Source organism: Microtus pennsylvanicus, chromosome 9 (genome assembly GCF_037038515.1).
Source record: "Microtus pennsylvanicus isolate mMicPen1 chromosome 9, mMicPen1.hap1, whole genome shotgun sequence".
Lineage (NCBI taxonomy): Eukaryota > Metazoa > Chordata > Mammalia > Rodentia > Cricetidae > Microtus > Microtus pennsylvanicus.
This window is the reverse complement of record NC_134587.1, coordinates 67,168,262-67,744,977: the sequence shown is the minus strand read 5'-3', so window position 1 is coordinate 67,744,977 and position 576,716 is coordinate 67,168,262. Positions and strand designations below refer to the sequence as shown.

The following is a 576,716-nucleotide window of genomic DNA, read 5'->3' as shown; positions in this document are numbered from 1 at the left end:
TTTGTACACCTCTCATATCCCCACTGTCGATACTATTTGCGGAGGGGTGGGGGTGGGGAGCTTGGGGACTATTTTGAGGAAGAAGGCCTCGAGTGGCCAGCGGTCATGTTCAAGTTTGTTGTCAGTCATTATGCCAGATGCACTTGGTCTTCTTGTTTCTATTCAGCCACACCAAGAGTACTCACTGACTAAGGCTCGAATGAAGTTTTAAGCAGTAGGAGCCTCATCTTTTACCTACTGGCCTCTGCTCAGTTGTGGACTGCTTCTCAAATTAATGTCCGCTTCCCTGTCTCATAGGAATTAATACACCTGGGTGGAGAAGAAGAACTTTAATCTCACATTTTTGACCAAGTCCCAGCTTTCCTTTAAGGGATCAATCTTATCTCCAAGAAAAAGAGCAGTGTTCTGAGCACTGTTCACCGCTGCTTCTCTGCAATGCAAACCCATTTGACCCCTGCTGTGAGAAGTTGAAGGCTGAAACTCTACCATCTGAAGGGCTGACTGTGGGCACCTCTCCCTCCAGGTGAGAAACAGCATGGCTGGTTTTGCTGTAAGGATCTCTCTTCTTGGAAACTCTGCAGAGTGCAGCAGAAAGAGGCCAGCACATGCTATATGATCACATTGTCCTGATTCCTCAACTGTAGTCAGTAAGATGCCTGCTCTGGAAGTTACAGACTGACACAGGGTTTTCTACTGCCCTTTCAAGGATAGCAGAGTCTTTAGACCCTCAGCCATCTCTGGCCCCCCGTGTCCCACCGCCTTCCTTCTGCCTGCTCCGTATCTGGGCTCTGTTGTCTCTGGCACCCATTTCCAGGGGCTGGATTCCATGTTAAGTGTGCTCTGCTTCGTTCTAGCTGTACATAATAGAGAAGTGAACCACGATGGAGGTTCATTTCTTCTTCCCACGAGGGAAACGGGTGATCAAGGATTGACAAGGGGAGACTATGCTCCTTCCCTTCTGTCTCATCAGCAGTAAGGCAGACTCGGTGTCCAAAGTGTTGACTAGGTCTCCAGCTAGCCTGTTCACATCCCAAGAGGAGAAAGCAAGTGGGGTGGGGGTGGGGCCGGGAAACATGAAGTAAGCCTGCTGGCTGAGTACACTGGAGCTGCAGCCCCTTCTTTGGGCTTCTTTCCCACAGGACTTAACTCAGTTTGGGCACATCTAAATGCAAAGAAGTCTGAGACTGTCTTTTAGACCAGCACATGGCCTCACAGAATAAGACTGGGCTTCTGCTAGCAAAGAGGAAGAGGAAAAGTAGTAGAGAAGAGGCAACTATCCATCTTCTCTAATGGAGCAGAAATGCTGTTCTCTCTCCATTTGGGCCCCAAGCTGTGCACTCAAGAACAAGACCAGTGCCCCAGTTGCACTGGAACTGATCCCAGCGGACTTGATTAAATGTTCCAGGCAAGGTGGAGGGAAGAAGTGTCATGAGTCACTGACACCTCGGTGCCAACACAGCTTGTCACTTCCTGACAATGAATTTGGAGACAGAGGTAAAGGAGAGTTTACACAAGGATATCAGATAGGGCAGAGAGAATAGGGCCGCAGAGAGTTCCACCAGTTTGTCTGGGACTTCTGCCTGGGTTATGGTAGGTGATTAGCTTCTGCTTGACACAGATGCAAACACTGTAAGGTCACAGCAGGAAGGATGCTTTCTGGCAGGTCAGTCACGACAGAGAAGCTGTCCAGGTTGCTTTAGCTCCAGCTTACTTCTACGAACCCAGAATTGGGTTGTTCTGGGACTGGGCTGAGAAATGCCATTGTGGACTAAATTTTGCATTTGTGGGTAGAGGTGGCTTTGCCTAGGAAGTAGGAAGCCTACTGTCTTCATGGTGAAATGATTGTTCTGCTTCTATAATTAGTCTTCCTCATAAAGCTGGGACCTCTGAGCATCCAGGCCAGGAATACTTCTGGTGCAACAACAGCCTTGAGCCCAGCCTGCACGCTGAGATGCTGTAACATGGGCCTGGTGTGTGGGCACCCATGAGTGAGTCCTTCCAGATGTGTGTAAACTGTATACTCTGGGAAGCTCTGAATGCAGCTATATAATCTGAGCTCATTTAAAACTGACTTATTTGGGCCATGTTGTAAGTTAGATGTAAGGTTCTCAAGGCATTGCCAAATGGTTAGACATGTAGTCTCGTGCAGTGTCCAGGACAGGAACTTATATGTCCCCCAACTTCTGGGAGAGAATGGCTCAATGTGCTCTCCAGAGTTTCCCTCTAGAAGTTACCCTCATACAAAGAATGCCACATTCTGAGCAGACACAGGCCTGCTCGGAGGAATGTGTCTCTTGGAGAGTGTTTGATGTTTAATGAATCCCCAGCCCTTCAGAACCCCACAGCTCTGGAGTAGCTTGGAGGGCTCTCTTGGATCTCATTGGAAATTCCATCTCAACCCAGCATTTCCCCAGGGTGGACAGTCTCTCCTTTTCTCTGCCAGACACTGGGAGAGCACTTCTTCGTCAACTCTTCAGTACACAAATCACAGCCAGACCGAACTGCCTACGAAACAGAGTTGTCCTTCTCGGGTCACAGTCTGCATGGCTCGGTGATGCCTCTTTAAAGACAGCCCCTGGGCTGATGCGCATCAGGAGCCACTGGCCATCAGGTGTGCTGACTTAGGTGCAGGTGCACTGGAGGATGACCTCTAGGCATCTTTGCTCTTTGCAGCACCCCAGGAAGATATGGCAAGAATTTATTTAAGCTTTTGCATTTCTGCTATTGTCTTACTGTGTCCGACCCCTTAACAAGTTTATTTAACAAGTTTCTGTAAATGAAGCCCCTTTCAAACTTTTTTTCTTCTGTTAGGTCAAAATTAATGTCTTTTAACCTAGTTAAATTATAGGTCTCACACACACACACACACACATCCCTAAAATGCACCTCTTTGCACACATACACAGTTATCCATGTGGCAAAAGAGGGTGAGAGAATTCACTGAAATAGTTGGAGATGATACAGTAAAATTTGGTCCAGAGTATGCAGCTAGTAGGGTTTAGTGATGAGTTGAGCAAGTGAACAGAGGGTCTGAACCATCTTCTGATTCTACACAAAGTGACCTGTCTCAGACAGGGCGGGGAATGCATACTGTTTAAGTATCCTGCCCTGGAAAACTGTACCGAGAGGGGGAGGCATAAACAAAGAAGCTGAATCACAAAAGTGCCGCAGCTCCACAGGACAAAGCCTGGCTTTTTTTTTTTTCTTTACTCTCCCAGCCCAAGCCTGGAGACACTGATTCTGCAAGACACTCTTAATTTAATTACCAGGAAGGTGTCCTTAGCAAGGACAAGGAATGAATCAGCACACCACACACTAGGGCAGGAATGCAGGGTGGGGATGGATCCTCCCCGATACCCACTTCCCTTTGATCTGATTCTGGACTTACCACCTAGGTTAGTGTGATTACTTTGACCTCTCCAAGAAGACACTGTTCTCAGCCAGAGACATGGTAGGTCTTTTCATCGGCTAAAAAGACTTTCCCTAGTGTTCTAGCGACGCTACTCTCCTGATATGCTGAGCTTTCAATTTGGTCCCTGTGAGTCAGACTCCCTGACTCACTTTTGCCCCAGGACAATAGAGTTTGGGACTCTTGAGGGCAATGGGTTCAGGCTAAAGACCTGCTTGTGAGATGCTATGGTAAAGAGTCACCCAGCCTTACTTGAGAAAGTCCTCAGCTCTCAAAGGAAACAATTTCCAATGTGTCTGTCTGCCTAGTGTTCAACTACCCAAAACTTTATTGTTGAGCATCATTGGCAAGCCTGGAGAATTCTACAACCTCGTGAGCCATGAGCTAGGTGTGAGGCATGAGCTCCTGTCCATTGAGCAAGCCTTAAATTAAATCAGATAGCTGTTGGTTACTCTCAAGACATTCATGCCGCTATTATAATAAATGGGCATAGTTTGCCAGGTCTGTTATGTTGTATTTGGTAGAGTTTGCAGTTAGGAAGGACTGTTGGTAACTTTTCTCCAATGACAGCCCACATAGCACTTTCTGGCACTATGCAAACTAACCATTAGGGAGTGAGTCTCTTGGAATTTGAGGATCAGAATAGGTGTGAGGCTTGAATCAACATTACTAGAGAAAAGATGCTTTCTCTGGTCAGAATAATTTTTGGCAACACCTTTCTTGCATACTTTCTATTTTATTTTTTTATTCCATTAAGTTTTTGTTTATTTATTTATCTTTTGGCAGAGTAAAACTATGATGCTATTGGCATGGTAGAGAGAGGGAAACCATGAGGAAATGTCCATGAAGGTGGGGGCTAGGCATAAAGGGCTAAGATTAGGAAATAATTTTCAGAATCAATAAAGCAAGTCCCATAGAGTTGAGCTCTTTAAGAACCTCATTGATCTTCAGTCAAGGTACTTGGCCATCACCAAGGGAACTCAGAGGGAATGGATAGGCAATGAACACCTAGAGTCTCACCCCCTACCTCATCTGAACTGAAAGTGTGCTGTTGTCCTATACACTGAGACCAAAGTGCCTGAGAGCTTATTGGAGTCATCTTTACAGACAAGACTGCTGGTTAGGGCAGGTGGGGAAGAGTAGGGAGGGGATCTCAGACTAGGGAAAAGGGGGAGATCTAAGATCTCCATCCCAGGGGCTTTGATATGGATGGAACGTTGAGAAAGAACAGGCTCAAGGGGAAAGATGACATGGTTAGTTTATACAGCACAAAACACAAAAACTTAAAATTCTAGTCTGAACTCCTAGGAAGCAAAGCACCAGCAAATGAAAAGTCAGTAAATGGCGGTCCCTGTTCTAGGTTTCATGGAGTTACCTAGTTTAATTCTTCCTACAATAACCAGAAGGACTACTGTGTCATTGTTTGCAGATACGGGGAGGATGGAGAGGAGAGAGGACACATCACACGTGTTCATGACTCAATGGGACCCCAGCACAGCTGGCTCAGAGGGCATGCTGCTTCCTTTCAGAAAGTTAATTAAAGTTGTCCCCAGAACAAGAGAGGAGGACGGAGACCAGAGTGTCCCACATCAGCGCCTCCAATTATCCAGACAATTTATAAACAATTTCACACACTTCACCTTCAAGTCCAGATCAATGTCTATTTTCTATGGCTTTCCCTGCAGTGGTTCATTTCCCCATCAGTTCCCTACAGGCTGTAAAGGCATATGTGATAATGATATCTGGGGTATTCTGAAGCCAGAGGTTCCAGTTAGACAGAAGAGAAGCACAGGCCGCTATGAGCAAGAGGGAAGAATATTCTTTGGCCAGTTAACATTCTGCACAGCTGTCCCCTATGGCAGAGTTTACAATCAGTGGCAGTGACCTGTGTATTCTTGGAGATGGTCATACATAAAGCAAAGAGCTACTTTTGCTGGGTGAAGATTCTTGCCATGTACACTGCTTACTCTTGGCCCGGGGAGGGATATGAGATGGAAATCTACCCAGTGAGCTTCTCTGCTATCCATAGGCCTCCTATATGTCATTGCTTCTGGTTTTGAAGTTGTATTACTTGCTTCTCATATGTACCTAATAGGAAGGGTTTATTTTCTCCTACAGTTTGAAAGGATCCAGCTAGACAGTAGGGAAGACATGGCCATTGGGAGTGGGGATAGCTACCTGGTCATGAGGAAGCAAAGAATGTTAGAACTCAGCTCATTTCTCTATTCTAGTCAGCCTAGGACCCCAGGACCATCAATTGAGAAAGCCCATCCATGGGATTCAGAGTCAGTATTCTCTCTTTGGTTAAACCTTTCTGGAAATATCCTCTAAGACACACCCAGAGATGTGAGCTCATGTTAAGTTGACAATGAAGTCACCATGCTAGATGGCAAACTAACCCCCTTTCTCTTCTTCTCTTTCTTCTCTTCTTCCTCTACTCCTTTCCATATTTTTATGTTAAACTATCTGAATTGGTGTAATAAGCATCTTGTTATAGCACGATTAATAAAAACCCAGAGTCAGAAACTGGAGTTCAACCTGAAGGTCAGAAAAGCAAAACAGCCAGCCACTGGCTCTTACCTCAGTCCAAAATGGTGATCCTGCCTCCAGGAATCTCAGAATGAGACTGTGTCTGAGAGCTGTCTCCTCCAGTCTAGCATTCCTCTCTAGGGCTGAGATTAAAGGCATGTACCACTACCACTTGGTTTATATGGCAAACGAGGGTGGCTACTGGGGTTAAAGGTGTGTGTCACCACTGCCTGGACTATAAGGCTGACCAGTGTGGCTGTTTTACTCTCTGAACTTCAGGCAAGCTTTAGTTATTAAAATACAAATGAAATATCATTATACCTTGCCCAAACCTACTGAATCCCCCAGACTTTTGAGTGCCTGAAAATCCTCCTTTGAGAGTTCAAGCCTTCCTCACCAAACAGGAACCCCCAGACTGCACATTCAGACCATGAGAGCAGCTGAAGTTAGTAAAGTAAAAGCCAGGAGTAAAAAGGTCCACAGACCAGACAGAGACATTGGGCAGGTGGTTTGTGGTCCATAGATTTGCCTCCCAGAAGAATGACAGAGAGGACTGTCTGTCAAACTATAACATTTTGGATTACTAGGTACCCAAACGAGCCTGGTGACTGGTATCCTAGTCACAGGATAGAGGTGACAGTGTGGGCCGTCTTGTAGAGTTGAGAATTGGAAAAGTGGCTAACGGCAACAAGTGTATCCCAGACCTCAACCATCAACTGGGAATTTTCACCCACGGAGATGGATGCAGAAGGGCTTCCCGGCCGGGATGAGCTAGAGATTACCAGCTTCTGTTTGTGGTTCATGACCTTTAACTAATGTGTAGTTTTTTCCACTTATTAATCATCTTACTATTACATCATGGTATTCCCAAAGTGACAGAGATGGGGTGAAGGACATGCCTTGGAAATGTGCCATGAAACACCCCTGAGAAATCATGTCCCTATGCTAAGGGTTCACGTGCCTTGTGCTTCTGGCAAACTGAAGAAGGCAGATGAGAGAGAAGTTTCTCTTCCTTGGGTGGCGGGTCTCTTGTCATTATGTAAGATACACTGCGCTCTGTCACTCATATATAGTCTTACCTCAGAGATATTGCTGCAATAAACCAAACACCACAATCAGTGAGTCACACGGTGTTTTTGGTTTCTCAGTGCTTGTAGAAGTTATTCGTATGCTATATTGTTGTATCTTAAGTGGGAAATAGCATTCAGACTAAAACATCCAAGGTCCATATCTTAATTAAAAATGTCCTTCTTTGCTAGTGGGAAGTCTTGCTTCCACACTGGTTGCTGAATGACCAGTGTTGTGGTTGCTGAAGGCTTGCAAGGCAGCAGAACTTCCTCACTAAAAGAGAACAATGAAGTTTGCCTGATCGAGTTTTTCTTCCTAAAAAAGATTTCTCTTTAGCGCGTAAAGCTGCTTGACAACAAGGGAACGTTGCCACTTGCATCTCCGCTGCTCAGAGTAAAGGAACTCATGGAATATCCCCTGTGTGGTGCCACCAAGAGTCACAGTGTCTTCTCCAGAAGTAGAGGAGTGCTTTGCTTATCTGAGGCCAGCTAGCATGTGGGCATGGCCCATAGGGTTCAAAACAAATACAGGGTCACCAACCACAATAGCAAACGGAATTGGAATGAAAGAACTCAAACACTGTGAGAGAATCACTAAATTCGACAGGCAGAAAGTGAGCACACTGTTTGAAAAAATGCTACCTGGAGACTGGAGACAAGGAGTGCCAAAGACATTCAGTCTGTGGACACCACATCTCCACATCAGCAGAACACAAGGAAGCCAAACTTGCTGGAAAAGACAACCGGTAACTCCCACTCCTGCTGGGTGGGCGTGCGGGAGAACACTTTCTAGGCAGATCAGCCCTGGTAGTGTGCTTCATCATCGTCTACCATCGGTAATCAATAACTCACAGCGGAGAGTGTTTGAGAGCCAAGGAAAACTGAAGTAAAGCCCCCAAGAGAAACTACGTGGACGATGTCATTCCATCCCGGAAATTACAAGGTGGCATATTTAGGTGGCAAAGCTCCAGAAAGTTATCTGACTGGGTACCCCATGACCTTTTGCACAATTTTTGTGACATTTGACATGCCTTGCATCAGTTGTCATAAAATTTCTTGACCTCAGCAGCTGAGGTTCCTACTTGGTTGAGAAACATCCTGTCCCGGCCTCTGGCTGATGTGTCTGGTGAATCTGGACGGCACGGAGACTGAATGTGAACTAGAATCAAACGTTTGATAGAAAAGCCTTAGGCAGCGAGCACACCATCCTTGTCCTCAACCTCCCTCAACTCAGACCCTGTTGAACATGTTTCTCTTAGACCCGCCTGCTTTGGCACGCTTACAGATGTAAGAGCTAAGCATACAGAAGTACTTTCCATCCGAGCATAGCTAGAAGCCTCAAGCCCAGTGCTGGCCTTGTGTGTGAGGCCTCAACCCCATCTCCCAGTCATCCCCTGAGGTTTCCTCATGGCTGTCTCTTGCCTTTCCTGGGTTTGGCTAGCCTTGCTTACCACTCCTCAGCTTCACGGCTTGGCTGCAGATCATCTTCTGGTCTTTTGAACCTTGAATTTCATAATAGTGGTTCTGTGACAAATCAGGCCAAATCTCATGTCTTGACAAACGTGAGTTTAGCTCCAGGTGTGACGGGACATATTTGTAAACTAGTTAGTACTCAGAAGAACAGAGCAGAATGACGGAGGTTTCAAGAGCAGCAAGCATTATAGTTAAATCCTGTCTCTGAATAAGACAAACAGAGCAAAGATATGAATAAAACCTCCCAGGCTTATTACCGGACCGTTCTATAGAAGGTCAGTGTTAGCCACAATGCTTTAGGGCAAAGGTTCTCAACCTGTGGGCTGCCACCCCTATTGATAGGTCGAATGACTCTTTCACAGGGGTCGCCTAAAGCACAGATATTTACATTACAATTCATAACAGTTACAAAATTACAGCTACAAAGTATCAACAAAGATAATTTCATGGTTGAGCATCACAACATGAGGAACAGTATTCAAGGGTTGCAACGTTAGGAAGGTTGAGAACCATTGCTCTAGGGTCAGTGTGCCAGCAATGCTGGGTTCTTTTCGAAGAAACCTGCTTCCTTTGCCTCTTCTTGCTGCTAGAAAGCACACATTCTTGGCTCGTGTTCTGCTTCTCCATCCTCAGCCAGTGAGGGTGGGTGGACCCCTTCTCCCAGGGGATCACTTCCACCTGGCTTCATCCTCGCTCTCTGATTCTATACCTCATCCTCCATCTAATTTTTAAGTGATGTGAGCTTTCACCTTGGCCACCTGACCAATCCAGGATAATTTCCACATCTCAGAGTTCACAGAAACATTTTCAAAGTGCTTTTAGCCATATTGTTTCACACAGTCACAGGTGCTGGCTAGGCAGAAGACAACATCTGTTAAACGCTGTTATTTTGCCTACCACCGTCTTGCTGGTCCCTCTTTCCCTAGAATTCTCGAGGCCAAACTTCAATTTGATATACATATGCTCCTTGATATATGATTGGGTTATGTCCTGGGAAACATATGGTAAGTTGAACATTCTGTAAGTCAGAAGTGTGTTTACGGCATCAACCCTGCTGAGCAGGACAGTTTAGCAACAAGCACAATGTAGACAGTGGCTGTCTGTCCTCACAACGCTGGAGTGACTGAGAGAGGCAGCTTCCTGCCTTGCCCACGTGTAGTTCCCTGCCATGCCCAATGTTGCTGTATATCAAAGATGAAAATTCAAAATCTGAAATACAGTTTCTATTGAATCCATATCCCTTTTATATTAAAAGTCTCAAAGGTCATAAATTGAAGCTTTTGAAGTCAGAAATCTTATGTTATGTGAATGAATTCATCTTGTTCTTCCTTCCCAATACATATATTCGGTGTCTGCCTTTTCCTTTGCTTTTAATACTAAAGTATAGGGAAACCAGTAATGCTGGAGTCCTAGGCACTATAGCAGACCTGGGGTAGGGATAACTTCTGTCTGGTATAAAAGTTACTTTCCATAACTTTGAAACATAACACATACAGATGTATTTTTTTCAGCCTGAATCTGGCATATTGCCCTATAAGGATTTAGGGTCTAGAATATCATAGTCCGGGATGGGGTAGTGTTTATTTTTCTTTAACCAAGGTGGTACTATTCACCTCATCAATGATCTGTTATCTAAGATATTACAGGCAAGATTATTTCCATATAGTATGAATACATAAAAGAATAAAACTCTTTCCACATTATTCTGCCTCAAGTTAGTGCCCTTTCCTGGGGATTATTGTTTTGCTTACTTTTGGGATCTCTCTCTCTCTCTTTCTCTCTCTCTCTCTCTCTCTCTCTCTCTCTCTCTCTCTCTCTCTCTCTCTCACACACACACACACACACACACACACACAAACACCTTCCACACACTCACACACAGGATTTATCTAGGTACATCTGTGAACATGGCCTGTCACACACGTTACAGAACAAAGCCACGAAGACTCGGTGAATTTAACGCCGACTGTTCTTTTCTTCTGTTCCACATATCTTAGTGTGAGAGGATGCAGCCCAGGAAATGAAAAGTGTTGAACCTTTTTGAGGAAGGTTTACAGCACAGCAAGGCTATCGATTGCTGCATGATGAGAAAATGAAGAAGGATGTGGCACCTTTCATGATATTGATCCAACCTATTAGCAACCGTGGCAGGTCACTCCATCCTCCAAATCAGAACCATGCTCCAGCTACCTGGGGCAGGAAGAAGGCAGAGTTGAGTGCAAGAATCCCTACTGCAGGAAAGTGCGCTCTCTCTCTCTCTCTCTCTCTCTCTCTCTCTCTCTCTCTCTCTCTCTCTCCCTCCCTCCCTCCCTCCCTCCCTCCCTCTCTCTCTGTGTTTGTGTGTGTATGTGTCTGTGTGTGTCTGGTGAAGACAGAGACTGAGAGACCAGGAGAGACAGAGACAAGGACAGAGACAGAGATGGCGGAGGAGGTAAAAGGGGAAAAGGGCCAACAAGAAAGTGAAAAAAGAGCCCGAGAGCTGGGAACATTAAGAACGGAGCAGACAGCAGCATTTATCAGTTATAAGCCAGGCAACCAGGCAGTTCAGTTATGACCTGCCAAAACGTTAAGGTCATAAATTTTTGAGAGCTTGAATTGAAGAATAAGTAGTTGTCTAAACAAATAGCACGGAAAGACAGAATGATCTCTCACGAGCACGGGCACTGCTGTTCACAGCTAGACTCCATGACTTTCAGAAGCCCTGCTCTCCAGTCCCCATCAATTGTCATACATGACCATCCATCATCCCAGATGGATTATGGGAAGGGGATGGAGCTCAATTTTTGCAAGGCAGCCTCATTTTATAGGAGTGGCACTCCTTGCATGGGGGAATTAGCTGTGTTGCCAGAACTGAGTCTTAGTGGAAGAAAAACAACCATGATGAAGAGAGAGAGTTTTAAGAAAAGAAGAGCTAAGAATCCAGAATGAGGGACATGAAAGGTGGGCTGGAGAAGCTGGACAGGGAGACAGAGCACGGGGCTTTGTCACAGACACTCGGAGCTCGGGACAGCTACTGTCTCCTGATGCAGTAGCCTGTCACAATTCCTTCATTTTCCTGAAACACTGCTGTGCAGCTTCTCTCACTGAGAACTTGGAGATAAGGCTCTGGTTTTGGGGGACATTCAAGTCAAGGGGGTCCATGGGCTCCTGTGTCTGGTGCAGAGCAGATTCCATGTATGTCCAGTTCCTATCTTTAAGCAGATCCCAAAGGCATGAAACTCCAGGCAGACGACAGCTGCAAAGACTGCCTAACATTGTTGGAAGGTGTTATATAGCTTCATCATCTCTCATCCCCCCCACCCCACTTTCTTTTGGTTCTTTAAGACAGGGTTTCTCTGTGGCTTTGGAGCCTGCCCTGGAAACTAGCTCTTGTAGACCAGGCTGGCCTCAAACTCACAGAGATCCACCTGCCTTTGCCTCCTGAGTTCTGGGTGATTGTCTCCACTACTCCATTAAAACAGCTCTTGTGGGACACCAGTAACCAAGCTGCTTGTGGTGGTTTGGGGGAAAAAAAAAGGCCCCCAAAGGGAAAGGCACTATTGGGAGGTGTGGCTTTGTTGGAGGAAGTGTGTCACTATGGAGGCGGGTTTTGAGGTCTCATATATGCTCAGGCCACATCCAGTGTCACAGTTTACTTCCTGTTGCCTGTAGGACTCTCAGCTGTCTCTTCAGCATCGTGTCTGCCTGCATGCTGCCATGTCCTGCCATGATGATAATGGACTGAGCCTCTGAACTGTAAATGAGCCACCACTGTTAAAAGTTTTCTTTTATTATAAGAGTGGCCATGCTCATGGTGTCTCTTCATAGCAACAGAAACTTTAACTAAGACGCTGCTTCTTGTAGCCACTGGTATGCATCTGACCGGCTAGAATGACTATGTAACATAGGACCACCTTGTTGCATGCTCTTCGCTCAGCTTCTGGGGAGCTATCTATCTTGTAGATCTCATTTCGGGCCTTCACTTCCAGTCTGGCTTACAAACTCTAAATGAGGAAGAACGCCTAGGTTTGGCTCTGCCCTTTTCCCTACTATGCTGTTCTCTCGTTCCTCTAACGGCTGCATGAAACCTCAGGCTTTGTATGTAATCCATCTGGTGGACACCCTCAGACCCTTCCTCACTTTCCCCTGTACTGTTCTATGGTCCAGGAGGCAACCACTGCAGACCGTATTATAAGGGTCCCCCTTTCTGGCCCACTTCAGTCAGGCTGCCGCTTGGGAGGGAACTGCAGGAATGGAATTTTCCTTGGCTGTAGCTCTCTCTGGCTCCAGGCATTCTGTTCCCTCTCCATTTCTCCTTCAAGCCTGAAAGTGGTAATGACTTTCCATATTTGCAGGTCCCTGGATGCTCACCATCTCTTGTAAACTCTTTGCATCCTGCCAATATCTCTGTAAATAGCCCCTTTATTAAATTCTTTTCAGTTAAAGCCTTTTCAATGTGTCAGTATTTCCTGCAGGGCCTTGCAGGATACACTTATGACTCTGGGCCTCCGTCTCTTGCTCAGATATCTAAATTTTAGACTGAGATTCAAATGGGTTCCATTTGATGTTTGGTAGTGATTTCAGAGCTCGCATGCTCCAACATGAGCTTCTACTGCAGATGTCACTAATTTTATTCTCGTCCCCGTCTTAGTGATGATAGCACCCTCCTTTTTATGTACCTCTACGGTCCTAGACACCTGTCTCTCTTCCTGATCCAGCGTCCTATGTCTGTAAGAATTGGGCCTGGAAGCCGGGTGGTGGTGGCACAGGCCTTTAATCCCAGCACTTGGAAGGCAGAGGCAGGCGGATCTTTGTGAGTTCGAGACCAGCCTGGTCTACAAGAGCTAGTTCCAGGGCAGGCTCCAAAACCACAGAGAAACCCTGTCTCGAAAAACCAAAAAAAAAAAAAAAAAAAAAAAAAAAAAAGAATTGGGCCAGGGTCCCAAGAAAATAACCACACAATAGAAAGCATCTTAACAAGGTACAATTTTTACTTCTTTAGGAAGGTGAAGAGTTGTGCTGAATCAGGCAAGCACAGCCAGTAGTGGGGGTGAGGGGTCCCCACTGGGTATTTATTCTTAATGTGAATTCTTTTGTTTTTTTTTTTTTTTTTTTTTTTTTCTTTCGAGACAGGGTTTCTCTGTGGCTTTGGAGCCTGTCCTGGAACTAGCTCTTGTAGACCAGGCTGGTCTCGAACTCACAGAGATCCGCCTGCCTCTGCCTCCCGAGTGCTGGGATTAAAGGCGTGCGCCACCACCGCCTGGCCTTAATGTGAATTCTTAATGTCTGTGCCTAACTCTGTCCAGAACACAGCCTCCCAGTCCTATGTGACTGAATAACAGGGAGCAGCACAGGTCTCAGGGAGAAATGAAACATGAGGGAATGAAATGCTAAGATAACTTTACTTATTTTTTTTAAAAGATTTATGTATGTATGTATGTATGTATGTATACAGTGTTCTCCCTACATATATACTTGTGGGCCAGAAGAGGGCACCAGATCTCATTATTGATATTTGTGAGCCACCATGTGTGGTTGCTGGGAATTGAACTCAGAACCTTTGGAAGAGTAGGCAGTGCTCTTAACCACTGAGCCATCTCTCTAGCCCCAGACAATGTATGATCAACAAAAGCAGCTGGCGGGAAGGCCCTCCTCCCCCAGAGAGAGTCTCCATCACCAGCAAATATTTTCATTTCTTCTGCTGTAGGAATTTTTATGGAGTCCGCAAGGATCCTTTGCAAGAGTGTCAGCGCAGGACACCTCTCACCTGGAGTCTATTTTCAGCTCTTGAAAAAATTCTTTGGCAAGTTTACAACTGTACCTACCTAGTTAACAAGATCTGGACACTAATACAGTGATAATTTTCATATTGCACTATACATAGACTTAAGTCCCCAGTGAGTCCCTTCCCCTTTAGTAGAATATCTAGGGGTCGTTCTTTCATACCTGATCCTAGCTGACCGTGGAGGGCAAGGGCAAACATTGGCTAGCCTCTTTGACTACTGTGAGTCCTCATTGGTACAGGATTTCAAGCTATGTTGAAGACCCAAGAGGACAGCTTTACCAGACTTGTAATTTTCAATTCCTGTGTAACTTTTAAAGCTGAGGCAAGATTACCGTTTTAAGTAAATTTGATTTTGATATGACTCAGTTTCCCCTAGTGTTAAAACCTAACAAATTGATGAAAACTTAAGTCATTGCCTTGGTTAGATAGACATTCTTCATTATTGAAGGCAGCTTTTATAAATGTAACCATGAATCAGTAAACTTTTGGGAATTTTAATAAACTTTGACTATCTAGCAAACGTCATCGGTAAGTCTCATCCACTGCAAACAACCAGCTCATACCTTCTCCGACTTGGCTTTCAGCTTTCATGATTTATCCTTGCATTTTATCTTTCACTCTTAGGAGAAAATCATATTCAAAATTTATTCATATCTAAAATATTCTTTCTTTATAAGCCTTTTTTTTACCAAAAATATAAATTCATACTTATGCCCTTCTCAACAATTCTCTCTCAAAGCGGCTTATAGTTTCTTTCATATTTTATTTGCTAAAAATGAATTATATATATACACACACATATATATATAATATGGTATATTGTGGCAAATTAAGATTTCTTGTATACATATTTTTACTAAGCCTTTTTTCCTGTATTTTTCTTAGCAAATCTTAAGGAAACCTCCCTAACTTTTACACACACACACACACACACACACACACACACACACACACAGAGCTATGGTCTCAGAGAGCTCAAGAATTAGAAAAACTTCACAGTTTTAGCAAAAGCCATCATACATTATCAGTAATTTCAAATAGGGCAGCACACCTATAAACAAGGCTCTGTAGTGAGAAAACTCCAGACAGCACCTAAGCGTTACAAGTTAGCCCTGTCGCCGGAGTTTTAAATAACAGAAGACATTTATTCCACTTGTTCTAGCTAGAGCAGAGAAGAATGCACAGCCCCAGTCAGCCGGAAATGTAATTTCTTTCCCTTCCCAACCCACATTCAGTCTTCTAGAACTCTTCCCAATGCCTGGCCAGCTCTTAGTTAAAAGGTGTGGTTTTAGCATCCTTTGTCCAGAGGACTCCACTGCACCTAATCCAAAGCACTTCCTCATCCGGTCCTTCACTTTCTAGGAACTCCACAGGCCTTGTTTCTTTCCCTGCTGTACACTGAAGGTTTTATTTATGTTCTGAACTACTGTTTCCCTAATCCCCCCTATGATCAAGTTCCTAAGATCCCACATGTGGCCTCAAAGGACCTCATTGTCACTTTTCTATTCTGGTTGGACCCCTGGGGAGTTTTCATCTGCTATCGTTACACCCAGGGCAGATGAATGTTATCTTCTGCAAACAGCATGACAGCCTTTCTTACCACGCCCCCTTTCTTCACCAAAGAAGAGAATACTAATATCAATATCAATATTAATATTGGATTTGGATACAAGGAATTGATCCAATTGATTAGTCATCCCATATGGGTCTTCTCTCAGAGACCCCAGTTCCCTTTTGTTTTGGGTTTGTCTTCCCCAAACCTCAATATTCATCCTATACTATCAGGAGAATGTCAAAGATAGAACCCCCCTTTCTCCCTTTCTCAGTTCTCAGTCCCTCGCCCCCAGTTAAGATTTTCCCTATTCTCCACGGACCATGTGTTTTCCATTCTGGAGACTCTCATGATGACTCCTCAACCACATTCTCATACCCTGACACTCTCCAGTGACCAAAGCACCACTTTGTAGTCCCATTTTCTTACCTCGTTCTGTGCACAGGGTTACTTGATTGCTTCAGGACTTGATTGGGGCCCTCATCATCACATTGCCAATACGCTTTTGATTCTGGGTGTCTGTTAGTTCTGGAGTCAAGGAAAGTTTCCACACCCAAAGTCACCCATAAGAAAGCAGCAAGGTGCATGCCCCAGTTAGAATATAGGTCCTCAAAACTGTCACACAGGTAGAGTGCCCCATATTGGGTTCCAAGGTGTAAAATATGTCTGGGTTCTCAAGAATATGACCACATGATCTAAAGTATTTCAGCAAGCCAAAAAGTTTTATTCTGCAGAAAGGTAGGTATCCAAGACAAACCAAATAAACAAACACACACATTAGGGGACGGGCTGGGTTTTTACTTCTGATACAAAGAAGTCCTGTGCGCCACAGAGAGAGGTCAGAGCCCAGCTTCCCATTCTTTTTTTACTTCTTCATTTTATTTTACATACCCACCACTGTTTCCCCCACCTCCTCCTCTCCTCTCAACACCTCTCTTCTCCCTGCCCCGCGCAGCCCATGGGAGACCAAGATACACAATTGTCACCCAGATACAGAAGGCCTAGTTTGGTCCCATGCCAGCTACCTAGTTCATGAGCTCCCACAAATTCATGTCAGCTGTCTATGTGGGTTGTCCCATCATGATCTTGACCCTCCCCTCCTCTGCTCATCTAATCCTTCCTCCCTCTCTTCAACTGGAGCTCAGCCTAGTGCTTGGCTGTGGATCTCCGTAACTACTTTCATCAAGTACTGGATGAAGGCTCTATTATGACAATTATGGTAGGTACAAATCTGATTGCATGGGAAGGCCAGTTCGGGCACCCTTTCCACAATTGCTAGAAGTCTTAGCTGGGGTCATCCTTGTGGGTTCCTGGGAGTTTCCCTGGAACCAGGTTTCTTACTAACCCCATAATGGCCCACTCTACTAAGATATCTCTTTCATTACTCTCCCCCTCCACCCTACCCCAACTTGACCATCCTGATCTTCCGTGTTCCCACCACCCATGCTCTTCCATCCACGCCCTCCAGCCTCAGTTTACTTGGGACATCTTATCTATTTCCTCTTCCCAGGGAGATCCATGTGTCCCTCTTAGGGTTCTCCTTGTTACGTAATTTCTCTGGGGCTGAGGATTGTAGCCTAGTTATCCTCTCTTTTACATCTAATATCCATTTATGAGTGAGTACATACCATGCTTGTCTTTCTGAGTCTGGGTTACCTCATTCAGGATAATTTTTTCTAGTTCCATTCATTTTCTTGCAAATTTCATCATCTCATTGTTTCCTCTGTTGTATAGATACACCACATTTTCTTTATCCATTCTTCAGTTGGAGGGCATCTAGGTTGTTTCCAGGTTCTGGCTATTACAAATAATGCTGCTTTGAACATACTTGAGCAAGAATCCTTGTGGTAAGGTTGGGCATCCTTTGGGTATATGTCTAAGAATGGTATTGCTGGGTCTGTGCGTTTCCCTGTGCATTTCCCTAAGGATGTTGAACACCATTTTAAGTGTATCTCAGTCAATTGAGATTCTTCCCTTAAGAATTCTCTGTTTAAATCTGTACCCCATTTTTAATGGTGTTATTTAGTGTTTTGATGTCTAGTTTCTTGAGTTCTTTATATATTTTGGAGATCAGTCCTCTGTCAGAAGTGGAGTTGGTGAAGATCTTTTCCTATTCTATAGGCTGCCATTTTACTTTCTCTTCTATCAACTTCAGTATAACTGTATTTATATTGAAGTCCTTGATCCACTTGGACTTGAATCTTGTGCAGGGTGACAGATATGAATCTATTTGCATTTTTCTCCATGCCACCATCCAGTTATGCCAGCACCATTTGTATACTTTTTCCCATTGTATAGTGTAGTAATATGGGGAGGCGGCGGGGCTGCGTCCCCAAACACCCCAGCCGCCTGCCCTGCCCGGCTAGCTTATGCCCCGAAATAATTACACAGACACTGTATTCATTTAAACACTGCTCTGGCCCTTAGCTCTAGCCCTTACTGGCTAATTCTCACATATTAATTTAGCCCATTTCTAATCATCTGTGTAGCGCCCCTAGGTGCGCTTACCGGGAAGATTCTAGCCTAAGTCCATCCTGGGTCGGAGCTTCTTAGCGTGCGTCTTCCCTGGAGCAGGTAGCATGGCGTCTCTCTAAAGCGTCTGCTCTGGAGAGGAGAGCTGCGGAGTCTGACCTCACTTCCTCTTCCTCCCAGCGTTTTTTTCTGTTTACTCCTCCCACCTATCTCCTAACCAATGAGAGCCAAGCAGTTTCTTTTAATTTAACCAATGACCTTCCTCCATCAGTATAGTTTTGACTTCTTTGTAAAAAATAAGGTGTTTATAGGTGTGTGGATTTATGTCAGGGTCTTCGATTCGATTCCATTGATCCATGTGTCTTTTTTTATGCCAACACCAAACTGTTTTTATTACTATAGCTCTATAGTAGAGCTTGAAGTCAGGCACAGTAATACCTCCAGAAGTTCCTTTATTGTACAGGATTGTTATAGCTATCCTCGGCTTTTTGGTTTTCCATGTGAAATTGAGTATTATTCTTTCAAGGTCTGTTAAGAATTGTGTTGGGATTTCAGTGGGGATTGTATTAAATCTGTAGATTGCTCTTGGTACGATTGCCATTTTTACTGTGTTAATCCTACAGATCCATGAGTATGGAAGATCTTTTCATTTTCTTCCCTAATTTCTTTTTTCCAAGGCTTAAAATTCTTGTCATACAGGTCTTTCACTCTTACACGATTGGCCAATAGTTGACAGCACAGTTTCTAGGAAGAAAAGAAACTTAAGCATATATTTCAGTTTCAAGAAGTGCTGACCCTGAAGAAATTTGAGTTTCTGCCAAGGGGCCTTGTCACCATTTTCTTTGAATGGGATTTGTCATATTTGAACCTTTGATAGAAAACAAAGAACATTTTTCTTACATCTCCCACACACCCAGCCCACACAAAGGTCTTGTTGGTTCTACCCTTAAAAGTAATTTAGAGTCTAAGCAATTCTTCAACATCATCATGAACCTCAGCCAGACCTAGGTTAAGCTTCATGTTTGTTTCCTGGTTACCTCAGGTCACCTTATTTCTCCTGTCTTTCTGTAGTCTAGTCTCAGATGTCACTCAGTTACAGATCTTTAAGAAGAAAATATAGGCAGGATGTCAGGGGCACACCTGTAAACTCAGGACTTGGTAGGCACAGAATTGGAAGTTGGAGGCCAACTTCAGCTGCACAGTGAGATCCTGTTTTTAAAAAAATGAAAGCAAAAAAAGCTTCAGAGAGTGGCTGTCCTGCTCAAGATGACTTAGTTGGCAGTAGCCACCCATTTCCTACTAAGTGAGAGCCAAATTCTTTACGGTAGCCTACTAAGTCCTTAGGGATCCAGATGTTTGCTTCTCTGTTATCACGCCAACCATGCTGGCCACTTCAAAGGTGTCTGGCAAGCTTTGCCTTAAGATAGTTGTCTGGCCTCTCCCTGGAGTTCCTTTCTCTGATACAACTTTGACTAACTACCTCAGTTTCTTCAAGGCTCTTCCTTTCCCAGAAATCAAATGCCACCTTCTTTATTAGTCTGAGGCTATCGTGATAATCCCATTTAAAATTGATGCTTGGCTCTCTTCCCGTTTCCCAGGGTCCTTTCAGTGTACCCATTTCCACATAGGAGCTAGCATGTGTTGTCAATATAATGTCTGTCTCATTGGTTTTATTTAATTTTTTTGAATTTTTAAATTTGTAACAATATTATTTTACAGTATATGTGTGGGTGTGTTTATTAGGTTCATTCTTACCACCTATAAACAGTACAGATGATACAATGTTACACTGTTTTATAGTATGAGTTTATAAGAACAGGTACTTTTGATCTATTCACTGGAGCAGAGAATATATTCACTACTTGCAATATATTACATATTACAGTGCTTGCATTATAGAAGATGGTCTAGGGATTTTTTTTTGAATGAAAGTTAACTCAATTAAGAAAGTTTATAAGGCTTGCTCAAGGCAGGTCTGACCTTGGGTTTCTCCCCTGAACTAGCTTCTTTCAGCACTGGAACACAGTGTTTGGATGGCAGAGCCTTGCTCACCAGCTTCATGACCTCAGCAAATCACTTAACCTCTCTTAGACTCATTTGGCTCCTTGACAAAATGAAACAACAGCGTCAAGTCCCAGGGTCACTGTGAGAAATGAGTAAGGAATACACATTGGCACAAGCATACACACTACGCTTAGCATGGTGCCTCGACCCCAGGAGTGGTGTTAAATTAGAAGTGGGGAGCTGGTTTCATTGTGAACTTGGAGGTTCAATACCATATGTACTGCAAGGCAGTACCATGCATACTGGATCCTTTGAAGATACATGCTCTGGAGACAGCAGCGAGTTACCACACAGGCTGAAGACTTGGGAATGCCCTATTCCTGGGCTTATCCATGTGCATTGCCTTCCAAGCAATGGGAACTAGAAGCAGCTAGTTAAAAGAGAAAACCATCTCCGCATCCTGAGTCAGGCCCTACCAGGAGTAAATATCTGTAAGTCATTCCTAGCAGAGGAGTTAGAACAGGGTTTTGAAATGTTGCTCTAAAATGTAGGCATTTGGCCCTAGGTTGAATCTTGAATAGCTCAGTATTCACTGGGCCTGTAGCCTGGACTCACCTCCTTTTTTATGTGATGGTCTGCTGTCACTCCAGGACAGGGCTTGACCAGGTGACAAGGCACGGCCATCCTGGTCTTTGCAAGAATCTCCTATTGGGAACTCTACCCTAGAGACTTCCTTCCTTATGAGGACTCCCTGCTGAGCGGAGTCCTTTCTAAAGGAAATAGAACGGCAGCCATCCTATCCTCCCCTGAGACCCTGCACATGGTGTCCTTCGTAACAGAACCATCATGAGCTGCTGGCCGTGAATTTTCCCTCTGAGACTGACATATAGAGGCCCCAGAACCCCACAGTTCTCTTTCACCCACTTATAGATAACAGCCCCACCCAGAACAGATGCAACGATAGGATGGGCAGACATAGAACATGCTAAGAGACATAGGACATTAAATTATCACAGATGTAAACTGGAATTATAACGCCAATCAATTCCAGTTCCCATGGGGACTTTGCCCCTGCCTTACAGAGTGGCCTCAAAAGTCAACACAAATAAAACATCAAAAATGAAATTCTGGCGTGTTACAGGTACAAATCACCTTACCTCCACAACACTCCTCTGACATTAGCCTGTAATAGTCTGCCTCTGAGTTATACCTGCATGCTTCTCAGTTTTTAAAGCATTCTTTATCATATCCAGTCCGTTTGGGTCGTCAGAAGTGAGTTATTAGGCAAACCCTTCTGAATAATTATTAATGAAATTATGTATTGAAATGCACAGCCATTTAAAGATGCTGCCAAATGAAAGGCCTCGTCTCGAGGGGGCACCAGCGTTTGAAGACACATCCATTGTGATGCTGGCAGTTTACCTGCCGTGCCCTCAAGCCCACCAGTCTTGACTTTCATGCCCCATGATGTCTCAGTGTCAGTGTTTCCTAAATGGAGCAGCATTTTCATGAGCATTCGGGATCTTTGGCTGTAGGGAGGGGCTCAAAGCGAATTGCACCAGCTTCAATCTGAAGGAAAAACCTGGAGTCAAACTGTACCAAGGATAGTGTGACTCTCACACACGTTCCTAATTCAAAGGAGTCTGAAATGGGTGGGGGATAAGGCAGAGAGAGAGAGCCTAAAATCCTACTTTTCTCTGTGGGACAAAGGTTTAGGCAGCACAACCTCCCCTCCCTCATCCCCCTGCAGTTCTAGACCTCAGTCGGGGGTGTGGTTTCTGACCAGGAGCAGTGAGAGTTCCCATCGAGGGGTTCACAGGCTCTCATCCATCTCTCCTCATAATTAATTCCCATACAGCTCCACTTAATACAAGGAGAGCTGCTGTAGGGCATGGTTTTACAAGATTTTGCAAAGCCTAATTGAAATTCTTTACCTTATTTTAAAAACACGCTTTTCTCGGATAGTTTAGAAATATTTAGCAGCGATAAAAATGCAGCTTAGCGGCTGTGTTTCTTGTTGTGGGATGCTCGCAAGATGTCGCTCTGTCTACCGAGGCACCTGAGCCAAACAAGCCAAGCTTAGTACCGGTATTAAAGTCACAGCTCTCCGTAAAGTCAGAACTGCAGGAAATGTTGCAGAACTTGAAGACACCACAGAAGTAGGGCAGAGGACACAGAGATCAAGCTAGAGCCGAGCTATTTAGGTTTCACGGCATCAGAAGGGGTTTGCAAGCTGTTGGGGTAATTAGGTCGTTAGCCCCTTTACCAGCTCTAGACTCGGTCTGTTACAATACTAATCTGTCAAGCAAGATGTGCCCATTGGTGCAATAGTGGCATTACTGCTCTCGTGGTAACTAGCTGCTTTATTATATTATTATTATTATTATTATTATATTATTATTATTATTATTATTATTATTATTATTATTATTATTTTTGGATTTGAAGCCTGCTTCATGGGAGGGAGTTGGTGCCTAGTACTATAAATCTGTTCAAAAGCTATGGCTAGGAAGGACGGCCCTGCTACATGAAAATATAGCCCAGTTGACATCTAAATATGCGTTTGTAGCCATAGGTTTCAAATCTCGGTCAGGGTACCTCGTTGTCAGTGAGTGATGTTTCTGCTCAGCACAGATGCTCACAACTGGTCAAAGGACTGGGGCAAAGTGACTTTTTCTTGCACAGCTGTTTGCAGGAAATCTATATCACCCTCTGGGACGTGCAATAAAGAAAAGAGAGTCGAAGGAACCTAATAGTCAGAGGATGGCGAAGAGTGCTACGGAACGCTGTCTTTCGCAGGGGGCATGGTGGTTGTACTCAAGAATTTATAGCAGCTGTGACCACTTGCACACGATGTGCATGGCAATACGATGACGTCATGGGAGTCGGAGCAGAACTGCTTGGGAAGAATGAGGAGGAGTAGGGTGGGCAAGAGAGGATAAAGGAGAGCAGGTATGACCACAACACTTGTGCTCAAGCTTGAAACTGTCAAACATTTAAAAACTAATTCAGCTTTTAAAAAGTTGCCAGTACTTATACGGCACTCAGAGTGCAGCAGGCACCGCTCTGGGCACCTCTGTGGAAGACCCAGAGTCCTCTTTATAGGTTGCAACATGAAACAGAGAGAGGTTTAGCAACCCTTCCAAAGTCAAGGCGACAGTTAGATTAACCCTGCACAACCTATCTTAATCCTCCGCCGACTAGCCTGGAGAGCCAGGCTTCGTACACTCACTTCCCTAAGGGACAAAATGAAGACTAGGAAATGAGGTGTGGGAACTGGCATGCCAGGGACAGCTGAGCTGTGGAAGAATGCGGGCAGGAGGTCCACTCATACCTCACAGGTCAGAAATCGGTCCAGAATGTCTGGTGTTACACTCCGGGCCCTCCCCAAACATGTGCGCGTGCGCGCGCACGCACGCGCACACACACACACACACACACACACACACACACACACACACACACACACAACTGAGTTACACGTCTTCCAGCTCTGTCTCTGTACTGTCTTCCTTTCTTATTTGTTAAGTGTCTCTGTTATGGAGTTGGAACAAGGAGATTTTTTTTTTCCTGAATTCCCCCATGGGTATTGATCAGGCTTGATTATTGTCTAGCACTGAAACAGTTTTTCCTTTTGGACTTAGAAAAAAAATTTCCAAGAGAAGTCTTTTAATGAACATGAAAAGTGTGTTCCAAGTTAAGGCGGCAGGAAACCCTGGGGAGAAAAGACTTCTCCACACTCGGCTTTCCTTCTCCACATCCCAGGTTGCCTGGTCTAACCTCTCTAAGTGGGTGAGCTCAAACAGGGTAGTCCATGGGTCTGTGCAGACTCCATCGGGAGGACTTGTAGCACCATGAGGCCAGCTTGCCACAGATTCTGAGAGCTGCAAGGAGCCAGGTTTTCAGGCCCCATGCTCCCAGAAGCCAGCCGACCCAGGTCTTGTCCAGTACTTGTTTGTGCATCCACTTCCCACTTAGAGCATTATATACCTACACTTTTTGTTGGATTTGACTTTTAATATTCTTTGCTCTCTGCTAACCACCTCCTAGAAGTCATCTAATTTAATTTATTAAATCTAACTACAAAGTAACCAACTACAAGTTCAACATATCTTCATTCCTACAGAAGCCATCTGGCCTACTCTATGCCTGGTTATTAATGCCATAAAGAGATTCCGAACATTTTTAAAACTCACAAAGTATTTATTAGTTTAGTTAAAGCCCGTTGCTCTGAACGCCAAAGTCTTTTCCATGCTCTGCAGAATGAGTGAATTTTGTTGTTGGGGAATGCTGCTTTTAAAAGAATGAGCTGTCAGGCACGGCTTGGAAATCATTTAGTTATGGAGAAATTTTTACTGCAACAGCTATCCACATTAAAGGGATGCCAGTTTGATCTGCAAATGCATTTAGAGAGTCCCGAGTCTCAGATTTTGGCTCTCTGCAGAGATGAATCCTTTTGTCCCTGCTACTCTGCATGGCTCTTTGGGTGACCTCACCTAACGACAACCTCGCTGTGTGCCTAGATGCTATACAGCAACAGCTTTTAAAGTTATTATTTTCTATTGTGTTTTCATTCTTTGAGAAGCTCGTACGAATATACAATGAAACACTATCATATCCATCCTCCCATTTTCCCTCCCGATTCCCTTCGTAATCTCTGCAACACCTTCAGAAGACAGCATGCCACAGCTCTCTTCCCCAGCCTCCAGACCTTATGCCCTTCCCACTTACTCTGCAGTGTTTCCAGAGCCCTATTGTGAAGATGTCCTATTTAGGGGTAAGTATTCCTGGTCTATTATTCTCAGAACGTGGAACAGTTATGAGTTTCTGCTTTGATGTTGCCCTTTACAAAAAGAAGCTTCTCTGAACATGGTTGGGTCAAGAGAAGCTAGGTCTTTGGGTATAAACATAATTTAGAAGGCAATTTTACAACATGGCTGCTTAGTAAATAACAATAGCAGATTCTGTCCTAGGGCCACTTCAGTCACGGATTTTTTGACAAGCATTACAACATGAGGCACCAAATTCATTTCTGCAGTACAGGCTTCAGTTCCAATCAGAAAGTGGCTAGTTACTCTGTACCGGTTGTGCCTGTATTATTCCGGTGGGCACATGTTATCTGGAAAGTCGGTATTGTAGGATGCAGGGCTCAGGGCTAGGTGAGACTATTAATGTCTTTTCTAACAGCCAAAACTATATCTATAATCCAAACCCATTTTAGCTTCAAGCCCACAACTTTATAGAGATGTGTCTCATTCCCATCCAAGCTGTTCTCTGCTCCAAACTCGCCTCCTGCCTTTTGTTCCTGGTGAATCTACCTGATCATGTGACCCCGTGAACCTAGGCATAGTGACTACGGACATTGCTCCCTCCTCTCTCCTGCTGAACACCTGTCAAAATCACCTCCCCACATTCATGCAAGACCTGGATTGGGCTGCTGCTTTTATTCATTTCTAGTCTCCCCACACGCAAACACAACACCCCTGTTTCTGGAGACGCGAATCCCTTCCTCAAGCTTCAGGAAGGCTTCACCATAACTCAAAGTCAGTCCATTTCCTTGGCACAGCTCATTCAGGATGAACACGAGACCTGATTCAAGGAAGGGGTCTGTTGGAATCCTCCCGTGAAGGGGTTAGTGGGGAGTTTGTTCTTCTCTGAAAGATTCTAAAAATGTTCCCCTCTCTGCACGGTTTCAAGGATGATCCGAGGTGTGAAACTGTGATCACCTTGTTGCCACCATGAGACTAAAACCAGCACAAAAGCCAGCAAAAGGCATCAAGCAAATGCTCAGAGAAGATACTGCCTGTTACTCTGCAAACTACCCTCTTTCTGAACCTAACACCCCCTGGACAGAATTTGTTTGTTTTGTTGCTGGAAGTTCCCTCAGACAAGGCTCCCTGCCAGCTTGTTGGAATCTAATGTCCTGGTGTCCCTCACTCTCTCCCTGCTGCAGCCTTGGTACTGGATTATTTTAGACTTAGATTAACGGAGCAATCCTCCTCACTGGTGTCGCCGCCTCTGACCTCAATCTGCAGCTATCTATCTCCTGCAGCCTTAGCCTTGTCCTTAGGACATGGGAGCAAATAGAAATCTGATTTTCCTAGATTTTTGTTCAACAACTCTTAAGAGTTTCCCTTCTTAGGTAAACAGTGGAAAGAGGTAAGGAAAGAGAATGGAGAAGGGATGGGACTTGCCTCAAGTCTGTAGCAGCTGGAGCAGGAGCCCAGGGGAGCAGAAGATACATCAGGGTCTTGGTCATGTTTCAGTGTCTCCATTGGATTGTGTGCACGGAGACCACAGCATTGTCGAGTGTCCTTATGACCACTTGGTAATTTCTACACAGCAGGAAGAGCTTGTGGCTGCTTTGCCAACACCAGAGGAATACATAATACTTAGAGACTTAGCTCATTCTTCCTGCCTTAACCAAGTCAAAGACCTGAACCACACACACCAAATCACCTCAGGTTAGCAGAAGGCCTCCCTGGGATTGCTACAGTTCCCACAGGTGTGTCTCTGCTGCTATGGAACTCTGCTACCTTGTCTTCCAAACTTTAGTATATTGTTTTCAAAATTGGTCTCTGAGTCTAACTTGGAGAATTCAAAGATTTTGCTGGGAACTTTGGAAATGGAAATAAGAGAATTAGGCAATCTTATTTGGGTGTCCCATTGCAAGGTTGCTGCAGGTGGCTACATTTGCTGACACAAAAACTGGGAAGATGGGATATAACGGGATGGGGAGGAGGATGATGAGGAGGAAGAAAGCAAGAGGAAGAGTGTTGCAGAATATTAGTTTAAGATATGTTATATTCATTTATGATGCAAGATGTGTTGCTTTTTCATGTTGCATTTGTTTAACTCTGTGAAGCTGTGTTACTTTGCCTGCCTAAAACATCTCATTGGTGTAATAGAGAGTTGAGCACACAGTAGCTAGGCAGGAAAGAGAAAGTGGTGGGGCTGGCAGGCAGAGAGAATAAATAGGAGGAGAAATCTGGAAAGGGAAGTTGAGAGACCAAGAAAAGAAGGAGAAAAGGATATCAGGGGCCATCTACCCAGCTTCACAGCCAGCCACAGAGTAAGAAGTAAAGAAAGGTATATAGACTAGAGAAAGATAAAAGTCCAGAGGCAAAAGGTAGATGGGATAACTTAAATTAAGAAAGACTAGTTAGAAATAAGCTAAGGCTGGTTATTCATAGTAAGAATAAGATTCTGTGGACTTATTTGGGAGCTGGGTGGCAGGTCCCAAAGAGCCAAAATAAGTATAAAAGTAAAAATAGCAAAAACAGAAAAGAGAGTATAGATGTCTGGAAGTTTAATTTTTTATTATAGTTGCTTCTAAGAGCTGAATGCATTATTGTGCCCAGATACTCACTAAAATACCTCAGTTCTTTATAGCAAATTGTCTTTACCTCCTCCTATTTGTTTTTAGCTTGAATTGTTGATTGATGCTTGTTCCAAAATACCACAAACTAATATGCCCATCTCCTTTCCTGTAATTTAACTCTCTTGGCTCTGCAGATCTCAGAGCCTGGGTCCATACATCTTCAAGCTGATCTTCCCTCTCATATATCCATGCCTTTGCTCATGATTTCTTTCTGACTATCTCTGGAATACTAACATTCATCATGTGTCACTTCGTGCCTGAAATCATGTTTTATACCCCTATCTCAAGTTAATACTCCATCCATACTCCCGCAGTGCCCTGTCCATGGCTTCTCCAGGACATGTAAAATCTGCCTTGTATACACCAAGGGCATGGACCAGTTTGAATGCTAAAGTCATTTTGGATTACAAGACTTCATCTCTCATTTTTTTAGCTCCTAGAAAGCCATTTATTTGATAAATGTTTCTTGATGATCAGTATAATGAAGGAGTCGATAAATTGATCAGATAAATGGCATATAGAAAATTCAGTACATTTTGTAAATAAGCTAGAAAACTAGCAATAAATAGATTTATAAAAGACGAGATGGTAAGATTCCTAGAGAACACACACATGCATGCTCTGTGAGTGGCATGAGGATGAGTATGTCACTCTTGGTGATCAGTGTGTTCATGTATAGCAAATGAGATGAGAATGTTCACATTTTTAGCCCAAATATTAATTCCTCCCCCCATGAGCAAATCAGGGTTGGAAAGCCTAAATATACACTCCACAACAATTAAGATAGCCACAAAACTGGCAGAGAAACTACTGAATTATAGCACAACACAGAGATAAAACTGTGATGGTGGCGCGCCTTTAATCCCAGTACTCGGGAGGTAGAGGCAGGCGGATCTCTGTGAGTTCGAGACCAGCCTGGTCTACAGAGCGAGTTCCAGGACAGGCTCCAAAGCTACAGAGAAACCCTGTCTCGAAAAACCAAAAAAAAAAAAAAAAAAGAAAGAAAGAAAAAGAAACAACAAAAAGGAATAAGGAGCACGTATTAGTTTAAATATAAAACTCCAAAGGCTCTCCCTTCAGAACTAGCTTTAATAGTGTCAGAATATGCTATGCACATTTCTAAGTAAAGGAAGCAGTCAATGATTCCATGGGCTGTGATACCTTTGAGCCCTAAGAATGATGAACATAGCAAGGTATCTGTAAAGCTGCAATAGTAGCATTCATATCTTGGCGGTAACCAAGAGTTGTCTGATTGTACGTAGAACCCTGGCAACAGGAGAGAAAATATGCCTGATTCTGGAAACCTAGACAACTGCCTGGGGCTATTCTGAGGTCATGGATCCTGGAGGAGCAACTGTTGCTGCCCCTTTACTAGACCGTCCTAACTGCATTCTAAAACTCACCCTTATATGCACAGATAAGTGTATTTCTCATCCCTCATCAAAGAAGCTTCCCTTGGCAGCAGATGGAAACCATTTCAAAGAGTTACAATTGGCCAAAATGAAGAGATCAGTTACTTGTGAGGTGCCCAGCTCCTAAATCCCAGGCTCGGGGAACATCATAGAAAATGGGGAAGAAAGATTGTAAAAGCCAGGATATCAGGAAGTCTGAGAAGTAACAGAGAAGCTACATCCTTGACATCTCAATGGCTGGCTAAACAAGACCTGAACAATGACAATACCAACAGACATATCAGTGTGGGAAGGGGGAATCAGAATACACTTTAGCACTAGACTAAGAGCTGCGGGCCACTAATGACTGCCGAGAGAGGGAGATTGGTCTTTCCCAGGGATGATCCCCTGAATTGCTTATCCAGTGCCAAGTAGTGAACCCTGAAATCATGTCCATACAAGCAACACACAACCAACTTCTCAGGTTGGGTTTATATATTTATGTGTTTATATGTATACGTGTAACAGAAACAATAATAAAGTCGATCAATTTAAGAGGGATTGAGGGAGTGGCTGGAGAAAAGGGAAGGACATTAATGATAAAAATATATTTTAAAAAATTGAAAGTTCTTAAAAAGTAGATAGTGATATAATATACAAGCAACATATGCTATATATTGCAGCATATATGTAAATGCCATATTTTTCAATGTTCAAACAAAATTTTTTTCTGACCCCCTATGAACAAAAATTAAATAGTTGCATTGAATGGTTGATTTGTCAGTATTATTTTTTTTATCAAAACTGACCTTAATTAAAAAGATGTCATAACAGCACTTATTAAAAGGAAATAATATCAAGTATTATTTTCCATATTACAGGCTATATCTGCCTAAAATATTCCTGAAGCATAAAGTTCAGTGCCTGCAATTGAAAACCCTTCTACCCACATAGTCTCAGTTGACAAATTTGCATAATGATTTATGGACATTTGCCCTAACAATTGTGTGGGGAGACGAAGCAGCTGTTCTCTTGCCCGGCTTTGCCTGTGCTAACGAGAGACAGACAGCTGCGGTTAATGAGAAACAATTGCTAATAGCGCAGTGAGTCTTGAAGTGCTTTCTGCTATCGCCCATCCGGAGAGATGGAAGCATAGGTCCAGAATCCCGCCACCCACTCTTCCCCTCCGCTCCCTGCAAGGCAGCTGGGAGCAGAATGCAATGGACCGGGCTCGTCCGGTGTCGACTCATGGTAACAAATACAGGCAGGGGGTGGAAACTGGAGGCGACTAGAAAGAACGTGCGGTCACAGAGCTGTGAGTGACAGATCCATTCACGTCTCTGTCAAGCTCCACTGCCTAAGACACTCGCACCATTACTACGGGATTTCTAGGAAGTTTGAATTGTCCAACAACAGGCGCTGAGCAGTAGGCAGGACCCCGGTTTCTGTTATCTGTTATCCTTATTGAACGGATTCCTTCCCCTGAGCACCATTTTGCTCCCACGACGCGAAGGATTAGGAAGCCGATCTCGGGGCCCCTCCAGCTCTGTGATTTCCTAAGCCCTAGAGTGGCCTCGTCACAGACAGGCTGCCTTTAAGGCCGATTGCCTATGGACATGCGTGGCTGTGGGAGCCCTCAGTCACTTCTTCCGAGCGTGCCTTCAGAGTTAGTGTGGAAACGACAATGGGACTCAAATTACAAATTGGGTAATTAGTGAACTGTGCAGCGGAATATTTTTAATATATTGCAAGTTTCAGTTCATATACCACAACTTAATTGAATTTGCCCTAAAGCCCTTCAATTAAAAAATGTGCAGAAACTAGCGGTTTCGAGATAAATGCGGGCCTTGACCAAACTCCAAGCAAACAAAATGGTAAGTTTTGGAAAGGTTAATAACATTTTCTTAAGCGAAGCAATAATGGAGATGAAGAGGCAATTTTCCTTCTTATCATGTGGGAGAGTTGATGGGCCGCTCACAGGCCGAGCTGGGGTTCAGTCTCGCTGAGAAGGAATCAGGCTCGGTAAGTAGGGGCACCCCTTCGAAGAGTGTGCTCAATCTATTATCTCCATGGCTGAGTCAGTACATGGCCCAAGGCTTTGTACTCACTGTCTTTTCCAGCCTTGTCTGCTGCTTTTCCAGGTCCTTTACCCTTCTTCTGTGCTCCAGTAGTTCCTGTCTACATATGCTGTGCCCTGGGGTTATGTTCAGTCAATCCCTACCCTTGGGCTTCATGCGCAGTGCCCATAGACTGATTAGTCACTCTGCCCTATTTTTCGTCTGCATGTTGAGGAAGGTGCTAGGCTTGCTTATGAGACTTACATAAGCTAAAGCAGGGACAGTCGATTGGGACATCCTGGCAGGGCAGCAGGACCGAGTAGGTGTCAGTATTCATGGCGGAGTGGCAGCTGTCTGAGTCATCTGTGCACGAGGTCCCATACAGCACCAATCGTCTGAACATCCTGGGCTTTCCCCAGACTACATAAATCTGCCATGCACTCCTTAAATAGTTAGAACTCTAACAATTTATTTGCTTAAAAGCACTCTTGAAAGCCAACTCAAATTGCAAGAAGGAAACTGTGGTCGGAACATTTGGCACGGTGTTTTTTTCTTTGTAGCACTGAAGGGCAAACCCAAGGTCTTGTATACACTAAGCAAGTGCTCTATCACGGAGCTACATCCCAGCCATTGATAGCTGGGGGTTCTTGTTGCTTTATTGTGTCCATACTGGGACTGGCTATAGAGCTCAGTCTGTCCTTGAATTTTCTTGGTAATACTATTCTCCTGCCTCATACTGCCAAGTGCCAAGTGCCAGATTTACAAGGAAGTTCCACCGCAGCCAGCTCACTGTTGCTTCCTGATACATCTTCCCTGCAGATGTGGGTCTCTCCGTGCTTATATAACTTACTCCTTTGCACCTGGCTTCCTATTTACTTTGTAATAAGAATAGAGTGAGCATTTACCAGATACAATTTGGGAATTTTTTTGCCAAGCTAAACAAAACTGTGTTCAGGAGCACACCTCTGTGGCTGTCACCAAATGACCCTGCAGGTGCTCCATGAGGTGTCTCATATGCAGTCCTTTCCTTAGGACCTTGGGATCACCATCATACTCTTGTTGGGAGATAAAATAAACAAAATTACCATTTGATTCAGGAGACTTCAGTGCCCAGCTGGAAACAAAGAGAATATGGGGTTCATGAGGGGCAAATCTGGGGACTAGAGGAGGCTTAATTTAGAGGTGACCTTATTGGTTCTCAGCTTATCTCAATGGGTGAAAGTGCTTGCTGCTAGACCTGACAACCTGGAATCTGCTTGGTAAAGGAGAGCACACACACACACACACACGCACACACTATAATACTTTGTTTTATGATTTCTTCTTTTAAAGGAATTGTGGGAAGTAACTTAATGGCTTTTATCTCTTTCTGTAGCTCTTTCGATGCAGGATATTAAGTGATTAAACACCACAACTTTGGAAAACAGAATTTGGGCTCTAATCTTGGCCTTGGATCTTACCAGCTGTAACTTTGCCAAAGTTCTTCGTGCAAGTTGGGGTTCCTAGTGACAGAGTAAATGGTGAGTGATTGTATAGTCACACTGCTGGGAGCACAGAACACTAAAAACAGGATTAAAGAATTGAGGCAGGCCAAGGAGCAGACAGAAGCCCATGCCGTGCTTCTGGGATGGCACCTTCTCGTGGGATGGCACCTTCTCGTGGGATGGCACCTTCTCGTGGGATGGCACCTTCTTGTGGGATGGCATGTTGATTTCTAAATCTCACTGTGTGTCTTTTAAAAAAGAGATTATATAAAAAAATACTTCCTGAGGGTAGCCAAGAAAAGTGTACCTGCAGATTTTTATTTCTGATTCATCTTTGTCCCCCATTATAGGAAGTTAGCTCCCTAGACTTCTAGGTGGCCTATGCACAGGTAACTACTACTAGACTGGGTTGTCAAAATGGCTCAAAATGGTTAGGATGCTAAAGAGCAGAAGGGATTGAGGAACTCCTGCAGATGGTCCCTTGGTATCAGTGACTCCACTCCAGTTTTGAAAGCAACACAGGCCGTCATTCTGCTAACTCTGTGTAAACAGAGCTCAGACATGAAGATGTGCTCAGTACTGAAGATGGGCATCCATACTGCTTGACCCCTCTGTACCCAAGTCCCTCATCTTTCATGAGGGAATAATGGTTGCTTTTGGGGCTGTAGAGATATCTCAGCAGTCAGGAGCACTTACTACAAAATCATGAAGACTGGAGTTTGGATTCCACACCCACATAGCAAGCCAGATGTCCTGCAGATGCTCATAGCTTCAGCTCCTAGGGATTGAACACCTTCTTCTGGCCCCCATACATGAAACACACACACACACCACATTTTTTTAACCACTCACCTACCTCACAGCTGTTAAGGCTGGAGAAGTTAGTAAACACAGGATTCCTCTATGCCCCACCAGCTGACATGATGCCTATGGAAGGGGCAGAGACAAAGGCAATGCCCTAGACCTTGAATTTCAAAGGCAAATTTTAGGTATAACAAGGGCTGCTTGCATACTTTGTGGCTTGAAGTGTCTTATGTGGCCTCCACAGAATTGGTAGAAAAAAATTATAAAATTATAAAAACTGAGCTGCAGTAAAAACATTGTAGGGACAGATCACACAAGGATTGCTGGCCCTGACCTCATCTGCAAGGACCACAATTAGGGTTGAAAACAGCATTTAGAATCATGATTTCTTTCATAATGATTATTAAAAAGATGTTGGGTGGTTAAATGACTATGGGCTTGAGTTTTCATGGGGTAACAGCTAGCCCGGACCACATCCTCACTTTCTGCTTCTGACTTTGCTGGAGTCCCCCCATCCCTCAATATTGCCTTCCCCAGCCTGTCACTCCCTGCTACAGCTCTTGTATGATGTTTGTGTACACATGTGCTGTATATGTATGTTACATGTGCCTGAGTGTGGGTCTGTAAATTGTGTGTGCCTATGTGTGGGTCTGTTGTATGTGTGTGTGTCTGTGAGTTATGTGTGCCTGTATGTGTGTGCCTCTGTGTGTGTGCCTGTGTATGTGTTATGTGTACCTGTGTGTGCATGTGTCTGTGGGTTATATGTGCCTGTATGTTGGTCCTTTTGCATGTATGTATGTGCCTGTGTATGTGTGTGTATGCATGTGCTTGTGTATGTGTGTTATGTATACCTATTTGTGTGTCTGTGAATTATATGTGCCTGTGTGTTGGTCCTGTGTATACATGTGTGTGTATGTGTGTTTTGTGTACATGAGTGTGTGCCTGTGTCTGTGCCTGTTCTAGTGTATATCTCTCTGTGTGTGTGTCTGCATGCTATGTGTTCCTTTGTGTGTATTATGTGTACATGTGTGTGTATGTATGTACACACATGACAAGGCAAGAGTGGAAAGGCCAGCGGACATCTTTCTGGTTTTCTCCTTCTACCTTGAGCTCTGGGTATTGAACTTGGGTCATCAGACTTGTTCAGAAAGCACCTCTACCCACGGAGCCGTCTCACAGCCTTGCCACTGTTCGTAGAGACAACATTTTAATTCCCAGCTCCGAGCCTGCCAGTGTCTGGCTGGATGCTCATTTATCATGGCAGTGCAGGCTCTCAGACTGTGAAGGTTCTTTGGAGATAATCAGATCCCAATCGCTGCAGCCCCGCTGCCATGCTCCTTACCAACTCGCTGACGACTTGTTTGCCTGGCTTTTAAAATGGAATAGGTTTTTTGCTTTTATTGATGTTAGCATATCTTTTTTTAAGAGACACACACAGAAAAGTACACAGAGAACAAGAAGAAAATGATGGATTACCCCATGATATAGAGAGACTCACTCCCAGTAGAAATGCTGATATATGTGCAGAAGAAAGCCCCACTAAATGCCACTCAAATTCCCAAAGCCAGGTTTCCCTTTAGCTTTACCCTTTAGTAGCTGGAAACGTAGAAGGAACGTTTCTCCGATTCCCTTGCCCCTCAGGTTTCCCAGGAAAGCCATGTGCCCTGAATCTAAAGTGCAGAGTGAGAGAGAGGGCAGGAAGTGCTGTGCCTGGAGTTTCTCAGGCAACACAACTGTTGATTGAGGAGAGGCAAGCACAAGGCAGTGTGGTCCAGAAGGTGGGGAGGGGAGCTTGTGTTCCAATTCTGGCAGCCCGTCAGTGGCTTGCAGGGAGTCATCTCTAGACCCAGCTCACAGCCTGCTTCTTAGCACTCCTGATTTGTGAAACCCCTCCATCTCTGGGTTATACCCCTTTGTGCCTGAATTAGCTCTAATAGAATCTGTTGCTTATAGCCAACCTTGAGCAAGCACTGCCCTCCAACCTATCACACAGGCTTTGTCTGGCTGGGCTGTTTTTCACATAAATACTGGAAGCCTCATTTTATTTTGAGGTAATTATCTGTTTTACATTCTTGTGTGACAGCTAATATGTAGAAAGTCCACAAGTTTTATAGCTGGTTTCCCCATGAGAATGCTATTGGAAACCATAGTTCAAGGTTCCAAGCAGGATTGTGACATTGCTGTAATCTACTTGTGTTCTTCTATTTGTCCTGTTCTGCTTACACGTATGTTTATGGGTGTAAATCTGCAAGTCTATCATGTATATGGGTTCCTGTAGCTGTCACCAGAGTCAGAAGGCAGATGGATCCAGTTCTACAAAACCCGGCAGTTAAGGGAGTTTGTAGCTGTTGCAGAGTCAGGCTCCCAGCACCCACATCAGACAGCCCCCCAGCTGTCTGTACCTGCAGAGTCAGGGGATCTGACATCCTCCTGTGGGCTCTCTTGGCATTTGAATATACACACACATATACATGAACAAAGCTTTGAAAAAAAATCTCTTTCCTGTGCTTCCGATCCCCACTGCTCTCCCTACCCTCTAATCTCCATCCAGTTCTCCAGTTCCACCTTGACAGTCCAGGAATGTCATACTAATACAAACTGCTCTGTTCTGAGTATTTGTGCAACCTCAAATCCATAGGTCAACCCTAATCACCAGTGCAAGAACATACAGAAGGTAGTACCATTACACCACTAAGAGCCTGGCTAAAGGGGGCCTCAGGAGACTTGCCAACCTCGTCCCAGTGAGGCTGCAGCAAGAAACTGTCCACATTTACTAAACACAGAAAAGGCCTTACCCCATATACGCTGAGTCTGCTGGTCCTTGTTTAGACTTCTCTGAAGATGCTGGATTATTTTAGAGTGGATATTTATACCTAATAAACCAAGTAAAAAATTAAAAACTTATGTGGAAAAAGTCTCTGAATTAATTATAAAAGGTAAGCTGAGACTTCGTCACCTAGCAGGTATAGACCCAGCAGAAAGTATAGTGCCTTTTACTACAGAAGAAATAAAAAAGTTATGGGAAGACAATGAACCATGGCAAAGAGCTTGTGCTAATTTTTTGGGAGAAATTAATAGCAACTATCTCAAAAGTGGTAGACTTAACCTTAAAAAAGGACTTCTTGGATTCTTCCTAGAATTGTACGTGATGTTCCAATAACTGGAGGCCGTACGTTCTATACTGATGCAAATAAATCAGGGAAAGCAGGTTACAAGTCAGATGAATTGAGTAAGGTGGAACAAAGCCCTTATAATTCTGTCCAGAAGACAGAATTATATGCCATTCTTATGGTGCTAAGGGATTTTAAAGAACCTCTTAATATAGTTACAGATTCACAATATGCAGAAAGAGTTACTTGCATATTGAAACCGCTGAATTTATACCAGATGACACAGAGTTGACTTCATTGTTTATCCAGGTACAAGAAATAATCAGGAATAGGCTTTGTCCGATGTACATAACACACATCCGGTCCCATACAGGTCTGCCTGGTCCTCTAGCCCAAGGCAACGCTGAGATTGATCAATTATTGATTGGAAGTGTGTTGCAGGCCTCAGAATTTCATAAGAAGCATCATGTCAATAGTAAAGGCCTAAAGAAAGAATTTTCCATCACTTGGCAACAAGCTAAGGACATTATAAAGAGATGTCCTACTTGTTCTTTCTATAATCAAACACCGTTGCCTGCAGGGAGTAACCCAAAGGTTACTAAGAGAAATGAAATCTGGCAGATGGATGTGTTCCACTTTATGGAATTTGGTAAATTAAAATATGTACACCACACCATAGACACGTATTCAGGTTTTCAATGGGCTACTACCCTGAGCTCAGAAAAGGCTGATTCAGTAATCACACATTTATTGGAAGTTATGGCCATCATGGGTATACCTGCACAAATAAAGACAGATAATGGTCCAGCATATGTATCTAATAAAATGAAACGCTTTTTTGATTATTATAATATAAAACACATTACAGGTATACCAAATAATCCTACAGGTCAGGCAGTTATAGAAAGATTAAATCGTACTATAAAGGATATGCTGAACAAACAGAAAGGGACCGAAAATACCCCCAGAAATACATAATGCTTTATTAACCTTGAATTTTCTTAACGCTAATGAGAAAGGAACTACAGCAGCAGAAAGACATTGGATAATGGAAAAGTCTGCTGAACTAAATCAACCGATTTATTTCAAAGATGTGCTGACCTCTCAATGGAAGCCAGGAGATGTGCTACGTTGGGGAAGGGGTTTTGCTCTTGTTTCCACAGGAGAAGAAAAATTGTGGATACCATCAAAATTAATAAAGTTTCGATTTGAAGAGGAGAAACCTCTTGGAAAGGAGAAATGACAACTCATCCACAATGATGATATTCCTACAGGTGGTAAGAAAAACATATAGAATGGGGGCAGGGTTCTGTTCTTATCTCCACAGGAAAACACTCATCTTTGAAAAATTCAAGGGACCCTGGATGTTTGGATACTGACAGATGGAAAAATACCTGCCCAATAGGAAATATCAAAAAAACTGAAAGGGTTGTGTAAGTAATATTAAACCATATTTCTAAATTTATAAAGCTGGTTTTGAAGTTGGTCTCTGGCTCAGTCCCTCTCCAATTCCAAGCCTGTTAGTGAGAGAAAAACCAGAGTTTCTGGAGTTTCTGTCTCATGTCAAGAGCCATGATATGGGACAGAAAGAAATATGAGTTTAGAAAACATCTTTGCTTTTCTTCATATCTATCATACTTTTCATTGAATATATCTATCATGCCTTTCAGCGAATATATATATATATATGTATATATATATATGTCTATATGATTAATGTTTAAGTTTTTCACAATGAACAATGAGTTTTTCCTGAAGTGACATTTGAAGTTTCCAGGAAGAAGATGGGGCCCCATAACAACAACTCCACCTGGTTGATATGACGTCATGATACTGATAGCGCTACTACAAGACCTGCTTTGGGTACCAGCTGCTCAAGACAGTTCCAACTTGGTTAGCTGAAATGGTGCACATCTTATACAACATTTTGGCCAGACCTGCACAAAATACTCAGAGACTATCTGCAATTTTAAAAGACATTGATCTTGAAATTTAACCATCATTTTACTTTCACAGGATCCCCCAGAAAGAACGTCGCCCCTATGACAGCTGGAAGTAATTCTAGAGGACGACGTCCCCTCTCCCAGTAAAGTTTGCCCTTGGGCTTAGGGACATCATTTAGGGGTTGATTATAATTAGTATATGATTGAGGGTTGGGGGAGGAATTTTATAAGCTCAGGGATCATTTTGAAAAAAAAAAGAGGGACTATGGGATAGTAGATTTATAATTGTGAGTTACTGTTTTTAGACAAATATATTGGTATTGATTCTTGTATATTGATACAAAGTTAAATTATATTGACTATTGTATGCATGCATGTTTCTACCTCTGTTTAAAACATTTTTAATGTATTGACATATATTGTATTGATATATATATATTGTATATATTTACCATATTGCAGTGTACATTTCTACCTCTGATTAAGATACTTATATAATGTTTATGTATTGATATATATTTACCTACTGCAATGTATATTTGTACATTGTTTATATTCGGAGGTCATTGTCCTCATTTGTTTCACAGTCGTTTATTGTCTTAGTCTTTAAGTTAGATAGATATTGAGAATTATATAGATTAATAGTCATCTAAGTTTGTCATTTATAATTAGACTAATCAGGTTCTTTAGATATATAGAGATTATACTCAGTATAGATAGATAATCTTCAACTTCTTCAAAGAGCTGTAGAAAATGGCCTTTAATCTAACTCAGAGTTTTGTGGTAGTGAGACACAATTGCTCCTGGCAACACCGCAATGTTGAGCACCAAAGACACTCCACCTGGAGCCTTTCTATTTGGCAGAACTGGCCTTTGGGCAAAGAAATGCCCATACCTCAACCACTGACAGAGATACAGAGCATGCATCAATGGATAAAACAGGACTGTCATATCCTGCCAAGACAGGGTAAGATAGTTTTGAAAAGTTGTTTGCCTTTGAAAATGGTATGTCAGTTATGTTAGGCCTTAGCCAAAGTTGGTTGTTTCAACGCTGCTAACGCGACTTTGGGTGATTGCCCAGGTAGCTAGTTGTCTCTGTGATTTGTTGCATGTTTTGGAAGTTGTTTTACTGAACTTCCTAATTACCCAGGTAACATTATTTCCCTTCTCAGATCTTTGATGGGGTTGAAGACTATATAAATGTAGTTACTTTCTCTCATGACTTGGCCAAGTTATATATTATACAAGACCAAGCTAGTTAGAATAGGATATTTGTACTTATTGTATATAATTTCATAGTAGGTTTAGAACTCTCTTATTTAAACAAAAGGGGGAGGTGTTGCGAGAGGTCCTCCTGCTTCTCCAACCTATAGCTGCTGAGATACCAGCCCATTGGGGCGTGGTCTCTCTCCCTTTAAAAAAGCAGCCACTTCCCTCTCCTCTCTCTCTTCACTTCCTGCTCCGCTGGCGACTAGACTCCCTTCCTGGTTGCGCAGAGGGCTGGAACGGTGATCTGTAAGTTTTTTCCCCTTTAAATAAATACCACCCTATTAATCATAATTCCAAACTGGTGTGATATTGTTTGTGACTTACGCCTTCATTTTGACACCCAACGTGGAGAAGACTGCTTCTGAGACTTGCTTTTTCACTCAGCCTGATTCTATGCAAACTCACACAATGGCACACGTCAATGGCTTATTCCTTTTTCACTGCTGAGTACTATTTCATGATATGGCCATCCACAGTCTGTCACTACCCACTCTGAAAACACACATGTCATTCCGCTGCATAGTTATGCTGAGTAGTAGAGTTGTCACACACACTCTGTGTGTGCAGCCACGACTGTGTCCATTGCTTCGTGTTGTGTATTTAGTTTTAGAATGCCTTTTCATATCATGGCACTGAATGACTACACCATTTCAGGACTCCTTCCAGTATATGAGTGACCCAGTGTTTCTGTATCGTTGTGGCTTTGATCTTATTATTGTTTTTTTAATAGGAAATAGCAGTTTTAATTTAAAAATAAGGAATCAAAAATTTGACTTTCTTTTTAAATCAGGAGTTCAAACTAGAGATGATGGTATGGGGTTTTCAGTGAGGACTTATTAGGGCCATTAGAATTGATTATTGTGGAATAGAAATACAGCAGTAGAGGGGCCTGGAGAAAACCCAATTAGGCCATAAGGTCAAATCAGTGAGAAATGAGCCAGGGAGAATACTGGGCTAAATGAAAGCCTGCCATTCATACCAGTAAAGGAAAATATCATTCACCAAGGACTCATGCCGTTCAGAGCCCATAGTCACAGGCCTCGTGGCTGTCCTAAGGAGACCTAAGAAACCATGAAAGGTCTTGGCATCAATTAAGTCAGATGATACTGTGGGGTCTTTCTTCATGGCTGCCATTCAGAGCTTAAGGTCTGGAATGTGGACTATACACTCACTGAGTTCCAGTACCTCCGGCCGTTGAAACCAAGGCCACATAAGATAATCAACCATAGAGAGAGATTCCCTACTCAGAAACTGTGAGGGTTCTTCTTGATTCTCAGCCTCAGCAGACTGAGGGGCACCTAGGAGACTTCTGATGTGCCTGTGGGTGTTTGTAGAGAGAGCTAAATAGGGGAGGAAGGCCCAGCCTGAATGGGAGTGGCACTGTCCACAGACTGGGAACCCACACAAAATGAAGGAGAAACAGATTGCCTGGGAGTCCAGGTGTTCTCTCTCTGCTTCCTCCCACCATGGGGGATGGAAATGTTCATGAAGTCAACATAATCTTTCTTCTAACTCTATCTTGGGTTTTGGTCAGTTTCAAAGGTTTGCCTAACACGGTAATGGAGTGTTATTGGCTACCACATTCTCCTCTATCTCCCCACACTCTCTGTGTTCCACCAGCAGCCAGGGGCAGAGACTCTGCAGTTACAAGCAACCTCTGCCTCCTGCTGTGCATGCCCACGGCGGCCGTGAGTTGTTCTGTTGGCGTGGGGTGTTCCAGCGCAACTTCCCCTACAACTGTGGTCACGGTCTTTAAAGAGAATCTAAGCTTCTACCCAATGGGAATCTCTAATTGGAAGCTCACGATAGAAAAAATAAAACCAAGCCTTACCCTACTCGTCATTCTTACATCACTAAAGCCAAGAGAAACCTGGAGTTGCTCCCTCTAGTCCGTCCATCTCATAGACAAGCCAACCGAGGTTCCAGATGGCCAGTTTGTTAGCAGAGCAGCTCAACCTCGGATCCCTCACCCAAAAGTCCTTGGTGTTTAGGTGGGGGTGTGGTGACAATGTCAGCAGGCTCTGTGGGGATGTAGCTATCAGCAGCTTCCTTAGTTTTCTGCAACGTCAAACACCAGGTGCTGGCGAACAACCGCACAGCAAAGCTACCCAGATAATCTTTCACCAAATGACAAGCCAGGGTTGAGAAGACAATTGATTTTAGCATGTGGGACACCTGTTAAGTGATCCATAGCAGAGGAGACTTTGGAGGTATTAGCACACAGGATAAAGTGCTGGGGACTCCAGCAGAGAGGGACGTCTCTCTGCTTCTGACAGTTCATTTCTAGGGCCAAGCACAAGTGTTGCTATATGGTAAACCCTCACTAAATGCAATAGTACATGTAATCTAGAATAGCATTTTTCTAAGAAAGTTGATATATTTGTTACTGCAAAGAGATAAAAAAAAATAGGGCCAACAAATCGTGGAAGTTTGAAAGATATCAACATGTCATCTAGAACAAGAGAAATAGTGTATTAGTGAAAGGGACTGAGTGATGGGCCTTCCAGGGTCAGGATGCTATGGCCTCTGCTTACTTTATGAACAGCCCCACCCAGATCTCTCTATATTGGTTGTTCTTCTATGTTTGGAGTTTTTGATTATCCTTTATTATGCTTTGAGAATGTCATCAAACATGAATAAAATACAGTCATATGTACGCCATACCTAACATCCACCCCTTCAGGGCTCCCCATAACCATGCAAAGTGTTTATCTTTTAGCTTCATGTCTTTTTCTTCTTCTCTCTCCCCACAATGTCTGACTAATACTGACCACCTGGGCATGCACATGGGATCACCATTTTCAAATTTTGTTGTCTTGACAATAGAAAAGAAAATGATAACTTCTATGTCAAAATCTATTTCTGGGGCTGGGAAGATGAGATGACTCAGGGGTCTGAAGTACTTCTTGCTCTAGCAGAGGACCTGAGTTCAGTTCCCAGCACCCATATCTGGCAGTATGCAACCACCTGTAACTCCAGCTCCAGGGCATCCGACGCCCTTGTTCAGTCTCCCCAGGCAACCATATACAGGTGTACATATCGCATATTACGTATACCTGTGCATATTATATACATATATAAAATAAATATTTAAAAAATCTCTTTCTCTGAATAATTAAAATATATCCTTTGCGTTAAAAACTTTGTAAAGTCAAAGTTTTAATAGAAAATTCTTGGTTGATTAGATTTCCCAGAATAACTCATAATGCGATAATGGCCACACCTCACCATTAGGAAAGAGGCTAGCGTGAGCTATAGCCTTGTCAGCGTCAGAAGCTGTAGGTTGTATCTTGTGCTGTGAAGGATGGAAGCAGTTTAGATGGATAGAGCTCTGTGAACAGGCTGTTAGTGGTCAGTATGCCCCAGTGCGGGCTCAAGAGCAGACTGCTGGAGGCTATTATTAGCCTGAGCTCCAGGCTAAGGTTCAGATGGGAAAATTAGCTGCCTGAGGGGTGCACTGGCAAAGGACAGAAGCATACAGACCCCTGGCATTGTTCAGTGTTCATTTGGGAAGGGCTTGTCTTGGAATTGGTGAACTTCAAGTGCTTCTAAACCCTCAGGAGGAGACAAAAATCTGAAGCAGATTTTCTTTTGCCGCGGTCGTGTTAGGAACAGAGCAGGCTAAGCAAGCTCTCTACTTGCTTACAATCTCTACCGTGATTGGCACTCCCAGCTGAGGTTTTAAAGACGCTCTAGTGGCACATGCTCAACAAGAGATGTTTGCCTCAATGTTGGCGATCACAGCCAACTGACTCTTTGAACAAAATGTTCCCAGATTTACAATAATTTGCAAACTTTGCTGATTCCTGCTTTTATTTTGTTCATTTGTTTGTGTTTACTTCTGTTCGTCTTGTGGGGTAGTGCACAGGCTTGTCAGAGTGCACAGATAAAAGCTGACAGACAATTGTGGGAATCTGTGCTTGCTCTCCACCACGTGACTTCTGGGTAGTGGGCTCTCAAGCCGTCACGCTCAGCAGCAAGCCCCTTTACCCGACACACCTTCTCACTGGCCCCGCTTTTCAGTTTTTATGAGATAGGCTTCAAGTAGTTCAGGCTGTCTTTGGATTCACCACATAGCTGAGGATGACCTTGAACCCCGATTCTCCTACTTCCACCCCTGAGAGCTGAGATTACAAGCTCGTGCCACCGCATCCAGCTTTATCTGGGTTTGAACCCATTAATATCTCAAGAATCCATTTGCTCTTAAACTGGAGAACAAGAAACGGTTGAAAATTAGACAAGATTTTAATTTACTTTACATGATGGTTTGGATTCTGTAAATGGGAAAAAAACTTTAGGAAGTAGAAGTTCCCTTTGGAAAGTTTAATATCGAATTCTGTTTAAGACGCCTATTGGCAGCAATTGCTTTGTTCCCTTCTCTGTTAAACGCACGCTGAACACGAATTTGAGAAGTATGAGATTGGCAGCACAGTCTCTCTGGGGTCCCCCTGCCTTTGCCTGGCTCCGATGAGAACGGAGCTTCCATCCCTCTAATGTGACTTTTGGGGAAGCCCCTGCATATGCTGCATGAGAAGGCTGAATAAACAGCTGCAAGTGTGGATTTCTCTGGAGCCTCTTCCTTTTCTAGAAGCTTTCCCTCAGGCAGCATCCGGCCCTTGCCACCAACCAACCAAACAACCAAAATCAAAACAACAACAGTAACCGGTTGGACGTGCCACCTAAGAAATAATCATTGAGTGCTAACACAAGGGATATCGTCCCTCTGTCCACCTGCTACTTGGAATGAGGGATGTAACAGCAGCTAGCTCTGTCCTGGGCTCCCAACCAAAGAATCAGGGGCCTTTACAACCCGACAACTCACCCATTCCCAAGGGACAGTCTGAAGCAGATCTGGCCCTTCGATTAGCCGCTAGACGTCTATGAAGTTGTCGGTTCTTCCTTTCTCCACTGCTGGTTTTCCCCTTTGTTGTCTCCATTTCCTGGACTGGAAAACTAGTACGCACTGATGGCATCCCTGGCTCGTGTTTCTTCCTATCACGTACATGCTGCAATGCTGTAGGGGAAATACCCCCTTCCTTTGTAGGACAGATACACTCACTACCTTCACAGGGCGATTGTTGCTCCAAGTTGAATGGCTTAAACAATGGAAACTTATTCTCTCATCGTTTGGAGATGAGAGCTCTCAGATCAAGAGCCAGAGACCCTCTGGATACCCTAAGGGGAACCCTTTTTCCATTTCTACCTGTGTTGAGCCCAGATGTGTGTTGGGTTATATTGAGTAACTCTAGTTTCTGGGTTACTTTAAAAAAAAAAAACTTTTATTTATTCTTTGTGTCTTTCCATCATGCCTCCTGATCCCATCCATCCCCTCTCCAATAAAATAAAATAAAATTTAAGAGAAAAAAAGAAGAAAAAGAAGGCGAAAATCTCGTCATGGAAGCTGCAGTGTGTCATAGTGAGTTGCGCAGTAAACCCCTTTATCTGTATATTTTTACTGCAGGCATTTATCGCAAAGAATCGCTGGTCTGGTTTGAGGCCCCGTCACTGCTACGCCATCAATGTTGGACCCTCCCTGGAACTCTTCCCGGACATGGCATTGCTGCCCTGTGTTGTGGCGATCCTGTAGCCCTGGGTCTACAGGAGTGGACTCCCTCCCACCCTCCCATGCTCTAGTGGTCACAGACGGGTTGTTGGGTGGGCCAACACATAGTTCTGTTTCTTGGCCTGGGTACTTGTAGCTTTGGTCAGCCTGCCAGCTCTCTCCTCTCTTCACCACGGGGCCAGTTCTCTGGCTTCCTGTCCCCAGGGTCGGTTCCTCCACACCTACACCTTCGGCGCCAGCTCTACCGTGCTGCCCCTCTGGGCTCCTTTAAATAGACTCCCCACTTTCCTCCAAATACATCTACCTGCCTTGGGGTCAAAGCCTTCCAGATAACCCAGGACGAGCTTGCTACAATATTCTTAGCTCAATTATATACACAAAGCTCTTTCATCCAATTGAGTTCATGCAGATTTCAGAAATGTAAACCTGAACTTATCTCTTCTTTTATCGTGTGTGGGGTGTCACAATTCAAGTCTCCTCATTTTTTCTTTTTCTTAAAATTTAGTTCAATGTGTTGGGGTGTTTTGTCAGCACAAATGTCTGTGGACCTCATGAGTGCTTCATACTCACAGAGGTCAGAAGAGGGCATCAGATCCTCTGGAACTGGAGTTAGAGACCTATTGCCTAGTGGGTTCTGGGAATAAAACCCAAGTCCCCAGAAGGGCAGCCAGTGCTCAAAACCACTAAGCCCTCTCTCTAACCCTCTTCTGTTTCTTAATTGGTGGCAACATTCTTACTACAACTCATACTTAATCAGCTCTGCGGCTTCTCACAACTTCCATTCATAAAATCCAGTGAAAGTTCCTGTGGTGTTGAACTGCAGGCCCACACAAAAGGTTTGGATCAGTGTGCCTGATCAAAATTCATTTTCACTAAAAACTTAAGCCTTTCCCACAAAGTATCTCAGATGCTTTGTGAGATGTTGTTTTTCGGATGCGTAGCATGACTGACAGCTTGGGGTGCCCCTTGTCTTGAGCCTGCGAGAGACAGATGCCCTGGACATCCCAGCTTGCCTCACTCAGCTGAGAGGACCACGGACTGCCTGGACTTTTCATCTTGGTTACCCTGAAGCCAATTCAGAGATGATGCCCTTTGTCTCTGTCTCTGTCTCTCTCTTTCCCTTTTTCTTTCTCTCTCTCTCTCTCTCAGAAGTATAATCTGCTTGGATCATATTTTAAACTTTATCTACACTCATTTCAAAAATTGACAAAACCTCCAGAGTTTCTTAATCCTACAGCCTACTACATAACTCCCTCTGAAATGGGCCCCGTGCGCTCTTCTGCAATACATCTTCTGTGACAAGTAGATTAACCTATAGACTCAACTCCATTCTCAGCACCCCTAGGATATACGCTAATCATCAGAAATTCTACAGACTTTAAAAATTCATTCTGACCACTCCCATCCGCGGAAGCACCTCGAGCCTGAGGGATCTGAATACAAACAGTGGGTAATGAATTCACCTGTTGAGTAGGAGCTGTAATCAATGCTCAATTTTGGGTGGCTGCCACAACATGTCTGACCCGATTTCTGATCAGAAAAGTTTCATTTGACCTCATTGTTTACAAAGTTTTAGTTTGTGGTCATTTGGCCCAGTTGCTTTTATGCCTGTGGTAGGACAGTTTATCACTGGGCAAGGCAGAAAGGGGTACTGATTTCCAAGTAGCCAAGAAGTGGAGAGGAGGCTCTCTCTTTTGCATAAACCAAGGTGTGGGTCTTTAAGTAGATAGACTCACTGATGAGGTTAGAGTCCTTGGTTCCACTCATCTCCCAGGGACACTCTTGCACTGGGAGATTCGGGGACATCTTGGTTACATACAACACAGAGGTTGTAAATAATGATGAATGGACTGGAAATACAAAAGATCCACTCTCCACATGTGGACTTGGCGTGAGAATCACAATGATGAATCCGCCTTAAGCTTCAGCTCTTTCAGTGGAAAGAACTGTCAATCAAACCTGCTTACAAAATCTTTCTTTGACAAGAGAGCTCTAACCCCACATGCTTTCCACACACATACAAAGAGCAGTGCTTAAATCTTTCCAGAACAGTGTCATAGCAGGACATGCCACAGGGCTTTTTCTCAAGGATGCATTTACATGTGAGAGAACAAGGAGAGGCTCCAAGCAAGTGATTGGTCCCTGCAGGTCCTCATCCCATCATTTGCCTTGAACATCCCAGATTCACGCTGAGCTTCTCCTTCCAGCTGTTGCTAAGCAAGGTCTTCCACGTTCCCAGCATTTTTCCCAAGTGTCTGAGTCACCCACAGGTCTGTTCTCATTCCTGATCTGCACTTTGCAGATAATTAAGTTATTTTCAAAGTGTCTGGTTTTGCTTCCCAGTTTTGTAGATGATATATCTCTCTCACCTTTTGCTCTCAATACCATTCAAGGTGTAAGCAATGTTTTTCTCACATTGTCTGAGAAGCTGACATGAAAGTTGTGATTTACCATATATGTATGCCTGGGGTTATATAATGCCTCATATATATATATATATATATATATATATATATATATATATGTGTGTGTGTGTGTGTGTGTGTGTGTGTGTGTGTGTGCGTGTGTGTGTGTGTGTGTGTGTGTGTATCTGTGTGTCTGTCTGTGTGTGTCTGTGTGTATGTATGTCTGATATATATATATATGTATACATATATATACACTGAATAATTTTTTTTTGTTTTTCTAGGCAAGGTTTTTCTGTAGCCTTGGAGCCAGTCCTGGAACTAGGTCTTGTAGACAAGGCTGGCCTCAAACTCACAGAGATCCACCTGCTTCTGCCTCCGGAGTGCTGGGATTAAAGGCGTGTGCCACCACTGCTCAGCACATTGAATAATTTTATATCCTTGTGAAAATGTAAAAAATATTTATAAGCACAAAACATCCATTTATTAAATCTTCTACGATTCTGATAATAGAACTAATTTGGATAATATTTTAGCATTGACTGATAACTCTTCTGTCTTGAGTCCTTAAGAACATACTGCAAACGAAATCCTGTGTTTGCTATTCAAATGTCCCGTGGGAGCTCTTGTGACTCGGGGACCCACTCCTCCGCTGCTGCCCTCATTCATTGCCACAGTGAAGTCAGCCCGCTGACCTCTGAACTCTGCGCTGTGCCCCTTCTCTGTTCATTACTTTTCTTTTTCCTGGAAGGCGACGATTGTGCTTTGGAGGGAGATACATGGCGACAGAGCTCTGTACTGGGGATAAGGCCGATAGCTATGCAAGGTATTTACAGGGCATTTTACTTTATTATCCCCTGCCATCAGATGCAAGGAAAAGAAAACGGAACAATAATAGCAAAACCAACCAACCAAGCGAACAAACAAAAATCCCAAGCACAAAACCAAAACTAGTTCACTGATAATTTTGAACAAAGAACCAATACACCATTTTTCTTAGATACTTAGCCTTGTCTTTGAGCTGCTTCCTCCATTAATGACTTAGCCTTGTCTTCGAGCTGGCTCCTCCATCAATGACTTACACGGGTCTTTAACAGATGCTTATTTCATGTTTGTGTAACAGACATGGCTTTTATTTAGCTTTGGGGAAATTATGTTTGACACCTTCGGAGGCTCTGCTGGAGATTCCAGATGGCTTGCCTTCCATAGCCAGTTGCTCTCCCGGGCCCTGTAGGCCCTTGTTCCTTCCTACAGCACTGTGTTTTCAGAGACAATCAAGTCTTTTCTGTGGCCCCTCCCTCCCTTTCCTTTCTGACCGCCCCAGTTCTGCCCTTCGTTTTCTCTGTTTCCTTTTCCTAGCTGGGTCTCTAGACCTGATGATGTGGTCACATCCACACAGTGTTGCCATTTCTGCCTGCTGGTGGCCGTTGGCAAGCCCGTGACTGAAACGCAGCGATGCCAGGGAGACTTAGTGATTTCTTTACACAGAGTAAACGAAACCGTGTCCTTAGGAGACAGAACAGAACCATCACCTTAGAGGGTTTTTTTGTTTGTTTGTTTTGTGGGTTTCTTCTTCACAATAGGTTCGTTTCTGTTTTCTGTATTACTGTGTCCCAGAGCAGGGATGCAGATTCACCATGCTGATTGAGAGAAGATGCAGTTTCTGGATGCATGAGCTGACATAACCATAGGTGTCCATATGCACATACTAATCTATAGAACATGCCAGCACATTGTATAGTCTGCCAAAATGAGTAAGCTCTGTTCTAACTGGTTTATGGGCATTTATGGGAATCTATTCAAATCTAATATTCTCTCAACTTTCTAAAACAAAGAACCCGACTCTCATATTTTATATATGCTAGTCTTAAACCCAAGAATGGCTACAACAAAAACTTGTAGAAGCTGCTCAGTCAGAAGCTAAGCTGAAGAGACGAAGGACAACTTCTAACGGTTGAGCTGCCCCTGCATTTGCCTGCTGATGCCGGGCAAAACACAAATGAGCAACGCGGTACACTTCCCCTTTTAAAGGGGAATAAAGACCCAGGCTTAAATTTTTCTGGTTTACTTACTAAAGGGACTTAAATCACTCCCAGATGAAATATAGAACGCTGTGGCAGTGGTTTGTACCAAAGGTAATTGCGTTTTGCAGTGTGCCAGTTTAAGCCCAATCAAAAAATCAGTTAGTTAATATTAAGTACTTAGTACCCTTTTAGTTGACTGGCTTAATATGTAATGTTTCACTACCCAAATCCTTGATAATTTCTCTGTATGACAGATTGCCACCAAATGCTATGTTTTATGTCTCAGAGGGTGGTTACACTTCTCAAGGTAAGCAAATGTCCATTCTGCCACTTTAAAAAGGCAGAAGGTATAGAAAAGAAATCGACCTGCTGAGGCCAAGCTATAAAAGGAAACCAGCTCTTCCAGCCTATTAACAAGCTAACAACAGAGCTGTCCCTTACCCTCCTAGAGTAGTGCTTCTCAGCCTTCCTAAACGCTGCAACTCTAACACAATTCCCCATGTGGTGACCTCGACTGTAAAACTCCTTTCGTTGCGACTTCATAACTGCAGCTTTGCTACTGTTGTAAATTGTAAAGTAAATTGTAAACATCTGATTTGCAGGCTGCATTTTCATTGTTACAAATTAACCCAAGGGTTTTTCAACCCACAGACTGAGAGCTGTCTTTGCTCTTTCTGTAACAGACTTTCCATGCTTGGGTGAAAAGTTGGAGTTAGCACAAGATTCTACTCAGAGCAGTGAGAGCATCAAGATGTAATTTAGAATGAAAATTATTGTGATACTTTGGTTGGGCAAAAGAACACTTTCGTTTAAAAATTAAATAATTTCACTGTTTTCAAAATGTAAATTTGAAAAAGATTAACCAAGCACAATTCCCTTCAGGAGAGAACTCTGCCTGGATTCTAGGCTGGCTGAAAATACAATAAACTGTGATGATTCTGCCGAAGATGACACTCTCTGAATAACTTTGCTCAAGAGCTTTTTAAAGGACAATGGTCCATTTAGTATCAAACATCACTGTGCTGGGTAGTTTGATGTCAACTTGACACAAGCTAATGTCATTGGAGAGGTGGGAACCCAAACTTAAAAAAATTCCTCAAAAAATAATAAGATTATAGGCTCAATGTCCTTGGTTTATGGCTAGAAACCAAATATGAGTGAGTACATCCCATGTTCCTCTTTTTGGGTCTGGCTTACCTCACTCAGGATAGTGTTTTCTATTTCCATCCATTTGCATGCAAAATTCAAGAAGCCCTTGTTTTTTACTGCTGAGTAGTACTCTAATATGTATAAATTCCATACTTTCTTCATCCATTCTTCCATTGAAGGGCATCTAGGTTGTTTCCAGGTTCTGGCTATCACAAACAATGCTGCTATGAACATTGTAGAGCATATACTTTTGTTGTATTGTATGATAAGGCCTCTCTTGGGTATATTCCCAAGAGTGGTATTGCTGGGTCCAGGGGTAAGTGGATCCCGAATTTCCTGAGAAACCACCACACTGCTTTCCAAAGTGGTTGCACAAGTTTGCATTCCCACCAGCAATGGATGGGCGTACCCCTTTCTCCACAACCTCTGCCTATAATTAGTGATCCTAGAGAAGCTAAATAAGGAGAACCCAAAGAAAAACATATAGGCATCCTCCTGAATATTAACCTTCAGCAGGCGATGAAAGGAGACAGAGACAGAGACAGAGACAGAGACTCACATTGGAGCACAGGACAGAAATCTCAAGGTCCAAATCAGGAGCAGAAGGAGAGAGAGTACGAGCAAGGAACTCAGGACCGCAAGGGGTGCACCCACACACTGAGACAATGGGGATGTTCTACTGGGAACTCACCAAGGCCAGCTGGCCTGGGTCTGGAAAAGCCTGGGATAAAACCGGACTCTCTGAACATAGTGGACAATGAGGACTACTGAGAACTCAAGAACAATGGCAATGGGTTTCTGATCCTACTGCACGCACTGGCTTTGTGGGAGCCTAGGCAGTTTGGATGCTCAACTTACTAGACCTGGATGGAGGTGGGGGTTCCTTGGACTTCCCACAGGACAGGGAACCCTGATTGCTTTTCGGGCTGAGGGGGGGGGGCTTAATTGGGGGAGGGGGGGAAGGGAAATGGGAGGCAGTGGTGGGGAAGAGACAGAAATCTTTAATAAATAAATAAATTTAAAAAATAATAATAAGATTGAGTCCTAGGCAGGCCTGTAGGGCATTTTCTTAATTAGTGCTAGATGGGGGAGGGCCCAGGCCATTGTGTGTGGTGCCATCCCTGGACTGGTGGTCCTGGGTTCCATAAGAAAACAGGCCGAGCAAACCCCAAGCAAGCCAGTAAGCAGCGCCCCTCCAAGGCATCTGCATCAGCTCCTGCCTCCAGGTTCCTGCCCTGCTTGAATTCCTATCCTGATCCTTCATTGACAAACAGGGATATGGAAGTGTAAGCCAAATAAACCCTTTCCTCCCCAACTTGCTTTTGGTCACAGTGTTTCATCATAGCAATAGGAAGCAAATGTCACAGCACTTTGTGTAGCTATGGCTTCACTCAAAGACATGCATACATTACATGCTGTCTGTAGAGTGGCCACGGAGCCTCGTGATCCTCAAATTTTAAAATGTGTATTATGTCACCCTTTACAAAAAAGGTTTACTGACCCTGGCTGGAGGGAACATATCAAGTCCTGAGCCAATGCGTATTGTCTGACCTAGGCAGGCCATGTCAAGAACTGCAGTACCTTAGATCCATGGGAAATGGCAAGCCTTTCTCCTGGTTCTTGGGCAGATCTTTCCAGCATGTGCAGGAAATATCTGACATAACTTTCTCCCCTGGATGTTTAGGTTCCTTACAGAAACTGTTCCTGCCGACATTAGATAAACCAACCTCCTTTTTCAGCGGTGCACGATGAGCCCACTTCTTTGCGCATCCGTATGTCACAGTGCTGCTTCCCTGTTCAACTGTCTATGATAAATACGCTGAGCATCCAGTGTGTTGAGAATTTTCCATTAGAGAGCCCCGTCCCCGTAATCCCAGCTTTTCTGTGTGTTAGTTCTTCATTCTCTCACTGGCCCAGTTAGGTGGCTCTCCAGAGCGATGCAGAGTGGAGCGAGTGACACCCGAACAGGGACTTGAGCCATGGGCCCAAAACAGCTGACTACGGGAAACTTGAATTGATCAAAAGAGGGAATGCTCCTGAGATAAACATGAAAACAAAGGCAAAAATACAGATAAAAAAGTGTGGAATTCTAAGCATCTGGTCTACCACACAAGACATGCGGAGACAGGGAGTTATCTGTGTTGCTTCAGGAAAATTTTTGATAAACCATGGAAATGGGGTGAAGACATTGCAGCTTCATCAGTTCGAGGGCTGGGTTAGAGAGGTAAGTTCTTTGTTTCCCAGGAAGGGAAGGATGAATTTGACTATTTGATAAATGGATAGATAGATAGATAGATAGATAGATAGATAGATAGATAGATAGATGATAGATAGATAGATATATAGGTAGATAGATAGATAGATGATAGATAGATGAGAGACATAGATAGATGATAGATAGATAGATAGATAGATAGATAGATAGAGAGATAGATAGATAGATAATAGAGACATAGATGAAAGATAATAGATATACACATATAGATGATAGATAGATAGACAGATAGATGATAGGTAGATGATAGATAATAAATAGACATATAGATGATTGATAGCTAGGAGATAGAAAGATATATAGACAGATGATAGATGTTAGATGAATAGATAGACAGACAGACAGACAGACAGAAAAACGGATGATAGATAGATAAACAAATAAAGAAGTGAAGAAAATTGAGCATTAGATACACAGCCAATAGACCAGAGCATGTTCCCATGTTTGCTTTTGGTTTAACAATTTTTATGTTGCATCTGGCAAAAACCATCAGTGGGCAAATGACAGATGTGGGGCTCTGGGTGGGCAAAGAGACTGCCTGACTACTCCCTTGTGTGTGCCACCCCGAAGCTTGGCAAATTGGCCCTTTCCAGCAGCTGCACTGGTAGCCCATGTCAAACAAGGCACACTCGTTCAGGACTTCACTCACTCCCCACGTCTCCCTTCTCTTACATGTCCAGGGTGGACCTTCGGGCTTATTCTGGGGGCTGTTCACTGCAGTGCTCAGCACCATCCTGGAGAATGACAAGAAGGGAGATGATCTTGACAGTCTCTCTGACCAAAGAGAATCATAAGCTATGCTTTAGCAAGCTGAGGGGTGGGAGCTCGTCGAGGGTCATTTCTGCAGCATTAGCCAGAGAAACCAATCTGATCTGCAGTATTAGCCAGAGAAGCCAATCTGATCTGCAGTCTTTTGCATTTCTAGATTGTGCTGACTTAACGGATATCTGTGCTATCATTACTGTGGGCCCAAGCCAATTCCCAATTATATTTGTTCTCATTTTAAGGGACTACCATTAAGCACACATGTTGGTAATCCATGTGACATATTAAATCCTGTCTAAATTGGAGAACTGGAAGCCACCTCCCAAATATTTGTACAGAGCCCTTTGGGACTCCAGGTAGTTATCAAAATGCCCTTCCCCCCAGAATGGAGGAAGCCGTTGATATAAACAGGGATAGGAAGATGTGACCAAGACACTGGATAAAAAATACACAGGCTTCTCCTTTGACCAGTCTTACCTACTTATATACATTTACCAGACACATCTGAAATGTAACTGCTGGTTATTTGGGCCACATTGTTCAAAAATTTAAAGCGGCTAAGATTTGTTCCTTTGGCTATGTGCCTCCTCCCCGTGTCGCAGCATCTGCAGCACTACCTGCTCCTACCTCTTTCGCATCTATTCTTCCATCCTTCATTCCCTCACCAGCTCTAGTCAGGGTTCTTAGCCCCGAGCCATTAAAGGATGTGGCTTCTTGCCTTAAAGCTGCTGACCCTTAAAGATGGGGAGGAAGGCTGTCTGCAGGCTCCAGGGGTCTTAACAGTGAAGAGAGAGGTCACCCACATGTACAGGCCTTGTGGCACAAACGGTGGGCATTAAATGTTTTGAGTCTGTTTTTCAAGGCCTAGCTTAGAAGATGAAATAAAGCTTGTTTCTGAAACAAGGAGAAGTTAGTTTTCTGGGTTTGGGAGAAAGATAAGGCAGTAGGTCATGCGTTTGCTTTGTAAGCATAAGGAGCAGGGTTTTATACTTAGAAGGCATAGAAAAAGCTGGACGTAACGGTGCCCAATCAGTGACCCAGAGACAGCTGGATCTCCAAGGCTCATCAGACAGCCTTGTGAACTTGGCAAGACCCATGCTAGGGAGAAACTGTCCGAAAAGTCAAGGTGGATGGCTTCGGAGAAACAACACTTGAGGCTGACTTTGGCCCCCACATGTATGCACACATATGAGCATGCATACACGGTGTATGAACACACACACACACACACACACACACAATGCTCTCTCACTCTGCTCACAGCATCAACAGTGGCTTCTCCATACTATCAGTTCTTGCACAACTGTGGAAATGAAGCAGGCCCATTCTCTCATGACAGCAGCTTTCTGTGATCAAGACTAATTTTTGGAGCTTTTTATAATCAAAGCGGAAACTCTTTAAAATTTTGTAAGTTGATGGAGTTTTGTCAGAACCCAGCAAGTGACCTTCCTCAACAGGGACCTTCTCTCATTTAGCCTTGTACCAGCAGCTGCTGGCTTTCATCAAGGTCTCTGTGGGCCGTTCCAGAGGCAGGCATGAGTTGCTTCAATAGAAACCAAACCTGAAATGGTTATGGTGTGACCCCCTGGGACAAAACAAAACAAACCAAAACAAAACCCTTCACAACCATGACTCTTGAGGTGTTTTTCCTTGACTTACTAGAGATCAGGATAATTCTCAACTCCGTGTGGGTAAATACAACTTGTAGAAAGATTTTTGTCAGACAGGAATACAAAGCATTTTCTTTTCTTTCTGTTTTCTTTTTGTAGACATTTGAGGACTTCCATAGAATAGCGGAGAAAGCCTCGAGCGCCGTGTTTACTGAGCTGTGGGATGCCTGCCAGCTATGCCGGGGAAGCTAACCTTCTCAGTTAGGCATTTTCTGCTTTGTTCACTACATACATGACTTTATCCATTTTATTGTTGATTTCTCACTGATTAATTGCCTCAATAAATCTGCCGTGCATTCCCTTAAAAATTAAAAGATGATTAATATGCAGTTCAATTTTACCTCCAGAGGTAGCATTGATCAAATTCTGGCGATATAGATATAGTTATGATTTTGATGTCATAACTCAGAATCTAGGAAAAGCCTAGAGAGAAATGTAAAAAGAACAGTCTTGTTGGCAAATAGCCAGCTTGACTTACCACTGTTGCTTAAACCTTCTAAACACTGCTTGAAAATACTCTTCATTTAGTTAAAAACAATACAAAAACAAAAAACCAAGTCTTAGGAAAGAGCCTTGCTGTAACAAACTAAAAGATGGGTCATAAAAATGAAAATATGCAAGGAAAGAGGAATTCTATATGTTAGCTAAGATGCTACAGTTACAGATGAACTATGCATAAAATAATCTCAGTGCAAAAGAATGTCAAGACGGGGGTCTCTGCCTCAGCTCAGCCAGGAGAGGGTCCTGGACCCTGCTTCCCCTGCTTGCAGGATCTCTTTGCCCTGAGGATGGTTGATAAGACATGCATGTTTTTGTCACATTGTTGAGGTTTAGTGCAGTAAAGAAGTAAGCATACTGTTCACCATGAGGTCCTGGTGTGGGTTTTTATCATTCCCCAGTTGGCTCAGTTTAAAACATGTGAACGCTCTTGGCCAGTCATTCCTCAGGAGAACACAGTGTTCTGATTGGCTCTTGGCAAGTCATGCCTCAGGAGTACCCAGTGTTCTGATTGGCTGAAACGAATCCCATGTTCTCACAGGTTCCCTCTGGGCTCTAGTGGGAACTGTGTCCACTCAATCTGTATGACCAAGGGTGAAAAGAGAGACTGATACCTGGTTGTTCCTTTCCAAAAGATTCAGATGAAGTCCTGGTGGCAAAAATTTCAACAACCCATACCACCTCAGGGTCTGAGTTATTCTTAGTGAGCCTGACGAGATGGCCTAATCCAGCATAAACCAAAGAATCCAAAGGCCCAGCAAGTGAGTGTTTGTGTTTACTGGGTTCCCTAGGAGTCTCGAACCAAATCGTAGACTTTTGAGCATTTAACTCTCTAGGGAAACCCTAGGGGGGAAATGGGACAAGGAAATCAAAGAGGGAGGGGGTGGGTAGAGGATCCAAAGTACATGCATGAGACAGCGGCCATTCAATGTGGCATGTTCCTCTGCTCTTCAGGAACATCTTCCAGGTTCTAGATGCTCTTTGTCTTCTGATCAAGGCGGGCTGCACTGATCACACAAACAAAACCGCCTAAAACAGTCATGGGATGATGACAATATGGACTACCCTGCGGTGGGGTAAACTGTGGCTTAGTGTCTACATCCCAGGCAGAGCTTCTGGAATGGGACCCACTGGAAGGAACTCCCCGGCTGTGCTTTCTGAAGGAAGGCTACTTGGAGCAACGCCCTTGCTCAGTGGGGATTTTCTTCCTTTTGCTTCAGCATCTTCAGCAGCGATTTTTGCTCATAGAAAGTTGAGTGGAGGAAGTAACCACCAAGGGCCAGGAAGGAGTCTTCTTCAGGCTGCCTCTCTGAGGTGTCACATGACCCACCCACTGACTAGCTTGTCCTGGTTCTGGGGCAAGCCTCAGGAACAGTCACCAAGTCAGCATGGTTTTGTGACTCCTCTCACTTCCTGCTTGGACCAGCAACTGAACCAAAATAAGGGCTAGGAAAACTCCAGGCAGCTTGAGGAAGAGACGAGATGAAAGGGTTAAAGACAAGATTTGAGTGTGTGGGGGGGGTGCAGGTTAGAATGGAGCTCCCAGCCTAGGGACTGCTCCGTGACTCTGTGAAGTCATGACTCCCTGAAGGTTAAGTTTTTCAAGAGGCGTTCTGTGCCACTCTAATGTAGAATTGCTTTCTGGGAGGTCAGCAGTGCTGTGATAAAAGCCCATTTGAAAAAAAAAAATCAATCCGAAACATTAAAGTGGGAATAATTCCATGCTCAGCTACAGAAAGTACGAAATGCATTTCATTGATGAAAAGCTTTTAAATATAATAGAGACCTTCATTTCCTAATCCATAAAATGAGAGGTTTGGGTCAGGGGACCTTGAAGGTCATTTGTCTTCCTTTGTTTTGCTACAGGAGCCTTAAAACTCCCTTGCTGCAGATTTTCAAGAGGCTCAGGGTTTGGGGCTTGTTTACATCTCTCTGCTGTTTTGTATTTTTTTTTCTGTCTGTTCGCTCATCATTTCTGTCTGCATTTAGAACTTGGATATGTATGGCTCTCCATGTGTATGATGAGCTGTGGTAAACCCCCTTGCTAAGCACAAGAAGCCAAGATCCCTTCCATTTTTAATACTCTGTGATTTTCATAATGCCTCCACTTGTTTTTTATATCTGAAAAATAGAAGCAATAATTTTTGCATCTCTCCTTCTCCAGCTGCTGAGTCTTGGGCATTTGGAATATCAGATGTAAATAATAGCCGTGGAAGCTCCCTGCTGCCCTGTGTTCCCAGAGCCCTGCTCTAGACTGTGACAGTCCTGGAATACTTAAGTGTCCCAGTTTTCATCACCACCCTGCCTCCTTGTCTCTAAGTACACAGTCCAGCTCTGCTGCCCTTCCCCAAGGGAAATCACAGAATTAATTTTTCATGTGTCTTTCTTGAGCTCAGCTCCTCCATCAGGGCACAAGACTTCTGGAATACCCGAGGCTGTGGCTCAAGTCCATTGAGTTCCAGCAAGAGGCCCAGCAGGCACATCTCCAGCCCTTTAACAGGTGACCTGTCCCTTCCAGAGCAGATCACCATGGCATGAGGCTGGCAAGGGTATCTGCTTGCCTGTCCAGCCCTCTTTCTCTCTCCGGCACCCGCCCAAGGCTCTTCTTCAACTGAACACACTGTGTACTGATGTAAGCCCCCAAGTTCCTTCCTTCCTTGCTTGCCTTTCTTGTTTTCTTTTTCTGTTTCCTTTCCATTCTTGTTCTCCTTTTCTCAAATGCTTCTTCACTGCAAGAGAAGTCTGCAGGCTACTCTGTACTCTACAGAACAGACTCCAGTTTTAAACAAGGGGAAAGTGCATACATTCTTTATTAAGCTCATCATGGTGGTCAGGAGAAGTCAGGTAAATCTGTGGCCTAACCAGCTATAAATCCTGGCTGTGCCTTCCAGCAATGGTTTTTGTTAAACAGATAGGTGGCACCTCTGCAGTAACACTCCTTTTCTTGCCACACAGGGAGAAAATCCATTCTTGCCTGGAGTGTTCCCAGGATGTGTGAGGAACCCAGCAGGATCCTGGGAGGTCATGATCAATATAGGATGGCAGCAAGTGAACTCAATTCCTGCACAGGCGCAGGTTCAGGTGCGTGGATGCTAGCTATGGAAGATAGTGGACAGTGAGCAAGGCCTTCCTCTTTGACTACCTCTTCAATGGGTACTTTCCCCGTGTTTATAAAATGCCATTTAATTTTAGAAACAAATGATCAGACAATAATTGCTAAGCCATTACGTAGATGAGTCAAGCAAGGTCACTGACTATCCTTTCTGGTAGACCTAGGATGTCTACCAATGTTTTTGTAGGTGGAGTTTTTTTGTCAGACTACCAGTCAGCTCTGACCAGCCAGGCTAGCCCACTTCCAAATAACAACACAGAGACTTATTGTTAATTATAAATGCTCGGCCAATAGCTTAGGCTTATTACTAACTAGTTCTTACAACTTAAATTAACCTGTATTTCTTATCCAAGTTTTACCATGTAGCTCATGGCATGTTATCTTATTTTGTACAAGTTCTGTTTCCTCTGTGTTTATCTTGCAACTCCTTGGGCTCCCTCTTTCTTCTTCCCAGCATTCTCCTAGTCTGGCTCTCCTGCCCAATCTCTTCCTACCTAGCTATAGGCCAGACAGTTCTTTATTAACTAATGAGAGTAAAACATATTTACAGTGTACAAAGATTGTTCTACAGCAGGTTTCAGCGCTTACCAATCTGGGTTCTTATCAGGTGTTTGAGAATTTTTCTCATTTACTTAAAATGGCAACCGTCTAAGACAGACATTGGTAACTTCAACTTGCAGTTGTGCTCTTGAAGTACATCACTCTGTGGGAGCTCATGTTGCACAATGGCAAGGTTGCGGGAACCCCAACTTTCTTCACAGTCAGCCTTTGTGACTTCCTCACCAAACAGCCAAAGCACCCACTTCCCAGCAAGGAAGCAAGAAGCTGGTTGTCAAGCTGGCTTCTGCCCTCAATAAGCAAACTCTCTGGCATTCTATGTGGCTTTTATTAGCATGCCCTTGAGCCCTGAGGAGCATCAATGCAGACTGGTGTGCTGCACTCCAGGGTGGGTGCCATGTGTTTAGTGTATCTCCATCCTTCTGTCTGGGCCTGCTGCTCAGTTGGGAAAGTTGCATTATCTGTCTCCCATATGGTATGAGCTGCAGCTTGCTTGTCTATATGGGCTGCACTGAAAGCTTCTGACAAAGACAGCAGCATTGTCACCACATTTGAAAGCTGATACATTGGACTTTAGGAGTTCTGTAGCCCCAGATAATGCCCTGCCCAGGATCCTGTTGCCATGGATTCTCTGCTTACTTGGGCACATGGAATATGCTAGTCAGATCTTCCACCATCCCTGCCACCCTTCCAGGATAACTTAGTAAACTATATACCCTTGCTCTCTACAAAGTAGGAAAAATAGCTGTATGGTGGAACTTGTCAGCAATAACCACTACAGCAAGACCCAACTCAAACTTTTTTGTAACAAAGTAGCTTTCTTCCTTGTATTCTATAGCATTGGCAGCCTGGTACAGTGGGATTTAGTCTTAAAAAATGAACTTTTCCTTTTCTCTTTCTGCTCCCCACCCTCAGGCTTTGAAAACTTGAACTTTCCCTTCGGGTTTATTTAATTATTCTTAGCACAAGTAGACTGGAAAACCTTAAGTGCATCACTGGGGATAGAGGGATGCTGGGAAGGGGTGGACGAGAGGGTACAGACATATGAACTAACCCTGTCACACAATGTATTAAAGTATATGCAAGAAACAGGAAGAAGGTACAACAAAGTGACAAAGTCCATAGGTTCTTGAGAACAGTGTGTTGTGGAAATTACTTTGACTATGTGAAGGTGTGTTACATTGTTTATGTTGCATTTATTTAACTAGGTAAAGATGTGTTGCATTTGTTTTATCTTGCCTGCCAAAGGCACCTGATTGGTCTAATAAAGAGCTGAGTGTCCAATAGCTAGGCATTAAAGGGATAGGCAGATCTGATGAGCAAAAAGAATAAATAGAAAGAGGAATCTAGGCTTGAGAGGAGAGAAAAGAAAATAAGGGAGAAAGAAAGGGAGATGCCTGGGCCCAGCCAACCAGGCAGCTGCTGGCCAGCCAGACACAGAAGAAGCAGAACAAATAGGATATATAGAATTAAAGAAAGGTAAAAATCCCCAAAGCAAAATATAGACGAAGAGAAATTGGTTGAATTAAGTTATAAGAGCTAGTGGGCAAGCATGAGATAAGGTCAAGTATTCATAATTGATAATATGTCTCCATGTCATGATTTGTGGGCTGGTGCTCCAAGAAAGCCTGCTAAAACAGTGGGCAGTAACCAGCCAAAGGGAGACATGGGTAAGGGAAACTGCAGGCATGGATGTCACGTGCAGAGAACCAGGAGTGGGAGGGCTGTGGCCAGGGTGAGCAACAAGGGCACTGTCTAGCTGTCATGCTTTTGAGTTCATGTCTCCCAGTGCTTATCAATCCATGCAAGGCACATCCTAAATTAAGAAGTGATATGCTAAATTGTGTTCCTGTTAAGTTACTCTTGTGGCTGTTATCAGTGATGTGGCAGAAGACAGGGCCCATGGCTGAGGGCTGAGGAACTTGCTGGGCAGTTATTTCAACAGCACCAGGAAGGGAGCCATCAAGGAGTAAGGTCAGAAAGTTGCTGTAGGAACACCAAGCAGGGAATGAACTCTAGACTGCTTTGTGACTGAAGTCATCAGGATTTGACTGATAAAAGCACTCAGACGCATTCTGGAAGTTAAGAAAGAGTGAAGGTTTGTAAACTTTGAGTATCAGTGATAGTCACAAATAGTAATGTCTACAAGAGGGACTGGAGAGATGGCTCAGCTGCTACAAGAAGGTGCTGCTTCTGCAGAGGGACAGGGTTCAATCCCAATAGCTAATAACAGCCCGTGACTCCAGCCCCAAGGGATCCAATGGCTCCCTTGGATATATACGCATGGGTATATGTGCATATGTCTACATATATAGCTATATGTGTATACATGGTATATTTAGTGCTGCCTATGGTCTTAGACAGCCACAGGATCTTGGGACAGATCTCTTGCAGGAAAGAAGAGACAATCATCACATAGTGACCGGAAGCTTCAGTTCTATCTCTACTCTATGTCATTCTCTGTCATCTGCCCTTCCTGTCTAAAATGGCAGGTCTCTACTTCCTTTCTTTGCTGCTTAATCATATTGTGAAGACTTTTTTTTATCTCGGGTGCAAAATAACTATCTTATAATTTTGGTTACTTCTCATTCATAAGTAAAATTATTGCTAATGCCATTGCCTTGACTTCATTTGCTGATATTTCAGCCCCAAGCCCTATTCTTATATTTTTGGCTGGGAGCCTAGCCTTTTATAGCTGTGCCGTATCTCCAGCCCTCAAGCCTTATTCCTTAAAACCTAACCTATGGGGTCAGAGGATGGATTTGGGTGGCAGAGTGTCTACTTAGCATGACCAGGCCCCTGAGTTGGTCACCAGAATATGAACCCTGTCAAGGTTATCATTTTCTGATGAAGTGCAGCAGTTTCTGCAGTGTTGCATGCTCTCTTGCCTTGTTTTGGTAGCCTTGGGGTCAATTGTCTATGCTATCACCTTGAAGTGGTGGCTTCCCGGGGAGCTTACAGGAGGGAAAACCTGGGATTATCTTAAAAGCTTGTATCGTCCAAATAGGACTGATTATTTTTATTTTTGAAAACCCTGTAAGTCAGTTGAATGTGGCAGATAAACCTGAAAACAAAATGAAGAGGACAGGCCTTAAGAGATGTGCATCTTCACAGAATAAATACGAGTTAGAGTTTTGTGCTTGGCTAGGCAGACATCCTCCATTCGACTGCCCCTCCCTTCAACACCGAGACCAGCACATCACGCTGAACACAGATAGCAGCTACCCAAGGGCGCTGAGCCCTGAGCAAAAGCAGTTCTCTATCCATGATAAAGAACAAAGACGAGAACCCAAAACAGTCCTAGCCCCCAACTGCCAATAGGGCACCCCCAAAATAAAAATGCTAAAGGGGGAACCTCGAATCCTGATCCAACCCTGTTCTGCACTCTGCAAAGCCCCTGACAGACGCATGTGCCAGACTAATTGAAGCAGCCCCAGAAAATGCCAAAAACTGGATTCCTGTGCTATGTCTACCTGCCCACGGGAACGAGAGTGGAAGTCTGAATCTAATTACACTTGCATTTTGTTGAAACAAAGCCCAAATAATCTCCAACAAAGAAAATAGCCCAGAGTTACCACCTCTTAATAGTTACACTTAATATACTTCACAACTCATCTAAACAAACCAAGAAAGTGAACTCACTCTCAAGGAAACGCTAATTTTGAGATAAATCCACACATTGGAGTTAGCAGATACAAGACCAGCAAGTTGGCACAGTGGTTAAGACGGTGTGCTGCTCTTGCAGGGACCCGAGTTCGGTTCCCAACCACCTGGAAGAGCTCCAGGGCATACAATGCCCTCTTCTGTTCTCCACTGGCACATGCATGCATGGGAACATGCCTATACACAGGCACACACAAGTACATACAATTAAAAATACTGTTTAAGAAAGTCATTATTGAGCATGTGTCCAATGAGGTAAAGAAAAATTCATTTATAATATATTAACACAAAGAAACACAGTGAAGATGTAGAAAATATGAGAGAGAATCAAATGAGAATTCTAGAGTTGGAACTCATAAAATTATCCTATTTTATAGCCATTGAAATCTTATAAACACATAGCTCTAATTACTGGCAAAGAGTAGTGTAAGAAGTACTTTATTATACTATGAATGATGCTATCAAACACAGAATCTCTTTGTTCAATGGTTTCCTGAGACATGAAACATACAATCACATGACCTACCCATTCTATTCTTGGGATTTCCCCAAGATAAATGAAAATATATGTTCCTTCAAATTCTTCAGTGTTCCCCCTCACAACATTAAGAGGTAGAAACCACCTAACTGTTCACTGGCAGTGAATCCATGGAAGAAGGTAATTTATCCATACATGGGAAGTCACATATGAGTCAAGTATGATGAATGTCAAAAGCACTGTGGTAATAAAAGAAGGCGAGCATAGAGGGAAAACGGAAAATTGTAAACACTCTGTGTCTGTCTCTATAAAATTTTAGGAAATGCAAAACCAAGTCTTGCTGACCAGAGTTTGGTGCAGGGTCTGGGTGTTGCTGGGAATCAGAGTGGCTCGGGCTGCAAGAAGGCCTGAAAACATTTTATGAGTTATATAAATGTCCTTCAGCTTGATATGGTAGTGACCTTACTGTGCATGCATTTGTCAAAACGCATCAAACTGAACTTTAAGTGAAGCAGTTGGCTTTGCGTAAAATATCTAATAAAACTGAGTCTTAAAAATACATACTGGGAAGAAATTCATACTAGATTGGGAATCGGAGCAAAGCAGGAAAAAAAGAGGATAATCAAATAACTTAGAAGCCGAGTAGAGTTCAGGAAGAGAGAAAACACAGTCACCTTGAGAAATAAGTGTATTCAATATTTAATCTGAGTCTATTGGGTTCTGTGTTCTTCAGAAGTGCAGTAAAAATGCTCCCGTCTGTTGCCAATTTCCCATGTAATTGATGGATAAAAGTCGTCTTGTGCATGGGGCTCGATATTGAATGAAATAAGAAAAACAAGCTAAGGTCAACTTCTGTGATTCCAGCAAACAGAAGCTCAGATCAAAGTAATGCTAGCTGCATACACTATCTCCCTAACGTGGAAATCGCCAGGAGGCGAACGTCTCTCTGTAGATTGGACTGGAGGTTTGAGGCAATAGTACCAGCTCTGAGGTGGCCGTGTGTATGTGATAATTATATGGGTGTAGATGTAAGAGCTGTGAGCATAAAATTTGGGGGTCTTAAATGTGAACACGGATGAATATTGACTTGGGCAATGTGTCAATATCTCAAGAGGGCTCTTCCAAATGTTGACCCTGGCTGACTGGTCCTTCTCCATTGAGTGTGGTGAGTGCCAGGACAGGGTCTCTGAAGAACTCTGTACTGCGCTGTAGAGGCGTGACCAACCAGATGCTCTGTTTTCTGTCCAGTGCTAATTAGCACATTAGCCACACAGGTTCTAGTCTCTTCTGCAGCAGAAAGTGCCTCTGGTGGGCTGGTTCGGATCTTAAAATTCTCAGATAGGACATTCATCTGACACAGAATCCACTGGGCCAATCTAAGCTTCTTGACCATACACTTGATAGGATTCTCTGGGAGGATTGTCACTATTCTCCATAAAGCCAGTCCGAATCTCGCTCTACAACTGCCCGTTCTTTATTTCTGGGTGAAGGAGAAGACCCTGCTTCCAGACATGCCTCTGAATACACAGATTCTGGCCTATTAGAAATTCCCTAACCACTCAGCTCCTTTCTACCCACAAAAGAATCGTCTCGGCCCTTGGAATTGTTGGACTCTTGGAGTTGCAGAACTGGAAGAACTGCCATGCAATAGTATAAGATAAACATCTCTGTGTGTGTGTTTGCGTTATCAAGGACTTAATTGCTTTTTAAATGTGATAAAATTGAAAAAGAACATTTACTCATCTTGGTAAATAAGATATTTTGGAAAATGTGCCATTTTTACATTTCTATTTTCTGTTTTTTTTCCAGTTATGAAACTCATCTTACCTGATTAATAGAAACTAAACTGGAGTCAGAATAAGAGAAAGAGGTTTCATTATACATGGCAAAGGAGGGTGGCAAGAATGCAGGAATTGACAGAGCCTCATCCAGAATCCGGGAAGAAAGAGGCTATGATAATTGCAGCATAAGCAAGAGACACAGAGTATATGCATGTACATTTAACCTGGTTTAAATATTACATGACACTTGCATGTATCAACTGTATACAGGCAGAAGCATCAGATGGTACCCTGTTAATATCATAAATTATGAGTCTACTCCCATCAATTAAGTACTGAAAATATTAATAAAATTCCAAGAGAAATAAAATGGAATGTATTATTCCTTAGTGAACATGGCTTCGGTATTGTTTCTTTATGTCATGTATTACTCTGCTTTTCATACACTAGGTAGATTAACTCTCACAGCCTCATGAGCTAGTTATTGTTCATCTCTGTAGAGACAGAGAGAAGAAAAAGCCAGAGGAGAAAGCGAAGAGAAGAGGAAGGAGGGGGATTGAGGCAGGAAGAGGTGTTAACAACCTCCCCAAGGATAGCACAGATTTTCGCAGACAGAACTGAGATTTCAACCTGGTAATGTGACTCCAAACAACACCCTATGACTAAAGCCCTCTGTTTATTGACTTTGTGGCTGTTACAAAGGCCAGTTAAAAGTGTGAATCAGCTGTGGTCTTATAAAACAGGTTTTCTGCCAGCAGGGAACAACATGGACATGCCAAGGCCTTTCTCACCCCTTCTCACTGCCCTAGGACTCTGGAGGATTTAAGCCTTCATGCTACAAGTCATCAAAAAGTATTAAAGAGGACCCTTAGATCAGACCTTAAGGAGCAGCTGGCAAGTGCCACTCCGGTGAGAGGTGTTCCCCGCTATGTCCCCACATAATTTTCTCTGAGCAATTGATTTTAAGGGTACATCAACCCCCCCCCCATATATTTCTCTTGGATTGGTGGGATATGGAAATAGGCAATGGAAGACAAATCACAGTCAAGGAGACTCAAGTTATAGTTCTTTCTCTGGAAACAAATGACCTTGAAAATTCCATTTTTCCTCCTGGGCCGAGCGAGATTGACTCATCTAGAACATGAAATCTGTCCCATTCGTTTGAGCAGAAATTATTGCTGGAGTGTCTTTTATGCAATACACATAAGAAAATCTTCATCGGGTGAAGAACTCCCGGCCCTATGGAAGTCACTGCCCATGTCAGAAGAGGAGGAATGGGGAAGAGGAGGGGTGGGGAAGAGGAGGGGTGGGGGAGATGAAGGATGGAGGAAAGGAAGGGTGGAGAAGAGAGGGAGTGGGAAAAAGGAAGGGTGGGAAAGAGGAGGAGGGTGAGGAAGAGGAGGGGTGGGAAACAGGAGGAGTGTGGAAGAGGGGAGTGGGGAGGAGGAGCCCTTTGTGCTGCCAGAAGGTATCTCATTGAGTGTGGGTTCTCCTACTTCAGTTAACAAAGAAAATTCCTCATAGACATGCCTAGACACTTGTCTCATAGATGATTCCAGATCCTGCCAAGTTAATCAATATTAATCATCACAGAGACTAAGGCACAGTTTTGTTTAAGTGACAATATGTCAGGCGGGGTCGTAGTCAATTCTCAGGATACCACCCTTCTGAGAGTTACTGATCTAGGAACAGTGTATATGGATTTCATTCAGCCAAGTAAGATGGTTCTGGAAAATTATAGAAGAGTATTCCTCCCCAATGGAATGAGAAGGTCACAAGAATAACCCTCTCTTTGTTTTACTTACTCTTTCCTCTGTCTCACTGGCTGGCCACTCTTCTGACCCCTGCCCCAGGCACAGTCCCATGAAGAGCTCATATTTAGCGCTGCAATCACCACCTGGAATGATTAGGAGAGGACAGGAAAATCCTAGGTACATCTATAAGCTTGAGGCTATAGCTGCTGTAATAGTCCAGAAACTTCTGTAGTCATTGGTAGAAGACAAAGCCATATGGTTGAACTCTTAGCCAAGTTATTTTTACTTGAGCTAAATGCATTCGTAGCTCACCCAAAATATTTTTGCAAGACTTCACTTTCCCTTTATAAGCAAGGAAAGATCACATCTAGTGAACTCTGGAGCTATTGTTTAGAGAGGCCCATCTCTGAGGTCCTCAGGACTACAGATAAGACTTTTAACATGAAAGAAAACAATCAGCCCAAGAGGGACCCCCCTTATCCCAACTAGAAACTGAGGTACACGGCACCATTTTCCAGCATGCTCCTCCCCCCAGCAGCATAGTTATTTCGTGTCTTGTGAAGCATTTCCTCTTTATTTATGTGATTAGTAGACTCTGTCAGGGACAAAGATGGCAGAACAGGATGTAGTTCTTTGCCCCCTTCCCTCTGCGTGTGTGTGTGTGTGTGTGTGTGTGTGTGTGTGTGTGTGTGTGTGTGACTGTCTATCCTGGGTTAGCAATACTTTCTATGTAGATTGGTCTGACCTTGAACTAGTGACAATCCCCCTGCTTCAGTCTTCCACGAGCTGGAAATAGTGCTGCGAGACAATATATCCAACTAATGACCGTTTTCAGGAAACTGGGTCAAAGGAGATGCTAAACTCCACGGCTGTGCTCACACCGTGGAATGTAAGCACGTGGCTTTGGAGTGGACAGGGACAGGGCACAGACAGCCAGCAGGTCCCCATAGATAAGAGATTTGAACTATCCTTTAACTGTGCCAGGTGGCTGCTACTGGAAGAAAATGTCTCTGAAGTTAGGAACTACAGGGGACTGTGGAGACATTAGAAAGTGTTCATGATGTACAGCCATCCAAGTTGAGTAGCTACTTGCTCAGGAACAATTTTTTTTTGGTAGATTAGAAATTGCTGAGGAAGCATGTGCTAAATTATTGACCACCTGGCAGGTAAAGGACACGAGGAGCCCAGTTTCTGATGAGGCTAGAAGTGTTTTTACATATGACATTGCAGAGAGGAAGGGTCTGATGAGGTGAGATAAACTCAGGGAGGATTGAGCAAGTACTGGCGGGAATCTCCCAAACCCCAGCTCTGCCAACCGCCTTCTGAGAGGCCCGAGAGATTCAGCCAATTATTCCAATTGTTTCGGGAAGAGAGAATAGCGCGGCATTGCTCACACTTGGGGAAACACACAGCAAGGGAGACTGGGCTGGGGGAGTGGGGAAGCAGAAGAGAGTTAAAGGAACCATTAGGAAGAAATGGACGCCTCTGTTTTCACGGCAGCAAACGTCAGGCATAAAGACTAAAGAGGAAACCTCTAGCTCTATTCCTGGGATGATCTGGGTCAGGAAGAATCCTACCTCAACTGCTTGAGGAAAAATTCAGAAAGACAAATGCAACCAGACAAACTGCACGAGGGTGGTCAAGCCTGGGGAAGCTCTCAGTTCTAAGCTCCATGTCTGCCCCGGGTGAGCTCCACCAGGAGGGAGTTCATGTCTACATAGGAACGGAGGGAGAGGTTTGCTGAGTGGTTATATCCATCATCTGTGACTGGCATTTGTTCCCCACTTAGCAGCCATATCAATGAGGCCTCTCCTCTATATACTGAGTCTAAAAAGAGCCTTATGTACCACCTTCCTCCACACACAGCTTCTTTGTTGTTATTGTTGCTGCTGTTACAGATGGGGTAATGCTGAGCATAGAGCCCAGAGCCCCATGGATGCGAGGCAAGTACCCCACCCTGGGCTATTACTACACTCCCACCCACTCTGTACATTTTCATACAGATAGTCTACTTTTTAAAAAAAATCCCTGCATATTTAACTTACTTTGCTTCTTCAAGGACCTTCATGAATATTCTAGATTATATATTCCCAGAGAGATACCACCACTCCTGAGGAGGTGAAAATTGTTTCTTGAGTATATTGAGAAACCCTTGATATTGCAATGTTTTGTGCCCTTGCAATGAGCCAGCATACATAAATAAATGTACCGAGTCTGTGTTATGAAAATTTCCAGGATAGGGTGTGGGGGGGGGATTTTAGGAAAAAAATTTAAACTTCTTATAGATACACAATTTCCAAAGTCTGGAGAAACTGTTAAAGAGGAAGCCTCCTACCAGAACACCTGATCCCAGAGTCGTGTCCAGAGCAGCTTGTGAGCTGCAGGGTCTAGTCTCATAGGCCATATGCTGCCCTGTCCTGTGTGAGCCAAAGGACTGTGTACAGACAAACCAAGCGGGATGAACACGCGCTGCCCAAGTGCAGGAGGGGTTAGTTACTTATTAAGAGGCCCCTGGTTCTCTGTTGAAACACAGCTGGGAGACAGTTCTCTGTAGGCCTCTGGGAGGCCCCGACAAGATTATTTGCAGATAATCTCAACAGACTTTTTGTGGAGTGACAGCCATTTTAGATAAAAACAGTGTCTGTCTTGGACAAAGGGGGAATTCTTGTTTCTTGACGAGGATAGTGAAGATAATGTCTTCTCCAGGGCAAAAGTGGGTCACATTTACTAGAAGCTTCTTTGTAAGACTGGGGTTTCCCTAACCTTGACATTCCTTGGCTAGTATAAAGTGACTGGTTCACACTATGTGGCCACACCTATTGTCACATCCCTCTGTATTTCACATAGGTCACTGAGGGAGAATGACCCAGCATGAATCTAATGCCCTTGTGTCTACTGGGGTCTCGTCTTCCACTAACATCTGTGAGATGCAGGAAGGCAAACTTGTTGGCAAAATCTCCCATTCTTTGTGGTCTAGAACAAAAAAAGAAAACAATTTGTCCCTTTTTTGCTGGAAGGAGGCAGCAAGTTAGTCAAGATGGTGGAGGAAACTCTCTTTCTTTGGTACACAGTCTCCTGCCATCTCAGAGAAGAGTAAACCATGCCCCGCAGGCCTGCATCTAGGTCTACACCCAGGTCTACACCCAGGTCTGCATCTAGGTCTGCATTTAGATCTGCATCTAGGTCTACACCCAGGTCTACACCTAGGTCTGCATTTAGGTCTGTATTTAGATCTGCATCTAGGTCTGCATCCAGGTCTGCATCTAGGTCTACACCCAGGTCTACACCCAGGTCTGCATCTAGGTCTGTATTTAGATCTGCATCTAGGTCTGCATCCAGGTCTGCATCTAGGTCTACACCCAGGTCTGCATTTAGGTCTGCATTTAGGTCTGTGTTTAGGTCTGCACTTAGAATGAGGAGGTGGAGAAGCGACAGTTCTGTCTCGGTCAAGCTTGCCATGTGGCAGAACACAGGCTGACACAGATGTCCCTCCCACTCAGTTTTGCAGAACAATTGGGGAGCAGAAGGCGAGTCCCTGTAATTGTAGTGAGGGCAGAGTGGAAAGGTCGGCCCCAGCTCTGTGCGGTGTCTCCACTTCATTAGGGTGAAGGGGTACCTGTTAGTTCCTTAACAAGTTAAATTTAGACAGAGAGAAAAAGATAAATAAACAAAACCAAATCCCTTTTGTATTTTAGGTGTCCCATATGGATGAATGAGTTGCGGGCCTTAGATCTGGGAGTGTGGCTTCAGTGGTAGATGGGGGTGTCATGTACATTATGTTGGTAGGTTGTTATGTGCTGGCGGAGCTCGCTGAGAAGCTGACTCTCAAAACAGAGTTTGAGCAGCTCCCTGTCCCCCATTTCAAACCCCAACTATGTTTGTCTAACATGTCCTCCAAGATGCCTTGTCCAAGGACAAGCTGGACCACTAAATCTGTGACGTGGGAAAACAGAACAGCAAGACAACCCGAGAGCAAACTCACTGACCCTGAAAACAAGTAGAAGGGAAACCATTCCCAACAGAGACCACTATTATTTATTCTGCAAACTAAAAGTGGCAGCACTAAGAATGGGAACTGCAGGTTCAACCGTGGGAAGTTCAGCCATGGACAGGAGTCTTAATTGAGAGCTCTGGCTGGTGCTCCAGTTCCCCTGGTCGATTTCTGCTGCATGTTGGTAAGCCCCCAAGGATGCTGGTTTTGCATGCGCTCCCAGCCAGGCTACTCCATTCAACTCTGCTGGATGCTGTGAGCTCCTGATTCTCTCTCTCTCTCTCTCTCTCTCTCTCTCTCTCTCTCTCTCTCTCTCTCTCTCTCTCTCTGTCGCTTCTGTCTATGCTGCTTGCTTTTATTCTTATACTTTTGCTCACTATAGACTTAACTCACTTTTCAAAACCAAAATCATGGCTATTATAGATCATTCTCCAGATTATACAAAACAGGTGACATGAAAGAAGAGAAGGCAGAGAGGAGACCAATGTAGAAGGGACCCTTGGGCACATCCAAAGTTTATGCTGATGGACTTACTAAGTACTTATTACGCTAAAACTGATTTTGAAAGTCTCCAACAAAGGCTGAGGAATTGCACACTGCTCAGTCTGAAAACTATACTATCCCAGTGTGGTGTGCATGCCAGATATCAGGCCCCACTCTGTAATACACTGATACCATGTTAAAAAAAAATGAGCCAAAACAATCCTTTTCCATGGAGTAGAAACTTATTGGGTATTTGGTCCAATGATGTGAGAAGTAACTACTAAAGGAGGCTGGTACCAAGAAGTGGGGCATTGATTGAGTAGTTCCTGGTCGTCAGAGCTTGTTTGTGGAAGGAACGTGGAAGAGTTTGCAGCTTGAAAAGCCAAAGATGCCACAGATTGCCATAGGAGAGCACAATGGGCCCTTTTGGTAGGAACTCAGGGATCAGAATGATGAAAAAACGTGAGCTCTGAAGGCTGCGATGGTAGGGCTTCAGCAGACGCTCGCTCTATCAGAAACTGTTAGCTGGAAGCAGCTGGAGATGAAGCAAGTGGGTAAATGTGGCCAGAGCCACCTGCAGCTTCAGAGGAAACTGAGCCCAGAAACACGCAGAGGCATCCAGGAAAAGCAAAGAGTATTGCAGGCTGCTCTTCACAACATCCAAGTGCTATTTGCAGCTCAGCATGGGGCTTTTAAATGAGCAAAGTCTGGAGAGATGGTGGGTATGGTGTGCACTCAGAAGTACTGTGTCCTGTCTTCCCCACCTCTCCTTTCGTGCTCCACCATTGGCAATGAACATGGGCTACCACCACGGCAGCAAAACAGGCAAATCAAATTAGAAGGTGAGTAGGAGCAGGAGGCTCCCCACACGCCAGCAGTGGACTCTGCTCAGCAGCTGTTCCCAGTCCCTCAGCCACTGGGAATGATTGAATCATGGGGTGTCCTAGCCGCAGATCTGTGCCTAACAAGGGGAATAAGCAAACGTCATAAATGAGGATTTGGCTCTACGTGTCACCTGGAGCAACAGAGCAAATGGTCTCCACAATCTATCAGCCACTGTGCAAGGAGATGTATGTGACCACTGACAGCCAATCCGTCACATGCTGCCTGTTCTAGCTGCAAAACCGCGGAGAAATGATCTATCTCGGGTCACGCTGGCCTGTGATTTTGACATTACTGGCCAATGACCATGCAGAATAGTGGCCAGGCAGTTACCTTTAATAAGAACGGCCTGAAATCGAATCTAAAGATGACAACTCATGCCCTTCAGAGAGGCCCCTCCCAGACTGGGGGACACATCTAAAACTATCCAAATGCCAGCCAGCAGGACATCTATGCATTCTTGTTGCTTGTATTACCTGAAGTAAGATAGAGAAATGTGTGTGGTCACAGTAGCAGCCTCTCCTTCCTTCCAATGCATGACAGGCTTGCAGCAAAATGAAAAAAAAACCTAATTATCCCTCAATGTTATGCAAAATTGTCTATAAGACTCCATCCAATCACACTACCTCTTTATTAAAAGTGATTTCTGGAAGTTGAGTATGTGGTCATTTTGGGAGTGTTGTTTGTTTGGTTTTTATTTTATTTTATTTTTTTGAGACAGAGTCTCTTTGTATAGCTCTGGTTGTCCTGGAACTTGTTCTGTAAACCAGGTTGGCCTTGAACTCAGAGATCTGCCTGCCTCTGCATCCCGAGTGCTGAGATTAAAGGTGTGCGCCACCCCTATCCTCTGCACTCATTTCGTTTTTAAATTTTTCTATATATCCAAAAGTTCTTAATAATAACTGTGTACTATTTTATATTTTTATTTATTTTTATTTTTTTTATTTTTTTTATTGATAAAAGGAAAAAAAAAAACAAGTTTCCACCTCCTCCCAGCCTCCCATTTCTCTCCCCCTCCTCCCACCCTTCTCCCCCTCCTCCCACTCCTCTCCCCCTCCCTCTCCAGTCCAAAGAGCAGTCAGGGTTCCCTGCCCTGTGGTAAGTCCTAGGTCCTCCCCGCTCCGTCCATATATAGGAAGGTGAACATCCAAACTGGCTAGGCTCCCACAAAGCCAGCACATTGCGTAGGATCAAAACCCCATGCCATTGTCCTTGGCTTCTCATCAACCCTCATTGTTCACCATGTTCAGAGAGTCCAGTTTTATCCCATGCTTTTTCAGTCACAGTCCAGCTGGCCTTGGTGAGCTCCCAGTAGATCAGCTCCACTGTCTCAGTGGGTGGGTGCACCCCTCGTGGTCCCGACTTCTTTGCTCATGTTCTCCCTCCTTCTGCTCCTCATTGGGACCTTGGGAGCTCAGTCTAGTGCTCCAGTGTGGGTCTCTGTCTCTATCTCCATCCATCACCAGATGAAGGTTCTATGATGATATGCAAGATATTCGTCAGTATTGCTATAGGCTAGGGTCACTTCAGGTTCCCTATCCTCAGCTGCCCAAGGAACTAACTGTGGACCTCGGCTTGGGCTCCTGGGAGCCACTCTAGGTTCAAGTCTCTTGCCAACCCTAAGGTGGCTCCCTTAACTAAGAATTGTGCTTCCGTGCTCCCCTATCCAACCTTCCTTTATCCCAATCCTCCTTTTTCCCCAAGTTCCCCCCTTCCTCCCCTTCTCCCTTTTCTCTCCCCATCTCCCTTTACCCCCATCCCACCCCACCCCCAAGATACCAATTTTCTCCCCGGCAATTTTGTCTACTTCCCATAGCCAAGAGGATAACTATATGTTTTTCCTTTGGTTCACCTTCTTTCTTAGCTTCTTTAGGATCACCAATTGTAGGCTCCGTGTCCCTTATTTATGGCTAGAAACCAATTATGAGTGAGTACATCCCATATTCACCTGTTTGGGTCTGGGTTACCTCACTCAGAATAGTGTTTTCTATTTCCATCCATTTGCATGCAAAATTCGAGAAGTCATTGTTTTTTACCGCAGCGTAGTACTCTAATGTGTAGATATTCCACACTTTCTTCATCCATTCTTCCATTGAGGGGCATCTAGGTTGTTTCCAGGTTCTGGCTATTACAAATAATACTGCTATGAACATGGTTGAACAAATGCCCTTGTCATATGATCGGGCATCTCTTGGGTATATTCCCAGGAGTGGTATTGCTGGGTCCAGGGCAGCACATATACTAAAATTGGAATGATACAGAGAAGATTAGCATGGCCCCTGCGCACACTTATATTTTTATTTTTGAAAATATATATTATTTTAAAGTTTCTAGGTTTAGTTATTTCATTTTATTTTTTGAGGGTTTTGCATGCATGCATGTGTGTAGGCCACATGCATGCCAAGAGCTCATAAGGCCAGAAGAAGGTATCAGATTCCCTGCAACTAGAGCTATAAATGGCTGTGAGCCACCAGGAAGGGGCTGAGAACATAACCCAAGCCTTCTGTAAGAGCAACAAATGTTCCTAGCCACTGAACCATCTCTACTGTCCCTTGTATACCATTTCAAGAAAACTATCTGCTTTCAAGAGTAGGGTGGGAATTGAAGGGGAGAATGAGGAATTCGATCACAGCAAAGAGAAAACGATTTCTTCTGCCAGGATTTCAGATGCTAAGCTTAGAGACCTGTTATAATTATAGATTTCTGTCACCTGTTCTGAAAGTGTTGTCACCGTATCTCTTTCAGACCGCTGATCTCTGTGGATAGCATGCCACCTTGTGAGGACTTTTCTGCCACCATGCCTCCTCGCATGACACACTAAGACCCCCTAAGACTATGTGCCAACATGAACCTGCCCTCCCTTATTTCTGTCAGACACTGACTCATAGGCTTGTGAGAACAACGAACTCAACAGCTTAGTCATGGATGGGATCTGCCTTCTACTGGGGTTGACTCTTACTTTATACATTTCTCTACTTTCCTCAATTGGAACAAATCATTTTAAGTGTAAGTAAATAAACGCATGTAAGAACCTGCATTCTACCAGCATGCATATTGTAGTTGTTGTTTTCTATGGGATCAAAACCCTATGACCAAGGCAACTTACAAAAGGAAGGGTTTACTTTGGGCTTATGGCTCAAGAAGGATAAGAATCCCATCACCATAACAACAAGAAAACATGGCAACAGGAATGCTTTGGAGTGTGCATCTCAAACAGCAAGCAGGTGAGAGACAGAGAGAGAGAGAGAGAGAGAGAGAGAGAGAGAGAGAGAGAGAGAGAGAGAGAGAGAGAGAGAGAGAGAGAGATCAATCTAGGAATGGAGTATAGTTTTTGAAACCTCAATGCCTACTCCCTAGTGACACATTTTTCTCCAGCAAGGCCACACCCCCTAAGTCTTATCAAATAGCATCACCTACTGGGAACCAAGTATTAAAATGCATGAGAATGTGGGGATCATCTCATTCAAATCACCCCATTGCACTCCCTGCCTCTCAATAGTCTTGTGGTAATAGCATAATATAAAATGTATTTAGCTTAACTTCAGATGTTCGCATAGTATTGTAGTCTCAATGCCATTTAAATTCCAAAGTTCAGAGTTTACCCCGAGACTCAAGGGAATATCTTTATTGTAATACCCTGTAAAATCAAAGAGAAAACTGCATGTTTCCGACATCTAAAGGCACAGACTATACATCACCATTCTGAAATGAAGGGATTGGGACACAGACGGAAATAGTGGACAAAAGCCAGATTAAAATCTGGCAAGACAATTTATCAAATTGATTAGCTTTATGTCCAGTGCCAAATGGCTTCTGCCCTCATGCTAAGGGCATGCTACACCACACTCACCCACTTTTTAATTTTCTCATTGACGAAATAATTGCACATGTGCTACTGAATACACGCATAACGTATGCAAAGTACAACAATTGAATCAGAACAACCAGCCCTTCTAGCTCTCCATCGTTGACCATCCCTTTGCATTTAGAGCCATCAAACCCCTCTCCTCCAACTCTTTATGAAATATATTGTAAGCTGCAGTAAACGGTTGCCACCCTATTGTGCTATAAAATAATAGTGTCCTTGGGGTTTTGTTTAGATTCCAAAGCGGGGAGGGAGTCAGGGGGTGACAAGGAAGCTACTTTAAAGATTTGATGATGTTTTATCAATAGGTGGTGTTGGGGAACCAGGGAAATGCCACCATCCGCTGTCCTTGTACTTACTCTTCATCCAAGATGAACCAACAATACTCCAGTGATGTTAAAATGACACCCAAGGCCTTTGAATATGACTTTGAATTAAGCTTTGAAATTTTTCCTAGCAACACATTTAATTAACTGGGATACTTGGTTTATATTAAATCCGTATCAACTAATATTAAAAACATACATATTGAGGCTTAACAGCTTCAGGGGGCTCAGGATCTGATTGTAGTGTTATTCATTGTCATACACAGGTTCACTGAATCTCCACAAATTGAGCATCAGGGACTCTGCACTACTGCTACAGATTTGGAAATCAAAGTGGGAGAAATTAAGTCCTTGTGTAACCACGTTTATATTCAGAGCACTGTTTAGAATGGGTTGTAGGGAGGTCGGGGTGTTTCTTTATTGTTTATAGCACGTTCCTGTCTACCTTGAAGGTTGGTAAGCCAGTGCAGGATGACCACAGGGATATGTGCTATGCAGTGAGCCTTGTGGGTAAAGCTCAGGGTAGTGTCAAGGACCATCACAAAGATGCAGGAGCTGAAACTAGAGGGAACAATGGCAGGGCAAGATCTGAAAAGGATTTCATCAATACTGAGATGGGCCAGCCATCACACAGAGGACTTGGGGAGATTACAGGACAGGGAGAGTACAGGTAGAAGTAGGGAAAAGGACAGAGACATCCCTTCAATGTTTCATCTGATGGAAGTATCAAATAATAATGCATGTAATCTCTTCTATAGAATTAAAATTTCACGATGCAAATCCACTAACAGAACGCTTGACTATTTTGGTTAATTTTATACCTTGCCTTCTCTCTCCGCAATCATATATTGCTACCATCCATCACTCAATGTCTTCAGTAATAGTTTTATCATGCCCCAAATATGAAAAGATTGAATTGGAGAAGGAGCAGAGGCTGTGAAGAAGTAAATTGCAGATCGAGGATTCCTCCTTGAGCCCCACACTTCTGTCAGGAAGTCTTTACCTCTGGGACAATGCATCGGCTAGCCACATAAATAACCATGAACCCCACCCCTTCTCTCTCTCTCTCTCTCTTACACACACACACACACACACACACACACACAATGGATGCCACCATATTGATTTGGGACACATGCTGGTTATAAAGGCTTCATTTCTGGGCCCATGTCAACCTACAAGAACCTCAAAATATCATAAGCACATGGTGCCGCAAAGCACTGACACTCACCCACCAGCTTTCTTATTTGACTAAATGGACACCCTTCAGAAGGCTGTCCGAGATACAGATAACTCTAATGTTCTCAGCACCAATTCTAGATTCTGAATGCTAATGTCCCGAAAAGCCCAAAGTCCAAAGTCCTGAATATCACTGTCACCATGATGACAATCCAAGAGTTGAAACCCTCAAAGCTAAACTTTCCTACTCTACAAACCACTCAACAGGAAAAGGGGGAAGAATCCATATGAGAGAGACATCAGGTATCTGAAGAGTTGAAGCACCCATCCCCAAACGAGGGAAAGCATTCACATTCGGCCTTTGTCTTTCTGGGTCTATGCTACCTCACGCAAAATAATTTCCGGTTCCATTCATTTACCCGTGAATTTCATAATATCTTTCTTCTTAGCAGCTGAATACAGTTCCATTGTGTATATGTACCCCATTTTCATTACCCATTCATAAGTTAATGGATATCTTGGCTGCTTCTATTTCCTGGCTATTGTGACTAGGGCAGCAATGAAATGTGAATGGCCGGGTTTATCTACAGAGGGCTATAGAGTCCATTGGGTATATGCCCAAGAGTGTTATAGGCAGATCGTACGGCGGCTCTATTTATAGCTTTGTGATGGAAGCCCACACTGATTTCCATATTGCCTGTGCTGGTTGGACCCCTGCTTGCAGTGAATTAGACTACCCTGTTCCCTAAACCCACACCAGCATTTTTGCTTTTGCTTTTGTCTCCTGTTCTATCTTAGTCATTCTGACTAGGATCAGATGAAATCTCAATGTAGTTTTAGTTTGCATTCTCTGATAGTAAAAGATGTTGATCATTTTTTAATGTTTCTCAGCTCTTTGTGCTTCATCTTTAGAGAACTTTCTGATTTGTTCATGTGTTATACCCAATGTTTTCTATTATGCCGTATGTGTAACTTGGGTTGTCTGCTTCCTTGACGTTTAGTTTTTGAGATTTTATTTAGTCTAAACTAAACCTTTGTCTGTTGAAATAAGGGCGGCTGTCTGCGTCCCCGGCACCCGGCCTCCCCCATGGCTAGCTTTACCCGAAATAATTACACGGAAACTGTATTCTTTTAAACACCGCTTGGCCCATTACATCTAGCTTTTTCTCGGCTAACTCTCACACCTGGACTAGCCCATTTCTAATATCCGTGTAGCTCACGAGCTGGCTTACCAGGAAAGATCTTAACCTGCGTCTGCCTGGAGTGGGAGAATCATGGTGACTCACTGACTAAGCTTCTTTCTCCCAGCCTTCTGTTCTGTTTTCTCCTCCCACCTATGTTTTAACCTATGAGGGCCAAGCAGTTTCTTTATTGCTTAACCAATGAAATCAACAGATAGAAAGATGACCCTCTCCATCATTTGTCAAATATACGATAAAGAGTCCCACCTCCCATTCTATACCCTGCTGTTCTGCAAATTCTAATAGGTCTTAATAAAAAAAAAACAGAGTTAGATATTGGGGTAAATGCTGAAAGATCAGAGAAATAAAGGAGCCAGCCACTAGATATACTTTTACTTCTGTTGAATCCTCAGACCAAAAGGGGCAAGATCCTGTCTCCGTGAATCCTCAGATTGAATAGGATGAGCTCCTATCTCCCTGTACCTTGTATTTTTTTTCTTCCCACTGCCATTTCCCTTCCTGTCTCCGCCTCCCTAGTGCTGGGATTAAAGGCAAGCATGTGACTCCCAATTACTGGGATACAAGGTGTGAGCTACCACCACCTGAATCTATTTCTCTTTTGAATGGATCAATTTCATGTATCCCAGGGTGACATTGAACTCACAGAGGTCCACCTGTCTCTGTCTCCCAAGTGCTGAGATTAAAATTGTGTGCTAACTGCTTGGCCTCTATGGCTAACTAGTGAGGCTAGTTCCACACTCTGATCTTCAGGCAAGCCTTTATTTGTTACAGCATAATCAAAATAATGCCATGCCTCTTCAGTTGACTTATGGTATAGTTTACTATATAGAAGCTTTTTAGTTTCATGAGGTCACGTTTATTATATTGTTGCTCACAATGCAGTTATGACTACACTATCAGGATTCTGTACAGAAAATTCCTTCCTGTCCCAATAAGCTCAGTATATTCCTGACTTTCTCTATTATAGAATTCGGGTTATGAAGTCTTAGACTGAGATCCTAAATCCATTTGGAGTTTAGTTTTCTGCAGGGTGAGAGATAAAAATCTTAGTTTTATCTTCCATACATAGCTATTCAGTTTGACTGGCATCGTTGTTGAAGATCTTATTTTATTTCTTATACATATTGCTGGTCAGTTCGTAAAATACAAGATCACTGCAGGAGTGTAGAGGTATACGTGGGTCTTCAGTTCTATTCCATCAATTAGCAAGTCTGTTTTGATGCCAATGCCACAATGTTTTTTATTAACATACATGCAGTATAACTTGGAATCTGGGATGGTGATACTACCAGCTTGCTGTTTGTTTTGTTTTAATTGTTCAAGATTGCTTTGGCTATTCTGGATCTTTATATTACCACATGAAATTTAAGATTATTTTTGCAATTTCTGTGAACGAATTGCATTGGAATTTTGATGAGGATTGCATTGAATATGTTAATTGCTTTTGGCAATACAGCCAGTTTCACAATATTAATCCTGCCACTCCACGAGCATAAAATGTCTTTTTACCTTTTGGTTTCTTCTTTAATTTCTTTTTTCATTTTCTGAAACTTTTGAATTGTACAGGGATTTCACTTCCTTGGTTAAATTTATTCCAAGATATGTCTGAGGCTATTGTCAAGGGTAGTGTTTCCTGCTCCTTTCTTGTTTGTTTCTATGTTTGTCGTTTGTATACAGGAAGACTACTGGTGTTTGTGTATTAATTCCATGCCCAGATACTTCTCAGAAAATGTTTATCAGATGTCGGAGTTTTCTGGTGGAGTCTTTGGGGTCTCTTGTGTATAGAAACATACCATCTGCAAATGAGGATACTTTGATAGCCCTTTCTATCTCTTTTATTTGTCTTATTGCTTTAGCTAAGACTTTGCTGTATTGAACACAAGGAGGGAGAGTAGAAATTCCTGTCTTATTACCAATTCTAGAAGAGATGCTTTGACTTTTTTTCTCCATTTAGCATGATGTTGTCTATCGGCATCCTGTATGTTGCCTTTATTATGTTGTGAGAAAACCCTAAGAAGTTAGTAAAGGGCAATGTGGGGATTTCAGGAGACAGGAGATAGACCGCTGTGGTATAAAGGGTTAAAGGGAAATAATGGAACAGGGAAGGTTAAATAAGGTAGAGGAGGGAAAGGTAGGGGAGAGGAGGGCAGGGGGAGGATGGCAGGGGAGAGGATGCAAGAGAGGGAGGGATAACTGTCACGAAAGACATTTCAAAACAGTCCCATGGAAACCTAGGCTAACAAAAAGATTATTTAATTTCTTTTTTCATTTTCTGAAACTTTGAACTGTACAAGGCTTTCACTTGTACAATTCAGTTGTACAATTTTTACTTGAAAAAAAAAAGCCTAGTGCCAGGAACTTATTGGAGTTTTTGGCCCGTGAGGTTCCATAGACCTCCAAACATTGCAGGCTATTGACAAAGCCCTCGGCTACACTTCGTAACTTGACGGTAAGACCCTATTGCTGAAGACAACACATAGTTGAGAAATCAAGCTGGCCCTCACCTGGAAGCTTCACCCCTCCTGACTAAGCTTTCATCGTGCTGGAAGGTGGCAGAGAAGAACCGTCATTACCAATCCTCTCCACCCGTGAACCCTATGAGCTGCTGTCACACCCAACATGGCAGGCAGGCCCATTCATGCATTAATAGCATGAATATCACAGGAGTAGCCAACCGCTCTCTGGTTGGATTTAAGAGCCACAGGTTGAAAGCCACACCTGACACCAATTTTGGATGATGACCGGTGGCTAGACAGGTCATCATCTCCAGGGGAGAGCATACGGCAATCACTTTGCTAATATTACAAAGACTCCAGGAGACTTACAGTTATACCTAGAGATGAGCGTATCACTCAACCCTTATCAGAGAAGTTTCTATGGCCAATAGGTGGGAATTTACACAGAGTCCCACAAGAGATCAGCATGAGCAAACTAATAGATTACAGAGAGTCCAGTCCTAAATGGAGCATCTGTGCAACACGCCTCCTCCCCGGGCTGAAGGATCATTGTGAAAGAGGAAGGAAAGCTGTTTCAGAGCCAGAGGTGGTAGGTGAGACAAAGAGGTGGTGTTTTAGGATGCGAAGAGCTAGTCACTCATATGAATTCACAGTGATTGTGACAGCATGCACCAGGCCTGGGCGAGCTCAAACTAGAAAATGTCTCAACATGGAGATAGAAGTAGCCTTGAAGTCCTACCACTTGCTAAGAAACTATTGGCAGTAAATTATTGTTGAAAGAGAGAGGGTCTGTTTTCTTTAAAAGTATAACTACTGGTAGGTCTACCAGTCCCAGAGGAAGACCAAGAATATGTGGGCAGCACGAACCATCCTTGGTAGATTAAAAACAAAAGGAGGGCTTGATTTGGGCGGGGAAGGGAGGAAGTGGGTCTAGGAGGAACTGGAGGAGATGGTGGTTATAACCAAAACACGGGATACAAAAATGTCAAAGAATTAATAAAAACCCAGAAAATAAAAGAAAAATGAAGTACCTTTAGAGAGAGGGGGAGAACAGGCTGAATTCTGGGTAGGGAGTGGTGTGCTCTTAGTGCCATGCCAGAGAGTTGCTTCAGGTTAGACAGAACAAACACCTGGAAATTCACCAAAGCATTATTTGAGGTGTTGTGCAGGAGTGTGTGGAGAGATGAGTCGGGGTCAGTGGAGCACTTAGGGTGAAGTCCTCATTTAGGGTGGGTGTCACCATTCACCCTCCAGGCAAGGGAAAGAACAAACACGGGCAGTGACAGGGTCTCTCTGAGAGCTGGCATGGTCTTCTTCTGCTTCTGGGGATTAGGATGTCAGGCCCACTAGCTATGGACTCCAGGATTTATGCCAGCACACCCCCTCATCTATTTCAACTCATCTTTTTTGCAAATTGGATTTCATGAAAGTGTATTCTTGTAACGTTAACTGTTTGGAGCATAGAAGCATCAGACACACATCCGAGTGCTGAAACACCCTAAGCTGTGAAGAGGTGTCTCTCCTGTATGTCTGCATTCGTGAAGGATGGGATGCTCAAACTCCGGGCTCTTTGAGTTTGGCCTGTGTGTTAGGGTTTGGCCAGTCTTGTCTGAAGGCTTAGATCGCTATCATGGTCATGTGCATGGTTGCAATCATAAAGTTGCATGTATATAATGAACCACGGCGACACGGATTTGCACATTTTATCTTTTTACTCATTTCCTTACAAATATGGCTTACTTACTTGTAACTGCTCTGCTCGTGACTGGGTAGCTCAATATTCATGCTTGCAAAAAAAGTCTCTTCTTATTCCCCTCTTTGTCTGGTGAAGTAATCTATGAAGTATTGAAGTTTTATATGTTTCTTACATAAATATTCCTTCAATAATATAAATAAAAATCTTTAAAGAGTGCATACTTTTCCTGGAATCAAATTTTCAGTATTTTTAAATAGGGGATTTATACTTTTCAAGATTTTATCTTTAGATCTATGCTGTTTCAATCTGTATCTTCCAGGATTACGGCCTACACTCAGCTCTGACAAGCTACAATTATTTTCTTAAAAAAAAAAATAGGACAGCGCCTGTGGGGTTTTCTTCTGATTACAAGGGACAACATATTTTTTGTCAATAAACCTACTTTTCTTTCTGTGAGTGATTTTGCTACTTTGCTACTCATAAATCAGTGTTTCAACTTGGCAGAGTGTGGGTGGAATCAATACAGCATGTGTAGCTTTGGCTGTTCCTCCAAAGCAGGCAGAGGCTTGCAGGGGCTCATGGTCTGCATCCCCTCCCTCCCGCGCCGCCTCTTTTACAAAATAAAATAGAGTTAGTCAATACTTTGGGTTCGGTGGAGCTTTCCAGTGCTAGAGAGAGTGATGGCAAAAACAAACCAAGAAAGGGCAAAGCAATTAGAAAAAATAAAGAAAAAGGCACTCGGTGGTCTATTATTAAAAAAAAAAAAGGTTGTCATTTTTACATCTCAATGAACAACATAATGTTCTCTGTGTAGGTATATGTTTTCTCCAGAGGAACAGAACCCATACAAGAAAGACAGTGGGGGTGAGGGCAGATGGGATTTTTTCTTATTGTGGAAATTGACTCCTAAGATTGCGGATTTTGGAGGCCCTGCAGTATGTAGTTGGCAGAGTCAAAGGAGAAAAACATAATGTGAGCCCCAGAGTTCAAAGGCCTGAGAACCTGGACCGCTAGCTGAGGGCCAAAGAGCCGCATCCCAGTCCCGGGAGACGGTGGCTCTGCCATTCTGTTCTCGCCAAGTCCTCAAAGTGTTGACTCCTGCCTGCGCTGGAGAATGTGGACCTTAACACAGTCTCCTTACACAAATGCTGCCAGGTTTCAGAAACACCCTTGCACACACGTGCATATATAGCACATATTCTGAACTAGTATTTTATCAGCAAGCTAGACATCCCTTAATGCGATAAAAAGTATACGATCACTGTGGGATTCTAAGAGTTCTGATACAGTCCACAAAAAGGTCTAGCCTCAGTTCAGCCTTACCTCTCTTACCTATTTCTTTGGCCTGATACTTTAGTGTGTGTGTGTGGCTTTGGATAAAGCTAAAATCACCAGTCTATGAAGTGAACTGACGTGTGCCTGACAACTGTGCTTGCAGCAGGCAAGTCTGAAATACCTGACCTTTGTCTCGGAGAGCCTCGGTTTCCTGTCATGTTAGGGCTGAGCCATATGCTGCCAACCACACCTAGTAAAGGTGCCAAACATGACATTGCAGGCGGTGGGTCAGGTGTTCATGCCACAGGCACACACATTGGAATACATGCATGTGAGAACATGTACATAGGAATACAGGCTAAAAGCTATCCTCTAAAGAGTGCGTATAGCCTCTTTAATACTCGCTCATTCAAACTCGCCTAAGTCAGTGAAAACTTCCTTTTGCTGGATAAAAGAACTTGCATCCGAATTGGCTAAGACAGTACCCTGTACCTGGCACATTTCCCGCTTCCGGGTACTTTTCAGTGTTGAATTCCCTTTACCCCAGGTCATGGAGGCTGATGGAGCAAGTGAGTATACAGAGAGGAAGCAGACAGTTCTCTCTCTCCCTGGGAAGGTAGGTGGCGATTCGTGCAGACATGTTCCCCTAGCTCTGCAAAGCCACGTGACTTCTCCCAGGTACTGTAACCTTCTTGTCCCCCCATGCTTTGATGATCCCGTGTCCCCTCCCCTGCTCCAGTGAGTCCTTCATGGATGTCTGGGTTCAGCAGTAGCAGTGTCTCCTGCTCACAATTGGGAACTGCCCTGATAAAGTGGAGGCCGTGCGGGTGCCCCGAGGCTGGCAAGCCTGTGAAACAGAGCTGCTTGGAAACAGAGTACCGCAGGGATGCCATCTGCACCGCCACTGTCCCCTCTCTCTGCTCTGATGCCTCCTCTCACTCCTGCTTCCCTCAAGGTTATGTTCCTGCTATGGAGCTTTCCAGTAACGCCTAGCCAGTCACCGGCCAGCGGCCAGCTAGCTATGTCAAGCGCTTACCTCTCAGGTTTCCTAGGCACACAGTTTAGCTCCTGCCTTTTACCTTAAATCTGTTCTCTCTTAATGGTGGTGGGTTAACTCAGCAAATGAAAACTCTGTTTGGCATTTTTCTCAGATCAAAAATTCCGGGGCCATCTCTGCTCTCTCTTCTCATAGTCCACATCCAGTTCGACAACAAGCACTGTTTGCTCAACTTTCAAAGGGAAGGATTAGACCACTTCTCATCCTGCACAACCACCACCTAGCCCAAGCCACCACCATTTGCTGACTGTGTTAATTATTTTCATGCTTTTAACAAACACTTCTGTAGCACCTACTGTGCGTCAGGCACTCTGGTTGGTCCACGAGGTGAGGATGATACACCACTGTCTAGTAAATGAGTTCGCAGTCTGCAGTGCGAACTCACAATAAACAAGCACAATAAAAGAACCGCAGAGTGTGCTGGGCCACAGCAAGAGGTATGGACAGAGGGCATTGGGAGCCAGGAGGAGGAGTCAGTTATCAGTTGGATCATCCCTTGAATGCTAATTCCATTTGGACCACCATAAAAGCAGGTAGAAGGTAGACCACCATAAAAGCAGGTATGTTGTTGCTGCCTGACTGGTTAAAGTAAACTTGCTTTCTAACGTTCCTCTAGCCTCTCCCATAACGCTCCCAACTTGGGTTAGCTAATTGGATAGCTAGTTTAACACACTGAGTAGGAAAGAAACTGGACAAGGAGGTTTCTTTAAGATCAGAGAACGTTCAAAGCAGTAACAAATCTTGGGTGCTAACACGGGGGTGTTTTTCATAAGGAAATGGAGCCAAGGAGGACAGGTCTTGGGTAAGGGAACAAGTTAGGGTAGGTACCTCTGCAGAGGGCAGGTCAGGGATCACCTATGTCACAGCTGAGTTCCCATCTCCCATAGGTTAATATCGAGGCCTGAGTGATGGGGCTTGGAAAAGCATCCAGGTGTTCCAGCTTCCAAGACATATTCATGTAATTTGATTTAGAGAGGGAGCCTTTTCTGAGAAAATCAAAAAGAATCTTAAGACAAGGTCAGCTTGGATTATCAAGGTGAGGCTTCAAACTAATGACACATTATTTGTTTAAAGAGAAATTTTGTTGTTGTTGAGTTTCTATTAGTGGAACAAATGCCAGAGATAAATCAACTTGAAGATAAAAGGTTTGGTCCAGGTCAACATTTTAGAGGGTTCATTCCTTGATTGGTTGACTGGCCTTGGTGACCTGAACCTGTGCCTTCACATCATGAAGATAATGCATGATGGGAGAGTTAAGACCCTCAACCTCATGAGACAAGAAAAGATAACTGGGGTCCCACTATGCCCTTCAGGGCCCAAGGATCTGAAACCTTCACCGTGTTCCACCACGTAAAGGGTTCATTCCTCTACCTCCTGACAGCCAAGCCTTGATAGTCTTGATCCACAAAGAGAGACATAAAAGAACAATGTGAAGACAGAGGCAGGGACTAGATCTGTGCAGCCACAGGAAAGTCAGCTGCGAGCAGGAGAGAAAAGGAAAAAGTATTGCTTGGTATCTGTAGAGGAAATACAGTCCTGATAATTTCTTGATTCCAGATACTGGCCTCAACAGATTCCAAACAGTACAGATCTCCTTCAAATCACCAAACTTGCTTAAATTTGTTTTAATTTAAATTTATGAAAGCCCTAGAAAATTAAGCAAGACCCAGGAACTCTGAGTGTCATGCCTCCTACTGTCTCCTCCCATCCACCTCCCAAGTAGGCTTCCTGCAGTGTCACACCTTGTCCGTCCTCCTAATGTCTCCCACCCACTTCCTGAGAGTGCTTCCTGTAGTTCTTTATTAGGAAGTTGTCACAGTCTTACCGGAAGAGAGCCTGACAAGCATCTTAAACCAGAGGAAGATACTTTCTATCCCTTTATATAAATAGCCTCAGAGTATGGTTCACTGGCCAGTGTCAAGCCCTCAGAGAGAGCCACAGGCCAAAACGGGTTGCAGAGTGTGGCAAGACCATCATCAGGATGCAAAGGTTGTAGTGGAGGGCCAGAGACAAGTGGAAGGCAATGAGCACTGGACATTTGGGCTAGTGTGTGAGGCAGTAATGGCTACTGGGTGGACACTCATATCGTTGCATGGCTCTGGGAACATTTTCTCTTAAGCTCATGTGACCCAGGGGATTGTGGGAACTACATTTATTCAATGTTCAATACTTACAAAGTCCTTTATGTTATTTTACAGCTTCAGATCTATCCAGGAAAGATGGTAGAAATACTTCTGCTCTCATTTTGATTTTATAGCTGGAAAAATGTAAATATATGGAATCCATGGCTTGCCTAAGCTTTCATAGTCTTTAAGAAGATTGTAAAGTTGATTCTAGTGTTTAGATTATTCCCATGTTAATTTTTTTAAATGTCTTTATTTTATGTTTATGGGTATTTGGTTGTCATGCACATCTACATAGCATATGCTTGCCTGGTACATGTGGAGGTCAGCAAAGAGATCAGATCCTTTGGAACTGGAGTTACAGATGGTTGTAAGCTGTCATGTGGGCGCTGGGAATTGAACACCAGACCCTCTGGAAGAGCAGCAGTGTTCATAACCACTGAGTCATCGCTCCAGTCCTTATGACCTTTTAAAGGTTGTCTCAAATTTGTTCATTCAGACTTACCCAAAGCCTTATTGTTGAACAGGAATTAATGACCAATTACTTAGAGATACTGGGCCCACCTATGACTTTGGTGCTAGTATTATCCTGGGCCAATTAAAAACAAGGCAAAATAAAATTCCCTAACTATTTGATACTCCAAAAGAACTCCTTCTTGGAAAAGACAATATTGATTTTCCACGGTTTTTGACATAGGGTCAAATCCGAAAGCTTCCGGGAATCTGATTTTAAAACACCGCAGATCAAACTTCTGGACGTGAAATGCATTTAGAGAAGAGTAAAAAATGACCCAAAGCATTCCAGACCTGGAAGAGCATGAACTCGTTCTGAGCCCTTCCTTTGTTGTTTTCTTCTGAAGGGAGGGAAAGAGGGGCAGGAAACTAAACCATTGAAATTCTTCCACGGTGAGGTGTTAGGGCTGAGAGCCTTGGTCTCCCACGTTGCTGTCTCAGTACTGAGCCTTGGTCCTCCATCTCATGGTCTCAGTGTTGAATCTTAGTATTCCATGTTGTGATCTCAGTGCTGAGTTTTAGGCCCCTGAGTTGTGGTCTCGGTGCTGAGCCTTAGTCTCTCATGTTATGGTCTCAGTGTTGAACCTTGGTCCTTCCATGTTGATCTCAGTGCTGAGCCTTGGTCCTCTATCTCGTGGTCTCAGTGTTGAGCTTTGATCTTCATACAGTTGTTTCACTAAATCTCCAACATGATATACTCATTTGGGTATTTTGTTTTATTTTTAGGTAGAAAATCTTATACAATACCATCCAGTCTTTAAAGGAACAAAAATAATTTCAAGCAAATTACAATCACAAGTAGTTTCCCTTCACTTGGAAGCAGCCATGACACCCTAAGAAGAATGAAAATTTCTCCTGAAGAAGCTATGTGAGTCTTCAATGTAGGAAAGTCCTTTTTCAATGGCAACATTGGTCTTTTATGGAGCATCAACATCTGGACTCCAGTAATGAGCATGGCAGTGAGGGTGCCCCAGCATCTTCAGTGCCATCATGGCTGTGCTCTTAATTAACCTGCCAATAGAGTCCAAAGTGAAAATTCTGTTGTTCTAGAAATGACACCCATTTGATGGCTTTGTCCTCCAGCTATTTTGGGCATTTTCATTTCTATAATTTTGATAATGCCTTCTCAGACCTCTTTCTAGCAAAATGCACGTGCTTGGGCATGTGATTGAATTTTTCTTATATATTAGCTTGTTCAACACTTGCGACTACATAGACATAGGCTAGAATTTTCATTGTCAGATTAACTGAGATCCTGAGTTTTCCCAGTGATACACACAGAGAGTAAGCCCTAGAAAAGCTGTTCTCAACCTGTGGGTCGTGACTCCTTTGGGAGCAAAATGACCCTTTCACAGGGGGTCGCATATCAGATATGATGTATATCAGATATTTACATTATGGCTCACAACAGTAGCAAAATTACAGTTATGAAGTAGCAATGAAATAATTTAATGGGTTGGGGGTCACCACAGCATTAGGAACTATATGAAAAATTTTCATTGGGAAGGCTGAGAACCACTGGACTAGAAAAAAGAGGCCTTCAGGTTCCCAGCCTTAACTCTGGTCCCCTCATACAACCTCTGTCAAGTTCTTAGGCTGCTCTGCACTTTAGGGGTTATTGTTCTGTGGCCGCGCCATTCTACGAAGTACCCAAACCTGCTCTCCATGAAGATAACAAAATAGAGTCAACCTGTAACAGTGATAGGTCCATGCTATATGCTCTGGTCTCATGCTCACCTTCACCCTGCCTCAGCCTTCCATTACTCAGACCAAATTAGAGAACTCTATGTTTCCCTATAACAGTTGATCATGAACTTAGAGGTTTGTGTCCGAATTTGCATTTGAAGGGACACAGAAGATGGTCTCATACTCTGACCTGCAAATCTGTGCACATTTATAACTTTATATGTCATTGTATGTTAAGTCTATTTTATCAGGAAGGAACCAGACCTTGCTATAGACCTGGTGTCCCATTTCTGTATTAAAAAAATATAGCGTCCTTGTTAAATGGCAAATCCTTCATCTCAAAGGTTGAGCAGTACAGCGCTTAAAAAAGACTTCCAACTGGTTACATTTGAGGGGCTGGGAAAGGTTGGACCAGAATATCTACAGGCTGGGAGCCAGGGAGTCCTTTTGTTTGATACTGAGTTGGAAACATTTTCTCACCTGCTCTATTCTTGCCTTTGGAAATTAGGTCCTATGGACACATACGCACAGAGCCCTGCAAGGAGGACAGGGCCGGCTCCTGTCCCACATTATCACGGTCAGACTGAAAGTTCTGGTGCCCCATCTGAGGGTTAGCACACATGACCGAAGACTGCTTCTGATGCTATTTTTCCATTACCAAGCCTTGGCTGAGAAAGTGTCAAGAATGAGAGAGAGTGTACACAGAGTTGCTGCCTGCTCTCAGCCTCCCTTGTGTGGTTCTCCCCATCTCTGAACAATACCCTGGCTGTGGTTGGGGCTACTTTTCTTCTCTCTCTTCATGGTTTCACAATGTTCACTAATCTCAACATTCAGCTCTTTAGCCTCTGCTCTTTAAAATGTCTTCTTATAAACCAATGAGATAGTGAGACTGCTCCGCCCTATTCGAGATATAGCCACTTTGCCCAGTGTCCCCTTTCCCAAAAGGTAGTGAGAACTGGGGTATTCTTTGTGGTGCAAGGACTTGCTGTCAAAGCTTCTTGTTGACTCACTCATCTGTGTCTAACCAACTTTAGGAATAACTGCACTTAGATATTTATCTGTAGAGGTATCTCCCAAACCTAGAGCTGAGCCCTGATTGTGTGTGTCAGCTTCAGCATCTACTCTTATACTGTCTCCCTCACATTTGAATCATTTGCTATACTTTCACCATTAACCATTAAGGGAGCAGCTGTAGACATACATCGCACAGGAATTTCATTAAACCTGTGATTACCTGAAGAGACGTCCAACAAAAATGGATGACATCCAGTCAAGAAATAGCGGCTAAGTGTCCCCTGTAGGAGGATGAAGATCTCCTTACTGCTCTAAAAGCTGATATCCTCACATCCATCTCAAATGGTACCACAGTTACGGCATTTGAGTTAGTTGGATCGGATGGTCTAAGCAGCAGGTACTCTTAGATTAGGAAGATGTCGGTAGACTATAAATGAAGATAGAACAGCTCATTGAAGCAGAATAAACCCCAAACTAGCCAGAGTTCTGAGGTAAGAGGCTAAGAGTAGGTGGATCCAGGAAAGAGAAGGTGCCCTTGGCAGTGATTTCGAGACTCAGTGCAGATGCTTGCTGCCCTGAGATGACTCATGAGGTCCCAGGACGAGTATGGCCTCCATGTAGAAAGGAAACAGCTCCCAAGGTGCTTCAGGGTTGGTTTCTCAGCATACAAAAGCTAGACATGGTTGAGCCACAAGAAGGCTTTGTATGGGTTTGGTTGCCAAGGAAGGGGCAGAGAGCCAGGTGAATGATAATGGCACGAGGCCAACCTGTGTGAACTGGAAAGTTTTCTCACCGAAAATCTCTCTGTCATAGATTGCTAAGGTTATTTCTTAGATCCCTTCTCAGAAAGCTTCACCTGGGAATATCTGAGCCATCACTACGTCTCAACAGCATGCCTTCACTTCACCGTTAGCAGTTTTTCCATACCTTTTAGAAGCTGACCTCCTTTTGCTTTAACTAACCTACGGCCCACTTCTGTCTACTTAACAGTTTTCTCTCTCACTTTCCATCAGTTTATCCCACACCAGACTGTCATACAACCTAAAATATCTTTCTTCCCCGTTCACCAATTCTTTGTTAGCTTCACTAACTGCCTGTAGCACTATCTCAGGAGAAAATCTTAATGCGCTTACAGTATTTGTGGGGTACAAAGACAATTAAACTCATGCAATTGAATGTCAAATCACACCAGCTATAAGAACTGTGAAAGAGATATGTGGCTAATGGCCTACTATGTCTTGACTCTGGGAGACCAGGTAAGCTGCCCAACTGCTAATGACTTCCTTCTCTCCTAACACCCCTCAAGTCACAATCTGCATGATGAAATACAAGTCCTTAAACCTGGTACTGGTTGAATTAAAAGTCCCAGCCCATTTCTTCTTCCCTCAGTTTTCATATGGCTTTACCAGCCATGTTGCTAACCCATTGTTAGGATCCCAGTTCCTTGTCATGTAGCATCTACCCATGTTGCACTGGGGGAGATGTTGTTATAAGAGCCTCATAACATCTCACCAAGAGCCTCTCCCGGTGCTCTTCCCCCTAGCCAGATCTCACTTACTAAAATCCCTCTCACCTCTCAATTCCCCTGACTCTAAGCCCTCAAGGAATTTTCCTAGCATTTACTTCCCAATCCAGTATTTTGGTGCTTTTTACATCCACTTCTCTAGTTAGTTAATTTTTTATGTTTTTCCTACTATGTACTGGCAGCTAAGTATCGCTGGGGATCTTACTCTGTGTTCATTGATTTCTACCAGAGCATCTAGCTCCTTGGCAGGGGTATAATAAATATTTTTCTTTCTTTCTTTTTTTTAATAAATATTTTCTTAATAAGTAACTGTTCTCCTTTGTGGAGGGGATGTTCTCCTTTACATCAGCAAACTCCTGGATGCTGTTTCGTTTAATGTATTAACAACGGTGGCAAATTCTGCTTTTCAGATGAACAGGGCAACACCTCCAGCTTGTTTTTTCCCTGTGAGTAGAACAAGTCTGTGTAAATTCAGCTACACTGTGTCCTAACTCCCATGACTAATAAAGCGGATTCTCAAGGTTACAGTCCAAGGTCAGAATATAGCTTTGGAAAGGAGGTTTGTATTTGCCTTCTCCAGAACTAACTAAGCATAATAAACTTTGGACTTATAAACTTGGCTTCTTTAACAGAACACATTAACCATCTGCCTTAGTTAGGGTTTGTGTTGCTACAATGAAAACACTGTGACCAAAAAGTAACCTGGAGAGGAAGGGGTTTCTTTGGCTTACACTTCCATATTGCTGTTCATCACCAAAGGAAGTGAGGACAGGAACTCAAACAGGGAAGGAACCTGGAGGCAGGAACGGATGCAAAGGATGTAGAGGGGTGCTGCTTACTGGCTCCCTCCTCATGGTTTGCTCAGCCTGCTTTCTTACAGAACCCAGGACCACCCGGCCAGGGATGGCACCACCCACAATGACCTTGGCCCTCCCCCATCAATCACCAATTAAGCAAATGCCTTACAGCTGGATCTCATGGAGGCATTTCCTCAACTGAGGCTCCTTCCTCTGTTGACTCAAGCTTGTGTCACATTGACACAAAACAGCCACCAGAGACACGTCTTGATCCACTTCAGTTTGGTTCAGTTCTGATTTTTAGTAAGAGGATCCAATTTAAGATCTTCCCACTATTACTCAAAATGGGAGGCACGGTGTCTCTTCTACACACTGCTGTGTGTACATATTGTATGGCCTTCATCAGTTTAGGGTTTTCATGCATCATTTGAACGTTTAAGGAACAAGGCTAAGACTGAGCCACGGACACTTTAAGGTAATAAAGTCAATGAAAGAAGTCAATGATACTTTTTATTTTTTGCTTAGTTCTGAGCAAATTAAGCAGTGAGACAAAGCCAAATATGACCTTTTTATACATAAAGTCCATAAGGAAAGAAATGATTTCCCATGCAGACATGGAGTCTCTCTAAGCCTGAAGGCTGAATTACTTAGACTTAAACTTCTACTCAAGGCCATGCCATGCCAGAGAAGCTCACAAGCCAAGTCCTGCAGAAACCCTTCTGAAAGTGAGTCCCAGAAGAGACGGGAGGTAATAGGTCCCTTCATTCTAAATTAACCCAGTCAAGTTAACCCTTTCCTCCTCAAGGTAATTTTGGTCATGGTGTTTCACCACAGCCATAATTAGGGGATAGCTATGTAGTTTAATTCAGTTTACCCAAGGGATGCTTTGAAATTGTTTGCAGGACCATGATGGTAGCTAAAACAGCGACAAGAAGATGTCTCCTGAAGGTTAGTGTATTGAGCTGAGCTGGAGTTGAGACTGGAGTCAAGATCTTGTTAGATCTAAAGCCTATTTTCCTCATCATGCCAGTCTCTAACCTATAGAGTTTACCACCCTGGTTTAACCATTCAAACTCTACCCTGCTGCCAACCCAGTGAATGACCCAGAGCCTACTATTTACCACCAACCCCAGATCAGCTGCCCAGCTGTGGGTTCTTTCTGGTTCCCTGTGGCTTCATCTGAATCTACTTTAAACACTGGCTTGCAGACTCCTAAGTGCACACAGAAAATCTCAAGTGAACTTGGTTTAAAATGCTGTGCAGAGTTGTACGGCTCTGAGATTTAAGGAGTGAGGATGAGCATTCACTAGTCGCGAGGGGGAGCTGTGAAACGCAGAGGGCTGAACAGATCCAGCAATCTCCACGGCCTGCTCTGCATCACAGAAGGGTAGATTTATCCCTTCCTAACTCTGCATCCTGCAGGGCAACGCCATCCAGTTCATTCTGGATTTCCACGTCCTACTGCATGCTTTACTTCTCTCCCTTTTCCTCAGGATTCAAGGCAGGGGGAAAAGAAGTTTAGTGTACACATGATGCACAGAGAGAAATGAGCTGAGGCCAAGATTTGGTATAAACACATGATTTCAGTGTGTCCATAGAGAGGAGGTGATGCGGGCAGAAGGAAGTCAGCAGGAGAAATAATTCAGGCAGACATGTCACCCAGGTAATGAATCCATTCTCCTCAGAAGAATAAATCAAACAGAAGCTTGCTCTTGCCGTGGGTTGGTCACTTAATCTCATGCCCGCCCTTTCTCTTGGAGTGTTGATGCATTTCCTTGGATTAATTCTGTTTCCAGGTGGGTCTTAAATAATATGTTTTTGGTCTTAAAAGCTCAGGAAATAAATGATTTATTTCAAAAGGGAAGCGAATCACCAGCAGTAATAAATGCAAAATGCCAGAAAATTCCACATCAAAACATGGCTAAGTAGCACGGGGGGGGGGGGGGGGGGGTGCCATCCAGGAGGCTGGAGACTCCCCTTGAGGAAGGTGAAGCCCTGAGCATGAACAAGGGACAGGCTGATGGCCAGGGACTTCCCAGTAGGAGAACTTCATTTCAAAAATAAAGCCGTGATTGAAAAACTTGATACAGTAAAAGCCTTCAATACCTGAGCTAGGAAGGATGAAGGCTGTGAGCCTGAATTAAACAGAGTTTAAAATTACATTGGGAACATCGCACACTAGTTAGGATATAGTCCTTTCACACTAACATGTGAGGCCTGAGATCCACAGTGCACAAGGAGAAAACCCTAAGAATTTCTTAAGATGGAAAGCAGCTTAGACGAAGAGATATGGATTTCCCGGTATGTAAAAGGTGACTTTACTACAAATGAAGGATCAGATGGAAACAAACACCTTCCAGGCTGAAATTCCCCAGAATGAGCTGCGAGCAGAGCCGGCACAGAGGGCAGCCGCTGGCCTTTCTTCCCAGCACTTTTAGATTTCTTAATTTGTTTAGCATGATCAAATTTGGTGCGGTTGCTGGGCCCACCAGAGTTTGCAACCCCTGAGTCAGGCAGGTAAATGGGCTGGAAAGGCCTCTGGGAGGAAGAAAGGAGAGCTGGCTTCTAGCAGACGGTCTGGCTGCAGGGCTCTGGCCGGATACTGGGGCTCATTTCCCTCATCAAGAAAGGAGAGTATTAAATTAATTCACTTTCAAGGAAGCGCATATGGAGGGCCAAGGAAGGATTAGTTAGGGAGTGAGAGAGATTGGCCTCTCCAGCTCGAGGAAAATTTCATCCCTGGCATTTAGAATTACCGGTGCCCGGGTGATAGAAAGGAAACCGGACGCCCTTGTATCGATTTTTCCAATCTCTGCAGACGCCTGCTTATGCCACACCAAACTGGGAGGCTCTGGGGACTCCTTCCGCCCTCTCTCCCTGCTCAGAATTCCTCCCCAGTTTCTGAACTCCGCAAGTCAGCTCTCCTCACTGCCATCTGAAGGCATTTCCATCCACTCATCTTGCATCCCTCGCAGATTGGAGGACTCAGAACTCGGAACTTCAACGTATTCCCACTGAAGAGCTGATATTGTGGTAGGGGCCAGGTGCAGCCATTAGTCCTGCCAAGCTAGAGTGTTAGTGAGGTCTGTGAAATACACCATGACTTTTGCTCCATGAAGAATGGCTTGGCAGCTCGAACTGCCAATCACCCAGAGCCATTGACAGCTGCCCCATTAGGCCCCCTGTCCAGGCATGTAGGTTCTTATGGGTCCCCTGTGGCGTCCTCAGAATCTGTCCTCAGGTGTTAATTTGCAGCCCCCTAAGAGCCCTGAGAACTTGTATAAACACTGATAAAGACAAGTCACGTTGGCGGAAGATGCTCCTTGCCTGGCTGTGCTGAATTCCCTCTAACTGGTCCTGTGATTTTACAGTGCACTAATGTTCCTTCTTTCCTCCCCAAGCATGACCTTCACGATCCCACTTAGAAGAAGTCCTGAGAACTGGTGCAGGCCATCATCCTTCCGCTGTGCTCCTGAAAGTGACAGCCGAGGCAGTAAGCCCCAGAAGTGGGCTATCTCATCACAGCAGTCTCCCCCGCCCCAGACCCCCTCCCTCACACTCTCCCTTTTCTCCCTGCCCCCTATTATACACCCCCCCACACACACTGCCTTTCTCTGCCTGCTTCAGAAGCCGGAGATATTGCCCATGGCAGATACAGTGTGAAGAGGTTAGATATCACTGCCAAGCTTATGACACCAGAAAACCTGGAGGCTCAAGGATCAAGGAGAAGGAAATCATTCAGTGTTCAGCATTTATTCTCCTTTTCCTTGGCAAAGAAGCCTGACACAGAAGAAGAGAGTGGGGTACCAGGAACTCCATAGACTGAGTTAAGCAAGGACACAGAGCACATACATTATGTCCATGGTCTCTGAATCCATGGACAACCAAGTGATATCTCCAAGTGATGAGATGTAGGGAAAGAGCAACATGAAGCAAAGACTCCTTAGACAAGTTTCCTGATGCACCTGCCTGGTACTAAGAACCCTCTAAACATGTTGAACAAGGTTCCTCTTCTCAGGGAACTTCAGAACATGGGCGAGTTGGTGATCTGTAAGCAAATGGTCCATGTTTTAGAACATCTTGACCTTGTTAGGAAATCAGATAAAGTGTGGGGATGCCCCCATGAGTCAAAGCACAGGGACAAGAAACAGAAGACTCAGGTTGCACATCAATACTGCTGGTAACCTACAGCCAGCTCCATCCAAGGTCCCTCAGTCCATGAACAACCAAGGTAACTGTACCTGATACCAATGTGATCCCACTGGCGAGGCCCATCTGTATCATTTCAGCTCAGAGCAGTGCAAACTGTCAGAATGCCATCACTGCAAGGGCAGAAGCTGTGTAGAGAGCCACCTGCCTCTGAACCATTTCCTTTAAAGTCAAATAAATCATGTTGTCAATATTGCATAGTTTTGAGCTGTGTGATCAATGTATCCACCACAGATTATTAAGGAAAGTTGTCAACAGTCACTGATGATTTAGTTTAGTAGTTTCTGCATGGTGATGGATGTCTCTAGTAGCAGAATGTATGACCAAGGGTTCATAGTTCACACTCTACCTATGCCCCACTCCAGCAGTGAGGCTGGTGTATCAGATACTAGATAGATTTTTATATAGACCCAGCCCCTTAACTCCCTAACCCAGTTCTGTATTTTATAGATATCCTAGACTCAGAGAGCATAAGTATTAACATTGCACATTATTTTGAAGATGTTAGAACCAGAAAAGAATCCCATAGTATTTTTATGTGTTGTCCATGCTTTGGGTTCTGAAGGTAGGAGTAGCTGTGAAGTTAGTAGGGTTGGTGGGTGGTACTGGGAGTGTGGAGGCTTCAGCCCAGAAGCTCTTAGCTGTAGCTGGTCCTGATGAGGCTCGCTGCTCCAGAGAAGCTCTACCAGACATTGCAGCATCTTAGGGCTCATGTTGCTTTGTCTCTTGCCCCACCAGGATGAATTCCTAGTTACAGCAGCCAGATCAAATACAGAGGGGTCGTATCTCCAAATGGACTAGACACCATGCAGGTAGAGCCCCTCCAGAATCGCCCTATAGGGACAGAACGAGCCCCATGAGCACTTCAGTTCCGGTGACATGGGCAGATCAGTCAGGCACATTTCCAGATCTTTCCGAAAGGCCATCAGAGTGTGAGTGGGAGCACCCAGGGGTGGGGTGAGCTGATCTGAAGCATGGCAACACTAGAGACCTTTTATCAAGGACTGCTCGATAAGGAAATGGAAAGATATCACAGAGAGGCCAGGTGCAAGCACAAAGTCCTTGGCACTCCCGTTATTTCTCACTGGGCATCTCAACTCAGAAGCTATGCATCTGTATTTTAAAGGAAGATTTACTTTTGCAAGTGAAGTGTTCTGTCTGATAGTGCGAATTATTCAAAGTAGGTTGATTTCATGCTAATATTTTAGGTGCCATCACCCAATCAGCAAACCCCCTGCAGTAGGAAGGGGAGGACCCTTGGAGTAGGACAGAGGTATGTAACATGACATTGTGGGGTGCCTAGCAGACCAAGGGGCCATGGGAACTTTCTGAATACCCGGTGAGGTGGAAAGGAAGAGGGAAGAAAGGGATGAACTGAGCATGTGAAGAGGAAGGGGCAGGGCAACCCGTCATCTGGTGCTCTGATTTGAATATGGGTGGTACCCCAGGGCAATAGAGAGGGAGACTGGTTCTCCAGGCTGCGTCTATTGGTGGAGAATGTAGAATTTTAGTAGGTGGAGCCTAAAGGAAACTGTTAAAGGTCCGACCTCCAAGAGGCTTATGGGATCCTGGTAGAGTTCTGTTGCCGGGCCTAAATGCAGGCTGTTGGCACCACCACATGCACCAGCTGCCCTCATCAGAAGCCTGAAGCATGGCGGGGGGGGGGGGGGGGGGAGAGAACTGTGCAATCCCAATGGTGAGCCAAAATCAACCCTTTTACTGTATAACGCATGTGCCTGGAGTGTCTTCTTAAAGTAACAAGAAGCTGTACCTACTTCACGTTATTTGCCTGAGAGTCCTTCAGCCTAAGTGACAGTATCTTAATAGTCCTGTTCTGGTCTTAGCTGGAGACAGGATTGGACACTAAGCTATGAACTGTGGGCAAATCTGTCCCCGGTGGTATTTTTTCTACAGCCTCCAAGCTACCCAGGACTACCACATGTTTAAAAGTATATCAAATGTATCAGCAGAAGAATAATGTTCAAGGTATTTGAAAATTACATAAAGCTCACATTTCTGCCTTTATCAAGTACAGCCATATGTGCTTAGGAGCTGAATATAACTGGTCTATGACTCATAGAAGTTAATGGATGTAAAGAGGTTGCCTGACTCAAGGGGCCTCATAGGTTGACCATCTGGCCCTCCACAGAGAAGAGTCTGTTGGGCCTGAGAGAGAGGCGGGGGGAAGAAAAGGATCATGATGGAGAATCTCTTCCCATTCCTTTGAGGTTAGTGGGAAACCACAGGTTTTCCCGGATGGATCTGCATGCCCAAACTCACTGATTTTCTTTTTTCTCACCCAGTATGAACTTTCAGCCACATTAGGGTTTGAATGTGAAATGTGTCTTATGGGGCTCATGTGTTTGAACATGTGTTTTGGGTTAGGTGTGCTGTTTTTGAGGGTTTGGACAGGGCCTAGGAATCAGTCCCAGGTCACTAGGAACGGGCCTTGGATAGAAATCCTGTCCCCACTTCCTACCAGAACCCTTTGCTTCCTGGTCCACTGAGAATAAGCCCTTGATGACTCCTCTGACCCACTCCATCACGCTGCCATACCTGCTGAGATGGACTGTACCCACCCCCTGTGTCCCTGCTGTGATGGACTATACCCATCACCTTGTGTCCTTACTGAGATGACTGTATCCACCACCCTGTGTCCTTACTATGATGGACTGTACCCTCCACCCTGTGTCCCTGCTGTGATAGACTATACCCATCACCCTGTGTCCCTACGGAGATGACTTTACCCACCACCCTGTGTCCTTACTGTGATGGACTGCATCCCCTGAACCACAAGCCTGACAAATCCTTCCCTCAAAGTTGTTTCTATTGGTATCCCTTACCACATGAAGGGCTATACATATATACATACACAGATATATATGTTGTGGGATATTATTTTAACTGGACAAAGATATATTATGTTTGTTTATGTTGCATTTGTTTAATTACGTAAAGATGTGTTGCTGCTTCACCTTGCCTTCCTAAGGCACCTGGTTGGTGTAATAAAGATCTGAATGGCCATTCACTAGGCAGAGAGAGGGATAGGCAGGGCTGGCATGCAGAGAGAATAAGTAGGGGGGAGAAATCTAGGCTCAAGAAGAATGAGAGAAAGAGGAGAAAACAAGGGAGAGAGGGGAATGCCTGGGGCCAGAAGCACAGCCACCAGTCAGCCAAGGAGAGAGCATGAAAGTCAGATATCCAGAAGGAAAGAAAGGTAAAAAGCCCCAAGGCAAAAGGTAGATCAAGAGAAGGAGGTTAAGGATGTGGGAGGTGGTGTATGCTCTGAATAAGTTTTATTTCCACTGGTTAATAAAGAATCTGCTTTTAGCCAATGGCTTAACAGAGTAAAGCCAGGCTGAAAGAGATATATAGACAGGGTAGGTGTAGTCAGGGAGAAGCCATGTAGCTACAGCTAGGCACAGACACATCCACTGGGGCCTATTGAAACTTTGCTGGTAGGCAACAGCCTCATGGTGATGCACCGATTAATGGAGATGGGCTAGTTTAGGATATAAGAGCAAGCTAGAAATATGCTTAAGCTAATGACCAAACAGTATTGCAAACAATATGGTTTCTGTGTGATTATTTTGGGGCTGAGCAGCTGGGAACAAACTAACAGCCTTCAGCCAACAGGTTAATTTAAGTTAAAGAGAGATAGGCTCATCAATGAGCCTAAGCTAGGTTGAACTTTTATAACTAAGAATAAGTCTCCATGTCTTGATTTTGGGAGCTGGTTGGTGGCCCCAAAATTAAGCTTGGTACACATACACATGTGAACACTCACACACATACCATATATACCATGAACATATATATACCACACATGTAAATACCCGTACACACTGGGCAGTATCCTGAGCATAAAATTCCTCAAAGCCAACTCCCACAGTGACTTCTTCCAACAAGACCACGCCAGTCCTTATGAGCTTATTGACCCTTATGGGGGTCAATTACATTCAAACCACAACATTCCATTCCCTGACCCCTATAAGCTTGTAATGATATCATAATGCAAAATGCATTTAATCCAATTTCAGAAGTCCCCATAGTCAATAAAAGTCTCAAACTTCTTTTGAAATCCAAAGTCCAAAGTCTCTTCTGAGACTCATGAAATCTCTTAACTACAATCTCCTGTAAAATCAAAATAAAAAAGCAAAATAAAAAAAGTGGGATAGTTCCTCTTCCAACTTACAATGGCATAGGATAAATATTTCCATTCCAAATCATATGGAAGGGAGCACAGTGAGGAACATTGGACCAAAGCAAGACTGAAACCCAGCTGGGCAAACTCCAAACGTTGCAGCTTCATGCCTGATATCAAAACACTCTTCAGATCTCTAGCTCCATTCTGGTTTGACTGCCGCATGCTGCTTTCTCTGGGATAGTTCCACTTCCTGTTATCAGTTCTCCTTGGCAGTATTCCAAGGCAGCTCTAGCATCTCTGGTTCTCCAAAGAAATCTAGGCTTAAAGTTCACAGCTTCATGCAATGGCCTCTCCTCATTCAGGGACAACCCCTAACACATGCCTGGTTACAGTGACCTTATTTCATAACTCCTTTCCTCTATCCTTAATGCTAAAGCCAGAACCATGTGACTGAAGCCGCCAAGTTCTGCTGCTTGCAGGGGCTGGAGTTTGCCTCCCTCATTCAATTGTGTTTTCACCGGTGTTCTGTGTTTCACAGCCTAAGATCGGCTGTCCTGAAACTAGAGCTCTGGACCAGGCAGGCCTCAAACTCAGAGATGTGTCAGACTCTGCCTTCAGAGTGTTGGGATTAAAGGTGTAACCCACCCCACCCAGCTCTAAGTTTTCATTTATTTATTTATTTATTTATTTATTTATTAAAGATTTCTGTCTCTTCCCCACCACCGCCTCCCATTTCCCTCCCCCTCCTCCAATCAAGTCCCCCTCCCTCATCAGCTCAAAGAGCAATCAGGGTTCCCTGCCCTGTGGGAAGTCCAAGGAACCCCCACCTCCATCCAGGTCTAGTAAATTGAGCATCCAAACTGCCTAGGCTCCCACAAAGCCAGTGCGTGCAGTAGGATCAGAAACCCATTGCCATTGTTCTTGAGTTCTCAGTAGTCCTCATTGTCCTCTATGTTCAGCAAGTTTCTTTCCACACATTGGAAACTTAGCTGGGTGGGATCTTTCCCTGAGGTCACCACTCTCTTTATCCCATTTCTTAATCCATTTATCTCCTTGAACAGAGGATTTATTTGCATTCCATTTCCTGGTGTTCTTTTTCTTCTCAAAATTTACATTTTGTAAATTACCCTGCTCAGCTTGCTTCTTTTGATTATAAATCTTCATTAGAATTACCACTAATAGCCACACAACAGAATCTACACTAGGCTGTTTTGAGATTTCTTCTGTCAATGGAATTAATGCAAAACTCTTCACTTTAGCCTCAGACAGACTCTTCAGACAAGGGCAAAAAGCAGCCACTTTCTTCACCAAAGGATCACAAGACAAGTCTCTGGGCCACATATTAACATTCTTCTCCTCAGGAACTTTTGGATCAAGCCTCCCACAGTTCATCAAATCACATTCAGCAGCACTGTCTTCCATGTTCCTACCGGTATGGCCTATTAAGCAGTGCTTAAAGCATTCCACTGCTTTCATTACCCAAAGTATCAAAGTCCAAATTCATCCAAACAAACACATGGTCTGGCCTATCATAGCAATCAATATCCCACTCCCTGGTGCCAACTTCTGTCTTAGTTAGGGTTTTTATTGCTGTGAAGAGAAACCATGATTAAGACAACTCTTATAAGGATTCTTGATATAGGGTGGGTTCACTGCCTAAATAACAGAATACTAAAGACCTGATGTCTCAAAGTATTGAGGGAAGTAACTGTTGTAGTTGTCCTTTGTATCATGTGAAAGCAATCTTTTGTCTTCTTCCCCCTACTGTATTGAGTATAAAAGTGTATGGAAAATTAAACGCAGGTGACTTCAGTATCCACTGGAGCTCCCTCTCGGGACTATCCATCTTTTCTGTTTTATTCTTTTCACTCATGTCTTCGTACCTTTTACTAACTTTCCTAATCTACCCTGGTAAGTGGTATTTTTGTTGATGCTGATCTCCAACAGAATGACCTTGAAGTCAAGCCGGGGGAGGTACCTTCAGGTGAAGAGAATGTCCATCCCAGTACTGGTGTCTCCCTTGCCTGCTGTCCCATAGGAGTAAACATTAAAACATACTAGGTGTCTGTTAGCTCACAATTCCACTGAAAAATGGAGAAGTCAGTGAATGTCCTTATACTGAGAGACACAGACGAAACTGTATATATGTAATAGATATTGGGCAAGTATAGATAGGGCAGCTGGTGGATGGCCTTATTCTGAGAGACACAGATGAAACTTTGACATGCAGCAACGTAGACCTGCAGTCAGGACAGGGACTCCTATCAGTCCTGCTTACTATGTGCCTGCCTAAGAGGCAAGGGGCCTCTGTTAGCCAGCAGCTAACCTCTGTTCCTCCAATGGCTGCCCTGGTCCTCACATCTCAGCCCTTCGTCCAAGCAGACAATCTGCCATTGCTTCTGTTTCTGGGACCTTGTCTTTTTCTGAGCAGGGCATTTCTGGGGACAGAACTTGTTACAGTGACCAACATGGGAAGCAGATCAATGGGATCATTTTATACCTTACAATAGTAAAAATATAATAAAAAGTGGTAGGGGAGGAAGGAAGAAGTGTGATAGGGGCGCACAGTGGAAGATGCATTTCTTTTTTATTTTTCAAATCTAACAAGAAAAATATAATCATTGCATATTTTAATTTTACAGAAATAAAGTCAGTTTTTCGTAGGCCGCCTTAGAGGAGGAATGGATGAATCTCTCTCTACAGCAGCATCGACTGGTGAAGGAATGATTGCAATGGTCCATGTGCTCAGGGAGCACTCAGAATGTCGCTCATGCCAATGAAGGTGCAGAGACACTTATTTATTCAATTCTAATTGGCCTATGTGGCTAGTGACTGTGGTGGCCATTAGATAGTGCAGACCTAAAGGATAAACAGTAGACAGTCACAAGACACTGGATAATACGTTAGGCAAACTTAGGTTAAAAAAAAAATAAATTCTCTGAATCCTTCTTGATGGATTCTAACAGGCAATTTCTAAGCAGTCATAACAAGGAAGCCACAAGATTCTGCTCTTTTTGAGAACAAATGACAAACCTTGGTCGCTCTTGTCTCTTGTAAGGATCAGCAACAATAAAAAGAAACAGGCAGTAGAGCCAAGAATTTGTTTTGAAACATAAGACAGCAAACACACATTTTTCATCAGCTAGCACAAGGAACAAAAATATATTTGGAAGCCTATTTCTTACATTCTCAATAACACTCAAAAATGGGACTACTACATCAAAAGGAGAGTCAAAAAGATTAAGTACAGAGACAATTTGAGATGGAAAAATGGGCAGCTGAGAAGCAGAAAAGGGTATAAAATTTGGTAGCTGGAATAAGCAAAGATGAGATACCACTGTAACGCAATCATTGGACAGCAATCTGCCTCACAAACTCCTCAGACAGGATTGGTTCTTTTTTTTTTTTTTTTTTTTTTTTTTTTTGTAGCTAGTGTGGAATTACTTTATTCGCATCCCCTCCAAAAAAGGTGCATTCCCCTTCACATGGCTGCTTCACAACTTTTAATTATACATTTTCTGTAAAAAAGTAAAAGACTCTTAATGTTCCTTTTCAACTTTAAGCTGTGCTTTTTCTTAGATCATTTTCTTTTCTTTTTTTTTTTTTAATTTATTTATTTATTAAAGATTTCTGTCTCTTCCCCGCCACCGCCTCCCATTTCCCTCCCCCTCTCCCCCCCAGCCCGAAAAGCAATCAGGGTTCCCTGTCCTGTGGGAAGTCCAAGGAACCCCCATCTCCATCCAGGTCTAGTAAGTTGAGCATCCAAACTGCCTAGGCTCCCACAAAGCCAGTGCGTGCAGTAGGATCAGAAACCCATTGCCATTGTTCTTGAGTTCTCAGTAGTCCTCATTGTCCGCTATGTTCAGAGAGTCCGGTTTTATCCCAGGCTTTTCCAGACCCAGGCCAGCTGGCCTTGGTGAGTTCTTAATAGAACATCCCCATTGTCTCAATGTGTGGGTGCACCCCTCGCGGTCCTGAGTTCCATGCTCGTGCTCTCTCTCTTTCTGCTCCTGATTTGGACCTTGAGATTTCAGTCCTGTGCTCCAATTTAGGTCTCTGTCTCTGTCTCCTTTCATCGCTTGCTGGACAGGGAACCCTGATTGCTTTTCGGGCTGGGGGGGAGACTTAATTAGGATTGGTTCTAAATAATAAAAAGAACCAGCGAGAGGACATTCACAGAGCTCTCCTTGAGGGTGCATCAAAAGGCAAAGAGCTACTGACAACTAAAGCTGAGAAGAATCGTAAGAGACCATGGTGCCATATGCTGCTCAATCATCACAGAAAACATTTGTAGATATAAAGACAGACCCAAGGCACAAACTGAAAAAGGCCATTGCAAGATTATCAAATGAGTGACAGGAGGCCCAGCGAGATATATTTTAAGGGACATTTTTGTATTAGGAGTATTAGGCAAAATTTCTGGATGTTCTCATATAAACCCAAAGGAAAAATCGGTGATATGCGACCACCTAAGAAATGTGAGCACTTCCAACACCACGCTGGATAGTCAGTGTATTTGAGAATGTGGCAGCCATGGGCTTTACACTTTCCCAGTCTTTTCTTGGGCAGAGAGCACAGAATCATCTTTAAAATGATAATTCTGTTGAAGTGATAATTTAAGTATTGTAACTAAGACACTAATTTATGAGAGAACTGTTAGCTTTTTTCTTTTTTGCTATATCAATAAGATCAGTTTTATCCTAGTTAAAATATGGGCAGGATTGGCTCTTCAGCATCTCTTTCACACACCACTCCCAGCAATTACCTTTTGAGCCCTTCATAAAGCTACATTTTTAACAATATTCAGAAATTGGTCTAAAATAGCCTATCATTTTTCACATTTATATCTTTTATGACCGCCGGAAGTGTTTAACTTTTATGCATCATGATAAAGCTAGATTTGGCATCTCCTAAGGTCAAACATTTCATTTTAATCTTGCAGAGAGTCCATTCCTGGCTCTACACTTCATAAGAACCTAATCACAATTTCAATGTCCCCCAAGTCCCCCATTTTCCAAGTAACAATGCATAGCAATAGACTGCATTTCTGTTTTTAGACATCTTGTTCCTGGAGATTTTTCTGAATTTGTGAATTTAGCATTGCAGCTCTTAGAAGTGATGTTAACCTCTAAGCTGTGGTTCAGTTTCCCCATGATCTGCCCTACTTTGCTTCATTCCCTCCATAGGGGCAGTCTACTGTTCAACAAGATTGTTGTTTTAACGTCAGCACAGTGGCTGTGCCTTAATCAACTGCTATTTCAGCCAGCAATTGCATCTCCACAGTTACAGGCCTGCTTCTCTGGCAGCAGCCTGACAGCTCAGGCCTGGTGGGATTTCTGTTCCCACAGGCACTGCCCCTGTTGTTGCTACTAAAGGTAGCTTCAACTAAATCTCTATTGTTCTGTTCATAAGTAAGATTGGAGATTAAAAGGCTGGGGTGAAAACCAGCAAGCTCAGAGAGGCAGAGTAGCAACTAGCTGACCCTGTCTCCTTGCCAGCATCTCCAAAAGAGAGCACCCTCTGACCCACCAAAGCATAAAAAGCTCTGCCACTTCAAATCCCTTCCGACTACTTCCTGTGCATCTCTCTAACTCTTCTGGATGCCCTCTGATGCTCTATGATTACTTTCTGCCAACTAGCTGCTAATCCAGCCTCCTGACCCAAGGTTAATTTTATTTAATTAACACAAATGCAGGCCTGGGCTTCACAGTGTGATGGAATATCTCCCAACGCAAGATTACTTATCAAAACATAAAGTAGGAAAGATCTTTTTTGTTTGGGGCTGGGTCCATCCATTTGAAGCTGTCTACTGAGTAGAGGCAGCAGGAAGGAACACCAATGAAGATAGGTTGATGAGCCTATCCCTCTGTTTCTCAGTTCTTGGGGAGTTACTTCAGAATAATTGTTCCCCAGTCACCTGTGACACTCAGTGTCTAGACGGACTCTTTAGGCAGATCTGGACAATTGCATTCCCATGGCCGTATTTAGTGAAAGTATCTGCAAGGCTAGTCTCTAATCCAGCTAAATTGGCTTACAGTCTCTATAGTCTTTTCGTCAGAGTGGTCAGGCTTCTTCTTTGTAGCCTAGGACTCTGCAAACAAACAACCACAACAACGAAAGAATTGGCAACTGCTGCCAATTTGTAAGACCCAGAACGGCCATTAAAACATATTCTGGTGGTTAAAGCCCACCCCAGTTCAGAAGGGAAGGACACAGACCCTACGCACTGGAAGGAATATGAATGATTTATGGCTGTAGAAGACTGTTTCCATCAAACCAACTCCAGTGAAACATAGCACAGCCAGGCTAATAGAATTCTTTATTCCTCGGTTTTCACTGTTTTGTTCCCTTGTGTTGTAAGAGGTAGGCAAGCCCTGGACAATGGCTCTGCCCAGGGGCTTTTTTTAGGATTAGTGTCTGACTGCTCATCTCTGTCTTTATTTACTTGTATTTCTGCCTTGATGTTAGGCCTGGGTATGAACAGATCAGCCAGGCACACTTCTCAGTCTCCATGGTAAAGTCACCGTAGCAAAATGTCACAGAAGTAGTGTGAAAGCCAGCACACGTGCCAATGGACTAAAATAAGACCCAGATAAGAATCTCTAGAGCCAGAATCACCTGCTCTTAGGTCAATAATACAAAAAATATGCAGTGGAGGGAAGACGGCATCTTCAACAGTAGTGTTGAAAACTAGGCCATACATGGAAGAATTAACTAGATCTCTGTTGCTCACCCAGTCCCCAAATCAACACTGAATGAATCAAAGATCTCAGTGTAAGACTCGGAATGCTGAAACAGTTAGAAGGAAATGGTGTGGACTACGTTTCAAGGTGTGGGAACTGGACAGGAAAGGTCACATGTCACTCAGGAAATAAGACCAACAATTGACTAATGTGAGCTTGTGAATTCATTCTTCCAGCTGGCAGAGGGTTGGTTGAAAGCCAATTGAGTGAAGCAGAAGCCGACGCAATGAGAGAATGAATGTCTTTGCCAGCTTACAGAGGGCTAACACTAGAGTGGGCAGAGAGCTCAGAAAATTTAACATAGAGAAAAAGAGCCCAGTCAAAGAGTAGACTATGGAACTGAACAAATAGAACTCAAAAGAAGTAACACAGCTATCCAATAAACACCTTTACAAGTGTTTATTGTCACTAGCCACCAAGGAAATCCAAATTAAGATTACTTTGAAACTCCCCATCACATGCCTATCAAAGGAAAACAAATGACCACAAACACTGGTAAGAATGGAGGGGAAGGGGACACTTGGTCACTGTAGGTGTGAGTGTAAATTAGTGCAGCCCCTGTATAAATCACTGTGGAGGCGTTTTTGTAAAAGCTAAAAATATAATCTCACTCCTGGACATACACCAAGAAGACTGTATCATAGGACAGAGATAACTGTATATCCATGTCCTCTGCTGCTCTCTTTACAATAGATAGAAAGTAGAACCACCCAGAGGCCTTTCAGCTGATGGGTGGATAATGAAAATGTAGCCCCATTCACAATGGAATTTTATTTGGCTATAAAGAAAAATGAAATTACAAGGAAAATGGACAGAATTGGGAAAATATTATGTGGAGTGAGATAACCCAGGCCCAGAAAGACAAACTCTGTTTTTTTCTCATATGTGGATCTTAGCTTCAAATTGCTTAAGATGGAGAGTCTGTGGAGGCCAGAAAGTAAGAAAGGAGTCATGCAAAGTGGGGAAGAGGCCTCAAGGACATGGGGAGAGGAGAAAGCATCACATGCACTATGAAAGTAGATAAGGGAAAATGTTAGGACTGCAAAGATTTCAATGGGGAAGGGATAGGCAGTGGAGGGAGGGTGGGGTATAGGGCAGAGTTAACCAAAACCAGGAGTGTGTGAGGAAGGCACACAAACCTGCTCATTTACAAGTACCTTGCAAATAATATAAAAATTGGTTTGCGCACTGCATGGTGCCATAATGCTCCTCCCAGAAGCCACGGGTTTTGAAATGAATAACCCAGCGCCAGTGGTGGACTGATTCCCTGGGAATTATTGGCCAGGGAGTCCCCAGGTGCTTGCGCATCAGCAAGAGCACATTCGCTCCTGGGTGTTTGCTAGAAGTAGATGATAAAGCCCTGCTGTTGAAGACACTTCTGATTCAGGAAACAGAAACTAATCTAGAACTGAGTCCTGAGCCCTAGACAGGACATTTACATATCACACACACACACACACACACTCGCGCACTTACACACACATGCACACACACGTACACACACACACTCGCGCGCACACACATACTCGCGCGCACACACATACATGCACACACACACACACTTGGAGTCAGAAGGATGGGGAGGGATGCTATAAAATGCTGTTTTCTGGACAAGACGCGACTGTTGCAGTTGTGAATACAGCCGCTGTGGCTAGCTGTACAAGCCCTTCACACATGGTGGAGGCAGTGGGGAGGTGGCGGGGGGGGGGCGGGACAACACACATGAATGGAAAATGGAAGGCAGTTGGGATTAAAAAAAAAGGGTCAGCAGGAATAGCAGGGGATAAAGGAAGACAATGGAGTGAGTGTGCCCATTATACATTGCATAGATGTATAATATAGTCAAAAATAGAATGGAAAAAATGAAAAGGAAAAACGTAATTGCTTGTTTCAATGCTTAGCAGAAGGACAAATAAAATTTCACCACTGCGAGCCCCCCCGCCCCCACTACATAGAGTCTGCTCACGATGTGAAAAGAATCAGCTGTAATAAATACATCATAGCTGTGACATGAGTTTGAAATACTTTTGGAATGAATAAATGATAAACACTTTTCACAGAGAGATCTTACAGAATCCCCACAACTGCATTTTTAAATGGGCATTATTATTCCTAACTTTCAGGTGAAAAAGGCGAGCAACCTCTAACAATGCAAAGGTGAAACTTTGGATCTGTGCACGACAGCTGAGAAGAGGCAGTAAGACAGCCGCTGCCAGCTTGTGAATTCTGTCTTTAAAAAAAAGCCAGTGGCAGGGGTGAAGCCCGAAGTTGCAGGGGTGAAGCCCGGAGTTGCAGGGGTGAAGCCCAGAGCTGACTTCTTTCACAGGACTCCCTTGTTCCGGATTCCATGGTAAAGTCGCAAACAAATATTGTTGGCCATGCTCAAGAGGGCCCCAGGTCTGACTGCAGGGCAGACAATAGGAAGTGGAAGTTCAGAACTATACAGCTCTGTGCGCTTGGCTGTGGAGACTCTGGGAAACTGAAGCAACCTCCTGTGTTGCTGCTGCCTCCAAGATAGAGCTCTCAGCACTTGACTTTGGAAGAACAGCTGAGGGAGTTTAAGCAGGTGACTGGACACACCCTTAGCGTTTGATAGGACGCTAGCTACAGAGAGGGCAATGGGGTCAGCGTCACAAACTCCAAACAGCTGAGTAGTGTAGGACCGAAGCTTTTCTGGAGAGACATCAACTATGCTGTGATGACCGCCTCAAAAGATCGAGTAAGGCTGCATACCAGAACAGGGGCATCATGGCTGCTGCCACATGACGGGGTTATCTTCATCCAGCTGGCCTTCTCATTCCTGTTTCCTCAATTGACCAATGTAATCATGTTGGGTCTGAGAATGATGTTGAGATGGAGGGGGGCAGAAAGCAAAGTCAAGACAGAAGAGGTTCGAAGTAGGTATTTTTACAGAACAAATATTGGAGGTGCTTCTGGAAATGAGCTATTGGAGCATGGCAGGGAGTTGGTAACACTGAAGAAAATGGTGAGACCTGCAGAACTGTAGCAAAAGTTAGGAAAGGATAGAGGAAGTGATGGACCAGATGGAGCTGTTTGTCTTCACTCGGCATAAGAGGGCTGGACATCTTTGGCTGGCTCAAGCTGGCTAGTGCGCACCAGAAACAGTGCTGAGCGAAATCAGTGTGAAGCCCACGGTCCACTCATTGAAGGTCAGAATCAATAGTTATATGTGTACTACATCCCAGTCTATGAGTAGATGGCTGGTCCATGCACAGCTGAGCAAATAGAAGTATCTAATGAAAGGACTTGTGTGGCTGGTGACCCCACTGTTTTCATTAGAAACGCTTTGCATGTGTAGGGGAACAGTGCATGCGCCCTGTGGAGGCCCAAGGCTAATGTTGGGATTCATTCTCAATGGTACTTCCGCCTTATTCACTGACACAGGGGCTCTCAGCTGAACCCCAGAGCTCGCCAGCACGCCTTGTCTTTCTAGCTGACTTGATCTAGCGATCCTTGGTTGCCACCTTCAGTGGCTGAAGTCACGAGCGGGCTGCTGTATGCTTCCAGCATTCCCATCAGTTTCTGGAACCCTGAACTATAGTCCTTATTCTTGGGAACCAAGGGGCGTCACTGCGGATTCGTCTCCTGGTCCCTGTGGTTCTAAGGGCTTCTTTGGGGGGCTTGTTTCTAAGTCTGAAACTTCAAAAACACAAAAAGTATTCTCAGGGTCTAATGAGAGCAGGAGGTGGGTGGAGGGGGCTGTGATTTGAATCTTTGGAAAGCATCAAGTACTATCTGTAGAGCGTGGCCTCACAGCCCAGATTCTGGCCCTTCTTCTCTGGGTAGTTAGCTACAAGTTTAGGCCAGTCGCATTGTCCTTTGTTTGCATTGGTGTGACCCAGCTATAGAAGGATGATGCATATAAAAAACTTCAAAACAAAAGGAGTCCCGAGGGCTGTCCTCAGAGAAGGATGTCGAAGCATGGTAGGCGAGACCAGCTCTGCAAACTTTTTTTTTTTCTCTCTCTCAGGTCACTTGGATTTATCAAATTGACTGTTTGTGCTACTGATGAATTTCTTACGCTCACCTGCATTGCCTGTCTTGTGGCCTTATTTCCGCAACAATTACACCGATAACCAGGGCCTTCAGTCACTCATAGAAGTCATTTTGCTTACCTTTGCAGAACTGAGACAGTCTAACTGACTTTTCTTTGGTTGAAGTTTCTATATTTAGCTGACTTTCCTCATGGACAGACTGCATGCATGACACAGAGCTTTCAAAAAATGGGCAACCAACTCTTTGTCCCACATGTCAGAGTGACTTGATTTCATCTGTTTCCTTATGTTTTTTTTTGTCTGGGGGAGGGGGCTTGTGATCAGAAGGAAAAGAGAATATATTGTTGAACTGGTTAAAGCCTTGAGATACCGACTCCTGTTGATGGCCTGAACTGGCCTGGGCTATTTCACAAGCTACCGGAGGAAATTGACATGACAGCTTGTTTGCGGTGAAAAGCAGGCCCTTAATCAGACAGACAGGGCTTCATCACTGTGCTTAAGTGCTTCCCACTGCAGGACAATTCCATTTGTCCCTGGGCACAATGAGCAACTCCGTGTTTTTTTATTTACATAAATTCAATTACCAATTATGTGATTATCAAATGCATTTCTAACGAGGGCTGTAAGTTTGTGGCAAGCGCAGCTTTGTCCTCACCCTGAGATCCTCTCTATACTGGGTTTCTTAGCTTCCAGAAAGACCCATGGCAGTGGCTTGTGTCTGACGGACTGGTTCTGCCTTTTGGTGTTGGGGGATGACGGCGTAACCCAAGCCCAGACTGACTGGCACCTTTACCCGCCTACCCTCTCAACAGCTGCCTGGTTTCCTGATTCTCTACAGCAGTGCTTTGCTGGGCTTTGCCTCTCAACAGTTGACACCACTGAGGCCAGGTGGTTCCCTCTGCCCTTTCTGTCCTACAAGATCCTGTGCTGATAGGGTATGTGTGCACGAGGGCGGATGTGGAGGATTTGGTCCCTTGAGAGGGGAGGTCCATTGTGCTGGTCTTTTTGGTACAGTAGAATAGGCAGAAGGATAGGTTGAAAGGAATGGACCAGAATGGGACATTAGGGAGCACTCGTGACATCCTATATAGTATGACAGGAAAGTACCTCTCCAGATGCCTCAGGATGGACTGATCTGGAGCTAGAACTCTGCCATGCCTGAGTCTCTCCCGTGCTTTAAAGAAAACTTGGAAGCATACTGTAAAACTGCATGTCTGTCTCCAGACTGGGAGTCATGACAAGGTCATTCTCAGTTTCACTTCTATAGACCATCATCAAGGCACTAAGTAAACATCTGAAGACTCATGTTTTGTCCTTTCCCCCAAAGCCCAATTTGGCCACATTTTCCTTTGCCGTGTCTGCTCTGCAGTCCCCCAGCCAAAGCATTTCCAGAATCGAGTGCTCCTTGGCCTCCACTCCCCAGAAGCAGAATTAACAGGGGGCCTTCTATTCCTAGGAAGCAGTGTGCTATTTGATATGCAGTGTGATCATGATAGCTCTCTGGCCTTGCCATTTCAGAAGCAAATTGAAAGCATCCTCTTCCAAAGGACTTTACTCTTTGCTTCACCGCGTCTTCCATGTCCAACTATGAGGGACAGAGAAAACAGTATCCTGACTAACAATTACAAAGGATTAAAAACGTTTAAGAGCTTGTGTATAAATAAAAGTCTTTAAAACCTAAAACTCAGCACATGCTCACAGTGTTTACCATTTTAAAAAGCGGCATGCAAGAGAACTCGCGTGGAGTGGTTTCTTATTGGGGGAAAGTGAACGGGAAAAGGTGGGAGGGGAGAAGGGAGACTGGCCTCTGAGGACAGGAGCAGCAGAAGGGAAGAGAAGGTAGAGAGAAGGGAGAGAGACAGAGACAGAGAGACAGGCAGAGAAGCAGAAAAAGAGAAAGGAAGAGCTGGGAGGAGGGCAAGGCCCACCTTTAAAAGGGAATTAGAAACATGGACAGAAGATGCTCTTAGTGGCTGCAGCTGAGGACACATCCTGTCAGGATCTCAAGGGCAGGCGGGTTCAGATGCCCGGATACTAACCCACAATACTTCAGGGTCACCAAATATTCTGTTTATACTCTCATTATTTACACCCCCGCCTTATCAACCATCAACCATCATCACAAGGGAGTTTATTCCTACAGTGACCATGCATCAGGGTAGGCTGCTCTTACCCCGCTATTCCTCTCCGTGCTGTGCCTTATGGGCATTGCTCCGGGTGCGCCACCCATTCAACCCCAAGCGGGTGCTTTGGCCTGACTCCTCTCAGTGGTAAGTTTGATGTGGATGGATCTTTGGAGGAGCACTACCACGCAGATGCTGAGCCCAAGGACATAAAAGGCAGCCTTTTCCTGGCCCTGTTCTCAATTGTAGCTTCTAATGAGACCTGCCAGCCTCTACTCTATCTTATAAACACTTCCCAGCATTCCTAAGCCCAGGCTGAAGACAGTTCCTCATTTCTCACCCTAGGGTTGACACGTGTTGTTCCTTTGTGACTTTGGGGCCAGTGGGATTTACCAGAGTGTTTTGTTAGGACTGCACACTCAGAGGCAGGAGATATTGAGAAGACTCTTGTTAGTGACTGGTGACAGGCACGCGCCCTTGCTGTTGCCGACACCCAGGCTGCAGGATGTGAACTGTTCAAAAGCTGTGAGAAAATCTTCTCTCTGTTGCCCTTGGGCTACACACTGGATTCATCCTGGATCCCTGCCTCTCGCTTTGTTAAAACTGTTTAACATGTTTGGATATATTATTAAGCTGTCTCTGTCACTGCCAGCTGAAGCTAAGGGCACCTTCAACCATTCTAGAGGCACAAAATAAAAGAGCAGACGGGCCAGGGACAGAATAAAGTGCATAGGAATGACGATGGCATTTGAGCATCACTCTCTTGCTGCTGACAAAAAGCAAGGAATCTTGGAAGTCTTCGAGTTTGCGACCACTTGTCTTTCTAGGAAGGATTGGCAACACTTAATAGTACCGATGGCGCCAGCGCTCCCTTCATGGGTTCCAGCGAGGCTCCTGGATTGCTTTAATTCACATCGCTAAATAGAGAAGCAGGAGGCTCTGCTTCATTTGGGTGTTGTAATAAAAGGGCCATTGCTTTAACATTCAACAGGCTCAGGCTGTATAATGGCTAACCTCATTCTCTCCCTACCATTTTACCAGCAAAGTCAAACCTGGAGGAAATAGCGTCTTTTCTAGAAGTCCATTATATCTACTGCCAGGGCATTGCTGAAACTTCAGCCTCCTCACTTCCTGTTCTCTTTCTGTATTTACACATTGATTGCCCTCATGCACGAGCAAAATTTTAACATGTGTTCATGATTATGACTAGGGATGATTAATTTCTTCAGATCCTTGAGTCAGGGAAACTTTCCATGGTCCTGAGAATCAGTCCCAGGGTCTCCAACATGCTAAGGAGGTGCTCTGCTTTGGAACTGACTTTGAAAACCATGTGCGGGTCTCACATACACACATGTCCCTTTTGTTCCTGCCTCCTACTGCACTGTCAAAGTCCCATCCATACTTGCGGAAAACACTCTCAGCTGGAAGAATAGTATAAGTAGAGAGAGTTACCAGCACAGAAGAGCTACCCAGGGGAGCAGAGACTGCCCCTTCCAGAGGGGCATCAGTGGGATACAGCCTCAGGACTGAGCTCATGGACCCGGCTCCAGGAGGAAGAACGAAGGAGCAGGATTCCGGCCTAAGCAGGAACTGTACTGCAGGCTCCTGAGAGCTGATCATGAGCATCAAGTGTCACTGTAGGCAGAGTGGTACACCAGGCTCTGGGTAGGAGGGAAGACGCCTACCCCACTCCTGACCAAGGCCAAGTTAGTTTCTTATTGGCTCATAGGTCTCTGAAATGTATTGTGCCCTCAAGAAGACAAAAGAGAAATAACCAGGTTCCAACTCTACAGGAACCCACTTGCCTCCCAATTGTAATGAGGACCTAGCTATGTCCTCACCCCACGCCCTCCCCTCTGACATTCACGATGTGGAGAACGCTATGAATAACTGGTCCTCTTCCTGAGGCAGAGACGTCCAACCAGGATCAGAGGGGCAAAGCTAAGGTGCTAACGTGCTGACTTATTTGAAGAACTGGCCGTTCAGATCTTCACGCGCATTTGTGTCGTCGGCCAACTTTGTAGAGCAGGACTCCTGCGCAGTAAGCAGATTTATGGAGTGGGTGAGTCTCGACTCGCAAAGTCTGTGACTCAGCAATGTCTGCTTGACATTTATTACACTCAAGCAGACTGGCAGCCATAAATCCAGCTTTACTTTCGCTGTTAAATGCCTCCTATCCTGAAACAAAGGAATAAAGGCGAGCGGTCCACAGCTGTGCTACTTACCAAAAAAATGTAATAAAAAAATAACAAAAGGTCATGTTGGAGTAGGATCACTTTAATAAGAAAAAATATGTGCATACTCCATCCAGGGCACATAAGGGGCGCATGCTGTGGGGAGCTACAGAGAGGTGGCACGGACACTCTATTGCTGGGGCAACCAGGACTCCCCAGTGGCTGCTCTGAGATCCGAATGGCTAGCCTTCAGCTACCTGTGTGATGTTCCTGTACTGGTTTAAAGCCCATCTGGCTGGCAGAGCTGTAGGCACAGATGCTTGTGGCTTGTGGGATGAAGGGGAACAAACTCTCAGGGGTCCCTTAGCCTGGGTTGGGGGTTGTTGTGGTATACAGAGGACAGGTATTCACAGCGACAGCTTCTGGGATACAATGGTTTTTCCACTCTTTGGGGAAGCTCTTCCCTAGAGGAGTTGTTCTAGCGGCAACCCCTCCAACATGTGCTTTAATTCCATCATGCTCGGAATGGGGGTGATGGACAAGAGGGTTTTAAAGACCAGTTGCAGTTCTCTGTTATACTGAATAACTATTAGTTAGTTGGAAGGTCACAAAGAGAGAAGAAAGGCAGTTTGTAGGGCCTTTTCAAATCTATCGGAAGAAAATTCAAAGAGTATAGCTGGGTTGTGGAGGCATGTTCAGCTTCCCAAGGACCCAGGCTGCCTCTCTAGCACACCAACATCATCATCATCATCATTGCCATCATCATCACCACCACCACCATCACCTTAGAAATCTCTTCCCTTTAGGCTGAAGGGATCATTATTTGAACATCATGGTAATATAGTTCAAGCACTCAAGAAGCTGAGGCAAGAGGATCATGGGTGTATGGCCAACCTCAGCTACAAACCCCAGGCCAACATTAAATAATGACAATGAAGACTGTCTCTGAGCCTCACTCTTAATACTGAGTAACTGAAGTTCAGGGGGAAAAAGTCACATAATGTATCCAAGATCAAAAAAAAGCATTGGCATAATAATACATTACCCCCCACCTATCTCTATCATTTTCCCATAATCTATCTTTGCTTGTGTTTAATAACTCATTGTTAAATTAGCTTATCTGTATGACCTAGTTAGATTTCTGTTGCTGTGATTAAGAATTCTAACCAAAAGTAACTTAGGAGAAAGAGTTTATTTGGCTAACAGCTCAATGTCCACCATTGAGGAGAAGCCCAGGCAAGAGCGTAGAGCCAGGAACCAAAGCAAAGGCAGCAGAGAAATGCGGCTTTCTTTGCCTTGCTCTGCCTGCTTCCTCACACAATGCAGGCCCACCTGCCTAGGGACAGCACCATGCACGGTGGGCTAGGACTCCTTCCAATTAGCAATCAAGAAAATGTCACACAGACATGCCCACAGGCTAGTCTGCTAGAGGCTGCTCTTCAATAGAGATCCTTTCTTCCCAAGTGTGTCAAGCTGACAGCAAAGATTTGATGTCACCCAGACTCTGACAAACAGCACACATGCACACTCATGCACGCGTGCGCATGCACACACACACACACACACACACACACACCCCTCTTACACCTCTTGTTTTAATTTGGATCATCATCAACAAAAGAGTGCATGGTTTCTTAAATTTTTTTAAAATGTCTTTTCCTTCTGGTGGTTCCCATTTCCCTTCTCAGATGGTTGGATAAAGATAATTTCAAAGGGAAAATGATTAGTACTTTTTAAATACCAGCAATAACTGAGAAAGTAACAGACCTTCCCTAGAAGATGGTCTCTTGCTTGCACTACAGCAGTGGAGAGAAGCCACAAATAACACCTGACTATGAAGTTGGGGAGGGGAAGAATGGGGCGGGGCTGTCTTGGAGCCAGTGAGAAAAAAACAAAGATGAAATCTCACTATTTGCTTCTTTCTCTCCTAGCACTGCCAACAGCTAATGCCTGGTTGAACCCCGAGTCCCAGGAGACTTCTTACATCACAAGACCCCAAAGAATTCACAGGGGACACTTGTCTAGTTTTCAGGGTTAAACTCTGTAAACCCAAGAGCGATGAGGGAAGAAAAGCTATACAAAGAGGGTAGTCATAGGCTTATGAGCAGTCTTAAATTAAGTGGTTATAAGGAGGATAAATGAAGAATAATTACTTTAAAAACTACTTTTAGGGAGCAAGCGGGAACTTGGCTTTTCAGCTTGCCTTGCAAATGGCAGGGAGTCTCGAAATTCCTTGTTATCAGTCACATTTGCTAGATAAGAGTGATAAAAAGAAAACAAAGGTAGAAAGGACAAGACACCCCAAACTTCTGACAGTGTAATCCTCAAGGCCTGTGGCCACAAATGCCACAGTAGGAAATGAGGAGCTAGCTGGCAGCATTCGCATACAGAGCCGAGCCATAGGAGTCCATCCATGTACTGAGAGCACAAGACTGGCAATCTGCAGGGCAGGGCTTTCTTCCCACATCTGCTCTAGCCCAGAACCTGACAAGTTCTCTTGAGGTGTGAGTGGAAGCTCTCTTTCTTGCACACTGGCCGTCCTCCGTTATAACATTCTGAACCCAGCCAAAGAGATTATGTTATTGATAGAACAGGCAAATATTCCTACACCCGTGCCTACACAATATGGAGCTAGTAATATTAGAGGAGCTGATCACTCTCCCAGTTGGCAGCTTCTCAGAGACTTCTCCAAGAGGAGTGGACCAAGGGAGAGAGAACAACTCCTGACTTGCCAGTGATAGTCACCAGTACTAATGTGACAGCTTTGATTAACAATGGAGTCAGTTTTGATCAACAACCGAAGACAGTTGTGAGATGGATGAACATACACGCGTGCACATGCGTGAGCGCACACATACACACACACACACAGAGCCTGAATGGTCTCAGGGCAGATCCTTCCTTAGCCACTGAAAGCAAGGCTAAGATGAGGCTTGGATGCTCCTGGCCTTCCTGCCAGACATTCCACTACTTCCTTGAAAAGCAGCAGCTCTGTCTGGTGGGAAGTGTGCTGAGAATCCTCCGAAGAGAATCATAGGGGAAGCCATTATTGTGCACAGCTGTTTTCATTTCCTTCAAGTAAAAACGGTGCTGTGTGTGCATTACCTCATTCTCAGAAGCCGAGTCACCCTTAGCCCTCACTGACTCTGGTGACCACAGGAGAACTTGAGCTTGGACTTGGGATAACCTCAGCTGACTCCAAGTGACAATAGGTTGTGGATTACTTATTAATGGCAGTTGGAAGAAATTAGATTTTTTTCCCCTTACTCATGTAATTTAAAGATTACAGAGTATGGGTTTTAAAGGTCAGAGTGAATTACTAATTAAGTTGAAGCATTTGAAATTAGCATTTAAAACCTCTACTCATAATAGCGATTAAGGAATAATTAATCATGTAGAGGAAAATGGCTGCCAAGTAGGGACAGTGGTAAAATTACTTTTTAACTAGTTACTATGGAGTTTCCAGATGATGTCACTGGGAAACTGGATAGTCCTAGCTTCGTTTCCTTCTCTTTAGGCTGCTGGGTTTGTTGTTGCTGTTTTCAAAGTAAGGGCTATAAAGATAGCCCAGTCGGTAGATTCCTTGTCAAAGTGCTTCCTATACAAGCAACAGAGACCCCACATTCAGGCCCCACCTAGAACCCAGATAAAGTCTGGGTATGGTGGCACATCCTTGAAATCCCAGTGCTGTGGAGATAGAAACAGCAAGACCTGTGGGGCTCAGGGGCCGAACAAAGCAAGGTTGTGAGAGATACTGTCTCAAAAACAAGGTGGATGGTGCCCGAGAAGGAACAACACCCAAGGTTAGCTTCTGGTCTCCAGGCAGAGGAGCATGCATCCCCTCCCCCACACAGCGCTTTTATAAACCGCACATGCGCCCACACACACACACACACACACACACACACTTAAATGTAAATAGAATTTAACAGGTTTTCAGAATGGCACAATTAAGGCAGATGTTCACTGGTGCTGCCGACCTCATGGGTGCTAAGGTGCACACAGAGAAGCCGGAGTGTGTACCTGTTATTCCAGATGTGAAGGAATCTACAGCCATGGTATGAGAGATGTAGTCTCAAAACCACTGTAATTTTACTATAAATTACTATAAAGGCAGACATTTCAACCACTATAATATCATTTCGGATACTCTGAAGGCCAGTGTTGACTCCTCTTTTTAAGAATTTAGAAGCCTTTTGGGAGGCCAAGGCAGGACACTGACAGTTCCAGGCAAGCCTGAGCTACAAAGAGAGACCTTGTCTCAAAAAAAAAAAAACCCATAAAATAAAAACAAATAGATACATAAAAGAACAAACAAAAGTATAATTTAAAATAATTAATAAACTTTTGATCTTGTTTGCTGGTTATTTGGTGTTGTCTATCCTGGCACACTCAGGACGGCAGCTGTGGCCGCCACATCTGGCCTTTGCACATCCAATTTAAATATCACACAGTTGATTTTCCTCACGGATCTTCGATGAGGAAAAACACTAAGGCAGCACGCACAGGCCGACTCGTTATCTTAAGCAGTTTTTATTAATCAGCTAATCCACACAACAAACCTATGAGGTAGTTTAACATGCCTTGAATATGAACAGATTCGAAACCAGAAATGAGGAGGGGATCCATCCCTACAATAATATGTGGAACAGACAGATCCTTCTTAATTTTATTCTTACAAAAGAAAAGTAATCCATTGGACAAGCTGATCAAGTGAATGACACATGGGTTGGTGGGGGGTGTGGTTACGACCTGGCAGTCTCCTATTGGGTTTAGCGTTTTTGTATTCCCACTGGCTTGTCAAAAAAAAAAAAAAGAAGTCTCACTCAGCTTTGACCGAAAGGCGGGGAGTTCTGCTGGAGGTCAGTGCTGTACATGTGGCCCCTTGTTCTTGCCTTTTGATATGGTTGGCCTAATAAACTTACTCCAACAGACAGCCTGAAGATCCCTGCAGTTTCAATTTATGTTCCTATGTCATCTAAGAGGCCAAGAAAGTTCAAATCCTATTGGTCTTCCAGCCCAGCAGCAGTAGATGAGTTTTATGGCTACTTTATCAGCAGAAGGGATCGTTGCTGCATTTGCTGCTTAGTGGATTGCTTTATGAGCATATTTATTAGTTCGCCGGGCTGTGGCGACTGTATATAAGGAGAGCTCATCAATCTGGGACTCACTGCTGTGACATTTGTGGCCACTGGCACATGAGTTAGCCTCAAGCTTATTTCTGCACTAAAAGGGAAGAACGTTTTGTAAAGCAAATTTGAATTGTATTGCCAGGACAGGACTAGGGAGTGATTTAGTCCCCAGGGGTATCAGGGCTATATGCTTGGAGTTCAGTGGTAGAGAACAGGAACAATGCGTGTCGAATTCCCGAGATTATGTCATGGGATGGGAAGAGAAGAGAAAGAGACGTTTGACCATATCAACCATCAATGACTGTCCAATTGAACATAGACATCTCGGTTTAACACAGAGTTAATGGGGTGTGTGTTTTCCTCATGTTCCAGGGTGTCCAGAGCGATGGCAGCATGTGTCTCTCTTCTTTCCAGCAGAATTAACTGGCCGTTTGAAAACATTTGCCCTAAATCCAACTCCCATCTACCCACAATGAAATCAGAAAGTAATATAAGACGTAATTAAACATACAGCCACACCAAAGGAACAGTGCACAGCAGTTTTCTGTGTAGAGGTGTTCCTATTCTATGGTCCCTAGGACACAGGAGCATTTCTGAGCTCTCCTGCATCACATGGTCTGGGCAAGTGGTCTTCATGGTGTGCTGGAACGAAACTCCCCTTATCTGCGTGGGTTTGAATAAAAGTGAGGACAATCAAACCGACAAGATTTCTGGTGGGGTGCTTGAGTCAGCTTGCCAAAGAGCAATGGTATTTCGATGAGGCACTCTGAAATAATCAGATTATTGGAGCTGGAGGTTCAACTATAAAGGGCTTGGCAATGCTTCACTGTAACGCAAAGGGAATCTATATTCCTAGGCTTTTCTATCTTAGGTCGTTAAAAAGAAATAAACACAACACTTCAGGGAAAGAGCTCAGGCACTAAACATAAACAGAAAAAAAGATTTAAAAATACAAAACTCAGACTATGCTTATTTTACAGCAGAATTGACAAATAAAGCTTTATCCCACACATTCAGAAGAGCCATCACTGGACGGTTGTAGCTCTGTTGTGTGCTTCTTCCCAAAATAGCAAAATAAAACTGGTGTCACCACACCCATCTTCCTCCCCACTTGCAGCGTGGGGTGGTGTGTGACCTTCCTTTTCGCAGCCACAGTGACTGTGACTCCCTCACACAACAAAACAGGCACCTTAAGAACAACACTGTACATCCGTGTCGTCTCATGTATTGCTCACTGGCTGTAACCACTTCAGATCTCTGTGGAAAGCAATGACGTCTGGAAAAGTCCGACTTCATTAGATTGGTGGTCACAAGGTGTAAAGGGCTGCTCCAGCCAGCTGAGAGCCCAGGAACGAAAGTTCTGCATCTACCTTGTGGTGTCTACAAGACACTACCTCCCATCCCAATGCAGAGCAATTAACCCTGGAGGAGGAATTTTACAGTTGCACTCAGACTCCATCCTGTCTGGTCTATCCTCTACCCAGAGGCATTCTTTTTCAAGTCACCGATTCCCAGCTCAGCAACTTGGTGGAAGAGAAACAGAAGAATGGAGCTTCTTTAGGATTTAGTCACTTTCTCCCCGAATCATCACTGTCCCAAATGAAAGCCCACAATTCAGGCCAACTTTCTAAGAACTACTTCCATCTCACTCTGGGGTTTACATTCTCCCTTGGATACCTTCAGTAAAGCATCACACCAAGGTCAGCTGCTACGGCAACATTTGGAGTTAATAGGATCATCATGCAATCAAACTAATTCTTTTCCTAAGCTATGATCTTGCATCTTGCAAAGGAGAACTTGGCTTAATCTTGGGAAGCTCTCCATCAAGGTGATCCAGGGTGAAGGTCCTTCCTCTCTGTTCCCACCTACTCTCATGCTCCTGGCATGTAGAGACAAGGCTGGCTCATGGGTGTGAAGCAGGAAGGACCAGTAGTCTGTCTGTTACATAACTTCCACAAAACCACTATTTGTTCTGTTTCTGTGGGTGTTGTCACCAACTATGTTCCCCGTGATGACAAAAGTATGTTTGTTAATGGATCTAGGAGACTTACATGATAATCATGAAGGGTCTCACGGAATCACTGCAACTCTAAGGAAGTCTAGAATAAATAGGAAATTAAATTTTTTCACTCTTTGTAAGTTCAAATTATGCTCCAACTAGCTGCTGTGCGATTGCAGTTTGGAACTTGTGCTAAACAGGTTACCGAGAAAGGATTCTTTAAACTCATCCGAGTATAATTTGCCACTAAATTAAACGAAGAAAAGAAATCTTATCTACTTCCAAAAATCAAGATTGGTCATGTGTTAATCTGTGCATCCTTGAAAGAAGTGTTCATTGCTCGAGAAAGGGTCCTCTTGGGGTTGGTGAGCAGTTCTCCGCCACAGAGAAATGCCGGCATCTCTTCTCAGCTCTTGACTGATGCATTCACTACTTATTCTTCAGGCTGTAAGACAGAAAGGAAGACAATGGTACTTTCCTCCATAATTACACATGTTGGCACTCCCCTCTCCCACTCTCCCTCCCTTCAACCCCAACACCATCAAATTTAAATTAGGCTGAATTTAGATGGTGAATCATTTTAGCGTGTGTGAGTATGTAGTATGAGCATGTATGTACACATGTGTCACATCTGTATGGCAGTTAGGAACAACTTCAAGTTTCCATCCTTATTTCTCTCCACCTTTACCCTCTTAGCCATCTCCACAGGTCTTCTATAGTGATTCTTTTAGGAGATTAAATAATCTGTATTATGTAATGGGTGAATGATCAATGCCATCTCCATACTGTGAAGAATCTGCACTTCTACACTCAATCCAGATACTTGCTCCTTTCCAAATGATCTTAATATAAAAGCAACAGATGCCCAAAGGTGGTTGGTTCCTTCCATAGCATTTGTGCCACTATTGCACTAGTAAACCTTGCAGATAGGCTGCTGTTGTAGGTCAAAGGGTTTGTAGCTGGGTGATATCGATGCCCGTTCTCCTTTGATAGCTTGCATAGGACCTTCCAGCATCACGAATGCTGGTTAGTAGGAGTAAAGCTCCTAGCTGGGCACCAGCTTGACTCTACCATGTTTGGTTTCATAATGGAGTGTTGTCTTTAGCAATAGGTCTTTACCATCAGGTTGTGGAAAGCAACCAATAGCTTTTATAATAGTCTGTAATGCTTAGGGGATTTCATGGGACTTCTTTGGTCAAACACTCAACCTGGCACTAGAGCCATAACTTGGTAGTGAAATATGTCTGGTTGGGTACTGTCTCTCCTGTTGGGTTTGAGGCTCACTACATAAGATGTAACCTATATGCTGATATTGCTAAAAATGGCCAAGCACTAAATAGACTTACAGGAAAATACAATATTATTGTTATGTCAAAGGAACACAGCAATAAAATGAATCCTAACGACATACTGCTATCCATACAGTTCAACCTGCATCAGAGAAGCTTCTTGCAGTGGGTGAGAATTAACAAAGACACCCACGATTGAGCAATGTTCAGAGTTAGAGACTTTAGAGCAACTGGACCCAAATGGGATGTCTTTATCAAACGCTTCCACTCAAGGCTCAGGAATCAAAGTGGAAGAGAAAGCAGAAAAATTATAAGAGCCAGAGGTGTTGGATGACTCCAAGGAAACAGCATCTTTCAGATACTCAGATTGTGGCAGCATCTGCAAGGTCTGTAGAGGTTCGAGCCAGATGGAGTCCCAGTTCTGAAAAGTGGGAATAGGCCCAGGATCTCACCTCTATGTAAGAAATTACATGCAGCTTATACCGGTCATTTTGCTCTAGTCTTCCCTGGACTTCAGCTCCCACAGTCTCCCTGCCCTATCTTCCATGATGGTCCTTGAGCCTTGGGGATGAGGTATGATATAAATGTAATATGGTGGCTGAGCACTCCAGTCATTTATTCTTTGTACTTTACCCAACTGTGAGCTTCTGAATCAACCACCATCTAAGGATAGAGAAATGTCCTGATAAGATATGAGGGCTGTACTAAACTACAGAGAGAGACCCATGAATTTAGAAGCCGGTTTGATACCATGTCCATTTAGCAAAACAGCACTAAGAGGATTTACCCCTAGGGCCTGTGAGCTCCCCAGCCATGAATTCTTGACCACATTTGCAGTAGCAGGCATGAGTTTCCTCCTGTGGAGTGGGCCTTAAATCCTATTAGAGAGCAGTTGGTTACCCCTCTAACATTTGTGTGACTATTATACTTATGGGCATATCTTATCATGCTGGCTATTATTGCAGTAAACAGGGTTCACAGATAAGTCATACTGTTTAGGATACCTCCACAGCAGCTTGGATAGCATCTTTCTGTACAGAGAGCCAGAGGTCTTGATGGCAATTTAATGAAAATGTTCAACATCTACAAAGTGAAACATTTTCACTCATATACAAAACCGCATCCCCCCCCCCCAAAAAAGCTTCTGTTGAATATTCTGAGGATTAGAATGCTGTCAGTATAATGCAAAACCACAAAGAAAAGACGGCTCCACACTTTTTCTTCTTTCTAACGGCTTTGAAGTTTGGCCTTGAAATGACCTTGGAAACCACAGCCATGTTTAAAAATACTTCCCCTAAAAAGAAAAACCCTATTAAAAGAAAACAATCTTGCATTTGGTCTCTGTCACCAATAGTTCGTGACCTAAGGAAATCCTACTGTCCTTGTCAACTGCATGAATTAATGCAACATAAAGGCCAAAAGTTCATACTTAGCAGGCAAGTATAATTCCATTTCCATAAACTGTGGAGATGAATGTTTTTCAAATGAAAATGAGCCTGGACCGCACATCCGTGGGTACCAGTCAGGAGTCCAAGCACATCCGTGGGTACCAGTCAGGATCGCACATCCGTGGGTACCAGTCAGGAGTCCAAGCACATACGTGGGTACCAGTCAGGAGTCCAAGCACATCCGTGGGTACCAGTCAGGAGTCCAAGCACATCCACAGCAAGCAGTTGCCAATCCCGACTGCATCGTTCTTGGAATCCAGACGAGTGGGGAATTTTGTTTAAACTTATAGCGAAAGTGGTCTATTAAGGATTTAATCTCATAATGAGGAAAAATATCACTCAGTTCCCTTTATAGTCAGCATAATTATTCAGATCCTTTCTGAATGCAGAGAAGTGATGACAAATTAAAGGGCCTTTCAATTCCATATAGCTTTCCATATAATTATCCCCCTGTAGCTGCTATCTTTGCTGGAATGGCTCCTTCGTATTTTATGTAGCATTCCATTGGATACAAAGAACATGGAAATCTTTACTGCTATTAATAAATATGGAGCTATTCAATCCGAGCAGAAAATTCCTTTTCATCTGAGAGATAAGCTGCATAATTCATATATTTTCAGAAATTTCTTAAAATAGAAAATTGAAGGAAAGCAGAGGAAGGCGAATTCATGACATTGTTTCTAGTTCTGTGGAAGGTGAGTGTTCCAGTTTGCTGTCTGTCGCTGTGATAAACACCGTGATGAAAAACATATTTCATCATAGAGATTATAATCTATCATCAAAGGAAGCTATAGCAGGAGCATGGAGTGGATACTAAGGTGGCAACCAAGGAGAAATGGCTTTTGCCTGGCTTGCTCCCAGGCTCACACGGCGCTACCTTTTTGTACAAGTTAGACCTGCCTACTTATGGAGGGTACTGCCCACAGGATCCGGCCCTCCTCTATCAATTACTAATCAAGGAAACTCACTACAGACATGACCACAGGGCAGTCCATCAGAGACAGCTTTTCAGCTGAAGAGCCCTCTTTCCCAGGTTTGTAGGGCTAGCCACGAGATTGATCATCATTTGTAGTCTCATGGTCTGTGTCCAATTGGATTGAGTTGGAAGAGAGAATTTCAGTCGCCAACTACACATGCCAACATAACACAGCTCCCTCTACAGCCAGCACACACAGTAAGCAGGATATGCCTACCGGCCCCCTGTGAACACTTGCAACCTTTCTGAGAGAGATAGCTAGGTGTTAACTTCACTGGGGGTCTCGGAACACCATTGGAAAGAAATGGAACCACTTATAAAAGTTGCTCGTGTCTTCCAGAAGCTTCCATGTCAGAGAGTCATGGAATGACATGCAACTCCTGTGAACTGGAGCTCCTATGGCATGGGGTGGCCTTGGCACTAGACAGATGAGAATTGCGCCTCAGGATCAGGCAAACACAAGCACATCAGAGCTTTCTAGACCTTGCCATTTGCTGCATCTTAGATCCAAAACGTTCAAAAGAGTGAGTTTTGCTCCCACCCGGAGACCAGCCAGACATTGCAGTGTGACATCATAAGACTCACTAAAAAATGATCTCACCTTTGAAAATGACCAGAAATGTACAGAGGTTATCTTCCTGTGACTGAATCAGCATGCATGTTTGAAAGGGGGCATTAAAGGGGAATGGAAGGACCCATCTGTCCCCATACTAAATTTCAACCGTTCCATAATAAGCTAAACACCAAAGCAGAATAATATTGTCTGGTCTCATAGAGCTGCATATCTGACAGTCGGACCACAAGTAAACAGTGACAAAATGCCACCCCAGGTCGTGGTTCATAGGAAACTACACAGGCAGAGTGCCGGGCAAGGAGGAGTTGTGTTCTTAGATCTGCGTACTAAATAGTCACGATATAAACTATTTGACTGACCAAGCCATCTAGGAAGCTGAGGCAAGAGAATCACAAATTAAAGGTCTGGGAGAACATGAGTTCAAGGCCAGTCGGAGCAACTTAGTGAGGCCCTGTCTCAATACAAAAAGGAAGAAAACAAGCAGGGCTAGGTACACAGCTCAGTACTACAGCCCTTGCTTACCGTGTGTCATGCCTAGCTTCACCCCATCACCAAAAATATCCAACCTATATCCCCCAAAGTAGTTGGTAGCCAAAGGCTTAGCGCCTTAACTCAACTTTATCAGATGGCATAATGAAAAACCAAGTTAAAGTGTATTCCTCAAGGAACACCTGCTCTTTCATTCCTCCCTTCCCACACTCCCTCATTTAAAAACAGGATTCAGGGCATTCTCCTTGTTGTTCCTTTTTCCTATCATGTTGCAACCAATCAACTGCCAATCCGTTGGCCTCCTGCTTCACTTCACATCTACTACTGTCTCAGCATCGTAGAAGCACCTCCTGCTCCAGAATGGAAAAGTATATTCTCATGAAACAGAAAGGGCACTCTAACATGGTGGCTTTCAGACTCTGGGCCACCTTCTGGGGAGGGATGCCCTCGGGATAATGCTTCTGCGTCACGATTCTGCAGATCACTTGAGGTTCCTGCCCCTGCCATGGTCTCCTCTACAATGTCCATTTGCATAGGTTGCTCATTCTGCCTGGAAATTTGCCCAGTCGTTTTACTTGCCCAGATCCCTAAGGATCCTTAAAGAAGCCATGCGTTCCCCAGATAATCCTTGCCTGAATTCACCCTGACACAATCAACTGTAACTGGCTATTTCCAACAGCCACTTTGGAATAGGAAAGAAAGCCGTGAGAAAATGGCCAAGCTTCTGCAAGTGATAGGCAATTTCTATGCTTATGAAAGAGAGTCAGATGATAAAGGAGGCAGGTCAGACACAGTTTCTGAGAATGGTAGCTGTCTGGAGAATGAAGGGTTCAGAAAATAGTGGTGAGGGGAGAAAGAGATTGTGGGGGAAAGTTAGAACAGGAAGAAGACTGCCACCTCCGAATAATGCTCAAATCGTAAATGTCATGGTCTACATGAATGAAATATTTTCAGAGTTCAACTTTAGTGGAACTCAGTGCAGTCTGGTGGGTAGAGAGAGTGGAGGGAAGAAGTGCTCAGATGTATGAGGGAGAAGAGAGATGCAGAAGCCATAGGCAGCATGACTTACAAGTGCAGCCAGGCCTTTGGATGCTGCAGGGCAGGGCCGTGCTGACTCAAAATGCCCAAAGGCAAATGGGGTTCAGTTGGCATCAGATAAGCACAAGATGAATGTATTCAAATCTCTCCTGGGAATACAAATTCCAAACAGTGATTTAAGAAAATTCAGCTGTCATGAACAGTCCAAAGTATAGGCTATTTACAAGGAATTCAGATATATCACTTCCTAATACACATAGACTTGCACAATTGACAAAGTATTTGTAATCAACTTACCAAAGCACCTAAAAAAAACAAGCCTCCTTTACTTATATAAAATTTGCATTGTTTATATGCAAATGAATGCTCCTGGTGCATTTTAGAACAGTTTATTCCCTTAAGAAGGCAAACATTCTCTTTATAATCTTGTTTACACTATTCATTTGCTTTGCAAAACACTTTTTTTCCATAAAAAAATTCTCAAAATAATGAATTGTTAGAGCCAGAAGGACCCCTGGGATTATCTCAGGAAGCCCAACTCCAGCGCTTCACAAATGCAGAAGCCTGAAAAAGCCCCTAGCACACAGGTACATCCATGCTCACCATTCCTGAGATCTAAGTTCTCACGTCCACACTCCTCCTAGGGGGTTTGAGTCTCACAGGTAAATGTAAACAGGGCAAGAAGCTTACAAAACACTAAGATCTGATGCACCTTAAGGTCCCTCTGGTTGGGCAGGAGAGTGGACAGACTTGAGCCCCTTTCCTCCAATGTGTAGGGAAAGAACCTGTTAAGTACCTGCTCATTTTCAAGTCTTGGCACACATATGCTGTCCTACAACCTCCTGACACTCCTCTCGCCTCACCGTTTCTCCAGACTCAGAGCCTGGTTCTAGCTGCTCTCTTGGATTATCCCGCTGGCCACCTGTGCTGTGGGAGATTCTTCTGTCTATGTCTTGCTTTTATTGGCTAATGAATAAAGAACTGCTTTGAGCCTATGGCAAGGGCAGAACAGAACTAGGTGGGAAAAGCTAGGCTGTATACTGGGAGAAAGAGGGCAGAGTTAAGAAAGAAGCTATGGAGCCACCAGAGACAGGTGCTGGGAACTTTACCCAGTAAGCCACAGCCACATGGCCATATACAGATTAATAGAAATGGGTTAAGTTAATGTAAGAGTTAGCCAATAAGAAGCTAGAGCTAATGGGCCAAGCAGTGGTTTAATTAATATAGTTTCTGTGTGATTATTTTGGTTCTGGGCGGCAGGGACAAACAAGCATCCTCCCTCCTCCAACACACCTGGTTTTATACTGTAACCATATGTCGAAGCCCATGCTTAGTCTGGGCTGTATCTTCCTAACTCTATGTTGTCTATGTTATTACAGACCTGGCATAGGGAAGGGCATAACCTTTCCTCACTAAACCCATAAGAGGAATCAGAAAATGGATCAACTGCCACATCTGGAAGAAGCCTCAAGCTGTGCCCATGGCTCAATGGCTCTCTGTTCTAAACAGGTCCATTTCCGGCCCATGGCCATTCGCTCTCCATTTTGAACAAGTCCATTTCTGGAGCATATTTCCAGGAAGATTCAGAGCTCTGCATCCCTATTGCTCAGCCATTTATTATTCTTATATATTCAAAGAACTTGTGATTGACAGTTAGGGAACATCACAGTTATATATTGACAGTTATTTTAAACATCACACCAGGGGTTGGAGAAAGGGTTCTGTGACTGAACATGAATACTCGTGTTCCAGAGGACCTGAGTTCGGTTCCCAGAACCTATGTCAGGCAGTTCCTAGTCACTGGGGGTAACCCCAGCTATGGGGTATCTGATACCCTCTTCTGGCCTCCATGGTCTCTCTCTCTCTCTCCTCCTGCTCCCTCTCTCAACAAACAAAGCCACCCAACCTCACATCAGTAGTGAGAGTAGATGTTAAAGGGCAGCACTGTTAACTTTTTATCTTCATTTATCTCTAAAACAAAGGCATCGATAGTCTTTCTAATGGGAGTTTCATGAGGAGGAAATGAGAAAATGCACGTGCCCAGGAATGACTAAAAAATGCAAAGACGGCTGGCGGTGGTGGCGCACGCCTTTAATCCCAGCACTCAGGAGGCAGAGGCAGGCAGATCTCTGAGTTCGAGGCCAGCCTGGTCTATATCCCCATCCTCATCTCTAGTCACCAGAAAAGTGTCTGGCGCAGACATGGCTGGGGCAGGCATGGCTGTCTGCAGAGTCCAGGATGCTCATGTGTGAAAATGTCATGACAAAGCCATTATTTTATTTGTGTAACATATGCTAATTTTAAAAGATTCCTACAGAAGGGTTCTGCCTTTTCTCCAGGCCGTTGGAATGGAGATCTTCAACCCTTAGAGAAATCTTTCCTATTGGTGATGGGTCATAATAGTTTATGGTGGTAAAGTGATGTCCCTGCTAAATTCTGAGGCAGTTCCAGCATAGTCACACTTTAAAACCTCAGCTACATGGTTAGAGGGCAGAGGCCAAAGCACGCCTGCGCAGCCTCAGGGAGCAGAGTGTGCCTGAGCCAGAGTACAAACACAGCCACCGATCTAGCCAAGTTCACCTACGCAATGAAGCCATGGTCACCACTGCCGGCCCCAGGGCTCAACCCAGCTTCCTGAGCCAGTGCCTCAATGCACTGGGAGGACAGTGTGTCCTCATTATACAGGGATGGGGCCCAGGAGCTCCAGAAATGCCACCTCCCCCAGATCCTGAGTTCAACGCCTTCTCATTTGGCTGGTTCCCATTTGTAGCCAAGTGAAACTAACCGAAAGTCTAGCTCTTTCCTGGATTCTGAGATTCCTGCCAATGAATTCTTGAACTTGAGATGCATTGCTAATGAGAAGTCCAGGAGGGCAGAGGAGCCCCGGGGCTTACAGCTGATGCCCCAAGTGCAGGTCTGCTGAACACTGTGTCCTATGCTTGTAAAGTCTACACTAGCCCTTGGCAGTGCCAGAATGAACTGGCACCAGCTTAGGGCATTCTTGGAATCCTTTTTTTAAAAAAAAAAAATTCAGACTTCACTGTCATGCAGAGTAAGTACTGAGAAGGTTCAAGGTGCTAGGTCAGGAATTTGTCTGCAAGGTAGCATGCCAGAAACCCGTCAGAAGCTGTCAGAGAGAAGGCTTTACTTTCTAATGTCTGAACTTAAATCCTAGCACATGCTACCTCTGTGGCTATGCCTTGGTTTCCTGCACATAAAATGGCTATATTACACTGATGGACAGACCTCATTGGGATGCCATGAAGACTGAGTTACTAAATGTAAGTACTATGTAGCCAGTTCATGGAAATGGCAAATGGTCTCTTGCAATCACTATTCTTTTTATTTGTCTTCTACGTGGACCTTAGTTTTAGGCTAAGTCAATGCTAAGTCTGATGAGAAAGGCAGACGCGGTGGCAGGGCCTTGAGGCAGATCTAACTTCTAGAGAGCAGAGATAGCCGTGTTCCCTCTGCCCTACGAGGCATGATGAAAGTGCATCAAGATCTGGAGGGTCCATAATAGTACTCAAGCTAGAGAAGGCTGCATTGTCTACTGTGGTGTCTGCAGTGTGTGTGGCTATGATGGTGGCTATTGCAGCATAAAATAAAATACTATCAAAAGTCAGTTGACGGCTCACATTAGTTGCATTGCAAATGTCCACAGCCACATACATGTGGTTCCCTCACCACACTCTGTGAGTAGACACAGAACTTTGTACAGCGCTAGTCCGGAGCCACCAAACATCTCTTCAATTAGATATACTTTTCAACATAAACTACAGTGCCATCTTCCTTTTTATAGCTATGTGAAGCACATTCATGTTTTTGAACACATAGGAAACAAAGTGAGGAGACAGCGGGGTAATTTTTGACTAGATGAACCACTGTTCTGTTCAACTGACCTTCACCTCTCTCTCTCTCTCAAGCACTTTGGTCTTCAGTAGATGAAGAGAAGTTGACACACTTTCTGAAATATTGCATTCCCCTGTTTGGCTCACAGCCAAACTTCCCGCAGAGCAGGGCTTCTGTAAACCTAGGGGCCTAACACCACCAACTGATCCCTGATTTGTTCAGGAGAGCAATGGTAAGCAACGGTCGGAGGAAGGCTGACCTTCTGGAATGGGGCAGAATGGGTTGAAGGTGCAGAGGCCAAGCAACAGAAGCCCAGGACAGAGCTGGGAGGAGTGAGTTTGGGGAGGATAGGAGGGAAGTTCTGGTGGAAGGGGAATGATGAGGCTGTAGGAAAAATCATGGGTGAGTTGTACCTCAGAGAACAATAGGAATATGAGCCATCCTGCTGGCAGAGACACAGGGCCAAGCTCTGACGCCGAGGAAGGCACCGTGGAGACGAAGGGGATTGTGAGAATAGATACCCATGTAGAGGTCCCTGGAATGGACTCTGGCACCCCAGCTGCCTGGTGAGTGCTAGCAATTGATGAGGGATGGTCTTCTGTATATGCGTTGCTTTTATTGGTAGATGAATAAAGCTTTCTGGGCTAATGGCTTAACAGAGTAAAGCCAGGTGGGAAAGCAGAACAGAAACAGAGAGAGTGGGTGGAGTCAAGGCGATGTCATTTAACTGTAAAAGGAAAAGGACACTGGAACCTTACTGGTAGGCCACAGCCTCGTGGTGAGACACAGATTAATAGAAATGGGTTAACTTAAGATGTAAGAGCTATCTAGGAATATGCCTAAGCTATTGGACAAACAATGTTGTAATTAGTGTAGTTTCTTCTATGTGATAATTCAGGTCTGGGTATCTGAGAAACAGAAAAGCGGTCTCCATTTACAAGCAATAGCAGTAGCTTGATAATGTAGATTTTTATAACACATCTTGACAATAGTTAGACTGAACCCCCAGAGCCTGATACAAGTTCACTTACTGTGATGTAGCGAGAAGAACGCTGACTCTGCAATAATCTACCACAAAATGGTTGCCCCACAGTGTCATGGCAACCCCTTGAGCCTCAGACTCATCCTCTGCTCAGTGACTAAGATGAACCCCTTCTCTAGCTCCCCTTTCTCCCCAGATACTGATGTCCCATAGCTTGCCCAAGGGCAGTACTAGAGAGCCAAACCCAACCCTGTCATTTGGTTCCAAGTTTAGTGATTTTCTGTGAGTCTCATCAAAAATAACTACACTCCAAAATGGCAAATCCACAGAGAGAATGCCTACAACTTTCTCTCCAGTATTAGGGTTCACTTGACAACCTCCAGTCGACACACATATCCATACATCCACCACCCACAGCTGTTGGCGTGTTTGATACAAAGAGCTAAACTCTCTCTTATGAATGTATGGAGAGGCTAGAGGAAGACAATGAGATCACAAAGGGTATCGAGAGCCTGTGGTTTGCTGTGGCATTCTCCAGGTCATCCAGATCTGGACCAAAACAAAAGAAAGCACATCCTACAGAGGAGAGGAGAGGAGAGGAGAGGAGAGGAGAGGAGGGGAGGGGAGGGGAGGGGAGGGGAGGGGAGGGGAGGGGAGGGGAGGGGAGGGGAGGGGAGGGGAGGGGAGAGGGGAGGGGGGAGGAGAGGAGGAGGAGAGGAGGAGGAGAGGAGAGAGCTAGAGTTTCTGATCAGTGAACTCAACCTTTCAAAGCCATCCTTCCCACCGTGTCAGGAGGACATCCGGGACATAACTGGGGAATGTCATGTGACACCTTCTACATCAGGAACCAACAGCAAATTATTTCACTCTCTGAAAGGGGTGTAAGAAAGACGTGTGTAGGACATTAGTGAGGAACGAGGAAATGAATGCGAGCCCTTTGTAAGTGCTTAATTCACTGTGAAGACAGCAACTGAGGAGAAAACTATCACACTTATCACTTCATATTATCTGATGGTCTTACAACTCACTAAATTAGATGTTTCTCATTTTAATTAAGATTGGATAATGAGACCCACACACTTGCTAGCTAAGTACCACCAGTGATTTTTTTCCTTTCGTGATCATTCTGTCACAGCAGACTTTCAAACATCAAAGGGGTCCTGCCTCATATGTTTGAGGTATAGAAAGCAAGATTTTCATCCACAAGTGTGCTGACCGGGGGGCCTTGCATGGTAGATGAGGCTAAGAAACACTGCTCTTGGGCTCGGTAGTCCTCTGAGATGCTGCATACCCCTCGTTAAGCCTTGCAGAAGCAGTCAATGTGTCTTTTCAGGTCTCCAAACTCCATCTCTCCAGCCCGCTTTATACACAGAACAATGTGCTCATTGACCCCAGAGCACGCCACCTTGCATGGAAGCTTCCCCAGCACGCCTCCCAGAGGCCAGAGGGGCAAGGCCCCTGCAGGAAAACTTGCAGCAAACCAAAATTGCTGGGCATAGGGAAAAGAAAAGCCAAGTCCAGGAGGATCCACATGGATCTCACCCTCACCAAGGGGACGTCCCTGAGAAAGAAAGGAAAATTGGAACACACTTGGTAGAATGGAAACTCACTGACAATAGGAGCTCACTTTTTACAGGCGCCCGAGAGCCAGTCACTCTCACAAGGAAAAATGAGCCTCTTGGGGTACACCTTCTGCATAAATTTGGCTTCTGTAGAAACACTCACCAGAGTTTAGCTCTAAATGTAAGCAATTGGATTCTCTGCATCGGGATTGATTCTCAAAGCCTATGACTATTTGCTGTTAGTTAATAGACAAAAAAAGAGATCGATTAGGAAAAACTCAGGGCTAAAAAACAAGACATCCTGATTAAAATTCATGCTGACTGCTCTCATCCATCTCAGCCAGCACTGGTAAGTCCTGGTGGGGAAGAAAACCTTTTTTTTTTTTTTTTGGTTGACTTTGTTAATACTGAAGAAGAAAGACTGAAGAGATGAGCTGCGTTCCTGTGGTCCTCAGAGAAAACCCTCAGTTCCTGAGACAGCATAATTATCTGCTTCTAGCCCATGACCTTTCTTTGCTGGTGACTGGTGTCTGGAAAGGAGAAGGGCTCAGAGAGACTCTGTGAGGGCAACAGAGGCCAGGCCATGGTCAGTCCCTCACCAGTTGCCACAGGAATGGGGGTTATCTGCAGCATGCAGGAGTGGCTTGGAATAGAGCTGCCTGCCATTCCCACAGATCCATCCTGCCTGCCTTAGCGAGTCCAGCAGAGGAGATTTTTCAGTCATTGAAAGAGCACACCACAGGCTACCAGGGGGAGAATACGCAGTTGCAATGGTGAGGAGGAGGGAGTGGCATTTCTCAAGGTACATCCTTGGTGCTATTGCGATGACCTCTCCTTTCTAGATAGTGAGGCTGTTTCTGTTAACAAACAGCAAGTGCCAATTAGACAGCTGTGTGTGACATCTAAATGGAACACTTGGCTGGCTCCTACGTGTCCCTGCTTCCCCAGCTGCGTGTGCCATCCAGTCTGGCTAATCTCATAAACCACAGGGGATACACATCCCCTTCCCTTGATCCTTTGTTGATGTTCCTTTCCCCTACCCCAACCCCTTTTTTTGGCTTCTCCTACTCTCTCACAGTCTGACTGAGGTCCATGAAACAGCAGCTCCCTGCTGCTGCCATGAAAGCTCTTCACTGGCCATGAGAAATAAAGAAAATCATAGTCTGTCGGGAGAGCTGTGGGCCTGGGGGCCAGGCGGACCCATACGAGAACTGGAACATAGATAGGCCTGGCCATTTCCCAGTCATGTGACTGGAGAAAACCGCTTTGGCTTTCTCAGCCCTACCCTCCCATCTGACCGTACTCAAATATGGCAATTCTGATATTTGTTCTTTGTATAAATTTAGAGCCACACACTGTTTTAATGTGATAGAGATGTAGCAAGAAACCAAAATGGCAGAAGCCAGCATCTTGTAGTTTGTATGTGGGGTGCGGATGAGTGGAATGAGTAAATTATATCCCACTTCAGACACGAATAAAGACAATGAAGGGCAGAGTACCAAGAAGAGAGGCCTAGGCATGTGCAGCCACTTGCCATGTGCCTGTCATGGTTGCCAGGGACAGCAGTGGTTCAGACCAGCAAGAGATAAGGCAAGGGACAAGACCTTGCTAATGAGCTCTTCAAAGGGAACAAAGAACTCTGTGCAGCTGGAGCCAAAAGAAAGAGGCAAGAAGCTGGCAACGGGACAAAGACATGCCTGGAGGGAGGAATGTTAGGTGCATGTAGCCCTGTAGGCTGTCCTACATGCTCGGATTTTTACGTGAATGGAATAGAAACCTGGTCCGGTGTTTGGAAACAAATGGTAACCCAATCACTAAGGATGCAGTGAATTACAAAAAGAAGAGGATGCAAAGGATGGGAGGGGTGAGGAGAAGGAATGATAACAGCATCAAGGGTGTGACTTCCCGGAAAAGGGATGTTACAGCATGATGCTTTCAAACCTTCTCACAACCTACTCGTCCTTCACCTGTGACTGACGTGTGAAATTCTGATGGGAAATTTTTGTATTGTATGAATATTGAAAGCATCAGAAATGAAGTTTATAACCAAGGCATGTTGCTGTGCTGTATATCTTTGCAGGTGAGTTCTGCATGGAAAGTTTCAAGGGCTTCAGATAATGCTGTACTGCCTGGCATGGGTACCAACATAAGTGTGCTCTTGACTGCTGTGTATTCTACGTGTGATTCTACATCGACTTACATAGTGTAAAAGAGAATTCTCTAGAACAAACAGAAGAAGACTAAGGCAGGGATGAGCCTGGCTGGGCCCTTGGCCACTTGACAGCAAACTTGTTTGTTTACAGCTATTCTATGATTGTATGGATTTTGGTTTTTGGTTTGTTTAGTTTTGTTTTTGATTTATGGCTTTTCCCAAGTGGATAACTGTCAAGAGATACACAGATGCCACGTGAACAAGCTCATTGCTATATAAGGTTATTGACTGACTTCTGGAGTAATTAGGAGGATTCTGGAGAAAGAAAGACAAGCTCGTAACTCCAGCATTAAGTTGTCTGTGGACAGCTATTCAGAAATATACCAGAGAGACCAAAAATACTATATATTCATCCAAATTTTCCCCAAATATATGTTTCTTTATGTAATATTTCCCTTTGAGAATGACTCCTTTCTAGGACATGAGCCAGAAATCTGGGAATAAGAGACCGTGCCCAGGACACTGGGAATCATATCATGTGACACCATTCTTGCACTAGAAGCTCTCCCGGCTTCTGCACAGGCACTGTTAATACCACCTTCCTCAAGGGCGCTTACCCCAGGCTAACTCCCTTCCTTGTGTCTTGCTTCATTCTCTAATCAACCACTGCTCAGGAGGAGAACAGCTCTCACCAGGCCTCTTCACTCCGTGGAGCTTTTCCATTTTCCTTTCCTGACTTAAGGGTTTAGATTTACATGCTCCTTCAGCTGGTTACCAAAGAGACCCTGCCTCCAGCCAAAGGGTCCAGCCAGAGTGAGCTCTCAGCTCTCCTCCAGTGGAAAGGACTTGAGGGTTTCCTTTGTTAGTTCTCCCATTTAGCCTGGAGAAGTGTGACTCCCTGTGTCCGAGGCGGCCCTGAGGGTGCAGAGTGCAGGCCTGTACCTCACAGGAGAACAGTAGACGAAGCACCCCAGTGCGGATCCTACCTGCTTTTCCCAGCCTATTTCCAATGAGAGAAGCTTCAGGGGCTATCTCTGAGAGGTGAAGTAGGTTCCTTGAGGTGGAAAGGCCCACCTTCATTCTGGGTTGAGCCATTTCACATGGACTAGGAGCCCATACTAAATTAAAAAGAGACAACAAGAGAAGTTGACAACAGGCATTTATCACTTTCTGTCTCCTGGCAGCAGAAACAATGTGGTCCAATGCTGCAAGCCCCTGCTTCTCTGCCAGGATGAACTACACTCCTGAACTGTGAGTCAAAGTCAACCCTTCCTCTTTTAAGCTACTTTCATCAGGTGTCTTGCTATAGAAAACATGGTTAGCTAATACAGCAAAGGAACACAGGTTGTTGCTTCTGTGCATACTGGCGACCAAACATCAACTTCAAGATCACCGCCCACTTCCACTTCTGCTTTTGATAATAAGCAACCACTTAAACTCTACCAGGACTCCTCTTTTGAGAAACAAATATTGACTGAAGAAGGTATGTAGTAGTAGATTATTAAATCTTGCCTGAAGTCCAGAAGCAAAGCTAAAGCCACCAGCAGTTAGGCAATGGTGACACATACCTTTAGTCCCAAGATTTGGGAGATAGAGTCAGATGAATCTCTTTGAGTTCAAGACCATCTTGGGCTACTCAAGATCAATGCAGAAACAAATACAGGAAGTGGTGGCTCACACCTTTAATCCCAGTCCTAGGGAGTCACACACCCTTAATCCCAGCACTAGAGGGAATATAAAATGGGAAGAGAGAGAGGTTGAGTCTGCAGTCGCCCCACCTTGGTGTAGGTAAGACTTTTCTAGTGATTTGGCTGCTTTGCTTTTTCTGGTTCTAGTCCTCCTGAGTCTAAACTTTAATGACCTCGAATGAAAGACACCTTCAACCTACAACCATAATTGCTTAAGGTCAAGTCCCTAGTGTATAGAAAAGAGAGAGAAGAGAGAGAGAGAGAGAGAGAGAGAGAGAGAGAGAGAGAGAGAGAGAGAGAGAGAGAGAGACAGAGAGACAGAGAGAGACACAGAGACACACACACACACAGAGAGAGAGAGAGAGAGAGAGAGAGAGAGAGAGAGAGAGAGAGAGAGAGAGAGAGAGATTGACTGAGAGAGAGAGAGATTGACTGACAGGTGCCTCCAACTTGGTTTTTCTTCTGATAAAATATTTCATCTCTGTCTCTTTCTCTCCTGCCTCCCTTCCCCCACCTTTCCCCTGCCCCACATTTCTGTCTTCCTTTTCTCTCTTCTGTAGGATACACACTATTTCTTTCTACTAACAGAGAACTCTGTTATGTCTTCTTTAAGCTCTAGTCAGTACCTGCACACAAGACTTCTTTTCCAACTACTATAGAATATCCCGTTTGGATAAAACACCATAATCCTGAGGTAGAGTATCTGTGTGGTTATTTTGGTAGTCAGGGCAGCTGGGAAACAAACAACCTTATACCTGCTGTCCAAATTCAAAAACAATGGGGACATCTCACCTTTTATTTTTCTTAGTAAGACAATAAATAGATGCAGAGACCAATCACAATTAATACATCTACAATGCCATTCTTTTGCTAAGGGAGCACTGCATGATATGGGGTGAAAGGATTCTAAGAGCCAGAGGATCAGGAGTTTGCTGTGAGATTTTTTCTTAAAAAGCTACAACCATAAAGTCTCACATGACTGCATGTGTATATATGTATATATTATATGTAAAAAGAACAACAAAAAGGAAGCCATAAATTTGACAGAAAGCAAGGGGTATACAAGAAGGTCTGAAGGGAAGAAATAAAAGAAGGGATGATGTAATTATATTATAATCTCAAAAATAATAGAAAAATAAGATAAAACAAAATAAAAAAAGAAATAGTCTAAATTGGACTTTAGAATCTGATTTGGAACTATGACTCAAGATCCCATTCTTCATGCATGATTCTGCATGAGGTGATTTATTTCTGTCTACCTCCAATTCTCTTTTTAGAGCAGTCCCATCTGAGGACAGAGAATAAGGACATGATTTATTATACTATGTTGGCTCTTCCCTTACAGGAAGCTGTCCCATGACATGAGAACTAGTCTAGAATCCAGGGTGTTGGAGTGGGAAGGAGCCTGGGAAGTAGAAGAAGGACTTTTTACTCCTTCCAGCTACTGATCTGAGGGAAGTCAGAACAGAAACCCAAACAGGGCAGGAATTTGGAGGCAGCAGCCAATGCAGAGGCCATGTAGGAGTGCTGCTAACTCATTTGTTACACTGGCTCACCCAGTCCACTTTCTTACACAACCCGGGATGACTGCCAAGTTATGGCACTATAGTGGTTTGAAAGAAAATGTCCACCAAAGTGAATGGTACTATTAGGAGGTGTGGCCTTGTTGGAAAAAGTATGTTACTGTGGCTGTCGGCTTTAAGGTCTCAACTATGCTCAAGCTACATACAGTGTGACAGACTACTTCATATTGCCTGTGAGTCAAGATGTAGGACTCTGGGCTCCTTCTCTAGCACCATGTCTGCCTATGTACAACCATGTCTCTCCATGATGATAATGAACTAAGCCTCTGAAAATGTAAGCCAGCCCAATTGACATGGTCACGGCATTCTATCCCAGCAAGACAAAGCTTAACTAAGACAGGAGTTGCACCAGGAACTATGGTATTGCTGTGATAGGCCTGGTCATGCTTTTGTTTGAAGGCATATGGACCTTGGGACTGTGGATTAGAAAAGCAGTTGGACACTCTAAGTACTGCTTAATGGGTCATCCTAGTAGGAATATGGAGCACCCTGTTGCTGAGTGTGATCTGAGCTGTGGGTGCCTAGCTCAAGAGGTTTCAGAGGAGGAGAATATTAAAATGTTGCCTAGAGACTGTCTTTGTGTTATTTTGGTGAAGAAAGCAGCTGCTTTTTGCCCTTATTCAAAGAGTCTGCCTGAGACTAACGTGAAGAGTTTTGGATTAATTCTGTTAGCAGGGAAAATCTCAAAAGAGCCTAGTATAGACTCTAGTGTGTGGTTACTACTGCTAACTCTGATGAAGACTTATAATTAAAAGGAGCACACTAAACAAGGTGATAAACAGATTAAGAAGTGGAATAAAGGGAGTGGTGACCTCAGGGTAAGTTCCCACCCAACAACTGATGAAAAGGAATTTTTAAAAAGCTTAGAGTCCAGTATGGTGTTGCGAACCTTTAATCCCAACAACACTCCAGAGGTGGAGGCTGGAGGATCTCTGAGTTTGAGACCTGCTTGTTCTACAGAGGAAGTTCTAGAATAGTCAATTTAGGCAGTGAAGGAAACCATGTAATACAGAAAGCTGGTGAAGATAAAATCAAATGAGGGGGCCATGTTCCAGCCTGAAATCAGAACTTGGCAGATTTGGCCACATGGTTCTGGATTTAAGGACAGAAATCGGCATTATGATATTTGCCTCTGAAACTAAGGAAAGCCACCGAGGCCTGGCATGTGTCAGGGGTGTCCCTGAACAGAGGCTTAGAGAGGTCATTGCGTGAAGCTGTGAAGTTGAAGCCTGAATTTCCTAAGAGACCCCAAGATGATGGAGAGCCCAGAGCTGTGGGATACCCATCAAGGAAAGCTGCTAACAGGGAGTGGAACCAGCTCGGGAGAAAGAAATGTGTTTCAGTCAACAAAGCTGAAAGGAGTTGGAGAGCTGAAGAATGTTTCACATTAGCATAGAGATGCAGAGTTTGGAGTTTGCCCAGCTGGTTTTCAGTCTTGCTTTGGCCCACTATTTCCTCACTGTGCTCCCTTCCCTATGTTTTCGAATGGTAATATATGTCCTGGGCCACTATATGTTGGAAATATGTGATATACTTTTTCATTTTGATTTTACAGGGGATTACAGATAAGAAATTACATTAATCTCAGAAGAGACTTTGAACTTTAGACTTTCAAATAAGTTTGAGGTTGTTAAAGACTATGGGGACTTCTGAAGTTAGACTAAATGCATTTCTGCATTATGATATGGTTACAAGCCTATGGGGGCCAGGGAGTAGAATGTGGTAGTTTCAAAGAAAATGTCTTCCAAAGGGAGTGGCACTATCAGGAGGTGTGGCCTTGTTGAAGTAGGTGTGGCCTCATTGGAAGAAGTCACTGTGAGGGGTAGACTTTGAGGTCTCATATATGACAGACCACTTGCTTTTTTTTTTTTCTGTTGCTGTGTGTTTCTGGTTTTCTTTTTTTTTTTTATTGAGAAAAGGAGAAAAAAAAACCAAGTTTCCACCTCCTCCCAGCCTCCCATTTCCCTCCCCCTCCTCCCACCCTTCTCCCCCTCCCCCCACTCCTTTCCCCCTCCCTCTCCAGTCCAAAGAGCAGTCAGGGTTCCCTGCCCTGTGGTAAGTCCTAGGTCCTCCCCACTCCGTCTATATCTAGGAAGGTGAACATCCAAACTGGCTAGGCTCCCACCAAGCCATCACATTACGTAGGATCAAAACCCCGTGCCATTGTCCTTTGCGTCTCATCAGCCCTCACTGAGCTCCCAAGGTCCCAATGAGGAGCAGAAGGAGGGAGAACATGAGCAAAGAAGTCGGGACCACAAGGGGTGCGCCCACCCACTGAGACAGTGGGGCTGATCTATTGGGAGCTCACCAAGGCCAGCTGGACTGTGACTGAAAAAGCATGGGATAAAACTGGACTCTCTGAACATGTCGAACAATGAGACCACTTGCTTTTGCCTGTGAGTTGAGACTTAGGACTTTCTGTTCATTCTCCAGCACCATTTCTGCCCGTATACTGCCAACTTCTTGTGATAATGAACTAAACTTAGGAAAATGTAAGCCAGCCCAATTAAATGTTTTTCCTTTGTAAGTGTTGCTATGGTGGCCAGGCAGTGGTAGCTCATGCCTTTAATCCTAGCACTCGGGAGGCAGAGGCAGGTGGATCTCTATGAATTTGAGGCCAGCCTGGTCTAATAGAGCTATTTCCAGGACAGCTAGGACTATTACACAGAAAAACCCTGTCATGAAAACCACACACACACAAAATTCGACATCATGTCTCCTCACAACAATAGAAACCTTAACTAGGATAAGCACAACACAACCCACAACGAGCTAGACCCTTACACGTCAATCATTCAGCAAGAAAATGCTCCACCGCTTGCATTTTCTCCATTTACATTCCCTCTTCCGAGGTAAGTCTAGCGTGCATCGAACAATCACACACTTCTTGTTCTCCCTCTAAAATGGCCACATGGGTGGGCCATGAGTTCAGTTCATCTGCAAACTTGAAATGTTTGTGAACATATCAACCTTGAAAAAGTCTAGCACATACAACTACGATGGTGTGAAGGACTGGAAACACATAGAAGATCACGTCTGAGCTGTGCTTCTCACTGCTCTGTGGATTCAGAGCTCACTGAAGCAGGTGCTGTGTCTTTTAACTTGCCTGGCCTGAACCTGGGAAAGCCAAGCCAGTCCTAGCCATCCCTGCCTCCTCTTTCTAGCATCTCAAAAAGATGCAGTAATGGTTTGTAAATTTCTGTCTTGGGCCCCTCCCATCTTCACCACTTACAGCCTCCTGGTATTTGGCATTTGCACACTTCCCCGTGCAATTATCCCCGGCTGTAATTTCTATGGCAAAGTAGGCAAAAGCACATTTTCTCCCTCTGTGGATATAATTTTGACGATTACCCAGCAGGTATATATAGGGATAAGGCTATCACTTTGAAAGAAGAAAGCAATCCTCTGAAATTGCATCAAAGACAAACTCAGAGCTACGGTGCGTAAAAAAAATCCGCCAATAGTAAGGTCAGAATTACAATGCCAATCTGGAACGCTATCCCTGATAGTCATTGACTTTCATAATCAAATAGACTGCTGGCCTCCACCCTGATTAAACAGCTAAGGAAAGGAAGACTGTTGATTATAGAACATCCATGGTGGGCACAGGATGAGATATTTTAATGAAAAGATCAAGAATAGATGTACTCCAAGATTAAAAACCAAAACTACCCACTTTGGGAGCAGAGGCTCCACATTAGACCCGTCAAACAGCTCGTCAGGATGGCTCGTGCCCACCCCTGTGCTTTTACCTGTACTCCGCACCTCACACGGTCATTTGCTGGCTCCTTAAATGACACGCGAGAAAGCGTTATCAGCATAAAGAAAATGAATAATTAAAGTGATTCTCAACAGAAATTCACCAGATAAACGTCCCTAATCACCATTCTTTGATCACAAATGTCACCCATCCTTAATGGAATCACTCAGGCAGCTTTCTTACCAGGGAAGGATCCTATCAGGTGCCGCAATTTAAGTCCTCATGCATAATCAATGAGAGATTTTCAAAGACTATCCAGAAAATAGGAATTTATGAGCGAAGGAGGTAGTGTCTTTTGGGAAAGGCTTTGAAGTCAGATGTCAATGGTTTCCTAGGAACAACACGACAGCGCCGTCTTGGTGCCAACATCTGGTCCACAGCTAACACCCCTTTCTACTCAGAGCCAACGACCACCACTCAGCTTCTCACTCTGACCCCAGGCTCCAAGAGCTTCATTATCTAGAACCTGTCTTTGTAGGGATAATGTCATGTTTTCATACACAGTAGGTACGTAATAACTCTTGATCAGTTCAGTGATTCTCCCATGGCAATGGCTCAGACAGTTCAGCAACCAATTGCTATCCCAGCAAGGCCACTAGCATACTCGACTGTGGTTCGAATGTCCCCCAGGAACTGGAAGGTTTCCTTTTGACATTGTAACACTTGAGTTTTGGGAAATTTAAACAGTGGCTTGAACACAGAGCCCGAGAGCAGCAAGCTCACTACTGATCTGTGATTCTTTGAGGTGATTTAGAATGCAGTGTATAGTAATATATCATTTAATATGCAGAGCAGACCCAACCAATGGGTGTTCGGGGGCTGTCTCACTGACAATCTCAAGATCCCTCTCCTGCAGGTACAAGTTTCTTAATTCGCTGAGGAAATAGTACTTTGTGTCCATAAAGATGGCAAGCTAGCTCTTCTCTACTGGACTACATTTGCTATATCTGCTTTCTCCATGTGAGCATATGAGGAAAAGTCAGAGCCGAACTTGAGAAATTTGTGTTGATGTTTTCCCATGGCTGGTGGATGAGTTTACTTACTTCCTGTCACCTTTGAGGGGACTGCAGTGACTGAGGTGGCTTTCTTTCTCTCTTTCAACTCCCTTCCAGGGGACACTCAGCTCTACTCCCTGGATTCCTATCTGGCATGGGGTCCAAGCGTAGAGCGCCCAGTTCCAAGATTAAACAATAGAAAACGGTGTGATTGCTTTTGAAAACTGTTATGGAAGCTGCTGGAAGATTTCAAACTCCCTTACTCAGCTTCCCAGAACAGGAGCTATGCTGACCAAAACCAAAAGACCCATCTGTGCAGAGGCTTAAAGTATTCATTCTGACATAGACATACAGGACAATTAGATCTCGATTTAGTAAGCCAGCTGCTTATAAAACCCTGAACTCTCCACCGGGTTTATCTCCTTTAACTCTGGAAAGGAATGTCAAAACTTAGATCTATTATTTGAACTTTATCCAGGAAATAAAATCAGAGTTTTTAAAGTTATCTATTTAAGGCATTCCTAAGATCTTCCTGTTAGGACAGAAATGAGTTCAATGGTGACAGTTTTAGAATAAAAGAGTGAAGTCACACGCCATCCTGCTGGGCAGCTTTTGAAGAAAGGGCTCTTATATAAGGAGGGAAAAGACAAGAGCTCGCGGAGAACACAATAGCATCAGAGGCTATGGATACAACACTGAACTAACTGTGCCCTGGGGCTTGAAAAATCACCAACATTTCTGGAAGCTAACCTTATATATTTTGATTTTGATTTGACTACTCAGCATGAAGTGGGCTGTAACTCAAAAAAACTGTAGAAAAATAATCCATGTTTTCCCTTTCCTATTAAAGACCACTGAGGCTGGGACTGGTATGCAAGACTACACCGACACTTATGTAGTACATTAATATTGACTGAAGGCCGGAGTTTCCCACCTCTGGCTTTCCTGCTCCTCATAGACAATGGACTAGATTAGCCCCAATGAGAACAAACCCTTCCCAATGCCTGTTTCTAAGCTAAATAATAGCAGCAGCTAATGTTAGAAGTGTCTTCCTCATTCAGGATATTTGATTTTGTTTTGTATATTTAACAAAAAACAAAGCAAACAAAGAACAAACCTCTTCCAATTTTGGACAATACACATTTCCAAATGTAACCAACCAACAATAGGAATCTTACCATAAAAATACCCAAGTAGACCAAGGATATATTTTTAATGGTGAAATAAAGATTGAAGATAGGGGTGGGCTGGGAATGAGTTTCACAGAATTTGAACGGTAAGGAAACTTCACCAGGGATCTCCCAGACTAACAGAGGAATGCTATTCAGCAAAGAACATGGTCAACTCTGTTTCCTTCAGTTTCGAGGCTACAGTCCATAGTGTCTGTAGGGTAATGTGCCAACTGAGAATGACCAACTAAATGAAGATAAAAAATATTCAAGAAATGTGTCTTTAAATTTTATTTATTGTGTGTGTGTGTGTGTTCATGCCACAGCACCTGGGTAGAAGTCAGAGGTAACTCTGTGGAGTTGGTTCTTTTCTACAACCTTTAGACGGTGTCCAGGGATCACACCTAAGTTGTGTTGCCAGCATTTACCCACTGAGCCATCTCACTGCCCTGCAAAACTGCTCATCTGATTGTTGAGTGAGGTAGGATGTAGGATGTTCTTCTCTATGCTGTGAACACATGTTTCTCTCATTGGTTGATGAATAAAGCTGTTTTGGCTAATGGCCAGGCAGGAAATCCAAACAAAGATAGGAAGAGAAAGAAGGTGGAGTCAGGGAGACACCATGTAGCCACAAAAGGAGTAACATGCCAGGGCATCACCAGTAACCCACAGCCAAATGGCGACACACAAATTAGTAGAAAAGGGTTAATTTAGTTGTAAGAGCTGGTCAGTAATATGCCTAAGTCATTGGCCAAACAATTACAATTGATATTAAGTCTCTGAACGGTTACCTTATAAGTAGGCAGAGAAAAACTGGCCCAGTGGGAGTGGGAAGGACAGAGAAAAGTCTCCATTTACAGAGGTAGAAGGTCAAGAGAGAAGAAACCAGGTAATAAAGACCACAGTGAAAATGCTATGAAAACATTTTTTCCCCTCTGGCAGTTCTGAGGATCATCTTCAGGTCATCACAAATTATAGGCAAGCACTCTGCCACTGAGCCTCACCACTGATCACAGGAAACCTTTCTTATGAATGGTGCAGAATAAAATTCCAAATTGGAAACTAGTATATAACATAAGTCCAAGCCCACAAGAAGTTCAGTGTAGGCAGCTTTGGGGGTGGGCACAGGTCAGGCTCACTGTCCTACCACCTGATAAAGTCAGTTGAGGTTCTTCACTGGGAGTGGACTGTGTCTCCTGTGGAAACCACAAATCAGAAGATTACCTCAGCCCAACTCAATACTCATCTACCATTTCTCAAGGTTCATTTCGAATAATGTTTAGATAACAGTTTTAATAATTAATTCTTTCTTGAGCGAAAAATATTCCATGACAATGTTTATTATTGTTGGTTGTGATCTTAAAATTTAATCCTTACCATAGTCAGGATGAGTGAGTGAGTGAGTGTGTGTGTGTGTGCACATGTGCATGTGTGAGTGTGTGAGTGAGTGTGTGTGTGTGAGTGTGTGAGTGTGTGTGTGTGTGTGTGAGTGTGTGTGTGTGTGTGTGTGTGCACATGTGCATGTGTGAGTGTGTTTTAAGGCAGGGCCTTATGAATCTTAAGCCTCAGACAGTACTGAAATTCACTATATAGATGAGTCTAATGACTTTGAGCTCTTAATCTCCCTCCAGCCTCCTCCTTGGAGTCAATATTGATAAACATTTCTCTAATCTGTTGTTTTCCACAGATGTGCAAGCTAAACCCACGGGAAGTGCTCAGTTACACACTCAGAGACACACAGTTGGTGGATGGCAACGTCAGGGCCGCTCTCATCCCCCTCTTTGCCCTGTGTCATTCCACGGCAACCTCTGCTAATAGTTCCTCTCTTTATCCCCAATGGAATCTGACTGGTAAAACAGCACTTTTTACTGATTTAATAAAATTTCTAGATTGTGACATTTCATGATAAATTATAAAAGATATTCAAAAGGTGGCCAAACTCAATGCTCTAAAAATGCTTTGTAAATGCCAATTGCGGCTAATCGTTTCCAAGTTCACACATTCTGTTTCTTTTCAAAATTACTATTTATTTTAATCACACAAACTTTTAGAGTATAGAGAATATTTTGATACCCATGTAATGGTCACTGTGGGATAGTTAAAATATCGATCTCTTGAAACACTAAAAATTGATTAATATAGTAATTATCTATATTTGTAGAAAATAGATAGGAATGGGATATAATATTTTTCAGAACTCACAAAATGCATGAGAATCAAGTAACTTAATGTTAAGTAAACAGCCAGGGTCTCCTGAAGATCCCTCCTGAGTGGATCTTACACAACCCATCTTCCTGAGTGGGCATCAGAGTCTGGTCGCAATATCATGACATAGAATGGAGTAATACTGAGAGCTATCATTTACAATCTACCCAACAACAAACTCTACCCTCTGTACTCAATTAAAACCAACAGGAAGACCCCATCTTATATTTTCTAATTGTGAAATGAATTCACTTGGGGATTTGGCCAGCTCCTGGACTATCCAGCATTCCAGAAATAAACACTAAAAAGAAATATTTTATAGCTATTTTCCTGCTAGATAAAGCAACAATAAGAGTTATAATGAAATTTTCAAGCCATACAAACAGAGTATTGGAGCTGATAGGAAGTTTGGCATGTGTGCTATAACAGCATATTTCTAGTAGGAACAGAGATGCTCAGCTGTGGCATGCTTTGTTCAAACAAAACAGGAAAAGAAGGAGCTACTAATACATCCAAGAATGTGAATGACTGTCAAAAGCATTATGTTGGGCAAAATAAGCCAGGCAGACAAGAACACATCCTGTACTTTTCCATTAAATTCCAGAACAACAAACAAAGCAATGATGGCTAGGCTATGAATGAAGGTATTGGTGGGAAAAAGTCACTGGCGGTTCTGAATGTGTCTGGGTTCTTGACTGAACTGATGGCCCCATTGTATCCAGGCATATAAAACCCAACCAACTGTGTACATAAAAGCTATTCTTTTTACTTCTGTTAACTTCTTTCTTAATAGACTTGCTTAATAATAACTTGTTCAAGGCCACATAAAGAGTGAGAAGAAGAACTGTCTGTAAATGGAGACTGCTTTTCCATTTCCTGACACCCCAGACCCAAATACTCACACAAAAACTATACTAATTGCAACACAGTTTGGCCAATAGCTTAGGCATATTCCTAGCTAGCTCTTACATCTTAATTAACCTATTTCTATTAATCTGTGTATCACCACGAGGCTATGGCCTACCTGTAAGGTTCTGGTGTCCTTCTCCTTCAGCAGCTACATGGTGTCTCTCTTGACTTGGCCTACTCTCTATATATATCTCTTTCAGCTGGCTATATTCTTCCCTGCCATAGGCCAAAGCAGCTTCTTCATTAACCAATGATAATAAAACATATTCACAGCATACAGAGGGGAATCCTACATCAACTGGCACTGGGGCTCTGGCCATGGGCCTACCAAGAAAGGACTGTTTGGTTCTGAAAACAAACCTGGTTCTTTTTGCTGGTAATGGAAATCCACTTCCCTGAACCAAGTCTTGGAATGAATTATCCTTTACCCATGGTGACGGACAATGAATGCTTATATGAGACCGTATCACAAATAACATGAGATTTGGTGGGGTCCAGAAGTGAACCTGAAACATTAAACAATCAGCTCAAAGCCACCAGAAGGTAACCATGATTCACGTCAGTTTCAAGGAAGACAAAATAGTGATCCACAGTCCCACAAAGAAGGAAGCAGGAAAGAGATGAATGAGCTGAAGAACATCAGGTGTCATTGGTAATTCCAGAAGCCACACACAAAGATGAACATACACCCCATGTGGTTCTTTTCAAACCTACAGAAGACATAAGCATGGCATACAGTAGTTATAATGTGGCCTTAGCATATGTAGTAAATATATAGTAATATATGTATTAAAATCATGCAAATGAAACAGGAAAATAGCTGCCAAAATTTAACACGTATCAGTGAATTTCTTAAATAAAGCAGGGTACCAAAGTCTTGATCTCCAACAGTGGAATCCTTGGTTAATAATAGTGGTAAACTATACAGAAAAGTCTACTGGGAATATTTATAATTTTACTTTTCAAAGTAGGATATATATAGTTGTTGTGCTTGATTTTTTTTCAAAAAGAACCAATTCTTAAATTTCTGAGCTGTTTTAGTTTTTACTAAGTATAAAACATTCTTTATGGTTGGCATTACTTTCAAAAATATTTTTACTTACTGTTGTGTACTTCTTAAACCATTTACTGCCATTCTGAATTCTAAAGTGCTTCAAGAAAATATATATCATGTTTGGAAATTAGTCTAAACAAGCATTCAAGCACTTGAGAAATAGATATAGCAGAAAGGAGTAGCATAAACCTTTGTCTTGAGAATTCATACCATTTAGGGAAAACTACAGAATGAACAATGGATGTCACCAGTAAAGACTTCTTCAAAGTACAGATGAATTCAGGAACTACTGCTCATTTTGGGTTAGGCTGATACTTGCATCTCATTTTTAATCAACTGAAGTATCCAAGTAATGACAACTTTAATGTCCTTTACTTCTAGGTAATATAATGTTCTGAGGCCTGGAGTGTTCCCTGAGCTCAAATTTAAGTACATTAAAAGGGAATTATTCATTAGTGTATGGTATATACTCAAGGCTTCTAAATTTCATTTTACTCATTTGTACTAATTGACAGATTAGATCCCCTGGAAGCAATGAAGAATTGACTAATAGGCAATTGCTTTATATGTCAGTGTGGGCATTTGCATTTCTGAGTCTTTAGTCTCATTAGATGGCTAATATTTCTCTGGCTGTTTAACAATGGAGAAAGAATTGACTACTTTGGGCTATTGATGATATTTTCCAAAAATGGGAAAGACTACATTCATGTTCCTGACCCCCACAGATGCAGAGAGTGGTTTACTAAGAAATACGCTTAGTGAAATGATGGGCAGACAGCTTGACTCTTGCTCCTTGTCTCGGCCAAGCAATTATTTTTAAGACCTTGAATATGTTGTCTAACTTCTCTGAGATGTGGTTCCCTAACCTATTCAATAGAGATGTTGCCATCTGGTTGGATTCTGTGCAGTCCATGAGCAATGCCTATATTGGCATTTGTCATGCCACTCAACATCCAAGTTCCACTCAGTTATCAGTCATGGCATCACCAACATCACTGTCCTTGAGCAGAAACAAAGTGTGTGTTTGCCTAGAAAATGGCAACCGGAGGGTTATATGTAGATCAAGGCTAGTGGGTTCCGTGTATTCTATTAGTTTGAAGTCACTATTAAAAACCATCACAAGCTGAATGGCTTAAAGCAGCAAAAATGGACTCTCACTGTGGTGTTTTGAATAAAAACGACCCCCATATGTTCATATATTTGAACACTTGGTCCCAGTTGGTAGAACTGTTTGGGAAGAATTAGGATATATGACCTTGTTGGAGGAAGTGTGTAATGAGCAGTTGGATTTGAGGTTTTAAGGCCCACATGATTCCCAGTTAACTGTCTCCTGGTGGATCAGAAGTAAGCTCTCAGATACTGCTTTAGTGCCACGCCCCCTGTCTGCTGCTATGGTGCCCACCATGATGGTCATGGAATCACTCTTTGAGACTGTAAGTCCCAATAAACTCTTCCTTCTATTTGTTGTCTAGGTCACCACGAGAACAATACAGTGTCAGAAGGTAATCCTGCCTACCAAGGTTATCTCTAGAAAAATCAAACTAGGAAATAAGCAAGTTTCATTACTTTAATATCTGACAGAATATACCTCAAAACTGGGCCATATCATACTGCTTACAGGAATAACTCATCAAAAGAATATTACAATTTTGAATATATAGACATCAAATGGATTATACTCAATTTCATGAGGCTAAGGTTACTTGATGTAAAGTCAGAGATTAACTCTAATCTGGTAATAATGTGTGATTTCAATACCTTCCTCTCACCAATAAAATATATTAACAAAAAACAAACAGAAGCATTGGAGTTAAATTACTTCATAAATCAAAATGACTTAATAGGCATAAACACAATATTTGATCCAAATGCCACAGAATACACATTCTGATCAATGGAATTTCCTCTAAAAGAAATCATATATTAAGCACACAAAGCAAGTCTTGACAAATATAGAAAAATTCAAATAATTGCTTATATTCTATCTGACCATAATGGAATAAAGGTAGAAACCAACAGCAAGAAACCACATAAAATTCTCAAAGTCATAGAGATTAAGCAATGCATGCAACATAAATTCCATCTCTAAGGCTCGGAGAGCATTTCAGAAGGTGGGGGTGGAAATGTTGTAAGAGCCAGAAGACCAGGGAGTTTGCTGTGAGATTGTTTCTCCTACGAATGTCAGAAGCTACACCCGCAATGTCTCACCAACATGACTGCCTAACACGAGCTAAACCAGGATGACAGTAATTGACATGCCAGTGTAGACAGAAAAAGCCCACAAGACCTCAACCCTACACAAAGAAATTCCCATAACTACATAATGCTAAGAACAGGGTAAATATTCTTTCCCCAGGAAAGAGCACAGATATTGGGTACCCAATATCAAATAGCACTGAAAACACACATGCAAGTTACATAATATGGACTGAGATGGTTAAGCTTGTGGACCTAAGAATACATATGTTTATAGATACATCTGCATATATGTGATAACAGTTAATAAAAACAGAGGTCAAAAATTTGTAAGAAAATATGGAGGGTTATATGGGGAGATTGAAGGAAGGGAAAGGAAGGGGAAATTTATAGAATTATACTATAATCTTAAAAATAAGAAAGGAATAAATTTTAAAAATGAAGATACAAATTATCAAACTTATGGGATACAGTGAAAGAAACCCCAACTTCATAGCCACAAGTGCCTACATTAAACATCAAAACAAGTCTCAGATAAACAACTAAATAATGCAACCTAATGCCTTGGAAAAATGAGAACAAACTAAACCTCAAGGCAGTAACACATGAAAAAGCTTATGATTAGGCAGAAATTAATGAAGTAGAAACAAAAATTACAAAATTCAATGAAATGAAGAGCTGGTTCATTGAAAAGATAATCAAGATTGCTACTCTGAGCAAAATAAACCAAAAGAAAGAGAAAAGACACAGATTAATAATACTGGAAATGAAAAGTGAGAATTTAAAATGGACATAAAGGAAATTCATAAAAGTGTAAGGATATACTTTCAAAAACATATATTCCATTAAATTGGAAAATATAAAAATAATTGGTGATATACTATAGTGGTATATTATTTGTATTTTAATAAATAAAGCTTGCCTAAAGATCAGAGGGCAGCAGCCACACTAATCATCCATAAAGGCCAGGGAGTGGTGGTACACACCTTTAATCCCAGATTTGGGAGACAGAAACAGATCTATGAGTTCAAGGCTACCCTGATCTACATAAAATCAATCCAGAAAGAGATCCAAGTGGTGGTCATTCACACCTTTAAATCCAGTGTATGGAAGTCATACACTTAATCCCAGCACTAGGTAGGTGGAAGACAGGCGAGATATGGCTGGGTGGAGAGAGTAATATAAAGGGGAAGACATGGAAACTCGCTGGAGTGTAGAGTCTGAGAATTCCTGGAGACAGGATCTTGCCTTTTCCATCTGAAGATTTGGTAGAGGTAAAAGGTTTCTCTAGTGGTTGGCTGCCTTTCTTTTCTGATCTTCAGGTTGAACCCCAGTATCTGTCCCTGGATTTTTATTATTTTTGCTACAATATTCTAGTCCCTTATGACTTACCAAAGATAAACCAAGATGAAATAAACAATGTAAACAGATGTATAGTAAGCAATGAGGTTAATATAGTAATTAAAATCACATAACCATAAAAAATGTCTTGTTTCAGAAGGATTAACTGAGTCAGGTCTTAAAGAAGAACTAACTCAAATCCTTCTCAAATTATTCTGTAAAACAGCAAAGAATTCTTTCAAATTCATTTGAAAGCCACCATTACTCTGATACTCAAACCAGACATATACAACAAAATTAGAAAATGGTAGATAAATTCCCATGAAAAACTTCCATCTCAGTTAGAGTTTCCATTGCTGTGAAGAGACACCATGACCATGGCAACTCTTATAACAGAAAACATTTAATTGGGCAGGCTTACAGTTTAAGACGTTTAGTTCATTATCATTATAGTGTGACATACTGGCATATGAGAAGACACAGTGCTGGAGAAGTAGCTGGGAGTCCTATATCTTTACTCACAGACAACATGAAGTGGTGTCAGATACAGAGACGTGTCTTGAGTATCTATAAAACTTTAAAGCCTGCCTCTACAGTGACACACTTCCTCAACAATACCATACTTACTCCAACAAGGTCATACCTTCTAATAGTGCCACTCCCTTTGGGGGGGAGGAATTTTCTTTTAAACTATAATATCTATACAAGAGTTATCATTACAATAAATATAAATAGATTTAAAGAACACAGAAAGGTTCGTTCATCATGATCATGTTGACTTCATTGCAGAGATGCAGGAATGACTCAACATAAGAGAATTAATAACTAGTATATTTCATAAATAAACCCAAGAACAGAAATCACTTAATAGTTACAACACAACACAGAAAAAGCCTTTGACAAAAGTCAAACATCTCTTCATGATTAAAACTCTGAAGAGATTATGAATGAAGAAAACATCTCTCTATACAACTGAGTCTAAAAATGACAAATCAAAGTAACATTATGGCAAATGAAATAAAATCTCAAAGCATTTCCACAGGAAGATGACAAAGGAGTCTCTCTATGGACCCTTGACCAGTATATAATGCTTGAAATCTTAGCTAAAGCAATAAGACAAGAAAGAGCAATAAAACAGATTCAAACAAGAAGAAAATGATGTGGTTCTTTACATGAGACCCTAAATACTCCACCAGGAAACTCCTGGAGCCCATAAACAATTTTAGCAAAGTTGAAGGATACAAAGTTAACTCACGAAAGTGAGCTGCTTTCCCTATTGACAGACATCCCGAAAAAGAAGCCAGGGAAACCATCCCATTTACCACTGCCTCAACAACAAACACAAACAACTAAAAACATTGGAATAAAATTAACCAAAAAAAGTGAAAGAAAAGTTTAAGGTACTGGTAAGGGCCACAAAGAAGACACTGAGCTATGGAAAGACCTCTGATGCTCATGGGTTGGAAGTGTAATATTGGGAATATGGCATCCTGCCAAAAATCAATCTAGAGCTTCAATGCAGTCTCCAAACAAAAATCAAATACCATTCTTCACAGAAATATAGAAAAATGCTAAATTTATTGGGGAAATGAAAAAGGCCCTTAGACGGTCAAAGCAATCCTGCTATAGGCAGAAGGTTGGAGGCATTGCTACACCCGATTTCCAGTTATACTATCATAGTGATAAAACAGTGTGGTACTGACACATTCAGACAAGCAGAATGGAACAGAAGACCAAGCCATAAGCCCACACACCTGATTTTTTTTGACAAAGAACAAAATTATACATGGAGGACAAGATAATATTCCAATGATACTATTTTTCATTTATTTTTTAAATTTTTCTTACATGTATAAATGTATCTGGGCCCTATTCACTGTTCATTCCCGAGACTGCTAGATCCCTGTCCTCTGTGCTCCTCTCCTCCTCCTCTCCTAGTATCAACCAAGATGAATGGCTACTGCTCACTCTGCATGGGTGTGTGGCTTTCTCTGCAGCAAGGTCTGTCACTTACACTTCCAAAGAACTCACTCGTCCTCCCCCTACAGCCATCAACTGTCAAAAGGGATGGGGACTGTGTGCCCTTCCTCCATCCACACAAAGACACCATCTTCAATAATGATACTGGAAAAACTGGATACCTATATGTAGAAGAATATTGATTTATAGCGCTCACCATGCACAAAATATCAAATCCAGGAATTCAAAAACACTCATAAAAATGTCATAATGGAGCCCACTGCATTAGGTGCTCCCCTGTGGCTGTGATCAAGCACCATGACCAGGAAACATACAAAAGAAAGTTTGTTTTGGTTATGGTTACAGAGAGCTGTAATGGCTGTGACAGCATCCAGGACCTTGAGTGGCAGCAGAAGCAGAAAGCTGACAACTCATGCCTTCAACAGCAAGCACAAAGCAGAGAGAGAATCACAAGTAGGCAAGGCTTTTATTATCAATCAAAGCTCATCCCCAGTGATGGATGTCCTTCCTCCAGCAAGGCCTCATCACCTAACCTCCTCAAACAGTGCCATTAACTGGGCACCAAGTATTCAAGTTCCTGAGACCATGTGGCCATTTCTCATTCAGATTATATACTTATTATTATATATAATAAAGACATTTTTAAAAAGCAAGAAATGTGTTGCAGTACGATGGAAAAGTCAGAGAATCTCGTAAGCCACTTTATAGCAGTGCATTTTTTATAAAATAGGCGAGATAGATAAGTTCATGGAAAAATAACTTAAATCTCCCAAAAGTGTGAAGCTTCAGAGATAGATGGTTTCTTACCAATGAATTCTTTCTAAATAAGACCAGCCCACCACTCACATATTTAAGGATCAAAAATAGAGATAGAATTATCTTTGAACATATTTAATAATACTAGCATAACCCTTACAGTGAAACTAAAAGCATTGCAAGAGAAATTAAGGCCCCAAACTGTCTCATTAATAAAGACACCAGCACACACACACACACACACCCACACACACACACACACACACACACACAGCCCTTAAAATATTTTAGGATGTTCATTCCAGAAATATATAAAACTAAAACATTTCAAGAAAATGAAGTTTCTGTGAAATGTTGTATTTGCATTTGAAAATCATGGACTGAAGTTTAATAGTTTATAAATGAAAACTGAGGTATTAGGATCATAGCGGTAAAGTAAAAACATTTGATGAATGTCATCATCCAATCATAAGAAAAACTACTAGCAGATTATGAAAGACAAAAGAGTATCTCATTTTGATGTCTCGCGTTCTCTGAAGGTTTGTGAGTTGAGAATGGAGTGACTATGGTTCCACTTGAGTCTGCAGTGCAGGGACGGATCTCCACTGTAACGAGGCAGGCAGACAAGATGTGAGAAGAAGAAAGGAACTCTCACTGTTTGTGGATGATGGGGCTTTTGCACAGAAAACCCCCTATATTTGCTGGAATTAGATTGCTAAGTAAATTTAACAAAGCAACTGGATACAGGCTTGGAACATGACTGTTTACAGCTAAAATTTTAAATGATCTTATTTATATTCTGGTCTCTTATTGTCACATAAATCTTTCACCTTTCACAATGACCTAATGCCCTCCAAACCACAGGTCCTTAGGAATAAATTTAAACAAATATGTGTGCAACTCCTGAAAGAGATGGAGGAAACCTTCCAGAAAGTCAGGTACAGCCAAAGAATGGTGTGCACCGTGGATGGCGGCAGACGCAAAGATGTACTGTTCCAAACAGTCTCAGGGAAATTGACAATTTGATTCTAAAATTTATGTAGAAACACAAAGGGTCAAGAATAATGAAAACGGTCTTGAACAAAAATGCGAAAATTTTCACTACTAGCTATCAAGACCACCATAAAGCTATAGAAGACAGTGTGCAATGGAATAAAGAGAGAGCAGCATTAGGCTGAAAAGTGTAGATTCAAGACAGGAGCATAAAGACATGCCTGTAAACTACCTGATTTATGAACAGGATTACTGAAATTCTCTTTTAAATAAATGATACTGAATCAACTAGTATTCATATAGGCAAAATCTGAAAATTAACCTCTCTATCACACTTTGCAAAGAATTGACACCAAACGCCTACATCCATAAAGGAAAGCAACACAAGATCAACATAGTAATGTGGAGATTTATCTTGATAACCTTGGGAGAAGCAGACAATCCCAACTTATACTCAAATAACTTAAGCTAGAATAGATTTGATGAGTTGGACATCATTTAAAAATTAGAAAATTCTACAATTTGTTAAGAAAATGAGGATGTGGGAGTGTGGATTGGTTGAAGTGCTGTTCTGAATGTCCTAGATCATCATGACTCTGATACCCAGAACAAGGCAGGCAGGAGAGGAGAAAGGACTAGCAGGAGATAATGATATTACAAGGGAAATGAGGGGCTGGAGAGATGACTGGGCAGTTAAGAGCACTTGCTTCTGTACAGGACTGGAGTTCAGTCCCAGAACCTACATCTGGCAGCTCATAACTTACTGCAACTCCAGCTCCAGAACATCTGATATTCTCCCTCTGACTTCTGTGGGCACCTGTATGCTTGTGGCATGCATTTACACACACACACACACACACACACACACACACACACACACACACACACGAGCAATAAATATAACTCTTAAAAAGTAATCAAAGCTTTTTTTAAGCAGGCAAAGAAACTAAAACATACATACTCACAAAAAGCATGCACACACAAGCCAGTAAGTGACATTCCTGTATTGCATCTGTATCAGTTCCTCCCTCTTGGTTCCTGCCTTGAGTTCATAACCAGATGACTTACCTCAGTGATATATTGTAATCTGAGACTTATAATCTAAAATAAATCCATTCCTTCCCCCCCCCAAAAAAAAGCATGCACACAAAGGACGGACAAATGCATACATGCATACACATGCATACATACAAAGATACCAAAGTTAAGCATGAGAGGAACCAGAACAAACATCTAGGACAGCACCACCGAAATTATTTTGTTCATTTCCCCCATTTCAGTTTGCACAGAGGAACAGATTTCTGCTTATCACACAGAAGACAGATGTGTGAGCGAATGGGATGTGCTCTATCATACAGAAGACAGATGTGTGAGCGAATGGGATGTGCTCTATCATACAGAAGACAGATGTACAAGCGAGGGGAAGGCTCTCTCCTGATGTCATGCATATCTACTGAATCATATGTGCAAGGTGCTTCTCATGTCACACGTGCCTACTGAATCATGTGTGCAAAGTGGTGCCTCCTTTGTGAAAAACAAATGCATCACAGAGCCTCCTTACTGGCATGTCTCTGGAAGCCCCATGTCTGTGGAACCGTGACGTGGAGTCATTAGAGGTAAGGATGGACCTTGCTGGGATCAGTTCTTGCTTTGCTATTGGTTGGTAACCTGGTGCTGGGAAAGTAACTTAACTTCTGAGTTCCAGTTTCTCCTACAGGATAACGATTTAATGTTGCTTTATGTAAAGTAGGTTTGAATGAAAAAAATGAGATAATAAATGTTAAAATATCACAGAGTTCTGTATGTATTGATAGGCAGAGTGATAGATATTCTTGGAGCTGCATTCAATGTCTACACTGTTATATGTAAATCACACTCCACTTAACGTCACTATTGCCCCTTTTTATTTATTAAGAAGAATTAATGCATGCGCCTAAAAGATTATAAATTTGCACAGATACTTTTGTGTCACCCTACACATCAGACACGGATTAACTAAAATGTATACAGTGTCTCTTATATATTATTAATTGGAGAGAAGATGAAAAGCAATTACTTTGGGAACAGAATGAGATAGTCAATACTATCAATCAATGCAGAAGCTGTGTATATTCCACAAAGAACTGAGAATTTTCACTGTTGTTAAATTTTAAGACTTTTTTTTGATATAAATCCTCTCTTGGGTAGATCACAGCAGAGTAAGCCTGGACTCTCAAGACTGTAAGATGATGAAGAGAAAACAATTCCCCTAATTATTTCAAGCTCACTCTAGGTTTGAACTTTCCTCCCTAAGGCTAGCCTCCTATGTCTTTCATGTCTAGTGTCTGCCTAGAGTGCTCTTGTTCACAACAGAGCCTGGAAAACTGGTGCTTATGTTTTAACACCGCACACTCATTCCATCAGAGCTTCCTGGCTTAGTTAGGGTTTCTATTGCTATGATAAAATATCATGACCAAAAGCAACCTGCAAGGAAAGGGTTTATTTCACTTACATTTTCAGGCAAAGGTCCATCACTGAGCGAAATCAGAACAGTAATTCAAGCACAAGGCAGGGACCTGGCAACAGGAACTGAAGCAGAGGCCATGGAGGGAGGCTGCTTACTGGCTTGCTCCGCCTGTTTTCTTATACTATCTAGGACTATCTGCCCAGGGTTGAAACCACCTACATTCAACTGGGTCCTCCCTCACCAATCATTAAGAAAATGTCCCCATAGACTTACCTGCAGGCCAATCTTACAAAGGCATTTTCTCAATGGTTCCCTTGACTCGGATAACTCTACCTTGTGTTATAACAACAACATAAACCTACCAAGGACCCTCCGAACATGCAGGCAGATCCTTGCTGAGCACCAGAGATGAACTCTTCCTCATGCGTGTATCATCTAAACCAATATCCTGAGAAAAATGGCGCCTCCCTTGTGTCTTCCCTCCTTCTCATGGCTCTGGAATGCACACACTATTAGAAAATAGCATTCCTAGCTGGTTGTGATTCCCTAAGAGAAAGGCTTATGTCTACTTGCCTTTCCCCACACTACTGAGAGGCCTGTCACACCGTGGCACTCAATAAGTGTTTGCTAGATGACATTGATTATCAACGGGGCCGTAATACAGTCTGCTCTGTCCAGTGAGTCTCTTCATGAATTATTTAGAAATGAAAACAACTGCATCTAGTTCGGTTCCCTCCTTTGGAGACATTCTTTGTTCCTTATCTCCTATTGTATGAGTGTTTTTTCCACAGCCTCAGGGGTTGTGTGTGCACTGCTGGCCATGGTGCTGGTGAAGCTGAAGCATGCAGGAAGGCAGGGAAATGACACCTGCCGCCATTTCAGATTAAAAATCTGAGACTCTTCTGGGGGAGAACAAATCACAACAGGCACACACATATGCATATATGTACAAATATATGACTTAAATCTGAATTAAATATACCAGGGGATCTGATACATTTTTATAATAGCTGACAACATATACCCAGAATGGGAACTCACTAGGAAATATTCACGGTTTGACCACACAGCATAGTAATTTAGCCCAGCCTACAAATAGGAATCACACTGGCTACTAAGAAACACAGCATAGTTCTAACAGTTTCCTCAAGATCATAAAGCATGCCGAATTACTTTTGAAAAAAAATCCCATTATTTGTGCCGAAGTGGGAGAAGCAGCTGTTCTTCCAGCAACGCTAGGCACATTTTGATGACTGGCTCAAGGAACATAAATGTCAAGGAGACTTTGGAGATAAGAGCATAAAATCCATATCCGTCTGCTTTTTTTTGAGATAAATAACAGTCTAGCTTTAATGATCTTGCAAAAAGAAGTCCATAGGAAGGACCAAGGAGTGGAAACAGAAAGAGTGGGAACAGAGAAAGAGGAGGAACAGGAAAAGAGGGGAACAGGGATGGGGACAGAAAGAGTAAGGACAGGAAAAGCATGGGAACTGCGATCCAGCAGGGACGGGGATAGAGTGGGAACAGTACCTACTTGGTCTGATGTTTCGATCCCTGCAGGTGGGCGTGGTACTGTTCTATGGAGTTGAGCGACACACTGCAGATGGTACATCGGTAAGTGCGCCTCAGACCTGTGGGCGACAGACAGACGTGGTTAGCTGCATCCCTGCCATCAGCCCTGATGATGAATGAATCATATCATTCACGAAGGCACGTTCTGAGTTTCAGAGAAGACACTGGGTCCCCTGTACCAAGGCCACTCCTGTCCTTCCCTCTAGAGCTCAGCCACCAGACTCAGCGGAAGTGGGACTGTACAGGTGTTTAGAAGATGTCTGTCCTGTTTACAGATGGCTGATGGGTAAAAACAAATGACTTTGGACTCAAGATAAATGTTTTGGGAATTTTCTAACTCAAGTCAAGAAGCATGCTGCCTTTTTCCTAAGCCATATAGACATGATTTTATCTCTACAGAGAAATAAAAACAAACACACAAAAACCCATCCTATTCCTTTGCCATCTCCCTTCCCAATCAGAACTGAAGTGTAATATTAGATGCTAGTAACCTAGGCTTGATATTAAGTTTGTCTTATAAAATGCAAGTAACCAATAGAAATAAAATGAACCAATCAATTCTCAGGGTCTGACTTCCCATCAGAGTTAAGACCATCTATGTATTCTCCTGTTTATTCTCTTGCCTCATTAATACAGCATCAGCTTTGGGTTGGGTACTACTGGGAATCACAAACTAGAAAAGATGCTTTTGTTTTCAAGGAATTTAGGAAAATCTTGAGTATTTCAGAACAACGATTTATCTGAAGGAAAATTTATGTTACCAAACAGCATTTTCTACATCACATTAAACTCCCATGTGGTGGAGATCCATGACCGCACATATTCCTCTGACTGCTGTAGCCCTAAGAGAGGGAGGAAAAGCGAAGCTAATGCCGAGTCCTGTGAGACAGCAGTGCACACTACTCAGTCTGAGAGTAAAAGGAAAGATGGGTCTACGCCAGCTTCTATGGTCTCTGGGACAGAGGGTATCATTCCCCATTGCTTTCCTAAGCTTCCACTCTGCATCCCCAGCCTTGGAGAAACCAGGGAAACATAGCGAGAAAGAGAGTCCTAGAGGGCAACCCAAAACTCCAGGAAGGAGAAGAACTCTTCCACAGACGTCTCCGTGATAAGCAACGGGAACATGTGTTCTGCCCTAGATATGTTAGCGGAAATTTTCTGCGTCTGTGGATGAGCATAGGATTTCTCGACACTAAAAATTCAGGCTCTGAAAGAATGAGCTCCACAGAGGCAGTGTGAATGGGAAGTGTGGGAAAAGCAGAGTCACCGCTGGAGCCTGACTTCAGCTGCTAGGAGTTCTGCTGATGGTGTGGGAGAGCATCGTTGGACCTCTTCTGAACATCTGTGCTGGAAGCAGAACCAAAACTCAAAGAGCAAAGCCTCAGAGTGTGGGTCTGACCTCAGGCAGCCTCCCAGGAAAAACTTCTGGGGTAGGCGTCCTCGATCTTCCTAGTGTTGCCCCTTCAATACAGTTCTTCGCATGCGGTGACCCCATAAAATTGGGTCACTGCTATGTCACAATTGTAATTTTGCTACTATAATGAATCATAACGTAAATACCTGATAGGCAGGATATCTGACACATGACCCTGTGCAAAGGTTGTTTGATCTGCCAAAAGGGGTTGTGACCCACAGGCTGAAAACCACTGTTCTATAGGTTCTGATCAGTAAGCTATACACAGAGTCAGAAGGTGTTTCAAACCAGAACCCCATCCTAACCTATACTCCAAAAATATGGTGGTGCACACCTTTAATCCCAGCACTCGGGGAGGCAGAGACAAGTGGAACTCTGTGAGTTCAAGGCCAGCCTGGTCTACGGAGAGAGTTCCAGGTCAGCCAGGCCAACAAAGAGAATCACTGTCTTGAGCCATCCCCCTACCCACGAGAAAAAAAAAAAACCAAACATACGAACCACAACTTCCCCATTGAATCATACTTCCCACACTCTTTGAAGCTTGACGTCGGACCAGCTAAGGTGGGTCTTAGGAATGAAAACCAAGTCACTCCATTAAAAAGAGCTGAGCTTGCATGGCCTTTCCACTTCAGAAGGATTATCCTGCTCCCCAAACCCAGAGGCTATAAGTTATCACAGCCAGTATAGAAGTTGTCAGGATGCTTATCCAGGCCTGGTCCATGCTGCTCTTTTATGCATAGAATCAAAATATGAAATTTGGCTTCAGGCAGTAACTCCCTCCGGAGGTCTCCATCAATCTTTTCATAATAAACAGTAACTGCCGTGCGTGAGTTCTCCTTAGAGTTCACACTAATCAAAGGGTTCCTCGTAAAAAATGGAGGTTCAGTTTGGCAATAGGCATAAATATTTATGTTTAAAACTGGGAACTTTTAAGAACATCAACAAATCTAAAGAATATTCTGATCTGCTGCTTTCTGGAAGTTTTTTCGGGCTCTGCAGCCAAACCGAGCCATGTGAGCTGCAGGGGCGATGAACTGAGAAGCCGTGGGCATAAATAAGAACAAAGGTAGAGAGAACCTCCCCCACAAAAGACACGCATCCTCAGTGGAAACTTGGGATTTATTAATACTTAGCTGAAACCCTAACTACTTTGGAATTATATGGCTCTTTTTCCTCAGGGAACTAAAAAATCTAATTATTAAATCAAAAATGTCAACTTCCTCACCGAATCCATTTCAGCATAATAACACATTAATGGCCTCCAAAAGCCCCGGAGTCTAGCATGACAGTGTGGGAACAAGACAGAGTTTCTGACTTGGGGGATCCAGAGGATCTTCTTGAAGACGACACATCACTTTGTATTTCTATTTCCCAGCACAGTGTTTATAAAAACAGATGGGTCTGGGGAATTTAGCAGAATGTGACGCCGCAATGTGTCTTTTCAAGTCTAGCGAAACTGCAGTCCACATGGCTTCAGGCAAATTCACTGTACGTTAGAGAAACGGTACTGAGCCTGTATTTTGGTGCCAGGTGTTTTGCTGAGTGCCCAGGTGTTGGAAATGATGAGACATTGTATGTTTTCATATGGAGCTATCTGGGGAGAAAGGCAAACAATGAGGTAAGGCTCCTGAGGTCTGGGCACAGAGAAGAGCCTCCTAGTCCTCATGAGGGAAGCTACTTGTACACTGGTGATGGAGGAAGGTCATTGGTTAAATAAAGAAACTGTCTTGGCCCTCATAGGTTAGAATTTAGATAGGCGGAGTAAACAGAACAGAATGCTGGGAGGAAGAGGAAGTGAGCTAAGAAGTCATGCAGCTCCTCTCAGGGCCAGAGGCCATGCTCCCCTCTCCCGGGCAGACGCCATGAAGCAAGCTGCCAGGTCAGACATGCTGAATCTTTCCCGGTAAGACTGATGCTACACAGATTATTAGAGATGGGTTGATAGGGATATGATAATTAGCCTGTAAGGGCTAGAGTTAATGGGCCAAGCAGTATTTAAAAGAATACAGTTTGTATGTTGTTATTTCAGGGCATAAGCTAGCCAGGCGACCAGGAGCTGGGGCGGCAGGAACACAGCCCGCAGCTCCTACTACACACTGGACAGCAGCAAACAGAGTCACACGTGGTCCAAGTACTGGTGGCGTGCTCCATCCTAAATATGACTCACCTGCCTCCATCCAAGGCTTAGGGAACGTCATGGAGGGGGGAGCAGAGAAAGAGCGCATGTGTCAGGGGCTGGGTAGGACATCTGTGAAAGAGCGTCATCGGGACATGGTAGGGGTAGCGCACCTGAACTCAGAGCAGCTGTGTGTGCTGAATAAGACCTCAACAGCATTCAGCATGGATGGGCATGGAGCACTCAAGGCCCCACCCCTAGATGATGAGCTATTGGCAGTTAATGTCTGCTAGGGAAGGAAGAATCAGTTTTGTTTGGGGATATGGCCCCCAGCAGATTGGCCTTGGTCCAGTGTATGGCCCCACACTCATGCCCATGTGGTGGGCATCACTAATTAGATTCAGTGGGCTCTGTGGGAAGCTTGATTTAAAAACAAAAACAGAGGATGGCGACCTAGCTGCAAAGTGATGCTGGGTAAGGAATGGTCTAAGGAGAGGAGCCACGTGTGGAGGGCAGAGGACGAAACGAGCCTGCGTGAAAGGCAGTCAAAAAATGAAAATAAAGGATGAATAAGAAAAAGCAAAATATCCTTGTCAATCGAGAATCCAACATCCATTAGTATACCATTTGAAACACAAGGGCTTCAAAGCAAATGTCTATCCATAAACAAAACCTAGCCACACAGTATGCCTGCAAAGTTGAGCCACTACTGCTGAATGAAGCTCTTAAGGTGAAGGAAAGCAAAAGCAAAATAAAAACCCTACACCATGTTGAAATTAGGTTCTATGGGGAAAAAAAAACAACATGAACACCAGAAAAGATGAATGTGGCGCCAGTCAGATGACACCAGGCTTGACTGCCACCATTTGAGGCCTCACATGGGGAAAAAAGAGAAGAAAGTCCTGAATATTGTCCTCTGACTCCACAAGTACACTGTGACGTGTATGCATGCATGCACACACACACACACACACACACACACATACATACACACACACACACACACACACACACACACACACACACACACCATAAAATTCAAGATCCAAATAAAATAATGAAGTTTTGGGTATCCTTCTTTTAAAATTGCTCTTAACTTACCTGAAGGCCACCAACAACCTAGATACTGTATCTGAGTGTCCACAACATGCATCGAGTTCAAACAGAGAATGAACAGGAGTGGAAAACACTACTGATGGATCATTTTCTTTATATGGAGCAGTGCAGCTTTAACTCTAAGGTGACAATGGAAATTTAAAGAAGGGATAATCCCACATGTTCTCTGACAGCAACTACTAAACTACTAGGCAGAATGGTGTTTCTATTAGCCCAAAGTGAGGAGAGATAAGGGTTAGAAAACAGAAAATATGGAACCCTGGAAAAGGGACCCTCAGCAATACAGTGTTTTCTCACCCAGCATGAGGACCTGGATTTGGTTCCCCATCACCCATGTTCATATCTGGCTGCAGTACCAGGTGATAATGGCCCTAGAACTAGGGAGGTTGAGATAAGAGGATCCTTGGAGATTTCTGCCTACCTATTCTACCAAATCACTGAGCTCCAGTTCAGATAGAGACAAGACACACAGAAGCACATAACCCTCCTCACACACTACACTATACACACACACACACACACACACATACATATACATATATATGCCACACACGTACCCCATGCACATATAGCACACACACATATACCATATACATACTTCCCAAACACTCCCATCATATAGATGGAAAAATAAAAATAGAAAACAAATGGAACAAATAGAAAAACAAAAAGCAAAGTGATATAACTTAATTCAATCACATTAATAACTACATTAAATATAGATAGGCTAAGAAATCTCAGAATGTTGAAATTGACAGAGCAGATAAAAACCAAGACCCAAGTCAAATGCATGCTTCAGTTAAAGGCAGACTTTGTATACCTACAGGCTAGAATGAAAAAGGTTGGGATTGATTCATTGGAATATTAAATTAAGAAAGTTAAAATGCTTCTGTTTCTGTCTGAACAGACTTCATGGCAAGGCACTTCCCAGACATGAAGAGGGCAGTTTATAATGATGAAGGGGAGGATTTCATCAGGAGAACACAACTCAGGATGTCATGGAGCTAATAAAGTTTAAGAACAGGCTATATAAAACCCGGTAAAACCAAAGGAAGAACGAGTCAAGAGCACAATGATGGGGAATGTTGACATACATTTCTTGGTAGTTGTTAGAAAAACATAAAAGAAAATATCAACAGTGTCTAGAAACCCTGGGCAGAAGTGCCAGCTACCTTGTCCTAATTCATGTTCGGAGACAACTCTGTTAGTGCTCTCTGGGAGAGACCCATGTGGAGTGTGTGCTGAACCCCTGCAAGCCCCATAAATTTAAAGGGAGTTCCGATGACAATTCAATTAAATTAGAAATAAATCACAATAAGATTTGCAAAGCATCTAAATTATTGCTAAGTCACTCCTGATAAAGAATAACAGAAGACAGCTTGAACTAAATTTTAAACAAAAAAACTCCAGATGCAACTGTGAAGGTTTTAGAGATTTGCAGTCTCAGCCCCATGACACTAGATGACGGCAAGAGCTTCAACCAAACTGAAGAAAACAAGAGAAACTGTACGCATTAGGAACAGAGGACGGGGAAACATTCATTAGTAAAACCAAATTCGGTCTTTGAAATGATGAATTCAAATAGTGCCTCCAAGCACACTGAATGAAGATTAAAAACAACCAAGTGAACACATACCACCCAAATAAGAGTAGACATCAATTCAGACTATATGGACCAATTTAGAATAGCAGGAAAAGAATGTTATGAGCATTCAATGTTCAAATAAATCTTACATGATGCGTGAGTCAGACTAAGTACCAAAGCTAAGAGGACAGCCATCCATCAACAGGCACAAATTGGTTATCAAGAGTTTCCTACGTAGAAAGATGAAAGCCCAGGTGGTTGCTCTGGAAAATGCTATCGAACACTAAAGGACTGTGTAATACCGACTGTACAGCACACTCCTGGAAGATGGAGGAGGGAAAACACTGCCACGTGCAGAGGAGGATGTTCCAGAGTCTCTGCATCCAGGATCAAAATCCCCAGCAAATTAAAGTATGTTTTATTTGGTAGGGAATGCCTATGTAAGTTCTACAGCTAAAATGACATTCAGTGCTAGAATCGTGGACAGTTTCCTCTGATTGGGCAAATAAAAAGCAAGAGTATCACTTGGAGAAGGGCTGCTGGTGTCAAACCTGTGCGTGCTGAGCTCTACTGCAACAAGGTATGAATTCAGGCTAGCAGCAGTAGGCTCCCCTCCCCCCAGGAAACAAAAGGAAATAAAAGATAGATTGGAAAGGAGGATGTAAAATACTCTTTATTTATAGAAAATTTTGCTAAACAGAAAGTCCTAAAAAGGCAAACAAATGGCTTCAAAAGAATTCGGTGAAGCAACCACACATAAGATCAATAGAAGAAATTGTATTGTTTTCATAGCTACCTCCTTTTCTAATATCATTATAATATACCCCCAAACTGCTTTAAAAATAGGAGTAAGCTTAGCAGTAATGCAGAAGGTCAAAACCAACAAATATTTTTGAGAGAAATCAATAGAAACCGATGCAGATTCAGAGATCTGGAATCAGGTTCATAGATGGAATCCAGACTGTAGCTCAGTCATTAGATGCTTAGTCAGCACTAAGTGGACACAGGGAACCAGGGGCAGGATGGAGTCAGGGAGGAGACTGCTCTTTAGAGGTAAGGTGAACAGCAATAGAGATCTCAAGGCAATTCAACAGGGAGGAAAGCTTTTCTATGAGTGGATAAATATACGAGCACTAACGAAACAATTCAGGTCGGCTTGAGCTGCCAGGACACATGAAAATATGAGGGCTGGCCTGGTGATATGGTTCAGGGAGGACAGTACAAACCCAGTGGCCTGATCCAATCTCTAGAACCCATATCAAGGTACAAACAGAGAACCAGCTCCACAAAGTTGCCCTCTGATCATCCACATGTGCACACATACACAGAATACACTACAATAATAAAGAGAATAAAAATTAAGATTATGGCTGTTAATACATTAACATTTACATTTAATGTTAATACATTAACATTTACACTTAATGTTAAGTTAATACATTAACATTATACTTAATGATATGTTAATACATTAACATGTAAGAAGCACATTCTATGAAAGAAACTGTAAAAACATGAAAATGGATAGAACACATTTCATAAAGCATAAGAAGATTTTACTTATGAAAGATGTCATTTAAAAACAGAGCGGTGAGTAGTGCCCAAGGAGACTTGCATCCAATGCAGGGCTCTGCCCAGAATGCAGAATTAGCTCTGCCAATCTGTCATTAATACACAACCCAGTATTTCAAACAGCAAACTATTTGATCAGATGTGTCATAAAGGAAGATATAAATATGATCAATAAGCATATGAAAAACTATCTGGCTTCAACGGTCTCTGGGGAGATGCAAATTAAGTGGATGATTAATCACTATCTCACCTCTAATACAAAGGCTGCCATCAAATAAAACAATGCCAAGCATGACTAGCCATGTGAGCAACCAGAATTCGCACGTTCCGGGGCTACTGGAAGTGGTGCTCCTTAGAGAAGCCATCTGGTGTTTCTTCTGAAGTTTTAATCACACACCTAACTGGATAGGGGTTTACTCTAGAGAAATAAAAAGCTGTGTATGGGCCCATGTGTCTGTGTGTATGTGTGTCTGTCAGTCTGTTTGAGTGTGTGTGTGTCGGAAAACATGTGTGTATGCATGTGTATGAGTGTGTGTGTGTAAAACCTGTATATAGATGTTTTCAGCAGCTTTAATTGTAGTTGCCAAACAATGAAAATGTCCATCAACATGAGAACTGAAAAATTAAGGTATACTTGTATAATGGCATAAAAATGAGAAAAAATTTCAATGTACTAATTAAAACATCAACATGGGTGATTCTCAAAACCATTCCACTTTGGTAAAATACTGGACACAGAAAGGCAAATTCTATGTGATCCCCGATGAGATAATGGTCTCCTGGGAAGCAGGGTTCAGAATAGCACTCCCTTTGTCAGTGGGAACTGACAAGTGAAAATTGGAAAATTTGGAAGAGATACTGCTTTCTATTTTGATGAAGGATGGCAATTACAAGGTATGTTCACTTATCAAAATTCATTATCTCAAATACCTAAGACCTGCACTTCACACTTTATTTTAAAAAATGCAAGCCTTGCTGGGTGGTGGTGGTGCACGCCTCTAACCCCAGCACTTGGGAGGCAGAGGCAGGCTGATCTCTGTGAGTTCGAGGCCAGCCTGGTCTACAGAATGAATTCCAGGAAAGCTGGGGCTGTTACACAGAGAAACCCTGTCTCTAAGAAACAAAAGCAAAAGCAAGCAAACAAACAAATGCATGGCTACAGTTTACACAAAAAGTGCAGCTAACCAGGAACTTGAGTTTTGTCTCCCCCCCCCCATTGCTTTTCATTGTATTGTATTTTTATTGTACTGTATTTATTTTATTGTATTGGCCTTCCAGAATACAGACACCCTGTTGATGCCCTGAGAGCATTTTACCACAGAGGGAGATGTTCACACACATTCTCACCACAGAGGGAGATGTTCACACACGTTCTGAATTACAAGTGCTCCATAAAGCTGGACCACTGTTGAGGACGATTCAGAATATAGAGATGAGGGCAGTGTGGTGGCTAGTCTTCGTTGTCAACTTGACTATGCCTGGAATTAACAAGAACCCAAAAACGGAGTGGCACACCTGTGAGGGGTTTTGCTCAATTTGAAGCAATAAAAGTTCCCATCTGGCTCTTTGGTGTGGGAAGACACAGCTTTAATCTGCATCTTTTGAGGTGAAGATACGCCCACTTCTAATCTGCGCCACGTCATTTGCTGTAAGAGTGAATAAGGGCGTGGGAGAAGGAAGCCTTTGCACTTTGCCTGCTAGCTCTAGCCTCATTATCAAGTCCATTCCTTCACTGGCGTTAGAGGGTATTTCTCTGGAATGTTGATGTATACTGAAGACTGGCTGAGACATCCAGTCGCCTGGCCTGAAAAATAACTGGATTCTTGCAACCTCCATTCATAGACATCCATTGTTTAATTAGCTGGACCACAGCCTATAAGTCATTCTATTTAATCATGCGTATGGAGGGGGGGAGGAAGAGAGAGGAAGAGAGAGAGAGAGGAAGGGAGGGAGGGAGGGAAGGAGGGAGGGAGGGAGGGAGGGAGAGATATTCATTCTATAAATTCTGTTACTCTAGAGAACCATGGCTAACGCAAACAGCTTTTGATGTTTAATTATCTCTTCCAGTTCTTGATCTTAAATACCCATCAATCAAACTGTCTCATAAGTGGCTTTGCCCTCCTCTGACACACAATAATTTTGTAACTCAATGTCCTACTACATGCATCTTAGATAAGCACAGCCGGGCTTTCTCTGCCACTTGGCTCATCCATCCACCATGCCATGACTCTAGAAGCAGACTCCATTGTCACGATAAACAGCTGAGTCTGGGGGCAGACTTCTGCTGAAATGAGAGTGTGCACAGAGCTGGACTTGAAGTCACACCCTGGTTCAAAATCCGTGTTCGCTGCACCATGCAGACTGCCTCCACACACTGTGGTTCAGAGTCCGCGGTCCCTGCATTATGCAGACTGTCTCCACATGCTCTGGTTAAGAATCCATGGTCCCTGAATTATGTAGGTTCAGAGTCCGTGGCCCCTGCTCTGTGCAGAATGCCTCTAGGAGAGGTAGCCAGCAAGAATCTCTTTGGGGGTCATTAGGCCCACACCCTCACACAGTACTGAAGCAATTACATTCATAAAGGCACTGATAGCTTCACCTAATTCTTAGAGATAAGTAGCCAAAATTAGTGAAAGTGAGCAGATTCATTTACAGTCTGGAAAATCCAGAGAGGGGAAGCCTTAGTTTGTTATTCTGTAGCAAGGTCACAATATTATAGAAAAGATGAAACAAAAGACAGTAAATGGTGTATATTAGTTTAGCTGCAGAACAAGCTTGTGTGAATGCCCTTCCTTCTAGCCGGGTTTCTCCTTCAGCTGGTGCCAAGGCTCACCACCACACAGACCAGCATGAGCGTCCTGAAGCACTTCTAACTCTCTGCAGTCCATTGTCGGGCTCAGTTGTCTGGTAGTGGGAAGAAGGAAAGGAGGGAAGGAGGTGTCCCTCTTGAAGCATGAACTGAACAAGGATGATGTCAATGGCTATGCCAAAGTAGATGTTGAAAATATTTCTGCCTCCTCCCCGCCTCCCATTCCCTTCCCCCTCCTCCCACTCCTCTCCCCCTCCCCCTCAAAAGTCAGGGTAGGGACTATGAGGCTAGACTAGAGCCACGAGCAAATGTGTGGATTTAAGGTCAAAGTGTTGGGAATAAGCAATTATGAGTGCTCCCCTTTAAATGGGATATCGACATCAATCCAACCCTCTTCCCACAAATTTCCAAGAATAGCAACAAAGAAAAAATGTAAGAGCAGGAGGATGGGGAGGAGGGAAGCCTTGAAAGGCTATCCTCTAGACATGGCTATCCATGAGCCATGAACTCACAGAACCCATACAAGAGCTGCACAATATCGAACCTGACATATCACGCTGTCAAAATTCCAACACAAACGGGAAAAAGGATCATGAGGCCCTACCTTTAGTGAGGAGCTACTGGCAGATCTTGGGGAGAGAGAATCAGTTTTGGGGCAGATGTGGCCACTGGTAGGTTACCCATGCTCTAGTAGATGGTTATCCCTGACACCCCACCATAGCCATTTGCTTTTCAGTGGTACTATTGACACTCAGTGGGTTATTTAAAAAGAGGCAGAGGGGGCAAGAAGGACATGAAATTAGGGAAGCCTGGGGAGAGTTGGAGGGTGGGGAATGGGTATAACCAAAATACATTATAAAGACATAAAATCTTTAAAAGAATGAATTCAAGTATATAAAAAGACCTTACAATGGCTATGTGAGGCAGATGAAGTGTGGTGTCTGATTGTGGTGAAAGTTGGGGATTTAGAATAACTGTCGCTTCTCCATCTAATTCCAAGCACTCGGTAAGACCTCAGTTTCTATGGAGGAACTGGGAAGCCATGCAAGGAAAGCAGGAATGTGGCTCACACACCCGCTCTTAGGCTCCCATGATAGAAATGGCTCCCATCTATGGGCTGAATCTACAAAACCTTGCTTTGTCATAACCCAGATGAGAGTAAGCTGCTATTCCACATTTGAGATGCTCTAAGCACCGCAGAGAGTGTCTAAATGCCTTCTGAATTCAACCCATTGCCTACAGGCACAGACTACAAGGTACCAAACAGCTAATTAAACAGAGAACACACTTTCTAAAACAGTCCTTTCTCTGTTTGAACAGTGAATATGCAAGGCTTTGAAAACTGAATGGGCAAAGAAAAGGCTTAACATCCTCAAAAGCACTTTCCAAACAAACAAAGCCTAAGGAGAGGGAATACATTCTTGGCAATTAAAAGGCAATTTTATCCATGTTGGATGTCTGGCCCAAGCAGGGACTGGGAAGTCAGTTGTCATCAGTGAACACTCAAAGGGGACAGAGTAGTTCAACACTAGCACACTAGAGGATGGCGGAGATCTATTCCACTAGGCAAAGGCAGGCCCTAAGTATTGATGGCTTGAACAAATCTGCCTCAAAACAGCCTTAACCTAGTTTTAAAGATGATCGATCATTGCTCTTATGTTACCCTTTGCAACCTAAAAGAAAGCCAGAGAACTGGACAGCTTTGTTTTTGTTTTGGAGATCTGAATGGAATGCCAGGCAAACACAGGCTGTCTGAATCTACCCATTTGAACTGTACTCTAGTGATTTTAGCCACGTGTTAAATACCAACAAATGTGAGAAACACTTTCTCTTTTGGTTTGATGTCATTGTGGTATAAGTAAAAATGGACAGATCAGAGGTGGGCTGTGCTTTTTAGTGAATATCTTGGAGCAGTGCCAATGATGCCAGTGCAGACAGCAAGTGATCAGATTAACATCCGGGAAAACCTTTTCATGGAATTTATTTTCTCTAGGGCACAACTGTTGACTACATACTACTTCAGTCATAAACTGGACCATGTTCTTAAAAGGGAATTATGGATTATGGCATCAAGTTAACAATAAATTGAAGTAAACCTCAAATATATTCTTGCAAGTTACTGTCTGGAGTTAGGGGGAAATGAACTGTACAGGATGCTATGACCACGTTAGTCATCATGTCCCTTCTCTTTGCCTCCTGTTCCATGGGATCCAGGACAAAGCCTGCACACATGTTCCTTCTCTTCCTGTCCTGTGTTATCTGTGACTAAGCCATCATGCATTTCCTTCTCCTCCTGCTCTATGGCATCTACAAGAAAAGTCAACACACGTGGCATGTCCTTTCTCGTTCTGTTCTTTGCTATTGCTCTCCAAGGCAGCCGCTTGTGGCTCTTATGATTTCCTCAAAATGCATCATTAGTAGTGACACCCCCACAGTTGTCAGACTGGGATATATGCCTCTAGCTGCACCACCTGAGGTGCCAGGGAAGAGCACTAACATACCTTCCCCCATCTCATTGTATGAGGCCAAAGGCTCTGAGCTGTATTTGGAGGGACTTGCCAGAGATATGGGTTGAAAAGACAAAAGCAAAATGTCCTAATTGCCAGAAACTTCTTCTAACCACTCAGATTTAACACACATGCTTTCCTTTCCGCCTCTTGCCCTCTGTCACTCCTACAGACTGGCAAATGTCCCATCTATCTTTGCTCTTAAAGCTCATTTGCTGAGCCTTGTTTGATCCGCTGTTCTTTAGATCTCCCAAGTAGCCATCCAGTATTCTATGTCAAGTCCTGACTATCACTGCCTCCCTGCAGAGCTGACCTCCTAATAGAGCTAATCCAAATTTAAGTCTTCAACACCAGGAAAAAAAAATCACATTTCAAGGTGGTGGTACAGGCTTGACTATTTGATTGAGAGAAAAGCTGTTGAGATTGGGGAACTTCAAGTCATCACAACCGTATGCCCACCTGCTCTATTCTCCTGGCAGCTTCATGCTGACAGCTGACAGCTGACGGCCCCACTGTGACTTCCACAGGCGACTTTCCTCATGAACACTTGATAGGAGCCTCACAATGCAAAACAATCCAATTAGTGTCACCTGCTTATAGTTTATCATATCCAACTGCCTCATCTATCCAACAGAAAGCAGCAGAATCCACAGGTTGATGAGAGTACCCATGGCTTTTAGAAACCAAAGACCTTGTATAAAGACTAGAAAAGGACACTCCTCCATAATCATCAGATACACTGGGCCTCAGACTTGGGGGAGGGGAGGAAATGATAAAGGCCCTAGTGATTATTCTTACGGGAAGGAGTCTATTTTTGCCACTCTATCCTTACTGTTTAACCATGATGTGTCTTTGTTTCCTAATCTACAAAACAGAGGGGAAATTAAAGGCCATTCAGAGCTCATATTAGAATAAATTATGAGCATGTAACATAGGAGACAAACAGCTCAATGAATGTGACAATGAGTAAGGGCATTTTATTTAAATTATTTTTCTTAGCTTCCAAAGAATTAAGTTTCATGGTGGCGTTCTTCAGATTTGTTTTGGTTTTCCCCTCTGCACTTCTCCCCACTTTGCCCTCTTCCTTACACCTTCCCACTCCCACTTCCTTCCTAGAAAATATAGGCTACTTTCTATATTCATAGCCCACGTGACCTGTGCCTTTCCTGCATTTCTGAGCATACTCATTCCTCTCCCTTGACCTACAGAGTTCAGAGTCTATACCCATCCTCACAGCCCCTTATTTATAGGCACACAACTGGAAGATGGCTATTGTCAGTCATGATGATCTTACGCTTGAACAAGAATGGAGATTCCACCCATGAGCGGGAAACTTCATAATAATTTAATGGTCTAGAAAGAGCACTCACTTTGTAGCAGGCAGATACAAGGCATCCTGGCAGGCTGCCTTCTCTACAGATGCTCTTTACTCCCTCCTTTGACAGGTCACACGCTTCCTAATTTACTCATCAGCCTATACGTTTGCTTAGCATGGAGCTGAGTGGAAAATGATCTCTAGTCTTCATTTAAAACTATATTTTGGAAACACTGTGAGACGAAATGATGACATGAACTGCTTCTGGCAGCCTTCCTGACACCATGGATCTCAATGTATTTGGCTTTCTGTGTTTTAAATCGAGTGTTTGAGGCTACTGAATATATTGATAGCTAAGTTCATAAGCCAAATATACCCCAAAAGCAGGAGGGTACATTGAAATTAGTATATCTGCATCTTCTTTTAGTCTTAAGAGCACATGCAAATGCTTATCTAAAAAATTGGGATTTCTGTATACTTGGGGGTTTTATTCCTTTTATCAATAGCCGCTCCTGACAGTACCATTTTGCTCTCTTGGGTCCTTGTGTATGATGACTCCCTGACAGGCTCTAATGTGTTCAAATGGGCCCCACTGTCAACACTCAGAGGGCTTTTAAGCTTAAGCGTGTATGTTTGCAGATCAACCTGCATCCAAGGTCTGAAGCTAAGCAAGGCAACCTTGAGTCCTCCTTCAGCCTTTCCATAGAGAAATGGGGAATATGAATAGGAGGCCAAGCAAAGAAGTGAAATCAGCACTTGGACCAGTTAACTGAGATATAGATCTATCCATTCATCTGTGGGATCTAGGAGCGAGAGCATTTTGTACTTAACATAGCTGTGTGTGTGTGTGTGTGTGTGTGTGTGTGTGCGCGCGCGCGCGCGTGCGTGTGTGTGTGTGTGTATGTGTGTGTGTGTGTTCCTAAACATAACATGCTCAGTCTGTATAATGTTACTTTTATGTTTGATGTCAGGGTTGTTTGGCACTGGACAACCAATTGGTGTGCTCTTCCCTGGGGAAGACCACCTCTCGCACTCCTAGGTTTCCTAAGTTACCTGTTGTAATTCTTTGTATAGAGTTACATCTTCCTGGGTATTTCCCCATCCAGTTCGGCATATTCATTGATATTATCCTTGTTCTGCTCAAGTTTGGGCAGTCATATTGCTGAGACTTTATGGATGTAGTTTCTATATTACTAGGACACACAATCTCACAGCAAACTCCCTGATCCTCTGGCTCTTACAATATTTTTGCCCCTTCTTCTACAGTGTTCCTTGAGTTTTAAGTGGGGGTGTTTTGTAGATGTGTCCACTGAGAGTGGGCTACATAATTCTGTATATTTTGATTGGTTGAGGTTTCCTGTGGTGGTTTCTTTTTTCAAAGAAAAGTTTCCTTTATGAAGAATTGCCTTCAGATATGCTATAGTAGCCTCCTTGTGACTTTCCATCCCAAGGCTGTGCCTAGAAGCAGGTGGAGGTGGGGCTGAAGATATGTTAAAGGGGAATATATGTGGAGGTGGCCACACTGCCTGAGAAGAACAGGATGGTAAATACAAGTTCCTGTCCCCAGGTCAATCAGAATCTTTTACCCCAGCATCAGTGCCCTTCAGACATGTGCTTCCTCCACAGGACAGCTGAGGTGTCCTCTGAATAACTTGAATGCTGTCTTCACTAATCATGGAAAGTTTGGAACTCTTCATGGCCCTGATCTATTTGAATTAGTGTGACTTCACTCTTCCTAGCTCCCCACTTAAGCTAGATGCTGCCCTATGGTAACAGTACCATCCCCAGACAGTTACCCACAGCTGATACACTTGTATGCATATCCATACATGAAGGAATGCCGAGAGTGTAGGTGACAGAGAAAACTTCTTTTTTGTCATTATAAATAACGCTGTATAGCCTATTCTGCAACTTTCCCAATATGAGGTTCATTCCCCTTCAGATAAAAGTCAGCAGACAAGAAAGGTCATGTGTCTTGTGTTCAGGCATTCTGTTGTTCTGACTTCTGCTCTGGCTTGACCTGTGCTAGCTTCTGCAAGAAAATACAGACCAACCATAATATCATACCATTGTTCAGGATGTAAACAGGATCCAGTCTGGGTGCTGGCTAACACAGATTCCCTACATTTCCCTGGCGAATCAGCTGACCGCTATAGTGGGTCCAGCATGTCCTTGGCATCCTCCAGCCTTTGCTGACCTCTGGAGGGGACTGATGAGCTCCAATCTCACCACCTCAGTTCAGCACAACTGCAATCACCGCACTGTGCTGTTGTCTCGTGCTTGACTACTGAGCCTCTGTAGGGGTCAAGGGGTAAGAATGGCAGACCCCATTTCCTCTCTAAGTTCAGAGGATCCTCTTTGGCACAGTCCTCTGCTGAGTCCATGTTCTGGAGTGTGTTTATTCCTCATGTCCATCTCTATGTGGTTCCACTGTAGCCTCCTGAAGGGACCATGGAGCTATACCAAGTTCCAGGAAAGAGAAGCCCGGAGCTAGATCCCATTGCCAGTGTGAGTTATTGGTTAGGTACTTCGAGTTCCAGAGAAGCAGTGTGATGGATCAAATAGGTGAGGGCCTCCTGGGGCTGCTGGATGCTAAGGAATGCTGGAGACTCCAACTCACAGAGGTTATAGGGTTACTGTACAAGACAGGGAAGAGTTGAAGCTTTGCGGCTTTCACTTCAGCAGCTTAAAAACCGAACAAAAAGAAGAACAATGAACCCTTAACGAAGACCTCCGTCAAGGGCACCAACAAGACCCAGAAGTGATTTAAGAAGTTTTCTCAAGGTATGTTGTAGTGAAGAACTTAATAACTTAATTTTTATGATGTTGCAGACCATACTCTTACAGAACTCAACAAAAAGTTTAACTATCCCAACAATAAAATGAAAAAAACTGCATAAAATCCAAGCTGAAAGTTTTCTCATAAAATCAGAGACTTGGAGTAGCAAACACAGTATTTCTAAATGTTCACCCTCAGTTTGTGCAGGGGTATGTCTGTGTGCAGATGAGTGACATCATCTTCCCTGCTCCCCTGCCCACCAGTGCACTGGCCCTTCACCTAGTCCTCTCTGGACCTCAGTGCAGTGGATGCTACCCAACAGGTGCCCGCCATGTTCTCTTCTCAGTCAGACTTGACTGGCAAGGTCTATTCTAAGGGGCTAATCTTCATCAGTCTGTCCTCCCACTAGCCCTTCATGCCTGACCAAACCACATGCAAACACAGCTGAAGATGGCGAACTCACAGCTGAGATTTCTTTTCTGTGTGCGCCTAGTTTTCCTTTCTTGGTTCTGTTGAAAGATAATTGACTTGGAATTGACTTGAACTTATGACTCTAAACTTGCAGCTTTGGGCCTTGACTTCCTGCAAGTCTCTCATCTTGGCAGTCCATCAGATCATGTGTGGGAAGGTTAATCATATACCCATTGTGTCCACTGAGCCCACAGAGCCCAGACTCAGGGAGGAAAAGGATCATGGGATTTTATATACAACTATGCACACGTGGATGCAGATCCAAAGCTCAGTCCCTCCATCCCAACCTGGCTATTTAACCAGTTGCTAAACAATGTGGCATCTCAGGTCTTTATTAGGCATTTCTGATGAATGCAAGTCATTGTAATAGGTTCCTATTCCTGAATACCTTTTCTGTCTTTAAAAATGAAATTACAAAGAATCTGAACACTAAATTCCCACTACCATATGGAGTCTAAAATTTAGAAAACTCCCATTTTATATAATAATTTCAGAAAACTGAGAAATGACTCACCAACAAATTTATGAAGAAATATAGAGGCCACCAGAATAACATCATCCATGTTTGCACAAAGGGCACATGAGAGTTAGCTTATCTTTTACCTTAGACCACACTAATAAACTCTTGGGAGTGCACCATGCCTTAGGCAGACTCACTGTTCCAAAGCCAAAGTGGGTCCTGGGAGGGAGCTGTTCAGCATCACATTTCCTCCACAAGAGTATGACAGATATTAAACACATGTCCTCATCAAGTGGTGAGCCACCACACCACATACATGCTTTTGACACGTCTATCAGGGGCTCGATGACAAAACGCTCAACTGAAGTGGAGATACGTGTCCTGCTTCATTTGGAATCAATGGTGGGATGCCATTCATCAACAGCACAAACACAATGTGACTCAGGGTCTGTCCCTGGGAAATGGCTGAGTCTCATCCAGATATAAAACCTGGTGCTGTGACGTGTGGTTCTGAATCTTTGAACAGATCTTTGAGTCAAATTTACAGGCTCTATAAACAAAAAAAAAAAGGAGGTGACAAGAGATGGACACTGGGAAAGATCCAACTTTGTGACACCTGGGCCCTAGGGCTTTCGCCAAGTTCTGTCCACTTAGGTACATGGTGCCTAAGAACAGACCGCTTTGCATCACTAGGGGACAAATACACTTAGCACTTCAGAAAGACCCACACTGACACCTTCACTTTCCTTTGCATCCTGGGATCAGGAGTCGGTACTTAATTGAAAGGTTCCATTTGCAAATGCAGAAGACGTAGAAAACTCTTGTTTTCGAGTTGCCCGGAAGTGGTTTTAATGGAGCATGTAATAGCTTACGTGACCATGCTCTTTCATTTCAGCATAAGTGCATAAATATTCCACTCAAATGTTGGAAGTCTATTTGAGACGAAAATAGAAGCCCAGCATGCGAGCCACAGCATTATTTAGGCTGTGGTCCATTTAAACTACATCAGTGTGTCACCATTAATTGTGTCCGCCTGGGAAATGTACACATTATCTGCGGGATGCCTCTAATCTCCGAAACGTACACTTCGATGTCTGCTGCGTCTACTGACATTTAGAAAGACATCATTCTGCCCTACACTGTGTCAGTGAAGGATTCCCTTCAGAAGAGAACATTTGTACTGTCTTATTCTGTGGATTAGTAGGAAAGGCTGGTAAAGATGCAAAGCTAAAGTTTGGAGTATTCAAACATGGTTTCCCAAGAGATGTTAACAATAACGCTTTACCATCACCCATTTCAGTTTACAGACCATCAGCTGAACCAGAAGAAGCACGGCCTGGAAGCAGGGCCTGGAGTGACCCTGCCTGTGAGAAAGCTGATTTCTCAGCAAGAATTTCTATGAGCTGACTCCCTCAAGGGCAAGGCAACATGGTCCTGCACAGGAGGGATGACATATCTGACCTGGGCCTCCGGCGAGGCCCATTTTCCTGCCTTGCAAGGATGAAGCTGGTGCTGCTTGCATCACTGGGTTATTGTGGAGGAAACCGATGCAGCAGATTCAACCTGCTAAGCAGTCACGATAGGCCATGCACACTCCATATACTCACTATACATGTCTGAGCACAGACAGACACAAGTGATGTTCACACTGAGAGGCATCCCTGTTACGGGAGGTCCTCCCACTCCTCCAGCCTATCGCCGCTGAGATACCAGCCCCTTGGGGCGTGGTCTCTCTCCCTTTAAAAAAGCGGCCACTTCCCTCTCCTCTCTCTCTTCACTTCCTGCTCCGCCGGTGACTTGACTTCCTTCCTGGTTACGCAGAGGGCTGACAGTGATCTGTAAGTTTTTCCCCTTTAAATAAATACCACCCTATTAATCATAATTCCAAACTGGTGTGGCATTGTTTGTGACTTACGCCTTCATTTGGCGCCCAACGTTTGGTTTTAGAACCTCTCCCGGCTCGCAGCCGCGAGTTCAGCTTGGCGGCCGGAAGTTCGGCTTGGCGGCCGCAAGTTCAGCTTGGCGGGCGCTTGTTCAGCTTGGCGGGAGCCCTTGCTTCCTCAGCCGCTGCCTGTGGATTTAAACTCCACAGGCCCGCGTAGTCTCTGCCCGCCTGGTTTGCTCTTTTCTGAGTCGTTTTTAAATCTCCCTTGCAAGCACAGCTCTTAAGTGGCGCGAACCAGAGCACGCGGTTGCTGAAAGCTGCAACCCCTCAGGGTGACTCTGTCACGTGGAGGCATAAGCGGCTTCCAGGTTGCTCTTCTCTACCCCTGGATTCTGGTTTCTGGTTCCATCTCTGGAATTGATTTAATTACATTTACTTTGTTGAGCAACTTACATTTTCCAGTTTTTAACAAATACTAGGCGGACTCTGAAACAGGACCGTGTTTTCGTCGAGACTTGGCAACAGCGCCACCTGCTGGATAATAGGTAATATGGCAGTTCCCGTTTCTAACGCGAATTTTACTGTTCTGGTTACCAATACAATGGGTTATATCATGCAAGGTTTATATGACTATGGGGATAACTTAATTTACTGGTTACTAGGTTTCAGTATTCTTTTGAATATTCTATCATTTAGGAAGATCATGGCACTCCTAAGAACCATACAATCTTTACTAGAAACTCATGCAGGTCAGGAGATTCAGGATTCAAAAGAGACAATAATAAAGACAATAATAAGAAGACTTGAAATGATTGAAGAAATGATTGGAGCTGGTGAACAGAGTAATAAGGCACAAGGACAGGATACAATGCCAACACCAGCTATTAGAACTGGCTTACCAAAGGTTTTAGCAGCATACCCTATACTTAATTCTGACAAAGCGTCAACTTCTAAAGGCTCAAAGGGAGTCAGAGAAGCTAGATGGACGCCAATAGCAATGAATGATCTAAAAGAAATTAAGCAAGCTATTGTTAATTTTGGCTTGCACTCTGCATACGTAAAGGAAATGATAAGGACTTGGGCTTCTAATGCTAGAGCTACCCCCCATGATTTCCATCAGTTAGTGTCTGCAGTTTTAGATAATGGACCTTCCTTGATGTTTGGAATTTATTTTAGAGAAGAATCCAAACATATGGAACAGCAAGGAAGAGCAAAAGGTATTGAGGTTTCCCAAGATCAAATTCTTGGTGCAGGAGAATATGCTGATCCACAGGTCCAAGCTCTTTATGATGATGAAGTACTGTGTCTATGTCACCAAGCAGCTTTAAATGCTTGGAATAGGATACAAGATCCAGCAAAAAGGGTTGAATCATATACCAGAATTAGGCAGGGACAGAGAGAACCCTTTATTGACTTTTTGCAAAGATTAATTAAGGCTCTGGACATAGGGGTAACAGACCCAGAAGCTAGACGAATACTTCTTGAATCTCTAGCTTTTGAGAATGCAAACATAGAATGCAAAAAGATAATTGGGCCTTTAAAGTCTAGATCAGCACCTATGGATGAATGGATTCAGCATACGATGAATGTTGAGACGTTTAGCTATAACGATGAATCTTGGGTAGGAGAAGCGATTTCCACAGCAATGAGGAGACATCAAACTGCCAGGTGTTTTAATTGTGGTAAATTAGGACATCTGAAAAGGGATTGCAGGCACAGAATTTCTAGGAATATCATCTCCTCTGGGAATGACAAAGATAGGAGACCTAGGCCTTCAGGTATATGTAGGAGATGCGGTAAAGGCCGACATTGGTCCAATGAATGCAGGTCAACAACAGACAAACAAGGCAACCCGATACCGTCGGGAAACTCCTTGAGGGGCCTCTCGCAGGCCCCCAAGCCAACAGTGGCCCAGTCATTCCCAGTCACAGTGGAGAACGTGCCTCACCAAGAAAATTAAAAGCTCCAATTTCTGCTGTAAAAAGTAATACTGGTCTAAATGATGAAATCCATGTGGAGGATGAGTCAAAAAACCCAGTTGGACAGAGTAAACGTATATTTTGGCAGACTTCTATTAATGATCAAAGACCAAAGCTAAGAGTCTGTATAAATGGCACTTTTATTGAAGGCTTATTAGACACAGGTGCGGATGTAAGTATCATTACCCCAGAATCTTGGCATCCGAATTGGCCTCTTCAAGAGGTAGATGTTCAGTTCCTGGGAATTGGAACCCTATCTCGTGTAAAACAAAGCACAAGATGGGTTGAATGCATAGGGCCCGAAGGGCAAATAGGAAGACTAAGGCCATATATAGCCAATATTGCCATAAATTTATGGGGCCGTGACCTGCTACAGCAATGGAATACCCAGATTAACATTCCTGTAGTTCCAGGAACTCATAATTCTGGGAAGTATATGATGAGGTATTATGGAAAAAGGTCACTAGCCATTCAGGCTGTACAAGAACATACAGCAAATACCAAACCTTTAGAGGTACCAACAGCCCTACCTTTAAAATGGCTAACTGAGAAGCCAATATGGATCAAACAGTGGCCTCTAGCTGAAGATAAACTACAGGCATTGGAACAGCTGGTGCAGGAGCAACTAGATGCTCACCACATTGAAGAATCAACCAGCCCTTGGAATTCTCCTGTGTTTGTTGTAAAAAAGAAATCTGGTAAATGGAGAATGGTGACAGATCTAAGAGCTGTCAACAAAGTAATTCAACCTATGGGCTCACTACAATCTGGAATTCCTTTGCCTTCTCTGTTACCAAAAGGATGGCCTCTTATAGTTATTGATTTGAAAGATTGTTTTTTCACTATACCGTTACAAGAAAAGGATAGAGAAAAATTTGCCTTCACAGTGCCTACTTATAATAATTCTCAGCCCAATAGGAGATATCAATGGACTGTCCTCCCACAGGGTATGCTCAATAGTCCTACACTGTGCCAATATTTTGTAAGTAAGCCATTGGAAATAATTCGTAAACAATTCCCCAAGTCCATTATTTATCATTACATGGATGACATCTTGTTATCTGATTCAAATAAAGATACTTTAGAAAGGATGTTTGAAGAAGTAAAGAAAGTCTTGCCTAGGTGGGGATTACAAATTGCCCCTGAAAAGATTCAAAGAGGAAACTCTATTAATTACCTAGGTTACAGAATAGGGTTAGAGAAAATTAAAACGCAAAAGGCACAAATTAGGAGAGACCGCTTAAAGACTCTTAATGACTTCCAAAGATTGTTAGGAGACATTTCCAGTCTACGACCAGCTGTTGGGATAACACCTGATCTAATAGTTCATTTAAACAAAACCTTAGATGGTGATAAAGATTTGAATAGTCCAAGAGAACTGACAGCTGAAGCAGAAAAGGAACTGACAATGATTGAGGAAAAATTACAGGAGGCACATGTGGATAGGGTGAACCCAAATCTTAGCTGCATCCTAGTCATATTGCCTTCCAGAATTTCTCCTACAGGGATTCTAATGCAGAGGGAAGATATTATTTTGGAGTGGATATTTATACCTAATAAACCAAGTAAAAAATTAAAAACTTATGTGGAAAAAGTCTCTGAATTAATTATAAAAGGTAAGCTGAGACTTCGTCAACTAGCAGGTATAGACCCAGCAGAAATTATAGTGCCTTTTACTACTGAAGAAATAAAAAAGTTATGGGAAGACAATGAACCGTGGCAAAGAGCTTGTGCTAATTTTTTGGGAGAAATTAATAGCAACTATCCCAAAAGTGGTAGACTTAACCTCATAAAAAGAACTTCTTGGATTCTTCCTAGAATTGTACGTGATGCTCCAATAACTGGAGCCCGTACGTTCTATACTGATGCAAATAAATCAGGGAAAGCAGGTTACAAGTCAGATGAATTGAGTAAGGTGGAACAAAGCCCTTATAATTCTGTCCAGAAGGCAGAGTTATATGCCATTCTTATGGTGCTAAGGGATTTTAAAGAACCTCTTAATATAGTTACAGATTCACAATATGCAGAAAGAGTTATCTTGCATATTGAAACCGCTGAATTTATACCAGATGACACAGAGTTGACTTCATTGTTTATCCAGGTACAAGACATAATCAGGAACAGGCTTTGTCCGATGTACATAACACACATCCGGTCCCATACAGGTCTGCCTGGTCCTCTAGCCCAAGGCAACGCTGAGATTGATCAATTATTGATTGGAAGTGTGTTGCAGGCCTCAGAATTTCATAAGAAGCATCATGTCAATAGTAAAGGCCTAAAGAAAGAATTTTCCATTACTTGGCAACAAGCTAAGGACATTATAAAGAGATGTCCTACTTGTTCTTTCTATAATCAAACACCGTTGCCTGCAGGGAGTAACCCAAAGGGCACTAAGAGAAATGAAATCTGGCAGATGGATGTGTTCCACTTTATAGAATTTGGTAAATTAAAATATGTACACCACACCATAGACACGTATTCAGGTTTTCAATGGGCTACTGCCCTGAGCTCAGAAAAGGCTGATTCAGTAATCACACATTTATTGGAAGTTATGGCCATCATGGGTATACCTGCGCAAATAAAGACAGATAATGGTCCAGCATATGTATCTAAGAAAATGAAACGCTTTTTTGATTATTATAATATAAAACACATTACAGGTATACCAAATAATCCTACAGGTCAGGCAGTTATAGAAAGATCAAATCGTACTATAAAGGATATGCTGAACAAACAGAAAGGGACCGAAAATACCCCCAGAAATAGATTACATAATGCTTTATTAACCTTGAATTTTCTTAACGCTAATGAGAAAGGAACGACAGCAGCAGAGAGACATTGGATAATGGAAAAGTCTGCTGAACTAAATCAACCGATTTATTTCAAAGATGTGCTGACCTCTCAGTGGAAGCCAGGAGATGTGCTACGTTGGGGAAGGGGTTTTGCTCTTGTTTCCACAGGAGAAGAAAAATTGTGGATACCATCAAAATTAATAAAGTTTCGATTTGAAGAAGAGAAACCTCTTGGAAAGGAGAAATGACAACTCATCCACAATGATTATATTCATACAGGTGGTAAGAAAAACATATAGAATGGGGGCAGGGTTCTGTTCTTATCTCCACAGGAAAACACTCATCTTTGAGAAATTCAAGGGACCCTGGATGTTTGGATACTGACAGATGGAAAAATACCTGCCCGATAGGAAATATCAAGAAAACTGAATGGGCTGTGTAAGTAATATTAAACCATATTTCTAAATTTATAAAGCTGGTTTTGAAGTTGGACTCTGGCTCAGTCCCTCTCCAATTCCAAGCCTGTTAGTAAGAGAAAAACCCAGAGTTTCTGTCTCATGTCAAGAGCCATGATGTGGGACAGAAAGAAATATGAGTTTAGAAAACATCTTTGCTTTTCTTCATATCTATCATACTTTTCATTGAATATATCTATCATGTCTTTCATTGAATATATATATATATGTCTATATGATTAATGCTTAAGTTTTTCATAATGAACAATGAGTTTTTCCTGAAGTGACATTTGAAGTTTCCAGGAAGAAGATGGGGCCCCATAACAACAACTCCACCTGGTTGATATGACGTCATGATACTGATAGCGCTACAACAAGACCTGCTTTGGGTACCAGCTGCACAAGACAGTTCCAACTTGGTTAGCTGAAATGGTGCACATCTTATACAACATTTTGGCCAGACCTGCACAAAATACTCAGAGACTATTGGCAATTTTAAAAGACATTGATCTTGAAATTTAACCATCATTTTACTTTCACAGGATCCCCCAGAAAGAACGTCGCCCCTATGACAGCTGGAAGTAATTCTAGAGGACGACGTCCCCTCTCCCAGTAAAGTTTGCCCTTGGGTTTAGGGACATCATTTAGGGGTTGATTATAATTAGTATACGATTGAGGGTTGGGGGAGGAATTTTATAAGCTCAGGGATCATTTTGGAAAAAAAAAAAAAAAGAGGGATGATGGGATAATAGATTTGTAATTGTGAGTTACTGTTTTTAGACAAATATATTGGTATAGATTCTTGTATATTGATACAAAGTTAAATTATATTGACTATTGTATGCATGCATTTTTCTACCTTGTTTAAAACATTTTTATGTATTGACATATATTGTATTGTATATATTTACCATATTGCTGTGTACATTTCTACCTCTGATTAAGATACTTATATAATGTTTGTGTATTGATATATATTTACCTACTGCAATGTATATTTGTACATTGTTTATATTTGGAGGTCATTGTCCTCATTTGTTTCACAGTTGTTTATTGTCTTAATCTTTAAGTTAGATAGATATTGAGAATTATATAGACTAATAGTCATCTAAGTTTGTCATTTATAATTAGACTAATCAGGTTCTTTAGATATATAGAGATTATACTCAGTATAGATAGATAATCTTCAACTTCTTCAAAGAGCTGTAGAAAATGGCCTTTAATCTAACTCAGAGTTTTGTGGTAGTGAGACACAATTGCTCCTGGCAACACTACTCTATTCCCGAGAGAATGTTGAGCACCAAAGACACTCCACCTGGAGCATTTCTTTTTGGCAGAACTGGCCTTGGGGCAAAGAAATGCCCGTACCTCAACCACCGACAAAGATACAGAGCATGCATCAATGGATAAAACAGGACTGTCTTATCCTGCCAAGACAGGGTAAGATAGTTTTGAAAAGTTGCTTGCCTTTGAAAATGGTGTGTCAGTTATGTTAGGCCTTAGCCAAAGTTGGTTGCTTCAACGCTGCTAATGTGACTTTGGGTGATTGCCTAGGTAGCTAGTTGTCTCTGTGATTTGTTGCATGTTTTGGAAGTTGTTTTATTGAACTTCCTAATTAACCAAGTAACATTATTTCCCTTCTCAGATCTTTGATGGGGTTGAAGACTATATAGATGTAGTTACTTTTCTCTCATGACTTGGCCAATTTATTTATCATACAAGACCTAAGCTAGTTAGAATAGGATATTTGTACTTATTGTATATAATTTCATAGTAGGTTTAGAACTCTCTTATTTAAACAAAAGGGGGAGGTGTTACGGGAGGTCCTCCCACTCCTCCAGCCTATCGCCGCTGAGATACCAGCCCCTTGGGGCGTGGTCTCTCTCCCTTTAAAAAAGCGGCCACTTCCCTCTCCTCTCTCTCTTCACTTCCTGCTCCGCCGGTGACTTGACTTCCTTCCTGGTTACGCAGAGGGCTGACAGTGATCTGTAAGTTTTTCCCCTTTAAATAAATACCACCCTATTAATCATAATTCCAAACTGGTGTGGCATTGTTTGTGACTTACGCCTGGGCTGCTTGTGTCTTCTTTCTGCTCAGCAGCCTCAGCAGCAGGCTGCAGGCATCACTTCTTACAGCTCCACATCCTTCCTACATCTCCCACCTTCCCCTCCACTTTGGACTTTGGACTTGGCAAACCAAATAACAGCTCTTAATTCTTGCCTCCAGCTCTATTTTTTGAGGGAGTCCAGGAATAAGTATGCTTCTAAGAAGGGCTTGACACAGCTTTAAATCGACGCCTCTTTACAATAAGCTAAGAGCCCTTGGCTCACTACCCCTTTTTTGGATTAAGTGCAAAAGAAAAAAAATGTATTTGTTGTCTAAAAGCGTCTTTGAGGAAAGCTTCAGCTTTTTACAAACTTTGGCTGTTCTGGCAGCTAGTGTAAAGAAGAAAATACCAGACTTACAAGCAAGTAACGATTAGTAGTAAATTTATCAGGGAAAAATGTCTGAGCTGTTACTTGATCCTGAACTTTGGCTTGAATTTATTTTAACAGTTTTTGCATGTTGTTGTTGTTGTTGTTTCTGTAGTATGGGAATTGCCTCCTACATGATAGGCAAGGGCCCCACCACAAGCCACACCCTAGGTCCAGCATTGAGAAGAATTTATCCTGCTCCTAGAGCAAAACACGGCATCACAACCATCGCATCAGAACGTTTATGCACACACATACATACGCAAGCACGTCCACACTGTGCTCCTATGTGACTTCTTTTTCATACCAACCTAGGTAGAGACCACAGCCAGGCACTACGCACAGGCTCCACAATGTTGATTACACAAAGCTTCCTAGATACCCAAGTGCCCCTTAGACTCACACATCCGAGCCCTGAAGCTTGGGTACAGGCAGGGCTGTTGAAATGTTGTAAGCATCTGACCACCAAAGTTTGGATACGGGTCTTTTCTAACACTTCAACCTATAGATTATCTTTAACGTTGTTATAATTTTAATAGCAGAAATCAGTTCTGAAGGAAGATTCTTAATGTTACCATGCAATGCTGGGCCACTTCATAATAACACTGTAATTCTATTTCAGGGCTTAGAAGATGTATATAAAACTAAAACAAAGCAGAGAGTCATGGCAGAGTTGAGCATTCCCTCCCAGTTACCTGTGCACACAATGTAAGGTTGCAATGACCTCCTCAGGGGCAGAGCGTGGCATGTGGATGGAAGATGTGTAGAAGTGGACACCATGATCCCCTGCGACAAAGCTCAGGGCACACTCCAGAGGACAAGCCACTCAGCAAAGAGACACACCATCAGACTGCCCACGGATGCAAATTGATTATTGAATGTGTATCCACCGAAGAAGTCCACGAGCAATAAAATGCTGTCTTTTGGCTTCCAAAAAAATTAATAATTTTACGTATTTACTTTTTAGACAGGGTCTCATGCAACCCAGTCTATCGGAAACTTGCTATGTGGCAGAGGATTTTCTCGAACCTGTAACGCTCCTGCCTCTGCCACCCAAGTGTTGGGATTACAGGACTGTCAAGCCTAGTTTATGTGATGGTGGGAATCAGACTCACGGCCTTGTGTGTCCTTGGCAAGCTTACCACCAACTGGGTTACATCTCTGATCCCACGTTAAGTATTTCTAAACAGAACTTGTCTGCTTCCACTAACTGCTTTGTTACAGACAGTTGGCTTGAAAAGGGGAAAGCAGACAATAAGACTCACGGCATGGGTCAGGCCCCGGGATACTGCTTCAACTCTGACTTCTCTCGCTACATTGGTAGGAGTAGCTGCAGTAGGCTGGATGCTCAGAAAGGAACTCACCACAGCTTTCCATACAATACTGGTGCTCAGTTTCTGCCACGGGCACGAGCACTTTACCAAGCCTAATATGGACTATAAACAGACATTCTTACTAGGACTTTTCATGTTCAGCATTTAGATATTTGAAAATATCTACCTGATTACAATGAAAAGGAAAACACTGTGCCTGGGATGGGCCGAACAAAGGAAAAGGCCAGCGAGGTTTCCACCGCCAAAGAGAGCCCCAGAGGAGTTTCAAGAGACTGAAGGCTCACATACAGCTCTGCCAGAGGATGAAGAAAGCAAGAATAAATAATACCACTAGGCATCAGGCCTGTCCGACTGATGCTCTGGGTAACCAGTATGGAATGATGGCTTACGTGTCGTTTAAGAGGCTGTAGTTTGTGTTGACAGAAGCTCCGAACTACCCGGTGCAGAGCTCGGGAGCATTTCTTTGATGCTGCTAAATCCAACTCCTTTAGTTTCCTGATATTTGAAACTATATTGTCATTTTCAATTGTGCATCAATAATAGACGCAAGATGCTTAGTGTTAGAGGTCAGAGGGGTGGCACAAGAGAAGCCAGGGTCTGGCCAGCTCAGGCAGACTCTTGCCTCAGGCACCCATATGGTACCGTGATGGTGTCTCAGCTTCACCAGAATTAACTCACTCAAGGAAATGATACAGGCAGATTCTACAGGCGATTTCAGCAAACACCAGTGAGGGATCATAAGACAGTCAGGGATAAGTGACCATGAAAGGGTTTGTGACCCAAGCAGGGAGGGGAGGGCATGGGTTCCTCTACCATCTCTATCAGTCACTGGTGGAAGGATGGTGAGGAAAGGGAAAGGCCACTTATTCTCTGATGCTTCTGGATGCAGAAAGAATAGCAAGATGTGCTCCACTGACTGGCAAAAACCCACAGACAAACAAAGGTCAGAGGTGAGCATGTGATGTCAAGCTGATGTGTGCCTCCAGGCTGTGGGTGGGGGTCATGGGCATCAATGGAGCCATCTTCTGACGGTCTTGCTATCTTTATCGTATGTCCTCTCCACCCTCTGCTCGCTCATGACTGATGCCCTGGGGATGGGGAGGAGGGGGAACTAAAGAAAATAGTAGAGCCAACTTCTTGCATTTCTGTGCACAGGTTGAGTGTGCACATCACCCTCATCATGGTGTGCTGCTGGTGGGCTTCAGGCTGGGCTTAGGTGGGAGACCATGAATGCCCCTTTTAGGCTCTTTTGATGGCAACAATGCTACATCTGTGATAGTGACAGGAACAGGTTTTCACACACTTTGGCAACTCGAGAAAAGTAACGGAGGAAGCATTCCCTTAGACTCTGAGAAACAGAGAGGGACAAGGAACTGAACAGGAACACGGCCCTAGGCCAGGCCTAGCAGTGTTTGATGAGGCTCTGAGAGTCACTGGCTGTATTTTATCCTTCTCATTTCTGATACACTGGTGACAGTTAAATGGGAGGTGATGCTGGAGTTCAGATCAGAAATGACACCAAAGACCCCTGTGCCAAAACCTTGGGACCCAGCTTGGTACTATAGGTAGATGGCCACACCCTTTAGGGGTGGAGCCTACTGGGAGATCATCAGGTCACTGGAGTATTCTTTCTCTTCCTCTAGTTGCCTCTAGCCATGAAGTAAATATCTTTGCTCCTTCATACTGTACTTGTTCAAGCGCAGAGCCAGTGAGTCCACGTGACCATGGCTAAATCCTCCACAACTGTGAGCTAAAATAAATGTGCCTCTTTTAAAGCTGATTATGTAAGGCATGTTGCTATCAATAGGAAGCTAATGCAGGTACCGAAGATGAAGGGCATTTCTGCCCTCCCCTGAAGAAATAACTGAAATCTAGAAGCAAGGGAAGAGGTTTTATATAAATGTGACTTCCCCCCAAACAGCAAAGCACTTACTTTTAGACTTAGCACACAGCTTATTACATCACCAGTGACCTAAAACCTTTTAACCCGACTTCTCCTAGTGAGTCATCCACTTACAATGAGTTCACATAGTAGAAATGTTCTGTTCACTTGGTATTGGCCATCAGACAACCACAGTCTGTGTTTGGAGTATCTGACAAGAATACAAATACAGATGTGTTTTCTTCTTGCTATTCTAGAGCTTTGGAGGATCTTGAGATATGGGAATAGATTGGCTTAATTAAAAAGGTGCAGTCTAAGAATTGTTACAGGGCGTGACTTCTGACCTACATTCTAAAATGTTATCTCTGTCATTCCTGAACCTTGAGAATCATGACATAGACAATCTGTAAAGTGAAAAATAGAAGCTTGACTGTTTGATGTAATAAGAAGACCTGGAGCAGATGGGCAGAGGATTCTGTTAAGGGGCTAAGCCCTCTCCATCTTCTCCCAGAACATGGCTGCGACACATCTGGGCAGTAAGCCGGTACATACTGAAGTGTCTCCACTGATCTCTAGTGAAAAGTCATTTTTAATATTCTGTAAAAGATATATTTTGATATTGGATATAGAGGCGAGGCATGAACCTGTAATCCCAGAGGCTGAGAGGTTGAAGTGATCCTACGCAATGTGCTGGCTTTGTGGGAGCCTAGCCAGTTTGGATGTTCACCTTCCTAGATATGGACGGAGGGGGGAGGACCTAGGACTTACCACAGGGCAGGGAACCCTGACTGCTCTTTGGACTGGATAGGGGGAGAGGAGTGGGAGGAGGGGGAGAAGGGTGGGAGGAAGGGGAGAAGGGTGGGAGGAGGGGGAGGGAAATGGGAGGCTGGGAGGAGGTGGAAACTTGTTTTTTTTTCTTCCTTTTCTCAATAAAAAAAATTAAAAAAATAAAAAAAAGAAATTAAAAAAAAAAGAAAAGTCTCAAGTTTGAGGCTAGCCTGGGCTGTGTCCTAGGCCAATCTGAATGACCCAGCCAGAACCTGTCTTCAATCCATGAAATAAAATTATTGTAACTCAGTATATTGATTAGTTTTCTGTCCCTACAATACAACACCAGAGACAGTCACCTTGTAAAGTAGGAAGATTTGTTTGGCTCATAATTTCAGACTTCATTCTAGGATCGGATGGTCCCATATTCTGGAGGAGTATGGGGTAGCTGTGTGGTAGCAAAAGCGCTCATCTCAACCCGGGGGAGAGGTGGGGGGGGGGAGTGGGAGGGAAGATGGAGGAACAGGGTGGGTGAGGGAGCAAGAGAAGGAGGGAGAAAGAGAAAAGGAAGGAGAGTAAGGGAAGGAGGGAGAGAGGGAGATGGAAGAAGATGGACAGAGGGAAAATAGGAAGGAGGGAGAGGAGGGAAGGGGAGCGATAGAGAGATTCCACATTCCCTAAGGATACTCTTCCAACATCTTGCAGACCTCCCACTTCCTAAAAGCTAAATTGCCTCCTAAGATAACGAGTCTGAGTGCCAAGTCTCCCCAACATAGGTGTCTGAGGACACCTGAACCCCAAAACTAAACTCTTAGCAAATTTCCCATAAGACACAGAAAACCCACTTAACAGCAAGAAGCAGAGACTTTTGTCTGGATGGCGGAGATCACTGTTTGAAACGCTTCCAATGTAAATCCACCACATATGATTCCTCATTTGCGTCTCCTGCTTTACAGATTTTCTTCTCTTTTTCCTTTAAATCAGAGCACTTGGGTTTCCTGTCACTTCTGCTTGAGTGTCCTACAACACACAGCCCTGGTAGGTTGTAATTTTGCAATTACACTATCTGGGTACCCAATCTGCCTGAACTCGAACAGAAATTCTGCATTTGCAGGCAAGCTGGGTGCTTCTGCATCCCGGGAAGCCTGTGCTGTGTGCACGTTTCAGCATCAGCATCCCACCCAGTTGTGCCTTCAACTCCAATGTGTCGTGGGCCATTTGCAGCATCATTAGAGATGCTCTCTTCCACACAGCTGAAGCCTGATTTGTTAGAGAAGTGACAACATTCATTTGTCTTCTCTGTCCTTTTAGCCTAAGAAGTATGGGTTGGGGCCATGTCCTTATAGACTCAGCAACAGCAGTGAGGGACTGGGGACTTTGAGATGCTGTCATCACTGAACACAGATCTTGTGTATATGAGGCAGCCTAGTAGCTCCCAGGGCCTGCCCAGGAAAATCAGATATATGGGAAGAGGAGAATATCTGATGTACTTGGCAAAGGCAGAGCTCGCTCATTAAAGGGTGAATACAAGGACTAAAGGGGGTCCCGGTCCTGCATTTCCCTGTGGAGGGAAATAACTAGGAAAGGGATTTGATTTCAGCTGTGCCTACATAATCAGTTCTGAGCTGGCTGCATTCTGCAAAGAAATGGGGACTCAAACAGGGCAGAAAAAGAGCAAAAGAGGGAGAGAGAGAGCAGAACCAGGGCAGCCAGCGGAGCTGTGAATTTAATGTGCCAAGACAACTATCAACTGGCCTGGACCAAAACTCCTGCAACTTGACATCACTAAGCCACCTGCACGGGCTCCTCAACCCTGCCCTGTGCATGCCAAGTGCCACTGCGGAAGTCCTGAGACCTCGGCAGTGGTGTCGCTGAGCGTTGGACCTGGAGAAAGGAAAATGAAAACACTTGACTTTGCTCCTTTCGGGTTTTAGCTCTGTAAAAATGAGTCATGAGAACTGGTCTTTTAGAGTCAAGCAAGGTCCAAGAGGTAATTATTGTAATGGTTTCTTGATACAATCTGTGAACTGTTCAAGGCAAATTAAATCATACTTTGATAAAGTTTCCCCAGGGGATTCCTATTTTGGCGACGTCAAAGGCTAGCATCGCTAACCAGGTTTAGGAATTTATTTTAAAAGTACTAAAAATATTGACTCTTTTGCACGGTTTTAATAAAATTACTAGAAGAACCATTATGAAAAGCTCTACTGCAATTGTCTCAATTGTTTAGTAGGCTTAAACTGCTCATCACCAAGGTATGAAACCACAGAGAATTCAAGGGTGTTTGTAATTACTAAATGGCCTGATTAATTCTTTTTTACTCACTAATTGCTACGGTTTGCAGTTTAAACACATAAACCACAAAGGAAACAAAGTAGGTTCTTTCAGACGTTCAAGGTGAAATGGTATATATGGCTCATGTTCTAAGGGTGTCGGGACAAACCCTTGCCCAAACACTGACTTTACAGCACAGTACTACAAGTAACCAGCAGCTTCCCCTCCAGGCTGAGGCTATACATTTGCAGGAAGCTGGCATGAGTCAGCTGGGATTGTGGAGAACAGACCCGGTTCTGACCATGGCCATCAAACCTGGAGAAGTTGCATGGAACCTTTGTCTTCTCTGGATTGTGTGTCTTCTTCCCAAAGGAGAAGGAAAGCCAGTTTGAACACTGTGACCGCAGGTGACTGCAGAGATCAGCACTTCCTCCCACAAAACTGCCATTACCCACTTTCTACATGTAAGTCGCTATGGTCGGGGTGATGACATCATGGCGAACAAATAATGAAAACACAATACCCAAAGTCCTTCTTAATCCACATTCCAGGCTCAGTAAACCAGGGCACACCTGTGCTGCAGCTGGAAAGAGTCCTTTCCAGCCACTGTGCATCCTTTATCCCTAGGTGACTCGGGTGAAGAGAGCATGGACGGTGCAAGTGGGGGAGGGGAGAAGGCTGGTGGGGGTCCCAGAAGCCAGGAGAAAACAAACACGATGATGGCATTTAAAAGCCCCAGCTCCCATCCAGAAAGGGCAGCATCAGAGAATTTACTGCTTTCCTCCCATGCCACGAGGAAAGGGAGAAACAATTCCTCTAACCCACAGGTCAGAGGGAACTGGCAAAGACACCAGAGACCACATGGGACTCAGCTAAGCCAGCTGATGAAGGAGTTATCTGAAGTTCATCTTCGCACCCAGGACATCATTTAAGAGGATGTTATTTCTCCATCCACTGGCGGGAGGTCAGGCTCTGTGACTAAAGGAGCATGCCAGTGTTCAGAGCACACAGAGAACCAAGTGTCATTGGATCTGTGGGTGGCCGAAACCCAGCCAAGAGACAGAGAGGAAGCACATGGATGATGCAGGACAGCTGGCGAGAACACTTACAGCTGCAGCATAGGAACGCCATGATTCACAAATCTTACAGTGTGTGTTCCAGGGCAGAATGGCGGGCTTTGGGTTGATGCCCCAACCCCAGAGGCCCGCTCCTTCTCTATTCCCCTCAAGTCATCATTTCTTACAGAAATGAGCAGCTGCTTTTCACTTCCTTTCCTTCACTTACTTAGCGGCACCTGGTCAAGCAGAGTTCCAACATACGATGATATTCAATATTCAAACAGCTAATGGTCAGGGTACACGTAATTTGACTTATCCTTGAGAACACGAGATTTGCCTTCGCTGGAAGCATGCTGCTGAGGGATGCTCTGTTAGAGGTGCTGTGATTTTTCAAGGGCATTAAGCACGCTCGGGATGTGTCCCCACATTCCATAATCAGAGCATCTCAGAAACAGATGCCTCTGCAGCATAGCTGAAGAACTGAACGCTTGGACAAACAGGCGACACACCAGCCAATTACAAACGTGAACGTATAAGCATGTGTATGTTTATATGTGAGGACACAGAAGATACCCATCATCTCAGATGTCAGAAAAACAGATTTCTAAAATTCATTAGTGATATAAATAATAACTAATAACAATATTATAAGTCAACTTTCTCCATACAGAATGTTTTTCTACTTTAAAAATATTTTTCAATATGTGTAAGCAGTAGCATAATAAAAACGTCTCATACCTGTGTGATTAAACGCTTTCTAGATGATTTTCATATTTGAATTCTTTTTTCTTGCTTATTGAGACATTAACCACAGGAAAGAAAAATATGCTTTTCTCTCTTAGAGCAGCACACCCTGCCTTTGTCCAACAAAGCTTTGTGCTAATAGGACTTGGAGAATGAGATGGCTCTGTTTTCTACAGAACTCAGAGAAGGAGGGGGGACAGGTAGAGATAGAAAGGCAGGAAACTGGGGTACTAACTGTTTGAAGGTCTGTGGGAGGAGATGAAGTCACCAACTGAAAGAGAATGTGGGGCAGGTTAGGCCGATGCTACATACATAGGGTCTTCAAGCTCACTTCACAGGAAATGGGCAAAATTTTCCCCAGAGGTACACGGTTATGAGCTAAGGAAGGAGTCTGTGAATATTTCTAGTCCTGGGTTGAGCTGGCATTCACCATTGGAGGGTAGCATTGTGATTATAGGAATACCACCCAAGGTGTGGTGACAGCAGAGGTTTGTCGCAGCTCCAAGTGATGAGGACAAATGACAGCTCAAGTCTCAGCCCTAAATGGGGCGTCCGCATCTCCATAAAGTTCAGGAAGCATCACACAAGAAGGGGCAGGTAAAGAAGTAAGAGTGGAGGAAGAGATGGAGTGGTATGAAGCCGGGCAGGACATGATGCTGTCGTTTTGAACTCACAGCAGCTGCAATTGTTGGCACAAGAGATGCACAACGTGGGGACCGTCAATAGCTTGTTGTGGAGGAGGAGGTGGACCATGAGGCTCCACCCTCCCTAGGATTTACCCCCAGTTCATGGTTGCTTGAGGGATCAGGGCATTTTCCTCAGTGGTGTGACCACTGGACCGGTGTTCAGTTTCCTGTAAAGAGCCCTGTTCTCAAAAGCAACCAAAGGAAACTTGTCAGGTCTTAGAGACACACATAGAGCGGGGAAAACAGAAGGGGGTTAGGTGGAAAGAGAAAGAGTAGGAGGAAAGAAGACACAAACCAAAACAGTCCTAAGGTAGTCTAGAAGGTGTGGCTCCAGAGTACTAACAAGAGTGGAACTGAGAACAAAGGACACATTGAGATCCAGGTTAAATAAAGAGAACCAAATGAAGATGGGCAAAGGTCGCGCTAGTGGAGATCAAAGGACTGGAGGTCATTAGCCCTGACTGACATCTCAGGAGACTTCCTATGTGTCCAGCATCACACTCAGGCTTCATGACAGTCTTAGGAAGCATACATGGAGAAGGTTCCATTGAAATAAATGGAAGGAATCAAAGGCTTCCGCTCTCTCATCTGTGAGAAGAGTGCATGGGGGACCAGCAAGACTGCTCAGGAGGTAGACGCTCTTGCTGTATAAGCCTGGGGAGCTGACTTCAGTCCCCAGAACCCACAGAAAGAGAGAACAGACTCCCGAAGCTGTCATTTCATCTCCACTGTGGGCCACCTGGGTCCACGTGCATACACATACACCATATGAGCACAGTAATAATACATAAAATATATTTTTAAAGACCACAGGGAGAATGGTGACTTTCAGAATTGAACTATTTCAAATATAGAAAGCTGGGGTTCTGATATAAGTTTTTAATAGAAGGGAACAAAAGGGAATTGCTTGAGGGAACAACAAGTAGATGCCAGAGTTGAAAAGAGATGCAAGGAGTCTCAAAAATAGAGAAACAGAAATAAAACTGTGGGTTGTCATAAATGAAAAGAACGCCAACCCCGCTTTGATCCTTCAGCGTTGACCATGATTCAAAATCAGGAGACCCACTTAAAGATGCCACAACTCAGCACTACACACAACAACCCCCACCTACATTCTGAATGCACAGACATGTAGCACACAATGCAGTAAAGACTGTGTTTAGGTGTGAGCCTGCACAGACACGTAGCGACTCTCATTCTGTCTTTTGTCTCAGCCTTGGCTCTTTCCATTTCCTCTGAGAAAGCTTTCTATCAACACCTGTCCAACCTTCAAGTGTATTTATCAAATTCTCTCTTGTTTGAGCCAAATTTCACTCTCCACTGGAGCTTCCTTCTGTCTTCAAAAAGAAGCAGATGCTACCTGTTGCAGAGAGTCCATGGGACTTTATTTGCACTGAAAATGCCTATTCTGCCTTTTATAGGTACATCCATAACTAGAAAACAAGAGTTAGCATTATTGGGGACCATTCTCCTTGCGACTGAGAATTAATGCCACGAAGTGAATTAGCCTCAATAAGGCTCATATAGATCCTCTGGGGAAGTTAAAACTCCCCGTCAGTTCCACTTCAGAGAGGAGGAAACAGGTTCAGAGAGGTTAATTCATTTAACTAACCCTACTTCCAAATAACAGGAAACTCGGTGTTCAAACACAAGCAGTGTGATACCTGCTATTAATTTTTCACTCAGCCACTGAAGTGTGTGTAAAGAGCACACTTGGTAACACTGTGTGCATTATTAAGAGTCAGTATGGGCTAAGATCTGCATCCAATTTCTTTATATTTCATTGTAGATTCAAGTTAGCGTTTGCCCATGCTGGGATGGATTATCATATCCGACGAAGAAAAACTCTGTGATAAGGTGAATTAAAAACAAAAACAAAAAACAAGACCAACTGGGACGTGGAGTCAAAGGGGAGATCCCATGACTTATGACTTGTATCACAGTACACTAAACACAGTATAAGGTACACTTGAGTCAGCAGGACCAGAGCAGCAACCCTTACCCTGAGCAGACTTAATACATGCCCTTGTGTGGGTATGTTTGTACATATGTTCATAAAGTCATTTTTTAACCTGAATTACTTTTCCACATTATTTCCTAATGACTTTACCAATATATAATGTACAAATAATACATTCCATATTTTCCAAACAGATGCAAGGCTGAAGGGGTAATCAACATTGACACATAATTTCTGCTAGTTAAAGCCCTGATTTTTGTAAGTCAGAGATTGTTAGCAAGATGGCGCACTTCTGCTGTAGGCTACTCTTGAAATGTGTCCTTTCATCTCAACAGTATTTTATAAATACCAAGAATCTTACCATAAGTTTCCTGGAAGCCACAAGAAAAACGTAGGACAAGGTAGTTGAAATCAGTATCAGTAACTTTGTTACTGTATCCAACACATGGTAACGCATGATAATGTCTACATGCAAACAATAGTGAAGGTTGATGATGATACACATTACTTTCTCATTCTAAAACCTGGGGAACATTTTATCTTCAAATTCCTCGTATTTTAGGAACTTAGTGGCTGCTCGTGACTGGTGACCTCCATGCTACAGTGCAGCTGACAGAAGGCTAGAATGAAAAAGCTCAGAGAAATGATGCTGTTGGTTTATAGAACTAGATGAGAATGCACAGAGGAATTGTGTGTGTGGCTTAATTCCACTCTGTTCTCACTCAAGACTTTCTAGCTCTTTCTGCCCCTTCCTGCACTGCTCCGTGACTAGATGGAGTATGAGTGTGGGGATAAGCTGTAGTGCAGGTCAGCACAGACTTTCATTTCCTTACACAGAAGCACCTTGTGGGACTATGGGGTACAAGCCTCATCCACACACAGATGAAGAAACAGAGGGTTGGGGTTAGTTGCTTAGAAAAGGTTTTGTGGCCTGGGAAACGGGACCCAGCTAGAGAGTTATGCAGTTCCTTTACTTAGGGCAAAGTCAGTTGTCATAGGGACACACACAAACATATACACAGAAGTGGAGGGAAGGAGTGGGGAATAGGGAGAGAAAGAGGTGGGAAGAAGAGGGGGGAGAGAGCATCAAAGGGAAGGAGGGAAAGAGAGGAGGAAGAGGGAGGATGGGAAGAGGTAGGGAGCATAGCAGCATCATGGCAACCAACTTCTCCATACAAGATGCATCCTCCCCAACATCAAATAGTCACAACTAAAATGAAATAAAGACCATTTTTCCTGCATTTTGATCTATGGAAAGTTCTAGACCTCGATTTCTGCCCACATCCAGCTCTGCAACACACAGAACAACTTTTGAGTGGAACTGCAATACCTATGCATCTTTGCACAGGGCAGTCTAGTGGTTGAACCAGCAGGTGGAACACTCCTGGGGTAGAATGTTTGACTGCTGATATCTGTGATATGGGCATTACTTAGCTTGTGTGGAATGCAAGACTTTCCCCAGAAATCTATATCAAGCACACAGAAATTGTTGAGAAGAAAAGGGATTGGAAAACATTTGTAGAAGAAAAAAGCACATAACAAAACAGTCTTATAGAACCCTGGAAATTATGCTATTTTCTCTTCTACTAATTACCAATCAATAATGTATAAACAAGACTATCATAAGCATAAGGAAGTAATAAAAGGTTACTATGTCAAATTCAGTGACTGATGTAGCTACTCCCCAAAGATACATTCTTTGTGAAGTCCAACACTTAACTCCAGAAGTAAATAGGGCATTTGGAGCTGTGACTCAGGCTTGTGGAGTCATCCTGGAGTAGGGTGGGCCCTATCTAGTGACAAGTGTCCTTGGGAGAGGCAGAAATGGGCAGAGTGGAAGCCAAGGAGCAGGTGAAGAAAAGGAACTGCTGAAAGCTGAAGGAGGCAAAAACCAGTTTGCCTTGGAGATTACAGAGGGTACCCAGCTTTCCCAGCCTTGATTGCCAACATCTGGAGCCCTTCACGGTGACAAACATAGATCTGTTGCTCTTAGATACTGAATTTATAGCAGTTTTGGGTGGGGGGAACAAATTTACTTCTGTAACTCAGGCCACCGCGTGAAGCTCTCATATGTACACAAATTTCATGTGCAGGGCCGCAGCTTGGGTTCTGTTTGGATTCCAGTTAAAGGGGAAGGACACCAACTTATTGAGCTTGCTCACTGTCATCAATGCACCAGATACAGCAGAGACTGGTCATGGAGCGTTTTTCTTTCACTTCCTGTATATGTTGCCTTCTTCTTTGTCCCAAACATATATCAAGACTGAGAAAATGGAGTTGCATTGCCATTAGGAAGGCTGAGTCTTGAGAGGACTTCCAAGGATCCTGTTGTTAGAGTAGCAATAAGGGGTCATTAAGGAACAAATCATTGTGGTTAAGAGAATGGAATCTCTGTGCTGGGTGGAACTCTAACATTCCAATGGGGTGACCTAGTCAAGGGCCCACCCCTCAGGGAAGAGTCACTGCCCCTAGGAAGGCAGACTCACCTTATAGCTTGCTAAGGAGAAAGGCAATCTTTAGCCCTTTAATGAGACCACATCCTGCTCCATCCTGGAATCCCTCCCCCTAGAGGTGTCACTAAAGAGCCCATCCATGCTGCTTCTAAGTCTACCACATTTCCTCAGTTACTCCAGAAAGCATAATTCCCCTCCCTGCAACACTTGGGAGTTTACTCTTTCACCAAAGACCTCTCCTGCTGTGTGACAACCTGATGCACGCTTCATTCAAATGGCAGGGCCTTTTTCCTCTCTCCTCTATTTTCTTTCAGGCAGCTGCTGAAGTTTACATCTTGCCTATGCCGCCCTGCCCTAGAGGTTTTTCTTTCAAACTCTAATAAATTTGTCCTTGAGGTTCTATTTGTGTTGGTTCTTAAATTCTTTCATTAATGCGATTAAGAAACCCAAGAGGAGACCTCGAGTGCTCTGTTATCACTAACTCCATGCATAAGGTGGGCACAGGAAGGGGTTTCACTCTTTCAGCATGGCCATCTTAAGTCCAATTACCGTCTTTGAACCATCCCTAAACACAGCGCAGACAGACATCAATCATCTCACACTGGCAGTGTGTGAGGTAGCTTGAAGGGAAGGGAGATGTCAGTGTAATTACAGCAGTTACTGAGGAGTGATTTATTCCAGAGTGCAGCCTCCTGCACACTCACGAATCTATTACCCGCAGCCCTTCAACACCTTGTACCTCATTTGCAAGACATTAATTCCTATGTATTTACAAGGAGTTCATGGTGATATGCCCAGGAATCAGTCTTGTGTCTCTTTTATCGCCCCATTGGCTGGATGGTGAGGAGTCTCCCTGAGGCTCATGAGTAAACGGCTCAGCTACGAATGCAGATGGACAGGTGATAGTCTTAGGTTTCCTCCCCCAAACCTGCACACATGTGAGAGATTTCTAAAAGGCCCACTGATTTAAGAACCAACAAACAAAAGCTTGTGTGGGGAGCAATGTTCAACAAATCTTGGTCATTGATTCCACATACAAGTAGTGAGAATGACCCTCACTATCCCCTTCTAGATAGTTCTCTGCTGTCTTTCTTTGCCTGGCCAACAACCCCTGCTGCTCTCTATGGGAAACCTGTGTTTCTGCCACTACTTTTCCCTTCAAAGAATTCTCAATCTCAATGTACCCATGTGAGCATCCACCAGTCAACCCAGTACCCATGTGAGCATCCGCCAGTCAACCCAGTACCCATGTGAGCATTGGCGGAGCCCAGCACCCACAGGAGCACTCGCTTCAGACCAGCACCCACGGTAGCACACACGCTTTAGATCAGCACCCACAAATCAGACCAGAACCCCCACATATTCTAAGATATTCCATCTTTTGACCTAAGCTTAAGGTACACAATATTTTATTTAAAAGGAACCCTACTGTAGGAGTGGCTGCAATGTCCCAGACAAAGCAAGGGACTGAGACTATGGAGTCCTAAGCTTGAGTTCTTGCTTCACCATTTTCTGCTTCTGTGACCTCAGAGAGAGGGAAAAGAAGGAAAACAAAAACAAAAGAAGGAATTACCACACTCTGTATCTTCACCCAAATGTCACTATTGCGGGATAAATGACAAGCAGACGTGGTCTTTGTGGGTGAAATCTGAAAGGCAACATTTTAGTGGGGACCTAGTGAGAGAAATTAATCTAGGAGAAACCAGTCAAAGTTGAAGAACAGGAAATGAATTTGAGTTCTGGAACATTCTGAGAGCTTCCAGGACCACCCAGCAGAAAAGGTGTGGGAGGCTTTGTCGCATCTCTAAAGGTCACAGGCATCTGAGGAAGCTGGGTGCCAGGAGTTGTAAGATGGGCTGTGTAGAGCTGTAACCCAATCCAGTCACAAAACAAAGGAACTGTCCCAAAGAGCCTGCAACCATTTTAATGCACCGAATTGCCTTTAACTAGAGGACCCGACAAAGTTTCTCAGGAAAAACTTGAAAGCATGTCAACACACGGTATGCATGTATGCACATTTTGCATGGCCTGTCTCCTTGAGAACAGGCTTACGTGCACACGACTGACTGCGGTTAGAAATCTCACTGCCCTGAAAGGCGTGGGTTGAAGTGTGGTTCACGATCATCTTTAATTTGGGAAAATCAGCATCTTTGGCATAAAGCAAAACAGTTGACTCCAGTCGGCATCCATTAATCATTTACCAAGCCAGTGCCCAATTTATTCTGACTAACACAATCAAAATCACCTTACCATGGAAGATTCTGGGTGCTCAGAAGCCAGCTTCAAGCGCCTTCATATTGCTTCAGCTACCTCCTATTCTTTGAAGAAAATGAATAACAACTTCGAGAATGAGGATAATTTGCTGTGCCTGCTGAAGCTCGGGGCTATACGACAGGAAAAACAAGGGAATGGTCTCAAGCGACATGGCCCAGAGGGGCTTTAATTAAACAGAGGAGCTTCAAGCAGACTGTGCAGACGCTGACTGGATCAGGCAAGGGAGAATTTGTGTCTGAGCCAGTCAAGTGACAGTCTAATGGGAACATCTGGGCACTAAGGAATCTTTTTATGAGGAATTAGGGCCTTAGGATCAATTTTAATCTCACCAAATCCGTAAGACCAATCACCAAGATTTTAGAGAACAACTTTTCATCTTTTTAAGGAACCATTCCTACAGAGAGAGTTGCAGAAACCTTATCAGATCTGAGAGCTGCTGAATGCAGACTTAAGTAACCTTAAAAAGAAATGGCTTCCCTGAAAATGTACGTAAAAATAATATTATACAGACCCAGCAGGCTTTGTTCAGGAATATATAGCTGCATACATATTACATGTATGAATCTAACAACCATTAAGGAAAAAGTCTATGAACATGAAAGAGAGTGAGGAGGGGTATATAGGAAAGGTTGGAGGGAGGAAAAGGAAGGGGGAAATTAAAATCTTTATAATCTCAATTATAATCATTATAATTTCAAAAATAAAAGAGAAAGGAGAATGGCTTTTCCAGCTAATATGCACACACAGAATTCTTGGGGAAACATCAGGTCCAAAAAGAGAAAGAGAGATTAAATCTTAAATTTAAAAATATTAAAAACTCAAAACCTGCAAATCCCATGAAAGAACATAGGACTCCTCTGAGGCCTTTTCTATCTTGAAATAACAATTCACAGCAAATGTCAAGGGTTGGCAAAGGGGTCAGAGAGAATGCTACAAGAATGTGGCCAAAATAAAATAACATGACATTACCTTGAGACAGTCTTGGAATGAAATCAATTTTAAAGAGACAAGTGGATTGCTATCATGCAGAGTGCTAAGCATCAAACCAGAATTGATGAGAAAGTGGGAGATTTCTATGAGCTAATCTCAGCCCATAGAAAAGACTAAGAGTAAGGAGTGAACAACCCATTCTTTGTTTCTGCATTCCACTCCTTGCTTTACTGCAAAGGTCAACATGATACAAGCAGACTTCTTTTCGGAAAACAAATCCTTCTAGTGTCACGCTAGAGTAATCTACTGTGCCTACCGATCCACCATTCCCATGAGAGAGTACAAGCTATAGTCGAGCAAGCCTGAGAGTTTGGGTTGTATGCAGAGTACATTTTAAAAAAACCTAACAGATAGGATGCTTAATGTTTTCTCTGGGGAAATAGGTGTGTTCAAGTTAATTTAAACATTGCACAATGTATCCAGGTATAGACACATAATAACAGGGTATGCAATTATCTATCCTGTGTATCTGGTAAGACTAAACTTAATTACAAGCATTTTTAAAATGTGCTAAACATAAGTCATTATTATTAGGTAAGTCACTTGCTACATTAGAAGGTGGGAAATTAGAAATAGTAACTCAGACAATTCAGACAGGATGACAATCTAGGCAAGTATCTGAGTTTAAAAATTCCTGTTTCATGATTAGGGTATGTAAAAGACCCTAAAGACTTCTATACTGATAATCAGTCCTCCAGCAGCAGAATTCAGGGTTAGAGCCTTGAGTAGTCACTGGGTTATAAAGACACCATGTAAGCAGATTTGTCCATTTATGAGTTCATAGGTGAAGTGGTTATTACTTGGGGTTGAGGCGTAGTTAGAGGAAGAGGTTCACTGAAGGTATGTTCATGAGGACATATCTTGACCTAGTCTTCCTTTTCTGTATCTTGGCTTATGAATACATTTTTAGATTGCCCCATTTTTCCTCCATTATGTCTTGCCTTGATATAGGTCTTTAGTAGTCAGACATCCATGGGCTGGAAGCTCTGAAACCAAGAGCCAAAATAAATATTTAGCCCTGAAAGTTGATTTCACTCAAGTATTCTATTATAGGAGTACAAACCCAATGAACATGGCACAAGCCCTCATGTGGCTTGTGGATGGAGGAATCTTTTCTGAACTCAGCATGATACTTTGTACCAAGTTATAAGGCGGAATGAAGTAGAAAATCCCTTGGTGTGGCTATCTAAGAAATATCAGGAAGATGTCGGTGCCAGCACATACAATAGGACATTATTCATGCTTTCAAAATCAAGGAAATTCTATTTTTTCGCATGAATGCGCATGTATGAATCTAGGGCACACAACACCAAGGGAATTAATCCAAGCACAATAATTTTTGAACCTCAAAATTACTACCCATAATGGTCCTGAGTGTTGGCCTAAAAATCTCAGAGAGGTGGAATGGAGTCAGGCAAAGTGAAAATGTACTTCTCTCAAACAACTTTAAATTATCATTAGGTTAGAAAAAATAAGTTTAAGATAAAACACAGAAACATGAGTATATCAGCATGACCCAAGCTAGCAAAGTCATTGGTATTATTTTGCTCACGATAAGTAAATGGCATAAGGCCTGGGTTCTTAGCCAGCGTTTAAGAGTAACACAGTCTTGTGACTGCAGGTGCTGTGCTGTGCCGTACGTCTGGAGGGCAGCCAACATTGTAGAAGGAGTGGGAACTCACCTTGTCCTCTTCAAGATGGTCTTAGAATCTGTATTTTTGACTGACATTTAAACTGCTGAAAATAATAGAAGCCTGAAGATGCAAGCAGACCATTAAAGTTGCCAGTTTTTGTCAAAGGATTACAGGAAACTATGAGATTTGTTAAAAGTAACAAGCCATTTTAAATCAAAGTTTGTCCAAAAATTTTCACTCTTACTGATAAACATTTACTAAAATGAGGATGAAGAAACCACCTATGTGTTATCAGCAAATGTTTATAAACCACACATTTGTAAAGGATTATCTAGAATACATAAAGAGCATGAACAACTTACGAGTAAGAAAGCAATAAAAATTTTTAATTAAAAACTGAGGTGAATAAAGGACCCGAATAGACTTTTCTCCAGAAAAGATGTATAAGTGGCCAATAATAATATAAGCTAAATTTTGTTATCCTTAGGATAAAAGAAATTAAGGTCACAATGGACAACAAATCTGCATATCCCATAATATTGTTGTGGTGGCCGGCCAGGAGACTCAGCAAGAGAACCAGTGCACTGCAGAAATATAAGCAGAAGCTGGACAAGAGAGGCATGGTGCGAAGACAGAGAAGACTCAGTTCTGCAGACAAGCCATGCCTGGAACATGAGCCTAAAGCCAAGGGTTCAGATGTTTGCTAGAGAGACAAGCGTCTATAGCCACAGCCTGCATGTGCTAAATAGAATCCCAGCAAGTGTGCAGGAGAACCGGGCATAGTTAACAAAGACCTTCCTGCTTCTCTTTCAAACCTGTCACATGGAACTTTCAAAAGGCGCTTTGTGTGCCTTTGATTTCTCTCTCACAATGTGCTGGCAAGCTTTATGTCAACTTGACACAAGCTAGATTCAATTCTGGAGAAGGAATCTCAGGTGAGAAAATGCCCTACCAAACCAGGCTGTGGGGAAGTCTCAGTTGATGGTTGATGTGGGAGACCCAAGCCCACTGTGGAGAGTCCTACTCCTGGCTGGCAGTGCTGGGTACATGTCTGTTCTTAATATGGGACACACTTTGGGAAGCCAGGACATATGTCTCCTGGACAATCATTTCCTTTGTCTCCATTCTACCCAATGAATCAATCATAATTAGTTTGATCAATATAAGTTAACCCAGGGTTTTCGTACAGAAAAAGAAATTGTGGCTTAAGAGAACAACAAAATTATTTTCCTCTTATATTTGGTTTCTTTTCCAAAAAAAATAAAGCTGATTTGGTTAGGAATAATGTAGATTCACAGGAAAGTTGATCCAACTGGAAACAGTCATACCAAGTCAGAGAATCTAGACCAGAAAGACAATCATCTCTTATTTCCTGTTTTCTTTATATGTTAGCTTTGAATCTTTAGATAGACATGTTTCACTTGTAATTTCCATAGGATCAAGAAATTAGTAAGGGAGGATCTGTTAGGGGAGTTAAGATACAAGGCAGTGATAAAAAGTGGGATGGAGAAATACCAGAACAGGAATATTCAATGGAATGGGAGATAGGAGAAGATGATAGAGGAAAGGCTATGAGGAAGGATAAAGACCTGTTGGATGAAAACAAACATGTAGCACTATTTGGTGGGTAAATTTAGGAGGTGTGGACTTGATACAGGAAGTATATCACCGAGGGCAGGCCAAGTCTTACATCATTTCCAGTGTGCTTTCTCTGCTTACTGCCTGCTGTTCAAGACAGGAGATCTGAGCTGTTCCTGCCACCATGCCTGGTGCTTACTTCCATGCTTCCCTGATGTTGATAGTGATGGAATCTTATAGCTCTGGAACCATAGACCTGCACTCTTCTATAAGGTGCCTGGGTCATAGTGTTTCATCACAGCAATGGAAAAGTAACTTAAATATGACTTCTCATGCCTTTAACCGTCTACTCTCCTCATTCATACTCTGTTGCATCCTTCCACTTTTTGCAATCCCTTTCTTATTTCAGTGCTTAATTAGTGATACCTTTTGCTCTAAAAAAAAAAAAAAAACAAAAACAAAAACTAAAAACTAGCTTTTATCACAATCTGTGCCATAGTGCTACTGCCTCAGAACCGTATCAAGAACACACATGGAGAGCCCAGCTGTCATCTATTCCAAGTTAATATTGGGACTGTTTCAAAGTTTCAAAGCATTTTCCCTCTTAACTGCCATCACTTTCTCCCCTAAATAGCACTGGGAATGGACCTGAGTGAAAACAACTCATCAGGAAGACATGAGGAAAATAAAACAAATAAACAAAATGAGTTAAAAGCAGATGAAAGGTGAACAAATAAAATTTGGAGGACACACCGCTCCCAGCAGATGTGTAAAAGCCAAAGAAAAGAGATAACAACCCACTTTGATAACACCCAAAGCTATAGCATTAATACCTGAAGCAAAGATGATGAAACAGCAGAAAATGAAGAAAAAAATTTCATATTCCTAGCCCTAAAAAGTCTCGCAGAAGAAGATGAATGTACTATAGAAATTAATAAAAGATCTAGACAAGAAAGTAAAGCAGAAAACTACTGACTGTTCATTTACTTGGGGCCAAGAGTTTTAACACATGGAAGAAAATAATTGAGCAAGAAAATTGAAAACTGGAATAATATTGAAAATTCTGGAATAAAACAACCACGTGGAGAAGATACACAGTGGAAAGCAGCAGCAGAGAGAACCAAGCAGGAGAGTGGACGTTAGGAGCGGGACTGGGGACAGGATGGAAATAAAGATAAACAGATTTAGACACTTCCAAAGAAAAAGTTAACAAATATGGCCACAATTTTCAAGATCTCAAGAATAAATTCAAGAGACTAAATTTAAGAATCCTCAGAATCAGAGAAGGGGCTGAAATAGTCTAAAGTCATAAGCAATGTGTTCACTGGAATATCAGCAGATATGCTGACCTGAACTGGACACTGCAGCACAACAAACTTTTCTAATCCTGTGCAGACGCAGCAGAGATGCTCTCTGCAACATATAAAAGTGATATCAAAATTACAAAGGAGGTAACATTAAAAACTGTAATTGCATATCACTTTATATGCAAAGTCAAATACAGGAGAATTAGACCAGGTCTCTTCTCAACAGTGCTAAAGTATGGAATAGTATCTTTGAATCCATGAAAGTAAACAACAATAAACCAAAATTGCTAAAACTGACCAAGTTATCTCTTAAACTGACTAAGAAATATGAACATTTCTAGATAAATTCATATGAATGTAATTAATGAAAACCAAGCTAGGACTGCAGAAATACGTAAATATACATGGAGAAGGAAGAAAATATTCTTATCCATAAGGTGGGAAAGAATATATTTCATGAAGATATTTGAGTAGAAGAGAACTAGCACAATGTCCCAGAAAACTCTTAATAATAACAGAAGGAAACTATCCAAAATCTAACCAATAATACAAAACAATAAACAAAAGCACATGGAAACACAAAACATCTCTTGCTAATAGCAGTAAACATAATTGGACTTGACTCACAATTACACATCACAGGCCAACTGATTAGACAGAAAGGCAATATTCAGTTATCTGTGGTCTCCAACAAACATGCCTCAGACACAGTCACCAATAGAAATCAATGAACCCAACAACTGGAAGCAGAAAACAGGCTGACTTCAGCTCAGACAGAAGAGATGGAGAAGGCCTCTACAACTTGTCAAGAAGATGTGATTACTGTAAATGTTTATGAACTGAATGTTGGGGCTCCCAAATTTATAAAATAAATACAAAAGGCATCAAAAGTCAGACAGGGTGAGGTTCAATAATAGTGGAAGATGTCAATATCTTAGTCTCATTTTTACATAGGTTATCCAGACTAAACATCAACAAAAAAACAAAAGTTACAACAACAACAAAATGATGAGCCATAGAGGACAAAATGTTTCAACATTGGTTCATTTTAATCAGTGTGGCTGAGGAGGACACCACAAAGGCAAAATCCATGCAGCTGCCCAGTGAGTAGACGAGGCAGATTCTTCAGGAAAGTTCTGAGCTCAGTTTAGGTTTTCACAGTTCCAATTACAGGCATCTGCAATCTCTATCAGTTCCTTATTCTGAACTTCCCATTTTCTTCAGCCGTACACAGAAACAAGGCATAAAGTGAAAACTGGGTTAGTTTGAAGTGGTTTTTAATTCTGTGCTTCCCTGTGTAGCCCAAATGGACTCAGAGCTCCGGGACCTCCCACCACAGACTCCTGAGCTCAGGGATCACAGGCACACGCTCCCATGTCCAGAAATAGAGTAAATGTATCATGTACAAAATAAAAATAAACCAATAAAATAGAAAAACCAAAAGCTTAGAACTTTTATCTCAATTCCTTACCCTAATGGAAAAGGAGTATGGTGATCCCCAGAGGACTTAGTGGGACCATGAAGTTTCATGAGAGCTGGAATCTTGACTTGTGCCATGTGGTGACATTACCCAACAATGGTGAAGACACATGGAATTTGTCTTCCTTATGATATCACTAACATTTGAAGATGTGGATCATCACACCCCTTTCTTTAGAAGACTCTTTAGTTATGTAGGTTATGGTAGGTATAAAGGTGGTGGTACCTATCACCTAGGCAGGTAGGCTCAAAATAGCAAAATAAAAAGAAAGAGGGGAAGGAATTCCAGGGTCTCAACTCATGAATAACTGAGTCGAGAAACAAAAGAGAGAGCGCAAGCATCACAGCATAAGGTTTCAGAGTTGCTGAAGGAACTTCCCAGGAATGTCACCAGCCCAATTCCAGGATGCCAGAAGAACTCGGTTGTTTTACTTTCCTTTTCCCACTTGTAGAATCAGAGGTGCTGTGTGACCCAGGACCAGAGAGCGGAGGACAAATGTGTGACCCTGGAGAAGGAAGGCCAAGTCCCATCCAGAGCCAGCATATTGGGCTTTAACAGCACAGAAAAATTTGCTAACATAACTCAATGTGTCCTGCTTTGACAAGGAAGGGGCTTATCCATCAGATTAGTATCTGAGAGGGTTTGGGGTTAGCTTGATAAGTTTGAGATGGTAAAACAGGAACTGCAGAAACGAGTGAAGGACAAGAAGTCGGGAGTAATAGGAGTGTTGAGGGGAGTTAATTAGAAGACCATTAGAGCAGTCTCTATTTGGTTTGATGAAATAATTTAAATCATTTAAGACATTGAAATCATGCCAGGTAGTGGTGGTGCATGCTTTTAATTTCAGCACTTGGGAGGCAGAGGCAGGTGGATGTGAGTTCGAAGCCAGCCTGGTCTACAAGAGCTAGTTCCAGGACAGCTAGGACTGTTACCCAGAGAAACCCTGTCTTGAAAACAAACAAAAAAAGATTTTGAAATCTAAAGTTTTGAATTTGGGCCATTTGTGGCCATTGTCCAATGTTTATTTAGGACAGATTTGAGCTGAGAGCTGAACAAGTATGATTAGCCTAATGTCTCCCAAATGGAGCTCTCTTAAAATAAGCCAGAGATATGCTAAGGATATGTCCTTTGAAATGGACAATTTGGATTCCATAGAGGGTTTGGAAGCAAAGCAAGAATAAATGTCAGATCCATTAACCAAGACATCCCCCTGGGTTGACCTAAAAATGAGCCTGTTATCTAGCAGGGGATGTCCTCTGCCCCATAGGCTCCGGGAAAGTCAAAAGACAAAGGGGCCCTGTGGAAAGCTCCTGGAGTCTTTGGACCAATGAACTGTGAGGAACTCATGGAGTTTCTAATGTCTGATGGGTACCTTTGACTTAGGCCAATGCGGTGTATGTGAAGTGGAGGTAAAAGGAGAATGGCCTCTTACCTGTAGATAAGATGAGGTCTGAGAAGGAGGAAGAACAAGAGAAGAGGGGGTGAAGAAAATGAAAGGAGAATGGAAGAGCATTCTAGTCCTCTCCGAAGAGCCCAACAGAGTGCCAGTAAGTCCCTAGACCTGAGATTCTGTCCGTGGGACCTGCACTGTTCACTGATGCAGAGGCCGTGGAGGCGAGAGGTCTCAGATCAGACCATAATTGGTGGCCTTTTAGCTTATATAGTGAGCTCCAAGGGTGTCTGTGCTCCTGAAGGAACAGCTTCTAAGATTACACATGATGATAAGAAAGTCAAGAAAGTTCCAGAAGGGCTTGGAGCAGAGGGCAAGGACACCAAAAGTTCTCCAGGGTTTTAGCACCAAAATGTTAGATTTCAGAGCACAGAGTAAAGAAACGGAAACAAGGAAGGAGGCTGAAGTCTGGCCTTAACAGATGAGATTGCTTATTAGCACAGCAAGGGACTTCCATCATCCCTCAGGATGAGAGTTATAAGATGGGGAAGGAGTTGCTCAGAACCCTTAGAAGGATGGGCAAGGGATTTAGGTATAGGAAAGTTGGTACAGCTGTGGAAGGTGTGTGCAGATTAAGGCATTCTTTAGAAATCACAACTCCCTTTTGAAATTTCCTATTCAAGAAAAACAAGCTACCCTGAGAATTTCCTGTCTCAACAATGACTTCTGCAGATACAGATGTGGCTCACCAACAGCAATTGAGCAATGGCAGCAAGACAGTCTCAGGGGAACCTGGTTTCCTGCAGCCAGGCCAATCTATCAGAGAATAGACTTGATTATTTGCATTTCTTCCATGAAAGTTAATGTCACCCATTTATTGCTATTGTAAGATTAGGTATAACCTTGTGGCCTTTTGTGGCCTTCCACTTTCTGAGCGAAAATGGAAGTGAAGGGGCAATTCCGGGCTATTGAGGAAGTTTCTATTCTAGTCTCTGGGGATGTACCCAGTTAAGCAGACTAGAAATGCTATCTCTATTACTCCATTCAGAACGTACAAAGATTCTGAAGCTACCAAGAAGTTCACACCTCCACACAGCTTGGTTTCAAAGACATTACAAAAAAAACAAGACATCTGAAAGTCTACTTTGATAATTATATTCTCAAAGAGTCTGACATGAAAACTGATAGGTAGATTTGACAGAATTCAACTGTACCCATTTTTACCCAGACAAAGCCGGTATAGTTTAAATATTTACCTAGGATATGGCAACAATGCTACTTAGATACGGTTATATATGGCAGTTTCCAGAGCTGCATGGGTATAAGCAAGCATGGCTCCTGCTAACAGACATAGCACTGCTCCTCCCTCAAGCCCTATAGAATTCTAGTCTCAGTTCAGATCTCCTTTGGATGGGAAAAGAGAGAACGCAGCTTTTTGAGGTAAGAGGCTAAAGTAGCCACAATTTAGCCAGGTTTTGTTGTTGTTGTGCTTTTATTTTTTTGTTGCTGTTGTTCTATTTTTGAAACAATATGCTTATATAAGAGGAATAGAAAGAAAGCTTTTTACTATGACACTAACAAATATATTAGGATAGCCAAACACAGTCATTTCTCTTTACCCATGGTGGGGTGTGGTTGAGGTAAGTTCTCACTGCCTCAGTGGATATTTGAAACCACATACTATACCAAACCTTGTACAGTCTATGTATTTTTCTGCAAATACAAACTAAATCCAAATTTAGTGATTTTGTATTTTAAATCACATATACATACACACTGCAGTTTGTGGTGTAAAATAAACAAACAAGTATTATAAATAAATAGCCTAGAATTTCTTTTTTGTATACGATTTCTTTGTTGGATCATTCTTGATGTAATCTCAGCAATACTGACTGGCATGTGTTTTTCTCCTCTGTGTGACATTGAAATGTTTTATGTTCAGTTGAAGGAAGTACTTTACAAAGTCTCTTTGGCATATGTGAATAGCCAGCATCACTATGTTTGTGCATTAGGGTAATTATGAAGTGTTAAATTAGAGCTTCTTGAATACAAGCAACTTGATGTCACAACAGTCAATATGACAGCTAGAGGACCACTCAAATGACCCCTGTGTGGGTGTCACGTACAGTATGAATACCTGGGACAAAGGAACGATTTGTGTCTTAGGACATACCTCAGTCTTCGTGAGATATATAGCCTGAATATAGGAGAAGACTTTGGCTTACTCAGCCCTGTACTGTCCAAAACTGAGAGAAACAGGCCAGTCTTCTTAGCCAGGAGACCAAAACTGAACGCTGTTCGTAGTGGTTTGAATGTAATTGGTCCCCAAAATCTCACAGAAATGGCACTATTAGGAGGTGTGACTTTGTTGGAGTGAGCACAGCCTTGTTGGAGGAAGAATGTCACTGTAGGGACAGCCTTTGAGGTTTCCTAAGCTCAGGATACTGCGCAGTATCTCAGTGGACTTCAGGTTGCCTGCAAGTTAGCACTATGTCTGCCAGCGTGCCACCATTCTCCCTATCATGATGATGATGGACTGAACCTCTGAAACCGTAAGCAAGCCACCCCAATTAAATGCTTTGTTTATAAGAGGTGACGTGGTCATGGTGTCTCTTCACAGCAATTAAAAACCCTTACTAAGGCACTGTACTTCCCCACTGTGGGGCGCCATCTTTTTCCAGAAGGGTACTCCCCACAGATATAGTGTCTTTCCCTACCACATCCATCCATGTTCCTTGATTTAAAAAAGCTGCCAGGCATGCTGCCATCAAACTCACAGGTTTAGGAAATTATTCAGGATCCCCAAGTACCATCCTTGGAATTTTGTTTAAAAATCCCATAGAGGACCCAGTAGGATTCTATTTCTCTTTTAAATTGAAGTTGAGATGCCAGCTTTGACTGACCTCTCTTATAAAGCTGCCAGGTTCTTGTTCCTTACACTGAAGGTGATGGAATAGGCAGCCGACTACAATTACTTTTTCCTTGTGCTGGGCTCTGGTGCGTGGTCCAGCTGGACGGTTACTGAACAAAGCCTGTGGTGATCCTAACTTTTATGTCTTCTTTATAGACTTTATCTCTTGAAGTCCCCACTGTGCTATAGCATATTACACCCCCCCTTACATAATATATGTCATCTCGAGAAGGCTGCCTTATGTTCTGGAGTCTTTGCTCCCTGGTAAATTTTACCATGGCCCCTTAGATGGACCCTTCTCTGAGGCTCTCTCACTAATCTGTTCCATGTCACCCCTTTGGTCAGCTTGAAGCAGTTAGATATATGCACCTCAAGTCCCTAAAAGCAGTTCAGACCACCTCTGAAAAGGGGACAAATGGATGAATGCGCCATCGAACTCATCCCTGGTACCAAGCTGGGCATCGTTTTCAGGATTCAGCACAGAAACAGCTGGACGGAAGCTCCTACACTAACGAACCTCTCCCCCTCTCTCACGAGCTCTCAGAAAACCTTAAAGAGATTTCACATCAGCTTAACATCCTTTGGGCCAACTCGACTCTTTCGCTGCTGCAGTGCCCCAAATTAAAGAGGCCTGGATCTCCTGACTCCTGCTGAGGATGGATCTGTGCCCTCCCTCCTCCGGGAATGGGGATTTTTCCATGCCATCAGATCCAAACTGGCTTGGGATGAGGCCCAAAGAACACAGGGACCAGGCAAAAAATTCAATGACAAGCCTTGCTTTTGCTTCCCTTCCACTCTGGCTCCTCCCATTGACCCCTCATTCCTCTATTGTCCCCAGACATGTTTTGACCCTACAATTACATGTTTTACTTACTGGACACAGGTCCCTTAAAATAACCAGACTTCCTCCAACACCCAAACAGGGATGTTTCAATGTAGTTCTTCTAGTGACCTCACCCTATATAGCCTCTAAGTCCAGCACAGGAAGACTTTGGGGATATTATGGAGGAGCTCTGGCTTTGAGTCACCGTCCTCCCTTGCACCCCAGACTAGATACAGTTCTTTACCTCAGTCCTCTGTGTTCTCCTGCTCCCTTCCTCCAGCCCACTGTAGCCCCTGATGCTTCTGCCATCTTACTCTGGGGCAGCACTCCCGGCAGGGGAACTTGTCGCTGTCACCTAAATGACTTGACCCAGCATTCTTCTGTCTCAACTGTGCTACGATCCTGGGCATCAATCACTGCCACCCTGATGTCACGCCTGTGAGGGTGTCCCTCCATCTCTAACTTTTCAAAATGAACTTCTCTGGAGTCTACTCTTACCTCTCCCCTCAATCACAGCACAAGAGAGCTGGGTACCCCTCTTTAACAGAGCTTACCAGTTCTGAAAAATGGCCAATGCCACGTGCTCATCCATCGGCTGGGCCTGCCTATCCACTAATGTCCAGTGCTCCTGAGCCACTCCTGTCCCCTCATCATTAGAGACCCCCCCCCGTAAGCAATATCTTTACATAATACTCAAGGCCTTCCTGGGTTCTCTCCCTATAACAGCCCTGCCGAGACGGTTCTGTTTTCTTTGCTTCTTACCTCCCATACTAGCACAATCCTGAATGCTAAGCTATTTCTCTCCTCTACTGGCAATCCTTCCCATCCTTCTCCAGTTTAGCCCTACAATGCTCAGAGCCCATTGAGACACAATAAAATGACTCCCCTGCCGATTATACAGGCCCCATCTATGGACACCCAACCTCCTCTTGGTGGCTTACTTCGTCTCCCTCTCTCTTCTAATCCTCCTCCCCCCCTCCATGGGGTGATCTCTCAGCCTCACTCTGTAATCCAATCATGTTTGCAGCGCTCAAGCAGTTATTCTTCCAAAGTTTCCCCAGGAGCCTAATGATGGCTATCACGTGATCCATCACATGATCAGACTCAAACTCTTCTCCTGCTACATAGAAGTAACCTGACCTAAATCCTGAGAACAGAACCCAGCCCTCCTCCATCATCCCCCTTCTGCAGGAAGTAGCCAATAAGAGAATATGTTGCCTCCTCCTTTTTACTTGACATCCGGGTCTGTAATGAAGGGCTAATGATCCAAAAGCCTCAGAGGACTGAGACACTCTAGACAGGCTAGCTGACGTGACTGAGAACACCTGTTAGGAGACCCCCCACATCAGCCCTGCTAGTGTCTACAAGCTCTGGACTGTGGGGCACCACCCTGCTGCTGGACTCTTCTATGCACTAAACGCCTCCACTACAATCCTGTAAAAGCCTGAGATCCCACACCCTGTGCACAGTCTCACTTTCACAGAGACTGCAGACTTCTGCTGTTCTGTTTAGGAGGCAAATTCTGCTTCTCCCCTCCACCAATCCCTGGGTGATACTCAATATATGCAAATTAACACATGTCACATTAGAAAAACCATGCCCCTTTGTAAACAGTGAGCACAGTGTCCTGGGCTGGCATGGTGGGGACTACCCAGTGGTCTCTAGAAGATCACTACAAGACGCTTCTTCAGTACATAGCAAGGTCCAGATGTTGTTAAATGTTGAGAGTCTAGACAGGAAGTGAAGAGCAAAGGTGCTTGTCCTCCATAGCGAATGCTACCATAGGATACACAACACACAACCGTGGAGAGGTGTGAATGCTGCCGAGCTGGAAGTTCATTAGAGGAAGACGGCTGCTCTTCCAAAAAACAGAACTAAAAGCAAAGGAGAATGCGGTCAAAGGGTGAACGAGCCACAGCTCCAGTCATAAAGTGTACACGAGCTCCTGAAGACTCTGGTGTTTCAGGACGGATGGAGAAAGGCACAGTTGAGAGCTTCTAGATGGGAAGTCAGAGGGGAAAATAAGAGCCCAGTCCTGAAAATCCTTCCAACCACATTTAGTTTAAACCATGTCCCCAGAGCAGGGCTGCTCTTATGAAGGATTTAAAAACCACGGTAACAACATAACAAGGTTTATATTTTATGATTCTCTCCAGTTGCCAAGTAGAAATTAGATTAAAGAGGGGGAGCATTTAGGAGACTCTTATGTGGAGCAATGATGAGCTTAAAAGAAGAGATAGAATTTGAAAGGGGAAAAAAAAAGCTCGAAGTAATAAACTCTTATTAGAGGGAATAAAAAGGGAGAAAATTTTCCAAAGTAAGCAAGCACCTGCTCACCACATTTTCATGCTAGGATCACTGGAGGATGGGGGTCCTCCAAGGAATATCAGATTTTATGGACTGAGCCAAGAAATCCACAGGCTGAGCCTAGAGCACCCTGTTATGGCAGAAAGAAGGTATAAAAACAAAGGAATGACAGAGGAATTGTCGCAGGGCAGAGGAAGAAGAGTTCCTGGTACCATACCAGGAAGATAAAAGGAGCAGAAATGGATTATAATCCTAAATATGAAATACACACACACACACACACGACTCCACAGTGCTGTAATAAGTGATTAAGAACACTCAAGCTTGGGCTAAATTGAGACAAAGATGTCTCTACCACAGGCTGAGATCTGTTATATCAAACTCCATCAGAAACAAACAATTCTTCTTACTATTTTTAGTAAACGACAAAGTTGTTTTAAATAAAAAATAATTATTTCTGAGTGGGGAAAAACATGGCTTAAATGTCGTGTAGAACTGTACTCAATACCCATGACTATAGGCAAAAGTAAGACCTATGGCTATAAGATGACGAAGGCATTGATGCCCTCGGAGCACTCTACTGCAGAAACCTACTTTTAACTATGTAACCCATCAATCTCAAGCCATGTCACTGATCTCATGACTTCCCTTGACCTTAGGGTGGTGCTTCCTACAGTGTCGGTGCTGGAGGGTCTCGTGCCATGAAGGACATCCCCTGCATACAGTCTTATGAAAGCATCCTCTTAGGAAGTCTTACATGCGTGAGCACCCTCAGTTGTTCTGTCTTTTTGCCTCACAGGGCTCGGCATTGCTCAAACTCACCATCCATCCATATTAGCTCAATGCTAAACCACAGCAAAGGACTTACATGACATGAAAAGAATACTTCTCACAAATGCCGAAATAAAAATGTTGGCAAAATGCCAGTAAAGTGGAGCCAGAAAGAATACCCACTATGACTAACTAAAAGTAATACTAAGGATTTCCATTTGATTAAATATATATATAGTTAATTAGCATAATTGCTGTAACAAGTAAACAAGAAAAATCACATGATTAACAGAGAAGGAAAGGGAACATGAAAAGCCTCCACAATCTTTCATGCTCTAACATTCAACAAACTACAAAAAGACAAAAGCTGTACAGTTAATATTAATAGCCACACCGGAGATTTACCTCTAAAGTCAAGAAGGAAAATACATCTCTTCTTGCCAGTTCTCTTTAACAGAGTGCTGAAGCTTCTAGCCAAGGTCATTACAAAGAAAATTAAGAAATCTTATATTGGTAAAATTTTCTTTCTACACATAGTATATTCTGGTATTTTACTACATATAAGAAAAACCCATGGCCTGTCTCCTCTCTTCTCCTCCCCTCCCCTTCCCTCTCCCTCACTAGCCCATCTCTCAGCAAATGAACGGATTCTACAATGTTCCAAGATATATTTATATAAAACTTAATTATATTTCTATTCCTTGATAATGAAAACTTCAAACCAAAATTAAGGGAAAAAACATTTTAATTTTATCAAAACATATATCTTATTAGGAATAAATTTACCCAAACAAGTGAAAGAGTTGAACACTAGTTACCATAAGGCGTAAATGAAAGATAGGCCAACAGGATGGCCCAGTGTGATGTGGGAGTGTCATATCAATCTGTTGATTTCTTTGGCGAAGCAATAAAGAAACTGCTAGGCCCATTTGATAGGCCCACCCTTAGGTGGGAGGAGTAAACAGAACAGAATGCCGGGAGGAAGAGGAAGTGAGGTCAGACTCGACAGCTCTGCTCTCCGGAGCAGACGCTTCAGAGAGACGCCATGCTACCTGCTCCAGGGAAGACGCACGCTATGAAGCTCCGACCCAGGATGGACTTAGGCTAGAATCTTCCCGGTAAGCACACCTAGGGGCGCTACACAGATGATTAGAAATGGGCTAAATTAATATGTGAGAATTAGCCTAGAAGAGGCTAGATAGGAATGGGCCAAAGCAGTGTTTAAATGAATACAGTGTCTGTGTAATTATTTCGGGTAAAGCTAGCCGGGCAGGGCAGGGCGTGCGGGCGGGGTGCTGGGGACGCAGCCCCGCCGCTTCCTTATTACTACACCAGTGGGTAAAGGTGCTTGCCACATATGCCTGGTGATCTAAGTTTGATCTCTAGAACCACACAGACATGGAAAGACAGAATTAACTACATGAGCTAGCTGTCCTCTGACCTCTGCACTTATTCCATGGTTATGTGAAGCATGAGTGATAAAAACTCAGAGAGAAATTAGGTTCATCCTGAAGATCTGAAAAGCAAAGCAGCCAGCCACTGGCTCTTACCTCTACCTCACTCTGAAATGGCCATCCTGCTTCCGGGACTCTCAGAATGAGACTGTGTCTGAGTGCTGTCTCCTCCCATTTTATAATCCACTCTAGGGCTGGGATTAAAGGCATGCACCGCCTGGTTTCCATGGCAACTTGTGTGGCTACTGGGATTAGAGATGTGTGTTATCACTGCCCTGGTCTGTAAGGCTGACCAGTAGGGCTGTTTTATTCTCTTCAGGTAAGCTTTATTTATTAAAATACAAATAAAATGTCACTACATTTGGTGTGTACCCTGCGTCATGTATGTAGACATATAAACACAATAAATGTAACTTTAAAAAAATATCACTGAAAGAAAATCTAAGTGAAAAAAAATACTATCTTTTATTCATCAAATACTTTCTATAAAATTGATTCACAACTTTTTTCTTTTTCTTTAGTTTTTTTGGTTTTTGTTTTTGATTTCAAACAGTGTTTTTATGTGTAATCAGTCACTCGCTTTGTAGACCAGGCTGGCCTCGAAATCACAGAGATCCATCTGCCTCTGCCTCCCCAGTGCTGGGATTAAAGGCACATGCCTCAATTAACTGGCTAGATGAATGCACATCTTTAACATGAAAATATTATAACATCTTAGTCGTCAGCCTTGCATAAACTGACAAGATGCTGTTAAAACATATACCTCTAGAAGAAATTCCAAACAGCCAAGATCATACTGGAAAAGTAGAACAAACTCGGAAGACTGGCATTTTCCGATTTCAGAATTTTAATGAAAAGCTACAGTCTGTGTGGTACTTGGATGAAAGTGCACATGCAGATCAATGGACTGGAGCTGGTGATTCAGAGTAGTGTCACAGGTGTGTGGAGACTTCATTTCCAGCAAGGATGGTAACAACAGCCTATGTGGAAATAGTCTGTTCGACAAACAGTAGCAGTACAACTATTCAGGTACAAGAATAAAATTACACTCTTCCCACACATGCTAAGTCATAAAAATATTTCAAAATGGATCAAATATCAATGTAAGAGGGAAAGTTATAAAGCAACTAGAAAATAACTGGCGTACATGGTTGAGACAACATTAGGCAATGCTTCTGCAGACATGAAACAAAAATGAGTCAAACATTTAGAACCGGAACTTAATCAAACTGAATCTTCCTGCTTCATAGGATACAAAGTGTTAAGGCACTGAAAACAGTCGACAGAGCAGAAAGAGGACCGCAAAGCAGCTGACAGGAGACTATGATCCTGGGAGGCAGTGGGAACTGAGTTCAAAGCTGAGTGAGAAATCTGTCTGTCTGTCCACTGCTGCAGTAACCACAACAGCCAGGAAACAGACCTGGCTTCAAGGCCCACTCACAGATGAGTGGAGAACAGTAATGCGGTATGTGTGCATGATAACACTTGATCGGTCCAGTTGGAAAGAAATAAGAAATCTTTAGGAAAATGGATGAAACTGAAAAGCATTATTTTACAAAAGTGATTCCAACTCAAGCATCACGTGTTCTCTCTCATATGCAGAGTCTAGCCTATAAGACTTATACTTACAGAGTAAAAATGCCCATATTACACCTTTATTCCAGAACACTATTCTCATTAGTTAACTGCTTATTACCTTTTTGATATTTTAAATAGACTCACTTGCTACTGGAATTTTTTTAAATAACAAAACATTGGCTTTGATTTACATTGCGTGTGCCTTCTTATAAATGTTCAGTCTTTTTCTATGGCTGTTTCTAGATACCCTCTCTGTCCTTCAGAAGTTAAGACAGAGATGTGTGGGATCATGTGTATGCGTGTGCACACATATGTGCACCTGTGCATTGTGTACATGAACATGTATGCACTTGCATTGTGTGCGAGTGTCTTATGTGCATTCATGTATGTATGCATGTGTGCATGCCTGTGTGCACTTGTGTGCATATATATGTATATGGTGTACATGTATGTGTGCACTTGTGTGCATACATACTCTTTTACTTTCCTCAGTTCTCATGAGTTTCTTAAACATGTCTGTTTCTTTCACTTCTGGATAGTATGACCCCATAACGGATATTTTTAAAAAATAATCTCTAAATTTAGAGACTTTTTTTCTTTCTTCAACCCAGTTTATGTTATAAATTTTCTTATGATTTTTAACTTTTATTTTTCACATCCAAAAGTTCCATGTGGCTCATTTTTGCTTTACCCTGTGTGTGTGTGCGTGCGTGCGTGCGTGTGTGTGTGCTGCAACCAGAATGGGGTGACTGGGAACAAAGAAAAGACAGACTCATGTGAAGAATAGCTGAGATTGGGCAGGCACTCCACCCAGTTCTTGCAGCTATACAAGGAGGCATGCCAGCTAACCTTTGTAGAGAGGTCTCTATAGAGGAGCAGCTCTAACCAGCCAGGAGGAGGAAATCATGGTGGACACTGTCTACAAACATTGTCCCATCAATCTCAGAGCGGGGAGAGACCTTGCCATCCCCCACCTGAGGCAATGGAGTCCTAGGCATGGCTGTACTCATGAATACACATTTGCTCATGGTTTCATCTGTGTTCTCTGTCTGTCTCTGTCTCACTCTCTGTGTGTGTGTGTGTGTGTGTCTGTGTGTCTGTCTGTCTGCCTGCCTGCCTGCCTGCCTATCTGTTTATCTGTGCGTTGCTGAGAACCGAATTCTCGCTTTAACAGGCTGGTAAACACTCTGCTACTAAACAACACTCCCAGCTTTCCTGATTAATATTCTCTTTCATAACTCATAAGAACATTTTATTTTATATCCTCGAGTATAAACAAAATAGCTACTTTTCTGAACCATCTCAATATTTGTCTCCTTTGTCTTGAGTACTAATCATATTTTCAATTTTCTGTGTGATCATTTTTATTAATTTAGAGTTATATCTGGGTATAGCGAATAAAACATTGTGCAAACTCTATACGCACTCTCTATATATTCCTGCAGTGTATCTCCTTTAAAGCCGGCAGTGAACTTAGATGAACCGCAACCAAATCCTCTGTACTGCGATGAGGGTGGAGGATATGTGGGAGAGAACGACAGTAGCTGAAGTCCCTGCTCAGTACAAGGAGGCTTAGCAGGGCTGCTTGATGACGACCTTTTGGACATGTCATTCCATGTCAGGGTCAAGTACAGCAGAGGACACATATAAAATAAGCTGGGGGCTCCCCTCCGAATCTTAAGTTTTTCCTGACATGAATTTTCCTTTCGCATTTCAATGCCGTGGTTCCCTCAGACCTCTTTATACCAAATATTCCTCTTGGGTTTTCTTGCCTTCTGTATTTTTCTTTTCATTTTTTAAATAGCAATTCAGCTTTTATCTTAATGAATACACTGCCTGATGCAGCTAGCACCTCAGAGCTCTTATCAGAGTTTCAGGCTGACTGCTTGGTGCTAATGGATTAATCCTGAGAGGCAAAGAAAGCATAGACATTATGAAATACTCAATGTTGATTCCCAATTGTTCATTTCCCTCCAGTTCTGCCCATTTGGGGATTACTCTTCACCGCCGTTGTAGCTGATCTTTTCCTTTGTCCAGAGCCTGTGGATACTGCTGGCAGGAGGGTGCATTCGGTAGGAGTTCTCCCACTATTACTAGACACCAACCCTGTGATTGAGCAACGAGGGTGAACCCCATGCACAAGGTGAACACACTCAGAGATAACAAGAGACAGGAATAATACGTGACACATACTTGTATGAAGGTTCATGTGCGTGGGCAGTGGGTGGTCCAGGCCGTTGACTACCAGTGTTACTGAAGAATGTTTCCACCTGGGGCCTAAAGACAGATCGGTTACAGGGTGTGTGCCTAACACGGGGAGACGGGAGCAGAATAGAAGGAGGACAGAGCAAGAGGGAGTCTGATGTGAGAGTCCCCTCTGTGTGCTGAGATTACCATTAATGAATAAAGAAACTGCTTTGGACCCTTAGCAGGGAAGGACTTAGGTAGGCAGGGAAAGTGAGGCTGAATGCTGGGAGAAAGAAAGGCGGAGTCAGAGAGACGCCATGTAGTCCCACAGGAGACAGACATCGGAACTTTACCTGGTTAAGCCAAACCCACATGGTGATATACAAATTAATAGAAATGGGTTAAATTAATATAATAGTTAGCCAATAAGAGTCTAGAGCTAAAGGGCCAAGCAGTGATTTAATTAATACAGTTTCTGTATGATTATGTTGGGTCTAAGCTAGCCAGGTGGCCGGGAACCAACAAGCAGAGCCCTCCTCCAATAGGAATCTGTGTGTATTGACTTGTTAGGATTGAAGGAAGACCCAAGGGATTGTGGGAATATAATAAAAGGATTGCTTGCATTCTGGCTTGTATGGGACTACATGTTGAGACACAGTTTGCATAGACTCAAGGCAAATAATAGTACAAGGTTATCTGCCATGCTTAGGTTGCCCCTGGAATTGTAGAAACCACAGAGAGAAGGCAAATAAAATCTCTTAAATGGGCCTGAGATAGGGTCGATTTATGAGAATGAAGCCTGGAGAGTCAAAATCCTATTTTGGAAGAGCAATTACCAAGCACATGAATTCATAATAAATTATCTAGACCAACCTAAATGGGAAAACTGCTGGAAGGCACCCCTTGCCGACCAAGTCCTCCTATGCCTTCAGTATAGACAGGAAGCCAAGGCCCAGAGGGGTAAACCGTCTCCTCTGCCACTACTGTTTGGTCATAGAGACAGGATGGAAACCCAGACCAGTCCTCTGAGCACACCCCCTTTGAACTTCACTCCTTCACCAGTGCTTTGTGAACGCAAAGCCCCCAAGATGACAGATGCCTTTCTTCCAGGAAGAACCACATGAGACATCAAGGTTCTTACAACGCGTCACTGCTCGCCAGTTCATCCCGACTCATTTAGTCACCTGCCAGCTGGGGACTGTAAGAAGCTGTGCTCCCACTTCGCTGGGCCATTAGCTATTTCAGTCGGTTACCATTGTTTGTCATCATCTATAAAAATAGACTCCAAATCGGAGTTCCTGCAAATCTCTGTTCATCGCTCAGGTCTCCAGAAGCACTCTGGTGATGCAGACTTCGCAGTCACCTCCCAAAGACCTACTGTGGCAAGTATGATTTCTACTGTCATGACACCGGAGCCTTTTACATGTCTAGAGAAAAAAATCTCGTTTTGCTGATGTAAATTTTTAAGTAAAACCAGATTTTTCTAGGCTCCCTGAAGAAGTTTTTTCCATTTCTTACACAGGCAAGTCACAGGGGATCTGAAACATTATTGAAATTGTATTAACATGCGTGCATTGGCTACTTAGGGGTTGGCAGCGCTCAAAGACCATGCCTAGAACCCGAGGACATCTTCAGGGCTGAGCAGGGTCAACAGCACAATGACCGCTGGAAAAGCAAGTGGTGAAGGAATAATGATCATTTTTTCAGGTGAGTCCTAACAATGAAAATATGGTGTAGGCTTTCTCTGTGTTTTGGGCAGCACTTTTAGTCCTGGGCACAGAGCCACACAGAAGTTCCAAGCACAAATCTGTATACTTCTCTCTAAACTACAAAATCACTGCTCTGAAGGGGAAACTTCATGGAATGCTAATTACCAGTAGCAAAATATATTTAATAAAATATAGTAGACGGTGAAATGATTAAATACACATTTTAATCTTTCTTCCTTTTCTTCCTTCCTTCTTCCCTTTCCTTTCTTCTTACTTTTTTCCTTTCCTTTCCCCTTTCTTCCTTTCTCTTTCCCTCCCTCCCAGATCTGTTTCTTGACATGAATAAAGATATTAGAGGTCTTTGGGTACCATCTTCAGGGATGTGAGTTTTGAGAGCACTTACCACAAAATGTCACTTGCCACAGAAACATTGGACTTGTTACCAGAGAAAGAACGTCTTCTTTACCATTCAGGACAATGTCATCTTTATGCTCTGGGGTTTGTTGTGGTATCTTTCACATGGTAAGTGTTCATTAAACATTAGCCAAAATAACATAGACAACAAACATCTCAATGGGTATGTGGTACTTTGAACAAATCTTATGTTTATTTCTTATACCACAATCAATGCTATCAGATCTCATCTACCAGGTCCAGCTGCAGAAAATTCAACATCAAGGATGCTTGAGATTACTTTTGTTTGCGTTAATGTCAAGTTACAATTCTATAAACAAAATAGCTTCCCATTTGTTAAAGGACAGGTTTATCTTGGTTTTAATGCTGCTGTGTCTCTTGTTTTCTCAAAAAGAAAGTGTGTCACCAACATCCACAACAACTTAAGAGCCAACATGACAGATCTGTCCTCCCACAACCTTGGGAAAATATTGTACAGAGCTTCTGTAAAATGCCATCCTAGCTCTTAACCTTAAAACAAACAGTGGGGGACTCCAAGTCGAGGCCTTGGCGCTCTGAGTAAAAGAACAACTGTCCAGCAGCCTAGCGTCACATCTTCAGCTTCCTCCACGTAGCCCTAGTGGACCCCTAACAGAAGTCACTTGGGTGGGCGGAGGCTCATGTGGGGTTAATTTTGCCTATTTTTTTTTCTTATTCAACATCTCAGAGTAAAGATGATGGTTTCCAGATCAATTCACAGCTGTTTAAAATGCAACAGCCACATCTGAAATTAGGAATCTAGTAGTTTCCAGTTCCCGTTTAATTAGTTCGTGTACAGCACTTACATGGCAGCAGATGTGCCAAGCAGATTCCATTTTAAAATCCGTGTTCATCTTTTTCGGGGGTATAGTCAAGGAAGATGCAGGCTTAACCAGGTTCTTTTAGACAGCAATTCATTTATTAGCATCATTAGGAAAAATAATGGGCAAAACCCTCCCCAGATGAGAAAGGCCTTGGCCTACAGGGTGTAAACAGGCTGCTGTGAACGTTCATGAAGTGGATTTCTTGTTGGATTTGAGGTTTAACAGAGATATAAGTCATTTCTCATATTCCTCATTAAATCTGTTTTGCTTCGTTTTTTTGTTGTTGATTTTTTTCTGTTAGCGTTCCCAAGGCCAAGAGTTTCCCTGTCCAGTTCTTGGAGAATCCAGCTCCCAACTCATTTTCATGCAGGTGGTACCCAGAGCAACGCATCTTCTCCCTCCAGCCGCTCAACCTCAGCATCCCTCAGGCCTCATCAGAGGTACAGATCCACCTGATCTCAGTTTCCTGGCTTTTGGGGTCTCCTCACCCAATTCCAGCAAGCTGTCTGCTCCCAGGCAGTGCTAATGTATAAACGATCCCAGCCATCATGTGACTTAGGGCATGTCAGTTGTGGCAGAAAGGGTTCAGCTTTGCCAAAACAACTTCTCATGGCTCTAAACTGTCTTTCCTGCTTGATTTTATCCAGACAGCCAATGTCTTAATTCCTAATAATGATCTACTCTACCCATTCTTCCTTGCCCTTCACCCATGTTCATCTGCTCTAACACCCTCGTCACCAATGTCCATACTTGCTGGCGCCCATCTCAGCTACAGTAATCATTTTCTCTTTTTTACATTCTAAAATCACGGTGATTAAAGGGCTTTTAAACTCTTTTTTGTTTATCTAGTGTTTTATTTCAGTAAAGGTGTCATTTTTCTCTACTTCCTTGTTCTACACTTTAAAACCTCTCAGATTAAATAATGAGTCATAAATAATTTAGTGTTCCCTTATAACTTTAGGAACAATTCCTTTCCCATATCAGGGACTTAGCAAGTTTGAACAAATGAATGAATGAAAATAGTCTCTTCTACATCATAATATTTCCCTACCGTGTTCCCAACAATTGTGAGAGGATCTGAGACATTTAAACAGCTAAATTGTCTAACCCAGAAATGTGGGCTCTGAAGATGGGAGGAAGCCGGCACGCCGCAGCTAAGGTGTCAAAACACATTAAAAATAATAACGCAAAAATAACCAGGTGTAATCTAAGCTAAGTATTTTTCTTAGCACTTCTACCATCCAATTTAGCATTGTGTTCTATAATTATCATATCTGCTTAGAGGTCCTATTTTCTGCTGATGCTTAACTAGTTAAACTGCACACCGCTGTCACAGGCTGGAAATACCAGGATAAGGGAGAAACCACTGTATTTGCTGTAATTGATTAAACATAACAAAAATGCACCTTCGTTGACACAGTAATTTTTGTTAAGTATGTGGTACTAGAAACCTTTAAACTATCCACTCAAGAACCATTGTTCCGACTGCATGCGAGAATCAAGGATGCAGAGTGTGGCTTTTCTGTTAGCATGGAGGAGGCCAGTCATGGAGGGCGTCTATCAACAGTATATGAATCTAGACACCGTGGATAATACAAAGGGGACCATGTGGCCTTTGTTGTCATAACTCCAAGGCTGGGTTAAATGGGGCCAGATTACTAGTCCCTAAGGCCCAGTATGGGATATTCAGGCTTTAGAAGACTAGGAGAACAGCAATGTGGCATGGCAGGTTAAGGTCCTAGGACAGTGTTTCTCAACCCATGGTTGCAACCTCACTTGGAGTTGTGTGACCCTTTCACAGGGGTTCACTTGAGACCATACTGCATATCAGATATTTACAATATAATTTATAACAGTAGCAAAATTACAGCTATGAAGTAGCAATGAAAATAAATTTATGGCTGGGGTCACCACAACGTGAGGGACTAGATTAAAGGGTCGCAGCATTAAGAAGGTTGAAAACCACTGCCCTAGGGCTAGGACTGTATAGTTCAGTGGCCAACTGCTTGCCTGTGACTTGCCTACTATGAGCAAAACCCTGGGTCCTGTCCTCAGCCATGGAAAAATGTCAAAGTAAATCATGACGTAACTCACCCAACAAATCCTGTTAAATTTCCATGTCTGTTTGCCATTCCTGTAACACATATCTGAGTTAATTAACTTCAAGAGGAGAAGAAGCTTTTGGACGTGTTAGTTAAAGACCCAATGGACCGTTGCTAAGGACCTGAGTAAAACTGTGTCATGATGAGGATGCCAACGAAAGAGAAGAGAGCTCAATGAAGACACCTTTCAGTGGTCCAGAGACTACCTGCTAGGCTCCACCCCTTAAAGATTCCTGTCACTTCCCTATAGTGTCATGTTGAGAACAGTCTCCAACATATAGACTTTTGGGGGAAAATTTTGGATATAAAACCACTCAAAGTTTTTTCTGATTTGTTTTCTTTACTGTTAACCCCTAGAACCCTCAAACTTCTTCATATAGTAGCTCAGGTTGTTGTAATTTCTCAATGGAAATTCTAATTAGGCAAAAAAAAAACCTCTTTCCAACGTATATCCCCGCCTGTAATTTCTCTCCCTTGTAACATCCTCAGGCTGCTTTCTGTAGTGTGACATTGCTGAGACACAAATCTCCAACATGCAATGTCCTGCTAAGAATTTTAAGCTGGGGCCTCATTATCTGCAGATAGAATACAGGCATTTGCCTGTCACTTATCTGAGTCCCTTTTGCTCCACCCTCTGCTCCTGGCACTGCCAAACGTTGCTGTGCACCTCCACCATCCAACAAGCCCCACGCTGGACTTCTACAGTGCCAGTCCTCAGCTGAGGCTCATTCCCTGTATGCAGTGCCTACCCTGAGCGCTGCTCAGGCATTCTTGCAAGCTTGCTCTCAAAGGCTTGGACTTTCACAGCTCTGTCCCCACTGACACTCTTGCTCACTTCTTTAACAATTTGGCTCTTTTTATAACTCAGATGAGACATTTGGGTCAGTCACCCAAATCCCCTGTTCTAAGATGAAAACTAGGAGATGACTCTCTGGTCCAATTTCCCATGAATAAACTGTCCCCAACACCAATGGCACATGCCTGCTTAACACTGTGGCTGCTCCACCATGATGCACCTGAGCTCAGTTTTTAGGGAATTCTGATCTCAGACCCACTAGCAACGGTCAGAACTAATAAAGAAATCCCAGGCAGTTGGTATTACCTTTCAGTACTAAATGAACTCCAGGGTCTTTGCTGTAATCCTGTCAATCACAGACCAGTGCCCGATCTCTAATAGAAATGCTGATGCTCCCAAAAGTCTGCTATTTGGCAATGGAAGCAGGTGAGGGCTGTCTTCATGGGGATGATAAGAGCAGAACCCATGTTGGGCAGAATGCACAAGGAGCCAGGATAGGGAGGTGTCCATCCCTTAACCAGATCGGAGGTGCAGCGCTTGGTCTCGCATGCAATGCCATACAAACATCTACCATGGTATCATGGCCTATGAAAATGTACTAAATGTGGCCACTGTTGTCCCCAAGCTCACTTTCTGCTCATCATCAGCCTTTGGCTAACTGACACTATCTGGAATCCTTGAGCATGCCTCCTTCTCTCTCCACCAACAACCCTGTGATCTCCCTGGGGCTCTCCAAGACGAGCCATTGCCTCACACCACCTGCTCTGACCTTTAGGTTGGAGTTCAAAAACTTCAGCAGTTTCACCAGACTGTCACTAACCTGCTTCAGGAAGTCCAGCCCCCATCTCAACGTCCTTTGGCCGTTTTTATTGCCCCTTTAGTACCTGTCACAGGCTAACCGTGTTTATTTCTTATCATCTGGCAAACCGGGAGTCTTCTCTGGCTCTCTGAAGTATGTTCATCCTTGTGCGTCTGTGGCAGATGCTCGGGAAAACCAGTGGAAAGAATGGGGCAATGGATGAATAAGTCAATCAGTGCATCAGAGCTGAAATACAGAAGTCAGACAACGGGATCCTGCTCACGAAACAGTATTTCTAGCCACCTAATCAGGTCCTCTATTCCTATGGAATCATGTGGGGACAGGTGGCCCATGGCCCGGCTACATGATCTCCAAAGCACTGGAATTCTCCTTGCAGAAGTCAGCTGTCAACTTTCTCTGACTCTCTGTGACAGGTGTCCAGTGTGCTGAAACTTTCTGCTAGCCTTTGGAAGGTGAATTTTGGTCCCTACACCACTTGGATACAGCTAGACTTAGTCATACCATGAGATTCTTCAAATTTCTGGGAAAGATTCAAGGGAAAAGTAAAGCCCTGTGATGAGAGGAGACCACCTTTTCTTCATTTACTCAGTTTCACATCTTAAATGCTACTTTATCATTAGAATATAGCCATATACATATTATCAATGACCTCTACTTGAGCCCCATGAGCAGAGACCACTTTTCAACACCCTAAACTACTTCTTGCTGCTGCACTACGGTTACCACTGGCTTTCTAACTCACCACTTCTAATCGCTCTCCCAGGGTCAAATGAATTATCTCCATATTCCAGCCCATCCTAGCTCCAGCTAACAGCAACATGGACTCCAATTCTGCTACAATATCAGGAGAAGCACAATTCAGGACCACAGGGAAGTCACTCCCAAATTCAACCATGGTGTGGTGAGTTGAAAGGAAATGACCCCCAAAGGGAATGGCACTAATGGGGGGTATGGCCTTGTTAGAGGAGGTGTGGTCTTGCTGGAGGAAGTGTGTTGTTATGGGAGTGGGCTTTGAGGTCTCCTATGCTTGGCTATAGTCAGTGAGACAGACCACTTCTTGTTGCCTGCCTAAGACAATAGACTCTCAGCTACTTCTCCAGCACCATGTCTGCCTGCACATTGCCATGTTCCACCATGATCATAATGGACTGAACCTCTGTACAGTAAGCCACCCAATTAAATGTTTTCCTTTATAATAGTTGCCATGGTCATGGTATCTCTTCACAGCAATAAAAACCCTAACTAAGACACATGGTAAATGTGGAAGATGATGAATATCCCTTGGGTTTAGCTGTAAAGCACTGGGCTCCTAGATAATGTTTACCTTACCTCATCTTGAACATTATTTGATTCATTCCCCTAGAGCATCCTTCCTTTCCTCGGTTTTGGAGAAGATCTATTGTCCAAATGCCTGAGCACAGCTACCAAAGCTAACAAAAGGCAAAGAAGCAGCAAGGGCTAAATATGCTAAGTCACCCACCTCCTGGGATTCTGGCAAACACCAAGCCAAGATTAAAGCAGAACAAAAGTAAGTAGATCCAAGTCACTACACTATCTCACAGCAGAAATAATTCAAAAAGTGAAAATCTCTCATTTTCTACTCATTTTGAGATAAATCTGCTCCTTCTGACTCACATCCCACTTTTGGGATGTGAAGTCCTACTTGAGTTGCTTTCTCCCCTTGAAATCAATCTCCAATACAGCCAATCCAGACAACAGATACAATTATGCCCCGCACATTTCTGAACCTCTCGAGCCCTCACCTCCATGAGGAATGACTATGATTTCTTTGCATTTCTATAATTATTCCAGTTTACATAGAGTAATAAATGCCATTTGAAAACTTACTCATTAAAAGTATACCATACTTTTGTCAAGAATTCGCTTCTGGAAAACTGAATTAATTATGCTTATTATATAACTGAGGTCTAAGCAAGGTTTAAAAATGTTTTTAAGAATATCTAAGCCGCTCAGCCTCAACCTTCTAAACTGAAGAGGGAATTGTTCATGGTTCTAGTGCTGAGTCACAGAGATGAGTACATCTGAAAACAGGAGGTGCTGAGTCACGGAGATAGGTGCATCTGTAGCAGAAGATGCTGAGTCATGGAGATGGGTACATCTGTAGCAGGAGATGCTGAGTCATGGAGATGGGTGCACCTGCAAACAGGAAGTGCTGAGTCATGGAGATGGGTGCACCTGCAAACAGGAGGTGCTGAGTCATGGAGATGGGTGCATCTGTAGCAGGAAGTGCTGAGTCATGGATAAGGGTGCACCTGCTATCAGGGGCTTAGAACTATACTCTAGAGACAACTCAGAAGAGAAAAGCCCATTTACAGCTCTAGACTTCAGAGCTCGCTCTGTAAAAAGAAAGGGCATGTATAATTCAATGATATTTAATGTGACTTACAGGGCTATTACTCTTTTGACTTAGAAGCATTATTAAATTTTCAAATGTGCTCGAAAGCTGTGTGGTGTCTTCAGACAGAATTACAGCAGAAGAACCTAGAGTCCTCTAAAACAACAAATAAACCTGGGCTTGGTCTCATTCTGGTGCTTTTAAAGGAATTATTAAATGTATAAAATGAATATTCTATACACAAATAGTCAAAGTTTCGGAATTTACGTTGCCACAATTTCTGAATAAGAAAGTGCCTTCTATAGGTGTTTTATGCTAACACAAAGAAATTAAACCATAAAGAAAAAGTCTAGGGTACTTTCCAGCCATTCAGTTTCGTAATTCTATACTCTGATAGCTGTTTTTACAGAAGACTTTCTGTTCATGAAGAAGACAGGCTTTCCTTGCTAAATTATAATTCAGATGTAGAGAAGTTATCACTTGTTCTCTTGAAAAAAAATGACACCAGAGTTGATACTTGTCTGTACATGTTAACTAATATTTAAGACAATCCTATTTCTAATGCTTTGGTAGTCTATAGGAAATTGGCTTTTAAATTTACCTGTTAGTTGAGGCCACCAAAAAGTTAGAACAATGTGGTTCTATAGTTTCTAGTGACAACGTACAATGAACACCAAACACAGTAGAAAGTGTGCATTATTTGTATTGTTAGGTTATATGAAAATAACAGGTAGGAAATTATGTGTAAGTCACAGGGATTGAAGTCAATGTACAAAAGTCTCTACATATTATCAGCAACAACATTAAATGACATTAATAATATGTACTTTGTAATAGGTTAAACACCACCAAATATTCAGCATGAATTCAACAAATGATGCACAAAGTGTTTGCCCTGGCTCTAAAGCACCATTTACAAACTTGAAAGTCACAAGCATAGAGAAGGTGTTCACAGATCACATGACTCTATGCGTTGAATAATTTAATTCCCCCACACTGATTTGCAGATAATTGAATCTCTCTCAACAGTCCAGATAATGTTCTACCTACAGATTGAAAAGCTGCTTCTGAAATTCAAACAGAGTACAAAGGAGTTAAAATAGCCACACAGCCTTCAAGCTGGAGACCATGTAGTCCCTAACTTCAGGATGTATCCAATGCTAAACAATCAGTACAGTGTACCAGACCATGAGGTTCCCTGGGGACAACAGTTGTACAGAAATACACACACAAATGGATTTCCCTCTTTAAGGAAGATTTTACTTATTATTATTTATATGACTACGTGTTTTGCCAGTACCATGTGTACACAATACTTCCAGAGGCCAGAAGAGGGCACCGAACATTTGAAACTGGAGTTACAGAGGTTAGGAGCTACCACGTAGATGCTAGGACCAAACTCTAGTCCTTTGCAAGATCAGTGAGTGCTCTCAACTGGTAAGTCATCTCTCCAACTCCATAAACAGATTTTTGATAAAATAATTCAAGACAATTTGGGAATGGAAATTAAATATTTAACATATTTTTCGTAATTGCTGTGCAAATGAATGGAAGCAAAATGAATGCCAGCCCCCTATCTCAAACTAAACAAAACGTTAACTTGAGACATATCATAATATGAAACATAATTGCTAAAACTATGAAGCTTGTAGAAGGAAATTCAAGAACATCTTTGGTCACAGGTATAAATAATGATTATGGATGGGTGTGTGCATGTTCATATTCATATTCATGTGTGGGGTACATGTGGGGGTCAGAGGACTAGGGCCAACCAGGAACATCCACAGACATATCTCATTAAAAAAGTCACATACGATCACAGGAGTATGAATCATACCAGTACTTGCATTGTCAAAACTCTTTTAAAAGTGTCCTATCTGTTCATTTAAGTGTATGCAAAATATACACCATTTTTAAAATGGGAAGAATCATAAAGAATGTCTTATGAAAATTATTCATTTCATGACATTGCAGAAACAAGGCATGACCAATTGTGTGCAGGGTTTGTTTGTCTATTGGTTTGGTTTTGGTTCTGGTTGGCCTTTTCTTGTTCTTCATTCAGCAATTATTGAGTAGTGCTACATGCCTTCCTCTATTCTAGACGTTTTGAACTATCATATCAATGAGAAAAACTAACCAAAGACTCAGATTCAAGCTAACAATCGGTATGGAGAACAGGAGGAAATATTTAAAAGACAGGAGGAATACCATGATAATCAATAACTAATGTAATATTTCAAACCATGAACATTCCTGGTGCCATTTTTCTAAGTTATAATATGCCTGTACTAAGGACGCATTTTGGCTTATTAATTGACCATGTTTTAGGGGTATGTCAGAAATAGCATGTACACTTAAACCTTTTAAAATATGCCGAATTCTCAAGGTTGCTTTATTCCTCAACAGTCTAGTACTGAACATTTGCATAAATATAGATCAAAGCATCAGCTAGGGGATCCAAAGGACAGTGGATCAAAAGGTGGACCCAAGGGCAGTGTTTCCTATGCTACTGAGTCACAGCCAAGTAGAGGTACCAAGACAAAGAGCATCCTTTTGTCTTCATACCTAAGTTAAGCCACTCTAGTGCAAGAGAATCTGACACCCGAGCCATTAAGATGCGGCTGTACATAAAAGATGCAGTGCAGATAATTCAAACCAGACAAGAAGAACGTGCTGTAGGAATAATTCTTCTTCACTTCATGCTATCTGGCACAAACAATAAATAAATCCTCATTTTTCTCTTCTAGTGCCATGAAGGAGCCACAGAGCCGACTTGTTATTTACCATTAATAGCAACTTTGCGGGGTGGCCCTCGGCTTTGGAGCAACTTGTCCTCTGTATACAAGACAAACACTTTTTATTACCAGCAATCCCCCCAACAAAGAGCAGCCATGCCAACGACTCAAGACTTTCTACAATAAAGTTAGCTGGCATATCGAAATAGTAAGGACTGTATGGCTTTTCAGTAACTAGAAACCACACAAGAAATCACTTGCTTGTTTGGACTTAGACACTGTTCAAACATTAAGACAGAATCAGTTTCCACTGCAGCTTTGCCGGTGCATCCTGGGCCTTGAAACTCAGATCCACGAAGCAGTTTAAGAATCTTCCAGAACCATGCATTAGAAACCTGTTCTCTGTTTATGTGTTCTGCCCTTTAGGCACACACATGATTTTGCTCGCACAGCCTTCTCTCCTGCTCACACATCTAGCTCTGACGCGAATCCTTTTCCCTGGCAAAGGCTTTCTCGATAAACAGTCTTTCTCCATGAGCTTCTCACAGCATGACCTTTGATCGTACTCTCATGGTTAAGAGTCACCTAAGGTCATTTACTGTCAGAAGCATCCCCTTATTCAGGGTCCAGATTGGGGGATTAAAAGCATAGGTTCTTCTTACAGGATCCAACTAAAACCAGGTGATCTTCTCAAAATTGGTTTGTAAACCTTTGTCTTCTATAACTTACAAGTGTTATTATTGATGGTTTCCTAGCCAGCTCATAAAACCACATCTAAACCATAATGAACCAGGCTGAGGACATGGGACCACAGGACCTTTCATGACATCATTTAGCAATGTAAGATGTAGTACAAAATTTTGTTCTATCTCTACATGGTCAATATCAAGCTGCTAATAAAATGTTTATGTGATTATTGAGGATAAACTATCTGGCTCAGTCCCATCAGATGGTCATGGTCCCTACGCCACCAACTACAGCACGCATTGCTACTCTACACTCTGCAAGCCTCTGATATAGCCTCAGTAGGAACTCATAGGAGATGCTCTCCAGCATCCTAGAGAGGTCTAGTGGTGGGAGGCAGGCGGTGGCTGCAATGGGCCACAGGGCATATTGTTGCTTCCTTTGGCTAAATGTAGAGCACATGAGTTTACATAAGCCAGCATTACTGTCCTTCAGCTTCTCTTCTACTACTCATCCACAAAAGCATTCACCAGAGAAGGAGCTTAACGGCAAACAGAAAGGAAAGTCTAGTGTTTGCACCTCTGCATCTTCGATTTGAAAATTTTGGAAATGAGTACTTAGAAACAAAGGCGGCCTTAGAAGTCAAGCTGAAGCTAGCAGCTGCTCGTTTGCTTTCAGGGCCATTCCTTTGAGAGTTCCACGCTTTCCTTTAGCATTAAAGCCCTACGAGCCATCACTCTGCTTTCAGAAAACACAGGGCTTCTGCAGAGAGCCTCGCTGGGGCAAATGATTAAGGGAGGGCCTGCCCTTACCTCTCAGCTCCCCCAGATCCAGCGATGTTCCCAGCTGCTCTAGCAAGGCAACCCGTGCTGCGTTCTTCTTGTGCTTTTTGCCATCATAATGCTGCTGGGCCATCAGAGGATTATTAAACCAGGCTGCACACAGGCCACAGTATCTGTCTGAGTCTCTCCTTTGATAGGGAGACGAGACCACAGGAGCCGTGTCCACCCGAGGGGCCTTGAGTGAATTCAGTGGTGTGGCTGTGGGAGAAAGCAACAGTATGTCAGTTCATACCTGGGCATACTTCCCTTAGGTATTAAGGAATGGGCATCCCATGCTCGTGATGGCAAGGGATTGCCAAGACTGGGAAATCCCCTTTGTCAACCATCATCTTGAGCAGGGTACAAATTAAAATCTCTGAAGCACCGAGATCAAAGTTTGGATTGTTTTGTTTTGTTTTGTTTTAAAAAAATGGAAGGGATGGTCATGATGAGGAAAAATAGTTTTCAGGTAAAATCTTGACAGAATGTTCTGTCAGTCAAGTTGAAGAACAATCAAGATGGCAAGATTCAGAATGAGTCAACTAGTGCTAAAGTTGAAACAGCCAATAAACAGAGGCGCTGGCCAGCTGACTTGCCTGGTACCAACTGAGGAGACCATGCTACATAGGCCGGGTTTTTATTGGGATAGGCTATTTCAGACCACATCTGCTAACACCGGCGTTGAAAGCACAATCGTGCACCCAGAAGACCAGAGGAGACACTCTCCTGAGCAGAAGCTGCTTATCTAAGCCGAAAGGGCACATATCACTATTTTGAGATTGTACTCCCAGCTATTAATTTAACACATCCCATTGTGAATTTAGTTATTTCTGGCCCAGGGAAAGAATATAATTGAACTTGAAGGAGTTTACTAATGGAAAGTAAAAATAACTTCTGTATGCTTTCAACATACAAATTGCTTCTCGCCTCAGAATGAGTGTGCCTGGAGTTACTGTCCTATTTCTCTGATGATTGACTTCAAAGACAGCAGGGGGATGCTATAAAGGTGAAGGATGAGGTTATAATGCATGGCACAGAACCAAATACTTAAGCTCCAAGGCCGGAACTCCTTCTCAGGCCCCCCCCAAACACCTTTCGTGCTTAGTGAACCAAGAGGCCACCTCCTTGTATGAAAACAAAGTGAATTGTGCTGCATCATAGAAAAAATATTTTAATCCAAATATTTTTGAGGAACAAAGTGGTATTCAGTCTCATTGGCTTATTAGTCATAAGCAATTTAACAGCATCTTCCATGTGTCCCTAATCTCCATGACAAGGATTTGTAGTTGACAAAATCAAGACAATTAGGGTGTTCTTCCAAGGAAATGCAACAGCTTGGGAAATCAAAGACAAGTTAAAGAACCAGTTAATCAACCCCTCAAGTTTCCAAGTTTTGATTGGGGGACCTTTAATGTCTGAGTCAAATGACTGACACCCAAATACATAGTTGTCACGTGACACTTTCATCCAAGCAGCACACTGTAGGGACAATATCTCAGGCAGACTTCCTCTGATCCTCAGTGCTCATCATAGCTGTAGCTAAAATTAAACTAAACAGGCCAACGTGTGGAGGAACTCTGATACATTTACTGTTTTTTAAAAGCCTCCCTGCTGAATTTGGTCAGCTGGAACCGTACAGAAGTGAGGCTCAAATGTGAACCATATGTCTCAGCTGCCATCTGGTATCATTCCATCATGACTTAGCAACACTAATGAAAGCCACAAACATGCAGTCAACCTGTCTATGAAACGATATCTGTCTCCTATCTCAAGGAAATCATACCTTGCTTCCCAAGTTTCCTGAATCCTTATCACTTTCTGAAGATGCATGGCACAGCAATGGGAAATGTTTCAAACATCTGCAGCCAGATGTTTGACGCACCCTGAAGCACGATTGTTTTCCTTTAAACTGAACTCTAGAAGGGACTTTGCAGTCACTTTTGTTACTTGATGCCTGATATTCCACACCTGGGCAGAAACAGCACACAAGAAAGATATCAAATGGATAACTGCTCTAGCACACGGGAAACTCTTGCTTGTGCTGGAGCTTTTACTCCCCCCGATTCCGCTGTCTAAGTGTGCAAACCTGGAAGTTTTAACTTTTGCCTGTGTCTCATCTTCCAACCATCTTCCCATCACCAACCAGTTTCCATTGCTATAGCGCCTTTGAAGGCAAACAAAGGCAGCGGCATGGGCACAGCCTTAAATCAAAGCCATATCCTGGTCGGTCAGCGCTTCAGCACTACTGGGCTGTGTGACTCCTGATTCCTGATGTCTTTGGATTCTATACAGCTGTATGGTCACCATCTCTTCTTAAGCTAACACATTTGTGGTTACAGGTTCACCAGGTGGGAATAGAACAGTCTGTAGAAATTCTTTTTGACAGCTCTGACTCCACGCCAAATACAGAAATTATATAGGAGGAGCACCGATTCTAAGTTTTAATAAAAATCTGCGTGTGTGCATTGATCATAACACAGTGCTTGGCCAAAGGGCACTATTCCTAGCCATTGAATACAAAGAGAAATATTGGTTATTTTTGATTGAAAAATTCTTTTGTTAATGTATAATTTTATTTTAATTTCATACTTTTTGTATTTTCTAAATTGTAAGAAAATATACAATAAGGACTTCACCTACGCTTTTAAAAGTTAAATCCAGAAACATTAGCTACTCAAAATCAATGAGTTTATTTTTATTCAAGCTTTAGACTCATCTAAATCTTAATATCTCTTTGCCCAGATTGAACTGCTAACCAAACACATCAGAATGGGGCTGTAAACCAGGTTTAAAGATATTCTAACACACAACTCCACTCTAACAGGTTCATGTTCTAATGTTCATTCAGTGCTGAGAACCACAGCCCTAAGCACTGCCATATTTTCCTTTAAAATTACCATAAAATAGCAGGCAGTGGCAGCTTTAATCCCAGCAGTCAGGAGGCAGAGACAGGTGGATCTCTGAGTTCAAGGCCAGCCTGGTCTACAGAGTGAGTTCCAGAACAGCCAGAGCTGCACAGAGAAACCCTGCCTTGAAAAATGCCCCTCTCCAAACTACCATAAAACTGTCTTAGGTCACCATGAAAAAGATGGCCTTATAACATATGCACCAGCAGTAGAAAAAATTGTCACGTTTATCATTTTATGAAAACATAGCTCTCAAAAAAACAGTAGCCACTATCATACATCACTACTGCTAACGTGAAACAGCACTGCTGAGTGTTTTCCCAGGAGACACTTCGGTAGTGGTTACCGGCTATCCACAGACTCTTCGCAGGAGGACATGGCACCTCGCTGTATTTTTTCTATAGCTACAAAGTCCCATGGGCTGCTGCTCAGTCCATGGAATGAGACCCTGACAACCTAGGAGTGAGCTCGCTCTCCTCCCTCCAAACTTACCAGCGTCTCTTGGCTCTGCCACTCACGTGGTAGTTCTTAAAACTGCTTTCAGTCTTAGTAATCACATAAATGTGTGTTTGTGGCTGTGTGGACTTTTAAAGGTACATTTGTATTCACTGTCTTCTCTACAATATACCCATAATTCCTTGCTGCAGTGCAAAGATTAAAAAAAAATAAACCTAGCGAAACTTGAGTTTCTCTGCAACTCATTTATTATGAGAACTTGGCCTGATGTCATCCGATAGGATTTATAGGCTATATTCCACTTAGTGCAAAGCACAGAGAATAGATTCATTCATCAGTTGTTTCCCCAGGTTCATATAGACATGCCACGTGTGTCTATCAGTGTGTGTATTGGTTACTTTTTATTGACAACTTGATACGAACTACAGTCGCTTAGAGAAAGAACCTCAATTGAAGGATTGCCTCCATCAGTCTGGCCCATAGGCATGTCTGTGGGGAATTTTCTTAATTGTTAGTTGATGTTGGAGGGCCAAGGCTACTGAGGGCAATGCCACCTCTAGGCAGGTGGACCAGGGTTATGTAAAAAAGCTAGCTGAGAAAGCTAAGGAGAGGAAGGCAGTGAGCAGTGGTCCTTCTCAGTTTCTACTTCAAGCTCCCGCTTGGGTTTCCTTGACAAAGAATGAGAATCTGTCACCTGAACTAAACCCTCTCCTCCCCAGGTTGCTTTCTGGTGTTGGTCATGGTACTTACCACCCTGACAGAAAGTAAACTGGGGCAGCCTATGTACAAAATCCTGATGTTTCTCAGCTTCAAAACATTTTCAGACTCAATGTTTTGGCCAGAAGGTCATGGATTTGTAACCAGTGAAAAGTAACCCAAACAGACCCCAGTTACTTGAAGAACCAAGACAGTTGGAACACAGCAACCCTCGGGACTGGAGTCACGGCCCGACGCACATTTCATGTCCCTTCTGCATGCCTTAAGCCAAGTTTGTCAGGGAACAGCATCTCAACAGAAAGTTATTAGATGAGCCGTCTTGAATAATAGCCTGGAATAATGTGTTCCTTTGACTCTGTCTGTGTTTTCTGATAAAACCATCAGCTGACTTGAGGGCATAAAAAGATGTTTTCAGTGTCTGCGCTGCTGTCAAAGTACCGCCTTACTCTGCATCAAGGCATGGCTTGCAGCCTGACTATGCACGGGTGGTAAGTGTAAGCAGCTGGTCGAATGCAGCCCGTGACTTCCATTGAATGACTAAAGCAACTAATTAATCAATGAATATGTAAGTGGTCATCATTATAAGCAAGTAAACTTAGATGGGGGAAACATTTCCACTTTGATTCTAAATTTTATTGTGAAGGGCTTGAGAAACTCTGTGTTGAAATAGTCAATGTAAACATAAGCAGGTGACAAGATGCTGGAGGGGAGGGCTTGGCAACTAAACAGCCTGCCAAAGTATGGATGCACGCCCCAGGCTTCCCTTTGCATTCAAACTAAATTAGGTGAATTAAAAGTCACTATTCTCTAATTTCCATCCATTCTGTGGGGTGGCCTATTTATTTCTCGGAGACTACAGAAATGTGTATGCCATTCTAAAAATCGCACCTTGCAGCAGGTAGTTGGATCTACCATGGTGTCGGAACACTCCCTCTCTCTCTCTCTCTCTCTCTCTCTCTCTCTCTCTCTCTCTCTCTCTCTCTCTCTCTCTCTCTCTCGTTTCTGCGATGGTACTGTGATCTTCACTTCTGATGATGCTCTTGATTGGACTAAGGAATGACTTAGACATTAGGGGAAGTACACCAGTGTGCCTTTAATGGCATCTCCAGAGGTTATTAGATCCTGGGGCTCTGAAGTCACCAACTGATTCTTCTCTTGGTAGGTTTACGTGGTAGCATTTTGAGGAGATTGAGAAAAGGAGGAGGAGGCCTATTTGGAGGATGTTGGTCTTTGGGGTGCTGTATGTCAGCATGGTTCCCTGTTGTATCTCCTCCCTCCTGCCTCTTGTCTGCCAGGAAGCAGTCTTAAACACCCCCATTCCCCCACTTGTCATGATGCTCTTTCCAAGAGCGTGGGGGACAAGCAACCCCCTGAAACTGTGAATTAAATAATTCTTCTTCTTAAGTCAGGCATTTTAGTCAAAAAGCAACTGAGAAGGTACCAATTATCATAAAATGGGTGATACTTGGAGGTTTCCCAGATAAGGAACTTTCAGGGCTGAGAAGGGAAAACCTGCTGGGTCCACCCCTGCTTCTGAGGACAAAGCTGACTTAACATCACACTAGGAAAAGAAAAATCAGTGAGAAGTTCGGGCCAGGTGTTTCAAAGAAGCCAACAGAATCTACCACCAGATCCCCAAAGGGACATGGAAAGATGGTGGCTGAGCCAGCAATGAGTCACTACCTGCTACCCACTTCCATCCCCAGCCATTAGGGAAGAGTGGTTTCAACAGCAATCCACACTGGTGACTACACCTCCTCTCTTCCCCTTCAGGGTCTCCCCTCACCTCCAAGTCCTCGCTTATCTCAGTTTTCTCTCTGCTAATCTTCCTTGCTCTCTCATCCTGTCTACATTAACCCCTTCTGTACTTCTCCCATATCGGCGCCCAAATCCCCATTATTGACATGACCCTCCATGACCCTGCCCTCCATTCTCTTCTCAGTCTCACTTATTCTCAGCGCTTTCTAAACATCAAATTGTTAGCAATTTGGGCAGGAAACTGCTCTTGTCTGGACTGCTTGATGTTATACTGTATGAACTGGACATGCAGGACCCACAGAAAAGTGACTGCTAAACTTGCCTAAAGGCAAGATGGTCCTTCAGGGTTCCTGCTTCATGAAAGTATCTGCCAGACACTCTGCAGGACACAAAAGAAAGCAAAGACAGACTTCGCCATTACAATGCAGAACAGATCTTCAAATTTCCTGCTTCATGAAAAAGTCTGCTGGAAACTATGGGCCTCTAGGCTGAAGACTGGATGCCCCAACATTACAGGAGAAACTTGGGTGACTGTCTAGATCATGAGATATCTCTGTCAATTCTAGAGTTTTGAAAGGTGCTTAAAATGCACTTCCTGTTTACTTAGATAATATTATATCCTTCTGGAGTCTTTGATGGAGTTGGAGAAAAGATAGTTATAGTCTTCCTTAGTTATGATGAAAAAAAAGTAGATATAAATATTGTAACTAAATTCTTGCTTGATACCTGTTTTGTTATATGTAATTTTACCATGTTAAAGTTAAAACCTTCCTTTTTATTTAGACAAAAAAGGGGAGGTGATATGGGAGGTCCTTCTGTATGTGTTGCTTTTATTGGTTAATGAATAAAGAAGCTGCTTTGGCTTGTGATAGGGCAGAGTAGCGCTAGGCAGGAAAACTAAGCTGAATGCATGCTAGGAGAAAGGAAACAGAGCCAGGAGAAGCCATGTACCTGCCGCCAGAGAAATGCTTCTGCTGGAGCCTGCTGAAACTTTGCCAGCAGGGATGCACAAATTAATGGAGATGGGTTAGTTTAGGATGTAAGAGTTAGCCAATAAGAAGCTAGAGCTAATAGGTCAAGCAGTGATTTATTTAATAGAGTTTCTGTGTGGTTATTTCGAATCTGAGCATCAGGGAACAAACAAGCAGCCTCCCCCAACATGTCTCTACTGTGGATTATGAATTTTTTAATATGCATGTATATATATATATATATATATATATATATATACTCATCAGTGCAGAGGCAAACATTTTTATTTTATAAATTATATGTAGGCTGCATTTCATGCTACCACGCTTTGGCATGGCATGGAAAACACGACTCTGGAGACTTGCGCCACCACAACCAGGTCTTAAATCTCTGAAGATTTCATTTGCACTGACTTATTAATTTATTGTTGATTTTCCTGGAAATAAGATGGAAGAAAGGCAGCGTGGCCAGAATATATTCACGTATTTTCTGCTTTCCTAGAAAACCCAGAGGAGAAAAGCAGTTTTCACAGAATTTTAAAAGACCAAAAAGGGTTCTAATTATTTAGATGAAAGTTAAGTACCTCTCCTCTTCTCATAGGAGAGATCCTAAGTGAATTCTGTTCCCCATGCCATGACAGAGAGAAAAATCACCTGCCACACTATAAATTAAACACTATATATATGATGTTTTAGGCTATACACCGTTGTGTATTTCTTAAGAATAAACAAGGAAGAAGATGGTTTCATGGAACTGTCATTCTAATTCAGTTGTGTATCAACATTCTTAGCATAATCGGTCTGTTAACATGGCCTGCTTCCTTACCCATCCCTGTGCATATGTTATCAGTTCTCATTAAGACAACAGTCATAGATCACCGGTTTTCATTAATACAGAATAATTCCCTCCAGTTCTGGTTGCTGATTGGGCTCTAAATATCTTAAGTACATCTATTTTCTGCAGGATCTTTGTGTCTGAAAAAAATAGGCTATTACATAGAACTTTAGAGGGGATGAAAATCCCATTATTACTTTCTCATACCAACAAGAGTTTAGAATGTAAGTTCGGCAAGACAAGGTTATGATCTGTTGGCTCACTGATCCACCTCAGGGGCTCAGAACCAGATCCACACATCACATGCTCTTGCTAAAGGAGGAAAGCCATTCAGTCTCTATAACTCAGTTTGCATCTGAGAAAGAGTGATGGTTTGCTTAGGGTACCCTTTGACTCTGTGTAATGGCTGCTGCTGAACCACTGAACCCAACTCTCTTCAGACTGCTCGTGAAAAGGTATTTCTCTCAGAGAGGGCATCATGGTGCTTGGACTGAACACCGCAGAGGGAAAGTCCTCCAGTCCCTTGAAGTGGCAGAATGTCTGGTTGTGTTTACAGTTCCCAATTCCTTGGGGGAGCTGACCTGAGGTAACGCACAAGACTCACACAAAATCCATTTTTAAACCTGAAGACAATGCAGTCCTTTGAATCCCACTGGAGCCACTTGCTCAAGGTAACCCACATTTTCACCATTAGATGTCAGGTCCCCTTCCGCCATTTCCTATTCCTAAGAAGCTGGACTTTTGGATGTTATCCAGAACTAATTTAACTGACCAATGAGGAGGTATTCTTGTTGTTGCTGAGGTTTGTGATGCTATACACAGTGTCCAGCAAACAAAGAGCTTCACTGGTCAGAGATTATTTAAAAATAAAAAGATTTTTCTCTCATAGGATTTGTATTATTTTTTCCCAAATGGCCAAGACTTATTCAATTGTTTAGATCTAACTATTTGGTAAAAGTATCTGAGAGATACTTCTTTTGCCCTGAGGGCAGAGTAGAAAAACTCTGAAGGCACCTACTGCAGCACACTTTCAGACACATTAAGAACCACAACATCGTGCCTCTATTGTGATGTGGGATATAATTCTGAGAGCCCAGGTCTCTCAATGCTCACATGTTCAAGTATCTCACTACTTCTGTAGATCTTAGCACATTTAGAATATATCTTTTTAAAATTCAATTGAGATTGTTTACTATCCCCTTTAAAGGATACACTTTATGATACTATCTGACACGTCGGAACGACCAACACCATTGCTCTTTCACTCTGGGGCCATTATTGACTAAACTTAGGGTCATTTGAACATAAGCACTGTGGTACCATGGTGGTCTATATGCTGTCCATGGTGCCTACTAAGAAAGAAACAAGGAAGCAACTTTTGTGCCTTTGATACCCTGTGCCAAAGGGGATTGACAACCTGAGCAGGACAGGGTGGGAAAAGAGATTTCTCCACTCTATTCAGAATGGTGCACAACTTAAAATTCATGAGCTGTGTAAGTCTACAATTTTTCTTGACAATTTTGGGATCCATAAAAAAGTGAAATCATATATAAAGTTAAACTATCACTTATGCTTAGGCAGGAATTAACCAACCACCTGTTAACTGGATACCTATAGACATGATGCCATATCTTTAATTCCCTTAGCATGGGTTAAGAGGCAACATTCAAGACAAATGCCATGATCTTGCTGCCAGGAATTGGTTGCTTCCCTACCTCCCAACATCTGCTCCCAGGAAACATCCCAAGCCAGCCACATTACCTATATCACAGAAAATAAGGTCAGAGAGGAGGGGGACTGTGCAGCTGACACCTGGCCCTGGCACCAGCTGGGATGCTTTTCCTTCTGCTGACACTCCCACTCCTCCCAACCCATACCCCGCACTCAGGAGTAGGGAAGAATTTACTTATCCTACAGCATCAGCTATTCAACTGGAGAAGCAGCTTCCTGGATCATTTCTTATGGTCCATGAATATTTATAGAGGGATCGGAGATGAGAATAGTTATCAGGGCTAGAAGCATGGCCGAGATGAAGTACCGCCACTAAATCTGGAGAAAGCAAGCAGCAGCCTTGCAGTCCAGGGCCAGGAAAAGCAGAACATTTGGACGTCCTGATGGGAAGGGAGGCTGGCCTTGTTCTCTGAGCAGAACGCCCACATCCACACCTGCTTTTCTCCACCCACACCACCTCTCCTCCACAGAAGGGGGTGCCTGCTTTCTCTGCTTAACTACAATATTGAGATTCCTCATGCTAAAGTTAACATTGACCTCAATACTCTAAAGTTAACACTGACCCCAATATTCCATGGTTTTCAAGCTATGGAAATTGACTCTACTTTGCATTAAAAGTACAATACCATGTGTTCATAGTGTTTGTATCTATTCGCAGATAATCTGAGAGTAAATTACTTCTCAACTGCTATTTGGATAGAAACAAACGAGAGTTGAGGCTATTCTGATTTGGCGTCATAAAACTTCAAAGCAACAGAAGAGTATCAAGAGATCACATCACGGACACAGATGAGTGACGGCACTCTGAAACATGGCGGGTCTCTCCCAACACTTACATCAAGAGCAGTCAGAGTGTTGCATGCTGAGATGCCCTGTCTCTAAGAAGGTGAAGTCCCAGGTTTCTGTGACTACTCTTCAAATTGAGCAGTAAGGCTGGTCAAGGGAGGACCAGAGCCAATAAGGGAAGAGATTTTAGCCTCAGCAATTCTCTTCCAATCAATGACGGAAAAGTCATTAAGCCAGTTCATTCCCCAGAGAACCTACACAAAGCATACATTATCAAGGGCCTCACCCATTGTCATTAATCCCATGACGGCTTCATCAGCACGCATCATTACTGCTACATCATAGTGATGAGTGGGGCTGAGGACATGAGAGCAAAACGGATTTCTTTTGATGAGGCTGTGTGCCAAAGGACAGCCAGCAAGAGCACGGCTAGTTCAGATCCGCCTCCCAGGGTGTACCTCCAGCAACGACACACAGCTTCCGCCAGTGTGTTCACCTCAGGTTGTCCTGCACCTGAGATGAACACACTGGTACTGTGTGGCACCAGGCAGAGAGCACACCTCATGGACTTCAGTGCCGGCATGGACATGTTTGGATCCAATTTCCCAAAACTATTTTTTTACTAGATGTCTCTATGTTTTCTAAGAAGAAAATCGTGAAGTTGACAAATAAAATCCATACAATTTTTGAAATTAAAATCACACTAAATTCAAACTCAACTCTATATAAGGTGATTTTATATGGGTTTTTGTTCAGTTTGGGCACTTCTTGTGGTGTTTCCATGTCTGTTTGAAGATGTATTTATAGCCATGCTGGAAGGCAAACCACCTCGCTATTCATGTCCTTCCCTTCGTTTTGCATTGCTGTTTATCCTGAAAGGGGCTGAACTATCAAAGGTCATGCATGAAAGTGAATGTTCATCTAGCTGGCCAGAGTTTTGCTGCCTATCTAGAAACCCAAGACTCTTCCAAAACCGAACAAGATGCCTGGTAGAATAATAGGGAGGGTATGTAAGAGCCAGATAGACGGCTTAGGAAGGAAAGCCTTACAAGCTGAAGTCTTAAAGCTACTTAAGACGGAAGAAGAATGGCTGAAGTATGAGTTAATAACATTTAAGACATCGGAGATGAGGGAGTTTGGCCTGTTGGTCATCTATTTTACAAAGTGGCTAGAAAGAATCGGCCGGGAATGGCAGGCCTTTAGAAGAGAGGTACTTTATGACCCCTGGTGCTAGGGCATGTTGACTGTAGGGTTGGTAACTGAAGGAGGGGGGAGACTTCAGCACTATTGTTTTTAGTGGAACAGAGGGAGGCTGTCAAGGCAAATAGGCCTTGGGACTCAAATGAAGTAGAATCTCTCTAGAAACAAGCAGATAAGATGGGATGTTGTGAACTTGGTCCATCTCTAGATGTGGTGGAAACTCTTTGAAAAAGCAAGATTCTTAAGTACTGAACATCAGGGTTTGTGAAATGTGTGAATTAGCTTCCCCCTTTATGTAAGTATGTAGTAAAATGCTTTAACACCCAGAGTTAGTGCCCCACTCCCCACTCCCTCCTGCCCCAATATTCTATATGTATTAGATTTACTGACTGAAAGTGGGAAGTCCAGATCTCCGCTACTGTGCTGGCTGAAAGCAAAATTAAGAGGCTAAAGATCAGCAGTTTCTATTAGCCAAGGTGTAATTGTGGGAAGAGTTGGTGAGTGGGCTTCAGCCAGTGCCCACTTCTCAGGCAAGTGATCTTACCAGGTAGCAATCTGGTGGCAATCAATCCTACAGACAATTGAGGACTGCTGGCTTCCACACCCTCCTAATGTCCCAGTACTGAGGGCTTTGCTCAGAATTCCTGGATCCTGCCTGTAGCCACCCCTAACTAACAACAAGAATCGCCGCCTGTAGAGGGGATTGAAAGACTTACCAGGGTACTCTTAATCTCCCCTTTGTGAGTCCTAATACAACAAAATGCTCTTGAAAATCTTTGGTAAATTTAAAGCTGTGGATTCCCAGGCACTCAACGAAATCACTTAGCAGGAAATCCACCAAGAAGCAGTTTCTTTGAAGGCTATGTGAGTTAGAAAGGGGGAAGAAAGAAAGAAATCATATGCTTCGGTCTTTCGGAGCCAACTTGCTGTTGACTCAGTAGATAAAAATTAGCCTATTTTCTACTGTATTCTAAACACAAAGCCAAACCAGAGGCCTGGCTTTCCTACCCCGGGATGCAGTGAGTCATTGTATTTATGATGAGTAGGGTATGAGGGGAAGGGATAGGAATGTCTGCTGTCAAGACACAAGTAAGGTATGCAGGGACAGGAGAAGGAAGGCAGGGTCCTCAGTATCAGTAGAGTTCTGAGCCTGAGAACAGTTCAGGTATAGCAGGTGGGGGGACCAGGTGTTGAGAGGGCCTAGAGAGTAGGGTGTCTAGCTGGGTGACACCTAGTAGGATGTCTTAGCCATCAGGGAAATGCAAATCAAAACGACTCTGAGATACCATCTTACACCAGTCAGAATGGCTAAAAATCAAAAACACCAGGGATAGCTTCTGCTGGAGAGGATATGGAGTAAGGGGAAAACTCCTCCATTGCTGGTGGGAATGCAAACTTGTACGACCACTTTGGAATCAGTAAGGCAGTTTCTCAGAAAATTGGGAATCAACCTTCTTCAAGACCGAGCAATACCACTCTTGGACATATACCCAAAGGATGCCCAATCATACCATACTACAAGGACATTTGTTCAACTATGTTCATAGCAGCATTATTTGTAATAGCCATAACCTGGAAACAACCTAGCTGCCCCTCAACTGAAGAATGGATAAAGAAAATGTGGTATATCTACACAACAGAGTACTACTCAGCAGTTAAAAAAAAGAAAAAGACAATGACATCTTGAAATTTGCATGCAAATGGATAGAACTAGAGAAAAAACATACTGAGTGAGGTAACCCAGACCCAGAAAGATGAACACGGTATGTACTCACTCATAAGTGGATACTGGCTGTAAAGCAAAGGGTAATTAGCTTATAGTCCACAACCCCAGAGAAGCTAAGTAACAAGGAGAACCCTAAGAGAAACATACATAGAACTTCTGGGAAGGGGGAATAGATAAGATCTCCTAAGAAAATTGGGAGCATGGGGGTAGAGGGAAAAAGGGCAGGGAAAGGGGAGGAGGAGAAGGAGAACCTGAGGGAACAGGATGGTCAAGACAGGAGGATAGAGACACAGAGCAAGGAATGCAATATCTTGATAGAGGGAGCCATTATGGCGCTAGTAAGAAACCTGGTACTAAAGAAATTCCCAGGAATCCACAAGGATGACCCCAGCTAAGACCCTAAGCAATAGTAGAGAGGATGCCTGAACTGGCCTTGCCCTGTAGTCAGATTGATGACTTTCTTAAATGTCATCATAGAGTCTTCATCCAGCAACTGATGGCCCTAAAGAGGAAGAAGGAATCTCAGACACTGGTTGGAGCTGGCCTTTTCACCACCCTCATGGTCAGATGAAATTTAAATCCATCTTCTATAAAATATAATGCTTACCTCATTCGAACACGGCACCTGTTAGTCATGTGTATACAACCAAGAGGAAACACGGGGTTCTAAGGTTGGTGTTCAAGCTCTGTGGGTATTTACAAGACTAAGGAAGTTCAGGATGTTCACTACTCAGTATTTCAAATCTAATGCCTACTTAATGAGTGCCCCCTCTGCTTCACAGACTGGACATGGCCTGGATTCCTATCATTGCTAGGAGAATCACAGTTGCTGCCTGTTTAATCTGAATAGCAATGCACTCATTCTGTGTGAGCATCCTAAGACCAACCACATTTCCTGCTGACTGTTCAAGGGCAAGCGTAGTAAACTGATCATCTTACTCTTCTGCTTTATGTCACTGTAGACATGCCTAAGAACTCTTTCTGCAATAGAGGCCCAGTCACACCCAAAAGGTGGCTTAAGTCCTCTATTGTCTTGAAGCTCTCCTGATTACCCAAAGGCGAAAGATGAGCTCATGGCAGTTAAAAGGGCTTGTGAGCTATCACTTAAGATAGTAGTTGAGTGATAGTCAGCATTCAAATGGTATAAGTCTTATCCACAAGATTCACACCATGTAGGGAGTCTTAAATGACAGGCAATTAAACTCCTTAGCCTTCAGGGAATACGGTGGCTGAATCTGAAGACAGGGAAAACTCCGTTCAATCTCCTCTCTGTCTAGAACTATCTTTTACAGTGACAACATCAGGGTTGGAAGTCCAATACCTTGCCTTACATGAAAATGGGTCCTCATCACTTCTTGATGACATCACCAGAGCAATCTTTGAGAGCAAACCATTCTTCAGCACAAATACAAACAGAGTGATTGATTGTCAACGTCAATGCTGAGATGAACAGCCTTTCTCTTTCAAACTCACAAAACTTTATTGTGTTTGCTTCTAGGTGTCTCATTTCCACTCTGAACTAGTAGCAAAGTGAATAATTATTTAAAAAAGGAATTATTCGTATAGAAGATAATTAAATTCCCGAGTTTAGTCTTGGGTTGGGGGGAGCAGTTGTAGTGTTAAAGCCCTTAATTCTGTGCAATCATTGATCTTGCATCTTTAGTCAAAAATGCAAGAATCCAGCAAACTTGATCTAATCATTGTTCCAAACCTACGGTGGTCCAGAGGGCAAAGATCATAGCCAAAAGTTCTCAACTCATCTCATCCACAGGGCTGATGCAATTAAGCCCGTGTGACCAGAGACTGGTCCAGGATTCTGCTTCTCCAACCGATGTCCCAGAGGGATAATTCCAGAAGAAGAGTGTTTCTGCTGCCAACCACCTGCACCTCCTGGACAGATGCTTCTACCCCTCTAAGCTTCAGGCCCCAGAAAAGGAAAATGAGATGATTTGCAATTCTACAAAGCTATTTCTTATATTTGTGCACAGTTATGAAAACAAGCGCCGAGACAGACTTATGCCAAGCAATCCAAGTAACCTGAATCAGAGGATAGAGCTGCAATGGTATATAAAATCTTATATGCAAATAGGAGGTGTGGATAGAACCTGGGGCGCATACATTATTCAACACTTGAATTTATGTAACTTTCAAACAGACCTAGAATACCCTGATCTTTATTCATTCCACAGAGAACTCAAGTAAGCAAGCCTGTGTCTCACATGGAAATTCATGGAAGATTCCTAAAGCTCTGTTGCCTTTTCCCCAAGGAATAAAGGTAAAGAGGAACGTGGAGTTAACACACACATACACACACACACAGAAGCTGAGTGGCAGAGGCCACAGCTGATCTGTCCCCATTCCCATACTGCTCATTGAGCCTACAGATGAAAAATGATGCACTTCAGACTATAAATACTGTCCTTGTGGCTGTGCTGCTACTGATCACCCAGTGAGAGCCCTAGAGTTTGAACTGCTGTACTCAGGAAGCGAGCCAAAATCAGCCGAGGCCTTTCCTGAAGCACTCCTTACCACCAGAGAGCCGCGCAAAGTCCAGGAACCTGCAACCCTCCTGGCTTTTGCTTTTCAGTTCTGACTGCGCACAATGCAAGTTTCTCACTTGCAGGTCTCTGCTTCTTCTTTGGTTAGATAGTCCTAATAATAATACATTACTATGCCTTATGCATGACAAAGCACAAAAGATTAAATGAAACAATAGGTGTGATGCTCCTGATATAATAGTTTTACAATTACCAGCTTTGGTTACTGATTTTATTATTTTTCAGCTAAGCTAGAGTCCGTCCTACTCAGCTTCACATAGTTTAACCGTATTTAGGGGTTTTTTTCTTCAAATGTTAGTTTTTATTTCATTGCAGAGTAATGAGCAGACTTTTGGAAGCTTAATGTTTGGAAATGAGCATAGGGTAATTTTTGCTGGGTACATACATAGTCAAGTCTCATCCACGGTAGTTTTTAAGTTGCAGCCAGAAGCGTTGAACAGTGAGTGATGAGGCACCGCTATAAGAGGAAGCTCGTGACGAGGCTCGGATGAGTTTGTGGTCACATTTTGATCAGTGGATCAACACATAATCTCGTTGCGAATTTGTTGGTGATACATTACTTGATGCGTCCATTGGGTCCATGGCCAGCTGTGCTCTAACTGGAGCTTGGAAGAACCTGAACAACTGCTTAATTTTTCTCCACAAGGTCACCTCTACCAGCTTGACTTCGGAACACTAAACAGCATCTCAGTACAGCCTGTGGGGCAACTATAAATGGCGGAGTCACCATGAAAAGTCATAGGCAAAGACTTTACTCTCAATAGAAAGCAAAAAATAGGGCACGGCTAACAGCGTGGGAGCTGACACCAGAGGATTAGAGGGCTGCCTCGTTCAGCCTCAGTGTGGATCATTCTCATGGGGGTGACTCAGATTTCTTACAGTTCTGTACTGTGTGGAAATAACAGCAAGGGCTTCTGGAAGCGGAGGCACTTCACTGACGCCTTATGACTCACCCATGATAAGGCTCGGCGTGCATGCTGATATACACTTAGGTGTATTTATGCAGGACAATCTCTTCACTCTGTCCTTACCGTGAGACGGACCCTGCACCCGGCTTTTCTGGATGTGTCTTCTGCCTGGTTGTGTTCTTTCTACAATTCATTTGAGGGCTGGTGTGCAAACCAAATGTACGAAAGCTTGCGTAGGTGACCTAGAAATTAAAACTGGGTGTGCCTTCGGAGGCTGTGTTTATGGCTTGGATTGCAGTCCATCCATACCATTTCTTTGTAAGGGAAGGCCATTTGGAAACCCAGGAAAGTGAGTGGGTAGGCCCACCCACTGTCTTTGAACTTTAAACAAGGCTATACAAGTGAAAATTAAACCATCAATATTTAAACGCCTGTCATTATTCTAATGTTTACTCCCCATTTCGCACACCCAACAGCTCTTTACTCAGTGTGCCAACAACTGCGGCCAGAGCTGCAACAGGACTGAGGAAATGGCACGGTGCTCCCTGCTAAGCCTGCCTCGGGAATACTCCGCGGGCCTTTCCCACTGTGTTAAAACAAGCAGTACCGCAACTGCAGGAATGAAAGAAAGGTTGTGGCAAGCTTTAGTGTCATTACTGTCAGGCTAATGATGTTTGGGAATTACAGAAAACACTGGGCCCAAGATCTACTTTTTCAGTGATAAATGCATTCATAAAAGCTGCCAGGTGAAACGGGACCCTGAAGGGACAATGCATCAGCAGGATAGATTAAGCTCCCTGGTAATAGCGATGCTCAACTCCAAAATAGCACACTAAAGGCTTGCTTCTTACTCTTGCAAAGTCGCATGTCCTCTTCCATTGTGTAGCCTGGCCTTAAAATGATACCCATATAATACCTAGTCACAATCAACTTAATAATGTCTAGGGTAGAGGTAAGTAGGTTTCATATAAGCAATGTGTTTGCCACGAGCACAAATGAAGCCTCTAATATAAGACAGAACTCCATCTAACCATTTAGATTATCTTTCTACAGCCGAAATTTTCCACTTCAATTTATGGCAGAACATGGAAGATACCTGTAAAGATGCCTTTCTAATTTCAGATTTGATTGTTCATTTTTATTTCTTAAGAAAGTTTTTTGTTTTGTTTTGTTTTGTTTCTTTCTGTTTTTGTTTGTTTGGTTGGTTTTTTGTTTTTGTTTGTTTGTTTTTTTGGTTTTTCAAGACAGGGTTTCTCTATGTAGTCCTGGCTGCCCTGGAACTCACTCTGCAGACCGGGTTGACCTCAAACTCAAAGATCTTCTTGTCTCCAGCTCCCGAGTACTGGGATTAAAGGCATGCACCATGACCTTTCATGTATTTTCAAAAAGTATTTTAATGATGATTTCCCAAGTATTCCCTGTTGCTCTCTCTAAAATTCATGGTTTTTTTTTTTTTTTTTGGTTTTTCGAGACAGGGTTTCTCTGTGGTTTTGGAGCCTGTCCTGGAACTCCCTTTGTAGACCAGGCTGGTCTCGAACTCACAGAGATCCGCCTGCCTCTGCCTCCCGAGTGCTGGGATTAAAGGCGTGCGCCACCACCGCCCGGCGGTTTTTTTATTGTTGATGTAGATATATGTGTGTACATACATTCACATATGTGTTATATATGTTATGTGTGTGTTCATATACACATATATATTGTATATATACATACACACTACCACTGAGCTGCATCTTCACGCCTTGCTTGGCTCTGATTCATCATCCCTGCCGGGCTTCTGTGACTCTCTACACCACTCAGGCTTGTCATCATGTAGGAACCAAGCACCAAGTTCTATTTTTCTATCCTTCCCTAGCATGAAAATCATGGCAATCAAGCTTGTGTCTGGGAGCATGCCAGAACAGAGAATAACTAACTCTGGAGCTATGACTCCTTTATGATGTGAGTTTATAGACCAACTGGCACAGTAAATTAACCCAGTGGATTCGCCTTGGACGACAAACAATAGAACAGCTCATGTGCGAAATTCTATGTCCCAGAGAAAAGTTCAGCACACAGTAAGTAAAAGTCGCCCCATTTCTGGAATGGACAGAGCCATTTATAGTGCTCTAATAATGTGACAGAAGTGTTCGCTGATGGTGATAATCAGCTCATATAATCATCACGGCAAGGAAAAGGAAGGGCCAGAAAGCCAAGTCCTCCACTAATAAATGCTGGGTCTTAACGATGACAGATGCAAAACCCACATGTGCTTGCTGAGATTTCCAGAAGCCAGGAGGGACCCCAAAGACTAGTGGGGTCTTCTACAGAATTTAGGGGAGGTAGTCAGATAACAGCAAGAAGTGTGAAGAGCATCTCAGATGTGGACTCACTATGGGGAAGGTACACTCGGGGGTGCAGATTCAGAATCTGTAGGTAACGTCTAAGAAGGCATGTTAACAAAGAGAAAAAGGCAGCGAGTGTAGAGGACTTAGGGGTCAGCTCTCAATCCTAGGAGACCAACACATATACTATTGGAAAAGCAGTCGCCAATGGCTATACTTGGGGGTGTGGTAGTAACAACCTGAGGAATAAGACCCAACTTCTCCAGCATTCCCTGCCCATGGTCGTGGCTGCCCTTAGGCTGTAATCTGTGGCTCTCAAGACAACAACAACAACAATAACAACAACAACTTGAGTTGTCAACAAGTCAGCTCCTTGTCAGTCCAATGGCCAGGTCTCCAGGGTGCCCGTGACAAATTAGCACACAGACCGGTCATTTTCCCATTCTGCAGGTCAGGAAATGGACCTCACTGGCTAAAAGCTGTGTTGTCGGAACTACAGTCTTCAGGGAAGCTCTAGGAGAGAACCCTTGCCTTCCTCAGCTCCACCAGCACCTGGAGAGTGAATGGCAGAGCCCTCCCACTGCCTCACTCCAACTGCCTCCTCTTTTCACTCTGAACACATTGGGGATTATATTGGGTTTCAAAGTTGATGAATTGGCTGTTGCAAATCCACCTGAAACTTGGATTCCCTGTCACATAGCCTGTCTGTGCAGGTCCTGGGGGACATCTTTGGAGAACATTATTTCACCCTTAGCATCCCGTGGTCATGTTCTTGGGGCTCCACCAACATCAAACCTGATGCCATCTAACTTGCCACTTGGGAATCGAGTTGCACAGGGATGAGTTCAGTGGAGCAGGGAAGACTGTCGCCTATCCTATACAGGAGCCCAGGAGGAAGCTGCCATGCGCCTCACAGCCTGAAGGATGTCTCTGGCCTGTTTGGTACTTATTATTAATCGCACGGGCATAGGAGGAGTGGCTCCTATGTAAGCTTTGGTATCAAGCTTCCAGGTCTTTAATCGTTGTTCTTACTGTGGTACAGAGATCAGTCTATGTTCCTGAGACACAGGTCCTCTTTGGCACCCTAATAGTGGTATCTGACTCCTTATTTTTTTAATTGATTTTTACTGAGCTCTACACTCTTCTCTGCTCCTCTCCCTGCCTCTCCCCTCCCCTCAACCCTCTCCCAAGGTCTCCATGTTCCCAATTTACTCAGGATATCTTGCCTTTTTCTACTTCCCATGTATATTAGATCTATGTATGTCTCTCTTAGGGTCCTCATTGTTGTCTAGGTTCTATGGGATTGACTTCTTATCTGATCCTGAGTTTCCGTCTTGAAGACTACTCCCTCTTGCTGCCACTTGCTAGTCTAGAGTTTTAGCTCCTGCTTGGTGCCTGTATGGCCGTCCCTCTGAAAGTCTTATTTCCCAGACCTTGATTGCCATATGGCTTTCATGTCCACCTCCCCCTTCCCAGTAGCTCCAAATGCCAGCCCCTGCCTAGGCCAAAAATCACAGCTCAGAAAATCATGAACTAAGAGATCAAACACAATGGCTTTTTGTGTTCTAGACAAGGCGGCAGATAAATCAGAGGCTCTGAATGTGGAAGAGAATCAAGCTCTTCCCTCGCCGCAGAGAACCCTCCAAGAACAGTGAGCTGGATGCAAATATATGCACAGCAGTAGAACAAGACGACAGATGAGAAGATTGGAGCTGGGGAGGGAGGAGAATGTGCCCACCAAATGTATGAAACCCATTCTGTTAGCACTGAGTCTGAGGCCCTTGGTCCCTAAAACCGGTGTTCTCTTCAGCCAGTCTGTCAGTGGGGCTACCTGCAGGCGGCAACAGGCAGAAAGTCTCAGGTTTAGAGGCCTCGGACAGTCACCTAAACTAAGCACTAACTGTTGCTGGAGCCCCAGCTGGAAAAGCCCCAAGAAGCAGCTTGCAGGCTCTGCATCAAGAGCTCCCACGCTCGCACTTGGCCTAGGAGCATCTCTGGGTAACAAGAGACTCCTCCTTGTCTTTAGCTCTCGCCTAACTCTCTGGTTTTCTGCCCCCTCGCTGGTTATATCTGCTGCTTTCGGGCACATGTGCGAACACACATATGCGCACAGAACACATGCTCCACGGTTACAGCTCCACCCTAGAAAAGCTCGCAAAGAATCTCCCCCAAACAGATGTGGTTCACACACTTAACAGTCCCAATTTCTTTATTCATTCTCCAAGAAGAGGATTTTCATGGCATTCTTTTCTTACAGTCTGGGTCCTATATTCCCCCAAAGGCCCATATCCCTGGCACTTGTGAGAAGAGTTGGAGGTCAGCAGGAAGTCTTCAGGTTATCAGTATCTGCCTTTGAAGGACACGGTAGGATTTGAACTTCTTTCTTGTGCATGCCAAGAGAAGAGCACTTCTCTGCCACCCTGCACTCCTATGGTGATTTCTTACCTCCCTAGTAGAGGTCTAAAAGCAAGGTGAATTTCAAGTCACAGACTGGAGCCCTAAATCTGGAGGCCCAAACACTGGGCAACCCCCCTCCACGCCTCAGCAAACGCTATGCAAGTCACAGACTACAGACACTGCTGTTAGAGCTGCAAGAAACTAAATCCACCCTGGATTTAGAATTCAATAACAGTCACTCATGATTGTTCCACTCCTTTGGGATTCTGCTCTAAGACAAATCTCAGGATGCTGGTTACTCTGTGAACATACCCTATCTCCTTCCCTCGTCCCGCCTCCCAGGGCTCTGCCACAAGCCATCAATCAGATCAGCTAACCTCTCAATCTTGCCCTGCAGTGACTCCACAGCACACAGCAGCATCCACCAGAATCTGACTGGAGGAAAGGAAGCCCAAAGGGCAAATTGTGATTTGTGAATTACCTGCTCATTAAAATCTTGCACATCTCCCTAAGATTTTCTTTTTTTACTTTTTAAATCATCATCATTGCTTTTACTTAAAATTGGTCTGTATGACTTTTTACCCCCAAATTGTGAATTAGAAAGTCATTGTCCTGTTGCTATAGTGATAGCTAACTGACACAGCCTTCTGCTCTCTGGTCTCTCGGCATAGCCAAGTTTCAAGTTTTTCTGGTCTCACTACAAATGACAGGAGATGACAGCACACATCTCCCTTCCCATCTGAGCACAATCTGCACCCCGACTTCTTTGAACCTGTGAGCACGTGGTGAGCCAGCATCTCTCCTTGTGCTTTTGTCTGCACAACTGTGTCTGGACCAGAGATCCCAAGATGCAAACTGAGAAGGTGCGGATCTGGCTTGTGTTCCAGTGCTCCGGTGGTTGGCCAGGCATTTCAGAAGCCCGAGTAAAGATGCTCCCCTCTGAAGAAGGCAACTCAAAGGGCAGTGCATCCTGTAGAGTGCTCAGTAGATGTGCGATCCAAGGACAGATGGAGGCGGAAGAAAAGAGCGATTCACAGGTCCTGACTGTTCATTCACCTCCATCAGATGAAGTAGCACAGAGAAACAGCAAGCTCTACTCCAATCATGACTACCCAGAAATCACTGGGGTTTGAGAGGCTATTATTTATGACATGGCAGGTTAAGAGGCATTCCCTGAGCAGGGAATTGCTTCTCTCTGGCACCGTGATTCAGTTGACTGGTTCTTACATGTCAGATTTTCCCTTTTGTTTTCATTACAGATATAATTTCAAGACAGCCAAGCTGATTAGGCAGTCCGAGCCTGTTGTGTACATGTGCACAGAAAAGCTTCCAAACTGAGCCCTCTTTAAATTGCTGTCGTCAAAGACTGTGGCTTGCAAGGGAAGGATGTCTGATGCCAGGCAGGGAGCACGCAGCAACTTCAGTTGCCCTGGCTTGGGTCTCTCTTCTCTAGCTTCTAGGTTTTTGCCCTCACAATAACTGGGTTTGTGCTTTTGGCCACACCTCGACTAAATCCTTCTCCAGCCTGACACCTGTTCCTTAACTGATGGTCCTCTTTCATTCTTTCTTTTTTCTTACTTTTATCTTATGTTACATCCTGACTGTAATTTCTCCTGCCTCCAACACTCCCAAGTCTTTCCCCCTCATCTTCCTTTTCCCCCATATTCACACCCCCTTTGTGTACCCTCAGAAAAGAGGAGACCTCCCAGGGACATCAACCAAAAGTGGTATAATACTCTACAGTAAGACCAGTTGCATACATCACATCAAGGATGTGAGGCAACCCAGGAGGAGAGAAAGGACTCCAGGAGGAGGGAAAGAACCCTATAGGGAGTCAAAGGAGTTAGTGACTGGCCCCACTTTCATTGATAGAAATCCCACAAGAACACCAAGCTATTCAGCCAGTACATATATTCAGGTGACCTACAGGCATCCTGGTCTCCGTGAGCCCCCATGAGTCCCAGTCAATTGATTCTGTGGACCATGCTCTCATGGTGTCCCTGACCCCTCTGGTTCCTCCAATTAGTCCTCCCCTTCCTCCACGGGACTCCTCAAGTTCTGCCTAATGTTTGGCTATGGGACTTTGCATCTGCTCCCATCAGTTGCTGGATGAAGTCTCTCTGGTCTCTTTGAACAGGATTCTGCTAGGCTCTGGTCCCAGAACATTCTGCAGGCAGGACAAACAGTAGGTTAAAGGTTTTGTGGCTGGGTCAGTATCACAATCCTTCCACTTGAGGCCTTGCCTGGTTACAGAAGATGCCTGGCTCAGGCTCCTTGTCCCCTGTTACTAGGACTCTCTGCTAGGGTTACTCTTGTAGATTCCATGGAGTTTCCACAGGACTAGGTTTCCATCTCGCCCCTGAAATGCCCAATTCTAGTTGTTTCTCTCAGTAGTTTCCTTCCCCAACCCAACTGATCCCTCCTGTTCCCTACAACCTCAGTCCATCAGCAAAGTCTATTCTATTTTCCCTTACCAAGGAGATCCTTAGAACTCACCTTAAGACCTCGTTATTTGTCCTCTCTGGGTCTGGGGACTATACCATGATTGCCTTTTTCTTTAGAGCCAATACCCACTTACAAGTGAGTATATCCCATAATGGGTGTACTGGGGGGATTTGTGTGTCCACGTGACACAAGCTAGAGTCATCAGAAGAAGGAGCCTCAGCTGAGGAACTACCTCCTTGAGATCCAGCTGTAAGGCATTTTCTCATTTAGTGATCAATGGGGGAGGGCCCAGCCCATGGTGGTTGATTCTAACCCTGGGCTGGTGGTCCTGGGTTCTATAAGAAAACAAACTGAGTAAGCCATGGGAAGCAAGTCAGTAAGACGCACCCCTCCATGGCAACTGCCCTGCTTGTGTTCCTGTCCTGACTTCCTTCAGTGATGAACTGTTATGCTGAAGAACAGCCCCCCCCCCCTCAAAAAAACCCTTCCTCCCCAACTTGCTGTTTGGTCATAGTGTTTTTTCTCAGCAATAGAAACCCTGACTAAGACAATGGGTATCCCTTCTTATTTTACCCAAGCACCAGAACTGCATCCAAAATTCAGCTGTCAACTACTGCAGGTGTCCAGCCTGATCTTTTCTGCAGGTGTACTAGCATGCTACCCTTTGTCCCATCAATGTCCAAACTTTAGCCTGGACCACACCTCCCAGTGGCCATTTCTGTATGTTTTTGTGCCTACTGGCTGGCACCATTCCAAGCATGAGAAATCGTTTAGCCTCTTGGGACTCCAATTTTGTCTATGGGTGCTACCTTCCAAGATCCTCTCTGCCCAGAGCAAATGGATGAGAGGGCATGCCGGAGAAGGACAACCTGAACTGGATGAGGAAGAGTCTAAGCTAAGACAGCTAGACCCTGTGATCCACAATGAAAGCTACAAGCTCATAGTGCAATCTATCCTGTCCCATTCCCATTCTGCCCTGGCTTAACAGATTCTGTGATTTCTGCAATCTCACAGCTAAATTAGCACCATGGGTAACAAGGGCAAACTCAGTGAATAAGGGTACCTTTAAATGATCTGATTTTTTTAATAACACCCTCCTCCTGTGTGTGTGTGTGTGTGTGTGTGTGTGTGTGTGTGTGTGCTTATTCTTGTAATGTTTTAGTGTATTTGTTTATGGGGAGGCATGCTTGCCATAGTATAATACATGTATAGAGATCAAAGTTTAAGTTCTCTCTTTCCCATCACAGAGGTCCAGTCATCAAACTCAGGTTCTCAGTCTTGGTAGTGAGTTTACCCTCTAAGCTGTCATGCCAGCCCTCGACGTTAGAATATATTGAGAGTTAATAAGTCACTCTTGAGTTCTATGCCCTAGTTCTGGGATTGTTTGAGTTCAGAAAAATGACCTGGTCCTTGGTTTTCTTGAAGATGGATACAAAAATCACAAAGAATTATTTCTGGCATGTGAGAGTTTTGATACCGAAATAATCATTTTCCCATTTGCTAATCAATGCAATAAGCAAAGATACATCTCCTCCAAATGCTACTTACTTAACATCACCATTCAGCTTAGGCAAAGAGAACACATCGGCTACTCATTCACGGAAAGAAGAGATAAAAATTCCCCAGCGACTGCTTCTTTGTGGTGTCTATTTTAAGAGATGTGATGATGTGTAGGTCACAAGGTTAGTGCCCCAGCCTTTCAGAGAACAAGCGTCTCAAAAGACTGCCGCTTGATCAATGCCACATCACGTAGAGGCTCCAAAATAAGCCGCACTTGTTCCCAGACAAAACCATTCCACACGTGACTGTCATAGCCACCTCCAAGAAAACAACCTGCTTTCCTCAACTGAGTTGGAAAATGGAGTGAAGAGATTCCTTGCTATATGCTAAGCAAAAGAAGATAGTCGCTTAAGACAAACTCCAGGGAAGCAAGCATTGTTTCAGAGACACAAAATACCGTTTTAAAATAATTACACCCACGATTTATGCACGATTCATTAGACAGCAAGATAAAATGCACTACTAAATTTTAATTGCACTGCAAGAGTAGACATGATGAAAAATATCCCCTAACTTCTTGGGATTATAACCCAGTGTAGTAACATCTTCATCGTGATATAAATCTCGACCAAATAGTTTCAGTGTTACTAAATTATATAAAATAACTTTTTTTTAGCCTGGCAAGTTGATAAACCTCCAAAGACATCCTTTAGTCAAGCACTTAGAAGGTCAGGTAATCTGCTATCACTTTTCGTTACTGATGAAAGTTGAACAGCTTCCCCAGTAATGATGGAAGGAATGTCCTAAGCACACATTTGTCTCCAAACTAACGTGGTTGCAGAGACTACAGTTTGCATCCCGGCCTCCCCTCCACCAAACTAAGAACGTGTAATAACGCCTGCTATATGTAACGCACAAAGCTAAAGGACTGTGCTGGCGTTACACAGACACTGACAGGAGCCTGTCTCCTGTGGTGGGTGCATATCCATACCCACGCAGAGCACAGGTTGAACCTGGGAGAGCACCACAGGTGTGTATTTCATGTGGTGTAATAGGTGTGACCAACATCACGGAGGACATAAGCAGTAGCCGCTGAAACCAGCAGTCTGGTGTGCCCCAGATCCCCATCCATCCCTGTGGGCTTTCTGTGGCATCTGCCATTAGACCCACAAAGCCTGCAGCTTCCAAAGAGAGGGCAATCCATGTGACAGATGCAGCGTGTGGCTCTCAGGGCCAGCCCGGACCATCCGTTCCCACACATACCTGTGGTTTTCAATGGAGGTTTCTCTCCTAGCAACAGTTTTAACCTTTTGGCGTGGATTTTGCCTTGGTAATGGGAGTCGGCCACCACGGCAGAGGTGAAGGACATGTTACAGAGGGTACAACATTTATTCTTATCCACCGTGTCAGCATCACCTCCCTGCATGGGGAAAAGGAGAAAGACAGTGTCATAGAGGAACTGAAGTTCCACGTCATGAGATTTATCATTTCCATGAGATTTGTCTACTGCTGACCCGCTTATAGGCAAGCTTAGCTTTTGTTTTGCAATCCTTTTCTTCTTCGTTATAATTGCCATCAACTCAGTAATGTGCATTTGTCTAGTGGCTGCATGTGCAAGACTCAGGGCTTATAGGGAACTTTGCAGAGAGGAGTTACCTAAAGAAAACCAGAGTCCACAATTAGGAAAAGGCACATTGTCCAGCTCTGCAAGGAAAGCAACTGGTAATTGCACACATTATACTCATTAAAGTAAGGGAAATATCAGAGTTCACATGGCCTGAATTATTTAGCAGAAATTATCATTTGGCATTCAGCTCTGCCTTTGCCAATTTTAGCCTCACCAGGATACATGGCTCCAGTGTCCAAGCTGTATATGTGTGTGTATATATATATATGAAAGTTTCTCTGAGGACTTCAACATTTTCCATCCTTAATTTGCATATCTATCATAGAACTATGATGACCACATTGCCTGAATTTTCTGGCAAGAATTTTTCCCTTTCCTTCAGAAAAGGTGATTGGCTAAATGCCGCACTGACTGCTTAGTCCTGCTTAATTTTTATGCTTTTGTGAGATTTAATGAAAGTGAATCACAAATCGGAAAAAAAGCAACTCCTTTGTCAGAGCATGTGACACGGCCATTATGTGCGCAGGTCATCAATTACCTCTACTCTCCCGGAAGATTAATCCTCTGCCTCCCCTCCTGCCTCATTGCAAATGGAGGGTACAGCGGGCTCTAAGATAAGGACCCAAATCTGTTCCCTAGCGCAACTCCGTTAGCAAAGCACCTCATTGTTAAAGAACAGCCTCAGTGGAGTCTCTAGTCCCCTAATAGCCCCTTCTTGGAGACCCAGAAAACCCAGAAATGAAATTTAAAATTGGATGGGACAAGGAGGAGGGTGGGGACAGGATGGAGGAGAGCAGAAAATTACATAATTTTTACATAATAACAAAATGCCCATACTTCTAGAGAGGGTGTAGCCTTACACACATTATGCAGTAGATAGAAAAGTAACTCCTTTGATAAGGCATCACTATGTGAGATCTCTGATGGGTTTTATTACTTAAAAAGGCAGCGTGTGTGTGTGTGTGTGTGTGTGTGTGTGTGTGTGTGTGTGTGTGTGTGCGCGCGCGCGCGTGCACGCACGCATCCCAGAGGCTGGCCTAAACCTAAAAGTTGGGGACAACAGACTGAAATACTGAAACGCTGGGAGTGGGGACTGATGTGAGAGGTCCTTCTGTCTATGTGTTGCTTTTATTGGTTAATGAATAAAGGAACTGGCTTAGCCTATAGCATGGGAGGAGGAAGGAAGGGAGAGAAGCCTTAGAGCTGCCTGAGACAGACACGCTGAAACTTTGCTGGTAGGCCGTGACCTTGTGGTGATGCACAGATTAATATAAATGGGTTAAGATGCAAGACTTAGCCAATAAGAAGCTAGAGCTAATGGGCCAAGGCGTGCTTTAAATAATATAGTTTCTGTGTGATTATTTTGGGCTGAGCAGCCTCCCTGCAACAGGGGACAGCAGTCAGTGTCACAAAGTTGAACCCGTCAAGAAAGGAGCACAATTCCACAGGACTCCCTCCTGTGGGGAGCATTCTGCCCTTGCTGAAGGTAAGCAATGTCACTGAACTTTGCTTTCAGGTGAAAATCGAGGCATGAGGACTTTTTACAATCCACCATGTGGTTTTTCTACAAGGTAAAATGGACTAGACGGAGTAGGAAGGACTCTTGGCTCTTACTCGTGTCTCCAACCAAGCCTAATGGGGATAGAGTCCCTCGCAGAGGAACAAGCCCAGAAGAACAAGAAAAGTGAATTCTCAGAGCAACCGAAGAAGCCCAATACATTCACTGAAAAGTAAGGGGCTGGGGGCTTCGGGGGATAAAAAACAAAATGGCAACCTTTTCACTATGTGGTAGGCATATTCGTCCTATGCTGTTTTTAATTCTTTAAAAGTTTTGAGAATATAATTACAACATTTCTCTCTATCCTTCGGTAACTCTAGAACCTTCCAGACCCCCATCCTTGCCCTCTTTCAAATGCATAGTTTTTTATCAGTGAAATTGCATGCATATAGGTACATCTAAATACACATGTATTCATAAATAAGACCTCTCAGTTTGTATGTTACTTGGGCATATATTTTTAGGGATGGTTATTAATGGGTATTAAGTAACCAGTTGGTGTGTGTTTCCTCTCAGCATTCCTTAGTTGCCTGTGGTTCTTGGTACGGGTTTGAGGCCTCTTTGTCTTTCCCAAGTTTACTTTGGCAAGTCAATTGTTTATTTCCTTGCTGAGACCATGTTTAGGAAGTCATGCTGGCGAGACCTTATGGGTGTTGCTTCTGGCGTTACTAGGAAACTCTGATCCTCTGGCTCTTACACTCTTTCCACCTCCTCTTCTCAATGTTCCCTGAGCCCTAGGTGCAGGAGTATTCTGTAGATGTATCCACTGGGACTGGGCTCAAAGACTACATTTTGTTTGCTTGTGGCTTTCTGTGATGGTCTCCCCCGATGCTTCAAAGGGAAGTTCCCTTGAAGAGAGATAAAGACAACACTTAATGTGTGGGTATAGGACAAACATTTAGGTTGTTCTTAGAGATTGTGCTGGTTTGGTAAAGCAGTGCTCATAGGTTCTTCATCAATATCCATGACTTTGCTAGCACTGATAGTGGGGTAGGTTTCTAGTAGCAGGCTTGAATTGCTTCCATTGAACAGACCTTGAGTCTAATTAGAGAGCTGTTGGTTACTGCCAATGTGCGCCACTACTGCACCATTAGGGTTATCCTGCCCTGCTAGTCATTGATGTGGTTTATAGGCATCGTAGCTGGTTAGGATTGTTGGTTGCCTCTCTCCTATGGAAGCTTGGATGGCATCTTCTGGTACCATGAATGCTAGTCCTCAGGGAAGAGGCTTTCAAGTCAGTTCTAGCTCGGGGGTCTCTGGGCCCTGTTTCTGAAGTGAATGGCATGTTCAGCGAGAGGAATTTGCCTTTTACCTGTAGGAGATAGCCCAGGGCAAGAGCATTAGGCTGTACGTTTTGGTCAACAATGCAAAAGAAAGCTTCTCATGCCTGGTGCTTGGTTCCGAGATTTCTGTTGGGTGGTCTTTGCCTCTTGGAGAAAGCAAAGTCACCAGAGACAAAAAGGTTCATTAAGACCATATATGCATATTAATATGCATTATTAAATTTATTAGTTTCTTTAAAGTAAATAGTTAATTGTATGATTCCTTGTGGCTTCCTCAGAAACTTACTGTTATTTTACCCTCCTCCTATCTTCTGTACTTACCTACCTACTCTACCATAAGGTGCTACCCTTTTCTCATTGCCCCAATCAAATTGCTTATACACTGCTAGTTCCTCTTACCCTGCTCCCTCCTCCTCTATTTACTCCATCTCCCTTCTTAAAGAGCCCCTTGTTTCCCGGTGGTCCTCTGATCAGACCACTAAGACTCTGCTCTTCCCTTCTCTATTGATCCCCAATCCAATGCCCCCCCCCAATCTTGGCAACAATTTTATTGTACTTTCTTGACTCCTGTAGTTACTCCAGGCTGTGTCCCCACATCTGAAGATTCAGAACTAGGAACTACAGATAAGAGTACATTTGGACTTTACCTTTCTGGGTTTGGGTGACCCGAACTCAATATGATCTTTTCCAGTTCCATCCATTTACTGGCAAATTTCATCGTTTTATTTTTCTTTATAGCTGAATCATATTCCATGGTGTATTTGTGCATTTTCAAAATCCATTTGTTAGTTGAAGACTATTTATATTGTTTCCATTTTCTAGCAATTACGAATATAGCAGTAATGAGCATGGATGAGCTTCCACACTCCCTCTTCAGCATTTATTGTGAATTGTTTTAGTGGTTTTGCCATCCTAACTTAAATTAGATGAAAACTCAAGTATGCATTGATTTGCATTTCCTAATTACTAAAGACAATGAGCATATTTTGAGTTCTTTCTTAGCCAATGTTTTCTTCTTCTTCTTCTTCTGAGAACTCTCTGTTAACTCCCAGTTTTTGGATGAAACATTGGGTTTTTGATTCTTTGCTTTTTGAGTTCTTTATATATTCTGGTTATTACTCCTCTGGCAGAGACATCGCTGGCAAAGATTCTCTCCCATTCCATGGACTTCTTCACCTGGCTGTTTCTTCAGCTATGCAGAAGCTTTTCAGTTTCATGTGGTCCTACTTGTCAGCTGTTGCTCTTCATTCTTGAGCAAATGGAGTTGTATACGGGAAGTTCTTTGCCACCCATGTATCATGTAGGGCACTGCCTGTATTTTCTTCTAAGGCAATAGGTACAGGTCTAATTTCATCCTTCTGATATGAACATCCTGTTTCCCTAGCACCATTTTTTTAAGATGTTTTCTTTTCTTTAATATGTTTTTGGCATCTCTGTCAAATAGTAAGTGGCTGAAGGTAGATTTACCTTCTAGGTCGTTTATTTTGCTCTGCTGCTCTAAACATCTGTTTTGGTGTCGGTACAACATTGCTTTTATTAAGATTTCTCTGTAGTACATCACATGATCTGGGATTATAATTCCTCTATCATTGTTCTTTTACTCAGGATTTGTTTTTGGCTTTTTTTTTTTTGCGCATCTGGGGTCTTTTGAAGCTTCATACAAATTTTAGTTCACTCTTTTGTTTCTCTAAAGAATGAGAATACGGATTTTGATTAGGAGTGTACTGAATCTGCAAAAAGCTTTTGATAAGTGATCATTTTCAGAATTTCAGTCTACCAATACATAAGCAAGGCTGTCTTTCCATTCTCTAACATCTTAATCTCTTTCTTTGGAAGTATAAGTTCCCATTGTAGAGGTTCTTCACTTGCTTGCTTAGGTTTATTCCTAGATATCTCATGTTCTTTGAGGCCACTGTGAATGGGAGTGTAGCCATGATCTTCTCTATGTTTGTTATTCATTTGGGGATTCGCATAGATAGCTTATACTGAGGTATACTGGGGCATGCTCTTTTTAGCTCTAAATCCTTCAAGACTTTTATTATAAAGCCCTGTTAAATTTTGTTTATGGCTTTTCCCCCCTGAATCTATGGCAATGGTCATGCAACTTTTATCTTTAAGTCCATTTATGTGTCTTATTATTTTTATTGACTTGTATTCTGAGCCATTCCTGAATTTCCGGGATAAAGCCTAAATGACCATGGCAGATAATCTCTTTTACATATGTCTGTATTCTGTTTGCAAGTACTTTACTGAGCATGTCTGACTCTGTTCACTAGGGATACTGGCCTGTTTTCTTTTTCTTACTGTGCTTGCACCTGGTGTGGGTAGTAGAGTGATCCTGGCTTTGTAGGAAGCATTTGGGGCTGTTGATTCTCGGCCTACTTTTTAGAATAATTAAAGAATGTTGCAGATCTTCTCTCAGAGTGTGGTAGAATTCTGCTGTAAATCCACTGGTCCTGTCCAATTTTGGAGTTTTTAATTGAAAAGCTTTGCTTCTATTTCAATCTCATTAGTTATGGGCCTGTTTATGTTGTTGATTTCATGGTTCAATTTTGGTGGTTTGGTTGACTCTAGAAATTGATCCATTTCTTTTGAGTTTTTCAACTTAGTGGAATACATATTTTTAAAATATTCCCTTATAATATTCTGAATTTGTTCTGTTGTAATGTTTGCCTATTCATTTCTAATTATCTTAATTTGGGTTCTCTCTAATAGTTAGTTGGACCAAGAGTAAGTCAAACTTGTCTATCTTCTCAAAGAACTACCTTTTAGATTCATTCATTCTTTGTATTATTTTATTTCTGTTTCATTATTTCTGCTCTGACTTTTATTATTTCTTACACTTAACTGGGTTTGGATTTGGTTTGTCCTCGTTTTCCCACTTTCTGAGCTGTATTATTAAGTCATTTATTTGTGTTATTTCTGATTTTGTATGTGTGCACTTAAGAGCTATGAATTACCCTTGTAGGAGAGCTCTCATTATGTCCCTGAGGTTTTTGTCTTGCTTTGTGTTTTCATTTTTAGTTAATGCCAGGAAGTTTTATATTTCTTTTTTGTTTCTTTTTTGACACATCCATCATCTAGCAATGAGTTGTTTCATCTCAATGAGTCTATGTATTTACTAGAGATGATTCTGCTGGCAATTTTAAGTTTTATTGTGTTCCTTTCAGATAGGACACAAGGAGTGGATACAGTCTTTTGGAATTTGCAAAGATTTATTTTGTGTCTCAGATTGTGGTCTATTTTAGAAAGGTTTACGTGATCCTGGCTAGAATGTGTATTCTTTGGTGTCTGCGGAATAGCCTGTAGCTATCTGTTAAGTCCTTTTGCTGTATTATGCCTTTTAATCATGATTTTCTTTGTTTAATTTTTGTCCAGATGACCTGTCTACTGGAGAAAATGAGGCACTGAAATTGCCTACTACTAATGAGTTGATGTTAATCTTTGTCTTTAATTCCTGTGGCATATTTTTCTATAAAATTGGATGCTTCAGAGTTTCGTGCATACATATGTAGGATGATAGTGTCTTCTTGGTTAACTGTTCCCTTAATTAGAATAAAATCCCTCTTTATCTCTTCTGATTAGGAGCAGTTTGAGTCTTTTTTTCAGAAATTCAGATAGTGATGCCAGTCCACTTTCTGGTCACATTTGACTGGTGTACTTTTGTCCATCTTTATACACTAAGGTGGTACCTATTCAATGCTAAAATGTATTTTTCTTTGTTTTTAATTGCATTATACATTTTTCTCCATTCCCCTCCCTTCCTCTCATCTCCCCTTCTACCCTCTCCTGTGACCCTCACATTCCCAATTTACTCAGGAGATATTTTCTTTTTCACTTTCCTATGTAGATCCATGTATGTCTCTCCTAGGGTCCTCTTTGTTGTCTGGTTTCTCTGGGGTTGTGCCCTGAAGGTTGGTTTTTCTTTGATTTATGTCTCAAAGCCACCTATGGGTGAATACATATTTGTCTGGGTCTGGGTTGCCTCAGTCAACATGGCTTTTTTAGATCCATCAATTTGCCTGCATATTTCAAGATGTCAATTTTTTACCACTGTGTAGTACTCCATTGCATAAATGTACCATATTTTCTTTATCCATTCTTTGGTTGAGGGGCATATAGATTGTTTCCAGGTTCTCGTTATGACAAATAATGCTGCTATGAACATAGTTGAGTACATGTCCTTGTGGTATGACTGAGCACTTTTGGGTATATACCCAACAACAGTTTTGTTGTGTCTTGAAATAGATTGTTTCCTAAGTTTCTGAGAAATCATCATACTGATTTCCAAAGCAGCTGTACAAGTTTTCACTCCCACCAGCAATGGAGGAGTGTTCTCTTTACCCTATATCCTCTCCAGCATAAGTTGTCATCAGTGTTTTTGATCTTGGCCATTCTGACAGGTGTAAGATGGAATCTTGGTATTGTTCTGATTTGCATTTCTCTGATGCAAATCAGAGAATGTTGAGCATTTCCTTAAATGTTTCTCAGCCCTTTGAGATTTGTCTGTTGAGAGTTCTCTGTTCAAGTCTGTACCCCATTTTTTTAATTGGATTATTTGTTCTTTTGTTGTCTAGTTTCTTGAGTTCTTTGTATATTTTGGAGATCAGTCCTCTGTCCAATGAGGGCTTGGTGAAGATCTTTTCCCTTTGTGTAGGCTGCCATCTTGACCATGTCCTTTGCTTTATGGAAGCTTCTCAGTTTTAGGTGGTCCCATTTATTAATTGTTTCTCTCGGTGTCTGTGCTGCTAGGGTTATATTTAGAAAGTGGTCTCCTGTCCAATGTGTTCAAGTGTACTTTCCACTTTCTCTTCTATGATGTTCAGTGAGGTTGGCTTTATGTTGAGGTCTTTGATCCTTCTGGACTTGAGTTTTGTACATGGCAATAGATATGAATTTATTTGCATTCTTCTACATGTTGATATCCAGTTATACCTGCACCATTTGTTGAATATGCCTCCTTTTTTTCAATTCGATATTTTTAGCTTCTTTGTCAAAAATCAGGTCATCATAGGTGTGTGGATTAATATCAGGGTCTTTGACATTTCTACAGGACTGCTAGGCTTTGGAGAGAAGATACTGGCTCAATCTTTTCATATTGTTTGTATTTTCCAGACGAGATCTGGGCATGTGAACTCCTTTTGATCATTCTGAGTTTTTTTGTGAATAGAGCAGTTTTGGAAAGAGGAGAGGATATGTGGGAAGACTGGGTCTAGAGGTGGGAAATGAATTCACGTGGACATTGGGAACTGCCCTAGTGTATGGGATGCTCCAAAGCTGGCATGTGGACGTAGCTCTAACTGAGTACAAAGGTTGGATATGGCATGAATTGATCCTGTTGGTTGGAGACAAGGTGGGAGGATATTGTCTGAAGCCTAAAGCTCATTTAGGATATAGGGAGAAGAGACCAGACTAGGCTGGTGGAGTGGCTGTGGGGTTTGAGTGGGGGGAAGGGGGAGGAAAAAGGGAGGTGAAGAGGAGGCAGAAATTTTTAATAAAAAAATTTTAATAATAAAAAAGATTTATATACATGAATTATGATTTATTTATTATAAAATGTGTGATCTTTAAAGAAAATTATTTAACCATTACCATGAATCAATAAAAATTATTGGTTTGAAAATTTAAAAAAAGGGGGATGAATGAGGAATTCAAAGCAACTCACTGAACTAGACCTTGGAGAAAGAGTTGGGAAGTTTATCATTACTGAACAGAGTGTTTGGAAGCTACACAGAAGGGATGGGGAGCCAGGAATAGTTGCAGATAGTGTGGATTCTGGCTTAAGCCTAGGGGCTGGCTAAGGTGAAAGTAGGAATAGCCACAGTAGTCTGGGGCATTGGTTCTATGATTTTGGCTGGTATAGATGGGGAGGTCTGGAGTACTCACAAAGTTAAATCCTGGAACACGGTGTGGGAAGTCTGGGTACTGGGTGGGTTGTGGAAGCAGTGTTAGTCCTATGCTTTTTAAAAGGAAGGTGGTCAATATGATAGCATGGTGGTTTGAAATTATATATGCATATATATACATATATATATGCATATATATATATATATATATATATATATATATATATATATATATGCTTTTACCTTATGCACACTAAGGTCACAAGAATCAATTTAAATTACAATCTACCTTTCTAGACTCTACACATGATTTTTTGCATAATTTTAGTAAAAAAGTCCCAATCCCTGGAGCTTCATCATGCAGACTTTTCTTTAAAAAAGGCCAGTGACACTATAAGGAACATTACGTGTTAAGAGCATGCCAAAATCTTTTCTTAAACCTGAGAATGGCCATGAGATTTATACTATGCATTTAATGCATCTATAAGGACCTAATAAGCTTGTTAGGTGCTCTGCCACATGAATGCTTGTTAATACATTGCTATAAAAGAACTGGGACCAGGAGGATTAGGGAAGAAAGGGAGGAAATAAGAGGCTACAAGAGTCAAAGGATTCTAGTCTCTTCTTGAACTCTCCCAGCTGTGCAGAATGAGGAGGTCTCTGTGTAAGGGCATCTCGCACTTCCCCATGGAAGACCTTCCTCCCCACTTCTTATCTAATACATACTGATCACAGTGTGCAGTCACGGCTCAATTCAGCTTCATCCTCCCTCACCTGCAACTCTAGAGTTGGGTAACTAGCCTCTAGGATATGTGGGTAGCCTGGGATATTCAGTCATAGGAGAATACTACATCCTCCCATTCCCCTTGTTCTTACTTGTCTCCTACAATAAAACTCCTCTAAAAGCAAGGAAATGATCTCATTGCTAGTGAAGACCCAGGATCCAGTGGAATGGTCACGATACAGGGGGGCCTTTCACTGTTTTCTGAATGAGTAGAAGAGAAAGCTTGTTATGGGACCAAGAATATGAATGACATAAAAGTCAAAACAGGAGACAGATTATGCAGAGGGAGCTTATTGTAAGCTAAACTGTTTTCAGATTGACAAGGGAGTTAGAGAAAGAAACCAGAAATATCTATAATTTATACAGCAACTTTGGGGTTCAAGTCTAGGAAGATGTTCTGAATATTTATGCTGGTTTTCTGATTATGAATTTAACTACCATCCTACAATTCTATTCCCTGGGCAAGGTCAGTCACTTTTCATTCAAAATAAACAAAGATAATTAGAAGTAGAAAGCCAAGCATTATGCAACAAAATATCTCGCAACAGAGTTATGTCACCAATGTAGAAGAGGGAGGAGGGTACCTAACCCTGACAATAAGGAGGATGAGACGTCCTGCGACGTTAAGCAGCATTTAAGGTCAGTTCCATGTGCTTGGGGGTATATATCACTATCACACAGTCTACATGGTTCAATTGTATCCATTCCAGTAATGCTGGCAGAAGCACCCCACCCAGCATCACGGGTCTTAGTCCAGGCCTGTCTAGTACCAAGATTTAACTGGGGTTTCTTAGCTCTCTAAACTCCAAATTAGTGGTTTCTTGAGGCTACAGATCACGACATCTTTCTGAAGGTTTCCCACTACACAGAGCAAGGTTCACTTGTAGCCTCGGGTGAAGCTTCATAAATTTTGATGAACTGACCTCAATGAGAACATTTAAATATCTTGCTTAAATAACTGAAAGAGGCCCTAAAGCTGTCATGTAAATGAAGGGAGAACCCATGGCAATCTTAAAGCAGGGGCTTTATTCTGGAGAGAAAATGCAAATGCGATGTCTGTGTTACCGAGCAGGAGAACAAATAAGTTAGTGGAGTCTACGAAAACTTCTCACACAGAAGCGGTTTGCAAAGTTAAGAAGTTCTCAATAGAATTCAGTCAAGAGAAAGAAAATCCCAGGATGCCTCTGGCTGGTATCTCATCCTGAAAGGCTTTTTCTCTTCTCCAAAGTTCCTTTTTTAAACTCAATTGATATGATTGTCTTCACTCAATTTAGCTCAAGGTGAATACAAAAAGTCCTGGGGAGATGGCCACTACAAAAATGGCAAAATGAGGTGTTTTATAAAATTGTTTCTCAGCAAAACAATCATTAACTGCTGGAAAACATGTCTTTGAAAAATTCTTTAGAGCTACAGGAAATTATCTTAAAAGCAAATAGCACTAAGGATGTTTAAAGAGTTATAAGGAAGCCTACTATGGCATAAGCTTCCTGGATACTTATTTATTTATTCATATAACACAGCTTAGTAGGCATTGCCCTACACAGGTGATAATGCTCTTCCCAGAAGCCATATACTATCAATAACTCAGGTGTCAGGTAGAGATATAATATCTTCCCACTAGAGTTGTCGATCAAGGAGGTTCCTAAGACCCCAAAACATACCCATTGCCACCAGAACTTAATAGCAAGACCCTATTGCTGAAGACACCACACCCATTAGTCACAGGAATACAGAAATCAAGTTGGTAAGGATCAGGGATCTCCCCACCTTGCTAACTAATTTTCATAGCAACAGAAGGTTCTATGTGTTCTATATAGCCCGATGGAAGAGAAAGTCATCAAGAATCTACCCAGCTAGTAACCCTGTGAGCTACGTCAACGAACACCATGGCAAGATACATACTATAGGTGAAGTAGGGCAATGCATGCTATAGAAATAACTGGCAGTTTCTGAAGGGCAATAAAGCAAACACCAAAACACATAACCACTGTCCATTTCTTTCTCAGATTAACAGATATGAAGTTATATAATTAATAATTACAACTGTATTGTTGAACTTATAACATATAGATGTGATGATACATCTAACAATAACAGCCAGGGAAGGAGAAGAAATAACTTCACATGGGGTAACATGCATGTATCTGCCTAAGATCAAGGTTGCATCAACCTGATTCTATTGAATTGAGCTGCATATGTTTGGCTCTGGATAGTGTAACCAACAAAGAAATACCTCAATTTAGCTGCAAAGAAATGAAAATGTTATAGTCTAGAACAACAGTATGAAGAAAACAAAATCCAGACAGAGCAGGCGTATTGGTCAATGTGAATAGACTAAGCAAGCCTGCTGCAGAGTTTGCTACTGTGTGCTTGTTACTGCCATAGTGTACTTTGTCCTGACGAGATGGGATACTGACCAAAAGCAATGTGAGGAGGCAAGGGTGTGCTTCATCCTACACGTCAGATAGCACTCCATCACTGAAGGAAGTCGGGAAGGAGCTCAAGGTGAAAACCAGGAGGTGGGAACCGAACCAGAGGACATAGAGGAGCTCTGCTTACTGGATTGCTCACCATGGCTTGCTCGGCCTGCTTTTTTTATACAACGCAGGACCACCAGCCCAGAGTGACACCACCCAAGTGGGCTGAGCCCTCCTACATCAATCACTAATTGAGAAAATTGCCCACAGACTTGCCTACAGGACAATCTTATGGAGATATAGTCTCAACGGAGGTTTCCTTATCCCAGATGACTCTAGTTTGTGTCAAATTGACAAAAAACTAATTGCAAAACCTAAATATCAAGACTGTTGCACTAGATGAAAAGAAACATATGATAGAAGAAAAATGCAAGCCATAAAAGCAAAAAGTCTGGAAGATGTCATGCAAATGGCATGTAAAAGCTGTGGAGACGGCAGAGTATCAGAGAAGTAAAACCCCAAGACTATAAGTATTGCTCATCATAGACACATTCACTGAAATTAAAGTACATAAATCAGTTTTAAACTAAAGTCCATTCTGATCATCCTGTGACGCTTCACCCTGGCCCAGTACATCATGCCTGGGAATGAGTCATCCTTCCCTCCAGCATGTATGTTGGCACTTGACATATTAATCAGTTGTTACTCACTGAATTATCTTCTCGGTTACCAGCTGTCATTGATCACAGCACTTGCTCACACTCCCCACTTTACAACCTGCAAACCACAAGAGTAACTGTGCAGGCGCTTTAGATATGCAAGGGCAGCCACATGGGTTTTCCCCCAAGTGAAGAGTCAATGTGAAAGCTTTTGAGACCATCTTGTAGAATGTCCATTATTATATAACTATTTATTTTATTATCATTGTCACTATATCATGATTAATTTATAAATCAAACTTAACCATAGTTATATAGAAAAATACCAGAGCACATATAGAGTTTTTAAGATTTAGAATTTTAGATATCTTGAGATTTCTGCCCGGTGCTCCAATGTGGGTCTCTGTCTTTGTCTCCTTTCATCGCCTGATGAAGGTTAATATTCAGGAAGATGCCTATGTGTTTGTCTTTGGATTCACCTTCTTATTTAGCTTCTCTAGGAACATGAATTATAAGCTCAATGTCCTTTATTTATGGCTAGAAACCAAATATAAGTGAGTATATCCCATGTTCCTCTTTTTGGGTCTGGCTTACCTCACTCAGGATAGTGTTTTCTATTTCCATCCATTTGAATGCAAGGAGCACAGGACAGAAATCTCAAGGTCCAAATCAGGAGCAGAAGGAGAGGGAGCATGAGCAAGGAACTCAGGACCGTGAGGGGTGCACCCACACACTGAGACAATGCGGATGTTCTATCAGGAACTCACCAAGGCCAGCTGGCCTGGGTCTGAAAAAGCATGGGATAAATCCGGACTAGATGAACATAGAGGACAATGAGGAATACTGAGAACTCAAGAACAATGGCAGTGGGTTTTTGATCCTAGTGCACGTACTGGCTTTGGGGGAGCCTAGGCAGTTTGGATGCTCACCTTACTAGACCTGGATAGAGGTGGGCGGTCCTTGGACTTCTCACAGGTCAGGGAACCCTGATTGCTCTTGGAGCAGATGAGGGAGGAGGACTTGATCGGGGGAGGGGGAGGGAAATGGGAGGCGGTGGCGGGGAGAAGGCAGAAATCCTTAATAAATAAATAAATTTAAATAAAAAAAATAAAATTCTTCACTTGTCAAAAAAAAAAAAGAATTTTAGATATCTACCAGGTGTCTTCCAAAACATCCATAGGAACTAAAATAAAAGCATATATATATCTGATATAAACATTTATGTAATTTGTAAATCAAAGTGCAATCAAATACCACAGTATGAGTTCTTGGATGTCTAAAATCAAAGAGATGAATGAAAACAAGTCTTGGCAAGGATGTGGAGAAACAGATGAGAATGTAGAACAGTTTGGCCACTTTGCAATTTCATCCAACCGTTCCTCAAGTTTAAACGCTGGAAATGGGAAATGTCCACCCACAGACTAGTGCGAGGGTAAAGTGTGCAGCTACTCTGCAAATCTTTGTGGAGGTTTCTCAAAAAGCTAAAATTACAACTACATATGAACAGGTTTATCATCCTGCACATAAACCTAAAGCACTCCTGGATATCCTACTACAGGGTTACTTTCACATCTGTGTTCACCACTGCTCTTTATAATACCTGGGATTGGAATCAGCCTATGTGTCTACCAGCTGATAAAGGGATATGAAAATGTGGCTTAAAAATTAATCTCATATCTGATATATATATTATATATATATATATATTCAACTCTAAAGAAATGAAATCATGAGATTTGCATGAAAATGACTAGAAGTGGAAAATATTCTACTGAGTAAGGTTGAGTCAGACTGAGACCAATGCCACATATTCTGTCTGATATGTAGATTCTAGCTTCAAATTCTTAGATTTCTGTGTTTAACATAGAGGGCTTATAGTGGTTAATAAGTAAGAAAAGAGCCATTGGCTAGAGCCATTATGCAGTGGGGGAGGGAAATAGTAAAGTCATTGATAAGAAAATAGAGGTAGGAAGACAAATAGCAATATCTAAGTGGAGACTGAGGTAGACCAGCAGTTGCAACCTGTGGGTCACAACCTCTTTGGAGGTTGCATATCAGACATTCTGCATACCAGATATTTAAATTGTGATTCATAACAGTAGCAAAATTGCAGTTATGAAGTAGCAATGCAATAATTTTATGGTCAGGGGTCACCACAACATGAGGGACTGTATTAAAGTGTTGCAGCATTAGGAAGGTTGAGAACCACTGAGGTAGATGAACAGGCTTGGAAGAGTGGGGGAAATGGTTAGAATAACTAAAGATGTATAAATAGAACATATGGAAACCCATTCTTTTTCAAAATACTAAAAATATTAAGGAAAGTATCTTCCATGGCTGGATAATCCTGGTCCCAGAAGCCATGGGTTATTAAACAAAAAATCTCAGAGTCAAATGTGGGTTATGTCTTTATCAATTGGCCAGGAGTGCCACAGAGGTTCCCCAGACAGTATAGGTTATTGGCACTGCTCTTGGTTGCACACAAGAGCTAGATGATAGGACCCTACTACTGTGGGCACTACCCACTTTGACTGTAAGACATAGAAACAAGCAGCTAGAAAAGAACTAGAAGATTCTTCACTGTCAGTGTTCAAAGGGCTAGAAAGTATTATAGGTTTGGGGGAGAAAGAAGCATCAACCTTCTCAGGCATCTGGGAATGCTGCAAAGCACAGTAGGAAACAATCTTCACACACATCTGGGAATGCAGCAAAGCAAAGTAGCAGCCTGCCAGACAGGATGTGTGCATTAGCACAGGGCAGGCGTGGCTGTTATGGGGATGACAAACCACTTTCCTGGTTATATTTTAGGCTGCTCCACAGAAGGAATTAATGTTTAGTGTTCTAAATTTGGCCAAAAGCCTATAGTTAGGGAGGTCCTAGACCCTACAAAGGGAGAAATCTATTGCTATTGTCTCATTAAATGACATGTTGTCAAATTATCTTCTAAATATTTATGTTTACAACCATTAACTAGTAGTGCTTCTCCCAGTCTTGGCCAAAGAAACCTCCTTCAGCAGCGGGCTGCAGTGCTGAGAACAAGTCCTAACTGGGATGTCTATTTCTATGGCCCAGGGAGTACTACAGAAGTGTGTGGGCGGGGGAGGGTGACTGCAAGATCCAGAAGGAGCTCTGTGAAATTATCTGAACATAACAAGACTGGTTCATCCGTGAGCTCACAACAGCAGTAGCTATCACGTAAGATCTGAATAAGAGCAAACCCACCATCATTCCATTACAGATGAAGAAGAGTCTCAGGCAGGCCCTACCTCTCCACAAGAGGCTGTGGGCAGATAATAGCTGCTGGGGGAGGGGAGGACATATTCCTCAGTTATGTACCCACAAGTAAATTGCCCACACTCACATAGACAGTTGTAATCTAATGCAATGGGCTACAAAACAGACACAATGTGAGAGGAGGACTTGTTATCATGAGACCAAGCAATTCAGTTTGGATTCAGAGTCAGTCCTCATTACTGGATCTCTGTTTATGAACCAAGGACACATTCACAGGACCCAAATCCTTGCGTTCTTCCAAAGTGCATAGTCCCAGTCAGGGCCAAAAAGCTTTGTTCCACTTCCCTCTCTGGGCTTTTGTATTGTGAATTTGTGCATCTTTGGTGCCTGTATTTTGCAATTACAGTTTAGTGGCTGATCCCTCCCATTGCAGGGCCCCAAGGGTAATGCTGAAGGGCTCTCTAGTGGTTCTAAGTACAAGGAGTTTGTATACTCTTTATGAAGAGAATAAATAAATCTGGTGAAGGAGCTTCTCTCAGCCGCCACTGGCAATGCTGTTAGTTCAGTGTTAATCCGTCAATACCCTGTGTACCTAAAAGACTGTGAATTCACTGATTACTGTAAGAGAACTCTAGAAGGCGATTACATAGTGTGTAACAGAAACACAGAAAGACAGGAAAGTATCTAAGTGTCTGATTTATAAATATCTGAGTTAGCAACTTATGAAAGAGTATAGCAGAGAATACATTGCAAGGCTAAAAACCAAAGAAATATACAGCAATGTTATCCCAGATTGTTAAGTCCCTTATAAGAATTTTATTATAAAGAAATACTACATATTGTGCATATTTAATAAGAAGAAATACGTACTAAGGCGTCATCAAACAGAAACTTCCATAAAATAAGCTTGTGTGTTGGCTAATTACTTAACAAGCTGGGACAAGAGGATCAAAGAACCCAGACCTCTATTTTACCAAGAAACTATCACTGATAGGGACATCACAGGTCATAACTGCCAAGAGAAGGAAAATCAAATGTATATTTCATTAAAATTAATAAAAGCATATATACATATAAAATCTATGCATAAATTTTCATAGCAGCGTCATTCATAGGAACACAAATGTGGAAACAGCCCCCAATGTCTGTCGACTAGAGAATGAGTAACATAATTTTTTCCCACAGACGCCCACTATCAGTAATGGTGGAATGAGTTCTGATCCACGTTACAGCAGGGATGTGCCCTGAGAATTGCATGTTAAATGGGAGCAGAAATCACAAAAGCCCACATATATCAACTGATTCCACTCAGCTGACACTTCCAAATAGTGACGAAATCTATTAAGTGTAGGAACCAAGAAGCAGTTGCACAAGAGGGACAGAGGGAAAATGAAAACACACACACACACACGTACTTCATCTGTCTTTAGAGTATAACAGAGTGGTAGATTAATTGCCTACCATGTCTGAGACCCAGTGTGGAGAAAAATTAATTAATATGCAATAAAATTATATGATTAAAAACATTTAAATTTTCTTCTTAAGGTTTCTCTATTACTAAAGTATTCAGTTTGACTATATAGTATCTAGAGTAGTTAATCTATAAAATTACAATGCAAGCTGTATTGAGACCATAATTTAAACTTAAATGAGGCCATATTTAAAATTTTCTATAGCCACATTTTAAAAAGAATCTGAAATTTTAAAATATATTTTATTTAATCTGGTGCGTCCAGAATGTCTTCCTTTTAACACATAGTTGACATAAAATGATTAAATTTTTTCTCAAGCTAATGCTTCAAACCAAGTATATATTTCCTCTTTAAAACACATAAATTTATACTATCTGCATCGCCACTGTCCACTGGTTCCATGTGACTGGTGGCTACTACACTGAGCACGGACCCACGGACGACACAGAGTAGTTATCACATCAACATCCAGCGAACTGGAAGATGAATGAATGGGTAGGGCTGCCATTCAGCGGTGGAGGACTGTCACCACCATGTGTGAGGCGTTCCATTCACCACTGCACCAACATATGAAGAATAAATGAATGAACAAAAGAGTGAATAAATGAATAAAGCTCTCTTATTACGGGATATAGAAAGGAGGCCCAGAGACTATATGTAAATCCTCTACCGGGCCCTACTTTAGAACGTGGGGAAAGTGCTATTTAGCTCTTGACCAGTCTAAGGCATGCCACTTTCACGGCACCAATATATTCTTTATCACCATATTTAAAATGAGTAAAGTTAACTCTCAGTTTTTGTATGCTCTTTCCCGCCACTGCTGTCCATGCTCGGCAGTTGCAAACAAGCTGTTTATTTCAGGCAAGGAACTTGCCTAGAAGAGCTTTGACCTCCCCCACTGACATCTGGCTGCAGCTGCGTCTTACTGGCTGCTGTAGGTCAGTGCAGATTCTGGCCTTCAGACCCCAGTTTTTCATCAGGATGGAGATCAGAAGCCTCCCCTACCAGGTGAAGGTCCCTCCCTCATGTCTTCATCTGCTCCTGCGCTAATGCTTGGCACATGGCAGCTTATACTGAGTATACAAAGGAAAATTGGAACCGACATTTGAGCTTGCTTTATCGCTACGTAAGTGCATCCCTCTGATGGCCTGGTTCACTTAGCCCATCCTAGTGAGGACTCCCTCGGTCTGTTTATATGCTATATCCTTCACCAAGGCTCTTGGGAACTCCTCGCCATAGAGATTTCCTCTTTCCCTCAGAGCACAGAGCTTCACGGGGACTCCCTTGACTATGTAACACCATTGGGCATATAGTGTATCGTACGCAACTGAATGGCAGTTCACTGAGAAATGTATCACCCTATACATTTTGTGTGTGATGTGGTTGAAAAAATATTGAACATTAAATTAAAGAGGAGTGGAGGAGTGTGCATTCATTAGAAACATACCATTTAAGTTTGGGCTTTAGATAGAAGAAATGTGCAATCATTAAACTTGAAATCCTTCTTGTTTTTAACATGAGAGTGTTAGTAAAGACGGAGGAAAATACAACTGGAGTTCAGCTATTGCTAGGAATAGAGGGTAGAACAGGGACCATGGCCTAGAAATCCAGGAATCTGCATCATTCTCGGATACAGGCAGTGAGAGACCAGAGTGTAAGAACGAGGCAGAACAGGTGCAGCATCCAGATGGAGCAGACATACCTGGCGAAGAAGTTCTCTGTCTTGGTGTGACAATAACAATGATGGGGGCGGGGTACACACATGTTCACTCTTATCCACACTTGGCTGCAGGTTCAGAACAGTAAATGCCTCTACCATGGGAACATTGACACCTTGGTCTAGATGGTCTGCTTGCATTCCAGGCAACCAGGACTACACCACCACCTACGAACTCATTCAGAAAACTGACTACAGTCAAAATAACACAGTCACATCACTGGTGCCTAGAAGCTCCGTCTCCCTAAGATGCTCAGCATCGTCATGTCATGCCTACTGATGTGATCCCCTAGCACCCCATGATGGACGGCATGTGTGGCCTGGGTGAGCTGTACTCTTTAGGAAATGCCATGGTCAAAATAGAAAGGTTGCTTCCCAAAGCCTGATGCTCCTCAAGGCTACCCCACATCCTTCCACCTGGATGGAAACTTCATAGTCTGGAAACTATGTCTCTACCCTTACCCCTTTACCTTTCATCTCAGTCTCTATTTTAAAGTGTTTTCTTATTCCCCTATTGTTATCCTACCTGGTATTGTTTCTTTCTTCACTTAGCTGTGTTTAGAGATTTTGTTTTCTTGCTGTTGTTGTTTCTGAGGCAGGGTCTCACCTATCCCACGCTAGCCTTGAACTCACTGTGTAGCTGAGGATGAGCCTGAACTCCCGGTCCCTCTGCTGCCATCTATTGTCATATGTGCCCATGAATCGATTTTGGAAACTACAGACAAATAAAATAAAATGAAGACTCTGGAAGATGTTACTAGCAAGGCTGACAGCTTCTAAATTTCTACGTTCTCAAACGGCAACAAAATTTGAAGGAAACCTCGCAGGTGGCGTTTATAACCAACTTCGGTAACAAGGTATTCCTGCGAACCTCAAAACTGAATGAGAAGAGACCAACAGCAGCTAGCCATAAATCCTGGGTGACATTAGCATTTGGAGCAGCAGAATAAAGCCAAGAGGCACTTTGTCTCTTGGCAGAAGTCCAGGAGCTGAGCAGTCCTCAGTAGAGTCTGGCCTAGATAAGGCCAGCAGCGATCCTCAGTAGCTTACTGATACAGGTGAAGGTAAAGTATGAGGGGCAAGGAGAGTGTGGATCTTCTCATCACAGCCTTCTCCAGCCATGGAGAAACTACTGGAAACATAAGTGGATGAGGGCAAGAAGCACAAGAAGGAAGAGGAGATTCCTACAACACAGGAAGGAGAAACACTGAGTCTAAGTAAACAAACCACTATGTTTTAAAACACTATCCTACCACGTGCCAAGATGAGCAGCCCTGGTGAATTAGAAAAACACCCTTGATCCATCTTGTTGAAACATCTAAGATGCCACACTTGGCAGCAGCAAGAGGGAAATGCCAGCGTCGAACTCCACAGAAACCTGTCAAGAGAGCTTAGAGACTGTTAGCTTCTTAGTTGCTGAAATGAAACACTGACCAAAAAATCTTGGAGAGGAAGAATTTATTTGGCTTAGTGCTTATACGCTATCAGTGGCAGAGGTCAAGGGCAGGAACTCAAGGCAGGAACCTGGAGGTGGGCACTGATGCTGAGGCCGTGGAAATGTGTTCTTTACTGACTTGCTGCTACCCATAGCTTGCTCAACTTGCTTTCTTATACAACCCAGGCCAACCCACCCAGAGGTGTCACCGCCTACCTTGACCTGAGCCTTCCCACATCAATCATTAATCCAGAAACACCCCACCGATATTCACACAGGTTAATCAAATGGAAATAATTCCCCTCACAGAAATGTCTAGGCTTTTACGTAAAGCTGTCAGACACAAACTATACCATGCACAGTGAGAGTAAATTATAAACATATGCTTATGGAAAAAGAAGCAGAGCTACAACCTTTCTTTTCACACACAATGAGAGTTTTTAATAAGTAGTGCATAATACTTTCAAACAACAAAAACAAGGCCGTAAAATTCACAATTTAGGTGTGTGAGCTACAGGACAGAGAAAGAATTCGTTTCAGAGATGAAACAAACACAAAGTGATTAAACACAATAAATAATTGTGTCAGAAAAACACAAGGTAAAGTGGAGGAAATCATTGAACAGATTGAAAAAAAGCAAAGAGTTGCAAAGAGATTCCATGCAAATGAAGAAAGGAGACACCCGAAGTACTGTGATAGATGAGAGCTAGGAGATCTGGAACAAACCAGAGCGTAGGGACAGAGCAAACTCTAAACACTACAAATCCAATATTCAAACTACAGACAGTGTATACGGAGAGTGCGAAACATTTGTACCTAAATGTTAGTCCAGAACAAAAAGCCACAAAGTAAACACAGCCTCGTAAAAATCTGAGCAGGAAAGAAGGCAAAGCTTAGGTGTCAAGAGAAGAAACGACATAGCTCTAAGAACTGCATTATCGACAGCATTTCACCTGCAATGTATCATTCCAAAAAACTACCAGAGTAACCTACGCTTCACACTTAAAACCACAGAAATCGAACCAAATTAAAACTGAACAATAAAGAGTCAAAAACGACAACAGCTGACAGGCAAGCTCTTGTGATCTTGTTCTAACAATCTGCCCACATGGGCCCACTGGAATATACGTCAAATCAAATAACAAGTGTTTAGAGACTCCAGTATGAGAATCAGAGAGGCAGGGATTCATGCATGTACATGTGCATGAGTGTGTGTTTGTGTGTGTGTGTGTGTGTGTGTGTGTGTGTGTGTGTGTCTGTGTCTGTGTCTGTGCATGCATATTTATGGGTGTGGTATGAGAACTGGAAGGAAGAACTTTGCTATACAACGGCTGCCTGCTCAGATCACTAATAATTTCTCCATTTGAGAAATGGGAAGCGGGTAGAGGAAACGTGTATTGAAAGAGGACTGTTTCTCCATTGATTACACTAGTGGTGCAGGATTAGCGTTGTCACTCACAAAATGCCCATATTATTTTGGATAGAATGAGTGAACAGTCATTGGGAGATTCTCTTTTCATCACAACACTTAGAAATCTCACCAAAGCTGGGCTGGGAAGACAACTCACGGTTAAAGAGCTTGCCAAGCACACAAGAGAGACTTCAGATCCCCAGAACCCAGGTAACATGAAAGGTCACCACAATTCTACCTGAGAAAGACAAAGGATTCACTAGCAAAAGTTCTGTGTTCCTTTAAGAGACCCTGCTTCAAAGGAATAAGGTAGAAGAGTGATTGGAAAGGTTTGTCATCAACCTCCCGCCTTCATAAACGCACACACACACTCATGCTAGCTTGCACACCACACAAACACACACACACATCACACATACTAGCATGCACACCACACAAATACACACACACACACACACACACACATGCTCGCATGCACAGCACACACATAAAGAAAGAGAGCAAGAGTGAGAGCGAGAGAGAGGGAGGGAGGGAGAGAGGGAGGGAGGGAGGGAGGGAGGGAGGGAGGGAGGGAGGGAGGGAGGGAGGGAGGGATCCTAGCAAACTGGAACTACAATTACAATGAAAAGAATTGTTGTTTCTGCTTGGGAGGCACAGAACAGAAATTTTAACATGGACATAAGCAGATGGACCTATGGTGAACCTATAAAGCGACAACACCCACCAGCCTGGATCACAGAGCATCTGTGGATGACAACCACCATAGTAAAGCCAGGACTCGCCAGAGGTGAACTGAGACCACTCAGTCTCAAAAGGAAAGCAATTGCAGATAAACGCAATCTCAAAATATGTCTGAATCCATTGATTCATAAAAAGAAAAACAAATCTTCTGTAAAAACACTGCTGTATACTTTTGTGGGGTGATAAAGAACCAATTCCTTCCTTGGAAAACTGATCAAAAAAAAAAAAGCATAGAGTTTTATTTATTTTCCCTCCCGTTCCTAAAAGAACTGTAGCACAGAGTGCCAAGTAGCAAATGAGGCAAACTGCTTGTTCTAAAATTACCCCAATTAATCAATGGGGGAAATGATAGAATAAAACAGTTTTGCAAATTCCAATGAATTAATATATCTAGGCATTGAGCACCAGCAGCTGCTAACATCACATGAAGAGACAATCAGATACCATGTGCCTAAAGATGAAAGAATCCAGCACCATTTATAGGCTTGCAAATGCATCAACCCAAAATCTAATCAACTCCCTGGATCCATCTGCCAGTTTTCAGGGAACACAGGAAAATGATGAATGGGACCGCAAAGCCCAGTCAGCAAAATCTACACTTCAGAAAACTACACATGAATAAAACCCAGGGTTTATTTACAAGTAAATTGTGGGAAGGAAGGTGTGGTGTTTCAGTGAGAATGGTGCCCTTAGTCTCAGATATTTGAATGTTTGAGTGCTAGTTGATGGAGCTATCTGGGAAGGATCAGGAGGTATGGGAGTGGATTTGGAGGTTTCCCCACCAATCCCGGTGTCTCTTTCTCTGCCTCATGGTTGTTGTCTCAACCTGTAAGCTCTCAGCTAGTGCTCCAGTGCCATGCCTGCCACATGCCTGCTGCCATGCTCCCCACTGTCATGGGCATGGACCTTAACCCATGGAACCATGAGCCCCCAAATTAAGTGATCTCTTTTGCAGGTTGCCTTGGTCGTGCTATTTTAATCACAGCAATAGGAAGCTAAGACAGAAGGCAATGGAGAAGGAATCTGAAGAGCAAGTGCAAGGGTTGCTGAGACAGCTCAGTAAATCGTGGGTGCTGCTCCCAAGAACCTACACAAAGCTGGGTGTGCCACTGTGTACCTGGGACAGTGCAGTGAGGGTGGCGACAGTAGACTCAAGGACTCACTGACAACTACTCCACCTGAAATGGGGTCTCTAGTCTTTGTGAAAGACCCCACCTCAAAGGACACAGGAAGAGAAGCAATTAGAGAAAACATCCCAGTGTCAGCGTCTGGTCTCAAATGTATGGGCAGGTATATTCACACAGCACACACAGATATATACATGCAAACACATATACACAGAGAGGGGGCATTAAAAAACATTTTTATAAACTTATTTGTTTTGAATCTCACAGATCCTCACAGGCCTTCCTGCAGACTCGTATTTGAACCAACCAAACAAGTGAAGGGCTGCCTGCCCTCCACAGTATGCCTTCTTGAGCAGATAGCATCACACTGGTTAATTAATCCTTAACTCTCAGCCAGGTAAACCTAATCTCCCTACTCTAATGGATACAGCTATTCACATCTGGCAATGATGCCAATAACAAAAGGATGCCACAGGAGCCTATGTGGGGAAAGTTCCAGAGATGGTGTGCCCTGAAAACCATAACTGTCTCTTAATGTTAGAAACCCAGCCAATAGGATGGGAAAAGATACCACTCACAGGGACAGCACCTTTGTAGTTGAGAACCTTCCAGAATCCGGCATGGGCCCAGGTACTGTGCATTGCAAGCCACACTGAATGATGGTTATAAGAAAGACATTAAGGAACTAGCAGAGTGAACATCATGAGAGCAATGTCTTCCCAAATGCACTCATAAGCTTAATCAGTAATGTCTTCCCAAATGCATGCATAAGCTTGCTGCAAATTTAATCACTGGGTATTGAAAGAAAGGCATTCTGGATTTCTTTTTTAGGAAGCAACAAAGGGCTTAGTCGGAAGAGTGCTTACCAGGCATGCACAAAACACCGGGTTTGATCCCAGCACCGCATGACCTGGCTATGGAGCCACACAGCTGTAATCCCAACACTTGGGGGCTAGAGGTGGGAAGATGGGGAAATTCAGGCCATCCCTGGCTACATGGTGAGTTTGAACCCATGCTTGGAGGCATGGCATCCTTTCTAAAAAAAAAAAAAAAAGAAAGGGACGGGGGCGGGGAAACCAACACATATTAAACAGCAAGGAGCATTTTGAAAATTAAGAATAAGAACTGCTGCAGTATCAAATATAAAAGGCCTATTTTCAAACTATTAACTGTGAAGATGGGTCTCTACAGGAAAAACACACAGGTTAAGAAGAGAACAGAAAACCAACAAGCCACGTGTAAATTCACCTGTAATGAAAGGAAATCCCTGGTGGTGAGGAAAATGACGCACCCTGTAACCAGAACAGAAAGAGACAAGAATGATCTGAAGAAAATAATAAAAGCATAAAATAAGCAGAATGCATACACAGGAACACTTGTACAATCTTAGGATGAGTCAAGCTTTGTACGCATTAGACTAAAAAATGTATCCATGCACACAACATATGTATTACTGCAGCCTGTAAACATCGAAAATACTCATTATTTTAAGTGCAAAACATGTTAATGCTGACCAAATATCCATTTTAAATACTTGCCTATATAAAGAGCACTTGTAGAGCGCTAAAAGAAAATTACTCATTCTACTATCCAACTTAAGCAGAAAACAAACTAAAGAATGGATCAAATAAATCTCTGGAGACTGGGGAGATGGCTTGGTCAGTAACAAGCTTCTTAGGGAGGCGTGGCGGGGGTCTGTGTCTGGATCCTGGCACCCATGTTAAGAAAGTCAAGTGTGGCAGAGCATGTATCTAATCCCAGCATGATGAGGCAAAGACAGACCTCATCTGAACTCCTGGGGCTCCTGACTAGCCAACCTGGCCCAATTGTTCACTGAAAGGCCCTGTTCCAAGAGCAACATAGAGAATAAAGCAAGACACTCATATTGACTTCTAGATGATACACACACATACAAGTACATGCATATGTACTTATAGACACACACACACACACACACACACACACACACCACAAAGAAATATGCAGTACAGAGATTGGGAAATGAACAATAGGAACAAAAAGCATTTTTGATGACAGGATTCTGTACTGAATGAGCGTTTGAAAGACAGTGTTTGGAAAAACAAGAACACTTTGGAGCTTGATCTGAAACTGTATTAAAAACCTAAAAGACAGCCTTCCTGGCCCAGTAAGTTCACTGCTAGAATTTACCCTAAGGAATTTCAGATATTTGAAAAACTATGCTAAGTTTGTTTGCTGGGGTTCTGGTAAAATTAATAATAATAAGAATAACGGAAAATGTATATACAAAGTTAATGAAGCCCTCTGAACAAACTTAGTAAATTAGTTATTAAAGTGACATGAATTTGTGCTTAATAAACCATGTCATCATTATACATTGATGAAATGGAATGCAATGTGCTTAAGAAAGCTATTAAAATTGTGATAGAGAAAAATCCCTGTACATTGAATGTGGTTCAGGACAGAAAGCTACAATTGTTTATTCAATCTTTTAACACAGCCCTTTGAGGAATGTCACGAAAGGACAGCACAGGCTGCTCATACTCTATCAGGGAAGGAGACAGTGCTCAGTGGATAAAATGTCATGTTCTTTGGTTGTGACCGTAGGCAGGATCGTGTAGAGTTTGGAGGGAGTAGCAGGTGAGGTTTGAAAGGACTCCAAAAGACATCACTGTGGAAAAGACTTTTGAACAAACGCCTAGAAAAAAAATGAACTGACAAACAGCATCAACAGGGGACACAGCGAGTAGAGAGGCCTTGAACATGGAGGCACCAGGACTGGTCCAGACCAACCTTAAGGCTGGGGAAACTAAAACTGAATAAAGGAAGAGACAACAAGGTACAGAGGCCACTGGGGTGGGGCGTGAAACATGGGGGAGGGTAGTTGGGGTGGAAGGTGAGGGTAGTTGAAGGGGAAGGTGGGGGAAGCAGAAGGTTAGGGGCAGGGATGGAAAGTGGGGGTGGGGTGCACCTCCAGCAGCATCCAGTAGGAAACTGCAACACTATTAGCCTTTTCTCTGAAAGCTGCAAAACCAAATGCAGGCAGTGGGTGGGATCCAAGTAGTGTTACACACAAAAACAGCATTAGCACAAACGCATGCATTTTATTTATGTGTGCATGAGAAGGTAGAGGAGGTAGGACAGAAACAAAATGGAAGATATGCCCCTGGATATCAACAATGCAATATATATGCACATATCATTATGAAAATTTAATTTTGTCCGAAATAGTTTAACCATTTCATACTGTGTATATATACAAAAAAAGCAAATCATTCCAAACATTTATGATTTTTAAAATGACCAAGTCTCTCTTTCTCTGTCTTGTGTAGTTTTCAAAAGGAGAGATTATGGATTTTTCAATGATATTCCTGTCCGGTTCTTTGGATGTACGTGCAGTGAGTCACACAGCAGATCTAGGGCTATCTCTACTGAGTGGAGCTGAAGGGTGGCCCATCCCACAGATCTGAGCTGGGTCCCTGGTCGGCAGGGTCTGTATGCATTCCTTTACAAGTCCTGACAACCCCAAACCAAATGCACTGCAGGTTAAAAATACTCAGACCCTGCATGCCATGAAGAGGGACCATCCAAACACCAACACAGCCATCTTCTACCTCAACCTGGAAACACCTGTGGCTTCTATCTTTATCATTGCTGTTGTAAGGTGTGCATCTTTTTTTTTCTTTTTTTGGTTTTTCGAGACAGGGTTTCTCTGTGGTTTTGGAGCCTGTCCTGGAACTAGCTCTTGTAGACCAGGCTGGTCTCGAACTCATAGAGATCCATCTGCCTCTGCCTCCCGAGTGCTGGGATTAAAGGAAGGTGTGTATCTTGTATGTAAGGAAAATATGGGAAATTAATAAGGGTTTTTAAAAACAAAATTAAAGATCTAAGACAAAATTAAAATCTCAACTAGATCCTCCATGCACACTGAAAAAAACAATGTCTAGGTTCTCGAAATGTGGTACCCAGATCTGCAGCCCCAGGGGCACTAGAGAATGGATCGAAATGTGGATATCCTGGGACTCCTATCAGACCCGCTGCATCAGGAATGCTGAGCATGAACGGGCCCTCCAGGTGATTCTGCACAAAGCCAGGAAAGCCAGAAGTAGGGGTGGAGATGGCTTTCTGACTCCTCTCTCTGCTAAAGGGAAGATAGGACACCGACCTCACCTGCTCTTTACTCTGCGGGATTTCTAAACGTGGGCTGTCCTTCAGAAGTTAACATCTACCTGGGTTTATTCACCATTTATCTCCTGGGTCAGGTTAAGTTGCAGCCCTGTCACTAAAAATGTCCCCAGCGCAGTCTGGGGAGACCACACGTGCTAGGCTTTAAACTCCTGATCCCTTCATTGCCTGCTTACCTGTCACTGTGAAATTGTTTTCTGGATAAGCTAATCTCTGTGCATTAGTGGTAGCCTGTGGAAAGTCCTGAGCATCCCTTTCCAACAAAGGGAAGAGCTGAAACATGTTCTCTCTCTTTTATAATCCTGTAATTTTATCTGTGATTGCTCTGTAACACCATCTTTTCCCAACAGGATGGAATAGCAATTCGCTGCTAAACCTTGCACACACCGAAGGCCCCTAAGTCCCCATCAGAGGGAACTAGATGGAAGGTTGCTGAGAATCTGACTTACCATTTAATTGGTAGTTGACCTCTGAGAGGGAGGGTATAAAAAGATCTCAGAGAATCACACAGTCCCTGCTCTTTCTGGGTTACTCCCACAAAATAACATCTTACATTGTTACCTAGGCAAAATCAGTAAGACTCCTTTTTCCCTCAAATACTATATAGGGTTAAAACCACAAAGAATCTCTCAAAAGGAACTTATTGTCCCGAAAGTACATGGCTATGAACATTTCTGGCATTGCTTGGATGTAGTTTTTGTTTTAGAATAATTTTAAGACCGAAGTTGCAATAACATCACACAGTGGCCCCACAGACCCTACACTTCGCTCTCCCTAATGTAAACATCCCACAGGACTGGGAGGCACTTGTCAAAACTGAGAACGGAGCACTAGGGCGGGACTATCACGGCTCTAGTCTTTATTCAGACACAAACAGTTTCTCACTAATGCTATTCCTCTACTCCAGGAGCTAATCCAAGACACTGCCTTGCATTTAGCATTTTGTTTTTTTAGCTCTTTTCTTGTGCTTGCCAACTTCTGGATTAGAACTTCATATAGAACAAGCACGTAGAAATAGCGGCTAATTAACTAACACAGCATCCCACGTTCCCTAACTGTTGGCAATTCTGCTCCAAATACAGAGGGCTCCGTGGTGCAGAGTCCAGCTAAGTCACAGTGTGGCCAGGTGGCCTTGAAGCGGAGGCAGACCCCATCCAGACAACATCCTCATAGGTGAGCTGAGAGCTGGAGGGAGAAATCCACTGGGGCCACAAACAACCTGGACAAGTTAATGACAACCTACAGGTCCCTGGTCCGGAAGATAAAAGCCATGTCCTGAAGGAAACTCTTTATAACATTGCTCTCAAGATAGCTAGGGCAACAAATGGCTTATGTAACGGCCCCTATTCATCTCTTCAGAAAGCGTTTCCCTTATCTGTTTGTCCAGTGATGGATATTAATGCTGATTCTTTATCCTCTGGCTACGATGAAGTGATGCAATAGATATTAAGTGCAGGGACAAGAGACAGGAATGGGAATATACTCGTTGCAAAGAAATGACCGATGTTTCTATGCTAATCAGCTGTGTTGATTGCTATCTATTGTATACATTCAGAAAAGCGCCATGCCATGCCTCCGAAATACATACAACAGGATATGTCAATCAAGTGAATCTTAAAGCCTTTTATTTCCAAAATCTGCCAAGGTTATCCAAAGGCAAAGGAAGAAAGATGTGTGTGTAGGTGGAGATTTTTCTCCATCCCATCAGCCCCACTGGTCTGGTTTCTCTCCACCTACTGGGTCGCTGCAGTCACTTATGAAATAACCACTCTGAGACTTATTACAAGTTACAATTGGTTGGCCAGTGACTTAGGTTTCTTACTAGCTAGCTAGCTCTCTATTTCTATGATTCTGTGTATCATTATGTGGCTGTGGCTTATGGGAGATGCCCTGGCATCTCACCTCCCCAGCACCTACATGGCCATGGTGTCTCCCTGACTCCACCTTCTCTCTTTCCCTATCTTTGTTTCCTGTCTATGTATATTCTGCTTGGCCATTGCATCAACCAATAAGAGAAACACATAGTCACAGCATATAGGACAGCCTACATCATGTGTGGGCAAAGGTAGGAGGAAAAAGAAAGGTCTCTTGACAGGGTTGGAGAGATGGCTCAGCAGTTAAGAGGCTGGACCTTAACCTCTAGCTGCTCTTCAAGAGAACCCAAGTTCAAACTCTCAGCACCCACATGACAACTGTCTATAACTACAGCTCCAAGCACCTAAGACCCTCACAGACATACATGTAGACAAAACACCAATGCAAATAAAATAAAAAGAAAAAAAGAAAGGTCCACTGATTTCATGGGGAGATCTTGGCAGCAGCTACCTGGAGATTTCCTACCCCATGGGACTTGCAAACCTTTTCTCCTTTCCCATCTTTTCCTATCCCAGCTCACCCCCATGAGAGTGAGAGAAGACAAACATAGGCATAGAAAAACAAAAGCTTCCAGCAAAAGGCTAAGCTCGTGAGCAGCCAACCAAGGACCTGGCACCAGGTCTGCTTGATAGATGCCTCTCAGGTTTCTGAAAAGACAGAAAAATGGCTTCCTTGCAGGTCCAGACAGAACTCTCAAAATCTCTCACATTTCCTAAGTCTCTACTGCAGCATTGGCCTGGAAAAATCCTTACATACAGGGAAAACAAATGACCAAGTTTTGAGGTACTTCATCCCAATGACCACTCGGGTGGGAAATAGGTCAGGCCCAGAAATGACCCCAGGGGTTCCCCTTCAGTGAATTATAGCAAAATAATGGTCAACCTTTTAAAGGGTGTAATGAATAAGCTGTTACAACAGTCATTGAGGCTTTAACGGAAATGGTTGAGACAGACAACTACGATAAACAAAGTTGCACAAAGGGTCCTCAAAGACGTAAGTGCTTGATGGTCTTCCTGGGCAGTCATATATACTTAGACTCAACAACATACTCTGTCCCCCAAACTAGGTCAGTCTAGATCAGTGGTTCTCAACCTGTGGGTTGCAACCACTTTGGGGGTCAAATAACCTTTTCAAAGGGGTCACATAAGACCATGAGAAAACATATTTACATTACAATTCATAACTGTAGCAAAATTGCTGTTACGAAGTAGCAACAAACATGGTTTTATGATTACGGGTCACCACAATATGGGTGAGAGCATTAGGAAGGTTGAGACCCAGTGTCCAGATGTAAAGTCCTGGAAAGGTTCTGCTACATTCTCTGCAATAGGACCAATGAACCAGTGGATGATCTTTGCCTCTTGGATGGAAGCTCAGGGCAACAATGTGTTTGCCTCTATCTCCTTACAAAGCAGTTAAAAATGTGTACCTAAAAGCATACTTTCCTAATTTTTGGGCATGCTGTTTACTTATTATTTTTATCTTTTAATTTATTTATTATTTTTGACTCTTACAATAGGTTCCCAGCCTCACTGAGAGCTGAAGGCTGGCCTGGAATTGCAGTCGTCCTGCCTGGGTCCGTTCCCCCTAAGTTTGGGGTGATAGGAATGGACCACCATGTCCTGCCTGGGTCTGTTCCCCTAAGTTTGGGGTGATAGGAATGTACCACCATGTCCACCTGGGGCACATTAGTCTCAGACTCATCTGAAAAATCTAAGCCCAATTAGGTTATTTCACAACCCAAAAAAAAGTAGTTTCATGCCAGAGACTGCTGAGAGGTTGGTAATCAACAGCGTGACTGGATGAGACCAGGAAGGGCAGCCATGGTCCACCCAAGGTTCCTCTTCCGTTTTCCTAATGAAGCGCACGCTGAATTCTCTGTCCTGATTCCTAACAGCTAGGGCGTGTGCAAAGACTGCCTCAAGCCCAGAAATGCTCGCTTTACTCCCTACCCCGACTGCAGTTACTCATTTGAGTTATAGGAAAATGGAGGCAGCCAAGGTCACAGGCCAGACACAGACTTCTTTTTACAAATACCTCTCTCTTCATGGCCAGCATAACGGGGTTGGGAGGGGCACAATATTGGAAAGCTCGCCACCGAGGCAGAGCAGAAAATGTCTTACAAAGCTATTTTTTTTTCAGCCTTAAGGGCAGAGATTTCATACATCTCCAAGCTTTAGTTTACAGACAAAGCACACAACCGTATTTTAGATCTTTTAGTGTATGTGGGGTGGGAGGGGCTTATATTTCTAACATGGTAAGTATAAAATACGTCACAAACACCTCACGCCTTAGCCACATCCTTATCTCTTGCTCTGTTATGCTTCAAGCCTTTGAGATTTTTGTATATTCTGCAATTCCTTCTGAGGAACCCTAACTACAGCTTTAATTAAACTGCTATCAAATTTGATAAATTCACATTCAAACTGCTCTCAAAAATGTAATAATGAATCTATCTGATGTAATCCCCAGGGAAAAAGCCAAATTTGCACCTCCGGCAATCAATCCTCCCTACCTAGGATCATGAGGAAAACTAAGAAGGGCAGAAGGCAGGAGAGACACCCGTGGAGGACGTGACCTGTTGAGATGGATGTACCCTTGCATCTCTTCCACATGGACCCACACTAGTGCACGTGTTCCCCTGTCCCCAACCACACACACTCACACACACATACTGAGTTTTCCACTAGTGCTCAAATAATGACCCTTTCCCAGCGCCAGCTCCCAGCAGAACCACTTTGCTATAGAATGCCTGCTTAGTTAGGAGCCAAACCACAGGGAGCACCATCAAGAAGGAAGCCATTTAAAAATTACTAGGCATTCTAGCTGTGTGTCCTCAGATGCCTGCAAGTATTTTTTCCCCACTAAGCCACCTGGCATTCATTTCAAAGCACAGGTCTTTCTGTAGAGTAGGGAGCAGCAATGGCCCTACTTCTGTAGAGTAGAGAGCTAGAGGGAACCAGGTCTCTGCAGAAGCTGTGTTCACTAGTACCCACGACAGTGGCCAAAGGAGAAACGTAGCTGAACTGACATCTTCAGGGGTCTCTTCTGCTCTTGCAGATTTTGACTTCTGTGTTAATCAGGATACCCTAGGATGCTGGATGGAAGTGTCTCACAGTAGAATGTATTTGAACATGTTTTCAAACTGGGCTTCCAAGAGCAGTGTTGTAAGGAAACCACGTGGGCAACAATGTGCACGTGAGGATGTCATGCAGTCACTGTGACAGAGGACACGAGCAATCCACTAGGTGTTCTCCCAGGGACTTGTCTTCACTACGGGGCTCCTTGAATCATGATTTCATTGCAGCCTACTTTGACAGAGGCTACTGCATTTTGAAACACAGGGGAAGTGAGTTAGGAAAGGACTTGGGAACAGTGATGATCTTCCTGCTGTTTACGAGCCACGCCACCCTGCAGTTTTTACCATTGTACCATCTAACCCAAATCTTCCAGTTCCCACTCTGTGGGTACCATGTTATTTGGTCTTCAGCAGAAACACTCACCGTTACTCCGAGGTCACTTTATTAACTGATGTACCTCTCCCATATTGTTTCTCACAGTTTGTTAATACTGCAGGGAGAACCCTGAATAAACAAACAGAAGCAAAGTCTTTCCCAGGGAGAGCATCCTTGTATAGACTTTGTCTGTCTTTATGCAAACGTCTAAGTATGATGACACTGCTTCTTACTTGATCAAAGATATTTTGTGTTAAGAAAGGCAGACATAATAGAATAAGCCCAGTCCAGATGTGGTTTTCACATCCGTCATTGCTGTCATTTATAGACACATGACATCAAAAAGCTGAAGCCAAGCGTCCATCATCTGCTGAATGATTAAGAAAAACACCAACTGCATAGAACTCTTGATCCTCAATTTTCTTTCTCCCAACCTTTGGCCTTCCTCACAGCCGAAGTGGCTCTTTCACCAGAGGGCAGGTCATGAAAGTGATGGGAGAAACAAGTAGGTAAATGGTCTCCCAATCACCTGCTCTGTGTCCTGAGTGTTTTCTGCCACCAGCTGTGAGCACATTTTTATATAAGAGAGGTAGCTCTTCAAACTCTGGACATCCCTCAGCTGGCCCACATTTGCCTTTTGGAAATGAAGTTTTATTGCACTAGAATCATGCTGGTCCGCTTCCAGAATCTCTGCAGCTACTCTGGCCGTATAAAAAGAGAGATGGGTAGGCTCCCACAAAGCCAGAACATGAGGTAGGATCAAAACCCCGTGCCATTGTCCTTGGCTTCTCATCAGCCCTCATTGTTCGCCATGTTCAGAGAGTCCAGTTTTATCCCATGCTTTTTCAGTCACAGTCCAGCTGGCCTTGGTGAGCTCCCAATAGATCAGCCCCACTGTCTCAGTGGGTGGGTGCACCCCTCGTGGTCCTGACTTCCTTGCTCATGTTCTCCCTCCTTCTGCTCCTCATTGGGACCTGTCTCTATCTCCATCCATCACCAGATAAAGGTTCTATGGTGATATGCAAGATATTCGTCAGTATTGCTATAGGATAGGGTCATTTCAGGTTCCCTATCTTCAGCTGCCCAAGGAACTAACTGGGGACATCGTCTTGGGCTCCTGGGAGCCACTCTAGGTTTTGATGTTCACCTTCCTAGACATGGACGGAGAGGGGAGGACCTTGGACTTTCCACAGGGCAGGGAACCCTGACTGCTCTTTGGACTGGAGAGGGAGAGGGAGAGGAGTGGGGGGAGGGGGAGAAGGGTGGGAGGAGGGGGAGGGAAATGAGAGGCTGGGAGGAGGCGGAAACTTTTTCTTTTTCTCAATAAAAAATTAAAAAAAATATAAAAATATATAAAAAAAAAGAGATGGGGAGCGGGGCAGCAAAAATGATGACTCAGTTGGTATCACCTAAAAGACTAATTTCCTGGCTTCTTCCAGGAAAGCTTTGCCAGCCTTGTCTCGGGTATTGGGCTAGTTAGTGCGGAGTCTCAGAGTGGCCTGACTAAGCTGAAGGCCTGCTGTCCCTTTCCAGAGTCCATGTTTCACACTGGACACGACAGTCACAAGACAGAATCCCCTGTGGAAGAAAACGCCCTAGGATACTTTCAGTGACAGTAAAGACACCAGGTTAGCTGGCTCAAGGACTTCCTTTACTGACAGTATGTGGAAAGACAGTTTAGGTAGAGGGCTAGTTGCGGGGGCAGCTTGGCAGTTTAACAAGCACTCTGAAGGCTTTCAACTCTGTTACCTGTGACCTGAGCCAGAGCAGTTTGTGCTTCAGGCAGACTGTTATGGCCTTATGGTAGCTGTATCTACACACATACAATAGGACAATCAGCTTCCCTCTTTCCAGTCTGGACATTAAGCAAAATCTTTCCCCAAATTCCCAAACACGCCTTCAGTTTACTGCTCCTCTCTCCGTCTGCACACACAACATCATAGACCCGGGCACTAAGGCAATTTCTACCAAGAAGAAAAAGGCCACTGATTTTCCCAAACCAGTTGGATGTGGGAGCTGGTGCTGAGATGCTGAGATCTCTTACATTCTCTCTGTCTCTCTCTCTGTCTCTGTCTCTGTCTCTCTCTCTCTCTCTCTCTCTCTCTCTCTCTCTCTCTCTCTCTCTCTCTTTCTCTCTGCTGAAGCCTATGACTTATCAGAAAATGATGAATAGCTGAACAAACTTTGGGTTCCATAAAAAGGATGACCATGGGCTGGTATTCAGCAAGGTTTTCTATAGATTGCCACCATCCTATTTTATTGTAAAATTTAGCATGATCTCATTGTATTGTAAAAGTAATACACAAGTCACCAGGCATGTCATTAGCGGTAAGTTTGATTCCCATTTAAAATGTATGCACACGCATATACATGTGTATAAAAGCAAATACTTTATATCTCAGAAATAAAACTATTCCATGAATTATCACTATGAACTTGAATACAGCATTTTATCTCTCTCAAACTTAAGAGGTTAAGATGAAAATCCCTTCAAGGTCTGTGATACAAAAATCATTACTAATTCAAAAGCTTGAATAAAAGAACACTGGGTATTTGAATAAATATTTCATTTATACTTTTTTATTTATAAGCTACATTTTTTTTACACAAAGAAGGTGAGCTAGCCTTAAAAAGTTAAATAGCAAAAGGAAAATAAACAGTCATTGAGTTGGTGGCAAGGGAAAGCATTAAAGACAATAAGCTCGGGCCCAATGCAAACCAGACATTCTTGAAGAATTGCTCATAAGTGCCACCTGCAAAAATAAGAGCTAAGTTGTGCACGATTTAAATCACGAGGGAAAACATTAAATTATAAAACTGACGGTGTCCATGAGATAGGACTATTGATAATGGTTCAGAGGAAGCGGAGTTTCGCTTTATGTCAACAGTTAAGATAAATTCCACTTATATTTCCCAAGGAAGAGGACACCACAGCAAATATTCTTCTTACTTTCACCATTTTAAAATCAAATCTATTAGTTATAATAATGCTAACCACCAAAACAAAGCCTGACATCTCAGTGTCTTTCCACAATAGAAATGTATTCCTAAGCACGGACAGCACTCAACACTGACAGCCGTGATCCAGCCATCCCGTGGTTCTATCCTTCCCTAGGGTCAAGACTCTTTGCAGTCTGCTAAAACAGGGCTGCCCAGTCTAACCACTAGGGACATTCTAGAACAGAGTCTTGTGTGCTTGTGGATCTTTTTGGCACTTAGGATATTTAGAAGCAACACTGCCTAACTAAGAGCCCAGAATATAACAAAAATGTCTCCATATATTGTCAAATGATTCCTACAGGACAAATTTGTTTCTGGCTCAGAAAGAGTGAATTAAAGATAACAGAGACAAAAACTCAGGAAGCCATGTTCCTTTTTACCTGAAGTCTAATTCAGTACACACATGAACAGCCATAGTTTGCTCTTGAGCCTTGAACTCGGTGACTATTATTGCCATCTGCTTCAATCACCATTTGAAAGAACAGACTAAACATTTCTCTTACCCAGACAATTCTTAGTGCCTTTGTCTAGTTAATGCATCACAGCATTCTGGATAACTACTTTGGGAGTCCTACTGTCGTAGACTACTTTGGGAGTCCTACCGTCGTAGATTAGTTTTTGTATGTTGGACTTTACCTGGAATGATTCTATGCTACACACACTTTCATAGTTTACTTCATTTCTCAACACAGTATTTTGAACTTGACCCTTATTACAGCAGCTCCTTCCTCTGCACTACTGAATAGTATTCCATTGTATGAATGGAATTTATACAAAGTATAATGTCTCATACAATGTATCAATGTACAAAGATACACACATCTGTTTACTGTTTCAACTGTTGCATGTTGCCATCTGAAGAGCTTATAAGTTAGTATCTTGACTCATTTAAATGAAGAAGAGCTGAGAAATGGTGTACTTAGCTAGGCGGAAAAAATTCTGTATTCTGAGGAGTGGGGCAGAAACCTTTTGCAAGGCAATAAATAATCTCTGTTTATGCAATACCTACACAGGCGTTCAGTGTTTCACTCCAGACCTTTAGGCGAGGATAAGTAAGTAAATGTTGTTGGGAGGATTTGTATTTTATATTAGTAAGGTTTTCAGAAGAGTATTAAAATTTTGCTATCCATGGAAATATTTACTGTTAACCGTGTTAAATTATAAAACAAACATGTTTTAATTCACTAGCCACATGTTTTGATTAAATACTAAATGATTTAAAGTACCTAAAGCAACAACAAGAAAATACTTCATTTTAGTGTTTCATTTGTGCATTCCTTTCTTGAAAGTTCAATATTTTAAATTAAAGTATTTGGCATTGGTTAGAATGTGACTGACCATGTATAAAGAGTAATGTATTTGAATGACCATAATTATATCTAAAATATACAGACCTGCAATTCACAGAAGGTTCAACTTTAATTTCACATGATTTGAGTATATTATATTTTAACATGAACTCAAAAGAGATAATCCATAATAATAGATATGCAGACTGAACAGTTATCACACTTACCCATGAATAAAAGCCCATAATCATGAATTCATGAATATTTTCCCAGTAAATCTTTCCCAGACAAAAGAGCTGGCACCTTAAAAACCAATTGCAAAAATACAGCTGTTTGGGGCAGGAAATATTGTTCAATAGTAGCAGATGTTCTTCATATGTATAAAGCCCTGGATTTGATCTCCAGCAGCCCACTACCCCCAAAATGGTCTTTCTCTTTGAATAATGCTAAAAGATAAAACCAACTACCTTCTGTTGCTCTGCATTTTTACTAATGATGATAGAATATTATGAAAATGACCATTCTACCATAAGACCATGGATAGCCACAGTAATCCTAAGTAAAAAGAACAATGCTAGAGAGATTGGCATTCAAAATATATTATAGAGTTATAGTAATAAAACAGTATGGTATTGTAACAAAAAAGACATGCGTACATGTGTACATGCCAGAAGAATTAATCAAAAGACCCAAACTTGTATATACATAAAAATTTCAGCCATTTGATCTTTGACAAAGATGCCAAAACATTCATTGGAGAAAAGGTGCTAGAAAAACTGGGTGTCCACATGTAGAAGAATCTATTAGACAGCATCTATTATTCTGAGAAAAAAAAATGAGCCCTCTTTCACTGTTGGTAGTTTTGAAAACTGGAGCAGCCATTATGGAAATCAGCATGCAGACTTCTAAAAACGAAAATAAATCTACCATTAGACCCAGATACACTATTCCTTGGCATCTGCCCCAAACACAACCTCCTCCATAGACACTTGCTTAGTGGTATTCATGGCTTCTCTCCTCACAATAACTAGGGAAAGAAAAAGCAGCCTAAATGGCCTTCTACTGACAAATGGATATTGAAAATATGGTCAAGATCTGGAACTGGAAAGGATTTTACCAAGTAAGACAACCTGGACTCAGAAGGACAATTGCTTCATGATCTCTCTCATCTGTGATTCCTGGCTCCAAACCCTCAGATGTGCATATAACCACACAGTAAGCTCATAAATCAGGAAAGTGAGAAGGGATTATGTGTGCAGGATGGGCGGGAAGAAGTTCTGGAGAGAGTTATAGAATTATACAGGCGATATGAAGGGGAGAGTGGGAAAATGGGAGACAGCTTTAGTTGGGAAGGGAGGACAATACTGTTAAACAGAGAGAGAAGAAGAATAAATACTAATGATGTTTGAAAGATCCAGAGGATTCATATTTTATATTTAGCTAAAATTACATAACATTTATCTAAAATAACATGATATATAACATGGCAGTTCTGTTGAACTTATCCATATTGGGTCTCATGGTCTAAGTTGATGAGGATGACTGACCAGGTCTCTTCCTCAAGAGGGCACCAAGATCTCATTACAGATGTTTTGTTGAGTCACCCAGCAACCACAAGTTAACCTTTGGAAGAGCAGGCAGTGTTCTTAACTGCTGAGTCATCTATCCAGTCCTCCATATACGAGCTTCCCATGCATGCTTCAGCATTGCCAGAGTATACATTTCACTTCATTTCACATATAGAACATATGTGCATAGACAAACACATAAGTATTTTAAATAAAGTTATATGATTTGTGATGATAATGCACAAACTATCAAAAAAAAATCCCAGTACCTGCTCTGAGAAACTTCCTTTCATGTTTGGTGAAGTTAGTCCAAAAGACTCCCCAAATAGTATGGGCTTTGCTTTCTGTTGCCTCCCAGAGGTTAAAAGTAAGTCCCTGCTGCTGATGACACTACCCACTTCAGACACAGGAGTAGGCAGAGTCTCACATTAAGCTGTATCTTACAATAAGTCTTCCTCCCTGAGAACTAGTCTTCATGCTCGTGGACAGTGCAGGGCACGCTGCCCGACCAGGAAAGCAGTCGGTAGTCTTTATCCATCAGTGTACCTACAAATCACAGCAATGACAAGCATGGCAAGACATGCCTGGAGACACAACAGTGATACATGTCCTAGCCATAACCAAATGTGTGATCAGAGCACACAAGGTACTGTAAACCTACCCAAGTGCCCATGATGACTGAGACTATGGGTCTCAGAGGAGAACCTGGCACTACCATTTTACTAAATCAGTAAAATCCCAACCACATTTTGTATATTAAGTATAGATCTTACCACCTCATCAAAGAATATTCTTTTTGTAGCCAAAGAGAGCTCCACAGCACATTTCAACTGGTCAAAATGTGGAGGAGAACCAATCATGGGTTGCCCAGCCCCGGTGAGAAGATACTTCTACAATGCAATTCCTGAGCACAATTCTCAGGGAACATCAAAGAGAAAACAAAACAACTGCAAGAGCCAGAGGACCAGGAAGACCACTGAGATGTTGCATCTTCTAGATATAACAAGGATGCTACATCACTGAAATTCTAGTAATGTGGTTGCCTGCACAAGACCTGAACAATGACAATGCAAGTTGGTGTCCTAGTGTGGATAGGGAACCCTCGCTGCACCCAGGGAAGATCTGCAGGCAGTTCATGACTGCAGAGAGATGAAGAATTAGTCTTCCTCAGAAATCAACCCCCCTACCGATTATCCATCACCACGTGGTTAGTCCTAAAAACAGGCTCAGCAGGGTGTAGTTCTATATTTTTTATAATCAATTAATCAATCAATCGATAATTAAAGAAGAGAGGCCATGAATTTGAGAAGAAACCGAGGAGACAGAAGGGGTTGGGAGACAAGGACTATAATATTGTATCTTATTCAAAATATTTTTAAATGTAACCAAAATACAACAAATGTTTTGTTAAAGATAAATATAAACACATCCCTTATTTGGAAAAGTAGGCATGAGTATTGGGACTAAAATATATAATGTGAAAGAATTTAGACCTAAGTGTGTGTACATAGGACTCCAGCTGGAGGAAAGATCTCACAAGGAAATCCAGTTGAAATATCTTCTAAAGAAAGGTCAAAATGAACTGGTTCAGAATGGGGGACAAACATACTAGGAAGGTTCCAGGGAGACAGTGGGATAGGGAGCACCACACACTGACACCCCACCATCACTGACACCCCACCATCACAGCTGCTCTGGAATGAGCTACAGTAACTAGTTTGGAACTCTGGGTCTATAGAAGGTTTGCAACCTCCAGGGGAAGGCTGGGATAACACGCTGGAGTTCATTTCAGTCAGTAGCAAGGTTTAGCCCAGTAACAGGTGCTCCTCCTTCATTGAGAGTTCCAAGACAGGCTAACTATATTCCAGTAGTATCCTGCACAAAATTTGCGAATGACAGAGAGCAAACTGAATGTAGTACCTCCTGTATAAGGAACCAATGTTTTAATCACTGTCTTCTGAACAGCCACAAAAGTTAGGTGTCTATTGTTGCTAAATGTTCTCCATTGTTGCACAAACATTCACCTTTGGCTACGTGACTTCTACAGGGTTTATGGGTTGGTACTCTCACTTTCTCCTTCAGCCCATCCTTTGCCTTTGACTACAAACAAAGACTAGGGCGTTCAAACAGACACACACTGCTCCCTACACATACACAGAGTGGTAGGCAGGCAGGCTCAGAAAACACTCAACAATGCCTTTAATTTATGATGCAGGCTGACCCTTGGCACAGGAGTAGCTTATAAAACAAAACAGAAAAAAACAAGCAAAAGTGAAAATACAGAAAAAAGACACATTCTAGAAAAGGCAGAATTTTTAATATCGCAAGATATTACATTCAAATATCCAACTGTGAACAACAATAAAAACAAAATTCTCATAAGACATACCACAGGCCAAGGAAAAGAAAAATAAATCAATAGAAATTTTCTGTTAAAAAACTCCAAATCTCCTATATGAAGGACTAAAAATCTCAGTAAACGCCAAGTGCGGCATAATGAAATTTCTATTAGTATAGTAGCTGCTTGTATCACTGTGAGCTGTGCACATGACTTCAGACAAATACATCACAAAGGATTATTAAGTTATGTTTCTATTCACACAGTGTGTGAAAAGGTATATGTAACAAATGAAAGGAATGGCCTCAGTTATGAAAGGAAGGGGGTTTTATCTGTGGGGGTTGTAGAGGTACTCATTAGTATGTTTTAGTAGAATATATACAGAAGGAAATGAGATAGTATATACTATGAAAACTTAAAAGACAATAATGCAAAGAAAGATCAACAAATGGGTTTAAGGAATATAAAAAAAAAAACAAAACCTAGCAAAACTCAGAAGTAACTTCCTCCTTAATCAGCAATTACTTTATTATGTAGTGGGTTAAACACTTTAATCAAAAGACATAGCTTACAAAACTGTATTGACATTCCCCATGGAGTGAGGAGGAGCTTGGACTCATCATTGTTGGAGTCTTCATACTATGTATATTCATACTCCATACTTTGATGCTGTGACCAAGTCAATTTATAGAAGAAGAAGAAGTTTATTTGGGGCTTCCAGGTTCAGATTAGAGCCTATGACTTCAGGATAGGAGCATGATGGCCGACAAGACAGGCATGGTGATGGGGCAGCAGCTGAGGTTCACATCTTGAAAAACATGAGACAGAGAGGAGAGCTGATGGGAAATGGAGTGGGCTTTTGCAACCTCAGAGCCTATCCCTCCATGACACACCAAGGACATACCACTTAATCCTTCCCCAAAGTTCCCACCAACTAGTGACCAAGTACTCAAACATCTGAGCCCATAGAGGACATTTTGCCATTTAAACTACTACAACTATGCTTCAGTGGACAGTCCCATACCCATGAGCTTATAAGCAGCACAGATTGACACACAGTTTAGAGGGAGAAGGGAGGCAGGTGGTTGGTGAATCTGAGAAGAGAGAGGGGACTTAGAAGGATGAATAAGAGTGAATATGGTCAAAACACACTGTATGCAAATATTAAAGTCCCAAAGAATTAAAATATTATGCTTTAATTCTGGTAAAAAAAAAAAAGGACAACCAATAGATTCAAAAATGGTTCAGAAAAAATATTTGAAGATAGCCAAATCACAATGTATCAAAACTTATGGAATGCCTCAAATACAATAGGAAGAAATGTATACTTTTTATAAAAGTCTGCATTAAAAAAATGGATCTCAGATAGACAACCTAAATTTACAGCTTAGTGAACTGGAGGAGAGCAAACTCAGTCTGAGGCTAGCAGAAGGCAGGAAATGGTAGTGCTTAGAGCAGACAAACACAAGAGAAGAAAAAAAGAGAAAAATCAATAAAACCAAAAGTTATCTTCTTAAAAGGGTATCTTGACAGAATTTTGGTCAGATAGACCAAAGTCTTCTGTCTCAAATTACAGAAAGCTAAGTGAACAATAAAGACACTAGCAATTACTATGGGACAAAATGTAGGTGTCCGTGCCCTGTGGACACATGCAACAGCCAGCCACAACCTACAGGAAGAAAGCTAAGTACAGAGCAACCAAATCTACAGACAAAGACATGAAAGACTGAATCAGAGAAAGCCAAAAAATCTATACCTCTTGGTAGAAAAATGTTCCGGAACCGAGGCTTTCACAAGTGAATTATAATAAACACAAAATATAACAAAAAAAAACCAACAGCAATCTTCCTCAAAAAAATACACTAAAAGAAAAGGCAAACAACTGAAAAGGACAGAGATATTTCTAACTGGAAGAATGCTGGGGTCAGCATTACTGTGGAAGATAAGTATAGTCGGGCAAATGCCCTGCAGAAGAAAACACAAACACGCTGAACAAGACAGTGACTCATTATATTAAAATGATTATATGCCATGATCAAATATGGTTTATTCTTAGAATATAAAGATCATCCGACAGATGAAAAAAATCAATGAAGTACACATTTTGCACATGAATTGGTATGTTGAAAAATTGGCATTTTTTCATGATAAAGATTTAGTAACATGGGAGCTAAAGTAACTAATCACAACTCAATAAAAGGCAAATGTGAAAAATGAATGCACTTAATGGTGGAGACGAGAAAACCATTTAGCTGCAATCAGGAACAAGGCAAAAAAATGCCCATTCTTGTCCCCTTGACTCAAGATAGCTCTAGAAATTTATAACTAGAGAAATCTGACAAGAAAAAAAATCAAATCACACAATTGAAAAAGAAGTCAAATTCCATCTGCTTACAGATGACACCTTGTAAAAAAAAACATAAAATCCCTTAGAATTATCAACTGAATTCACCAAATTTGCAAGACATAAAATCAATAATAAAATGTAGCTACATTTCTAGACACTAACAATGAATTCACATTATGAATTAATTCCAGCCTCAAAATACTTTGAAGAGTTACACATAATGAGGAAGAAGCACTTGCACAATGAACGCTATGGAACACAAATGAAAAAAAAGCTATGGATATAAATAAAAGGACTGGATAGCAGTTCCCATGCTAGATGATTTAGTAATACCAAGATCTCATCTCACCCTGCAATCTACGGGGTGCAATCTGCAATCGATCCAAATCTTGGTGTTGTTGTTGCATAAGTAGAAAAATCAGTCCTGAAGTTCATTTCAAGCTCAGGAGACTCTAAGGAGCCAAGCAATCTTGAGGGAGAAAAAACTGAAAGGCTTCTTTCTGCTTTTCAAATTATTGAACTACAACCCTATGACTCAACGATGGGTCAATTGCTGGGGTGCTCTCAAGTACAGAGAATTTGCCTAACATGCAGAAGCTTCTGAATTCAACCCTCTGCGTCAGAAATACACTGCGTAAAAGGAAAAACTTGAGCAAAAATGCCAACAATCTGATTTTTAAAAACAGGATATCTGAGCATCCATGTTCACTGAGGATTATCTGCTTAACAACAGCTAGGAGACGAGATGAAATCACCCAAAGCACCCACCAACTGATGAGGGAATAATGAAAATCCAATGCACATACACAATGGAATCCTCCTCAGACATAAAAAAATTAATTTTCAGGAATATGGAAAGAATTAGAAAACATACTGATGTAATGCAGACCCAGAGGGATAAATGTCATATGTTCTCTTGTTTGAAGCCTGGCTTCAAGTATTGAAATTTTTGTATTTAAATTTGAGTGTCTATAGGGTTCAGAAAGCAGGGTAGGAGCCCTGGGAGTCATTAAGGAAGAAAGAAACACAGGAAATATGAAAGGGAGAAGAGTAGGCATGGAAGACCTAACAGAGTTGGCTGCAGGGACGGGTCAACGCAGATAAGGCTAACAAAAACTCAGGATGTATGAGAAAGACTTATCCAGGCCCACTACCTTATAAACTAAAAGCCACAGTTCAAATCGTAAGAGTAAAATACGTAAACGTAAAATATAGGTAGATGACTGCAGAATCCTGAGGTCACAGGCATTTGTGCAAGAATCCAGTGGTTTGTGCGACCGCCCCTTAAGAGTTGTTGGACACAGAGTTCCCAGAGATTTCCCCAAAGGATACCGGCTATCGCCACTTTTCTTGGTTGCCCACAAAAACAAAATTGTAGTACTTTATTGCTGAAGACTACACATACTTTGATTATAAGAAATAGAGGAATGGGGGCAAAACTGAGCCGGAACTGCCTGCCGTAGTATTGGGAGGTGATAGGAAGAATCCTATGAGGAAAAAACTCATCACCACTCACCCAGCTGAGGACAAGATATACTTCCTGGTGCAGTGGAACAAGATAATCTGACGGATAGCAATCTGATTTAGGATTTGTTTTGAGATTCGCTCTACAGGAGGGAACTCACATCTGCTACTAGAGATCTGGCCAAAAGCCCATGGCTGGGGCCGGAAATGTAACTCATTGCTGGATACCGAGCCCGAGGACCTGAATATGATCACCCCCAGGACACATATGGTGAAAGTACAGTGCAGACTCCCACCACTGCCCTCTAACCTCCACACGAGTGCTGTGTGCGAAGCCACAATGAATAAAGAAACGCAACTTTGTAAAGCATGTGGCGGGAGGGCCGGAGCCCAAAGGGGGAATATACTACTGTCATTTCCCTAAACAAACATGTCTCAAGCTGTCTTCTATACATTTATGTTTATAAAAATAGGCCAGTGCAACTCTCAACTTAAGGCAAGACCTCCCTTTTGCAGAGAGCAATACTTAATATAGAACAGCTATTCTCAACCTGTGGGTTGCGACCTCTTCAGGTTTCTACTGACCCTTCATGGGGCCATACAGCACATATCCTGCATATCAGATACTTGTGTTAAGATTCATAATGATAGCATAATTATAGTTATGAAGTAGCAACAAAAATAACTGTATGGCTAGGGGTCACCACAACATGAGGAACTGTGTTAAAGGGTGGCGGTGTTAGGAAGGTTGAGAACTGTTGACATAAAGACTCATGTCTGGACAAAGTACTGAGGATAAGAGAGGGACACTCAGACTTCAACATGACATCTCTATCACGTTTCCATCCTCTAAGTGCCAGGACACATTGCAGAAGACAGAACAGAAAGAGTTTAAGAGCCAGAAGATGGGGAAGAGAATTGCAAAATACTGCCATGTGAACATAATACTCCTATTGAAACATGAGCACACAGTAGCTATGGATACCCGTATAAGTTCCTGCCACAGACATGGAGCTGAGGATGTGGCCCATCCTTTCCTAAGGAATGAATGGCCGTTAACGGTTGCTGGATATATTGTTTCTGTTAATGATGTAATCACTGGGAAATGATGAAGTCACAGGACAGAATAAGCAGTTTAGGGGGAAAGAAAGGAAGCCCCCAGGAAAAAGGGTGAATATAATCACAGTAGATATATATATATATATGAAACTGTCAGAAACAAAGCAACGGGGAAAGGGCAGCAAAGATACATGAAGAGCTGTTCTGTGAAAATCTATAATTAGCCCATACACTAATCATCAGGAAAACGCAAATCAAAACAACGAACTCATTAGCATAGCTACTATTTTCTTAAATAAGCAAAAATTGCATTTTCAAAGATGTAGAAATATTTGAACCCCTGTGCTTTGCTGGGAATATGAAACGGTGCAGCTACTGCAGAAAAACTCCTCCGAACACCCTAAACCAAAAGACCCTATCACCCGGAAATGCCACTCTGTACATATCTAATCTAAAGAACTTGGAGCAAGCCTCAAGCAGATAGATACAGGCTCAAGGCAAGCCTGTTCTAATAGTTTTATTCATAGGAATGGAAATGTGGAAATACATCCCAGGGGCCCAAGGCTAGAAGAATGGATACATGTAATGGTGTGCTTAGCCTCAAAAAAGAAGGAGCTGGTGACATACATGAATGGGCCGTAAGCATACTGAGTCACTCAGCAAAATGCAGCAAACCCCTCACAGAGAGAGAGAGAGAGAGAGAGAGAGAGAGAGAGAGAGAGAGAGAGAGAGAGAGAGAGAGAGAGAGAGAGAGAGAGAGATTGTAGGTGCCTAGAGAGCTAAGGAAGCTAGAGATTCCCCCTGGAGCCAGAGCTACAGGCAACTGTGGGCCCTAGAACATCTTCTTAGCTATGGAACCATCTCCCATCTCTCCAGATCTTTGAAGTAATCTTATTAGAAAGGAAAATCATAACAGAGCCTGGGATAAAGGGTGAGAAGAGACCTATTCTTGGTTTCTCATTAAGTTTTCCATTGTCTTTACAAAAATCAAAACTCTAGTGAATTTTATCTCCAGCTTTAAAGATCCTGAAATTCCAGCATGTCTTACATCTTAAAAACCTCACCAGAGAGAGTGTAGCTACATCTAATTTTCAGTGAAGGCCTAGTCATAATGCTAATTCATATGGCGTGTGTTGATCATCTACACTTCAAAGGGAATCCTGCAAATTCTACAGAATTAACTAGAGTTGTCCGCAGGTCCCTTAGCAAGTAGCTGAATACAGACGACTGCAGACTCACTGGGCAGTCACAGCCTATTACAGACTGTGTCATGGCAATTTCAGAGATGGGCAAAAGAGATTCTCTGCTCATAGTGAAGCCCTAGGCACTATCGGATAGCATTAAGAGTGACATATACATGGGTCCCAGATAACTACAGTAGGTGGGCTCCTGCTGAAGAAATATTACTTGTGAAAAGCAAGCTTAGAAAATGTCTAAGTTAGCAGGATCATTTGCTTTAATAAAGATTTTTTTTTGGTTAAGTCAATGACTGTCATTCTTCCAACTAATATTTATTGAATCTTCTCATAAATTTACATGGAATTCCATGAATTACTAAGAGAGGCACAATGGATTTCTGAAGAAAATGACACCATGTTAGAAATTAGGTATAGCCAGGAAGAAACTGGAAGAAAAAAAATAAACCCAAATGTTAGGAACATGAAAATGACAAGAGACCATTTCTAGGAGGAAATTCAAGAGAGGTTTCACAAAGGATATAGTTGCCTAGCGAGAATCAAAGGCAACAGGACTCTGATAACAAACAGGGAAGACAGGACACAGCTAGATAGGCACAAACATCAATCAAAGGCAAAGACAGAAGAAATAAAGCATGGACAGGCATGGAGAAGTGATCCACAGTGTCTAGGTGTAAGGTTTTGCCTAAGAGGTATCTGGGAAACAAAGCAAAGGTGAGCTGGAACCAAGCCTGGAAGAGCCCTAGATGCTAGGCTAAGAAATGGGTAGTAGACTTGTGACAGGGCCGCCAAGTGTTCTGTCAAGAGAAAAAAGAATCTGTTTGGTGTCTGGTGAATCAAAGCAGCACTTCCTTTTGATACTGAGCATCTTCTAGCAAGAGAACATTGAGAGGAGAAGTGTCAGATTAAGAAAATAATAATAATAATAATAAAAATCCCTGCCAGGGTTTGGGGGAAAAGAGGTTCACTGAAGCTGCCCTGTCCCAAGCTGCTGTGACCAGGAGAAGGCTTCCTTGTACTGCACATGAAATGACATCAATTTCACATTTGGGTCCTGAAGAGGACGAAGCTCTTCCTTTCGGAAAAGGGTTCCAATGGTCCCTTAGCCTTAGAGGAGATGCTAACTATGAAACCCAGAGGGCATAATGAAACATTCTTTGTACAGGACCAAGCCAAAATCCCATTACTGATAAAATCTGAAGTATGTAATGGACATTATGTAATGACCATTGGAAACTGGTTTGTATTTTGAAGGAGGAGTGGAAATTACAGGGCAGCTGTAGATGAAATCAGTTCCAAAGAATTTCTCTAGGATTCCTGGTAAAGAGTTCTTGTTGGCTTTTTAGTGAGGAGGGACTGCAGACTGCTATGAAAACCCATGGTCTATTCTTGTGTGTGGTTGTCAAGGAAACCAAATATTGTTCTGTTGGAGGGCAGACATGCTCACACGCCATGCACATCTTATGATTTCCATGAAGCAACAACAGAATAATCTAGGTAGAAGTGTATACTGATTACCGCTATTGAGAGGACTCTTTGTAAGTTCCAGGCAGGAGCCTGTGGCTAGAGAAACATTTGGTAGGGCAAGTAAAATCAGACTATTCCAGAGCTCTTATAAAGGTCTCGTTGTGCTAGGACACAGCACACTTTGCAGCAGCTAATGAAGGTAAATTATGGCTCTAAGCTTGCATATCTAAGGGGAAAACCAAGAATGCTAGAATTCTTTCAGCTGGACCTAGGGCTATTCTGTAGATAGCAGAGGCAGCAAGGGGAGGGAGCAAGGGGAGGGAGCGTGATTTGTGTAAGACAAGGGTTTTAGCAGGGAACAGGCTATGTTGGGGGGGGGAAGCCCAGAGCAAGATGCTTGGCATCAGAAAAGAATGGAGGATAAAGAGAAAGGTCAGAGCACAGGACCAGATATTTCTCAAAACAAAGACTTTACAGGAGTAACTGTAGCCAAAGTACATTTTACACATGTATGAAAATGCCACAATGAAATCTGTTATCTTGTATTACTAATATAGACCAATAAAAATATTTTTAAAGCAAGTGTCAGTTTGTATGCAATTTTCTGGAACTATCATAAAAATTTTAAGTGAGATACACATTTAATTGCCATAATATATTTAGCAATAAATAGAGACTAATTCTTTTTACAAATTTTAGAGTGATAATTTGGAGTAATAAAAACTGTATTCTTACTAAGAAACTATACTATAGAATTCTGACATTCTCTTGTTTTAGTTGTTCAATGCACTAAAATATACTATGTTCAAAATTTTATAACATAACAATTAATAATTTAATCCTTAATAAGAGTCCCAGATGTTCATATTTCAAACATTGTGAGCCTCAGGTGTATTTAAATAATAAATTAAGAGCTAACTTTACAAAATACTACTACTGTTTATCATGTTAGGGACATTGCACTAAATTATAAATCTAGAAACTAGTACATGCTGCATCTGGTCTTGTGGGTTTTCTCACTTTTGTTTCTCAGATGTGCAGACAGTGGGGTGCGATAGGAACAAACAACCCTCCGACACAGAATTTACATCAAGCTCACACATAAGGCAGTCCCCCAGACCACTAATGCAATCATCATCTTATTCAAAGCCAGCAGCAAAGGACACCCAAATTAAACCCCCAAAAGCATCAGAACCACACGCATACAAAGTGGACAGAAGAAGGGAACTCTGCCTGTAGGGTTTCAACGCCTAGAAGAGAACCAGGCTAGCAATCAGTGAGAAGCCAGTATTTGCAAAAGTTAACCAATGAACACCAAAGTGAATTGAAAAAAGAAAATTCAGCAGATATACTTTGGGCATTCTAGATGGGATTATTTTTACATGTGAAATACTGCACTACAGGCAGTCTCCTCTTGCCAAATGGTACCAGAGCCTCACTGAAAAAGCGGGGCATAGCATGGATTGCAATCCCAGCACTCAGGAAGCAGAGGCAGGAGCATCCATAGGTTCACTGGCCAGTCAGGCAGGCCAAAGTGATCTCACAAGAGACCATGACTTGATAACAGTAACAATAGTAACGGTAATAAGAATAATTGGCGAAGATAGCCAGCATCGATCTCTCGCCTTCATACACTGAACACACACATGCGTATGCACCCACAAAGAACCACTTTATTGCAGACAATGCAACGAAATCGGTAGCCATTGTAACCCAAAGATGACTGAGTCTATAGAGCTTGGCTTTTGAAGAACACAAACTGTGTCTCTTTCTTGGAAGGACTCCCATATGTGGGTGACTAGACAGGACACTCTGAGACATGGTGACTCAGCTTTCATCTGACCCAGCTGGTGACAATCTGAATTTCTCATCAAACCTGATGCCCTAGGCAGAAGCTCAAACCTATCATCACTCAGAACTACAAATGGAAAAGGTAGCAGCAAAACCACCAAGCTGTATAAATGGTCTCGGTGGTGATGAAGCTGCAAATGAAGAAACCAAATACACACTGTATTTGGTACATAATCTGGAGTTTAATAAATGCTTCTTATCTATAAAAAACAAAGATTGACCTTAGTCTCACAGAGCAAAAAAATCAGTTTCTTATGATTAGAGAAGACAAGATGCTCTTCTTACACATTTCGTAAAGACTTCTGTCAAATGGCTCGATATTCATTTTTGCTGTTCATAAACATTACAGCCTGTTATCTGGCCAGAATAGGGCATTTTCAGATTATTTCCATAAAATAATTACTTAAATACAGGATATGAGTTAGAAATTGGATTAAAAATGCTCGCGTGGGAGCTTCAGGAAGTCATCTCACAGGAAATCCAGTTACTGTTGCACCCACTTTTCTACCTCTGTTCACAGAGAGGAGGTCTTCCCCACCACCCAGAATCACACAATTCACAAAGCTTGATGCCTGCTGCATGCGACGGTCCCACAAAGCATTGAGCTTGGCTGAGAGAAGAAACGTGTAAAGACGGTTTAAAAATGGTTGTGACTCTCTGGCTTTGGTTGAACTGCCACAAACAGCACAGCCTACCATGACAAAACACAGGAGGGAGACAGGCAGGGGACGGCTGCTGAGCACAGTACTCCAGCGGCTATGATGAAGGAGCGGCTTCTACCTGCTGAGGTCAGGCACTTTCTCTCAATGTGGCTATGACCCAGAACCTCTATATTCCTAGAATTGCTCTTTCTACATCAGTCAGCAGTAAATTACAGAAAACAACATTTACTCAGGGAATATTTGTCAACACCCACTAGGAGGAAGGCAGTGCAAACATCAAAGGCAGGATGGCTCCTCCTGAGGTATTGAGAGTCAGAGAAAAACAAAGATCAGTTGCAGACATAGGTATGGCATAGGTGCGTAACAAGCTGTAGAGAGGCAAAGGTAGACATGCAAAGGAGAACAGGGCATGGCTACGGGTACTGGGATACTGGCTTGAGCAAGATGAAGCCCATTGAGCGATGGCTTTTGCAGTTTAGACAGCTCCTCTGTGAGGTGGATGGGAATGAAAAGAAACCAATCGTGAAAACAAATTCTTTTTCTTGACAAAATACCTAACAGAAAAAAAGATAAAGAATTGAATATGAGGAGTTCTTTCTCTGAACTGAGGATTTCAGAGTTCAGTCCCTGGTCCCTTTGCCCTCTGTTCTTGGGCAGAACGTCAGGAGTTGGTGGGAGTGAAGAACAAGGGGAGTTCTTTGATTCTTGGAGGACAAAAAACATACTTAAAGGGATGGTGGCAGAATACAGCCATCCAGGGACACGGCCCCAGTGGCACACTTCCTCCAACCAGAGCCCACCCTTCACTTTTCACCTCTTCATATTACAAATCTACCATGGATTAACCTATTCATTAGATCAGAGATGAAAGTATCTATGGAAATGCTCTCAGTCACAATCAAAGGTGTGCTTCACTAATCTTCCTGACATGCCTTAATCCAGTTCAGTTAACAATCAGAGTTGTGCATCACACACAGGATGGATAGGATCAAAGGAAAAGGCTCCATCACCTTCCAGAGTGCTAGCGTGGTGACAGGAGTTTACACGGTCCAACCCCTAAAGAAGAAGTTGCCAACTGTTAGCTCGATATCTTGTGGGGAAGAAAAGTCACTTTTCTTTAAAGGTGTGTCCCTGGTAGGTTGACAATTCTCCTTGAGTTAATGGCTAGTGCAAATCAGATGTTGGGTTACAAAAAAAAGTATAGAAGTACATGAAGTTTTGAGGGTTGCAGGGAGTTGGGGGTGGATCTGGGAATGGGTAAGGGGAGGAATGCAGATGACTATGATAAAAATAATATTTAAAAGGGGTTCAAAGCAGCTATCAGATATAATGGACAGGATTAACTCATGGAGGGAAAATATGAGTGAGGTCTGCTAGGGTAGTTGTTTAAGACTGGAAGCACAGAGCACAGATTTAGCTTTGCTTGGAGGCGTATCAGACCATGGCACTTCTAGGAGAGATTGTGACGTATCTGCATAAAGGGCTGCAGAAGCATGACAGACATCTGAAAGTCTGTCTGAATCAATATGGAGACTGAAGAGTGTCAAGAAAGAGGGGTAAGCACAAGGATATAGGCTACGAATACTTCAGAATTTAAGATATGGGTGACTGGGGGCAAGACAAAGAAAAATGGAAAGTAGCAGCTAAAAATAGGAGGCGGCAGAAAAACAATCTCTGGAATCCCAAACAGTAGAAAACTGGTGCTGCTGTTTTATTAATACAGAGGTGCACATTGGTGCCAGATGTTCAGCGTAAAAGGTAACAAGCCAAGAATTCAGACTGGTTCTAGTCACCAGCTGGTCAACCCCAATGCTGGTCACTTTCCCGGGCACTAAAGGTCCCATGGATGGGGAAAGAGTGAGATGAGTATTTGGTAGAGGGAGTGAGGCTGAGGGAAGGTCTGGTCATATACACACAGGCTACTCCCCTTAATATGGGATAATATCCTTACAAACTCAGTATGCTTTAAAAGTTCTGAGGTCAAAGTACACATAGTAGCCCTGAACCTTGAACTTGGCTCTTCACAGCATACCATAGGCGTGGTGTCAGCTGTTAAGCCTGTAACATGAGCAATTCACTACTGCAGCCTGACCCTGCAGGGGAGCAGTATTCTCCTAATCACCAGCCCAGGAAGGAGAAGAATTTAAATTCTAGTTTAACCATCACCATCACAAATAAATTGTAAGCATGGTTTATGATAGATAAAAAAAAGTTTGTGTTTACACCATCTATCTATCCCCTGTGGTTTTTGGTTTGTTCTGTTTTGTTTTTTATTTTGTTTTGTTTTGTTTACAAATGGGGAGGATACTAGTGTGCAGAGCAAAGAGTTACAACTAACAATGGAGGCAAAATGTTTTAGCTTAGATGCTAGAATTCCATGTGACAATGGATGCTCCCGTGATAATACCAGATATTAACACATCTATCTCAAGGGCTGCCAAAGCTAGGACATTGGGAACAACCAGACAAGACCAGTCCAGTGAAGAGGCAAAAGTGAAGCAAAGAAGCAAGCATGCTGTGAATGAAATATGGACACATTCAAGGGTAGGGAGCAGGGATGAGGTAAAGAACAAGTATCCCCAGAATTAGAAGCTGGAGCACTAGCCAGGAGACAGTGGTGGTGCAGCCTTTAATCCCAGCACTCAGGACGCAGAGGCAGGTGGATCTCTGTGAGTTTGAAGCCAGCCTGGTCTACAGAGCAAGTTCCAGGACAGCTAGGGCTGCTACACAGAGAAACCCTGTCTTTAAAAAAAAATCAAACAAAAGAAAAAATAAGCTGGAGCACTAAATGAATAGGAAGTTACGAACATAGGCCTAACTAAGTGGTTTAGCAATGGCCAGGACAGAGAATAGTGATGGAAACAGGCATTGCGTTGGAATGCCTTTAAAGAGCTTTCTCTCATTCTCGAGAAGCTGGCATTTGAGGGAAACAGTTGTGCTTTTCTGAGAAGCAGAAACACGTTTAGCAAAAGTTCAGACTCTAGCCTTGAACTAGGAAGTGGGATGTCTGTCCCATGCGTGTGAAAGTTCAAGGTGGTGGCCAGACGTGCCCAGGTAACTGCAGGGCCCAAAGGGTTAGACCACAGACTACAGCAAATGGTGGATCAGATGGCTTCTGTGGGCAGAGGCCCTGGCACAAATGGAGAGTGTTGTACGAAGGTAACACATGGCATAACAAGGAGGCAGAGACAAGGGGCCCACTGCCATGGAGCCAAGGCTCCAGGTGCATGAAGGAAACTTTCCTCACAGGGAGAGGACAACAAGGCTGTACATGTAAAAACAGCTGGAGGGTGTGATCTGTAAGAAAGATGGACAGAGAGTGCTATTTGAGGCTGGGTGCCATGCCGTAGGCCTGTCATCTAAGCATGCAGGAGAATGAGGCAGGAGGTGCCATGCAGGAGGAGAGCCAGCCTGCTTCATAGTGAGATCCCATCTTGAAGAAAACAAACATTAAAAAAAAAGCCTAAGTGACAAAAACTTGATTTAAATGTGTTAAACCTTTAAAAGACACCCCACAAAAGGAAACATGCAAATGGCCAAAGGGGAGATGGTCAGCGAATACTGGAGCATCTTCTCACCCCAATTCCACCAGCCATTATCAAAACTGATGAGTGATAAATGTGGTGAGTTTGTGGAGAAAGGAGAAGCTCACAGACTGCTGGCAAGAATGTGAGTCTGAAAAGCCATTGTGGAAATGTAAGATTTGTTTACAAGACTGAAAACAGAATTATCTTATGGTCCAACAGTCTTACCACTGAGCATAGAGTCAAAGAGATAAAATTACTACTATCAGCCAGATATCTGCATCTCGTGTCTATATAGCACTCTTCACAAAAGTCAAATTATGCCATCAACCAAGGTGCTCACCAACACAAAGAAAATGTGAGATGTGCAGACAGATACATATAAAACACATGCACATACATACTTCTGCATTTGGACATGTACACACATATCTCTGTACATGTAACAGAATGATGTTTAGCTGAAAAAGAGATACCCTGTCATTTTCAGCAATGTTGATAGAACTGGAGCTGTTGTTGAATGAAATAAGCCGGGCATAAGTAAAAAGCCAATCTCAGAACAAAGCAAGGGAATGGGTAGAGTCATCAGCACACAGTTGGCAGGAGGAAGCAGCTCTGGATTTCAACAGTAGAGTGACCTCACTCTTGCCTACAACGTCCTATGACATACATCAAAATGAGCTTCAGAGTTCAACGTTCCCACGTAGGAGTGGCTTCTTAGGAGGAAAGCGGTCATTCCTCTGATCTGTTTACCACACATGTGATATGCACAGAACGATTATGTCATTCTCCATAAGTATGCACGAATACAATTTCTCAGCATTAATTCACCCCTGGGGGCCTTTATTTCATCCGACAGCAAAGACACAGTGCCTAAAACAGCCTAGGCATCAGAACATACAAAATGGACTTTTAAATGGGGCTCCAAAATATGGAAACCGCAAAATTTGCTACTTCTAAATGCTTAATTAAATGTATACAAAACATATCATTACATCAACTTCATTAATTGTTAAATTTAGTGCTCATAAAACTTTCATTACATTTAGAAAACAATTTGTATGTTAGATTCCTCCACTTTGCAAAAATCCCTGAGTAAGCTCAACGGCCGTCAGGAAGCTGCAGCCAGTTGTAAATTATATTAGTTTCCCATAACCAAGGATTTGAAAACACCATTATAATAATTCTTCCAAATAGTTATAATAAAATCTTATTTAATGTGGAACGTGGTGGATGCTAATATTCTTGATATAGCATATGAAAAGATTCCAGGAACCTTTCCAGGCAAAGTTTCCAGTCTCATGGAACAGGGGGTCCTAGAAAGTAGAAGAGATAAACCTGGGAAGGAAAGAAGCCATGAATGGAGGTGAGCACAGGGAGGAACCCCAGCAACTCAACAAGGAACATAGAATCTTCTAGGGATGTTAGCAACCCTCTCCAGGTGAGGAACTGACCAGCAGATACACCTCAGGAGCTTTCACCATTGAAGGAAAAACTCAAGGCCCTATTTCAAAATGATGTCTTCAGATCCCTAAAGCAGGGAACAAAGGAGATGAGTCAGATGATAAATGCTTGCCTTGTGTGGTTGTACAAAATAGAATGGCTCCCCATAGGCTAATGTATTGGAGTACTTGGCTCCTAGTGGATGGAGCTGTTTGGGAAGGATAGGAGGTGTAGCCTTGTTGGAGGAAGTGTGTCACTAGGGGTAGGCTTTGAGGTTTCAAAAGCCCATTCCAGGCCCAGCCACCATTTCTCAGTCTCTTTCTCTTTCTGTCTCTGTCTGTCTGTCTTTCTTTGTCTCCACAGTCTCCAATTTGTGAACAAGATGTAAGCTCTCAGCTACTGCTTCAGAGATATGCTGTGTGTCCCGCCATGATGGTCACATGCTAACCCTCTGAAACTGTAAACATCCCCCCAAATAAATGCTTTCTTTTACAAGTTGTTTGGGTCATGGCGTCTCTTAGCAGCAATTGAAAGCATCTAAGTCACTTAGCATGAAAAAAACCTGGCTCCTCCTTCAGTGCTATAGAAAAGCAAAACCAAATGCACAGGATAACAAAACCACAAAAGAACAATTATATGGAAATGAAGCTGCCACAATATTTAATGTTTTGCAATAAAAAAAGGCAGAGAAACACAAATCCAACTTTATAAAATAACAGAATCTTGCTGGAGATCAGTGAGAGCTTTTTAAGCTATCGTTAACAGTAATGTGATTTTGAAATTATGTTACGATGACCAACTATTATTGGCTTGTTGTTTATATTTATAATTTAATAAATAGTCTCAAGACTTTGGAGCATGTAAAGTTGTAGCTTTGTTTCTGGTCTATGTTTACAGACTAGAATTCTACCAAGAATTCTTCTGCTTAAAGAGGCTGTGCACCTCTATAAATACAATTAATAGCTGAGGTGCAAACACTGGAAAACTTAAAATCAGGACAGAAAGGTTTACTGCTTTTACAGTGACAGTGGACTCATAGGTAACCCTATAAATCTATCCCCTCTCTAATAAAATCATCGCACACACAATCAGGACTCACAACTTCAGTGTATCTTTATCCCTCTTAGCAGAACTTCACTTGAAGAACACTCATCTTTGATAAATACAGAGATGTATGTACTCACAAACATAAAAAGGGTGACTCCAAAGTTAAGACAGTTTCATGGACTGAGGATGAACCACGAAGAACAAAATATAAAAATCAATAAAGATAAATGACAATTCTGGAAAAGGCCATGAAGACTTAGAAAATGGAGAAATAGACACAGGAGACAATGGCAATTCTTGCTTCTTACCAAATCTATGTTAACTAAATGAGGAAATCGCATTTCTGCCCATCAAACTGGCATTACGCAAAAAGATTAATTACATTGATTTTGTGTGTGAATGAGGTAAAATATAGGCTTTTATACATTCTTCATGGAAATATGAGTCAATACTGCCTTCCTGGGAAGCAACATGTTAACAGATGATAGATACATTAATGATGGAGAAACCAACAGATGACAGATATATGGAGAGTAGATGATAGAAGATAGTTAGTAGACAGATGATAGATAATTGATTAGATAGACAGGTAGATAATAGAAGATAGATAGATAGATAGATAGATAGATAGATAGATAGATAGATAGATAGATAGATAAATGATGGAGGAAGGTCATTGGCTAATAAAGGAACTGCCTCGGCCCATTTCATTGGTTAGAAGATAGGTGGGAGGAGTAGACAGAACAAAACGCTGGGAGGAAGAGAAAGTGAGGTCAGACTCGACAGTTCTCCTCTCTGGAGCAGATGCCTCAGCAGAGACGCCATGCCCCACTCCCGGGCAGACACACGCGATGAAGCTCCAACCTAGAATCTTCCCGGTAAGACCGGTGCGCACAGATTATTAGAGATGGGTTGATCAGTATATCAGAATTAGCCAGTAAGGGCAAAAGCTAAAGGGCCAGGCAGTGATTAAAAGAATGCAGTGTCCGTGTAATTATTTTGGGTAAAGCTAGCCGGGCAGGCGGCTGGGGTGTTGGGGACGCAGCCCCGCCGCCGCCACCCTTATATTACTACAGATAGATGACCAATCAAAGTCCATCGAGTATGCACGCCACTCTAACACACCAACATCTCTGCACACATGCACAAGTAAACAAAGATAGGGACTAGACATTCAACAAGTGCTGAAATAGGAATTTTCACCAAGCTACTTTAGTCACTTAAAATTTAAAAAGTAGAATAAAAGTCACCTGTCTCAGTCTTCCTAGGCCTCAGGAAACATCACAAAAGGCAAGACAGAAAGAATGTAAGAGAAAGTATCCTTAATGTTGAGCCATTTCTCCAGCCTACCTCTTCTTTATGTGAGAGCATTGTTGACAGTAATCCAAGATTTCCTGAATAAGATAGCATGTGATTTTATATATACATTCTGTATAAACTCATATAGCAGAAGTATTTACTGCTTACATGCAAATATGAGTATAGACAGAAATTCCCTTGTCAACATACCATACTCCTTACAATCTCACACAGATTGTATTTTAATACTAAGAACATAAATAAAACAATACAGAAAAGTTAGACAAGGAAATAAAGATATTTATATTAGAATAGTGACATGCTTCCTGTTTCAGTAAAGGCCAACTTCTTGAAAGAAAATCTTTAAATAATTGGGGTTTTCTCCTTAACAAGGATCCACGGCTTCAATGCGCATTTAATTGGGTCTTCCTGAGTTCACACCTGAAATCAGTAACCTGAGACGACAGCTGAGCACGGAGCTTCCAGCCTGATTGTGGTTTAATGGTTGTACAGTGTCAGGGAGAGAGCCAGGCAGCTGCTTTGAAGCTCTCCTCACTATGGGTATGCGCCGAGCATCTCCAAAGGCCACGCAGGATGTCTGCTGATGCAGTGTCAGGTCAGCCTCCCACTTGTTCATCCGTTATCTTCCAGATACCAACTCTACCAGGCTTGGAAGTGCAATAATGCTATGTCCATGGCTGGATAATTTGATCCCAGCCTCTGGAACCTCAGCACTGAGAGGGGACCCAGAGAAGAAGCACCCATTTCCAGCTATGGGGCTGCAGATCACAATAGTTCCCTGGGGCAGACACTGCTAAGAGCTGGATCACATGTAAGAAAGGAGATTTTCTGGAAACTAATGAATTAAATTAAATGTAAAGCAGGCACACTCAGTTCTAACTCAGAAATGATTGAACAGTGCCCTTCCCCAGGCCAGATTCAGTTTCCCACCATCACAATGGCTATGACACTGCTGATACCATTTTTTTTTCCGGGGAACAAACAGAAAATGAAACCTTTAGCAAATCTCTGCTTTTGGTATCTTGAAGTTTCCATTTAATTTCTAACAAAAATAACAACCCTCAAATAGAGACCATGATGACTCCATCAAGAAACTGAAATTTCATCTCATGAGAAAATGCACTATCAGAGGCATAGGTATCTGTTGGCTTTATGTTACCATACAGGAATTCATCAGATAATCCATTTATAAAGGAAAAAAGACGGGGAGGCTTCATGGCTTTGGGGGGTTCCAGTTTACAAATGATAACCCCCCAAAGCCATGAAGCTGCGGACCCATGAGGAGCCACCATGGCATTAGCAGGGACCTGGGGAAGGAAACCTTCTCACTCCATTAGCCACAAAACAACAAAAAAGAGAGAATGGCCTGAGACCCCACAGCCCCTTACAGGACATCAGTTTTCTCAGGCTGCCCTATTATTCCCTATTTCTTAGCATATTCACCATCACCCATTTAGACTACCCCAGGTACAAAGCATTGGCCCTTGAGAAACATTCAAGACTTAGAGAAATATCTACTAATGAGGAGGCCAAGATTAATCATTACATAAGAAAGGCAATTCAGGCAGCATTTTTTTTTCAGCAGGTTAGAGGAAAAATGAGACTTAAAATGAAGGTCATGAGGCAGGGCTTCCTGCCAGGTTGGAGTTAGCGGAGGTTTGACCTCACTGGGAAGGCTTCCTGCCAGGTTGGAGTTAGGAGAGGTTTGACCTCACTGGGAAGGCTTCCTGCCAGGTTGGAGTTAGCGGAGGTTTGACCTCACTGGGAAGGCTTCCTGCCAGGTTGGAGTTAGGAGAGGTTTGACCTCACTGGGAAGGCTTCCTGCCAGGTTGGAGTTAGCAGAGGTTTGACCTCACTGGGAAGGCTTCCTGCCAGGTTGGAGTTAGCAGAGGTTTGACCTCACTGGGAAGGCTTCCTGCCAGGTTGGAGTTAGGAGAGGTTTGACCTCACTGGGAAGGCTTCCTGCCAGGTTGGAGTTAGGAGAGGTTTGACCTCACTGGGAAGGCTTGCTGCCAGGTTGGAGTTAGCAGAGGTTTGACCTCACTGGGAAGGCTTCCTGCCAGGTTGGGGTTAGCAGAGGTTTGACCTCACTGGGAAGGCTTCCTGCCAGGTTGGAGTTAGCGGAGGTTTGACCTCACTGGGAAGGCTTCCTGCCAGGTTGGAGTTAGGAGAGGTTTGACCTCACTGGGAAGGCTTCCTGCCAGGTTGGAGTTAGGAGAGGTTTGACCTCACTGGGAAGGCTTCCTGCCAGGTTGGAGTTAGGAGAGGTTTGACCTCACTGGGAAGGCTTCCTGCCAGGTTGGAGTTAGGAGAGGTTTGACCTCACTGGGAAGGCTTCCTGCCAGGTTGGAGTTAGGAGAGGTTTGACCTCACTGGGAAGGCTTCCTGCCAGGTTGGGGTTAGCAGAGGTTTGACCTCACTGGGAAGCAGCAGGGAAGGGCCACAAGTGAGGTGAGCAGGTCTGATGAGCTGGACTCACTGGACCTGCGTCCACTGCAGATGAGGAGGTCGAACGCAATTCAGTTGTTTTTAGCACGGGTAATGGAAGAAGCTATTAATCGAGTCAGAAAGGAAACAAAGTTAGGGAGGAGAACAAGAGCACTGAGAGATGGATTTTCTAGCTAGAGAAACACCCTAAACTCTGTGATTCTGTGGCCATCGGGTTCTCCTCTCACTAGATCTAAAGAAAGCTGCAAGGACTAATAACTCATCTCGAAAACATGAATTCCAGGCTAGTAAGATCCCTCGGTGGGCAGAGGTGCTTGCCATGCAGTCCTGGAGACCTGAGTTTGATCCCTAGACCCATACAAAAGTAAATAAAGAAAACTCAACTTCGTGAAGTTGTCTTCTGACCTCCATATGCAGACCACATGTGCATGCCCTCATTCACATCCCGTGTATTTGCAGAAACATAGATGTATTTCCCTCTTCCTGGAACCCTTCCACTGATATTGAGCTGACGAAGCCAACCATGGAACCAGCAAAACAAACAGATGCAAAAACCCAGCGGGCACGAAGAGACTAGTGAGCAGCAAAGAGGCCATTTGAGGATGTTTAGAGGAAAGAGGATAAAGCACTATTCACATACAGACAAGCGTTTATACACAAAAATAAAAATAAATACATCTCATTGTTAAAAAAAATAAGCAGAAACAAATGAAGGCTGTCAGGACGACTGGCTGTCCATCAACAAAGCTGCCAGCTTCGAGTTCTGCCCACACATTCCTATCTTGTCATTCCCACCTCTTCTACCCTCAGCCTTGCAATGGTCGTGTCTGCCCAGAATGCTTGAATGGACTCATCAAGTCCTCCTTTAGGACTTCCCCAATCTTGCCTGCACACTGTGATAGCATGTTAGTAAAAATCTAAATTGGAATTTGGCCCACGAATTAAACATTCCCCTGGACGCTTTATTGCAAGGAAAGTTATAAAATTGCCTTAAAATGAACTGCTAATGGGGGCCCAAATCATGCATATCGAGTCACCTGTTACTACAGTTTTATTGTCAACAGTGGGTTTTCATACGTAAACTATGACACCACCCTTCCTCTGAAGTCCTCATGTGGTGTGACTCCCTTCTGAACTCCTTATGTAGTGTGACTTCTTTCTGAATTCCTCATGCAATATTACTCCTTTCTGAAGTCCTCGTGCAGTGTGACCCCTCCTTTCTGAAGTCCTTGTGAGGTGTGACTCCTCCTGTCTAGCCTCTTCTATCTGTGTGACCTGATAGGCCAGCCAGGCTTCTCTTCCCTTACGGAACTTCTGCTACACCATTGCATCTACCTGGAATGCTATTCTCTTAGCTCTTATTCCAGTTAATTCCGAAGCACCCTTCAAATGCTGTAGAAATCACTGCCCAGGGAGATTGTTCCACAAGTCTCAGACCAAATACCTCTTCTCCTGGGTTCATTGAGTCATAGCGATAAACAGAGTTGCTACCTCCAATGAGGACAGGGACCCTGCTAGGCTTGATCATATTTAACCCTATGTCTGGATGAATTAAGGAGTTACATGTATGAATAATTATTACAACAGAAAATATGGCTGAGGATATAGCTCAGAGATAGGGGGCTTGATTAACATGTGCCAGGCTCAACCCTCAGAACTGCAAAAATAGAAAGGAAGAAAGAGGGAAGAGGGAGGAAGAGATGGAGGGATGAAGGGAGGGAAGGATGGAGGGAAGAATAGAGGGAAGAAGTCAGACAGAAAGCCAGAAATGAAACTAGTTAAGACTACAAACAATCTGTAAATGCCTTTACTTGTAATCACAGTACCAGTTTCCAAAGAACATTTAAATTACATGTTACAGAAATAGAAAGGAGCAGGTTAACAAACAAAAGCAGAGGAGGATACAGTCTAGGTTGCCACAGACCTCTTGCCATTTTTGAAAGTCCGCACGAAGTACATTCAGACTACATGCTTCATTTTACTTCTCCATGACAAGACTCCAACAAGAAACCTAAGTATCCCTGCAGATCCGGGTGTTCTCTGGGAAAGATAGAACTTTCCTTCTCCCTTTACAGCGCTCTGCACTTACTTTCCCTCCCTCTCTTCTGCTCTTTCCCTTCCCTTTGCCTCACTGGGTATAAAGAACTCACACCCAGGAAAGGAAGGAGGACACACACAAACCAACCATAAAGTGCAACCAAACTGTGTGGCAAGAGGATGCAGAGAAAGACAAAGGAATGGCCCTTATTTCTAGGATCCCAAGATATTTCAGAGCATCATCTCTTCTTGATTTTTTCCATCCTCTGAGACTGGACATAAGGGATAATGAGAGATCAAACAAACTAATTTGTGAATTCTAGGATGTGACATCGTGACCATTTATTTCTGAGGTTGCTAATGCCAACCAGTGACCTTCTGGGATAACACACTGCTGAAGTGTGAGGAGGACATTTAATAAGGAAAGGTTAACTATCATTCAATGCACCAACAAAACATGAGCAATTTTTTTCTTTTAAAATTAAATAGCAAAATAATCTACAGATGAACCATATGTCTTAAGATACACAGTTAATGCTTATCACCAAAGTTCTAGTGACTGTTCACATTATATAGAGGATAATATTTGCCAAGGTCTTATGTAGCTGAAGTCACAGACATGCCTTTAAAGGTCAGCCGTAAAACCAAATAACAAGCTGGAAGGAAAGTGCATTTTCCATCATGAATTCACAATAAAAATAATCTCCTGCTCCACGTGACTTTTCTTTTAAGTGTGCCTGGCACCCAGACAAAGCTAATAGACGAATTACACATGATCACAAGCCCATTTTGCTCTACAGTGCCACAAATCAAAAGGAATGGCTCCTGTTGTGAGCAGGTAATAGCCCTATACAATGCTCGCTCACATATGCTTCTGCAGAGCTTCAGCGGGGCTTCAAGAATGACACACTTAAACAGTCACATGTTTAATATCTATTAAAGTCGCTGTGCCAAGGCTGAACAGAGCTGCCTGTGAGCCGAAAAGACAGGAATGCAACCAAGGACTCGCTACACACAGCTGAAAACAGTACACTAGCATCTGGAGCTGTTCTAGAAGTCTCCCCTCTCTTCTGGCCAGGCTGAAGAGGTTGGACTGGGTACCAGTCAGGCAATGGCAAGGTGTACTTATGCCTCTGAGCAGAGCCTGGCTGTACCATTACCAACACCATATTCTGTGCTGATATTTTGTTTGTGATCTAACAAATAAAGCCTGCCTGGAGATCAGAGTGCAGAGCTAAGCCATGCACATTTGCCACCTGTCTTTTCTCACGGGCCCAGTGGTGGGCCACCTCTTTCCAATTAATTCTCTGTTTCCCAGAGTGAAAAGCCCACCAAAGACCATTCTGAATGAACTAGTGTGGGATAGGTTACAGGTACAAGACTAATTGTTTCTAAGAGACACTTTGGTTCTGTTTCGTCTCTTTGTGTCTTAGGAGAAGCCTTAAATAACTGGCAAGGAACCAGAAAGCCAAGAGGAGACATCACAGTGTTCAATACCATTCCCCCCTTGAAGAACCTAAGCTAATTCAGGGTGAAGAATATTGGAGCACAAATTCTAATTGGTCTTAATAATAAAAACCCAGAAACAGATATTAGTGGGTAAAAGCTGTAAGTTCAGAGAAGCAGAATAGCCAGCCAACTAGAGTTCTTACCTCTATGCAATCCTCAAACTAGAGGGGGCAAAATCCTTCTCCACAAATCCTCAGACTGAATAGGATGAGTCTGTCTCCTCCTGCCTTATATTCCTCTCTCTGCCCAGACATATCCCTTCCAGTCCACCTTCCTAGTGCTGGCATTAAAAGTATGAGGCACCACTGCCTGACTCTGTTTCTCTTTTAGACTGGATCAATCTCATGTAGCCCAGGGTAGCCTTGAATTCACAGAGATCCATCTGCCTCTAAGTCCTGAGTGCTGGGATTAAAGGTGTGTGCCGTCACTGCCTGGCCTCTATGGCTTAGCTATTATTATTATTGTGAGTGCATAGACAGAAGACAGAGAGAATGCACACATCCTATGGTGTGCACGTGGAAATGGAGAGGGCAGTTCGATAGAGTTGGTTCTCTCCTTCTACCTTTCCATGAGTTCCAGGGATGGATCTCAGGTGATCAGGCTTGCATGGGCAAGTGTTTATATGAGCTGAGCTAGCTCTGCATTCCTGACCTCAGATTTGGTTCAATCTCTGCTTTCGACACCCCTACACTTCCTACCTCATCTGTGGAGCTGATGAAACAAGGCTCACGGGACAGATCTTCTGGGACTTACATAAGACCCCATATGCATTCTCGGGTCCTTCTGGGATTGAGGGCAGGTGCACAGGAAAATCTGCTGAATTCAAGTCCAAAAAGATGCTGAACTGCAGTAAGTAGAACTCACCCTTCCCTGTTGTCTTGGCTGTCAGGAGGCATCCACCATTGCCTCAGCATTCCCTGAACCAAATCCAGACCACACGTGTTATAAATGTATCTTGTATTCTCATGTCACAATGCACGGCTTATGCTAAGTCAGGGGAGAATTTTAGGGGTGTGTGCCTGTCTGGTAGTATTTGTGAGTGTGTGTGTATGTGTGCATGTGTACACACATACATGTGTGTTTCAGTGTGAATATTTGTGTGTGCATGCATGTTTTTCACAGCGTGTATGGGTGTGTGTGTACACATGTGCAAATGTATTTCTGTGTGTGTATGTGCATGCATGTTTTTCTGTGTGTTAGTGTATGTGTGCATGTGTGCAGATGTGCGCGTGAGTGTGAACCTAAAAAAGCCAAACAGCCACAAACCAAAATACAGTAAAGCCGTCTTCCTTCTTCAAGAAGAACAATTGTGAACACAAGGAATGCCCAGGGGTTACCAAGGAGAAGTGAGGTGGTCACATGGGTCACCTAATGGGAGGACAGCAAGCATGATTAATGGCAGGCTTTGTGCTATGTAGGGCAAAGAGAGAGAAGCAAACAAAGCCCTCTGGGACCCCTCCCTGTACTCCAACAGGAGACACACAGACCCAGACACATACAAAAGAATCACAACAAAATGTCAATGTAGAAGAAAATGCCACTGAAAAGAAAATAGACTTATTATTTAGGAATCAAGAATATTAGCCAAAGAAATCCCTCAGGGACAAATTCAGATGGGAAGGAGGGCAGAAAGGAGCAGGGAGCTGAAGAAAGCAGGCACATGTGCAAGAGACTCATCAAGTTGCATCTAGGGATCCAAATTCCCGCATATGACAGCGAGCCGCGCCTCCAAGAAAAGCCAGCAAATAAAGCTAACATTTCAGAAGAGAAGTGAGAGAATCATTACCACATAACAAAAGCAATTTTTCAGTTTGTTGTCACCAGAATTCTTTTATTCAAAAAGCCCTGGACAAAAAAATATGCTTTGATTCCTTTTCAAGGGTGCTTTCACACACACAAAGGCAGACACGCAGTAGGTGCTGTGGCCTGCATGACTGAAGACCAACCATTATGGAGATCTCCCCTCCCCCCACTGGGCAGGACCATAAACTCCTGCAGAATACTTCTGGAAGGGCATAGCATGAGTCTAAAAAGACAGATAGTTCTCTGACTGTGATCACACTTCCTGTGAAGGGCCCTGGTTTGTACAAGAAAAGTAGACTAGGAAAAAAAACGGTTCTGAGTTCTAGAGACAACCAGGGAACGCACAAGGGGCTGCTAAGGCAGAACATACATTCTCAAACCCCAAACTACAACTCAAGATGTTAGTTGCCAGAGTGCATTTTGGGGTTCAGCTTGTGCTAGTTTTGTGTCAATTTGACATAAGCTGGAGTCACCAGAGATAAATGAGCCTCAGCTGAGAGAATGCCTCCACAAGATCCGGATTCAGGCAAGCCTATAGTCATTTTTATAGTGATTGATGGGGGAGGACCCAGCCCATTGTGGGTGGTGCTATTCCCTGAGCAGGTGGTCCTGGGTTCTATAAAAAAGCAAGCTGAGCAAGTCATGGGGAGCAAGCCAGCAAATATTCTTTTTAACAAAGGTAGTTTGATGGTTTATAACTCAAATCTGAATCCAAAGACACTTCATTGCTAAGACTTTCTGTACAAAAGTCAATTTTTCAATTAAAGTTGTTTTTAATTTTAATTCTTTTCAATGAAAAGCAACAGGGAACTATCCTATAACAATGAACAATTATTTAAGGAAACCTCTATGGGAAGCGCTCAGCAGGCAAAGATGAACAAGACTGGTCCCTGATGTGGGATGTGTTGCATGTGTTGCTTTTATTGATTGATGAATAAAGCTGCTTTGGCCTATGGCAGGGCAGAATATAGCTAGGCGGGAGAACTAGACTGAATGGGAGAAAGAAGTCGGAGTCAGGCAGACACCATGTAGCTGCCAAAGGAGAAAGATGCCAAAACCTTATCAGTAAGCCACAGACTTGTGGTGGTACACAGATTAATAGAAATGGGTTAGTTTAAGATGTAAGAGCTAACCAAAAATACATCCAAGCCATCGGGCAAACAGTGTTGTAATTAATATAGCTTCTGTGTGATTATTTGGGTCTGGGCAGCCAGGAAATGAACGAGCAGTCTCTGTTTACAAGTCCCTGCTTCATGGGGTCTCATACTGAGCTCTTCAGGTCCCATCACTGCTGAATTCCCGAGGGCACACCTGAGTTGGACCTTTAAATACCTAGTTCTGGAGGAGGCTCATGACAAAATTATATCTGTATTCTTCTCAGGAAAACCCCAGACCTCTTCTACTGGCCTAATATGGACAACAGCTTCTAACACTATGAGAGGTGATTTGAATTGTCAGCCTGACGCAACCTTGAATCCCACCCCCGCAAAGAGGGCATCAATGAGGGATTGTCTACACCAGGTTGGCCTGTGAATATTTCCACAGGGTATTGTCTGGATTTCTTTAGTTGGTCTGGAGAGACTTTGCCCACCATGGGCGGCACCATTCCCTCAAAAAAGGATACTGAACTGAACGTGTATAGAGACACAGGGCCCGGCACAAGCAAGTGGGCATCCACGCATTCTCTCTGCTTTTGACTGTGAACTTGGAACTGATGAGCTGCTTCAAGGGCCTGCAACTGTGAGTTTCCCACCATGATGTACTATAAGCAAGGACTGTGAGCTAAAAATAAACCCTCTCTCCACTGAGCGGCTTTGAGGCAGGATGTTTCATCACAGCAACAAAAGCGAAACTGGGACAGAGACGAAGTTCTCAGTGCACCTTATAGGGTGCCTTTGGCCTGTGCTTCTGTGGGCTTGGCCTGAGGGCTCCTCCACCATGAGAGAAGCAGAGCACTATAAATACACTCGTCCAATGACAGAATTTCACCCATTTTGTTCTCTGTGGTGCTTACCGTCCCAGAAGCAAACTTAACCTTTACACAAGTTTATCCTCAGTCTGGGTCAATCTGGAGCACCTTGGAGTAGGCCCCTCTGCAATCTGCCAGCTCCTCGGGTCTTTCTGTCCTTCACAGATATGACCTTGAATATAAGAGCCACCATGCTGTACAACATCAGTCCACTATCTGTTGTGTAAGTCCTAGACCTACGGAAGTCACTCAGAAACCTCCTCCTTCATAGCAATAATTTCTCATCAATATTTCAGCATCACTGATGCCCTAGCCACACTTAAGCATGCACGGGCAGCTTGTTCATAGGGGTTCTCCAGCTGCTCCTATCCTGGGCAGTTCTAGATGCTTGTGTTATTGTCACACCCAAGGTTCCAGAGTCCTCCTTTATGCTGTCTATCCAATGTTTTTTGGACCTTACTCTTCATCTTATCCCGTGCATTCCTCCAAGCAGTGATATCTTTGGGTATCTGCCATCATTCATTCTCATAACATGGCCAAAGTATCTCAAGTGCTGTTGCCTTATCCTGTAGTTGACTTCCTTCTGCAGATGGAGATGTTTCTTAATGTGCAGCCTATCTCTTCATGAGACACCTATAATCAATCCTCCTGAGATATGCCATATCAGACACATCCAGCCACTGTTCTGAGGAGCATTGCATTGTCCAGGTTAATTATACTTCAATTGGGAGGGAGAGATGGTTCATCTGTTAAAGGCTAGGTTCACAACCAAAAACATAAGAATTATCCTTCAATCTATTTTTTCCACATCTCTCACTGCAACCATCAGCCACCTCTCTCATCGAAGGTCACACTGTTACATGGCCCCCTCAGTTCTTCACTTGTTTATTTTATAGTCACTTTCTAAACTCAGTTCAAGAATCATCCCTTGATAAAAAAGCCTTCCCTGACCCCAAAGAGCTCCTGTATTTTCCTACATTTATACAGTTATGAGAATCCTTAAATTAATGCCAATTTCTGCACTATCCTGATAAATTCTATGAAGAATTTACAAAGTCAGCAAGGTATATGACTTGGTTTATAATCAATTGACTTTTCCTAAATGAAGAGGTAAGTGTGTAAATAATTCATTAACTTTGTAGGCCTTGAGTTCTAAAGCCATGCTATGTTAATTTTGAATCTTAGCTATACTGTTTGTAAAGCAAAAACTGGAGATAATTTCATTTCACTCTTTGTATCTTTTCAAAGGAAGGCAATCTTGTTTCTCTTCTCTAAGAACCTGTTCTTCGATTCCTCCATTCTTCATATTATTTCTTTGTTCCTCTGTCATTGGTCTCTGCTCTGACTATTCTTTCCTGACGTCCACTTGGTTTAGATTTGGTTGGTTCTTGTTTTTCCAAATTTGTGGGTTGCATCATTAAGTCGTTCAGTTGTGTATTCTTCCTGATTTTTTGTTTGGTTGTGTTGGTTTTTTGTTGTCTTTTGAGACAGGGTTCGGTAGCCCTGACTGTCCTGGAACTCACTCTGCAGACCAAACTGGACTCATTGATCCACCTGCCTCGACCTCTCCAAGTGATAGGATTAAAGGCATGTGCCACAATTGCCTGGCTTTCTGATTTTTCAAGATAGGCACTTAGAGCTATAAATTTCTCTTGTAGGAACTGCTCTAAATGCTTACCAGAAGTTTGGTTGTTTTTGTTGTTGTTTTGCTTTGTTTTTATTTTCATTTAGTTCTAGAATTTTTTTTCTTTCTTTCTTGAACCCCCCCCCCAGCCCATTCAACATGCAGTAGGGAGTTCTTTAATCTCCATAATTCTCTGTGAGATTTGTTTTCTGTAGAGATTTGTTTTCTGTCAATTGTAAGTTTTATTGTGTTATGGGCAGATGGGATACATGGAGCCATTTCAATCTTTGTGAATTTTTGGAGATCTGTTTCATGTCCCAGGATGTGGTCTTTTTTTAGAGAAGTTTCCATGGTCTGCTGAGTAGAATGCTTGCTCTTCAGTAGTTGAGAATATTCTGCAGATAACTCTTAAGAAGATTTGATGTATGGTGTCATTGAATTTTGATGTTCATATTTATTTATTTGTTTGTTTGTTTGTTTATTTATTTGTTGTCAGATGGCCTGCCTATTAGAGAAAGTCGGGTATTAAAGCCACTTCGTATGAATGAGTTGATGTTATCTGTGTCTTTAAATCCAGTAGCAGATATTTCTATGAAATTAGGTGCTCAGAGTATGGTGCATATATGTTTACAATAGTAATGTCTGCTTAATTAACTGTTCCTTTTTATCAGAACAAAGTCTTCCTTGTCTTTTCAGATTAGCTTAATACAAAGTCTATGTTGTCAGATATTATGCCTGTTTACTCTCTCGTCTTCTTTGGAGTCCATTATTTTACTCTAAGATAGTGCCTATCTTTAAAGTTAGGATGTGTTTCTTGAGGACAACACATGGATTTTATCACTTTGTACATATATCCAGCCTGTGTCTATGGTTATCATTTAAATGTGTGTTGACTGCAGTCATTGTGTTGTGGTTGTGTTTTCAGTGGTACATTGTGCTTTAGCAATTGTGACTTGACATTTCTTTCTATGTCTCCTGGCTAGTCTCCTCATTCCTCTCTTCAGTCAAAATACTCTTTCCTGTATTTTCTGTAGGTTTTCTTTGCTAGATAGAATTTAGGGTGCTTATATCCTGGAAATTTCTTTTTCCATCAACTATGGTAGATAGTTTTGCTGTGTTATTAGTCTAGGTTGGACTTCATAGTCTTTTAGGGACATGGGATAGATTGTTCCAGACTCTGCTTTTCAGTGAGAAGTCAACTGCTATTCTAATGGGTTCTCCCTTATATATGGCATGTGAATTTTTGTTTATAGCTTTCAATACTTTTATTGTTCTGTATACTTAGTGTTTCATCAATGAAATGCCATGGGGATTTCTTTTTCTGGTCTAGTCTACATGGTGTTCTGTTTGTTCATCTCAATACATGTAGGAAGAGACTTTAGCAAAACCCAATATGACTTCATAATAAAAGAGGAAAGATACTGAAGTACATGCAGGTGTGGTGTGGTGTGGTGTGGTGTGTGTGTGTGTGTGTGTGTGTGTGTGTGCGCGCGCGTGTATACAGAGTAAGTTATTTATGAGAAATACACATCTATCATCATCCTAAATAAAGAAAACTCTTGAAGCAACTTCCCTAAAATCAGAACAAGACAGGGATGTCATTACCCCTTTTCAATATTGCGCTCAACTCTCTGGAACAATAAGGCTAGAGCAGAAAATTTAAGAGCTAGAAAAAGAGAAAAGAAGTTAGACTGTCCTTGTTTTTAGATGATACATTAGAATATATTAGATTAGATATTTTAGATTATACATTAGAGATCCACAAAGACTACAAGGAAATTTCTTGAAATGATACACTCTGCAACAGGATACAGAAACAACTTGCACAAATCAAAATTTTTCTATACATCACCAACAAACAGACAGAGAAAGAGATCATGAACATAGTACATTCACAATTGCACTATATAAATGTCTAGGAACAAACAACCAGGGAAGCTAAGGACCCCTAAAATGAAAACTTCAAATTTCTGGAGAAAGGCACTAGAAAGTGGAAACACATTCTATGCTCCGGTAGAATTAATATTGTGAAAATGACCATTTACTAGTAGTAAAATGACCATGTTATCAAGAGCTATTAAAAATTCAAAGCAATAAGAATCAAAATGCCCATCTTATTCTTCACAGAAATAGAAAGAACTCTTCTAAAATTCATATGGAACCAGAAAAGCCCAGACAGTTAAAATAGTTCTGTGCAAAAAGAACAATGCTGAAAAGATTACCATCCCAGGTCTTAAGATATATTACAGAGCTATAGTGAAAATAATATTAATAATAAAAAAACAATATGATACTGGTACAGAAACAGGCATGCAGATCAATAGAATAAAACTGAAGATTCAAACATGAGTAAATGTTACTTCAGCCATTTAATATTTGACAGACATGACAAAAACATATTCATGGAAAAAAATGTATCTTGAACAAATGGTGCTAGGAACACTGGATGTCCACATTCAGAAGAATTTGACCTGTGTCTATCACATTGCTAGTTCCAAGTAGATCAAATTCCTAAATGTGAAGCTTGAAACTTCTAGAACGTAAGTAGTAGCCTACATGATATATGTGTAAGAAAGGACTTTCTGAACAAGATTCAGTTCACACAAGAATTCAGGCCAACTATTGACAAAAGGGACTTCAGAGAACCAAAATGCTTCTGCACAGTTAAAGAAACAACCAGATCAAGAGGCAGCCCGTAGGACGTGGGAGAATATTTTGCCAGTTATATATCTAGCAAGAATGATTAATATCCAGAATATGTAAAAAAAACTTAAAAGCAAAAAACAAAAGATAAAAAAATAAATAAAATAAACAGCAAATATCCCATTCAAAAACTGACCTGGGTATCTGAACAGAGGTTTCTCAAATAAATGGAGAAAGGGAGCAATAAATAGTTCAAAAATATCTACCATTCCTAGCAATTAGGGAAACTGAAATCAAAATAACTTTTAGATTTCACTTAACGTAGTCAGAATGGCAAAGATGAACAAACGAAGGAAATGCGGGGAATAGGGTCCCTCATTCACCGCTGGTGGGACTGCAAACTGGCACAGCCATGGTGAAATCAGTGTAGAGAAGTCTCAAAAACCTAAAAACAAATACATCACGTGACCCAGCCTTCCCACTGCTTGTCGCATGTCTACAGATGTGACACTTTACTCCACAGATACTGGTTCAGCCATGTTCTTATCCACAATAGCTAGGAAATAGAAACAAACTAAATGTCCTTCAATCGATTAATGGATAATGGATGAAAATTTGGTACCTATACACTGTGGAATACTCTTTAGCTGTCAAAGTAAAAATGAAATAACGAAATCTTCAGGTAAATGGGTGGAATGAGAGTAAGTCACGTGGAGTGAGGTAATCCAGATTCAGAAAGACAAATGCTGTATGTTATCTCTTTCTGAGGTTTTCTGATGCCAAATCTTCAGACACTGAGTACATTCCAGAATGACTGCAGAAAGCAAAGGAAAAAGGGGCCATTGCAAGGTGGGGCCAGGGGCAACAGAGTGGGAAATATCAGGGTACCAGTGATCTGAATAGAGAACTTGGTGTTTGTTTACATCATAAAGAACGGACGAGATTTTCCCTTCAAAGACACACAGAGATTACTTCCTCTAGGTAAGCCCTAATTCCCCATGCTCCACTCAGTTATGAATCCAGGTCAGTGTTTCCTTGGTGAGGCCAGGTCCTTTGGGCCCGTCATGATACTGTCATCTCTGATGACTTTGTCTCCAAAGCCTGCTGCTTTGAGGTCCAAGTCCTCAGACACAGAAACTTGGCGAAACATTTCCCATTCAAATCTCCACACGAGGTCTTCCAAACGTGCAAAACATTCAGCCTTTTGGTCAATAAACCTCAAACTCGATGAGTGGAGAACACACTGGCACTGTCACCTGCGACACCTGCACAGAGCATCGCTCTGAGTGCAGAGACACAAACCTGAAGGAGTGTGGCACACCCCCCCAGTCCAACCCTAAAAACCATCTACACTTCACGCAGAGCGGGCAAAGACATTCTGTGACAAACCAGACAGCGCATATTTTAGGTTCTCTGGGACATATGTTCACTGTCCCAGCTTTGAGATTGTGTGTCCATAGCATGTGAGCAGTCGGCTGCATTATATAAAAGTGGCTACATTCCCATAACACTTTATTTGTGGACATTAAAATTTGAACTTAATCTAATTTTATACAGCACCATTGTCATCCTTCCTTTAACTTCATTCTAACGTTTAAAGATGTAAAAGCCATTCTTAGTTTGCAGACTCTGCATAAACAGGAAGTGCCTGAACTTGGCCAGTGGTTAATTCCTGCCTCCCGATTTAATATGGTGCAGAAATAACTGCTCTTTCATGCCTATTGATTTCCTAATTGCTCTTCAGATCTTCCAGAGAAGAGCAGCAGGCCCATCCCTAATAAAACCAGAGAAGTTGCAAATAACACTGTTGAAAGAGACCCAGGAAATGGTGCTGTTCATCATGTCCCAGCTTCTCCCTGGGACCTCAATCCAGGGCCATGTCATTCCTCTGTAGAGGGCAAATCAGGAGAAAAAGTGATGTCACTACAATGTCCCTAGGATAAGGAGCACTCCTTTAAAAACAAAGCTCCTGGGTTCTTCTTAGAATACACACAGAAGATCCAGAGAAGGCTACGCACCCCTCTGCCACGAGGCTATGGGCAGAGGCACACAAGAGCTAACGGGTGCTGCCAGTATAACTGGTGAGTATGGTGTCCATGAAAACACTGGAAATTCAGCAATGCTTGTCTTGATAAACACGTTTTGATTGAGCAACCATACTTTTAGCAAATTCTCTCCCCCTCTGTCTCTATGTCTGTTTCTCTGTGTCTCTGTCTCCATCTCTCTCTTTCTCACACTGTGTGTGTATGTGTGTGAGTGTGTAGTTTATACATGCAAGAGAGCATATATAGATGCAGATATAGATATAATCAACATGGCATGGACATTCTGTGTGATATTGTGTCAGATTGAAAACCTAATAGTAGTAGGTAACCACATAACTTATGGGCATCCTCACGCACCATGGGATGCTACACAACTGTAAATGTGTAGGCACATGTGTGAACACACATGTCTGGTTCTCATGGTTTGTAATGTTATGGTTCATTGAGTCATTACAGACAGTGAATTAGCAAACATTGAATCACCACTCCTCCAGGAAAATTTGTCTCTCACAAGCTCTACTTACATTCTTATGCACTGATCAATACGTAATTTGTTTTATACATGTTTCTGTTCTAAAGACACTTTATTTAGTATACATTATATTATGGATTTAGTCAAGACATGTGTTTTCTCCCTAAGGCATAGCATACCAGACAGTATTTCAAGTCAGGGCTCAGAGGACACTTAAAATGCAAAAAAAAAGCAAAAATAAACTCAACCCAAATGCATAAAAATTGAAAAATATGGTACTATGTTGACTTTGAAAAAGATATCTGTGGCATAGGCTGATATTAAGAAGGCATTACCTCACTTGGGAACACAAATATCAGATGATTCAAATGATCCCTAGGTTCCAGGCCTAAGACCAAGGCTAGAAGGCACCATTACTTTAAGCCTAATTACGGTAAACCTCACGATGACAGAAATGAATATAAGAGGCAGTGGCTCACCTTAGAGAACAGGAAACAAATGCAAGTGAGAGGAAGGGGTTCATGGGGATATGACCAGCTTCCTCCAGATAGGCCCCACCGCCTAGAGTTTCCACCACCTCCAAAAGTGATCACATTTTGACCCATTAATGGATAATCCACTGATTGAGCTAGAACCAAAGGTCAAATAAATTTAAAAATCTGAGTTGTCAGTCAAGGCTTTAGAACATGGCTTTGGGGGATCATTTTAGAGCTACACTGTAACAGTAGACAAATCTGCAAAAGGTACACACACACACACACACACACACACACATGCACACACACACACACGCACACCTTTACCCTATATAGAATCAACTTCATAAGATACAACACTAGATTTAAAAAAATCTCACAAGTAAAACCGTTTGCACATCATGTGAACTATACAGAGCAAAAGAAAGATCTTTGTGAAGTTATGTAACTGATGTATGCTGTTGACCGGATTTTCAATACAGCCTTCCCTCAATTACTTTCATGAATGTAGGTTCTCAGTAAGTTGACAATGAGTTTTAAAATTCTCTATGATGTCCTCTTTTCAGTTTGGGTAAACAGCAAAATATGTAAACTAGTTCAAATGTATCCACTCAGTTATGAGAAGATGAAAGAATGGATACAGGAAACCCTCTGAAAGAAAAGTCAGGGAAACGCAGTTGGAGAATAAACGGGATCTGGACAACCAAGTGGGTCAGCCCATAAAACCATTTGTCACAGCTTGATGATCAAATCCCCATAAAGGAGGACAGAGAGAGCTGACTCCACCTCAAGTTGTCCTCGGACCTGCACACACGTGTGACACATACATGCACCCGGACACAGGCATCGTGCCTGTGTGTGAACATGGGAACATACGCACTAGTAACAAATAAAAATATTTCTCAAATAGAGTTGTATAATGAGAATAGATCCTAATTCAGGTTATAGGAAAAGACAAAGGCACAGCAGGACTTGGTGGAGTACCACCTGTAATCCCAGTCTTTGGGAAGCTGAGGCAGGAGGATCATAGGTTTGAAGGCAGTCTATGATTGATAGCTGAGACCATGGTGTATGGGGGGGGGGCACAGGTTGTCAATGCTATAGGGAAAATTGTCTATATTAGTTAGAGAACAGTAAAAAGAAATGGTGCTACCTATTCACAGGTCGAGAATAAAGAATCATTTGTGCTTTCTAAAACCCTTTTGGAAAAACTCAAAATAAAGTTATAGAACCCCGGTGCAATCATTGTAATTATATGAAATTGGCTGTTTGGAGATGATCTGATAAAATCTAGCCAACAGTCACAGTTGCTGTCAACAGAATGCCTGTGTCCCTTCAGAAACCATATACTTAAGCCATAATTGTAATCTCCAACGTGATGGTATTTGGAGAGGTAATCTGTGAAGTAACTCGGTTATTAGGGTGGAGCCCACACAGGAGAGATTAACATACTTATTAGAGGAGACACCAAAGTGTCGGCTCTTTACACTTCCCTTGCCTCTGGTCCCAGCCATGGGAGGCTGCAGCCCTCCTTGGAAGCCAAACTGTAAGAAATAAATTTCTGTTGCTCTATCAGTTGAATCCAACTGAGGAAGGCCATCAGCTCTGCCCATATGACTAGGCTGAACTACACCTGAGCCCACATTCACAGGAGACAGTAAGTCTCTCTTCCCCCATATCCAGGAAAGAGCTCGATGTAAAACCGCACTTTCACGTGGAACTTGGGTGAGGTGTGGGGATGACTGCTTAGCTAGCCCATGACGAGGCCAGACACAGCCCTCCAAGCTCCCACTCTCTGTCTCATAAATAATTAGCACCATTATTTGTACTCACAGTACAACTAGCTAAGGCCAACAGGTCACAAATCGGATCACTAGGACAAAATGCCAGTGACCTTAATTACGGTGATTAAATTGTTGTCAAAATTCTTCTCCTCTGCCTGAACTGTGTCCTGCTACGAAGCTAAACAATCAGGAGACCTTCTACCGTGGGGGAGGGCAGGGGGGAGGATGCAGAACTCTTCATCCAACACCACTACCAAAGAGCCCTAACTACAAAGAAGCGTGATCGCAGTGAGTGCCTCTCATAGCGCTTCCATCCACATACCCAGGATGGTCTAGCCTTGCGGTGCTTCAGCCTGCAAAAGAAAGCCCCTGCCTTCATTTTGATGATTATATTATCAAAATTGCAGCAGACAATCATGCAAAAGCCTTCCTTAGGTCCAAGCTTTTAGCTGGCACAGACTTTTTCCATGTCCGTCATGGCCTGCACTTCCTTCTGCATGTGTTTTGCCCACCCCGAATACATGCCTCACCCTGCCAACAAACCCACCCTCCTACAGCACCCAACACTCTAGCCAGGCTTTCCCAAATCCTCACGAGGATAAGGCAGAGGAGGAAGTGTGCTGAGGTGCGGCTTGGGTGACTTCACTGGGAGGAGACAGAACCTGCGCTAGAAGACATCAGACAAAATAAAGAAAAGGTGCCCATGAAGCCAAACTGTCACTGGCTAAACCTACATGATTATTGCTTTGAGCAAAACTAACTTGATTTATAGGCAAGAAAGTCTCTACTCACAAAGACAAGACGCCCACCCACCATCATCTTCCTCACACAGTGAACAAGCAAGCTGCTCAGAACTCCTACAGAAGTTAGCCCCAACCTCGGAGCCAGGCCAACTGGCAATGGGACGTGTTGACCAGCTGTGAGCACGAATATAATAACATCTGTGATTTCCTAAAGGTGGGAGACTTAGGACCTGACAGTGCAGCCCAGCTAGAGCATATGTTTAGCCTGTGCAAGACTCTGGGTCATAATGTTCTTCACCCAAGAAAACGCAACAGTTTGCCATCACCTGGTTCCCAAGTCATCTGTTCAGAAATTAGTAACAACAACAAAAAGCTGAAGGAAGGGGAGGTGATGCAGGAGGGAAGAGGGAGAAAGGAAAGGCAAAAGAGGAGGGGCATCGCTCCTCATAATAAAAGTAAACAGAGAAGCTAGAAACATACTTCAAACAATGTGTCCTAAGCATGTTCATGAAAACTCTATCCTATCATGACCAAAGGCGAGCAGCTTTAACTCTTCCTAAAGTAATCAACTGAGAAAAAGTTTAAGTTATACTTGGTATATAGATTTTATTTTTTACTTTGAATATAAAAAACATTTTTAGTGTTTCAGTAACATATCTAATTACTCATAGTTTAGTGGTAACATCTTCATATATGTATGTAGTATCTGGATCTTATTTGCCTCTCTCACCCCTGCTAATTCTCTTCTTCCTATCTTTCCCCTTCTTGTCTACAGAAGAAACATTTTATTGGAATTTTTTTCAAAGAGTCTTTCTAAATAAATGTTAAATAAAAGTCACTGTGGGGCTAGAGAGATGACCCAGCAGTTAAGACCACTGACTATTCTTCCAGAAGACTCAGATTTGATTCTCAGCACCCCCACTGGCAGCTCACTACCATCTATAACTCCAGGTCCAGGGGGTCCAGTGCCTCTTTATGGCCTCAGTGTGTAACATACAGGCACTCGGTAAAGAGACATACATATATAAAAATAACCATACATATAAAATAATCAGTTATTAATTTTAAGTCAGTAGGGAGGGTCTTTGGAAGTCTCTGCCTCACTAGGTCTCCACAAGACATTACTTGCCTTGGTTGCTCTGTACAAGGGTCTACCTTGAGCAAGCCCCATACTATACTACCCTTATCCAGTCCTCTAGAACTTTCTAAGTCCTGGGGAAGCAATAACTTCTCTGGTCACCTGCTTCATTAACACGGGATGACACAGATGTACATTTAACAGTTTCATTTCCTTATATATTCTTTTCCTCTCCAGGTGTGCAACAAGCCTCACGCTTCATCTTCATGTGTCCTTTGCAATTTACCCCTGTATGCACACACAGCAGAAGCTCCACAGGGGTTAAACGGGCTGATTAACTGTGGGAGGCCCCAGAGGTCGGGAAATAATCCGAAGACAAAGAAGAAAAGTCTCCCTGCATGAATACTTTCCATACCCTTCCTACTCTATCACGCTCTTTCACAAAAAGGAAGATTTTATTTGAGCCCCTTCACACTTGTGAAAGACAGGAAGAGCAGTAATTACAGCCCCAGTTATAATCACAGTAATTAAGGTTTAGCAGTTCAAAACAATGTTATCAAACTAATATGCAGTAAAGCCAGGAACAGAACCCCGTCTTCTAACTCTGAGGTCTGGGAGGCCAAACACTCAGCGGGTGTGGAAATGCACCTGCCTTAAAATTTATTATGAACCTAGTTCGTACCATATTAAGAAAAAAAAAACAGGTACAATACATGTTAGGGCTACAGGTGAAAGATTGCTATCTGTGCATACTAGTTCAGACATTCATATTCTATCTATCAACTATTTATCATCTATCTCCCTAATATCCCGATCTCCCCACTTTCCCCCTCTTCTCCTCTTCCCCCTCACTGTCTTCAAACTCCCTATGTAACCAAGGATGAACCTAAATTTCCCATCCTCCTGCCTCCATCTCCCAAGTGCTGTGAACACAGACACATGTCACCACATTCAGTTTCTCGCCCAGACTTTTGTTTCTAACACTGTATTTGATGAATAATCTCGCCTCCATATATATTCATGACCTTTTAGACATAAGCTCTTATTTGGAAACAGGGTCTATACAGAAGTATTAAATGCCCTCTCTTAAGACCCTTCTTGAAGATCAGAGTACAGAGAAAGAACCAGACTCTGCCAGCAACTGCAACTGGAGTCGAGTAGCAAACACTCACCTAGTCTTCAGGGGGAGGACTTCAAGTCATTTGAACTTTTTTCTCTTCCAGAACTCTGGTCTGAAACCGCCCGCGGTCCAGAGTGCTATCCATGCTAGCAATGCCTTGGGCTTCTCCTCTGTCTCCCTAAAGCTATGGCGCACGTTGACCCCACACTCAGAAGCCCTCTCCACTTTTCTCAGTGGTTCACAGGAATTCGCTAGGTGTCGTCCGGCTTAGAAAGCCTAGCCTGAAGTAATTTCTCAAGGGCAACTGGAAACACCTTCTCTGTGCTCAGGCGCTCTACAGAAGCACAGAGCACATTGTGTTAATACATGGATGACAGATAGAAACTCCCTACCCCTTTGGAATGAGGGAGTGTCTAGTGCCTTCCCGCATGCAGGGATGCATGCAAGCTGTCTCAGGAAGTAGCATGGGAAAGCTAGACAACACGCACAGGAGAAGCAGCTCTCTTTGATTTTGTTTTCTCTTTTCCCAGACACGTCTCTGTCATTTACCAGCTGTGTGAATGGAGTCAAGTCATTCCATCTCTATAGTGTGGATAATGTCTGTCTCTCCCTCACACAGAGGTCGAGAGTGAACACTGCTAAGTGTGTCACCTGCTTAGAACACACATGAGGAGAACGTGGCAAGTGCGAGCTGCTATTGCACTTGTACCCTGGCAGCAGGTAGCATTGTTCCGGGTCAGGGCTCAACATTAATGCCAAAGGATAGAGGCAGCTTTGAGATGTTTTGGGGACAGGAGTGGGGGAAATAGGGTAGCAAGCTCAGTGGTGACATGCCATGGCATATATATCATGACACATATTTATTTTCATCTCAGTAATAAGAAAAGTCGAGATGAGACTGACACACCACCCTCAATTCCCTTCTCGATTCCAAGGCGGCCGGGATCTGGAGGTCCTCAAGCCATGGCGAATGTTTCAGACCTCAAAGAAAGCATCCCCATGCATCCTCACTGCACTCACAAAGTGCAAGCTTCACCCTTTACAGAGAATTATATAACTATATAAAAATATGTTGTTTACTTGGTAGTGATTGGCAGCTTTGATTGGCAGTTACTTATACCTTTTGAGAATCAAAAGCAACAAACTCTAAATCCCAGTTTTCCTTAAAGAGCCGCTCCCTAAATAGATGTTTGCAGAGCCTGTGATCCATGGGGAGAAGATAATGAAAAGGCCAGTGGTGCAGGCAGAGTCACTGTGGGTTGGTGCATCTCTCGAGCCTATCTGACGCCAGTGTGTCGGAAATTACTGAAAATGTCTTTAAGACAATCAGCTATAAAAATTTATTTCATATTTGATTTTACTCTTTGGCTTCAAAGGGAAATGCCCTGCTCTAAAATTTCAGGCAGAGGTGGTGGGGGCGTAGGGCATAGAAGTGCCAGCTGCAGAGTCTTAAGATCTTAAGAATAAGTATATGGAGGGGGTTTTAGGAAGCCAGAAATGCTGAAACAGGAGACAGAAATGGATAGAGGGTTTCAAAACCTAGGCTGTTCATTCTTCCATTCTACATGTGTAAGTGCCACAGATCCCCTTAGGGCTGCGAGCAGGGTCAGAGAGGCATGCACAAGGAGTCTGGGGAAATCCACGAACACGTTTTCTGTTTACAGAAGCCACCCTCTTTTCTAGAATTAAGGGGTGGGGATGTGGAAGCGCTCCTCTGGTTATAGATGTGCCACAGCACCAGGAATCAGGGAGGGGAGAAGGAACAGGGAAGTCAGAAGACCTGTGGATCCCTCGGGGATCCAGGGTGCTAGCAGAGAGCTGGCCAGCAGGAAGGTGCGAGAATAAAGTGTTAAGCAAATATGAGCGACATTCCGTATGTAGCTGGGAGTTTGATGCTGCTGTTAACCTGTTACAGCCCTGTGAAAACGAGCAGAGACCCTACAAGTGCAAGAGTTAGTTGATATATAAGTGCCTGATACACCACTGCGCCAACCACCATCAGTGAGACTCAAAGGCAGGAAGAAAAGGAAGCTTTCTCGTAGAAAACAAGGAAGCCTTCAGGCATGCATGCCCTGATTCTAGGTGGCTGTGGGGAAACTAGGGGGAAGGCCAGCTAGAGGCAAAGCACCCCACGCCACTGTTAGGGGTGCATGCCTGCCATTCTCTGCTTGGCCCTAAACTAGCAGCAAGGAATGAAGATTAGGGATGCTGTCACTGATCAAGAATGCTTTAGCTGGGTGCCTCTTGTTATAGAGCTAGTTAGTGGCTTCTTGGACTGTTTTCAGAAAGAGCAATTCACCACTGTCTAAGTATGACTTACAGCAGATTGTTCTCCTTGGCTGGACTATATACTATCTGTTGGAAGACAGCTTTCTCCTTTCCTATATGGGTTGGTCAGTGACTATTATATATTCATTCCCTTGCTTTCTTAGTGTGAGTCTCTACAAGGCAAAGTTACTCCAAACAGCATATACTCTCAGAGCCCCGGATGGAAACTGAGACAGTGTCAGGACTACACAGAGCATATCAGAATGTATAGTGGAAATGGCATATTTACCTATGAAATGTACACATGGGGTAATAAAACCACCAACTGTCTTCACTTAAAGCAGTATTAGCTTGTTGCTTTTCTGTTTATGATTTGCTTTTGTGGTATGATTAATAAGTTATGGAAAGTGATTTGATAAATCATTGGTATATAAAAATTTTCCAAAACCCAAAGTATATGAGAGGGAAAGTTTTCTAAAGGGTATTAAGTAAAGAAGCCTTGAAAATTTTCCTTGTTCTTAAACCCAAATATCTCCCCTTCTATAACTGGTGTCCAAGGTTACTGGCCAGAGCAGAGCCCAAGTGAGGCAGATCATGGATCTGCTCAGAGAGGCGAAGGCTGTGTCCTCCGGTCTACAAATACAAAGCCAGTCTGAGGCCCATTCCTTTTCAGTTCCTAGTCCTTAGCCTCCAAGAAGCTCATAAATATGTGCAGCATTCATGATTATATATGGGAGTAACAAATAAATCTATCTCCAAATCGCTAGTTATCCAATAGGCCCGAAGTTCATGATCTCCTGATTGTGAGAGTCGAGCACTCATGACTCCCAAGGAAGGATCCAGGTACCACCACTGGGTTATTCTGAGAAATAAAAACCATTCTGCACTACCTGTTCATCAGCAGGAGGCATGATTTCAGTGTAGGAACAGGATTCTGAGGCCCCACAAAAGCTGAGCAAGGCTCACTTATCTGAAACTAGTGGTTTTGACAGGCATGCAGCTAAGACACTGGCATCCTCTCCCTCCCTCCTGCACCCTTCTGATAAACTCCACTCACATTCCAGACCCAGCAAACATTCGGCCCTCAGCAGCAACTGGGACCTTTCTGCAGGACTGCCCTACATTTTGTCTCTTGGGTTCTTTTCGAACACTGTTAGTAGTAGACACATTGTGTTACCAAAGCTAATCCTTATGCACCATTAAGGCCTCACTTCTCTCCCACTCTCTTGCCAGCACGTCTGCCCCACCTACTTGTTCCTTCCTTATGCCACTTTTGCACACTGTGCATCGTGTTTACCGATTGCTGTAACAGTCACAGGACCTATGTTCCACAGAGGTGGCACAAGACCAATTACTTGTGTCAGATGCCAAGTGAAGAGCAGACTGAGTGAGTCCTGGACTCCAGCAGTTTGTAAACTTTCCGAGCCATCTTTTCCCTCAAACAAGCTTTAAATGCTGCCCTGCCTGGCGGTGACGACAACTCTGGTGTCCAGGTCAGTCTACCTGCAATCAGATCATGCTACAGTGCTAAGTGGCATACGTGACACTGGAACCGCCCAAGGACGCTCCACCTTCAGGCACACAGAGTTTCTTGAACCTTTATTTTCTTCCCAGAAAATCTTCCATGGCTATGTCATGCAATATTTCTTCTAGGAATTACATATTTAAAAAAGGATCAAATCCCATATACTAATTGCGCTCAGTACCAATTCTATACCACAGCCTCTCAGAACCCAATGTTTAATGTGTTCAGTGTTCAGGGTTAGCATGCAGGACCTCTATAGCTAGAGGATGAGGAATGTTCCACACAGCAGACCCTGCCAAGAGAAAAAGCCTGGCTAGAATGAACCCATGCTCTGACATTAACCTCAAATAGCCCCACAACATTCAATGTCTTCCTAAGTAAACTCTTCCTAGGGGACAGGGAGCCACTGATCAAAAAAAGACTCTTCTGCAAAGAGTCTGTCTCTCTGCAGAAGGTATGTACAGTCTTCATTATAAATTAATAGGCCGACATTCCATTCTACACAGCAGAAAAATCAAATATGTAAAGAACAAAGCATTTGGTATTTCTAGCAATTTTGCCCTTTAGGTCTCATCTTCCCACACTTTGTCTTTGGGGGCCCCGTCTTCCTGTCACCCATGCTGGCTCTGTCCCAGCACCTCTGCACCTTCTTTCTCTGAAGGGTTCCAGAAAAACATCACCAAAAGCCTACGGGTATTAGCAAGTTCTGGTAGGAAAGAAAAAGCAAGCCAACACACAGAAATCACTTCCCTCTGTAACGGGGCCTGTAAATGAACATCATCTTTATTCTTTCAGCCTTGGCACTCAACTGAACACATCTACAATTATTACACCTGCAAAATTCGTAGCAAGTCACCCATGACATCATGCGGTCCCACATACTCACATTTTCGGCCCGGAGCCTCTTGGCAGGACACCCCCCATCCCTGGGGTGAAGCATGTAATAAAGCCGGACTTTGCTTGCATGTTTTCGACTCTGGGGAAGGAAAACAAAAGGAGAGATTATTAAAAGAGTAGCCTCTTACGAGGAGAACTTGAAAATGCAGACAGGGACCACAAAGGCAAGATCTTCTCAGTAGAAAGTAGTTCCTTGTGCTCCTGCAGAGTCCATGGGATTTCGCTTGAGGTAGACTGAATTGATCTAAGTTCCCAAGCCAATATCATTTCTGGATAAATAAAAACAGCAACCACGAGTTACGAGTCAGTTCGCTTTATGCCATGCATTTGTCAAAAGACAGGCAGGCAGAGGAAATTATGCACAGGTCAATTGTGATGAAGCCAGCAGTCGAATGTTCACTTCACGTCTCCCGAGCTCAGATCTGGGGCATGGAGCCCCCACAGGTGTGTGGCACTTGCAGCAAGCCTGGCAACTACCCTGAGCTCAAGTGCACTATAGGCATCACAAGCAATAACAAATGGGGAAGGTCTGTACACCATTGACTGGCCCAAGGCCAGAAGGAGAAATGGGTCCCATTTTGGTTCTGTTATCCCAAGTCCTGTGATCAAATGACCTAGGCCTGACTGCTATCACTTTGAAGAATATTGGAATGACTTCCATGCGCTCCCTGAAGCAGGAAAGAGTGTAGTAAGAAAGCATTCCTGAAGTTCGGAGTCCCAGTCCCAGCTCTAGCCCCTGCTCACTGCATGATGTCAGACCGAAGGGTATTCTTAGTCTAAACAAGCCTGATTTTTCTCCACATGCAAAATGAACACAATGCTATTACAGCTGTTGTGAGAACTGAATGAGATGATTTCACATGAAGCGCTCTGATTTCCACAGCTCTTATTTTCTGCCATGGACTGCACCAGTTCCTAACCTCCTGTAGTCTCATCCCGCTCCCCTTTCCCATCCCTTTACTTGGAGATTACGTTCTTCTGGAGGCCTCTTTCTGCTCCACTCTGTCTTCATTCAGAGCAGAGCGCTAGCCGGCCTCCCAGATGATGGCTTACTCTTACCGATTAGCCACAAAGGCAAAGCGCTTTTGTGGTGAGCTGCATTTTGTTTGCCTGGAGCTCTATAAATCCTTTTGCCCTGCCGTCCTCATTCATCACCTTTTAATTCCATTATTCTGCCCAGAACAAGAAGACAACACTTCCCAACAGTCCCGAGACACTTTCTGAGGCCTTCAAGTGGGTTTAAACACAGTTAACAGAGCATGGGAAATCTTACAAATGTATACATACCACAGTATACATAATGAAACACATTATGGTCATCTCTAGGTTCCAGAGTGAGTGCTAATCAAGTTTGGCTGGAGTGTTTTCTTGACTGGAAATGATAGGATGGAGAACTAGAGACCTGTGAGGATATGTCAGGACTCAATAACATTGCTCAGCTTCTACAATATGTTTGAGAATGATATGGTACAAGCTAGTATTGGTGTGTGTGTGTGTGTGTGTGTGTGTGTGTGTGTGTGTGTGTGTGTGTGTGTAATGCTGACTACTAAAACCTACATACATTTTTTATCATATGGTGGGGAGATAAGACATAGTGGTATTCAAAATATAGCTACAAGCAGGACATCAAAAAGGACCACTCAAAAGTCTTCAGGACACAGAGCCTGGGTGGTTGGCAAAGCAGATGCACATGGGAACTGGTAAACAGAGCGGTACCTGTTCACATCCACACAGGCCAAGAACAGATTCCAGCTCAGCAGTTTCTGTATTACCAACACAGCCAAAGGACATGGTGACGACATGGCTAGTCCTCACACAGTGTGGCCCTGCCTCGTAGCCTCTTTGCCTCCTTTCCTGATGTCAGTTGCTTCTCTTGAAAAGACTCTTCATCAAAAGCAAAGTTCACCAAGTTACTGGACTGCAGTTTGACGAAGTAGTGAGACCCCGTTAGCTGAGATGGAAAAGGCAAACAGATGGCAGGCCTTTCTCTGAATCCGTTAGTGAGGAGAGAGGCTGGGATCTGAGGCTTTTCAGCCATTTTGATGACCGCACACCTGATATTCTGCTGCAGCTTCTGAGGTCCAATCTGCACAGAGCAGACATGGTCTTGCCTGAGACTATGGTTAAAGACTTGGGAACCACTACAGACTTCAGGGTAGAAATGAAGACACCTTGGTTCCTCTGTCATGAGTGCCCACACCTCCTACATGGGCTTCTTGGTTCCACCCCCATCACTTTCTCCAACTGCCAGAGGAGAAATCCTACATTTCTACCCACAGCTGACCCTGAAGGAAAGTGGCAACCAGCCTACTCCACAGGAGGAATCCATTTCCAATTAAGATACTGAATTTTGGATTGACCATGGGAAAGGGTCCCCAAAATTTGTTTCTGAGACTTCAGTGTGCTGCACCAGCATCCCCATGAGTCCTGGCTCTCACCCCAGCCTCATCGAGACACTCTGAACCACTTAACTATGTGCCTCCAACTGACTTCTCTAACCCATACCTTCCAGAAATTCCTGGAAATTTAGGACCAAAATACCCCTTCATTTATTCTACAAACTTCCCACAGAAAGTTAAAATTAAATCACAGCCAAGATGCTCACTTTAGCATTGCCTACTTTGAACACAAACATGGGAGGGAGCAGCTGGGTCAACAGCAGAAGTCTGGTTAGAGCAGAAGCTGAATGGCCTCATGCAAACAGGAGACATGGGAAACGCATTTGCCTATGAGGAATGGGGAATAAGAACACCAAACACCAAGCTAAATTATGCAATGGCCATATGTGTATCAGGAAGAAATCAACAAGAAAAAGATCTGTTAGGTTAAAAGGAGTACAGGTTTTTTTCTTGTTTTTTTTTTTTGACTTATCTCTTAAAATAGGTAGCAATAGTATATCAATACTAACACCACATAAATTCTGTATTAAGTTTACTTTTTATCTGCATGGTGACATCTAATAAAAGTCACCATTTTGGGAGCGTAGACTGATAGAATCGGCCCTTATCAGTGCTCCAAATGCATGTTTTCTTCACTGGGACACTTGATATTAAACATTATCCTTCTGAACCCAAGAGCAAAATCACTCACTCCACACTTCAGACTTTATTCTGGCACACATGACGCCATAGCAAGCATGTGTGCTGTGGACTGTGGTGAAATTTTCAGCTTGTTTATACTGACAGGCACTGAGGAGGGTGGTCATTGTGTCCACGTTACCAGAACTGTGCCCTTGAGAAGAACAGTGACAACACATTCTTGCTATATTGTAGAGATTTGTCACTACTGACAATGTGTGCTGTCTTTTAAAAGCATAAAAGGACAGAGTCAGTGTTCGTCAAGAGTCACTGGTCTGGATGAAGGCCTCTGGTTTCTGCTGCGCTGCCAATACAGGGCCCTCGCTGGGACTCCTCTTGGGTATCCTGTGGTTGCCCTGTGTCATGGAGAGCCTGCAGCTTTGGATCTGCAGGTCTGGTCTCTTCGCAGGCTCCAGCAGTTCACAGATGAGGTGGATGTTGGGCTGGGCTGACTTATAGCCCTGGTTCTGGCCCTGGGTGGCAGCGAGGTTGATCAGCCCACCTGCTTTTCCCTCATTGTCACAGCACTGTCCCAGCAAGGTCCCCAATGTAGACTCACTGCAATGAACCCTTACGCATAAAGATGTACGGACTAAGGGGTATATAAATTGTGTGACTCACTGGGTCACACCACAACTTCCATACTGAGATTTTGGTTATTTATTTTGTTGCTTGTTTTGGGGGTTTTTTTTCTGTTTTTTTTTTCTTAGTATTTTGAATTTACTTTTAAATTTTGTTTTGCAGGGCAGGTTGCAAGAGCAGAGGGAGGAAGCAAGGGGACAGGGAGAAGAATGGGATCTAGGATCAGGATACATGATGTAAAATCCACAAAGAATCAATAAAAAGTTAAAAAAAAAACAAAACAAACAAAAAATACCAGAGGACTTAGTTACCAAGTGACAGCAACTTCCAGGAAAAAAAAAAAAAAGACTCTGAGGTTTGGATGAAGCTAGTGGCCTTTCAGGAGAGAGAAAGGACAATTACTTGAAGGAAGAAAAGGTGAGCAGGAACTAATAGGCTTTTTCAGTGCTAAGAGTCACCCTGGGTTTCTCTGGCCTTTGCATTTGCATTTTAAGCAAAAGCCTTTTCTTTCTTCCTGGAAACCAGAGGCTTCCTAAATGGCCTGGGGAAATCCCAAGTCTCCTGCTTTACCCAAAGCCTTTGCCCTGCTTTGGGCGTTGCACTGGGTCAGACCTATCTGAAGAGAGGTTTCTTCTGATGAAACAATCTCTTGGCACTCCTAGAAAGCACACAAAGCGGGAGTACTGTGGGGAGAATGGAGGAGTATTGCAAACCTCTATTTCAGATTACTGAGCAGAAGGGAGGGAGAGCATGGGAACCGGAATTGATTTGCGTTTTGCCAAAATAGCCATTTTCCACGATAGCACAGTCCTTTCTTAAAAAGTCTAACTTGAGTTTTGTTTCCAGTGAGGCTTCTCACTCCAACATGGTGATAACAAATCAAGTTTGCATTCACGTAACTCCTCAAGCCGCCTTCATGAATTTCCACAGTCGGCTCCTCAGTTCATCCTTGCTTCTCAGCTGGGAGGCTGGCAGGAGAGGTGCGATCTTAATCATCGTGGTTCGTTCTTGATTTCCTAGATATGAGTCTCTTCCCATCTTGCTTCATCATAGCCATCTAATTATACCTCCTCCAGAAAGCAGCTAAAGAAAGCCAAGAGCATGGAGGGAAGGAGAGTGCCCAGCACGAACTGAAAATTATAGAGCTGTGATTTCCACGGGCCACCATATCTGAGGTATTTCCAGACAGCAAACACCAGGAGTCTAACTCACTGGGGTTCAGAGAACTGTCCAATGGGAAACAGGAATTCCCTCTCAAAGCAGGAAGGAAAGCTGCCCTGGTAGGATCCCACTGAGGGTTCATGCCCCGGGACTCTGGACATGCGCACTGGCTAGGCTGTGACACCCCCACACGAGGACTCAAGTTTAAAGACAGGAAAACCACAGAGTTTTCACACTCTTCAGTGAGTGTGCATGTTGGACCACAGAGAAAGGCAGGAAGGGAAAAGCCTGGGGGAAGCTTTTACTATCACAGAAAAAGTCAGAACTGCCGGACCCCAGGTTTCAGGCCTCCTTCACAGGGTTCCAGCCACTTCTAAAGCTGAAATTGGCTAGAAGATCCTGGAAGGATCCCAGTAGCCTGGCCAATGCACAGCCAATGCACACACACAGAAGGGTGTGGTGACCTGCTCTAGCTTCCTGCCTACCAAGGGTGAGCGGCACACAGTAAAACACTATGTGATGTAGGGGAACCTTCTAGTGTAGTCGGTGATGGGAATCGGGGGTTTGCCCATGCCAAGCAGCCAATCGCTTGAGCTCTGCCCACAGTCCAAGGACAGCTGTTCAGCAGCTCTTCAGAGGAGAGATCAGACGATTATTTTCCAAGTACGTGCAAGAACAAACAGAAGTAAGTTGTCAATGGTGTCCACGCTGTGTCGTTTAATGAGAGGAGAAAAAAAACGAACTGAGGGTACAAGCTGAAAAATGAAACCAGACAACTGACTGAGATGATAGCGTCTGAGTTAATAAAGGAGGGAAATTAAAAATGCCATCACATAATTTCAGAGTCTTTCACAGCATTCAAGAGCGAGTTGCGCTGCAGATCTTCGCGGAAGTTAAGATGAAACAAACTGTGTTGGAGACAAATGGGACAGAGAAGTGAAGGGGGGGCTACATGTGGATCACGGGGGTAATTCCAGTGCTGGGGAGGCCGCAAGAGGATCATGAATTTGAAGCTACAAAGTCAGCATGAGGCTGGCTGGGACGAGCTGAGATCCTGTCTGAAAAGCCAAGGTGAGGAGGAGAGGGAGGATTGGAACTAAGCAACTCCTACCTGCAAGACCAGAACACATCCGTAATGACTGTACTGATGCCAAATAGAAACAAATGAAGTAAAATTAAAAGCCCTTGCACCAAAGGAAACTAGCTGGACATATCTAGCCTTGACTTGGGAAATTTTCCATCAGTGAAACCAAAGGCACAGCAACAAACACGCAGTGAATGGGTGAGAAAAGAGCCCCGGAGAAGCACAACAGGAAGCAGGGGCCTCGGTCAGGGCTTCTACTGCTGCAATGAACACTGGGACCCAAACAGTCTGGGGACGAAATGGCTAATTTCATTTTACAGCTTGTAGTTCGTCACCCAGGGAAGTGAGGGCAGGAACCCAAGGCAGCAAGCAAGCAGGAGGCAGGGACCAGTGTAGCAGCCATGGGAGAATGCTGCTTCTTGCTTGCTCTCCATGACTTGTTCTGCCTGTTTACCAACAGCAATTAAAAGCACCTGCCCAGGGGTGGCTGTTAGCAGAAACTCCTCTTTGGTTCAGACCTGAATAATCACACAGAAACTATATTAATTACAACACGGTTTGGTCACTGACTCAAGATTATTCCTGGCTGACTCTCACACCTTAAATTAACCCATTTCTATTAATCTGTGTATCACCATGAGGCTGTGGCTTAACAGTAAGGTTCTGGCAGGGGAGGGGGCGAGGGTGAGGATCAGTCATCTTTCTCCTTGGGCAGCTACACAGTCTCCCTGACTCCACCTACTCTCTATCTCTGTCTCTGTTTCCATTTTGGAGTTCCTGCCTGGCTTTGCTCTGCTAAACCATTGGCCAGAACAGCTTTATTCAGTAACCAATAAAAACACGTATACAGAAGGACATCCCACATCAGGTGGCACTACCCATAGTTAATCAACCAAGAAAATGCCCTACACACTTTGCCACAGGCCCATCCGGTAGGGGCATATTTTGCATTGAGGTTTCCTCTTCCAAAATGTGTCAAGTGGACATAAAACCAGCCTGTACACACCAGTATTTGAAACAAGCCTCTGACAGAACATAAGACATTCATACCGAAAATGCAATATTGAGCTAGACAAAAGAAATAAAATTTTAGAAACAAGAGCCACCAAAGGCACTTTAAAAATTCATCCAAATGCAACCTGACCATTTTTAAATTAAAATAAGATTTATTTTTTGCTCATCAAAGGGTGCAGATTCCTCAACTACACACAATCCATATTGGCAGTAAAACTTTAACTACACTCAGCTCAGAGGTAGCAAGGCCACAGACTCATGCAGCAGAAGTTTGACAATACATATCAAAGGCAAGGCTTACTACAGCTAGCAACGTACTTCTATGAATTTATTTCAAGGATCAATTAAAGACATACAGCATCTCATTTATAAAGGTAACTATTGAACTATGAGTCAAATGCTCTAAAACAAGAAAGGTAAATATTAAGAAAACATTTTGGGATAGGTGATGGCACAGCCATTAGCAGACAGAACACTGGTCAATAATAGGAAAAAAGTATATATAGCAATTTTAAGAAAATGTCAGTTTTAAGTCATAAAATGAAGGATATCACATTCATAAACAAAAATAATTGTACATGTTCATATATGTGTTGTAAGTCTAGGGTAAACAAAGTAAAGGAATTATACTGTCTAATTCGATGATTCTCAACCTTCCTAATGCTGCAACCCTTTAATATTAGTTCCTTGTGTTGTTGTGACCCCCAACCATAAATTATGTTGCTACTTCATAACTGTTAATTTTGCTATGTTATGAGTCATAATGTAAATATCTGATATGCAGGATATGATGAGACCCCCTAAAGGGGCCACAACCCACAAATTGAGAACAATGGTCTATTGCAAGTGATTTCAACTTCCTTATGTCTTTGATTTTTCCAAATTTTTCAATGAAAATCATTCCCATTGTGAAGGAGGAAAAACCCACAATCTTCTTGCTTCATTACAAACCTAGTGACTTAGCACTGTTTACGTCTTGCCTCAGTCTCATAGCACTGAAAGGAAGATATCTTTGGTGTCTCCAAACCCAAATGTTGCAGTGTGGGTCAGAGAGCAACACCCATAGACCTCAGCAGCATGTGCAGAGCGGGGGCCTCAGGGAGGAGCAGGGAGCCTCGGGGAGGAGCAAGAAGCAGGAGTTCCGGGGAAAATGGAACTATCATGGAGGGTGCAGAAGGGAAAGAGCCACATGCTGCAGACACCATGACTCACATACAGGACAGAGTTAATATGACCACTGTCTCTGGGATGCACCTGTAGGCTTCTCCCCTTCTCCCCTCCCTTTACCCCTTCTCCTCTGTCTCTTTCCCTCCTGGTCTGCAGCCCAGTCAGCCCCATCAACAGAAGAGAAAGCAATCTCACTGGGACCTTGTTGGTGGACTTCTGGCTTCCAAACTGCAAGGAGAGGGTCTCTCAAACCCTCCGGTCTGTCATTCATATGGTGAGAGGCCAGTTGAGCAACACCAAGGTCACCCATCTACACTGCATTCTGTATTAGTCTCTTTTCTATATACTTAGAAATCAGTCCAGCCTTTTAAAAAGTGGTCTCAAAATTCCTAGAATTAGGTCACTTTGCTTTTTCCTGAAATATTTTTAAACCATGTGAAATAAATGTAGCGTGTTAGGGCACATACATTTGGGTTGGGAGAACCATGTACCGCGGGATGTACCATAACTGTATAAACATATTTGTACAAGATCCACATTGCTGTCTGCAAGCAGAAGTGACTACATCAGTGCATTACAATTTTGAATCAAAGTCTTGCAATTTAAAAAATTAAATTACCACTAAGACACTGAGAGAGTTTTTTTTTTTTTTCCCTGTGGTGTGTCTGGAGCTAAATGTGTCTCTATGACGTCTGTGCATTTTGAGTAGTCACGGGAGAAACAAGAAAGCAGGCCCATCTAGGTCTTTCTTGTGTTACTTTTTTTGAGGAGAAGAAACATGAAAATTATATCCCCTGCTAAGCCCCCTGCAGAGCAGTTAATGCTAGACTGATCAGTGATTAAAGTCAGAGAGGCCGAGATGACTTGAAGGAACAAAGCTGCCGGATCCTCTGAAATCTGAAAGCACTAGGCCAGTCAGCCCTGTGCTGTGGCCTTCCAGGGCTCATAGCTGAGTTATGGGGAATCTTCATATTGTATAAAAATATCACCTCCTCACGTCAGCCCTGCTATGGCCAGAGGCGAAAGACTCATTTGCTTGAGTGATGTCCAGTCCATGGAAAACTTCCTATAATAGAGGATCTGCCCCCAAAGCAATGAGCTACAGGGTAAAGCAGTTACCCCAACACCCACAAAGAGGTCTCCAGAAGCAGGGGGCTCACACGTGCTGTTCAACCTGTCTGATGGCCTCACTATTCCATGTAACATTTGCACATTAGAGACTCCTTCACCCTATCACTTTTCACCCTGAGATGTACTATATAATTACTTCCAAACTGAACTGTTCCTATGACTAAATCTTTAGTTCTCATTCTTTGAATAGCCCTGATCCAGTCCCATAATGCCCTTTTAAATATTCTCCATACAACAGCTTTCTACAATGCCCACTAACATTTTTCGTAACCAGGTGAGTCAGGTGACAGAGTAAAACTTAATCAGACTCTACTTCCGACAGTTTAGGAAAAAAAACCATATATATACACACATATGTATATAAATTGATAAAACACAATAGCTGCTTGCCTAAGAACTTATTATTCCTTCAGAAAATTGTATTCTTATTTGACTACACTTGAAATGTAATTACGTCTGAAAGTTTTATCAAGAGAAAGAGGAATAGTCCTAAGAATGAACACCCTAATTGGTTTTCTAATGCCAAGTGGTCAGCCCTGAAATTGTATCCATATAAATAAATCTAAACGGACTTGACAGATGTCTGTTTATATGGTTTTAGGCACTAAATGTATAAACTAAAAGATAAAAAAATCTAACGGGAAAGAAGACATGATTTTGAGGAGCATGGGAGGGGTTAGAGGAAGGAAAAGGGAAGAGGAAAATGAATGTAACTGTATTTTAAATTAAAACAAGAAAATTGTATTTGTGTCATTGTTAAAACAATTTATACTCTCAGATAACATTTATAATCTGCAAAGATAACATTTCTCCTCCACAAAGGCGGCTGTCAAAGGTTACGAAGAGCACTTCTCAGTGTTTAAGAAGAATGTGGCCTCCCCACCTCTTCCCCTGGTACCCACACCACTACCACACACAGATGAATCTGAGCTAGTTTTACACACCAAAGCACTGCCTCACTAAAGCCTGGCAGGACAGGGAGTCTGTTCCCCATCGGTGCTTAGGTTCTAGGGCCCAGCTCTGATGCTGAGAGACTAGTTTCCCTAGCACTGTTTTACTTGATGATGGAAAACAGGCATTTTTCCCCCTTTGAATCTCATGCAGCAGAGTCCCCAAACACAGTTAAGAATTCAGAAGCATCTTTTCTTCCCCAGAAATCCTTGATTTGGTTAACACTGCTTTTCAGGCTCTCAGAGGGAACCTTCATATGCTACCAGCTGCAACTCCATCACTGACAGCCCAGGTGCTGCCTGCTTTTCAAATGATCTATTTGTCTCAAGTCCCAACTTTCAGCGTGTTTGCCGGTTGTTCTGAGTTATCACGTGATTAAAGGAAAATAGGGAACTTCTGAAATAATTCCTTTTCTCTAGACAGGTGGTCCAGCAAACGGTGGTTTTATTTAAGCCACACTCCAGAACCTCTATGCCCCTCAATGAACAAACGTGCTCTCTTGAGGAGGGCTGAATTGGGCTCCGATTCCCCAGTCCCACTTCATCACCTGCCTTCATGGAGACAGAACATATCCAGAGACACGCTTTCCTTTCCGTTCTCCCTCAAAGGCTGTTATTCCTGGGAACAGCAGTTTCTGATTCATGCAGTCATCAAAAAGCTTTTAGACCCACTCATGAAAATGACTGCATGCAGAAAGACAGCCACTAGTTTCTGGATAGTCTCTAGAAATGTGAATTTTAGCAAACCTTAACATGGCTCCCCTTCCTTTCCTGACCCTCCACATTTGCCTTGTCCCTGCAGGGGTCAAGCCCAGACTGGCAGGAGAACAGCAGCTTGGGAGCTATCTCCCAGCTCAGCCAGATGGCAGACACCTCAGTAAGAGAAAGCATCAAAAAGCCCGCGCCAGCCAGGCTCCCCAGGACCCACAACAAGGTGACAGGGAAGGGCAGGGCTGACAGGAAATCTGTTGGCAGGGGCATCACTTGAAAGACTTCCAGCTTTCCAATTTCCCAAATGTCAAGTTTGGGTTCCAAGATTTTTCTCTTTTCCTGACTGTTAGCTCCTCTTCCTCACTGCCTCCGGAAGTCCCCTTAGCTATCATCCTAGCCCACTCAAGCCCCTCCACCCTCACAGTTGTACCTCTTTTACAGGGTCTCTGTCTTCATCTAGAACACTGACAGGCAAACAGGCACAAAACAGGGTGAAGCAAAACCATCAAAGAGATGAGCCAATAATCTTAAGTAAGGAAAATAAATGTCTCTAATGGGTGTGAGGATAGTGCCAACATAAAATAAAACTGATCTCATAAAACAAAACAAAAAAGCAGACATGCAAATCACAACCAAGGGAACTATTACTGTTTTTGTTTGGTTGGTTGGTTGCTTTTTCGAGACAGGGTTTCTCTGTAGCTTTGGAGCCTGTCCTGGAACTAGCTTTTGTAGACCAGGTTGGCCTCGAACTCAGAGATCCACCTGCCTCTGCCTCCCGAGTTCTGGGATTAAAGGCATACGCCACCACAGATGAAAATTTATTAATGTAATGTGTGGCATTAACAGAAAGGAAAGCAGAAATTCTACGGCCATCTCAACAGTATCAAAAATGCCTTGATGCTCAACAACTAGAAAGAGGAAGAGTGGTCCAAGTCACAAAGACCATCATAGAAAACCCTGGCAGCATCACTGATGGGGAGAGAACAGAAGTATCCAAGGATGATGTGTCCAGACCGCTTCCACTCAGCACTGTATGGGAGGTTCAGACAACACAATTAGGATTATATATATATATATATATATATATATATATATATATATATATATATCATCAGAACTTGAAGAAAAAAAAAAAAGCAAAACTATTTATATTCGAAGACGACAGGCCATAATGAATCTTGTAAGTATCATTGCAATCTTAGTAAAACATGAGCAGTATGAGGGGCCGGGGAAGATGTTCAGGGCATGTTAAACGCTTGCTGTGCAAGCAAGCAGACTCGAGTTCAGATCTGTAGCACCCATGTGAAAATCTGAGCATGGTGGCACTAGGAATCAAAGGTCTATGGCTCTCAGGGGATTGCTGGCTAGTTAGCCTAACGACAGTAGCAAGCTACAGATTCAACAAGAGAACTTGTCTCAGAAATAACAAGAGCTGGAAAAGGAAACCGCCAATGCCAACCTCTGACCTCGACATGTGCGTTATGGGTGTATGTACCCACACATACATGCATACTCACACAAATAAAAAATAAATTAAATTTAAAAGCAACACATGTGACATGCAACTAGAAGGAGGAATACTGGGATGAAAAGATAAACAAGGAGGAGGGAGGGGCAAGGAGAGGAAGTAGGAGAAGGGAGGGGGAGGGACAATCAGAGCTAAAGATGTCCGAAAAATCCATAAGGAAGCCTGCTACTTTGTAAGTCAATTAAATCAATTTTTTTTAAAAAAAAATGTAACTTATTTATGGGTGACAAGACCCTGATAAATCTATTGGGGGAAAAGGCATTAGAATGAATAATTCTGAACTAATTTAGCCAAGTTGTGAGATACATGATTAGTATCTAAAGTCTAACTGCTTTGCTAAATCCAGATAGCAAACTATCCAGAAGGTTAATTAAGAAAAGAATTAATTTATAGTAGCATCAAAAATAACATTTTAAACACAAACAGATCCTGAAATGACAGGAATTCAGATTAGCCCAAATCATCCCCCAAACCAACAGAGCTGATGAGGTGACATTTCCTAGTTCAACTATGAAGTTAGAGCAGTCACATCAGGGTGGCATATGGGTAGGTATGGATTGGGAAAATGGAATTGCAAATTCATAAATGAACCCTTACATTTGTGGCTGATTGATTTCGGAGACACGTCAGCAAATGTGGCATTGAGATAACTGAATATCCACATATAAAGAGTAAAGCTTCCTTCGTACCTCAGGTCAGACGGGAACCTTGACTCAAAGAGCACGCCCAGCCTTGCAGATGCTAAAACTGCGAAACTCTTTGGGGAAAATAACTGAGTAAATATCTGTGACTTGAGACTAGGAAATCACATCTGAGATGTGACACTAAAAGCACATGTGACAAGAAAAAGTAGACAGCCTGACTTCTATAAAATGTCTGCAAAAACTGTGCTTCAAGGGCACCGTCAAAAACGCGGGAAGAGTAGACACAGCCACTATACTGCTTGACCAATCTTTTATGTCTACCCAAGGCTCGCCCCTCAGTCAGACCTTCAGCAGCTCATCCCATGCTAACACATAAGGTCACTCTGTCTTTGGTTTTTATTGTTCTCATTTAATTAGTCTATCAAATACAGTGCTATAGTTTCACGACTCCCCAGCTTATATGGTGCAATTCTTCACTGAAACCCCTTTAGCAAACGACGGTGTTCTGATGAATCATCTATACACTAAACAGCAGAGGGTACTGTAGATGACCAAGAAGGCTGCTTGCACTGAACTCAGACGTGAACAAGTCTGTCTGGAGAGTGATGTCAGAGCAAAAGGAAACAGAACTGTCCGTCAGCCTCCGCTTTGCCTGTCTCTCTCGAGCACGTGGTCTGTATTCTGTGACTTCTCCTTTGCCCTCATCATACTTGACAATCTAATTTTCATTCCGAGTTCTTCTCTGAAGACAGCTGCAGATCAACAGGCATATAGAAAAGTTAACCAAGCCCCCCGAGAGGTGCTCGAGCAGTGGAATCATGTATTCGAGGTAGAGATTTCTCCTCCGAGAGAAAAAAACGTCTTCATCCGAGCATCGCCGGCATCACATGACGCTGTAGCCCCACACCATGCCCTTTGTCACCTGCTCTGAACTAGATCCCCAGGGAGGGCTGCCCACTTCTTTCTACCTGACCAGTGACTGACTGCTTCATCCAAATCACTGGACTTTTGAGGAATGGTGAGATAGGGCTACAAAATTTTTCTGACTATTTGGGGTAGAGGGCTTAGCTGTCTTCAGCAGTTGTTTGGTTCTTGCTAAACACAGCAGCTGAGGGAGGCCATGGTCACAAGTACCTTTCTTTTTTTACTGAATTCAGGATCCAGCAAAACTTAGTGCCTTGAACACCTCCATCTGTACTCCACCCAGTCCTTTCTAACAGACCCATCAAGGGGTATACACTGATTTCAAGTCCCATTTCATCCAGCTCCTACTGTTTGCAATGCTATTCCTCTTGGGTGAGAGGGAAGTAATACACGAAGAAGGGAGGAAACGAATACTGAAGCCTGTTAATATTTTTACATTTCTTTTGTTAGATAAAAGTGTAGCAACAAATAGACCTCCAGCTACAGTTTGTTATCCAAACTGTTCACGACGTTACACACAGATGTCAAGCCACAGCGCCAAGACAAGTCATCTGGAATAAGAACTGATGAGGTTGAGCTACTAGTGAGTCAGAGAGCAGCTTTCCCGTAATACGCACACACAAGCACACACATTCTCATGTGAAACCTCAATATCCCCGTTCACAAGCATCCATTTATTTGTCAATCTCACGTACTTCCTGTGCATCTCTTACTAGTCAGAATTCCCACAGCCACTGACCTTGGCCTCTTTAGCATGGCCCTGAGAGGATCTGGACCTCAGACCCAGACAGACTGCCCAAGCAGAAGGAGAGTGGAGCTGCTTACATCAAAGGCTATTCTAGATCCAATAGTAGGACTAGGTAGAACGCTTTTCTAAAATCAGTTACAGACGTTAAAATATAACAGATTATTTTTGAGTGTAAATATATATAGCATCATAAAACTAATTTCACAAGAACAGTTTAATGACGCATCACTGGATGTACATAAATTCAATTCAAGATGCTAATTTGGTTCCTTAACTATAAAGGTGGAACATAACCATCTCTAAAATTGCAATCATCTTAACTTCCCAATCATATGCAGAATTTGAAAATTTCAATCAATTTTAGCATATTCATGACATGGGGGTTTTGAAAAATGCATCCAAAATTATAATACTGGCTGCTGAGAATTAGAAAAAAGAGCGGACTCAAAATGATGGCCTTAGCTTCTACCTTAAACATCTCCAAAGTGGGGAAAGGAGCACAAAAGTAAATATCAGAGCAAAAAACAACAAAGTAGAAAAGAGAAAAAGTCCAAAATCAATGAAAGCAGATCAGTAAAACTGATAAGCCTTGGGACTAACAGATGAGAGAGAGGAAGGCAACACCAGCATCCATCTCCACAGCAACACCAGCATCCATCTCCACAGCAACACCAGTTTCAGGAGCACACATGGCCTCAGAGTCTACACTTGCTACACTGTCATGGAAGATGCCCTGCCAATTATATGACCTAGGATAAAATGAACAAATTGCTTAAAAATAAACTACTAAAGCTCACGCAAGAGCAAACATGCTGGAGGGCAGTGTATTAAAGAGATCTAATCTGTGGTAAAAAGATTTTCTACAAAGGAAACATCACAGGTGTCTAGATTCACCAGGAAATTCCATAAAACATTAAGGAAGAAAGAGAATCACTGCACACAAATTCTTCAGAAAAAAAAAATTGAGAGGGGGATACACGTCAACTCCCTGTGCTGTAAACATGTTTTTGGTATCAAAACAGACATCACAACAAAAGAAAATAAGGAGATGACTTTCTTCATGAGTACAGATTGTGAAAAATTCTTAAAATCAACTCTAACAATGTGTCAAAAAGATAATAAATCATGGCCAAAGGAGATTTATCACAAGAACACAAGGGTGGGATAAACACTTAAAAATAAGCCATTGGAATTCCAAATCCCACTGCAATGGTCTCGAAAGAAAATCCAGCATAAATTCCTGGTTGCGGGGAGGGGAGCACCTTGATCAAAGTAGCAATAGGGGTTTAGGAGAGGGTTAATTGAGTAAGTATAGCTGCAAAGGCATGAAGATCTGCATCCAGGTTCCCATAATCCAAGCATGTAAAGATGGGTACACTGGTATGTGGTCTGCAACCCCAGCACTCCCACAGCAAAATGACCAGAGAGTCAGGAGAATCTTCAGAAACACACAAGCATCCTACATACACAGGTTACAATAATAACAGCAAAATTAAGAAGTAGGAATAGAAGTAAACATCCTCAATCTACAAAAGCCTTGGGTTCATGCTATACTTTATGGTTAAAGGGTTACTGTTCCCTCGGATGTCGTAACTCCTTGTGTGTGGTTCTAGACTAGTGATCGAGAAAAAGAGAACCACTCAGACTGCAAATTGAAAGAATGAATGCAAGAATGGTTCAACTACTATGAAAGCAGATGTCAGACCTGCAACGCGTGGCCCAAGAAACCAACCTGTGGTTCACAATAACCAGCCCAGAAAGGCAAGCTGCTGTCTGTAGCCAAAGAAGCTAAAAATGTTGTATAGCAATCAGCTTCATAAAGCCAGGATATGATTCATTATTGATAGCTTGTCTAACTTTACCTCCATTTCCACTGAATGTCAACTGGAAAAAAAAATACATCTAAAACTCATCATGGATTTCTCCTCCTTCTGTGAAGCCACCCAAAACCTCTGTATATGCACAGAATCCTGAACAGACACCAAAATTTCTTGTTCTTTCCCCTACTGGAAACCTCCCCACTCCTCTGCCTGCTATTGGCAGATGATAGTAGATGACTCTCCCGTTGTAGAAGTGCTGAAGAAATATGTTTTGCTTGTTATTATTAGTTAGTAATCTTCAAATTTATGAATGTAAAGAAAGAAAACTTACCTCACAAACAAGCTAGTAAGGGCAGAAATTACCATAAAATTTTTTGAAAAGTTGCTATACCTTGGTGAGTTAGTAATGTCTCAGGGTGCAAAAATAAGCCTGCAAAATCAACTGTGTGGCAACAATCAGAAATGTCCTTAAATAAAGGTCATTTGTGATAGACAGCATTAACAATATGAGAAATGAAGGCATGGCCCAAAAATATGTACAAGAGGAATTAGAGAAGATTGGTGTAAGCTGAAAGGTATGCCATACGCACAGATTATTAGGCTTAGTATTATCCAGATATCAAGTTGCCTATAAATTACTTATAGATTATGTAATTCTGATCAAAATCTGTCATCTTTTGAAAAAAATAAAAATTGGAAAGCTTATTTTAAAATGAATGGTGGAAAGTATTTAGAAAAGCCCAAGCAGCCATAAGCAAGAACAAGGACTTGTACTACCCACTTCAAGACTCACTATTGATGCTACAGTAATCAAGAGACTGAAGAATGATATCAATATAGAAAAACAGATAAGTGAAACAGAGTGGCCAGAAATGGATTCACATACATCAATTGATTTTTTGACAAAAATGCAAAATTAATTCAGTAGTGGACACTCACAGAACTAACTATAAAACCTAGAAAAATATTACCTTTGGAAAAACTGGGAGACACTATAAGGAATGAATTATTGATACACACAACAGTATTAATATGGTTTGGATCCATAACGTATCCCAAAGGAACACGTGTTAAAGGCACGCTATCCAGGCTCGTGTCATTGGAAAATGATGGAACTCGGTGGAACATGGATCAGTCTTTAGGCTATTAGATGTGTTGCCTAAAATATATATATATACATACCCCGGCCTCTTCACTTTTATATCCTAGCCATGAGGGTCCCCTGCATTTTCTCGTGGTGATATGCTGCCTTTTACTGGTCCAAAGCCAATGATACTGCTCACTTATGAAAGAGAACCTACAAAATGATGGCCAAAATAAACCTTTTCCTTCTTAAAAATTGATTGTGTCTTTATTTCACTATGGTGATGGAAAGCTAACCAACACACAGTCATACACACACACACACACACACACACACACACACACGACTCTGCAGTCAAAGAAGCTAGACACAGAGACCACACACCTTTTGATCATGCCTCTGAAAGACAGCATGTCATCTACTGTAACAGGGCATGTCACCTACAGTTCAGGCAGTGGAGAGAGGGAGAGCGGGGGACTGGAGACTCTAGATGGCACAAGTAAATCTGGTTATAGAAAGGCAAGCTTCCTTTCTTACCCAAGAAAACCAAAATATACCCAACAACTCCAGTTTCACTACTGCCACATCCCCAAATTCTCAGCTCCAAGTTAGTGACTTTCATGAACTTTCTCCACCAAATCTCTTGCCCCCCACTGGAGTTTTGTTGGATTCAATCCATGAGGATCATGCAGGCAGGCCTGGCTCCATGGTGCATGCACAGAAAATGTCCCTGTAAAAATTCCCGTGTCAAGAAATGAACGCCACTGCAAAGATGGTTCATTGCTCCCAATCCCCAAGAAGCAGGCCATGTCTAACCATGGTGTGCGAGAAGCGGCGTACGCATACACAGGGAGGGCCCTGGGCTAGTCACACAGCAGCAGAGGTACATTTTATGGCAAGAACATTTCTTCCGATTGCCACAGGAGAAAGGCAGGATGAACGGGGTTGGTACTTGTCAAGCTGCAGCAATTTCAGTGGGCCCTAAGGCATAGGAGCAGTCCCTGGTCATCTGGAACATGTCTCTTGGCTGTTTAGGATACCTAGGCCTAGTTCACAGCGTGAAGAGTCTGAAGGAAGACTGCTGGGGTATACACTCCGGGTTGTTGATTTGTACTTGAAAAACGGGAGGTGTGGGTGAGGTGGCTAAAGAGAAGGGAGAAGAAAATGAGACATCCAGAGTTGACAGAAGCGGTGCGTCCAGCACAAGTGGATAGGGCAGAGAGTGTAAGCCACCTGGAAGTTAGAAGAGCTGACAGCACCTGCATGGCCACACAGCACAGCTGTCTGTCACTTGGTTTACTCCTCTCCTGCCAATGTATTAGAATTCCTCATCTTTGAGCAGGGCCCCAAGCACTATGGAGCTGATTCTTCCTAGTAGAAAGGAGGTACTCTCGTTCCTCCTCCAGATCATGGCTTACCAACGTCTTCACACATCTGCCTCAGCAGGTGATCCACTGTAGCTGGGACAGCTGTGCCAGGACACCCTGCGCTCCTCTTCCCTGAGAGGAGTTAGCTTCTCCCTGTGAGGATCCAAGAAGGGCCACCCCAGATTGCTGGAGAAGGATAAGTGCCCAGACCTTGTAGAGTAAAGCACAGATTTGGCCAAGGCCCCAAACCACAAGAGTAGAAGTCAACAGGTGAGCCATCTGGGGAGCCCCACGACCACAGCCCTGTGAACCTCAGCACTGGCTGCATGCCCAGGCTGAGGCAGCAGGGAGTGAAGACAGACATGAGACCAAGATGTGCAGAGTATGTACCTTAGAGACTGACCACAGTCTGAACTTCTCACTGCTGGCCTCTGGAACCCAGAGCAAAAGCCTGGAGCCTGGTGTAGCCCTTATGCTGAGAAGAGCGCCTTTCATCCCACTGCACAGCGGATCCCTCAGCTTTGCGCTTGAGTCCGAGAACTCCAAGGTCTTCTCTGGGTCCTGCAGATTGAAAAGCTCTGCTGGTAGGGCTTCCCTAGAGAGGTCTCCAAAGAGTTCAGTGACCACACCTGAAGTTCAGGTGGAACTCCAGTGCTGAACATACCCCAGGTGCACCATGACCTCACCTTCTTGGGGATAAAAGACAGGATTGGGATGGGACCAGTTATGGGGACAACAAGTCTAGACGGACCCTGGGACATAAAACAATCTCAGATGAATGCTGTGTTACTTTACCAATAATAATAATAAACATCCTATATTTTTCTTTCTGTTTTCTGCATTTCTATATGTTAGCTATAGGCTGGGAGCCTAAACTGTGTTGAACTGGGTGAAACTGATGTTCTGAAAGTGAAAAGTGACCAAATGTTGGCAACTTCAAGTGGTTCGGCCTTATATTTCTTTCATCATCAGAAAAATATACATTTTCAGAAGGGTAGGGAGGGAGTCTGTGAAAAGATGAGAAAGGAAATCAGAATATACTCTATGAAAAAAAGTTACTGTCAAAAAAGTTTTAAAGGGTTGTATCTACCTCCAAGATAAATATTATCAAAAAAGATAAATATTAAAAAGGAAATAGAGTGTAAACATTAATCACTCCTGAATCATTCATTTTTTTCTTTCTCAGTTTCAGTAAGTCTCATATAGTCCACAGATTTAAAAACACGTTATTAGCAGCCACAATAGATGAATGTATAAAGCATTAATCGGGGAAAAATTGGAAATGAGCTACCACGCTGTGAAAAGACAAACGAAACCTTAACCACTGTGGTAATAATTTGAGTAACCTTCCCCCATTCTTTCTCAGACATTTGAATATTTAGTCCCCAGTTGGTGGCACCTTGGGAGAAGGCTTAGGAGATGTGGCCTTGCTGGATTTCCACGTTTGAAAGGATTCATGTCATTTTGAGCACACTCTACTTCCTGTTTGTGACCCAAGATGTGAGCTCTCAACTGCTACTCTAGCTATCTGCAGCTCAGGACCTCCACCTACCCTCATGGATTCTAACCATCACGCAGCTCAGGACCTCCACCTACCCTCATGGATTCTAACCATCACGCAGCTCAGGACCTCCACCTACCCTCATAGATTCTAACCATCAAGCAGCTCAGGAATCTCCACCTACCCTCATGGATTCTAACCATCACGCAGCTCAGGAATCTCCACCTACCCTCATGGATTCTAACCATCACTCAGCTCAGGACCTTCACCTACCCTCATGGATTCTAACCATCACACAGCTCAGGACCTCCACCTACCCTCATGGATTCTAACCATCATGCAGCTCAGGACCTCCACCTACCCTCATGGATTCTAACCATCACTCAGCTCAGGACCTTCACCTACCCTCATGGATTCTAACCATCACTCAGCTCAGGAATCTCCACCTACCCTCATGGATTCTAACCATCACGCAGCTCAGGAATCTCCACCTACCCTCATGAATTCTAACCATCACGCAGCTCAGGACCTCCACCTATCCTCAGGGACTCTAACCATCAGGGAACAAAAATCAAACCAACAGAATCCGAAAGACCAAACTCCCTTTGGAAAGTTGCTGCAGCCACAGAGTTTTATCAAAGCAATAGAAAAATAATTAAGACAGAGGTTGATATCAGGATTCTGGGGTGTTGCTACAACATATCTGACCACATGGTTTGGGGGAAGCATGTAGAGGACCTTGGGGTTTTATAGAAAAGTGCTCACCATAAGCAGAGCTTAAAGGGCTTTAGGAGGAGCCTGTGAAGCAGAAGTGCTGAGGACAAACAATAGTAGCAACTTCATTAGAGAATGTCCCGTTATATTTTGAAAAAGAAAAAAAGAGAAAGGAAGAAGGAAGAGAGAGAGGAAAGGCAGAAAGGAAAAAAAACATGTTTCTGGATTTTGTTGTAGTTTGGTTTTGTTTGATTTTTGTTTTTCTTGTCCTTAAGAACTTCTGAGGCTAAATTTTAAAGCAATGAGCTAATTTCCTTGGTGGAAGAAGTTTCAAGACAGCTTGCTACTGACTCTGCCGTGTGGTTTTTAGAACTCACTCTTACTCAGGTCTACAATGGAAAATAGAAAATGAAGCACAAGGAAATAAAAACTGTCCAGGTGTAGGAGAAAGAAGAGCACAAGGTAATGTCATGCTGGGGCCAAGGCATGTGCTCAAAGAGCCCTGATCAGCACCGGGGTAAATCTCAGGGGGACCCCAACAGCAAGACCCCAACAGCTAAACTTCCAACTTGTGAAGAGTAGTCTGAAGCAAGCTTGGTTTCCCAAACAGAAGATAAAGCTACTGAGAATGCTATTTGAGAGGGGTACCAAGCAGGCAGGCCAACTTGGCGGTGCCACCCACTGGCTTTGGATCAGGAAGAATACATGAGCAAAGGGGTTGGGAAATCTTCCTCTGCGGTGAAGGAGAGCTGAGGCCAGAAAATATGTGGACGTGCAATCCCTGCACGAAGGTCCTGAGAAGGCAAGGGGCCCTGAGAGGTCACTGAAGCTGTAGACGTGAATGGTGCTAGAGGACCAAAGATGTTGGGCATGATAGAGCCATGGGATTCCTGCTAAGGAGTATTGCACACAAGAAAGAGAAAGAGAGAGAGAGAGATAAGCCTTAGTGGCAGCAAAACTGGAAGGACAGAGCCATCTAAGTCCTTTGACGTAGAGTATGCCTGCTGGAGTTTTAGTTTTGCCTTTGTTCAGGGTTTCCTCGCTACTCTATTCAAATCTGTTTGCAGCCCAACAATCAAACTTTCCTTCTAAAGGGGAAGAATGTGGAAGACTGTAGGATTCTGGACAGAAAGGTGACTGAACAACGCAAGGAGAGCATACAGGCCATCCTAGTGGGAACTCACAACAGTAGTACTGAGAACAATTTAGACTTATTCCTAACTTTTGAGACAGTAATATGTATTCTATGTCATTGTACATGAAGTATATATAATCTGCTTTTCTTTTTGAACAAGGAGTTACAATTAATAAGACAGTGTCTTGGGACTCAGAAGAGACTTTGGACTCAGTAAGGTGTCAAGATCAAACAACTATAGGGAGTTTTGGAATTCAACCAAATACACTTTGCATTATGATATAGCCATGAGCCTATAGCTACCAGGTAGTAGAATGTGGTGGTTTGAATGAGAATGGGCCACAATCCTTATGTGTTTGAATACTCGGTCTCTAGACGGTGGCTGTGTGGGGAGGATTAGGAAGGTGTGGCCTTGCTAAAGTAACTATGTCACTGGGGCTGGGCTTTGATGTTTCAAAGTCATTTCAAGTTAGCCCTCTCTGCTTCCTCTTCGTGGGCAAAGATGTGAGATTTTGGCTGCTGTGTAGCCTGCTGCCTTCACTCCGTTATCATGGACCCAAACCATGTGGAACTGTAAGCCCCAAATAAACTCTTGGTTCTATTAGTTGTCTTGCTCATGGTGTTTTATCACAGCAATAGAAAAGTAAACTGAGACACACGTATGTTACTAAGTACAAAAAAAGCAAAGCCATAAACTTAAATAGTCCAATCACATAATATTCTAGAAAAGACAAAACAGTGGAGCTGGTAAAATGATCAATGGTTGCAAGGGCCTAAGAGAAAGGAGGGAGGAGGAGGCAGGGAGAGGGAGAGAAACATGAGCACATGGACCCTAAGGGGCAATTAGGGTGGGAAGAGTCTTAGAATGCTGTAACACCCACAGAACACACCCTCACACAAAGTGAGTTCTTGTGGTAACAAAGAAATTCACAAGGCCGCAAATATCCGATCCCAGCAAATGTGCCTCACTCATCACACACGATGTCAACCCCAGAGAGAAAGAGATGATGAGGTGAACCGTGCCTAGGGGAACTCTGCGGTCCGTTCAATTGTTTTGTAAAGCTAAAACTGCCTGAAAAATAAGTCCTTTAACTTAAAGATCCCAAGGTAAGACACAAACCTTGCTTCTTCTCCAGTGCCGAATAAATGGATAGACCAGACATTGGAGAGAGAACACAGATCTAGTGTGTGCATCAGGAGGAGCTGCAGTCTCCGGCTGTCCACCATGAGGGAGCTCAAGGAAGCCAAGAAACCCAGAGACACAGACATGCAGCGCCACCTTTCCAATGACCTAAAGCTGACCAGCCCCCTGACCCCCAACAGTGTGAGTGACATCAGCCTTCCCATGCTTCAACGAGTGTGCTTCTCCACCTCAGGCACTGTGGATTTTCCATCTGGGGTGCTTCAAGCTCTGCTAACAGCTCATCTCCTCTCCAACACTCGCAAACATTTCCAAAGGAAAAGAGCTGCTCAGGACATGGAGTGTCCCCAGCCAGCCTAAAGCCACCAGACTGTGAGGACAGAGCACTTTATCTGACTTCTTCCTAGCCCCAAGGCTTTTTCAGGTGAAGAGGTCTTCCCAAGACTTGACAACTAGAATTACCATCCAGCCAGATGCCTCTTGTCACCTCTGTAGAAGTGTGACAAACTGGTCCCTCCTTTGCTATCTTGGTAGAAACACATATTTGTGTTGTCTGACCCAGATTTATGCATTGCTCAAGGACAACTCTGAGCGACCATCCACGAATGACAAAATACATTTCTTTCTCCCCTTGCCTTGTATTATTCACCAAAGCAAAAATGTCTGTTTCCTTCAAAGTGCTTTCCTTGGAAAACTGCTAGCCAACTTATCAAAAATCAAAAGGCTTATAATAAATAAATAAAACCTTTCATGGAAATTTTCAGACTCAAATATAAATATCACTTAATAAAACCCATTGATCCATCATGGCTGGTCTGCAATTGGGTTCAGCAGTAGGCCAAAGTCTCACTAGTTTTATCTATAGGCCAAGTACATTCTCATGAATGAAGACAGCTCGCCTGGAATTAAGGGTATTAGGATATGCCCAGTTCATGCCTAAAGTGTTCCAGAAAACTCACTGACTCAACATACCATAGAACAACATACTATATAGCATACTTCTCCATTGACGCTACTAACTGTAATGTGGGGTATACCTAGAAAGAACAAACACAACATATTTCAGTTTATAGAGTGTTTTTCTAGTCAAAATATCCTAGGTTCCACCTATGAGGTGGTTGATAGTTGTAGTGGTTTAAATAGGAATGACCCCCATAAACTCAGGTGTGAATGCTTGGCCCATAAGGAATGTCATTATCAGGAGGCATGGCCTTGTTAGAGGAAGTGTGTGACTCCATGGAAGCAGGCTTCAAGGTCTTATATGCTCAAGCCACACCCAACATGGCTCACAGTCTCCTTCTGCTGCCTGCAGATCAAGATGCAGAACTCTCAGCTCCTTCTCCATCACCATGTCTGCCTGCATGCCACCATGCTTCACGCCATGATAATGGACTAAACCTCTGAAACAATAGATTAGCCCCAAGTAACTGTTTTCCTTAATGAGAGCTGCAGTGCTCGTCGTGTCTTTTCACAACAATAAAACCTCAAACTAAGGCAGAAGTCAAGCATCTATTCTCAGGCTTCTTCCTACAGCATTAGCTTGAACTGGGAGAAAGGCAACTGAAAAAGTACACAGCCCACCCACAAGGATGCTTTTTGGAACTGAAATCACAAGGTGACAATGGTACAGGCCTTAGTTTCCCAATGGTAAAACACCTATCTTTGGTGTGACATAGTACCTTCATCTTTCCAACTCTGACTTCCTTGATGGGCACAGTGGTTCCCAACCCAGGCAGGTCTTTCTTCCTAAATGTCTAAGTGTCTCCTCTATGGGTCTGTATTGCAGACTGATACTTGGATGGATATCCAGTTAGTTCTATCACTGATGGATGTGTGTGCTATCACTGATACTGGCTGAGCTGGTGCAAGAACAAAAACCTACCAATGAAGCAGGGAACTGGCAGACAGTAGCTAAAGGATCCACATTCTGGCAGCGGATAAATAGATGACCCCAGAAGCCAGAAGAGGAGTACACCAGATGCAGAAAAATGCTGCCTCTGTTAGAACTCGAGAGCAGCCCAGCACTCCTCTCTGGGCTCCTTGTCTGCTCAATTATGGCTCCAATGCTTCTATTCTATGGTCCTGTGGAAAGAATCGCTTCCTAGACCCCTAACTAATCACTAATTCTTCTCCATGCTCACCTTGAAAGCCCTGGCCCACATTTATGACCAAGTATGATCATTCCACTTGACCTGGGGTCAGATCTCTGTACATAGACCCTGACCATGATTTAAAGTCTATAGATGCCAGCCAATTCCAGAAGACATGATGACAAAGCCCAATAGACAAAAACTGCAGGCTATAAGGTCTTCTTATGAAATACCATGGCCATTAACCTATGGGGCTGCACTGTAGAGAGACTTCTGGCTGAAACAGTTAACTCTGGAATCCACAGTTACAGAAAGTCGATGTGGAGCCTAGGTTGTCTCTAGACTGAGAAGAATTTAGTGTCTTAGCCGCTTCCTCCCCATGGTCTTTTTACGTGTTTCTGGCCGACTATACCAACACAGCAATTGGGAAAGTGTCCTCATCTGTAGAATACAGCATGAATTTAAAGTTTGGAGACTCGGGATATGAACTTTCTCTTCAGATTTATTTCATGCAATCCACTGCTTTCATGTTGCATATAAAATTCCCCACACTTTGTAATAACACCTGCTGTTCTGCAAAGTGCAAAACCAATAACATCTTGAGCACCCCCAAATGCGAGTTTCTATTCCAACCGCTATTCCAAGCATTGCAGGGCTCACTCCAGACTCTGGGTGGGTTCGGGCCTCTTTTTATTACAAAACGAACCTGAAAACTAAAAGGCACAGTTAAAAATATAAACAACGCTTTGGGGTTTTGAGTTTGCTTCCTGTTTTTAACCCCATCGTTTTACTTGGCATCTTCAATGGAAACTGATGAGGAAGGGATGAATTCATGGATGCTAAGATTCTGCTGTATCACAAAGGCCAGCCACCCCACTGTGACCTGCCATCAGGGGCGGCAGTGGTTATAAAGAGACCCTGAAGGTTCCACTGTTACTCAGCCCACCCTAAAAGCCAAGACATAGGCAGACTGCTCACATCTATGTGAGATGTACAAAACCTGGCAAGCTCCAAGAGGTACGAAAGGAACCACAGGTCCTAGAGCCTCTGCTGTCCATTACACAGATAATATCCCCATTCCACTCATCCCTTCCTCACCCACCACCCTCCTTCCAAATAAATGGTCCCTCCCTGCAGGATTTACTCAAATCCATGATGAAGAATGAACAAAGGGCTTAGGTGTGCTATTTCGAGATGTTTATTTTGGTACTATTTAGCACAGGAGGAGGCAACCTCTTGAGGGAGGGAGCGAGCAAGTGCTTAAGTCAGCATCTCTCAGAGTGACTCTCCGCTCACACGGACGGTGGAATTCCACCCAGCCTTTTATCACTGTCTTAGCGGCATTTAAAAAAGAAGATAAAGGAAAGGAGAAACTTTCAGAACTGCAGACTGGAGCTCTGCTTTACAGTACTAATTAGCCAGGCGGCTCCTTCCCACCTGGCCTTCCACACACAGCTGTTGCCAAGGCAGGTGAGGTCAAAGGACTGGAATTGCAAGCCTGCAGTATTTCTCACAGCAATCTTTTGTGTCTCTCCATCACAGCCAATCTGGACCCCCTTCCAGGATCGGCAAAGGGCATTTTGTTTCCCCACTTCCTTTCAGGCATCGGGGGTTCTGTATTGTCCCTCAGCCATACTTTCAAAACTAACCAAGCCCCAGACCGGATCTGCTTAATTTGGCCATGTAGCCCTGCTCTGTGCCTTAGAGTTAGCTCACTGCCTGGTCTCCATCCCCGAGAGCCTCAGGCCCTCCTCTCTGTCCAGCTGGGTTCCCAAATTGTCCTTCCCCTCTCTGGGTGCCATTGAACCTGTGCTACAAATTACAGACCAGACTGTCACTGCCAAGCCCCGCAGGCATCCCTCAGAGGTGGAAGCTCCATTAGCTCTGTCGCTCTGTAGACCCCTACTCGCATCTACCAGGGCAGCCCTACAGCTCATTACTGCCTCTGCCTCCACCACCCCAAGGTGTGCCAGTCCATAGCTAGGCAGCAAGCGCACCTCTGACCCGGTGCTGTGGGTAAGCTGGGCTGTGTAACAATTTACCCATCAGCACCTGCCCTTGAGGAGCCAGGCAGCCGTCATCCAATAGGACCAAGCCTCCCTGTATTTCTGAACCTTGGGTCAATGGCTAGAACATTCTGAAAATATAATAAAATACTATTCAAGAAAGGGATCTCCTGGAATAGAACTGAACTGTACCATTGCCTATCGTTTCTCCTGAGTAAGGAAGTGGGAAGAGGGCCAGGAAAGGGACCAGGAAGGACTCTGCTGAGGAGTCGTCCAATAAACAGGCTCATGTACGACAGCTGGGCAAATGGCGTAGTTTCTCTGTACCCCAATTTACTCAGAGAAGGGTGTAAAACAATGAGGTGTCCTGTTTTCAAGGCTTTCAAAATAAAAAGAAAGGGGGAGGGAGGAAGGGAGTGGAGAGGGAGGGAGGAAGGGAGTGGAGAGGGAGGGATAAAGAGAGGGAAAGAGGGAAAGAGAAGGAAAAAGAGAGACAGAGGGAGGGAGTAGAAAAGGAGAGGGAGGGAGAGAGAGAGAAAGGGAAGGAGAAACAGAGGGAAAGAAGGAAGAAAGGAAGGAAGGAAGGAGGGAGGGAGGGAGGGAGGGAGGGAGGGAGGGAGGGAAGGAAAGAAGGAAGGAAGGAAGGAAGGAAGGAAGGAAGGAAGGAAGGAAGGAAGGAGGGAGAGAAGGAAGCGAAATGCTGGCTGAGTACTTGCCCAGATGGGTGAGGCTCTAAGCTCCACCACCAGCACCAGAAACAGAAGTTTTAAATGAACGAAACGAGATGATGCATGTAAACTTAGCGCTTGCGCTCTGCAAGGCCTTGCAGCCACAGCCAAGCACTGTGTGAGACGCCCATACAGCAGGAAGCCCCTGCATAGAGATGGCTCTCCTGCTATGTCTCCATGTTCCCGAGTTCCACATTGCTGGAATCTGCACTAGAACACATAGCCGCTGGACACGGGGAAGGACCCTGAGTTCCAGGCCAAAGTATACAAAGGGCAGCTAAGAAACAGGTCCAGGCTTTCGAGTCAGAGGCACGAAACTTTTGGCAAGCTGTAGGGTACTGCCTGCTTCCCTAGGCACAGCCCGGCGTAGCAGCAGGTGAAGAAAGGGAGCAATATGCCCCAATAACCCACAGACAATCTCTGCTGCTGGCTGAGAGCCATGCACCTTAGCCCACACTTGCCCTTGGTCTGTGCACATTTCCAAGAACTTGAAATGTATGCAGATAAGCTCAGAGACTGGATCTGCAACTTGATGACATCTCAGAAGAACTTCCCGATGTTCGTGTCCCCTCCCCTGGCAAAGATCTCCCGAGCTCCATGGAGGATATATTCTTACAATATGCATGGCTCTGCTCCAGAGCCTTAATGCTAGGCTAGGCTGTTAATGTATGACAGGACTCAGTAAGCAGGGCATCTTATTTCTCAAGCTCCGCTTGCAAGCCTAATGAAGAAAGACACTAGCAAAAAGCAGAAAAAGCACTTAGAAACCAATAAACAGCTCTCCCCTGAAGGGTTGCCTTGTTCCATATGCTGCACAAATCCACTGGCTTTAGAGTCCCAGCTACCCAACCCTGTGCTTCTGAGGGTCCCCAGCACTTCCAACTCAGAGTGACTCTGACAGACAAAATCTTCATCGACAACAAGGTAATTCTCACACGCCCTCCTGAAGCTGCGTTCAGCCAAGATTAATCTCTCCAACCTTGCCTGATGCTGTATTCATTTTCTCAGTATGCACTACTCTAGCTTTAAGACATACCAACAGAGGTTTATCATGAATGAAATGCAGCTCAGATTCTAGGCACTGTCAGCAACACACAGAACTCCTTTCACTCTTCCCACCCATTCTCTAGTCCAGGGCTCTGCACTTTGCTTCTGCTTATTCAGAGGACTGCTCAAGGCAGCCTCCTCCATGGCCTGAGATAGAACATGTTCCCAGAACACCCTAGCTTTGCCTCTCGGCCTGGCGGCATCTTTTCATTCATCCATAATTAGACAGAGATGGCCAGACAAGTGGGATGGATATTTAGAGAGATGATAGTTAGATTGATAGATTATAGATAGATGATAGAATATTTAAATATCAAGGCTACTTAGATGTAGATATGATGTTTCTGATCTCTCTATTTCCTAATGTAGGCAGAGACACTGAGACAAAAGGAATCAGAGCTAGAGAGGAAGGTAATTTTTTTTTCTAATCCCAACTTTCCATTTTTCCCCAATCACCAATTAAGCATCTTCCTGGGGACTCACAGGGATTTATGGATGGATTTAAACTTTTAAAAAAATGAAATTGAAAACATTCAAAAATTCATAAATTAAGAAAAAATTTAAAGGAGCAGCAAAATGGCTCAGAAGTAAAGGTGCTAACTTGCCACAAAGACTAATCACCTGATTCTGATCCTGGAACCCACTTGGTGAGAGGGGAGGATAGACTTGATTATCGTCTGACTTCCACAAGAGCTGTGACATACACATGTCCACACACACAGTCACACACATAAGCAATAGATGCAAAAAAAATTAAAGAAAAGTAATAAGGACCAGAGTTTCAGATCTATGTGGATTCTGGAAAGACACTGAAGAAAGCAAATTTGAAACTTTAGTTTTTCTAATTATTTCAGCAGTTGGCAACTTATGAACTTTAGTGGTAGCAACTGTGTGCTCAATTTTAGACATAAATAAAGCAAATAAGAAGGTACACAGGAAAACACATGAAGATTATTTGAATGTCATAAGGTATTCGTGCTCTCCAGGAACATTACCTGGCTTAGGGCTTGGTATAGATTTCTAACTCCAGAGTAAAAAATAATAATAAGCTGGTTTTTATTATTTTTTTAATAATGTATTAATGAAAGAATGAGAGCAAAGATCTAAAAATAGTGCAAGAATAAAGAGCACTGAAGCAAATATGTTACATATCTATTTATCAGTGGCCTAAATGAACAAAGATAGAGATTGTTGGGATAGATCAAGAAATAAAAGATATGTTTTATTGAAGAAGTCCACAATAAACAGATACTTACAACCTAAAAACTATAGAGAACAACATAATAGACCAAAACTAGAAAAGACAAAGAGATACTAATTCATAAAGAGCCAATGTAAGACCAAGCAGTCACCAGGGATACCAGATAATCCCAGCAACGCAATGAATAATCTCCCCAGAACACTTAGTATGCATCCACCTAATACCAGCTATGAGAATGTGGGCACATCTAGAAAGAGCATCAAAACAGACAGAACTGTAAGGAGAAACAGCAGCTCTGCTATTATAGCTGAATACTTCAGCATGTCTCTACCGAAACTGGACAGCTCCAGCAGGCAGAAAGTCAGTGGGGACACAGGTAAACAGAGAGGCACCGTCATCTGTACAAAATGAACATTTCTATGTAGTCTACTCCAGCCATTAGCAGCACAAAACATTCTTCTCCAGTACATGGAATACATTTCCAAAGTACAAGAAATTGTGACCATAAAATACACTTTAACTGGCTTTGTATAATTGACAGTCAGCAACATCTGTTCTCAGACCACAATGAAAGCTAAACTGGCATGTTATAATAGAAAAATCATTTTAAAACTACTCCCAAATAGTAAGGCATTGAATAGAGCGAGTCTAAATAACACACTGGTCAAAAAAGAAATCTCAGATAAAAGTGAAATGCCATTTTGAGCCTTCCACCAACAGTCAGCCATATTACCTACCACTGGGCTCAGGGACTGCACAGAGCCAAACTTGAAACCTTCACTGGAGAACCCCAGGGCTGTTCCCCTCCCCTACCTGCCAATCTAACAGTTAGTTATTCCTCACAGTGCATCAACCTAGAACCATATAGAATCCAAGCCTGCCGTCTGAAGATGAGCTCCGGGTATGAGTTCCCAAAGCTAGTCTATACCCAAAGGACACAGAAACTGGATTTCATGGCTTTGAGAGGAAGAGGGAGAGAGGGGGGAGAGATAGGAAGAGGTAGAGGTAGAGGTAGAGGCGGAGAGAGAGAGGGGGGGGGAGAAGAGGATAGTGAAGGAAGTTGGTGGGTGAAAATATAGGGGAAGACAGGAATAATTTGAGGAGGGATGAATACAGTCAAAATACATTTTATGACATTTTTATCAAAAAATAAAAAAACATTATAAAAATAAAGTCATTTTGAACAAAATGAAAATATTTAAAAAACTGAAATACAGCAAAAGCAGTGCTTAGAGAAAAATCTATGATGCTGAATATATATTTTGAAAGATGAAGAAATGTGTGCCTATAATGACATTACTTTGGAGACAGGCCACAGGATTGTGAGTTCAAAGCCAGCCTGAGCTATATGCCAAGGTCGAATATGAAGGGGGTCTCTGATAGAGTGTTTGATCAGTGTTATGAAAATCCCTTAGTTCAAGGAGGACAGGGAAGAAAAGGAGGAAGGGAGGGAGGGAGATAGTGGAGGAAAGAGAAGGAAGAAGACAAAGGAAATGATGAGGGATGGCAAAGATGAGGAAGGTGGCTCTAAAATCACTCACCTAAGACTCAGTTTTAGGGAAGCAGGGAGAGAAGAAAAAATCTGAATCCAAAGAAATGTAAAAATTGGGGCAAAAATAAATCAATAAAATGAAAAACAGAAAATTAACAGAGAAAAATCATCCAAACCAAAAGCTTGTCCTTTGAAAAGATCAATAAAATTATAAAGCCTCTAGCTAGACAAAGCAAAAAAGGGGAATGACATAAACCATTAATATCAGAAGTAGAAAAGAAAGTATCACTATGGGAACATGGATGCTAAGCAGACAATAAAAGAACAGGATGCATAGTTCCATCAACTTGATGGGCAAGCTGGAACAGAGAAATAGTGAAGGACACAATCTAACAAGAAGGAGCATCATGAGGAGGCTTACTCATATCTACTCACAAAAGAGAAAGCTCACATGGATTTACCGGCAACTGCTACCCATCTTTTAAGAAGGAATTTAATCAGGTCTGTAAGACATCTTTGAAAGATGCTGAACTCATTTTCTGAGGACAGCAATATCCCAGTTCTAAAGACAATGGAAAAATGATGAGAAAGCTCTAGCCAACTACTTCTCATTGATATAGATGTGAAAATCATGAGCAAAACATAAAAATTCGATCAGATAATGTCTTAGTTACTTTTCTATTGTGATAAAGCACCATGACCGAGGCAACTTACAGAAGGTTGGGTTTATGGTCCCATAGGGATAAAAGTCCATGGCCACCACGGCAGGAAGCATGGCAGAAGTCAGGCAGGCATGGTGTTGGAGCAAGAGTTCAGAGCTCACCTCTCTGTTCGTGAACTGAAAATAGTGCCCGTATTCTGAAATCTCGAAGCTCACCCCCAGTGACATAGTCCCCTTCAGCAAGGTCACACCTCTTAATCCTTCCCCAAACAGGTACCACTTGGGGACCAGGAATTCATTCAAATGCCCAAGTCACTACATTCCATCCCTGACCCCAAACTCCCATGCCTATGTCATCATATAAAATACATTTGGTTCAACTTCAAAAGGTCCCATAGCCTTTCACTATCACAGCGCTGCCTAAACATTCAAATTCTAAAGTCTCTTCTGAGATTCAAGTCAATCTCTTAATTATAACACCCTGTAGAATCAAAAAGAAATCACATACTTCCAACATAATCGGGCACAGAATGTAAGTTACCCTTCCAAAAGGGAAGAGTCAGAGCACAAAGAAGGAACAAAGTAAAATAGAAATCCTGTAACTTCATGTCTGGTGACAAAGGACTTATCTGTCTGTGCCATTACAACTCTGCCACCTGCAGGGTGCCGCATCTCTCTTAGGCTGGTTCTACTCCATGTGCGCAACTCTCCTACAGCCCTAACATCTCTGACATCATGGCGTTTCTAATACAAGTCGGGCTTTACTTTCATGGCATCATGCAGTGCCTCTCAGGACCTCTTGAACCATGGTGGCTTTCCTGAACCAAGGAGGAAGGTTCCGCAACCACTTTGCTAGTGTATCCTTCGTGACTCTTGAAGGCAGTGGACAAGTTTGGTTACCTACTTGACACTGAACTCTTGGATCACACTTGCAGCAAGTTTTGTTTGCTGGTAGTTAGGAGCAGAATTCCCTATGCATTTTCCTTTCACAAGCAGGAAGTTTAACTGGGTGGGGTCTTGTCCTGAGGGCATCTTTCCATCATTACAGAACAGATTTGGCCCCTCCTTAATGGTGTTGATCTCCTTAGTGGTGTGAATATTTTTAACAATGTTGTAGCCACTTTTCCAGCACAAGCCTTGAATGTAACACTAATCTTGCTAGTGCCATTTTTATCTCCAAAACTGTACAATTTTTTTATCTCTTTCTGTACCACTTGCTCTTTTTAACTCTAGACCTGAGTTATAAAGATTCTGAAAAACCATGTGACAAAGTCAATATTAGATTGTCTTGAAATTTTCTCCAAAGAAAATTAGCCCATTACTTCAAAATTTAGCCTAAGTTCTCAGGACAAGGGTAAAGCAGTCATATTCTTTGCCAAAATATCACAGGAATGGAGAATAAGGTTTAGGAAATACTACATTCATATACCAATAAAAGAGCAAGAGAGATGCTCAGTTGGAGAAGTGATTACCATGTGAGCATGAGTTGAGATCCCAGGACCCACCAAAAAGCAAGACATAGCAGCAAAGCACCTCCAGTCCTATCACTGGGAAGGCACAGGCAGATGGATAAGTGAGCTCCAGGTTCAGTGAGATACCTTGTCTCAAAACATAAGGTAGATACAAACAGGAAGACACCCAACACCTATCTATGGCCTCCGTATGCATGCAAATAACATGTATACATGTATATGCATATACACACAACTACAAACATACATACAATACACATAAACCACACGTATTACACAAACCACACATGTGTATGTACATGTACACACACACACACACAGAGAGAGAGAGAGAGAGAGAGAGAGAGAGCAATAAATTAAAAACAGCTAAGTCTGACTACTGTGGTGTCCAAGAACCCTGGGATATGGATCAAGATACCAAATCTACAAATGCACAGTATAGAAGATACTGAGATTGGAAACTAAAGATACATAAAGTATCTACTGAATAAAATTAGAGCAGAAAATTGCCAAATTTTAGACAAAAACAAAACAGACATCCAAATATAAGGGGGAAAGTTAGAATCTAAACACACATTGCCAGAGAAGAACCAAAACGCTATAGTCAACATATCCAAAAAAAAAAAAATGCAAACTCACCTAATAAGGCAAACACCTGAGCTAACACAAGTAATGTGTGGAACCCTAAAAACCAGGAAGGAAGAGAATGTGCATATCAATCTGTGAAAGTAAATATCTCTAACCAAGACTATTATAGCCAGTCAGGCTATCTTTTCAACTTGGTGGGAAAATGAGGATACATCAGGCCTAGCACAAACAAGACAGATGACCACCAACCCAGCACAGCAGAAGAGCTAGGGAAAAAGCTATACTCAAAGAAAGAAAAAACAGAAGTCTCAGCGTCAAGAGTACAAGGGAGAAATCAGCTCATAAGAAGATAGGATGAACAAGGGAGAGCTAGGGAGGAACTCACTGTGTCCCAAAGGCAGAGGAGTTAGAATGTTATCAAAACCAATAGAGCATGGCAGAGGAGGAGAACTGCACACTACATACTCTGGTGAGCATAGATGCAAAAATGCTCAATGAAGTCTTGCAACTTGAATTCAAGAACACAAGAAAATCATACACCACAGCCAAACTGGGTTTCAATTCAGGGATGCAAGAATGATTCACCACAGACAATTCAATGAATACACAACAGGACATGAAAGACTTCACAACAATAATCGAATGATTGTTTAAACCAAGAGAAAAGATTGGTAACAAGACCCAACGTAGCTTCATAATAAACGAAACTCGGAACAGAAAAGAAACACATCTCAGAACAAGAAAACTCAAATATAGCAAACCTATAGACAATACTATAAACAAGTAGAGGAAATTGAAAGCATCTCTACTAACAACTGGCCTTGGCTTGGGTCTTTTTTTTTCAATACAGTGTTCAATGATTTATCTAGAGCCATAAGGCAAGAGAAAAAAATAAAAAGGCTACAACAGAAAAGGAAGAAGTCAGACTATCTCTACTTTTGACGACATGATTCTCTACTTAAAAAGACTCTTCAAACTCCACCACAAACCTCCGAAATCTGCGAAACACTTTTTGGCAAATTAATAGAATATACCACTATATGAAAATCATTAGCTTTTCTATATACTAATAACAAACTTTATCATAAAGAGATGAGAGTTTTTATTCATAATAGCTTCAAAACATGAAACATCTAAGAGTAAACCTAGAGAAGGTGATAATCAACCTCCACCAGGAAAACTTAAGAACATGAAAGCACTACCCAAAAGAAAGATCTCCCATGCTTACAGATCAGCAGGACTAATATTGTAAAAATAGCTCTGTCACCAATAATTATCTGTTATGCCTCCAAAAGGCCAGCAACATTCTTCACAGAATTGGAGGGGGGGGGAATGCTCCTGTGGGGATGGAGGCACAAGAAATCCGAATGTCGGAGCAGTTTAAACAGGAAGCACAATGCTCGAGGCACCAAAGCCTCATCTGAAGTCACACCCCACAGAGTCACAGCAACAAAAGTGGAATGGTTCTGCAAAGGACCGGACATGGAGACCAAAGGAACACAACAGAGGACACACAAGTAAACCCATACAACCGAAGTCACTAAACTTCAAAGGTGTCAAAACAGTCACGGAACAAGAGCCCTACAACAAACTCGGGTGAGGAAACCAGATATTTCTATGGAAGAGAATGAAGTGGCATCCAACTCTCTCATGCTGCAGAAAAACCTATTCAAAATGGATCAAAGACCTTCGTGTAAAACACAAGACTCCAAAACTACTGGGGGAAAAAAACAGGAAAAACACTTCAAGGCATAGACACAAGCAGGGAGACTCTGAAAAGAACTTGGATAGCACAGGAAACATCAAGAAGTAAGACTTGGAAATGCATGGCACGCAAAGGTCTCTGACCAGGAAGAAGGCTGTTGACAAAGCGAGAGCACAGAGTATAGGATGGAGGATACTTTTGTCATCAGAGAGAGGATTAATATGTCGAAACTATAAAGAACCCTAAAAATTAAATGGCAACAAATTACACAACCAATAAATAGACCAAGGAGTTAAAGTGATGTTTCTCAAAGGCAGAAACACAGGTGGCCAACACATATGTGAAGTATGTTCAAAACCCTTAAAACCGAAATCCAAACTGTTTCTGATTACACCTCAGCCCAGTCAGGATGACTTTGGTGGAGGAAAGGGTGTTTACTAGTGAGAATGTGGAGAAAGAAATACCTGGTGTAAGTGCTATGGAAATCAGTCAATTAGAAACTAAATATAGAATGACTGTTCACTCCAGCTCTGTCGCTCCTGGATACATAACAAAAAGATTCTAAATCAACATACAACAGCAACACTTACACGGGTATGTTTATTACGGGGCTATTAACAGTAGCCAGGAAATGGAACCAGCCTAGATATCCATCAGCATAGGAATGCTAAAGAAATCTGTGCTATTCATACACAGTAGAACTGTATTCAGCTGTCAAGAAGGAAATGACGACATCTGAAAGAAGGTGGGAGGAATGGGAATCGTTACGTTAGGTGGAATAAGCCAGACTTGGGAAAATACTGCACGTTCTCTCCGATATGCAACTCTCAGGTGTGTGTGTGTGGGGGGGGAACAGAGGGGGGCGGGAAAGGACTATAAGAGAGAGGAAGGGGTCTAAAGAAAGCAAGAAACAAAACAAGGTTACAAAAGATTTGTGACACAAAAGTAAATGAGACTATTTGGAAGGAAGAAGAAGAACTATCAAGAGGGGGAGATGGGCTATGGGAAAAGACAGCGGGGAGGGAAAAATGAAAACAAAGTATTCTAAATATATGTACATATATATAGGTATGTGTGTATTTTTCATATGTATATATGAAAGTGACACAATAACCACCCTTACTTTTTATGCTAAATAGAAATTTAATTTAAAGGGGATTAAAAGGGGGTAACATCATTAACCATCAATAAAATGCAAATTTAAGCCGGGCGACAGTGGCGCACACCTTTAATCCCAGCACTCGGGAGGCAGAGGCAGGAGGATCTCTGTGAGTTCGAGACCAGCCTGGTCTACAGAGCTAGTTCCAGGACAGGCTCCAAAGCCACAGAGAAACCCTGTCTCGAAAAACCAAAAATAAATAAATAAGTAAATAAAATAAAATAAATAAAAATGCAAATTTAAACACTAATGATACGTCATGTGACTCCTGCTAGAATAACTATTTTTAGAGTGAGAAACAAAGGCAGTCATGGTGCTGCAAGCCTGCCCTCTCGGTACTTACACTGAAAGAGGGGGCTCTACACAAGTTCAAGGTCACCCTGCGCTACACAGAGACACCCTGTCTCAAAATACAAATAAAAAAGTGTGTACACTCAAATACATACACAGAAACACACACACCAGATACTAGTAGTGATGCAGGAAAACAGTAATTCATACATTATTAGTAAGAATATAAATTAGCACAGTCACTATGAAGTAGTGTGGAGGTTCCCCCAAAAACTAAAAGGAATGCTACCCTGTGATTTGTATGATTAACCTTCCCCATTCATTTCTAGGTATGTGTCCAAGAGAATGAAATATATATATCAAAGAAACTTGTGTACTCAGAGTTACTAAAGCATACCTGCAATGGTCAAAGTATGGGCTCGCCCTAGGTGCCCATGAACGGCCATCTTGCCCAAGAACAATTATTATTCAACCATAAGGAAAGCCTTGGGGTTGACAAGATGGCTTATTGGGGAAATGCTTTTGCCATTATGCTGATAACCTAAGCTTGATCTGTGAACCTAGTTCTACTAACACACTGTCATATGTATTTGTGAGCATGAGTGTGTGTGAATACACACACTCACAAATACAATTTTTCAAAAATAAATAAGAGCCTCATTTATAACAAAATAATTGAGACAATTATGTTGGACAAATATGGCAGACACAGTGTCAAACATGCCACGCTCATTCTTTTATATAAAAGCTATGAAATATTCACCCGAAGTAGATGAGTGATGATTAGAAACTGGGATGAGAGGAGAGTCAGGGAACGAGAATAAAGTGATAAGTGTATGCTGTGTGCATGTATAGAAATATGCAGAACACATTGATATGTGAAATTAATGCTCATTTAAAATAAAAAATAAAATTTTAAATAGATACAAAAATCAAATAACTGGATGGTACACTTGAATATTCCATAATATTCATTTCTTAAAACTAGAAAAGAGAAATTCTCAAATGTTCATATGAACAAAATTCCCAAGGATCAAATGACTCTTATCAAGACAAAATAATTTAATCTCCCTTCTTTTTCTAAAAACAATACCTTTTGACTTTTATCACACAAAACCTTGTAAAGTTACAAGAAATAAGGATTATCATTAAAAAAACAAAACCTTTGAAAGTCTGTAAGAATCTGTAGATTCTCAAGATGCCCTCCTCACCAGCTTGAGATATGCCACTGTCCACTTTCTGAACGCTCACTCTGGCGTCTAGTGGTTAATTGTCTAAGCCTGGGTTGACAGACATCACTCCTCACCATCCAAGCTCTGCTTTGTTTCTTTTAAACCCAGTGCCATAGATGAAAGACAAGGACTTGGTCGCGATCCTGCACACACAGAAATCTTAACACAAGAGAGCCAGCTTTCTTAAACTTGCACAGATGGGCACTGCCCGAGACTGGTTTTGTTCTGCATAGGGCACAAGTAACTTCCATCTTTGAGTCATTAGCTCTATCACATATACGAATTTGGTCTAATGAAAAGGCACGGGCAATTCTTCCCATTGTTTTTCCATTAGCTTCAGCAGAGAAAAAGTCAAATCTCACAGGCTTGTAAGCAGGCCACCAGGTCTCTGTGACAGCTCACAACCACGTCTTGACCGTGTTTCTCTCATTTGTACAGGTGGAGTCTCTACTTGTTTTTACTATGAGTTCTTTCTTGCTTTCCTATTTCTTTCTTTTGAGGATTTTGTGTATGTCTGGGTGCTATGAGAGTATGAATGACATATCTGCATGCAGATGCTCTGAGGCCAAGAGGACATCAGGTCTCTTGGGGATGGAGTTACACACAGCACCTTGTATGGATGCTGGGACCTGAACTCTGGTCATCTACAAGAACAGCAACCATTTTTCATCACCAAGTCACTTCTCAAGCCTGAAGTCTTAACTCTTGACCTGAAATGAATGCATCACTTTTTGTCTTTTTCACCTAGAAATTCCTATAAAATAGGGAAAGGGCCTCTATCATAGTGCTTTTATACAATGTAGAAGGTAACAAAAAATACATTGAGGGAGTAAACATAGGCAATCGGCGGTGTTCATTGCCAGGTTCCCGATTCATATGGCCAGAAATAGATGCAAGACACCCCTTTCTTAGGACCTGATACTATTTGGCTGATGGAAATAGGAAAAACCCCATGTTGGGTGCCAAGTATGGCATGGATACTTTAAAATAAACCCCATGCTAGCTCAGAATTGAAAAATAGATGGTTATTTATTTAGGGGTAAACTCACAAATTGGAATTCTCTGCTTGAACTGAGAACAGAGATCGAATCCAGCAATCTGAAAGAACAGCAGGCGAAAAGGAGGAAGGGGTGGACACAGGCTCTGCATCCTCATATATGGTCTAAGAGGCCACACCCCAGCAGGTGGGTAACCTCAAGCTGTAAGACTTCCTACAGCAGATCACCTTGTCCTATGTGTGACCTCTGCAGTGCTTGTGCTATGACCTGATTTCATAGTCCTCTTCTCAGAAAACATTTCATAATAAACTCTAAATGTCATGCGGCTCGGTGACATCAGATTAACAGAATCAGAATATCGATTGGTGGATAAATACCACGACCAGTATTGCTTGGGTCTGCTAGGCAGTCCAAGGATATCTGGGTTCTTAAAGGGCCAATGCCCACTGCTGGCACCTCAGTGTCTTTCACTCATCAACACTATTTTTTTTACAGTTCCTTGCACTGGTCTCACCACTCTGCAGGGTATCAGAAAATATACTTGACTAATTTGTTTGCAGTGGCATACAACCACAGTCCAACACCCCTTCAAGCAGGGAAAGCTCATATAAGGTGGTATTCTGTTATGCAGCTCTGGATCTACACAGGTAAAATTCGCATCTCTGGATCATCATACTACCCCGAAGAAGAGCAGAGAGGAGGCCACAATAGCCAATAAGCCAGGCATTAGACACATCACCAACATGAAAGCATACACTCTAATGTTTTTTTGGTTTTTTTTTTTTGGGGGGGGTGGTTCAAGACAGGGTTTCTCTCTGTGGTTTTGGTTCCTGTCCTGGAACTAGCTCTTGTAGACCAGGCTGGTCTCGAACTCACAGAGATCTGTCTGCCTCTGCCTCCCAAGTGCTGGGATTAAAGGCATGCGCCACCACCGCCAGGCTCACACTCACTCTAATGTTTATAAGAAAATAAAACATTTTTTTACCTTTAGGACAAAGGAGACTCCATTGAACACCTGAAAGAACCAAGGTTTCCAAAGAGAACACTGAACACGATTGCACTTTGCAAATAATATGCTAATGAGAAGCCAGCTTATAGATGAAGCTGAAAAATAAAAGAGAACATGCTTTGACTTTTTACTACAACATAATTTAAGAGAGCTTGACAAGAAATGCTGATGTCTTTCTAATGGTTGGGAATGTATTTGTCTAACGCCAGAATCTCACCTTGACTTCTATTGACACAGACAGGCTTTAAGTTGCATTGCTCATCGCTAGAGGAAATGCAAAGCAAAAACTGTTGTCAGCTTCAGTCAATAAATGGAGGTGGGTGTGCACTAGTGTTACACAGTCACACCCTTCAGGAAGAGCAAGGCAAGGTGGCACACAGACCAACGAAAGTGGAGACGGGCCGGAGATGCAAAGGGACAAAAATAAAGGAGGTCACAAAATATAACCTCCAGTGAGATGCCAGATTGAACAGAAACAATAATTCGTATTTAGGAAAGCTGTCTCAGCATGGAGACACGGCGAGCAATTCAGTATTGTTATGATCTGCTGGGAAAGACTTCTAATCTGGAAGAGGACTTAGGAAAATCATCACAAAATTTAACACGTTAAAAATGATCAAAACTCAGAAATAGGCACATGATAGAACGGGTGTGAATATTTACCATATCTAAAGCTGATAAAAATATATGAAAACAAATAAAGAAAACCAATGAAAAGAGAAGAGCAAGGACACGAGTAGAAATTTAAGGGGGGAAAAAGGAAAACTAAATGGCTGAGAAGTATCTAAATGTCACTGGGACATTGTTTATCAAGAGTACAATTTAAGACAAGAATATTCAATGTTAAATAGACAAGGTGGAAAGAATGCTAAGTTATTGGCAGGCATGCAATGATATCGTCACTGTCCTGAGGGTAGGATGCTAAACTGTTGCTAAGTTAGTCAAATTGAGAATATGTCCCCTGGCAGGGATGTAGCTCAGTTGGTAGTGTACTTGTCTAACAGAAGGGATGTGATTCCTAGTGATGCATAGATAACATAGGGGCACATGCCTGTAATCTCAGTATTCAGGGAATGTGGGGACAAGAAAATGAGAAGGTCAAAGTCACTTTTAACTGCATAGCAAGTTCAAGCCAGCCTGCACCAAGATCCGACCTAAGGAGAAAATAATCCAGCCCACCAGTATGTACTACACTGAGTTGTACATCTGTGTAAGATCAAGTCCCAAAGAGGTTTTCTAGGAAATCTGCTAGAGATGCTTGTCAAAGCAGTGTGTGTGTCACTTGTTTGTGCATGCACTTGTGTGTGAGTGTGCATGTGTGTGTGTGTGTGTGTGTGAGAGAGAGAGAGAGAGAGAGAGAGAGAGAGAGAGAGAGAGAGAGAGAACAATGTGGATATCTCAATCTAAAAGAAAAGGAAAATAAAAATTTAACCAGTGCTCATATGGAATGTTGTGAAACAGAAGCAAGTGATGGTTGGCACATGTAAGAACTCTGCTGGACACAACAGATGAGGATGGGTTCCATATCAGAAATCCATTTGCATGCACTAAATGTACGCCGTTGCACCCTTGTGGTGCTATCCTGCCAGGGACCACACCAGAGAGATGGAGGAGGAGAGAAACTTTGGAGTGACAAAGGGGACCGACCCTCCCCCAGCAAGAGATCAGAGCAGCATCCACATGAATGGATGTGCCAGTTCTTGCTCCCTTTGTCCCTGGGCTCTTCCTGCTCTCTGCAAACACACAGCAAGAGGCTGAGCAGGAAGAAGCACTAATACATCCTGAATGTCCATCAACTCCACATGACTGGCTGGTAACCCTCAAAACCGGCAAGGTGTTCAAAAGTGCGGGAGGCTGGAGAAAGAGACGGTGTGAAAAGCCATAGGAGATGCAATGCTCAAATGTGAGGGGAAATGTTGGGTGGGCTCCTGGGAGGGAAATGTGCATGGAGGGAAGATCTGAATATGGTCCAGACTGTAGACTTGATAGTATACTATATAAGCATGACCCATAGGTGTGGCGTGTGTCTCCATTGGCTGACAAATTTACTACTGCATTGGAAGAGGTTAACAGTGGAAGAAACTGGGTCAAGTATATACCGAAATATTCCAGAATTGGTTTGCAACTTTTCTCTTATTGTAATGACATTCCAAACTTATAAAATTATGTAAAAATGTCCATACCCACAGAGCTAATCAGGATTTAAATAACACAAATAAATAAAAGACATATCTGTAACAAAATGATTTTAGGGATATAGTTCAGTTGGTAGCACACATAATAAACTGGGTGTAGCAGCCCATATCTTGGGAGGTGGAAAACGGGATCAGGAGTTCAGGGTCATCCTTTGGCCCACAGTAAGTTTGAGACCAACCTGAGGTACATTAATATGAAAGGAAGGAGGGAGAGTGGAAGGAAGGGAGGGAGGAAGGAAGGAAGGGAAGGAGAGAAGGACAGAGGGAGGGAAGAAGAAGAAAGAGAGTTGGGAGGGAGGGAGAGAGAAAGGAAAGAGAGAAGGAAAGAAGGAGTTTGGGTTGAGGGCATGAGACGCGAGTTAAATTCCTAGAGTCTACATAAAAAGCCAGATGTGGCAGCTCATCTATAATCGTGTTCCTATGGTGACATGGGAGGTAGAGACAGCGAAAGCCTTGGAAACTCATGGGTCAGCTAGCCTTGCATTTGCAGCATGGAATAAGAGACTGTCTGAAAAACTGTAGAATGGGAGGAGCAAGAATAACCAGAGGTTATCCTCTGTCCTATATATACATGCACCTTGGCAAGCATGAACTTACACTCACAGATGCGCACACACATACACACTCAAACACACATGCAAGCACACGTTTATACACATGCATGCACACACACATGCGCAATCACACGTGCACACACACGCACACACACATGCACATGTACACACACACATACACCCTCTCATTCACACACAGGCAGGCACACACCCAAACACACTCATGCATGCACCCACACACACATGCACTCATACTGAAACACATGCAAGCACAATTCACATACACATACATGCCCACAGACTCATACACACACATGCATATGCACACACACACACACCCTCACATTCATACACAGGCAGGCACACACCCGAACACTCACACATGCACACAGACTCACACATGCACACACACATTCAAACACACATGCACACACACATTCATACTTACACACACACACACACACACACACACACCCCCTCACATTCACATACAGGCTGGCAATACACCTGAACACTCACACATACATGCACACACACACACATGCGCGCACACTCACACGCATGCGCACTCATGCTCACACATGCTCACACATTCACACATGCTCACACGCACTCACGCCCACCCACCCACACCCATGCCTGCTCACACCCACCCACGCCTGCTCACACACACCCACACCTGCTCACACTCAAACACACATGGAAGCAAACATTCACATACACACATGCACACACAGGCAGGTACACACCGGAACATACATACACACACACACACACACACACACACACAGTCTTTCTACCTTGTTGCTGGCTATAGCTGTCGTTTCTGCTCTTGCCTCTCCTCTGTCTCAGTACCTAGCACCAGCCCAAAGTACAAAAGCATGAGCAGCATATTGTCAGGATAAATACAGCTCATGGCTGGAACCACAGCTGTGCCCAGCTTCAGGACACCGGGAGATAATACTTGGTTGTCCTCCCTCTTTTCACCCATCTCAGGCTCAAATGCTAAAATCCAAAAGGGTGACTTCAACACCAGAAAATGCAAAAACATCTGTGACCATTACACTAAGGATATCTGGGATGATAGTCACAAGATTGGCTAAGCTTTGCAGAGCAATTTTGCCCTAAAGTTTCTGTCTTTGAAACTGCTTTCCAGTGGAGCCCATTTTATGTGGTACTGTGGAGCGATAGGAAATTATGCAAGTTGGTCATATAAAAAACGAGCCATGCCTACAGGACGACTCACTGAGCAAAGGCTTGCTACCGAGTACTATCAAATGAGGTTTTTTGTTTTGGTTTAGTTTGGCTTTTGTTTTTGTTTTTTTTTTTGAGACAGGGTTTCTCTGTGTAAAAGCCCTAGCTGCCATGGAACTAGCTCTTGTAGACCAGGCTGACCTCGACCTTAGAGATCCACCTGTGTCTGCCTTCCAGGTGCTGGGATTTAAGGCATGTGCCACCACTGCTCAGCTGATGAAATGAGTTTTATCCCTGGGAACCTTGTGGTTGACGAGAACTACCTCTCTCAAGTTGTCCTGTGACCTCCACCCTGGGCTGCATATGTACACATGTTTATACACACACACAGAATAAAAATTTTTAAAGAAGCCACTTATAGTATCTAATCCAATAATAAGTCCCTGAACAATCTTGTAGCCTACAGCAAACCAAAGTCACATATCACTACTGTAGCATAACCAAACATGGCCCAGATATTCATATAACAGATACTTACTTTTCCTGTCTGTTAAGCAAGTCGGAAACTCTATCACTGACTGAGAACTAGCATGTAAAGTTACAAACACCACTTCAATAAAGCACTAATACCCTAATTTGGTTTTTTATTGGGATAGGTTAGTCAATAGGAGGGGGAAACTTTACTCAAGATTGACTGTTTACACTTAAAAGGTCAAGAAATGATTCATGTGTGACTTTTAAAAAATAATAAAACTAGGCATATGCCTAATTAATATTTTTAAATGTTTTGTATAAATATGTTGTAATAAAGGCTTAGTCAAAAGAAAACAAAAAGATGATAATCTGATAAAATCATTAGCTAATGGCACACAGGAAAGTCACGGGCAGGTGGAGAAAGGACAGAAAGAGAAAGGCTGCAGGTCTTCTGCGTTGCCGGAACAACTGGGAGAGTCAGGGCACAGGGTCAGCACTCTATCCAGCCTCTGACTTGAGTTAGAAGTTCCTAACTGAGAACATCTGAGGAAAAGCTCATAGCGAGTCCAGGGAATGGACAGGAACTGAAAATTCCTAAGTGAGCTCCATATCAGCAATGCTTGCCTTCCCCGGAAGTGATAGCATCCAGACTGGCAATGATAAAGCAGGGACCAAGGTAGAGACACTGCTCGGGGAAAATCACAAAGACTTACTGGTAATAAGGTCAACCTGAAGGGCTAGGATGTCTCATGGGACACTTGTCTAGTCCAGTAAAGGTCCTGCTATCACAACAGAGTGGGAGCCTGCAGAGGCTCAAAGGAGGAACTCTGTCCTAGCCAGGTCACTATTGCCGAGACGGGGAGGAAAGGGGTTTCCTTGGCTTACACTGAAGGAAGTCAGGGCAGGAACCTGGAAGCAGGAGCTGATGCAGAGGCCATGGAGGGATGCTGCTTCCTACTGGATTGCTCCCCATGACCTGTTCAGCTTGCTTTCTTATAGAACCCAGGACCACCTGTCCAGGGTGTTCCTATCCACAATGGACTGGGCCCTCCCCCATAAATCACAACAAAAATGCCCTAAAGGCTTACTTCTTAATTGAGGTTCCTTCATCTCAGGTGGCTTTAGCTTGTGTCAAGTGGACACAGAACTAACTATTCAGCACAATCAACCCCTTCTCAACTTGAAATACAAGCAAAGCATTGTGTTATCTTTATCCTCAAGATCAAACCTTAGCATCAATATCACAATAGAAAGTATTGTAAAACTTTGAAAAATCCAGACATTTTTATAAATTCAGTCTCTTAAAATAACAAAGAAACAAAAGTTTCTTTTAAAATCCAAAGTCTCTCAACTGCAGGCATCTATAAATCCAAAAATAAATAAATTTACTTAAAGAGAAGAATCCGGACATAGTCACAATCTAAACGAAGTAAAACCCAAGCTTCAACAGTGTAAATAACTCGATGTCCAAGGTCTGGCATTCACTCACAATCACCTGGCCTCCTCCAAAGTGCTCGGGACACTTCTCTGGCTCTGCCCTCCGCAGCACACAGAGCTTGTCTCACCGGCTCGGGCCAGCTCCACTCCATGGCTGCTGCTATTCTTGGCAGTTGTCTCATGTAACTAGCATCTCCAAAATCCTGGGTCTCCTGCTGAAACTGGGCTGCACTTTCGCCAACAGCCTCTCGTGAGCTCTCTTCGGGAACTCAAGCCCTGCCACACAGTGCCAAGCCTCAGCTGCTCTCCATGCCCCCTTCATGCCTTTAGAACCAGCACCACCTGGGAACTCCTACCACCAAGTTCAGCTGCCAGGAGGAGGTACAACCTTGGAAGCTTCTGGAACACAGCTTCTGCAGGCTTACCCTGAAGAAACACTCTCCAGAAGACTTCACCTCAACCATGCTGGTCTCTTATTACTCACTGCTAATTTCTCAATTTTCCAAACAAAGCAAAGGTTTTATGTCAGTGGTTCTGGTCTCTTGTTAATCGCGGCTGACTACTCAGCCCCTGCTGACCAGACACAACGGATTCTCAACTCAAAATATGCAACGGCCTGATAGTCTTTAAGTGACTCTCAAACCTCTCACTGGGACTTCACAAGCCAAATCCCCATCCTCTACATTTCTCTCAACACTTCCAAGCTACCAAGTAACAGCTTGCCAAGCTCCGACCACTCAAGAGATTTTCTAGCCCAAAGCTCCAAAGTCCTTCTGCAATTCCCCTGAAAAACAACATGGTCAGGTCTGTTATCGCAATGCCTCATTCTTGGCACCAACCTGTCCTAGTTGGTCATGAAACACCAAAAGCAACTTGGGGAAGAAAGAATTTGTTTAGCTTACAACAGCATTGTCCATCGTCAAGGATTCGGGGCGGGAACCTGGAGGCAGGAATTTATGCAGAGGCTGCGGAGGAGCACATTACTTACTGGCCTGCTCAGCCTGCGTTTTTATAGAACCCAGGATTACCTGTCCAGGGATGGCTCCACCTCCAAAGGGCTGGGCCCTCCCCCATTAATCACTAATTAAGAAAATGCCCTACAGGCTTGCCTCCAGCCCAATCTTACAGAGCTGTTTTCTTAACTGAGGTTCCTCTTAGGTGACTTTAGTTTCTGTCATGCTGACATAAAACCACCCAGTACAAACACTCGCAGCAGAGGAGAGAGTTCTGTTCCATTTTTCTCTACGTTAATAAAATCTGAACTCTTTCAAAAGGATGGAAGAACTTTTAGCAGCTGGAATAATGGTTAAAAATAAGTAAGGGCAAGCTGAAGAGGGTGAGCAGAGGTGGCCCGACCAGAAACTTCCTGTCCAAGGGCATCCGCACACTTTCCTGCTACTCAGAGGAAATGCCTGACAGTGACTGTCAACCTAAATAATCTAGAGTCACCTAAGGAACCAAGTCTCTGGATATGGCTGTGAGGGGTTACCTATATCAGGTTGGCTTATGGGCACTCCAGAGAGGTCTAGATTAGGTTCATCTGAAGTGTGCAAAGCCATCTGAACTGTGGGCAGAAGCATTCCATGGGTTGGGGACCGAGAGTAAATAAAAAGAATAAAGCAAGCTGAATGCTAGCATCCACTGCACTTTCCCTGTCTGTGGATACAATGTGACCAGAAGCCTCAGACTCCTGCCACAATGCCTTTCCCCACCGAGATGGACCCCCTCAAACCATAAGCAACGATAAGCCTTCCCATCCTTCTGTTGCTTTGATTGGCTATTTAGCTGCAGCAGTGAAGAAAGTCATCAATACCGTGATACAGTCAAATGTAGAGAAACTCTACTCCAAACTAAATCATCTTGGTAAGCCTAAGGATGCTAATTAAATTCTCAAATCATAGAGAACAGAGATGAAGTTTCCAACACCTCAGCACAATGGAAGAAAGCAAGGCTCATCACACGCAAGCCCACCGCTCAAGCCAAGAGCCGCTGGGATCACCTCTTTAGCTAAACATATAGAAGAGTTTTTAAAAACCCAGATGCCTTATTATAAAGAGGTCAGGAATGGATATATCTTCCAGTGAATGCTAAGAAAGGAAATCTGGGAGAAAAATCTTCAGTGAACATTGCCAGCCTGTACAGGTGGGATCTGAGAACCAAGTAACACACATCATCATCACATGGGTGCTGAGAGCTAAGGAGCTCCTCCAGCATTTCATCCCAGCTACCAAGGAATTTCAAGACAATTCAGTGAATGTTTCTCTACAGAGGATGATAGAACCGCATGTGTGTCCCACACGGTTTGGTCTGGGAGACTTGGACAACCACCAACAACGGGAGGAAGAAAGGGCCAACACACAGAGACAAAAGCTGAGATCAGGCAGACTGTATTTTTTCTGACGGAGGGCACCAACTGTGCCCCGAATTGCACTGTGTTTATTTTACACATCTGAATCAAGGAGGTCGGTTTATTGTATACAGCTGAACGGGGGGGGGGGGGGGGGGGGGCGGGGTAGGTTAGTTAATCTTGGTAGGACGTCTCTTTAGGAAAGAAGGCTCAGGCTGCTCTCACACAGGAGGAGGAAGCTGTGGTTGATAATTTCTATATAGACTAAACACCCTCTACTTGGGCCAGGGGGAGGCTTTGCTCTCTCTGAGCACCACCCAGAAAAGGTTTTTCCACTCTCACTGGTCTGAGCCATTGGGGTCCTTGAGATTTCTATCCCCGTGTCAAACTATTCTTATGCATAAAATTTCAAAGAAAACTGGGTGAATCTGGGTGACTAAGAAAGAAGCGGGAGAGTTTTGACATTATATACTAATTCATTTACTGATTTCCAAATTATGAAAATTCAGAGCTTCTTCAAAAAATGAATCAAACATTAATATAAAGAGTATTTTTGTCTTATACTTCATCATTTTTCTGAAATACTTAAGTCATATCAAAATATATCCGATTCTAATATGAAAGGAAAATAGCAGTGATATAGACACAAAACAAGATAAAGGAAAAGAGAAAAGAACCTACAATGAACACAGTCAGTACGCTCACAGTGAAGATTCTTGTCCAGTTTCTGCATGCCACCAAAACGTGGTGTCAAAGCAACACAGAAACATCCAGTCTCTCTCCCCTGACAGATCACACGCATCTGTCTTAGTCGGGGTTATCATTGCTGTAATGAAACACCATGACCAAAGCAACTTGGGGAAAAACGGATTATTTGACTTACATAATGTTCATCATCCAAGAGAGTCAGGACAGGAAGTGGGGCAGGAACCTGGAGGTAGGAGCTGAGGCAGAGGACACAGAGAGGACACAGAGGGGAGGAAACAGAGAACGCGGAGGACACGGGAGAGGACGCACAGGGCGCAGAGGGCGCAGAGGGCACAGAGGGCGCACAGGGCGCACAGGGCGCACAGGGCGCACAGGGCTGTGGCCTACTGGAATGCTACCCCGGCTTGTTCAGCCTGCTTTCTTATAGAATCCAGGATCACCTGCCCAGGGATGGTCCCACGCACCATGGTCTGGGCCCAACCCCATCAATCACTAACTAAGAAAATGCCCTACAGGCTTGCCTACAGCCTGATATTACGAAGGCATTTTCTCAATCGAGGTAATCTCCTCTCAGATGATTCTCGCTGTGTCAAGTTGACATAACACTAGCCAGCACCACAACTTTCTCTAGTGTCAAGTCCCGTGGCACTCCCCAAATCCTCAACCCCTCAAATTTAGCCTGGGTCACATTGAAAACAGTATTACAAGTGAAACTTATAGCTCGAAGTGCATTCATTAAAAAAATCAGAAAGAACACAAATAAATAGCTTAATGATATAACTCAAATAGTGGGGAAAAAAGAAAGGACACACGAATGTCAAACCCAGTAAATAGCAAGAAATAATAAAACTCAGAGCAGAAATTAAAGAAATAGAAACAAAGAAAACAATACAAAAAAATCAATCTATCTAAGAGTTTGTTCTCTGAGAAGATAGCATGACTGACAGGTACTTGGCCTAACTAAACAAAAGAAAGAAAGAGAGGACCCACATTAGCAGACCATTACAAGTAAATACATTCTAATGTATTCTAGTAAGCCGGAAAACCTAAAAGAAATTAATAAATTTCTATATTCAGTCAAACCACCAAAATTAAATCAAAAAATCAACAACTTAAAACAAAAAAAAACAAATGAGGAGATTAAATAGAAATAAAAACCCTTCTAGCTTAAAAAAAATGTCCAGGAATAAATGGATTAATGGAAATGGATCCACAACATTTCTACCAGACTTTCAAAAAAAAAGTCTACAACCAACCCTTCTTAAACTATTCAGAGAGAAAGAGAGTTTTCCCAAACTCCTACAAAGACAGTTTTAAAAAAGTCCTAACAAATGCAGAGCTAGAAGAAACATACTTCTACATAATAAAAGCTGAATATGAGAAACCCACAGCAAACATCATCTAAAATACAGAAAGTCTTGGAAGTAATCCTATTTAAGTCAGGAATGAGACAAGGATGTCAACTGTCCCTACCCCTGCTCAATATTCTGCTCAAGTACTAGCCGGAGCAATAAGGCAAGAAAAGAAAATTAAAGGAATATATAGGGAACAAGGAAGTAAATCATCCCGTGTGTGTGTGTGTGTGTGTGTGTGTGTGTGTGTGTGTGTGTAGTATATAATGATACTACACGAGTGACACCAAAAATTCTACCAGAAAATTTCTAGAAGCTATGAATCAATTCAGCAATGTGGCAGGATAAAGAATAAAATCAAATATGTCTATACACTAGCAAAACCACACAGAGAAAGATCATGGACAGACTCCCATTCACAATAGAAAATAAAATATATAGAAAAAAAGACTAGCGTAGTAAGTCAAGGGCTTCTACACTGAAAACTTGAAATTTCTGGAGAAATAAATAGACACTCAAAAATGGAAAGATGTCCCATGATCATGAAATAGTGTCCCAGGGAAAAACACAACATTTTTTAAAATCTTATACCAAATAGTAAGCCCTGAAAATATACATACAATTAGCATTATACAAACTTCACAGGTTGCATTTTGGAATACATATATTAACAACTAAATAAAAAATAGGCCATGAGTTTGAAAGAGAGCAAGTGGGGTTATATGGGAGGGCATACAGGGAAGGGAAGGGGAAATGGTATAATTTTATTGTAATATCAAAAAATAAAAGAAATAATTATTTTAAAGCAAAGCAAAAAGCAAAAGCTTGTGGTCAAGCTAGCTGCAATGAGCTACTTAATCAGAAGAGGATGGTACATGAGCTACCCAATCAGAAGAGGATGGCATGTGAGCTACCCAATCAGAAGAGAATGGTATGTGAGCTACCCAATCAGAAGAGGATGGTATGTGAGCTACCCAATCAGAAGAGGATGGTATGTGAGCTACCCAATCAGAAGAGGATGGTGTGTGAGCTACCCAATCAGAAGAGGATGGTATGTGAGCTACCCAATCAGAAGAGGATGGAATGTGAGCTACCCAATCAGAAGAGAATGGTATGTGAGCTACCCAATCAGAAGAGGATGGTATGTGAGCTACCCAATCAGAAGAGGATGGACATTGGTTAGAGGAAGGATAGAAAGGAATGGTGTGATTATATTTTCATTAGAAGTTGGAAAGCTTTGTAGAAAAAAAAAACAAACATGGGTTTGAGTTTTGGGCAGTAACATGACAAAGGCTAGCTCCTAAAAATCTTGTGATGTCATCCACAGCCCTCATCATTTCCAACTGTCTGATGGATTCTGATATTCCTGGCAGGTAGACAGCGATGTGAGCATGGATAGGAGAAGAAATGGGAGAAGAGAGAGAAGCGAGGAGGAGGGGAAGAAAACTTTGATTGTTGCAGACCCAGTAGGATTTCTCAGCCTTGTGAACCAGGCTTTTGGCAGAAATGAGATTAAGGACGTGGCCTTTTCACCTACTGTCTTTTAGATAAAATCAAGATTTCCACAACTAAACTCAAAAGGGAAACAGGCAAATGGGTGAAGAAAATTAAAAGGCACAACCTTGAGGCTGTGTCTACAAGAGAACTGCATGGCTCTGCAACAGAGTTCTCTGGAAGCTGGTATAACGAAAGCCTGCCATAGTGCCGAGAGAAGCGTGTTACTAAGGAAATTATGATTCTGATTTAAAAAATCTTAGAACACTCTGCGTCCCTACAGTCATCCTCGGGAAGGAAGCAGAGGGAAGTCAGGACCCGAGATCTGCTTCAAACAGGTCCAGAAGGATGTTCAACAGGAAGGTGAGAGCCACTGCAAAGAAGGAAGTCCCTCCTGAGGAGGTCACGTGCTGCTCCAGGGGGTTTTCTCACTCCCCTAAGAGTAAGAGTAAGCTGTACCTGGCCTTCTGGTGGCCCTACGCTACTGACGGTCCTTTGTTTCCTGGATGGGAAATATTACTGACACAGCTACCCTAGAGTGAAGTGCGTGCTGTTAACGTCTGTTTTGCTCACAGGTCAGTCAAGTAAGAACTGTGTATCCTCTGGTGGTTCTGTCCACTCTTAGAGCCCTGGCCACCGATCTGAAAGAATTTGAGGCTATTCTTGAGGAGAGGAAATGAATGGGTTTATTTTAGCTCCCAGTGTGAGGAATACAGTCCATCATAGACGAGATGGCATGGAGGTGGAGAGACACTGATCACACTGCATCCCCAGTTAGAAAACAGAGAGCCGTTGATGTCCCAGCTTGATGGCTTTTTCCTTTTTATTTAGTCCAGAACCACGGGTTACACCCACATTCAAGTGGACCTTCCTTAGCTAAATCTTCCCGAAAATACCCTCACAGATACACCAAGAAGTGTGCTTCCTTGATAAATCCAGTCAAACTGGCAGTCAAGATTAACCATCACACAGCCACTGATTTTTGTAAAAGAGTCATTTCTGAGACCCGTCGCACAGCAGCACCCAGGGTTCACAGAAAGAAGCTTGGGTTGACGTTTATTTTTGGCTATATGAAACCTGCCCAATAATTCCTTTTACTTTCTTTCTAGATCTGTACTATTTCTTCCCTTGGATTTACTAAAATATAAATAAACACATATTGTATATTAGTATAATGATTATAATATTATGTACAGCAATATTAAATATTATATATACTACATATAGTGTGTATATGCAGAAAGAGAAGGCAAGCTTTTCTGTGCTTTGGGTTTCATTTTTTGTCAGCTACTGAGGACAACTTTCCATCCTCCTACTTATCAGAGAGCCACCCATCACCCATGCATGCAACCCTTCCTTTTGTAGGAAATTATCCTTTAGGCTCTTGAAACTACAGCAGATCATTCCATTGCCCCTTGCCCAAGAAATTATTTCTGATCTTTATAGCAGTAGGCAGCTCATTCTGAAGTGTTCTCTTCTGCATGTGCTCAGTGTGTTGGTTCTGACTATTCACCCGTGGGCAGAGACAACAACTAATTATATTTTCCTCTGCTTAGCAAGTAGGAGAAATATCTGTGTGCCCCTCCATTTCCTTGTTTTGCTTTTATATCAGGACTTCATATACAAAGAGAAAAATGTTCAAGGATAGCCCAGAATAGCTCAGTCAATTAAAACCATACAAGGCTCTTCTCCCCTTCTGTTAAATAGGCATGCAGATATTAGCAATTAACCCATTTGTTCATTTGCTTTTCTTCTACTTCAGGAGGCTAACATACTAGTTTCAAGGCACAGGTCATATCAAAATATTTTTTTGTTTCCACCAACACCTCACGGCCATCTAGAGATGCTCAATTGCAGTCTATGGTATCAGATTCTTAAGAACCTGATGAATCCAAAGTTCTCTTCACACATACACACATACACATGCACACCACACGTGTGAGCACACACGCATGTGCACACACATGCATGTATGCACGCACAGACACACACCACCAACCATGTCTTCCCTCTATGTGCTGCCCCGGTGTCCTGCCCAGTCTGCTTCCTCCAGCCAGCCGGATCAGCCTCTTAATGTTCTTTGGAGATAAGTATCGTTTATTACTTCCTAAAACTGACCCATGCTTGAAGCCTCAGTAAATCATGACATTCTCCAACAAGTTTTGACCACAATTGGTCTTCATGTTGTAGATCTTTGAAGACACTGAAACCCTTGGAAGTGTGATTGAGCCAAACCCGTGTCTTTGTAGGAGAGTAGACCTGTAGCTCTGGGGAGAGGCTGGGCAACTCACAGATCTGCACTGAGCATTGTCATGTGGGTGTCTGAATCACGTGGGACTCTGTGCCCTTCCCGCTCCATGGAGTTCCTGAGCTTCTTGGACACAGAGACCACTTCTCACACTGGTTCATAATCTCCTCCAATATGTAAGGCCTGCACTGCTAGTCCCGTGCAAATACACAGTGGATGCTCACTGGTGCCCCCACAGGGAAGCAGGGGCTATTAGCAGCTGGAACTGAAGAAGCGAGCAAGACTGAAACCAAGCCCTGGGAGTCATGGGCACAGCATTTTCAAGGAGTTGAATGAAATGTCTAGCTCGTTGAGAAACCCACTCTCCAGGTGATGTCAGCCGAGGTCGTGTGTGGAGCCTGAGGGCAGGCCGATAGAACACCAGTTTTCAAATAGTCTCAGGGGATCTGAGGCACGCTCCAGTATAAGCGTCCCAAACAAAGAGACGGGAAGACAAGAAACACAGGGACCCTAGGCCCCGCTTCTGTTACTTCACTGCCTCAACATCTCTGCAGTGGGAATGCGAAGGCTATCTCTGATAGAAGGAAGGCGAGGGGTAGACAACCAAAAGGCATTTCCCAGCCCCATCCGCGTTTGGTGGGAAGGTACTTGGTGTTGCTAAATGATGCATGACCCTGCTTGTAGAGAATCTATTGATTGCTTTACCTTTTCTAACTCACGTATGCTACGTTCAATTAACACATACCATCAACCACAGATTACACCACAGCAAGAGTCCAGTGCATCAATAAGAGAAGCTGAGATCAAAATAAGTACACTGTTAGCTGAGCAGCTGAGGTGGGGTTTTGTTATTTAAAAGTGTTGTCGTTTAAAATATTAGCCTTCTGGTTCAGCGAACAGCACTGGTCAGTATCACCAACATGTTTAAGTCAGAGACCTACCCCCTCACGAGTGCTAACAATACCTACAATGTGCGCGTACTGTTCAGGAATTAGGACTCAAATAAACAAAACCATTTCTATTCTCAAATCCTGAGAACATTGATTAAAAATCAAAACAAAAGGCCTAATGTAGAGAGTGTGTAATTTCAGAGCAGGAAACATTCCCCTGCTTCTTAGTGGTATTTTATAGCTACATACGTGCTCACAAACAGTATCCCCAGGACTCAGAGGGTTTATCATGCCCACAACAATGGATTTGTTCCTCACAAACAAGTTCACTTGAAGCTGCCCCCAGCATTCGCTTCCCTCTTGATGAAAGAATAGCATGTCAGCCTCCAGATCCACCATTTCAACATAAATCAGAAGCATGGGAGAGGCTGGGACGGCGCTGCCCAGAGTTACCAAAAGCAAAGTTGAAATTTGCCATGAGCTGATACTAGGCTGCGTCTGCTCAAATGGTGCAAGTGTTGTAAGTGATCAAGAGGTTATTTTAAAGACACCGGAATATGTGCATAGGTTCTCTGTAAACATCACACCATTTCACGCAGAGGACTTGAGTAGCCGCTGGGCTTTCTGGAACCCATCCCCCGTGGATTGGCCGGGGTAGGCAACTGCACTGCCTTTTCCCTGCAAATGTTGATTTCACAGATGCTTCAAAGAGCATGCTTGTTTGCCATCCATCAAAGCATCTCAGCAAAGGAGATAATGGCAGTAAAAGAATTTCGCACGCTTGACACACTTAGCTTCCAAAATATTCCCACCAACACAAAACCTTGTGGGAAAGACAGGGTTGGTGTGTGGTATTTCCGGGTGTGTATGGATGTGCTGTCATTATTATTTCTGAGGTGCACAGGGAAACCTGGGGACTCCTACATTCTGATGACCATTTAGGGCACTGGCTAACAGGAAAGGTTTTCTGTGGAGGTTGTGCCTTTACTCCCCGAGACCATGTTTCCTGTTGACTAGTAAGGGTCTTCGAGCCTATCTTCATATCAGAGGTGGAAGAAGGCAGTGGAACTAGTATATTTGACATGCATTCCTCACAGAGAGAGAGCAGAAAAGGAAGCCCAATGAGTCTCTAAGGGCTAAGATGCAAATTACAATATTAATAAACAAAATTAAATAAAATATGGGAAGTAGCCAGGCCTCAGAGTAATGTGAGCAACCTTGACTCCCGACAAACACACCATGACCTAATTCACACGACACAGGCTCACGACTTGTAGTTCTGAAAACTCCCCAGCTCCAAAAATGAGTATCTTCAAGTCCCCAAAGCCACACCAAGTGAGTGAGCAGGGCTACGCTTACCTCATAATGGGCCACCCGCTGGGATTCGGATATCAGCTGTGCGCTGCACACCTTACAGTAACTGTCTGTGAACAAATCCTGATCGATATCGGAGGACTTCATCAGGCTGAAGAAAAATCAACAGGAGAAAAAGGGGAGGGGGAGTCTGTTACTCCAATGATGATGCAGAACACTAACCAAGTCAAAACCAGAGGGTGTGCTGATGGTAGCAATGGGGTGGGTCTCTCCAAAACCCAGTGTTACCATACCAACTACCCACTCTAATGAATAGTTGATCATTTGCCTATAAAAAATCCAACAGGGGTGCTAGAGCTTTATAAGATAGCAATCCATCTCTAGTTTGTTTGTTTTTTTCCTACTTAAACAAACCAGATTTGTAGCTATTGTTTTTCTGGGGGTTAATTTGGCAAAACAATTATACATGTGATGTATATTCACAGAGAAATGCAAAGTATCCAATTCCTGCAACAATAGGAAATAGATCAAAGGCATTCTGATACAGCCTTACACTGGAACTAAGATGGAGGTTACAAGTCCAAATTCTGAAGTTCACAGGCGTGCGAGCACAATAGTGCATAAAACTTGCTTTTAGATATGTAAAGTGCACGTTCAGAAATGATAGGTCACTGTCTTATAATCATTTCGTTTTGAAACGTTCCTATGATGAACATATTTTTTTTAGCAAGGAACAAGTTATCATACGAGTCGTATATGCAGCATAAAATGCAATTTAAGTTCAACGGCTACACTTTAAAAAAAAATCGGAAGACAAACTTCCTTCTAACTTCACACCTTGAAACCCAAGGAGACCTTGCCCTGCCTGCTGTATCCATATTCAGGGATTTCAGAGTCCATTAAATGATCTTTACCACCCCACACCACAACCGAATAAATGGCAAATAAATACATCCTGCAGTTCCAACCTGCTACCGGAACGCAGTCCCAGTACAAGTTCTCAAGCCTGTGAAAGTGCTCTAGCTGATCGGGGTCCTGTTACCTATAAGCAAACACACACCCCTCTTCCTCATCCTTCCTCTCCACTAGGCAACAGAAGCTTGTACCAGACTGCGTCAGACAGAGAGGCAGGAGAGCCTTCACCAGCAGGCCCACGGTGAGCACAATGATCCCTCCCGCTCTAACGCCCTCATCTCACCTACTAGACTGACCATAAGGGCCTGACTGTTCAGGGGCGTGGCCTGAATGATGATTCCTCTTCCTGAACACATCAGCTCCACCTTGGAGCTAATGCTGCCATGATTTGGGTGAATCGCGCATCTCCCTGTGTCTCAGTTTATCTCATAAATAACGAGATTATAGTAGATTTTACTTGTTAAAAACTGCAGTGAATCAAAGAAATCAGCAAATTAAAAGTACTGAATATAAAACTCTCGTCATATTTTCAAACACTTGGAACAACCAATAATTATTCCAGACACCATAGATCACTGAGTCTTACAGCTGATGAGGACCTGTTATTTCTAGAAATGCTCTTCCTAGCAAACAATTATTTGGTGCAAAGTCCACCACTTGCCATAAGGCTTACTCCTCAACCTACACAATACAATCTGTCCCAGGGAAGGTGAAAGATTTACTCTATTTCTCTCGGGATGAAAATCTATCCTGTTGTAGCGTTCATTCATTAATTCTGCCATAGGTCTAACACAGAATTCTCCTTTTTCACATGATAGCCACACTTGAAGTTCTGAAGAAAAATCTTTTTGTCCATGTTTGAGTCCTGCCCTTTCCCACAACATTGTGTCTGAGCATGGTCCATCTTCAAGAGCAGTGCCAGGGACACCGAAGTCACCGGAAATGATCCAATGGGGACCAAGGCAAACCCCGCCAACAATACAGCATTACTGCCATCTCTGCTCACATCCCAGAATGAAAATGGAGGAGAGGACTTTTGAATATGGAAAAAAATGCAACAGAACATTAGAAATGTCAAATGGGAAGTGAAAACTTACATCTTTATGCCAAGTTCCTATAAGTAGTTGTGCTTAAGTATTACCATGTTCTCTGCTATTTTTAATATAGAGGTGCATGAAGATAGATTCCTGGGTGACCTGCTTAATAAGAATCTCCAAGGTCCCCATACACTCCTCCTCCATCATAGGACCAACCACAGGCACCAAACCCCATGAAGGGATGGATATTCAGGTACACGCTGGACCGAACAGAGCTTGTGGGCGTCTGCCTCGGTGAAGCAGCTGTGAGCAGAAATAGCTTTAAAGGCAGAATATAAAATGTGTATACTACAAAAAAAAAATCCTAAAGAAGAGAAGCTATCACGGCTTTTCCCATCGTCTTATGTAAGAACACTGATTTGAGCAAGGCCGTGTGCAACAGAACAAGAATAAGGACCCTTGTGGGTCCGGGACATGAGTGAGATGCCTGGATACATGGTGTGTTAGTGGGTGGCAATTCGTGGACAAGTGCCAGTCTGGCTTGTGCAGAGAATTCTTTCTGTGCAGGTCGGTTTAGACTAGGAGAAGATCCTGTTTGTGCCTCCAAGACTGGAATTCTCAAGAAGGAAAGTTGCCATCTGCTCCCCTCCTCTGGCTTACTTGAAAAGCCCTCAGCTTCCCTGCTCTTCAGAACATGAAAGACAGAGAGAAAGAGGATGGCAGAACACACATCCCTTCCTAGCCCTGCCCACCACACTAACAGGCTCAGGTCTCCTGGAGCAGCTGAGACAGCAACAGAGCCATCAGCCCTCACCAATCAGAGTCCCAGGGTGAGGACCTCCCATGGAGCTTGCTCACCCTGGAATGCTGTAAGGTCCTTGGGAATTCTGGGTAAAAGACAAGCATCATAGAATGGAGGGGTCTAATTTCCTCTACTTTCTCTGCAAAAAAATGTTTCATCTTTGCTACTCAACCAGCAGCACACTTCAAAGGCACATCACAAAGCCATCACCAGGGACTTGAGTGACCTAAATGCTCTTCAGCATTCACCAGAGATGGTTCCATCCCCAGGAGACCCAGAGCAGAGGAGCAGACCATGTATGAAAATCTGGTCAGATGACTTTGCTGTCCCCAGTGTCTGTTCTAGGAGAACCAAGTAGTATACAGCATTATCAGTACACAGCCAGATGCATAATTGGGCAAAATAGAAAAAAAATGAAGAGCAAATCTCCCAGCATCTCACTATGCAGCCCTGGTTGGCCCAGAACTGGCTGTATAGAACAGGCTGTCCTTAACCTATCTCTACCTCCCAGGTGCTGGAATTAAAGGCATGTGGCACTATATAATAGTCTCTAGGACACTGTTATATATGGGGCAGAGCAATGACAGAAGGCACTGTCCTTGGGTCCAAAACCTCAAGGGCAATAAAATGAGAAAACACTGCACACACACACACACACACACACACACACACACACACACACACACACCAGTCCCTGCTAAACATTGGCAGAAAATGCTAAGCTAGCCAGTTTGAGATGACATGACAGATTATCATGGAACTCTCCAAGGAGGTCGTATTAGACTTGAAGATGGGGGGATGGATAAGATAAGGGCAGAGGAAAGCAGGTCAAACTCTGAGTCTTTCCCCTGGCACAAAGATAGTCCTGATTACCATCAGGCATAAGAACATGTGGGAGGGAGAGGGGAGAGGGCTAGCCGTGAATAACACAAAGATGAAGCAAACAATAGAAAGACAAGAATGAAGGAGCTCAAGACCCAGGTGGAAGGAGAAACTCCTGACAACAACCAGGTCTTAAAGGTCCCTCATGGGACAAGAGAGGCCTTTGTCAGTGTCCTCAGAAGCAACTTTCCTCTGACCTTAGGAGCAGACTGCAGAAAACAGGCTAAAGCCATTATGGGCTCCATGAAAAGGGGAAGTGGTGTTCACTCCTCTCCATGACTGTACGAAAATAAAGTGGAGACTTTGAAAGCCATGTGCGGTTACTCAGACGAGAAAGCCATTAGCCCCCATTCAGATTTGGTTGATCGCTAGCCAGGGTGTCCAGCCAGTTCAATACACTGTCTGTGTTCTGGTCTCTTCAGCTGTGAACTGGACAGAGGGTGAACTTCACCAGGTTGCCATGGGGGTCCGAATTAAAGTTGATAAAGCATTAGACACAGAGTAGCATATGGTAGGCACTTAGGAAGCCAATATTCCCACCATTGTTAGCAATATTACCAATTCTGGTGTGGTGCTTTGGGAGCAATACTGTAAATATTTAAGAAGAGAAGTAAACAGAGCCACGTTGGAGGCTGAGCAGGAAGATGAGAGACCCAGAGTAATGAAATCGTAGTTCTTATTGCTCATTTAGTCATTCTATGACCTGCACCGTCCTCGGATGATATAATGCAGCTGAAACCCAAGCTCGGGGCCCAAGAAGACCCCACACTTCCAAAATGCATACGGTCTATTTTCATCATCCGAAGTGCTGACACTCGCCAGGGAAGCCAGATGAGAATCTGTGCCCCTCTTTCTGTCTCTCATCCCTGCTCTCCTCCCTGTGACCTGCTCCCCAGGGACCACAGAAGGAAGCATACACAATCCAGGGTTTGGCAGCGAGCCATCCACCAGCAACCTTAGCCCACAGCTTCTGGCTGTTGCAAGGTGTCTGAGCAACCATGCCCTCAGGGGACAGCCATTCCACCCCAGTTCTTCAAGGGAGGAAGTCGGGAGCATGATGCCGGCCACTGTGTGATGGTCGATCTACCTTTGGCTACAGTGGTGTCATACTAACCCAGGAAGTAAATAGTCCACCTTCTGCCCCCTCTCTCCTTTCCAGTGGTTCTCTGAAAACAGGATTTAAGACCTGTGCCATTCACAGGCTGAGAGCTCTACGGTTAACACAGAGTACTGCTGGGTGTGGCACTGAGTTCTCCAGATCCACAGTGCAGCTTCTCTAAGCAGAGTCCTAAAAGCACCGACCCTCATGGAAGTCCCTAAGCGGGGAGTAAAGATTTCGCCTGAGGCTCCCCCCTACACAGCTCTGTGAAAATCTCATTTTCCTCTGTGAAGACACTAAGACTCAGGGCTGATTATTTTGCCTGAAGGTCCCTGAGTCTCCCACACGGTAGTCAGTTTTCCAGGCCAGGGATGAATCTGCTGTCCACAGGTCATGCCCTAGCTGGGCTGCCTTTTCCCATTCTGTATGTGTTACTTAGCCTACACCACAGTCCCTCTGCCTAGGACCATGAAAAGTACTTAAAAGCACAGAATAGATGCCTGTGGGCCCATCCTTTTCTGACCTCAGTGCCTAGACTTTCTTTTCTTGACCTGAACAGAGCTATGACTCTCTACCACCTTGTAGGCATTTTGTGTCCATGTTTATCTCCACAAGATTTCGGGCATGGACACCATGACCACCTTCAGATTAGGTACCCACTACCATTTTCATTTTAGCCTGACACCTTGAGGAGTCACACCCAGTACAACTGGGCCTTCTGATCCAGTCTGGCACCTTCCTCTCTAAGCCACATGCCCTTCCCGGCCACCATGAAAAAGTTAAGCAGCTCTCAGCATCTCTGGCCTCTGCTCCCCAGTATTCAACACAAGCAGCTTAAATGTTTGATCTCTTGCAATGGTCCACTAAATTAAAGTATTCCTTCCACATTTAGCAATTAGTCATACCCATAAAAGCACGTATAAGTTTTCTCTGCTCTGGTTTATTAGTATTAAAACTATAAGTATATAAGTAGAAAGAGGAAGTGGGATGTGGAAACCAGCGCTGGCCCATCTTCAGTCAAAAACAAATAACCCTTGGCTTGCTCCTGCGTGGATCTCTTAAGTTTCTATTCCCCAAACTTTGATGCTACCTCTAACGCTTTGTGGCTCCAACCTGCTTCTCACCTCCTTCCCCTTCCAGGTCTCTGTTGCTGGCCTACTTTACTCGCCAACCTAGCAGCAAAGAGAAAAAGAACTGGGAGGGAGCCAGAGGTATCTTCAGAATACAACTCAACAGTGCTCCTCCATAACCCCCACAGGCACCCAAAAACCTCTGACGATGGGTCTGTCCTGTCTCCATCGCATCTCCCTCCAAGCCAAGTGGGTGATGCAGGGCTGGTTGCCGTGGCAGCAGACAAAGCAGGGAAGAAAAAAAAACTACTCCAAAAATGAAAGCAGGTTGTGAAATCTAGCCAGAGAACAGGACAGCAAGCAGACAATAGCAAGGAGCAGAAAAGGTAAGGATGTCCATAGTGGGGGTTTTGGTGGCATCCCCCTGCCTACATTTCCCTATAATTTAGCATGCATGTAGATGGCCAAAGAGGGAAATCTCCCATAGTGCCTGTGTGCAGGGTGAAGGTCAAAGACATGACCATCTTGAAGAAACTTTGGGATTCTGTGTTTCTCAGAATTGCAGCCATCCTTCTGGCCAGAAGTCCTAATGTTGTTCAAATAAAAGAATCTGGTAGCTCAAGCCCCTCACTTACACAGCATCCAGATGTCCCCGCGAGCTGTTTGCTACCCTGAGCTGAGAGCTCCGCCATCCCTACCCACATGCCCTTTCCTTGCTCCATGTCAGCAGGAGAGGCAATATTGACTCATACCATTTGAGCAATTACCTCCTAAAGGCAGCAACTCTCTTCCCTTGTAAGGCCAGGCTCTGTGGTTCCTGACTCACAGGCATGTGCCATTGCTGGCTACATACTCGACTCTGGCAACGGAACCGCATCTGTCAGCCCACAGCCTGGCCCAGCGATATCTAGCAGGGAAGGCAGCATCACCCTGCCAGCTTGCAGGACAGCACTCTGGTCAAACCCCACGGCAAGCCGCTGTGCTCACAGCAGGTGCCTGGCCCTTGGCCACTTCTCTTTTCTGTTTTCTTTTCCTTTGACTGGACAAGTCTGAACCACAGATCCCAGAAGGTACCAGTGGGATTGGTGCTGAGCAGTAAGGCCACAGCTTCAGCCTTTTTACGTAGTTCTTTGTAAACCCCTCAGGAATCCCATGTCATTTACCAAATGTCATCTGCCAAAGTCTCAGACACATCGCAACCTCACTTAGATTCCCACTCTATTCACGACTCGGACATTTATTGGGCATCGTCTCCATGCTTGGCATTGTTGGATTTCGAGGTTTGTCACCATTACCGAACCTCTAAGGTTCCCATCTTGTGGAGGAGATCCATATAGTGGGACCAAACACACAGCTGCCTACCCAAACAGACAGGATATCATCTCTTTCTCCACATGAATAAAAGATGTACACCCGCTGAGGCAAAAAATGCCTCCTGCACTCATGGCACCACCTCCGCAATTCTAGGATCTCTTCATGCCCTAAAGGTTCCAGCCAAGATATCAACACCAGAAGTCTAGAAGTTTTCCTCCAGCTACCAGTAAGACTAGGCTGCAAGGGCCAGAGGCAAGCAGGTCTAGTAGAGATTTAAAAGAAAAGAAAGCATTCTATCCAGGCTCTAAAAGATCCTTAACATCAGTTCTGGGTATAGCACGAATGGTCCGGTCATAACAAGCCTGGCTGTGACCAGGTGATGAGCCTAGCAGACAATGTGTGCTTCTGCAAGACGCTGCAGGGTAAACTCCGGCGCCTTCCTGGCTTCTCCAGCCGGGTTGGGGAGAAGGTGGAGCACTCGGACTTTCTGTTCTAAAGCTGGAGCCAGCATCACGTGGGTAAGGGGCAGACAAAAGCAGGTGGGAGGAGAGCAGAGCCATTAAACCACAAGGGCAGCAAAGGTAGGGGAGAGGAAGATGGGAGGGAGCCATGCTCCTGATTGTCACTTGCTCCAGCAAACTGAAGCCACCCTCATTTTAGAGAATCAGACCCCACCCAGCCCCATTCATAAGAAGAAGGGCAGGGCTAGGGAGATGGCTCAGTGGCTAAGAGCAAATACATTGCCCCTGAGGACGATCAAGAGTGGTTCTCCAGCACCTGTGTTGGTCAGCTCTCGGCCATCTGTAACTCCAGGTCTAGACAATCTGTCGCTTTTCTAGCATCCATGGTCACCCAAACTCATGCGAGCACATGCACGCGTGTGCATACACACGCACACACACATGCTTTAAAATTTAAAAAATAATAATAATACTAGATCTTAGAACAAGGCAAAAATTCAGTGTGTAGCCCTCAAATTCTAGATGAAGCAAGAGAACGTTCAAGAACAGTGGAGTTCCTTAATTAGCTAAAAACAAAGAAAAAATACTAAAACCATTCTTTTCCACATTGGCTACATGTCTGCAGCTTTACAGCTTTTAATAAGCAAGCATTCCTTTCCTGTCACTAATCTGCATGATTCCTGAAGACAGGGATGCCCCCACTGAGCAGGCAAACTGAGAGCAGTTTCAATGCAGCAATGGTGTGGGGGGCAGCACCTGCGTGCAAACATGAAGTAAGGCAGGCATGACCAACCATTACTTGTCTTGGAACCCAGGCTGTATGGCTACTGCACAGGTAGCCAGTCAGCCAGACATATCCAGCTCCGTCTGTCCTTCATGACTGCATGCTACCCTAATGTGACTTCTTTAAGAAACCCAAAGTGCAGGGTCTTCTTTTGTTTTCCTCACCTGTATAAAATCAACAAACTGTAAGACATCTAAAAATGCTGAAAAATTCAATTTAATCATTAACTTTTAATTATTAAAATAATTCATTCCATCTAGTAATCAGAATATTCCAGTGGTAGGAAAAAGGACGGCTACTTATCTGAATGGTGGCCTGCAGATCTCACTTTCCATACCAGCCATTAACTAGAACTTCTGCTCACATCTGAGAGTTGGCTTGGAATCTTGTGACAAATTCTGCTTTGGCATCAAGCAAGTAGAGAAAATGCAGAAGGCTTAGGGAATTCAGCCACAATGGGAATTGATCACAGAAAGGTTACTGGGTACATAGTATGCTCGTGAATAGCCAGTAAGGAGATTGGTAATTGCAAGAGTACCAGGCTGTCTAAAGTGTTGTGGAAGCTGCGGGCGGAGGCTCTTTCTTACAGTTTTAACAGGACAGTTTACAGCTAAGCAGCATCCTGAAAGCCCAACAACCCTGCTCATACTTTACTGGGGAGAAAACTCTTGCTTGTGTACAATATAGGGCAGGTAAAGTATAAGAATAGCACATTCTTCAAATATCCAAATTTGTACGCCCCACGCATGGAGAGCAGAAGAATAAACTGAGATGGAATCACTGCAAGAATAAAACACAGCAAGACAGGGGATTGTGAATACATCACAGATGCCCAATATTCACATGAAAGGGAAGCACAAAGTGGATGCATGTGATTTTTTTAAAGACACATGCATCCAGGTAAGACACAATTCTGAAGATGTTTGGGAATAAGTAAGCACATGATACAAGACGAAAATGCCCCAAGTGGAAGAGAAAGAAGGGTAGGACAAGGGAGACCCACAAAGCTCTTGATAAGCTATTGTCAGATCTTAGCTGTGCTGAGAAGATGGCCTATGGGTGCTCATTCTGCTATTACATATGGTAAGTGATTAAAACCATAATTTGATGACAGAGATGACAGATAGACATGCAGAGGGATGGATGGATGGATGGATGGATGGATGGATGGATGGATGGATAGCATAAAGATGTTAAAAGATAGATGATGAATGACAGCTAGAGACTGGGAATAGACCAATGACGACAGAACAGTCTGGAAGCACATCCTCTACATTCTATGTCACAGATAGCTTTCTCCTTGCTTCCATCTCCAACTTAAAAAGATGAAACTAGATTCTCCCGGTTCTCTTGTATCCAATGGAGCATGTGGGCAATCTCTGGGTACAAATGATGAACACACTCGTAGGCCTAATATTAAAGGCCCATTGCACACTGCAATCTGGCCTCTTCATCTTCTACAGGTTGGCTACTGCCACCTTCCTCAAACTAGAAGCCTGTGTTCAAGAACATGGGAGCGCTGAAGACCTCATTTCTTGAATAGTGTAGAACTTCTGGTCCCCAATCCCTGAAATAAACTTGCAATGTACTCAGCCACTCCAATTCCAGGACTTACCTAGGATTACCTTAACTAACTCCATTTCAGTGATACCTTAACATGGGTGGAAAAAAATGTACAGATATGCACATTTTACCTAAGTAAGCATCTTCTATGCCTTGTGAGGAGCTAGAAAAAGACAGAGACTTATAATGGTTTCTACTCTAGAAATGAGATTTACACTTCCTCTGTGCTCAGGGCCATGGACTAGCCAGCCCTGACCTCAGTGTGACTGCTCATTCATACACAGCGGTAGCATTGCAACCCACCAAGTTCTGGAGTCTAAAATAAATTTGTAAGAACACAAGGCATTGTTTTAGGGCCAGAAGCACACTGACCAGAAATGTGGATCAGGTCCTGGAGGGCCTTCAGCAAGGCTGTTCTTTCTGTCTGCTTTTGAACAAATCTGTCTTACTACTCCTGGCAGGACCGTGATTCTGCCTTCTGAAATCTACTTTGATACTGTGTGAGGGGCAAGCCGAGCAGATGGTCATGACCACTGGGATGCCAGGTAATGACCAAGTGCCTCACATCAGAGTATCCGGGTCTTGTCACCTCACCAAAAATGACAGCTTGGCTGTCTGGCAACAGCCCTGATGTTGGGAAGGAAACACACATCTCTCCACTCAATTCTTCATTTATTTACACTTTCTAAGCCACCCCCACAACACCCCATCCCTACCCTCACTCATTCTTCTCTCTTTATCAGCCAAGATGAATGGCAACTAGGCAGCTTCCTGGAAAGGAGACCGAGTTGGTAGATATTCATCTCTGGGCTCGGCTGCTCCATCCCAGGCTTTGGGATGGAGCAAGCAGGACCATACGGACTGGCAATGCCCTCTGCTGCCCCTGCTTACTTACCGTCACTCTGACTCAGTCCTGGCAGGGAACTGCCAGTGCCTACGCCCCATGCTGCCCATCAACCGACGGACTGACCTTCCGGCTCATGCTGCTTCTATGCTCCCTTTTCCCCACTTCCCACTTTTGAAAGGGAGGATGGGCCCGCTCTGATAGAGCTTGCGAGCAAATGGAAGGGAGAGGATATGGCTGGCAGATGAAGGTCAAACGAAAAGCTGGCAAGACAGAAGAAGAAGAGTGCCACACACTTCCTGTATCTGAACAGCCTGGAGAGAGAATGAGGCCATCCCATGATGCAGACAAATTTTAAAAATTCACATCACTACATAGGCCCTGGAAGAATCATCTAATCTAATCCCTTCTGATTAAAAAAGAATACAGAATGATATCCATGCAGGTGGTGGGATGTTCCCACGCTCGTGCTTCCTCCCCACAGGTAAAAAGATAAATTGAGAGAACTACTCCCCCTCCCCCACCATAGTACTCCTTTCCAACTCTTAGCTCTCTCCTGTAGGAAGCCAGTTGGGCAGGAAGGAACACACCCACCATTTTCAATATTGAGAAGATAAAACCTTTGTGACTGGCCGATGACACCAGCCCAACCACCAAGAACCCTCCTCCAGGCCAGATCCAAAGGTATCTGGCAAGCAGACGCAAGCAGGGAACAGGCGTCTCAAATTATGTACAACATGTGATTTCCAAAGCCCAGGTAGGTCCCTGTGACATGTGACCATGTCTGCAATACCACGAGGCAAATCTAGGTAATGATTGCATTCAAAAATGATCCCTAGCTGCAGTTATTCTTATTTCTCACTGACCAAAATTAGGAAGTCATGACCCCAAGTCAATAGGCTTTGGCTTGCTTACTGAGTGGCCAGGATCGAATGTATAATGAAGACTGTGGTTATGGGAATGCCCAGTCCAGGTACCAGTCCAAGAAAGATGTGTCCCAATTGCTAAGAATGTGGGTGGCATTCGGCCTCAGCCGTCAGTCCTATCTGCTGTAGAGAATGATTATTTACTCACTGTCACTCCTCCCTGGCGACCACAGCCACCAGCTGGGGTCACAAAAGCAAAGAATTCCAATCATGGCTGCTCGCAGTGTTCCGACACCAAGAGGCCACCCCAGTTGCAAGCTCCCAGCAGAGCCAAACGAGGTCAGGGTACCTACACTAAAGTCCAGCTTCTCCCTGCCTCAGGGCACTCTGCTTATGCCCTCCACAGGGGTTCCTCTCCACAGGAGCGCCAAGCTCTTAGGAGTCTGTTTCCTGGCAAGCCCTGGTGGCATACCTTATTACTGCTCTTTCACGAGACAAACTTCACACAGTAGGCCCATACTGAACTCTCCCTCGCTGGAGACTGGCAAGGGACTAAACCCTACAGCCAAAGGCTGGATCAATTCCCAGAGCCCAGGAACTCCAGAAGTCCCTAAACCTATTCGCAAAGTAACATTCATGCGATCGGAAGCAGTGAGTTGTCTCTGGTGAAGCTGTATCCTGGGATGTGTTCAATACTGCTTAATAATATGCCAGCATTGAGTCCCAATTCCCATTCCTTAGATCTCATTCTGTAATGGAGTTACAGATACTATCTGCCATCTGACTTGGACTGATGTGTCTAAGTTCCATAATGTCAAATAAGCCATATTTCAGTAACACTTCCTACCCACTGCTAAAAATAAATTTTTCTCTTCCCACACAGCTATTCCTAATGAGATATTTCAAGTCACCTGGCACCCAAGGGAGTTCCTTGACTAATTTACCCAGGAGTCCCATGAAAGAGAAAACTGTACACAAGAGTACCCCGCTAGAAGCTGGTGCCAGAGGGCAAGAAGAGCAGCAACCCTACAGGTTATTCTGCCCCTTGAGGTGCCATAAGACCACGGGGGCGGGCAAGCTCAGAGTAGTTTATGAGGTGTTTGTGCAGCAAATATACCCAAACAGGAGCCTGCCTCAGGTTGCGCTTGACTTTGCCCTAGGATTCCAGTAAAAAGCAGCCTGAAGCTTGAACCCTTGCTCAGTAGTGATGCAGAGATGAGCTCAAATCACCTCCAGCCAGTGACTGCCCTTTGCCCTAGTCACCTCCACAGCTTGTCAATCAATGGCGCAAGTCCTCAGCACTCAGCAGATCTGGGTGCCAGGCAGCACAACCCTATGATGCTCTCTCTCATATTCCCAAGGCTGGGTTAAGGCTCCTTTCTGGTCCCTCTACCACCCTACAGTGCTCTTGTCCAGAAGTCCCAGTGCATTCTTGGAAGGGTACATTAACTTGCTCAAACACTGTGAGCCTCTGCAGAGGTAGGAACTGCTCTTCATCTTTGTTCTCAGTAACCAGCTGGGAAATGATAAAACTAAAGGCACTAGTGATGAAATATGGAAAATATATTGTGCTTACTAGAGTCAAGCTTGCATGAACAGAACTTTTCTTTCAGTTCATTGATAAAGTGCCATCCTGAAAATGGCTGCAAACAGCCCAAAGGGTGGTCTTTTACAAAACCAACTCAAAAGCACACCAGCACAGCAGTGGGCTTCAAGAACAGCCTGGAGCACCCACTGACTTGTCTTCTCATGCCCGTTCCAGAGATGGCAGAAAATACCTGGCTCTAGCTAGGAAACGATGCCTCTGCAGTTGGGGGCAAGGCTGAGAGATCTCCCCTCCACTACTGCAGTGCTCCTGCGTACTGAGTCTTCATGGAGCCCGAGGGGAGAGTCAGGGAAGCAGCGCATGAAATTACTGATGGACCAGGAGCAGCAAGAAACCCAGATGAGCTCACCAATGCCCTCTTTCCCCCTACTCCTCCTCTTCTGACCAATCTCACTTCATGGCCTTGGATCAGCTGCCCCTTCATCCAGAATATGCCCATGGATACCCACACCCGAACATTAGGCAGAGCTCAGGAAATCCCATGGAAGAGGGAAAGGAAAGATTTTAGGAGCCAGAGAGGTCAAGGACACCACAGTATCAACTAATCTGGACTCAGAAGAGCTCACAGAGACTGAAGCAACAATCAGGGAGCCTGCATGAGTCTGCATATATGTTATAGTTATGTAGCTGGGTGCTCTTGTGGGAATCTTAACAGTAGGAGAGTCTCTGACTCTGTTGACTGCTTTTGGGGGCCCTTTTCCTCCTACCAGATTGCTTTGCCCAGCCTGGGGCCTTCGCTAAAGGGTATACAACTATTCTCATTGTAACTTGATATGCTGTGTTTGGTTGATAGCCCTGGGAGGGCTGCTCTTTTCTGAAGGGAAACAAAAGAGGAGTAGATCTGGGGCAGAGGGGAGGTAGGGGGCAGGGATTAGAAGGAGAGGGGGGAGGAAACTGTAGGCTAAATATAATATAAAAAAATTAATTTTTAAAAATTAAAAATAAAATGGAAGATGCTCCTGAATGCTCATCTCTCTACAGTCATCATTTACTGGCTGGCTGAGGTTGAGTTGTATGAATTTTAAATCCCAGAACTTGTGACTGAAAACCCCTCTGGAAGTCTACAAGAATGGCCCCCATATGTGTGAATACTCAGTTCCTAGTGTGGGACAATAGTCTGTATTCTGTCAATTATATTTTATTTATTTTAAATAAACGCTGATAGCCAGGCAAGAAGTATAGGCAGGACAACCAGACAAGAAGTAGAGGCGGGTCAATAAGAACAGGAGAATTCCGGGAAGGGGAAAGCTCATTTTCCACAGTCCTGACCCAGCCACAGAAGAAGTAAGATGTGACTGCCTCTCTGAATAAAGTACCAAGCCACATGGCTAACATAGACAAGAATAATGGGATAATGTAAGTTATAAGTGTTAATAAGAAGCCTGAGCTAATAGGCCAATCAGTTTATAACTAATTTAGACCCCTGTGTGATTTCTTTGTGACTTCACAATTGTGGGAACCAGGCAGTACAAGGACTGGGTGGGACAGAAAACCTCAAACAACAAGTTCCCAGTTGTTGAAACTGTTTAGAAGGATTAGGGAGTGTGGTCTTGTTGGAGGAGGTGGGTCACTGCGGTGAGTTTTAAGGTTTCAAATGACTTACATCATTTTCAGTGTGGTCTCGTCAGGATGTGACATTCCAGCTGCTGCTCCAGGGCATGGCTGTCTGCCTCCTGCCACGTTTTCCCACCATTGTGGTGATGGACTCCTATCCCCCGGTGTTTTATCACAGCAAGGTAAAAGTGAGACAATAGTCCTGGGGACAGATAGAAGACAAGGTCCTTCTGGAACAGGGAGAGCCCGGATCCAATAAGTATAAGGAAAAAAATATTGGAACACTACTAGTATGTGAGGGAGGAAGCCATGTGACAGGGATAACAGAGGCAGGCAGGAAGTTGCGTTGATAAGCTAAAGGAAGTCCAGAGATCGTTTGCCACCACCAGTAACAATTAAAAGATGTTCCTCTGGAGTCCTCAGAAAAGCCCTCATCCTGAGACCTTGGTTTTAGACTCTGAGCCATCATAAACTTCCAGAGGATGAATTTTTGCTTTGCTAAGTCATTCTCTGCTTGGTGCCTTTATTACAACTGCTCTAGGAAAAAATACACTGAACACCCATTTGATACTGCATTCTCTAATTCCACAAAATGGATGCATTTCATTGCCTTACAGCTCTGAAAGGTGGTTGTGGAGGCTTGAAAATCCACCTATCATGTCCAAGAAAGCTCAGTATGAATCCACAGGGTTATCATCAAGTCAAAGATTCCAATCCATGTCTCTCATCTTCAAGTCTGAAATCGCTCTGCACCTTTGACATTGAATTATGACTGGGCATTCGTTTTGAGGTTCTCCTAGTGCTTACTAAAATATTCCAATTTTCTCTCATTCTTCTCAGTAACCAAATGAAAAACTTGGCAGTTCGGAATAAGGGCCAGGAAAGGCGAAGCCGACCACAGCCGCGACCACTAGCCTCTCCCACACCCTGCCTCGGTTACCACACCTGCTTTGGGGTTTCAACAAAAGCAATCCTTAAAAACTGCCTTTACCTGCCAGCGTCATAAAGGGAGCCCAGGAGCAATTAGGCATTTCTAATCACTTAATTCCACTTTAAATCTCTTCAAGAAGAAAGCAATAATTACAGATCTCTGATCTGACTGGTCCTTGGCTGATGGTCTTCAATCAGCAGCATTCCTTCAAGGTATTATAAAAAAAGACGTTTAAAACAGTCTCCTCATGATTGCATCCCTGAACTTCAAGCCCTTGGCAGAGAGGCGAGGCCAGGAAGCAACTTGGGTTTTCTTCCCCCCCCCCCACGCATGGCATTGAACTGTCCCAGTGCCGCCCAATGCTACGACGTAGATGAAAAATCTAAAGCAGAGCCATGCGAGTGACCATACAGCACCCAGAACCATTCCCAAGGTCCCAGACACACAACTTGGCACTGGGTGGGTCAGGGACTCAGCCCTAGTCGGCCGTGTTCAGTGCATGTGTGTGACACTTTTGGCGGCACTGAAATTAGGAGGAAAGTGTGAGACGAGAAGACATAGGATATCTTGTTTTCTCTGGGGGGGGGGGGCGGCAGAGAGCTGATGAAGAACATGGCCCCTCCACCCCCTGTTGAGCTAGTCTTTCCTGTGACCTCCCCCTCAAAACAGCACCAAGTCCTAACCATTTCAGCCTTTTATCTCCACATGTTTAGCATGCCCCCAAACTTCTATTCACACAATAGTGATTCTACAGGTGGCTACTATTAATTAAACCCACTTACTACATGTTCCCAAGCATCACACCCAAGCCTTCTCCACTGCCTGAAGGATTTGTGCCCTCAGGTCATCGACGTGCTCCATGGATATGAAAGGCTCACACAGAGCCCACCTCAAAGAGCTATCAGTGAAATCACAAGTTGTTGAAGGAGTGTGTGGTTAATTTTGCATTTTAACTGGTTGGACAACTGAGAGCAAGGAAAGATAAAGCCAGCAAGGAGATGGGAAAACGAAGCCAGCAGGGTGATCCATAAGCTTTTAGGAATTATCGATAACATCTTTAACCTCTCTTTTACAAAGCAACTGTACCGAGCTTCCAGAAAATCTGATCTCTATAACCTGAAAATCCGAAATATAACCAGAAATGCAGCCATTCAGCAAAAGCCCAGCAAAGAATTCTACCATGCGTTAGAGAGCAGGAGAGACCGTTTCGTTTGCTTTCTGAAAAGAGCTAAATGAATCAATAGCTCACCATGCATGACGACCAATGTTATGTGTGAACTGGGATAAAGGATGCCAAGGAAGCTGGTCAAGCAATATTCCTGCTCATTCTAGATGGTTCTACAAGGAGCTAGAATTTGCACTTAACAGGCTGAGTAAAACCAACCTTCGTCACCAGTGTAGGCAGGGCTTCATCCAATCTGCTGAAGACAGAACAAATCAGCAAAGTTGCTCTTTCCCGCCTTAAGTTGAGACTCACCCTGCCCTGGGAACTTGCCTGCACGTTCATATATCGAGCTTGGATGGGAGGAGGAGTTTACAAGCCTTTTCTGTTCTCTTATGTGAAGCAGCCGAAGAAACCGAAGCCTAAAAAAAAAAAATGAAGTGACTTCTGGTGCTACAGCTCGTCAGGAGGAGCGTGCTTAGCATCACTGTGGTGATCTCAAGTAGTCTCGGGCAACACTTGCATACTTGGTCTCCAGTTGGTTGTGACCTCTGGGGAGGGCTGACTGGAAGAGGTATATCACTGGAGACGGCTTTGAGAGTCCAAAGACTTGCATCATGTCAAGTTCACTCTCTCTGTTTCCTGCTTGAAGTTGAGGATGTGGACTCTGGACTGTCCTGCCCCCATGCCTGCCTGCTGCCACACTTCCCCGCCATGGTCATGGTAGATTCGAGTCTTTCTGTAACTGTGAGCCGAAAATAAGCCCGCCCCCCTGCAAGTTTCCTTGGCCATGGTGTTTTAGCACAGCAATACCAAGCAGGTATGAGGCTTGGGTTCAGGCTCCAACACTAGGGGAGACGGTCTTCCCGGAGGCCACGCGGTCTGAGGCAGCTTCAAGGCCAGAGCTCAGGCACCACGCGTGCGGGTGAGTTCAGGCACCACGCATGCGCATGCCTTGGTAACAAGGCTCCTCCAGAATGGTGTCTCCCTCCCTCAGCTCCCTCAGCTTCGCTGACTACGCAGACGTCAACAAGTTAAAAGGCGTGGCACTGACTGAGCTCTCCGACTGTTGGGGAGACTCAGTCCCAGTGAGCATGATTTCAGGGGCTGAGTGGGCCTCCGAGCTAAATACCAGTCAGCAATAATTCCCACTCGAAAGCCTTTCCAGCCTCACCTTCCAGTTAGCTCACCCCGCCCCCACATCCACGTGACTTAGATCTCTAAGAAAAACATGCGGGAAAGTTCGGTCTGCCCCCAGATCAATGCAGCCCAACAGCTCCAAAAAAAAAAGAAATTCTGAGCGTCTTCATTATTGTTTTCAAAAGCTTTGTTGCCTCCAGAGAGAAACACTCTCATTTCGAGACTTGACAGTCTGTAGATTACCCAAGGAAGAGGACAAAAACTTAAAAGTTATTAATGGACAACCCTAGGCAATTAGGGAAAAAAAATGTTTCCCTCGGGTCCCCAGTCTCTTCGGATGCTGCAGGCCAGTTGATGGCATTTTTGCTTCTGAAACATAATGCAGCCTTCTGTGCAGGTGCTAAAATGGTCCACGAACCAGTAGGTGTGGCAGCCTTCTGAAAATATAGCAGTATCCTATAATTTCAGGCAAGATACTTGCTTGTGTTTACAGAAGTTCGTTCCCACGTAGTGAGATCCCCAAGAGACAACTGAGGGAACATGGCAAAACCTGTGTTCGCTGTCCCAAGAAACTAGAAAGTCTGTCAGGAAATGGTACAAACTTACAAGCTAAATGCCTTTGCTAGTTTAAAAATAAACACACAAAGGTTGCAGGGAGCAGGAGTGTAAATGTATTTTACACACAATACCAGGCATCAATTAGGACCTGCCCCAAATGATGGCAAGATGTCCAGAGAAGAACCAGTCAGTGGACAGATGGGCTCTGAGCAGGAAGCAAGCCTCTTTGTCTAAGAACTCCAAGATGCCTGGATTTGGACTCCAGCCTTCTGCAAAGTCACGGGGACCCACTCCACAAGAGCTGTCCTGAGGCACGAGGAGAGTGAGCAGCCAGATCTGTCAACGTTTGGCTAAACAGCCTGCAGAGCAGCCAACCTTGCAGAGCAACTATTTGAGAACCTTGCTCTAAATGGGCTCCCCAAATAACACTCATCTGTCTTTTTACAGCCTCTCCCTTCCTCCCCATCGCCCCATCAGCGTACCCTGCTTTCCCATGCAACCCACCCTCGACTCTGGGGGAAGACCAGTGTCGTCATTTCCACACTTCCTAGTGGATGCCTTCGAGACACTGGCTGGGGACAGTGGCCATAGCTGAAGGTGAGGACACCAGGCATGGTTGTGGCACTGCTGACCGTGCTGGCTGTGCGGCGTGTAATTAACGCTCTGGGTGTTGGATAGCCTGCTCCGTGCAGAATAATTTAAATCCCTGCACTGTTTATTTTTGCATTTCCTCTGATAAATGGTGAAAAACTAAGAAGAAGCCCAAGCAGTGAGTTTCCACCTCACTATCCGGTGACTTCCTGTGCCAGAGCTGTCTTCCCTTTTGGGAAGGTGGAGGTAGGGACATCAGGAGGATGGAGTGGGCAGGCAGGACACACCCACAGCCTTTGGGAAATGGTGGAGGATATGCACAATGCAGGGTTCTGGCAGTTTCCCATCTACTGTTTGGGGAAGAAAGCCCAGAGGAGGTTTTACAGGGAAATCCACAAGTGTAAGTTCATGCTACTCTCTGCCCTTAAAAGACACCTCCTCCTCCTCCCAAATCTCATGACACAGAAATGGGAACAATTCAGTCACCCTGAAAAATACAGCTTTGCCAAGCTTCAGTATCTCCATCTGTAAAATGGGTAGAGTCATTTGTACTTTGTCCACTTATCACCCTGAGACACTAGGAGGATTAAACAGCCTCGTGTCTAGGAAAAGGCTCTCTTAACTACAATGGCTGTAGATTAGTGAGTTGTCTATGCCTCGTCAGGACATGATATAGAAAGAGGAAGTCGGTTTATTTCCAAAGCAACTTTGCCTTGAACTTAAAGCAAGGGCCACTGAGGAAAGACAGAAAGGGGAGAGCGTGGGAAGGAAAAAGTATTCCAGGGAACTTTCCAGTCCTTCTCCAGCCTTATGATGTCTCCTCTGGGCCTCAGGCAGTCCACGGGCTGTGCATAGTGAGCTGCCTTCCCAAGGAGCTCCGTTCCATGCAAGGCAAATGCCCTTCCCTAATAACTCATATCCTCCCTGGAATTCAGCTGGAAGGCAGTGAAGACGCCTGCAGAAGTTGCCTCTGCACCGGAAGCTTTACCTGGCCAGATCACCTCCATGGCTCCTGAATTGCATCCATGATGCATGGCTGAGCTTGCTTCCATCAAGCCAGTGTCTACAGGGCTCTGACAAGAAAACTGAAAGTCAGCCCTAGTAGGCTTCCCCAACGTGCTGACCTTCCTGTGGGTCGTGGGAGGTCGTTTCTAAAGCACACATGATGTGACCTCCAATTTTAAGCCACGGACTATTTTTCAATGGTATAAGAGGGAAAAAATGTTCCAAGGGCAAGAGGAACTCCGTGTGAACTCTATATTCAGTGTGTCTTTCTATTTCCTTCTGCCATTAGCTGTCCAGGGAAATGACGCTGCCCTAAAGAGGGCAATGAAATCTTTATGACTACAATAACAAGGAAGAGAGGTTTCAAATAACAAAGGGAACTCCTGAAAGTAAATGACTCTGCCCCAAAGCTGCCCCAACCACAAAAATACAATCCTGAGCATAGCTCCACAGTGCAGAACAATACTAGTGTGGCCAAGTCCCTGGCGTTGACAGCCACCATCAGGAAAGGAGCAGGTTGGGAAAGGAGTGGCCTGGCTAGTTTTACATCAACTTGACACAAATTGAAGTCATCTGAAAGGAGAGAAACCCAACTGAGAACATGCCTCCCTAAGACCCAGCTGTAGGTCATTTTCTTAATTAGTGATGCAGGCAGTCGCCATCCCTGGGCTGGTGGTTCTAGAATCGATAAGAAAGCAGACTGAGCAAGCCATGGGGAACAAGCCAGTAACCAGCACCTCTCCGTGGCCTCTGTATCGGCTCCTGACTCCCTCCAGGTTCCTGCCCTGTTTGGGTTCCTGTCCTGGCTTCCTCCAGGTTCCTGCCCTGTTTGGGTTCCTGTCCTGGCTTCCTCCAGGTTCCTGCCCTGTTTGGGTTCCTGTCCTGGCTTCCTCCAGGTTTCTGCCCTGTTTGGGTTCCTGTCCTGGCTTCCTCCAGGTTTCTGTCCTGTTTGTATTCCTGTCCTGGCTTCCTTCAGCAATGGACTGTGATGTGAAAGTATGAGCCAAATAAACCCGGTCCTCCCCAACTCACTTTTGGTCATGATGTTTTATCCCAGCAATAGAAACCCTAACTAAGATGGGGGGAGGTCCCTCAAAGTAATATGCCATTTGTACTCACATTCTGTTTCCCACTCTGGCCAGAGTCTACACCAGAGTATGATGTCATGTGTCAGATGTCCTGAATATGACCAGAAAATGTTCATCGTACCTTACCAACACCACCACAAGCAAAAATGATTCCTTCGTGTTGTTGGAATCCTTTTTAAAGATGTGGTTAACCAGCATGAGAGAGCTTCCGGGACACACAAGGAGGTGTGAATATTGACTTTGACCTGTGCTGGTTCCATAACTCTAAAGAAGTCATTTAATCCCTAAACCTCAATCAACCTACCTACAAAATTGCCCGAGAAAATCAGGTGGGAACATGGCTGTGAGAATACAAAGTTGTTCTCTGTACTCAGTAAGGCCTAAATAAAATGTAGTTCCCTTTGTTACTGCCAATGGTTGCAGCTACATAATTCCCATCTATTTATTCTGTCCTCCATCCAAAAACCTCTTCGCTGTGGTTCCCGATCCCATAAATGTGGAGTCAACACCTACATCACTCCTGCTGCTCCCCAAGAACCTGCCTCAGAAACACCTCCAGACTCCGGTGCCAGGAAGACCTCCGAGGTCTTCTGCAGGTCGCCGAGCTCTGCTCTCATGCCGGGAGGACAAGCTGCCATCAGGCTGACAGTCCCACCCCACGCTGGCATCGCACCTGACAAGGTCAACCTGCACAGCTGCCTACAGGGATCCCAGCCCACAAATCTAGACAGAATGAGGAACCAAGAAAAAAATGGTGTGAGATGGAAAAGCACAGCCTGTTAACATCTTCCCTGATCTGTAGGGGCCTGGACCACTCTCAACGAGTAGCTACCCTGGTTCTCCATCATCTTTGCTTTTCAGTAATAGAGATGTGGCCCAGAATTGCAATTCTGCTAGACAAGAGCCCCACCAATGAGCCATATTCCCGGTCCTATTTTCATCATCCTTAAACCAACAAGCGTACAGACATGGGCCAGCACTGCACAAGAAACACTCATCCTTCTGCCTCTCTGAGTACTTTCATTATTTACTTGTAATGTATTTATAAGTAATGACATTTCTCCACCCACTCCTCTCCCACAGACACAAGAAGGAGGAGTAAGATAAGATGCTATTAGCCTCCTAAAAAGAAAGAGATGAAAACACTGTCTTCTTGGGCGCCCAGATCTTATAAAAATGTTGCTGAATCATGCTATCCTGTCCCCTGAAACACACACGCGCACTGGACCCTGGTCATAGTCATCATATCCCACAAAGGTGGAAAAGGAAGATCACTTACCCAGAAGCAACTACTCACTGTCTCTTCCATGCTCCTACAGTACTGTGACAGGAGAGAGATAAATACATCTTTGTATTGCGTGAGTCACACTGATGAGATCTTCCTTTAGCATCCAGCTCTGTGTCTTGCACAGAGAGGGTCTTGAGCAAGATCTGGTCAACTCAGGTGTAGGTCACATTCCTGGACATTCAACGGGGCTCAAACCCAACTTGGAGCTGGATGAAACCATTCGATCTATCTACAAGTTCATTACCCTGTGGCTTTCCCACTCACGCAGGATCCACCCATTCACTCACTTGCTCAAGAAAGAACCTGAGATTCCTTGGAGCCCAATCTGTTCTCTTTTCTTCTCACCCACCACAAAACGATTAGCAAGAGAAATTGATTTCCTTCTGATACAGACCCTGACTAGGTTTCACTAGCTCACGACCTCAAGCCGCCATCATTTTTTGCCGAGCCTATGAGCTGCAGCCGGGCCCCGCCTCCTCCACCTTGCCACCCTCATCTCACCAGGATGATCTCAGCTGTCAATGGGATCCTGTCAGCCTTCAGCAGCAATCCTGGCAGGATTTACCAGGCAATGAGAAATACAATCGGAACCCCCTCTGACTCAGAAGCCCTGTCCCTGCTTAGCCTACCCAGTTCTCCAGGTATATCTTCCCTGATTCTCCTCCTCATGTGCCTTCTCCCCATCTGCACTAGCCCAGCTGGGACCACCTCCAAACTACCAGGTCCATATCTGAATTGCTCCATAGCTGAGCCCCACAGAGGCACTGCCCGTCTCTCTGTTACCCACTGGGCTCTCTGACCTAGTTCCTCTGCATTGGAGCACTTTCCAGTACACATAATACTGTCATTTTTGTTTGTGTGCTTCCTTAACTTCTCATCCAAAGAACTTCTGGCTTTAAGGGAAGAAGCCCAGAGATGTTGTAGAAATAATAGTCTAGGGCCTCAACTGCCACCAGGCACATAGCTGACTCACAGTAAGCATCTGTGGGCTGACTAGGCTAATTGGCTTAGTCTGATGCCTTCTCCCATGTCACTGAACTTAGTCTTGCATGTTCATGGATGTTTCTATATCTCTCTGACTGAGGGAGAAGAGGGAGACACCCTCCGGAGTCATTTATGTGAACTGTCACCTGACAGCCCCAGTCTACAGCTTCCCAGCTCACCAAAACTAGGACCTTCCTCCTAGGGAACATTCCAGGTCGGCACTTTTTAACCCTTATTTACTCAGGGTCTCCTTCACCCACTTTCAATTGTTGCGGTGTCCAATGGGCTTGTGTTCATGTGTGTCACATCTACTAGAGTTTACGACTTTAAATTAAAACAAAAAAAAGCAATGATTAAAAACAGCACAGTCCCACATGCTAACAACATGTGTGTTTATACAAAATGAAGTACATTTTAGGTACAATGTGAAATATGAGTAATATCCTTCGTCCTCTCAACGGTTGTCATTTGAGCTAATTTCACGCTTTGGGAAATTGCTCCGTGATTGTTGCACCCACTCGAGACATGGGAGAATGCCACTCAATGAAGGTCAGATTAAGAGTTCTTTATTTGCTGGTGGTCAAGAGCAGGATCATGCCTTAAAGAACTCTTGACTGGGCAGAGGAGCAGGGGAGGGTTTTATAAAGTCAAAACGACAATTACATCATGCCCGTGGCAGGCAGGGTAAAAAGTTTCGAGAGTTTCTGGTCAGTCGATGAGAACAGTTTGTTTTGTCATGTTGCAGGCTGCAGGTGCGACTCTCTGAGAATGCCCCGCTCAGCTGAATGTACTTAAGCCGGGCTGGGGAGCCCCTAGGTGAAGACTACGGTAAAGAGGAGTCGCTTCGGGAGGTCCAATGATAACTTAAGAAGCTAAGGGGACACTGAAGCGGTACGCAGAAGCTCTGCTGTATTTGCAGTTTTCCTCTTAAGGAATTTTCTTTTCAAGCAAAGGGCTTATTTTACACTATCTTCTTAAGAAAATTATGAGAATAATGATGTGTTTCATATCCTCCCATCTCTTTTCTGTGAGGGGCTTAGTAAACAATGGTTGTGTTTCTGAAACGATGTCTTCAATCAATTTGTTGCGATATGCTATTTTAGTTGAAATAAATAAGAAAACCCAGCTCCACAGAGAAGAATGGTTTGCAAAGTGAAAAGCTCGACAGTATTATCATCTCATACTTTTCTTAGATACTAAACAAGAGTTTGACAGGGATAAAAGGGATAGCATCATTCTTACAAAAAGTTAGCATTTCTTTTGTTCGTGTGTGAGAGGGAGGGAGGGAGGGAGGGAGGGAGGGAGGGAGGGAGGGAGGGAGGGAGAAAGGGAGAGAGAAAGAATACACCACGTGGCCATGTGTATGCAGGTGCCCACATGGCCAGATCCCCTGGAGCTGGAGTTACAGGCCTCTATGTGCCCCCCAGTGTGTGCTAGGGACCGAATCTAGTCTTCCACAGAGCAGCATACACTTTTAACCACTGAGCATCTTTCCAGCACCAAGGGTTAGCAACCTCAGGGTGAGTTACAATTCTGTCTGGAGCCACACCAGTCAGTCAACTGTGTGTGCACTAATACGGGTTAGTGTCTGCTGGCCCCTGGTGCACCTCTTTACCTGTCCACAGTTCTGTGATAACATGCTTTGGTCACTGGAAACTATCTTCACTGAGTTAGACAAATCTTCCAAATGTTGAAATGTTTTATTTTGTAAGATTAAAAAATAAAAAAACATTAACCCTCTCATCAGAAATTCCTCTAAGGTTTAGGAAGTTGTCAATCCTGTCATGATGGATACAAGTTTCCCAAAGGTCTGATTTTTTGTTTCAATGCTGGGATCTGTCACTGGAAAAATAAAAATATAGTCATTTGTGCCCCCTTTGAAATGAGAGGCTCATTTTCATCCAACTTTCTAAATTTCCCATAAATATTTAAATCAGAATAGCAATACTTTGCCTGTCACTCATTTTATCAAGTAAAAATAAACAGTCCAAGAAAAAAAATTTTATTTCCATTCACAACATAACTGCACAAATAACTTTTTCTTTTAAAAAAAAAAGTTGTATGTTGATATGAGACAAATGTGTTTAAAGCATGCCTCTCAATTTAGCACTCAGAATATTAAAAATGTCAGGGACTGTCATTCAAAGCAGTGATTTCTACATCAGCCAAGCCATTCTAAAGTGACATTGGCACGTTACCTTTCTGGAGGAGGTTAGCTTTTGATTTCAAACCAGTACATTTCGATATGTTAACTTGATTGGGGCTGACACCAACAATTTTACCCATCCTTTATTTGGCTGTTTGTTTCTTCAATCTAAGTATCACACAACAGAGAAGGCAAAAACATCTTAATGTTACGATGAAAATAATTGAAACCTTATAGATGCCCTAAAGGATGCTGGGAAATCTCAGTAGTCTGCAGACCAACAATCGTGAACGACTGCTCTGAATTACTTCCAGTAACATAGTCCAAAATGGAAACATGTACTCAGAACCAACTCTGTTTTTAAGTTCCTACAGCATAAAACAGAAATAAAGTCCCTTCCCTGCAAGTTCATGAAAACAGATATGCAACTATTAGAGATGTACATCATCCTGAGCAACATAAGGGCACCCACAAGGACAGGAAGGCTGGTACCATGGCAGGATGCTGAATGAGACCTCAAGCCAGGTGAGCTTGAAAGAGTGGGATTCTGCAAGCCACGCCCTTTAGCATTGTTGGTGCAGGCATCAGAATGCTCCTGCCTAGACAATTCTCTATCCAGAGCCTGCATCTTAAATCTGTGTGTGGAGCGGATAGGCAGGGAGGAGGGATCTCAGCATGGTTTTGAGATTGTGGGACTCCCTTAGGGCTGCCAGGCCTCTGTATTGTCTAATATAGTCAGAATATTTCTGGAACTTAAAGAGAACAAAGAGGCAGACAGAAGTCGCTGCCTGATACCCACAGTGGTCATTTGGACAACAGAAAGAACAAAGAGACAAACAGTGCGGGTACTCGGAAAGGCTAAATATTAGCAAGTATCCACTTTTGAAGGACTAATTTTTTTAAGATCTGTTAGTCATAAAAGGTTAATTTTAAAAGACTAATTTCCTTTCAAAGAGGCTTATTTTTAAAAAAACATCTACACACTCGTGTGTGTGCGCGCACACACACAAACACACACACACACACACACACATGAACTACAAAACTATAAAGTCGGTTCCGTGAAAGAACACAACCCAAGGGCAGGCAGGACACTTGGGAGATGGAGTTTGTGAGCCGCCCTGTGCACCCGCGCTATCTGGAGCTCCTGTAGCTCGTTGAAACACAACTGGCGTTCACGGTTTCCCCTGCTGTTTGTGTGCATTTCAAATGACACTAGCCTTCAAAACTTGGCTACCTGCCACTTAACTTAGGCTCTTTGTAGATGGTTTGCCCAGACCACAAGCCATTACAGCCTGGAACATTTTTCTGACAAGCTGTGTTTTACCCAGCAGAGCCAGGATGCCCGGAATCCTAATGGCGCCCACTGGAGCTCATCAGAGGCGTTAAGGGCTTCTCTGCTGGCTGCTTTAGCCTTGGTGCCAGATGACACAAAACCCCTCAGGCTCTACTGCTATGCTCACATGATTCCAAGCAGAGGCGTCAACTTAACTTTCACAGAGATAAAACCTACCCCTCTCAAAAACTATCTACAAGTTGGAGGGGACCAACTCCAGAGCATAGCCAGTGGCCCGTGGAGAAGTCAGAACCAGCTCTCTTGACTCCTGGTATGATTCCCCCAAAAGAAGTGACTAGTGATACATCCAACGATAACATGACCTTCCTAGCAGGCCTTCCCACCACACACACAAGCAGGGCCATGCCCATAGTATTCTAGCCTGGCATACTGTTTGCCATAGCTTTGTCAATGGGATTTACCAAGCTATTATCCCTACCCCTTCACGACTCTTATGCACATGTGCCCTGGAAAGTCTCTGTCTGCACAGGTTAGATAGGTCCAGGAGAAAAGACGTACATGGAGCCCCAATCATGTTGCTAACCCTTTCATTTTTGTTTTGATTCTCTAACGGAATGGTATGCTCCTTCGTGGTGGGTTCTAGGAAGGGCTTGAGTGGCAAAGGAATGTGGAAATAGTTTATGTAATTCAGGGCAGGAAAAAAAAGTTCATGGAACTCAAGATCAACGCAAGTTAAGAAGGACTGAGCAAAGAAGGCAAGGGGCAAAGGGAAGGGAAGCCTCCGAGTGAGAGTGAAGGCATGGACAAAGGCTCTAGCATCCCACAGCAGAAGGACACACTAACATGGAGACTTACATCACTAAAGGAAAGTGGACCAGCCTAGGCTATAACGGGAAACAGAACACGAAGCTGTGGGACACTACATAAGCCAACATACATAACGGCCAATCGCCGTGCAGGCAGAGGGATACACTGGACAGGTAATGCACAGAACAGGGCAATGCCAACCCTGAACACCTCAGAGAGACACTGCCTCTACTAGCCCCTGGGAAGCCATATTTCCCAGTCATTGGAGAATGGACGAAGATGACCTTCCCAAGGACAGGGACCAGCATGCATTGAAGCCTAAAGCTTGAAATGGCAATTTATGTTCCGAGAATTAAAGCAACAACGCACGTCTGGAATGGAAGCAGACTGGAGGGCTAATGTTCTCGATGGAGACGGAACAGGTCAAGGAGAGGTGTTTGTGATTGCCAGCAGGGTCCTGAGGAGCCCCAAGAATGTCACAGTCATCTAAGGCTAAATCTGGAAAGTGAAGACAAGCTGGCAGACTGGACGCCGGACTTCCCACGCTTCCCCAATAGCCAGGCTCTGCTCTCAAGACAGAGCAAAGGTAAGGTTTACTTAATCACAGACAAAGGCTGGAAAAAAAAACCCTCACGTTGTGCCAGTTAATGGTTTCCAGCAGAAAAGGGCTGAGGGAGCCAGAGGAGCACACAAAGCACGCCCTGGCAGACACGCTGAGCAAGACGGCATTGACTGCATGGCCATAAAATGCAGCGTGGGGTGGAACTGAAAGCCACTTCCCTGGGACTCGGTGTCATTCTGTGTGAGGAACCACATGAGATTCCTCTACACACCCACCAGAAGGGCTTCCGTTCAGAAGGCTGGCAAATATCGAGGGTTAAGGGGAGACAGAGGATCCTCAACTCCAGTGCATTGTGGGAGTAAGGGGGGATCGTGCATTCGCCCGAGAAAGCTAGTGATATTTGTTAGTATTCAATGTGCAATTCCTTTTGACTCAGTTATTTCACTCTTAAATATTTACCTAAGTGACATAAGAGCATGAACCCCCCCCAAAAAAAACTCATAAAAGTATACATAGTAATGCACATAAAAATCTAGAAATATTTCATATGCTCATGAATAGGGATGTAGACAGAGATATTGTGATATATTCATATTAAAGGATGATCAAAAAGTATAAAAATGTAAAATAAGCCACTAAGACAAGGGGCAGTCAAAAAAGAATATTTAAGGAAAGAAAAGCCCAGCCTTAAAGAATGCATACTAGTGGCCCATTGATGAAGGTCAAGATGTGAAAGCTGGGGAGAGGCATGAAGGGCAGAAGGAGCAGAGGCAAGTGTTTTGGGGGTGCTGCAGAAGGCATGCGCTTTCAACCTAGTGGTGTTGCCCAGAGAAAACAGCAGAATTCACTAAACTTCAGACCCATGCAGTCCACTGCATTTTTCAAACAATATTTCAACATTTGTTTTTTTACCTTGCCTGGGGCAAGGTCAACTCCAGGTAACTCAGGAATGTGTCTGGGCACTCAGGAAGTCAATCGATCACTAATAACACAGGGAATAAACAGTGGGGTGTTCACTTTCGCCTCCTACAAAGCTGATTCTTCATATTTGAGAACACTTGATTTTGTCTTGGGCTTCCTGGTGGACCAGATACCCCCTGGGGTCTCTTGGTTAAGTACTAAACAATAGCTCAGTAAGTGGGTGCCGCCTTGGGCCCCAGATCAAAGGCAGCATTTCCTCTCCCTTCTGCCTCTTGAGACTGACACATTTAAGAAGCAAGCCACCGAGCTTTCGGGAGGCAGAGGTGAGTAGACCTCTGTGAAGTTCAAGGTCAGCCTGATCTACAAGAGCTAGTTCCAGGACAGGTTCCAAAGCTACAGAGAAACCCTGTCTCAAAAAAAAAAATAAAAAAAAGAAAAGAAAAGAAAAGAAAGAAAGAAAGAAAGAAAGAAAGAAAGAAAGAAAGAGAAAAAAAGAAGCAAGTCTTTGAATATATTAGTGAAAGAGGGCATGCGACAGAGATCCCTCTGGCCAAGACCATGGGTCTTAGATTCAGAGCTGTGCTGTGGAAAATGAGGCTGAAAGTTGAGGCTCACCAGGAGGCCAGCAACACAGGCAGCAGGAGGAGAAGAGTTTCCTTCCCACAGCCCTCACTGTCCAGGCTCGCATGGAAGACGTACCTTTGTCATTGCACAACTAATAAGCCTTCTGTCAGCGCTTCCTTCTCACGGCCCTTCTCTACTGTCCTTCTTCACCTGCCCTTGGTCTCCTTGCTAACTTGATTAGACATGGGAAATCGATCCACATCCCCTGTACATGGGTCTTGGCGATTCGTTGTCCTGGGGAACGAGGGGGGCCTGGGACATTCATGCTCACAATTCTTCTATGTGGTCATCTCACAGCCTCTTCTCTTGCACCTGACTCAACTGGGGAGACACCAAATGTCCCCAGGAAGCCTTTGTCACAGTCCTGGAGAAAGAATCTATGCAAATGTCATTTTCTTCCCAGCAAGGCCTGGGCTGCTTTGCCAATCCTGACCTCAACAACTTCAAAAGGATTATGTTTTCCCAGGCAAATTAGATTTATGCAAAATATCCATGAAATCACATGCCTGCCTCCAAGGCCACCTTTACCTTAGAAACTGCCGGGGGGGGGGGGGGGGACAGCTCCCAGAGCCCTCACATGTAGCAGGAAGAATCCTCTGTCAGAGAATGGCAGGGCTTAGTGGGATGACCCAAATCCACAAGGGGGGAGCAGGGGAGAAAGGCCTGGCACCTTCCTCTAGTCCTCCATTGCCTCCTCTCCCTGCAAGCAGTACATGCACAGAAACCCAAATCCTCAGTCCCTCAAAATGTCTGCCAGTAGCACCCGTCAGGGCTCGTGGGATACAAGCCCACAGGCAAGCGTCCACACCTTAAGGATTTTATTTCCGCTCTCAGTCTACAAGAGTCACGGAGCAGAAGCTGAGTGTGTAAGAGGGATGCACCGACTGTAACTGAACAGGCAACGAATAGAAATTGCCCTGAGTGTCTATCAGCAAGCATCAGAAGAGCTCCTTATAACCATGAGCCCAATGAAGTCAAATCAGAGGGTACGTGGGGCAGGAGGATCAAAAACAGTCTCTCTCTCTGCAGTGCTTTCCAGATCCCCTTTCCGACCCTGTAACTCAAACACCTTTGAAGTGCCGATGGGCTGAGCGTGTAGCTCACATGGCAGGCCACCTGCTTTAGAAAGTGCAAAAGTCTTAGGAACTCCTAGCGGCAAAAAGTTAAGACAATAAGAAAACACAAAAAGGCGAGCCAGAGCTGTGTCCTGTTTCTTCCATTGCTTGCCTAGTATGCACAGAGCCGGAGCTTTGATCCTCAACTCCACATAAAGCTGGAAGGTGCCAAACACCTTCAACCCCAGCACTGCAGGTAGTGGCAAGAAAGTTCAAGGTTATTCTCAGGAGTTCAGAGCTAGCCTGGGATGAATGAGGCTTGCCCCTAAAAGAGAAAGAAAGAAAGAATGAAAGAAAGAAAGAAAGGAAGGAAGGAAGGAAGGAAGGAAGGAAGGAAGGAAGGAAGGAAGGAAGGAAAGAAGGAAGGAGAGAGAAAGAGAGAGAGAGAGAAAGAAAAGAAGGAAGGAAGAAAGGAAGAAAGAAAGAGAGAAAATAAGAAAAATATTTATGTCATTGCCATATTATGTCCCAACAATTTCTTTGTGCAATTAATTTATCAATTAGAACAGACAGATTTTACTTTGTGACAATATCCAGTTTGATTTTGGATTTTCAAAGGTCATGCAAGTCCTCTGCACCTTGCTACTGTTACACTGCATGGGATTGGTAACTCCAACAACTTCTTTCCAGGACCACAAGGGGCTCTGGAGTTGCTTCACTCTTGATTAGGACAAGGGCTTGCAAACCTTCGCTCCTCACTGAGAGTTATGGCAGAGAGCATAGATCACACGCTACATTGTTTCCCCTTTTGTTGGGAAGATCTTCTCACTTTATCCAAACTATCAACAGATACTTATGTGCAGCTACTTGCGCACTTAAAAGACTACGAGCCTTTAGCCGGCTTCGGAAGAAGAGAGCGGGAGGATGGTTGCAGCATAACAAGACAAATACTCAGTAAGAGAAGTACTTGGTGCTTGGTAAAGCCCTGAAAAAGCAATGCAGTCCAGTCAAGTAGGCAGAGTAGACTCCTGGAGACAGCTGTGTGGGAAAGACCCCGAATAGAATAGCCTCAGATTCAGCGTCACTTTCTCAAGGAAGCAAGACCCCCCTCGACCACTCCTGCCTTTGTAAACCCAGCCACTCTGATACTCTCTTGCCCTATTCTTTCCCTGACTTATTATGCTCAATATAACGGTCATGGTTAATGCTTCCCGGTGACTAGTTCCAATCACTGCGATGGGAAGGACTTGTTCATTTTTCTTTTTTTAAGTTTCTTTCTTTGTTTCTCTCTCTCTCTTGATTGTTTTCAAAACAGGGTTTCTCTGTAGCTTTGGAACCTGTCCTGCAACTAGCTCTTGTAGACCAGACTGGTTTCAAACTCACAGAAATCTGCCTGCCTCTGCTTCCCAAGTGCTGGGATTAAAGGTGTGCGCCACCACTGCCCGGCAAGCACATGTCCATTTTTCTTGCTGGATTTAGTCCAGGAGTGGCGCATGCAGCAGGTTCAGGCACATGTGTTGAGAGAACAGCCTGGGCAAAGAGGACTGGGCAGTCAGCAGCAGAGGTGACGTCAGTAAACAGCGAGCCAGAGATCACCTGGTTCACTGAAGAGAAGTGTCAGCACTGAAGTCAGGCAGAGAAAGCAAAGGGGCCAAGCAGCTCTGGGTGAGCTCTATAAAAGAATGGGGGTGCTCCACCATGGACAAGCTGGGCCTCAAGGACATGCATGGGGTGGAAGAAGTTCTTTCTCTGACACCCAAACCCATCCCAGTCTCCAGTAACCATTATTTTACTTTCAAGTAGACTTTTCAGTTCTCACATATAAAGAGAGAGCACGTGATACTCATTCCTCTGTGTCTGGCTTATTATACTTCACATAAGGCTTCCAGTTCCATTTTTTTCCTTCAGATGACAAGATTTCATCACTTTTATCACTGAATAGTCCTCCAGGGTGGGTATATACCACATTTTCTTCACATATTCATCCATGGGCTGACATCCAAGCTTGGCTGTGGTGGACAGTGCCACCATAAACACTGGCATGCTGGTGTCGTTGGCATGATGGTTTCATTTGCTTTGGCTACATCCCCAGATGACCCATTTCTTTTCTGGAGCCTACATTTGCTACACTGTAGTGTGTGGCAAACATCTGATAAAGGGGTTTCCCTGGTGCACACTCCATGCGTGTGTTACCACACAGAACTCGATGGGTGCAATCCATACAAACTCATCAAAGAAGAATGAAGAAAACAACTATTAGGGAGAAAGCTAGCCAGGAGTGGATCAGAAAACCATGTCAAAGATGATGGCAGTTTGATCTAGAACTGAACAAGACTTTGCAGGAAGTGGAGGTACCAAGGAACTCAGTACAAAATAGAAAGTCCTCTTCTGGGCATTCTCTGAGGGCAATGACTATAGGAAATGGAAGAGTCAAGGCCCACAGCCTGCTGTTTGTCTTCACTGGTGGAGCCTTTGCCACCAAGAAGAAAGGGAAGTGGGAACTTCAGATGAAACATCCAGGGTGGCTTTGACTTGTGACTGTCAGGAGATTAGAACCCCCACTATCAGTACCTAGTACAGGCAACTAGCTCTCAAATAGCTCAGACAAAAATTTGGACTGAAGTTAAGTATATTCTGTAAGACAGTTTTATTGATGTACAAGTTCATAAAATCCCCTCCCCAAATAATCAGAATAGTAAACTTTATGAGATACCACTTAGGGTAGGTCTGGTAAAAAATTGTTAATTTATGTTCAAAACCAAAGCCAGTTATCACAACACTCAAAAGTAGTATTCAAGTCAAGATTTCACATCCACTCTTACACTTTCCTTGGAAAACTTAACTATGTGAAATAACCACCACGTCGTTTTTACCTGGCAGCAACAAGATCATCAAAGCCCTAAGAAACAGGAATCTCTCTGTGTGTACCTTATCCATTTTTTAACATGTGTCTTATATAATTAAAATATAGAAGGCACTCAAGCAGTGTTTGCACCATGCGTGGAATTTAATTGATTAATTAAATAGCTTTCTTGGTTCCTTTCTTAGTTGATAGATACATTGGGTTTCCCCGCAGATGACAGAAATCAGGGTTCTGTTGTCCTAAGCTCAGTAAGTCAGCCTGTCCCATTGTTGGAGGAAGAAGCGCTATGAAACCATATGTGGTGGCCCAGGCCTTTAATCCCAGCACTCAGGAGGCAGAGGCAGAATGATGTCTGTGAGTTCAAGGCCAGCCTGGTCTATAAAGTGAGTTCCAGGACAGCCAGGGCTACACAAAGAAACCCTAGCTCTCAGAAGAAGAAAAAAACACATAGATAGATAGATAGATAGATAGATAGATAGATAGATAGATAGATAGATAGATAGATAGATAGGGGTGGGGGAGTGGAAATAGCTAAAAACAGCCAGGTTGGTCTTGCTGCCCCTTCTCTCTGAGTATGGGCACACACCTACAGCACTAACATGGCACCAAGCTTCAGAGAAACAGAAGCTTGCATTCCAGAAGTTGCAGACAAACTGAGAGACAGAGATTTTATGCCAATGTCTCAGGTGAAGTGGCTCTGAGATGACAGCCATGCTGGGCATATACAGGGGCAGGAACAGCTCTGCAGACCTGGGCCTCCTGCAAGCAGGAAGAAAGGAGGTTCCCTGTGTCACATTTAACCGGTTGGTGAGAGCTAGTCAAGAGGCATCTCAATTTTGAATTCCTTGTCTCTGGTTACAGCGGGGCTCATGAGTTACCCAAGTAACTGATACTGTACTGCTGGGGTAGAAGTTGGATTTGAGCAAAACTCCAGAGACAGCCACAGCATTTAGGAGATGGCAGTGAAATGCCTGCCAAGCTCTACTCCTTAGAACCGAACTATATGTCACAACATACCGAAAACTGAAACGTGCTGAAACCGATTCATATGGTAGGGAGCTCCAGCATTGAAGAGTATGGGGCTCCTAAAATGTAAACTCCTGCACACTCTTATTGAAATGCTTACTGAAATTCTCTCTCTATTTCGGAAGTTGGCTCTTTAAATAAAAGAGTGACATTACAGAAAATGCAAAGTTTGCCTGAATGAATTCTGAGCAGGGTCAAACACAAATGTGAAATCCAAACGCAATGAAAGATTCTGATGTGCTGCTATTTCCTTTAAAAGTGTCTTTGAGTATGGACATCTCATCATCTCTCGGCAAAAGGAAGGGAGAGCTGCCAAAATCAAAAACAAACAGAGAGGAGGGGGAAGCCCACAGACGTGTGCTGAAATCAAAGGCTCTCAAAAATTCACAGCCGGGGTGGCAGGTACAACCTTCTCTCCTGCTGAGACTGACAGTGTTTTGAGAAGCAGAGTCTGTGACAAAGGGAAGCCATGAGTACAGAACCAAGTGCACACACGGGACCCAGGACTGACATTCCTCTGATCAACCTGGGAGACTCCCTACAGTTCCACCTGGATTCCCTCTAAGGCACATGGAGCCCTGTGTGTTAGGGGTAGAGAGGAGCAGGGTGTGACCAGGGGCAGCAGGGCCTTCAGGGGGCAACCCTGTGAGGTATCCCAGGTCTCTTTCTTGCCAGGTCCTTCCAGAATGAACAGTAGACCTTGGTCTGGCATCTTTCCATGTTATGTGTATGGTTGGAAAGCGTGGCTATATTCTCCCCAACTACAGCTCTTGCAGGGCTATACCTTAATGTCTTCCTGGGACTCATAAACAGAATGGATCTCAGAATGCTTTCACAGGCAGGCGAAGAGGCTTGGCAGGCCTGCCACCAAAACTAAAGACCTGAGTTTGATCAACAAAGACTGATACAGTGGAAGGAGACAACTGAATCCTTCAAATTGTCCTCTGACCTATACACACACGGAGAATGAAGAGAGAGAGAGAGAGAGAGAGAGAGAGAGAGAGAGAGAGAGAGAGAGAGAGAGAGAGAGAGAGAGAGACTAAACCCATAGTCCTCTGTTTAGAAGGCCAGAATGCCAACTCATTGGTACTGCGCTGAATGTGGGCTTTTCGTGGCACCAGGCGACAGAGCATCTTGTCCCTGGCATCCTTCCCTCTTTTCCCCGATTCACTAACTGCATCAGATCTTCTCAGTAACTCTGCAAATTTTACAGCACTAAACCCCTAACTGTCCAGCTGCTCTAGAGGAAGAGCAGCCAGGGACTGAGCAATGGCGAGAAGGAAAGCTGAGCTCTAGGAACCTCTATGGATGCACCAAGCTCCAGATGGGCTTGCAGCCTCTCCGTGCCTCCTGGCTGCAAGCATAGTTCACCAACTCCACAGCATCACAAAATAACACCCCTGCTGCGGAGGGCTCTCTTAGAGTCAACCCCATCTCCATAGTGGAATGTGTCTGCCCCTGCTATGCTTCTGCCCTTTGTCTGGTCTTCCTGAACTTCCAGGACTAGTGGGTACCACAGCCCAGTGACAAAAACTCCGAGGCTCTGCAGACAGTGCAGGGTCCCAGACTAGAAACTCCAGTGAGCCTCTGGAAGCAGATCCATTTCTGCTAATGGCTTGTGAATGTGCATTCTGAGCCCACTGCACCCCAGGCACATTACCAACCAACAATGTGGCACACATAGGAATTCATCCGAACCCAGCAAAAATCACTTAGCTTAATCATGCCGCCCTGATTTAATTTTAACTTTTCATAAAGCGTGAGAGATGAGTGGGGTGTGCTTCGTGTCTTATAGATTACTGATGAGACTGGGCTCACATCTGCCTGTTTCATCTTCTCTCTCTCTCTATTTTTTAACAAGTTCCAAAATGAAGGGGGTTAGGGAAGGAAGTCGATGAATAATTAAGAGGAGGCAACACCTGCAAGATGTGCAAGCTTAACGCAGAGGGGGCTCTTGTGCTCCTTGCGGGTGTTCAAATAGCCAGCAAGCACCTGGGAATCCAAAGACAACAGCTTCATTTAATGGATTTGAGGCTGTGGTTGTGGCTATATCCAACAGGAAAGTCCTGTGTGCACACATGTGCCTATGCATGCACTCATACATGTGTGTATATGTATGTGTGTATAGAGATAGATAGATAGATAGATAGATAGATAGATAGATAGATAGATAGATAGATAGATAGACAGATAATAGAGACATACAACAGTACACAGATGGGAAAAATGGCAATATGTTTTGTCCTAATCTGCACATAGACTCAATAAATTCCAAGAGTATCCTCAACGTTTGCCACTGTAGTTTGCAACTGCTGAACCAGAACGTGTGGCCCAACAGTCTGATCCTAACTCTTCTTTTCTACCATAACTTCAAATGGGTTTTTGCACCTCTGCAGCCACGACCTCAGAAGGTGCTGTTGCCTCTCCTGGTGCTATCATGGTGATACTTTGGGCTTCCCATGTACCCTTCTTCAGCTCAGTCTCAAGAGAATAAAGGCGAGCCTGACAAACACAAACCATGCAAATGGGCCTGTGGTCCTCACTTCTCTCCGAGTAAAAGCCAGAGTCTATACAGAAGCTACTGGGTACTGCATGGTCTACCTCCTCCATCTCCTCTGCCTCGTAGTCTACCCTTGATCTCTTTTAGCTATCCTGGCCTTATCCTTCTCAAACTTGCCAGGTACTCTGCCAGAGGACCTTTGTACTGGTTCTTTCCTCCACCTGAAAGGCTCTTCTTGAAGTATCAACACCGTTCTCCCAATTACTGCCTTTGAATTTAGTCAAAAACCCACCTGATGCAGGATCCCAAAGCACTAACTGTAGCCCCCTCCCCAGCATTCCCAATCTCTCATCTGGGGTTGATCTTCCCTCTGCACCTACGGCCTGTGACACGCTGCAGGATTTGCCTATTAATTCTCCATGTTGCCTGTTTCCACCTGGCTAACCCTCAACCCTGACGGGATAGGGATTACTACTTTCAGTTATGGACTAGAAAAGAGATTAAAATGATGTTTAGCACAAATACATAAATATGTTAGTAATCGCTTTGCTTAATAAAGACCTAAAAAATGACCTGCTTAATTTATGAGTACATTTATATGGAAAAAGTAACACCAGGGTTTTCATATATAAATCACTTCTAGTCAAAATAACAGAATCAAGAGGACTGGGGTAGAGACAGAAACCAGCAGATAGAGCAAATGCGGAATTCTGCAACTTAGAAGTCCCTGCCACACTAGGGAAGTTGTCTCTCTCCTCAGGACCTACAGTCCCTAGAAGTTCCAGGACTCTGCCTTTGACAGTGACCAGGCTCTGCCATATCTACAGGACAAGAGCTAAGGCTAGCCCACCTCCTCTGCCAATGCTTAGGTCAGAGTTTACTTTCAGTTTTTCAGTAGGCTGCATCTCCCTGAACCTGGACCACAGTCAGGAAGGCCCATTCATCACAGATAACCCTGGGGCACGACTGGGGCTCAATAGACTTGAGTTGAGAAGGCAAAATGGAAAGAGTGTGGGAGAATTACTTAGGGAAAATAAAGAGTCCAAGATCTTTCTAGCACTTTTCCAGTCTTCAAGCCAAGATGATCCCAAACTCCTCTGATCCCTCAAGCTGGCCCACGCTCTAAGACTGAGTTGCTAGAAGTTCTCTGGTGGAATTTTGGGGGAACCTCTAATGTATATTATCATATCATCTATAATTAGGAATAGTTTGACTTCTTCTTTCCCTATTTGTATCCCTCTAATTTCATTCTCTTGCCTTATTACTCTAGCTAGTCCTTTAAGTAAAATATTGGCAAGAAATGGGAATAGTGAGCACCCCTGTTTTATTACTTATTTTACTGAGATTATATCAAATTTTTGTCCATATAAGATGATGTTGGCTGTGGGTATCTTATAACATAACTTCGGTATATAACTCATGGCTTTGATGGTGTTGAGGTATGTTTCCTTTAGCCCTATCATTTCTAGGACTATTGCCATGAAGTCATATTATTTGTCTAAAGCCGTTTCCGCATCTTTTGAGAAGATCATATATTGTGACTTTAAATCCATTCATGGGATTTATTACATTTATTCCCTCATGTATGTTGAGCCATCCCTGCATTTCAGGGGTAAAGCTAACTTGGTCATGGAGGGTAGTCTTTTGGATGCACATCTGTATTCTGTTTGCAAGTATTCTCTTCAGGGTTGTATGTGTTCAGTAGAGGTGCTGGCCTGTAGTTTTCTTTTAATGTTATTTCTTTACCTGGTTTGTATATTAAAGTGACACTGGCTTTATAGAAGGAGTTTGAGAGTGCTCCTTCTGTTTCTTTTTTTTTTTAAATAGTTTAAGAAGGGCTGGCTATAGACATTCTTTGAATGTCTGGTAGAATTCTGCTACGAATCCATCTAACCCTGCCTGGACTTCATTTTTAGCTGTTAGATTTTTATTACTATTTCAATCTCCTCATTCATTTTGATTCTGTTTAGGTTGTTGATCTCTTCCTGGTGGTTTAGTTGAATCTAGAAATTCATCTATTTCTTGTAGGTTTTTCAGTGCAATAAAGTACAGGTTTTAAAAATATTCCCTTATAATATTCTGAATTTTTTGGTGTCTGTTGTAATGTTCCTTTGTTTGCTTCTTATTCTACTCTCTCTCATTTTGTTAGTTGGGCCAGGGTCTGTCATTCTTATTTATCTTCTCAAAGAACCAGTCCCTAAGGTCACTGGTGTGTGTGTGTGTGTGTGTGTGTGTGTGTGTGTGTGTGTGTGTGTGTTTCTACTTCTCTGATGTCTGTTCTGACTTTTCTTATTTCTTGCCATCAGCAAGGTTTGAATTTGGCTTGTTCTTGTTTTTCAAAAAATTTGAGTTGCAATACTAAGCCATTTAGTTGTTTTCTTTTTGATTTTTTAATGTATGCACTTAGAGTTATAAATTTCCCTCCTATGACTGCTTTCAATGGATTTCAGAGGCTTTTTGTTTTGTTTTGTCTTGTGTTCTCATTTTTATTTCATTCCAGGAAACTTTTTGTTCCTTTCCTGACTTCTCCTTTGACCCACTCATCTTTTACTAATGAGTTGTTTCATCTCTGTGAGTTTGTGCATTTACCAGAGATGATTTTGTTGTCAACTTTAAGTTTTATTATGTTCTTGTCAGATAGGACACAAGGAATGACTGAAATCTTTTAAAATTTGTAGAGGCTTGTCATGTGTCTCATGATATGGCCTATTTTAGAAAGGCTTCCATGTGATCCTGGCTAGAATGTGTATTCTTTGTCATTTGTGTGGAATATTCTTTAGATATCTACTAAGTACATTTGGGATGTACAATGTCAATTAATCTTGATGTTTCTTTGTCGATTTTTTTGTCTGGGTGACCTGTCTATTGAAGAAAGTGGGTACTGAAATCACCTAATATTAGTGAACTAATATTATTATGTGTCTTTACATAATTGGGCTTCCTAAAGTTTGGTGCATACATGTTTAAGATAGGATTGTCTTCTTGGTTAACTGTTTCCTTAATTAGAATTAGGTATCCCTCTTTATCTCTTCTGGTTAGTTTTAGTTTGAATTCTATTTTCTCAGATATAGGATAGCAATGCCTCCCTGCTTTCCAGTCCCATTTGATTAGAGTAGTTTTGTCCACCTTTTTGCTCTAAGACAGTGCCTATCTTTAAAACTAAGATATGCTTCTTGTAGACAGCAGATAGATAGATTTTGTCTCTTAATCCATTCAGTCATCCTAAATGTTTTGGAGAATTGAGGCCATTGATACCTAATGTTATTACTGAAATGTACATTAATGGTGCTCATTGTGTTATTGATTTTTTGTATTGTTTGTACTCTTAGTGATACTTTGTAGTTTAGTAACTATGGTTTCTTCTTTCTTTCTCTCTACTTTGCTCATTCCTCTCTTCAGACCAAAGCCGTCCTCCTTGTATTTGTGTTTTAGGTTTAAATTGTTGGATACAATTCTTTAGGCCATTTATGTTGCAGAAAATTTTTCTATATCATTCAATTATGGCAGATAGCTCTGCTTGGTATATTGGTATATTATTCTGTGCTGGTTGTCATGTCTTTTAGGACATGTGATGCATTGCTCCGGGCTCTTCTGGCTTTCAAAGTTTCCTTTGAGAAACCGGCTGTTATTCAGATGGGTTTTCCTTCGTATGTGACTTGCATGTTTCTTCTCTTGCAGCTTTCCAATACACTTTCTTTGTTATATGTATTTCATGTTTGAAACATGCTAGTCGGGGGGGGGGTTCTTTATGATCTCCTCTATTGGGTGTTGTTTCCTTCCACCAACTTCTGTCTTCCCCATCTACAGCAGAGCAGCAAGCACTGGGGACCAGATTCCAAGAAGAGTCATCCCAGCTCCCATCCTCCCACTGAACTGTTGTTCTTAGGAAACGCTACAAGTGATTCTGGGGCTACAACAGCATGCACTGTGCACAGGGTGATGAGACATCCAAAAGCTCTACAATAAGCTCTTTATGAATGACCCAGGTCTGTTCTTCCTCCAACTAAGGGGATTGAGGGGGTGTGTTGTTTGTCTGAGTTCACCTGTGAGAAAGGAACGTAAGACTGAGATTTACAGTCAAACAGATCTGTCCCTAAAGCTCCACCGCCATTTACTGCTCCAGAATTTGATTAAATTCCTTAGTTTAATCAAATTTTGCTCTCTGTTTTGCTTTATAAGATAAGAAATGTATACAATGAGAAAACCCTAAAGCTCTGCCTAGGGCAAAGAATTTTACTTTCCTGACCTTCATGCCCAGGACAATAATAGACACATGTTGTCAACAACGGAAAAAATTGCGTGTGTAAAAGTCCTCCTGTGATGCTTCCAAAGCCTGGTATGTAGGAGACTGCCAAATGCCAGCTATGACCGTCAGTCTTGTTCTCCACTGGAAGGCTGGCACATACGTACCAGGTGAACTGCTCACAGACCTGACTAGCATAGAAGGACCCTGACCACCTGTGCTGCCTCCACAGTAGCCCGTCAGCTCTTTCCCCTGGAGTTTATTCCCTGACCTTTCTACCACCATCCTTGAGGAGGTCCACGGTTTCTTGTAGGAAGAAGTTTCTGTCCCACAAACCACTCCCAAGTAACCATACAGAGGCTTTATATTAATTATAAATGCTTGGCTGATAGCACAGGCTTATTACTAGCTAACTCTTAATTTAAATTAACCCATATTTCTTATCTATGCTGTGCCATGTGGTTTGGTATCTTTTCTTAGTAATGCATGCCCATCTTGCTTCTCTCTGTGTCTGCTTGTGACCCCTCCAACTCCACCCTTCTTCCTCCCAGCATTCTCAGTTTGGCTCTCCCACCTATTCTTATCCTGTTCAGCTATTGGCCAATCCCATTCTTTATTAAACCAATCACAGCCACATATATACACACCGTGTAAAGGAATATTGCACAGTTCCTCCATTTGTGAGTGGGGGTACACCACTCTGAAATGACTACAGAAGATCAAATACTGTATACCCCCAAACACACTTCCTTGGTATATTTGGAGCTGTTTTCTCTGGGACATATCAGACAGCAGAGAAGTTCTGAAAAGCTGGTCTTTTATAAAGCACATGTACACGTGTAAAGTAAATCTGCATTAGTAATTTGTCTGGATGAGGAAGGAGGCTGACATGGATGTGTCTAAAGTAAATCTACATTAGTAAATTGTCTGGATTAGAAAGGAGGGCGCTCTAGATAATCTTATTACCTGAGAAACCAGACGATCACACCTGCGTTTGTTTCCTCCTCATGGGCTCCTGTAATTTGTGTGACAGCTACCCTCAGAAGCCCTTTTCGTAGCTCTGGATTTTTCTATGAACTCCAATCACATGTTTGTGTGATGCCTGCATATGTGCATTTGATTAACATGGCTCTCTTCCCCTTGTCTGCCCCTGTCAATCAAGTTCACAGTTAAGTCATTGAGCCTGGAAGGGACAGGGCCTTTTCTCCACCTCTGTCCACACACCATAAAAAAGTCAAGAAGTCTGTTTCATTCTGGGAAGGCGGGTTGCCCCTGGAAATTACTTCTTTATCCCACTTGTATATCCCCTGTGCGGCAGAAGGTCTCCGGGAATTTTTTTCTATATACCATTTGTTGGCCCAGACTGTAAATGGAGGTCTAGAGACAAAGAGCATCTCTGCATTTATTTTTTCCTTACCATGTAGACATGGTGGGTGCTAAGAAAGGAGAAAAATGAAACAAGGAGATGGATCAATCCGTAAAGGTGCTTGTTGTCTGACCGTGAGGATACAAGCCTGAGGGCACAGGTTCAATCCTCAGAACCCATGTAAAGGTAGGAAGAAATGTTCTACCTGCACACTTCATGTACACGTGCACACAGTAATGACAAGTATGGCTTTTTAAAAGAATTTAAAGTAAAAGTACCTTAAAAAAAAAAAAGGCAGACCCACCTGCTGGGATAATGCTTCAGTTCAGTAAAGTGTTTGTCTCACAAGCACAAGGACCTGAGTTTAAGCCCTCAGCCCCCACATAAATCAGTGGGTATGACAGCATGTATCTGCAGTGGGGTGGAGGCGGGACACAGAGACTGGGGGTTCCTAGAGCTTGTTAATCAAACATTCCAGCAGAAACAGTACACTTGGTGTTCAGTTGAAAATGCTGTCTCAAAAAACAAGGTGTAGTATAATTGAGGAAGACACCTGATTCTGACCTCTGTCCTACAGGGTCTCTCTCTCTCTCTCTCTCTCTCTCTCTCTCTCTCTCTCTCTCTCTCACACACACACACACACACACACACACACACACACACACACACACACGTTCATCCAAACACATGCATGTATAAACACCTACACACGCATGCGTATGCATCCATACACATACACACAACGGTCTCTCTGGCCATTGTCCACGCTTTCTCGGTAAAACTGTTTCCCCTGCTCCTTTGGTGGTCACCCCCTCTCACCTAGAAAAGACCGCTTGCTGTGCTGTAATAACTACGTTCTCCATTGCACATGAAATCATCCAATGGAGATCACAAGGACCAGGGAACCAAACAGAGTCCACGGTGAGATGATGCCCACACTCAGCACCAAAAGTTTTCCACCCATCATTGCTTGTCTACAGTTGAGGTCTGCACTGTTTATCCCAAAGTTCTGTCCTCTGTGCTCTTTCCTCCTCCCCAAAATGGATGTTCTTGTGTTCTCAGGAGTGGGCTTGATAAACAACGTCCTGAGGGGTTGAAAATGACAACAGAGACTCCTGGGTTGCCCTTCCCAACTTTATTGGTTTTGTGGCTCAAATTAAAGCCAAATCCAAAAGAAATTCGTCTCAAAATTGTGACATTCAGTTGGAGAATTATGTGGCAAGCTTTCAAAAGCAGAAGGGACTATTTGATATGGAAGACAACGTTGGCAAATTCGGGAGCTCTAGTTGCTACACGCAGCCAACCCCGGAGGGGGGGGAATGTGTGTGTGGGGGTACCTTCTGAGACCTCGGAAATCACTGGAAAAGCTGCTTCTGTGTGTCTGACTCCCGTCATAAGCGTGTCTCTGCATGGTCACAAGAGTGCATGCGTATGTACACACACTCAGCGAGGAAGCTGCTCTGCAATGCTGGGAAAATATCCCACGGGGGGGGGGGGGGCGGAAGGGAATCTGAAATGAGAACCCCACAGAGCACCACCAAAGCTTACCAGCTGGGGCAGAAACCCTCCAGGTGCCAGTGGGAGCATCCTTCCTTCAGACCCAAGTCATACCACAGCAGGATTCGGCTGTTACTAGGCAACAGTGCTCCCCCACCTCCACCCCTTGCCTCCCAGTCCCCAGGGCTCCCACCCTGGAGAAGAAGAGTAAATAACATAGTAGCTTCTTTTGTGCTTCCAAATCTTCACCCCTGGGAAGGCAGGCAACCTCCCCTTGGCCTTGGCCAACCCCAATCGTGTGAGAGCTAGTCCAGGGAGAGGAGATGAGAGCACAAACAGGTCAGAAATAGCAGGGGCCAGGCAGCATGCCTCTAGCATCCTTCTCTCCAGGCCCCACAGGTGACATTCGGTGTCTGTGAGATTCAGGGTGCTTTAAATGTAAGTCAGTCTGTCAGAGAGCTGGATTTGAGTTGGAAGAGAGCAGCAAACTTGGGCTTCCTACTTCTAGTTGAGGAGAGGTGGGAAGGACAAGAGAACATCACTTGTTTTTAGTTGTAGGTGGCTGTTTTAGGATCGATGGGAGGCTTGCTACTCCCCAGAGCCCTTAATGCAGAGCAAACCACCAGAGCAATCAGCAGGGGCCAGCCTGCCCAACCCTGTGTGGACCATCACAACAGAAATCCTGGCCTGTAGGATTTTCAACAGCCAAGGCTTGTCAGTACCAATGATCCACAGTCTCTGAAGCCCCATGAGGTTAAAAAAAAATGTTCTATACAAGGTGACAAAGAGATTTAGATTCAAAACCCTTCAGGGGAACAAAGCAGGCAGCTGTGGCTTTTAGAAATGGGTGGCCTGTGGCCCATCTGAGGAACCTCTTGTCGCCTGATTGGCGATCCATGCCCCAAATCAGCCTTCTTCGGATACACCAGCGCGTGTGTGCAGGACAGATAATGTTAATGTCACTCCTTATTTATTTTTCTGTCTACAAAAATGCCCAGTTATCAGGATTTAATGACTCTCTGAAATAAAGCTATTTTAAAACATTATCCATGATGCAAATGAGTCACTAAAAGCTGTTGCTATGACCTTCCTCTGTTGCTGGGTAGATGCTTCTAAATCAACACTGGGAACCCCATACTTCACAGACAACATCTGTGTTCACCTTAGCTCTGGGGAATAACAGCCCTCAGAAGGGTTCAGAGGTCCTTAAAGGGCTGGCTCTATAGTTACATGGAACTCGAGCGTGGCCTTGCAGAACATTTTCCCTCCTTGGAGACACTACCTACCGTCTCTGGCTATCTTATGAGGCAGTCCAAGTAAGTGGCTTAGCAACGAGGTAAACCTACGCCCAGAGAATCTGTCCCTGCTTTGTTGTCAGTAAAAGCTACAGGTGCAGGGGACTCCAGCAGACAAGGTCAGTTCACAATGAGCCCCCGAAGCTCTTATCAACATCAATTTAATCAGAAGTTAGGAAATGCGACCTCTAAAAGATCATCAGTCCTGCTGGTTGTTTTCAGCTTCAGTTGTTTCTGATTAGATAAATCCCATTTCTAGAATTCACCCTCTGTGTTTGCCACGATGACAAAATGCACGACGAGATAAACAGCGCTCACTCGAGACACTGAAGCAGGAGAATCTCAAGTTTGAGGCTACGGTTGTGACACTGGCTTGTGATTGGCTGACCTGTTGCTTTCCGCTATTGGCAACACATTGTGTAGGAAGCAAACAGTAAAGGATTCCGCCCTCTCCCTCCCCCGTAGTTAGGCAACAAGAGCTGGCAGACCAACAACTCCAATAGTACACCTCAGTGATGTCACTTCTCACTAGGCCCCGCCCCTTCTCACTAGGCTGGAGGCCCTACCTTTGACAAATGGCTGCCAGAGTACACTGTTCAAACCCACGCCCTCTTGAATGCTAATGACGTGGGCAGGGTAGTCTGCCGCCAAAATAGCCAGCCTGAGTCAAGCCTTCATGGTTGTCTGGAACGCTAGACACAAAACCATTGCCCCCATTCTGAAACAGGACAAGGCAGATTGTGCAGCGTCTGACCTGCATTTTCTCAGCTCAGGGCTTCCCCAGCTCCACCCCAGGAAACAATTTCCACCCCCTATGGCCTCAGAACCCCATCACCCCGGTTTCTCTCCCATGCCATCCGAGAACTCCATCTTGTTTCACCTCAGTTTTCTCAATGGTTTGAAAAGCTGCTCCAGTATTTATTGACAGAACTTTCCTGCAAGCTCCCTGAGGCCTCAGCCTACCTGGAGGCGGTACCTGCCCTGGCTCTGTTCCAGCTGCCCAGAGCAGCCAGCATTCCCATCTCATCCTCTGCTGCACGGCTGGACCACAGTCTCCACAGGAGAGCGCTGCTGGATGACTGGACCCAACACTACACATCTCTATTTTGACACCTTATTTTTTGCTGTTCTTCAAGCAGGAACTGGGTGCTAGGCACCATGGCTCCCCTGCACAGGAACAGACAGTGAGAGGTGTTCCTTGAGCTCCCAGGGACTGAAGAACCTCTTCCTTTGGCGCCACAGACAGGGACAGATTCACTGTTAACCAAGCCACTCACTGGAAAACGCCAACAGGAATTTTTTAACTAAGTTGTTCCAGCTTCAAGTCAAGTATGCTTTTGGCTAATCGTCTCCCAACAAAGTGGCATTCCAACTAAGGACCTCGGAAGGTCCGTATCCTATGAAAAGCCAGGCAAAACCTCCCTCTCCCTGACTCTGGTCTTCCCAGAACCCAAAAAAGATTGGGTTTTTAGCAGTGCTCACACTCTGTTGGCATACTAATTAACACCGATTAATCATCTTCATTAGGTGTTATAATGACTGTGAGAGAAAAGATTAGAAAAAAGGTTTTGCCCTCAAAATGTGCCATGCCCATATCAGGTGTTGCTGTAACTCATGAGATTAACCCACCTGCAATCAAATCGTCAACAGTGGCATTACTCCAGTGGTGAGCAGTGGCTGCAGCCCTGGATGGTGTCGAGAAAAGGCAAGTGTTCCATCTAGGGAAAGAGCTAAGCCCTGACACCTGCTCTAAACAATCAGTGATGAAGTTAGATGACAGGCTTCCTCACAGTGAGGCATTGAAACCAATTTAGCTGTTGAAAGACAATGTATCCCTCTGCCGGAATTCCTAAGTCTGAAGAAGGCAGGGAAGCTGAACCATGGGCCTGCTGCTCCAGCAGTTTCTCGCACCGATCCTTCATCGGGAAGATGTACAGGCCTGTTCTTCCCTCCTCTGGGTTGGTAAGTCCATCCTTCCCTGCTTCCAGTCCCCAGCTACAGCGGCCCGTCTCAATTCCTTTCCTTCTCCCATGTCACAATCCTAGCTCACTGTGTACAGAAGTCAGAACCCCCTTCCACTTCCACCCTCTGGCCCCCGCCTTGACTGGTCTCCTGCCTCCACCCTATGCCACCTCAACATAGTAGCAGAGAATTCTTAACAAACACAGATGCCTGAGTCACTCTTCCACCCCAAACTCCACACCAACTTCTTCTGGAAATGGCCCGGGAGACTACGACAGTCCTTGCTCATTCCTCTGGCTACTTCACCCTTACCTCTAACGACCCACACTACCCACAGCTGCTGGCTCTTTCCTGTTCCTGGAATACTTTGGGGACACTTCCACCCCAAGCCCTTTCATGCATATCATCATCTTCTTTGGGGGCAACTTAGAGACAACCTTTTCCTGCTCTGTGATAAACTTAAGGAGGTTTAAGTCAGTTCAGAGTTCCAAGGTAGGGAAATCACAGCAACAAGAGCTTGGATAAAGTTACCTTATATCCTCAGTCAAAGAGAAATTCATGAATACATGCTAGCTAGCACTCTTGTTTTCTCTCTTATTTTTAAAGTTATTTTAGTGGGTTTTTTTATTATTTTATTTGTGCATTTTGTCCACATGTATGTCCATACATGATGTGAGTGCTTGGTGACCAGAGACCAGAAGATCCACCTAGAACTGGAGTTACAGACTGTTTAGAGCCACCGTGTGGTACTGGGAATTGAACCTGGGTCCTATGGAAGAGCAGTCAGTCTGCTTTGCCACTGGACCATCTCCCCAGCCCTTGTTTTCTCTGCAATTTGCTTCTTTTGGCACCCTCCAGGGCTGCAGCCACAGCTCACCACTGGAGTAGATCTGCTATGTTGAAGATTTGATTGCAGGCATATTAATCTCATTGATACAGCTTAGAACTCCCTTCCCAGCGAAAGGTGCCACCCGCAGAGGAAGGATCTCCTTGCTCCGAATTAATGTAACCAATATAATCTACAGACATGCCGACAGACCAACCAAACATACACAAACTTGCATTGAGACTCACTCCCTAGGTGACTCTGGAGTGTACCAAGTTGGCAAAGGAAATTAATCATCAAAACTCTATTTAAAATGGCCTCTTTAGCTCTGCATCTCCAAAACCATTCTCCAGCTGTCTTTTCTGCTCTGTTACGATGATTATCATCTAACGTATTTCTGCAATTTGCTTATGTGTTATTTGTATTACTTAGTTTCCACCTACTAAAGTGTAAGTTCAACAAGACCAAATGACTTTGAATTGTTCATTGCGTATCCAGAGCCGCAGGAACGATGCCGGGGATGTAGTGGAAGGTAAGCTTACTGATCTTCCATTAGTAAGTTCTATGAACAGCTCAGAGTTCATGGCCGACCATGGCGTCTGTTAGGAGCAGGGACGGATAAGCTAAGAAGGACTGTGGGAAAGGCTGCCCAGAGAACTCAGCGTGTAGCATGCAGTAAGCCTTGGCAGTATAGGAACCTGCAGAGAGCTTAAGGGAGGGTATTCATGGGGAGGCCTATGCAAGTGCTATAAAGGACAGTAAGGCAGAACTGAGAGGCACAAGGCGGGGTGAGTGCGAGCAGGGGGTGACAGAGAAGTGGGGTGCATATGTCACCTTAAGTCACAGCCAGAAGGGCCGGGAAAAGAGTTCTGCTGCCTGTGATCACTGAAGTTGTCCTGATGAGCTAGAGGTCTTGGGGTTTGTTGAGACAGTTCTACGCTACAAACATATAAACAGAGACTGTTCTGCAAGAGACAGCATTAACCTTCACAGGCTGCCAGTCAAGAAGGCTTGGCTCTCTCCCACACTCAAGCCTGTTGAGGGGCCTTGGATTAGGTGTGGACCCAAACTCATTGCCTAGCTCTCACCCTAAACCCTAATCTTACCCAGCCAATCCTTCCTCTCCCCTCTGCCTCCAGCCCTGACCCCCAGTGACCCTTCCAGTCTCTCAGATCATTGCTTCTGCCTCCTGATTAGAACGGCATTTGACACCTGTGTGTGGTCATTGAGCACCTCAGGCTCTTTGGTGGCTTCTGCTCAGTTTGAGCATCAGGAAATTCTGTGCCAGATGCTTTTTCAGGGTCAGAGTCAAGAGGATCCAGCATAGCATCCCTTCCAGGAGCTGAGGCACCACTCCTGGGCACAGTGGAAGTCCATTAGAGGCTCTCCCGAAGAGACGATGAGCAGGAGGGTATGCAGTAAGGCCTGAGGAAAATGCTTTCAACTGTTTCTATTTTCTAACAAATGGATAAAATGTACAGAGGCGCATCCCGGCAGGAGAACGCAATCAACATTTGTCTCTGCTCATCCCCCCCTGGAAGGCTGCTGGTGGCTCTCTCAGGGAGGTAGACTTCTTCCCACACCTCCTTCTCATGCTGGCCCTCACTCTTCTCCCAGGCCAACATTTCAAATTTTTGATTTTTGGAATACATTCCTTTGCACCATTCTGGGGCAGCTAAGCTTAAACATAATTTACTGGAGACTATGTATTTTTGCAGATGTGTGATCTGGCTTCTGGAACTAGTTTTTAGTGGGTTTTTTTTTCTTCTCAGAGAACCAAGGCCATCTCTAGTAGCTCTTGGGCCTAAGTGGCCAGCAAGGCCAGGTGTGACTCCTCTTGGTAAATAAACCAGAGAAAGTGGTGTTTATTATTTTATAATACAAAGAAGCCGGCTTCCCCTTGTCCTCCTTTCTCTGACTGGAGATCCCAGTCCTAGCAGGTGGTATTTTTCAGAATGTCAGCAGGTGGGAAGAAGCCCCAAGAAGATGAAGTACGTCAGCTTATCTTCTACGGGCAGCATTTTTCCACGCCTCATTTAGGAGCTGGCCTTTGTAGCCCTGTCCCCCAATAGAACCCAAAGAAACACAAGAATATCCAGGGATAAAGCTGGATTTTTACCATCCTGGCCCTGGCTTTCAGTAGAGCCTCTCCCTAGGGTCTCAGGGTTTCTTCTGAGGAAATGCAATTGACCCTTCACATCCCAGAGTCCCTGAGCAAATCTGTCACCTATGGTCCACATAAGAGTTCTGGCTCAATTCCAATGTATCCCTGAGTCTAAACCTGCCCCTGGGCAGCTTCACCAGGTAGGAGGGCCAAGCCGCTTACAAGCTTGTTCAGGACAGAGAATGTGTTAAAGGAGCCGTTAATGTACGTGTCTGAAAAGAATAAACACAACTTGGACTATGAGCTGCAGTGACAAGGTTGTTACAATCTAGAGAAGTAGTTCCCAACCCTTTGGGGGTCGAATGATGCTCCCACAGGGGTCATATATCAGATGTCCTACATATCAGACAGTTACGTCACGTTTCTTAGCAGTAGCAAAATTACAGTTATGAAATAGCAATGAAAATAATTTTATGGGGGGCCACCTTGACATGGGGAACTGTATCAAAGGGTCACAGCCCTGGGAAGGTTGAGAACCACCACTCTAAAGTAGGCTGGGAAGTGAGCCTCAGAGTGAGTCTAGTTCGGGATGACCTGTGCGCACATCTGTGAGGTACCATTCCGACTCACATCTGTGAGGTACCATTCCGACCCCTTTAGTCCATGTGGGAAGACCCAGCTCGAAAGGGTTGGGAGACCTGAAGTGTGGAAGAGCAGAGCAGAGAAGGCCAGCTAACCAGTCAGGATGCACACACTCAGTTCTCCCCGCTCTGGACTAGGTGTGACTAGTTGCTTCCAGTTCCCACCATCTTTGCTTCCTGGAAATACGAGACTATGGGTGGGAATCCACCACCAAACCCTTTCTCCCCTAAATTGCTTTTCATCTTCACAGTATTTCATCACAGCAACAAAAATGAAATGAGGACATCAGTGTTGCTGCCAACCAAGTAAAGAAAAATAAATGAGTCGTGCCTCTCTGGTTGGGTTTCAGCTGCAGCCTCCACTGACCATGAAGAACTAGCAATCCCAGAGGGGATTTCCAAAAGGAAACCATGTGTGTGTGTGTGTGTGTGTGTGTGTGTGTGTGTGTGTGTGTGTGCACGCACGCATGCGTGTGTATTTATATGTCTGGATCTGTGTGCTTCTGTGTATGTATATGTGTGTGAATGTGTTCATGTGTGTTTGTATGTGACTATGTGGTTGTGTTTGTGTGTCTCTGTGTATGTGTATGAATGTGTCTCTGTGTATGTGCATGTGTCTATGTGTGTCTATGTGTTTCTGTGTATGTATATGTGTATATGAATGTGTTCATGTGTGTTTGTATGTGAATGTGTGGTTGTGTCTGTGTGTATGTCTGTGTGTCTCTGTGTGTGTATGTCCTTAGGCAGAGGTAAGTCAGGACAGAAGTGTCAAGTTAAGATGAGGAATATCTTAGGGTGACTTACAATCCAGCATGACTTCGCACCTCAAAAATGGCAGATGCTTGGACATGTAGAAACACCAAGAGAAGAAAGCCTACAGAGATGGGGGATCAAGCGGGTGAAAGATGTCTCTAAGGTTAAGAGCCCTTCTTTGCCGCTCTTCTGGAGGACCCAAGTTCTCTTCCCAGTATCCATGTTGCGTAGCTCACGCTTGACTAGAACTCCAGCTTCAGGGGATCTGATGCTCTCTTCTGGCTTCTGCTGGCATCTGTGCACTTATGGTGCGCATACACACACACACGCACACACGTGCACACACACGTGCACACACACACGTGCACACACACACGTGCACACACACATGCACACGCACACGTGCACACACACGTGCACACACACGTGCACACACGCACACGTGCACGCACACACATGCACACAGGCGCACACACGCGCGCACACACGCGCACACACACGCGCACACACACGTGCACACACATACACGTGCACACACACACAAAATAAAGACATCTGCCTATGAGTCTTGTGCATGTTTCTGTAAATCTCCTGTGTGTGTGTGTGTGTGTCTGTAAATCTCCTGTGTGTGTGTTTCTTTAAAGACACAAAGGGAAGGATGGCTCTCTCCATGCCCAGAAAAGGTCACCAGGTCCTCCTCTTGCAGCCTTCAGGGGGAACTTGCCCTGCCAACATGTAAAGCTCCTAGACTTTGGACTCACAGGAAGGCAAATCCCTGCTGTTGAAACAGCTGTTTTGTGGCATTCGTTGCTGATGCCATTAAAGATCTTGTCCACAATCACAGAATGCCAGGATTGCCCACAGGTGACTTTACAGAGTACCCTCGGATAGCCTGGCACAAGTGGTGGCTGACATTCTGCCCTCTTGCTAGGTGTGAACTCTGAGGGTAGGAACAAATTAAATTTAGCACTGTGCCTGGACATAGTAGATTCTTAGGGATTTTTTTCCCTTGTTACCATTAAAAGCTCTTTAGCTGCTTTTGTTCCTAATTCTAAAACAGAAAGAAACAAAAACACAGATGGGGTTGAGGACTTTCAAGATTTTTGCTTATAGTTTAGATATTTAGCTATTTAAGTGCGTATGTGAGAGGGTGCATGTGTGCATGCAAGTGTGTGTGTGTGCATGTGTGTGTGTGTGCGTGAGGATGCATGTGTGCATGCAAGTGTGTGTGTGTGTGTGTGTGTGCACGCGCGCAGGTCGGGGGTGGGGGGTGTTTTTGCCTAGCGGGTGGCGAGATAAAAATCAGCATCATGCCAGCATTATAGCTGATGTTAGAGCTATTTATAGACTTGGCCACGGTCATGTCAGAGATTTAAAGGAAGCCAAACATCTGGGTACATTCCAAAGCAGCGGAAGAGCCAGAGTCCCAGCACATTCCCGAAGAAAGCCGCATCTCTACAAAAGCGGCAGTCTCCCTTCACTGAACACAACCCCAACCCGGGGCTCTTAGGGACCTCACTCTGCAGGTATGCAAAGACAAAATCACCCGCCAGCCATTGTGCTTTCCGTCCCTGAAGGGGGATGAACAAAAGGCAGGTGAATGGAAGGACCGCTCGGCTTCTGCATGGAGAGCCTCCACTCAGCCTGTAGACAGTTGGTATCAATGGGAAAAGGTGGGTTTCCTTGAATGGGAACCAAGTTAGGGGCCCAAATGGCTCCCCAGCTCATGTTGTAAAAATGAACTTAAGTAAAATATTTAAATTTAGAACTCTTGGAACTGAGAAGGAAATATCTGGATCCCTACAATATTTTGCCGAACTGAAGTAAGTGTGCTCTACTTTCAGCAGCAAAACCCAATATATTTTTAAAGTCCCGATTTAAATATGCTTTATATATACGTATATGTGCTATGCGTGCATATGTAACAGAACTAAGTTGTTCCATTTATATATGGGGATAAACTCTGCTCCATGGCCTTGGTTTTATTCAAGGAGAAATGCCTAGCGTGCCACGCCTGCCTGAGGCTGCCGAGCCTCAGAAGCATGCTCGGTGTGGAGGGCTCTGCTGTAGAGCTTGTCCCATTGGTACACTTAACCTCGTACGGGACTCACAAATGGCAATCCTATGTTGCCTCTACGCAGGCACAGGTGTGCGAGGTGAGGCGCATCTGTGGTACCACCCTAGCTGGGGAGGACTGTTTGTCTCCTGGGAGACGCCAGCTCTAGCCCATTGTCTCTGCCTGAGTGCCTTCCTCGCATCTCCAGCCCCCATGTTCTATTAGCATTGTGTAGGCAGGGCTGCTTTTTTGTTTTACAAAAACCTCTTCTTAGCTTCCAGTGACGACCTGATGGAGGGGAAACGGTGGCCCCCAACCTAACGTGGCTTTGGTCATGACTAACATGCTAACGCCACAGGACTATCACATCGGTGGATTCTGTAACTAAACGGCTTTCTGAGCAGAGAGCAAGTGGGGAAGCAGCTGTCCACTGTACCCTGAACTCATCGCTGTCTCCACTGCTTCTCTCTCCTCATCCCAACTGTTTGTGTCTATCCCCAAAACATCATCTCTTCTGCACGGGCCAGGGAGGAATAAGAGGTATGTCCCTCCAAAGCCAGGCTTGCAAGGAATCCACGCCAGGACGGATCCACAGAAAGGGCATGAATAGAAGGCCTTATTCTTACATATTGGATCTCATTCTTCTTTCGGTCACTGTGTTATAACCAATCAATAAGGATCCACCACGGACTATTTGTAAACTACAAGACAGAAGCAAACAAAAATCTCCCACAACCTCAGGACCCAGGCAGACTTCCAGTCACACTGGTGTCTGAGTAACATCCGTGACAGCTCAGAGACCATTTCACTTATAGCCCCATGAGCGTGAGTTCGCGTCATCAGCTCCCTTCCAGGAATTTTACAAGGTGGCTGGCTGTTGTAGAGATGTGCCACCATAAACATAACAGCCTAGCTGCCTTCTTCCTGGCTGTGCTCTAGTTTCATCCTGGTACTGTGATAAAACACTCTAAAACAAGCAACTTGGAGTGGAAAGGGTTATTCAGCTTCTGCTTCCGGGTCACACATTATGGCTGTGGAGGGAATTCAAGGCAGGAACTCGAGGTCAGAAACCGAAGGAGGGAGCAGAGAGGAGCACTTCTTGTGGCTCACTCATATAATCCAGGGTCACTTGCCAGAGGATCAGAGATACACATCCACAGTGAGCGGGGTCTTCCTCTGTCACTTAACAGTGAAGACAAACTTTGTCTTCACAACTCAGGCTTGCCCACAGGCCAATCTGATCTTGGCAATTCCTCAAAGGAGGTTTCTCCTTGGATAACTCTGAGCTGTGTCATGCCCACACTTAAGGCCAGCGGGACAGGTAGCTTGAACAGTTTTCCGGGACATCATGGAGGACCTCAATGAACAATATCACACAAATATACTTTCACTGTTTTTCTAGTTATTTCCTTTGGGCAGAAACCCAGAAGTAAGTTGAAAAGTACAGAAATCCTCAAAACCCACACTCTCCAGAAAACTGCCCCTGCCGTGGCTCTGAGACACCAAGTAATGTCTTCAATGATTTTATAGCTTCCAATGTTTCACCGCGTTTCCCTCTTAATTGGCATCTTCATCATTGTTATCATTGGAGTTATGACTGGCAATAGTACATGACTTGAATTACCCTCCCTCTCCACTATCCAGTGCCACCTGTGAAGCAGCCCATCCCTCATCCTCACGCCACAGAGGAATGACTGCCAATAGAGGGACCCAACAATGTGATTCGACCCCCTTCAGAGTCAGCCTCTACCCCCCCAAGTCTGATCTACCTCACTGCAGTGCTGAGCTGACTACATTTCCCTTGGGTACTTTCAGGGGTTCCACTCAACCATGCTTTGTCTAGTTTTCCATGTATAAAAACGGCCCTCTGTATTCTGGACGCTGTGAAGTCATCTGTAAGAAGATTTCCACATCTCCAGACTCTCTCCCAAACTACAACGCAACTCCCCATCACCATTATACAGCAGTGTCCTCTGCAAACCTGGGAAGAATTCTAAACAGCCTTGGCTAACCCCTCCTGCCATGACAAGCATCCTGAAGCTTTGACAGCTTCCGTGGGAAAATATCAGTTACGGCAAAACCCGTGGAGCAGTTCTATGAGGCCCAGAAACACAAGCTACTTTGAGAACACAAGCTACTTTGAAGACACAGTTCTTGCAAGAGCACATCTCACGGGTACATTGATCCTCTCTGGAAGAAGGTAGAGTAAGAAACCGCATATTCTCTCCACATGGAGACACAAGCGAGCATATCGGGAAGCTCCGTGGCAACTAGGTGGTAAATGCATCACTAGCCTGTCACTGTCTGTCATCGCCTCCCCCATAGTTCCCTCATCCAAAGGGCAGAAGCATCTCAAGGGAGAAGAGACCCAAAAGTCACACCTATGACAGAGCCGCACACGGCCGGGCACTGACCACTCAGCTCAGGCCAGGGCGTCTCTCCTTTCTAAGTTCCACACTTGACCACCAGTGTGTGCCCTAGAGGAGGGCCGCAGCAATGTAAGGCATCCCGAGGCAAGCTCGACCCAGCACGCTGCACCTCACAACCAATCGTTTGCTTTCCGCAGCTCAGGTTGGGGAGGTGGATGGGATTTTCCCAGAAATCATTTGATTGCTATGAAAAATCTATGTTCCTGCTGCCCTAAGCATTGCAGGGCATTTGGTCACCTTTACTTCCTCTCAGCATTGCGGTCCTTGCAGCTGAAGGGCTTCCAGGTCCTCATTTTAAAGGCGCCACGCTATTTGGTAGTGCCACTCTGATCCCCTATGGTGCCCTTCTTTCAAGGGCACAACGGACCAGCAAGAGTTGGGAGGATGTGTCTGAGCTTTGAATTGGAAAAACAGGCATTCTGGCCTTCTTCAGTCACCACTCAAGGTTCTGCACGGCAAAGACATGTGGGTCCATGACCCCAGTCCACGGCCCTGCCCATCCTTAGAGTGCCTCTATAACCCTTTAGTAGATTGCCATGGGCCCTGACTACTTAAGGCTGAGTACTTCACATTGGACACTCCAGCCAGTCCCTGCAACAAAACTCTCAGTCCTAAGCCAGGCACTCGAAAGCTGATAAAACTGGGTTTGGTGGTTGCAGAGATGGCTCAAAAGCTAAACAAAAGCCCTTTTGACTTCCCAGGACACAGTATGCACACAGTGCGTATACATGCATGCAGGCCAAACAGTCGTACACATAAAAATTAAGTAAGCCTGAAGGAAATTTTTAACTGGGCTTGGGAAAAGCTGTATGGACTCTGAGTCAGGTGTGTGTGTGTGCAGCTACCAGGGGTTAAACTGAGATCTGAGCTGTGTTATTCTGAGCTTCAACTAAGAAAGACGCTCCTGGAATAAGATCTGGAGGGGGAAATGGACAAGCCTTCCGTCTGCTTTGGTCCGTTACAAGCTTCAAACCCATTGCCTCTGTCACTCGTGCAATGATGAGTCTCAAATACAGCAGGTTCCGTCCTTTGCAATCCAAGAAGAGGTCCTATGCAGAAAACCTGATTCAGGCAGAACCAGCCTCGTGTCCGTGCCCAGCTCTGTACACCGCCACCCTATCCTTGGGCAGTACTCATGGGGCAACCTACACCAGCTTGCTGACACTCTTCCCCAGGTACCCAGAGCTAACCCTCATCCCATCTCGCAGTGCCAGTCATTCTGCTGGGTACCTGTTCTTAGGTGGTTCTATTCTTCAAACCCAAGTGTCTTTCCTTTCCCCAAGCCCCGCCTACTCTCGCAAGTGGTTCCACCCCTGATTTCTGAGGAGAGCTGCACACATACTCAGACACACACATACACACACAGATGCATGCACACATAACACCATTTAACTTTGCTTTAGAGACTCAAAACAACCCTTTATGACTGTCTGCAGCTCTCTCCAAATTTAAGGGGCGGGCTTTGTTTCCAAGGCCTATCATACCCAGAACCTTCACCTCTCCCTGCAAAAGTCTTCATCATACTTTCTGCAAATCTGAGAAAATAAAGCAACCCAAAGAGTCCCCACCCAACATACTCACTTACCACACCCACCAGACAGCTTCCCTTCCCTTCTACTCAGTGTAAGAGGCCTGCCCTCCCCATTCCTACTCCACTGTAGGACGTGGCCTCAAGGCCCCCCGTGTCGCTTTCATTCCCTTACAAAAGGCTTGTTATGTTTCCTATTTTGGAAGCAGATGTGCTGACTTTGACCTCCACCCAGTCCTGAAGCTACCATTTCATCTCTTTGCACCTCTTGAGGACAACACTCTACCACAAAGTTATTTATTTTCCTTGAACCCACTCCACCCAGAGAACCCTCAACAGCTAGGTTCGCTCGTCAATCTCCACTGAGCCGCGGCTTCACTCTCAGCCTCGCTCTTGCAGAAACAATGTCTGACCCTGAGCAGCTCTCCTTTCTTAGAAAGAACCTCCACCTTGAGTTCCTGAGGCAGGGTCCTCTCTTCCCCAGCCTCCCCGCTTTCTCTACTTCCTCTCCTTCTTGTTTCCAGGATAATCCTCAATGTCTTACACCCAAGGTCAGAGAATTCTGGTCTGCAGGTCAGATGGATTTGCGGTGGAGTTCTGCTGTAGCTCAGCCCAGCTTACTCCTGCAACTGTTGTGTGCTATGGGAGTCAAGTTAAACAGTTGCAGGGAACACAATACGGCCTGCAACGCCTTAAGTATTTACTGTCTGGCACTTTAGGAAGTTTGCCAGCTACTCTTCCCGATCTATAAATACTGCCATTCTCAAAACTCCGTCTTTACCGCCTCTGTACCCAGGCTCTTCAGAGTGAGCCAATCTGGCCCCATGACCTTAAATGCCACTGATGACCCCAAAGCCCTTCTCTAGTCTAAATCTTTCCTCTGGACACACAACCCACCCTTGCAGTGGATATTCTGATTGGATGTCTCATACATCCTAAAACAAATTCCCCACTCCCGGTCCTGCCAGCACCCTCACTCTCTCTCCGTCCTCACCTCCTATCCTTCCACAGCTCAGATTCATTTCCTGCCCTGTCCCCTCCACTCTCAACTTTCATCCCGCAACCCACACCATCCTCACTTCCCATCCTCTTTCTCTGCCCCAACAAGGACCCCCCCCCCCGTCCTTGCCAGTCCCCTTCCTGGCTCTGCCATTCCCACCCTCATACCACAGGCCACCACTCCCACCGTCCTCCTCCCCATCCTCCCTCCCTGCCACCCTACCCTGCACAACCTTTATTCTTTATTTCCTGTCCTTCCACTCATCCTCACCTCCCCCCAGGCCCCCCTCCCCATTTGCTCCTTATATAGACCTTTCTGCTTTATTCCAAACCCTTAAACGCATCCTCGAATGGTCGGTTTCTCTCAAACCCAAAGTTCAAGTCATCAGCACATCCTGCCTGCTCCCTCTTCAAGATATAAATAAAACTTCACCACTGCCAATAATCTCCCACCGTTGCTAGTCAGAATCCTGCTTTCCTGGCTGCCCTCTGCCTACACACGGCCTGCTACAGTGTACTCTCAGGAGGACAGCCAATGACGCTTTGACATCGGAGGGCAGGCACATCGCTCTACTCAGGGCTCTCCAGAGTTGGAGAAGGCGGAGTCTGGCCTCTGGCCTGGCAGCTACTGCGGACACCCCAGTGTCTCCAACTCTGTAGCCTTTCCGGGCCTGGACTGCTAATCCCCCAGCATCCACATAGACCAGCTCCCCTGTTTCAGGTCTCTGAGAGTGTTGCTATAGGAAAATCTCTTCAGGACACTTCCTCCCGAAGGTGCTCCCTCCTCCCCTGGCTGGCTTTATCTTTCTCCACGCAGACACTAGTCCTCAGTTACATTGACTTGTGGTCTAGCCATCTGTCTCCCCACCTAAGCTCAGAAAGGACGGACCCGAGGGCAGTCTCACTGCTTAGAGGATTCTGTCCATTCTCCACATCTAGAACATAGAATAAGTGTATACCAAAATGTCCAAAAGGTTTGCTTCGTGTTAAGAAAGTGGGAGGCTATGGAGGAGAAGCCAACTTTTTGTAGCATGCAAAATTCCAAGAGCGGAACTGTACCCTAGAGCCCACATGCCCAAGCCAGCCATCTTCCTGGATCACTCAGGGAATGCATTGAATCAAACCAGGCTCCAGTGACACCGTGACTGTACAGGCAGAATCCTTCTGCAGCGCCTCCTGGAGATCAGGAGGGCCATGAGGAGGAGGAGCTTCTGTGAGGCAGACAGAGAAAAGCAAAACCAGCTCCTTCCCACCCAGTGTTAGTCACCTGGGGTGGCGGCAGCGAGGGAACACATGGTAGGTGTCAGTATTACACCACTAGCAAGGCTCACCCAGTAAACCTCAGTTACAGTCCAAGCCTGTTTTCCCCCCTGAAAAACAAGGTGCTCTGACCCAATGTTCACAAATGTAAAACAAAGAGCCACCTTAGACTCTGTCTTTCTCTCCCATGTGGAGCTTACCACAGCTAGAATTTCCCAACTTGTAACTTTAGAAGCAGTTACCCTTAGGACCCGCTGAGAGCACCCACTTATATTTAAACATGCCTCTGGGCATTACTTGCTTACTCTCACCTTGGCCCCCAGTTTTCAAGTTTTCTTTTTTTCTCATTGGCTGATAAATTTGAAAGCCCTACGTTCCCAACAGAAGGGGTTGGGATAGAGTGGCAACAGTCCCAAGTCTCCCTTCTGTCTTCCTGGAACCCTACAGGGCAATTCCTTTTCAACAGGAACGGAATCAAGAACACAGCAGAAGAAAATGAAAGCCTTTAAGATCCCAGGCCACTTCTGCCTCTGTGGTCTCCTCCCTTCATGCTCCTCATTGTCACATTGTCCCAGCCTAGGGAACACAGGGCTTTCTAAGAGAGCAAGTCCTGTCACAACAGGGTGTCTTAACATCACCGTGGTGCAGCCCACAACCTTGGCAGTCAGAGGTGTTCCTTGCTCGCTCCTGACTTCAGACATACAGTCCTTAGAGGATGCCCCTCCCACCGTCCAATTAGTCACATCCCTCAAAGCTCAATATTCAGAATGCTTTGTCTTCCTGGGTCTTCTGAGACCATTGTTTCCCTCACTGATAACTGTGTATCTCAGCGCCTATACTCGGCCTTATATTGTTGGACTCAGCTAAAGGCTGGCACCCATGCGATGGAGCCCACAAGGGTTACGCAAGATGCTAATTCACACCCCTCCTTTACCAAGGACATGCAGGTCCATGGGAAACCCTTGCTGCTGATAATCCAGTTGCAATTTGCAGGAAGAATTCAGCTGCCCTCACAATTTCATATCAATTCCCTATTGATTTCTTCCCCTGAAAAATGGGGGAGGGGATATACCCCGCCCACATCTGAAGCTTCCAAGTACAAAATACCACATAAATTTGGGCTCTTATTAAAATAAATAGAGCAGCAAATTATGTACACACAGCTCCTCAACCAGCCCCGCTTGCTGCAAGCCTGCCCGCTTTTTTTCCCAATTAAGCCTGCAAAAGTCCCAAGGTTATGCCCATGAGAGCCACCACCGGCCCTGCTGTGAGAAGGGAGTCCAGAGCCTTCATGTGTCCCAACACACATCATGGAGCCAGCCAGCTGTGTCCTCCACCCCAAGCAAGCTGACTTGGCTCTCCAGAGTTTATGCAACAGAGGAAATCACAGTGGGAAGTGCACACAGTCTGGAAAACAAGAACAAATGAGACTCTAGGGCAGGCTGCAGCCGGTGGGGTCGCCTCCGGCTCAGCACCCACAGTCCCCGCACAGCAGTGTGCAGCCCCTGTCAGCACGCTCCACACTGTCCTGTGGAGCATACAGAGCTCAGCAAAACAGCTATTCTGCAAAGACCATGGCATCTAGCACCAGGGAGCCTTGGGTTTGTGCCTACCAATGTCACTCAGGAGGTTTACTACCCTGATTCAGTCACAAGTCTCCCTGAGCCTCAACTTCTCCACTTGGGATGCATGGAAACAAGCGACTGGAAATGCTAAGACAGGTCTAATCACTGTGACAGATGGCCTGGGCTGTGGCGAGCAGGTGGGCCAGAGGTCACAATGTCTGGCCACCGGAAATACCTGTTGCCTGTGCAGGGGAACAGAGGATGAGCTCTTCACAGAGATGCGCCTGCTGGATTTCAGGACTGGATTCAATTATCACCTTCCTAAACACACTGAGGACAGGTGCTGGTCTGATGGAGCAAGCACTGAGCCTACAAGGCTGTTACACGTACAGTCACTGCTTGAACGTCTAGGGTTGGTAGAAGGAATTTAAAAGAGCATCATTTCTCTGTGGAAGAGGAGGCAGAAAGAGTGCCGGAGCTAGAGTGGATGCGGACACCAAGGAAACAAGGCTTCTAGATACAGCAGGACCACTTCACATATGAATTGACCAAGGCAGCATGCACAGGGCTGCACAGGTCTAAGCCAGATGGGGTCCCAGTGCTGAGAGGAGACGTGGACACACGTCCCCAGCTCTAAACCTGAAGCTATCTCCAATAGGTAACCACTTGCAAATGAAAAATTAGTTTTCTCCAATGGAGTCTCACTCGGGATACAAACCACTCCCAAGGGCAGGCCCCATGCCCAGCAGTAGATGGCCAACATGAAATGAAATCAATGATATTTTTAGAGGTTCTTTCTCTCATAATACTTTGTATTATATATTACAAGAAACTTATATGTGATAGTTTCTGATTTTGAGCTTTCATGGAGATTCTGATGTGTGCATGTGTGTGTCTGTGCAGCTGCAGGTGATCCTTGTGCTTTCCTCTGGCTTCGTCTCCCATTTGTTTTGTCCCATTCTGGTTTGTTTGTTTGTCTTTACTTCTTGGATACCTGACTGTTTCCTAATGAGAGAGAGGAGGGGAAGGTGTGAATGGGTGAGAGGGGTGAATCTGGGAGGAGGGGAGACCATGATGAGACTATATTGTACGAAAAAAAATCTATTTTCAATATAAGGAAAGGCCATTGTTTCCGATTTGTAGGATAACATTCTTCCTGAAAGAAATTTGAAAAACTCAAAAAGTGAAAAACAACAAAACACAATTTAGCTGTATCCATTTCCGTGCTGAGGCGTTCCACTCTGCGTTAACTACAATTCCACCCTATTTACTTTTCAATCTTTACTTAATAGACGTATTATTAGCATTTTCGGCATCCTTATATATTATTCCGTGTAGTTTTAATAGCTTCTTTGATTTCCATTTTATAGATGACCCATATTAGATTTAATTAATCCCCCACACAATGTGTTGTCGGCACGAATACTGCTGAAAGGGAAATTCCTGATTGGAGTGACTTCCCACATCTCTGCTTATTCCTTTAGGGTTAATTCCTCGGCGAAGACCTGCTTGCTGGCATAAAGGGCACTTCCGGAGACCTGTCTCATCTTTTCAAATTATCTCCCCACCAGTGAGGTGTATGAATGTCCATTGTTCTCTACAACACTGGGCGGGACACTGACATTTTTCATCTTTGCTAATGTATTAGGTAGCCAAAAATATCTTGGTTTTAATTTTGCATATTAATGACAAGGCTGGTGCATACTCTGGCCACTTATTTCTGTTCTATATGTTTTTGAAGTATCTATGCAGAAGTCTCTGGCCACTTTTCTATAGACGGAACAGTTTCTAATATTCTGCAGAAAAATAATTCGCAGCCTCCTCTGATGATGCCGCACCTGGGCTCTGACCGTCCTCTCCATTAAAGCATGAACTCTAGCACCTCACGTGTAGCCTTTCCCTGTAGCTTGAAATAACTTCCTGCTTTGAATTTTCGTTTGAGTTGTATTTTTGTTGGGGGAGGGGGGGTTGCCTGTGTATATGTCTGTGCAGTTCCCACGGGGGCCAGTAGAGGGCATTGGATCCCCTAGAACTGGAGTTACAGATAGTGAGCCACCACGTGGGTGCCGGGATTTAAACCCCAGTCCTCTTTCTGGAAGAGCAGCCAATGCTCTTAGCTGCTGAGCCGTCTCTCTGGACCCTTATCCCATTTCCTCTTATCCTATTTCAGTAGCAGTGGCTGGCCTCGTCTCTCTTCTTTATTCCACATCAGCTGGTCCTCGTGGGGATGCGCCTTTCCTTTTCCCGATGGCGCGTGATTCGGAGGGGCAGCAGCAGGGTTGTTGTGGGGAACATGTCATGGCAAACAAGTGGAAAACAGTGGTAACTTTGTGGAGTTGGTGCTCTCCTTCTTTGTGTGGGTTCTAGGGATCGAACGCAATTTCTCCAGCCGTACAAGGTCTCCTGCCGGCCTCAGGCAGTCCACGGTCCGTGCATAGGGGTGAGCTGCTTTCCCAAGGAGCTCCGTTCCATGCAGGCAAAATGCCCTTCTCTAATAACTCTCATCCTCCCTGGAATTCAGTTGAAAGGCAGTGAAGACGCCTGCAGAAGTCACCTTGGCCCTGGGAGTTTTCCAGACCTGAACTGGAAGTGTCTTCAGTGAGCCATCTTACTGACCTCCCTGTTGCCGCCATCTTTCCGTGGGCACCCGTCATTTTTCACCTGTCCCGGGCTGGCTCTTCCCTTCTTAAGCCCCGCCCCAAACCTCAGCTTCTCTACTTGGCAGCTACCCAGGCCATTATTCCTAGGTCCAAACGAGACTGTCGTTTCTTGCCTGAAACCCTTCTACCCCCTCACCGGGCCAACTGGACCCTTCCTACCTGGCAAGCACCCACAACCCTATTTCCTATACTCCCCCCCAAAAAACACACCTTATATGTTCAGATACAACAGCACCCAGGTATTTCAGGCATGTTGTGCTGTTATCCCTTGCTTTTGAGATGTGCACACACGGCTCACCTCTGTCCATCCTCCTCTCAGAGAGCTGATAGCAAATTACCTTTGACCTAGTCTCAATCGTTCATTCCTTCCAGAGACCTGCCCCAGACCAATAAGCCATGCTGAACCTCACACCCAAGACAAAGATTGTTCTGCTTAACACACCTATTTCAAGTACAGTCCACAGCATCAAAACGGAGGAGGGAACTGGGAGTGCCGGTGAAGGTCACTCTGAAGGACAAAGATGCGATGAACCACTCTGGGGGCTTGCAGATATATCTAATGGATTTCTCAAAGTTCTCCCTCAGGTGTGGTTACTCCACTCTCCCTCTGCAGATAGACTCCAATTCCTCCAATTCCTTCCTCTGGGTCTTCCAGAGCTCCCTTGTGGTCCAGCTTGCACCCCAGGGAACCTGTCTGACCAGCACAGTACGATGCCTGCAAGGCCTTTCTTCCTTAGGCTCCTTTATATCTCTATCTTTACATCTCTACAGCCATTCCTTGGGCAGACAGCCTGCCCTGCAGCCAGAATCTAAAGACTTCTTACGTGATGCTCAGCTCTCGCACACTCAGAGATCAGGAAGTGAAGATTTCCCCCAGCTGCTACCTAATCTTGTCGGAAGGATGAGGCTCTTCCCCTCACCCGGCAGATAGCCAGACTTTGGGCCCCAAGAACATTCCTGTGGGCCAGCCCTCTGCCTTCTATTAATGTTCCACACATGTTCTGTTTGTTTTGAAGGTAACGGTGAAATATTTTATTCGTGGTATGACCCCTTTCATGGGACTTCTCTGTTCCATTATTTCCGTGAAAAAGTTGAATGGATAGCTACAATCTCTAACCACCGTAAGATTCAAGATTAGTATCTCTCATGATTTCCCTGTCTCTCTTCTCTATCTAGTCCCTTCTTTTTGTTCTGGGTTGTGACAGAACACTGCAGAGTCCCCAGGGATGGCAGAGCAGCCTCCTCCCAAGCCATGACCGGAGACGGAACAGTAGACTGTGTAAATTACAGAAAGTGTGGTCAGGTGCGTGTGGGCAATGGACGCTGGAGACAGCACAGGGCCAGCAGGGGGTATCAGTGAACTATCAATGAACAGTGTTCAGCTGCAGGTGTCAATCTCTGCCGTCCAGGTAAAGAGATGGGAGGAGTCAAATGAATCAGTCTGTTCCATTTGGGAATAAAAAGGAAATGAACTACAAAGAAAATAACCCCAATTCTGAAGAAGAGGAGGAATGCTTAACTCTGGTCTCAGTTCTGTCACGGATTCCCTAGATGATGCCACCAAATGCTTTTACCTCTGTGAGATCATTTGCCAGGTCTGTAAGACATGATTCCAGCAGACAGAGGGTCCCTAGGCAGTGGGCAGAATGTCCCCCGTCCAGGTGGCAACCAGCTCAGGGCAGAGGGAAGGGGTTCTACCCAAGGGGCCTCACAGGCTCACAGGTCCCCTGCATTCCTCACGCACCCCAAACACTTCAACTTTCAGCCCCGTAGCAGAGGGTGCAGTTTGGGAGAAATCATCGTAGGGCTTCTCCGGGAGAGAGATGGAGCCCGAGACTCAAGGAACCCTGTCCTTCCCCGGCTCACGGTCCTCCAGCTCCAACTCCGGCTCACACCTTCTGCTTATCCTTCTCTTAAAGATTATCTTGGAGGCTCACAACCTTCCCTTTTTAAAAAATTCTTGCTGATGGAAAATGCTTCCTCATACCTAATCTAAGTCCATCTGCTGCAATTTCTGTCTATTTTCTCTCGTTCAATCCTTACTGGAGATGGAGAACAGCTGGTCGCCATCCTCCATATAACATCCCCTCCTAAACCAGAATCAGTTATGACATCACCCCTCAGCCTGGTTTTTTTTTTTTTCCTTCTTCTGACATACCATCCACTGTGCCTTCTGACCTATCTTCGTAGATTCTAGCTCAGAAAGTATGGCCAGTCACCAAGCAGCATGGGAGGATGCAGAGCGGGGGGGGGGGCCTCCACAGCAGGAGGTGGACTCCCTGGCAAAATCAAAAGAGAAGGTCACTGTGGAAAGGGACCCAGAAGAACACAGTCCAATCTCTTTACACAGGAAAAAACTAAAAGCCAAAGGAGCCAATGAGTGCAATGCCAAGATCACACCCCAGGGCTCAAGTGCCAGACCCAATATTCCTTTTTTTGTTTGTTTGTTTGTTTGTTTTTGATAGTGGTGGTGTGGGGGGGGCGGGAGTAGGAGCTCCTTACATGGCCTAAGCTTGTCTTAAACCCCAGATCTTCCTGCCTCCACCTTCCAAGTGCTGGAATTATAGTCACGTGCCATTCACTATCCGCAGCTAAAACCCCAACTATGACCACAACTCCCTGCGTAGCCACAGCAGTGTCTCAGCTGACAAGAAAAAGGCCACAGTCTCTCAGTTTGCATCTTCCCAGTTCTGTCTCTCCTGTCCTGCCAGCAGATGCTGAACTTCTTCTACAAACATCTTTTGGGGGTTTTGCTGTTTTTGCTAATACGTAGCTACTCGATGTGAATGTATTCCGGAGGTAGCGTGGTGTGGTCTACAAAGACAGAAGAAAGATTCCAACGCCCCTGTAAGTTACACTGTTAACTTAGTGTAAGGAAGTAAATTTGATCTTTTCTAATTGCTGGTAGTTTACAGAGAAAAGAGCACAAAGAAACAGAGAGAACGGCAGACAAACTACACTGTCCACTAATGTTCCCAAGGTCAGGCCCCAGCTGGCCCGTCTGGAAGCTGTGGAAGGGGGATGGATGGACAGAAAAGCTGCAGGAGTCCTATGCCTGGTAGAAATCACCTTTGCCCCGAGGCATCTGCCATGTCCACCTCACAGAACCAGCAGCCCACCACCCACAGACGCTATAGAGGTCTGAGTTAGAACTGAACTTGCTGAAAGATTACCTCATCGATTCCACCCGGCACTCCCGGATGGCTAACTCAGCATTCCCGGCGTCTCTGGTCACTCTTTCTGAAAGGTGGTGAACAGGGTGTCTATGAGGAAATCTAGTCTAGGGTGTCCTGAGACGGTGGGAAGAGCCAGAACAGAGGAAGGAAAAAGACTGACACCTACCTATCAAATCAGTAAGGTACCTGCATCAGGTGAACTAAGTCCCCAGCTGGGATGAAGGATGAGGTGTGGATACGCAGAAAGGTGCGCCAGATGAACTAGTTACTCATGATTCTAGCTTTGAACACTGGAGGACACTCGAGCAGGGAGAACACTGATCTTGGATTTCCAAACAGCCTTTTGCCATTTCGAACAAACAGTGGCACGCTGCGGCTTAATCTTGTCGACTTTCAAGGATGTTCCCAACTGCCTCAAACCTGCAGACACACCCTCCCTGAGGAGAGCTGGGAAATTCAGACATCCGCCAAGAGAAAGAAGACATCATGACAGCTTTTACCAAAACGCCTAACCCAATAAACGTGCTGATTTGATTTCCCAAAAACCACAAAATTAAATTTTAAAAGAGAAAACAAAAGGACACCCCTCTGATAGAAATTTTAATGTTTTCAATCCTGTTTCTGGGCATGATTTTCTTTAGCAGCAAAATCGGCACGAGATGATGAGATCGAAGCAGGCTGGTAAAGAGATTACTTATTGACATGGAGACGGATGACAAGGAGGATGGTGGGCACTGAGGTCCAGAGGGGTACGAAGTTTCTTATCTGCCAGGGCGATCAATCACACTGGCCTTGGAACAGCAGAAGGATGGAGCCCTTCCACGACACAGTAGCTCAGGACAGAAGCCCTGGCTGGCCAACTGGGCAAAAAGAAAAACCCTTCATCGATGCCCGGTACCCCACCCAGCTTCCTAGCTGAAGCTTTCATGCTCAATTTGATAAAATGACAACCAACAAATTTAATCTCCTGAGCATCCATCAGCCCCTTAACACGCGAGCAAGCACCCAGCCTCACAGGAGTTAATCAGCCACAAGCCACGATTACGTTCTCCACCGCAGAGGTTCAGGGTCCTGGGGTTTGTGACCACACTGCCCACGGTAAAGCTACAATGAGGGCGGTTTGAGTTTTGTCAATTACTCTACAGCTCCTATACTCATTTTTTTTTAAGCTTAAGTTGTTATTTTAATGATCTCTGTTCCAAATGAGGAAATACAAGGAAGAAGAATGAGGAGGAGGAGAGGGAGAGAAAGCCAGTGCTCCTGCATGTCCCACTTGTACTTCCCAAAGCTCCCTGGGCTCCCTCCCCCACCCAGCCTTTCCCTCTGTGGATGAGTCACCACAAGGAGCTGTTTTAAAACGCCTTCCTTTAATGTTCCCTATCATGATAGACATCAACAGATCGCAGATTGGCATAAATTGAAGGGAGACCCTAAGTTCTGCACCTGGTTTCTGGCCCTGGATACCTCTCAAACTCAAAAGCTTTCTTCAATTTATACCTATGTTTATTACAAAAACAGAACAAAACAAAACAGGGTGTCTGCATTCAGGTCGCTTTCTCGGTGCTGAGTACTGTCCCCATGACCCCTTTGGGGTCATATACCTTACGTCACAGAGGGGGGGAAAGTGCTTTAGAACTGCCCCCAACCACCTAGGAAAGTTCAGCTCCATTCAGGGACCTTGGATAGCAGGAGTCATGCTATGCGGAGCCTGGGATTTGTTTTGCTACTTCCAGCCAACACGTGCACAAAAGAGGTCAGCCATCCTGACCAGCTGCAACCACACAAGGCTAGACGGCTATTTCTTCAGCCACTGGGACTAGAACTTCCAGAATAACAATTCCCACCCAAAACGGTTGCCAAAAGGGAGAGAAGGAGAACCTGTTGTGTGTGGTAGTGAAGAACGGAAGGACTGAAAGTGGAAATGATGTATGGAGCAGAAGAATCAAGGCTGTCACAGCTCTGAGGCGGCGAGAAAGGTGTCGCAGGGACGTGGCAGTGTTGCGAACCCCTCCCAGGTCCCCCCTGCCGTTCTCTACCCTGGCTTCAAGTCTGGGACAGAAATCAAAGGGAAGGAATTCACCTGGACCCACATCCCCCGAATCCCAGGGACTTGTCATATCACCTGGGGACTAGAAGCATCAGAGGATGTCGCAGGTATGACACACCACTGGGTGCCTCATAGCGATGGGCACCAGGAAATAGCTGTGTGGGAAAGCAGGGAGTCCCAGGCCGAGTACATCACCTTCACCAGCACTGGGGACACCACCTCCTCCTCAAGGTCCACTTACCTAGCAATTCCCTGGGGCAAAGGTGGACTAAAAGGCACTTTGATCAAGTATCAAAAGTGGGTCTCAGTGAAAGTGAGGCCCTTGTAGCCCCCACAGTGTGGGACAGTCAAGAACTGGTGAGCATTTTACTTGAAGAGCAGTTACCAGAAGCAGTGTGAGCAGGGACTCCAGCACCATCTTCCTGCCACAAGTCACCTGCGCATCTAGATAAAACTAGCCCCCAGCAGCTTCCCTCTCTCTGCAGCCTGGCTTCCCGAGCTGTGGGACCTCAGAATTCCTTTCTCTGATTGGAATGTAAAGCGCCCTAAGATAAAATTCAGCCCCGTCCCCACTGTTTTTTGGGGTATGTATACCAAATCAAGAAAGTCTTCCAGAGTGTTCAAGAGCTAACCAATGAAGTCATTTCTTTGTCGATGGCAAGGGTTTATTTCTCACCAAGTTGGGTGATACGCAGATGGATATTCATGGGGTCAAACGGGACAGGCTCCTACACCCTGTGAAATTTCTCTTTGCACCCAATGAAGACTGATGGAGAAAGAGTGGGCAAAAGTAGCCCAGGAGAAGATGGGAAAAGTTTGACGAACGTCTGGAGTTGAAGGGTCACAGTGCTTTGGGCAAGGCAGGTCAAGGTACAGCGGGCAGGGCAGACCCGATGGTAGAAAATGCAATCAAACCAAGCTTGCTTCTGGAACTAGTTCATGGATATGGTCACAGCACAGCAGCATTCTAGCCCAGGAAGCCACCGATCTGGGGTCCAGCCTTGGTCACCCAGCAAACGTGAGTCTACACCCTAACCCCGCAGGTCATCTAGCCCCAAAATCAGACCCATTTGATGGTCCTGGGCTCTGCTAATTAATAGTAAACAAACCCAGCTCTTGACGGCGCAGAAGTTTTTCCAAATTGTGGGCTTGTTTTCCTCCCAACAAAAAAAACAGCGGGTCTCCACCTTTGTCACCTTTCCTCCCCTTAAACTTTTCTCTTCTGTCTGCAATCCCTCCACCTGTGCTAACTGCAAGCTTGTACGAAAACACAGCGGAAGCAGCCCCCTCTCCCGGGACACAGATAAAGGTACCTTCTCCGAGAAGCTGAGGGGCTCGCTCTCGTCCGGAGGCTCGCTGCCCGGCCGAGCGCAGGAGGACGCAGCCGGGTTGGAGCACGCTGAGGATGCTGCGTTCCTGCCTCTGCGACCAGACCTTTCAGCAGCTCGGACCAACTGTGCTAGCGATGCACTTAGCAATTATCGGCTGGCGCCGACGCCCCGCCTCCTGCTCTTGTGATTGGCTCTCCAGTCCCGGGCAGGACTGCATTGGTCTCGGGCGACCTCACTCACTGCTTCGGCTCCTACTATTATCTAAGCCATCAAAGGAAATAATTCCATGTTTCATTGACAACCTGTAAGGTTCTCCTCCCGCCAGGTGGCAGGGGCGGGGGGACGGGGAGTCCAGAAAAGGGAGGGGAGGAGAGCCAAAAAAGATGGGGGTGGTCGAGAAAGGAAGAGAAGGGGTAGGAGGGGAGAGAGAGACAGAGAGAGAGAGAGAGAGAGAGAGAGAGAGAGAGAGAGAGAGAGAGAGAGAGAGAGAGAGAGAGAGAGAGAAAGACTGAGATTCTTACCCCAGCATTTTAACTTCCACAGAACAAAGCCCATTGCAACAATTATCTGGCTTATTTCCTTATGTCTCCCCTTGCTGGTAAATATTCCTGAGGCTTGTGGGAATCACAAGGGGACTTGCTTCTGTTGTAGTAAACGCTCCAGAAAGCAGAACAAGATTGACGACTGAAGAAACAGAATGATGCTTTTACACCTTGGAGGTCATCTGAAGGTCGTTTCTGATTGTTCAGGGCATCGTGGTATATGCTTTACCTAGTAGTTCACGTGCCTAGTTTTTCTCCTAATGGTCCATTAACTGCCCCAACGCCAGGTCACCATTTCCCTTTTCCCTTTTACTCTATCTGGAGTCTGGAGAGAGTTGTTCTTAAAGTCCACAAAAGTCTGGGATTTTCTTTCATCACGGGAGACCCAAATGAGCAGGCAATCTGGACCTAAGTACCTGCCAGGAGCCTGTTTGCTTGTTTGTTTGTTTGTTTTTCATTATTCTACCCTGCCTTCCTTCAATTAATTGTACAGTCTCAAAAATCATAAGTCAAAGCAAGCAAAGGGGAGAAAAAAGAGCGGAGCCTCAACCTCCATCTGGTGAGTAATTCAGTTCCTCACTCAAACCCACATAAAGAAGGGTCTGACTTTGGTCCAGTTTCATGTTTGTTCGCCATGTAAAAAGGACGTAATTTAGAATCTGCTAAGAGAAATGATTAAGAAGGATCTTTGAAAGATAAAGTGCCCAGCAAATCTACTTCCAAGGCAGAGAGCGACTCACTTGCAGAGCGTGTACTTGCCTGCCCTGTGAAGGCTCTGGGTTAACCTCCTGGGTGCTGTGATTTCATTAACTCAAAGGGAAGGGGGGGGGAATCAAGTTCCAGGTTCATTAGAGCCAGTCCTTTAGGCTTCTCTATTGGAATTCCACCTCTTTGGAAAGACAAACCCAGCCCCACCCCGTCCCCACCTGTCCTGGGCTCTGAACAGCTGCCATCCTGTGTCCCTCCACTTGGTGGGGTAACACACATACATGCCTGGCTCCCTGAATGCATTCTGTACACTGGGAGGATAGAGATGCTATTGAGATGGGCAAGAATAGGAGATAATTTATTACACTCCCCTCCTGTAATGACCCATTTAACAGTGAAGTTTCTTCCCCTGCACACTCCTTGCACGCATGCTCCTCTCTAAACAATGCACCGAACAGCCTCAGAACCCCCTGACCCCTCCGACTGCATTAGACTACATGTATTTTTACATAACAATAGGATGAGTTCTCGGACTCCTGAAAAGATCAAATATGGATAGTTTCTATTCAAGTGTATTCCCAACATATATAGAAGGGCTGATCCAGCCTGAACTAGTTTAGGCAGATGTGAAGTAAGGCAAAACTGTGTCCTCCTTTTGGGAGAATCCCCCATTTACCATCATTATGTCTCTGCATATGCATTAGCCAGGCCATGGAGGCATAGGCCTTTAATCCCAGTGCTCAGAAGGCACGGGCAAGCGCATTTCTGATTTTGAGGCCATCCTGGCAGTCGGGTCTATAGAACAAGTTCCAGGACAGCCAGGGCTACACAGAGAAAACCCTGCCTCAAAAACCCTAAAAAATAAAATAAAAATAAATGCATCCTGGGAAGGGACATGCACAACAGATAAAGTGATTGTACAACCTCTAAGTAGAGAGCCACTTGAAGTATGTCCCTTAGTCACCAAACTTTCTTTTCCTTCAACCTTATAGAAAGAGACCTCCAGCTGCAGCTTAAAGCTCTTGAGAACTTTCACTCATATGGTCTATTGCCAATCTCTGCAATGCATCCATCTTTAATCTGTATCATTGCTTATCTCTAGGTTAAAATTATCTTGCTTCTTTTGCAAATCTGCATGGAGTTTCACATTCAATTCTTTAGGTAAGAGGCTAAGAAACTGGACACATCCAGCCCAGACCTTGGCCTCCAGTAACATCATTTTATGTATCCGTATAACGCATATTCGGCACACACTTCAGCACCTAGGTGTTCAGTTCTGAACCTCACAGAGCCATCCTTCTGCTGTTCTAGCTCACCCTTGGGAGGCTGAGGCAGGGGAGCCAACTCCAGAGGCCTAGAGCTGAAAGTCAGAATGAAGGCTGTGGACTTTCACAGCTTCTGAGATGTCAGGCCCCCAGTCCCTTTAACTCTCCACTCGGTGCCGTCACTGGCAACAGAGACAGAAATTACAGTTCGACGTTGTCACATACAAAAGCTCGAGGAGGCTCCTTCTCTTCGAAGGACCTCGACCCACCTAAAACCAGACCCTTGGCTGCAACTCAGAAGAGAATGTCAGAACTAGCCACCATAAAACAGAGCTGTGGTTCATTAAAAGGTGTGTCTGTATAGACTTCAGCCAGAGGGTGAAGAAAAGAAGGTGTTTAGGAAGAAAGGAAGGTGCATCTGGAAAAAAAAAGTTGGGTGGGGGAATTCCCTAAGATTTTGGTTTGTTTTAAAACTTTTATCTCCAAAGAGTTGCTAAGGAACTTGTTTTGTTTGCTTTGCTGCTGTGATAAACAATAATGTCAAAAACAACTTGGGGAAGAATTTCAAGAAGTTCAATATTCTTGGGGAAGAATATTTCAAATTGCAGGGGTTAGTCCACAACTGATCAAGACATCAAGACAGAGTAGGAAGTGAAGCTGAGACCATGGAGGCATGCTGCTTACTGGGTCGCTCTCTGACTCTTGATCGGCCTGCTTCTTATACAGTGTAAGACTACCATCCCAGAGATGGTACGGCACACAGTGGCCTGGGCCCTCCGATGTCGATTAGCAAGAAAAATGTCCATAGACTTTCCAAAAGACCACTGACTAGGCAATTCCCTCGTCTGACAGCTAAGGCTAAGTAGGGCATTCTACACATTGTCAACTTGATACAAACGTCACTTTAAGCCATAACCTTTCATTTCTTTTTTCCCCTGAGTCAGCTTTAAACATTCTAAGGTCTTTAAAATATTATCACTTTAAAACTTCAAAGTCTCTATGCTGCAGGTTCCTATAAGAGCAAAACAAAAACCAAAAGACAAGTTACATACTTTATTATTCCTAGAGGGAAGAATCAGGACACAATTACAATCATATCAAAGAAAACCCCAAATTAAACAGTTATTAGAAGCTCACTATCCAACATGGATAGCCAAGATCTTCTGGGCTCCAGAGGGCTGAGATAACTCCACGTCTTTGCAATTTACAGCCTCCACCGCTGGTCTTGTAGGCTCAGATTAGCTCCGCTCCACTCCAGCCACTATCTTTGGTGGATGTCCCACGGTCCTGGCATCTCCAATATCCTGGACACTCCACTGCTAATGAAACTTCACCTTTCCCCCAGTTGATTCCAGGCCTTTCTGATGAGACCCCAGTCCTGCCACTTGGTGGTGATTCCTACATCAATCAATAGTCAGAAAATGCCCCATATCTGTGCCCACAGATCAATCTGATTGAGGCAATCCCTCGGCTGAAGCTCCCTCAGACATGCAACGCATCAGGTTGACAGCTGAAGCCAACTAGGAAAGAACATAAATGAGATCACCCAGAGGTTCCTCAGGGGTCCCTAAGTGGACAACATTTGATAAGGTAGAAGTCTAGGTCACAGGAATGCAAGATGGTAGGATGTCTTTGCTATAAACCAAGTTGACAGTCTGGCTTGAGACTTCCAAATAATGTCTTGAAAAAGGAATGAGGTCATATATCAAGATCATATGCATTTAGGCATTGATCCTGATTCATTGCTATTTTGACATAAAACATCCACATATCAAAGGAGTACTAATCTGCTACTTTGCACACCTGATTGTACTGGAATCCTTGCTTCTCAGCTGGAGGGAGGCCCTCCTCCCGTCCTCATAATTTTCTCCATCTTTCAATCATGCTTCAAGTATCTTTCCTCTCCCTCAAGTACTTGAGGGAGTGCAAGGATGTGGGATGTGTGGTTTTCTTGCATGTCATCATCTCCAAAATGTCATTCATTTCCATAGTCACTTTCCCAAACTGGGCATGGCTAGCAGGAGAGACACTGTGTATTAGGAATCAAAATGTAGGACAAAGGGCATAGCCAAATGCTTGCTTCTATTTCAGTAGATTGACCAGGTGCGATTTTTACAAAGAACACTGATGCAATGGAACTCCTCTATGCCTCTAAAACTGACACTGGCCTATCAAATATGGCATGTTTGGTTACGATGTAAAATCACAAACAACACCTCCATAATGTAAGCACTGTGGATTCTGGGAGAAGCTTTATACCTCCATTTTACCCCTTCCTCCACTGTTTGTGTGTGTGTGTGTGTCTGTCTGTCTGTCTGTCTGTTTGTGTCTGTGTGTGTGTCTGTATCTGTGTGTATGTGTGTGTGTGTGTGTGTGTGTGTGTGTGTGAGAGAGAGAGAGAGAGAGAGAGAGAGAGAGAGAGAGAGAGAGAGAAGTGAAATTATGATCATTTTCATGAGTGATAGAGACAGGACATAGGACATCTCAGTCAGTAGAATGATGGCTTACTATGCCCAAAACCCTAGACTTGATCCCCAGCACCACATGAAACTGGGTGTGCAGCTCATACTTGTAGCCCCAGAATTCCAGAGACAGAGGCAGGAAGATCAGAAGTTCAAGGTCATGACCCAGCCACTTGGCTCGGTGAGTAAAATCACTGTTTTCCGTGTTTGATGATCTGAGATCGATTTTTGGGACCCAGATAAAATGAAAAAACCAACTCTTACAAATTGTCCTCTGACCTCTACAAGTATGCCTTGTCTTGTACACACACACACACACACACACACACACACACACACACAATGTAATTTAAGAAATAAAATAGGTGTGTACTCATTCAAGGAGGTCAAGGTCATGTCATCCTTGGCTCTACAGCTAGTTCAAGTTCAGGCTAGGCTGCATGATATCAGAAAGAAAGAAAGAAAGAGAGAGAGAGAGAGAGAGAGAGAGAGAGAGAGAGAGAGAGAGAGAAAGGAAGGAAGGAAGAAAGAAAGAGAAGGGAGGGAGGGAGGGAGGGAAGGAGAGAAAGGAGGGAGGGAGAGAGAGAAGGGAATGGAAGAGGTGGATGTGGTGGCACAAACTTGAAACCAGCTTGAGCTATGTGAGATATTTTACCAAATAATAATAATTTTTTTAAGACCAGAATTCTCTTGAGTACCCATCGAAAGTTCAATAGTCCCCAAAGGAAAGACAAAGCATTGCAAGTGACTTTCTAAAAAGCCTTACCTAAAATACCACACACAAACACACATACACACACAAACACACACACAAACATACATACACACAGACACACACACACACACACACACACACACGAGAGCAGGGGAGCCGGAGAGGGAGAACCAGGGAGAGCATGGACTACAAACAGTTGTTTATGTCAGTGACTTTTAAATCCATTGACCACAAAATAGTCTCTTTGAGAAAAGGATGATCCCTCTGTGCCCCATAGATCAACGCCTTAATTCTGGGAGCCAGAGAATGCATATTAGCTCTGCAGATCTCACTGTTGCATAGCATCAAATATTAGCCCCATCCAATTTAAACTCGCCCGGGTATGGAGTGCACTGAATCCCATTTTGCGGGCAGCACTGACAGCTCAAGCCCACTCTGATTTAACAAGTTTCAGCGTATTAGTGGTCTGAAAGACTGTGGTGTGGAGGGCTTCCTATTGCATTTGAAGTGAGTAATTAAGGAAGGGAATACGGGTTCCTTCATCACAAGACAAACGAAACTGCAGCCTTCGGAACATCCGCCTTCCTGTGTTTCACGTGTTGCGTGAAACCCCCCTGCCCTGCGTGCGACGCCAAAGGAGTTTCCGTTCACCCTTCTGCTTGTCCCGTTTTCTCAGTGATCATTTATTTATGCCAGATTCTGTTCCTAAAAGGGAGGAGAGGAGAATAAATCTGGGGAATGTCAAGAAAGAAGGAAATGTGTGAAAACACCAGCAGAACAACTTCCAGCACCAGGTCTCCGCTAATTGATGCCAATGTTTCAATACCGCTCCGGTGAATGCCCGCTAGGCTAGTACAAGGATATCTTTCCTTGTCCTTTCTTCACTATCTTATTTAGTATTGAATGACAGAAAGGTTTTTTACCTCTCCAACACCTCTCCAAGCACTGCTCCCTAAGTAGAGAAACACAGCTTTCCTTGCTAGTTAGTGGCAGGTATAGGACCTCAAGCAACCCTCCGTCTCCACCTCCTGGGCCTATCCTCCAATCAAACCTGCTCAGCCAGTAACGTTTCTACAAAGTCCAGCAAGAGATTGTGACAGCCAGCTCATCGGGCACTATTCTTAACAGTTTCATGAATTACTAATGAGTCTTCAGGGAATTTGTCTTAGACAGGTCTTCATGAAATTTCAAGACAGGAAAATTTTATTGTTTAAGACAATGATAAATAAGAGCAGGCAATTCTGTTCATTCAAATCATGATTGTGTTTATTGTGAGCCGGTGCTTTCTGGAGGGAGGGAAGGAGGGAGAGAGAGAAAGAGAGAGAGAGAGACAGAGACAGAGATTTGAAAGGCTAAATTGCCCATCTAAATTTTGTTTTGCTTTGGTTAAAATTTTATAAGAAATATGCAGCTAAGAAGTGTTGTGAAATATTGTCCAGCCATGAACCAACAGACAGGAATCGAAGGATGACATTACGAAAGCTGGCATGTCTTCCATAAGACTGGAAGAACACAAAGGGAAGTGCCCTCTGGGGTAAAGGAATATAACCATCGGAACTCCTGTGTGCCAGCACCCAGGCTTAAGGGAGATGCTTCCTTGGAAGAATGCATCGATTACTTTATCAATACCATCCACAGACCAACTTCTCATTCATAACACAGGGGGAGTAATGCTGTTCCTAGGGCTCCGGGGAGAGGACAGCCATCCCTACGCAGATCCACTGTTTACGAAACCTAATCTCGACAGCGGTAATACCTGAGCCTGGACCAGTAGACCTGAGGCCTATCGTTACCTGCCTGTGCTATACCACTCAGATGAGCTCCTGGAGTGGGGCCTGAAGATGTCAAGATGGGCGGAAAGAAACTCCCAGTGATAGGCCACACCTTGGGACAATGAAGAGTAACACCCTGTTGCCTAGGACAAGAGGCAAACTGCTTTATCAGGGTACTGTCCTAGAGGAGAAGCCCTGAGGGGGTGAAGCTATGATCCTAGTAAAAGTTGTAGCCATTATTTCTTTAACAGGGTTTATTTGATTTCCCAAGACATGTGAATTTTATAATCTGTTTCGAAATACACCCATGTTCAGAATAAAAGTTGGTTGACTGAAAATGCAAACAGACGTTGAATCTTCTGCAGTTTCCATGTATTCGAGACTAGATAAGTGTGTTTTCACACTGGTGACGAGCGGCACACACCCCCTTCTGCTGCCTCATCCACTGCCTCCTCCTCTTCACTCTGTCTCCTTCCCTTCCATTTTATAAGAAGCAGATTACAGAAGTTATTAAGGAAATGAAATCATGCTTAAATGTCTTGTCTTGAGACAGCATCCAGTACCCAGAAAGTTGAATCTAGGATAATAGCCTCAGGCTTCTGTATAACAGATGACTTCTTTTTTGTGAGAAAAGAGACCTCGATAATCTCGTCTTTCCTTTTTCTTCAGTAAGCACACTAGGTTTCTTCATGCCGTTGTCACACATGCACATCACTGTGACCCATCCCACGTGTCCCCCATCACCTTCTCTGGTCCCCTCTCATCCTCTACTTTTTTCAAAGGCTGAAAAAAGCGCAAAAATTGTTTTAAGTAGATTTGAGCTTTGTGTTGGTTACTGTTCTACTCCTCATCTTGGTGGTATCTAGATTTACTGGACAGATGCCCCTCTAGCTATACCTGTAAGAGATTATCTAGACTAAGGTGAAGCCCTGAGAACGTCTGGGAGAGATTATTTTGATAATATTGATGTGGAAAGGTTTGTCTTAACTGTGAGTGGGACTGTTCTCTGGGCAGGAGATCCGGGATTGTAAGAAAGGGAGGACAGAAACTGAGCACCTAGGGTGCAATCTGCCGTCACCCTTCTCTTCCTCCTAGTCCTGGATGCTTCAGCTCCCTTGGCCTCCACTTCCTCCCCATGGCCTGTACCGTCACAGCTCAGAACAAGGCCTTCCTCCCTTGAGTTCCTCTCATCAGAACATTCATCGCACCGGCAGGAAGGCAGATGAAAACAGAGCCACATAGAAGACCCATGGATTACGGTTATTTAAACATTGTACCGACTTTCCCCTTAGGGAAAAATGGCTGTTGCCTCCAAGCTTAGCTCAGCTTGAGGTTAGTTCCTAACTCTAGGCCATTTCTCTGGACTCACACTCGGAAGACAAGTGTGGGAGCCATGCGGTACCCAGAACTCCAGTTTCTCTCGATTTCCCCCGGTAAGTCAGAACTCTCAGCTTCCCATGCTACACGGTAACCAAAGGCGCTAAACTCCCCTGAGGGGACTAATGAGATGACATTTAGGCATTCCTTAGCCATTCTCCTCACCAGAAAGGCCTTCTGCTCCTCTGGGGGTGCTTAGGTTAGAAACTTCTTTTATCAATGGTTCAGAGGTTAAGAACACTGGCTGTTCTTCCAGAGGATCCAGGTTCAATTCTCAGCTCCCACAACTGTCTGTCACTCCAGTTCCAGGGGATCAACACCTTCACACAGACATACATCAGGCAAAACATCAATGCACAAAAAATTGAAAATAAAATTATTTTTTTTAAAAAAACTTTGTTTAATCTATGAGTTTTCATAAATAATGATACTTTTCATTTGATGATACTTTAAGTTCATAAGAAAAAAATCAGTTTATTATAAACTAGGTCACTTTATACATGTGAGGAACAAGAATTGACCAGTGGTTACCAACTCCCACCAAACACAGGGTAGAAGCCTGGTGCTGTCATTGGCTATGAAGAGGCTCCTCTGTGAATCATGGAAAACAGGCCTGTAGTAGGATGGATGGATAAAAAGAGCATCCTCTCGAAAGCCCGGCTTCCACACCTCTTGCCCTGAATCTCACTGTTTATCTCTCCTGGCTCACCTTCCCTTCACATCCAACTCTCCCTTCTCTTCTTTATGGTTCCCACTGCCTTATTCTATTTTTAATATCAGTCCTTCGTGATCGATGTCCCCGAATGTCTCTTCTCTCACTTATAAGTCACTCTATGCTAATTGGGAAGCCGCTGACAGGAAAGGGAGCATGAACATCTAACTCAAGGAAATAAAATTCCACTTCTTGGGTGGGGGGGGCAATAGTTGGCTTTTTAAAGACTTGAAGCTAAAAGGTGTTTACGAGGGCAGAGTGACATAAAGTCATAGCATAATGGTTTTATTGAGCATTTTATTGATTTTTCTCAAGAGTTGCATGGGATATTATTCTCTGGTAACCTCGGCAAATGGCTCCACAGCACTGAAATTCATTAGCAACCGGCCTGTTTGTAATCATGGGGTGTGGGTGGGGAGAGGAGATCTAGGGAATAAGGCAGCAGGGCAGGTGAGGAAGGAATGACCGATGCTGCCAACATTTCGGCTCAAGGCAGTACGTTTACAGAACACCTGAGCGATGGCGCCTAGATCACCCGAGTGGTGGCGCCGAGAATGACCCGAGTGATGGCGCCGAGACCACCCGAGTGGTAGCACCGAGAATGTAGCTCTGCCTTCTTGCTGTTAAAGGGCTGCTAGGGCAGCTTCAGGGGAAATCTCTGACATGACAGAAGCTCCTCGGTGTCCAGAGCCCATGAAGGACAGGTGCCCGCGAGTCACAGCGATGCCACTGCTGCCAATGAGGGCAACCTTGACGCCGATCTTCAGCTTTCGGGGTGTCTGTGAACCAGTGCCCACTTCATGCTGGTTCCTCTGGCCTCAGGTAAGAGGAGCCTTTGTGTAAAGAAATGTGGTCATCCTGCCCTTTAAGGCGCAAGTCGGATTTCAGATCCGCACAAGGGTGTTTTAGTAAAGCGTATAATCCACTGCACAGAAATCCCAGGTGATTTCCGGTCCATCCTGACCCGTTGATTAAATATTTCCTGGAGTTATAAAGCCACGTTACAGCTTCCTGGAAACTAGGCTTAGAAACAACAACGAAAACAGCAAAGGATCTCAGACAGGGCAGATCATAATCAAAATTTTAGTAAAGCCCCTGCCCTGTACAAAATTCTAAAATGCAAGATTATCAACAACAAAAAAAAGCTCGCTGTTTAAGTAATAACAATGATGTAAGTTAAGACCTGGCCAAAGCTCAGGACCCAGAACATGTTATGCACCCCACAAATATTTGTTGAAGAAAGGAAGGAAAGAAGTACGGTCAGAGAGAAGGACAGGTGGATTATATTATATATTTAAGCCTTTGGCCTGTTTGGCATAAACCTTTCTTTCTAAGAGGGCATCTTTGTTTGTTTGTTTTGTTGTTGTTTTAGTTTTGGCTTTGGTTTTTCAAGAAGAGGTTTCTCTGTAACAGTTATGGTTGTCCTGGAACTCACTCTGTAGACTGGGCTGGCCTGGAACTCACAAAGATGCTAAGACGATGTCTTTAAGAGAAGGATTTTCTTTCTTAACTTCACAAAAATTAGGAGTTTATCCTAAACATCTTCTCCCTCCCTCTCTCCCTCCCTCCCTTTCTCCCTCCCTCCCTCCTTTCTCCTTCCCCCTCTCTTCCCTCTTTCCCACTATCACTCCCATTTCCTCCTTCCCCCTTCTTTCCCTCCTCGTTCTGTGTTTTTGTGGTATATACATTGTGTACATGTACCAGAGCAGACACATGGAATCCACACAAAGCCATCAGGTTCCTATTGCCACTCTCCACCTCATTCCTTTGAGTCAGGCAGGGTCTCTCACTGAAGCTAGGCTGGTGGCTCTCAAACCCCAAAAGTCCTCCTTTGTCTGCCTGCCAAAGCCTTAGGGTTGCAGCTTGTGTGTGACCATGCCCAGTTTTTCACACGGGTTCTGGGGATTAGAACTCAGGTTTTCAGGCTAGGGTAGCAAGCTCTTCTGACCACTAGCCACAATGCCACCCTTCTTTATAAGTTTCACTTCATATATGTAACCATAAACAAAGGTACCATCAATTTTTCTGATCTATCTCCTTAAACATTTCCAAATATTCAGAATCCCTAAGTATATAGAATTTCCCCCTGGATTATGGGGTGTATGTTAATGGTCTGATGTGAGTTGCTTTGGATGAATGACCCTTTCACCTCCCTGCTACTCCTTCAACTATCAAAGTCACTGGTATGTATGAGGGATTGCTGTGTAGTGATATTTCATTTGTATTTTAATAAGTAAAGCTCACCTGAAGGTCAGTGCAAAGCAGCCACAATAGTCAGCCATATAGGCCAGGCAGTGGTATTGTTATGTAGATCTCCACATGAACTAAGGCAGCTGATTTCATTGGCACATGGCTGGACACACAGCAGCAAGATCATGGCATTGACATGACTAAGTATGTATTGGATTGGTATCAATATCTATGAAGCATGAACATGACTTCTAGTGATTTATTTTCCTATTGATGTGGCCACATGCATAATAAGAAGTGATGTAAGATTTTGTCTGGGCTCACATGTCGAGCCAGAGAGGGAAAGCATGACAAGGGAAGCATGAAGCAGCTGGTGGCAAGGGGAGCATGGAGTAGCTGATGGAAAGGGAAGCATGGAGTAGCTGATGGAAAGGGAGCAGGGAGTAGCTGATGGAAAGGGAGCAGGGAGTAGCTGATGGAAAGGGAGCAGGGAGTAGCTGATGGAAAGGGAGCAGGGAGTAGCTGATGGAAAGGGAGCAGGGAGTAGCTGATGGAAAGGGAGCAGGGAGTAGCTGATGGAAAGGGAGCAGGGAGTAGCTGATGGAAAGGGGAGCAGGGAGTAGCTGATGGCAAGGGGAGCAGGGAGTAGCTTGTGGAAAGGGGAGCAGGGAGTAGCTTGTGGAAAGGGGAGCAGGGAGTAGTTGATGGAAAGGGGAGCAGGGAGTAGCTGATGGCAAGGGGAGCAGGGAGTAGCTTGTGGAAAGGGGAGCAGGGAGTAGCTGATGGAAAGGGGAGCATGGAGTAGTTGGCCATATCATATCCAGTTAGGAAGCAGAGAGATGGATGCTGATGCTCAGCGGTCTTTTGCTTTGTTCTGCTTTTCATTCAATCTGGACCCCAGCCTAAGAGCTCGTGCCACTCATGAGCTTCCTTCCTCCATTAAACCTCCCTTGAAATCTCATAGAAACATCCCCAAATGGGATTCTCCTTAATTCTAAGTCCGGTTAAGTGGACAATGAAGGCAATGTTTACAGCATCTAATAGAAACTAGGTGCACAGCAATCAGCGCTTTGGAGATGACTTGAGAATGCACTAATAGAAAGAGTACTATCTCAGTAATAATAAAACAATGCAAATAAATCAATTACACACATTACGAAAATGTTAGAAATAAATAGTATGTACCTAAAGTAAACTGAAACAACATTTAACTGAATTAAAATCAGAAGTAATAAACTGGAAAACTAAAAACAGGATGATTAATTCACAAATTAAATAGTTCATTGTCAAATGCAAATACTAAAATTAATAAATTAGAAGTTCAATCAAGTAGAAGAAAGAAGTACAATTATTCAAAGTAAGAAACTAGAAGGAAAAAAGATGAACACTCAAACACAAAACCAGATACATTGAACCCAACAGAAGAGAAAAGGGGAACTAGCCTTGAACTCATTGACACGGGAAAAGACTTTCTGAACAGAACATGTTAGCATAGGCACTAAGATCAATGGGGACCTCAGTAACTGAAAAGCTTCTGCACAGCAAAGGACACCATCATTAGTACAAAGAGGCAGCCTTCAGAATGGGAAAAGATGTTTGCAAACTCCATATCTGGTAGAGGGCCAAACTATATACATAACTCAAGAAACTAGATATCAAGAAAACAAATAAACCAATTTAAAAATAGAAGACAGATCTAAACAAAATTCTCAAAAAAGGAAACTCAAATAGCTGAGAAACATTTAAAGAACTGTTCAACATCCTTAAAAATTAGGAAAAGACCAGGTGAACGATCTAAATAGACCTGTTAGTCGCGAAGAGCTAGAAACCGTTATCAAAAATCTACCTTCCAAAAAAAGCCCAGGACCAGATGGTTTCAATGCAGAATTCTACCAGAACTTCCAAGAAGAGCTAATACCTATACTCCTTAATGTATTTCACAATATAGAAACAGAAGAGTCATTGCCAAATTCCTTTTATGAAGCTACAGTTACCCTGATACCAAAACCACACAAAGACCCAACCAAGAAAGAAAATTACAGGCCGATCTCACTCATGAATATCGATGCAAAAATTCTCAATAAAATACTGGCAAACCGAATCCAAGAACACATTAGAAAAATTATCCATTATGATCAAGTAGGCTTCATCCCAGAGATGCAGGGCTGGTTCAACATACGCAAATCTATCAATGTAATCCACCATATAAATAAACTGAAAGAAAAAAACCATATGATCATTTCATTAGATGCTGAAAAAGCATTTGACAAAATTCAACACCCCTTTATGATAAAAGTCTTGGAGAGATTAGGGATACAAGGATCATACCTAAATATAATAAAAGCTATTTACAGCAAGCCGTCAGCTAACATTAAATTAAATGGAGAAAAACTCAAAGCCATCCCACTAAAATCAGGAACACGACAAGGCTGTCCACTCTCTCCATACCTCTTCAATATAGTGCTTGAAGTTCTAGCAATAGCAATAAGACAACATAAAGGGATCAAGGGGATTCGTATCGGAAAAGAAGAAGTTAAGCTCTCGTTATTTGCAGATGATATGATAGTATACATAAGCGACCCCAAAAACTCTACCAAAGAACTCCTACAGCTGATAAACACCTTTAGTAATGTGGCAGGATACAAGATCAACTCCAAAAAAATCAGTGGCCTTACTATACACTAAGGATAAGGAAACAGAGAGGGAAATTAGAGAAGCATCACCTTTCACGATAGTCACAAATAGCATAAAATATCTTGGGGTAACTCTGACCAAGGATGTGAAAGATCTATTTGACAAGAACTTTAAGTCTTTGAAGAAAGAAATTGAAGAGGACACCAGAAAATGGAAAGATCTTCCTTGCTCCTGGATTGGGAGGAGCAACATAGTAAAAATGGCAATTCTACCAAAAGCAATCTATAGATTCAATGCAATCCCCATCAAAATCCCATCAAAATTCTTCACAGATCTGGAGAAGACAATAATCAACTTTATATGGAAAAACAAAAAACCCAGGATAGCCAAAACAATCTTATACAACAAAGGATCGTCTGGAGGCATTACCATCCCTGACTTCAAACTCTACTACAGAGCTACAGTATTGAAAACAGCTTGGTATTGGCATAAAAACAGAGAAGTCGACCAATGGAATCGAATAGAAGACCCTGACATTAACCCACAAACCTATGAACACCTGATTTTCGATAAAGGAGCTAAAAGTATACAATGGAAAAAAGAGAGCATCTTCAACAAATTGTGCTGGCAAAACTGGATGTCAACCTGTAGAAGAATGAAAATAGATCCATATCTATCACCATGCACAAAACTCAAGTCCAAATGGATTAAAGACCTCAATATCAGTTTGAACACAGGGAACCTGATAGAAGAGAAAGTGGGAAGTACTCTACAACACATGGGCACAGGAGACCACTTCTTACGTATAACCCCAGCAGCACAGACATTAAGGACCTCATTGAATAAATGGGACCTCCTGAGATTGAAAAGCTTCTGTAAAGCAAAGGACACTGTCACTAAGACACAAAGACAACCCACCAACTGGGAGAAGATCTTCACCAACCCCGCAACTGACAAAGGTCTGATCTCCAAAATATATAAAGAACTCAAGAAACTAGACCGTAAAAGGCTAATCAACCCAATTATAAAATGGGGCATTGAGCTGAACAGAGAATTCTCAACAGAAGAACTTCAAATGGCCAAAAGACACTTAAGGTCATGCTCAACTTCCTTAGCGATCAGGGAAATGCAAATCAAGACAACTTTAAGATACCATCTTACACCTGTCAGAATGGCTAAAATCAAAAATACCAATGATAGCCTTTGTTGGAGAGGTTGTGGAGAAAGGGGTACACTCATCCATTGCTGGTGGGAATGCAAACTTGTGCAACCACTTTGGAAGGCAGTATGGCGGTTTCTCAGGAAATTCGGGATCAACTTACCTCTGGACCCAGCAATACCACTCTTGGGATTATACCCAAGAGAGGCCTTATCATACAACAAAAGTATATGCTCTACAATGTTCATAGCAGCATTGTTTGTGATAGCCAGAACCTGGAAACAACCTAGATGCCCTTCAATGGAAGAATGGATGAAGAAAGTATGGAATTTATACATATTAGAGTACTACTCAGCAATAAAAAACAAGGACTTCATGAATTTTGCATACAAATGGATGGAAATAGAAAACACTATCCTGAGTGAGGTAAGCCAGACCCAAAAAGAGGAACATGGGATGTACTCACTCATATTTGGTTTCTAGCCATAAACCAAGGACATTGAGCTTATAATTGGTGATCCTAGAGAAGCTAAATAAGGAGAACCCAAAGAAAAACATATAGGCATCCTCCTGAATATTAACCTTCAGCAAGCGATGAAAGGAGACAGAGACAGAGACCCAAATTGGAGCACAGGACTGAAATCTCAAGGTCCAAATCAGGAGCAGAAAGAGAGAGAGCACGAGCATGGAACTCAGGACCGCGAGGGGTACACCCACACATTGAGACAATGGGGATGTTCTATTGGGAACTCACCAAGGCCAGCTGGCCTGGGTCTGGAAAAGCCTGGGACTCTCTGAACATAGCGGACAATGAGGACTACCGAGAACTCAAGAACAATGGCAATGGGTTTCTGATCCTACTGCACGCACTGGCTTTGTGGGAGCCTAGGCAGTTTGGATGCTCAACTTACTAGACCTGGATGGAGGTGGGGGTTCCTTGGACTTCCCACAGGCCAGGGAACCCTGATTGCTTTTCGGGCTGGGGGGAGACTTAATTGGGGGAGGGGGAGGGAAATGGGAGGCGGTGGCGGGGAAGAGACAGAAATATTTAATAAATAAATAAATTAAAAAAAAATGTTAAAAAAAAAAAATTAGGAAAATGCAAATCAAAACTACCTTGGTGGTTCAACTTACACCAATCAGAAAGACTAAAATCAATAAAACAAATGACAAGCTCATGCCAGTGAGGACGTGGAGTAAGGGGAACACTCATCTATTGCTGGCGAGAGTACAAACTTGTACAGTCACTATGTAAAATGGTATGGCAGCTCCTCAGAAAGCTGGGAATTGGCGTATCTTAGATCCAGCTATGCCTCTCTTGCAAACATACTCAAAAGTGGATTTGTGCTACCACAGAGATACTTGCTCAGCCATGTTCATTGCTGCTCCATTCATAATAGAAACAACCAAGATGTCCCTCAGCAGAAGAAGGAATAAAGAAAATGTAGTATATTTTTATATTAGAATATTACCCAGTGATTTAAAAATAAAATTATGAAATTTTCAGGTAAATGGATGGAACTAGAAAAAAAAATCATATTGAGTGAGGCCACCCAGATCTATAAAGACAAATAGAGCATGTGTTCACTCATATGTGGATAAAAGCTATTTTGTCAATGATAACCAAGCAACAACCCATAGAAGCACAAAGGTTAGAAATATAGTAATGGATTAGGGTCAGGATAGGGAAGAGAAAGATCTCTCTAAGAAGGATAAATACAGAGCTCCCAAGGTCCCAATGAGGAGCAGAAGGAGGGAGAAGATGAGCAAGGAAGTCAGGACCACGAGGGGTGCACCCACCCACTGAGACAGTGGGGCTGATCTATTGGGAGCTCACCAAGGCCAGCTGGACTATGACTGAAAAAGCATGGGATAAAACCGGACTCTCTGAACATGGCGAACAATGAGGGCTGATGAGAAGCCAAGGACAATGGCACAGGGTTTTGATCCTACTTCATGTTCTGGCTTTGTGGGAGCCTAGCCAGTTTGGATGTTCACCTTCCTAGATATGGACGGAGGGGGGAGGACCTTGGACTTTCCACAGGGCAGGGAACCCTGACTGCTCTTTGGACTGGAGAGGGAGGGGGAGAGGAGTGGGGGGAGGGGGAGAAGGGTGGGAGGAGGGGGAGGGAAATGGGAGGCTGGGAGGAGGCGGAAACTTTTTTTTTTCCTTTTCTCAATAAAAAAAAAAAAGAAGGATAAATACAATAGGTAGTTGTGGGTGGATGGAGAGTACTGGAATGGGAAGACCAAAAGGTGGGGGGAAGAAGATGAGAGGGAATATGGGGAGAGACAGCCAAAATTAAGGACCATTTGAGAGGTAATATGGAAACCTAATATGGTAGAAACTTCCTAAAATATACACATATGACAGCAATCTAGATGAAATTGCCAAATAATGGGAGAGATCGAGCCCCAGCCGGTCATCTCCTGTCGCCAAATAAAGCTTCCAAATAAAGTATTGGCTAAGAGGTAATTGAGTTGTTAGCCAAAGGGGTCTCATGAGAACTCCCAAACAAACTAGGCTGTTGTCAAGACTATAGGTTGCTCTCCACAAACTGACGGCAAGGCCTCTTACTCAAGACAACACCTACACGACTCAATGAACATGGAGAAGTTGAGCTGGGGTCTGCATAGAGCCTTCAGCCCTGCCTGCTAGCATCTTTAGTACTGGAAGGTACTCTGCAGGCTACCCAAGGAGAAATGTGAACACCAAACCAGCTACAAACTCTTGGGTCTACTGTAGTGCCCTGCCTGCAAGATTTGCTACTGCAGAGGCGGTACAAAGCTTTTAGGAGTAACCAACCAACATCTGATTTGACTTAAGGCCCGCTCCATGAGATGGAACCCATACCCAACACTGCTTGGGTCATCAAGAGCCTGGGAGTTGATAGCCCCTGAACCTAGGGGGAAACCAAATACTACTGTTCTAAAAGGAAAAAAAAAAGTAGCAATAAAATTACTCCTAATGACATTCAGCTAAACTCATAGATCAGTGCCTTCCTAAGTCATCAACAAAGACCCTTTCTCCTGCAGCAGAGAGGAACAAACACAGAGTCCTGCAGGGAGACACTGTGCAGGGAGTAAGATACCTTGTGACACTCGGCCCTGAATAGGATGTCACCTCTAGGGCTCAAGAACTAGGGGAAGAGGAAGCAAGGAAAGTGGAAGATGCAGAATGAGAATGAAGGACCCCAGAATGAAATCCTGCTAGACCCAACCGCTTGCCAGAGACGGAGGCAGCCTGCACAGGCCCTGCACAGTCTGCGCCAGATGGGGTCTTAGAGCTGAAAGCAGAAGCCAGCACGTGCTCCCATCCCTAATCCAGAAGCTATCTCCAACTGATAACCACTTGTAATGAAAATTTGGTTTTCTCCAAGAGAGTCTCACTGGGGAAACAAATGATTCTCAGGGGTAGGCCCCATGACCAGCAGAGGTGACTAACAGGAAATGAACTCTGGAGGTTCTTTGTCTCGTAATGTCATGTCAGGGCTTTTCCTTTCTTTTCTTGTGTTGTCTCATTTCTTTTATATTCTCTTTCTCTCTCATTTTTTTAATCCTACAGGTAGTTTAGGTATATATTATGTCTTCCAGTTTAGTGTTCTTATGGATTCCTGAGTGTGTGAGCGAGTGAGGCTCTGTGTCGGTATTTGTTTCTTCTGCCTTTTGGTGGGGAGGCTCTTTTCCCTTGTTTGTTTTGTCTTATTCCAATGTGTTAGTTTTTGTTTTGTTTTATTATATTAATCATTTAGAAGCCTGATTGTTTTCTAATGAGATAGAGAATGAGTAGATCCAAATTGGGTGGGGGGATAGCAGGGAGGAACTTGGAGAATTAGAGGGAAGAGAAATTGTAGTCATGATATATTATATAAAAAAAATCTATTTTTAATAAAAGAGGGGAAAAATTATGTACAATAAGGGAACTATTGGACCCAAAGTATGTGAAAATATTAGAATGTTTATTAGATATATTAGAATATAGAAAATATTAAAATGTTTAGTGGGGAAGTTTGTAAATATGAAACAAATCTAGGCACAATAAAAAGAATCTGCAGCCAGTGCGAAACAGCAACAAGCAAATCACAGGACAAAGAGCAGAATGGAGATTATTTACAACTAACAGCCCAGACAACTAATTTATGTGATCTGTGAAGATTTCTTATAAATCAACAAGAGAACAGTCACTAGTAAGAAAATGAGCCAAAGAAGGAATATGTCTCCAAAACTCAAACATAAGCAATAGCTGACCCTGACTGAAGTCACGGGAAAACTGCAGACGCTTTGCACTGCACACAACTACACCTAGCCTGAAAGAAACAATGCCAAAAGGGCGTGGCCTTGATGATGCTCTCTGTCGATGCTCTATGCCTCCCACACAGGGGCCACAGGCCTCCCACTCCTAGCTATCGGGTAGAGAAACCTGGCCGTGTCAACGATAACAAAACAAGTCCCTTTAGGTCTTTGTAATTTCATTTCGAGGAATTTTATACTACCATTAGATCCCCATGTGATCTAACACAGCTACTGAAGAAGAAAAGCCACACTCGATAGGACCCGACATGTCCACAGTCCCCGTGGTATAGTGTTATGTAGTTAAAAGCGGGATAAAAAACCCTCCGAATGGTGCCAAGTGTGTGTAAAAGCAGAAAGGAAAGAGAGGCAACATTTGCAGGTGTACTGTACATGCATCGGAAGATGTGATGGGGCCCACGGGGACCTGGAGGCAATGAGTGGCCCTTCTAGGAGGCAGAGATGTCTCCCTTACGTCTGGAGTGGGAGACAGGTGGCTCTTGAATGTATACCTATTAAAACGCCTGATTTACATCATGTGTTCATAGCATTTTGGAAATAAAATGAGCCTTAAAGTCCTTGTCTTCTTTTTATCAATGAGACACTAACTGTTTACAGCTAAACAAAACACAGGTCTGATATTAGGAGAAAACACAAGTTGAGAGAAAGATAATAGCAAAATTAAATGTTCAAAGGCCACAGACACAGTGCCCTCATCTTTCCTGCTGTCCGTCTACCAAGCTGCTGAAAAATTCAGGCTTACGTGGGTTTGTGCTCACCAAGTGGGTCTCTGCGAGGGTGGGAGGGTCATCCTCCTGCCCCAGCACACCCCTGCATTTGTGCGAGGAGATACCTACAGGACTCGCTGATCCTGTAGCGCTTCCCTTTGTTCTTCCCCAGCGGTCATTATATCAGCTTGTTTCCCCACTAGCCCACAAATTAGAGATTGCCAGCTCCTGACTAGTGCTTGAAGCTTCCCCTTTCTTTAAACCATCTTCCATCATCAAGCTTTCTCCGGAAGCCAGGTTGAAGGCACGAGCAGACTCGGCATCTTTCCCAGTTACTGAGGTTTGCATTCCTCTTGAGTCCAGTGTGCTGTCATTCCGGTTTTCCAAGCATCAGCATCACCTGCCCTTTCCATGTAAACTAAAGGTGTGAGGTAGTCTCCTCTTCCAGGGATGCTAAGGCAAGACGATGCTCAGGAATGCAGGCTCCCCCGTCTAACTGCCTAACCGCAATGGTCTACAGCTGAAGACATCAAGACTCCAGAGGGAAGGGCCTCAGGGGAGGGTGTGCAAAGACCACAGTTTAATAAGCAATAGCGAATATAATGTGATGGTTACTGAGGGTCGACAGGATTTCTGGACTGTAACCCATGCTATTCTGAAAATAGGAGAGTGAGCGGGCCGCTGCATTTGGTTTTTAACCCCTAGCCATTGTCCCTTGTCCTTTGCGGGTGGCTAGTCTTGGTCCTGAACTCATCTCAGGCTTTGTGGGAGCCACGTGCCTAGTTCTCGCCGAGGGAATGTGAGCTGAAGCGGTGAGCCGTCCCCAGGCTGAGGTAGTTGGTATGCTTTCTCAGTTTTTTCCTTTTCTCCTTCAGAGAACCCAGGACTCCAGGAGGTGGAGCCCCAATGCAAAAGGGGCCTGTTTCCCCGGTGCTTCAGGGAGCAGAATCCCCCTTCCCAATGCCAGGCAGGGAACTGAACTAAGTCTTTACCTGTTGAAACCACAGCAATTGTTCCAATTGCCTAGCTGACAAAGTGGTATGATCAGAGCTACCAGCCAAAACACACCGAGACAAAATTGAACAAACAACAATAATAATTGAAAGCTAAAGTTCTGCTCATCTCTGCCCCAGAATCAAAGGAAATTTACCAAGAAGTTGTGAGATGAGAGAGATAAATTCTATTAAAATAAAAAGTGGAAGAGTTCTTTTATGGGGCAAAAGTATTCCTTGAAAGCAGAAATTGTGTTTGACGTGTGTGTCATGTTCACACAGGGCCTGCAGAGGCCACAAGAAGGTGTCGGAGCCCCTGGAACGGGAGTTACAGATGGTTGTGAGCGGTCACGTGAGTGTTGGGAACTGAACCCAGGTCCTCTGCAAAGGCAATGAGTGCGTTTAGCTGCCGAGTCATCTCTCCAGCCTCCAGATTATCATCTTGAGGGTGACTTTTATTTTTATATCATAAAACAGTGGTTCTCAACCTTCCTAAAGCAGGTCCTCATGTTGTGGTGACTCCCAGCGTAAAATTATTTTCGTTGCTACTTCATAACTGTGATTTTGCTATGGTTATAAATTGTAATGTAAATATTTTTAGAAATAGAAGTTTGCAGAAGAGGTCGTGACCCACAGATTGAGAACCATTATTATTATTATTATTGTTAAATGAAGTCAACTATAACCTGGATCAGTTTTCCCCCAATGCCATGGCCCTGCTACAGCCTGTCCCCCACAACACAATCCTATCAGAGGGACAGTATTTATCACACATCCTGTGACAGGTGATCAGGGCTTGGTTATTCCAACCTCTTGAGAAACAATAAATGACAAAGCAATTGTTACCTGGCAGATGTCTTAAATTTGTACGCGCATAAGAAATGACCAGAAGGAATACCACTGGAATGTTTTACTGAGAACAAAATGAACGGTGACGTAATTAAAGAAAATGAGCCCGAAGCATGAAGAGTAAGGTCTGCAGGAAGTGAGAGTGGTGCAGGATGTCCTTCCCACCAGCAGGGAAAGAAGGGTGCAAGAGCCTGGGAAACCCAGCATCCATCCCTGGTAGAGCAGAATGCCTGGTTTAGGGCACAAGGTTGAGGCAACTCCATCATCTTTTTAATAAAAAGTTACTCTTGTTTTCCTTGGGTCTTAGGTATTCAGCTTCTGGAAATGATATGTTCTTTGAGCCCTCTGTAGCACCTTCTTGAAGTAGCTCAGGGAGAAGGCATGTGCTTAGCATACGAAAGAGAGAGAAGGGAGGGAGGGAGAGAAAGGAAGGAAGGGAGGGAGGGAGGAAGGAAGGAACGAAGGAAGGAAGGAACGAACGAAGGAAGGATATCCTCTTTGTAATAACTAGTCCTGAAAATAACTAGTCCTGAAACCCATCCCTCCGACTCCCTAGAGAGTAGCTAGAGGCAGGGTGTGTGGATCAGGAAAGGAAACAGCCACGTGAAATTGTATGCACAGGCATCTGTTTCATTTTCCTAGCTACCTAGCTAGCTAAAGAAGCAACTCACAAAAAATACTGAAGGCTGTTAACACTAAATATGGAATTACATGGGAAATTTCTTTCATATTTTCAGAATTCCCTGCATTGAGAATAAATTAGAAACAGAACAAAATAGACCCATTATCACTGGGGGTGAAGAGTCCTTGCTCTTCAAAGGACCAGAGTTCAACTCCCAGCAAATCCACTTCGGGTGTCTCACTGTTCCAGCTCTAGGAGATCTGACACTCTCTATGGGCACATTACTCATGAGCACAAACTACACACATGCGCATACATAATTAAAAGTAAGGTTTAGATCTTGACTAAACAGCATTGATAGAGTATTATTCTGCAGTACTGTTCCCAGCAATGCCTCTTGAGCAGTGCAGAAAAAGCTAGATTCCTTCCCCAAGTGAAGAAGTAAAGTCTTTGCCTATGTGAAGATCATTGACTATCTGATTCTAAGGCTCCCTACACCCTTGACTTTTAAGTCTCCACAGACCCCTGAGAGACCAGGAGTTCAAGGGATTAGTGAGCACAATCCTCCCTTTGTTTCTTTCTTCCCTTGTTTATTTGAGACATGATTCCCATGTGAAACTTACCCCACACTGAGATTAACTATATAGCCCGGGCTGGTCAAAATCTCCCCAGTGCTGGGATAAAGACAAGTACCACTACATTGGCTAGTCTGCAGTTTCGAGAGAAGTAGAGTCAGAGATGAACTGTGTCCACCAGGAACAGGTTCTGACTCTAGAGCTCAGTCATATCCGGATCGGGGAGACTTGCAACAGGAAATATCATTGTCCACGGGGCTCACATGCCCAGCTCTGCATTGCATGAGCTCACATCTCAAGTCTAAATAGAGCATCAGACAGCCCAGCCATGATATGCACGACGGTCTTGGCCTCCTCTGTCCTTTGCGAGGAGAGATAGAAGAGGCAGCAGGGAGAAAGACCTGCCCTTGCCTAGTCAGTGGCAGAAGTCCTGGGTGAGCCGCGTTGCTGCTAGCTATTGCATTTAGTTGCACAATATTTATATAAGCCAGAATGTCTTGTAAAATCTAAGTTCATAGTCGCATATTGATCAATAATAAAAAAGCCTCCCACTGCTGTCCCCTTCCTCTGCAGCCTCCAGATTTTTCTAATTGCTTTGGCAGGTGGAAGCATTCCTTCTTCAAAATAAGTTAGATGGGGTTCGGAACATGTCACTGTGAAGAGAAAATGCCCTCGTAGATGTACGAGGCAGGGTGCCAGCTTCCTCAGCCTTGCCACCTGTTCTGGGCACCTCTTTACTGCTTCAGAATGAAACACTTATTAGCTGAGTCTTCTAGGTTACTAGGTATGAATTAGCAAACTAATACACCCTAGGCTGTGGGCCAGAGGGGGAATTCAGAGTTCGCCTGTCTGTCTTTTACTTTCGGCGGGGGAGAGATCCTTTTTAATCTGTGATCCCCATCTGGAACTTATTTTTCCCATCAAAAAGGTTTTGAACATGAATTCCAGTCCCAGAAGAACTGGACAAGGGAGCAGAGGCAAGTGGGGTCCTCGGAGAGGAAGAAGACGGCTGGAAACAGCCCCACAGAAGGGAAGCCAAGGGTAATTGGGAGAAAGCATTGAGGGTAACTCTGCCCAAAACAGAGCTTCCTTTTGGAGCAAATACACAGCTGGCGTCATGCCAAACAGGAATCCAGGATGGGCAGCCACTATATGCTGAAGATCAGCCATGCCCAGATTTTAAACGTGAGTATTCTGAACCTGTGAGAATGGAATTTACCTACCTCGGGGGGGGGGGGGTTAATATTAAAATTCAGTAAAATAGCTTGGGATTTTTAATTAACAATTTTATTTTCCTGATTGAAAAGTGTCATGAAAGGGCCCGGAGGTGGCTTAGTGGATACCGCTCCTGCCTTTAGTTGCCCGCACTCAGGTTGGGCAGCTTACGACCACCTGTATGTAACTCCAATTCCCTTCCTTGAAAGCATGGTTCTGTAAGTCTGGCCTTACAAACACAGGCTACTGTGAGAGAGATAGCCTAGTCCTCCATGCTCTCTTCCTTCCCATCTCCTCCTGTGACTTCTCTTATGTTCCTGCCATGTGGAAAACCGCCATGGTGTGATGCAGCCTGAAGACCTTTACTCGTGGCCAACAAGATAAGGTCACCCCTCCTTGGACTCCCGGACCCCAACTCTGTGAGCCGAATAACCCTCTCTCATAGGGCCCTATGTTAAATCCACAAGTGGGCTAAGCCCCAGGGTAACAGCTTTCACTGTCACTAGGGGTTGACATCTGGACTGGGCATGGCTTGCTGGCAACCACAGATACTGCTAACTGAGGGCACTTCACAAGTCCTGTGGGCAGCACCCAGAGTGGCTTTACAAGTCCCCTTTCCAGAACAGCCACATAGAACTCAGAGAGAAGGAATCTATTGCTGCAACCACTGGAGGAGAAAAGATGAAGGGGAAATGGTCCCGTGGCTACATTCCTGCTGTTTCTTTAATAACTTTTTTGCAGCTGTATTATCAACATTTTAAAAAAAATTGAAATACTCCATCTAGATTCAGTGCCTGGCCTTTTTATTATTTCCTCCCAGCTTCAAATATTCTTTGAGAAAATCACTTTTAATGAATGAACTGTTTTCTCCTCTGGTTCCTGCATCAATTATTTATCCAACCTTTCTACTGTGGGATACTTCGATGACCACTAATATTGTTTTCCAATTACACTAATGGCTGAGATGTATATTCTTGAACATAAATCCCATACATGAGTTTGATTACTGCCAAAGGATAAAAATCCTAAAACTAAAATTACTGGCTCAAAGGGTATGAACGTTGTAAAGCTGCTCATATACAAAATGCCAAAGCACGCACTAGAAAACTGTCCGCAAGATAACATCATCACAGCAGCAGACAAAACACTTGTTTTCAACGTTATGAGTAGTATTGTTGTATTTTCTTCAGACCTTACACCAATATAGTGAGCAAAGAGAATGCAAAGGAAGTGCAGATTCATACTCTGCTTTGCCTTGGTAGTAGGACATCTTGGAGGTTCAATGGACGTCCAGTTCCATTCTGCTTCAGCTGCTCCATTGAGTACCGCGCATTCTCCACCATGCTTGTAGAACGCCTTTTGTTCAGAACTTCAGGAGGTCGTATTGAACCTTTTCAGCAGAAGTCATGTGTGTGTGGGTGAGGCAGACTCCCTCACCCTAAAAGATGATGCTCCTCATGCTTAGCAAATGGGGACTGGAAAAGCCTTGCACTTGACTTAATCCAGTGGCTCTGGGTACTGAGATCTCTGTGCTCTTAGAAATGAATGGGGAACTGGGACTGGAGCTTCAGGAATAAGCAATGCTGCACTGCATAGCTTCAGGGACTTGGCTCCCTTCACTTGGTGGCTGAGTCTGGACAAGGAGTCACAGAAGCATAGCTATACAGGAAACATGCAGCAGACAGCCCTACAGATGGTAGAGAAAGCCTCTGAGGGACCCTGAAGCACAACGCGGAGAACGTGACCATCTTTACACTTCTACAGAAAAGGATGTAGGCATGCCCCCACACCCCTGCTAAACACAATGTGTGTTGCCCTGACTATGAACTGGGGGCAATCAGTGGGGCGGCTCTTCTCTCTTTCAAGGAAGCCATGGGCTTGCCTTGTCCGGCCCTTTCTCTATTGATAAGCAGTTGGTTCTGGTTTATGGCAAGTGGACCAGGTGTGCCGCATCCAGAGCTCACTATAGGTTATGCCCACTATAGATGTTATAGGTGAAGAATGAGTGAAAATGTGGACAAGAGAGACCAGCTACAAGTACACACAATTCCAAGAACTGAAGCAGCTGAGGCTGGAGGATCACTTGAGTCCACGAGTTTAAAAGCAGCTAGTGTCAACATACATATATAAACGTACATTCTTATATATTCATACATGTCTACACATGTATACACATGCATGTATATACACATGACACGTGTGCATGGACATGCATGCATACATATGGGGCATATACATATATGCACAAATATACATATGTGGTACATAAACATGCGCGCATATAACATGTGTGCATGCACTTGCATGTACACATAAGTGCTCATGTAAATATCCATGAAGAGACAAAAACACTTCTCTAGTACTCATACTGCTTGCAAGAATTTATACATCTATTTCGGTCACATAACTGCATCCACTTTGAGAATCATTCTTCTTAGATTCCTGGCACATAGTTGGATAGATGCTCACTGAATGAAAGAATGAGGCAGAGAGAGAAAGAGAGAGAACTACTAAGCCACATCTCAAGCTCTTGCCTTTAGCTCCTCTCTTAGGAGCCATGTACACAGCAGCAGGATTCTTTACCCATCCCTATGGCCACTTGTGCTAGCTGGAGCATCTTTATTATGTTGCTCTGTGCTAGCTGTGGGCAGCTGGAGTGATGTCATGTGACAGCTAACCCCGCAGGGCTCTTGACAGAACAAAACATGTCTTTCTGGCCTGACACTGAAAACTACACTTCTCCGAGAAAGGAGAATGTGCCCCTATACCTGAGAATCCATTCATGTACAGGCCCAGAAGGTAGCAAACTCTGGAGTAGCTACCATCACCTCAAACCCAAAGAAATGACAGCGACAGACATGGTGGCGGCTGAAAAGGGTGTTTGCAACAGGCAGATGCCCAAGCCAAATCTTAGATGGTAGCCAACTTCGAGTCTATCATGAGAAAGGTCCGTTGGCAAATTTTAGTTCTGAGCTGTGAGGTGGGGGTGGGGTGGGGAGGAAGCATACCAGAACTCAAGACATCAGGGAAGGAGCCGAGGGGAGGGGCATGTTAGACTGGCTAGCTCCTGGTACACAGCACCCTGCGGTACACTGACCTCCAAACGCCCCACAAAGAGGTGGGCCTCCTCGGCTCCTTCCTTCCCAGAGATCCAGAGAGCCTCCCTTCCTGAATAATTGAATTGCCATCCAAAAGGCTCTGTCCTCTTTCCATAGAAGCATTAGGGCTTTTAAATATTTCAGAATTACTGGGTTGTGGGGGATACTGGGCTGGCCCTTCGGATACACAAAAGCCAATGCCAACTGTTGTGGATACAGCCCTGATAAAACTACACAAATAAATATGTATACCCTTTTTTCTCAGGCCAGCCAGGGCTTCTGCAGTATTCAAGTCCTGCCCATGAGCAGCTATTGAGCAAGCTAAGCTTTGTGGTCTTTACAAAAGGAGAATGGCTGGTGGGAGAGAGTGTGGGGAAAGGAGGCTCAGATGTCCTCCCACGCCTGCAACTTTAGCTGCCTACTGCTCCCTGGTGTGGTGACCCCAATGACTGAGGCTCCCCACCCACACCCCACATCCCAGGACTCTTTGATAATGACTTCTGCATGGCCCCAGGCTATCATGGGAGCCTCGTGGGACTGCCTATCCTCTACCGTCTACCCGAGGGTCTTCATGGAAAGCTTTGTGATGATCACGTTTCCCTGTGTTTGAAAATATCTTCTAATTCTATCCACGCCCCCTGTGACAGTCAGTTTCATGTTACCTACACACATGCACACACACACACACACACACACAATTTTTGTTCCTTCTTCTTTCCCACAACCGTCTTTTTAAAGAGTTAAATAAGGGACTGGCGAAATGCAACAGCATTTAAGAGCACTGACTGCTCTTCCTGAGAACCAGGGTTCGATTCCCAGCACACACACATGGTGGCTCACAACTGCCTATAGCTCTAGTCCCGGGAAACCTGATGCCGTTTTTCTGGTCTCCATGGATCCTGTACGTACATGGTACAGAGACATTCAGGCAAACACTTGTGCACATAATTAAAAATTAATAAAATTTTGAATTTTGAAATAATTTATTTTATCCTTCTTTGATGTATATGCATATGATGGGGAGAGCTGAGGGTCTCTGTGTGCATGTGGAGGTCAGAGGACAACATTGTGGGCTTGGTCCTCTCCTTCTACCTTTATGACGGTCCCAAGAACCAAACAAAGGTCATCTCAGGTCATCAGGCTTGAGTGGCAAATGCCTTTACCAACTGAGCCATTTCAAGGATTCCCATACTGGCTCTCTTAATGTGTTCAGGCTGATACATCCAGATTCAATAAACTAATGGCTCAAACACAACAGAAATTCCTTGCTCGCAGTTCTGGAGGCCAGACGTCCAAGACAGGTGAAATTCAATGTCCTACGAAGACCCTGGCTGATGAGCAGCCACTGCCCTGCAACCACTCATGGCAGAGAGGGTAGGGGGTCTCTCTGGGACTGTCTCGTAAGGTCCTAATCCATTCCTAATGATGTTCTGAAAGCCCTACCTCCTAACACAAGCATTTTGAAAGCCGAGAGGATCAAGATGTTTAGTTTGCTGCGTTCAGCATCGCCTTTTGTATCTGAATGCAGGCTCTGCCATCAGGTTCTCCACCACCAGGTTCTCCACCACCAGGTTCTCCGCCACCAGGTTCTCCACCACCAGGTTCTCCACACCAGGTTCTCCACCACCAGGTTCTCCACCACCAGGTTCTCCACCACCAGGTTCTCCACACCAGGTTCTCCACTCCAGGTTCTCCACACCAGGTTCTCCACACCAGGTTCTCCACCATCAGGTTCTCCACACCAGGTTCTCCACACCAGGTTCTCCACTCCAGGTTCTCCGCCACCAGGTTCTCCACCATTAGGTTATCACGCCAGCACCTTTAAGTGTGTTCTTGTCTGTGCCTAGATGTTCCTGTGTGTCCTTTTCTTCCCGTTTCTATTCCTATGTCACCTTGAAGATGCTTCTCTTGGCCAGGCTTTTAGACTCTCCACACACATACCCTGCCCCCTCAATCCTTTAGCCTTCATTCACTACTTGTCAGATTTCCAACAAAATCTGTCAGGAAAGGGTTCTAGGAGCCTCCCATCCCCAAACCCAAGAATCTTCAAGTCACTTCTACACACACTCTCCTGGATGCTTTAAATTCTCTAGATCACTAACAATTCCTAACAATGTAAATGCTATGAAATACTGCCCTCCTGCACTGGTTAGAGAAAAATGGGGCGGGGGGGGGGGAGCCTACAAAGTTCAGTACCCACACAGTATTTTCAAATATTTTCAGTCCATTTGGTTGAATCCACAGAAGCACAAAGCAAGGTCTGGAGAGCTGATTGCATGATTGATGACAGAGTTTCCATCCTTCGGCACCAACAAAGACTTACCGAGAGGGATTCTGTGCCCTGCTTTTTATTTCCTCCTAGCACATACGGTCCACCTTGACAGGGACCTAAATATAATCAAGCTCTCTGCTAAGTGAGTAGTGAGAGCATGACTGTTTAATTTTACAGATAGAGGAACTGAAACTCTCGGGAGCTAATAGCCTGCTAACGCCTGGAGGTCCTGGAGCTGTTCTGTAAGCCTCGGTCTATAAGATTCTACACACAGTGTCTATCACTGTATCTTTCACCTTGAGACCCACTGCTGTTGGCTCATGACACGCCTCTGTTCATAAGGGTACCACATCGCTTCTCCACCTTCCTCCCTCTGACTGCCCCAGAGGAGCAACCAGCCACGAGCAGATGCTGTGGAGGGATGCAGAAGCAGGTGCGGCAGGCAGGCTGTCCAGGGTTTATCTCGTGCCTTGCACCCCACTGCTCTGTCTCATAAACCAAGCTCCTGAAATATCAGCAGCTGGCGTGCCTGGCACTTAGCTGTGAGGCGAGGGCCCCAGGAGCCTGGGCTTCCTGCAGTGTCCTTGCTGTTGCTGCTTGGACCTGCGCACACTATTCAGGACTTCTGTAATTGTAAGACACAGAGAAGGGCAGGAAATCCATCTCCCTAATTACAACTTAACTGAATTCCTGAGGACCTTTTGCACCTCAGCAATGTGAGCCCTGTTTTGTCAGCACTGCCGACCATGGAGAGAGTGGGGGCCACGTCACCCCTTCCCTGAATGCAGACTTCTGCAGCTGCTTAAGACCCGCCCCAGACCACTGCAGCAGCAAGTAGCATTGCTCCATCCAGCTGCCCACCAGGGTAAAGCAAGGGTAATATGCACAGACTCTCTCGGCTTGCTAGAGCCTTGAATTGTTGCTGCAGACAGTGGCTTCTCTGTCCCTTCCAGGAGCAGGGCAGCACATTCTCCAGCCTTGGGAGCAGGTAGCTGACAGCAGCAGACAGCTCAAATGGTTTTCTGTCCTCTATCTCCCGGGCACTTCCCTGAAACCATAGGGGGAGAACATCAGAACTGCAACCTATAGACTAGTCTGTTCTCACCCAAGCTGCAGCTCCTCTCTTCGGGTTATCCTGCCTTACCTGCTGATACAGGAATGCTGTCCTGACTGTAGCCATGGCTGTGCAGGGACAGTCCTGACTGTAGCCATGGCTGTGCAGGGACAGTCCTGACCGTAGCCATGGCTGTGCAGGGACAGTCCTGACCGTAGCCATGGCTGTGCAGGGACAGTCCTGACCGTAGCCATGGCTGTGCAGGGACAGTCCTGACCGTAGCCATGGCTGTGCAGGGACAGTCCTGACCGTAGCCATGGCTGTGCAGGGACAGTCCTGACCGTAGCCATGGCTGTGCAGGGACAGTCCTGACCGTAGCCATGGCTGTGCAGGGACAGTCCTGACCGTAGCCATGGCTGTGCAGGGACAGTCCTGACTGTAGCCATGGCTGTGCAGGGACAGTCCTGACCGTAGCCATGGCTGTGCAGGGACAGTCCTGACCGTAGCCATGGCTGTGCAGGGACAGTCCTGACTGTAGCCCCATGTCATGCTGGGACAGTCCTGACTGTGGTCATGGCTGTGCAGGGACAGTCCTGACTGTAGCCCCATGTCATGCTGGGACAGTCCTGACTGTAGCCATGGCTGTGCTGGGACAGTCCTGACTGTAGCCATGGCTGTGCAGGGACAGTCCTGACTGTAGCCCCATGTCATGCTGGGACAGTCCTGACTGTAGCCATGGCTGTGCAGGGACAGTCCTGACCGTAGTCATGGCTGTGCAGGGACAGTCCTGACCGTAGCCATGGCTGTGCAGGGACAGTCCTGACCGTAGTCATGGCTGTGCAGGGACAGTCCTGACCGTAGTCATGGCTGTGCAGGGACAGTCCTGACTGTAGCCATGGCTGTGCAGGGACAGTCCTGACTGTAGCCATGGCTGTGCAGGGACAGTCCTGACTGTAGCCATGGCTGTGCAGGGACAGTCCTGACCGTAGTCATGGCTGTGCAGGGACAGTCCTGACTGTAGCCATGGCTGTGCAGGGACAGTCCTGACTGTAGCCATGGCTGTGCAGGGACAGTCCTGACTGTAGCCATGGCTGTGCAGGGACAGTCCTGACTGTAGCCATGGCTGTGCAGGGACAGTCCTGACTGTAGCCCCATGTCATGCTGGGACAGTCCTGACTGTAGTCATGGCTGTACAGGGACAGTCCTGACTGTAGCCATGGCTGTGCAGGGACAGTCCTGACTGTAGCCATGGCTGTGCAGGGACAGTCCTGACTGTAGCCATGGCTGTGCAGGGACAGTCCTGACTGTGGTCATGGCTGTGCAGGGACAGTCCTGACTGTAGCCATGGCTGTGCAGGGACAGTCCTGACTGTAGCCATGGCTGTGCAGGGACAGTCCTGACTGTGGTCATGGCTGTGCAGGGACAGTCCTGACTGTAGTCATGGCTGTGCAGGGACAGTCCTGACTGTAGCCCCATGTAATGCTGGGACAGTCCTGACTGTAGCCATGGCTGTGCAGGGACAGTCCTGACTGTGGTCATGGCTGTGCAGGGACAGTCCTGACCGTAGCCATGGCTATGCAGGGACAGTCCTGACTGTAGCCATGGCTGTGCAGGGACAGTCCTGACTGTAGCCCCATGTCATGCTGGGACAGTCCTGACCGTAGCCATGGCTGTGCTGGGACAGTCCTGACTGTAGCCATGGCTGTGCAGGGACAGTCCTGACCGTAGCCATGGCTGTGCAGGGACAGTCCTGACTGTAGCCATGGCTGTGCAGGGACAGTCCTGACCGTAGCCATGGCTGTGCAGGGACAGTCCTGACCGTAGCCATGGCTGTGCAGGGACAGTCCTGACTGTAGCCATGGCTGTGCAGGGACAGTCCTGACCGTAGCCATGGCTGTACAGGGACAGTCCTGACTGTAGCCATGGCTGTGCAGGGACAGTCCTGACTGTAGCCATGGCTGTGCAGGGACAGTCCTGACTGTAGCCCCATGTCATGCTGGGACAGTCCTGACTGTAGTCATGGCTGTGCAGGGACAGTCCTGACTGTAGCCATGGCTGTGCAGGGACAGTCCTGACTGTAGCCCCATGTAATGCTGGGACAGTCCTGACTGTAGTCATGGCTGTGCAGGGACAGTCCTGACTGTAGCCCCATGTAATGCTGGGACAGTCCTGACTGTAGTCATGGCTGTGCAGGGACAGTCCTGACTGTAGCCATGGCTGTGCAGGGACAGTCCTGACTGTAGCCATGGCTGTGCAGGGACAGTCCTGACTGTAGTCATGGCTGTGCAGGGACAGTCCTGACTGTAGTCATGGCTGTGCAGGGACAGTCCTGACTGTAGCCATGGCTGTGCAGGGACAGTCCTGACTGTAGCCATGGCTGTGCAGGGACAGTCCTGACTGTAGTCATGGCTGTGCAGGGACAGTCCTGACCGTAGCCATGGCTGTACAGGGACAGTCCTGACTGTAGCCCCATGTCATGCTGGGACAGTCCTGACCGTAGCCATGGCTGTGCAGGGACAGTCCTGACCATAGCCATGGCTGTGCAGGGACAGTCCTGACTGTAGCCCCATGTCATGCTGGGACAGTCCTGACTGTAGCCATGGCTGTGCAGGGACAGTCCTGACTGTAGCCATGGCTGTGCAGGGACAGTCCTGACTGTAGCCATGGCTGTGCAGGGACAGTCCTGACTGTAGCCCCATGTCATGCTGGGACAGTCCTGACCGTAGCCCCATGTCATGCTGGGACAGCTGTGTGACAGAGACAAAGGAAAAGGAACCAAACCCCCAACCTGAGGCAAAGCTGAACATTCCCAGGGCTCTCAGCAGCGGACCTGGCTGTCCTGCTCCTTCCCTCTCAGGAAAGGAGTGACAGAGCTGCAGGTGACCCCCCCCCCCCCCCGCAGCCTGGGCCCCTACCCCAAGCTCTGCTCCTGTAGCGACAGTTCTTGCTGTCACATTCTCCTGATGTGACATCCCCTTTTCTCACCCAGCCACGGGCTGCCTATTGCCCTGCGTGTCCGCACATGGGTCCCCAGTGTTTCCCCTGAGGGCGAAAAGCTGTGTTATGGAAGAGGAGGGATCTGAAGGGCAAGTGGAGCACGTGTAATCATGAAACAGAGAAAGCTAGGATGTGGGATTTCTTTATCGAAGGACATTCTGGGCCCTTTAACATATACATTTAAACTGCAAGTTGCCACAAAGAAGGTAGTAGCAGTGTCCTTCCAACTTATTTTACAAAAGTGTGTGTGTGTGTGTATGTGTGGGGTGTGTCTGTGTGTGTTTTATGTACATGTGTTGTGTGTGATGTCACCATAGAAATATACAAATATACAGTAGTCACAGTGTGAAAATGGACATATGGTAAGATTTAGGGGAAACAATCTTACCATACCTTAAGAAACAAAGACATCCTACTGTCAGAAAGACAAGCCCTCTAAGCCTCGTGTGTCCTGTCATCCCGGCTCCACTTTGGGAGGAGCTGCCCTGTGTCTAGGCAAGAAGAGGGAAGAGGCAAGTCCTCAGACCACCAGTAAATTCAAGCATAGTACAAAACACATTGAGACCCATCTCTCTGGGTACAGCAGAGATCCGAAAATCTGTATGATGCATGCCTGTAACCCCAGTGTGCAGGGGGAGGCGCATACCTGTACCTCCAGTCCAGTGTCAGGCCCTGGCCCTGAGGGTGGAGGCTGGAGCAGGCACAAACTGAAGGGAGAGGCCCCTTAGGGTGGTTAATGGAGATGTTCAGGAGCTGCTGTGCTTTCTAAGCAGAGGCAGGTGGTCTGCCTTGCCTGACTCCCCTGGAGTTCTCCCGCTGTGCTTCCGGTTGTCACATCAGGTCGTGACAGGAAGTAGGGGGTTGATCTCCACTCAACGTGTGGACATATGTCCCCCTCGGTGACAGTCCTCTTCTTGCCCCCACTGTGCCTCAGCCTTCACTGTACCATGTCTGAGCACAGAAGAAATGGTGAAAATACCACAGCTAGGCCAAGAAAAGACGCCCAGTTTTCCATGCAAGACCAAATGCATTATCTCTGGTCCCCTACCTAGTAGCCTGTGTGCTTAATCACTTGGAAGCGCCGAGCTGAGCGCATTATCACAGGCGTTCCCTGTCTAAATGAGGCACTTGCATTAATGCAAAAGTCCTGGGGAAGACCGGCATTCTGAAGCATCATTTTCCCAGGCTGTGACTTATCTGCAGTTTCCTGTGGAGAGCTTACCAAAGTCCAGGGTCTATCTAGGCCTCTCTCTCATAGATTAATCAATATGTTGGCTTACTTGAGAGGACACATAGCTGAGAATGAATACACGCCATCAAATTGCCAGTGTCTTGATGGAGCCTTAGTGGACGAGGTAATCCACTGAGGTCATTGCCCTTGGTTAACAACTGGTGCGTACATTTGTCCAAAAATAAATGTAGAGATCATGCTCTGGAAATACCATGAAGCTGCACTGTATACAAGGAGCCATGCCTGGTGTGGGGTGGATACAGTGGAGAGTTATACCAGCCATGCCCTCCAGAGCCTTCCTTACCCACGAATACAATGCGGATAGGGATGTTGAATAAGAGCTGCAGGAAAGCTGCTAAGGGGTCTCAGAGGAAGGAGAACTCCTTCCAGCAGGGAGTGTGGGGGAAGGGAAACAGAGGACACAATCTGGGGGATGTTCTTAAGGGAAGGGTAAAGGTTTAGCCCAAGATGGTGGAGGGCGCTACTCTAAGGAGAGGAGGGAAGGTCATAAGACAAGGAGACTGGGAATGAGTGAGCCCTGGGATACAGCAGAGCAGAGGGCATGGGACTGTGCCTTGGAGATGCTGAACAAACTCAGCAGAGAGCTCAAAGCGGGCAGGTTAGTGGAGCAGGGAATGCGATGTTCCCCAGGTGTGGTGCCTATGGCTGTACATGCAACCCATTCTGGTCACTTGAGATCATGCCTTGCAGGTGTTTTGAAGACACTTGACATGCCTTAGTCTCTTCCCTTGGTTGCCCTATTCTACAGCAGTTATTAAAGTCCCCAGATGACAGCAGACTGTGATGGGAGCGTGTGTTGTACCCACCGCTTTGGGCACCGGCGTCTTTGCCTCATTCTGCCACTCACCCTAGGCTTCCTGCTGGGAGCTGAAGAGCCTCTTTCTCATGAAGGATACAAAGGTGAATGGCTCCTTAGGGGAGGGTCCCTGTTCAGAGGCCTGGACTCCTTCTTTGACAGGGTTTAATACCGCTCCACAGCTGTCGGTCACCTCCATTCTTGTGGTCCATCATCCTGAACTTCCACACACCGCCAGTCACAGTAGGTGCCTACCACACAGAGCCAGAGGTAAGACACAGTGCAGGGCAGGGCCACTGCGCGTGACTCTCTGGAGTTCCAGGAAGGGCCTTGTGTTTAGTGATAACTGTCGTAGACAGAAGCATCATGAGCTCCAGACTCAGAGAGAACCGACTTCAATGCCAGTCCTGCCCCTTATTAATGTGACAGAGAATTCCTGGGAAGAAGCTGGGCATTCGAGAGCCAACTGACTGACCAAACGGCTGTAGCAAGTCTGAATGAGATGACCGCAAGATCGCATTACAATCTGTCTTGGGCCACGTTCAGCCTCCTAAATAGCCATTCCTTCCAAAGTTCTGTGTCTCTCACCCTCTGTGACTAGCAGATAAAGCTAAACCTAAAATCCCGCTTCCCAGGTTAAAAACTTTTTGAAATCTATTAGCAAACCTCAGTTCTACCAATCAAAGGGCCGAGAATCCTCTGAGATACCTAAGATTTCTCTGTGAAGCGAACCCCGTGCTTAATGTCCCCACCGACGTATTTGAAGTGCTTTGGCTTACGGCCGTCTTTGTGCTGTTTCTATAAAAATTTCATGAAACTGCTACTTCATTGAAACACAGAAGTTGGGGTGACCTAAATTTATGTTTCCAGGCCCTGGTCACTCATGTTTGTCTCTAGAATAAACCGTCTTTAATCCCATTTGAGATGCGAGTTCTGGTTTTGCAGTGACGCCAACTGTTGGCCTCGTTATTTATCCCAAGCCCTGGTTCCTTTGCTTTAGATGAAGATACAGCTCGTGCCCGGAGAAGGCCGGAGGGAACAGATGGTTTCACCAGGGAGACGTGGGGCTGGAAACAAAGTCAAGGGCAGAAATCATCTAAGTGGTTCCTTCTCTTTGGTTAAATCTCGCTCATGACTAAACTGAGCAATGAAGGTACTTGTAATTCTAAAAAGCAAAAAAATCAGAGCAAAAATACAACCACGGCACAGCCACTGGCTCTGCGGTAAACAGTGTTTACATAAGCCTCCATCTTAACAGCCGTGAACGGATCTAAGATGCATGCTGTAAGCACTCTGAGGAGAGTGGAGGAAAAGTGAACACACATAGGTAGGAGGAACAAGAATGTTAACCCGTAAAGAGCATTCACCTCGCTACGCCCTGAACCCAGCAGCAGGACTCAGAACATGGCCCTCTCTTGCCTCATCCAGGCCTCTGTTCCCCTGCAACGTCCTGCGTCCCATGTGTCTGAAGGACTGTGCCCCAGCCTGCAGTACTGTCCCCCCACTCTGCTCTGCTTTATGGCATAAGGCTGCTAATCAGAAAAGACAGCCACATAGAATTGTGCTTGTCCCCCGGGAGGTCATTAACAACTATTGGCTGAATAAAGTAATGAATGAGTTACCACAACAGAAAAGCATCAATGATCTCATCAGGACCTCCTCCAAAAGCCAGAATCTCCAGTGAACGAAGACAGTCCGTCTCACAATGTATGGTCTTAACGGGGCCCTCGGCTACTTCCTTCTCCCTCGGTGTCCCCTTTGTACTGGAAGGGATGCGACCAGGGTTAAAGCAAGGACTAACTGTTGTAGTCTCAGGGTTGGGTAGAGGGTTGGGCCTTTCCAGGGCCTGGGAGAAAGGATGGGAACTGGCAGTGGTTGGCAGTTGGAGGTGGGGGTTGAGCAAGCACGACTCTCTTCTGTACCCCTGAGAGATATGCTTGAAAGTGGTTTCCACTGGGGATTTTATATTGTGTGGATTTTGCCACCTAAGAGGTATTTTAAAATCCTTCTTTGGGAAACACAGACAATATCACGGAGAAGTCTAAAGGCAGCCGTGGCTACTAGTAATGGGTGCAAGATCAATCAGAAACTCCTCAGGGAGGGTAGGTCTACGTCCCTTAGAAGAGTGGTCTTAATCTTGGTAATGCTGTGACCCCGTAGTACAGTTCCTCATGTTGTGGTGACCCCCCAGTGATAAAATTATTTTCGTGGCTACTTCATGACTACAGATGCTATGAATCACAATGGAAGCATCTGTGTTTTCCCATGGTCTTACGTGAGCCCTATGAAAGGGTCACTTGGCCCCTAGGAGTGGTGAACCACAGGTTGAGAACCACTGTAGAAACGGACCTTAGATTGGTGTAGCACCTGCCTCAGATTTAGCTCTCTCCTGAAACCAGGAGGAAAACATTTATATACCAACCCCATCAGCTTGAAGGCCACTCCCAGGGAAGTAGCTGACACTTCTGGCTGGCTCCTGGCTTCTCTGAAAAAAGCCCTCAGACAAAGAGGAGCAGAAAATAATAGCTAGAAGCCAGCCAGCTGCTGGTGAGTGAGGCTTAAGGAATTAGGTGAGCGCAGATGGGTCACACACAATACCTGAAACCCGTGCCTCGCAGAAAGCAGTGTCTGTGGGTAGAGTATAGGACCAGACGACCCGCTGGCAGAATCCAGAACATTCTGTCTGTAGACGAGGCCTCAGAAAAACACAGCTCTGTTTTGTTTTCTTGTAGCTTTTCCTGACTTTTTCAAATCTTATTTCTCTTTTAAACTATGCCCATGACTTAATTTGAAAATAATAAGCCAAATTCAAGATGAATATGAATATCACCAGGAAGCCGCCCCACACCAAATGTGAATTCTAATTTTTTTTCCCCAAGGGAAAATGTCACAAAATGATTAACCAGCCTGTGAGGAAAAATAAGCAGTGGATGTTAAGGCAAGATAACCCAAATCAAACACACTCGGAGCCAGAGAAAGTCGCATTCAGTGCAGTGGATGTCAAGGCAAGATAACCCAAATCAAACGCCTGGAAGCCAGGGAAAGTTGCATTCGATTCCAAACATGCTTTGTCAGCTCCTACTATGTGCCAGACCCTGTCTCCTGGTAAAATGTCCTTCAAGCTGAGTTCAGCAGTATCCCACAGCGTCTGTGTCCACCTAGAACCTCAGACGGAGACTCATTTGGGAGTGGAGTCTCTACAGATGTCATGATTTAAGGTGACGTTACAAGAGGATAGCACAGCCTTTCTCCGGTGACTGATGTCTGGAGAGACAGCCGTGTGAAGACACCCAGAGGAGAAAGCCATGTCAGCAGAGCTGGAGACTGGAGTAAGGACATATTAATCGTTTGGTGACCAGAACCTGGAAGGAAAGGCGTGGGCTAGGCTATTCCCTGCAAACTTGAAACTCAGAGGCATGGATTCTAGACTTCTGCCACAATGATCGTTCCTCTGTTTTAAGCCAGAAACTGTGGACTCATCATGGTGGGCACAGGAAACTGGTTCTGATCTCACAAGAGTGTAGTCTTCCGCTGGAGACCTCAGGCTGTGCCCTTCCCCCTTTTATGTCTCCTCCCAAATGAGGCTGGTGAGTTTTTTTGTCAAATTGACCCAGCTAAAGTCACCTAGGAAGACAGAGCCTCGGTTGAAAAATTGCCTCCATCACACTGGCAAATAGGTAAGTCGATGGGAATTTTTCTTGACTAATGATTGACGTGGGAGGGCCCAGCCCCCTGTGGGTGATGCCACTCGTGGGTAAGTGGCCCTGTATTGTATAAGAAAACAAGATGAGTGAACCTTGGGGAGCACGGCAGTAAACAGCATTCCTCCATAGTCTCTGCTCCGTTTCCTGCCTTGAATTCTTGCCCTGGGCTTCCCAGATGATGGACCGTAACATGCAAGCTTAGTAAACCCCTTTCCTCCCCAAAATACTTTTGGTTGAGGTGTTTAACGCAGCAGCAGAGATACAAACCTACCCTCCACTCGGGGGATGTGAGCCCAGCCAGCACACTGAACTGGGGTGTCCGTCTCGAACCTTGGAATGGACATTGTGATTCCAAGAGGGGTGATGAACCAGGGGGGTCTCCCCTTCAGTCCCTGAACAGAGCTTGTCTTCCGATTCCATGTCACTCGCTGCTGAGTCCAATCCCGTTTCCTATCTGGAAACGGAAACACCCACAGCTCAGTGCGCTACTAATGTGATCACGGCAAAGGGACGAGTGATTAGTTTCGCCTGGAGAGGTCGGGAGTGGCGCCTCAGAGCACGTGATGACACCAGTCCAGTGTGTGTGTGTGTGTGTGTGTGTGTGTGTGTGTGTGTGTTGGGTGGGTGGGTGGGGGCTTCTGGTTGACTTTCCCACTGGGTCATGTCAATGCAATGACAACAAACCGCCATAATATCTAAGAAGACACCACCAGCCACATCTTAAAGAAGCCAACAAATAAAGCTCAGACCCATGATTCTCGGGCCGTTGAGAGCATCTCTCGCAGTGCTTTGCTATCAGATAAATGGAACTGTAATGTTAGAACATCTCTCACCGTCTCCAGGGCCCTAATCTATCTCCTTACAATTCCCTTACTAAGCATGCCATTCCCCACTTAAAAACCCTGCAAGGAAGGCTTGATCCCAGCCCTTCTCTCCAGCAGCCTCCCTCATAGCCTCCTCCTAAGGCTGGAGTTGGTGGCATGGGAGAGCCTGCCCTGCTCTGAATGGATCAGGCTCTCTAGTGAGTGAACGCATCTGGGTCAAGAACAATTTTTTCCACCCTTTTTTGGTCAGCTTCTTAACTTCTCAGATTCAGTGGCAGCAATCTTCCCTAGTAGCATGCCATACGGTTTGTGGACCCTCGACTCCAAGTTGGGTGAGCCGCTAACATGATCTTTAACTTCGCGGCACTATGATCAGAGCAGAACCAAACGGAATGCTGTCGCTCTAGCTTTTCTGCCTGTCTCCTCTCGTTGGAACATCTCATTTCTCCTGCTTAGTCATCATGACAACCGAGATAATCTAAACAATGAGCTTAAGCCCTGGATCAAACAGATGCCAAGCACCCCAACTTCTCAGAAGATATACAGCAAATCGGACATAGCCCTGGCTTCTAAGTACCGTGCGCAGGTCCAAACACAGGTTCCTGGACCTCGAGGATGTCAACAAACTCTGATTAATTTAATTACGGATCTGTTATTTTCAAGGTAGGGCGTCTGCCGCAGAGCCAGAGAGGGAGCCGGTGTTCCCAATGCAATAAAACAATCATTACTAATTTACAATGAACACAATCAAAACTCTGATTTTAGCAGGCAGAAAAATATCGGCTCCCAAATTTGTATGCAAGAAATATCAATTTATTTATTCTCTTTGTAAATTAGTTCTTTGAAAATTGTGCACATTGTGCTTTGATCAGATTACTCCCCGGCTCCTCCAATACCCATCAACCCCTCCCTATCCATCCAACTCGATGCCCTCTATTTTTTTTTTTAATTTTAATCTATCAATTTCGATGTGCACTGCTCACATATTCTTGGATGTGTGACCTTCCACTAAAGCATATTTGACTTACTAGGGGCAATACTCTTAAAGATAGCTGACTCTCCCTCTTTCAGCAGCCAAAAATTGCTAATCGCTCCTCTGCTAAAGACGGGACTTCATGGCCAAGTCTCTTCTCCAAGCTGGGTTTGCTCTGCCTTGAACTTGTATAGGGTGTGTGCATGCTGTCGTAACTGCTGTGAGTTCATAGGTCCAGCTGCCCTGCTGTGTCTGGAAGATGCTCTTTCTTTTTGTTCCTCTACCATCTCTGGCTCTGACATTTTAAGCTCTCATCACTCAAGGATGGCCAGCACGCAAAGTTGCTAAGCTGTGCAGAAGCAAACAATGGTAACGCCTGCACATCCCAGAGAACTGGTACCCAAATGGCAACCGCATGATGCCACAAAACCACGCAGAAGCAATTGATTCACTCATAGTGAAGGATAAATGACAAATGTCATCTTACCAGAGTGAAAAAGCCCCCCCCCCAGTCGGTTTCGGATTCCACATAGCACCTAGCCTTTAAGGAACTACTATTTGTCAAATTGGTGTGCAATCAAAGAATAATAGCCTAGATTATTTGAAAAGACTATCATTTTTTTCTAACTACACACTGAAATAAGGATACATTTGCTTCATTTACTTCAACAAAATAGCAGTTATAATTCTGAAGCAAGGTAGGGACTTACTTCCCTTTTGTTGATGAGGTTTTCAAAAGTGTAAAAACAATCGCACTTTTTAATTTTTCATGTTTTAGAAAACAGTTATTTTATTAAAAATGTTTTTGTATCAACATATAGTAGGTCTTTGGTTGTTTACACATTATACAATTTTAACCCACAAATGTGTATATCTAGCATAATGTTTAAAATATATGAATATTGGAGAATGGCTAAGTAAACTAATTAACATATATTATCTCACATGAATACTGTTTCTTGGAACAAGAATGTTTAAAAATCTACTCTGTTGGCAATTTTCCAGAATATCATACATTTCTGTGGACTATAGTTGCATGTCGTACAATAGATTCCCTGGATTTATTACTCATATCTAAATGAAACTTTAAATCCTTTGAGCAGCATGGTAGTGGCCATTATTCTCTCTCTCTCTCTCTCTCTCTCTCTCTCTCTCTCTCTCTCTCTCTCTCTCTGTGTGTGTGTGTGTGTGTGTGTGTGTGTGTGCGCGCGCACACATATGCACACACGCACACACGCATGCTAGCCAAGTTCTCTACCTAACCTCTATTTCTGTGAGTTCAAGTTATTTCCCGACTGTGTGAAAAGTGACACGCATTCAGTAGAAACCATCCTTTGAATTCTGAAGTTGGATCTCTTCCCAGCCAATGGTAATGAGATGTGGTACTGCTTATGATGCTGGACAGCAGCAGCCAGCCACAGATCTGTCCCCCACTGTCAGGAAGACATACAACCTGTGTGGCACCCCCTCCCCAGCTCTACTGTACTAAAGGCCATCATATTTGGTAGGTCATGCATTGTATTATCTAGGGCTAGCTGGAGGGGCAGAGTGCATGGAGTGAGCACATAATAAAGGGAACTATTAGATTGACTTCCAGGAAGCAGTTAGAGTTGGCCAACAGTGGCTGTCTCACACCAGAAAGGCTGAGAACTCCATAACAGCTCAGTCCTTGAGGTTGTGTGCCTCAGTTGTCCCCATCTGGTTCTTGAAACCCTGCAGGACTCCTAGACAGCTGTTGGGCTTACCTTCAGGTTGGAAACTTGAAGAAGCCACTTTTGGTATCAGTGAAGGGATCAGGAGTAGCAGTAACAGGGCTGATGAGCTTGTCAGCAAGAGTAACGGCTAAATGAGTCAAAAGCAAAGATCTTTGCTTCTTTCCTGTCCTTTTATGCAGCCGTCAGAAGGTGCCACCCACATTTAGGGTGTGTCTTGCCATATCAGTCAATAGAATCAAGATGGTCCCCTACAGACGGGCCAATGGGCCAGCCTGGTGTAAACATCCCTCATTGAGGCTCTCTTCCACGTGACTTTAAGTTATGTCAAGCTGTCAATTACAGTTAACCATCACATGTATATTGAGTTCATTTCTGACTTATGGACAGATTCGGGATGAAACTCCATGTAAGTCTACACAGAGAATGTGTTCATGATTTGCACATCCGCTGATGAGCACCAAGTTTGAATCCATGTCTTTACTGCAGCGAGCAGTGCACAGTAAACACTTAGATGATGATATGGCTCCAAATCACAGACTTCTTTCCTTGGAGTTGTACCCAGCAGTGTGGGCTCCCGGACAAGGCGGCAGTGATGTCTTCATTTCCGGGGAACTTTCATGCTTTTCCCACGATGGCTGCATTAATTTTCACTCCTGTCAACAGTGTACACGGTCATCTTTCATCTTCTGCACAAACATAGCACTTTACCAGGTATGAGTGGCTGTCTATAGACGCTATGTCTCATTGGAAATTTAATTTGCATTTCTCTCATATTCTGTGATATTTGAGCATCATTTAACTATGTATCTTCATCTGAGGGACATCCATTTAGCTCATTTGCCTATTTTTTAATCAGATTATTTCCTTAATATTAAGCTTTTTCAGTTCCTTGGGCGCTTTAGACATTAGCCCTTCAGTAGACGAGTTTGTAATTTTTTTCTGTCACATTCTGTCTCTTCACTCTGTTGACTGTTTCTTCCATTGTAAAAATTTCTCTTCAATCTCTTTATTGTTTCTTTGGCCATGCAGAACTTTGTCATTTGCTATAATCCATTTTCACTTTTGCTGCCTCTTTTTTTCAGGTCATGTCCAAAAATTCAATGCTCAGACCAACATTATGGCATTTTCCCTCTGTATTTCCTCCTGAGAGTTTTTTTTTTTACTTGTTCAGATTTCGCTTTTACCCATTTTGAGAAGGTTTTTACATAGGATACAGAATCGGGGTCAAATTTTATTCTTCAACATATGGACAACCTATTGTCCCAAATTTTTAAATAAATTAATGAATAAATTAAAATTTTACTAAATTTAATTTCTAATGCAATAAATATAAATAGAAGCAAACATAAAATTAATATTTCTTAAAAGTCTTAATTTTATATTAGAGTCCTTATACCATTTAAAAAGCTTCATAAAGGGAAAATTTTTGTTCATAAGCAATGTAAGAAATGCAGAAGAATATTTATCATGACATCACTAGTAATTACTGTAAGCCATTCAGATACAGCATGATAAATTCAGCACGGTATGCTCATACAAAGGGATAACACAGAACAATGGAAACTGATAACCCAGCAACAGAAATTAATATTGCTAATATAATGTTAAAGTAGAGAAGAAGGCTGCAGAATATATTCAGTATATTACACTTCCATGAAACTGTTAGATGAAACAAAATAAAAAATTCAAATGTAAAGGATATATATTTAGTTTTGCAAATTATAGGATAAGGAATGAGATTTAAAACTCCAGTTCATCACCAAGTCCACCTCTGAAGGGAAAACCGGCAAGATTGGGTCAGAACATGCACATGGCATGGCATCAATTAAAGTAAGTGCATGGGTAATTGTGTTTTATTTTTATTGCACACATCTTTTATGAATATTTTATATGCATTCAAATTTTATCAAAGTTAAAAGTTAGATAGACAAAAAAACTCATGAAAAACTGACATCTTTGATAATGAAGACTGAAACAAAAGCATTGTCCTAAATGTACTATAAAACCATAATAAGCCAGGCCTGTATATACATCTGATATTCTATAAATTTGGGAGGCTGAGGCAGGAAGGTCACAAGTTCAAGACCATGGTTCTATACATAGTGAGACCTTGCCTCAAAAGACAGCAACCTAGCTATAATATTAAAACAGTATAGCATGCACAAGAACAAAACAATCAAAAGGAAGGAAAGAGCTCTGTGTGTGTGCACATGCGTGTGTGTGTACATGTGTGTGTGAATGTACATGCGTGTTATGCATTCTCACAAATCAAACAGCTGTCAGGGAGGTTGACTGGTTAGAGTAAGAAATAGTACTAGGCCTTTAACTAACTCGAGATGTCTTGATACTGAGATGCAAAAGATAAACTATACTAAATAACAGTAAAAAAAAAATATGATCTGAGACTAGAAAACAACCTCTTAACCCAAATCCACAAGGTACAAGCTATAGGAGAAAGTTAATGAATTTGATGACATCAGAAGTTAGGGCTTTTGTGCAATTTACCTAACAAATAATGAAATGGGAGACGTTTATAGACTGTAAAACTGACAAGTAATTTATATTGAAGATCCTCAACAAACTTCTAAATATCAAAAAGCTTGCGAGAAAATGACGGAAATCCAAACATCCACCCCTGAAAAGAGAGTACTCAATGACTTTGAATGGCAGTTTACAGAATGGTAACCCCAAAGCACAGCAAAGATCTGCTCTAGTTGACCGACCCTTAGAGAGAAGCAATTAAGATACCCACTTGCTATCTCTCAGCTTAGCAAACAGTTGACAGCTGGGTAGGGCTGGTTGCTTGGGGTTCCTATGAATGCTGGTGGGGGTGTCCACATGTGAAGCCACGCTGGGAACTACTCTGCATTCAGACAATTCTATGACCAGCAATGTTGCCCTTCAAGCCTGCTGCTGAGAATTCTCCCTCAGGAACCAAAGAGGTTCCTGTGAGGCTGTTTGTGGTACTGACTGCGGTGTCGGATGGCTTTGAGGCTGTCTATCTGTTTGCTTCTAGGGTTGAGACACAGAACAACAAAAACACAATGTATCAAAATCTACAGGACACAATGAAGGCAGTTCTGCGAGGCAAGTTTGTAGCACTCAGTGTTTACATAAAAAAACTGGAGAGATCTAATATTTATAATGTAACGTCACACTTGATAGCTCTAGAAAAACAACTGTAATAACCATAAAAGAAGAGTTGGGAAGAAATAATCAAACTCAGAATTAGAATCAATGAACTAGAAACAAAAAAAAAATACAAAGAATCAATCAAAAGAACAGCTGGCTCTTTTATAAAATCAACAAGATTGACAAACTCTTGGCCAAACTATCCAAGCCAAAATACAGAGAGAAAAGATCCAAAGTACTAAAATTTGAAATGAGAAGAAAAGAGAGATACCACAATAGAGAGCAAGAATATTCAGGGAATCATACAGCACGTTTTCAAAATCTGTATTCCACCAAATGAATGAATTTCTTGAAATATATGACCTACCAAACTTAAATCAAGAAGAAATAAACAATTTAGACAGATCTACATGCCCTAGTGAAATAGAAGCAGAAATTAAAAATCTACCAACCAAACTTAGCCTGAGGGCAAATGGATTCAGTCCAGTATTCTACCAGACCTTCAAAGAAGAATGAACATCAAATATTCCTCAAATAATTTCACAAAATAGAAACTGAAGGGACCTTCCCTAACTCTTTTCATGAAGCCACTGTTACCTGACACCAAAAGCACAAAGACCTGACAACAGCAAGAAAGAATTAGAGATTAATATCCTTTATGAAAAAAAAGATGAGAAAGTTATCAATAAATACTTATAAACTGAATCCAAGAACACATCAAAAAGATTATCTACCACAATGAAGTTGGCTTCATTCCAGAATTTCAGTGATGCTTCAACATATGTAAATAAGTAACATGGTCTGCCACATGATAGACTAAAAGACAGAAGCAACATAATCATCTAATTAGATGTAGAAAAGGCCCCTAGCAAAATCCAACATCCCTTCCTGAGAAAAGTCCTGGAGAACCAGGAATACAAAGGACATACCTCAACACAACAAAGGTAATTTACTGCAAGTCCACAGCCAACATTGCCCTAAACTAATGGTTCTCAACCTTCCTAACACTGCCACCCCTTAATATAGTTCCTCATGTTGTAGGGACCCCTCAACCACAAAATAATGTTACTACTTCGTAACTGTAATTTTGCTACTGTTATGAATTATAATGTAAATATTTTGGGAGATAGAGTTTTGTCAAAGGGGTCACAAGCCCCAGGTTGAGAACCACTGTCTTAAACAGAGAAACTCAAATTATTTCCACCAAAATCAGGAACAAGACAAGGATGTCCACTCTCTCCATTCCTGTTCTGTATAGTACTTGAAGTCTTACCTAGAGCAATAAGGTAATTGAAGGGATTTAAGGAGATACAGATAGCAAAGGACAAAATCAAATATCTTTATTTGTAGACGATATGATTTTATACATAAATGACCCTAAAAACTTCCCAGCAAACTTCTACAGCTGTTAAGTATTTTCAGGAATAGAGCAGAAAACAAGATTAATACAAAAAAAATCGGTAGCCTTTTCTATTTACAAATGATAGATTGGGAAAGAAATCCAAGAAACAATACCTTTTGCAATAGCTTCAAAATTTACCTTGAGATATTTTCTTTCACTTTCATTTTCTTTCTTTTGCTTTCTTGTAAAAGACTTGTATAAGAAAAACTTTAAGAGATTGAAGAAAAAATTGAAGAAGACACTACAGGATGGAAAGACGGCTCATGCTCATGAATCTGTAGGAATGATATTGTGAAAATGACCATCTGACCAAAAGCAAATCTACGTATCTCCATATTCAATGTAATCACCATCAAAATTCCAACACAATTCTTCACAGAAGTTGAAAAGGCAATTTTAGGATTCATATAGAAACACACACATGAGCCGAGCGGTGATGGTGCACACCTTTAATCCCAGCACTCGGAAGGCAGAGGCAGGCACATCTCTGTGAGTTTGAGGCCAGCCTGGTCTACAAGAGCTAGTTCCAGGACAGAAACCAAACACTCACATGTTGTCGGGTTTTTGTCCTGCCAAGTTCCCACAGTCATTAGGTCCCAAAGAAAATCACACAGAGTCTACATTCGTTATAAACTGATTGACCGATTGGCTCAGGCTTCTTATTAACTCTCATAACTTATATTAGCTCATTATTCTAGTAAATGTTAGCCACATGGCTCGATACCTTTTTCAGCAGGGCAGATCATATCTTCCTTCTCTGTCTGGGCGGGACTAGGGAAAAGTGGGCTTCCTCCTTCCCAGAATTCTCTTGTTCTCATTGACCCACATCTACTTCCTGTCTGGTTGTCCTGCCTACATTTCCTGTTTTAGACTTTACTGTGGAAAAACGGCAGAGAAGTTCTCTCAGCCATGGTGGTCTCCAGCTATCAGAATTTCTAGTACTTCTGCTTTCCTTCTAAGAGAAAGAGCTGATCTCTTTCACCTGGTTGGAGTCCAAAACTCAACAGCTGCAGATGGGGAGTGATGTCACTTCCTCCTTTGGCCACAACTTGGCCATCTATGGCATTTGCACTGTAGCTGCTAGGGCCTTTCTTTTTGACAGAGAAAAACTATTAAGCATGAAAAACCCACCGAATTAACCTGTCCAGAGACAGGCTCCAGACCAGGCCAAGACACATTCTCCCTACTATTGTTCACATCTGAGGGATTCTGGCTTAGAGGGTCACTATTGCTGTACTGAAACAACATGACCAAAAGCAACTTGAGGAAGAAAATGGTTAATTCACACCATAGTTCATTTTCAAAGGAAGTCAGGACAGGAACTTGGAGGCAGGAGCTGATGCAGAGGCCATGGAAAGTACAGCTTACCAGCTTGCTGCTCATGGTTTGCTCAGCCCACTTTCTTATAGAACCCACAGCCACCTGCCCAAGGATGGCATTACCCTCCATAGGCTGGCCTCTCCCTCATCAATCACTAATTAAGGACATGTTCTGCAAACTTGCCTAATCTTATGGAGGCCTCTTAGTGGAGAATCCTTCCTCTCAGGTGACTTTCTCTGTGTCAAGTTGGCATAGCTCTCCAGCACAGACAACACAGACATCTTAGCTGGTAAGAATCCCAGGGCTCCAATTTTAAGTAGGATGAAGCATGAAGGCATAGCTACCGCAGTGGGAGCAGACACCATAGCCTGCAGCAGAATGGTGAGACTTGCCAAGCCCCCAGTAGACTACCCAGGTCTTGGGCCACATGACCTAAGCTTCTTAAACCCCAGGGTGTCATGTTCCGTTTCACTAACAACAACAACAACAATAATAATAATTAGTAATTAATAATTAATAATAATAATAAGCTCTAATGTCTGAAAAGCATGCCATTCCTACCAAGCTCCCTTTTCAAACAAACCTCACACCTATGGACATGAGCCCTGATTAAACCACTGCCCAGCACCCAGAGTGGGGGAGGCATTGCCGCCTGGGAGGAGTAGGCAATCTCTCAAAGACACAAAAAACCTGCTCTGTGACACTGAGGCTATCAGTCACCAGTTCCACCTGTGGTTCAGTTTGAGGTTGTCAGACAGAGTCTACCCTCTCTCTACCCTGTACTAAAGGACAGTGAGCTTCGTAGGCGTGACCCTCCACTAGCATGCTCCCTGGCTCCTCCCTGCCTTTGGCCAGCTTACAGGTTCTCCTTGTTTGTTGGAGCTGCAAACCTAACTGTTCTCTGTCAAGTGTTCATATTGCCTTTCCCAGTGACTCACTAACAGGGCTCAGAAGAATTACAACAGCCCAAGCCTTTTTAAATTCGATTAGCAGGGATGTAAAGCTGTCGGCCAGAACTTCTGCTAATAACACCCCAACAGCCCTCCGCGTTTTAAGTGTGGTGTCTATGACTGATGTAAGAGAGATGCCATTCCAAAGCGGGGTCACACAGCACACAGCTGGTGTCGAGGCCATGGAGGGGTACTACCTACTAACTCGTTCCTCAAATGGCTTGCTCAGCCTGCTTTCTTACAGAACCCACGACCACCGGCCCAGGATGGCATTACCCTCAATGGACTGGCCCCTTCCCAGTCAATCGCTGGTTAAGGAAATGACCTACAGGCTTGCCTTCTCTCTGTGTGCCGAGTTTGTCTTGGTACCTGGTGAGGGTATCCAGCGCACTGAAGGGAAGATGGTGTAGCCAGGTAACTGGCTTGAAGCATCAGGCTGAGCACAGTGGAGAAAGGCTGCTTGGGTTTGCTGGCGGTCAAGACTCGAGGCTGGAGTGCAGGGTTCCCTTTATGCTCAACGAGAAAACCCACTCTGAGGAGTGACAACTCCAGCCCCATTCTCCCCTTTCACTCTGACTTCCCCTAAGACCTGAGACGGGCAACGAAAGTTTGATCTCAGGATGAGAGCTGGGACCTGAGTCATCTTCCCATCCCAAGCCCTGGTTATTTGTGGGAAAACATGCAAGTCGGTCAGCGATCCAGTGCCTTGGGGCAGGAAAGTATGGGGGATAAGAGGGTGAAGGAAAGGGACCTGGTACCTGAAACAAAGTGGTGTTGAACTTCTGAGATCTTCCAGTGTTTGTCTGTACAGACATAGTGGGAGACGGCGTGATTTGATGGAGGTGTGTATGTGTGCCCGCGTGCACACACACGCACGAGTGTGAGTGAAGATATACGTGCACGTGTGTGTGCACACAGAGAGGCAAGAGGGCAACTTCCAGTGTCATTCCTTGGGTGCCATCATCTAGCATTTATGACAGGGTTTCTCACAGGCCTGAAACGTACCAAGCAGGTAGGCTGACCAGCCAGAGAGCACCAGGAATCTGCCCATCGCCGCTTCCCTCGTTCTAGAATTGCAAGCATGTGTCACCACGCCCAGCTTTTCCTCAGCCGGTTCTGGGGATTAGACATGGGTCCTCATGCTTGCAAGGCAAGCACTTTCCTGACAGAGCCACCTCTCAGCCTTAAGTGCTTTGGTTCTCTCTGTACATCATTGTCACTGTGGAAACAGCACTACGTGCATTCGGAGTCAATATATCGCGTGGACATCAGTTGCTAATGCCACCTGGTGACAGATGGCTAAATGTCAGAGGAAAAGGTCTGAACTCAAGCACAGAGCCCTGCTCCCAGTCCCCAGCCCTGCCAGTCACAATCTGTGTCGTCTGGAGAGAATGGCTTTCCTTCTCTTGGCTCCATTTGTCCGTCTGCAAGCTCTCCATGCTGTGCTCGCCGGGGCTCTGGGCTCCTCTGTGCTGCCAGCTCTCCTGTACCGGTGGGTCCCTTTTTTATCTGTGCTTCTGCCTCCTGCACCTGCTGCATGCAGCACTGGCAGCCTGCTCACTTCTCAGGAGTGTCCTTGGACTGCCGGAGCCTGTGTCCTTGAGCTCAGAGAATGGAAGCGCCTTGGAGTTTACAGCCCCATCCCCCTGTAGTCAGCCTAGAAGTGGACAATGGAGACCCAGCCCATTCCCACATCAGGACCTGCTGGGGACACTGTAGCATCCAAGCCAAGTCAGCCTCGCCCTGGCTCCTTCCCTTCCCCAGCCAGCTCTCCTTCCTTCCCAACTTGTCCCAGGAGCATTTCCCCTGCCCACCAGTGGTACCCAAGTCCTTGATCTGACTACAACAGAAGTGACAGGGATACAGCTGCTTGCCTGAGACATAGCACTGTTGAAAATTGGGGATCTGTGGAGATTTGAGAGACCCAGGGTCAAGCACCTCTGGAGATAAGGAGATGCTCCACATCGTACCACACTCCACTTTCAGAGTGTGCCCTGGGCTTGTGAATTCATCAAGTGGGGGGGGGGGGGGGGTAGGACCACAAGATACGGCTGAGTGGTAGAGAGTGGACTGGCATGTGCAAGGTCCTAGGCTCCATCCCCAGCACTGCAAAACACAAAATGAGTTAACCAGCAGATGAGGGTAAAGGTTGATCACAGACAGAGTGCAGAAGAACCATACCTCAGAAACAGACGGAAGCCGCCGAGGATTACCTTCTCAAAAAGCCAAATCCCAGGCCCAGACAATAGTACATAGTCATTTCCCTCTTGAATACTTGCAGAGGCCCCTTGCCCTCCTCACTTTGCCCTGGCTCCTCTGCTCTGTCTAGGATGGGTGTGAACAACTGCACGTGAGTTGTGCACTGGAGGGACCTGGCCTGCTTTGCTAAGCAGGGGAGCAAAGATGTGCAGACATAAGCTATCTGTACTGCTGGAAAATCCAAGAGAAATGCAAGGGGAAACTCTACTGCTTGGATCTAGGGACTTGGTACACACTTTTGGTACAGTGGCTGCCAACCTTCCAGATGCTTCAACCCTTTAATACAGTTCCTTGTGTTGTAGTGACCTCCAGCCATAAAATTATTTTCATTGCTACTTCGTAACTGTAAGTTTGTTACTGTTACAGGTTGTACCTTAAATAGATGTGTTTTGCCATAATCTCGGGCCACACCTGTGGAACGGTTATTTGACCACAAAAGGGGTCATGACCCACAAGTTGAGAACCACTGTTTTTGGAGCTATGTGAGCTGAGTCTGGAGAACACTGGGTAGATGCAGACAGACGGACGGAGAGGAGGGTGAACTAGGAGAAGAGCAAAAGCAATAACAAAGCCAGAAGCAGGACACAACAGGGGCTTCCAGACAGGAAGTCCCAGAGTCCACAGCACTCTGTGGATGAGGAGAAGAAAGATTCTACTATGATAAGACAAGAAGCTTCTAGGACACAGCAGAAACCTTGCACTCAGCGATCTGCTGTTCACCTCCAGTCTGCCCAGGTACCTCCAGTCTGCCCAGGTACCTCCTGTCTGCCCAGGTACCTCCAGTCTGCCCAGGTACCTCCTGTCTGCCCAGGTACCTCCAGTCTGCCCAGGTACCTCCAGTCTGCCCAGGTACCTCCAAGGTCACTCACCCACCTCCACACCTTTCGGCACCCAACTCCAGATCTGATAGGTGCACAGGTGAAACTTGTTACCTGTCTTGGGACTCCCTATTCCAGGCCCTCTAAGGATGCCAGAGGCAACGCCTGCTAATTTAAACACCTATTGAGGCCTGGTGCAGGACCTGGTGTCACCTAATGAACAGGAGTGTGATAACCTGATCTTCCCCTAAGGGAGAATTAAAAACTCATTTATATCCGTGGCAGGGTAGAAAGAAAGCAGCAATCTTGCTCCAGCCTGATAGTGGAGATACCAGCTCCTGCTTTATGAACTCCTAATTAGAGCTTTTCCATCGCTTTTTTTGATTTCATGTTTGCCCCTTTGAACAATAAAGGAAGACTGGCCGCCATATCTCACCATGCACGTGTGTCTTGTACGGACAGAATACTGATGACGAAGCCCTTGTCCTACAGCGCTGCATGGAAACTGAGGGGGTGGGACCCCTCGTGCGGAAGACGGATACTGATAGCCACCCGGAATGAGCTCTTCTGTCCCGAAATTTTAGAGTCTAAAAGGTCCACACGCTTGCTGAGGACCCACTGTATTTGTCGTGCATCTGAACCAAGGCAGCTTCTTGACCACAGTGGGCATGGGTTAGAAGAAGGTGGAAACCCTGACTAAGACAAGATGAAAGGGTCATTCTGACTGCCCTTAGAGGGGGCGGTCACCACGACAGGAAGGCATGGCCTGCAGGATCATGAGGCCACTGGTCGCCTTGCCCTCTCAGACAAGACTCAGAGAGATGAATGCCGGAGTGATCCTACTTCTGCATTTTTTTTGTCCTGGACTCCAGCCCACGGAGCCCTACATTCAGGGCATCTACCAATCTCCGTTAAACCGCTCTGCAAACTTCCCCAAAGACATGCCTCTGACCCGGAATCCAGTCAAGCTGACAATGAGGATTAGCTGTCCCAGTGGGAGGCTCAACTCCGCTGAGCAGTGTTTTCCCCACTGATGCCCTTGCCTGCAGAAACGATACTTCGCTTTTTCAATCTTTACGTGTGGCTTTATACCAGAGACTCTCTAGGAAACTTCTAGACTTGCCGCCTCACACAGTGGCTGCATCGTTGGCCCCTCTTGTCCTGAGGGTTCCAGGTTCTTGGACTGGACTGGATTCCCTGGCTCTCTTTCCTGCAGATAACCATTGTGGGATGAACCCAGCCTCTGAACCCATCTAATAAATCCTGGGTTAACATTGCGTATACATTTTATTGGTTCTCTTTCTCTAAAGAATGCTAGTGCAAGTAAATACATTGTTTATATAATACTGGTCAATACAGAATAATAATGTTTGTTTAGTGATGGGGAGCGAAGGGTAGCTCAGGTTTTGAAATTCAGAGAGGAGTTTGTGGAAGGAGCCCATGGTGCAGGCTGACGGGCGAGTCCTCCTACTGACTGAGAAGGCCCTTGGCTTGTCACACAGGCCTCCCTAGTGGGCAGAGCTTTGGCATCGGTAGAATGGGCACCTAGGCAGGAGTGGAGCAGAGGGAGGAAATAGCTATCCCCTTTACAGGATATAGGATTGGGATATGGGAGGTGTATAGGAGGTGGCATGGGGCAACCTCCTATACAAGTGATTGCTACCATGGACTCAGGCCTCGCTGCTCCTCATAGGAATTTTCTCTCATAAGAAACATGTGACAGCTGATCATAGTCACAAATCTCGGCCAGCACCAAGGTCCTTTTCCCTTCCTTTGCCCGCAGGGACCTTGACCCAGAAGAGGGCCTTTGAAGTGGTCCTTCAATCTGCTCAGCCAGTGTGTAATTACAAGCCAACACGCAGCCCTGCCACCTACTATTTGGGCTGAGTCCCATGCAATTCTTTCATGCCAGGGACAAGTCATTATGAGCAGAGACCAGGAATGAATTAACTGACTTAACTTGCTAGTCAAGCCTCGAGCTTGTTCCTTCTGCAGCTGAGGCTCCCAAGAGGATCTGGCAACACAGACCACTGTGAACGTGTTTCCATCCGGGACTAGCCTTGTCCCTCAGTGTACTGTCAGCGCCCCATCCCACAACACATGATTACCTTTGCCCAAGGCCCCTCACACCCCCTCCCTGACTTACTTTATCTGACCTCCAGCACATACCCACTCTTCAGTCATAGAGCAGGGAGCAGAACCTCCCACCAGATACAGTGATCCTTGGCCACTGTCTACAGCACTTATGTCTACTGTTACCTTGTAGTAGGAGACTGCTCTCTCATTTCCCAGCTGAAATGGCTTCTTTATTAACCAATGGTAATAAAACATAATCACAGCGTAGAGAGGGGAATCCCACATCTATACCTCACTGTCTGGCTGGGCAATTCTCCCACAGGCCTTCAGTACTTCAGAGATGGCTGGCATCTTGGTCATGTTCCCGGGGGAGGTATTTACAACCAATACTGTACAACTTGCAAACCAGCTGGCAGCATAGGGCAGGATCCCCCTGCAAGAGAAGCCCCTGAGTAGCAGGGGCTGAAGGCTCTCCCACAGGGTGGATACTCCAGGAGGGAGTTCTAGCAGATATCTATCCCAGAAGATGGAGAAGCTGCTACCCCAAACTGGCTTTTCCTAAACATGTGTTATCTGCTCTCCCATCTGCCCCTGACATTCCAGAAGTTTCCTCATCTTCTCTGCCCTCATCCCCAAGCACTACAGATATCCCACTGAGAGCTCTAACTCTCGGATTTGCCGATTGGTCGAGCTGACACAGCCTTGCCGATGCCTCATCTATATATTCCCTCCAGTCTGACATAAAGCCTGAGACTGTGATGGATGAGACTTGGGTTTTAAGTCAAGAATAACAAACACTTTGTTTATGAACCAGGGCCAGTGTTTGGAAGCTGGCTATGTCCTTAGCATAATTACACAGGTGAAGAAATCGAAGCCTAAGCAAGGAGAGGCTAACATGAGAAACCCAGGTCCGCTACCCACAGATCTTCCCTCTTTAATCCGCCAGATCCAGTCCCCCAGCCTCATGCCCCATGATGCGACAGAACACCAGCTGCAGACTTCCTTCTCCCCCTCCCCATGCCCACATCTCCTGTGGATCTCACAGTCCATCCCCTCCTAACCTCCCTCTCCCAACTCAGTCCTTTTATCCCAGCCTCCCCCGCACCCACAACCCCAGCATGCACCCCCTGCTAACCCACAGACCATGCCTGACAGAAAAACCTCTCTCTCTGCCCCCAGATCCAATCCCCTGATCTCATCCCCAGCTTAGCACAGAACACCTATGCTAAGTTCCCTGCCTGTCCCCATCTCCTGAGGATCCCAAAGATCTCGCCCTCCTGACCTCCCCGGCTCCACTGTTGCTTTGTCCCAGACTCTAACTATAGCAGGCACCCTCTGCTAACCCAAGCTGCTCCTCCCAGGGCAAGTCTCTGAAGACAAATCCGCAGCTCTCCTAGGGTTCCTGAGAACCAAACCCCCAAGTCTCGACCCCAGCTCTGTAGCAGAAACCTGCTGTGTTCTCCCTTTCCTATCTGATCCCATCTGAACGGATCACAAGGACCTTCTCTTCCAACCTTCCTTCATCCCAGCACCCTATCCTCCAACCCAACAGGCATCCCCTGGAGACACAGCATCCGAGAAGGACAGGAAAGCAGGCAGCACACGGCCTTCACAGTCTCCAAACACCCATAGAGGAAACAGAAACCAAGGAACAAAACGCCCACCAGACAAAGACAAATCTGCAAATCAGCACCTAGACATATCATCATCCCAAACCTACAAGTCTAGACACCAACGGGAAAAAATAATCAATAGCAGCCAAGGCAGTATGTCTTCTCCTGAACCCAGCTGTCCTATTGCTACAGCGGGCCCTGAATATACCAACACAGCTGAAGCCCAAGAAAAGGACCTAAAAACCAACTATGAAGGAAAGACAAGGAAAAAAAACAGTTGAAGGAAAGAAAAACTGTTCAAGACCTGAAACTGGAAATAGAAACAACAAGAAAAACACACCAAGTGAGGGGATTCTGGAAATGAAAATTTGAGGGATGAGAGCGGAAACACAGAGATGGAGGAGAGACTCTCAGGCACTGCAGATACATAGGAGAAATGGATACATCAATCAAAGAACGTGTTAAATCCAAAAATCATTGGACACAAAACATCCAGAAAATCTGCAACACATACTTGGACACAAAGCAATTCTCAACAGATACCAGAAAAGTTAAACAAAAAAACAAACCAAAACAACAACAAAAAAAACCCAAGATAGATAAAACAATACTGAACAATAAAAGAACGTCTGGAGGTTTCATCATTAGAGATTCCAAGTCATACTACAGACCAATAATAACAAAAACCACATTGGTATTGGTATTTACATCAAAAGAAACATGTTGATCAATGAACCAAATTGAAGACCCGGTCATACATCAGCACATCTGTGGACACCTGATTGTTTTATATATAAATAAGCCAGAAATACACACTGGAAAAAAGAAAAGATCCTCAACCAGCGGTGCTGGTCAAGCTGAATGTCGACGAATGCAAAGAGATCCGTGCTTATCACCCTGCACAAAACTCGAGTGGATCAAAAACTTCAACATAAAACCAGGTAGAAGAGAACCTGCTAGAAGGGAAAGTAGGGAATAGCCTTGAACTCATCAGCACAAGAAAAGGCTCTCTGAACAGAACACTGGTAGCGCAGGCACTAACAACAGTTAAAAAATGGGATCTCAGGAAACTGAAAAACTTCCGTAAGGCAAAGGACACTGTCAATAGGACAAAACAACAGCCTAGAGAATGTGATTTTACCAACTCCACATCTGTTAGAGGACTAGTATCCAAAATATATAAAGAACTCAAGAAACTAGATACCATAAAACTAGATAATCCAATTTTAAAATGTGGTACAGATCTAAGCTGCCAATTCTCCATAGAGGAAACCCCAGAGGCAGAGAAACACTTAAAGAAATGTTCAGCATCCTTAGCCACCAGGGAAACACAAATCAAAACTACTTTGAGATTCCATCTTACACCCACCAGAATAACTGAGGTAAAAACCACAAGTGACAGCCAGTACTGGAGAAGATGTGGAGCAAGGACGACGCCCCCCCCCCACTGCTGGAGAGGATGGGGAGCAAGGACGATACCCCTCCACTGCTGGAGAGGATGGGGAGCAAGGACGACGCCCCTCCACTGCTGGAGAGGATGGGGAGCAAGGACGATACCCCTCCACTGCTGGAGAGGATGTGGAGCAAGGACGACGCCCCTCCACTGCTGGAGAGGATGGGGAGCAAGGACGACGCCCCTCCACTGCTGGAGAAGATGGGGAGCAAGGACGATACCCCTCCACTGCTGGAGAGGATGTGGAGCAAGGACGACGCCCCTCCACTGCTGGAGAGGATAGGGAGCAAGGACGACGCCCCTCCACTGCTGGAGAGGATGGGGAGCAAGGATGATACCCCTCCACTGCTGGAGAGGATGTGGAGCAAGGACGATGCCCCTCCACTGCTGAAGAGGATGGGGAGCAAGGACGATACCCCTCCACTGCTGAAGAGGATGGGGAGCAAGGACGATACCCCTCCACTGCTGGAGAGGATGGGGAGCAAGGACGACGCCCCTCCACTGCTGGAGAGGATGTGGAGCAAGGACGACGCCCCTCCACTGCTGGAGAGGATGTGGAGCAAGGACGACGCCCCTCCACTGCTGGAGAGGATGTGGAGCAAGGACGACGCCCCTCCACTGCTGGAGAGGATGGGGAGCAAGGACGATACCCCTCCACTGCTGGAGAGGATGGGGAGCAAGGACGACGCCCCTCCACTGCTGGAGAGGATGGGGAGCAAGGATGATACCCCTCCACTGCTGGAGAGGATGGGGAGCAAGGACGACGCCCCTCCACTGCTGAAGAGGATGGGGAGCAAGGACGACGCCCCTCCACTGCTGGAGAGGATGGGGAGCAAGGATGATACCCCTCCACTGCTGGAGAGGATGGGGAGCAAGGACGACGCCCCTCCACTGCTGAAGAGGATGGGGAGCAAGGACGATACCCCTCCACTGCTGAAGAGGATGGGGAGCAAGGACGATACCCCTCCACTGCTGGAGAGGATGGGGAGCAAGGACGACGCCCCTCCACTGCTGGAGAGGATGGGGAGAAAGGACGATGCCCCTCCACTGCTGGCGGGAGGGCAAACTGGTAGAGGCACTTTGGAAATCAATATGGTGGTTCCTCAGAAAGTTGACAGTCTATCTGCTTCAAGACCCAGCTACACCACTCTTAGCAATATACCCAGAGGACGCCCCCTCCCACACAAGGCTCCTGCTCTACTATGTTCATAGCAGCTTTAACCATAATAGCCAGAAACTAGAAACAACCTAAACGTCTCTCAACCCAAGAGTGATTTTTAAAATGTGGCACATTTATTTGATGGAGTATTTATTACCCAGCTGTTGAAAACAGTGACAACCGGCAGGAGGCCCGAGGTCTGGATGTGGAAGCCAGGGCACGAACTCCCTAAACCAGTTTCTTTTTGGTGAAGTGAGTGAGAGAGAAGTTTAGTGATGTGAGAAGTTTTCATTTTTGTTTTGTTTTAGTGTGTAGAAAGCAAAGAAGTAGTTTGCCAGGCAAAGGTCACGTGATTGCCAGTGTCCTGGCCCACTGAAGTTTAGAAGTCACGGTCAAGTGAGACCGCTTCACACAGGGTGTGCATTTTGCCAGCCAAAGCCTCCTGGCTGGGTAACAGAAGGCTAAGGCCACTGGACCTGCAAGAGTGGACTTGTAGTTACTGACCAGCATTTCAGGAGGCAGTAAAAATGGATGCTACCACGTGGCACCAGTTTCTACTGTGAAGTCCCCAGTACTGGTTCTCCAGAATGAAGCCTTTCCAGCAACGGATGTGGACACCAAGGAGCTATCTTTGGCTATGTGGGTTCAGCACTTTGGGAAAAGCTGACATTCTTTACTACTATTCCGCAGGAATCACTTTTAGGAAAAACCTACAGCAAGCAACATTTGACTCTTTGATTAGTAAATCAGCTGTGAGCAACTGCCCCAACCAGGAGACCAAGCCAGCAGTCCCCACTGGTTTCCTCTGCCATGCGGGACTCGGGGTGGGGGGGGCTCCTGCCCCTGCTGTCTGCTGCCAAGCAAGATCGTTCCCCTGCTCCATCTTACATCTGCCTCCCCTTGGGTGCTTGACTCTGCATCATGTAGTGACATCTGCCTCTGCTGTGGGAGACCTCCGTGGCCTTCTGAGTCACACAGCTCAAAGTTCAGGAACGGAACTGCTCCTGCCAGGCTCCTGGCAGCAATGGGTCATGACCAGGAGATTAAATGCCGAGGACGAGGGAATGAGAGCGAGGGGCCTGGCATCCACAGTGTGGAAAGTCTTCTTCCTTGGCCAGTCGTGTGCTGTCTCCAAACATGCCTTACTTACAGAGATTTCAAATAAGCACCATGAAAACTCAAATCAAAACGCACTTAGGACTTGAAATCTAAAACATTGTGTCTGGCCCATCAGAGGCCTGTTCATAACGATGATGAAAATGTTTCCAGACTTGGGTCTTGTTTCTCTGCATTATCTAATGCATTTGGGGCTGAACGGAAAGGCTCAGGAGAGATTGCCCACATCGCCTTAACTATTTTCTTCTTTTTCTTTTCAAACATGCTAGCTCGTGTGTGTGTGTGTGTGTGTGTGTGTGTGTGTGTGTGTGTATGCGCGCACGCGCATGTGTGTATGTGTGTGTATATGTGTGTTTGTGTGTTTTAGTTAGAAGCATTTTTAAGAGCAGTTATCAGCATCTAGGAGAAGCAGCAGCCACAAGACTGGGCGGCGCATCCTCAGCTCCTGGAGGAAGTAGGAGCTTGCAAACACGGGTGGGGATGACCAGACTAGACCTCTCTCACACCAGAGGTTACTGAGTGACAATTTCCAAGGCAAAGGGGTGACAGGAGAAAGCATTCCAGACCTTCTGAATTACTAGAAAGAGATACTGCTACAGTAGCCATGCCACAGTGGAAGAAAGAACAGCGCCAAAGGCTCTTCAGCTGTGGCTATCCACCAGACTGTTCCTCTTATCTTTCCCTTCCACACCCCTCTCAAACGTTATTTTTGATTGATCCATTATAAGGATCTATTGAAATGGTGAAAGCTTTATTTGTTTTTATTTCTTTTTTAAATAATAAAAATGCAATACGCATGGCCGGTATGTGTCATGAGCACGTGTTCTCTCTAATGCATCCACAAAGCTAGTCAACATAAATGACACTGGTCAAAGAATGCTGCGACTTGATTCTGCTGTAGGCAATGACCACAGAAAAGCCCCTTTCCCTGGGGGAGTGTGCCACCATGTGGAATATGGTGGTATTGCAGTTTTCTGTCCAAAAAAACCCTACTCCACTAAAGGACAAAAGGATTTTCCAAGACAAAGCCCAGAGGTTAAAAACATATCATGAAGCTCCTCAAAATTAGTCTCAGCAAGAAGCCAATCAAATCCCACTCTCAATCATCTTGGAGCAGCGAGAGATGTCTGCAGTTAGCGGTGATTTGGTATAAAATGCCTGTCCAGCGCAGATTCCCTCTGAGCTAGAGAGACTCTCCAAGGAAGACTCAGCTACCAACAGAAGAAGGAAGTTAGGGCTCACCCCAGGCTTTTCTTTCTTTCCTTTTACATCACTAAAAGATAGCAAGCAGCCAAGCGTGATGGCGCATGCCTTTTATCTCAGCACTTGGGAGGCAGAGGCAGGTGGATCTCAGTGAGTTCGAGGCCAGCCTGGTCTACAGAGCTAGTTCCAGGACAGGCTCATAGATACTTAGGTGACCTTTTTTAAGTGCCTGTACCTCAGGCCCACATGCAAACAGCCCCCTCTGTATTGTTCCAGGACAGCACTTAAAGCTCCCCCCAGCAATCAGAAAGGAAAAACATAGGTTATTTTATCTTCCCTGTCTATGCGGGCATTAGGCTAGGATTTTGCTCTCCTTTTGGTCTTTGTGTTTCCAACATTACTTCTTTTAAAATTTCAATCTATAAGACAAAAATGAAAATAGAATATAGCACATACTTCACCTAAGTCCACTCTTGTAGGAGGACCAAGTTTATCCTTCATGGTTTTCTTCATGCAAAACAAACAGATGCCAGGAAGGTACCTCAATGGTAGGGTGCACGCCTCGTGTGAAGAAACAAATGCACACACATGCCTGTGTTCACTTCCCCAGGTTTCTTGTACAAAAGACAATAAAATCTATCTAACTTTCACATTCTGTTGTTGCCTGTTAGCAATATATTCTGAAAACGTCTCATGGTCAATAAGAACAGTCTTTCTCCTTTGCATCGCTGTAGGGACAGGTCCCCATCCTGGTCCCGTCAATCATTCTCCGGTTGTGTGGCTTTTCCCAGTGCTTGTGAACAAATTCACCCTAGATAGATCATCAAGGAGAAACCAAAGAAAATGTCGCCTGAGTCTAGCTTACTGAACCAGGGAGTTTATTGGAGTTGTTTACAGGAGCGTGGATGAAGGGCTGCGTATGGGACTGTGATTGCCAAAGCAACTTCATCACCAAAAAGATGACCCAGCATGGTGATAATCTATAAAAGCATTGATTCAGGGGCTCTCTCTATACAACTTGCCAGAATCACCGCTTCCCAGTAATTGTTACTGCCTGTATACCTTGTAGTGTGTGTGCATGGGAGTGTGTGTGTGTGTGTGTGTGTGTGTGTGTTCTAGGGTGGCCTTACTAATCTTGTGAGTTTGAGGAACTTTTTGAAACTTGTGAGTTGTTTATTTCTCAGGTCTTAAGGAGTTTCCTCCCAGGATGGGATATTTCAATTTGGAGGAATTTGCTCCTCAACACCTATGGGTCCGCATCTTGCTCCTCAACACCTATGGGTCCGCATCTTGCTCCTCAACACCTATGGGTTCGCATCTTGCTCCTCAACACCTATGGGTCCGCATCTTGCTCCTCAACACCTATGGGTCCGCATCTTGCTCCTCAACACCTATGGGTCCGCATCTTGCTCCTCAACACCTATGGGTCCGCATCTTGCTCCTCAACACCTATGGGTCCGCATCTTGCTCCTCAACACCTATGGGTCCGCATCTTGCTCCTCAGCACCTATGGGTCCGCATCTTGCTCCTCAGCACCTATGGGTCCGCATCTTGCTCCTCAACACCTATGGGTCCGCATCTTGCTCCTCAACACCTATGGGTCCGCATCTTGCTCCTCAGCACCTATGGGTCCGCATCTTGCTCCTCAACACCTATGGGTTCGCATCTTGCTCCTCAGCACCTATGGGTCCGCATCTCTTTCATTTGCAGCATTTTGCCAAATAGAGTAAATATTTTCAGAAATCTTCCAGAAGTGGATTACTGGCCCCGAGGTTACACCGCTACTATTCCGTGTGCTGTGTCCAGATGTCCCATCCACAGGCTTTTCCTACCCTGCCATTCACCAACGCTGCACACCAGAGCGCTATGTCCCCACAGCTGTGCCGCTGTGTTCTGCGAGCTTCTGAGGTTTCACCAAATCAGTAAGTGGAAATGTTATCAAAATCCCACATTAATTTGCATTCTTTCGGTGGGCTGTGAATCTTTATCAGGCTCTTTAGGAGTCGTGAGAATAGTGTTTTTTGGTGAATTGTCCATTGTTTTGATCTTTTTTTTTAAACCATCAAGTGTTTGATCATTTATCTCTCCCAATTTCTAAAACTTCTCTGGGTCATTAGTCCAGATTGGTAAACATATTGCAAATATTCTCACCCAATTTATCATTCAAGTGTTTGGCCATTAAAATGTTTCCAGAAAGGTATATTGTTGGCAGAGGATGTTCATTCATTCCCAGCTGCCCTGACCCAAAATATTCACACAGAAACTGTATTAATTACAACACTGCTTGGCCTATTAGCTTATGCATAGCTCTCACATCTAGCTAACTCTTACATCTTAAATCAACCCATTTCTACTGATCTGTGCATCACCACGAGGTCATGACCTACCGGCAAGGTTCCAGCATCTGTGTCCTCTGGTGGCAACTACACGGCGTCTCACTGACTCATTATTTTCTTAACATTTAATTTATTCTGTTTATTACCATTTAAGATTTTTGTCTACTTACTTGTTTTTAAATTAGTATTTACTTTCCTCTTTTTGTCATTTCTTTAGTATACTTAGCATTGGTATGATATGTCTTAAGAAATTATTTGAAAACAATCCTTTGTTATCCTTGAAATAAATAGCATAAGTCCTCTGATCCTTAAAGATTTTAAAGCGATCACCTTTAAGCCATCTAGGCTTGGTGGAAGCTTATAAATAGAATAGTATTTTGATCACCTTCTTCTAGCTCTTTATCTTTGCTGACATCAATTTAGAGAAATCATGCCTTTCTAGGGAATTATCCATTCCATGAAAGTTTTAGGTCCCGCTTGAACAGTGATGGATTAGTCCCTTGTGGGGGCTTTCATCTCCCCGCTCCATGAACCCCTGCTCATGTCTGTATGGATACTTATTGGAGCTAGCAAGTAGTTTCTGAGGCTTGCTGCTTTATGAAAAACAGTCTATCTGGATTTGCTGGGTTAATGGTTTTCCCCCATTTGTACCACCTTGACTTGTATTTATCATACTGTTCTTTTCATTTTGCTTTTGATTTACTTTGCTGTTCCCTAGCTTTTTGAGCTAAACACATATTCACACTTACTTGCATTTTATTCGCACTGATAGAAGTGTCTCAGGCGATAGACATGCCTCTGGCCACTGTTTTATAGCATAGAAATTTCGGGATGTGTGTTTTATGGTAATTTTAACTAAAAGTTTCACGCATCATAAGAACCATACCTTGGAGCACGCAGCCTACTATTTAAGTCCATCCACACAATGGCAGTGTCACGATCTAACTTCTGTGGTCAGACTCTAAGTGAGACTGTATGCCACGTATGTACTGTTATGTCTTGCTTTCCTAGTGATACACCAGCAATGTAAAACCTTACCTCTGCCAAGGCCGGGCAGCTGAGCCCTGAGTCCCTGTCTTCTCGCATCTTATATTCCCCTTTGGTGCTGATGTTAAAGGCAAGAGACTCACCAGTATGGGATTAAAGGTGTGAGCCACCACCATCTGGATCTGTTTCTGTATTGATCTTGTGTAGTCCAGGGTAGCCTTGAACTGACAGAGATCCATCTGCCTCTGTCTTCCAAACCCTGGGATTAAAGGTGTGTGCCAACTTTTACCCTCTGATCTTTAGGCAAGCTTCTTTATTAAAACATAAATAAAATATCACTATACTGGGCACACTGCTCGCTGCTGCTGCTCACTGCCTCTTTTTGCAGCAAGCTGAGAAGTTTGGGTCTGTAATTCTCTACCTTTGCTTTTAGCTTTCAAATGTGTCTTTAGAATATCTGGATTCTTTTGAATTCTGTGTGAATTTGAGGATTACATTTTCTGTTTCTATAAAGAAAAGTGCTGATATTTGGTTAGATATTAAACATATAACAAAACAAACAAAAACAAAGTAGAGATATTAAGTCTTCCAACCCATGAACATAGGGTGTTTCCCCATTTAATTTTGTGTCTATGCATGTTTATGTGCATATGTGCACATTCCTGTGTATGTGTGTATGTGTATGTGTGTGTATACGTGTGTGTGCATGAATTAAACTCAGGTTCTCATGCTTGTGTGGCAAGAATTTTACCAGTCAATCTCACCAGCCCCTCCACCTTATCTTTTTAAATATATTTTATAAAATCATTTTAGAAGTCATTTTAAAATTTTTATCAGTATATATTAATTACAGTGATGAATGTCATAATGGTATTTTTCCAAATACATCATGTATTTTGAACATATTTACTTTCTGCTACCACCCTCTTCTCTGTCCCTCTCCTCTTCCTTTCCCAGTTCCCCTTCTGTTTTTATTATCACACATGTACACGTGCATATAAAAAAAACTAGATTTTACATATGAGATGGCCTCTAATTCCATCCATATTACTGCAGATGATACCATATTGCTATTCTACATGGTTAACAAAATTTTATTATGACTCTATAGTAGATTTTATTTACTACTTCATCTCTTGGTGGATCCCGAGCCTGATTTCACACAGGGTATCTGAGAACAGTGCTATACCAAATACAGACAGGCTGGTGTCTCTATGCTGTTGCCGCCTCACCCCCCTTTGCGTATCTGCCCAGCAGTTCCGTGACTGGATCATAGAACAGGTCTAGCTTTAGTTTTTTGCATAAAGCCCCTATTGTTCCATAGCAGATCCCACCCACGGTGTTTAAGTGTCCTTTTCCCCCTCACATCCTCTCAAAGGCTTCTGTGGTTTGATTTGTAATGATAGCCATTCTGACAGGCATGAGATGGACTCTCCATAGAGTCGGGGTTTTATACGTATTCGTTCATTTGTGAGAGACGTGCACTGCAGCGCTTGTGGGGAGGTCAGAGGACAACCGGCAGTAGTTGGTTCTTCCTTTCCACCGTCTACTTCGGGAACCAGGGATGGAACTGGGGATTATCAGCAGGCTTGGTGGCAAGCTCCCGTGGCCACTACACCATCTCACTCGCACTCAGTGTGGCTTGAATTTGCATTTCCCTGGGGATTACGGCGGTTGAGTGTCTACTGCTGTCTGTTGAAGCAGGTAGCTGGAGTTCACGATTGACTTTCTCTCTACTCTGGAGCTTCCCACAGCTGGGCTTGAGCTTCTCTCTCCACAGCAGGCACTTTCACAGCATTGCAGGGATAAACAGCAGCGACCTCTACTGGCGGTGATTCCTCTGCTGCTCTGGGGGCACAGCATCTCCACTCTTGGCTCTCTTACTGTTCTCTTTCCTCTCCATCACAGAGCTGGGGGACCAGCCTGTATCCAGATAAGGCATTTAACAGGATCTGAAATCGGAGCCAGTCTTGTTCCCAGAGCCAGCTTCTCATGGAGCCAACACAATTTACCAATACAATGTATATGGCAGGACTCTTCCTGGTCTCTGCTTCCCACATCAGGGCTGCCACCAGCCTAAAACAACAGCCGAGTGACCATGGCACAGAACCACGAAAGCCAGGGTTAAAAATAAACCTTTCTTCCTTTTAAGTCGTCTGTTCCCATAACAGAAACCTAATGCTCTTATGAACCCTGCTGAAGGCTAATTCCCCGGCACTAAATATGCCTACTGTAGTAGGTATCTATAGCTAAAGTGACAGAAAGACCAATGACCAAAGTTGCCAACTGAGAAAGTCACATCTTCTCTCTCAGAAAGAATCTCTCCCAAGCATCTGCTTCTGGAAGCTAAAGAGGAGCGGGGGAGTCAGATCCTCTGTCACCGCAGAGAGCACAGCTGCCCCATCCTTCTCATCCCCCTCTACCTCTGAGGTTAATATTCTCTAAAGTGAATATTCTCTAAAGTCTGACCTCCAACTTAGAGCCATTCCTGCTGGACTTACGCTCAAGTAAAATGGTCCCCCAGCTACGTGATTGCAATATCACAAGCAGATGATTTCATCACTGGGGTCTCTCTATCAGCATAAAACGTCTGGAGAAATGGATGTGGATGACCACATTGTTTTCAAATGAACTAAAATTAGAAGAGGGACCTGCAACAAGGAAAGGATGCTCAGAGCCAGTTTGGGGGGAGGGGGGTCCATCTCCTCTCCTTGTCTGGTAAGGATGCTTCTCATAAAGCTGATGACAAGCCTATGAGCAATGGGTCTCAGCCTGTGGGTCGTGACCCCCACTGGGTAGCATATCCCAGCTATGACGTAGCAAAGAAATAATTTTATGGCTAGGGGTCACCACAACATGAGGAACTGTGTTAAAGGGTCCCAGCATTAGGAAGGTTGAGAACCAGTACCATAAAGGGTTGCAGTTGAGAGTGGAGTTCCCCATTGGTCAATAGGAAGAAGTACAGATGGTAGGATTAGCTGGAAAGCAGAGGATACAGTGAGAGCTACAGAGTATAATGTAGAAGAAAGCACCCAGCTTTCAGAATGACTTTGAAGGAGCAATCGTGTCACCCTCCACAGGAAAAGGTCACTGAATGACTTGCCACAGATTATACTGTTAATTAAGGGCAAAGCCAAGATACACTAACATGGTGGTTTGAATAAGAAAAGTCCCCCGTAGGCTTGTGAATTTGAATACTTGGTCTCCAGCTGGGGGCGCTGGTTGGCAAATTATGGGAAGTTGCAGGCTTGCTGGAGGATGCACACACGGGCTTTCAGGATTCAGAGATTGCTCTCTCTGCTCTCACTGATGTCTGGCTTCTCGGCTTCCCGCTCCTGCTGCCCCTCTTTCCCCCATGGTGAATATACTCCCTCTGGAATCACAAGCCCAAATGAACTCTTCTATAAGTTGCCTTGGTTATGATTTTTTTGTCACAACATTAGAAAAGCAACTAATAGAACTCGCTCGCTTCATTTCCATACTGCATACCACACATCGTTTCTTAAACCCTGGCTGCTTGAGTGTTATTTGCTTCCTGGGTTCTGGCCATATTTGCATGCCAATAAGCTATTACTTACTAGCTATTCTTCTTCAAGAGGATTCATTTTAAAACGTCTCTACTTGTACATTGTGTTTTAATTGTATTTATATTTATATAAAATATATTTAAGTGGCATCTCTATTTCAGGAAAAAAATACTTGTGGGTCATGTGCCAGAAACAGAACATAATGCTGAGAATACACACCACAAAATAAAATAATTTTATTATTTGCTAGCTACATACTGTCTGCCTAATGGCTCAACCCTTAGCCTCCTTTTCTGATTGCTTCTTTTCTGTTTTCTGTTTGGAAAAAAAAAAGGTTAAGAAACTGGGTGGTAATAGCACGTGCCTTTAATCCCAGCACTCGGCAGGGGGTGGAGGCAGAGGCAGGTGGATCTCTGTGAGTTTGAGGCCAGCCTGGTCTACAAGAACTAGTACCAGTACAGCTAGGATTGTTACACAGAGAAACCCTGTCTCACAACAAAACAAACAAACAAAAAAAACACAAAATGAAAGCAAAACACTAAAAAGGCTGAGACTAGAACACTGGCGGCATCCCACCAATGCCTTCTTTTCAAGATTACTAGAACGCACAGAATTCTCTGATTATGGCGCCCCATTTCACACCACGCTCGTTTATCTGCCAAAATTATCTTGAGTACCACAATGCTGATTGTCATTCTGCTTTGAGGGGTATGTGAGGACATCAGGGGACACCAAAGACAAACCCAAACCCACAGCAGCAGAGGCAGTGACTTGGGGTCAAAGAGTGTGCCCTCGGCTTTGTCTACATCAGGCTCGAGGAATTCTGGGAATGGACAAACCTAAGCTGTTGCATGTCACTGTGTTGCTGGAAGGCTCCAGTAATGAAGCCTTACCACTGCCACAGTATTTCTCATCTTGTTATCAGTTTGTTTATAAGAAAGTATAAAATGAAGGCAGTGAGTGACTTACAGATGGGTCTTAGGATGGGAAATGTCCCCCAGGCTCATGGACTGGAATACTTGGGGCCCGGTTGGTGGCACTGTTTGGGGGAGATTATGAGAAGTTGTAGCCCTGCTGGAGGATGTACACTGGGGAGGGGGTTGGTTATGAGAGTTCGTACACTTGCTCTACTTCCAATTTACTCTGAATATTCTAAAGATGTTCTTGACGAGCGAGAAGGAGACTCATATAAGATGCTTTTATTGCGATCCTAAAATGCAGCGAAAAAGAGCGAAATGTGTGACGTGCATAGCTTTTAAAGAATGCATGCTCAGATGGCATGTGCCCTGTGCTGACGCTGGCAGGGGTCCATTAATCTGATGGTAATGAATGTATTCAATCCTCCCAAAACAGTACAGGATGTTTACTAGATTCGTCCTTATTGCAAACGAGGACACAGATGTAGAAATATCATATAGATAACTAGTGTGAATGAAATGCTTTCACCCATGCTCCCTAAGAGCCGGGAGCCAGACTCTCTCCGCTTCAACATTCATCTGCCCAGCGGAGTACCGGGGTCAGCCCACACGTAGGCAGTTGAGTTCGTCCTCCATACCATGTGTTCACCCTAAAGAGAAGTTCTGCAGAGGGGCAGCGTTTAATGCTTCGGACAACTGTAACCAATAGGGGACTTCTCAGTGTTGTTTTGGAATGTTGCCCTCAGAGACAACTGCCACAAAGACCCTGCCTACTTCGTGTCGAGAGCCGTGAAGAAGACAGGACAAATAAGATGCTCCCCCTGCCACCGCCTTTCATAGACCTGCACTGTCAGAACTCCTTAGAAAGTTACACAGCACAAACCACAGGAATCAGAAATTCAGGGGAGGGGGACTGCCCTAAAACAATGGCTCTGAGAGCATTTCTCTCCCGCCCATAGGGGCCCTGCTGATAGGCTGGCTCAACGGTTCAAGGTTGGATCAGGACGTGTGTAAGCCAATCACCGATCCCGCCTCTCTTCAAACTGACCAACCCTAACTTAGGAAAGGAAGAGCCTTCAAAGACATGAAAAATCCCCAGTCCTGCAGGGAGAATATGGACTTTGGCTTCTCAAGTCCCTGGTCTGCTTTTTGGAGGGTCTTGATCTCGTGTGCCTGCTGCCTGCGTGCGTTTCCTCTCATAAAAGCCTTTCCTCAACACGGACACAGAGAGAATAGGCTCATCTCTAAGTCTGGGTTCTGTGGCAATTTTTTTCCTGTCTTTCCATGTAAAGAAAGAATAGGAAGATGAAAGGACATGTCACGAAGAAATTAATTTCTCCTTTTAATATTCAAATCATTTTAGATCTACGCAAATAAAACCCACGAGGCCTAACAATATTTCAGAATGAACAGGAAAAAAAACGTAAACTCCTCGGTCTTGTTTATGGAGGTTCTAAAGTATAGCCGACGTGATTTTTGCAACACGATCTTCTCTTCACTCCCTACAGGAACATGAAAGCTACTTCCCCTGCAAGCCCCTCCCTCCACAGTCACCACTGGGTGCACAGACATTACTGCGGCCTGTGATAACCTGCTAGCAAACCTGAAGACGCCTCTGACTCTCCTGGCTCTCCTGGCTCTCCTGGCTCTCCTGGCTCTCCTGGCTCTCAGGGTTGCCTGCTGCTGTTGCAACCATGACCACCTCCAGAGCCCATGAACTCCAAGTTCTTGTTAACTAGCAGTGGAACCCAGAATCTGGCCAAGGCTGATTCCCATTCCCTACATTCTAACCTCCTGCCAGAGATTAGCTTTCTGACTTTCAGTCCTTGAAGAATACTGAAAAATAGAAATAAAGCCTGAAGTAGTTTATCAAATACCAAATGCCAGTATTTTTTAAAGTGGCTCAAGTAGAATTAGCAGGCTCCACAGGATAAATTTATGGTGTACGGAACTGACTTGGAATTTACTTCAAAGACTAACTCACTGTATTCTCACCATTAGATGTGGTAGATGCTAAATTGATTTTTACTTTCAGCCAAGGATGGTGGAGGACAAAGCAAGATTTAGAGAGCAGCAATCGCTTTCCTGTTCACTTTATTCCCCCCTGTATAATGTTCACACTGTGAGATTTGGAGACAGGCTGATATATTAAGGGAATTATCAGACTTCGGAGTTTTGTGTTTACAGGTGTGGTAGTCCACTCTGAATGGAGTATTCTTCATAAAATGTGAAGGAAATATTCCAAAAAGAAAAAGTGCTCTAAAAGCACTTAATTGACAAAATGGGTTCCCAACTTGTACAAATGTTTTGATATTAGAGCACAAGTCAACCAAATGAAGATTGAAATAGTAACTCATTGTTTGCTACTATGAAATGTCTCTAATCACTTCTTCCCAAAACAAATATGACTTAAATAATTTAAGGTACATATGGCAGCCGGTATTTCTGCTATTCAAAAAGTTGAACATGCTTGGAAATTCTTATTCCAGGTTAGCAACTTTTATAAGCAACTTCGCTTACGGAGTGCTGAGGCTCAGGTTTTCTGCCTCCACCGCGTTCAGACTGACTATCCCCCACTCCACCCACCACCCCACAGCCCCCACCCCTCACCTCAGTCTCACAGCATCACGAGCCAGGCTGTGACAGGCTTTTTATTGTGTGTTTAAAGGTCTTCCCTAGTTCCAGCAGTTCAAGCACTGAATACTTCCGGATCACCCTAGTTTCTTGTAGGGAAACATTGTTAAGGCCCCCGATTACATGTTTGATGACATGTAGATTTTCCTTCTTTTTCTACTAAAGGTCACACTGGAGGGGTCTGTATTCTCTATTCCCTTTACCATTTTGATCTCTCAAATCCTCTCGTTTATCTAATTTCCTTGCCGGATAAGAGACTAACATGGAGGATACTGGTCCCATCTCCTTTCCTCATTGTAATTCCTCCATTACAGAAGTAAGGCCCTACCGGCATCAGCTCAGCCTCAGATACATTTCTTACCGGGTAGAGCAGTGCCCAGGCAACCCCGCAGCTGCCTGCCCGCAGCGTCCACTCATCTCAAAGACTACAAAACTTGCCCTAAACCTTGAACTGTTTTCAGGGAGTCTCCGTATTCACGTGATGGACCCCACCCATCAATGCATCCGTCAGGTACACCATCCCACACCGCACAGGTGAAGTGTGCCTTCCTGGGATTCCTCCCACAGACACTCTTCATCTTCATGTCGCCTTCATCTCACTACACTGAGCAAGAACCCTGCAACCCAACTGCCGCCACAGCAAAAAAAAAAAAAAAAAAAAAAAAAAAAAAACACGCACACTAAGGCACACACTATGCAGGAAAGGAGGGTTGTATCGGAATTTCCGCTACGTGTGCTCCGTACTCAGGTCACTCAGCTTCAGCTGCAAGTCTTCATACCTGCAGGCAGGACCATGCATTCCCTCTTTCCCAGCTCATCTTTGTTTCTGCCGTGTCTCTGTTTGGGTGTCAGTTACGTTGTATGAGAAGACTTTTCCTGAGAAGACACCATACAGGCATACACATCTATTCACTACAGATAGGGAACCCATATCAGAACCAAACACAAGGACCACCAATGTCCAGTTTAAAGAACCAATGCGTTTTACTGGGGTTACCTACAGATTGGTTTGTAAGCAAGTCTGTCAGGCATTTTCTTGATTAATGATTTATGTGGGAAGGGCCAGGTAACTATGGGCCGGTCATACCCCCGGGCAGGATGTATAAGAAAGCAAAAGAGAAAGCCTTGGGTAGAAAGCAAGTAAGCAATGTGACCCCTGTGACCTCTGCGTCATTCCCTGCTTCTAAGTTCCAGGCTTGGCTTCCCTGGATAAGAGACTGAAAGAGGCAATATGGAATCAACCCTTTCCCTCCCAAGCTGTATTGGTCATTTGTTCATCACCGCAGTACAAAACTTACCAGAACTGGCCTTAGGCTTCCTTCTCTCATCTGAAGCCAGAACTGTGATTCTTCTGCATATCCTCAAGCTCTAAGTGGCGGGGTTCAGGGGGACCCCTTGCTGTGTTCCCATCTGGCAATGGAACTGAATATTAGCAGTTAATGCTTTCCAAATAAATTCAAGAATCATGAGCTCTGAGTAAAGGGCCCCTCCATCCCACAAGCCCTTTAAATTGAATTCCCTTGCTCTAATTTGTGCATAACCACAAGATATTCACAATGAATTTGGGGTGGGGGGCAGGTTTCCTTTGGGTACCATCCAGAAGTTTATTCTAGAAATAGGTTCCGGGGTTCGTATGAGATAACATACACACTGTTTTCTTACAGTCGGGGCTGGTCTCGTGTGCAGTGAATTCCCTGTCACGAGGGATGTGTAGTCAAATCTAGATGTACTATTTATCAGCGCCATCAAAGATGGGCTGTCTGCACTGGATGGCAGACTGCCTCTACATTCTGAGAACCTCTAGGTCCCTTGTGATTTTGGGGAAAAAAATCAATTATTCAAAGATAAAACCTAGGGCTATTTTTCTGTGACTGCCCAAAGAAAATCTAATAACTCTAAGACCACAAAGACGCTTCTTCATCTCTCAGCTGCTACCGCGGCTGCCTGCCTCCCCAGACTTCCATTAAGTTTGCAGAAAGTAGACCGTTTAGCTCTGGGCTGCAACTTAATATGTGTGCAAAAGCGATATGAGGATTGCGCCATTGAGAAGGTTTGCTTCGAGGAACAAGGCTCGCTTTATTAGTCCCTTATTAGTTAAGCAGGGAAACCCTAAGCCTTCAAAATGAGCTGTCTCAGGAGTGACACAGAGATCATTTTGCTGTAGCAAGTAGACGTGAACTGGGGACAATGAATGTCTCTGTTTCACCTGAAAAGAAGGTTGGGATCACTATCTCCCTCCAATAATTTCAATGGCGGAAAGATGCTGTTTTCAGGGAACTGGTTTCTAAGCAAGTTGACTTCAGGAATTTCTCAAACTCCACATCTTTCCCGCTGAAGATTCTGGTCCAGTTCCATGGGAATAGCAGGCATGCCCCACTCGCTATGAGGTCTTTGCTCCCGCATGCTGTCATGTATAACAACAGCACATTTCGTCTCTTCCGTGTTGGTTCAGAAAGACACAAAGCTACAAGCGGGAACAAATGTGTGGATACGAACGCACAAGAGGCTGCTGGCCGTTTGGCAGTCCGTGTGTACAGCAAGAGGCCGGCACCATAAGGAAATGATGTCACAAGGCAGGGACGGTGCCAGGCTGTGGAGGCGAGATGAGCCTAAGGGTGTTTCAGAGTCAACAAGTCATCAGATAAAGCACCGGAGATGCAGCTCTGACAACGACATTCACAGAGAGACTCAGATGCTCTGTGGGCTTCTGTTGCCAAGGGAGAAAATTGCATTTCAGATATTTTGGGTCTCATTTATACCTAAGCAGTAGATTAGGGCACGGGAAGTCAAAATCACCCAAGAAAACAGGATGTGTGAGGTAAGGGACAACCAGAAACCTGTGAATGATATCAGGGAACAGCAGGAGCAGAAAAGCAAGAGGATCCATGGAAGTCAGGAAAGCAAGGCCGCCCTCCTCTCTCGAAGTTACCACTCCCTCTCTGCAAGGCCCTGATGTAGAAGCTAGAGTCAGACAGCCCTGAAGCAGGGGTGAACCCTTCTTAGATGCCAGTCACGTTCTTGAAACAAGGAAGGGGATGTGACCGGAAGACCAAAGATGTGGGAAGCATGCAGGGCTCTGTGCCAAAGGGCAGGGTTCTGAGCCCTGCCCTCACTGTGTGACCTTGAGAATGTCATTCGATCCTATTATCTTACCACTCAGAAATGGAGGGCATTGGGTGACATGCTTTCTGCCCTCAATTTAAACCAACCTCATCTTTGTAAGCGATGAAGTGAAGTTAACCATTGCTCCCCGTACAGCAGAACAGACAATCACCACCCCACCTCCCCACCCCCACCCACTTCCAATAAACTGTTATTTTTCAACGAAGCATTTTCTTTCTCCTACTCATCCAGCCAGAAGTACAGGCCAAAGTTACGTTTGGCTCCAGTACTAAGTGGACATGTTCTATTCCCCTTATGAACAGTGCCCCTGGAGACTCTGAAAGCCAGCCTATAACTTCCTTTAGAATCTTGAATGGGTGTCTGGGATACCTCCAAGCTCTTCATAGAAATACACAGGCCACAAGAGGAGCATTTGAGCACACAGGATTGTTGCTATCCCAAGGGACGTCCACAAGATACAAGTTTATGAAGTCACACCCGTATATAGCTACAATAAGATCCCTGGTGTGCAGTCCAAACCTCCCCTATATTTCAAGACAATCATGGCCAAAGAAAGGAGTTATAAAACCAAAAATGTTACGGCTTACTAACATTGTAGTACCGTGTTTCTAAACGCTGTTGTAGGTAGCAGTGTTCTCTGTTCCCGTTGCCCTGAAATGCCACTGGCCCCATCTCACTGTAAGTACCACTTCCACAGACTCTACAGCGCAACCTTCTGATACCACAGCCACATCCCAAAATAACAGAATATTAAGAGGGCTGAGCTACCACATCCCTGGGGATGCATCAAAGCTCTAACACCAAGTTTCACATCTATTCTTACTCAGTTCCCACCCCAGAAGCCCTTCTGTCCCCTCTGTTGCTATCACAACCACACTTCTCTGCAAGCCTCATTCCCCACCCAGACTTTGGCACAGCTTACTCAGGCATTTCCTCATTTGGGTTATTTCATTCTGGGAGGGTTAGGAGCCTTCCACTCGCAAACCTGTCTCTTAGCTTCCTTTCCCGAGCCCTTCCTGGAGGTCTGCATCTGAACAGACACAAACATCACAACTCTTAACCTGACATCTTTGTCCTTGAGTGTCCCAGTCTCTATACACCATTGTTCAAGTTAACAACCTGAGAGTCACCCTAGACACCCCCACTTCATTCCCTCTCTTTCCTGCTTCTCTCTACCCCGCCCCCAGCATCTCTTTCTGGCTATTTTTATGGCTAGCCTGTATTAACTCTCGCCTGGACTTCTGTATGGTCTCTTAATTAGTCTTTCTGAATTCACTCTTGTCTGTCTGTTTCAATTCATTCCCCAGCCCATAGAGGATCCCTTCAAAACAATGTGTGTGTATGTTTTTAATTTTTCTTATTTTTTTATTTTATGTCTATGGACATTTTGCCTACATGTATGTCTGCATACCACATGTAAGTCTGTACACTATATGTATGTCCGTTGCTCATGAAGGCCTGAAGAGTGGAAAATGGTGTTAGATGTCCTGGAATGGGAGATTCAGACCACCGTGAATCACCAGAGAATTGACTCCAGGTGGACGGTGGTGGGGCACACCTTTAATCCCAGCACTTGGGAGGCAGAGATGGGTGGATTGAGGCCAGCCTGGTCTACAGAGCAAGTTACAGGACAGGCTCCAAATCTACAGAGAAATCCTGTCTCAAAAAAAAAAAAAAAGACTCCAAGTTCCCTGAAAAAGTAGTCAGTGCTCTTAACTTCTGAGCTATTTTTCCTGCCCTTGCTTTTATTTTAAGCAAGCAAATAAATTCATAAATTCATTTTTATGATTAGACCCCATTAATAACATCACATGGCCTTTTGGCTAAATCTAAATATTTCCTGTGGCCTTGAAAGACTGAGGCTTCTGTCCATTCTCTGGCTTCATCTCCCCACACGCCTTCATTCTGGGCTCCAGCAATTCCAGTTTTGTGTTGTTTTCCAATTCTTTCAGTATCTCTTAGGACTTCAGCTTAACCATCACTTTCCATAATTCATGTGAGAGCAGGTAATGGCAATAACTGTGATAACAGAACTGTCAGAAATCGAAAACAAAACCAAAAACCTTGCTGGGCTCTTCAGTGAATATAAACCATCCAGAACCCCAAGTGCTCGAGGATCACTTTCCTAGTCCTGCCCTCTGCCTGGAGAGTGCAACCGCGGAGATGAACTGTAGATCTGTGATGGATAGAAGCGTTAGCCCTATTCTACTCCTCTGTGAGCACACAGGCAGTGGCTCCTCTCCCGGAACAAGCAAGCTTTTAAATAGAACATTCCACATGTTGAAAGTTCCTCTCCAGATGTGAAGAGCCCTGGCTTTCCTCTGTGAGTGGAGGAATCGTAAAAGTGTCAAAGCCATGGACAGCACCACAATGCCAATCAAAAGGCAGCTAAAAGCAGCCTTGTTTTAAATGTCAAAGATACACGGCTTACAAAATTCACTCCTAAGGCACCCTCACTGACAACCCTGCCCACTGATCGACTGCCTGCCATCTCATATTCACGATAAGGAGCCATCCATTATCACATATCTCTGAGCGATGCGACCTTAATGGAATGTGGGTCATAATTTTCCCCTTGTATATGGAGGAACTGCTGTGCTTTGTGTTAAAATATTCTAGTTGAATTATGTGAATAACTGCTTCTGAGAGTCCAGATAATCAAGGCCAGGATGACTACCGTGCTAGCATGATCCAGAAATCACAAAATAAGAAGCAAAGGCGACTGCACTGTTTTAACAGCAGGTGGCAGGACACATACGACTGCCTTGGGAAGGCAAACAGGCAAAACAGCACACTGCGGAGTACGCCAAAAACCATTAGAGACTGAGCGTCTTAGGCCGGTGGGTGTGAAACTGTGAACAGATGTTGAATCACAGAAGTCCTGGATGAAGCAAGTGCTGCTAAATCAATAAAAATATTTTTGTATCCCCAAATGGTGCCTGTTCTCGAGAAGCTAACAGTTGTTACTGCTGAAATGACTTGTACACCCAAGTTCAAGCACATTCCTGTATCCTTCCCTTGCCTGCTCTAAAAAGCTGAGCAAAAGACTAAGGCTATATCTCTCAGCTCAGAAGACGCAACCAAGATGTCCACTGGGCAACAAAAGATAAAATTATTGACCAGGTCCCTATTGGTAGGTTACACCGTTGCTCCTGTCAGTTCTGGTGCCTTCCACAAGAGAGCAATGGAGCACTGAATAACAACAAAGTTCCTTCTCCTTCCCGTACTGATTTTAAGAATGGAGTTCCCAATCTTCCTGATCACACATCTCCTCTAAACAGAACTGGGTCTTGCTCATCTATTGGCCTATTCAGAAAATTGGACAAACGTAAATCCTGGCCAATCCTACTAAGCCTAGAAAATGAAAACCAATCACCTGTTGAATTTTGGCCAGAGCTTTTGAGAATAGCTCTGGAAAGAGCTGGGGTTTGGTTATAGTTAAGCATTTACAATGCAAGTTGGTAGAGTTTCAGTTTCTCTAGAATGTCCAGAAGTACATAATGAGTTTTTAATGTTATAAACATGAAAAAAGGGTGTTCTTTTCCTACAAGACAGCTCTTCTTGTTTCTGACTGTGGAAACATAAAACAAAAGCTTGCCTACCATAAATCTTAGATTTTAAATGAAAGAAGAGAAGAAAACCCTTTGCCTTTGGAAATTCAAGAGGACATACAAAAAAATAAATAATCTCAGAATGGTTGACCAAAAGAGGGGGAAAATCTCATACAACAACAACAAAATAAGAGAAGTTAATAAATACTGCTTACTAAACACTCTCCATGTTAATGGTTTCAATATCTCAAATAAAAGACACAGACTAACAGCCTGGATTAGAAAACAGAATCCATCTTTCTGTTGTGTTCAAGAAACACACCTCACTATCAAGGAAAGATATCACCTTAGAGGGGAAAAGGTGGGAAAGGTATTCTAAGCAAATGGACCCAAGAAGCAAGCAGGTAGCTATTTTAATATCTGATAAAATCGACTTCAAATCAAAACTAATCAGAAGAGATATACACTCATTACACAAAAAAACTCACCAAGGGGATATTATAGTCCTAAACACTTATGCAGGATGGTCAATTTAAATAAAAAAACACTATTATAGCTAAATTTACATATTGATGATCATACTGAGTGACTTCAAAATCCCACTCTCACCGGCAGACAGGTCATCCAGACAAAACCTAAACAGAGAAATGCCCGAGTTAAATAACAGCATAAATCAAGTAAATCTAACAGACATCTATAAAACATACTACCCAAACACTAAAGAATAAAGTTTCTTCTCATAAGCCCATGGAACTTTCTTGAAAGTTGACCACACATTAGGGCACAAAACAAGACTCATCAGATAAAGAACAATTAAAATAACACCCTGTATTCTGTCTGAATTAAAGATGGATATCAAAACAATAGAAACAGTAAGGAGTGCACAAACTCACAAAAGCTGAAGACCAGACTACTGAATGAAAATTGAATCAAGACAGAAATCAAATTGGGCGGTGGTAGTGCATGCTTTTAATCCCAGCACTGGGGAGACAGAGGCAGGTGGATCTCTGTGAGTTCAAGGCCAGCCTGGTCTACAGAGTGAGTTCCAGGACAGTCAGGGCTACACAGAGAAACCCTATCTTAAAAAAGCAAAACAAAAAAGACAGAAATCAATGAAATTGAAAAGCTTTTCAGAATTTAATGAAAATATAAACACAACATACCCACTGGACACAATGAGTTCTAAGAGGCAAGGTGACAACATTAAGTGCTTATTTTAAAAAAATGGAAAGATCTTAAATTAATAATTTGATGGCATACTTGAAAGCTCTAGAAAAGCAAGAAGAAATATTTTCACCAAAAGAAGAGATGGAAAGAAATAATCAAACTCAGGGATGAAATCAATGAGCTAGAGACAACCAAGCAAAAGCCAATACATAGAGTCAATGAAAGTAAGAGATGGTTCTTTGAGAAAATCACCAAGATTGGCAAACCCTTAGCCTAATTAACCAAAAGATGGAGAGAGAAGATTAAATTAATAAAGTTAGCAATGAAAAAGGAGACATTACAACAAGCACTATGGAAATTCAGAGAATCACAAGGATAATCTTTAAAAGTTTATATTCTACTGTCTTAGTTAGGGTTTCTAATGCTGCAACAAAACACCATGACCAAAGGCAAGTTGGGGAGGAAAGGCTTTATTTGGCTTACACTTCAACATTGGTGTTCATTACTGAAGGTAGTCAGGACAAGAACTCAAACAGGACAGGAGCCCGGAAGTGGAAGCTGATACAGAGGCCATGGAGGGGAGTTGTTTATTGAATTTCTGCCTCTGGTTTGCTCAATCCACCTTCTTCCAGAACCCAGGACCAGCAACCCAGGGATGGCACCACCCACCATGGACTGGGCCTTCTCTCATTGATGATTGCAAGAAAATTCCTTACAGCTGGATCCCAAGGAGGTGTCTCCTCAGCTGAATCTCCTTCCCCTGATGACTCTAGCTTGTGTCAAGCTGGCACACAAAAACACCCAGTACATCTACCAAAATTTCTACTGAAAAACCAAAAAGAAATGGATGACTTTTTGATATATACTACCTACCAGAGTTAAACCAACATGAAATAAACAATTTAAGTAGACCCATAGCTCCTAGTGAGATAGAAGTGATTCAAAGTCTTCCAACCCAAATGAAAGTTCATAACTAGATGGACTCAGTGCAGAAGCATAGCAGACTTTCAAAAAGAAATAATTCAAATACTTCTCAAATTATTCCACAAAACAGAAACTGAATGGATATTTTCTCATTCTTTTTGTGAAACCGCTATCACCCTGGTAAGAAAACCACACAAAGACTAAACAAGTTAAAAAAGAAAATTATAGACCAATATCTCTTATGAAACTAGTTGGAAACATTCTAAATAGAATACTTGCAAACCAAATTCAAAAACACATCAAAAAGATTATCCACCATGATAGAGTCGCCTTCATCCCAGAGATGCAGGGATACTCAAACATACATAGATCAAGAAACGTGATCCACCATTGTAAATAGGCTGAAAGACAGAAACCACGTGATTATCTCATTATATGCAGAAAAAAGCCTTTGACAAAATCCAATATCCCTTTATGAAAACAGTCCTGGATGGAAAAAGCATACAAGGGACACACCTCAATATAATAAAGCAAATTTGCAGCAAACCCAGAGCCAACATCACCCTAAATAGAAAGAAAATCAGTGTTTCCACTAAAATCAGGAACATGACAAAGACGTCCATTCTCTCCATACCTGTTCAACATAATATTCGAATTCTTAGCTACAGCAATAAGACAACTGAAGGAGATCAAGGGAATAAATTAGGAAAGGATGGCATCAACATATCTTTGTTTGCAGATAATATGATTTCATACATAAAAGATCCGAAAGACTCCTCCAGGAAACCTGTAAAGTAGCAGAATACAAAATTAACCACAAAAAATCAGTAGCCTTCCTATATAAAAATGATAGTCTAGGGGCTGAAGAGATGACTTAGGGGTTAAGAGCATTTCCAGAAGTCCTGAGTTCAATAATCCACCACCACATGGTGGCTCACAACCATCTATAATGAGATCTGGTGCCCTCTTCTGGCATGCAGGTATTTCTGCATGCATAACACTATGCTAAGATAGTACGAGGAATCAGGAAAAATTATTTTTCACAATAGCCTCAAAAACTTGAATATACAGATAGACAGACAGACAACAGACAGGCAGAAAGACAAAGGAAGGGAGGATAGATAGATGGTGATGATGATAGATAGACAGACAGACAGACAAACAGGCAGATAGATAGAAAATACATAGATACATAGATAGTTCTCTCTAACAAAGAAAAATAAGACTTGTATAAGAAAAACTTTAAGACATTGAAGACAGATGAAGTGATCTCCCCGATCATGGATCAGTGGGATTAAAATAGTGAAAATGGCCATGCTATCAAAAGCAATCTACAGATTCAATGCAATCCCCATCAAACTTCCAAGACAGTCTTTTGCAGAAATTGAAAATCTTAAACTTCATAGAAACACAAGAATCCAGGACAGTTGAAGAGTTCTGAATAATAAAAGAACGCTGGAGGTGTTACCCTCCACAGCAGACTGCAAGTTGTACTACAGAGCTGTGGTAACAAAATCAGCGTGGTATTGCTATAGCAGACATGATCAATGGGATAGAACTGAAGACCAGAGGTAATTCCATACACCTATGAACATGTGAGTTTTGACAAAGAAGCAGAAATACATGCTGGAGAAATTCTATGTTTATTATCATTAGTAGTAGTAGTGAAATTATCAATATTATTAACAATAATGGTAAGACTGCTCTATCCAAAACATCTCCAGGTGAGTCACACTGGGAGGAAAAATTGGCATTTCTGGCGTGAATATTCATGAGCTTGAATAAAATGGGAGGAAAGCCAGCTTTCTGACACAAAACTTGGTGACCCAGAATCAGCCTTTTATTTGTTTAAGCACAGATGGGAGAAACCACATACCACATGACCTGAATTTAGTAGCATTGACATGTTCATCAAAACGTAAGGGCTGTTTATTGATGTTGAAGGGTCCAAATCAACTCTGACTGTGTCAGCAAACAAGAAAAGGAATGTTAACCGCGTCTGAACTAGACGGAGGTGGGAAGTGGAAATGACGTACATCATCATCACCATTACACGTAGGAGAGGGTACGTGAAGTTGTCAAGGATTAGTAGAGCATTTTATTCACAGTTACCATATTAACCAGCTTTTAAAAAGTAAAAATAATAGCACAAATATACAAGGAAGCTGGTTGGAGTGTGATCCTCCGTGTGTGTGTGTGTACTTGTGCGTCAGACTTCGCATCCCTGTGAAAAAATACCTTGTTGTAAGCCACCTTTTAGGGGTGACTTCTGCCGTGGTCCAGTCACAGCAGGTTTGTACACCAGGGTAGGGGTGTGAGGACTAGAAATGTTAGGTAGGGGGAACAGGGATAAGGAAGAAACACAGAGACAAAGGAGAGTACCGGGAGGACAACTCAGTGGATACTGAATGCTGAATTCGCTTGTCTTTATTTTCCACACACTCTCACATCCCAATACAAAAGGGGAGAAGACAAAAGACTACTCTTTAACATGACACAAAGGACAACCAGAACAGTTCCTTGCTTCAATACTTTAGATATCAAGCCATTATATCCTGAGTAGGGTATTTGATGTTTGGGGCAAGAATATGCAGGAAAACACACTCCAGACCAAGTATCCTGTAGGCAGCCAGTCCCTATGTCAAATCTTCTGATTTAAAAGAAGAAGCACAGAATATGCTTTAATTCTCTGACCTTTGGTCAGGGTGGAGCAGATCCACCTCTATGGACCATCTTAATGTCCAAAACACCAAGTAACCACTCCCTAGGTCAGGATATCTTTTTTTTTTTTGTAGCCACACCTGTTGCCAACAACTTAGAAAGGGCAAAAATAAGCTCACTCTCTGACCTTCAGACAAGGTAAAACAGGCTCACACCTGTGTGTGTCCCAACAACACCTGTCGCAGAAACTTGAAGTTAGGAATTCTTTACTTTTCAGTTTCAGAGGTTCACAGTCCTCAGTTCCTATTCCAGTTTCATTTTCATTGCTATGATTAAATATTCTCACCAAAAACAATTTGGGAGAGGAAAGGGTTTATTTAAACTTACAATTCCAAATCACAGTCCATTGTTGAAGGAAGTGTAATGATCTGTGCTGTCCCTTTAAGAGACAAGCCACCCCCACCCCCACCCCCACTCCCATCCACCAAGGCAAGCTGATCTTCAGCTTCCAGTCTGAGTCCCTCCCTTTTCTTCTGTCTCTCTCCAAAGAGGTAGCTGCTGCGGTGACACCCCCCCTTTCTCTCTCTCTCTCTCTCTCTCTCTCTCTCTCTCTCTCTCTCTCTCTCTCTCTCTCTCTCTCTCTCTCTCTGCCTCTCAAGGACGGAACTCAAGGCAGGAACTTGAAAGTGACTTGCTTGTTATTCTCTGCAGCATCACCTCTAACCAAGGAGCTCAGCCCATAGCCTCAGAAGTCCATCAGGACCCATGGAGAATGCTGTTAGCTAGTGGCTCCCAGATGGGTTTATATGCAGATAGCTTTCTTACAAGGTTCCGGAGCACCTGCCTAGGGAAGGCACAAGGGACAGAATCCTTTTACATCAACTGGCCACCTCCCATAAACATGACCACAGGCCAATCTGATCTACACCGCTCCTCACCTAGTATTCTCTCAGACGACTCTAAGCTGTATCAAGCTAACAATGATAGCTAACTAGGACAGATTATTTTTTTCTTCTTGATGTGGGATGAGTCAGCATCATGACAGTGGGTGCGTGTGCTGGGCTACTTAGTCATGGTAGGCTGAAAAGAGACGGGGTGAGGGGAGGGGACTGCAAGAACCACGTGTGAGTCCAGTACAACCTTCATAGCCAAGCTCCCAGTGCCCCACTTCCTCCAAATTAAAGCTTGTATCCCTCCCAAAGTGGCACCACCTGTCTGTATCAAGTATTCAATGTATGATCCTGCTGGGGATGTTTCCTATCCAAACCAAACAACAGTGTCCTGTAAAGAGATCCATTACCCACCACAGTGGTGTTAAATTACTTTACACCAAAAAGCTCTAAATAATCAATAGCCACTTAAAGAAACATTATCTAGATTTATGCTAAGTCCCTGAAAAAAATAATGGAGCAAGTAATGACCCTCTCTAAAGGAATCTGGAAGTACAGGAACACAACTAAACTAGGTGACATTGAGGAAGAACTTGAAGGGACGCCTAGCACAAAGGAAAGGTCATGCACCGTGGAGGTTTGGCAGAGAATGTGTCGGGACTGATGAGGCTGTCTTGCAGAGTAAATTGCTAAGGTAACAACATCTGGTGGTCCTCTCTGACTAGACCAAGTGTCAGACTGCAAGCTCTCCTTCCTGTGGAAATACCTATGAAGGCAGAAAGGTGAAAGACCTATGGCTACATTGCTAGATACAAATTTATTTAAAAAAAAAAGTTTCTTAGGGCTTCCCAGTGTGTGCAGAAGTCCTCAGTTTCCTGAATAAATAACAAAGTAAGTCAAGGAAGTGTATCTGCAGGGACATGTTTTATTCTTTCACAGTTCAGTCACCAAAGCTTCAGCTGACACATTCTTTCCCCAGAGGCCATTCATAGGCTCAGGTGGGCACAGGGCAAGCAGTTGGGTGGAGCTAACGTTGGCTTTAAGGCATGAGTATTTACAAGACTCTATTAGAATGACTGAGTTGCTTCATCCCAGCCTGCGGGTAACTAAGACTAGACAGTTCAGACAGATACAGCAACCTTAAGATGTCCTGGATGATTCTGTTAGACAACTCTGTTACTAGCGGTAGGAACAGCGTGTCTCAGGGCAGACCAAACTGAGGCCTCTATTCAGAGTCCCCATGCTCTCCAGACAGGAAGATGTTGGAGATATGTCAGAGATATCAAAGATGTTAGAGATATCAAAGATGATAGTGGAGGGAATGGAGATTTTACCCCAGAGCACATTATCCACCCAAGTGGTAAGTGTGGACTTATTTGGAGAGAGGCACACCACTGGGGTTTTGGGTAGCTCAACATAAAGGCATATTTTAATGGAGGCGGATTATTCATTAATTGGGGGTGAGTTGGGAAGAGATCAGGAAATAAACAACTGGGATGAGATTTTCCCAGGATAAATTTTATCCCTCTTTCCTGTCCTTCACATGAGGTTTCCACATGAATCACAATGTCAGACGCATGATGGATTGGGACCATTTCGCAAAACTAATGATAAGTTGATGGCATCTAAATGAGTCCGCAGAGAGTTTATTGTCATCTCTGCAGGCCACACTGATGGCAGGTGCTTGAGGACGGTCTCCAGCCTTCACTGGTAAAGTAGCTGCAGGATGCCCTGCTCTGTGAGTCAGGCCTCCTCCTGGCGGCTTGAAGCTTGCCTCGCTTCTTTGTGTTGCCCTAGCCTAGCTCAGTTTAGGCATTGCTGGTAAAGTCTAGTGGCGAGTTCTGTATTCAGCTTCCTGGCCTCAGGAGGCAGAGGCAGGTGGATCTCTGTGAGTTCAAGGCCAGCCTAATCTACAGAGCGAGTTCCAGAGCTGTCAGAGCTACAAAGAGACACCCTATGCACCAGGCTTTCTCAGACCGCCAGACATGAAGACTTATTATCAATTACGAATGATCAACCTTATCTTATGTTTGTCTCTCTAGCTCTTATAACTTAATGTAACCTGTTTCTCTGCGTCTATGTTTTGCCTCGGGGCTTTTTACCTTTCTTTCATTCTCTATGTCCTACTTTATGTCTGTCTGTCTGGCCGCCAGCTGGCTGGCTGGTCTCTGGCTGGCTGACCTTTTTTCTTTGCCCAGCAGCTCGGCCTGTCCTCCTCTGTCCAGCTATTGGCCTTTCGGCTTTTTATTAAATCAATCAGGTGCCTTATGCAGGTGAGGTTAAAAAAAAGTGTAACACATCTTTACCTAGTTAAACAAATGCAGCATAAACAAAAGCAGCACTTCTTTACATAGTTAAACAAATATTCTATTCCACAATAACCCTATCTGGAAAAAACTGAGAGAAAGAGAATAGCATGATATTTATAAAAATAGAAAGAAATATATTTCTGGTTTCTCCTCAAGACGAGGAGGAGGCAGGTTCTCAGTGTCTCCCTGCATTGTCTCTAGCAGTGTTACGGCTTACAAGAAAGACGAACAAAAGCTGGGAAATACACACGTGGAGACTGCGTTGTGGGCCGGTTACCAACCTAGCTGTCAAGTCCTGCTGTTGGGCCAGTGGCCTGCACCTGGGGAAGTTGGCCATTGCTCCAGTTTCCTGTTTGCTGGCGATGAATATGAATTTTCGAGAGAAGATTCTAGTTCTAGAGCCTGCTGTACTGGTTTCCCTTTGTTTTGGCTGCCACCATCCAAACTGTTATTTCCATATTTCCTCCTGGAAATAAATATTCCAGACTGTCTCTTTGTCTCTTCTGAGTCTAGTCATCAGGCTGAAGCTGACAGACTTGGTACAAACTTCAGAGAACTTAGACTCTGGACAGGACAGCATCACTAAAGATATCCGAGTGATAAACACGAGAAGCCCTGGAACGCTCTCCCCACCGCACCATTTCAAAGTGTTTTAAACCCAGTGTTAAAAATGTGAACTCAGAAACTGAATTTACAGCTTGCGCCAAGCATTAATCTTTATTTTTCTTTCCTCATATTCCATGTTTGTTTCTCCGGCCCGGTCCTTCCTTCTGACCTCCAGCCTCCAATCGCCTTCTCTCCAAGTAATTATCCCGATACTTGATTTGTGACATTTCTTGAGACGTTTCCAATGAGGCCAATGAGAGAACCAGCAGCCCACCCAAGTGGAACGCAAATGCCTCGAAACTGGAACCATCTGAACCATCAGCGCCGCGGGAAGAAATGTTGTTTAAGTCAAAGGAGAATTTCCAGATAACGTTGCCACCGTCAAGAGCTCCTACTGGGGAGGTTCCTGTTTGAAACAACCTGAGCCTCAACTGTGGGAAGCGTGGACCTGGCTGTCCATTAGCAATGAAGACCAACCTCTGGCCAAACACTTAAGCTTCTTCCTGAAAAATGCAACTTATGGAATTACATCATATAGAGAGTTCTTCCAGATCAGAGCCGTGGTATCATGGAACGTGGCTGACTGGTAAGCCAGATCCGTCACTCATTAATTTTTATTTCTAGATCAATCACTCGTATGGCCTCTTTACTTGGCAATACTTCCAGTGGATGTTTTATAGTTAGAGGCCATTAGGAATAAAGTATGAGATTAAATCAAGCACAGAGGAAAAGATGCAATCAAGAGATTTGGTATGCATAAAACACATACGCCTCTGCCAGCAGAGTGCAACATGCTGTTTCATGGTTTAACAATGGGTTTCTTTTTTTATTTAATTGATGTGTGTGTATGTGTTTCTGGGCATGTATGTGTGCAGATATGTGCATGTACACACTCATGTATGAGTGTGTGTTGTGTGTATGTGTGTCCGTATATGTGTAGTTGCAGGCAAGTTGTGAGTTTCCCAACATGAGAACCAAACCCACGTCCTCTGGAAAAGCAAAAAATCACTCTTAACTACTGAGTGGTCTCTCTGACCTGACAGTTTCTTTCTTTATTAGTAGTAGGAACATACTCTAATGCTCAACGTAGCATTATAAATACATAAACTAGAAGCATATTCATTTATTATTATGTAATTATACACTGTGCATAACCCTGTGTGCTGGGCCGTCATATATCTAACTGTGTGTGTTTCTCCATGCCAGGCTCACCCTATGTCAGTCAGTGCTGTACTGGTTTCTGATGCCATAACAGGTACAACGTCACAACACAGTAGGAATTCCACAGCTCCTCTTAAAGGATCACACTGTATAGGCAGGCTGACCGTAGGACTTTTTGCTTCCCATTAAAGCACCTCCACAGCCCACTTTTTATCCCTTTAGTATGAGATAAGACTATACTGCTTTAAGTCACTCTATATTGGTACCTTACCCTGGCCAGCTTCATCTTATAGGCAGCATTTGGCTTCATCTTGAGTGCCCATACAGAGGCAGAATGATTCTGTACCTCATTGTGCCTGTATCTACCACTTGTCTAGCATGGCCCACGATAACAGGGGATGGAGGGGATGGATCCGGTGGGGGGAAGGTGGAGGGAGAGAGTGGAGGGAAAGACATCTGGAATTGGGGTACATTTAGGGGCCAGTATGGAAACCCAGCGCAGTGTAAACTTCCTGGAATCTATGGGAGTGACCCTAGTGAGGATTCCTAGTAATGGAGGAGAGGAAATCTAAACTGGCTGCCTTTTGTAACCAGGCAAGACTTCCAGTGGTAGGACTGGGCTACATCTGGTTGAGTCGTTGGCGGAGGAGGTCCTGTGGAGATCTCTAACAACCCAGGCTGATGATAGAACAGAAGGTTCCCTTCTGAGAACTGACAGGTGTCCTATTGCAGAGGACAACTGCCATCCACTTAGCTCCATGAATAGCGCAAGGTCAAGATGGTGTGGGCTTGAAGCCTTCATCCCTATGCTCCGGTCTCTTTAACATAAGAAGGCACTCTTCAGGCTATGAAAAGAGAAGCCTAGAGACCACCCAATCACAAAACTTCCATCTATAATCTGTCCTGCCTGAAAGATGGCGGGGGGGGGGGGGGGATGGTGGCACAGAATACGTGGGTGTGGCCAACCAATGGCTGATTTAACTTGGGCCCACTCCACAAAAGGGAACCCCTGCCCACCACTGCTTGGGTAGACAGAAAATGGAGGCTGGATAGCCCAGAGACTAGGGTAGAAATAAATACAACTGGTATTTTTTAAAAATCAATGATATAATTCCTAATGATATTCTGCTATACTCATAGGTCAATGCCTTGTCCTGTTGTCACCAATGAGGCTTCCTCCAGCAGCCAATGGGAGTAGATCTGGAGACCCATAGCCATACATTATGTGGAGAGAGACTAAATTGGAGGTCTATCAGGTCCCTCCCCTTGAAGATGGGAGAACCTCACAGAAGAAAGGGGGGAAATCCATTAGTAGTCAGAGGGAATGGAGGACACCCACTAGGCAGGGCTCACATGGGCTCACAGAGACTGAAATAGCAAACGCAGGACCTAAATGGTTCTGCACCAGGTCCTCTGAGTATATGTTATGGTGGTTAGCTTAGCATTTTTGTGGGACTCCTAACAATAGAATCAGGCATGTCTCTGACTCTTTTGCCTGTTTTTTGGGACTCTTTTCTTCCTATTGGGTTGCTGTACCCAGCCTCAATATGAGGACTTTCACCTTGTCTTATTGTATCTTGTTTTGTCCTGATTGGCTGTTGTCTCTTGGATGACTGTCCTATTCTGAAAAGGAAACTCGTGCAGAGGAAAAGAAGAGAAACCCGCAAAGAAAGTAAGGAGTTAAACTTGAGTTTGGAGGCCTTGAATTGTCCCCTTAGTCTGGGAGTATATTGAATCTGGTGGGGAAGGCCCTGGGCCTTCTGGCTAGAAGAGTTCCCACTCACTCCTGCATCAGGGAGACTCTGTTTCCTTCCTTTAGTTCTCCTGGAGTTCAATTTGGCCTGACCACTTCTAGTTCTGTTCCTTGATCCCTATGTCTTCAGTCCCTCATCTCTTAGGAGATTCCTTGCATGTAATTTGAAAGTCCCTTAGATTTCCTTGGGGAAGCAATCCCTCACCCCTTCCTCCAGAATGTCCCTACCGTCGAGGACATTTGAACTGTGTCTGTGCACAGTTTTCATAGCTGTCACAGGACAGTCTTGGGACCTTTCCTGCAGTGCTGAGAAACTTTTCTGTCCTGGGATTATTAGCAATATAAAAGAATAAGTTTTCCCAAGACCCTGGGAGTCACCGCAACATATCAAGATACACGTCATCACTCTCACAGGAAGGGATTTGAACATTCTCCTGAGTGGATTTTAAGTCCCAGAAAAGAAAACAAAAACAAAAACCTCCCAAATTGCTAGAAGCAAATAATGAATAATCTCAGTGTCACTTAAAGGATTATAGAAACAAAATAAAAGTCACTTAGTAAGGCGATTTCGTTTTGCAAAAAGCGTGTGCCAAGTGATAAATTTTAAACCCCAAGTTATTGGAAATCTGCTGCTGCTGATGTAATAAGCCAATCAAACCAAATTAATAAATCCAGGTTTAATTTGAGCAAAGCACTCCTGGGTGACCCCCAGGAGGGTAGGAGAGGTATCACGCAGTAAATATGGCTACCAAGTCTTAAGTAGCCTAGAGATGTGGTCTTGAGCAGCCCCAAGGAAAGGCTGACTTTTGGTGGGCTTTCTCAGGGATGGAGTTTGAAGAGGGCAGCTCCAAAGGAGAAGCCGCCACTTGGCGCATTGAGAGTGGGATTTAGAATGGAAGGAGTGAGACCTGAGTGTGGAATGGGACCCCCAAACTGGATATCCCAAATGTTCCAGCCCTTTGGGGTATATATGGACACCAGTAGGGCCTTCCCCTAAACGCTAAGACCCAAGCCATGTTGCCAAGCACACTGAGGCCAGCATGGCTACTGTCTTTGAGCCAAGACATAACTGGAGAGTGTATGTATATTATCCCATTGGTGAGAGCTGGATTTCACAATCTGACATGGTTGTCTAATCAAAGCAAAGGAAAAGGGAAGGTCAGGGAATACAAGTCCTTTGTGGGCCAACTACCTTTGGGTATTTTGTTGTTGTTGTTGTTGTTGTTGTTACTTTTGTTTGGTTTTTTTTTTGTTTCACATATGTTATGCCCAGATTTCAGGACCCTCAAAAGATCACCATGGAGGGCGAATCCCATACGTAAAAGCAAAGAGTCTTTATTCAAGTTTGAACTTGGACTGTCCCTGTGTTCCAATGCATTGGCATGATCAGAGAGCCTCAAGCTCAGTTGGGATGGGTTTTTTTTTTTTTATCATAGTAGAGGTTTTTATCATAGTGAGGGATTTCTAAGGTTCAGGACCCTTGATTGGCTAACATTTGTCTAGGGGTGTCTTGGTGAAAGAGGATGGGTATGTGCTATGTTAAAGAACATCAGCTGATCTAATCTACAATGGCTGGAACGGTAGGAATTTCCTTTGGAACATTAGGTGCTTTCCCCTTCTTTGGTCCATTTCTGGATAGTATCAGCTTGTGGTCTTTCCTGGAACCGGGCAGCCTGAAACTCAGGCCCTTGACATGATTGGGTCCCACATCACACAATGGACCCCAAGAAGTTGGAATACCTCAGGAATCTCATTCAGGAAAAAGCTGAAGCCTAGTTTCTGCAGGAGGGAGAACTTGTTTCTCAAAAGGAACTTCCTGCAGTTCTGTCAATATGAGGAGGAGACTGGAGTCTAAGCAATGGGTCAGCAGTGGGCGGGACCACACCTGCATGGGTCAGCAATGGGCAGGATCACAGCTGGTACAGGACGACTCAGCTATGTGTATTTCTTGCCCTTTAAACCACATCAGGACCCTGGACCTCTTTATTTGTTATGTTAGTCGACTAAGAACGGCCCACATTCCAGACCCAGGTGTTCCCTATACCCCATCCCACCTTCAATGACTCAGCGTCAATGCTCTGTCAGCACTAAAGACCAATGTGACACATTCCCACCTATGACATGCTCCATGCCCATGCAAAACCCATGCACCATCAAGGCCCAGTCTCCTCCCTTCTCCTCACAACCTCCCCCCTCTCAGTTTTAGTAAAATTACCCCTCAAAAGACTTCAACCAGACTCCCAGGAGAGGGCTCCTTTCTCTTCTCATGGCTCTTAATTTTCTGTGCCTTTCTATAGTTGACACAAATCACAGCTTTCACTTCCAAGGAAGTGCAATGATTTATTATTTTTAAAAGTGCATTCCATTTGTTCATTTGTGCATGGAGCATATGCCTGCCATAGTTACACACTGAGGTCAGAGGTCAGCTTATGAGAACCAGTTCTGCCTTCCACCACAGTCCCAGGGATCACGGGTCATCAGGCTTGGTGACAGGTGCCTTTACCCACAGGGCTGTCTCACATGCCTTGAGAGAACATTCTGGAGTCAAATATGAGTCACCAGTGTTATAGAATCCAGAATCCAGTCTCCAAGCAGATATGAGTGAAAGTGGATGGACCCGCGGTTACACACACACACACACACACACTATACACACCCTTCCTGCTGCCCAGGGTGTAGAGGCAGCCAGACTACTATCACATTGCAAGGCTCACACATTAACCAAGACCCACTTCCCTACCCAGAGGATGAGTGAGCTCATTCATGAAGCCTAGGTCAAGCCTGTTCCATTGTCCCTTTTAAGTGTCAAACAGTTGAGATGCCCATTATACAAATCAAAGCCGAACTGGCTGCCAGGCTCTCTCAGCATCCCTCAATTCCCACCCACCACGGCTGGCATACCCCAGCCTCTCCAGCCCAGGGACCAGGCTGCCCTTCCCCCAGAGGCTCTTCCCTATATAATCCTAATATTTTGGCTACCCGCCCCAGCTCAGCCTGGTCATGTCCACTCTGGAGTCTCCCTAATATCCCTATCCCTGGCTATGCCCTCTCCCAAGTATCTACAATAAACGTTCTCCGCCATCACCCCTAGGAGTAGTCATGCCCTTTCCTTTTTATTTCTGGTTTTCATTCACGTCCTACCTGGATCAAGAGTCACACACTAAGTCTGTTTCTTCAGTGTGTAACTGTTTGTTTGTCTTTTTTTGTTTGTTTGTTTTTCGAGACAGGGTTTCTCTGTGGTTTTGGAGCCTGTCCTGGAACTAGCTCTGTAGACCAGGCTGGTCTCGAACTCACAGAGATCCGCCTGCCTCTGCCTCCCGAGTGCTGGGATTAAAGGCGTGCGCCACCACCGCCCGGCTTCAGTGTGTAACTGTAAGAAATAAACTGATGCAGCTCATTTTCCACGTGGGAGTGCTTAGAGGTCATTGGGGTCACAAGAGCAGCTAGGCCCCTTCCTCCTCAAGCTGGTGGCAGGTGCCTGATTGTCTCAGAACCCTGAGAAGGTAGAATGTGACAGGTGGTTCGCTTTGTGTCCAAGCCCAGGATTAGAAGTCGGGAGGACTTTCCCAAGTCAAAACTGTCCTGTGGATGAGGCTTTGTGCCATGGGCCAGTGATATGAAGGAGCTTGGGAGGCACAGGAGCCCAGGACCGTAGGAAAAGAGGACGGGGGTTCTCACAATCAGAGGGTTGTCATGTATCAAATCGGCAGTCTGACCAACTTTCCCCTTTCTCTATGCTGATGTCCTTTTCTCACAATGTGTTAAGCATTTTTGTTTTCACTGGTCTTTTGGATTTGTTACTATCTTTTTTCCAATACCACCTGCCCTTCCCCAAGAAACTTCTAAGTGCACTTTACTCTCCCACCTCGGGCCTGAAAGTGACTTTAGACTTTCACTGTATTCCCTAACTTTAAGAAAGGTATGTTCCTGACAAGTTCAGTCCCTTTGCGTCTGTCCTCTCTTCCCAACCCCCACCCAAACCTAACAACCACAGCCCAGCAATATGTGTTCCTGCTGCCCCAATACGTAAATTACACCATGTAGTTGCTGTTTGCCCATGACAAAGATTCTGTTTCAGGTTCAAAAGAGACAGAGGCTGAGCTGTATTTCAGTCAGTGTTCATTAATAATACTGGCTGTGATAGCAGGGCTCAGTTCTGGGTCCCAACTTAAGGAACAACCTGGAGGGGAGGGGTTCGCAAAGGTAACATATGCCTTTTGCTACAAGCTCACACGTGATTTAGGTTGGTGTGTATGAGAATCCAGGAGAGCAAGAATTAGAAAGTGATTAAAAAATAGCCCTATACTTTAAGGCCACATCATTCCTGAATGACAGGGGCCAGGTTTGCTCTCCTTACCCCTCCTGAGCCAGTGGGCATCTGCCAGTGCTTTTTTTTCCCAAGGAAGAGGTGGATTTGTGAGGTTGAAACTGCAGTCCTAATAGTTATGAATAAAGTTATAAATCAAGGCCTTCATCAAATATATTGGGGGCAGTTCAGCAGGTAGGGAGATTACAGCAAAGTGGGGGGAACCTCACTTTAGGTTTTAGTTGTTATCTAATGACAGAGTTTAGGATGGGAGGGAGCTGGTGATTCACTAAGAATACATTTTGAGGAATTTGGTAGTATCAAGGATGTTAGCTCAGACATAGAGGTGGCAACAAATAGCTTTCAAGGAGATTAAAACTAGCCTAATAGGGCTCTGTTCTGTAATTCTTATTTCTCCATAATCACAAAGTTCAGTCATTTAGCCTTCTGAAATTTTTAACAGGGCTGGGCTGGGCTCTTCTTTTTTTCCCAGGGAGCCTAAGTTTATACTAGCCTGCTGTAGCATGATAGTAGGAAGGAGAGAGAGAGAAAGAGAGAGAGAGAGAGAGAGAGAGAGAGAGAGAGAGAGAGAGAGAGAGAGAGAGAATATGAATCATCAAGATTAACATATGAAAGAAGCCAATAGGTGGAAAAAGACTGTTCCCACCAGGCTGCCTGGTGAGGCAAGCGGGAGAAAAGGCTGTGGTGCTGCACAGATTAGGCAGGTGCGAACTGAACGAAAGTTCCTGGGAGTCACAACACTGTGTCCCAGAGTAAAATCTAAAACAAGGCTCATTGCAACCGACATGTGACCAGAAGCCAGTTTTCAGGGAGTACTGGAAGCCCTTCCTTAGTCTTTGACCTCCTGGCAAACAGAGTATGTGTGCAAACAAGAAATGCAGATTGGAGGAGGGGTGGGAACTATAAAAGACCAGACCACAGGTGACCAGATGCTCTGGGCTCTTCCCTCTGCTCGCTAGCCCACACCCTTTCTTGGGGGTCCTTTTCCAGTCCTTAGTAAGCTGTCTACTTCTATCCCATGCCTGACTGAAGGAATGACTTTTTCTCTGTCTTTCCTCACTATAGCTGCCAGGATTTTCATTGTACCTGTACTACGGCTTTCTCCTAAACTCTAATAAACTCCTCCAGTTTTCGTTTGTCTCCATTTCTAAATTCTTTTATCACTGGGACTAATAATCCACCATTCCCACCCGAACCTTTCCCAACTCAATGGCCCACTTCCAATCAGAAGTGCTTTTCCTCTTTAGTAATTTGTCTCTATTTCGACCGTTTGCCGTAATCTGTCAGTCCCTGTCTCTATTCTATGACACAGGAATCTGAAGATCCTGGTGGGTGCTCTCCAGTCTCTCTCGCACACCGTGGGAAGGTGAGGTGGGAGCATAGGTTACACCAGAGGCTACCACAGTGAGACCAAGACAGACGGGAGGGTGTTAAGCTTATTGTTGATAACTCTGAAGAAAGTATTCCCAGAGGTTTTTCTTG

The 576,716-nt window shown here is 43.8% G+C and overlaps 1 protein-coding gene and 1 non-coding gene across 4 annotated transcripts; one reads left to right on the top strand and one right to left on the bottom strand.

Annotated features, from left to right (window-relative positions):
- Positions 1–74,975: 74,975 nt before the first annotated feature.
- On the top strand, positions 74,976–75,083 carry LOC142858094 (U6 spliceosomal RNA). Its single transcript, XR_012911973.1, has one exon. It is a non-coding gene; the product is annotated as a U6 spliceosomal RNA (small nuclear RNA).
- Positions 75,084–121,403: 46,320 nt separating this feature from the next.
- On the bottom strand, positions 121,404–480,544 carry Zmat4 (zinc finger matrin-type 4). Of its 3 annotated transcripts, XM_075986366.1 has the most exons (7): positions 480,351–480,544; positions 409,331–409,436; positions 351,906–351,995; positions 266,359–266,515; positions 239,869–240,096; positions 162,989–163,085; positions 121,404–124,462 (listed from the first exon to the last, which is right to left on the bottom strand). In XM_075986366.1, the coding sequence occupies exons 2-7, from the start codon at positions 409,430–409,432 to the stop codon at positions 124,447–124,449; spliced, it is 690 nt and encodes a 229-aa protein (XP_075842481.1). In that variant the 5' UTR covers positions 409,433–409,436; positions 480,351–480,544; the 3' UTR covers positions 121,404–124,446. The 3 variants fall into 3 exon arrangements, with proteins under 3 accessions (XP_075842481.1, XP_075842480.1, XP_075842482.1); XM_075986365.1 differs by lacking the exons at positions 409,331–409,436; positions 480,351–480,544 and adding an exon at positions 371,299–371,463; XM_075986367.1 differs by lacking the exons at positions 409,331–409,436; positions 480,351–480,544 and adding an exon at positions 371,299–371,408 and having other exon boundaries at positions 124,330–124,462; positions 162,985–163,085.
- Positions 480,545–576,716: the final 96,172 nt, after the last annotated feature.

Coding starts and splice junctions, on each gene's coding strand:
- Zmat4 (XM_075986365.1), bottom strand. CDS start 371,403: ATGAAAGGCGCTCTTCTCAGCATAAGGGCTACACCAGGCTCCAGGCTT. Junction 351,996..371,298: donor GACTGTGGTCAGTCTCTAAG/GTACATACTCTG, acceptor TTCCTTCCCCAG/AGTCGAAAACATGCAAGCAA. Junction 240,097..266,358: donor ACCTCCATTGAAAACCACAG/GTATGTGTGGGA, acceptor TTTCTCCCACAG/CCACACCACTGAATTCACTC.